Raw genomic sequence first — 562,454 nt, 5'->3', positions numbered from 1 at the left:
CAGTTCTTCCTCACTCTACCCTCCCTCACCACATCCACTTTAAGGAGAGGGTTGATATTTCCCTGAGCTAGAAAGCATGTGCTCCAGCCTCTCCATCTTACAGATGGGGAAACTGAGGACCTCGTTTAGGTTCAAAGGCTCTTTTTTATTTCCTATGCATCCCCAGGTCTCAGGACCACTGCATGTCGATGCCTGTATTCCCCCCATGTGAATCCGGTCTGCTCTTTGGGCCCGAGCCCTAGCTGCAGAAGAGGGGAGAATAGCCCAGGGATATGTCCAGTTGCTGACAGAAGGTCCACCCTGTCTCTGCACAGCCAGTCATGCTGACATCTTCCTGAGTCCACCTTCTTCCTATCCGGGCTGCTCTTTTGGGTAATATGAGGGAGACTGAGGACGAGGATGCAGAGGGCTCCTTGTGAGAGGTTCATCTGGTACTTCAGGGGGACACAGGCATGTTCATAGCTATTTCATCTTCAGAATTTCTCTAGGGTCTATCTCTGGTGTCTTTCACCACCCCTGAAGCCACCTCCACCTGAGTCGCCCGTATGAATGCTATTAAGTGGCATGAGTGGGTGTGTGCATTGGGGTCGGGGGGTGCACATGGGAGCCACCTGCAAATCTGCACTTTTGCAGCCTCTTGTGAATCCCACATCAGTGCCCATATGGAGGCATCTCATCCTTACCATTAACCTGTCTTCCCCACCACTCTGGTCTGTATTAAACCATCTAGCGAACAGTTAATAAGCACCTGCTGTGTGATGAGCTTTGCACTGACCCTGAGAACCCAGAGAGAAATAGAATGCATCTTGTTTACACAGGGGAAGAAAGACCCACATGGCAGTTTTCAAAAACAAGGAGATATTTGAGCTGGTCCTTAAAGGACGAGAGGAAGTTTGCCTGGCAGGGGAGGGAGAGGGACCCACCCGGGAGGAGCAGCAGAGGTGAAGGTACAGAGGCATGAAACAGCCTGTGTTCAGGCAGCCGTGCGAGGAAGTGACAGGTGCTGGGGAGATGCAGCTGGTGTTCTGGGAGTCTCCAGGACAGGAGCTAATGGTGTTCACACGGCCCTGAGGCGGGCACAGGGCCAGCATGAAGCAGGTGCCAAAGACTGTGTGTCTAATGTGTGAAGGGGAGAGGGAAGTGAGGGAGGGACTCAAGGAAGGGATAAGTATTTGCAGCGTATTCATATCATGGCATCTATAGAGCAGTTAAAAAGGAACACACTAGAGCCATAAACATGAATGAATCTCAAAAACAGAATGTTACAGCCAGGCACAGTTACAGCCAGGTGTGGTGGCTTACACCTGTAATCCCAGCACTTTGGGAGGCCGAGGCAGGCAGATTACTTGAGGTCAGGAGTCTCATTAGGTTAAACTGCATGAACTTGCCCATATTTGACCATTTTTGACATTCAAAAATAGCAGTTTCCATTGGTTCAACCTGATTGAAATCACAAGGGACAGTCTGTCCATCCCGTGAAATACCACTTACCAATCAAAAGGAACAGCTTATCAGCACATGCAGCAGCTTGCCTATATCTCAGGGGGATTCTGCTGAGCAAAGAAGCCAAGCTCCGAAAGTTACAGACTGTATGGCTCCATTTACATAGCAGGCTGAAAATGATGAAAGCATGGAAACGGGAAACAGATTAGTGGTTGCCATGGCCAGGGAGTAGGGGGAGAGAGAGGTGATAGCTTTAAAAAAAGGGTAGTACAAGGACCCTTATGATGAACTGTCCTGAATCTTGACAGTGGTGATGGCCACATTAACCCACACGTGGTACCATTGCATAGAAAATGCACATGCACACACACACACAAGCACATGTAAAGCCGGTGAAATCTCAACAAGGTCGGCTTCCATCGCCATCTCAGTTGTGGTACTTGTGTTAATACTACAGTGATAACATTGGGGGAAACTGGATGAAGGGTATTCGGCATCTCTCTGTATTGTTTCTTATTGCATGTGAATTACAATTATCTCAGAATTAACAGTTAAATACACACAGGGTAATGATTAATGCCAAATTTAAGACAGAAGTTGTTTCTAGGACACAGAGTGAATTATGCATATGGAAAGAGGTTTGCAGAGGGGAATCAGCTTTGTCTATAATGTTTTACTTCTTAAAAAAGAAAAATCTGAGGAAAGTGTGGCATAATGTTAAGATGCTACAAAGCTGGATGCTAGGCACATAACTTTGTTACATCGTTCTCTTTCTCATGTTTGAAATAATTCATAATTTTTTTAAAAGCTGATCTTGCTTCACTCCTTTCACCCGGAGCCAGGACTGGACCTGGGATGCAGAACCCTGAGGGTGCAGGGGATGGGCCAAGGGTTCCCTGAGGGCTCAGCCCCCAGCCCAGAGACCACCTGGTGGCAGTCCCAGAGCCTCAGTGGCAGCCAGGGCAGGGGCACCCCTGACACAGGCCCCACCAGGTGCCAGCCGCTCCTGCCTCTCTCCGCAGCCCCCAGAGAAGGAGGGTGCCCTGCCTCGGCAGGTGGGCAACAAGACGGAGTGCGGCCTGCTGGGCTTCGTGCTGGACCTGAAGCAGGACTACGAGCCCGTGCGCAGCCAGATGCCAGAGGAGAAGCTATACAAAGTGTACACCTTCAACTCCGTGCGCAAGTCCATGAGCACTGTCATCAAGCTGCCCGACGAGAGCTTCCGCATGTACAGCAAGGGGGCTTCTGAGATCGTGCTCAAGAAGTAAGCGCTGGGCAGGGCGCCGGGGCTGAGGGCTGTGCCCTGGTACAGGGAGCTGGGGATGTCAGGGTCATACGGCACTGGCCGCCATCCAGGCCAGGCTCAGCAGCCTGCTGGGCTAGAGTGGCCATCTAGCACCCAGAGCCACAGAGGGCCCTGCCCAAGGCCATCCAGGAAGATTCATCTTCACTTTCATGCCCCTTGGCCACTGTGTCTTCCACTATATCCTCTTAAACATTTCTATAGCCAGAGTCCTCCCCCTTCTCCTCCCTAAGCCACTGGTTCATCAGAAAGTTCTACCCGTTATCACACTTAGATCTCTCTTATTTCACTTCCTTTAGCATAGAACCGGTTGATGGTAGCTATTTTCATTATTAGCCACACTTCTCTGACTCCAGAGGAGTGCTGGAAATAAGCCTGGTGAACTAAGCAAATCCCTTCCCCTCTCTGCCCTCAGTTTCCCCACTTGTACATTGAGAGGATTGTTCTAGCCCCCAGTGGTTCTCAACCCTGGCTACACATTGGAATCACTCTGAGGAGTATTTAAAAAAAAATGATTCCTGGATTCACCCCAGACAAATTGAACTGGAACCTCTGGGGCAAGGCTCACACATGGATATTTATTAAAGGCTCCCCCAGGCAATTCTAATGTGCAGGCAGGGTCAAGAACTACTAGCCTGGGTTTTATGTGCTTTGTAAACCACTTCAGCTGTGGGAGTGTTATTTCAGATGAATCTTGTGAGTATATAATACATCAAAGTGGGGCTCCACTTGCTGAGTGACCTGGGCAAAAATTGCAGGAAGGACGCCTGATTTCACCCTGCCTGGGGCATGGACTAGATGGGCACTGGATGACCAGCCACAGCCAGCTGAGCATCACAAGGGTGGGGAGGTGGTCTCTGAGCCGTTCAGAAGGAGCATTCCTTGGGCTCCCCATCTCCCTTCCATCCTCCCCCAGGTGCTGCAAAATCCTCAATGGGGCGGGAGAGCCCCGTGTCTTCCGGCCCCGCGACCGGGACGAGATGGTAAAGAAGGTGATTGAGCCCATGGCTTGCGATGGGCTCCGCACTATCTGCGTGGCCTACCGCGACTTCCCCAGCAGCCCCGAGCCGGACTGGGACAATGAGAATGACATCCTCAACGAACTCACCTGCATCTGCGTGGTGGGCATCGAGGACCCCGTGCGGCCGGAGGTAGGCCCCAGGGCCAGCAAGCTCAGGGAAAGGGGATGAGGCTGGGAGGCCAGCCACCTGGGTGACCTGAAATAAGTCACTTCACCTCTTTGAGTCTCAGTTTCCACACAATGCCCATGGGGATCTCCTTCCCCTGATCCTCATAAGAGGATCGCCCATGAGAAACAGTGTAGACCACACATGGTATGGGTCAGCCTAGAAGGACACAGAACCCACAGGTTGCCAGCAGGTGTTGCTCTGCCATGGGGGCAGTCCTCGAGCTGTCCACCCAGCCACCATGAGCTCTTCCCTCTGGTCCCCCAAGGGACAAGTGTAGGGGCTGTCCTGCCTTAGAAACCTCTTGCCCTGCAGGAGCCAGGATCTCCTGTAACAAATCCACAAACATGGATTCCAGGGTCCCTACAAAGGACACGCCCAATAGCAAGGGTCATTGCACTCAGGAGAACCCGAAGTGTGGTGTCCCTGTCAGTATTTATAGTTTCTCGCAGTGCAGATGCAGTTTACCAGCCAGTTTACCCTAGCAAGCTGGCCTAGGAACACAGCGGAGAGTCTACCTTTATCAGGTTTCCAGGGGAACAGAGCTAGAACGTTAACTGCAGGTCACATTCTCAAGCAGAAGGGAAGGGGGCTGACAGGCCCACTTCACAAGGATCGAGGGAGGTGATGCCTATCAGTACACCTAGTGGGGTGCTCAGCACACAGTAGGTCTTCAGTCTCCTTCAGCTGAATCTGCACCTGGAGGGGAAGGCCAAGAACTCAGTGCTAGAGCTGCCAGGGTCAGGGGAAGATGAGATGTGTGTGGTCTGTGAGGCTGCCCAGGCTGAAGAAAGGCTGTGGGGAGCAGAGGAAGCTGTCCTGAATCTCCAAAACGCTGCATGGGTGGGCAGAGTGAGTCAGCTCACACCGCCAGGCCCCAGGGGAGCACCCCGGGCATGAGGCAGGGTGCAGGAGGGGCTTGCTTCCCCATCCTCCCAGGACTCACTCAACTGTTGGGTCCAGACTGGACACCCTGGCCAGGCCCTGGCCGGGTCGATTGGCCTCTGCTGTAAGATTTGGTGCTGATGCTTTGAGGACCCACCTCCTCCACTCCTTAATGGACCTACCCTGACACTGTTCTTTGGGGGTCTCTGGCCATTCCCTACTCCTCTCTGAGCCTCAGCTTCCCTTTCTTTAAGGTAAAAGGGATAGATAAGATGCCCTCCAAGTTCCTGGCCCTGATGTTATAAGATTCTGCTTTCCAAAAAAAAATGAAACTAGGAGGTCACAGGCATGGACTTTCACATTTTAGGCAGCAGGGAGAGGGTTCAAAGTGTGAGCTCAGACATCAGACAGATCTGTGATCCTGAGTGCCAGCACAGCTGGCTGTGTGACGTTGAACCAGTTACATAACCTCTCTGAGCCTCATCTGCATACTGGGGATAATAATAGTATCACACACACCCCCTCTGGGATATCATGAAGGCTCAGATCATGTATCTACGAGCAACAGGCAGAGCATCTGGCACAAGATAGGTGGGCTACATATGTGGGTCCCCTTCCTTCATGCCCTCTCCAGTAGATTTCATTACCCTAGATCCAGGGACACGTAACAGCCCTAGACACACAGTCTAGCCTACCAAAGGTGTTCAATGAGTGTTTGTGGAATGAATGAGTTGGGGGTGTCATTGTGGCTTCCTCACTCCTATCAAGATCCTAAAACAGCAAAGACAATTAATGTCCCTGGAGCTTGACAGTGGAGCCCACACGTGCTTTCCTGCAAACCTCTCTCTCCATGGACAGACAGGCCATTTATCAGCCTCCCTGTGGGACACCTCCTCATTACCAGTCACTAATGAGTCCAGGCTTCACTGTGATATGTTATCTCGTTACTGAAAACTCTTCATCCTTGCACAGCACTTGAGGCTGGCCTGCCCACACCCCTGTCCTTCCCAATCCCACAACCTCCGCCTTCCCGGTCACTCCCAGAGTTCCTGGCTCACCACTCTGCCTTGGAAACATCCCTTAGATGAATGGAAGACACCAGCAGGTCCCAACTGTTATCTGACCATGACGCACAATAAGAAATGTATTTTATGTCATGACTCAGTAAACACACACACTTCACCAAAGCAAGAATTTCACAAAATAATGGGATGCACTTAACTATTTTCCATTCTTCTATTTATTTGTTTCTTTTTAAAATTTTGGTCACCACCCACTAAACAAATTTCACGACTCTCACAGGGCATGACTTGAGGTTTGAGTGGCTGATCTAGTCCAAACACCTTCCCCCACAAACCCCAATTTCCAGAAGAAAACACCGAGGCCCAGAGGGGGACAGTGATGTGCCCAAAGTGGCTGAGTGAACCCAGATTAGAACAGGTTTTCTGCCTCCCTGCCTCAGGGCCTTTGCCTGGTTGCCACACACACACACACACAAAGAAAGGAAAGGAGAGGAGAGGAGAGAGGAGAGGAGAGGAGAGGAGAGGAGAGGAGAGGAGAGGAGAGGAGAGGAGAGGAGAGGAGAGGAGAGGAGAGGAGAGGAGAGGAGAGGAGAGGAGAGGAGAGAAGTTCTAAGTTAAGAGGATGAGCAGATGAGGACAGGGATGAGAGCTCCCCATGCCCAGGGCCTGAAGGGGCAGAGGTGGGTCCCTGGCATTTTCTGTTGACAGCATGGTCATCCAGAGAAGCTGGCTGCAGGCACAGACTCTGGGAAAGGGGGGCCTGGAGCCAACCCCCAACCCCCAACTTTGCCACTAACAAGCCACTTCCCTCTGTGAGCCTCAGTGTTCTCATCTATGAAATGGGAAATTAGCCCAGGTGCCCCTTGGGTCCCTCCCAAGCTCTGACGTCCCCAGAGAGAGAAAGAGTTGACTGGAAGACTTACCCTCCCATCTTCCCCCACTTCCTTCAGTCAAGGCATCCACATGGGCCACCCTTTCTCCTGTTGGCTCACCCCTGGGATGTCTGTATAGGTGTCATAAACTGTTTCACAGCAGTAACCTACTCAAGTGACACAGCAGACTCAAGGGACATGGGTTCTAATTCTGCCCCTGCCACTCCCTCACAGATGGCCTCAGTTTCCCCACCTGAAAACTGAGAGAATCAGACTGTCCAACAATCACAGTGAGGGACACAGTAGGGTTACAGGTGACACCACTTGCAAGCATAAAAGCTCAGAGTTGATTCAGCATCTCTGAGTGGGGCGGGATGGATGCAGGACCCAAGGAGACGGGTGAGTATGGTTTTGTTTATTTGTTTATTTGTTTGTTTTTTAGGTAGGTCATTCCTGCCCCCTCTAGCTCCTTGGTTCCCACCTCAGAGGCAACCACTATCCCCAGTTTTTAGGGGTGACCTTCAGGGAACGTGTGTGCCTATGGTGACGGTGTTTTTGTCAAGCTCCCCAGGGCTCTGTCCTCCTGGACTCATCCGTTTATACAGAATTCTTTGTCACCCTCTGTAAATCTCACAGGTGAACGCCCTTCCTGGTGCCTCCAGCCTAGGAGGCTCAGCCAGAGGGAAAACCTCAGCCTGGACCATCTCTAGGGCCCTGCAGACACACTAAGATTCATTTTGCAACTGCAAGAAAACAGTCTCTGCCTCACTCCGTTTCCCTGGCTGTCAAGGGGTTGAATCTCCACATTGCCTTCCTCTCACGAGAAGACCAAAGGCTAGAACAGATCAAAACACCTTTGCCAAAGCACCCCACTGTCGGCCCATATAGTGGGTACATTTTCCAAGTTTGATTGAAGTCAGTGCCGATAAAGCCATCAGGAGAGCAGCGGTCTGGGATTTGCCGGGTTATCCGGGGGTGTTTGAAGCCCTCGGAGTCACAGACAACTGCTGTCACAGAAACAACAGATGTTTAAAAGCTTTTATTTAATGAAAACAGGAAGCACCCATTTCCTGGCTGCTTTTCCTCAGTGAGAAATATCTAGGATAATTTTAGCGACAGAAGTCATGTTTTCCCAAACTTATTTATTTATTTTTAATTTCACAGTAATTTTATTGATGTGGGAAGCGTATTTCAACTGGATCGATGCCTCTGGGGTTTGAGTCTTAAACATCTCCGGATCCTCAGTGTCCAGAGCAGTTAGATGCTCCAGAGCTGTTTGTCCAATAAGTGAATGAGTGAGCAACAAAACTGAGTCCTGAGAGCGGCTTAAGAAAACATCCCGTTGGGTTGCAGGAATCAGGAATGGCTTCATGAATAGAGAGCATTTCACTTATAAGATGGGACAGACTTGACACATAGAGGCTAAGGGAGGGAGGGCATTCCAGGCAGAGGGGACAGCATGAGCAGGGCAAGAAGGCAGGAAGGGATGCGGAGTGGCTGGGGCCTCGTGAATGCCCTGCTGCATTTATGAGAGAAAAGGGACTTGAAAAAGGTGTGCACGTGCCCATCCTGTGCATGGGCTGTTTGTGCCCTGTCATAGAGTTCCCCCAGCCTTGCTGAAGGGTAGATACTATTGTACCCATTTTACAGATGAAGAAACCAGGGTTCATGTGAGACCCTAGAGCAAAACCCAACCCAATCCTTTGGTCCCCAAGCCCTCTCTCCACTGCACAGAGGAAAGTATAGGGTCCGTAAAAATTAGCCTCATTTTTCTCATGAAGCCAGCTTGCTTGGAGAGGCCCAGACAATGGCTGATTTTGGCTCTGGGAGACAGTCTTGAAAGTGAGAGTCTTTCTAAAACGCAGCACTGATCGCCTCATTCCTGGCTCAGAACTTCTCACAGTTCCCAGTGCCTGAAGGAGCATATCCCTGGTCCAGCACCTTCTGCCCCTCTCCAAATTCATGGTCTCCAGTCCCTAACCCAAATCTTCTCTCAGCCTCAGCCCCTCCAGATCACCTGCAGCATGGCCCTCAGACCCGTTCATACCTCAGGCCTTCTCTGCCAATGCAGAGTGGACAGTGCTCTGTGGCCAGGACTAATCTCTGTTCATCTGTGTAGCCTCAGCCCTGGCACAATGCCAGGAACCAGAGCCTCAGTTGGCAGCTCAAACATCCCCTCCTCCAGGAAGTCCTCCTTGATTTCTCCTCCCCACCCACTTTCTTCTAAAGCAACAGTGCCCTCTGTGCTCTTTCAGTAGCACGTATACTCAGCAGTACAAAACCCCCTTCTGTGTTTCCAGAGCCTTTTGTATAGGCCTGTGCCAAAGACCCTGCCTCCAAATAGAGTACAGGTCTGATGCAGGGTAATGCTCTGCTATCTGAAAAAAGAAAGGTTGTGTAAAAAAATCAGCTAGACTTGTTCCACCGTGGAGCAGTGGGCATTAGAGGGAGGGAGTGCCCTGTCATCAGGGGTGTGCAAGCAGAGGCTGACCAGCCCATCTGTTGAGGACACCTGGGAACAGATCTAGACAATGAGCAGAGGGTCAAAGTCAATGACCCAAAGCCCTTTCCAACTCCAAGACCTCCAGCATCTTTGAAACCAAGAACCAAAATTCCTCCTTTTGGGGGCAGGAACCAGATAAGGTGTGTGTTCCCAGGAAACAGCAGCTCTTTGCTGTTCTCAGGGGCAGGTGAGAGCAGGGGGCCACAGCCCATGTTACAGCCGTCATGAGGCTATTAGTAAGTTATATAAACAGGATCTTTGACGTTCCACGTCCCCACTCCCTCCAGCTCTGTAAAAATGAGGTCACGTTTGCTTACGTGATTAGCCGCTGTGGCATGAGGCAGAGGCCTTGCTCACATGGCCCCCAAGCCCCAAGTGGGCACTGGAAGGCTTCTCCCCAGGCCCTGGAAATAAGCCCCAGAGGAGGCTGGTGGTCAGCTGGCCCTGCTCTAACCCTTCAACAACAGGGAGATCACTACCTGACCACAGAGCCGGTCTCTGAGACAACTCCAGTAGCTAGAGAGGCCTCCTTACTGGGACCCTGCCCCTCCAGGACATCTGTTCCTCACGCCACAAGACAGCCACGCTCAGAACTGTGGGTTTCCTCTTGAAGGCATCAGGGTGGAGCCCCTGAAAGAGGGCAGCCCCACAGGCTGACACTCAGGTAGGTCACTAGTGGCCAGGGTAAGGAAAGAGCGGCCAGGCAGTGCCCTCTGCACAGAGTACACGGGGAGGGTGGTGCCCTCCCCCATGGCCCCTGCCCTCCTGCCCAGAGGCAGGCTGGGCAATGACCCAGCTTGAGACGATAGTGGTGGGGGCTGAAGGAGTGGTGGGTGCTGCGGATGGGGTGGACACAGGCGAGACAGTCAAGGCCGATCTTTGTTCTTATCATTGCTGAGGGCGGAAAGGAGACCAGGGCAGGGGCTGTCCCAGTCAGGCTTGGCCCCACCTTCTAACTGTTTGTACTAGTTTTCTAGGGCTGCTGTAACAAAGTCACACAAACTGAGTGGCTCAATAGCAGTTTGTTGTCTCACAGTCCTGGAGGCTGGATGTCTGTTTGAGACCAAAGTGTCAGCAGGGCTGGCTCTTTCCAATGACGGTAGGGAGAAGCTGTCTCCGCCTCTCTCTCAGCTTCCAGTGGCTTGCTGGCCACCTTTGGCCTCCTTGGAGTGTAGAAGCAGCACCCCGATTTCTGCATGGCATCTCCTTTGCATATCTTTGTGTCCAAATGTCCTCTTTATAAGGACACCATTCCTGTTGGATTAGGACTTACCGTGATGTGCTCATTTTAGCTGGATTTACCGCTATAATGACCCTATCTCTAAGCAAGGTCACATACACAGGTACTGGGGCTTAGGGCCCCAGTCTGTCTTTTAGGGGGAATATGACTCAATCTATAGGTTCCAACTCCCTCAGCGGTGGCTTGGCAGGTGGATGCTGGAGTGCGCTCCTGGTCACTGTGAGGTATGCAGGGAGGGAACGTCAGACTGAGTCCTTCCAGGCTGGAGATTCTAACAGGCTGTGGTCTTTCCAAACAACTGGATTTTCTGCCCTTGACATGTTCTCTCCCACTGAAAGACGTTCTGCAGCAAATATTATTTTATTATTTGTCATTGCCCTCGGGTAAGAATCACTCGTTCCATTGATTTCTGTTGTGTATAAAGGGCTGCCCCAGCTCCAGGCTGATTTCCGTGGGGGAAACCCTTAGCTCTGCTCAGGGCTGGCTGCTGGGGTGGGGTGGGGCTGGGAAGCCTTGTGCCTTCTGATTGGCTGGCTCTGATCTGGCCTGATTGTCCCAGATATCATCTGTCATTACAGTCAGAGAGGGCAGAACTATCCTTATTATTGCAGAGAAATGCTATATTTTACATGAAGCGTAATCATTTATACGTATTCTAAACCCGTGTCACATTCTGTAAGTAAAATGCTCCCAAATGCAAATATCCCCCCAAGAAACTGAAAATACACAAATGGATTTGTCAAGTTTGCAGGAACTGTGTATGTGGGTGAGACAAGGACAAGTTCACCTGGCCAAGCTTACCTGGAGCCAGATCTGAGGAGGTGTTCGTGGAAGTCTTTCCAAAGTCCTTGCCCAGGTCAAGACAGCCAGTGGTTCTGTCTCAGGATGGACTGTCATGGTCAATAGGTGGTAGCCACCTGGGACTCTGTGATGAGAACCACATCAGGGTTTAATCAAAGGATGTGTGATCGATTAACAATGCCTGCCATGGGCACAGGAAGGGAGGCTGTGGCCCATGTGCCATGTGTGCCATCAGTATCTCATAGTCATCTAGTCCCCTTTCAGTAGAGCTGCCTGTGAGAAGGGCTCCTCTGGAATCCACGAAGGCAGGGGGGATCTGCCTGAGGTGGTGCCCTCCCCCATGGCCCCTGCCCTCCTGCCCAGGTCCCAGAAGCCATCCGCAAGTGCCAGCGGGCAGGCATCACGGTCCGCATGGTCACTGGTGACAATATCAACACGGCTCGGGCCATCGCCATCAAGTGTGGCATCATCCATCCTGGGGAGGACTTTCTGTGCCTCGAGGGCAAGGAGTTCAACAGAAGGATCCGCAACGAGAAGGGGGAGGTGCGTGTCCCAGCGTAAAGCATCCTCTGGGGAACGTGCTTAGATGGGGGCTGGGAGGTAGGGTGCTGCATGATTGGACAGAAGCCAGCCAGTGTGCTGCTAAGAGCCCAGTGACTCTGGGCATGTCCCCTCCCTTCTCCAGGCCTCAGTTTCTCTCCCCAACCCCACCGACCCGCCCCCTTCCCCATCCCTCTCCAGATTGAGCAGGAGCGAATTGACAAGATCTGGCCAAAGCTGCGGGTGCTGGCTCGCTCCTCCCCCACGGACAAGCATACCCTGGTTAAAGGTAAGACTTGGGCAGGCACGGGCAACCCTCAAGCCCAGCACCAGGCCAGAAACTGGGCCCTCCTCTCCTGGCACTTGCAGCTTCTTCCCAGAAGGGAAGGGCCCCTCGCCCCCGACTCTCCACACCTGGGTACAGCCTTATGTCTCCCCCTTTTCAGTCCTGGGAGCCTGCAAGGGTCCAGAAGGAGATGGGACTAAGTCTTCTCTCTGGGCCTCCAACTCCCCTAGGAAACAATGGACCTGGGCCTGTGTGGGGTCCCAAACTCCCGGCTCAGGGCTGAATGGGGCCCACAGACGTGTTCTATGTGGCCGGTACAGCGCCTTTTTAAATGATGAATTTGAAAGACTACTCAGACCCTGCTCTCTCACCTTTGACACAGTCCTTACTGCTGCTTGTGGTCCGACACTCAGCCTACTTCACTTGTTCTCAGTCTGGTCTCAGAGCTTTTGGTCTCTTGGTCTGTCTGGTCCCTGAGGCAACCAACCAACATTTGTGACCAGGACCCCAGGGATGCGCTCTCTTGGGAATAGCCACCTGAGGGATGAGACCAAAAGCCAAAGTCTTGCTCCTCCCTCCAAAGGGAGGGTGCACCACTTGCTGAGCCTAGGTGGCCGGGTGCTGGGCACTCTTTATTTTTATTTTATTTTATTTGAGACAGAGTCTCCCTCTGTCACCCAGGCTAGAGTGCAATGGTGCAATCATAGCTCACTGCAACCTCAAACACCTAGGCTCAAGCAATCCTCCTGCCTCAGCCTCCCAAGTAGCTAGGACCACAGGCATGTGTCAACACGCCTGGATAATTTTTTTTAATTCTTTGTAGAGACAGAGTCTCCCTATATTGCCCAGGCTAGTCTCGAACTCCTGGCCTCAAGCAGTCCTCCTGCCTTAGCATCCCAAAGTGCTGGGATTACAGGCAGGAGCCACTAGACCCAGCCAACTGGGTATTTTTAGAGTCACACGGTCCTGGCTTTGCCACTGACCTGCTCTGTGGCCTTTGGCAAATCCCGCTCCGGGACTCTGTTTCCTCATTTGTAAAATGGCTATGGGAGCAGGTGTCCACCGGAGATCACCCTAGAACATCTTAGATTCCTCTTTCAAAGGTGCTGCCCAAGGACATTAATGGAAGCCGATCTGGCCTGGGGAGAGAACCCCAGAACCACAAGGGAGCAGAAGGCCCCCAGCCCATCCTTACTCTTATTCATTCACTCATTCTCTCCATAACTGTTTACTGAGGTCCTGCTAGGTGCCAGCCCTGCTCAGGGCAGGCATGGTCCTGCCCACGTGGAATTCCTGGGCCAGGATGCATGCAGCAGCATTGAATAAGTGGTCCCTGCATAGAGCGAAAGGCTACACTGCTGGCAGGGGTGCTCTCGGCCCGACACTGGCCTCAAACTTGGATTAGGGAGGCTTTAGGTCACAGGCCATGGAAGGTGGGATGGGCTCCAGGGTTGGTAGGGCCTGTGCTTGAGGCAAGGCAGGGAACTGTTCTGCAAAGGGCTAGAGGCAGAAAATCCCCAGGTGCCTTCAAGGATCTGGGCCAGGACCTTGGGACGGGAGAGGGAAGCTACAGGAGACTGGAGCAGGTGGGAGGGCAGCAGATCCTGCAGGGCCACCAATGACCACTTGAGTACCCTGCCGTGGCCTGCACCATGTCACCAGGCTCAGGAACATGGGAGCGTTTAGAGAGTAGAAGCATCCTTTTAGGAAACTTACCCTGCAGTGCAGAGCATGGCCTGGCAGTCCCACAGGATTGTCCCACTGAAGAGCTGTCACCTGCCCACAGTGGTGACACCTCAGGTGGAGCTGCCAGGTGCGGGTCTGAGAAAGTCTGGGTGGTGGAGGGGTCTGGGCTGGGTGGTGGTTTGCACGTCATGGAGGGATGAGGAGCAGGAGTGTCTGGAATCCCATCAGTCTATACCTGTTGGAGAAGAGCATTGGACATCGAGCCAGGATGGAGAGCAGGCCTGAGACAGAGTCCTGGGTGGCACATGTGGGTGGGGAGAGAGGAGCCACAGAAGCCAAGAACTGCCTGAGTGATGGTGAGGCTGAGAACCTACCAGAGGAGGCCAAGGGGAGGAGGCTAGAGGGGCAGGAGGATGGCCAGAGGGGAGTGGTGCCAGGAAGACAAGGAAGGAGGCCTGTGGAGGAGGAAGGTGTGGCCCATGGTGGGAATAATTGCTGAGAGGTCTGCGGGGACAGAACAGAAATGTGGCCTTAGGAGGCAGCCACAGGAAGGCCCCTGGTGACTGCACACAGTCAGGCCACCCCAGGACTGGAGGAGGGGAAGGGGTCTGGGGAAAGGTTTCCTCCCAGCTTTCCGCACAGCTCGAGCTATGCAAAGGTCCACGCCACCTGGGAGCCACAGGGCAGAAATTTGACCCCTCCCTGCCTTGGAGGAGCCCCCAGACTGACTGAGGGAACCATGGAAACTCAGGCCCAATGTCCCAAGGGGACAAGCTTGGAGAGGCTGAGTCCAGGACGGTGGAACTGAGGGCTCGCTGCCAGCTGGGTGGGAGCAGCCCAGGACGATTCCCAGAACACAGGGCACTGCAGCTGGGCCTGGAAGAGGGTAGAGCTGCAAGGAGCAGGTGGGGGCACAGTGCCCCAAGTCATGGAACTCAGCCCCTCATTCCACAGGCTGCCGCTGTCTACTAGGCACAGAACAGAGAGATGCGCAAGGATGGAGCAGCACAGAGTTACAGGGATCTGATTAAGGGTGGGCAGGGATCTTCAGAGGGTCAGAAAGGCTTCCTGGAAAAGGCAGCATCTGAGCCAAAAATACAGTACAGGTGGGTGACAGGAGTACCTCCAGCCAAGGGAACAGCCTGCGCAGAGACGGGCCAGCGAGGGCTAGCTCTGTGGGACTGCAAGCACAGATTGGGGGTGGCCGGGCAATGAGAGAAGGGAAGAGGTCAGGGTGCGGGTGAGGCCTGGTCACAGAGGACTTCATAAGTGGAGCTAAGAACATGGATGTTATCGTGAGGCCAAGGGGGAAAGCGGAAGAATGACGTTCCGGGGATGGGTGGGGGACGGGACTGTTCAGACGTGGGTTTTAGAGAGATCCTGGGGTTGCTGTGGGGAAGCAGGTTGGAGGGGCAGCCCAGAGTCAGTGAGAGGAAACCCAGTGATGCTGGTGGCAGAGGGTGGAGACAGAGAGGAAAGGAAGGGTTTCAGTGGGATTTGGGAGCCAGAATTGGCAGGCCTTGGTGATACATTCAATGTGCAGAATGAGAGAGAGACACATGGATGCTGACACCCAAATTCCTGTCCTGCCCATGGACATCCCTGCTTGCAAGCCCAATGAATGAGGAGTCCCACAAACTCCACAGGTCCCCACCGATGACATCCTTCACCCACCCTCTTCCACTGGCCCCAGCTCAGCGACTGGGGCCACATGTCATTTGTTCATTCTGTTATTTGTTGAACGTTTTATTGAAGATGAATGTCTGGAGAGAGGTCAGGGCCAGAATGGTGAGGCAGAGGTCATTGGCAAATGGCAAAGCCAAGGCCTCCTCAGCAAGCCTGGACTCCCCAGGGAGAAGGTTGCTGGCTAGTGGTGTCGGGAGGAACAGATGGTGGGGTCCTGCTGAAACCCTGGGAGCCCTGCAGAGGCAGAGGGGGCCCTGAGCACAGTTAGAGGATACGGTGTTTCTGGTTAGGGTGGGTGCCAATGTGGCCACGGGTTGCAGAGAGCAAAGACGGGGCTGGAGAGGTGAGCAGGGCCCATGCCACAGGGGGCCCCAAGCCAGCACCAGCCCAATAAGGAGCCCAGCATGACCTGCTGGCAGCTATAGGCCAGCCTGCAGCTGAGAAGAGCCTGGATGGAGGGGGCAACTGGACAGGGACCAGAGAGGAAGTCATGCCCAGCCAGGCCCCTCCTGAGGACAAGGGCTGGCCCAGACTGCCTCCCACCTGAGTGGCCCAGGGCCTGAGCACACTCCCGCCTCCACAGGCATCATCGACAGCACACACACTGAGCAGCGGCAGGTGGTGGCCGTGACGGGGGACGGGACCAACGACGGGCCTGCACTCAAGAAGGCTGACGTGGGCTTTGCCATGGTAGGAGCGGCCCACAGAGGGCCTGGGGTGGTGGGGGCTGGGGAGATGGGACTACACAGCCTTGGACTGGCTTTTCAGGAGCCCCAGCTCACACTTGGCCCACTTGCCATCCGCCGTGGGTGCCCACCGTTCTTGAGACTCAGCCTGACCCCGAGGTCTTCCTGGAAGGGCGTAGGATGCTCCTTGCTCTGGGGGAGCTGTGCAAAGGGGGACACTTACAGGCTGAGGAGGAAGAGAACAGAGCGGGAGAAGGGGCCAGGGTGAGGCTTCCTGAGGGTGAAGGGAGCTGGGTCTGTGAGGAGCGTGAAGAGTGGGGTGTCCCTGTGTGGTCTGGCTGTGCTGGGCCCACTGGGTGTATGTACTAGGGAGTTGTGTAGGACTGAGGATGTGGATGGGGTGAGGATGGTGATGATAGAAGTGGTCACCTCCCCTGGCCACCCCACCCAGCCTCCTGTCCCTGTCCCCACAGGGCATCGCAGGCACTGATGTGGCCAAGGAGGCCTCAGACATCATCCTGACAGACGACAATTTCAGCAGCATCGTCAAGGCAGTGATGTGGGGCCGCAATGTCTATGACAGCATCTCCAAGTTCTTGCAGTTCCAGCTCACAGTTAACGTGGTGGCTGTGATTGTGGCATTCACGGGGGCCTGCATCACGCAGGTGGGTCCTCAGGAGGCCATACCAAAGCCTGGGGGAGGGCGGAGACCCCCCCAGAGGCTCGGGGGCCTTAGGGTACTCCAGTTTGTCCCTGTCACAACAGCCAGGGATGAGGCACCCATCGATGGAGCGCCTGCTGGGAGCCAGGAACTGCATCACAGAGCTCAGTTGCAGGCACTGGCCCCAGGGGAGTCAAGGACATGAGGCTCAGAGAGGTGGCGTGACTTGTTCAAGGTCACACAGCAAATGGGAGCTGTCAGCCTCACAGCCTGGCCCTCACTGCAGGAAGCGGGAGAGGGATTCCTCAAGAGAAGGCAGGGCCCTTGGCCACCATGAGGGCAGAGGGAGGCAGGGAAGGGCGGGCCAAGGCCCGAGGGGATCAGGCAGCCAGGTGAGGACAAAGAGCCAGTAGGGGCCCCAGGGCCCTGACTCTGAACTGGAGTGTGGAGTGCCTTAGGAGGTGCTGGGTGGGAACAGCTGGAGGGAGTCGGGGGTCTTGCTCACTGGGAAGGTCACAGAGGAGTCTGGCCAGATACCACGACTGGGTCTGAAGCAGCCCTATGCACTGAGCCTGGCAGGCAGGCCCCGGATGTCTGCAGACACCGCTTCTTCATCGCAGCTCCATGAGGCGGGAACTGTGATGATCCCCATTTTACAGAGGCAGAAACTGAGGCTTAGAGGATGGACTGGCCAAGGACCTGCCATTGTTCTTGCAGTCTCCTGATACACCCCACAGGGACTGACCAGCCTAGCCGGAGAGGCAAGAATGGGTCTCCTTTAGCCCCGGGGGATCCCCAAGGCCCAACCCTCCCAGTAGCCACCTGGGCAGACAAGCCCATGCCCACAGGAGCCCCCAGAGGCCCAGAGTGCAGCACTGCCCCAACAGCTGTGTGGCACTGGAACACTGCTCCCCTCTGTTGCTTCCTGCGCTGGGGGAATATAGGTGGCAACTCTGGCTACCCCAGCCCTGAGAATCAGAGCCTTGGAAGGGTGGCTGGGGGCTTCCTTTTGCTCAGAAGGGCCCTCTTTCCTGGTCTATGGATGAGATGCTCCCTCTAGTGGCAGCTTGAGGGACACTCCCATGGCAGCAGCAACTTGGAGACCAGAAGGTCTTGATGCCAGATAGGGAAACTGAGGTTCTGAGATGACTATCAATTTGCTTGAGGTCTTTGTTTGAGTTGGTGGCAAGGCCATGCAGCATTGATAGGAAGACGGGCACGCCTGACCCCGAGGTATATGGAATCGGAGAAAGCCCAGGGGTGGGGAGGACGGGGGCACGGGGAGTGAGGCTGAGGCAGGGAGGAGGTGGGAGAGAAGGCCAGGAGCAGGGGCTGTAATGAAACCTGGGAGGTGATGAGTGGAAGGGATGCAGGTATATGGGGCTTGGGAGAAGACAGAAGTGGGAAGAGCATCCGGTTTGGGCTGTTGAGCTTACAGGGTCTAGGGGCTTCCTGGAGGAGGTATTCCACAGGCCATGGATGTAGCTATAGCCACAGGAAGAGAAGAATGGGGCTGAGGCAGGAACACAGATTTAAAAGGAGGGGAGGATGACGACCAGGAGAGTGGGGTCAGGATTGCAAGTGGGAGGCAGTGGCCAAGTGCAGGGGCGAGGTCAGTGACATGAGAGTTGCCGAGAAGAGGTCCTGCAACTCGTGGCACAGAAGGTGCTGGTGACATGGGAGGAGGGCATTCTGGGAGCATGGAGGGGCCAAAGTTTGGCTGCTGTGGACAAGATACATGGGCGTGTGAGAAAGGATGGGGACAGCAGACCCAGCCCTCTCAGGTCCGAAAGGGTCCTTCCCAGAACCTGGACAGTGGTGACCTACAAGTGGTGAGGTCCTTGACAAGTTTAGTTGCTTCTGCTATTCCTCATTTGCCAACATTTCCTACCTTGAAATGTATTAATTTTTGAGTCATAGATACACACAATAATTTTTTAAGGTAAGGTGGGATAAGAGGGGAGAAGAAATTGGGGGTTGGGGAATGGGCTCTGTTTGTAGGATAGGAGAGCCCGAGGGGGAGGAGGCAGTGGGGGGAAGAGGTAGGAACCCATGCTGGAGGCAGTGGGAATGGTCTTGGCCTCAGCCAGGAGAGACCCCCCTCCTTGGGGGCTGGAGGGGAGAGGGGAAGATGGTGAGATGCTGCTGAATTTACCAGAAGGCAGGGAGCTGGTGGCCATTGGGCCTGGGGGGACTCACTTATCTCCTGGCGGGGAAGATGGGGCTGAGGTGGGTGGGTCTGCGCTGATCTCCAGAGAGGGCATCAGAGAACGGCTCCATGCCTGCTGGGGAGCGAAGGGGTAGGTCAGCCTCCAGCCTCCAGCAGGAGCCTACAGACAATACACCACGAACCCACCCAGCACTTCACAGGGGCAGGTGGGCCCACAGGTGACAGCCCTCTCCTGCCTGTCCCCAGGACTCCCCTCTGAAAGCCGTGCAGATGCTCTGGGTGAACCTCATCATGGACACGTTTGCCTCGCTGGCACTGGCCACCGAGCCGCCCACGGAGACCCTGCTGCTGAGGAAGCCGTATGGCCGCAACAAGCCGCTCATCTCCAGGACCATGATGAAGAACATCCTGGGCCATGCCGTCTACCAGCTCGCCCTCATCTTCACCCTGCTCTTCGTTGGTGAGCGCCTCGCCCACCCACACCTCTCCCAGGCGGGGTCATCACCTTCCTGGTGCACCACAGCTGTCACTCAGCATTCTCGAGTCACAACCCCCTCCTGTTTTGCTAATGGGGAAACTGAGGCTCAGGGAGGTCAAGTAAGTTGCCCAAGGCCACACCAGCAAGTCTTGGAAGAGGGCCTGGCCCTGTCCCAGCTCTGGCTGACCCCAAAGCCATCAGTGGCTTTCTCCACTGGTGACAGCTCCTGGCACCAAGTACAGACTGTGCAAGGCCCTGTCCAGGTGCTGAAGCACTGCATGGCAGCCCCAGAGGTGCCTGAGACTGGGAGGGGAGTGACTCACCCCTTCTCTGACCCATTCCAGCACCTTATCCTGGCCTGGTGGAAGGGACCCTCAGCAAGGCTTCCTGGGGAAGGGCACACACGCTCACACCACCACCGATTCTCACTTGCTTCCACTTGGGCTGCGTGTTTGGGTCTTCCACTCAGTGAGGCAAGCACATTTGCCTCCACCCCACATTACAAACAAGGACACCAAGGCTCAGAGAGGTGAGGTGACTTGCCCAAGGGCACACAGCCAGTCTGAGGAAGAGTCTGGGCACAGAACCAGGTCTGGTTGGGCCAAAACTGACCTGGTTTCCACAGATGCTTCGGAGGCAATCCCAGCAAAGCCTACCCCCAGGTCACAGATGGGGAAACAAAGGCCCAGAGAGGGGTAGGATCTGACCCACAGTCCCACATGGAATCAGGGCCAGTGCTGTCCTTACAGGAGCCTCCTGGAGCTGGCCTTTCACTCGTCCTCAAAGTCCAGAGTATGATGGAGGTGGGCACGGATCCATTCCTCAAAGGCAGTTGCCTTTTATAAATTTTGAAAGTAGTGGCCGGGCGCGGTGGCTCAAGCCTGTAATCCCAGCACTCTGGGAGGCCGAGACGGGCGGATCACGAGATTAGGAGATCGAGACCATCCTGGCTAACATGGTGAAACCCCGTCTCTGCTAAAAAATACAAAAAACTAGCCGGGCAAGGTGGCGGATGCCTGTGGTCCCAGCTACTCGGGAGGCTGAGGCAGGAGAATGGCGTAAACCCGGGAGGTGGAGCTTGCAGTGAGCTGAGATCCGGCCACTGCACTCCAGCCTGGGTGACAAGAGCGAGACTCCGTCTCAAAAAAAGAAAAAAGAAAAAAAAAAAAAGAAAGTAGTGTGTTGTCAGGACACATTTTACTGTTGTAAAACCTATCATGAAAAAGCTTAGAGGAAGCCACAAATATGCAGAATTAGAAGAGATTCAGAGGAGGTGGAGGGGTTGGAGAGGAGAGGAGAGCGGGGGTCCTGGTCGGCTTGCTGGCTTGGTCACTTGAGCAGCGCCTACCCTGGGTAGTCTTGGGACATCTCACACCCAGAAAACTCCACAAGCCTCCTGGCACCACTTTACTCGCTGTGCAAAAGGACACAGGACTTGGCCAGGTGCGGTGGCTCACGCCTGTAATCCCAGCACTTTGGGAGGCCGAGGCGGGTGGATCACTTGAGGTCAGGAATTCGAGACCAGCCTGGCCAACATGGAGAAACCCCATCTCTACTAAAACTACAAAAATTAACCAGGCGTGGTGATATGCACCTGTAATCCCAGCTATACTTGGGAGGCTGAAGCAAGAGAATCACTTGAACCCAGGAGGCGGATGTTGCAGTGAGCCGAGATGGCGCCACTGTCCTCCAGCCTGGGCAACAACGAGACTCCATCTCAAAAACATAACAAAACAAAAATGATACAGGACTGCATCAGACGCCCCATCAGCAGCATCTACACAGCAGTGCCCCGCCATGTGACAGCTCAGGTGTTAGAATGAAGCCACATGGGAGGGTCCGGAGCCAGCCTGGCCCAGAAGCCCTGGGCTCCATATAGGAATTGGCATCTCTAGTAACAGCCCCATGAGTCTGTAGAGGTCTCAGCAAGGGACATGCTCGGGTACAAGAAGCAGCACTCTCGGGGCAGCGCAAAGCCTCCCGCAGGTATCCTGTCCTCACAGTCCAGAATGAGTTTGCCAGTCTGGGGTCACTTTTTAGAAGCCATGTCGCCCACCTTTAACACAGCTGGCCATCCACCTTTATCAGGTTTCCACAGAAAAAGTGGAAGACAGTTCCCCAAGGCCTTTCTCCCCCAGAGGAGAGAGGGCTTTGCTGACCCTTCACTCCTACTCTCTGACCTGCCAACAGCACAGCCACCTGGCCCCCCAGCATCCAAGCATGCCTCTGTGTCTTGGGGATTCACCTCACCGCTCAGAAGAGGCCCCCACGAAAGGCCGGGCATCTCCCCTCTGATTCCCCCACCGCTGCCTTCAGCCCAGCCCCACCCTCTCACTTGGCAGGCGAGAAGATGTTCCAGATTGACAGCGGGAGGAACGCGCCCCTGCACTCGCCACCCTCAGAGCACTACACCATCATCTTCAACACCTTCGTCATGATGCAGCTCTTCAACGAGATCAACGCCCGCAAGATCCACGGCGAGCGCAACGTCTTTGACGGCATCTTCCGGAACCCCATCTTCTGCACCATTGTGCTGGGCACCTTTGCCATCCAGGTAGTGAGGCCCCCACCCTAACCAGGCCTGGGTGGGCAGCAAGCAGCCAGACCCCAGCCCTCTGTGCTGGCCCCTGATGGCCTCTCTCTTTCTCTGCTCCCCTCTGACCTCCAGATAGTGATCGTGCAGTTTGGAGGGAAGCCATTCAGCTGCTCTCCACTGCAGCTGGACCAGTGGATGTGGTGCATATTCATTGGGTTAGGAGAGCTCGTTTGGGGCCAGGTAAGTTCCTGGTAGGTCGCAGGAGGTGCCTTTTAGCAGGGCAAGGGAGACAGCACTGGATGGAGAATCCAGGACCCCCAGGAACCGGCTGCCAGACCCCTGGCAAGCCCCTCCCTGTCGCTGGACATCTGAGCAAGGGGCCTTGTCCCAGGTCCCATAGTGGTCCTCTGGGTACTACTGCTCTGATTTTTGCCTTATATCTATCTACCACTGCTTCTGTTGTTTATATAATATTTTCTCTCAATCACATCAGTTTTTTTAACTTAAATTTGTTTTTAAAGGCAATGTCATATTACTAAGAACTGGAAAATCAGTATCACTTGTCATAAATGGAAGCTAACAAAAACATTAATGTAATGAGAATGACATTATGAAATTCCAGCTAGAAGCCATGGCCTGCCAGGGGTTCAAGGCTGGAGCACCTTCTTAGGAAGGGAGATGAATCGATGGTCTGCCGGCGCTGGTGGCCAGCTGGCGTCAATCAGGGTCCTGTAGAGCACTCAGAGGGAACGCAAGCAGGACACACTCTGCCACACTGCAGTGCTACTCAGTGCTGTGCCTGTGGCCGTCTGAGAGCTGCCCCAGCTCCAGGGCTCCTTGGGCTGGATGCTTTTTAGGGGCCCTTCCAGCTTTGACCCCAGAATATTCTCCCGCCAGTTCCTTTTTCTACGTTTGCCTGAGTTCCAGACCCTGTCACAGCTCTGACAGCATGCAGCTCAAAGGCTCCTGACCCAGGACACAGGCTTGGGAGGAGTGCCCAGAACCAATGCAGGGCCTAAGGGGCTTTATTCCCAAGGTGCTCACACATCCAGGCAGTGGGACCCGATGGGTGGGAGACATTATTCTTGCCTTCAAGCTCTCTGCAGGCTAGAGTGAGAAGCTACAGGGGCAAAAATTAACTAAAAGATAAATAAGAAAGTTTAGTTTCATCCAAAAGGGCTTCCTGTAACCTTTGGGGCTGCTTTGGAGAGTGATAAACCAGGTGTGACTGAGCAACTCCATTCCCTGGGCACCCTGGGGGCCAGGCCATCTTTATCCCACTGGGGCCCACACCCTACGGGAGGCTCTTCGGGGCTGGGCCCAGTATCTGAGGGAAGGATTCAGAGGACTAAGGTTAATGCCAGTGGTCAGTGCTGACTTTACACTCCCAGGGAGCCCCCTGAGGCTGCATTCGAGCCAGTGCCTGTCTATCCCTACAGGAGATGGAAGGGACCTCTGGCATCTGTCACCTCAGCTTTCCTGTAGGGCCTGCATCTGGGTCCTCAGCCCCATAGACAAGCCCTTTGGGGAAGATTAGGGATGAAGGCATAGCTCTTTCCCATACTGCCTTCCCAGTCCAGGATTGGTTGCCCTCAGGGTCCAGTGATCTCAGGAGGAATAAGAGACAGAGGAGTAAGTAACCCCAGGAGGGCTGAGAGCCAGCCATGGGCCAGGCTCATGCAGGACGAGTTAGACCCTCCACCGTGCTCAGTTCTCACCATGCCCAGAGCAGCCCCCACTTTACAGCTAGGAAAACCAAAGTTCAGTGAGGTTAAATGACTTGCCCAAGGCCATAGGACCAGGACTGTCTGGGGTATTGAAAGCCACATCTGTCCAACTCCTAGAGGCCAAGATTGTCCACTATATACCCTGACTCTGAATGAGTGAATTAAAAAGCAAATTGCACTCCAGCCTGGGCAACAAGAGTGAAACTCTGTCTCAAAAAAAAAAAAAAAGGAAATTGTCAAAGACTGGGCTGAGGAACAGGTGAGGTGGGTAAAGGAGTGGATTGATCACATGCCTGGGTGAGTCGGTAGGAGGAGGGAGGTAGAGGAGCGGGTGTCAGGGAAAGAAGGCCACCGGGAAGGACAGCCCCCCCATTCTGACAGCCGGGGTCCCTTGCAGGTCATCGCCACCATCCCGACCAGCAGACTCAAGTTCCTCAAGGAGGCAGGCAGGCTCACGCAGAAGGAGGAGATCCCGGAGGAGGAGCTCAACGAGGACGTGGAGGAGATCGACCATGCAGAGCGGGAGCTGCGGCGGGGCCAGATCCTGTGGTTCCGAGGCCTGAATCGGATCCAGACGCAGGTACAGGAGGCTCTTGGGGGCTGGGCCCAGGCCTGGCCGGGGCGGGCCAGGGGATGGAGGTGAGTGTGCTTGTGCTGCCCCCCAGGGCCCAGCTCTGGTGCTGAGGGAGGGTGGCTACAGAGGGGTCCCGGCCAGCTCTCACCAGCCACTTGCACACCCACGTTGCACACACACTCCCGTGGCTGCTAAGGAACAGCGTGGCCTCCTCAGGGAGGTCCCATTGTGCCCTCTCAGGGCAGCAAGGGGAAGCGGTAGGGGTCATACCCACCATGGTCTCCAGGGGGATTTCCCTGAGAGGGTGGGGAAGGGTGGCTCTGAGGGCAGAGGTGAGTGAGGGGACTGTCGTTCGGCTGGGGGCAGCCACCCAGAGGGACCGTGTGAAGGCTGGACAGAAGCTGCAGGCCAGGTCGCCCAGGGTCCCCCAGGGCCTGGTGATCAGGGGGTCCGCCACCTCCACGGGGGCTTCAGTTGCTCTCCCCAGCTTCCCCTAGGGGGTGGAGAGGCTGTGGGGAGCAAAGGTCAGTCATCCCCAAGTACACACAGACACACAAGCACACACCAAGCACACCAGGGGAGCACAGGTGCACGGTGTAGCCAGCCAGAAGCAGGTTTCTTCCTCAGAGCAGAGAGAGCATGGCCGCCATGTGGCACACGACACACCTGCGCCCTCCCCACCCCCTCCACACACACACCACATGCTCTCACATGGGCCCTTATGCCTGGAGCAGGTGTTGTAGCTCACAAGTGCTGTCACAGCCCTGCGAGGGGAGAGTCAGGAGGGACTCTGTGGGTCTCTTGCCCGGACCATCCGGGGAGCTGGAGTGGGAGCTCCTCCATGCCCCAGCATACTTGGGTGAAGTGCAGTGTAGAGGCACCCACCTGGCCACCATCCTGCCAGCTGTGGCCCAGCACCTCATTTCCATCTGATGTAGCAGATAGCTCACCTGGGTCACCTCCCACCCCTCTGTACCCTGTCCCAAACCTCACCTCATGTGACCTTCACAGCCCTGGGATGTAGATGTGACTCCCCCAGTTTTAGAGGTTACTGAGGTCCAGGAGATGGCCCTTTCTACCAAGCTGGCACAGCTGGGGTGGGGACTGGAAGCAGGTTTCAGACCCAGAGCTGCCTGACACGGGCCTGGGCTCACCTCCCCTGATTAGGACCCTGGCAGCCAGCCCTCCCAGCCTGCCCCCACCTCCTGGGAGGTCCAGGACAACTCAGTGAATATGGCCCTGGTGCTGTCACTGCCCTGGTGGCAGAGCCATGCAGGGGTCTCCAAATTATGGGAGGAAGCAAGGACTGTGGTTTCTTGAGTGGGCAGGAGCGTCTGTCTTGCCTGCCTCTTGTGGGTCAGGTGCTTTGCCACTTACAGATAACCCTGCCGGGCAGGTGGCATTAACCCTTCTTAAGAACAAGAAACTCAACTCAGAGAGGTGGCTTGCCCAAGGTCACCTAGCTAGTAAGTGACAGAGCTGGAATTTAGGCCAAGCTCTGTTCACCTCAGTGCCCCCACCACACCCTCCACCTCCACGCCTGTATCTGAGGGAGGCTGAACACTGCTCTCTTCCCTCCAGATGCCATGTTTAATCACTGCCTCCCCCACCGGCCTCACCCAGCCCACTGGCCCCTGAGCCACTAGCACAGGACAAAGGCCAGACCCCCTGTGTCCTCCCGGGGACCCTGGGGCCTGCAGGTGGGCCCAGAGCTGAGCAGACATCTTTCAGAGCCTTGGAGTGTGTCTGGTATTTTTGTTTTGATTTAAGTGACATTGTCATTGTTGCCGTGGCTGCGGCTGTTCTTGTGATGTTGCGCCTGTCAGTCATGTAGCTGTTGTGTTCGTTCTTCTCGCAACTTGTCTCGTTCTCTCCTCCGTTGCAGATTGAAGTAGTCAATACTTTCAAGAGCGGGGCCTCCTTTCAGGGGGCCCTGCGGAGACAGTCCTCGGTCACCAGCCAGAGCCAGGATGTAGCCAATCTCTCTAGCCCTAGTCGCGTGTCGTTGTCCAATGCTCTTTCCTCTCCGACCAGCCTTCCTCCTGCTGCAGCCGGGCGTGAGTGTGACTCCTTACTGCCTCCGGCTGGCACTGCCCACGCCAGCTCCCAGGCGGGCAGGGGCTGGGGCACCAGAGGACATGGGGGGCAGCTGGTCACGATCAGGCCCAGGGGGCTGAAGGGTCACAGCCACCGAAGAGGGTCCCATTGGTCAGGAGAGTGTAACCAGTCATGCAGTGGCAGTCACTCAGTGGACCAGGGTCAGTCAGAGGGTCGTTAGGGTCCCAAGTGGCCAAAAGGTCTGGTTCAATCAAGGGATCAGCAGTGGTCAAGAGGACATCAGTGACCAAATGGTCCCAATCCACCACAGGGTCCCGGCAGCCAGAGGGAGACAGACATGGAGGTGACACAGAGTGTCCCACTGGCCCAGGGTCATATGTGGTCAGCAAAAGCCTGGACCACCAAGGCAAGGGTTAGAGTTAGACAGGAGGTCCCAGTCTTGCAGTCAAAGTCAGCAGAAGGGTCACCGTGGGTCAAGGGAAGCAAGCCCCTCAGGGTCACAGTCAGTCACGTTGGGATCCAACCAGGAGAGGGTCACATCATCCAGGCTTTCCCAGTTGGTCAGGGGGCACCCACAGCAATGAGGGTCATGATCAAGGGAGATGGTTGAGCCAAGAGGTCACTGCAGGTCAGAGGTCATAGCCAGGGGTCCCAGGCCACCTAGGAGCTCACAGCCTGGAGGCTGCACCCCAGCAGTTCAGAGTCTCTGCCCGCTTCCTGTCACTCCTCCCCTTGCACTTTTGACAGCATCAGCTGCCCTGCAGACAGCCTTCCCTGTGGCTGAGCTTGGAGCTTGCTGAAGTTCTAAGCCCTTCCTGGAAAAGACAAGGTCCCTGGCCCATTCAGCTTGACCCCTGGTAGAAAATGGTGGGTCGAGCCTCATGTCTTACCTGGGTGCCAGCAGGCCCAGAGGGACCTGATCTACCCTTGGGCATCGTGCCCTCCTTTATCTGAGGGATAGCCTGAGACTGTGGCCCCTCCTTCATCTCCCTCCTGCCAAGCTCATCTCCTCATGCCACCACTTCTGATCTAGAGCACTCACCGCTGGCTTTGTTTAGCTCTTTCCCGGACCCATGGCTTCGGGCCCCATAGGGAAAAGCCTGTCTTTCCTCCCACCGCCCTGCTTCGCTTCCAGCCAGGCCCTTCTGATCTGCAGGGGAGCCCCTGGCTCTGGTCTTCTCCAGTTGACACAGTGTCCGTCTTAGCCTCCAGCTTCTGTGTGAGAAGTAGACTCCAGCTCATCTCTTGAAACTCTATAAAGGGCCTGTACCCCCATCCAAAACCAGAGCACCCACAACACACCCCGCTGCAGCAGCGGGAACCCTGTGTGCTGGGGGGAGCGCCTCCCTCAGTGCCTCCAGTGGAGGCGCAGGCCACAGAAAGCCTGTTGATGGCAAATGTCCATGACCTACAGCGGCAGGACAGAAGCAGAAAGCAGGGAAGGAGCCCCTCAGTGCTCATTCGTCAGCACAGAAATGCAGTGCTGGGGAGGCCCAGGGAGCCAAGATGAAATGGAGATGCATTTCAGCAGATGGTGGCTGAGTCACATTTCCGTGAGATACCATCACTAGGCAGTCACCACCAGGATTTCTAGGGGAAGGCAACACTGGTCCCATCCTCCTCCCCTTTAGACCAGAGAGCTCTCACCTTTGCAGCAGCCTAGCCAGCTGACCTCCCAGCTCCTTTCTGCACCAGCTCAGCTCTGGCCTTGCTCAGCACCCCCACCTATCCTGAGGTGCGGTGACCAAGTGCCCTGTCAGGGAGACCTACATGGGGAAGAATCCGCTTCTTCCCTTCTGCCACCCCTCCTGGTGACTCCTGCGGCCCTCTGGCTGGGGCTGCCTGCCAGGAGTCTGGCTTCTGGGTGAAAGCCCAGTTCTTCGTCCATCCCAGTTCAGCCTCTTTCTTGAAGGGCAGCACTTCACCCTGGCCACAACAGAGCACACCTGACATTGGTGGGCACCCGCACCACCTTTGGAAGTCTTCCCTGAATTAGCCCCTCATCTTAGCCTTCACAGTCTAGAAGCTAGAACTGTCCTCTCAAACCTCAGCCACTTCTTTCTCAGCTTTTCTTCTGCGTCATTTGTAAAGCCATTCAATAGAGCCAGCCTGGGAACAACACTTCTTTGCAGAAGTACCCCCTTCTTCATTTCTGCAGAAATGCTTAGACAGGAATGTGTCTAAACTGACCTCCTTCCAGGCCACATCAGTCCCCTGTAGCCCGTGGTTACCCCAACTTTGGAACAGTCTTGGAAAAGAAGCCCAGGCAGAGGCTCAGCCAAAGCCAACTTGACAGTCCTTGCCCTGACCCCTCATTCTCTCAGGGGACCCAGCGGGGCTGGCCAGGACCTCCTCACTCTGCTCCCCATCTTGCCTCTCCCCTCTTCACACCTCCCAGAGAATCTCGCATTCCCCCTCTGTGACAGAATCCAGCCTGTAATTCTGGGTCCCTCCTGAGACCCTTCCTGAGCCTGTGGTCTTAAAAATAGCCTGACCAAACCCCTGCCTGAGGGCACTGGTTCCCAGACAGGATCACAGCCTCTGCGGTTTCAGCACACACATTTGGACAACACAGCCTCATGCCTCCTTTGTTTGAGTAGTGTCTACAACCGTGCTGCCTCCTCTGGTCTCCAAGGACTCTGAGGACCCTCTAGATACCAGCCAAGGTCCCTGCAGAAGTCAGTATGCTTTCCTCCCACAGGGAGGTTTAAACAGGTGGCCAGGAAGTGAGAGAAGGGCCCCAATTTGATGGGATGAGGAAGTGGGCTGCCCTACTACCCCACAACTCCTTCACCCCCACCACACCCCACCAGCCTTCTGAGGGGAAATCTGCTTCCTGGGGATTCCCCAGCGGAGGAGGCTGCTCATGTGCCTGCTGAGGCAAAAACACCTGCAGCCAGTATGCCCTGGAAGGAGTCAATCCACTGTCCCCTGGGTTATGAAGAGTTGACCACAAAGGCCTGGGACAGGGCCTGACTTCTGACCTGGGACACTGGAGTGAGGAAAGCCCCTGAACACATCACAGGCCCTCCCCTCCCCACAGCACCACCGCAAGACGAAGGCCTCAGCAGACAGACGCACGTGGTAAGCCTGACCGCAGTCACGAGGCACATGGCTCGAGGACGCTCGGGAGGGAATGAATTGGTGCACTCTTCTGACTTACTCAAAAACGAGCTTGTTTTTACCCTGGAAACTTAATGGCACACACCTAGTGCCTTATAGCTGAGCTCCACTCAACATTTCCAGGGCAGTTCCCCACTCCCTTTACTTCAAAGATGCCTCACCACTGAATTGTGGGAGGGGAGGACCTGCCAATACATCCATTTCGCAGAGAAAGACACTGATGAGGCCATGATCACACAGCAAGGGCGTGGCAAGAGGTCAGACTCTGGAGTCCCTCATTCTTCCCACTACTTATACCACTTCCCAGGAGGCCCACAGACCTGGAGCCACAGAGGCTGAACTTCCATTCCGGAACCAGTGCCCATGCCCATAGCCTCATATTCGTGAAAAGGAGTCAGTCCTCCAGGGAAGGCCAGAGAAGCTGTTTCTCAGCTTGAACTTCTACCAGCGTGGCCAGGACTGGCGAGGAGGGCACCTTCCCACTGGCGATCAAGGACCAGATTAGCATCCCACACTTCGATCCAAGGCAAAGCTGCACAGCCTCTCTTTCTCATTGCCTCAAATTCCTAACTCATCTCAAACCATCTTTGTACTCAGTAAGTCTGTAGCAGGCTCCATGTTTATCAATGGAAGTCCTGCTCCTTCAAACCACCCAAGCCAAGAGCCAGCCCCATAAGCCAGGTCCCAGCCACATTCTGGACGCCGTACCTTGCAGATAGGGCACTTCCTGCTTCCACTTCCCCTGCAGATTCCTGGTTCTGAAGACTCCTAGGGCAAGGAGTTTGCACTGTTAGGGGGAGAAATAAAGATAATGAAAAGGGAAGAAAGCTGGACTTCTCGTTAGTGTTTTGGTAACTAATTTAGTGCAACCTTGGGTTGGCGAGAAAATGGCTTGCTTTGTGGGGGGGACCCTAGACCTCTCCGCTGTCTGAATATTCCATGTGTTTGTTTCCCTAGAGGGCTAGAGAACCCTGGACACAGAGTTCAGCAAGAGAGAGTGAAATTAAAAGAGGTTGTGAGTCTTTAACCTTGAGCCTGAAATGAATGTGAATCAGTCCCAGACTCTTGGCTTCCTTGAAGCCGGGTAAACATTCGAGTATGTCGAACCCATCTCAGACCAGGGCCTGTGCGTTTCCTCAGAGCCCTCTGACAACAGGCGTGGGTCTCCCTGCTCCCTTTGTGCTGACGAAACCAAAACATCTGAAATCCTGCTCACTGGGTCCCTTCCTCTCCTTCCCCTCACCCCCACACCCAAATGCAGCTTATGCCAAAAAAAAAAAAAAAAAAAAAAATCCTACCTTTAGGGTAGGCAGGGAGGGGAGATGGAAGAGCTTTTTTTCCCCATAGTTTTTTCCATTTCAGCCTCGGAGAGAACCGAAGTGGAGACTTGAGATGGCCGTGGCGGGGTGTCCCAAAAAGTCTTGTCCCCACAGTCTTGTCCAGAGCAGTTCATTTTTTCTGTTGTCTCCATGCCAGGGGGAGGGCGGAGGGGCCTCATCTCATTGTGTGTCATCCCCTCTGCGTTGTCAGTCACATGACAGGGTCCTGCCACCATCCCCCCACCCCACACATACACTAGGTGTTCCAGTCAGCATCTGAATTGCACTTCAGCCTCAGAACACACAGCACCAAGCTAGGCAGCTACAGCCGTGACGCTATTCCCACTCTACAAATAAGAAAGCTGAGGCCAGCAGTGCCTTCTTTGTTTTCAATTAATCAAGGTGTAACAGCTCACTTACCAGGAGATCAGAATATGAACCATCTCTGCAGAGCCACAAAGAGGGACTCCAGGGGGAAAGAGCTCAGCAGCCACAGTGGCTGTGATGGAGCACCAGCACGAAGGCCGTGTCTGGCTGGCTCTTGCTTGGCACTTGTTGCCTCTTATTTAAAGCACGATTCCAGCAAGTGGGGTACCCTGGAGTCCCAGCTCACAATATGCAAGGTGAAAGGACAGAGGTGCTTTTCAGAAAACAGAAAAGTCAGCACTAACTAGTAAGCGATGGCTGACAGCAAGGGAGAAAAAACAAGCCAATCCATGGGGTCTTACCTAAGACCAAGAAGGATAAATGACAAACCTTATGTTAAATTATTCTCTGTGCACTCTAAATTAGAAGTCAGAGGAGCATGTGACATGCTTTAGAAAGAATTCCCTCTGCAACAGTAAAACAAACCTTCAGCGATGACACTTAAAATCATCAACCACTGTCACCTAGAAACTCCACTTCCATGGAAGAGGGCTTTCCCCACCAGGGTTCCACAAAGGAGCTACCCCTGGGTTCCTCTGAGAGCTCAAGTCCTGGGACTTCAAGGGCCTCCCCACGACCGTCTCGTCCAGTCCCCTGCCTCCCCGCAGGCCTGTGGTGTAGGGCAGCCACTGCTCTGCAGGTGGGTGCCACTTGGCCTGCACACAGCAGCCGACTAAGGCTCTGTTCTGGAGGCGCCAATGCCACCTTGTTTTCTCCACCTCTGACTCCACTCCGAGTTGGGGCTGGGACGAGAGGAGGAGGCACCTTTGTCCCAAGTCCCATCAGACTCTTGAGATGACAGGCACTACTGCCTCTCCCAGGAGTCCAGAGAAGGGACACCTCTCTTCCAAGTGAGGGTCCTGTCCCTCTGTACCCTGTGAGGCAGGACAGAGGACAACCAGAGAGCTAGTGTGGCTTGTCCACAGTCAAGGCACCAGATGTGGCAGAGCCAGGACGCAAGTTGGGTCTTTCTGCCTTCAAGTCCAGTGCTCTTTCCACTAGCCTTGAAGACTCAATGACCAGCCTCCTCCCATTCTTCAGCGGAGGAAACTGAGGCCCCAGGATGTGTGGTTCACAACTGAGACAGAAAATGAAAGAACTTGCTGTTTTGTGACTCAGTTGCACACACCCCAGAATCCCACTGGGGCTGGGTTTGGCCATCTGATTCCAGCTTCGTTTTTTGGTTTTGTGTTTTCAAAGCACAAATAAACAAACAAAATCCCCCAGGAAATAAGAGACCCCAAAGTAAGCTCCAATGACTGGCTGGCCAGGGCTTTGAGTCTATACTCGAGTGTTTACCTCCCAAATGCATGAAGGAAAGAAACGCTGGGTACAAACGACCTCCGTTCACATTGTCCAGGCTTCCAAGTGTAGCCGCGTGTCTGTCTGTGTGCCGTGTGGCTCCCGCCCCCGCGTGGCATGCAGCCCGCCCCCGAATGTCATCTGTCCGCCAGCTCCCATGTGCTTTCTGGCTGCCTCTGCTCTGCACCTGAGAAAGCCCTGGGTTGGCTTTGGTTTGCTTTGCTGCCTTTGATTTGATGTTCCCGTTCTGTTTGGCCCTCATGTGTCTCTCTCATCCCAGCTCATCCAACCGTCTCTCCTTTCTGTTCCTTTTCTGTTGGTGACACATAACCTGTTCCATGTTGTATGGTTTCTTAACTGTGTGTGGTTTTTCTAAGATGAATTTTTTTTAATAGCCTCTCCTCTTTCCTACTTGATTCCCACCTGGTCCTCCTCCCCGTCTGCATGGTTGAACCTCTGCTTTAAAGTGAACAAGGCTCAGTCTCTCACTAGGTGTGGGTGCCCGCAGGAGTCGACTGTGCTTCCTTTAACCACTGTTTCCCATCATCTCTTTGATGGTGCTTGGTGATTTCTCCTGTCCTAACACTAGTTTCTACCAAAACCAAAGCAATTTTTAAAAACCAGCTCAAGGATGCCTATAACCTGAGCCCCCTTTTTCACTCTCCCCCATCCTGTCAATGCTAGTAACACCCAGCGACTGTGGATTCCAGCCACCTGCTTTGCCCTAACCCTTCTCCCACCCGCCCCTCCTGTGAGCCCCCGAGCCTGGCTGTGGTCCCCGGGCGGTGCTCCTGACCCCTGTGCTTCCCTTGCAGATCCGCGTCGTGAAGGCGTTCCGTAGCTCTCTCTATGAAGGTTTAGAAAAGCCTGAATCTCGAACCTCCATCCATAACTTCATGGCTCATCCTGAATTCCGGATCGAAGATTCCCAGCCCCACATCCCCCTCATTGACGACACCGACCTGGAAGAAGATGCCGCGCTCAAGCAGAACTCGAGCCCGCCGTCATCGCTCAACAAGAACAACAGCGCCATTGACAGTGGGATCAACCTGACGACCGACACAAGCAAATCAGCTACCTCTTCAAGTCCAGGGAGCCCCATCCACAGCCTGGAGACGTCGCTTTAGCTGAGGACCCTGTCGCCTGCCCACCCACCCTCATGGACCCCGCTGCCACCCGCCTTCTGGGCACCCATCCATCCAGGCACCCAACTCACCCAAGCAGCAACGAGCAACAATCGGAAACCAAATACTGGAGAGAAAACCAACGTTTCCACCAACAGACCCTTTCTCTGGCTGCGATGCTGTTTGAACTCTTTTTCACTTTGAGGCAAGGGGCGGGATCTCCACTGGGGGCTTACGGGAGTGAGCAGTTTTCCCAAAACAAGCCCTTCCTGGCTCCCACCCAGACATGGACCAGCCATGCACCCGCCCAGCCACCACATCCCCCGCATGAATGTACTGTACACTTTCAATCCTCCCCTTGTTTGGTTTTTGGGGGTTGGGGAGGGGTTTTTTTGTTTGTTTGTTTTCTTAGGCGGGAACTGCAAACAGACTCTTTTCTGAGACTATTTATCCAATCCACTAGTCTGTGAGTTTTTGAAATGCTTGCGCAGCATGGTCTCAGTTGTATAGATTAATTTAATAACTTTTTGAAATTGCAGAGCTTAACTCGCCTAGTAGATTTGCACCAATGGAACCGAAGAACTTCATAGACACTCACAAGGTTATATCCATTTCTTTGTATCTATATCAACGTATACTTCTCCGAGACTGTATACGTCCATATAGATAGGTAGATATATATATATATAAATATATATACATGGATATATAAAGTTTCTTTGCCGGCATGTTGCCTTGTTTCTGCTTAAATTGCTCTATTTTAACTTATTTATGTCCTAAAAGAAGAATGTAATTTGTTTACAAACCTGTAGATAACGTCTTTGGCTATTTGTATGGTTTAAGAACACTGGTGGCTGAGATGCTATAAAAACAGCTCGGCCCAACAGACACTTCCCCTGGGTTGCATCCTTGATGTTTTATGATAGCCATGCTCTGATTTTTGCCTGCTATTTCCGTTCAATAATGTCACTACCGTGAGAGGCTCAGGCAGAAGCCAAATGCTACCGAGTTGCCATCCTGAGAGGTTTAACAACATGCTCCGTAGACGAAGGGAGAGGAGGAGAGAAGGCTTCCTGGGTTTGCACCACTAGCGGCCATCCGGCCCAAGGATGCCAGGATCTGCAAAGCACTGCTCGAAGACTTTTCTCTCAATGAAACTCGCTTGAGTTTACTAAGAGCATTTCAAAAATAGGTTCTCTTTGGCACTGTCTGTACAGAGATTGAGGTAGTGTTGAAATATTATAAATGGTAATGTGTTGATTTTTTTTTTTAGTTAGTAACTTACAGGTTTATTTCCTTATTAATGGCAGCGTCCGAGCTGTTGGCATATTGGATGAGGATCAGTATGGCTTGCTGCTTTTATTTTTATTTTTGAAGAAGAATAGCCTTTTTCTCTGCACTATTTAGATCCGAATGAACCTTATGATGTGTATATTGAGATGTATTCAGTGTGATTTTAAACCAAATTGTCTTCCTGTAGTCACAATATATACTGTAGCCTTTTAACAGCAAGTCTTGCTTTCCCAAACAGAAAGCCATTCTGAAACCCTACAGTATCACAGGTGAGAAAAGGTGGTTATTTTTCCCCAAGACAACAGCACTAGTAATCCCACTTGATAAGAGCTTATTTAACTGTGTGTCAGCCTCTTGACTGCTAAGCACTTTGTGGGGCTCAGCGTTTTTCATAAAAGAACTTTTGTATTTAATACAAAGTTTGCTTTGAGACTTTTCAGCATATGATCTTTTTCCATAAACTTGTACAGTGCAAAAGACATTTTGAATACCATGATCGATGATGTCCCATGCTTCGAGGAAAACCAAACACTTTCCGCCTCTCTTGCAAAATCCATTCCTCATGCTGACCCTCCTCATGGTGGCTGTGTCAGCCCAGCCCCTTCCCTTCTCCAGGCCCAGAGAACTCTTCCACAAACAAGATGAGAGCCACTCGGGAAAAGAGCCATAGTCAGCTGGGAGGGCCTACATCTGGATGGCTGTGGAAAAACTTGAGGGTTTGGGGTTCAAAGTCAGCCCATCCCACCTGGCAAAATCTTCCTGGAAGGAGGTCCTTCAAGAGCGTACCAGCTGAATGTCATGAAGAAGTATCTCTGAATGTATCCAGCAGAGGAAACTGCATACCCAAAGGGGTGACCAGCCCTCAGATGTGCTTATTGGATTCCAGTACAAATGCCACCAAAGCCAGCCCACTGCTCTCCTACGAGGAAGGAAAGACCTGCACGTGTAAAACATGGGGCAGCCTTGGAACATGGTGTTTTTTGGAGTTTCCTTTCTCACAGTTTTCCATCTCCCCACTTCTTTGATCAGTCATGTGTCTGTGACCTCATTCCATGACATCAGGATAGCTGTGTTTGCATGCCATGCTCCATGTTCATTTGGAGCCAGGAGAGGTTCTCAGTGGAGCCTGGCTTAGGGAACAGGGAGCGATGGAAGAATGCCAACATTAGCGTTGATCATCTCTTGTCAGGAATGAAGGATGCTTGCACACATGCACCCCCTCACTCTCACACTTGCACACACATACACACACGAAATGGTTGGTTTGTCAAAACTCACTGTAGTACATAAAGCTTGCACTCTGCGTCCTATATCTAGCAGCATGGGGTACGTTTGGCAGTTCACCCCATTAGGGGGTAAATAATTTATGACCATTCATCTGTTTTTATGAATTTTTTTATCTAGACAATAATTGTAAATAAAGAACTCACCATCTCTGTTCATTTAATACTATGCAATGGTTATGCTTTCAATTGCTGGCTCTTCTGACTCGCACGGTGTGGTTCTGAAATGTCTGTGGTTTAAAAAAAAAAGGCAAAAAACAACATCAAACAGAACATAGTAAATATATCTGTAATGTATACTTTTTTCTAGTTTGGGACTGCATCATCCATATAGCTTCTTTTCTGCCCTCTAGACAAGGGCTCCAGGAGAAGTTGACAGATTCGGTTCTGAGAGCTAAGCTCACCAACTTGTCTCCCCCTCAACAGATGAGGGAAGGGCAGGGAGCCTCTTCAGTGACTCCTGGCACTGCAGAATCACTCATCTTTGGAGGTGAGCAGGGAGAGCTCTGAGGAGTTTCCTCCTTGCAACTCAGGCGGAGATTTCTTTAACTCAGGAGCAGCCTCCATTGCTCCCGCCAACCCCTCACCATGGCCCCTTGTCCCCTTGTCCCAACCATAGCATAGAGATGACAAGAGAGAGGCAGTCCTATTTCTGAGACTGGACCAATTAAAATGACTGCACTGGCTCAAGGACTCTGAACCTGTCTTGTCCTGGGTCCCCCAGTTATTGGAAGCCACTCTTTTCCCCAACCATGTTGAAATGCCACCTTTACCACACACTGATATCTTATATAGACTTGGATCTATTTCTGGAACTTCTCTTCCCTTACCTGGGTGGCTCATCTGGCACCAGCCATACAATTTTAACTATTCAATTTCTAATGTCGATTTCTAATGTCTTATTATGTGGTGGGATGAATCCCTTCACTCTTCTTTTACAAAATTTCCTAGTTATTCTCTCACATCTATTCTTCCACATAAACTTTAAATTGTGCTCAGTCTTCCACCCCCTGTCCCATTCCCACCCCAAATCCTGGGCCCTGTCATTCCCTGTGCCATCATCTTCCCCGCATTGTAATTACTGTCCACTCAGGGCTGTGAAATTGAGTATGTTCTCTAAAGAGGGACAAAAAGGGCATCCTGATCTTGAGGGAAGCCTTCTGTTCCTCCCATCATTTCACCTGCCCCCTAAGCCCAGGAGTTGTCATGAGAGGCCACCAGGCCCCCACTCAATCCCAGCTTGGGAACCAAAGTCACCCACCTTAGTTGTGTTAGGGTGGACCCGTCAACTATCCCTGGTCCAGATGAGAAAGAGGAGTCTCTCCCAGGCCTGGAGCTGGGAAAGAATGTGTGGCCCAGTTGTCTGCACTTCTAATTCTCATCATGGAGAAACCTTTATTCCTGTCTCCCTTTCCTGAACTGATTTTTTGTTGTTTTTGTTTCATTTTGTTTTGGGGGGATCGTTTCTTGCTCTTTAATTGGGAGTCTCCAGCACCTTTGGGATGCAGGCAGTTCTTGCCCAGGCCTTCTCAGAACCCTCACTCCCCTAGCCCACTCTTGCGCTACCTACAGGAGGCTGCCAACCTGGTGCACTCTGACAAGCCTCCCACCCAAATCTCTCTCCTGCCATTGTGTCCAAAATCCCGCCATTAGAGGATCTTGTAGGGAGGAGAGTTTCTTGAAGGCTTTTAGGCCTTCCAGAGTCAGGACGGAAGTCAGACAACAGCAGGAAGTCCCCAAGCCTTTTCAAAGTTCCAAACCAAGCTCTCCTGATTTTAATGTAGAGATCATACCAACCCAGGTGGGGAGGAGGGTCCCCAGCCCCAGGTAGCAGCCATCACCCCCTCCACTGAAAACGATGTTGGAGGCTGCTTTGGGACTGCCCTTCTCAGCCCCCTGAGTCTGTTTTGTAATGCCTGTGGTGCTCTCCCTCCCGGACCTTTCCTCTTGGGGGTCACCACACTTTGCTAACTCTTGTGTGCACATATTTTATAATAGAGTAGCGAGGGAATGGTGCCGCCTCCAGCTTCCATAAGCTGCCCGGGCTCTGGGGTCTCTGGGACAATCGGGGCTGGGAAGTGACTGTGCTCTTATTGTACACTCTTTATTTCTCTGTATCTTTGGCTTGTGCTCTTTGTAATTAATGGGATTTGTCTGCCTTTTCAACACTATACTGAGCAATAACAATAAATGCACACGTGGAAATGCAGACACGGTACACATCACAAGGCCTTTTTCTGAAGGACAGCTGGGTCCCCGCCCTTTGTGGAGTTGAACTCAGGGGGAAACAGAATCCCTGGGAGGGAAATGCCCTTTGCCCAAGGGCCCACAGCTCAACGGGCAGTCTCTCTACTTCCACTAGGTCACACCTTTTGAATACCCACCATTTGAGGGAGACAGGCTTACCCTGCCATGAGCCATTAACCTAGAGGAATAGTTGACCATCTCATAGAAGAAGACTGGGGAACGGGGCCTCAGGAGGAAGAGGAGGAGGTTTGGGGGCAAGGGGCCGGGGGCCAAAAATCAGGGAAAGTTAGCCTGATTTGGGGTCTGGATTAACCAGAGGGAGGAGATGGGGAATACAGACACAGGATATAGGTGGCACCCCCTACTGGGGAGAGGAGTAAGGCAGAGGGAAGCCTGGCACCCGAGGAGTCTGGACTTCACAAACCTCTGCTGAACATTGGCAGAGAAAGAGAATATGCCCAGACCAAGAAGCAATCCCTAAGGTTGGCCCAAGGGTTGAGAGTTACACACACACACACACACTCTCACACACTCACAATCACAGCTCTTCCTAGGTTGAACTGATCCCCAAATCAAGTGCCATAGGCCCATCCAACTTCCAAACGCAGTTTCATATCCAAGGGTCCATTTAATCCCAATATCAACCTTCAGAGGAGGTATTAGTATAATTCTCACTCAAAAGAGCAGGAGACAGCAGCTCAAAGAGGTGAAGAGCATGCCCACCGGGTAAGCAGGAGATCCAGCACTGACACCTAGCAGTCTTGATGCCAGCCACTGCACTCTAAACCTCCATATTATAGTGCCTTATGGGCCAAATACCTTACAGCAGATACCTTAATGAATAAGATATAGTTCTGTTGCTTGTCACAAATCCCCAATCTCTTCAACATCAGTGTCTACACAAGGAAATTATTTTAATCACAATTATGCCTCATGCATTATATTTATCTAATATGCCCTTGTCCTCATTTTCCACTCAAAGAAAGTGAGGCTCAGAGAAACGTGACTTGACCTTATCACCTAGAAAGTCAGTGGTGCAGCTATAGATCCAAGGCAGAGCCTGTTCCTTGAAGAACAGAAGATCTGGCCGGGTGCAGTGGCTCACACCTGTAATCCCAGCACTTTGAGAGGCCGAGGCGGGTAGATGACCAGAGGTCAGGAGTTTGAGACCAGCCTGGCCAACATGGTGAAAACCCATCTCTACTAAAAATACAAAAATTAGCTGGGCATGGTGGCACATGCCTGTAATCCCAGCTATTCAGGAGATTGAGGCAGGAGAATTGCTTGAACCCAAGAGGTAGAGGTTACAGTGAGCCAAGGTCACACCACTGGACTCCAGCCTGGGCCACAGAGCTAGAGTCCATCTCAAAAAAAAAAAATGGAGATCCAGGAGATCCCCCCAAACTTGCCTTTGTTCCCTGCTCTACCCTAACCACCACCCCCTCACACCCCTGCAACAATTTCTCCACTAGAGGGCAATAAAAAATCTTGAAAGCTGCAGTAGGGTAGAAGAGTTGCCCAGAGGCCTGGCCCTTAGTTCTAACCCCCTACTCCCCTGGCCTCCTCTCCAAAGCTCCTTGACAGTCTGGGTCTATCACACTCTCCGAGCCTTAACATCTTCCTTCAAGCAGTGACCATCTCCAGCTAGGGTCCTTACTCCCAGTTTCAGCAGAGGAAACTGAAGGACTGTGACTTACCCAAGGGGAGTCAAGGCCTACCCCAGCTCACCTGCCTCCTTAATATCACAAGGGCCCCAGGGTTAGACCATATGTGGCTGAGGGGGAGGGGGGCCCAGGCTCTGTCCTCCAGTGTGGCATTCTCACTGCGCTTGTGGGGAACCTTCAGCTGCCCTACCTTGGGAAGCCAGAGACCTGGGGTCAGGGATGCTAGGAATTAGGTCTAGGGCTCTAGCTGCAGGAGCCTGGCTGAGATCCTTCATTGCCTATGGGGAATCTCCCTGATGGGACTTACTCAGGACCCCGGGGGATCGGTTTGGAAGGGGCAGTCCTATATAGGGGTTAGGGATGGCAGGGTGAGAGGTCCCAGCCTCTGGTGAGGGGCATTCCCTGGCCTTCTCTGCCCTGGTCCCAGTCCTTGGGTCCTGATGGGGGGACTACAACAAGGAAGCACTAGGACAGTCTACTTACTCCCAAGACATCACTCATCCTACAACATTCATCATAAGGCCAGTCTCACCCAGAGCCGCAGAGAGGCAGGTGAAGCTGTAGGTAGGTAGGTAGGTAGGTAGATAGATAGATAGGTAGATAGATAGATTTTTTTTTTTTTTAACAAGAGTCTCGCTCTGTTGCCCAGCCTGGAGTGCAACGGTGCAGTCATGGCTCACTGCAACCTCCGCCTCCCGGGTTCCAGCGATTCTCCTGCCTCAGCCTCCCGAGTAGCTGGGACTACAGGCGCGCGCCACCATGCCCGGCTAATTTTTGTATTTTTAGTAGAGACGGGATTTCACCATGTTGGTCAGGCTGGTCTCGAACTCCTGACCTCAGGTGATCCGCCCCCAGCTCGGCCTCCCAAAGTTCTAGGATTACAGGCATGAGCCACCGCGCCCGGCCGATAGTTATATTAACTCTTCCTTTCGTTTATGGATCTCAGGAAAAGGGCAGACTTGGTCGGGAGAGTAGACCCACCAGAGCTTCAGATTCCAAAGCCCCCCTGGTCAGGGTCACTGCGGCAACCAGAGCCTCAGCCCTCTGGTCTCGGCGTCACTGGAGGATAGGGGCTGGGCCTCGGGAAGGCGGGGCGCGCCCTTTGGAAGGCGCGGAACTGTTGTGAGAGCCGAGCGCGTTGCTGCCCGGAGGCTCCTACGCCACGGCCCGGCAGCTTGAGGGCCGGGCGCCGGAAGTGAGCTATTCGGAGGCGCCGCCGGGAGCTGCCACGTCCGAGACCCGGAGCAGCCACCGCCACAATCATGGTGAGTGTTGGGACTGAGGAGGCCGAGCAGGGTGAAGGCCACGGTCGCAGCCCTCACGGGTTCCTCGGCCGTGCTGAGTCCCAAATCCTAAGCTCCCCTCCAGCCACCGCTTAGAGATCTGGGGAGCTCTGGCCCCGTCCTTGCGGACCATTCCGAGCGGAGTCCAGAGGTGAAGCCAAAGAACCTCCCTGACTCTGCGGGGCGCGCCGCTGCCGCGTCTCCTGCCAGCCTCCTTCCTTCTCTTCCAACAATTGAATACAAAACGAGAAACAGCAGAGGAGCTACTCTATACCGAGCCCTCAGCATTGTTCGTAATCTCAGCCTGCTAACATGCTTGTGAAGAAGGTGCCATTCTTCTCAACACTTTACAGATGAGGACACTTGAGGTTCGGAGACGTGGAGCCTCTTGCACAGCTGCTTAAGTGGTAGAGCCGAGATTTGAACCCTTCTAACCATTCCTTTCTGCCGCCTACTACATCCCCTAGCAGAGACGATTGAACAGTTGCTCGGGATAGGGCCCCCAGGTAGGATGGGCACCTCGGGAAACGTGAAGATGGCCTGAACGACCCTCCGAAGGCAGGGGCTCAGGGTTTTTTAAGTCTCTGTGGCATCTGCAGTGTACATTCACTCCACACTTACTCCTTGAGTGAATGAATGACTGAATGAGAACTAAAGAATGGAAGTATCCGGGCTGAGCCTGGCATATCTAGTACATGCATTCTTTTAGAAACATGGGTGTGCCTCAGCAGCAGGTTTGAGGGAACCTGCAGGAACCTAGAAATCAGAACACTGTGTTCTTGCTCTGCAGAGGGTTAGGTGTAAATCACTCACCTCTGGCTCTTCCACTGCAGGTTAGAGTTGAGGCTCTTATGCTCTGACATTGAGCTCATCCTAAATGAATTTTTAACTCATTATCTGATTTCAAAGAGGTGAATTATTTTGAGTACAGGTGTTAACAGGGACCAGATAACACCAGGTCCCTGGGAAGAAGTACTCTAAGAAGTTAGTTCTCTCTCTCTCCCCCCTCTCCCCCCACTACCCTCTCCCTCTCTCTCCCTCTCCCCCTCTCCCCCTTCCTGCCTCCTTCCTCCCTCCTTCCCTCCTTTTCTCTCCCCCCCCTCCTTCTTTCCTCCCCCCCCCCTTCTCTCTCTCTGTCTCATTCAGAAGCATGGTTCATCAACCGTGACTGGTGGGTGAGAGTGGTTAGAATTAAATGTTGATTATTTCTAAGGTCCTTTGGTAACACGGCTGAAACTACTTCTCAGTAAACTTTCTTCCTGAACCTACTTATCCTCAGCTTTACAGAACTCAGTGTAACAACTGCTTTACATTTTAGACAGGCAGCCTGGTGGAGTGAAGTTTTGTGGACTGGGAGTTAGAAGGTTAGAGAATGGGGCTCTTTTCCCAGTTCTGCCTTTAACTAGCTCTGTGACTTTGGCAAGTGCTTTCTCTTCTCTGGGCTTCTTCAGTTCCTTAGTCTGTTGTAGGTCTCTGACTCTGCCCTTGGTACCCTGCCCTCCCCGCCTTCCCGTGCACTTTGTAACCTATACAGCTTGGCACATGGAGGAAACTCCTTATTGTCCTTACTTGCCTTTGCAGACTTCGGGGACCTGTTTTTTAGAGAGTCTAGAATTTGATGAGAGAACCTGTGCTTACTTGGTGTGTACCTCTTGAACTGCTTTGCAGCCATCCTCTTCCAGTGTCTGCCTTTCTGAAAACACAAGTCAAACTTTATACCTACAGGGCTTGTGCTGGAAAAGATGAAATGGGGAAAATGGTAAGAAATGTCTGTTCCACAATGAAACTTCTTTTAAGTCCTCTTTTCTGTCCCAAGAATTTAAGAGAATAGTGGTTGAGCAAAGAAAAAAAAAACACCTTTTGTTCATTTACTTATTCATTCAGCAAATAGTCACTGAGTTCCTTCTATTTGCAAAGCACTGTGCTGGATGATTTGAGGGGATTTGAAACTGCAGATGGCTCAGACTGTGGATCCAAGGAGCTCACCTTCTAGTGGGGAGAAGAAACAGCATAAAATGTTGTTTGTGGTCAGTGCTGAAGATGTGCAAGAGAGTCCAGCCATTTGAGGATCTGAGAATCAAGAAAGGTGATGGGTGGCCCTTTTTGAGCTGGACTTCAGAGAATGGAGAGGAGGGTGATGACCATGACACCATGTTCCAGCCCTACAAACTATTCAATCCTGGATCCCACTAGGTGATGGACCAGGGAGCAGCCTCAGGAAAAACTCTAATCAAGTCTCCCAGTCTGAAGTAATGACTTTGTTAGGCATAAACTGCCTGGAACATCAGAGGCTCTGTCATCCAGGAAAGGAACACCAGCTGTAGCTCCCTTGTGGTCTCTCCTCACCCTTAAGAGTAGCCAGGACTGCTTGCCATTTCCCCACACACATCAGGCTCTCAGACCTCTTTGTCTCTCCTCATGTATTCCCTCTGCTTGGCTGCTTGGACTGGTGTTTTCTCCTGTGCCACCTGCAAATTCCTACCCATCATCTAAGGCTCAATTCATGTCTACCACCCCACCCCTCAGGCTCCTATGGGACACTCAAACCACCATTACAGAATTTATCTTGCCACACTAGCATTATTCGCGAGCTTCTCAAGGGCAAAAGTTCCTCTTTGTGTATCTAGTTCCTGGCACAGTGCTTGGCAAAAAGAAGGTACTTAGACTGAATGCTTACTGAGTGAAGGAATGAATCAACGAACGAATGCAGTCGTTCGTTGAGATGGTTGTATTCTGCCGTCAGTTAATTTACCAGCGATATCTTTGGTTCTAGGTGTCAGTAATTAACACTGTGGATACCTCCCATGAGGACATGATTGTAAGTATTAATATCACCCTCCTGGAGGGCTGTGGACATGGGCATTTTTGTGGGAGGGAAGCAATTTGGGTTTTTCATTACCCCTTTCTGTTGATCATTCATGGATCCAGGGTGGCTTTGCAGTGGTTGCCCATTAGCCTGTAATCTCGGGGTATGGTTAGGCTCCCCAGCAGTGCCCTCTGAGTCGTTAGGACTGTGGCAGTCTGGTCACTCTCTGCTGGGAGGAACCTGGGAATAGTTTGTAGTTCTAGGCTGTCAGTGTTCCAGCCAACACAGTAACCTGCTCTCGGATGAAGGCTGAGTGGGTGCAGAGGTTTGACAATAGCCTTCCCACCTGTCTTCCTCCTGCTGTCACTTCTTAGCCCCACTGGAAAGGGGAGTGAAAAGAAGAGAGTACAGAAAGATGACTCAATACAGAGGCAGAAGGTGGCCACAGTGAAAGCCCCAGGCAGAGCCCAGTCAAACCACCAAGACAATAGGCCAAGCACAGCCCTTTGAACCAGAAGTCGTACTCAGGGCATTTCCTGAGAGGTAAACACAGGGCTCAGTATAAGATGGCAGGGCTGTAGGAGAAGGTCCAGAGGTTAAAGTCTACAGCAGGAAAAACACAGACTCTCCTTCATTCAGGGCCAAGCAGCCTTTGAGCAAGACCCCGGACAGCTGACTCACAGTGATTCATGTCAGGGTTCTTGCCCTCACAACCTGTCCATCAACAGTTGCTTTTGGGTTTCTGAGAGGTTGTCTAGTCCCAGAGTTGTATATTTCTCTGGATTCAGTCATGAGTGGTCTAGCTGTGAGACCACGCCTCCTTGGAGATAGCATGGCATCATGGGCAGGAAGACCCAATCTGAGACTCCCTAGCCAATATCTTAACATTTCTGAGCCAGCCTCAATTTACTTATGGGAAAAATAATAGATATGCTACCTACTTGTATGAGTTTGGTTTGAGAACTAGATGAGGCGAAGTAGTAATGATAAACATTTGCATGCTCACTGAGTATCAGGCCCCATGCTAAGTAGTTTTGTTTTCTTTTTTTTTTTTTTTTTTTGAAACAAGAGTTTCACTCTTGTTGCCCAGGCTGGCGTGCAGTGGCGCAGTCTCAGCTACTGCAACCTCCGCCTCCCGGGTTCAAGAGCAATTCTCCTGCCTCAGACTCCGGAGTAGCTGGGATTATAGGCATGCGCCACCACGCCCAGCTAATTTTGTATTTTTAGTAGAGACAGGGTTTATCCATGTTGGTCAGGCTGGTCTCAGCCTCCCAACCTCAGGTGATCCACCCACCTCAGCTTCCCAAAGTGCTGGGATTACAGGCGTGAGCCACCACGCCCAGCTGTACTTTTCATTCAATATCTTGTTTAACTTCATAACATGTCTCAAACACCCTTGATGCTATCATTAACCTTATTTAAAGATAAGGGAAGTAAGGCCCATAGGATGTTGGTAAATAATAAAGATAAGGAAACTGAAGCTCAAGGAGATGAAGTATTTTCAAAGTTTGCACAGCAAGTAAACTAAGGAGATAGGATTTAGATCTGGAAGGTACTGTGTCCTGCCTCCTTCCACTGAGAAGCATGAGAAGTGCTTCAGAAAAACCCCTGTACTGCCTGCCTTCCAAGAAACCCAAGGCCTGATACAGTGGAAGGAGTTCCCAAAGAAAAATCAGGTTGTGTTCCTCGTGTAGGGAGGTGAGAATTTCCATCTAAGACAGACAGAATGAGTGCCTTTGAATGGGCATAATTGCCCTTGGTGGCCGTGGGAGTGCAGCTGATAGTCCTGAAACTCTCAGGGTGGGACAGCTGGAGAAAGTGACATCCATTGGAATAGGCAGGGCTAGCAAGCAGGAGAGACCAGGGTGTTCAGTGGGGCGGGAGGCATGGTGCCTCAGAGACCATCATCCCGTGGACAAGGATCTGCAGGCAGGGGCCAGGCCTAGTTCTGCATGCTCAGTCAGCATCAAGGAATTCGGTTCACAAGTGGTGAGAGCAGCGACACTTAAGGCATTGTGTTCCTTGGGTGGAAAGTCTGGGAAGCTCTGGGCACACCACTAGGGAAAAGGTCGAGCAGAAACCCCAAAACAAAGGTCCACAGAGGATCCAGGGCCAGGGCTGGAAGAAAGAGCCCAAATATCTGAATGGAACCCTGTGTGCAGGACAGAGCTGCATCACAGAGGACCTGACTGGGGACTCCAGGCAGTCAGAGGCCCACTCCTTTGGCCTGCTCCCATGCATTAGCATCAGGTGCTAGGGCTGAGCTGAACCCAGGGCTATTCCCCTTTAGCCCACGGAGCCTAAGAACAGAGTAGGGCCTGAGAGGATGGAGGAAGAAGAAGGCAGCTAGGCCAACTTTTTTTCTCCCATACCCACCCTGCGGAACAGGAATGGAAGGGCCCTTCCCTGAGGTATGTAAAGGGTCTGTGACACCAGCTGGGTGTGGCTTGCTTTTCCCTTTCAGAGGGACACTGCCCGTTGGTGAAGTGAGAATGTACACATGCTAGCTTCCTGCCTGAGGGTGATGATACTTTGAGATTAGATTGATTTCAGGGAGATTCTGGTCCGAACTAGACTCTGTGTGGTGACAGCCCTCACCCTACCTGCCCACCCACCCAGCCTGCAGGCTTCCCGAGCTGTCCTCCCTTTGCAGCACGACGCCCAGATGGACTACTACGGCACCCGCCTGGCAACCTGCTCATCAGACAGGTCCGTCAAAATCTTTGATGTGCGCAATGGAGGGCAGATCCTTATCGCCGACCTCAGGGGGTAAGTGCTGGCAAGCCCAGGGAAGGGCTCCAGGAATGGTGTGGGTTCTCAGGCCCTGCTTCAAGCGTAGTTGCAAAGCATGGGAGCCCAGATTCAGAGCAACCCCAAAGTGCATTTGGCAGAGAGGACGCTGGGATCCCAGCCAACCTGGCTGTCCTCAGCAGACGTCCCCAGGGATGATGCTGTTAAGGGCACAGGTGGATGCAGGTGTGAGTCTCAGCTCTGCCACTTTATATGTACCCATTAGAAGACCTTGGGCAAATGAGTCAGTTTCTGTCTCAGAGCCTTCATCTTGCTCATCCTCAAAACTGGGCCAGTGCTACCTCCTGTCCAGCTAGTGCATGCAAGGCCCTGATGCAGGGCCCAGCACACAGTAAGTCTTTAGTGCAAGCAGCTACTGCTACTTTTAAAAGTGGTAAACAGTACCATTTCATGCAAGTTTAGCCAGTATGACCTGAAGTGTCACAAAAGCATCGCCATAAGAATAAGGTAAGAATGCCATCATTTTATAAATGCCATTGTTCTGCCTGTTTGCCCGTGGCAGGTGTTCAGTGATGATTTACAAATGTTTGGCCTGCCCTGCTCCCTACTGAGATCTTGAGGAAGTTCTGGCTCATTTTTATGGCCACATCTCTACTGCTTTCCCTCAGCTCACTGCCTTTCATGTATTTGTGGGTTTTTCTGGGTGCCATGGATCTCCAGGGGTTCTGTGAGTAGAACTCAGGGGTTGATGAATTGGGACAGGAGAAAAAAAAATGCATTTTCAGTGACTCTGATATTTAGCATTTCCTTCAATTACGGATGTAGGCCAGAAACTTCAGTAGTATTTGTAGTGCCTGTCACTTTGTCACCAGTAGAAGTCACAGATATTGTTATCACACATCACAGTTACTTAGCTACTTCAGAATATCACTTATGCTCATCACGACTTTGAAATTACAGTGGTTATTAGACCTGCCACTAGAGTTTGTTGCTTGAAGTGTTAACGAAGACGTACATGCATCACTATCTCATAAATTGCTTTATAATATTTTGATAACAGGCTGGGCGAGGTGGCTCACTCCTGTAATCCTAACACTTTGGGAGGCCGAGGTGGGAGGATGGCCTGAGCCCAGGAGTTTGAGGCTGCAGTGAGCCATGATGGTGCCACTGCACTGCAGCCTGGGTGACAGGGCAAAACCCTTCTCCCAAAAAAAAAAAGTGATTAGTGTATAATTTATAATTGAATTTTCTTTATAAGCCTAGTTCTGTGTGTTTTGTGCATTATTCTGATGAGGGTCCATAACCTTCCCCAGAATGCACAGGCAAGATTAAGAGCCATGACAGGTAGGTGCTCAGCACGTGTTTGTTAACTGAATTAAAAAGCAGTTTTTAAACTAAGTCAGTGTCCATTTGGGGAAGTGGGCCTAGAAGTTCCCCTCTGTCTGAGTGTCAAATGATCAAGTGGCTGAGGAGCCAAATCGGGCTTCTCTATGCAGGAGCCCCTGGGCAGGCAGAGAGCTGCCGCAGTGCAGCTTGTTGGCCAGGGCAGTTATGTTTTCTGTGGCTCTGTCCTTTCTGCTGTTTTTCTTACATTCAAAGGATGTGAAATATTGGAGGGATAAAAAACATTCCCACCCCATTCTTTTTTGCCTTAGTAAAAACTGTGCTAGTTGTTGGAAGTTTGAGTCTATTCACAGTTTCATTAGCAGCACCTTTGTAGGGACTGGGAATGTTCTGTTGTCCCAGCCAGAGGGAGGAGGAGACTTGAGTGTGTGCAGCCCACAGTGAAGGAGTAAACCAGGAGCAGCACTAATAGCTAATGGGTATTGAGTGGCTTTTTTCTTTCCTTCTACCAAGCATTGTTTCAAACTTTATGAAAGAATTCTTATTGATTTCTCCATTTTCAGGTAAAGAGACAAAAATATCCTTGCCTAAAGTCAAGAGCTAGTGAATGGGGGAATGGGGCTGGTCTCCTAACCACTAACTCTACCACGCTACTCTACCTCTTGAGTGCTAAGGTGCAAACCCTTCCCTGGGCCAGAGAAATGGTCCCCATACAAAGCCTGGCACAGAGCATTTGCTCAGATAGTACCTGTGATCAGGTAAATGGATAAAGATCAGAAGAGAAGGGAAAGACATGCCTTTTGAACAAATTAAAAGAGTAGTGGAAAATATCAAAATGAAACTGATAATGCCTCCTCAGGAAGCTGACCGTCAGGAAGGATGAATAGCAAGTGAGTCTACAAATATTTCCTGAGCACTTGTGGCTGGAAACCCTGGACCAATTAATGACTATGCTGTAGACAGTACATATAGACAGTGCTGGCTGCAGTCTGGACAAGTGAGGTTCCTGCCTGGAAGGCTGACCCAGAGGCTCAACTCTCTCTCAAAGGCTCTGTGACCTTAGGTTGCTTAACCTCTTAGGACCTCAGGCTCCTCACTGTCCACTGAGCACCCCTTTTGAAATGGCATTGTGTAGCTCTCCCTTTGAAGTTCTTAAGCAGTTCTGCCCTGATACATTGTCTCAGGGAGCCATTTAGTTCTGTCCAAAGCAGTGCCTGCAGAAGCACTGTGGGTTCCTCTGGCCTGTCTCTCACTTTGCAGTCATGAGGGTCCTGTGTGGCAAGTGGCCTGGGCTCACCCCATGTATGGCAACATCCTGGCATCGTGCTCCTATGACCGGAAAGTCATTATCTGGAGAGAGGAAAATGGCACCTGGGAGAAGAGCCACGAGCACGCGGGACACGACTCCTCAGGTACACTGAGCATGGCAGCAGAGTGGGCGAGGGCACCACTGGGTAAAAAAGGAGGACTCTGTCCCGGCTGGAGCCCTGGCTCCCTGCCCCTCGTGGTGCCTCTTGTCTGTCCCTTGAGCTTTGGTTGGCTTTTCTGCTAGTCTGTCTACAGCTGAGTAAGGCCCTAAGACCTAAAGCCAGTCCAAAACAAATAAGAAAAGACAAGTGAGTTTCTCTTCAGGATTATTCATTTTAAGGACTACCCTTCATTCTCAGATTGTTGTCCTACCCAGTTTTTCGTTAGATAGACTGTAGGTTATGAAATCATGGTATTAGTAGGTGATAGGGTTTTTTTCAGTGTCCTCAGTTGACCAAATTACAGCTTCCCCCTGGTGACTCCTACAGTTGTTTGTTGTGGAAATTTAGTAAAACAGTAAATCTGTGGAAGGCGGGACCTGGGGCCGCGGTCTCCCTGCTTTGCTCACTGCACTCCCCCTCTTCCTACAGTGAACTCGGTGTGCTGGGCCCCCCATGACTATGGCCTGATCCTGGCCTGTGGGAGCTCAGATGGGGCCATCTCCCTGCTGATGTACACCGGGGAAGGCCAATGGGAAGTAAAGAAGATCAACAACGCTCACACTGTGAGTCCAGCCCCTGCCTTTCCTGCAGTGAGAGTGCTTGCCTTGCCCTGTGTCCGCAGGCTCCCTAGAAGGTGGCAGGGGAGGGTCCCTGCTGTGCAGTGGGCCGGGGAGGGGTCAGCTGACCAGACATGATTGCTGTAAAGCAGCTTTGGGCCTCTTTGCTCTGAAACCAGACCAGGCTGCACCAGCCTCATTCAGCCCAGGCAGGACTTGGCACTGCTTCCTTGTTGTCTGCTCCCAAGCAAGGGAGGGCTGGGCACCAGGAAGGTGCAGCAGCAGCCTGCTCACTGCCACCTTAGCTATGGCTGCGTCCAGGTGACATGCCCTGCAGTAGTCACTGGGACCCTGTAGAATGGAGTGGTGTTACTAAAATTTTTTAAAAGTATGTGAGCTATGCATACATTTAAGAAATATTAATATAAACAAGGTCATTCTTTACCCAACTTTTGATGAATTAGTGAGCAACAGCGGTTGTGATGTTGGTGGTTCAATCAAGGAACAAGCGTTTGCAAAGCGAACATCAATGTCCTACCTCCTACCACCACACAGTTCAAAACCCAACAATAACTAGTGTGGGGGGCTCATATGACTAATGCCACATCATTTGCTGTCATGCATCTGTGTGATTATTGGATATTTTATGAGTTTTCTACAACAATTAGTATTTATTCTTTTTCTAATCTCATTCCAGTTCAGGGTCACAGGTGGCTGGAGCCTGTCCTGGCAGCTCAGGGCATGAGGCAGAAGCCAGCCCTGGACAGGATACCATTCCACCAGCGGAGCACTCGCACACGCCCCCACACGCACACTGGGACAATGCAGGCGCACCAGCGAAGCGAACATGCACATCTTTAGGGTGTGAAAGGAAACCAGAGGACCAGGAGAGAGCCCACGCAGACACAGGGAACGCACAGACTCCACACAGGCAGGGCCCCCGCTGGGAGTTGTTTTTTTTTTTATCTTGTCAACATTATAATGAAATGAAATTGAGGATCAGTTGTATGTAGAATCAGACAATCTGTGGTCTTTTGTGGCTGGCTTCTCCTACTTAGCATAATGAGTTCAAGTTTCATCCATATCATAACGTGTATCGGCACTCCATTCCTTTTTATGGCTGGATAATACTCCATTGTGAATATAGACATTTTGTTTATCCATTCATCAGATGATTGATGTTCTTGGCCTTATGAACAATGCTGCTATGAACATTTGCAGATAAGTTTTTGCATGAACATATGTTTTTAATTCTCTTGGGTCTATACCTGTTGTGAAATTGCTGAGTCATGGTAATTCTGTTTAACTTTTTGAGGAACTGCTAAACTGTTTTGCAAAGTAACTGTACCCTTCTACATTCCCATCAGCAGTGTATGAGGGTTCTACTTTCTCCACATCCTCACTAACATATGTCTGTCATTTTGATTACAACCGTCCTAGTGAATGTGAGGTGGTATCTTACTGTGATTTTTTGGGTTTGTTTTGTTTTGTTTTTTTGAGATGGAGTCTTGCTCTGTCACCCAGGCTGGAGTGCAGTGGCATGATCTCAGCTCACTGCAAGCCCCGCCTCCCAGGTTCAAGCAGTTCTCACACCTCAGCCTCTTGAGCAGCTGGAACTACAGGCACACGCCACAACAGGAGACAGGCTTTCACCATGTTGCCCAGGTTGGTCTCAAACTCCTGGCCTCAAGTGATCCACCTGCCTAAGTCTCCCAAAGTGCTGGGATTACAGGTGTGAGCCACCGCACCCAGCCCTTATTGTGATTTTTATTTGCATTTTGCTAATCAAAGATGATGGTAAGCATCTTTTGGGGGCTTATTGGCTATTTGTGTATCTTCGGAGAAATGACTGGGAGGGGTTTGCACTCTAACACCAAGTGAATGCAAGCGGCCCACAATAAGAAAGGCTGAAGGGGCGGGAAGAAATCTGAGCTCTGTGATCCTCCAGAGCAAGCCTCTGGGACAGGCCCCCTCAGGAAGAGGAACTGCTGGAAATGAAATCACAGTTGAGCTGGATAGGGACACAGGAAAGGAAGGATGAGATGTAGACCAACGTGGGGAAGAGAAACAAAGACAGGAACTCCTGAAAGCCATCTCCCACATTTTTTAACACTACACAGAAACGAGGGAGAGTTCTGAGCTTAGACTTTCCTGAGCCTTTCTTATCAGGAAAACTCATCTGACCTAAAAATAACAGAAAAGTCTTTGAAGTGAAATTGCATACAAAGGTTTTTTTTTTGTTTTTTTGTTTTTTTGTTTTTGAGACAGAGTCTCGCTCTGTCGCCCAGACTGGAGTGCAGTGGCCGGATCTCAGCTCACTGCAAGCTCCGCCTCCCGGGTTCCTGCTATTCTCCTGCCTCAGCCTCCCGAGTAGCTGGGACTACAGGCGCCGCCACCATGCCCGGCTAGTTTTATGTATTTTTTAGTAGAGACGGGGTTTCACCGTGTTAGCCAGGATGGTCTCGATCTCCTGACCTCGTGATCCGCCCGTCTCGGCCTCCCAAAGTGCTGGGATTACAGGCTTGAGCCACCGCGCCCGGCATCATACAAAGTTATTATATAAGAAACAAAAATACGCAAAATACCCTCCCTGTGGACAGTGAGAGTACGTTAGAAAGATACGCCCACATAACAGAGCCAAACTGTAACCCGCTATTTCAAATCAAGCCAGGTGACATTCTAACAATACAAAGCATGAGAGAATAGCATAAATCAACATTTTAAAAATCAGAAATAAGGCGACAGAACTCAGGAAAGAATTAGAAATAAAAATCATTTCAGAAGTAAAGACTAAGTTAGATGAAATGCAAGTGTCGATAAACACAGCAGATCCTGCCTGAAAAGGATAAACAGTGTGAAAAAGGAAACATTTCAAGAGCAAAAAAGTGAAGAGGTAAAAAGGTTTTGAGCAAAAGTAAAGACAGGCAGAAAGGTCAAACCTATGAATACCAGGAGTCCCTGGAAAGGAAAACAGAACAAATACCAAAAAGTAATCCAGAAAACTTTCTTAAAATTAAAAAACAAAGATTTGAAACTTGAGATTGAGAGATCATGCCCTGCACTTAACAGTATCAGCCAGGTGCAGTGGCTCAGCCTGTAATCCCAGCACTTTGGGAGGCTGAGGCAGGCGGATCACCTGAGGTCAGGAGTTCAAAACCAGCCTGACCAACATGGCGAAACCCCGTCTCTACTAAAAATAACAAAAATTAGCCGGACGTGGTGGCGCACACCTGTAATCCCAGCTACTCGGAAGGCTGAGGCAAGAGAATTGCTTGAACCTGGGAGGCAGAGGTCGCAGTGAGCCGAGATCACACCATTACACTTCAACCTGGGCAACAGAGCAAGACTGTCTCAAAAAAAAAAAAAACAAGGCCAGGCGAGCTGGTTCAGCCTGTAATCCTAGCACTTTGGGAGATCGAGGTGGGAGGATTATTTGAGGCCAGGAGTTCAAGACCAACATGGCCAACATAGTGAGACCCTGTCTCTTAAAAAAAAAAAAAACCAGCATCACCAACGAAAAGATGTAATTCTAGTAAAATTATTAGACTTTAAATTTTGGGGGGTTCTAGAGAAAAGGAACCTTGTGACTTAAAGAGAAAAGACAATTAGGTTATTGTCAGACTTTTCAATAGTAAGGATTGGTGCAGAAGAAAAAAGAATAACATGTTTAAAATACTCAAGGAAAGAAAGTATGGGCCAGGGATTTATAACCAGGAAAATTGACTTTCAAGTGCACACAAAGACTTATACACAAAAGTTTATAGCAGCTTTACTAGCCAAAAACTGCAAGCAGTCCACATGTCCATCAACAGGTAAATGATAAGTTGTGATATATCCATACTTTGGAAATACTGCCAGCATTAAAAAGAAATGACTTAACACAATAAGAAGATGAATACATTTCAAAATAATTATGCTGAGTGAAAAAAAAAGAAAAAAAAGGACACACTGTGATTCCACTGCTGTAATATCTAGGAAGTGCAGCTGAGCAGGCCCGTGGTCACCAAGATTGGGGGCTGCAAGATGGGGAGATGGATTACCAGGGGATCGAGGAAACTTTCTGGAATGATGGGCATGTTCCTTATCTTGATTGAGGTGATGTGATGATCCTACAGGGTATATTTTTGTCAAAATTCACCAAATCATGCACTTGATATGCAGTTTATGTCAATTATACCATATCAAAGCTGTTTTTAAAATTAGCTTTCAAGTGTAAAGAATATGAACTATTATCAATATGCAAGAATTCAGGGAATATTTGGGAGGCGGAGCTTGCAGCAAGCCGAGATCGCGCCACTGCACTCCAGCCTGGGCCACAGAGCGAGACTCTGTCTCAAAAAAAAAAAAAAAAATTCAGGGACTACTGTTTCTAGGAGCCCTTCCTGCGGAATCTACTAGAGGATACATGTCACACAACAAAAATGACTACAAAGACTTCAGCATAAATATATAGAACTAAGATGAAATGAGGGTTAAAAGGCTGGGCCCACGGCGGACACGGTGGCTCACACCTGTAATCCCAGCACTTTGGGAGGCTGAGGCAGGCAGATCACCTGAGGTCAGGAGTTCAAGACCAGCCTGACCAACATGGCAAAACCCCATGATGTGGTTTGGCTGTGTCCCCACCCAGATCTCATCTTGAATGCCCACGTGTTACAGGGGGTACCTGGTGGGAGGTGGTTGAGTCATAGGAGGAGGTCTTTCCCATGCTGTTCTGTTCTCTTGATAGTGAATAAGTCTCACAAGACCTGGTTCTATGAGGAGGAGTTCGCCTGCACAGGCTCTCTCCCTTTTTGCTGCCATCCATGTGAAATGTGACTTGCTCCTCCTTGCCTTCTGCCATGATTGTGAGGCCTCCCCAGCTATGTGGAACTGTGAGTCCATTAAACCTCTCTTTTTTTGGTAAACTACCCAGTGTCAGGTATGTCTTTATCAGCGGCCTGAAAATGGACTAATACACCCCATCTCTACTAAAAATACAAAAATTAGCCAGGCGTGGTGGCACACACCTACAATCCCAGCTACATGGGAGGCTGAGGCAGGAGAATCACTTGAACCTGGGAGGTGGAGGTTGCAGTTAGCCAAGATCGCGCCTCTGCACTCCATCCTGGGTAACAGAGCCAGGCTCCGTCTCAAAAAAAAACAAAAAAAGAAAAGGCAGTGGCTCACACCTATAATCCCAGTAATTTGGGAGTCCAAGGTGGGAGGATCGCTTGAGCCTAGGAAGTTTGAGGCTGCAGTGAACCATGATCATACCAACCTGCCCTTCAGCCTGGGTGACAGTGAGACCCTGTCTCAATAAAAAAAAAAAAAAAAAAAAAGTTTTTGTTAATAATAAAGAGGAGAATCAGTCATCTTTGGAAAGTGACAGAACCAGTTCAGAAAGAATCAAGCGTTTATCCAGGCTTTCCTTTCTGACCTTGTATTAGTCTGTTTTCATGCTGCTGGCAAAGACATACCTGAGACTGGGCAATTTCCAAAGGAAAGAGGATGGAGAACTCAGTTCCACGTGGCTGGGGAAGCCTTACAATCATGGCAGAAGGCAAAGAGGAGCAAGTCACATCTTACATGGATAGCAGCAGGCAAAAAAGAGAGCTTGTGCAGAAAAACTCCCATTTTTAAAATCATCAGATCTAATGAGACTTTATCACGAGAACAGCATGGGAAAGACTTCCCCCCGTGATTCAGTTACCTCCTACTGGGTCCCTCCCACAACATGTGGGAATTCAAGATGAGATTTGAGTAGGGACACAGCCAAACCGTATCAGACCTCTACCCCAGGTAACCAAATAGTTAATGAGAAGTACCCCTATCTGGAGCATTCCATGGAATAAATGACAAAGAAAGGATAGAATTAGAGTGTCACCATTTTACAAGACCCAGTGAATTCAGAGAAGCCTGAGTTATTGACAGCTGTTAATATAAGAGACAATCTAACGTGCCTCCTGATGAGAGAACACACCAGCTCTAGTCTTGGCCAAAGGGATCACACCTGAGTCTCTCCAGTCTTGGCTCCAGCTGAGTTTTCAGGAATTCAGAGGAACATATTGAACTGCATATAAAGCAACAAAACCCAGACCGAGAAACTAGACTCTCTTCAGAAAAATTGTAAGGAAAAAAATCAGAGGAGGAATCTGCAAAGTAGGAGATGTAAAAAAAAAAAATCCAAAAAAATGTTTAATGGATAAGACTATAGTGTCAAGGGATGCACATTTGGGCGATAAAAGGGGGGAAACTGGGTTAGAAGTCAGGGCAGTGGTTACTTGTAGAGGGAGCTGTGATTAGGAAGGGCATAATGACAGGGCTTTTCAGGCAGGTGGCAGAATTTTTGTTGATCCATTTATAATAAAAGATTTTTCTTAAAAAAAAAAGCTCCAATGTACTGTTCTTTCATGTGTTTAAAAAATGTCCTGTTAAATTTGTGGGAGTTCTTAATTTCTACTTTTAGTGCACACTGCAGAGAAATGCACACACTGTTGGGATCCTTGAGGGAGAATTCTGAGCAGTGGACCACATGATGAGTGCTTCATGTCAGCCTTCACACACAGTCCAGTCCTGAGAAGCGGAGGAGAGAGGGACAGCAGGCTTGGGTCTGCGAAAGCAGTGTTCTCTTGCAAGGCAGAGTCACCATGTGTTCCATCTTTACAGATTGGCTGCAATGCCGTCAGCTGGGCCCCTGCTGTTGTACCTGGAAGCCTCATAGACCAGCCTTCGGGGCAGAAACCCAATTACATCAAGAGGTTTGCATCAGGTGGCTGTGACAACCTCATCAAGTTGTGGAAGTAAGTAGGGAAATGTGACTTTCTATTTAAGGGGACATTTCTGCCCTTTACCCTACTCACCATGACTCAGCCACACTCACAAGAAACAAAGTCACCTTTCTTTCTCCCTCCTGCCAGTAAAATACTGTTTTCAATCTGTCGAAGGACATCCTTGAAAAACAACACACCTGTTCACCTAATTCCCAACTGTTGGAGCTGACTCTCTGGCTGTGGAAGCAGAGCATTTCCTGGAGGGTTTTTTTTATGGCTGGGGTGAAGGGAATAAAATGCCACAAACTCCATGAATGAAAGAAGAAAGATGGAATCGCTTCTCCACCCCAGGCAGATCCTGTTGGGTAGGGGAGGAGTTGAGGTGTGGGAAAGGCCCCCAGGTGGCTCCCTGCTGATTCTCTTTCTGTCCCCGCTGTTAGGGAGGAGGAGGATGGCCAGTGGAAGGAGGAGCAGAAGCTAGAAGCGCACAGTGACTGGGTTCGAGATGTGGCCTGGGCCCCCTCCATCGGCCTGCCCACCAGCACCATCGCCAGCTGCTCCCAGGTCAGCCCAGGGCCATGAGAGCATCTCTTGTCATGTAGTCTCGAGTCAGGCCCATCAGCTCTTAGTCTCCTTAGCGGAAAGTCCTCTGTGAAGGTAAAGGGAGAGCAACAGGCACCTTTGGCCCAGAGCACAGGGAGTCAGGTCATCGTGTGGGGAACTCTGGGTCAGAAGCCACAAGTGGTCTGCCTCCACTGAGATGAGAGAGCTACAACAGAACCAGCACCAAGCAGGAGGCGGATTCGGGATGAATTTTCCCTCCCGCCCGTTGTGACACTAGGGAGCCAAGGTGCCCAGGTGCAGTTCCGAGTGTTCCCAAGCAACGATGGAGCGGGATGGGAAGGGATGGGAATTCTAGGCTCAGCTACCGAGCCACCCTTCCCAGACAGCAAGGACCACCAAGGGCGAGCCTTTAGTTATATGCCACCACCCTAGAGGGAGCCAGCCAGGCCTTTCACATCATAGGAACCTGTTTGGTTTGGTTCTAAATTTGAGATTTTTGTGCCTTTTCACTTGTGCCTTCTCATTCTCGGAGCTTGGTTTTTGGAGAGCTCTGCCCATTCAGTTGAGAAGGTATAGATAGCCAGTGGAGGTGACTTGGCAGGCATCAGGAAAACCCCAGAGAAAATCTGAGTTAGCAACGCAGAGTCCACCTCCGAAACCTGGATGAGAAAAGGAATCCGGGACACTCTTGACCAGTGTGAAGAGACAGAAGCAAAGCTCTGGATGCCCCAGAGGTCCTTGGCTCCCCTTTGAATCCCCCACCCTGTGCCTGCAGAGAGGTGCTGCGTGGCTCTAGATGGGGAGGACATCACAAACACAGCCTCGCCCCCATCTCCTGACTCTATCCTGTTTCTTCCTAGGACGGTCGTGTGTTCATTTGGACCTGTGATGATGCCTCAGGCAATACGTGGTCCCCTAAATTGTTGCACAAGTTCAATGATGTGGTGTGGCATGTGAGCTGGTCCATCACAGCCAACATCCTGGCTGTCTCCGGTGGAGACAATAAGGTACATACCCATTCCCCACGGCTTGGTGGACATGGCCTGTTGGTCTTCACCCCGCCCACTAGAGAGCGCACTTGACATTCCCACCTGACTGCAGGCTGGGAAGGAGCCTCAGCCAGGGCTGTGTGCTGAGTGTGCCTCTTAGTTACATCATTAATGTCACAGCCCCCAAGGTAGTATTAGTATGTCCCCCTTTCACAGATGAGGAAAGAAGCTGACAGAGGCGATTTGACTTGCATGGGGGTCCCAAAACTATGAGGTGGCAGGGCCAGTCAGGCTCATCACCCTGCTAACCATTTGGTCACCTCATGGCGATGTTCAATTAGCTGTGCCAAAAAAGTAAGTGTATGAGAACCCATAAACAAAAGCGAGAAGATTGGGGACTTTTTTTTGTCCCTAACACTTAAAAGGCTTTTTAAAAATCTGTAGAGTTTATGAATACTTGTTATGCTGGTAAGAGTCAGGTACACAGTGGGTGCATTGAAAGAGTTTGCATTTTGCAGCTAAAAAGAGTTCTGGAGACCAGCTGCACAGGGATACAAATGTACTTCACACAACTGGACTGTGCAGTTAAAAATGGCCAAGATCATTTTATGTTACGTGTATTTTACAATTAGAAGGAAAAATTACTCGCAGAAAGGAAGCAGTAACAAGCCACAGCCATCTGCCCAGCTGAATTCCCCTGTAAGACAGAGGATCCCTAACTCCACAGGGTCAGTTCCACATGGAGTGGCTGTGCTGCGTTTTCAGGCACATTTGCTCTGCGTCTGAAGTGCGAGTTGGTCTGGATCCTGCCAGCCCTTGCTGCTTCTCTCCCTTGCCTGTGTTGGTCTTTTACTGTTTCCCAGTGGCCACTTTGGCTCCATGTCTTACCTTTCATTTGTGTAGCTCACAGCACAACCAACACAGGCAAGGCAGAGAAGCAGCTGATCTCCAGAACTCTTTTCAACTGCAAAATTGAAACTCCGTACCCATTAAATAACTCCCTTCCCCATTGCCCACCCCCCAGCGCTGGCAGCCACCCTTCTCCTTTCTGTCTATGTGAATGTGACTGCTCTAGGGAACTACCTAAGTGGAATCATACAGTATTTGTCCTTTTGCAACTGGGTTATGTCACTTAGCAGTATGCCCTTAAGGTGCCTCCATGCTGTATGTAGCACGTGTCAGAATTCCTTCCTTTGTAAAGCTAAGTAGTGTTGCATTGTATGGACAGCCTACACCCCATTTCTACACTCATTCCTCCACCAGCGGGCGCCTGGGCTGCTGCCACCTCATAGCTATTGCGAATAGTGCAGCTGTGAACATGGGCATGCAGATCTGAAAGCCTCTGCAGGCAGCTTTTCTGACCGAGGGTCCCTTTCATCTACAGTGGTCCCAGAAAGATCTAGCAGGCCCCCTCTCAAAGCCATATTTCTAGTGAGTGCCAGTCAGGACTAGAACCCAGGTTTGATGGCACTCAGGACAGACCAAGGGACCAGATTGCCTCAAGCAGGCCCACAGTGATTTTTACAAGGCTGTAAGCAAGTGCCTGGCTGTACATGCAATGTTTTGGGGTCCCCGTCACTATGCATTTAGGCTTCTTGCTCTTTCCTTCTTTATAAGCCTATTTCCTTTTGCTGTCTCCATAGCACCCTTAGTTAAAGGACTTAGTATGTTTTCAATCCGAGAGCTTTCTGCAGTGTGTTGAGTGAATAAAGTGTGTCCCTAAAGCAAGAGTTCTTAAAATCAAAATCATTATTTTCATTTTTAATGAAACTAATATATGTACATAGCTTTAGATTGTTTTTGTTTTTTGTTTTGTTTTGAGATCGCGTCTCACTCTGTCGTCCAGGCTGGAGTGTAGTGGCAGTCTTGGCTCATTGCAACCTCCGTCTCCTGGGTTCAAGCGATTCTCCTGCCTCAGCCTCCCCACTGGGAGATTATAGGTGCCTGCCACCAAGCCCGGCTAGTTCTTTTGTGTGTATTTTTAGTAGAGATGGGGTTTCACCTTGTTGGCCAGGCTGGTCTCGAACTCCTGGCCTCAGGTGATCCACCCATCTCAGCCTCCCAAACTGCTGGGAGCCACCACGCCTGGCCTAGATTGATTTTTTTTAATGCAGCCTCCTAATTTTCACTCTCCAGGGGCAAACCTTTTCAGCTCTTAGCTATTTCTTACACAGTTTACTTCAGTGTAGAAACAACATACTAATGTTACCTTCCTCTACCACAGTAGCTTTCAAACTGCAGCGTTGTTACACCTGTTAAAACAGATTGCCAGCCCCACCCCGAGAGCTTCTTAATCAGTTGTTCCAGGCCCCAAGAATCTACAGTTGTAGCAAGTTCCCAGGTGACCGATGCTCTGGTCTGGGGACCACACTTCACAAACCCTGCTCCCTGCCACCCCATATCCTGTTACCGTAGCTCTGTCACAGTTTGGTGAAAACAGTATCCTGTGTTGACATCATCATCCACAGCTGCTATTATTGTTACTCCTTTTTTTCTGTGAGTTTTTATTCCTGGACTCTCATTTTGGTGGGATTTCAGTGGAGGAGGGACATGCTCTGTTCATCCACAAGCCTCTGGGCAGTGGTTCTTGATGGGGATGAGGCTCATATTTAGGGGACAGCGGAGGGAAGGCCTCAGACCCATGATAATCTGCTTGTGCACTGACTTGCAGGTGACCCTGTGGAAGGAGTCGGTTGACGGGCAGTGGGTGTGCATCAGTGATGTCAACAAGGGCCAGGGCTCCGTGTCAGCGTCAGTCACAGAGGGCCAGCAGAACGAGCAGTGACAAGACAGGTGGGGCCTGGCTCCCTACCCGCCAGCGCCAGGACTGCCCCTTCCTGGGCCAACTGACCAAACAACTGGGAAGAGCCCCCAACTCCAACAGGATTGTTTTCCCAGGAGGAGTTACAGATGCAGCCACAGATTGATCATCTGCCTTAATTATCGGAGATGCTTTGTAATCTGCTGTCCAGCTGAAAGCGCTCATGTTATGAGGAAGAAACTGCAAATGAAGTTCAAATCTATTTTAAACTATTTTGGGCCATTTTTATGTACCTTTGGGTTCAGGCATTATTTGGGGGGGTTTGTTTCCAAAGTAACTAAATAAAGTCATATTGCTTATAATTCCCGCTGCGTTATCCTAACCACCTCCCACCCCACCCCGCCAGCTCAGTTTGACTCTTGTCGGTCCACGCACTAGAACAACGTTCACAAAGGCCATGGCTGTGATGGCCTGGCTCAACCCCACCCACAAAGGTGGCTTGTCACTGCATGAGCATCTCTTTGATTCAGTTTATACTGAAAGCACCATACAGAGCACTGGACTCAGCCTTTGGTGACAAGGACTGTAGCCCTGGCTCTGCTGCTCAACCTCTCCGTACACATCCTCTTCTGCAGAATGGGACTAATACAGTCTGCCCTACAGGATGGCTGCAGGACTCAAATGAGCTAGCGCATCTGGTGACCCACAAAATGCCATGCAGATGCAAGGTGATATTAACCAGACACCAATAGCTATGAGGCTGGCCCAGAAAGTGGGCACAATTCATTCAGTTTATTGACGCTGTCAGGGAAAGGAGGGCCCTGTGATGGGAGACCTAACTGACCCTGAACCACGTTTTCAGCAGAGGCCCTGTGACCCTGACAATCGCCACAGCCATCACTGAGCCTGCAGTGAGCCAGACACTACCCTGGATCTTTCACACACTCACTAATTTAAGCAACACAAGAACCTTGTGTGGGTGTCCCCAGTTCACTAATGAGGAAGCGCTCAGAAGGTAGAAGCACTGCCCAAGACTGTGCAAACATAAAGCCAGCACCTGGGTCTGGCCTGTCTCAAGAGTTACTCCCCACTGTAGCATCAGGGTGGGAGCTGGGGGGATCTCAGCTACAATCCAAGGGTGCTTCTCACACCAAACCTTTGTATGAATCGGCCCAGATAAAAGGTCAGCCCAGTTGCCTCAGGACCCCTAGTCTACCTACTTCTTGTCCTTCCCTCCTTTTTCAGCAGCAAAACCCCCTTTTAAAAAAAAATAAATCTGATCATACTATGTAACATGCAAAAAAGTGAAACCACTTTGGTTAAAGGTGAGGATAGAGAGGCCATGGCCTGGCCCAGTCAGCCTCCCAAGTCACTCCACAAAACCCAAGCCTTCTGAGACCAACATGAAAACAGCTGCTTCCTTCCCTTCATTACTCAGAAAAGCAAAGCCCAGGAAGGCACCTTCGCGTGCACTACTGAGCGTAGAGTTCTACACCGAATCCTTGAGCCACATCCACATCTGCCTCCCTGATATGCATGCTCTGTGCTCCTCAAGCCTGGGCCTGGGCTTCCTATGGTGCCAGCTGCTGTCACCAAGTAACTACCGAGAAGGAACTAGTCCCGTGTCACTCTGGGTTGCTGGTAGGTTAACGGGTCCGTGGCTGTGTACTCTATTTGTAACTCACACCACCAAGGATCGGTTAAGATAATTGGGAGTTAAATGAAGTTTGCACCATAATAGTTGTTTATGCTTAGAGTGGCAACACATTAACCATTCCTGGGGTAAGAGGAGACCCCAAAATTAGTTACCACAAAATAGCCTAGTCAAATAGAAACACTATCTGTAAGACTTGAACGCAGTTGCCAAGCCCAAATGAGATAAAAGAAAGGGAAACTTAAAAGGAACAGAGTTCTGGTTAGGGCCAGATGGCGCTAGCAGCCACATGTTTTTTAATCCTTTTGCAAAAACAAAGCAACTGTGACAGCAAAAGAAACCCAGAGACCCTAGAACATGGAGTAGGCCAAAGCCTTCATAGACACAATACCTCTGAGAGAGCAGCAGGGCGAAGAAGAGGGAGTTTTTATGGTGCTATAAGCCAGAGACCCCCAAAATTGCCATCAGATACTCATCCATTCTGAGTAGAAAACTCAGCAAGTCAATGTGAAAACAATTCCCAAAACTAGAAGATTCACAGGCTTCCACTTACAAGTGAGCCCAGAAACACTAAGGGGAGACCTTCCACTTCTGCATATAAAGGATTAACAGTTATAAGAATTTCCCAGCCAGGTATAGTGGCTCACAACTGGAATCCCAGCACTTTGAAAGGCCAAGACGGGCGGGTTATTTGAGCCCCGGAATTCAAGACCAGCCTGGCCAACACGGCGAAACCCCATCTCTACTAAAAATACAAAAATTAAGTGCAGTGGCGGGCCTGCAGTCCCAGCTACTCAGGAGGCTGAGGCACAAGAATCGTTTGAGCCCAGGAGGCGGAGGTTGCAGTGAGCCGAGATTGCACCGCTGCACTCCAGCCTGGGCAACAGAGCAAGACTCTGTCTCAAAAAAAAAAAAAATTTCCCTGGCTGGGTGCAGTGGCCAGTACTTTGGAAGGTTGAAGGAGGAGGATCTCTTGAGCCCAGGAGTTTGAGATCAGCCTGGGCAACACAGCAAGAGCCTGTCTCTTTAATAATAAATAAGAATTTCCCTCACGCTATAAACAACTACGAAATCAAGAAAAATACATGAAACAACTACTGCTTTCAGACATAGGACAACAGGCAGTGTTTGGGAAAAGGGAAACAGGTAAGCACAACAAATGCCCCAGATTACTACCCAGAAGCAGTTTCTGGGCCAAAAGGTAAAGAGAGACTCCAGAGTCTAGTAGTCTCTGGGACTTGAAGAGACAGAAGTCAGAGTTTAGGAAGACCCAGGCAGGCTGGGCGCAGTGGCTCATGCTTGTAATCCCAGCACTTTGGGAGGCCGAGGTGGGCAGATCACCTGAGGTCAAGAGTTCGAGACCAGCCTGGCCAACATGGTGAAACCCTGTCTCTACTAAAAATACAAAACCTGGCTGGGCGTGGTGGTGCACCCCTGTAATCCCAGTTACTCAGGAGGCTGAGGCAGGAGAATTGCTTGAATCAGGGAGGCGGAGGTTGCAGAGAGCAGAGATTATGCCACTGCACTCTGGCCTGGGTGAAAGAGCAAGGCTCCAACTCAAAAAACAAACAAACAAAAAAGACCAAGGCAGAATTGAAGGCAGAGGAGGACGAGAGGAGGAAGCCACACAGAGCAAGCTCCTGAGAGCTGAAGGGTCTCCTGGAGTCTTTGGCCAAGTACTAACCTTCATATATGAAGGGTGAAACCAATAGACCAAGCAGCTGGAGCTCACATAGGGGTGGGAATAGCCCATGTTCCCAGCAACCAGAAAAAAAGAGACATTCCACACAGAACAACAAATACAAGAGGGCAGCAGGCCAGGCGCAGTGGTTCACGCCTATAATCCCAACACTTTGGAAGGCTGAGGCGGGTGGATCACGAGGTCAGGAGTCCAAGACCAGCCTGACCAAGATGGTGAAACCCTGTCCCTACTAAAATTAGCCAGGAGCAGTGGCGGGCGCCTGTAATCCCAGCTACTCAGGAGGCTGAGGCAGGAGAATTGCTTGAACCTGGGAGGTAGAGGTTGCAGTGAGCCGAAATCGCGCGACTGCACCCCAGCCTGGGCGACAGAGCAAGACTCTGTCTCAAAAAAACAAAGGAGCAGCAGCCAACTTCTCATCAGAAAGTAGGCAAACCATAAGAAAATTAACATCTTTAAAGTACTGAAACAATTAAAAAAAAAAAAAAAAACCTGTGTCTCAAATTCTATACCTAGTGAAAATACATATATTTTTAAAACAGACTCTTTCAAATAAAAGCTGAAAGAATTAATCACCAGCAGAGCTGCCAATACAAGAAATGCCAAAGAAGTTTCCTTCAGGCAGAAGGAGAAACGGGCTGGGCGCAGTGACCCACACCTGTAATCCCAGCACTTTGGGATGCTGAGGCAACAGGATTGCTTGAGCCCAGGAGTATGAGACAAGCCTGACCAACATAACATGGTGAGACCCTGTCTCTACAAAAAAATACAAAAATTAGGGTTTACAAATATGACTTCAGGCCCAACACGGTGGCTCACGCCTGTGATCCCAGCACTTTGGGAGGCCTAGGCAGATGGATCACTTGAGGTCAGTAGTTCAAGACCAGCCTGGCGAACATGGCAAAACCCCATCTCTACTAAAAATACAAAAATTAGCTGGGTGTGGTCGCGCATGCCTGTAGTCCCAGCTACTTGGGAGGCTGAGGCAGGGGAATTGCTTGAACCCAGGAGGTAGAGGTTGCAGTGAGCCAAGATCATGCCACTGCACTCCAACCTGGACAACAGAGCAAAACTCCATCTCAAAAAACAAACAAACAAACAAACAAATATGACTTCAACATATTGCAAATACCTTCAACAACTCCAATATCCCTTTACAGATATCCCCTTACAGGCCGAGGGGGGAGGATCGGTTGAGCCCAGAAGGTGGAGGTTGCAGTGAGTTGAGATCACACCACTGCACTCCACCCCAGGTGACACAGTGAGACCCTGTCTCAAATAAAAAAGAAAAGAAAAATGGATCTGCACTAAGGAATAAGGAGCAACACGATAGTAAATACCCGCGTTCATAAGACTTTTTCTTAATTTCTTTAATCTCTCTAAAAACATTGGCTATTTCACATGCATTGTGGGGTTCATAGCTTATGTAAAAATAAAATGTGTGACAATACTATCACAAAGAATAGAAGTGTGGAAATGAAAGCATTCTGTGCTACAGTTCTTACACTATCTGTGAAAGGATATCATAGTTGTTGAAGGTGTTCTGCAATATACTGAAGTCATATTTGTAAATCCTAGAGCAACCATTCAAAGAATACAACAGTACAGTATAGTAATAAGCCGACGGTGAAGACAAAATGATACCATTCAAAACCCTCTAAAAGTGGTTATGACAAGGAAAAGAAAAGGAAGAACAGATGGGACAATGGGAAAACCGGTGACTTACAAATAGTCTGGAGATTAACAGTAATGTGCTAACATTGGTGTTTTAATTTTGATAAATGCACTATGGTTATATAAGATATTCACATTAGTGGAAACTGAATTGGGGTATTCAGAGAGAAAGATTTCATCTTCCATCTGTTTAAATTTTCTGCTGGAAGCAAGCATTTATAATCAAAATTTACCTGGGATACTTGGTAATTTATAATCAAAATTACCTGAGATACTTGAAACAGATTCTGCGGCCCCCACGCCAGAGTTACTGGATCAGAATCCAAGGATGGAGTCTTATAAACATGCATAAAACTTATGAAGCTTTCCTCATGAATCCAACACAACCCAACACAGGTCTGTATCTGGAAATTGAGATTAGATGGCCCTCCAGGCCACGTCCCACCCTGAGGTCCTATGGCTCTTGGCAGTCCATAGACTAAAAGGCTGGATGACCAGCAATGCTGAGAGAACAGTTTCAGTACAGCGGTGGGGATGAGGGTCAAGTTCAAGTTTGGAGGGGCCAGGATACAGTAAAGAAGAGGACACGAGGAAAGGGAAAGGAAATGGAGACAGTAACATGAGGGGAGGGTGGGATCGGTGCACAACAGACATTTTCAGGATTAGGAACCTGGGTGTATTTTAAGGTGGAAATCAGAAGCCATTGGAGGGGAACAGATTGAAGACACAAGAGAGGCAAAGGCAAAGTGTTAGAGCTTTGGCCCCAAGATGGCTGGAGGCTAGGGAAGCCCCAGTGAGAGAGGCAGAGCTTGGCGAACAGGAGGGATGAGAGAGCGTGGCTAAGGTTACGGAGGATTTAAGAGCGATGGCCACCTACCTAGAATGAGCCCTATGTGGCTGCTGAGCATTGGAAACATGGCCAGTCCAAATTGAAATGCACTGTAAGAACACACACTGGATTTCAAAGACCACACACCTGTAATCCCAGCACTTTGGGAGGCAAAGTCCGGCAGATCACTTAAGCCAGGAGTTCAAGACCAGCCTGGGCAACAAGTCAAGATGCTGTCTCTACAAAAAATACAAAAATTAACCAGGTGTGGTGGTGTGCACCTGTAGTCCCAGCTACTTGGGAAGCTGAGGTGGGAGGATCATCTGAGTCCAGGGAGGTGGAGACTGCAGTGTGCCATGATAGTGCTACTGCACTCCGGCCTGGGTGACAGAGCAAGACCCTGTCTCAAAAAAATATATATGTATATTCATTTAGACATACGCTGTTGCACACTTAGACTATAGTATAGTATCAGCATAAGTTTTATATTCATGGGGAAACCAACAAAATTCGTGTGACTCACTTCATTGTGGTCTGGAACCAAAGCTGTAATGCCTCCGAGGTATGCCTGTATATTTCTACTGGAAAATGTGAATCTAGAAATTATGGAAGCTACAACTAGGACAAAAAGAAACCCCACCAAACGGCCCTATATCAAAGAATAAAATCTCTTTCTAGAACCCCAGAATTTGCCTCTTTCAGACTGAAGTTTAGCCAAATCTATGAAAAAAAGAGCTTGCTAAACCAACTAATCATCAGTACAAATAAAATTATAATGAAAAGTATATGAAGATAATTTGGTCTCAGATGCCCTTTACATATAGCAATCAATTCACAAATGATGAGTCAATCATGTGCCTTCATGAAGGCAGGCCCTCCAGAGACCCGCAACAGAAAGGAAAGCCACCGACTGGACAGAACCTGCTTCCTGAGCCCCCACCAAGTTCCAAAAAGGATAACGGGGCTTCGTCCTCACCCTCAAGGAGTTGACAAACTGGGCTTGGTTATTATTCACACTTGGAAAGAATGAGGAAGGTCAGTCAGTCCCCTCCAGGTCACTCAGGCTTCCTCCAAGCTCCTCTTGTTCAGATTTGCTGTGTCCTCCGGCCAGCATCCCTCCTCCACTCCGTAACTAAGAGGACCATGAGATAGCTTCCCGGTGCCTCCTCCCGCCATGGTTCTTCTGTCCATCAGCTGTTCCTTCCTCGACTCTGTGGTATGCGGCTAGGGGAGCTTCCAACTCCCAGGGGACATTTCAGTTCCCCAAAGATAACACAGCTTTGAGCTTTGCGCAGTGGGTGTTTACTTGCTGGTGGTCTTATCTAGGATCAACACTGGCAGCTTTGCCTGGAGAGGCCTCCAGGGTCCAGGTAAGCGGAGGCTTCATGTCTCAGGAGGTACCTGGTCACCATAGTTAGGGTTTTTCTGTTTGGGGATTTTTTTTTTTTTTTTTTTAATGGGGTTGGTGGCTCTGAAAAAGCTGCAAGTCTTCTCTGAGGACTACAGACCTCTCTCTACCCTCTCCACATTCAGCCTCTCTGGGCTCCAGGACCAAAAGATGTCTACACTCAGGTGGCAGACAGGCCTGTGAAGACCTCCTGGTGACATGCTCACATGTTGCTGGGACTAAAGGTGGGATTTCAGCCACCACAGTGGGCTGGTGGTGAGATGTTTACCAACAGGAGGTACTTTGTCCCTCATGTCCCACTTAAAGATTCAGTCCAACCCGGTCTGTGTTTCTGCTGTCCCAAGAGACTCTAGAAAGCTCCAATCCAGGCCGGGCGTGGTGGCTCACACCTGTAATCCCAGCACTTTGGGAGGCCAAGGCGGACGGATCACGAGGTCAGGAGATCGAGACCATCCTGGCTAACACGGTGAAACCCTGTCTCTACTAAAAAATACAAAAAATGAGCCAGGCATGGTGGTGGGCACCTGTAGTCCCAGCTACTTGGGAGGCTGAGGCAGGAGAATGGCGTGAACCTGGGAGGCGGAGCTCGCAGTGAGCCAAGATCGCGCCACTGCACTCCAGCCTGGGCGACAGTGCAAGACTCCATCTCAAAAAAAAAAAAAGAAAAAAAGAAAGCTCCAATCCACCCTGAGGTTGATCTTTTAAGTAGGATAGGTGGTCATTTGGCAATCGTTTGCTTTGCTGCCTCAATGTCCTCCTCACTGGACATCCTGCCCCAATTCCATCCTGTTCAGTGCAGACTGATTTTCCTGGAACACCACGTTCATTACGGAGCCAGATGGCATATCAGAAAGAGCACTGTATTAGGAGCCAAGAGATCCACAGGGGAGTCCCAGCATTGCCCCTGATGGCTGTATAGCTTTGGGGAAAGTGTGGCCCTTCTGGCATTCAGTTTTTCTTCCAGCAAAATAAAGGATTCAGCCTCCCAGTGCCTTAAATTAGTCTTTCCAACTCTTTCATTCATACTATGGTCTCTCTCTCCTCAAGAATCCTCGGTGGCTGCCCTCCTGCAAAAAGAGCCCAAACTTACTGGGCTAGCAGCTCCCAGGGCATCCATCACCTGGCCCCAAACCAGCTTCTAATGTTTTTGTTAGGACCCCATTGCCATCCTCCTCCAAGGCAACCAGCCTTCTCCTTCTGCACGGACGTACTCTACCCACGCCTTCACCTCCCCTCTGCTCGTCGCAAAGCCCTGCCTTCAAAGCCCTGCCCCAAGTTCCCCACAGGCCTCTTTCCTGGAGCCTTTGCTAACATCCCTGCGGCAAGCCCCAGCCTAAAGTGAGCTCCTCTCCTGAACTGCTAGAACTTCTCTGCAGACAACTCATTGGCCCTTAGGGGTTCCTGCCAGGGACCAGTTGGATGAAGTACTCCAGAAGAGAAGAAATTCCTGGGACCAAGGGAAATGAGGCAGTGGCCTTGGCCTGTGCTGGGAAGTCCTATGGGCCTGGTATGACACTGTTGTCATCTGCAGGGTGTTTTACAGGTTAGAAGCCACCTTTCCCCCATCGCCTCTTTTCACCCTCAAAGACTCTGGATAAGGAGAATTATCTGTGGTCTGCCTAAGGCCAGTCAGCGAGGGAGGAGCCAGCCCTGCGTTAAGCGCTAAGCGCTAAGCGCAGATCTTCCACCTCCAGGTCCAATGCACTTCCCTCTCAGAAGAGGCATCCGCTAAAAGGGACCAAAGCTGCTGGGGGAAGGCAAGGCAAGGCAAACTGCCATGTGAAAAAACGCCAGGTCAGGCAATCATGTCACAGCACCCGGCAGAAAGGACGGAAGCGCAGCCACTGGCTGAAGTTATCCCCACACCCGCTGTCTGGAGAGGATGATCAGGAGCAGTCTGCTCAACCAGAAGGTGGGACTCTCCTCCTCGGGAAGGTGTAGGATCACCAGCCTGGCTCCCCGCGGGCTCCCAGGGCTCACAGAGGCCAGAGCAGCAACAGCACATGGGAAACAACAGGGCGCCGGACTGGGGAGGTCTCAGAGCTCTCCGAGTGATGACAGCCTCATTTTACACAGAGAGAAAGGGCGAGTAAGCTAAGGTCACACAGCAACAAAGCCGCACCCAGACCCCAGAGCCACTCTCCTCCCTCCCTCCTCCACCAAGACCATGCCCACTTGGGCCACCCTGCCACCCTGTGTTCCAGGGACAGCTGGAGCACATGCTTCATCCCTCGCCAACCCAGCAATCCTGCAGGGCATCTGACCTCCACTGTTGACTTCTACCCAGAGGACATGAACATTTTTAGTTTCCAAGGAATGTACATTGTACATCAGCCCCACGGAAGCTAGGCCACCTCTGAGATGGGGTTGCTGGTTTAAAACAAACACCAGCCTTCCTATATAAGGACCCGACGGCCACCAGGCACCACCTCCGCCAGGAATTGCAGGTAGGCTCTCTCTCTCCTCTCTGCGTGCATGTTTGCTGACAGGTTTATTGTCGTGACTGCTGCCCATTCATTTAATTTCTCTGGGCCTCAGGAGTCCCCTCTAAACACAGGGGATGTTGGACAATCTGAGTCTGTCTGGTTGCTCAGAGACAAAGCTTCGTTTAGGAGCTGCCTCTAATCCCCCTCCCCACTAAACCCCCTGGGGCCCTTGCTGGTTCAGCTTCCTCACTCCTCATGAAAAGACTTGCCATGAGCTCCTCAGAGCCTGGGACAAAAGGCACTGGGGAGGACCCCCAGCCCCCTATCGAGTCTTGCTGCCAGGCATTCTGCCCTCAACAGCCTTGGAGAAGAGAACACACATCCATTCTCTTCTACCTTGGGAGGTGGAGGGGGGTCCTGTCTACACAGCAGTCAGGACCCCAGATAGTAAAGCCCCCTCACGCCATTTGCTGGGCTCCTGAGCTAGCTCAGAGGCACATGAGAAGGAGAGGCAGCTGCCTGGAGACCCTCTCTCCCCCAGGTCCACCGGTCTGCAACCCAGCTGAGGCCATGCCCTCCCCAGGGAACGTCTGTAGCCTCCTGCTCCTCGGCATGCTCTGGCTGGACTTGGCCATGGCAGGCTCCAGCTTCCTGAGCCCTGAACACCAGAGAGCCCAGGTGAGAGCTTCCCACAAAGCCCCACATGCTGACTAGGGTATCTTGTTCCAGCCCTGCCACTTGGCAACCAGCTCTGTGACCTGGAGCAGCAGTGCAATCTCTGGGCTTCAGCCTTCTCCCAGAGCACAAAGGACTCTGGGTCTGACCTCACTCTTTCTGGAAGCACATGGGGGCTTGGGGTCCTAAAGAGACTATTTCCCCCTTCCAGCAGAGAAAGGAGTCCAAGAAGCCACCAGCCAAGCTGCAGCCCCGAGCTCTAGGAGGCTGGCTCCGCCCAGAAGATGGAGATCAGGCAGAAGGGGCGGAGGATGAACTGGAAATCCAGGTCGGTACCTCTGCAGTTGTATGTTTCTGTGGCGGCGAGGGTGGGGTCGGGAGAGGGAGGGCAGGGACAGGCGGCAGTGAACAGGGTCCCAACTACAAGCTCCCCAGAACTATAAAACCAGTACCACAGGAGCTGAGCTCTGCCCTGGGCTCTATGAGGTCTTTGCCCATTAAGAGAAAAACATCTGGGAGAAGTAACTTTGCTACAACAGAATAGGGATGGAGGGAGCCTGGGCAGAGGAGAGAGGGTGCCAGAGCCTCCAGATGACTCAAAGGGGACAGAAAATACAGAGGCAGAGACACCCAGAAATAAACGGCAGGCCCAGACTGAAGATGTTTCTCTGCAGAAAACCGTGTTTTACTCAGGGGCTTCTAGGGCCTGAACTGGGGGATGGAGTGCTTCGAAATAGGTCCCCGGATGGGAGAGCTGGCGCCAGCCCAGGCTCCAGCACTCACTCACCTCACCTGGAGGCAAGGAAGGGGCAGGTCTGGACGATTTGCTCTGACAAATCGTGTGGGGGGCAAGGAGAAAGTTAAGACAACCCAGAGATAGAGAGGAGGAGGGAGTAAAGGATTTTACTGGGTTGTCTATATAACCTTCCTGTGGCTGAGGTTCAGGGAATGGTTTCTTCTAAGCATTTGGTTGGTGATACCATTTCGCGGCTAAGGCAGGATTCCCCCAAGGTAGCACTTAATAATGGCAGTTATTAAACACTGTGCCCGAGGATACCAGCTTCACCTCTAACCGCCCCACCTCCTCCCTACGACAACCTGTGAGGTAAGCAGGGCTGGCATTATTTCCACTTTAGAGCAGAGGAACGGTTCAGAGGGGAACTCACTTGCCCAACGTACCACAGCGGAGTGTGGCAAAGACGCAACGCAAGGTCAGGGCTGATTCCAGTCCCCAAGCCCTCTTCCTCCTCATTGGTCTGATGAACAGACACAGCGCACAGTGGTCCAGGGGAGGCCTCTTCCTTCCAGAGAAGGAGTGAAATGTGCCCGCCTTGGCCTCTGCCTGCCTGTTCACCATACTCTTCTCCAGTCGAGGAATAAAGCCGTCGGAAGCTCCCCCAGCCCCTGCTCGCTCTCATCCTCACCAGTGCCTAGTAGTGTTCAGACCTTTCCTCTACACGATGGGATCCACTAGATTCCCATCTGAAAGAGCTGCATATCCTTACGCCAAAACCAGGATATTTTGCTGGTGAGACGGGCAGCTCCACACGTGGTCATCCCAGCCAGAGGAGCTGCACATTAGCCCAGATGAGAAAGAGGTCTTGGTGGCTGATGATGCAAGGTGGGGCTGGTACAGCGGGAACTTTGCAGTTTCTGTGAAAGCCAGACTCAGAGCATGTGACCCACGCTGCCTTGGCTGGAACCAGAAGTCGAACGCCTGGCGGGTGTTGGGAGAAGAGGAGCAGCTGCAGAGCCCAGGAGCGCCCCACTACCAAACCCCTCACAACCTAGTGTCCCACCCACCTCTCTCATCTCAGGCCCCTCTACCTCTCCGCAAACGTTTCCCTCCCAAAATCAAGTTTCAGAGTAGAAGACTTTGGAGACCAAGTCCCACTCCCATTGAACAGATGGGCCACTGAGGCCAAGAGGGAAGCTGGCCCCCACCACCAGCCAGCACCATGACACCTCTCACTTGCCTGCACCACAGCGCCAGGTGTTAGGCCAGCCCAGCAGTCTCCCAGACCGCTGCTCCTGTTCACTAAGATGTCTGCCAGGTGATAGGCCACCCTGCATTTGCCTCAGCAGTGGAAGAAAAATGAGTTTTTACCGGAGGGAATGGAAGGCCCCAACTTTCCTTACCAAAAAAAAAAAAAATCAATCATGTCATTCCCCACTGGGTCCATCTTCACGGTGGAGTTAAGGGGAGGGAGATTTCGGAAAGGGAACACATAGCTATTGGTTGGTTAATAGCTTCTCTGCGCCTGTGTCCTCACCTGTAAAACGGGTACAGTGGTAGCGCCTACCCCACAGGGAGGCCCTGAGGATGCCTGGCCTGACGCAGAGGAAGGGAATGGGACTAAAGCGGTTTTCAGGGCCAGGTGGGTTTAAAAGTCCTGCATCCTAGTCCTTGGCCTCCAACTCCCTGGGCTTCTACTGTGAGGACCAAATGACCCAGCACTAAGATCCTTCCCTGACTCAGACAAGACAGCGCCCAACATGGCCAGGCACTGAGGCAGCCACTGGCAAACAGAGGCAATCTCTGCTCCCAAGGAAAGTCTGCCATGTGGCTGCAGCAGAGCTCCTTCCCACTTAAAGCTTTGAGCTCCAGAAAATCATCTCAGGAACGCCTGGAAAACGGGAGAGATGGGGAGCTCTCCCTGTAGAGGGGAAGAAATGGAGGCACAGAAAGGAGGACTTGGTTCAGAGCCTCCTTCTAGGAAAACATTAGCTTCCTTTTGATTTTCCAGGCATCAAAGAAAGGGTTATGCATATGAGAGGAAAAAATACCTAGGGAAGGAGAAAAAGGAAAAGAAACAGACAAGAGTGAAAGGAAAAAGAGCTGGGGGCAGGGAAGGAATAGAAGGCCAGCAGGCCAGTGCTGAGATTGCCGGGCAGACCCCCTGCCAGGGCCCGAAATGCTGCCATTGGTGACTCAACCGTTTGTCTTCAAAACTGCAAAGGAGAAAAAAATCTCATACCAGGGAACACCACAGCTTTTATCAGCAATCCCCCTAGAGGCAAAGGCTGGGAGGCATGAGACCGCAAGGTAAGTGTCTGACAGATGGTGAATGGGAAGGTGAGCTGTGGCCCTGAGAAAGGAAGAGAATCTGGCTGAGGTGTCACTCGGCAGTCCCTACTGGGGCCCAAAGGCCATTCTCCCTCTCCACTCCTGAGGAGAGAGCAGAGAGCCCAGAGCCCCCTTTGGGATGGGGATGGGCATGACCTCTGACATCTCCTGGGTCCTTCCTGCCCTGCCTCCTAGTTCAACGCCCCCTTTGATGTTGGAATCAAGCTGTCAGGGGTTCAGTACCAGCAGCACAGCCAGGCCCTGGGGAAGTTTCTTCAGGACATCCTCTGGGAAGAGGCCAAAGGTGAGTCCTGCCTGGACCAGGTCTGCTTGGTTTCCTTGCAGCCCCACGTGGGAGTTCACTCTGGGTGATGAGAGTTTTCCCCAACCTCTGCCTCTCCAAAAGAACTTCTAATTTCCCTTTCCCAAAGATCTGCAGGAGAGTGGTTGGCTAGTATTTGTGAGTGGCTCAGAAGGGAGTTCATCATAGTCTTTGTGTTCAAAGAATGTTCTAAGAACTAGTACATTAGCTAGCTTTGGGGCCTCAGCTGAACCTCAGCATCCTTAACTGTAAAAGGGAGCTATTTTACCTATTGCGGGAGTCTACAATTATTTGGTGTTACACCATCTTCACTGCATAATTTTACTCCACAAACAAAAAGGAATTGGTGCCAAAGTAGCACTCAGAACAGGTTCTGCAGGCTGTTAAGCAGTGCCTTCAAATATTAGAGCTTCCTGAGTTAAGCAAAGGGTTTGCTTTGAATCCCCTCTTCTTGTAAAAGAAAAAAAGAAACCGCCCGACTGATTGAGGTGGGAGAAAACACCTGCACATCTGCAAAGCACTGTCGTCACCAAGGCAATGACCCTTCACCCCTGGGGAACAGCAGGGGTAGCATTCACCCCGCTGTGCAAACGAGGAAACCAAGACTCAGCTTTGAGGTGACTCACCCAGGGCACAACAGTCTGACTCCAAGGCCAGTGCTTCCCCGCAACCCCCACCATTACATCCCACCTGCAGTGTCACCACCGTAGAAGAAAAGCACTAGCAGGACAGTACGCCCAGCATTCTGACTCAACCTCTTGCTTTCCAGAGGCCCCAGCTGACAAGTGATTCCCCACAAGCCTCACTCACCTCTCTCTTCCTCCCAAGCTTAGAAGCGCTCATCTGGCCTTTCACTTGCTTCTGCCGCAACTCCCACGACTGTTGTACAAGCTCATGAGGTGAATAAATGTTCAAACTGTAGGCTGATGTTCCAAATGGGAATTTTTTTCAAAGAGGAAAAGTTAACATTTCACTTTTAAAAAATCAAAATAATAAAAACGAAAATATTTCTTGGTCTATGGTCTGTGGGAAGGGAATAAAAGGACAAGTAGTAAGGCCAGTGTGCATGCTTAGAAAACCTAACCACACCAGCTCACTCAAGCAGAGAAGCTACTGTATGTGCATGCATTGCGCAGAATTAAGACTGGGTTTCTTAGAGGAGGAGAGAAAGGGGGAGAGCAGGAGGGAAAGGGGAAGAAGAGGAGGGAGGGAGAAAACGAGGAGGGAGAGGGAGAGAAAGAGAGATAAAGTGGGACTAAGAGAAAGGGAAGAGAGGAAGAACAAAGACACAGTTCCTTTACACATCAGGGCTTCCTGAGTGCAAGGCTGCACTAACAGCTTATTAACAACCAGCCAGGGCTGTGTGGACAAAGAAACTTCAGGATGACATTATTGGAGCCAACATCCATTCAAGATCGGAGAGGAAGACAGGAATGCCCAAGAATGAATTTGAAGTTAGATGTTAAGTGAGGTGCCCAGCGGCCCTTGGGCACTGCTAGACAGCGCTGAAAGAGCTGCGTTCTCCTTCCTCCCTTCTCCACTACTGAGAAGGCCTGACAAAGCAGATGCCTCATGTGGGCAAGGCTGGCTGTCACCATGGTTCCCTTACTGATACCTGGTGGGATCCCCAAACATTCCCTCAACTCCAGCTTACAGCAGACATGAGCCTTGACTCTTATGTTCCACAACTTAATTCCAGTTACGACACTGGTCTTCCCGGGGAAAGGCCACTCGGTCATGCCCACCTTAGCCTAAACGTGTGGACTGACTTGAGTGTGGACAACAGATGGGACACATTGCTAAAGGGAGAGAAAGGCAAAGAACAAGGCGGCCCCAAAGAGCAGCACCGCCCACTTGCCAACTCAGCCATCTGAGCACTTGTGAGAAGCATGCAGAAAGCTGTCTGCAGAGACAGTTGGGGTAATGCCCGCACTCTGGAAAATCCGCACCACAGAGGATGCTAGGAGCCGAGCGTCTCCTCAAGTAAAACTCTGGCCGCCCTACACTCAGGCACTAACCACTGGTCAGGTGCGGCAGACAGACAGATGGCCACCCCACACTCAGGCACTAACCACTGGTCAGGTGCGGCAGACAGACAGATGGCCGCCCCACACTCAGGCACTAACCACTGGTCAGGTGCGGCAGACAGACAGATGGCCGCCCCACACTCAGGCACTAACCACTGGTCAGGTGTGGCAGACAGACAGATGGCCGCCCCACACTCAGGCACTAACCACTGGTCAGGTGCGGCAGACAGACAGAAACCCAACAGCTCTCCCTCACATAGGAGCTGTGGTCGGTGAACACCACCGTCATCCGGGAACTTCTCAGAAATGCAGAATCTTCCGCAGTACCCCAGCCCTAATCTCTCAGGATCTGCATTTTAACAAGATCCCCAGGCTACTTAGTAAATGGCTGATGGGAAATGGCTTCTTTCTTACAATTGCATGTGAATCTACAAATATCTGTAAACAAAAGTTCAATTTTAAAATATGACTTCTTGATTGATAAATTGAAATTCACTTACATTGGTTAGGCCATGGGTATAAAGATGTGGGGATTAAAAAAAAAAAAAAAGCCCCTTCTCAGGTGTCACAGCACACTGCAGGCCCCCCGCTAACACCCCCCCCACCCCGACAGCCATGCCCCTACCTCCCCAGGCACCTGGCACAAGTGGGTACAGAGATCAACACACTTGTCCTGGAACTTAACCATCTCAGCTCTGTCACTTAGTTGGGATACAACCCTGATTATCACTAACTGCCCACAGCCCTCTTATCAATAGCTAGAGAAGAGGAGCGAAGGCCCAAAATGGCCAAAGTGGTCAGGAGCTGGTTTCTTTTTGAGAAAGCACCCACTGATTGGGCTTGGGAGAGGATGGGTACCAGGCTCTGAACAAATGCTGGTCACCTGATGCTTCCCCCACCAAAGACAAGAACTTACTTCTCTCTCAAAGGAATCACAAGCTAAATTATTACCAGCTTGCCTGGGTCATTCAAATAGAAACAGATATTGCACCCCACTGTGGACTGGGCACTCTCACCTGTGCCAGGCAACAAGGTGTAGTGCAAAGATCTGGGCTTTCGTTTTGGACCTGAATTTGGATACCAGCTGTATGATCCAGGCCAAGACTGAATTTCTCAGGCTCCTCACATGTAAAATGCCTACCTTGCTGGGTTACTGCCAAGACTGAACATGAGATCTCACATGAGCCATAGCTGCTAGGCACAGGGCCCGGCATGTAGCTAAGCATTCAATTACTACAGCAGCTGGCACTTACTGCCACACCCCTGATGTGCACCAGGCACCATGTTAAATACTCATGCAGATTAATGTGATTCACTTCATTTTCACAGCAAGCCTACTTATGAGGGAGAAAACTGAAGCTCAGAGAAATTAAGTTAACTTTCCCAAAGTCACACAGCAAGTACGTGGCTGACTCACGGACATCATCAGAAGGCTCAGGTGCTGCTTTTTCATCTGGCTCCACAGCCTCTCAGCCAGTGCGGCTTCCCTCGCTCTACTGCCTAGGATGAGAGAGGTTTCCATTTTCATTCATTTTCCTTCAGAATACACTGGGTGAACGTGGTAGTGGGTTAGAATAGTGAGGACAATTTCAAGTCAACAATGGGCGGAAATATAATTTATCAAAGGAAATGGTTAGAGGACGCCTTTGAGAAAATGTATTATTTCAAACATGTTCCTGTATCAGCTTTCTTAAACCTACTCCTTCATGCATCGTTTAATGATACCACTGTAACTTGATCGTCTCTAAAGTGGGGTGTAGGTACCCCCAGGGTGAGTGAGCTATTTGCTGGAGAAAAAAAATTCTCCTCGTGAAAAAACTTTTACCTTGTGTATAATTAGCATAACAGCACATGTATTTAAGTTCTTATACACTTATAGGTGTGTGTTCAGAAATTCTCCTAAGACAGTGCACAGAGAAGAGTTGAGACCCCTCCACTAAGCTACCCACCTTCATCTGAATCCACTTTCAAATGTCACTGGCATTTGGGAGGTCGAGGCGGGTGGGTCACCTGAGATCAGGAGTGCAAGGCCAAACTGGTCAACACAGCAAAACCTCATCGCTACTTCAAATTTTAAAAAAAAAAAAAATTAGCCAGACATGCTGGTGGGCGCCTGTAATCCCAGCTACTCAGGAAGCTGAGGCAGGAGAGTCACTTGAACCTGGGAGACGGAGGTTGCAGTGAGCCAAGATCAGGCCACTGCATTCCAGCCTGGGCGACAGAGTGACACTCAGTCTCAAAAAAACAACCAAAACCAAAAAAAGATGTCACTGGCAAATGAGCACTTTTTAATACAGTGATCCTGAGAGGGACTAGCTGGCCACTAATCACCATCTTTGACAGAGTTTGCTTCTTCAATCACTGTACATTCCGGTGGCCATTTGCCCTTACTTTACAAAAATAAATGAAGCAAAATGAAGGTGCTGACAGCAAATGATGAGTATCAGTCCCAAGTTTCCTACAGAAAGATGGAAGCACCAGAAAAGTCAAGGACAGACAGTCACAAGGACCGTCACTGAGTGGACAAAGCCAACTGCACATTCGACTGTGAAGGAACTGAGACAAAGTTCAGGGCGATGCCAAAGATACATCATCAATGATTGTATCTAAAAGACAAGGCAGCAACAGAGACTTCAAAGGTGTTCAGTATTCTTGCGAAAGAGCCTTCCTTTTTATGTGTAAGTTTACTTTTTGGCCAGTGCACTTGTATTCAAGAATACCTTAGTACAAAATAGGAGGGCTAGTGCAAGTAATGAAACAGAATTTCCTCCACAGTTTACCCAGAGGCATCAGGAATTCAGTCCAACGCCCATCATCCAACTGATTCATCAACACCCCCAGGGACTAGATTTTTCTTCCTCCTACAGCCTTGCGCTGGAAACAAAAAAAAAGAAAAGAAAAGAAAGTATCTACATAGGTTAGAAAGAGGCAGTGCATCTGAGTTCCCAGGCAGTAAAATTACTTAACACTCTAAGGCTGTAGAACTTTAAGAATTTGTCCAGACGCGGTGGCTCACGCCTGTAATCCCAGCACTTTGGGAGGCTGAGGTGGGTGGACCACGAGGTCAGAAGATCAAGACCATCCTGGCTAACACGGTGAAACCCCGTCTCTACTAAAAATACAAAAAAAAAAAAAAAATTAGCTGGGCGTGGTGGCGGGCGCCTGTAGTAGTCCCAGCTACTCGGGAGACTGAGGCAGGAGAACAGGAGAACGGCGTGAACCCAGGAGGCGGAGCTTGCAGTGAGCTGAGACCACGCCACTGCACTCCAGCCTGGGTGACAGAGCGAGACTGCATCTCAACAAAAAAAAAAGAATTATTTTTTGGGGGAAGACAGGGGGAGGGGAGAGACAGAGTCTCGCTCTGTCACCCAGGCTGGAGTGCAATGGCGCGATCTTGGCTCACTGCAACCTCCGCCTCCTGGGTTCAAGTGATTCTCCTGCTTAAGCCTCCCAAATAGCTGGGACTACGGGTGCGTGCCACCCCACTCAGCTATATTTTTGTATTTTTAGTAGAGATAGGGTTTCACCGTGTTGGCCAGCCTGGTCTCGAACTCCTAACCTCAAGTGATCTGCCCGCCCTGGCCTCCCAAAGTGCTGGGATTACAGAAGTGAGCCACCATGCCTGGCCGAACTTTAAGAATTCTTATATGCAGTTTAATTTTACAGAGAGCCACATGGATACTCAAGAAAGTCTCCAGCTATCTGGATTCTTGGGTTACAAAGCTGGCCAACAACCAGATTAAACCATTGCATCACTCAGGTAAGTCTACACAAACACAGAGAGACTGGGTTGGCTGGAGGATCCATCACTTTATTTTCAGAAAAAGATGGCCAAAGAGGGGGAAAAATACAGAGGCATTCCCACAGCACAGTGAAAACAATCAGCCATCCAAAAAGCTGAATCAAAAACAACGCCAACCGACTTTCACGCCCACACAGGTGAGGTTTCACTATGTAACAGCACATAAATGATAATCTAAATCCTAGAGAGAAAAGTAGATAGCACCTTGTGCTTTTCCTTGGCAGGTGGATGGCACAGGCTTGGAGACTTCCATGTCATCATCGCTTTTCCTCCTCTAACACAGGACTGGTTGGTTTCACCTGCAGGCAGTACTGACTTCAGGGCTTGTGGAGAGGAGATGGTTGTGCTGCAGTTCACTTGGTGACAATAAAGCACTTTGATATACTCAGCAGTCCCCAGATCTTCCAAGCAGGAGATCAGGTCCCCCCCGACTTCCCACATAGCAAATCTGTAGCACAGACAACATAACGGCACAGCTGATCCATGAAGACAGACAGTGAATCAAGGCTGAGTTCCAGGCCGGTGACTTGTGTGCCAGGGGCAAGATGGAAATACCAGATAGGAAATATTAAATCCATTCTATTTTAGCTCACAAGGCTCAAATGCGCCTTCCAAAAACACCTAGAGGAATTTAGGATTCCATAAGGGACGTATTTTACAATTTAAGCCTCCAAGAACACAGACGAGGGACTCCAGGTGACCTATCCACCTCACTGCAGGAGATCAGGGTGAAGGATCCTTTGAAACAAAATACAGTCTCCTCTCACTTAACCCTGGACCATTAGAAGCTCTAGGGCCTGTAACGAATATACCTTTACAAGGCACCAGCAGGCGGCAGAGCAGAGCTCAGGACCTGAGATGACTCAGTTGCTCAAAAGGTGAAGGAGAGGCTCTGACTTCTAAAACACAGAAAGACAGGACACAGGAGAGGCAAAGGCCAGGGGGCACCCAGGAGAAGTGGGAGAGGGACTGGTACATTTGCGGACACCAGGCCTGCTTATTCTGCATAGACAATATAACATGGCTGAGCTGCCCTGCAGAGCTTCAGAGAATGACATTGATTCACCTCTCAACCTGGGCAGGGCACACAAGGGACTGTTAACGCAAGATGAAATGAGGATTATTTTTGGTCAAATGTTCCAGAGAAGGGGGCAAAAGTGAAACAAAAGGAGGCTGGGAACCCCTGACACAAGACTAGCAGGTAGTTTCTGCTGCAAACTGAACCTTATCAGCTTAACACACCCACACAGCAGCCCTGAGGGCATCAGTGAGTAGGAAGTACCTCCTTTGGGGTCCTCTTCCCCAAGAAGGCCTCTTCTGGAGTCCCCCAGTCTGTCCTGGATCTCCATCATGAACAATGAGCGCTCCTCTGCACACCCCATATCGATGGCAGTGGAACCAATGAGACCAGCAGTTGAAGTCCTTCTGCCTGTGCTGACGCTGGAGTTGACACCAGAACAGTGACCGTCAAATTGAAGAGTTATCCAGGGAAGGAAAGAGAACGACTTCACTGGTTGCAAGAAAATAAACCTCTGAGATAGGTCTCCAGTTAATTTCCCCCAAAAGGTTTCCCAGTTGGGAGTCTGTTTTTAGAACCGAGAACCAGGAACTGAGTTACACACCCACGTGTGCTTAGACGAGTAGGCGGGTGACTTTATTCACAAACTGCTCAAAAACACAGGCTGCAGAGAACAGAATTTGGACTGCCAAACTCACTGTACCCTCATATCACACTCTTCTTTGCTGCCTACCCTGGAGCATTTTGGCTGGGAGGCAAAACCCCAGTGCTATTACAGGCAGTCCCCATACCCCTCATTCCACGCCCACCCCACCCCACCCACAAGCTGAAGCCGTATGACCCGCTTCGAGTTAAACATCCTGTCCTGGTTTTCTGTGTTCCAATCAGCTCTCCAAACACATCCTCGACCTGAGACACAGACTTCAAGCCAGCCTGTGTTCTGTCAGGCTGCTGGTCGCCCTGGAGGGTAGAAGAGAAAAGGAAAAAGGTTCCAAATCACGTCACTCAAAACAAATCGGGCTTAATGCTCATACTATGTTTATATTCTTTACATTAATAAAATGCAACAAAAGACTTGTTTGTCCTGGTTTTGAAAAAACACAGAATGTGAGTTTTATGACCTTTTCTAGGAAACTCCTGAGGACTGTACCTTCTCTGCTTAAAGACTGTAGAGGCGACTGGTGTTCTCACGCAAGGCAGCCAAGGTGCGGGAGAGTGGCTGATCTTTGACCCTGGCAATCTCTCGGACCGTATGCAAGGCCAGGCCCGGGTGGGCATACTGGCAAAGGCTTTTGGGAACCTGGAAGACATCAAGCGGTCATAACAACATTGTGCCATCTGTGCACCGTCATAACCTAGAACTCCCTCCCTGTCCCTTCCCCAGCAAGGACCTCTTTGGGGCTGCCCTGTAGAGACCCCGTTACCTGCAGGTGCAGGGAGAGTCCTAGTCATGGGGGCTCTGGGTGAGCAGGGTCCCACGCTTCCTTGGACTACCCTCTACAGGGTAGGGCTTTGCACTGCCTGGAAGAGAGTGGTTACCCTTCAGCTTCTCAGCCCCCTAGACTTTTGGTTCTGCAGAGTAACAGCAAGGAGGCATCTACACAGCCCAGGATGGGACCTGGAAGTCACTGGGGCTCTGGCCCTGCCAACCTTGTAAGGGTGACCACCCACCTCCCCACCCTCTCCCTCCGGTGCCTCCCCTCAGCCTGAAGACCCCCTTACCTGGCGAGGGAGGAAATAGGGAGCATCCGTTTCTACGATGATTCTCTCTAGTGGGATCTGCCTCAGGGCTTCCCGGGCCTCCCAGGCGGAGGAGTACGTCAGCACTGCCGTGAAGCCCACAGACATGTTGGGAAAGTACTTCAGTAGGGGCTCGATGACCGGGTAGCTGCCGGTGAAGCAATGCCTGGGGACAGAACTCCACATCAGGGCTGCTCACAGTCCCCTCTGTAGCAACCCCCAGCTCCCACTAGACCCATCACCCCTTTTCAATGATTCCCAGAAATGGGAAGACTGCATCCTAGGGAAGGACTCCACAGTAAACACAGACAAGAGCTGGCTCCAACACAGGAAGGCCCAAGATGGCACTTGTTGAGTGATCAGAAATCACTTAGAGATCACCACGCACACCGCAGAATGCTCTGCAGTCACCTGAGATGACCACCACAGAGAACACACTGGGACAGGAAATGCTCCTAACACTGAAGAGGAGCAAAATCAAGAACTGTGGCCCCTATGATGACAACGACAGCATATAAAAACTATGCCCATGTAGTCAAATGAACTGAAAGAAAACCTAACAAAATATTGGGGAGTCGAACTACAGATGAATTTTCTTCTCTTAATCTGATACCTATTCATGTTCTTGGTGCCATATAGTTACCAGTCTGGAAATTCAGGGCCTCCTCCTGCAATACCACCTCGTTGGGTCAGCTTAGCCCTGGCCTACCAGCCACCATTACATTTCCTTCAAAGTTAGCCCAAAATGCAGCAATGAAAACCAACCAACCAGAAAAGCCAACTGACTGCTTCATCATTGGTGTGTGCCCAGCTGGGGGCCAGAGGCTTCACTCACTCTGCTTAGGTACCCAAAGGCCCTGACAGCCCCATCCCCCTTTTTCTGCCATCTGACAAGACCCAGTTTGGGTGCTAGAGTCCTTGTTATTCAGTGAGCCCCTCTCAACCATCTTTAAGGAGCTGGTCAGGCATCACCTCCTGAGTCTTCTGGTTGGGCTATGATCATCGGCCCCTGCTCTGGCTCCCGCAGCACCTATGACCACCCAGTCCCACACACTATGTAGACAGAAGCCACCATCCAACCTGTCTCCTGGCAGCACCTCCAGATATCCCAAGAGGCAAGTCACTGCCCAGTACCTACACGTGGCAGGAGTTCATAAGTTCAGAGAGTTTACCAAACCGAACTGAAGAACCCCTAGATGCCATTCTGATAAAATATGACATTGATTTTCGTAACTGGGGGGAAAGGAGCTTTCAAGTTCAAAATAGGAAAGAAAATGTCCTTTCAAGTACCCTAAGATGCTCTGTGTGCTAAGTCATCAGACGCCACAGCAACCTCTCAAGATGAGCAGTCCTCACTGCTGAGAACTGAGACTCCATTTCCACCCATCCCATCCCCAGGAGGAGGGCACGAAAGGCCCCTTGTGCTCACTGGTGATTTAGGGTTATTAGTTCAAACCATATGAAGTTACTATTTTGTGAGAAAAAAAAAAAAAAGGTCAAATATGATATATTTCAAGTGGTTTAACCTAATAGTTAATTCTTTAGAAAAGACAGTGTATAGGCCGGGCGCGAAGGCTCATGCCTATAATCCCAGCACTTTGGGAGGCCGAGGCAGGCAGATCATGAGGTCAGGAGTTCGAGACCAGCCTGGCCAACATGGCAAAACCCCATCTCTACTAAAAATACAAAAATTAGCTGGGCGTGGTGGCACGTGCCGGTAATCCCAGCTACTCAGGAGACTGAGGCAGGAGAATTGCTTGAACCCGGGAGGCAGAAATTGCAGTGAGCCGAAATTGCACTACTACACTCCAGCCTGGGCGACAAGGTGAGACTCTGTCTCGGGGAAAAAAAAAGAATAGATAGTGTATAATGACAGAATACAATCATTGCTGTCCTCATCAACTTCTCATCTTTCCAACTAACGTCCTAGACAGAGGGAAGTGTTTCTTTCATTTGCCCGCTGAAGTTCTAGTCTTCTAACCTATGGATCTTGTAGTCAGGGGGCACAAACTTTTTCATGATGTCTAGCAGATCTTCATCAGCTTCTCGGCAGTGGATCACCAAGGGCTTCTTTAGAGCGACAGCCAGCTGTAGCTGTCTCTCAAATACCTAGAAGAGGACACAACAGCGACAACCCCTGTTGGTTAGCAGCACTTCAGAAGTCCATTACCTCTGGAACACCCGGTCCAGCAGGCACCCCCACCGTGTCTCCAACTCTTTTAACTGTATAATGTAATAATAATAGCTAATGATTATTGGGCATTTACAATAGAGCCAGGTAGTGCCCAAAGTACTGCAGGTCTATCATAACCTGCAGTCCTCACAACCACCCTGAGGCAGGTGCTGCTGTCTGTGCTGAGGGCAAGTTAACTTGCAGTCAGCAGTTGTAGCACCAGGATCCAAACTTGAACCCTGGCAGTCCACACAGTAACCACTGTATGATGCCAACCTGGGGTGGCAGGGGCAGGGCAGGGATCAAGAACATAAAGCACAAGGTTAATGTCCCTCACCTCACTGTCCCCACCTCCGCTCTCAAGAGATACCAACTTCCAGAACTCTCCCTATGCAGAGCTGTTAGGGATGGTGGAGTGTGGTGTTTATGTGTATCTCCAGCAAGGTGCCTCTGGCTCTCAGAAGGTGCTCAAATACTTGCTAAAGAAACAAATACACTTATTTTCCACAACTTTTTTTTTTTTTTTTTTTTTTTTTGAGACCGAGTCCTGCTCTGTCGCCCAGGCTGGAGTGTAGTGGCGCGATTGCAGCTCACTGTAGCCTGCACCTCCTGGGTTCAAGTGATTCACCTGCCTCAGTCTCCCGAGTAGCTGGTATGACAGGCAGGCACCACCTTGCCTGGCTAATTTTTGTATTTTTTTGTAGACATGGGGTTTCGCCATGTTGGTCAGGCTGGTCTCAAACTCCTAACCTCAACTGATCTGCCCACTTCAGCCTCCCAAAGTGCTGGGATTACAGGCATGCACCACCGTGCCCAGCCAATTTGCTTCCTTTACTCAGTCAAAATCGGATATCCTCGCAGGTCAATAACTACAGATATACTTTACTCTTTATAACACTAGCCACTTTTAAATCTTCACTATTGTTAATTTAAATGAAAAAAGTAGCCGGGCGCGGTGGCTCACGCCTGTAATCCCAGCACTTTGGGAGGCCGAGGCGGGTGGATCACAAGGTCAGGAGATCGAGACCATGGTGAAACCCCGTCTCTACTAAGAATAGAAAAAATTAGCTGGGCGTGGTGGCGGGCGCCTGTAGTCCCAGCTACTCAGGAGGCTGAGGCAGGAGAATGGCGTGAACCCGGGAGGCGGAGCTTGCAGTGAGCCGAGATTGCGCCACTGCACTCCAGCCTGGGCAACAGACCGAGACTCTGTCTCAAAAAAAAAAAAAAAAAAAAGAAAGAAAAAAGTAGGGTTAGGACCTGTTCTTTCCTCTAACGAGCCCAGGTTTAGAACAAAGAAAAGTATTAATTCACCAGGTGTGGTGGCTCACACCTGTAATCCCTTGGCAGGCAGAGTCGGGTTTGAGGTCAGGTGTTCAAGACAAGCCTGGCCAACATGGTGAAACCCTGTCTCTACTATAAATACAAAAATTAGCTGGGCATGGTGGCAGGTGCCTATAATCCCAGCTACTTGGGTGGCTGAGGCACAAGAATCCCCTGAACCTGGGAGGCGGATGTTGCAGTGAGCTGAGATTGTGCCACTGCACTCCAGCCTGGACAGAGCAAGACTGTCTCAAAAAAAAAAAAAAAAAGATTAATTCATTATAAGCAAATCACCTCATATTGTTTCCATGAGTAGTTTTTACAATTGTGGAACATAATTCGTGTTTATGTTTTTAGCATCAAACAATGAGATACTTTTGGTAATTTGAGTCAGGTGATAGTCACTTGAGAATGATATTTACAAGTCTAACACCTGTACTGCCTCTTCTCAAAATAGCAACACTAAGCCAATACCAATTCTGATGTAACTTTTGTTTAATCTGTGTTTTCAACAAAAGGAAAATGACCATAGACATCAAAATTATAGACTGCTTGGAAGAGGCTTTATTTAAAGGCTGGCCAGTTCCACCATCAATAGGTGGCTGGAGCTCCTCCTATATTTGCATCTGCTAAGCTGTTCATCTGTTCTCCCCTGACCCCTACACATAGGCAGGAGAGGTTTCAAGAGATTCCAATTCCAACATTTCATTCCTGCCTCTAAAAAATTATCCCTCAGAGTAGTGAAATAAACTATTAGAGCTTTAGGATAGAATATTACACAGCTGTTAAACATTTTTCAAAGTATAGTTGATAAATGGGAAAATTTCACAAGTGGAAAAGACACTTAAAACTATTTAATTTCCTAATTTCTTTTTTTAACACAAGCACGCACATCCAACCTACGTTTCTTTGATCCTATGACAGGTGCTTGGAAGACAAGCCACTTTGCAATTGGTCCTTGCAATTTTATTGTCCCTTGCAATTTTCCAAGGGACAATAACATTACATTTATAATGTTTCGTAAAACACATCCAGATTTCAAAAATGTTAAGAAGGAAGAAGAACTCATTAGAATGCAGGAACTTGTGGTTGGACAGGAGCTATTTGCAGCATTTGTCCTCACCAGGAACCCAGCTGAAAAAGAACAGGAGTGAAGGAGGTACAGATGAGTTACTACCCGGCATAATTATTCACTTCTACCTGCATAAGGCTGGGTTCCTAACTGATCCATTATTTCCAGGGATTCCACAGTTAGTCTCTCCTGGGGGTTGCCCCAGGCATCTCTTGAATATTTATTACCTTAATAATTAATTCCTCTTTAACACACGTAAAGAGATACAGCCTGGGTAGGGAAGGACAGTATACTCTCCCTGGCACCCCTCCCAGATGCTGACATGTGCAATTTACACACAAAGTCTTCAGGATCTAACTCTTACGAGTTACATAGTTAAATCTGTAAACACCACAGATCAACAAAGAAAACGTTAACAGTAATTTGCTCTAACCAGCAGAATAACTATAACTACCCATTCTTTCCCCAGTTGTTTTGCTTCTCTATTTTCCAATCCTTCCAGAAAATTTTAGGTACAACAACCAAACTCTCTTATAATGAACTGGGTCTAGCACCCTATCATCTTGGCCAGATACATGTCTTCCACAGGCTTTTTTCTTTTTTTTTTTTTTTTAAATGTAATAAAGATGCAGTCTCACTATGTTGCCTAGGCTCATCTTGAACTCCTAGGTTCAAGCAATTTCCTGCCTCAGGCTCCCAAAGTGTTGGGATTACAGGCGTAAGCCACCTCGCCCAGCCCTCTATAGGTTCTTCTTCTTCCCTTCACAAGATAAAACATTCAGCAGGACACATCAAGAACTTGCTAACTGCTCTTTCAGGTAAATGCAACTCTGCACTGACATCCAACCAGGTGCAGTTCCCAGTCACCACCATTCACCTCATTTAGGTACCAAAGTTTTTATTTACATCAAAACAGTGTCCACATCCCCCACCCAGCCTAGGAGTCTCTGGTGTTGACAAATATTTTCTAGTCTTCCTCCCTTGTACAGGCAGCTTAGCCTTCCCCCAGCCAGCAGCAATTCCTCAGACTCATTATCTTCCAGTCTTGAGTCGAATCTCACCAAGCCAAATGACATCTTCAAGACTCTGTTTATCACCCTGTGCCTATCACTTCTAGTTCAGTTTGTTGTGCAGGTCGCCCCATGGACCTTTAAGTGCAGACCTGAGACCCTGATAATTCTGTTTTGTTTTGAGACAGGGTCTCACTCTGTCGCCCTGGCTGGAGCATAATCATGGGTCACCGCAGCCTCAACCTCCCAGGCTGAAGCAATCCTCCTGCCTCAGCCTCCTGAGTAGCTGGGACCCCAGGCATGTGCCATCACACTCGGCTAATTTTTTTTCTTTTTTTTTTTTTTGGTAGAGATGGGGTTTCACTATGTTGGCCCAGGCTGGTCTCCAACTCCTGGCCTCAGGTGATCCGCCTGCCTCGGCCTCCCAAAGTGCTGGGATTACAGGAATGAGCCACCGCACCCAGCCATACCCAGCTAATTTTTGTATTTTTAGTAGAGATGGGGTTTCACCATGTTGGCCAGGTGGTCTCAAACTCCTGCCCTCAAGTGATCCACCCATCTTGGCCTCCTAAAGTGCTGGGATTACAGGTGTGATCCTGTAAATACAAAAAATTAGCTGGGTGTGGTGGCGGGAGTCTGTAATCCCAGCTACTCAGGAGGTTGAGGCAGGAGAATTGCCTGAACCCAGGAACCGGAGGCTGCAATGAGCCGATATCATGCGATTACACTCCAGTCTGGCCAACGAGAGCAAAACGCTGTCTCAAAAACAAAAAATTAGCCGAGTGTGGTAGCAGGCGCCTATAATTCCAGTTACTCAGGAGGCTGAGCCAGGAGCATCACTTGAACCCAAGAGGTGGAGGTTGCAGTGAGATGAGATCATACCACTGCCCTCCAGCCTGGGTGACATAGCAAGACTCCATCTCAAAAAAAATGTTTTTTAATTAGTCAGGCATGGTGGTGTGCACCTGCAGTCCCAGCTACTTAGGGAGGCTGAGGTGGGAGAATCACTTGAGTCCAGGAGGTTGAGGCTGCAGTGAGCTATGGCTGCACCACGGAACTCCAGTGTGGGCAACAAAGACCTTATCTCTGGAAAAAAAAAAAAGAAAGAAAGAAAAGAAAAATTCTAAAATACTACAACTCTTACCCTGCCAACACACCATGATCAAAAAATATTGGGAGGAAAAAAAATATTAACAGGCGCTGCACGCATCAGATCAGGCCTGTAATTCCGGCACTTTTTGGAGGCCAATGCAAGTGGATTACTCAAGGTCAGGAGCTCAACACTAGTCTAACAAACGTGATGAAACCCCACCTTTACTAAACATACAAAAATTAGCCAGGTGAGGTGGCACACGCCTACAGTCCCAGCTACTCAGGAGGCTGAGGCAGGAGAATTGCTTAAACCCAGGAGGCAGAGGCAGAGGCTGCAGTGAGCCGAGATCACGCCACTGCACTCCAGCCTGAGTGACAGAGTGAAATTCTATCTCCAAAAAAAAAAAAGAAAGAAAATAATATTAACAGAGTATTAGCCATGATCCCTGGTTGAATGAGAAATTATGCATTTTTTATTATTTTTCAAATATTCTACAATGGGTACATTTAAAAAAAAAAAAAAAAAAAGCAGGCCAGGCACAAGTGGCTCACGCCTATAATCCCAGCACTTTGGGAGGCCGAGGCGGGTGGATTACCTGAGGTCAGGAGTTTGATACTAGCCTGGCCAATGTGGGCTCTACTAAAAATACAAAAATTAGCCGGGTGTGGTGATTCACACCTGTAATCCCAGCTACCCAGGAGGCTTATCGGGAAAATAGCTTGAACCCAGGAGGTGGAGGTTGCAGTGAGCTGAGATTGCACCACTGCACTCCACAGCCTGGGCAAAAGAGTAAGACTCCCTCTCAAAAACTAAATTAAGAAAACCTAAAGTTTACTGCTTCCCAAAAAAGAAAGAAAACAAATGTTTTGACATTGATATTATCTATAAGAAGTCACAAAGCTGAACAGTAAGAAATAAAACTGAACAGTAAGAAATAGCTTGTAAAGCATTTGACAAATTGGCATCTAGATGGTCTGGATGACAGCAAGCACACTGCATTTTCAGGGATTCTAAATTATTTAGTTCTAATATTAGATAAACCCTTATTGTCAGGCTTCAACAACTAAAGGAAAATTAAAACTATAAGCAGACAAAAGAGAGCCTTGTTACCTTGTGCTGTTCTGGGACAGGCGTGCTGCACTTGTAAGAGTAATCCAAGCCCATTTCCCCAAATGCCACAGCCTTGGGGTGCCTTAAGGCTTGCAAAAGATTTCTTTCTTGACTCTCACTGTAGTAACGTGCAAAATGAGGGTGACAGCCAAAGGCCCCCCAGACCAGATCCTCTTTCAACAGCTCCTCCCATAGGCAATCTGTAAGAGTGCGAGGATCACAGAAGTCAGAGATGCAGCCCTGAAATTCCTTAGGGAAGGAGCTGCTGTAAATTTTTCTGAACTTTGTAAAAGTCCCTTGGAAAGACAGCTTGGAATAGAGCATGTCCAGGTGACAATGGGTGTCAATGAAGCCCTCCTCTAGGCTTGGCTCCAGGTGGCTCTTTGGCAGGGAGCTGGATGTGTGCCCTCCACAAGGACGTGGAGGCATCTCCTCTTGGAAAGTTCTTTTCTCCTTCACCTCTCTTTCTTCTGAGCTTCTGGAGAAGCGAAATGAACGAGAATTCTGGGACCAGCCTTCTTCTGAGGCCTCCATGTCTCTGGAGGTGTTTTGGACGCTCCCCGCAGAGTTGGGGGAATAATCACTCGGGCGGCTCCGGCTGCTCCTCCCAACCTGGGCTGCATCGTTGCTGTTGCTGCCTGTGGAGGGGTAGCTAGAAGGCTTGGGGCTGCTGGTCCAATAGCTGGCATAGTCACACCAAGGACTACTGTACAAATGAGGTGGGTACATGACATAGTCAGTGGTGAAGGAAGAAGGCTCTGGAACGGCTGAAGGTTTCAGTGAGACAGGTTCCTCCTGAGAGAATCTGACCGTGGAGATCTCCTCAACATCAGACCAGTCACTTCCAGAAGAGGGGTGCTCCATCACCACCTCCCTATCTTTATGCTGCAGAAAAGAAGGCACACAACAGTGGGTTAGCTTTCCAATGTGAAGATGGCCTCCCAGGCTGTCATTCCAGCTGAACATAAACCCTGGCTTGTTCTTCTGGCCATGGTGATGGCTTTGCATTGGCTCATTAGCTCACCCTGTCACCTGGTTTCCTTATAATTTCCAGAAATGTCCAGAACTGAGCCCGGTTACTGCTGTGAACAGCTGTATTGGGTTCAGGGAATAGGCCTGTGACCATGCCACTCCTAAAGGCAGTGCTCTACCTGCATCCCTTTCTCTTGAGAAAAACTGCTCTCTAGAACACACTCTGGATTGGAGATTTTAGAGAAAAGCAGTACCCAGCTTTTCCTCTCTAACACTGTCCTCAATATATTCAAAATGTAAAACTACAACAGCTGTGGTGGTTGTATTTTTTTTCAGGCAGGGTCTTGCTCTGTTGCCCGGGCTGGAATGCGGTGGTGAGATCTCGACTCACTGAAGCCTTGAATTACTGGGCTCAAGTAATCCTCTTGCCTCAGCCACCCAAGTAGCTGGGACTACAGGCACGTACCACCACACCTGGCTAATTTCTTGTAGGTAGGGGGTCTCCCTATATTGCCCAGGCTAGTCTCAAACTCCTGCACTCAAGCAATCCTCCTGCCTTGGCCTCCCAAAGTGCTGAAATTACAGGCATAAGCCACCACACCTGGCCATTCTGACAGTTTTTAAATGTGTCCCCAAATTATTTAACCCTTCTCCCTATCGAGAGTGGGGTCTATGACCCCTCTCCTTAATGTGGACCTACCTAGAGACTTACTTATAGCCAACAGAATGCAACAGAAGTGAAGCTGTGTAACTTCCTAGGCCAGGTCAGAAGGGCCTTGTAGCTTCCATCTGGTTCACTTCACTTGCTCACTCTGGAGCAAACCAAGCACCACGTAAGAAGTCCGGCCACCCAAATGGCATCCTGCTAGAGAGGCCACATGTAGGTGTGCCAGTTTACAGCCTGGCTGACTTCCTGGCTGACAGCCAGCATCTGTGCACCATGTAAGTGAGCATCTCGGATGTCCAGCCCAGTCACACTCTCAGATGACGACAGCCCTGGCCAGTATCTGAAAGAAACTACATGGGACTCCCCAAGAAAGACTTGCCCAGTCTAGGCCTTTCCAAATTCCTGACCCAGTACTGAGAGCAAAAGAAAAGCTATTTTAAGCTACTAGCTAGTAATCGTAACTGAAATAACCAGAGAAGGTAAGCTCCACGAGGTCAGGAATTTTTTTTTTTTTCCACTGATATCTCGCAAACACCTAGAACAGTGCCTGGCAGAAAATAAGTGCTCATGAATATTTGCTGAATTAATGTGTAGAAAAAATGGTGCCTGAACTTAGCTTCACATCTCCATCACCTGGGAAGCATTTTAAAAACAGATTTTTAAAGCCCATTCCACCCTGAGATATTGTGATTCAATAGGTCCAGGGTGGGGCCAAGGAATCTGCATTTAATTCTCCCTGGAATTGTGATGCAGACCAGGTTCCAGAAATAAAGTATGCACATCAATATCAATTCACACTGGAAACAAAACTTAAGTGCCATCATTTCTTAAAGCAGCCATCTACACCTGCCAATGCCAGAAGGCTTGAGCAAGAGGCCTTACAAAGTTCTCTTAATATTTTTATGAGTATATGTAATTCACATAATAAACATTCACAGCGAAAGAGCATTCTAGCTAATTACCTGATTAAAATGGGAAAAACTGTTTATGTTACCTGTACTAATATTTCATACCCCTATCTACACTCTAACAGGAAACAAGTATTAGTAACCAACACTTAAATGAATTACCCATTTCCCATTTTACACTTTCCTGCCTTAGACTTCTTGCAGCTACTGCTTGAATAGCAGAAACATCCAAACACGAATCTTTTCTAAAATGTAAGCTAACTTAAATGTAGCACATTTTAAATTTAATCTGAACTCTTGAACCTGGGTGATAGGTACCTGGTGATTCAATACACTATTCTGTTTACTTTGAATGTTTGCAATTTCTCCTAAAATCTTTAAAAACTTATCTATAAGGGAGAACAACCCTTCAAAAACTATCTTGCTTATAACAGAAAATTTCTGTCAACTCAGACAATAAAAAATTGCAGTCTCGGCCGGGCGCGGTGGCTCAAGCCTGTAATCCCAGCACTTTGGGAGGCCGAGACGGGCAGATCACGAGGTCAGGAGATCGAGACCATCCTGGCTAACACGGTGAAACCCCGTCTCTACTAAAAAATATACAAAAAACTAGCCGGGCGCGGTGGCGGGTGCCTGTAGTCCCAACTACTCGGGAGGCTGAGGCAGGAGAATGGCGTGAACCCGGGAGGCGGAGCTTTCAGTGAGCTGAGATCCGGCCACTGCACTCCAGCCTGGGCGGCAGAGCGAGACTCCGTCTCAAAAAAAAAAAAAAAAAAAATTGCAGTCTTGCCTAAGCTTGACAAGGTTTTTGTGATTTTTTTTTCTGCTGAATTTTTTTTTTTTAATTTATTATTATACCTTAAGTTCTAGGGTACATGTGCACAACGTGCAGGTTTCTTACATATGTATACATGTGCCATGTTGCTGTGCAGCACCCATTAACTCGTCATTTACATTAGGTATATCTCCTAATGCTATCCCTCCCTCCCTCCCCCCACCCCACGACAGGCTCCATTGTGTGATGTTCCCCTTCCTGTGTCCAAGTGTTCTCATTGTTCAATTCTCACCTATGAGTAAGAACATGCGGTGTTTGGTTTTCTGTCCTTGCGACAGTTTGCTCAGAATGATGGTTTCCAGCTTCATCCATGTCCCTACAAAGGACATGAACTCATTCTTTTTCATGGCTGCACAATATTCCATGGTGTATATATGCCACATTTTCTTAATCCAGTCTATCACGGATGGACATCTGGGTTGGTTCCAAGTCTTTGCTGTTGTGAATAGTACCGCAATAAACATACATGTGTATGTGTCTTTATAGCAGCAAGATTTATAATCCTTTGGGTATATACCAGTAATGGGATGGCTGGGTCAAATGGTATTTCTAGTTCTAGATCCTTAAGGAATCGCCACGCTATCTTCTACAATGGTTGAACTAGTTTACAGTACCACCAACAGTGTAAAAGTGTTCCTATTTCTCCACATCCTCTCCAAAACCTGTTGGTTCCTGACTTTTTAATGATCGCCATTCTAACTGGTGTGAGATGGTATCTTATTGTGGTTTTGATTTGCATTTCTCCGATGGCCAGTGATGATGAGCATTTTTCATGTGTCTGTTGGCTGCATAAATATCTTCTTTTGAGAAGTGTCTGTTCATATCCTTCGCCCACTTTTTGATGGGGTTTTTTCTTGTAATTTGTTTAAGTTCTTTGTAGATTCCGGATATTAGCCCTTTGTCAGATGGGGAGATTGCAAAAATTTTCTCCCATTCTGTAGGCTGCCTGTTCACTGTGATGGTAGTTTCCTTTGATGTGCAGAACCTCATTAGTTTAATTAGATCCCATTTGTCAGTTTTGGCTTTTGCTGCCATTGCTTTTGGTGTTTTAGACATGAAGTACTTGCCCATGCCTATGTCCTGAATGGTATTGCCTAGGTTTTCTTCTAGGGTTTTTATGGTTTTAGGTCTAACATTTAAGTCTTTAATCGAACTTGAATTAATTTTTGTATAAGGTATAAGGAAGGGATCCAGTTTCAGCTTTCTACATAGGCTAGCCAGTTTTCCCAGCACCATTTATTAAATAGGGGATCCTTTCCCCATTTCTGATTGTTGTCAGGTTTGTCAAAGATCAGATGGTTATAGATATGTGGTATTATTTCTGAGGGCTCTGTTCTGTTCCATTGGTCTATATCTCTGTTTTGTTACCCGTACCATGCTGTTTTGGTTACTGTAGCCTTGTAGTATAGTTTGAAGTCAGGTAGCGTGATGCCTCCAGCTGTGTTCTTTTGGCTTAGGATTGTCTTGGCAATGAGGGCTCTTTTTTGGCTCCATATGAACTTTAAAGTAGTTATTTCCAATTCTGTGAAGAAAGTCATTGGTAGCTTGATGGGGATGGCACTGAATCTATAAGTTACCTTGGGCAGTATGGCCATTTTCATGATACTGATTCTTCCTATCCATGGGCATAGAATGTTCTTCCATCTGTTTGTGTCCTATTTTATTTCATTGAGCAGTGGTTTGTAGTTCTCCTTGAAGAGTTCCTTCACATCCCTTGTAAGTTGGATTCCTAGATATTTTATTCTCCTTGAAGCAATTGTGAATGGGAGTTCACTCATTATTTGGCTCTCTGTTTTTCTGTTATTGATGTATAGGAATGCTTGTGATTTTTGTACATTGATTTTGTATCCTAAGACTTTGCTGAAGTTGCTTATCAGCTTAAGGAGATTTTGGGCTGAGACAATGGGGTTTTCTAAGTATACAATCGTGTCATCTGCAAACAGGGACAATTTGACTTCCTCTTTTCCTAATTGAATACCCTTTGTTTCTTTTTTTTTTTTTTTTTTTTTTTTTTGAGACAGAGTCTCGCTGTGTCACCCAGGCTGGAGTGCAGTGGCGCGATCTCGGCTCACTGCAAGCTCCGCCTCCCGGGTTTACGCCATTCTCCTGCCTCAGCCTCCCGAGCAGCTGGGACTACAGGCGCCCGCCACCACGCCCGGCTAGTTTTTTGTATTTTTAGTAGAGACGGGGTTTCACCATGTTAGCCAGGATGGTCTCGATCTCCTGACTTCGTGATCCACCCGCCTCGGCCTCCCAAAGTACTGGGATTACAGGCTTGAGCCACCGCGCCCGGCCTTTTTTTTTTTTTTTTGAGACGGAGTCTCGCTCTGTCGCCCAGGCTGGAGTGCAGTGGCCGGATCTCAGCTCACTGCAAGCTCCGCCTCCCAGGTTCACGCCATTCTCCTGCCTCAGCCTCCCGAGCAGCTGGGACTACAGGCGCCCGCCACCTCGCCCAGCTAGTTTTTTTGTACTTTTTTTTAGTAGAGACGGGGTTTCACCGGGTTAGCCAGGATGGTCTCGATCTCCTGACGTCGTGATCCGCCCACCTTGGCCTCCCAAAGTGCTGGGATTATAGGCTTGAGCCACCGCGCCCGGCCCTTTGTTTCTTTCTCCTGCCTGATTGCCTTGACCAGAACTTCCAACACTATGTTGAATAGGAGTGGTGAGAGAGGGCATCCCTGTCTTGTGCCAGTTTTCAAAGGGAATGCTTCCAGTTTTTGCCCATTCAGTATGATATTGGCTGTGGGTTTGTCATAAATAGCTCTTATTATTTTGAGATACGTCCCATCAATACCTAATTCATTGAGAGTTTTTAGCATGAAGGGCTGCTGAATTTTGTCAAAGGCCTTTTCTGTATCTATTGAGATAATCATGCAGTTTTTGTCTTTGGTTCTGTTTTTATGATGGATTACGTTTATTGATTTGCACATGTTGAACCAGCCTTGCATCCCAGGGATGAAGTCCACTTGATCACGGTGGATAAGCTTTTTGATGTGCTGCTGGATTTGGTTTGCCAGTATTTTATTGAGGATTTTTGCATCGCTGTTCATCAGGGATATGGGTCTAAAATTCTTTTTGTTGTGTCTCTGCCAGGTTTTGGTATCAGGATGATGCTGGCCTCATAAAATGAGTTAAGGAGGATTGCCTCTTTTTCTATCGATTAGAATAGTTTCAGAAGGAATGGTACCAGCTCCTCCTTGTACCTACAGTAGAACTCGGTTGTGAATCCATCTGGTCCTGGACTTTTTTTGGTTGGTAGGCTATTAACTATTGCCTCAATTTCAGAGCCTGTTATTGGTCTATTCAGGGATTCAACTTCTTCCTGGTTTAGTCTTGGGAGGGTGTATGTGTCCAGGAATTTATCCATTTCTTCTAGATTTTCTAGTTTATTTGCGTAGAGGTGTTGATAGTATTCTCTGATGGTAGTCAGTATTTCTGTGGGAACAGTGGTGATAAACTCTTTATCATTTTTTATTGCGTCTATCTGATTCTTCTCTCTTTTATTCTTTATTAGTCTTGCCAGCGGTCTATCAATTTTGTTGATTGTTTCAAAAAACCAGCTCCTGGATTCGTTGATTTTTTGAAGGGTTTTTTGTGTCTCCAACTCCTTCAGTTCTGCTCTGATCTTAGTTATTTCTTGCCTTCTGCTAGTTTTTGAATGTGTTTGCTCTTGCTTCTCTAGTTCTTTTAATTGTGATGTTAGGGTGTCAATTTTAGATCTTTCCTGCTTTCTCTTGTGGGCATTTAGTGCTATAAATTTCCCTCTACACACTGCTTTAAATGTGTCCCAGAGATTCTGGTTTGTTGTGTCTTTGTTCTCATTGGTTTCAAAGAACATCTTTATTTCTGCCTTCATTTCATTATGCACCCGGTAGTCATTCAGGAGCAGGTTTGTTCAGTTTCCATGTAGTTGAAAGGCTTTGAGTGAGTTTCTTAATCCTGAGTTCTAGTTTGATTGCACTGTGGTCTGAGAGACAGTTTGTTATAATTTCTGTTCTTTTACATTTGCTGAAGAGTGTTTTACTTCCAACTATGTGGTCAATTTTGGAGTAAGTGCGATGTGGTACTGAAAAGAATGTATATTCTGTTGATTTGGGGTGCAGAGTTCCATAGATGTCTATTAGGTCTGCTTAGTGCAGAGCTGTGTTCAATTCCTGGATATCCTTGTTAGCTTTCTATCTCATTGATCTGTCTAATGTTGACAGTGGGGTGTTAAAGTCTCCCATTATTGCCGTGTGGGAGTCTAAGTCTCTTTGTAGGTCTCTAAGAACTTGCTTTATGAATCTGGGTGTTTCTGTATTGGGTGTATATATATTTAGAATAGTTAGCTGTACTTGTTGAATTGATCTCTTTACCATTATGTAATGGCCTTGTCTCTTTTGATCTTTGTTGGTTTAAAGTCTGTTTTATCAGAGACTAGGATTGCAACCCCTGCTTTTTTTGTTTGTTTGTTTTCCATTTGCTTGATAGATCTTCCTCCATCCCTTTATTTTGAGCCTATGTGTGTCTCTACACGTGAGATAGGTCTCCTGAATACAGCACACTGATGGGTCTTGACTCTTTATCCAATTTGCCAGTCTGTGTCTTTTAATTGGAGCATTTAGCCCATTTACATTTAAGGTTAATATTGTTATATGTGAATGTGATCCTGTCATTATGATGTTAGCTGGTTATTTTGCTCATTAATTGATGCAGTTTCTTCCTAGCATGGATGGTCTTTACAATTTGGCATGTTTTTGCAGTGGCTGGTACTGGTTGTTCCTTTCCGTGTTTAGTGCTTCCTTCAGGAGCTCTTGTAAGGCAGGCCTGGTGGTGACAAAATCTCTCAGCATTTGCTTGTCTGTAAAGGATTTTATTTCTCCTTCACTTATGAAGCTTAGTTTGGCTGGATATGAAATTCTGGGTTGAAAATTCTTTTCTTTAAGAATGTTGAATATTGGCCCCCACTCTCTTCTGGCTTGTAGAGTTTCTGCCGAGAGATCTGCTGTTAGTCTGATGGGCTTCCCTTTGTGGATAATCCGACCTTTCTCTCTGGCTGCCCTTAACATTTTTTCTTTCATTTCAACTTTGGTGAATCTGACAATTACGTGTCTTGGAGTTGCTCTTCTCAAGGAGTATCTTTGTGGTGTTCTCTGTATTTCCTGAATTTGAATGTTGGCCTGCCTTGCTAGGTTGGGGAAGTTTTCCTGGATATCCTGAACGGTGTTTTCTAACTTGGTTCCATTCTCCCCATCACTTTCAGGTACACCAATCAGACGTAGATTTGGTATTTTCACATAGTCTCATATTTCTTGGAGGCTCTGTTCATTTCTTTTTACTCTTTTTTCTCTAAACTTCTCTTCTCACTTCATTTCATTCATTTGATCTTCAATCACTGATACCCTTTCTTCCAGTTGCTCGAATCGGCTACTAAAGCTTGTGCACGCATCACGTAGTTCTCGTGTTATGGTTTTCAGCTCCATCAAGTCATTTAAGGACTTCTCTATACTGGTTATTCTAGTTAGTCATTCGTCTAATCTTTTTTCAAGGTTTTTAGCTTCTTTGCAATGGGTTCGAACATCCTCCTTTAGCTTGGAGAAGTTTGATCGTCCGAAGCCTTCTTCTCTCAAAAAGTCATTCTCTGTCCAGCTTTGTTCTGTTGCTGGCGAGGAGCTGCGTTCCTTTGGAGGAGAAGAGGCACTCTGATTTTTAGAATTTTCAGCTTTTCTGCTCTGGTTTCTTCCCATCTTTGTGGTTTTGTCTACCTTTGGTCTTTGATGATGGTGACATACAGATAGGGTTTTGGTGTGGACGTCCTTTCTGTTAGTTTTCCTTCTAACAGTCAGGACCCTCAGCTGCAGGTCTGTTGGAGTTTGCTGGAGGTCCACTCCAGACCCTGTTTGCCTGGGTCTCACCAGCAGAGGCTGCAGAACAGCAAATATTGCAGAACAGCAAATGTTGCTGCCTGATCGTTCCTCTGGAAGCTTCGTCTGAGAGGGGCACCCGGCCGCATGAGGTGTCAGTCGGCCCCTACTGTTCCTATTCAGCCATCTTGGAACCTCACTCCTCCTGCTGAATTTTCTAGTGAGACATACTGGAATTACAAGTCTACTTTTGATAGGCCGGGCGCGGTGGCTCAAGCCTGTAATCCCAGCACTTTGGGAGGCCGAGACGGGCGGATCATGAGGTCAGGAGATCGAGACCATCCTGGCCAACAAGGTGAAACCCCATCTCTACTAAAAATACAAAAAATTAGCCGGGCGTGGTGGCAGGCGCCTGTAGTCCCAGCTACTCAGGAGGCTGAGGCAGGAGAATGGCGTGAACCCGGGAGCTGGAGCTTGCAGTGAGCTGAGATCGCGCCACTGCACTCCAGCCTGGGCCACAGAGCCAGACTCGGTCTCAAAAAAAATAAAAAATAAAAAAAAAAACAAGTCTACTTTTGTATACATGCGCCTGAAAGTCAAAGTGTTTATCATATACAGTAACACATCATTAACATCTCTGCAAAATAACTGGAGGTGGTCACATTATGGCAATCCCAAAAACACACCTCGAGGAAAAATGGAAACAGACTGCCTCAATGTGGTATGATGACTATCTGCAACTTGGAACAAAATTTCCAAGAACAATACACAGATTCAAAAAGTGCTATATTCTCATCAGCAAAAACGAGATACATGACCCCATTTTTTACAACAAATAAATTACAACATCTTGGAGGTGGAGAAAGAAGAATCTATAGAGACAAAGAGACTTGACACATTTAAAAATTGCCACATACAGTTCTCATTTGGATCCTCTTCAAATGAACCAAAACAATCATGAAACAAACAGGAAAACAATCACTGAGTGGATAGGAAAATGGCAAAGTAAGGAAAAAAGCAGTTTCAAAAATGCATATGTAACTAGAAACATATACCATAAACAGACATAATAATTATGTCATCTAAATCCTTGAAAGGTTTCTAGAGTCAAGTTGGTCAAGAAAATGTTTTCAGATTTTCTTTTGTCGGGGGCAAATAGGAGACTGTCTACATTCAAGACTGCCTTGGCTGGGCACGGTGGCTCACACCTGTAATCCCAGCACTTTGGGAGGCCAAAGCAGGCAGATCACTTGAGCTGAGGAGTTCTAGACCAGCCTGGGCAACATGGCAAAACCCCAGCTCTACTAAAAACACAAAAAACTAGCGAAATGTGGTTGTACACGTCTGTAATCCCAGCTGTTCAGGAGGCTGAGACGTGAGAATCACTTGAACCTGGCAGGCAGAAGTTGCAGTGAGCCACTATACTCCAACCTGGGTGCTAAAGCAAGACTCTGCCTCAAAAAAAAAAAAAAAAAAAAAGACTGCCTTAGGTTTAAGCCTGTATGGTAAAATTTAAAGTTACATTTATTGAGCACCTATTACTGGGCACTAAGCAAAGAGGAATCATGTATTAATTCAGGGTTCCCCATGCTGTAGCCCACAGGTACCCAATCAATACACTGCCTGCTTGTGTAAATAAAGTTTTATTGGAATACAGTCTGACCCGTTCACTTGTATGTTGTCTATGGCCATTTTCACTCATAGTTGAATAGCTGCAACAGAGGCTGTAAACCCAGAATGCATCTGACCCTGTATTAGCTTTTTACAAGTGGTAACATTTGAAAAGCTAGCCCATTTTACACACAGGAAGAAACTGGGGCTCCAAGAGGCAGACTTTCTCAAGATCCTAATTTGAGTGGCAGGGCCGAGATTTAAACCCAAATGATCTGATCCCAACACTCACATGCTCACTTACCACACTGTGCTATCTCCAAATAGATACGTAAGAGAAAACCTAAATGTCATCCAGTCTCATAAATAGAAGTTTGGGTATAACTTTAGAAAATTCATCCACACAATGGAATTTGAGGCAACCAAGTAAGATAATCTACATTAGACAGAAAACACATCCATTACATATTTGGGAGGAAAATACCTTACAAACCGACTTTATGTGGGAATTTCCAATTATATATAATAGCACATATAGTTTTTGTCCTACCCACCCAAAAACCCTTCTAAAGTTACACGAAATATATTTGAAAAGATATAAACCTACAAGGAGAAAGCACACAAAATGAACAGCAAAGCAAATTAAATGAGAATAGGATATTATTCACAGAAAACAGAGCATAGAAAACAGATGGGTTAATGATTATCAGCCAAGGCGATCAGATGGCCAAAACCTAAGCCTTCAGTGAGAAAAAACCCAGAACCAGACTACAAGACCCCAGAAAGACTCAGGAATTGGAGGTACCACGTCTCTCAAAGTGAGGGTGAAGTTGCAGATGAAAATAGGAGATTAGTTGAAGTCTGTCAAGATCTCCAGACCCCTGCTCCCACCCTGTGCAGATGGCCTGCCCTTTCCCCACCCAGCAAAAGACAAAAGTTGATGCTTGGAAAAGTTAAACCAAGGGGACCACAGAAAAATAAAGGTGCAATGAGCTATGATCATGCCACTGCACTCCAACCTGGGTGACAAAAACTTTTTTTTTTTTTGAGACAGAGTCTTGCTCTGTCGCCCAGGCTGGAGTGCAGTGGCGTGATGTCGGCTCACCGCAAGCTCCGCCTCTCTGGTTCACGCCATTCTCCTTCCTCAGCCTCCGGAGTAGCTGGGACTACAGGCACCCGCTACCATGCCCAGGTAATTTTGTTGTATTTTTAGTAGAGACGGTGTTTCACCGTGTTAGCCAGAATAGTCTCGATCTCTTGACTTCATGATCCGCCCGTCTCATGATTATCAGCCAAGGAGATCAGATGGCCAAAACCTAAGCCTTCAGTGAGAAAAAACCCAGAACCAGATTACAGGACCCCAGAAAGACTCAGGAATTGGAGGTACCACATCTCTCAAAGTGAGGGTGAAGTTGCAGATGAAACTAACGTTTCTTCTAACTAACGTATCTTCTAACGTTTATGTTGATTTTTTTTTTTTGCTCTTTTTCTTTTTTTTCCCGTGTGTGGTTTTGTTTTGTTTCTGTTTGTTTTTTCATTGCTGCTAATTCTTTTTTTCTTTTTTCTCTTTTTGAGACAGAGTCTCACTCTGTGGCCCAGGCTGGAATGCAGTGGTGTGATCTTAGCTCACTGCCACCTCCTCCTCCTGGGTTCAAGCGATTCTCCTGTTTCAGCCTCCTGAGCAGCTGGAATTACAGGCATGGACCACCATGCCTGGCTAATTTTTGTATTTTTAGTAGAGACGGGATTTCACCATGTTGGTCAGGCTGGTCTCGATCTTCTGACTTCAGGTGATCCACCTGCCTCGGCCTCCCAAAGTGCTTGGATTACAGGCATGAGCCACCGCGCCTGGCCAAAACTTTTAATTTAGGCTGGGCGTGGGGCTCATGCCTGTAATTCCAGCACTTTTCCTAAAAGCAGTGACATGGCGAAGGGAGGAGGGTTATGCTCTCCAGATCATCCCAAAGCAAAGCTCAAAGTCTTTGCGCTCAGAGCTTCCAAATAGCTTTTAAATCCTCCCATTCTCGATCACAGACAATCAAAGATTACCAGACATGTGAAGACAGCCTCTAACACAGAAGAAATCAAAAGAAACAGAAAGAACCAACTTAAAGAAAACTAAAACCAAGCCAAAAAACTACCATGAATTCCTAAAAGAGGTAACAGAAGATGATAATAATCATCTTCTTGGATAATAAAAGCATGACAGCAGAAAGTAAAACTAAATAAAACAGCTGGGTTGGAAGATAAAGAAAAGGAAATCTCCTACAAAGTAAAGCAAGAAATTGGCTAGAAACAAGGAGAAAGGCAATAAAATTAGAGGACCAGTCCTGAAAAACCCATGGTGGCTCACACCTGTAATCCCAGCACTTTGGGAGGCCGAGGCAGGCAGATCACAAGGTCACGAGTTCAAGACCAGCCTCACCAACATGGTGAAACCCCATCTCTACTAAAAATACAAAAATTAGCCGGGTGTGGTCGCACACGCCTGTAATCCCAGCTACTCAGGAGGCTAAGGCAGGAGAATCGCTTGAACCTAGGAGGCGAAGATTGCAGTGAGCTGAGATCGTGCCCCTGGACTCCAGCCTGGCCGACAGAGCAAGACTCTGTCTCACAGCAAAAAAAAAAAAAAATATATATATATATATATGTACAGACAAAAACAATCATACACCAAGGAACCAGAATAGCTTCAGACATCAAGAAAACCAGAAGAGGTCAGGCAAGGTAGCTCACACATGTAATCCCAGTACTTTGGGAAGCCTAGGTAGGTGGATCACCTTAGGTCAGGGGTTCGAGACCAGTCTTGGCCAACATGAAGAAACTCTGTCTCTACTAAAAATACAAAATTAGCCAGGTGTGGTGGCATGCGCCTATAATCCCAACTACTCGGGAGGCTGAGACAGGAGAATCACTTGAATCTGGGAGGTGGAGGCTGTAGTGAGCCAAGATCATACCACTGCACTCCAGCCTGGGCAAGACAAAGCGAGACTCCATCTCAAAAAAAAAAAGGCCCAGAAGAAAAGGAGCAATGCCTTCAAAATTCCGAACAAAATGATTTTCAACCTAGAATTCCGAAACCAGGCAAGCTTGCAATCAAAGTTAAAGGTAAAATAAAGGCAATCTCGGGAGACAGGAGCCAACCAGGGCTGCATTGGAGGTTGAAATCACAAAGATTAGACACCTTTTTAGACAGGTGTTCTTCAGCACCACTGACAACACAGTTCTGACAGTATTTCATGACAATGGATGGTGATAGTTCTACAACAGATGCTTCTCAACTAGGAATCTCTGTAGACTATATTGGAGGAAGTCATTATGTTATATACCCTCATGATGATACTGAGGACAGCATGAATGATCATGAGGACACAAATGGTTCAAAAGAAAGTTTCAGAGAACAAGATGTATATCTTCCAATAGCAAATGTGGCTAGGATAATGAAAAATGCTATCCCTCAAACGGGAAAGATTACAAAAGATGCCAAAGAATGTGTTCAAGAGTGTGTGAGTGAGTTCCTCAGCTTTATAGAACATCTGAGGCAAGCGAAAGGTGCCATCAAGAGAAGCGAAAAACAATCAATGGAGAAGATATTCTCTTTGCTATGTCTACCTTAGGCTTTGACAGTTAGGTGAAACCTCTGAAATCATACCTTCAGAAATTCAGAAAGGCTATGAAAGGAGAAAAGGGAATTGGTGGAGCAGTCACAGCTACAGATGGACTAAGTGAAGAGCTTACAGAGGAGGCATTTACTAACCAGTTACCAGCTGGCTTAATAACCACAGACAGTCAACAACAAAATGTTATGGTTTACACAACATCGTATCAACAGATTTCTGGTGTTCAGCAAATTCAGTTTTCACGATCTGAAGAAATGATGGAATGGGGAGTGTAGAGAAATGAGAGTCTGTATGATTCTGGAACAGAGGCATCAGAAGGAAAGACGGTGAAAAGATGTATTTTTGTATATTAATAGCTGCAGTGTAGTTTCCTGATGCTTGACTAATTGAGGTGTTAATTCTGACTTGAGAATCTTTTTCATGAATGATTTTAAATAAAAATTTGGATTTTAAAGGTATTAAAATACTTTTGTTTTGTACGAGAGTTTGTTGCTCTGTATGACTCCTGTATGCATTGCACATTGCAATTTATTACTGTCAGAGATTTGTAGACAGTTTCTTATTTTCATATTGAATCATGTTACTTTTGTAATTCAAGTAAGCAGCTGGGTTAATTCATGATGTTTGCCCTTTTAATAAAATATAAGCGTAGAGTTCATTTTGAATGCAAGTGCCTTTATTATAAATTTGTTTGTCTTGGTTATACCTTGCATGATAACCTAGCTAGATTTCTAGCATTTGCTGTATTTATTAAAATTATTTTTTTTTTGTAAAACATTAATAGTTTAAGCAGCATCATTTTTTTAAAAAATGTAATTGAGTAAGTGTGAATGCAGAAGCAAATATCATCTGCCCTGTTAAACTTGGTGCCCGTTAACAGTGTTTACACTGTTCATCGTGCCTGTTAATGTAGTTTTAGTTATTGGAGCTTTTTTAAGATTAGATGTGGTTTTGAGTCACATTTTTAAGAACGCTGGAATACATTTAAGTTTAATGTAGTCCTAGTGCTCTTGAAGTGGTGCCCCTTTCATTTGGTACATGATTTTGTTTCAAATCATATCTTCAAGTACTACAGTATCCTCTTACAGAAGAGGAATTTTATAGTCTGATGGTAAATGTCTTCATTTTACCTTTTTAATTGAAATGTCAAGTTTCCTGTTATGCTATGGAAACCAAGAAACATCAGACGTCATTGCGTGTACAGACCTTTTGCATGGGTGAGTGAATGAAATGGAGAACCGAGTGAGTGCTGTGAACGGTGTGAAATAGAAGCTGCCAACTTCTAGTGTGTTGTCTTCATCTCTGCAATAAACTAAACTTACATAACGTAACTTTGTATAATTTAGTAGTATGTACTTGGATTGTTTCTTTTTGAAAAGTGAGGATTTGTATTTTCTCATCTATTCTTTTTGGTATTAAGTTGAGGGATGTTTTTTAAGTTTTTAAATATCAAAAATTGCTATTGTATAGTTTGCCTAAAAGGAAGTTGGAGTGAATATCATCTTTGAAGGACACTCAAATTTGTAAGGTAGAAGCAATTTCCCAGATATAGGCTGAATAGAAACATTTACTTTGCCAGAAGGACCGTTAGGAGTATATTTGGGCTAATCAGAGGTTAATAATGCCCTCATCTCCTACTATCCATTTAAAAAGCAATCTTCATTATAGTAAATTCAAATAGGAAAAAATGGGGGAGTAGTTAAGCAAAATCAACAATCATCCCACTATGTTAAAAGAACCAATGTTAATATTTTGATAAACATCATTTGTCCGTTTACTTTGCTAAATATGTATATTTTTATAAAAATGGGCTCATATTGTGCATACCGTTTTGTAACCTGCTTTTTTCACTTAACAATATATTGGGAACATCTTTTCCAGGTCAAAAAAAAGGCAATCTCAGACAAACGTTTTCCAAAAAAATTTCTCCATGTACCCTTTCTCAAGAAGCTACTAGAAAAAGTATTCCACCAAAATGTGAGAGTAAACCAAGGAAGAAGAACATGAGAAGACACAGAGTTATAGGTAGCAGAAGACTCGATCCGGGAGAAATGTGAAGGAGGCTCCAGAGAGACAGCTGCCAGCTGGCCTAAGGGCAAGCAGTCCAGACCAGAGCAGAGCAGAGCAGGACGACAGATGGCTGAAGACGTATGCCTCCAAGCCAAAAAAAAAAAAAAAAAGGAACAGATTCCTTACTTTGACCATATTGAGAAGGATTTTATGGCTCTCACAGTTTGGAGATTAATTAGTGAAAGGTACAAGGAAAACCAAAGGAAAAACAAAGTAATGATGAACTTTAAGGAAAATGAAGTTTTACAAGAAAGAAAATGTGATCGTAGTATACAAAGCGACTCAGCTGTGAACATGGCAGTAACCAATCTTAAACAGACTTAATCCAAAAGGTATTCAAGCCACACAGGGAGGCTGCAAAAAGGGGAAGCTAATGTATCCCTGGGTGTGGGTGCTTCTGAAGGAGGTACAGAGAACTAAATTCTCATCTCCCAAGCAAGAAGTTCTCAGACATCTAAAACTGTAAAACTGATCAACAGTAAAGATTATTTAGAAACATAGGGTAAGTACTAGAAGAAAGAGCTAAAAGATGAGAAGCTGCCTGTGGAGCAGTAATAAAGGATAGGTGGAGACGAGTAAGATGAAGGAATGCGGCCAGGCACAGTGGCTCATGCCTGCAATCCCGCCACTTTGGGAGGCCAAGGCAGGTGGATCACAAGGTCAGGAGTTTGAGACCAGCCTGACCGACATGGAGAAATCCCATCTCTACTAAAAATACAAAAATTAGCCGGGCTTGGTGGCGCACACCTGTAATCCCAGCTACTCGGGAGGCTGAGGCAGGAGAATTGCTTGAAATTGGAAGGCGAAGGTTGCAGTGAGCCAAGATCACGCCATTGCACTCCAGCCTGGGCAACAGAGCAAGACTCTGTCTCAACAACAACAACCAAAAAGATGGAAGAATGCTGCCCCTCAATTATAAGCTATGTTAAAAATCACTAGTATCCCTCCAATGACATCCTTCCCTTCTTCTCTGGTTATCAAGGTATAAGTCTGCCTAGATGAAGGCTGATTTTCCAGATTCCCTTGCAGCTAGGTGTCAACCAGGTTTCCCCACTCTTGTCAATAGCAGATATACCGTGTGCAACTCTTGAGCCAAGCTCTTAACAAGGAAGGAATACACTTTCCTCTTCTCCGCTTCCCACTGGCCAGAATGCCCACATTAACAAACCCTGCATCCTATCAGAGTACCCATTTCACACCAAGAGATGGACACTGTGTTGAGGGGTGATAGAGAATCAAGACAAAAGGCACCAGTATCTCTGACGTGATGAAGCCATCCTTCTTAAGTCAAACTTAAGCCACTGTTACTTTGGCCTTTTACACAGCAGCTAAACCCACATCGTAACATATAAATCCTTAAAAAAAAAAAAAAAAAAAACTCAGTTTACATTTATTAATAACTGAAAATCTGAAAAGTATGTTAGAAGAAAACCATCAATTTGTTTCTTGGAGGCCTGGTTACGTAAAGTACTGTTTTTAACCAGTAACACTTAGGATCGAACTAGAAAGATGGAACACATTTCATCAAGAGAACTAAAAAGTCAGATGCCTGGTGTGAGCTTTACTCACCTTTTGGATTTCTAAATGAGAGTCAGCATCATCCAAGAACTCTAGCGGTGGAGAGCATTTGTCAATGACTGTCCTTCGGTCCCCAAGGGGCTCCTCACTGGGTTCCTCCTGAGGGTCTATAACTACTCTCCTGTCGTAGAAGCTGCTCTTCTCTGGCACAGTCTTGTCCTCCTCCACGCTGATCTCTGGGGTTGAGTCTTTCTCCTTCTGAGCAGTGGTGACTGTGACACTCCTGGCTGCTCCTTCTGCAGTCTTGGCTGGTCCTTCACTCCTGGCTGGTCCTTCTCCACGGCTGGGACGCTCTGCTGTGCTTGGTTTTGCCCGAATGGCAGCCTCTCCCTTCCTTTTTGGCATCGATTTCCCCAGGATGCCCTGGATAGCCTTCAGGTAGATCATTGTGGAGCCCTGGTCTCGAAGTCTATCCCTCTTCCTTTTCTGGACCTTGTTGGGTTCCTCAATTGTATCATTCTGACCCTCAGCTTCAGCTGCAAATTCAGAGTTTGTGGAGTTATGAGAACTATCTTTGGAATCAACCTGGAAAAAAAAACAAAACAGAATTGAAAGGGCTGTTCCAAGGGCACTTTCGTACATGAAACATTTGGCAAATTATAAATCAGTGGTGGTTCTACCAAAGGGAAAGTGATTGTGGCTAAGGCAAAGGTTGTCTCCAGGTGGTGAAGTGGCACTGTAAGAGGGGTTGATTGCTGCCATTTCTTAGCATTTACCTTCTCAAGCGCAGCAGACAATATCCTCTCACTGCAGGGGGAGGAAAGGAGCTGAAATGAACACTCTCATTAAACCAGACTGCAAGCTCCTGGAAGGCAAGGACTGCACTTCAGGCAAAACAGCAGCTCAAGCTCTTCCCACTGGAAAGGGCCCTAGAAACCAGTTAGCCCAATCCCATATCTAAGGGTAAAGGAAACCTGAGGACCCAGTGAGGGGAAGAGTTAGCCCCAGGAACTCCAATCCCCCAGTCCTGAGTGCAGTGTTTTTCCCACCATACCCAAAGCCTCCTGAAAGTTCTCTGCAAACTCTGCCCCTCAAATGATCAACTTGGTTTTGGAAAATGCCTCAGTTTCTCAGTGACTGCACCAGGGTCAATCAAGATAAGACTGCTCCCAACGACAAACTTCCTCCAAGACGGAAGTGAAGCCTCAGCCCCCCTCTTGCGCCCACTCACTCCAGGACTCCACAAAGAAAAAGCTAAACTTTTTGTCTGCAAGACTATTTTGCTGTGAAATTCCAATCTAGTCTAATCCCAGTCGGGTGTAAGAACACTCCACAAATGTCCCCCTAAGGCCATTCCATAAGCAGTAAACCATTATCCCATTTACACTCCTAAATCATTTCTATTAAATTCCTCTCAAAAGTAAATACAGACCAGGCACAGTGGCTCATGCCTGTAATTCAGCACTCTGGGAAGCCGAGGCAGGTGGACTGCTTGAACCCAGGTGTTAGAGACAAGCCTGGCCAACATGGCGAAACCCCATCTCTATAAAAACACGTGGGGCGCAGTGGCTCACGCCTGTAATCCCAATCCCAATTTTGGGAGGCCGAGGCAGGAAGATCACTTGGGCTCGGGAATTCAAGACCAGCTTGGGCAACGTGGCAAAACCCTGTCTCTACTAAAAATACAAAAATTAGCTAGGCCATGATGGCACATGCCTGTGATCCCAGCTACATGGGAGGCTAAGGCACAAGAATCGCTTGAACCTGGGAGGCAGAGGTTTCAGTGAGCCGTGATGGCACCACTGCACTCCAGCCTGGACGACAGAGTGAGACCCTGTCTCAAAAAAAAAAAAAAAAGACAAAATTGCTTTATATGTATATATTAGCAAAGTCTAAAAAGCCAAACTGTTTACAATGGATCTCTTTGGGTAATGCAGGGAAGTAAAAAGAGGGTTAGGCTCAGCTGGGCACGGTGGCTCACACCTGTAATCCCAGCACTTTGGGAAGCCGAGGCAAGTGGATCACCTGATGTCAGGAGTTTGAGACCAGCCTGTCCAACATGGCAAAACCCTGTCTCTAATAAAAATATAAAAATTAGCCGGGCGTGGTAGCAGGCACCTGTAATCCCCCCCTACTCAGGAGACTGAGGCAAGAGAATCGCTTGAAACCAGAAGGCGGAGGTTGCAGTGAGGCAAGATTGTGCCACTGCACTCCAGCCCGGGCAACAAGAGCGAAACTCCGTCTCAAAAAAAAAAAAAAAAATTAGCCAGGCGTGGTGGCACATGCCTGTAGTCCCAGCTACTCGAGAGGCTGAAGTAGGAGAATCAGTTGAACCCAGGAGGCGGAGGTTGCAGTGAGCTGGGATCACGCCACTGCACTCCAGTCGGGGGGGGGCAAGAATGAAACTCCTTCTCAAAAAAAAAAAAGGCTTAGGCTCTTATATTATAAGCTTCTTGTATCCATTTGAAATTTTTTTTCCGAAGAGCACATAATATTTTTGGTTTTTTGTCTTTTTTGTTTTAATCATTATCCTGAGTCAAGGGCCAAAGAAAAATAAAACTTAAAAGAATCTTAAACCTGGCCGGGCAAGGTGGCTCACACCTGTAATCCCAGCACTTTGGGAGGCCAAGGTGGGTGGATCACAAGGTCCAGAGATTGAGACCATCCTGGCTAACACGGTGAAATCCATTCTCTACTAAAAATACAAAGAAATTAGCCGGGCATAGTGGCCGGCGCCTGTAGTCCCAACTACTTGGGAGGCTGAGGCAGGAGAATGGCGTGAACCCGGGAGATGGAGCTTGCAGTGAGCGGAGATCACGCCACCGCACTCCAGCCTGGGCGACAGAGTGGGACGGAGGAAAAGAATCATAAACCTTTAGAAATCTACACTTGTTAATATAGGCATCTATTTTCCGGAAAGTACTCAAACTGTTGGCAGCTGCTCACTTCACGAAGATGAATAGGAAAGGTGGTGTGTGCTATCATTTTGAACCCCTCTGTACTTACTAAATTTTCTTACTTTCTGAATTTTCTAACGTGTCTACAGGGATTATTTGTTAAAGGAGGTTATGGGTCATTTTTGTTTTGTTTTGTTTTCTTTTTTTTTTTTTTTTTGTGAGACGGAGTCTCGCTCTGTCGCCCAGGCTGGAGTGCAGTGGCCAGATCTCAGCTCACTGCAAGCTCCGCCTCACGGGTTCACGCCATTCTCCTGCCTCAGCCTCCCTAGTAGCTGGGACTACAGGTGCCCACCACCTCGCCCGGCTAGTTTTTTGTATTTTTTATTAGAGACAGGGTTTCACCGGGTTAGCCAGGATGGTCTGGATCTCCTGACCTTGTGATCCGCCCATCTTGGCCTCCCAAAGTGCTTGGGATTACAGGCTTGAGCCACCGCGCCCGGCCTCTTTTCTTTTTTTTTGAGCGCAGTGATGCGATCTCAGCTCACTGCAACCTCCGTCTCCCAGGTTCCACAGATTCTCCTGTCTCAGCCTCCCAAGTACCTGGGATTACAGGCATATGCAACCACACCAGCTAATTTTTGTATTTTTAGTAGAGACGGGGTTTCGCCATGTTGGCCAGGTTGGTCTTGAGCTCCTGACCTCAGGTGATCCACCCACCTCGGCCTCCCAAAGTGCTGGGATTACAGGTGTGAGCCACCATGCCCAGCCTGTTTTCTTTATATCTTTTTATATTTAAGGAATTCTAATAAATATATATATATATATATATATATATATATTTATATTTGAGGCGAAATCTCACTCTGTTGCCCAGGCTGGAGTGCAGTGGCACAGTGTCTGCTCACTGCAACCTCCGCCTCTGAGGTTCAAGTGATTCTTGTGCTTTAGCCTCCCTCCCGAGTAGCTGAGATTACAAGCATCTGCCACCACACCTGGCTAATTTTTTTAAATTATTTTTAGTAGAGATGGGGTTTCACCATGTTGGCCTAACCTCAAGTGATCTGTCCACCTTAGCCTCCCAAAGTGCTGGTATTACAGGCACGAGCCACCGTGCCTGGCCTCTAATACTAATAATAAACTTGATGACTCCCAGGGCCTGCCTTGTTGAGACACAGCCCCAACTTCCCACCCCACTTCTCTGGTGCCCTCTTCTGCCTGCCACCAACTACCTGCCACCCTTGGCCCATCACACCCTCTCACACATTTGCTGGCACATCTTATCTCCTCTGCTTGCCATGTCCTTGCCTCCATCCCATTTTGTGTTCCTACCTGTCTGTCAAGGCCCAATCTCCACTTTGACTGCCTCTCCACCTCTGCCCTCTGCTCCCGCTGAAGCCAGATATACAACACAGATGGTGAGGTCTGCAGCAAACTGAAGAGCGCCTACACCCTCAGACGGACAGCTGCTCCTCACCTCTACTGGTGCCATTTGGTAGTAGAGGATCAGAGTTAGAGATTCTGTTTTTTTCCAAGTAAAACCAGAAATATTGAATTTAGTGCATTTTTCAACCATTCAGCAAGCACTTACTAAGCACTTACTCTGTGCCAGCAGGCACGGTTCTAGACCTGTGGGTTTAGCGTTCAATGAAAAAAAACAAGGCTGGGTGTGGTGGCTCATGCCTGCAATTCCAGCACTTTGGGAGGCCAAGGCAGGAGGATCATTTGAGCCTAGGAGTTCAAGACCAGCCTGGGCAACATAGCGAGACCCCATCTGTACAAGAAAAATACAAAAATTAGCTGGGTGCAGTGACCCATGCCTGTAGTCCTAGCTACTCCAGGAGCTGAGACAGAAGGATTGCTTGAGTCTGGAAGGTCAAGGTCACAGTGAGCCGAGACTGTGCCACTGCACTTCAGCCTGTGGAGATCCTCCAACCTTTTGGAGACGCTGTCTCCAAAAAAAGTAATAACAACATACAAGAACGTCTGCCTCCTGGAGCTCACACTCTAGCTGGTGAGGGAAGGGAAAACCAGGAGAAAGGTAAGACAAGTGAAATATGTATGTTAGAGAGTGATAACTGCCAAGGAGAAAAACAAGAAAAGGGGACATAAAGTGGGGAGGCGACGTCATTCAAGTCTTCAGTTCAAGGTAGGGACTTAGACTGGAGTTGTAACTTCTATTTTTTTTTTTGAGACGGAGTCTCGCTCTGTCGCCCAGGCTGGAGTGCAGTGGCCAGATCTCAGCTCACTGCAAGCTCCGCCTCCCGGGTTTATGCCATTCTCCTGCCTCAGCCTCCCGAGTAGCTGGGACTACAGGCGCCCGCCACCTCACCCGGCTAGTTTTTTGTATTTTTTAGTAGAGACGGGGTTTCACCGGGTTAGCCAGGATGGTCTCGATCTCCTGACCTCGTGATCCGCCCGTCTCGGCCTCCCAAAGTGCTGGGATTACAGGCTTGAGCCACCACGCCCGGCCAACTTCTATTTTTTGAGACAGTCTCACTGTCGCCCAGGCTGGAGTGCAGTGGCGCCATCTTGGCTCACTTGCAACATCTGCCTCTCAGGTTCAAGCGACTCTCCTGCCTCAGTCTCCTGACAAGTTAGGATTACAGGCGTGTGCCACCACACCCAGCTAAAGTTTGTCTTTTTGGTAGAGACAAGGTTTCTCCATGTTGGCCAAGCTGGTTTTGAACTCCCAGCCTCAAGGGATCAGCCCACCTGAGCCTCCTAAAGTGCTGGGATTACAGGCGTGAGCCACCACACCCAGCCTGGAGTCATTAATTCTTAATGTGAATTGTCCCAAAATGTTAAACACTGTAAGGACCTAGCAGGTTACATCCAGTCCACAGACCAGCAGTTTTGCAATCTCTGGTTGTGAAGACCAGGACTGGAGTTGGGGGAGGAAAAAAAATTAGGAGGATAATGATATACCTTATGTCTTCAAACAGATTTACAATTTACAGAACGGTCACAGCTGTCATCCTTCTTTTACAGAAAGTGAAACTGCTACACGGCTTGTAAGTGGCAGAACCAGGATTCAAACTCAAGTTCTCCCTAACATCCTGGAAGCCAAGGGAAAAGGAGTAATGAAATATGAAAGTGAGAAACACTGTTGGCCGGGCATGGTGGCTCCTGCCTATAATCTCAGAACTTTGGGAGGCTGAGGCAGGCAGATCGCTCGAGCCCACAAGTTCAACAACAGCCTGGGCAACATGGCAAAAAAAACTCACCTCTACAAAAAATACAGAAAAATTAGCTGGGCATGGTGGTGCCTGCCTGTAGTCCCACCTACTTGGGAGGCTGAGGCAGGAAGATCACCTGAGCCTGGAGGTGAAGGATGCAGTGAGCCAAATGCACCACTGCACTTCAGCCTGGGTGACAGACAGGAGGGGAGGGGAGAGGAGGGGAGGGAAGTGGAGGGGGAAGGGGGACGGGGGAAGGGGAGAGAAGGGAGAAAAAAAAAAAAAAGGGAGACAGTGAGAAACACTCTTAAAGGCTGGAGGACCTAAGATGGATCAACATCACCGAGGATGAGTTTCAGCAGGTGATAGCTGGCTCTAAAGGTAAGAAGTAGGTAGACCCTAGGCATAAGGTAAGAGACAAACCACCTGACTTCAAAAAGGGAAGAGTTCGTTCCTCCTAGAAGCACCGCTTGGTGAACTGTGCATCTCCAAAGGAAAGAAGGAAAGGTAAGGGGAGATGTTGCTCCAGTCCTATCACCAGTAGCCTGAAGGATTTCAACAGCTCCTCACCAGCTTGCTGTCTTCTCCCTCCTACCTTTTCTCTGCAGCATGCCAGAGGAGCTCTAAAATGCAAACCCTACCACTTCAGCATTGGCTTAGAACCCTTCCAGGGCTCCGCATTTGCCTACAGAATAATCCCCACCCCTAAGCTCATCAGGAACCCTTCGCAGGCTAGCCCCAACCTTCCTGTCTAGCCTCATCTCCCACCTTCCTCCAAATTTGCTCCAAGTGTCCAGCGAATGCAGACGAACATGGATGAGAGGAGGGCCAGCAGTGCCCCAAGCACCCCAGACAAGCATTTCGTGACATTTTGGGCACGTATTGCTCCCTCTGTCCAAAATGTCCTGTCCTCCTCCTTGTCCATTAGTAAGACTCAGTGTCACCTCTTCTGCGAGGACCTTCCTGATGGTCAGTTGCTCATTCCCCCGCCCCTTGGGCACTCCAAACCCATCCCTGTTACAGCACTCCACTCACTGCCCTGTGGTGAGTGACTTTTCAGTCTATGAAGCATGGCCTGATTGTCCTTGGCACCAACAGCACCTAGCCTGGTGTTCCACGTGAGCACTGGACGTGTGCCAAGTGAAAATGCAGGAAAGGGGATGCGCAAAAGCTCTATCAGTCGAGAGCCTTGATACCCAGTGCTTTACTGTGCTTGGGCTGACTCACCCTGCAGAAAGTTCAAGGGAGGAACCTTGGCACCTTCATCTTGCCACCCCTACATCAGATGCCAGGCTGGGACAGAGAAGGTGCTCCCAGAGGCAGCAGTGCAAAGAACACTGGCTTTGAAGTTGGACTGATCTGATATTACCCCACAGCTCGGCCACTTACCAGCTGCATGGCCTTGGTCAGCTTATTTAACCTTTCTGAATCTCATTTGCCCAGTGCCTACACAGAGCAGGTGCTTAAATATTTTTTAATTGATATGAAGATATTTACTAACAGATATGTAGAGATAATACCACCTACTTCACGACACTCTTGGGATCATGTGACAGTCCATAGGTCAAACATCGAGAATCACAGTTGATCAAGCCTTATCGTACATGCTCAAATTTTCCCTTCCATTCTTCCTACTCCAAATTGAATGTAGACATTTAGATGTCATAGCAAAAATAATCTTTACTACATGTAGATGCTCATCACACAGTTAATCTTCTCTATGAAGAGTAAATGAAGATCATCAGCTAACATAAAACGTCTACAACTGTCCTGGAGGTAGGAAGGGAATGATGTGAGGTCAGCCAGCAGGGATCTCTACCAATTCTAAAATGAGTCTAAGACCTTCCCCTTGGAATATTCTGAGACCTAGCACAGAGAAAGATGTGTTAAAGGCTGGTAGGAGAAGGGAACAAAGTCAACTGTGTAACCCTCAAAGTTTACAGAGCAAGGCCAGGCACAGTAGCTCATGCCTGCAATCCCAGCACTTTGGGAGCCACGGTGGGAGGACTGCCTAACCCCAGGAGATTGAGACCAACCTGGGCAACATAGGTAGACTTTCGTCTTTACAAAACAAAAAATCAGCCAGGCAGGCCGAGCGCAGTGGCTCATGCCTATAATCCCAGCACTCTGGGAGGCCTAGGCGGGCAGATCACAAGGTCAGGAAATTCAGACCAGACCATCCTGGCTAACACGGTGAAATCCCATCTCTACTAAAAATACAAAAAAATTAGCCGGGCATGGGAGCGTGCACCTGTAGTCCCAGTTGCTGGGGAGGCTGAGGCAGGAGAATGGTGTAAACCCAGGAGGCGGAGCTTGCAGTGAGCCAAGATTGCACCACTGCACTCCAGCCTGGATGACAGAGCAAGACTCTGTCTCAAAAGTAAAATAAAGGCCGGGCGCGGTGGCTCAAGCCTGTAATCCCAGCACTTTGAGAGGCCAAGACGGGTGGATCACGAGGTCAGGAGATCGAGACCATCCTGGCTAACACGGTGAAACCCCGTCTCTAATAAAAAATACAAAAAACTAGCCGGGTGTGGTGGCGGGCGCCTGTAGTCCCAGCTATTTGGGAGGCTGAGACAGGAGAATGGCGTAAACCCGGGAGGCAGAGCTTGCAGTGAGCTGAGATCTGGCCACTGCACTCCAGCCTGGGGGACAGAGCGAGACTCCATCTCAAAAAAAAAATAAAAAATAAAATAAAATAAAATAAATAAATGAGCCAGGCAGGGTTACACATGCCTGTAGTTCCAGCTACTTGAGAGGCTGAGGCAGGAGGATCGCTTGAGCCCAGGAAGTTGAGCTGCAGTGAGCTATGATCATGGCAGTGCACTCAGGCCTGGGTGACAGAGCAAGACCCTGTTTTTAAAAAAAAAAAAAAAAAAAAAAGGTTACAGAGCCAACACAGGAGAGTGGTGAGAGGACTCTAGAAGGACCGGAAGACGAACGTGCTTTTTGTGAGAACTCCTCGGCTGTGCTTGCTGAAGGACTTAGGACCAGGACAAACAAGTTCACAGATGACTGCAGAGCAAGGGAGGAAGAGGTACAGATGAAGGTGGAAGGTAAGAGGTGTTCTGTAATTCCTCAAAATGAATCAAGTACTGTACACTTGGTTTTTAAACTGACAAACATATGCTCCAGGAAGAGACCTCAGCAGTCCTAGAGATGGACAATCAGCATAATATAAAAATCTTCGGCCGGACGCAGTGGCTCAAGCCTGTAATCCCAGCACTTTGGGAGGCCGAGACGGGCGGATCACGAGGTCAGGAGATCGAGACCATCCTGGCTAACACGGTGAAACCCCCGTCTCTACTAAAAAATACAAAAACTAGCCCGGCGTGGTGGCGGGCGCCTGTAGTCCCAGCTACTCGGGAGGCTGAGGCAGGAGAATGGCGTGAACCCAGGAGGCGGAGCTTGCAGTGAGCTGAGATCTGGCCACTGCACTCCAGCCTGGGCGACAGAGCGAGACACCATCTCAAAAAAAAAAAAAAAAATCTTCACAAGAGTGATGTTTCTACAATGCAATTTCCTTTTCTGTGTAGAGCCTTGTATAAATTCTAATTGCTTAGAAGACAATCCAGCTGGTACAGTGGCTCATGCCTCTAATCCCAGGGCTTTGGGAGGACAAGGTGAGAGGACAGCTTGAGCCCAGGAGTTTGAGACCAGCCTGGGCGACAGAGCGAGACCTTCATCTCTATTAAAAAAAAAAAAAAATTTTTTTTTTTTTTTTTTTTGAGACTGAGTCTCGCTGTAGCCCAGGCTGAAGTACAGTGGCTTGATCTTGGCTTACTGCAAGCTCTGCCTCCCAGGTTCATGCCATTCTCCTGCCTCAGCCTCCCAAGTGGCCGGGACTACAGGCACCTGCCACCACACCCAGCTAATTTTTTTTTGTATTTTTAGTAGAGACGGGGTTTCACTGTGTTAGCCAGGGGTGGTCTCGATCTCCTGACCTCATGATCCGCCCGCCTTGACCTCCCAAAGTGCTGGGATTACAGGCGTGAGCCACTGCACCCAGCCCCCAAAAAATTTTTTTAATCTGCAGGGTGTGGTGGCACATGCCCATATTCTCACCTATTTAAGAAGACTGATCCCAGGAGTTCAAGGCTACAGTGAACCATGATTGTGCCACTGCACTCCAGCCAAATAGTTTCAAAAAAATAAAATAAGTTTTTTAAAAAAAGAATACAATTGGCCAGGCCTGGTGGCTCACACCTGTAATCCCAACACTTTGGGAGGCTGAGACAGGCAGACCACTTGAGGTCAGGAGTTCGAGACCAGCCTGGCCAACCAGGCGAAACCCTATCTCCACTAAAAATACAAAGATTAGCTGGGCATGGGCACACCTGTAGTCCCAGCTACTTGGAAGGCTGAGGCAGGAGAACTGTTTGAACCCAGGTGGTGGAGGTTGCAGTTAGCAGAGATCACGCCACTGCACTCTATCTTGGGTGATACAGTAAGACTCTGTCTCAAAAAAAAAAAAAAAAAAAAAGAATACAATTCTAAGGGAATTGTCCCTTAGAATAAAATCCATTGCCCTTAGGATAAAATCCAAATTCCCTTGGCTACTAAAACCTTGCTGCAGTCTGCCCCCTACCTCACTCTCCAGCCTCCTGGGTTCACTGCTCCATCATACCACATTGTAGGCAGTCATGTGACCACCCCTCCAGTCCTCCCACCAGACTGCTCCCTAGAAGCTCATCACTCCCAGACCCAACAGTGCTTGGCGTGCAATAACCCTCAAGTGCTTATATTGAAACCATTAAATTGGGTTCTTGCAAAACAAGGCTCCTTTAGCCTTAATGAGAGAAAGGTGGGTCCATCCTACAATCAGACCCACCCAGATTAGAGACCACATCCTCAAACCCGAGTTCCAGATCTTTAGGACAGCCAGGGATTCAGCACACCTGAAAGACTATGTAAAATAAATTTCCTGCCTCTCCCAGTACCAGGTTTCACTCTATCTATAAATTGTCAGTGAAGCTAAATTTAATCAATTGGTATTATTTTATGCTGTACCCAAGTCTACTGAAACTGTATCAAGAAGGAGCAAAGTCCCATACTTACCTGATTTGAGACAGATTCAGCATTCCTACGCTAGAGACAGGGCTTTTCAACTCACCATTATTTGTGAATTTAAAAAGAAAAAATCCACGCGCCCACACAAAAGTTCAGACAGTGAGGTCCACAATGAAAAAACCAGGGACACTTAGCCTATGAGTCCCCAAAACAAAGTGAAATACAGCCTCCTTTCTCAGCTACACAAAAGAAACCACCAAGGCTAGGCTTAAAAACAAACCCATATTCCTTAGGGCCTGTTTTAATTGCTTTTGTAAAATAATTTTCTCTAGAGGCAGCCCGTCTCATCCCAAATAAAACTGTTTCTCCATTCTCCTCCACAGGCAGAACCTCTCACTTCTTAAGATCCAGAGCTTCAAAACCTAGGATGCAAACTCTAAGGGGAAAGTGATCTGTTTTGTTAGTAAAGAATCCCAAACACCTAGAACATTGCCCGGCACAAACTAAACCCTCAACACATATTTGTTGTGTTGATTGAGTAGATGAGCTAAATGTATCTTCTCTGTGAAGCACTCCTTGGCCTGCTCCAAGTACTTATGAAACCCTCTTGCATGTTTCCATTAGGGAACTAACAATTTAACCTCCAAAAAAAAAAAAAAATAGCACCACCAAGCAAAACCCCAACATGCTGGAAACCATGACTTTGGAAGAGAACTACACCAAGAACCACAATTCTTGGTTCTGTGATTCAGAGTGGTTCAAAGTACAAGGACACAAAATTCTTTAAACTGACAACTAAAATAAATACATCCTTCTCTTGAACACATAATCCACCTTCTACTGCAGTGATTCTCCAACGGGGCTGCACGTTTACAATAACCTGGGGAGCACTGAAAAATCTGGAAGCCCAGACCACACCTCAGACCAACAAATCAGTTTCTCTGAGGTAGGAGGTAGGCCCAAGTATTTTAAAGCTTTCCAAGTAGTTCCAAAGTGCTGCCGAATTTGAAAACTACCTCTCTACTTAACTTCAGGCCACGCCCCTGGAAGACTGCTTGGTCTTCGAGTTGGGTGGAGCGGACTTCTAGGAAGATCCTCCAGACCTTCAAGAATGTGATGTTTTACAGTCTCCTTCCATCAAAATTCCCATCCCCAACCTCTCAAGCCATGTGGAAGCGGTTTCACAGATTGCAAAGCATGGAAGCCACCTACCTTAAGGCTGCAGGCTTCCTCCTCTAGAGAAGCCATTTCTTCTAAAGAGGCGTTGGCAGGACGCAGAGGGGATCCCCCTGAAGACAGGAACCCCCCAGTGCTTCGAATCAGGCAGCCTTTGGAGGCGGTCCCGCCCACACCTGGGCCCAAGAAATGGGGGGAGGAGGAGGAGGAGGAGGAGTTATTTCTGCGGCGGGATGAGCCCCAGGATAACCTCCGCGAGCAAGCCACATCGTCCTCCTTCTGGGCTTTCAGGCGCTTGGGGGTGCCGGGCCCTCCAGAACGCGATGCAGACCTCTGAGCTGGCTGGCTGGAGGGGGCCACATCACAGGGCTCCCGGAGGCAGCTGCGCTTGCTGGGACACCCTTCCGACGTGCTGCTCCAGTTGTGCTTGACCTTGCCCCGCTCGGACGCCATGGGCACCTGCAAGGTACAGGGGGCCTGGATTCCAACACCACCCTTCCTGGCGGTCCCACCTCAGATTCCCACCGCCCCCCCCCCCGCCCAGGGGGAGGGCAAGACACAAGGGCAGAGCCACAGGCTAGCCTCACTGACCTTTCCCTCTTCTTTCCACTGCCCATCACAGTTCTCAAGGTTTCAGAAATGCCAAACCGAGTCGGAGAAGTCAAAGCGATCCAAAATTTACTAAAGGCTTCCGTTGGTTTCCAAGTCCACAACGTGCTTTTGAGATCACGAAGCGCTTCACTTTGCACAGCCCTACTTCGAGGACGCCTAAGCGCTTCCGGGGCTACAAAGCGCTTTGATCAGTTTGCAATATAAAGCCCTTCAGAACTGTAAAAGCGCTTCAGAAGACCACATGGCGCTTCAAGAACCACACATGGCTGCCCCACCGGCAGCCCTGGGGCCAGGCGCTCAGTCCCTAGGCCAGGGTCAGACTGGGCGCCGCAGCCCGCCCTGCTCCTGCGGCCCGACCAGACCCGGGCCGGAAGGGGCCCGAGCGGCCCCCTCGGGAGCTGGCAGCGCCCCCGTCCGCCAACTCAGGACGCCCCCGGCCGGCTGCCGCCGCTGTCCCGCCGGGCAGCCCGCCGCCTGCCCCAGCCCTACAACCCCGCCCCACCCGGCCTCCGCCCGAGCTGCGACCACTCCGGCCTCCGTGGCGCCCGCCCTCCGGAACGAGCCCTGCGGCCCGCAGGCCGGAGAGCGGCAGGGGCGGGGCCTGCGCCAAACGGAAGGCGCCCATTGCCCGACCCGGCAAGGGGCGGGACTCCGAGCAAGACGGAGCCCGTCTCGTAGCCAAGCGGCTTAGAGTCGGGGCGGTACGCCTTAGGAAGCTCGTCCATTGGTCAGAAGCCAGATGGGGCGGAGCCACTCACGTGGGCTTGAACAGCGGGAAGCTGAGGCCAGCCAACTGTGCAGGCAGGCAGCGTCCGTGGACGCACTTAAGTTAACGCCGTTCCCCTCAGCGTCGGCCCCTGTGCCGGAAGCTTTCAGACCTGCATTCGCTCATCGAGCCAAAGCAAACCGTATGCTGAGCATTGTCACCCCACTTTATAGAGCAGAAAACTGTGGCTCAGAGAGACCAAGTGACACACCCAGAAAGGGGAAGAATTGGAAGCCACCAAAAAAAAAAAAAAAAAAAAAAAAAAGACTACACAAAAACGTGGACTATCCGCCTGGTGAAAAATATTAAAGACGGCTGGGAGCGGTGGCTCACGCCTGCAATCTCAGCACTTTGGGAGACCGAGGCGGGAGAATGGCTTGAGCTCAGGAGTTAGAGACCAGCCTGGCCAACATGGTGCGACCCCCTATCTCTACAAAAAATAAAATTAGCTGGGCGTGGTGCCAGTTATTCAGGCTGAGGTGGGAGGATCACTTGAGCCCGGGAGGTCGGAGCTGCAGTGAGCTATGATCGCGCCACTGCACCCCAGCCTGGAGGACAAGACCCTGTCTCAAAAAAAAAAAAAAAAGAAAAAAGAAAAGAAAAGAAAAAATCAAAGACAAGGTACAAATTTAGAAAAATACTCGAAACATATGACAAAGAGCCGATATTCGATGTAGCAATTCTCCCAAAATAATAACTTAGTATTAAGACTGGCAAAGGAGGCTGGGTCCAGTGGCACACGTCTGTAATCCCAGCACTTTGGGAGGCCGAGGCGGGTGAATCGCTTGAGGCTAAGAGTTCGAGACCAGTGTGTGCAATATGGCAAAATCCTGTCTCTAGTGAAACACAAAAATTAGCCACTTGTGGAGGTGTACATGTGTAGTCCCAGTTACTCGGGAGGCTGAGGTGGAAGGATCCCTTGAGCCTGGGAAGTCGAGGGTCCAGTGAGCCAAGATTATGCCACTGCACTCCGGAGACAAAGTGAGACCCCCATCTCAGGGAAAAAGAAAAAAAAAAAAGGCAAAGGGAGCAATGAACAAAAACAAGTTATCAAACACTCTTAAAAATAAGAAAGATGGCTCCACCTCAGCCATTAAAAAAGTACATATGGCCGGGCGTGGTGGCTCACAGCTGTAATACCAGCACTTTGGGAGGCCACGAGACGGGTGGATCACGAGGTCAGGAGATGGAGACCATTCTGGCTACCACTGTGAAACCCCATCTCTACTAAAAATACAAAAAACAGCCGGGCGTGGTAGCGGGCACCTGTAGTCCCAGCTACTCAGGAGGCTGAGGCAGGAAAATGGCGTGAACCCAAGAGGCGGAGCTTGCAGTGAGGTGAGATCGTGTCACTGCACTCCAGCCTGGGCGACAAAGCGAGACTCCATCTAAAAAAAAAAAAAAATTAAAAAAAATAAAAAGTACATATAAAATTATAATTTTCCACTCGTTAGATTGACAATAATCAAAAAGCAAGATAATATACCTTGTGGCTGAGGATGTGAGGAAATGCACTCCCATACATCCTTGATAAACGTGTGAATTGATACAATCTCCTTGGAAGGTGGCCTTGTCTGTAGTAGCTGGAATGAAAACAAAACTTCAATCCTTATCAGTAGGAGGTAGTTATATACATTAAGGAATATCCATACAATGGAATGTAAGGCAAAAAGAATGAAGTCATCTAAACTCACTGTTGAGGAGCAATGGCCAAGAAAGACATGAAAAAACAAAGGACCTAGAAAAAAAAGCATGAACAAAATACATGTGTGGCTAAATAGAAAGGAGTGGCATACAAAGATAAATGTGGCTTTTTTTTTTTCAAATGCCTGAGGGTAACCACTTTGTGTGTTTGTTTCTAACAGCTTTAAGATATAATTTATATACCATAAAGTTTACTCATTTAACGTGTATGAGCAGCAGGCATGGTGGCTCATGCCTGTAATCCCAGCACTTTGGGAGGCCGAGGTGGGCAGATCACAAGGTCAGGAGTTCAAGACCAGCCTCACCAACATGGTGAAATCCCATCTCTAATAAAAAGAAATGCAAAAATTAGTAGGGCATGGTGGTGCACGCCTGTAATCCCAGCTTTTCAGGAGGCTGAGGCAGTAGAATTGCTTGAATCTGGGAGGCGGAGGTTGCAATGAGCCAAGATCGTGCCATTGCACTCCAGCCTAGGCAACAGAGCGAGACTCTGTCTCAAAAAAAAAAAGAAGGGTATATGACCAGCTGGTCTGGTGGCTCACTCCTATAATTTCAGCAAGACTGTAATCTAGTTTGTCTTGATAGATTTGCCTATTCTGACAAAATTAAAAATGGAATCATAAAATATGTGACTTGCTTTTGCTTACCATGATCTCTAGGTTCATCCGTGTTGTAACATGTGTCAGTATGTTTGAAATGCTTGTTTCCCGGTGCTGTAAAGAAATAGCACTTGAACATTAATTTTCTCAGCAAGGTCATTTTTATACTTTCTGCAGAAAGGGTACACTCACCAGCAGTTTTGCCACAAGAGTACACCGAACAAAGGAGCCAGGGTCATTTATAACCTGACATATCCACCCTACTGCTGTGTCCAGTTTTCCCATAGACGGAACAGGACTTCACATTCTGTATTTGTCTTGATTGGCTAGCAACTTAAAACTTTTTAAAAGAGGCAAAGGCAGAGGAGAACAAAGGAAGGAGGAAGTAACTTGTGGAATGCTGAGAAAGGTAAAAACACTTTCAAATAAGGAAGAGAAACAGGCTATAACTTGATGCTTGCTTGGACCAGTATAACCATGCCAGGGCAAATATTTAGGCTAAACTGTGGGAGCTAAGAACATAAAGTACATTGATTTCTTTAGTATGGCTGGCAGATATTTAAGAATGTTAGCACAGGCCTTTGAATAAATTTTGCTTCTAAGAGAAGTTACTATTTATTCCTAATTAGACAGGGAGGAAAGCCTTTGAAGAGGAACCTCTACTTTACTTTTCACAAGCACTTAATTCTTTTCTATGGCTGAATATTCCATTTTATGAATAGACCACATTTCATTTATCCACTCATCAGTTGATGAATATTTGGGTTGTTTCTATTTTTTGGCTATTACGATTCATGCTGTTATAAACACTGGTATGGAGGCCTTTGTGTGGACATGTTTTCATTTCTCTTGGGTAGATACCTAGGGGTAGAATTGCTAGGTCATATGGAAACTCTTTTACCTTTTAAGGAAGTGCCAAACTGTTTTCCAAAGTGCTCACCATTTTCAATTCCCACCAACAGTGTGTGTGGCTCCAGTTCCTCCACATCACGGCCGACACTTGTTTTTGTCTTTTTTATTATAGCTATCCTAGTGAATGTGAAGTGGCATCTCATAGAGGTTTTGACTTGCATTTCCCTGATGACTAATTAAGTTGAGCATCACCTCTGTTTTCCATCACCTCTGGAAGGATACTCCAACCTAGTGACAGTGGTTGCCTTTGGGAAGAAGAAACTGGAGACTAAGATCCCATTGAGAAAAAGCCTGCCTTCTCACCATGGAAACTTTGTACTGTTTGGGTTTTTAAATCCTCTATTAACCTAAAAAAAAATAATAATTCAGGGCTTCCCTATGGGGGATCCACGAAAAGACATCATGGTGCCCGTGAAGGTCTGGAATTCAAGTACTCAGAATGCATATGTATGTATGTCTGTATGTAGCAGAGGTCTAGAGCTTTCATCCAAGTCCCAAGGGGATTCACTGACGTCTCCAAAAATACATAAAATCCTACTCTAGAAATATAAGTATATCTGGATAACCAGGAACCTATTGGTGTCAGCCCTCTATTGCTCAAACAGCCCTGGAAACACCCTGCTTATAATTGTAAGGTGTTCGCAACAGGCCAGGTCCCATTTGGGGCACAAAATGCACATTCACCTTGAATCCTCAAAGATACCAGAGCTGAAGACAGGGCTGTCTGTATAGATCACTGTCCATCTGGACTGGGATCCAGCTCAGCTACATCACACATCAAGCCAAAGCTCTCCTTACTGGGGAGCTGCTAAATGCTTTCACCAGGCAGGACCCACCTGACAACAGCCCTACGTGATGGGTACTTTTTCTTTTTCCCATTGTACAGATGAGGAAACAAGAGCCTCAGAGTAACTCCCTAACTGGGCCCAAGGTCATGCAGCTATTAACAGTCAACAGTAAGAGCCAGGATCCTAGCTCTTGGCTACCCCATTCTCAAGGATGCAGAGTGCCTTCTCTAAACAAATTCTTCCAGACACAAACTAATTACAAGTTGTCTGTTGACTTTACAAACATATTTTTATTATATAAAAAGAAATTACTATATAATTACTTTAAATAGGACATTTCTCCCAGTGAATTTAAAATAGCATGTTTCACAAAAATATTTGCAACATGCCTTTTCAGATATATACTCACTGAATAATCATTAGGTACATGGCAGAAATACACATTTAATACCTTTTTTATTTTATAAAACAGGACAAGTGCATTTTCCAAGCGCTTCTATAGCCACTGTCTCATCTGTTCCTCCCAACACCCCAGGGATGAAGAACAAGCAGGTGTTATCTTACTTACAAAGAAACTGAGGTCCCAAAAATTAAATTGACTTAATTAGCAGCAGAATCAGACATGAAATACATTCTCCTGATTCTTCATCATCCAGCCATAAATAACACATATTCTCAGCCAGGCATGGTAGCTCAAGCCTGTAATTCCAACACTTTCATAGGCCAAGGTGGGCGGATCACAAGGTCAGTAGTTCGAGACCAGCCAATATGGCCAATATGGTGAAACCCCGACTCTACTAAAAATACAAAAATTAGCCAGGCGTAGCGGCAAGTGCCTATAGTCCCATCTACTCGGGAGGCTGAGGCAGGAGAATTGCTTGAACCTTAGAGGCAGAGGTTGCAGTGAGCTGAGATTGTGCCACTGCACTCCAGCCTGGGTGACAGAGTGACCCAGGTGACAGTATTTTTTAACGGAGCTTTTATTTTGAGAATATGTGGGGTTTGTTTTGTTTCGTTTTGTTTTGTTTTTACAAATTCTCATATTCTCAAAATAAAAGCTCCATTAAAAAATACTAACATTAGTGGGATGGGAAGATAAAGGTGCCAGGCAGTGAATGAATAAATATGTGAGTTGCAAGATTTCTAATACAGGCAGTGGAAGGCCTGCAGACCTCTTCGCCAGGTGTCTGACATTTGTAGAACCTGAGACCCAGAGAGGTGAGTCAAGAACTCCACTGAGACACAAGTTGAAAGTCTTTCAGGCCAGGTACGGTGGCTCCCAACTGTAATTCCAGCACTTTGGGAGTCTGAGGTGGGAGGATTGCTTGAGCCCAGGACTTCAAGACCAGCCTGGACAACATAGCGAGACCCCATCTTTACAAAAAAATAAAAATAAAAACTAAAAAAGTCAGAGCATGCAAGCTTGCAGGCTGTCAGCAAATACGATCCAGAGATCTTAGCTCTGGAAAATGCTATGGCATCGCAGAACTGCCAGTGGTAGGGGGACAAGAGCTGCTGAGGTAATGGAATCTGCTGGGGTGGTTATCATCACACACTCCCCGGAACCACAAAATCAACCACATCCTGGGCCCATGTACAGGGTTTCTGCTTCAGTCTCCTCTGATCCCCTGCTCTGACTAACAAAGCCCAGAAAGGAAGAGATTTCATAGATTTTTGTGTCTCTGAAAGCTGAGGGCCCTTCTCTCCCAACTCATTCCAGTGAAATGAAGTTTCCCTCCCACCCATGACAGCTGATGTTTTGTTGTGTGTTTCCTGGTAGATCTTGGATTCTGCCTCAGACCTTTTTCTTGATCTGATGCTCATCGTTCCAACTGAGGACAAGGGTCCTCAGCTGTGTTCCAGTCATCAGGGGCCAAAGAGCTCAATGCTGTCCAGTTTCTCCTCTTTGTAGAGCAGAATATTCTCCATCAGTTTCCTTTTGGCCTCATTGATCTCAATTTGCCACGAAGTCTCTGTAGCTGATGTTCAACAGAAAGCAAACAAGAGCAACTTGAATGAAAATTACCATTATTTTAATTCTTAGATTCACTTAACTCAGATTTCTGAATCAGGACCTGAGTGTAATGAGCATTTCTTTTCTTTTTTCTCTTTTTTCTTTCTTTCTTTTTTTTTAATTGAGACAGGGTCTCACTCTGATGCCCAGGCTGGAGTGCAATGGCACCATTTCAGCTCAAGGCAACCTTGACCTCAGAGGTTCAGGTGATCCTCCCACCTCAGTCTCCTGAGAGGCAGGGACTACAAGTGTACACAACCACACCTGGCTACTTTTTTTTTTTTTTGAGATGGAGTCTCACTCTGTCGCCCAGGCTGGGCAACACACACAGTTAGTTTTTTTGTATTTTAGTAGAGAAGGGGTTTCACCATGTTGCCCAGAGTGGTCTTGAACTCCTGAGCTCAGGCAATCCACCCGCCTTGGCCTCCCAAAGTGCTAGGATTACAGACAGGCATGAGCCATCACGCCCGGCCTGTGAGCCACGGCAAACGACCTATTTATTTATTATTTTTTGAGATGGAGTCTCACTCTGTTGCCCAGGCTGGAGTGCCGTGGCTCGATCTCGGCTCACTGCAACATCTGCCTCCTGGGTTCAAGCAATTCTCCTGACTTAGCTTCCTGAGTACCTGGGATTACAGGCGCCCACCACCACACCCAGCTAATTTTTTGTATTTTTAGTAGAGATGGGGTTTCAGTGTCTTAGCCAGGATGGTCTCGATCTCCTGACCTCGTGATCCACCCACCTCAGCCTCCCAAAGTGTTGGAATTACAGGTGTGAGCCACTAGGCCTGGCCTTTTTTTTTTTTTCTTCTGTATTTTTAGTAGAGACAGGGTTTCACGACATTGGCCAGGCTAGTCTCGAACTCCTGACCTCAGGTGATCCACCCGCCTCGGCCTCCCAAAGTGCTGGGATTACAGGTGTGAGTCACCATGCCTGGCTGGCCACACCTGGCTAATTTTTGCATCTTTTGTAGAGGTAGGTTTTCACCATGTTGCCCAGGCTGATCTTTAAATTCCTGGGCTCAAGCAATCTGCCCACCTCGTCCTCCCAAATTACTAGGATTACAGGCATGAGCCACTGCACCCGGCTGTAATGAGCATTTTCATCTCCTCTGCCTTTGCAGGAAGCCCAGCAACCTACCCTGACCTTACAGAAAGGAGAGGGTTTCCCTGCTCCTCTTTATGATGCTGAGGGGTGGGAGGGTGAAGTGAGAAAAAATGCTCACATCCTGTCTTTCTTCTTCCTCTCCCTCCCCATGGCAGGAGTAGTAAAAGGAGAAACAGGAGTGGTCAGAGCGTGGGACGTTCATTGAACCATGTTTACTAAGGGACAGGGACACTGCTTTGAAAGGGCCTTTCTGGCCAGGCGCGGTGGCTCATGCCTATAATGCTAGCACTTTGGGAGGCCGAGGTGGGCGGATCAACTGAGGTCAGGAGTTCGAGACTAGCCTGACCAACATGGAGAAACCCCGTCTCTACTAAAAATACAAAATTAGCCAGGCGTGGTGGCGCATGCCTGTAATCCCAACTACTCAGGAGGCTGAGGCAGGAGAATCGCTTGAATGCGGGAGGTGGAGATTGCAGTGAGCTGAGATCATGCCATTGCACTCCAGCCCGGGCAACAAGAGCAAAACTCCATCTCAAAAAAAAAAAAAAATGGCAGGGGGGACCTTCCTAATTTTTTATTTCAGAAAGAAACTTGGTATCCTTGGACCTGAGTGGCAGGAATGGAAGGTATCTTTTTCTTTTCCCCCCCGAGACAGAGTCTTCCTCTGTCACCCAGGCTGGAGTGCAGTGGTGCGATCTCGGTTCACTGCAACCTCCACCTCCCGGGTTCAAGCAATTCTCCTGCCTTAGCCTCCCAAGTAGCTGGGACTACAGGTGCCTGCCACCACGCCCAGCTAATTTTTGTATTTTTAGTAGAGAGACGGGGTTTCACCATATTGGCCAGATTGGTCTCAAAATCCTGACCCCGTGATCTGCCTGCCTCGGCCTTCCAAAGTGCTGGGATTACAGGTGTGAGCCACCGCGCCCAGCCAGAAGGTATCTTCTTTTTTTCTTTTTTTTTTTGAGATGGAGTCTCACTCTGTCACTCAGGGCTGGAGTGCAATGGCACGATCTCGGCTCACTGCAACCTCCACCTCCCGGGTTCAAGTGATTCTCGTGCCTCAGCCTCCCAAGTAGCTGGGACTACAGGCACACACCACCATGCCTAGCTAATTTTTGTATTTTTAGTAGAGACAGGGTTTCACCAAGTTGGCCAAGCTGGTCTTGAACTCCTGACCTCAGGTGATCCGCCCACCCCAGCCTCCCGAAGTGCTGGGATTACAGGCGTGAGCCACCGCACCCAGCCTGGAAGATATGTTTAGAAGTGACTGGTGAGGATGGTGTTTGTGTTGAGAGGAGAGGCAGACAGGAAGAGACCACATGGGGCCTTGAGGACTTTAAATGAGGGATGACATGCATTGTGTTTTTTGTTTTGTTTTGTTTTTTCTTTTTTGAGACGGAGTCTCGTTCTGTCGCCCAGGCTGAAGTGCAGTGGCACAATCTGGGCTCACTGCAACCTCTGCCTTCTGGGTTCAAGCAATTCTCTTGCCTCAGCCTCCCAAGTACCTGGGATTACAGGCACGTGCCACCATGCCCAGCTAATTTTTTTGTATTTTTAGTAGAGACAGGGTTTCGCCATGTTGGCCAGGCTGGTCTCGATCTCCTGACCTCAGGTTATCCACCCGCCTTGGCTTCCAAAAGTGCTGGGGTTACAGGTGTGAGCCACCTCGCCTGGCCCGCGTTGTGTTTTTAAAAGCTACTCTGGCTGGCTCCTGGAGAAGGACCTGGTGAGGGAGGGGCCCAGATGGATGGAGGAGGACTCAGGGAAGCTATGCAGTCCCCTGAGGACAGGAGCTCAGACAAAGGGAGAATGCAGAGGAGTAAATGAAGGTGAGAGAGATTTAGGAGGCAAATGGACAGGACTGGATGATTAACTGGACACAGTCCAGGGCAGGGAGAGGGAGGTGTCAAGGATGCCTCCCAGGTTTCTCTGTGAAAAACTGGCTGGTTGGTGAATGGCTGAATAACCAAATGAAGGAGTGAATGAGGGCAACAGAAAGAAAAAATGATGGGCTGAAGTTGGGGACACACACATGAGCATCTATATGCACTCTGACCTCCGGCCGGCTTACCATCCTTGGGAGGCTCCGGGCCAACGCAGGCCTCAGAGGAGGAGTCGGCCTCCCTTCCCATGATGACCTGCAGCCTTCCTTCACCATTCTCTGTGGGGAGAAGTGAGGTGGCAGGCCCCGCCCAGGGTGCCACACTCGCGGAGGAGGAGGCATCAAGGTTGGAATTGTCAACGTCGTCTGTTTCCTCTGGGGTGTTGGAAGAAGAGCCTGTACCCTCAGAAAGCCCACTCCAAGGGAGCAACGTCTCCCAGCCTCGGAGCCGCTCTTCCACAGCAGCCACAGAGCCACGCACCTTTGGGAGAAGAGGGAGAAAGAAGCTCATCAAGAATTCTCTCGGAAATAAAAATGCTAACATCTGGCCTCCCAGCAGAGAGGGGGCGGGGAGCAGACTGAAGAACCTAACACTGGTTGCTTTGTCTGAAAAAACCGCACCCTTCCTTTGAAAAGACCTGCACTTGCCCACCCACCGCCCTGCCATAGATGAGACAGCAGGACCCAGCATGGGCCGATCATAGTACCGCACTCCTCTGGCCATAGGGATTAGTCTAGATTTGGGCCTGTGATCCAAGGCGGACAACCAGAATCCTTCCCTGAAACTTTTCCACCTAGAGCTTATTGGGGAAAGACCTCCAGCCTTTCCTTTCTCGTGGTAGAACCAGACGCCCCACCACACCCAGAAAACCCATTTACAGTAGGGGAAAATGAAAGCTCAACACAGAGTAAAGCAGAGGCAAGCAACGGAGAGAGAGCCACAGACACAGAGACACAATGGCTGTACCTTTGGTGTTTGACATCCTGGGTCTAACTTCCCTGAAACCAGAGCAATGCCTGTCCTCTCTGCTGTCTGGTTAAATGAGACACTAAGTTCATTCATTCACTAATCACTCATTCATATTCTTCCCCTCTCCCTATGTCTGTATGTGTGCACATGCACGTGTGTGTGTGTGTGTAAGAGGTTAAGTTCCTAACACTTTCAATAAAAAAAAGCACAAATAATATAGATGTTGCCCTGGAAGGTTTTTCTGGTTAGGGAGGTTAGGAAAATTGGAGGGAAGCAAGGAAGGAATGTTTCTTCTTCACACACACACACAGAGCACACACACAGATACACACACATACCTACCCTTATACTCATAATAACAATGACAAATCTCATCTCCTCAGTGCCTTGCAAAAAATTCAGTATACTAATGTATCCATTTCATACACAATGCATGAGTTTTTATAGATAAAAAATTAAAAGATCGGAAAAGTTAAGTTCCCTGCCTAAAGCCACCCAGCCAATCCAGTAAATGGCACAGGTGACCACCAAACCCAGCCTTGCTTATCTTTGAGTCCCTGACCCAGCTGTTTTCTCATCTTCCTAGCTTGGTTGTGATGTACTGCAAAGGCCATCTCCTACCTTTTCTTACACCGAAAGCACCCTATCCCCTTTATTTTACATGGCAAACATCTCATCCTTCAAGGCCCAGGTCACATGTTACTTCTTGAGATAAATCTTCACAGTAGATGCCCAATAAATATTTGCCAATCTAAAGACCGCATTTCCTTGTAGCTAGGTGTGGCCATGTGACTAGGTTCTGCTCTCCATTATGTGAGAAAAAGTGATACATTTCCAGGTTATATCTTTAAAAGAAAGGGAGTGTGTCCACCTTTTCCTTTTAACCCTCTTTCAGTGGCTGGAATGCAGGTGTGATGGCCTGAGAACAGCAGCTATCTTAAATCCTGAAATGGAAGCCACATGGTAAGGATAGCAGACAAAAAATATAGAAGGAGCCTGGGTCCCCAATACCATGGCACTGCCACATTAGCACTGGACTGTGTAAATTCAAACTGTTACACCAAAGAGAATAAACGTCTATCTCATTTACACCACTGCATTTTGCAGTCTCCTTGTTATAGCAGTTTCACCTGCACATTAAGTGACACATTGAACAAAATAATGGAATGAATAAAAGGATGAAAGTCTTACTGAAATAATAATTGGTTGAAGGAGACAGAACTTTTTAGAATATAAATCTGATTATGTTCTACCTCTGCTTAAAACCCTAGTGAGGCTGGGCACAGTGGCTCACATCCGAAATCCCAGCACTTTGGGAGGCCGAGGCAGGTGAATCACCTGAGGTCAGGAGTTCAAGACCAGCTTAGCCAACATAGTGAAACCCCGTCTCCACTAAAAATACAAAAATTAGCTGGGTGTGGTGGCACACACCTGCAATCTCAGCTACTCAGGAGGCTGAGGCAGGAGAATTGCTTGAACCTGGGAAGTGGAGGTTGCAGTGAGCCGAGATTGCACCACTGCACTCCAGCCTGGGCGAAAGAGTAAGATTCTGTCAAAAAACAACAACAGGCCGGGCGCGGTGGCTCAAGCCTGTAATCCTAGCACTTTGGGAGGCCGAGACGGGTGGATCACGAGGTCAGGAGATCGAGACCATCCTGGCTAACACGGTGAAACCCCGTCTCTACTGAAAAATACAAAAAAAAAAAAAAAAAAAAAAACTAGCTGGGCGAGGTGGCGGGCGCCTGTAGTCCCAGCTACTCGGGAGGCTGAGGCAGGAGAATGGCGTAAACCCAGGAGGCGGAGCTTGCAGTGAGCTGAGATCCGGCCACTGCACTCCAGCCTGGGCGACAGAGCAAGACTCTGTCTCAAAAAAAAAAACAACAACAACAAAAAAAAAAAAAACCTTAGCGGCTCTGCAAAAATCCTTACTGTGCCTACAAAGCCCTCTATCATCGGACAACTCCTTCCTCAACACACCCAACACAAGCCACTGTGCCCCATGTGTTGTGTTCTAGCCCTTCGGACCTTCTTCCAAGCCCTTGAACGTGCTGAGCTCTCTCTCAGCTCAAGCCACTTGCAGGGTGTTCCTTCTGCCTGGATTGCTCTTCATGTGCTTAAACACCCCTTCCTCAGGAAGGTCAACAGGGTGGGGTCCTCGTCATACACTGTCCTGGCGCTCACCACACAGACAATTACTATACAATGTCCATGAGTTCCAGGAGAGTGAAGCTGGGTCTGCCTTGTTCCCAGATGTGTCCCCTGGCCCTAGTGTACAACTACGTAATGAATGACTGAACATCGTGGCACATGGACACTGGGGGGACATCTGTGCTAGCAAAGGCTGAGAACAAAGACTGAAGCCTCCAGCTCCTGCCACGTGACAGTGCAAGACGATGGACATAGGGCTGAACTGGGAGTCCAGAGAGCTCTGACAGAAACAAATTCTCTGGCCTCATCTTCTCCTCTCTGGCCCTTGCCCTTCTGTAAAATGGGAGGCTTGGGCTACAGCAGTGGTTTTTGAAGATTTTTTTCAGCTACCAAACCCTTTCCACAGAACCCAATATAGTAACTGAGAGAAGTCAAAGTGGGTGTCTGGTCGAGTCACAATTGGGGGCCTGCACCTCCCCCAACCCCTCTTGCTGCCAACAGCAATTCCTGAGATATTCTCAAGGAGCCCCTCTGTGCCCAACACCACTTGAAAATCACTCTGCTAGATGATTTCTAAGGTTCCTCGTGGCCAGTGGAGATTTTGTCCTTAGAAATACCAAGCAAGCAATGGCCGGACGCGGTGGCTCATGCCTGTAATTCAAGATACTCGGGAGGCTGAGGCAAGAGAATCACTTGAACCCGGGAGGCAGAGGTTGGAGATAGCGCCACTGCATTCCAGCCTGGGCGACAAAGGGAGACTCTGTCTCAAAAAAAAAAAAAAAAAAAAAAAAAAAAAAAAAAAAAGACCAAGCAGTAGTCTCTTGATTATCTTTTACCATGGAAGCCACGGCTACTTCTCATGTCCAGAAAAACGTCTTACACGGTGTAGTGGCTGCCTTCTAGGACATCCGCCTAGTCCATGGGCTGAGCACGCTCCCTTTCTTTGGGACCTGGCCCTGACACCATACAGGGATGGAGCCCTGGGCAGCCAGGTTTGCAGAGTGGACTGCCCCGCCATGCCTAATTGGCCAAGCGGTAGACACCTGACCCAAGTTCAGCCAATCAGGTCCTCCCTCTGCGGGGGGCCTCAGGGTGGAGGCTCATTCTCTGCGTTAAAACCTGCGAGCAGATCCGTTCCCTCCAGGGAGCACGGAGGAAAGAAGGGGTCTATAGAGAAGGGGGAATAAAGCCGATTCGCAGAGTGCATCAAGTTCATTAACATCCCCGTATATGGTCCTGCACCCTGAGGCCCTGCAATACCCCTGTCCTGCTCAGACTTCGCACTATCCATCCCTACCTACCCAGCCCCTTGGCTGATGCGAGCTCCAGGAGGTTCTGCGGCTTGCCATAACCCTGGTTTGTGCACCAGGCCTCTGTGAAGGAGCCGTCCCTGATGAGGTGGACCCACACGCCCAGGCAGCGAGGTTGCTGCGGGCGAGGCTCACCTCCTGCAGGCTGATGTTACGCTTCCGCAGGCACAGGCAGGTGGCCGTGGCCAGGGCCTTGGCACAGTCCTCCGGAAGCCTCCCTGCACCCTTCTCCAGGTACTTCTGGCAGATCTCCTTTGCCATCACGTTCTCCACGCCCGTCTTCCTGGAGCAGAGCGAGGCGGTGCTGCTTGGAATTTCACTGAGGAGTAAATCCTTCTGTGGGAAGAAGTGTGGAAACGCCCTTGTGTGAGCTGCAGGGCTGCGACAGCCAACGCACGCGCCCCAGTCACCTCTAGAGCTGCAAAAAATGCTCAAAACCAACAGGACATCGTAAGAATAAATGCAAGGATTCCAGAAAGAAGTAAAACACCCAAGAAATGGAGAAGGACTCGATTTCCTACATGCACAAGACACTCCGTAGTGAACTCATGCCACAAACGCGGGGCCTTAATTTTTCTAGGCCTCGGTTGGTTCATCAGGAAAATGGGAATAACAAAAATACCTACACCAGGGCCGGGCGCTGTGGCTCACGCCTGTAATCCTAGCACTTTGGGAGGCAGAGGCGGGTGGATCACTTGAGGTCAGGAGTTCAAGACCAGCCTGGCCAACATGGCATAACCCCGTCTCTACTAAAAATATAAAAATTAGCTGGGCTTGGCTGGGCGCGGTAGCTCAGGCTTGTAATCCCAGCACTTTGGGAGGCCGAGGTGGGCGGATCACGAGGTCAGGAGATCGAGACCATCCTGGCTAACACGGTGAAACCCCGTCTCTACTAAAAATACAAAAAACTAGCTGGGCGTGGTGGCGGGCACCTGTAGTCCCAGCTACTCGGGAGGCTGAGGCAGGAGAATGGCATGAACCCGGGAGGCAGAGCTTGCAGTGAGCCGAGATCACACTACTGTACTCCAGCCTGGGCGACAGAGCGAGACTCCGTCTCAAAAAAAAAAAAAAAAAAAATTTCAAATGTAGGATTCTAACCTATGTATACATAACAGGAGAACCACAAAGAAAATATGTCTATACTTTTTATACATTTTGTATTTACATATATTTTATATTTTGTAGCACATAAAATACAGGAATCTGAACTATGCATACAATAGCACATAAGCTATATAAATAATTTTATACAAATATGTAAGATTTATTTAATATAAATTATATGTTGTATATTTCATGAGTAATATGGTCTATATGATTAGCATATATAAATGTTACAAATAGAGTATACTAAATATTGTAAAAACATGTATTGTAGGCCAGGCATGGTGCCTCAGGCCTGTAATCCCAGTGCTTTGGGAGGCCAAGGAGGGCAGATCACTCAAGGTCAGGAGTTCGGGACCAGCCTGGTTGACATGGTGAAACCTCATCTCTACTAAAAATACAAAAAATTAGCCAGGCATGGGGGCACACACCTGTAGTCCCAGGTACTTGGGAGGCTGAGGCAGGAGAATTGCTTGAACTGGGGAGGGAGAGGCTGCAGTGAGCTGAGATCACACCACTGCACTCCAGCCTAGGCAACAGAGTAGACTCCGTCTCAAAAAAAATAAATAATAAATAAAAATAGAAATAGGCCGGGCACAGTAATATGATCATAGCTCACTACAGTCTCAACCTCCTCGGTTCAATCGATCCTCCAACCTCAGCCTCCCAAGTAGCTGGGACTATAGGTGCATGCCATTGTACTTGGCTAATTTTTTAATTTTTTGTAGAAATGGGGTCTCATTACGTTGCCCAGGCTGATCTTGAACTCCTGGGCTCAAGCAGTCCTCCTGCCTTGGCATCTCAAAGTGCTCAGATTATAGGTGTGAGCCACTGCACCCAGCCTAAATGCTTATTTTTTTTCAAGTGTGCTAGTGTTTAAAGCTCATAATCAAGAACAGCAGAAGTGTATTATTTTCTTTTTTTCTAGAGGCAGGGTCTCACAATTTGCCCCAGCTGGAAACCTGCCATCATTGCTATGTATCCTGATGCAAAGACTATGATGATAATCAAAGTATAGAAGACACCTGGTGTTTAAACAGTGGTTGGGGGACTGAGAACACGCGATGAAAGGATGTCGAGGGAACTTCACCATGGAGGAGTCTGCAGCTCCACCTGAAACCACTGATCAATCTTAGCAGTAAAACCTGAACACACTTATTGGTCTCAGCACTAAAAGTAGGACAACAGGCTACGCGCCCCGTGTAGTGAAGAACTGGGAGGCTCACAGCGCCTCCAGAAAGTTTTCTTGACGAAGGCAATGACCATGACTAAACAAGTCACAAGTGCTAAGTACGAAATACAGGAAATATGAGGAATAGAGAAACAAGGGAAGGAGACCACAGGATGTAATCAGCAAAACCCAGAATGTGAGACAGTCTGTCTATATAGGGCAAATGACCTATTCTATGCAAAAATGCAACGACATCCAAAATGAAAAAGGGCATTGCGGGAGAGGTTGCGAGAGAATAAGAGTCTTAAAAAACATAACCATGCCCAGGCATGGTGGTTCACGCCTATCATCTCAGCACTTTTGGGAGGCTAAGGCAGGTGAACGCTGGAGCCCAGGAGTTCAAAACCAGCCTGGGCAACAAAGTGACATACCATCTCCATATAAAAATGAAAAAGGCCGGGCGCGGTGGCTCAAGCCTGTAATCCCAGCACTTTGGGAGGCCGAGATGGGCGGATCACGAGGTCGGGAGATCGAGACCATCCTGGCGAACACGGTGAAACCCCGTCTCTACTAAAAAAATACAAAAAACTAGCCGGGCGAGGTGGCGGGCGCCTGTAGTCCCAGCTACTCGGGAGGCTGAGGCAGGAGAATGGCGGGAACCCGGGAGGCGGAGCTTGCAGTGAGCTGAGATCCGGCCACTGCACTCCAGCCTGGGAAACAGAGCGAGACTCCGTCTCAAAAAAAAAAAAAAAAAAAAAAAAAAAGAAAAGAAAATAAACATAACCAAAGTAATATATGGACATTTTTGGGAGTCTAGTTTCAAACAAACTACCTTTAAAAAGCAACTTTTGGCTTGACACGGTGGCTCACGCCTATAATCCCAAGACTTTGGGAGGCCAAGGCAGGAGGATCACTTGGGCTCAGGAGTTCGAGACCAGCCTGGGCAACATGGCAAAACCCCATCTCTATTAAAAATACAAAAATTATCTGGGCCATGGTGGCACACACCTGTGATCCAGCTACATGGGAAGCTGAGGCAGGACAATTGCTTGAACCTGGGAGACAGAGGTTGCAGTAAGCCAAGAGCACACCACTGTACTCCAGCCTGGGCCACAGAGGGAGACTCCACTTCAAAAAAAAAATTAAAATTAAACATAAGTGGTTAAAATTTGGGGGCAAAAGTTTACCTTTCCTTTCATTTCTACTCTCCAAAGGTAACCCCTGCTAATAGTTTGGATTATATTACTTTCTGCTATACAGCTGTAATTATTTTGGTTATATATTTACTTATATAATAATTATAACAGTAACCTAAGAGCTATTAAAATAATAGCAATATCAGCATGGGCAACATAACAAGACCCCATCTCTACAAATAAAAAATTAAAAATTAGCTGGGCGTGAGGGCACATGCCTGTGGTCTCAGTTACTTGGGAGGCCGCCGAGGCAGATGGATCACTTGAGGTCAGGAGTTCAAGACCAGCCTGGTCAACATGGTGAAACCCTGTCTCTACTGAAAATACAAAAATTAGCTGGGCGTGTTGGTCCACACCTGTAATCCCAGCTACTCGGGAGGCTGTTGCAGGAGAATCAATTGAAGGCAGGAGGCAGAGGCTGCAGTGAGCCGAGACTGCACCACTGTACTCCGGCCTGGGTGACAGAGTGAGACTGTCTCAAAATAAAAATAAATAAAATAAAAATTAGCTAGGAGTGGTGGCACATGCCTGTAGTCCCAATTACTTGGGAGGCTAAAGCAGGGGATCACTTGAGGCCATGGGTTCAAAGTTACAGTGAGCCATGATTGTACCACTACACTCTAGCCTAGGTGGTAGAGACCCTATCTCAAATAATAATGATAATAATAATAGTTAACATATATTGTTTATTATGTTCTAGTTACTGTTTTAGGCATCTCACACATTATTTAACCTTCAATAACACTGTCAGATGCCGGGCACAGGGGCTCATGCCTATAATCCCAGCTACTCGGGAGGCTAAGGTGAGAGGATCCCTTGAGCCCAGGAGTCCAAGGTGGCAGTGAGCTATGATCATGCCACTGCACTTCTCCAGTCTTCTTGACAAAGGAAGACCCCATCTCCAAAAATGATAACAAACAAATATACCTTGTCAGGAGAGTACTACTATTATCCTCAATTTATAGAGAAGAAAATATGTGATACAATGTTTTCATTCATTCATCCATCTATTTTTAGCAAAAATGTGATCATATTATATACTATTCTGAATTTGCTTTTTTCACTTGGAGATATGTCCCTGTCAGAACATACATGTCTTTTTCAATTTACTTTTTTATTTTTTTGAGACAGAGTCTTACTCTATTGCCCAGGCTGGAGTGCTGTGGTGCAATCTCGACTCACTGCACTCCACCTCCCATGTTCAAGCGATTCTCCTGCTTCAGCCTCCTGAGTAGCTGGGACTACAGGCACTCGCCACCCACCCAGCTAATTTTGTATTTTTAGTAGAGACGGGATTTCACCATGTTGCCCAGGCTGGTCTTGAACTCCTGAGCTCAAGTGATCCACCCACCTCAGCCTCCCAAAGTGCCGGGATTACAGCTGTGAGCCACCACGCCCAGCCTCTTTTTCATTTTTTAAAATAAGAATGTTTCTGTTGGCTTTATTCAGAATTGCCAAAACCTGGAAATAACCCAAATGTCCAGCAACTGGTAAATGGATAAACAGTCATCTATCCATACAATGGAATACTCTTCAGCAACGAAAAGGAATGAATTACTGACACATCAACAACATGGATGAATCTAAGCACCACGCTACATGAAGGGGGACAGAAACAAATGGGTGCATCCTCCGTGGGCCCATTGATATGACCCTCTAAAGAAGATAGACCTATGTGGACAGAAATTAGATGAGTAGTTGCCAAGTCCTGGAAGTGGCGGGAATTTTCTAGGGTGACAAAAATATTCCATATCTTGATTGTGGTGGTGGTTAAATGACTGTATACGTTTGTCAAAACTCATACAGGCTGGGCGCCATGGCTCACACCTGTGATCCTCACACTTTGGGAGGCCAAGATGGGAAGATCGCTTGAGCCCAGGCATTTGAGGCTGCAGTGAGCTACAATCATGCCACTGCACTCCAGCCTGAGTGACAGGGCAAGACCCCTCCCTATCTCTAAATCAAATTAATTAAAATTGGTCAGGCGCAGTGGCTCACTCCTGTAATTCCAACACTTTGGGAGGCCAAGGTGGGCAGATCACCTGAGTTATGTCAGGAGTTTGAGACCAGCCTGGCCAACATGGCAAAACCCCATCTCTACCAAAACAATACAAAAATTAGCCAGGTATGATGACATGCACCAGTAGTCCCAGCTACTCAGGAGGCTGAGGCAGGGGAATCTCTTGACCCGGTAGGATGGAGGTTGCAGTGAGCCAAGATCATGCCACTGCACTCCAGCCTGGGCAACAGAGCGAGACTCTGCCTCGGAAAAAAAAATGCCGCTACAAATATCCTTGTTCATCTGTCTCTCCTCACATGTGTGCATGTTTCTCTAGGCACAAATGGAATTGCTGCGTCAGAGGGTACCCATACTTTCAATTTTGGTGGAAACCACCAAATGCCCTCAGGAAACACTGTGGCAACTAACACTTTCCCAAGCCTGGGGGAGGCCTGCTTCCTCCTACCCTGGGCCACGGGACGTCAGCAAGCTTTCCTCCCAGGCTCAAATCTTGATTAACCATCGGATTGTACCTACCACAACAGAACACGATAAGAGACCATACGAGAGTCTAGAGTAAGAAACTACATTTTAAAAAATGGTTATTTTCCACATTTTTAGAAATCATTGCCAAAAAAATAATTCTAGACAATTTCATGTCAGTGCCTCAAAAGCCTCCTTCTACTGTGATACTTGTCCTGGGAGCCCCAGAGGACTGCTGGGAAATGCATCTCAAGAAAATAAGAAACTGCCCCCAAACAGCCCCAAACCACATCTGAGCTGCCCAGAGAGACCTCTCTGCAGCATATGGGATTGACTGGCCAAAAGGGGTGGAACTCACAGAGTTCAGCAAAGGAACATGTCGTGACTTTCTGCATGTAGCGGGGAGGCCTTCAGCCTCCCTACCCCAGAGCCCAGGGGATGCTTCTGGGGCCCAGTCACCAGAAAAAAAAAAAAAAAAAAATCTGTCTGTTCCAATGGCCTCAATATCCAGTAGGAAAAGGTGCCCCCTCTCAAACTGATGAGGAAGACTAGAGCTTGCATGAGATTTGAAACTCTGCACAAGCCATGGGTCCAATTAAACCCCAGTTCCACCACTGGTCTCACTGAGGGGTGTGAGACAAGTCACTTCAGCTTGCCCTCAGTTTTCTCAGCTATAAATGGGAATGATAATACTGAATTCATATGGTTGGACTGTCAGAAGAAACAAGCAGGAGGCAGATGTGGTTAAGAACTCAGGATCTCGGGGCAGGGAGATCTGACTCAGAATTCCAGCTCTGACACTTGGTAACTCCAACCAAGATCCTAGGCCAACCTCAGAGCCAGCTTTCCTCATCTGCAGATGAACATAATGACTCTATCATGGAAAAGTTGAGATGATTTAGGTAGATAATGTATGAAAAGTATTTAACACAAAGTCAGGCTAGGTTGTTATATTTTTACTCTCTTTTGAGACAGGGTCTCACTCTGTCACCCAGGCTGGAGTGCAGTGGCACAATCTCGGCTCACGGCAACCTCCATCTCCTGGGTTCAAGCGATTCTCCTGCCTCAGCCTCCCAAGTAGCTGGGATTACAGGTATGTGCCACTACACTCAGCTAATTTTTGTATTTTTAGTAGAGACGGGGTTTTGCCATGTTGCCCAGGCTGGTCTCGAACTCCTGGCCTCAAGTGATCCACCTGCCTTGGCCTCCTCCAAAGTGCAAGGATTAGAGGTGTGAGCTACCACACCTAGTCAGGTTGTTATATTTTTTTAAATGACTCTGTATATCAGATCTTTGGCCTACAAAATGGAAATTGTTTTTATTAAAGAAACTTATTTAAAAGGGCAGAAATTAACTTTTATCAATTTGAGGAAAATCCCTAACGAATTGCATGATATGTAGAGAAGAAGTGCGCTTTCTGTAAACATTCCAACTTCTTTTTTTTTTTTTTGAGATGGAATCTTGCTCTGTCACCCAGGTTGGAGCGCAGTGGCACAATCTCAGCTCACTGCAACCTCTGCCTCCCAGGTTCAAGTGATTCTCCTGCCTCAGTCTACCAAGTAGCTAGGATTACAGGTGCATGCCACCACGCCTGGATAATGTTGCGGGGTTTTCGTACTTTTTTTTTTTTTTTTAAATAGAGACGGGATTTCATCATTTTGGCCAGGCTGGTCTTGAACTCCTGATCTCAAGTGATCCACCCACATCGGCCTCCCAAAGGCTGGGATCACAGGCATGAGCCACGGTGCCAAGCCCCACATGCTATTATCATGAAAAAGCAATGGTTGGCTGGTAGGTGGGGATGGGAGGTTAAAGCTGCTTTGTGGAGATGCAAATGCAAGCTTGGACTGGGCCTCATTAGCATGTGTAAAATTAGCTAGAGTTGAGATCTTTGCCCTCTCTACAGAGCTGTGATTCCCAAATATACCACCCAGCCAGATGTGACAAGTTCCCTTACCAGGTAAACCGGGCTTCGGTTGTTATCCATTGCAGGGATGCCAGTGAGGACCTCGGCCAACACCTGAAGAGAACAGAACGTGAGTTAGCATGGTTCAGACACTTGTACAAACAGCCAGGCCATAGATTCTGTCTTCTCAGTTGCAAAGTCTGAGCTCGAGGCACAGCTCTGCCATTGCCAGCAGACACACCTGCCCAAAATCTGGAACGTGGGAATATCACTAAACACCTCCTCCCCCAATTAAAGATGCCACCAAGCTGCCAGTGGAAGGTTGTAATTAATTGATAGCCAGGCAGAGAAGATGGTTTTCAAAAATTCATGTGTATGTGTGTTTATGTATATTACCATAAGATATATAGGTATAGATAGATATAGATAGATACACACCCGTATATACACACTATTTTTTTTTTTTTTTTTTTTTTTTTGAGACAGAGTCTCGCTCTGTCGCCCAGGCTGGAGTGCAGTGGCTGGATCTCAGCTCACTGCAAGCTCCGCTTCCCGGGTTTACGCCATTCTCCTGCCTCAGCCTCCCGAGTAGCTGGGACTACAGGCGCCCGCCACCTCGCCCGGCTAGTTTTTTGTATTTTTAGTAGAGACGGGGTTTCACCATGTTAGCCAGGATGGTCTCAATCTCCTGACCTTGTGATCCGCCCATCTCGGCCTCCCAAAGTGCTGGGATTACAGGCTTGAGCCACCGCGCCCGGCCTATACACACTATTTTTTAAAGATTGTTTCTTTTTTTTTTTTTTTTTTTGAGACGGAGTCTCGCTCTGTCGCCCAGGCTGGAGTGCAGTGACCGGATCTCGGCTCACTGCAAGCTCCGCCTCCCGGGTTCACGCCATTCTCCTGCCTCAGCCTCCTGAGTAGCTGGGACTACAGGCGCCCGCCACCTCACCCGGCTAGTTTTTTTGTATTTTTTAGTAGAGACAGGGTTTCACCGTGTTAGCCAGGATGGTCTCGATCTCCTGACCTCGTGATCCGCCCGTCTCAGCCTCCCAAAGTGCTGGGATTACAGGCTTGAGCCACCGCGCCCGGCCCAAGATTGTTTCATTTAAAAATCCTACAGCTGGCCAGATGCGTCGGCTCACGCCTGTAATCCCAGCACTTTGGGAGGCCGAGGCAGGTGGATCACGAGGTCAGGAAATCGAGACCATCCTGGTTAACATGGTGAAACCCCGTCTCTGCTAAAAATACAAAAAATTAGCCGGGCATGATGGTGGGCGCCTGTAGTCCCAGCTACTCGGGAGGCTGAGGCAGGAGAATGGCGTGCACCCAGGAGGCAGAGCTTGCAGTAAGCTGAGATTGCACCACTGCACTCCAGCCTGGGCAACAGTGCAAGACTCCGTCTCAAAAAGAAAAGAAAAGAAAAGAAAATCCTTCAGCTATGGCAAGCAGGCATTGCTGTGTGAATCTCAGGAAAGGAAGGAGTCTGCATGCAGGCAGGTATCTCTTCCAGACAAATCTTGCAGCATCCATAGCATGTTTCACTCACAGGCCTTTCCTAACATTATTCATTAGTGCAGCCACTCGCACAAGGAGCACAGCCCTGTATACATGTAAGTCACCAGAAAATTGGCAAACCATGATATATGTCTTCATAAACAGGAAACCTGCTTTGAACAGGGTTTCTCAGTAGAGACAATGCCATGATGGTTAAGGGCTCTACAGTCAGGCCTGAGTTCAAATTCTGACTCTGTTCCTTACATGCTCAGGTGATCTTTAGGCAAGTAACTAAAACCTGAGCCTCAGTGTCCTCATCTGTTAAATGGGGACTAGCAGTTGTGAATATTAAAGGTGTGAATACCACACACTTAGTGTGGAATCTCTCTCCCACAGCATCTCTCGAAGCAAGTCAGAATAGGGTCACATTTATAGCCAAGAATCCCTCCAAGCCTGGAGGAAAAAGGATAAAGGTTTGAAACCACCCAGGTTTAATAACAGACTGGCAGTGACCAGAAGAGGGCAGCAGAGGGCATCACTGCTGCAAGTGGGACAGGAGCCAATTGAAAAGGGACTCCTGACAGGTCCCTGCCAGGAAGGGATGGAACAAGGGGAAATGAATAAACAAAGATTTCCTGTGCCCCTTTCACAGGGCAGGCTCTGAGCCAAGTCCTTTATAGAGGACACTGAGCACTCACCAAAAAACACTGCACTGTGCTGCCCACAGGAGAAGTCAAAGTTCAAAATCATTTCAGTCAACCAGAGGCAGGGCTGAGCAAAAGGGTGGCAGGAGACAGGGGGCATTCAATGAATGAATGGACGGATGGGTGGTAGATGAATGGATGGATGGGTGAATGTGTGGGTAGGTGGATAAATGGGTGGATGGATGGGTGGGTGGGTGGCTGCGAGGGTAGGAGGGAGGGTGGGTACATGGGTGGACAGGTGGGTAGGTGGATGGGTGAGTGGGTGCAAGGGTGGGTGCGTGGGTGGATGAGCGGGAGAGTGAATGGATGGATGAGGAAGTCACCTGTGACACTAACACACTGGTTAGAGGGTCAAGAGTAAACAGATATCAGAAGGAGGGTGTAAAGGTGGGAATAACAATAACCACAGTCATCGTAATATTCTTGGTAGGTGCAGGGTGCAAGGTACCATGCTCACCTGCTTACATATATTATCCCATTTGTCTCCATGTATATCGTTAGCCCCATCTTACAGAAAGCATAACTGAGGCCCAGAGACAGAGGTGCTGGGTGTAGGTCACACAGCTGAAGGTAACTGAGCTAGGCCTAGGGGTTCCATCCCCCAGTTCTTTTCTTTTTTTTTTTTTTTTAGACAGAGTCTGGCTCTTTTGCCCAGCCTGGAGTACAATAGTATGATCTCGGCTCACTGCAACCTCGGCCTCCCAAAGTACTGAGATTTCAGGCGTATGCCACCACTCCCTGCCCATCCACCTGGTTCTTAAAGGAGCAGGAGCCTGGACTAGCCCTGCTGAGCTTCACTGAACAACTCTCAGTGGGGCTGAGGGAGGCAGAGGAACCTGCTGGGAGACACAGGGGTACAGAATCTGGGGTTCTTGCTGAGGGCAGAGGTGACTCAGGGCCACGGTTCTAGTGGCAGAGGTAGACAGGAGACTGTGGTCAGAGAGAGGAAGTACAGAGTTCAAGGCTAGAGAAGAAGAGAGGGTGAGGCCCACAGGGCAGCTGTATGCACTTGGCTGAAGCCAACCTGACTGTCACTCTTCTCAGCAGCATTTCCCAGACTGGGTTCCATGGAACACTGACGAGGACAGATATTCTGAGAAAACAAGGTTCCACAGTCAAATGAGCTTGGGAAACACTGCATACCCCTCTCTGGTGAATTCACAAGTCCCAGATTAAAGGCTCATTACCATCCTACCAGCTTGAATTAATCTTGTGGTAAAGAAACCTGCTTGGCTTTGCCTAATGCAATATTTCCAAGCCTGTCAAGGCATAAACCTTTTAACCCACCAATCCTAGAGATCCAAAGGAATTGGAGTTCTACAGAAATATACTCTGTAGACTGCTACACGCAGACCACGAGCTCCTGAGGGGAGGGCTGTGTTTTCGTTACATTCATATTCCTAGTGCCTGGCACAATACAATGGCAGACAAGGATGGTGGTGGTGGCAGGATGGGATGCTGGGTGGGTCAACGGTCGCTGAATGGATGGGCAGCTAAAGAGTGGATGGATGATCGGACAGCGATGAACAAATAAGGACAAATAGACAATTGGATGGACAGGTGGATGGCTGATGGGAATAGGGAAGTCAGGAGAGGATATCTGGAGCCTACTAGAACCTGGATACTCATGAGCGGTTTGCCTTCAAGGGCTGGCAAATTTCTTCTGTAACAGGCCACACAGTAAATATGTGAGCTTTTGTGGGGCATGTTCAGTCTCTATCACATATTCTTTGGTTTAAAAATATAATCCTTTATAAATGTAGAACTACTCTTAGCTCACAGACCACACAAAATAGGCCACAGGCCAGAGTGGCCTGTGGGCCACGGTTTGACAGCCCCTGCTGAACTTTGATGGAACCCGTCTGTGCGCCTCTACCGTATCCTGTGATTACAAAGGAGCTGTGGGAAGGACAAATCAGGGCGGGCCCCAGTCTAAGCAGAGAAGGACGCTCTTACTATTCCACAGCTGAAGATGTCCACTCGCTTCGTCAGCTGCCCCACCCGGATGAAATCCTCTGGCAGATACGCAACTGACGCCTGGAACAGGTGAGTCTTCATCACGGTGTATTTTGACCTTTTGTTGACAGGACACAGGTGAGCCATTGGGTGAGCAAGCTTGGGGGTGAGATTTTGGTCCAGCAAGACATTAGAGCTGTGGAAACGAAAGGGGAGAGAACCTTCTCATTTTGAGCTGGATAACAACAGATTGCCATGGAGACCCTTTGGGGAGACAATATAGTGGCAGAGCAACATCGGCTCCTGCAAGTTGAGGTCTCTAAAGACCCTCAGCATGGAGCTTCTGAGGCAGCCCTGACTGGGGAAGAGAGGACATCAGGAGCATACTCCCTCCAGCAAATGGAGATGGAGTTCAGAATTAGTCTTGCTGCCCCAGGAATGTGGCCAAAGAAGTGCAGCCTCCCTAATTCCCACAGACGCCAACCCTGATCAGCCTCAGCTTGCCAAGCCTATAGGTTGTGCAGACTCAGTCTCTTCCACAACTGTTCCAACCCCCAGCTCTGGCATGGCTGACTCAGGTCTAAGTGGCCAGCATCCTTTGTGACTAAACCTGCCCCAGATCATGTTAAAAAAAAAAAAATCCCTCTTAGCCAGGCACAGTGGCTCACGCCTGTAATCCCAGCACTTTGGGAGGCAGAGATGGGCAGATCACCTGAGGTCAGGAGTTCAAGACGATCCTGGCCAACATGCTGAAACTCCATCTCTACCAAAAATACAAAAATTAGCCAGGTGTGGTGGTGGGCGCCTGTAGTCCCAGCTACTCAGGAGGCTGAGGCAGGAGAATCGCTTGAACCCAGGAGGCAGAGGTGCACTCCAGCCTGGGCAACAGAGTGACACACTGTCTCCAAAAAAAAAAAAAAAAAAAAATCATTTGACCCAGTCATCTAACCCACAGGAGCAAACACTGAGAACATACTCCAAAATGGGAAAAAGCTAAGCCACATGTGTACCGATATTTAGTGCAGGCCAGGTGTAGTGACTCGTGCCTGTAATCCCAATACTTCGTGAGGCCGAGACAGGAGGATCGCCTGAGCCCAGGAGTTTGAGACCAGCGTGGGCAGCATGGCAAGACCTCATCTCCACTAAAACAAATTTAGCTGGGCATGGTGGTGCATGCCTGTAGTCCCAGCTACTTGGGAGGCTGAGATGGGAAGCTGCGGTGAGCAGAGATTGCACCACTGTACTCCAGCCTGGGCAAAAGAGCAAGACCCTGTTTCAAAAAAAATTTTTTTTTGGCCAGGCACGGTGGCTCATGCCTGTAATCCCAGCACTTTGGGAGGCCAAGGTGGGCGGATCACGAGGTCAGGAGATCGAGACCATCCTGGCTAACACGGTGAAACCCCATCTCTACTAAAAATACAGAAAATTAGCCGGGAGTGGTGGCAGGTGCCTGTCGTCCCAGCTACTCGGTAGGCTGAGGCAGGAGAAGGGCATGAACCTGGGAGGCGGAGCTTGCAGTGAGCAGAGATTGCACCACTGCACTCCACAACAGAGCGAGACTCTGTCTTTTTTTTTTTTTTTTGTATTTTTAGTAGAGACAGTGTTTCACCATGTTAGCCAGGATGGTCTTGATCTCCTGACCTCGTGATCTGCCTGCCTCAGCTGCCCAAAGTGCTGGGATTACAGGCACGAGCCACTGCACCCGGCCAAAAAAAAAAAAGTTTTTATCATGTGTGCAAGGAGTGGTTAAGTAAATTATGGGCAAATTCCTTCAGGGGAAGATTAACAAGACACTAAAAAACATGATGGTATACAATGTAGTGAAATGTTTACTATATTTAAATGAAGGGGTAAAGAACAGGATGTGAATTGGTACCTAGGTGCAACCTACAGACTAAGGATTTGTGTGGGCAGGAACTGAAAAAAGAAACAAAACCTAGAGGCCAGCTGATGAGTCACGGGGTAGGTCAGTGGTGACCTCTCTCACCCTTGCATTTCCTTGATTGCTATTACAATTATTGTTGCAATTAAATAAAAATTGGGGCAGAGGGCTGGGGGTGGTGGCTCACACCTGTAATCCCAGCACTTTGGGAGACCAAGGCGGGTAGATCACCTGAAGTCAGTAGTTCAAGACCAGCCTGGCCAATAGGGTAAAAGCCTATCTACTAAAAATACAAAAATTAGCTCGGTGTGGTGGCGAGCACCTGTAATCCCAGCTACTCAGGAGGCTAAGGCAGGAGAATCACTTGAACCAGGGAGGTAGAGGTTGCAGTGAGCTGAGATTGCACCACTGCACTCCAGACTGGGTGACAAGAGTGAAACTCCGTCTCAAAAAACAAAAAAAAATTCGGGGAGAGAAAAGAGGAAAGGACTTCCACAAGTCAAATGGAAAGAGAACTTTGGAGAAATATGAGTTCTGTGTCTATGAAGCCAGTTCTGCCAAATTTTCTGGTATCTTTGGAATCCCTCCCTATCCTAACCATCCCTAGATGGGGACCTCTCCCTCTCGTGTGCATGGCACTGAGATGCAGGGATGCAGGCCTAAGCTGCAGGAGCCTTCCAGACAAGATGCTAACACCAACAGCTACACAAGGAAGGCACAGGTCTCAGAGAAGACACTGAACGAGGAGCTCGAAATCCCAGGGGGTTGGCAGACATGGCCCAAAGTTCAAGGATGGGGTCCAGGCCAGCTGCTGAGTGGACGGTGAGATGCAGCAAGGTGTGGAGGGCTTGTTGGAAAAACAGCAGCTCTGAAAGACAAATGTGACAGGTAGGGAATTCATGCTGAGAGCAATTAGACTCAGAGCACAGCCCGGAAACACTGATTTTTGAGGGCATAACAGAGAAAAAGACATCCAGGGGAGGGCAGAGGAGAGGAGGTGGGAAGAGAAAAACAAAGAGGACAGGAGTGAGTGGCAGGGGTGAGGTGAGCCAGGAATAGGTGCCAGTTCTACCCTTGCAGCCCAGGCCCCAGCAAGGTCCAGCCCACCTCTCTCACCTCTTGATGTTGCTGTGGATGATCTCCAGACCATGCAGGTACTCGACGGCACAGAGCAGCCCTGAGCAGATGCTGACACGCTGGGGCCAGGGGAGGGGGTTGGAGCCACCCTAAGAGAAAGAAAAACAGGACAAACAGTCACAATGTACCTTTCTAAGTCTTGATGGTGGCCGGGCGCAGGGGCTCACACCTGTAATCCCAGCACTTTGGGAGGCCGAGGCGGGCGGATCACGAGGTCAGGAGATCGAGACCATCCTGGCTAACACAGTAAAACCCCATCTCTACTAAAAATACAAAAAATTATCTGGGCATGGTGGCAGGTGCCTGTAGTCCGAACTACTTGGGAGGCTGAGGCAGGAGAATGACGTGAATCCAGGAGGCGGAGCTTGCAGTGAGCCGAGATTGTGCCACTGTACTCCAGCCTGGCAACAAAGCGAGACTCTGTCTCAAAAAAAAAAAAAACAAAGTCCTGATGGCAGGGTCCCCGGCTCCTGACCCTCTCCTCCTGCCCTTCATGTCCTCTGCCAGAGGGCTCAGCATGATACTGCGAGTTTTTCATTGTTTTTGTTTGTTTGTTTGTTTGCTTGTTTTGAGACAGGGTGTTGCTCTGTCACCCAGACTGGAATGCAGCATCATAGCTCACTGTAGCCTTGAAATCCCAGGTTCAAGTGACTCTCCCGCCTCAGACTCCCAAGTAGCTGGGATCACAGGCACGTGCCACCACTCCCAGCTAATTTTTGTATTTTTCGTGAATACAGGAAATGTGGCCATGTTGGCCACGCTGGTCTCGAATTCCTGGGCTCAAGTGATCCACCCACCTCGCTCTCCCAAAGTGCTGAGATTACAGGCATGAGCCATGTGCCTCACCCTATACTATGGGTTTTGACATCCGACAGATCTAGAGGTAACTCCCAGTTCAGACATGCACTAGCTATGTAATTTTGGAAAAAGACACTTAATGTCTCTGAGCTTCAGTTTCCTTGGGTATAAAATGGAAATGTTAATCCCTATGTTTTAGGGTTGCTGTAAGGATTCAAGGAAATATATGGTATGCCCCTAGCATAGCACCTGCCACACAGTAGGTGCTCAATCAGCGGTTATTTTCATCATGTCTATTATAGTGGCTGCTCTGGAATTTCTCTCGGAAAGAGGCTGGTTGGGAGAAGAGCTAGGGAGCTTGTGTGTGAGAGCCAAGCACCTGGGCCTTATGCTGATTTTATCTGTATTAGGGGAAACTTCACCAGGGCTAACTCTCATTTGCTCCCACTGTTGTTCTAAGACTGACTCTCCCAGGCTAAATCATCACTTTTTTTTTTTTTTTTTTTTTTTGAGACAGAGTCTCACTTTGTCACCCAGGCTGGAGTGCAGTGGCACAATCTCAGCTCATTGGAACCTCTGCCTCCCGGGTTCAAGTGATTCTCCTGTCTCAGCCTCCTGAGTAGCTGGTACCACAGGCACATGCCACTATGCCTGACTAATTCTTATATTTTTAGTAGAGACAGGGTTTCACCATATTGGTCAGGCTGGTCTCAAACTTCTGACCTCAAGTGATCCACCTGCCTCAGCTTCCCAAAGTGCTGGGATTACAAGAGTGAGCCACTGTGCCCAGCCTCATCACTTATTTTTGAAGCCCTGGAGTAGGACCCACATCCACTAAGAACTGGCCTGGACAACCCCTGCTAATTTCTTCTAAAAAACTCTGAAACCTAGAGCCAGACAAACCCAATGTAAGCTCTGGCCTGACACTTGTCTCCTATGTTCCTTTGGGCAACTCACTTTGTCTCTATGTGTCAGAGATTCCTCTTTTGAAAAATGGGAGAAGAAAGTGCTTTGGCTGTGGCACGGCCTGGAGGAGATGACCTGTGTAAAACCCTTATCAAAGCAACCTGCACACAGTGAGTGCCCAGAAAAGCTAATGATCATTAGTATGCCATGAATAACTGCTTTGTCTGGTCTCTGCCATGGGAAGCAATAATTCTGTTATGGAATAGCTCTTTCCCCTCTATTTGAGGATACGATAAGCAGAGGCCTGTTTTAAAACACTGTAATTTTTATTAAGGATTACCTTCACATGATGTAATACTCTAATAGTAAGTTTGCTTCTTATTCTGGGCCCCAATCACCTAGTTCTCCTCCCTAGCAGTAGCCAGTGAACCAGCTTCTTGTGTATCTTTCCAGAGATATTCCATAAACACACAAGCAAATAGGTATATATTAGAAGAACATTTTATAACAAAAATTCACCTCTACTTTTCCATACTCTTTACCTCTTAATTCTTTTTCTTGTCCTACTGCATTGGCTAACACCTCCGGAACCACAATGAACGAAGTTTGTTCTGTGAGATACTTTTGTCATGCTCTTGATTTGAATGAAATGCCTCTCATCAAATTTTTTTATAGATATTTTCCTGGGCCGGGCGCGGTGGCTCAAGCCTGTAATCCCAGCACTTTGGGAGGCCGAGACGGGCGGATCACGAGGTTAGGAGATCGAGACCATCCTGGCTAATACGGTGAAACCCCGTCTCTACTAAAAAAAAAATACAAAAAAACTAGCCGGGCGAGGTGGCGGGCGCCTGTAGTCCCAGCTACTCGGGAGGCTGAGGCAGGAGAATGGCGCAAACCCGGGAGGCGGAGCTTGCAGTGAGCTGAGATCCGGCCACTGCACTCCAGCCTGGGTGACAAAGCGAGACTCTGTCTCAACAAAAAAAAAAAAAAAAAAAAAAAAAAGATATTTTCCTGAAGATGTTTAATCAGATCTTTTTGCGCTTTTCTTTTTCTTTTTCATATTTTGTCATCCTCATTCAGGAGCCATGCTGATCTTCTCTGTATCATTCCAATTTTGGTACCCATGCTGCCAAAGTGAGCACTTAACCAGATTTTATGTATCCTGGCCCCACTTCTCTCCTTGAAGTCTCCCTGGTCTCACCTAGATGGCCCCTCTCCTCTCTGAATTTCTGTAAGTCCTTAACCCTTGACCCCACGGCGGGGTGCAGCCTGGTCCCATTCTCTGACCATGACCCAGTCCCTTACCTGACCCTGCAGTCTGTCCTGTAGGGAACCATTTGCCATGTAGGGGTAGATGAAGCTGTGAAACTGTCTTGCAGCACAGAAGCCCAGCACAGGTAAGACATTGGGGTGGCAGCATCTGGAATCGGGCATCAGTGCAGGGGTGAGGAGTCAGACGGAAAGAATGATCTACTTCCTCATGTCCCACCCCTCTTCTGCCCTCTCCTCCTCCAACGCCACCAGTAACCTCCCAGGTTACTGGTGCCACATGCTCTGACCCCTAAGGGCCTGGCCCAAGTGGAAAGATGAAAACTACTTGCCTTCAAGGAGTGTGGCAGTCCTCACCCTGCTTTACTGCTCTGCAGCACATGACACCTCAACTGCCCCATCTCCAGAAACAGAGACTGAGAGCTTAAGGGACTTGCCCAAGGTCAGAAACTAGCAAGCAGTAAAGCCAGGACCAGATCCCACATCTGCCTGACTCTAGGACTGGGGTTCTTTCCTGAAATCCTCTTCTGCTGGTTCTCAGTCACCATTCCCTCCTGACTCTCCTCCTACGTCTCTCACCACCCTGTCCTGGCCCTTTTCACTAAGACCCCCCTCCTTTGCCTTCCTCTTTCTGCCAGCTGGACTCCTTATCTTGTTTAGCATGTTGCTCCTCCAAGAACCTCCCATTGCTATAGGGAACATTCCCAAATCTCTTATCGCCAGCACCATCCTAAGCTCCAGACCTGAACGTCAGCTTGCATCCTGATGCTCAGGTCAACATCATCCTAGCCTCAACAAGTCCCAAACCTGTTTTTTCACCCATATTTATTATCCCAGAAAGGCACATCACCACCCACCCAGTTTCCTAGAAACCTTCTTATCTCCCATATCAAATCAGTCACCATTCACTGCCACAAATAACTTTTAAAATGTCCCTTCATTCCCCTCTCCTCTGCCTTGGGTCACTTGGATTGGGTTAGGCTCTGATTCAACCTCCCAAGACCATTGTAAATGGCCTCCTGCCGTATCTCTCCACCCTTCTCTGCTTCCCGCAAGCCAACCTATTACTCGCTTTTGCATACTCATTAGAGTTATTTACATGTCTCCCCACTGGACCATAAACTTTCCCAAGGCAGGGGCTCTGTATGCTTCTGGCCTACACTCCCTAGAGCCTAGAAAAGGGCTTGGCTACTCACATTTTCTAAATCGATGAATGAAGGAGTGACTGCCGACTCCGTGAAAGCACTAAGCCAAAGTGGAAAGGGAATCATACTTCTAGTTTTTATTAGATGTGTGTGTGTGTATCTATGTGTGTGTGTGTATGTACACATATGAGTATTCATATACATGTATGTATAGAGAAAGCATTAAAGAAAACATATCGAAATATGGGCCCGGCACAATGGCTCACATCTAAAATCCCAACACTTCAGAGGCCAAAGCAGGAGGATCACTTGAGCCAGGGAGTTCAAATCCAGCCTGGGCAACATAGCGAGATCCTGTCTCTACAAAAAAAGTTTTAACAATTAAAAAAGGAAATATATCAAAATATTAAAACAGTAGTGCTTATCTATAGGTGCTGTGAAAAATAGTTTCTGTTTTCTTATTTATAATTTTCTTTATGTTTAAATTTTTACTATTTAAATAATTAATTAATTAAAAAAAATTTTTTTTTGAGACAGAGTCTCACTCTGTTGCCCAGGCTGGAGTGCAGTGGTGCAATCTGGGATCACTGCAACCTCCAAACCTCCACTTCCTGGGCTCAAGTGATTCTCATTCCTCAGCCTCCTGAGTAGCTGGGACTACAGGTGCGTGCCTACACGCCAGGCTGATGTTTGTATGATAGACATGAGGTTTTGCCATGTTGGCCAGGCTGGTCTCAAACTGACCTCAACTGATCTGCCCACCTCGGCCTCCCAAAGTGCTGGCATTACAGGTGTGAGCCACCATGCCCGGCCTTTATTTATTTTTGAGACAGAGACTCACTTTGTTGCCCAGGCTGGAATGTAGTGTCGTAATCTCGGCTCACTGTAACTCTGCCTCCTGGGCTCAAGTGATCCTCCCACCTCAGCCTCCCGAGTAGCTGGGACTGCAGGCATGCACCACCACACCCAGCTAATTTTTGTATTTTTTGTAGAGATGGGGTTTTGCCATGTTGCCCAGGCTGATCTCGAACTCCTGGGCTTAAGTGACCCACTCACCTCAGCCTCCCAAAGTGCTGGTATTATAGGTGTGAGCCACCATGCCCAGCCAAAAAAATGTTTTTATATATATATTTTTTTCAGTTGAGACAGGGTATAGCTATGTTGCCCAAGCTGGTCTCAAACTCCTTGGCTCAAGCAATCCTCTTGCCTTGGCATCAAAGTTCTGGGATTACAGGTATGAACCACCATACCTGGTCAATTTTCTTTTTTTTTTTTTTTTTTTTTTTTTTGAGACGGAGTCTCGCTCTGTCACCCAGGCTGGAGTGCTGTGGCCGGATCTCAGCTCACTGCAAGCTCCGCCTCCCGGGTTCACGCCATTCTCCTGCCTCAGCCTCCTGAGTAGCTGGGACTACAGGCGCCCGCCACCTCACCCGGCTAGTTTTTTTGTATTTTTTAGTAGAGACAGGGTTTCACCGTGTTAGCCAGGATGGTCTCGATCTCCTGACCTCGTGATCCGCCCGTCTCGGCCTCCCAAAGTGCTGGGATTACAGGCTTGAGCCACCGCGCCCGGCCAATTTTCTTTATTTTTTTTTTTTAATTTTATTTATTTATTTATTTTTTGAGATGGAGTTTCGCTCTTGTTGCCCAGGCTGGAGTGCAATGGCGTGATCTCGGCTCACCACAACCTCCGCCTTCCAGGTCCAGGTTCAAGCAATTCTCCTGTCTCGGCCTCCCTAGTAGCTGGGATTACAGACGCCCACCACCACGCCCGGCTAATTTTGTACTTTTGGTAGAGACAGGGTTTCTCCATGTTGGTCAGGCTGGTCTCGAACTCCTGACCTCAGGTGATCCGCCTGCCTCAGCCTCCCAAAGTGCTGTGATTACAGGCATGAGCCACTGCGCCCGGCTAATTTTCTTTATTTTTTAACACTGGTTCCAGAATGAACAGATACTCAATTTTCTTTATTTCTTAAAATACCCTACAATATAAGGCACAAGTGTTTCAGATGAAAAATAATTTTTTAAAAAAAAAAGCACACACATGGCCGGGCACAGTGGCTCACACCTACAATCCCAGCATTTTGGGAGGTCGAGGCAGGAGGATCATTTGAGCTCACCAGCCTGGTCAACATAGCAAGACCCCATCTCTACAAAAAAAAAAAAAAGAAAAAGAAAAAAATGAACTGGGTGCACACCTATAGTCCCAGCTTCTCAGAGGCTGAGGTGGGAGGATCACAAGCCCAGGAGTTCAAAGCTGCAGTGATCTACGATCATTCCAAGGCCATTCTAGCCTAGGCAATAGAGCAAGACCCTATCTCTTAAAAAAGAAAAATAAAGCCTGGCACGGTGGTTCACACTTGTAATCCCAGCACTTTAGGAGACCAGAGTGGAAAGATCACTTGAGATCAGAAGTTTGAGACCATCCTGGCCAACATGGCGAAACCCCGTCTCTACTAAAAATACAAAAATTAGCCGGGCGTGGTGGTGCACGCCTATAATCTCAGCTACTCGGGAGGTTAAGGCTCAAGAGTCACCTGAACCTGGTAGCAGAGGTTGCAGTGAGCCGAGATCACACCACTGCACTCCAGCCTGGGAGACAGAGAAAGACTCTGTCTCAAAAAAATAAATAAATAAATAAAAAATAAAGAAAGAAAGAAAAAAAAAGGAGAGAAGCAGATTTATTCCCATGTGGAAGGAAGGAGTTGGAGTAAGCCAAGGTTCCTTTATAATTCTAATCTAGACATGGAATTGCTACACAGGAGAAGAATGGACTCTGGAGCCAAACCAGGTAGATCCAAATCCTGGCTCTGCCGCTCATTAGCTGTGTGACCTTGGATGAGACATTTAACCCCTCTGTGACTCAATTTACCCATCTGTAAAATAATGTGATAATAGCAGCTACATTTATAGGGTTCTTGTAAGGACTAAATGACATGCCTGGCACACAGGAAGCACTATATAAAGGTTAGCCATCATCATTATTAAACACAGGATTTTCCAAAGGGGAGGCTTACCTAAGACAAATCTGCAGCTCTGCCTGGAAGAATCTTTCAATTGATCCTGGACTTGAACAGGCTGTCTGCGGAGAAAGAAATCAGAGCGTGAAGATCCCGCCCCACCCCTGCAGCCTCCACCCCAACTAGAAACCAAGAAGCGCTCACCTCTCTGAGCTTCTTGAAGACGAATGGCGTCCCGTGCCTGTGCCCTCGGTAGACATCAGCAAAGGTCCCCTGGCTGATTTTGTGGTTTTGATTGAAGTCATCAGTTGCCTGGACCACATCTGCCTCACTCCAGAAAAGGCTGTCTCCAGCCAAGCTCAAAAGTTTTTCCTGCTTAGGAATGGACGTGCTGTAGTCCTGGACACCCAGAGAGAAGAGATGGAGATTACTATGGAATCTCGTTTCCTCTGCTACCTCAAGGGACCTTGGAACAACAGAGCTGAAGGGGTGGAGGGGATCATCTTATCCAACGGAAACTGTAAAAAGGACATGGAGAGACCCAAGCTCAAATCCCAGCTCCATCTGTATCTTGCTCTGTGACCTTGGGTGAGCTACTTAACCTCTCTGAGCCTCAATTTTTTCCATCAGCAAAAATGAAGGTAACAGTAGTACCCTGAAGAGTAATTTTGAAGACTAAGATGTGAGTATTCCTGGCACATGGTTGATGTTTCCTTTAATTCAGTTTACAAAAGTGAGCACTGAGGAAATAAAACAGCTGAAGTGAGGTCACACAGCTGGTCAGCGGCCGAGCTCAGCACCCTTGGTCCAATACACAGCATGGATAATGGGGTTCCAGACTCCTGGGAAGTGGGATACAGGTTCCTATAACCAAACCAGGGGTGTCCAATTGTTGGTTTGCCTAGACCATGCTGGAAGAATTGTCCTGGGCCACACATAAAATACGCTAATACTAATGATAGCTGATGAGCTTTAAAAAAAAAATTGCAAAAAAAACTCATAATGTTTTAAGAAACTTTACGAATTTGTGTTGGGCCACCTTCAAAGCCATCCTGGGCTGCACACGACCCATGGGCAAGCAAGACAAGCCTGCTCTAAACAGTATTCCAGAGACTGCATGTGTACATAAGCCTATAAAGAGAAGTTCTGCTTCCCTTTTTAATAACTTCTCTCTTTAAAACAGATGTACGGAAATTTAAAAAAAAAATTTTTTTTTTGAGACAGTCTTGCACTGTCGCTCAGGCTAGAGTGCAGTGGTGCAATCTCGGCTCACTGCAAGCTCCGCCTCCGGGGTTCAAGCCATTCTCCTGCCTCAGCCTCCCGAGTAGCTGGGACTACAGGTGCCCGCCACCACGTCCGGCTAATTTTTTCTATTTTTTCTAGTAGAGATGGGGTTTCACCATCTTAGCCAGGATGGTCTCCATCTCCTGACCTCGTTATCCGCCCAACTCCACCTCCCAAAGTGCTGGGATTACAGGCACGAGCCACCGTGCCCGGCCTAAATTTAAATTTTTTAAAGTTGCATATGCTCTTAACAGTTTTTGAAAATTAGTGTCCATAACCCCATTATCCATTTAACTGCTATTAAAGTTGGTGTATTTCTGGCCTATTAGATATATTAGGATTTATTTAACAAAACTGGTATCATGCCACACACATAGTTTTGATTTCTTTTTGAGACAGGGTCTCACTTTGACACCAAGGCTGGAGTGCAGTGACATGATGTCAGCTCACCGCAGCCTCAACTTCCCAGGCTCAAGGAATCCTTTCATCTCAGCGCCCCCAGGTAGCTGGGACTACAGGTGTGTGCCACCACACCTGGCTAATTTTTTAACTTTTTGTAGAGTCCAGGCACAGTGGTTCACGCTTGTAATCTCGCCATTGTGGGAGGCAAAGGCAGGCAGATCATCTGAGTTCAAGACCAGCCTGGGCAACATGGTGAAACCCTGTTCTCTATTAAAAATACAAGAATTAGCCAGGCATGGTGGCACACACCTATAATCCCAGATACTCGGGAGGCTGAAGCAGGAGAATCGCTTAAACTGGGGAACCAGAGGTTTCAGTGAGCCGAGACAGCCTGGGCAACAGAGGGAGACTGTCTCAAAATAACTTTTTGGCCGGGCACGGTGGCTCATGCCTGTAATCCCAGCACTTTGGGATGCTGAGGTGGGCGAATCACATGAGGCCAGGAGTTCAAGACCAGCCTGGCCAACATGGCAAAACCCTGTCTCCACTAAAAATACAAAAAAATTAGCCAAACATGCTGGCATGTGCATGTAATCCCAGCTACTCGGAAGGCTGAGGCAGGAGAATAGCTTGAACCTGGGAGGCAGAGGTTGCAGTGACCAAGATCATGCCACTGCACTCCAGCTTGGGTGACAAAGCAAGATTCCTCAAAAAAAAAAAAAAAAAAAAAAAAACTTTTTTGTAGAGACAGGATCTCACACTGTTGCCCAGGTTGGTCTCAAACTCCTGGGCTCAAGTGATCCTCCCATCCCAACCTCCCAAAGTGTTGGTATTATCCTTCACAGAAGACTGATCTATTTATTAATTTAGAGATGGGGCCTCCCTATGTTGCCTAGGCTGGTCTCCAACTCCTTGGCTCAAGTGATCCTCCCACCTCAGCCTCCCGAGTAGCCAGGACTACAGGCATGTGACACCACACCTGGGACATGGAAGAGCTTCATTAACCACACTCATGCAAAGCTGGCTTCTCCCCCAGGCACTGGATGCAAAGGGTCTCAGACTCACAACACTTTTAGGAGCCATCAAAACATTTTAATTTATTTTAAAATCAGAAGAAAATAAATGAACTTTTAGAGTCAAAGAAATGTCCTCATTTTTAATCCAGCTTGGATTTTATTTATCTTTATACCAATATGGTCATTTTTTTTTTTTTTTTTTTTTTTTTGAGACAAGGTCTCACTCTGTCACCTAGGGTAGAGTGTGGTGGGAGGATCATGGCTCACTGCAACTTCTGCCTCCTGGGCTGAAGCCATCCTCCCACCTCAGCCTCCCAAGTGGCTGGGACCACAGATCAAAAATAAAATAAAATAATGGCTAGGTGTGGTGGCTCACATCTGTAATCCAAGCACTTTGGGAGGCTGAGGCGGGTGGATCACCTGAGGTCAGGAGTTCGAGACCAGCCTGGCCAACATGGTGAGACCCCCCTTCTCTACTAAAAATACAAAAAATTAAAATACAAAAAATTAGCTGAGCGTGGTGACATGCACCTGTAATCCCAGCTACTTGGGAGGCTGAGGCAGGAGAATCACTTGAACCCGGGAAGTGGAGGTTGCAGTGACCCGAGATCGTGCCACCGCACTCCAGCCTGGGCGGCACAGTGAGACTCCGTCTCAAAAATAATAATAAATTAGAAAACAAGAAGTGTACTCACTGAAGTGCCCTCCCTCCCTCTCCGCACTATTATTGACCTTCTCTACTTACAGTCTTAGAAGCTTGGGGTAATTTGATGGCAATTTCCCTTCTCCTCCCCACCCTTAAATTGGTCTTAAGGGGTAGAGAAATTGCATTTTAGAGAGGGAACTACATGCTGGGAGACATGGCTTGGGGGCTGCAGCCGAGGGGTGGATTTACCTTTGAATCAGAAGAAGTGGGGAGGTTGGTTCTCAAGGAATGAGGGGCATCTTCTTCAGGAGGCTGGAGAAAGGCCTGTTGGTGGGCTCTGGCTGGAGAAGACCCTGGAAAGGAGGGATTGCGGGTCAGGATGCAGCCTGGGGGAGGAAGACAGGAGGGATCCTGGTATAGTCCTCCAACCATGCCAGTCTCCTGTTCACTCCCCAAACGCTTGTTGCTGCCACTTCCTGACACCCACCATGTGCTGGCCAACACACTCCTCAAGCATCACCTCAGGATAAGCCTCTGACTCCCCTACGACCTGGGGCCTATTTATCATCCCAGTTGACAAGTGGAGACACAAAGGCACCGGAGGTAGATGCAGTGCTCAGGACCACCCAGCCAGTAGACGGTAGAGCCAAAATTCAGACAGAAATCCGTTTGACTTATAGGCCCTGCACTATCTCACCTCCTACTCAAAGAGCAGAAAAAGACACAGAGGTGAACTAGCTACTGAGCCTGGCTTCCAGAAACCTCCACCGTGGCAGGGATGCAATAACCGTCCTCCGAGGATATATCCCATGGGAAAGCGAGGTCAGAGGGAGGAGACACCATAACAGGCTGGGAGATGAGGAGGATTCACAGAGGAAGAAGGGGCACCTGACCTGGGCTTGAAAGATGAAGAAACGTTTTCAATAAGCAGATATGGGGCAGTGGAACCAGCCCATGCAGAGGTGGGGCAGTAGAAGGGCCCGGGGCTGTAGTAAGTTAACATCTAGGTATACAAATTAGGAAACATCATGCCAGGCACTGTTCTAAATACTTCACGTCTGTAATCCCAGCACTTTGGGAGGCTGAGGCAGGAGGATTGCTTCAGCCCAGGAGTTTGAGATCAGCTTGGGCAACATGACAAGATCCCGCTTCTACAAAAGATTTTTTTTCTTTTTTTCTTTTTTTTTTGAGACAGAGTCTTGCCCTGTCACCCAGGCTGGAGTGCAGTGGTGCGATCTCGGCTCACTGCAAGCTCCGCCTCCCGGGTTCATGCCATTCTCCTGCCTCAGCCTCCCGAGTAGCTGGGACTACAGGTGCCCGCCACCACGCCTGGTTAATTTTTTGTATTTTTAGTGGAGACAGGGTTTCACTGTGTTAGCCAGGATGGTCTCAATCTCCTGACCTCGTGATCCACCCGTCTCGGCCTCCCAAAGTGCTGGGATTACAGGCGTGAGCCACCGCACCTGGCCCTACAAAAAATTTTTTTTAAATAGCCAGGTATGGTGGTGTATACCTGTGGTCCCTGCTACTTGGCAGGCTGAGGATCACTTGCGCCCAAGAGGTCAAGGCTATAGTGAGCCATGATCACACCACTGCACTCCAGCCTAGGAGACAGAATGAGACCCTGTCTCAAAAAAAAAATCCTTTCAGTGCATTAACTCATCTAATCCTCATGCCAATCAGGAGATAAGGTACCACTGCACCATTTTTATTGCCTCTTTGCAGATGGTGAAATGAGGCATGGAGAGGTTAAGTAACTTTTCCAAGTGCACACAGTCAGTGGTTCCAGCGTCTATGCTCTTTTTTTTTTTTTTTTTTAACAGGATCTCACTCTGTTGCCCAGGCTGGAGTGCAGTAGCACTCTCTCAGCTCACTGCAACCTCCACCTCCTGGGTTCAAGCGATTCTCCTACCTCAGCCTCCCAAGTAGCTGGGACTACAGGCATGTGCCATGATGCCAGCTAATTTTTGTATTTTTATTAGAGACAGGGTTTCACCATGTTGGCCAGGCTGGTCTTGATCCACTTGCCTCGGCCTCTCAAAGTGCTGGGATTATAGGTGTGAGCCACCACGTTCGGCTGCGCCTGTGCCCTTAATCCCTTAGTGAACAAGATTCACAAGACAGAAAGTTTGACAAGTAGTTTAGGGTCACTTAAACATGAGGTTAAAGAGGGTGAAATTTCTTCACTAGGCCCCACGTGAAGATTAATCTGAAGACTAATGAGGCCATCTGGTTGGGGGGTCTCCTGGGTGAGCAGAGGCACAGACTGTGGGTGAGGTGAGCCATGGTGGCTGGTCCACACAGAAGCAGGACTCGGCCAGAGGCCAGAGGCTTCAAACATCATCATCTGGAAATACCCAGGGAGCCCCATGGCAAGGACAGCTTCTGAGTAACTGGGGACCTGACCCTTCCAAAGGAACCTGGGCTTGACTCCAAGATTACTGGATAAATCTACCTGCTTCAGGTATTTGTGGCTTACAACATCAGGAAAGGAGTGATTCATCTGGAACTTTGGCTATTAAAAAATTTATTTTGGGCTGGGCACAGTGGCTCAGGCTTGTAATCCCAGCACTTTGGGAGGCTGAGGCAGGTGGATCACCTGAGGTTAGGAGTTCAAGACCAGCCTGGCCAACATGGTGAAACCCCATCTCTACAAAAATACAAAAATTAGCCTGGCATGATGGCAGGTGCCTGTAATCCCAGCTACTTGGGAGGCTAAGGCAGGAGAATTGCTTGAACCAGGGAGGCAGAGGTTGCCGTGAGCTGAGATGTGCCACTGCACTCCAGCCTGGGCGACAGAGCGAGACTCCGTCTCAAAAAAAAAAAAAAAAAAAAAAAAAAAAAAAAATTATTTTGGCTGGCACAGTGGCTCACACCTGTAATCCCAGTGCTTTGGAAGGCTGAGGCAGATGGATCACCTGAGGTCAGGAGTTCGAGACCAGTCTGGCCAACATGGTGAAACCCTGTCTCTACTAAAAATACAAAAATTAGTGGGGCATGGTGGCACGTGCCTATAGTCCCAGCTACTTGGGAGGCTGAGGCACAAGAATCGCTTAAACCTGGGAGGCGGAGGTTGCAGTGAGCTGAGATCATACCACTGCACTCCAGCCTGGGCAACAGAGCGAGACTCGGTCTCAAAAAACAAAAAAACAAAAATTTATTTCACGAGATTAAAAATAGAATCGGGCTGGGCGCGGTGGCTCAAGCCTGTAATCCCAGCACTTTGGGAGGCTGAGACGGGCGGATCACGAGGTCAGGAGATCGAGACCATCCTGACAAACACCGTGAAACCCCGTCTCTACTAAAAAATACAAAAAACTAGCCGGGCGAGGTGGCGGGCGCCTGTAGTCCCAGCTACTCGGGAGGCTGAGGCAGGAGAATGGCGTAAACCCGGGAGGCGGAGCTTGCAGTGAGCTGAGATCTGGCCACTGCACTCCAGCCTGGGTGACAGAGTGAGACTCCGTCTCAAAAAAAAAAAATAAAAAATAAAAAAAATAAAAATAAAAATAAAAATAGAATCAGCCTGGCTAAACAATTAACCCACACAGATAGCTGATAAAATGAAATCACCTGAGAAAAGGTCTGGAGCCTGTCAAGGGGCTGCCCTCAACCTCATTCCTGGGATCTTTGCCCTGCTGCTGTGTGAGTCTAGCAGCCAGGAGAATGCGAGCTGGAGATCCCCAGCTGCTGGGAGCTTGTCTGTCTGCGGGCCTGGCTGTGGCTGGCTCCAGTCAATCCCTGCATCTGCATCCCGACCATGCTTCCCAGGGGCTGTTCCCCAGGCACTGTGTGCAGAGGGTACACTAGGCAGACAGGACTGTGATGGCCAACAGACACCCTGGAGAGTCTGCCTTAGACCGAAGGCAGGACAGCAAGTGCCCACCCAGCCTTCCTCGGAAATGGCACACTGTGGTCCCACGGCTCTCCCAGCTTTGCCCGGCTCACACTCCATTTTCTTGCAACTATTTGTCCTAATGAAACCCTATCTTGTTGATGAAATCCTATCCTGTCTTGGTGTCTGCCTCTCACCAAGGACCTGGACTAATGCAGGCCTCTGTTGGCCAGCACAGGGCCCCTGTCTTGCAGAAAGGTTGCTCTGTGATGGCCACCTCCACCCTTGCCCTGCCTTCTCTTGGCCTCAGCTCAGTACCCTTGGCCCGCATCCTTCAGACTGCAGTTATGTTTATCCAGTCTCCAAGTTTTTGGCCAAGTCTGTGCCACCTCACTATGAGTCACTTGACGGTTTTCTTTCAACCAACTTTAACTCCAGTGTTATATATTCAGCCTTGTGTTAAACAGTAATATCCATGACGTCCCTAGTTCTTCTACACATGATCTATATTTGTGCTAATACCCAGGTTCTGTGTACCACTGCGGGTGTGGGCCCCACACTCTGGGAACCACTGCTCCAGACTAACTTGAATTCCATCCTGCTGCCATGCCTGGTCACAGGGCAGGGCTCTCACTGCACAGAGGGTCCTTCTGTGCCCAGTGAGTCTGAGGTCAGACCTTGCCTCACACAAGTCATGAGTTTCCTATCTGACTTAATGCCTGGGGTTTGCTCAGGAGGCTCCCCCAGGCCTCTCCGTTTGGGGGAACCCCTGAGGCCTGCTCCTGCGACATATGAGGGCTACTAACTGGGTTTATTTATCCCTGTGGTCTTGGGGAAAATGAATGGACTCTGGTCTGGAAAATCAGACAGGACCCAGCAGCCATTACTCTCCATCTCTCCCTACCCAGCCCCCCACCAGCCATTACTCTCCATCTCTCCCTACCCAGCCCCCCACCAGCCATTACTCTCCATCTCTCCCTACCCAGCCCTCCCCTCCTCTGGGATCTAATCTGATGGGCTCCTCATGCCTGGGGTAGTTATCTGTGATAGGTTAAACTCACAACCACAATCTTTAAAGGCCCCCATTGTATGTCCAAGGGCAGAGAGAGGAGAATGAGAAGGAATTCTCCTGCCATCAAGGATACAAAAATCTCCCTGGATTCAATACAAAGTAATCAGAAGTTGGCCATGGGTGGATCATTACTGAAGCCAGCTGATGGGGACATGGAGGGTCATTATGCTCTTGGCTTTTGTATGTTTGTAATTTTTTCATATAAAAATGTTTTAAAATAATGGCTAAGGGAGGGGAGGGGGATGCGGTAGGAGAGTAGATGAACAAGATGGGATACTTGTTGGGTGATGGTGATGGATGGGGCTTGGGGGCTTCTACATAATCTTGTTTCCAAGAGTGAGGCACAGCTCATCTGACGCCAGATCAAGTGCCAGGACTTAGCTAAAAAACAAACCATTTCCTATGGAAATCCTTCCAGAAGCTTTCTTTTTCTTGCTTTTCTTTTTTGTTCTGTTTTGTTTGTTTTTGTTTTTGAGACGGAGTCTCTCTCTGTCACCCAGACTGGAGTGCAATGGCATGATCTCGGCTCACTGCAACCTCCGCTTCCTGGGTTCAAGCGATTCTCCTACCTCAGCCTCCCGAGTAGCTGGGATTACAAGCGCCTGAGACCATGCCCAGCTAATTTTTATATTTTTAGTAGAGATGGGGTTTCGTCATGTTGGCCAGGCTGGTCTCAAACTCCTGACCTCAGGTGATCCGCCTGCCTTGGCCTTTTTGTTGCTTTTCTACTGAGGCTAATATGCCTGCTTTCTCAAGCAAAAGGCACCACCTCTGGTCCTGCCAAGCTGTGTCGCTGCAGGTCCAAGAAGCGGCACTGTATCTGACATAGGGTCTTCTATGTCCTGCCCTGATGCTGGCAGCGGGTCTACCCCCAGCTGCCCCATCTCCTTTATTAGTATCAGACAGATTCGGCTCAAGCGCTGGCTCCAGCACTACTCAAGATCTGACCTCAGATGAACCGTGCCTCACTTCTCTGAGCTTTCTCAAATGTAAAAAGAGCAATAATGGTCTGCTCCTTGTCCAGGTAAAAAGAGCTGATGTTTATAAAGCACAAAGGTCAGGCTGTGACACATGCAGTACTTGGTATTTTACCAAGGCTGGTGAAACTATGTGTAGAGTAAGTAAACAGATTCTGACTGATAGCCCAGTGGCCTCTCCTACAGCTAAGGATTTGTGACGGTTATTTCAGCTGCTCAAAACCCTTTTATCTGAAACTAGCTTCGAGACTCCTTTGCTGAGGTGCTCATAGCCTGTCCATGGCTCCTCTGCTCATATATTTTCCTCCTCGGCCAGGCGCGGTGGCTAATGTCTGTAATCCCAGCACTTTGGGAGGCCGAGGCAGGTGGTCAAGAGATCAAGACCAACCTGGTCAACATGGTGAAACCTCGTCTCTACTAAAAATACAAAAAATTAGCTGGGCGTGGTGGCGCACAGCTGTAGTGCCAGCTACTCAGGAGGCTGAGGCAGAAGGACCACTTGAACCCAGGAGGCAGAGGTTGCAGTGAGCGGAGACTGCGCCACTGCACTCCGGCCTGGCGACAGAGTGAAACTCGGTCTCAAAAAACAAAACAAACAAACATATTTTCCTCCTCCATGTCTCTTCCCACTTCCTTCCCACCTACTGCAAGGGGGAGCCAGGGTATCACAGGGGTCAAGATGTGGGCCCAGTATCCGTCACTCCTACCAAAATCCTTCAAGATAATTGATCAGTTTGAACTCTGGGGCTCAGTGGAACCTTGGGGTTTTCCCAGAAGACACACTTTGGGTGATTTAATGACATGAATGATTTCTTATTTTCAATTTAGGCAAAGATGTACAATCAACTTCCTGTCTCTGCCTGCAGATTGTAGTTATCATCTTGACCTGTCTGGGCACATTTGCTCCAAGTGCCATCAAGAAAGCAAATAGGGGCTGGGTGCAGTGGCTCACGCCTGTAATCCCAGCACTGGGAGGCCAAGGCGGGCGGATTGCTTGAGCCCATGAGTTCAAGACCAGCCTGTGCAACACAGCGAAACCCCATCTTTACAAAAAATACAAAAATTAGACATGGTGGTGCAGGCCTATAGTCCCAGTTGCTCAGGAGGCTGAGGCAGGAGGATCACTTGAACCCGGGAGGCAAAGGTTGCAGTGAGCTGAGATTGTGCCACTGCACTCTAGCCTGGGTGACAGAGATTCCATACCCCGCCAAAAAAAGAAAGAAAGTAAATAGGGCCCTGTGCAGTGGCTCATGCCTGTAATCCCAACACTTTGGGAGGCCAAGGTGGGAGAATCGCTTGATCCCAGGAGTTTGAGACCAGCCCGGGCAACATAATGAGACCCCGTCTTTACAAAAATAAAAAATTAGCCAGCTGTGGTGATGTACGTCTATAGTCCCAGCTACTTGAGAGGCTGAGGTGGGAGGATTGCTTCAGCCAGGGAGGTTGAGGCTGCAGTGAGCTATGACTGTGCCACTGTGATCTAGCCTGGGCAACAAAGCAAGGCCTATTTCAAAAAAAAAAAAAAGGAAAGAAAGTAAACAGCAAAGGCTGACAGAGACATGTGATATTTATTTTATTTTTATTTTTATTTTTATTTTGAGACAGAGTCTCACTCTGTTGCCCAGGCTGGAGTGCGATGGCATGATCTCAGCTCACTGCAACCTCCGCCTCCTGGGTTTGAGCAATTCTCCTGCCTCAGCCTCCCAAGTAGGTGGGACTACAGGCGCGTGCCACCACGTCCAGCTAATTTTTTGTATTTTTAATAGAGATGGGGTTTCACCGTGTTAGCCAGGATGGTCTTGATCTCCTGACCTTGTGATCCGCCCACCTCGGCCTCCCAAAGTGCTGGGATTACAGGCGTGAGCCACTGCGCCCAGCTGGCCTTGACGTTGATCTTTACAGTAACCTAGATAAGGAATATCAGAAGGAACTGCTATGCCTATTACCTCCTCCATCCTGACCAGCACGCCCCTACAATTTCCCTATTTTGTTATAATTTTCCCTTTGGTCAGGACCATTTCCCCTTATCTTTCATTGCTGATCAAAGATCTGCACTTAAATATATATATATATATATATTTAGCTACAGGAAATAATCCAGACTCCTTGGCCTAGAATTAACTTTCTAGAGTCAACCTATCTAGAGTGTCTGGAATGTTCATAATCTCAGATAACATTTAATGAGCACCTCCATGGTGCAACACTCAGGTGCAGGATTTCTTACCACAACATGATGCAATAGGGTCTATTATTCTCCCCATTTTACAGAGGAGCAAACTGAGGTACAAAGGCTAAGTAATTCTTCTACAAAACAGCGGCACTGGGATTCAAATATGAGTCCGTCTAATACAAAAGCCCACAAAACAGGTTCCTTTCAGCTGATGCTGCCCCTGGCTTCAGGAACGGCACCAGTGAACTGAGATTACGTGGATTTAGGGTCTCTGGCTCATCACTCGGGAGGCCGTAGGAGACAGGAAGTGAGGCAAGACTCCAGAGGCGAGGTGGTGAGAATGGAGATTGGGCTGAGCAGCAGCTCCCCTAGGGAGGTCATCTGCTGGCTGAGACATTCTGTCATTTGGAAACTTTTCCAGAGCCCTTACCTGGGCACAGGTGACGGAGACAAATGTGAAGTGGTCTGAAAGGCTTTGGAATAGCAGTGAGTGCGATGGTTAGGGACGTGCGTGTTCAAATCACACAGCTCAGACATTACTTCCTATTTGTGTGACCTTAAGCAAACTGCTCTCCCTCTCTAGGCTTCAGCAGACCTGTTACTGATGGAGGGGAGGAAAGTGGTGGGCAGGAAGCACCCCTCAATTCCCCACTGCATGGCTGTGAGGGCTGGGGCCTATGGAGATTGGACAGAGAAATGGTCAGACATCTGGCCCAGAGCTTGCAGGCAGGGCCAACCTGTGCTGGGGACTCGGGAGACCACGGGTGAAACACAGGCATCCGGCAGTACATGACCTCAGCCAGGTTAATTAACCTCTCTGTGCTTTAGTTTTCTCATCCATAACATGGGCATAATCACAATACCTAATTCATAGTTAGTTGAAGATTAAATGAGTCAATATCTTTGAAGTACAGTACTTGGAATGGTGTCTGGCACTAGAAAGCCTCCAATTACTGAGTTATTTATTTTCTGCTCACAAAAATGGTAATAGATGTTTTATATGTTTTGTTACCTGATTTTTTTCCACTTTTCTACCTCCCTATATTGTGAGTATGCTTTCATGTACATATGCATGTCTACATCATTGTTTTGTGGGGGTTTTTTTGGTTTTTTTTTTTTTTTGAGACAGAGTCTCACTCTGTCGCCCAGGCTGGAGTGCAGTGGCGCAATCTCGGCTCACTGCAAGCTCTGCCTCCCGGGTTCACGCCATTCTCCTGCCTCAGCCTCCCGAGTAGCTGGGACTACAGGCGCCCGCCACCACTCCCGGCTAATTTTTTTTTTTTTTTTTTTTTTGAGACAGAGTCTCGCTCTGTCGCCCAGGCTGGAGTACAGTGGCCGGATCTCAGCTCACTGCAAGCTCCGCCTCCCAGGTTTACGCCATTCTCCTGCCTCAGCCTCCCGAGTAGCTGGGACTACAGGCGCCCGCCACCTCGCCCGGCTAGTTTTTTGTATTTTTTTTAGTAGAGACGGGGTTTCACCGTGTTAGCCAGGATGGTCTCGATCTCCTGACCTCATGATCCGCCCGTCTCGGCCTCCCAAAGTGCTGGGATTACAGGCTTGAGCCACCGCGCCCGGCCAATTTTTTGTATTTTTAGTAGAGACGGGGTTTCACTGTGTTAGCCAGGATGGTCTCGATCTCCTGACCTCGTGATCCACCCGCCTCGGCCTCCCGAAGTGCTGGGATCACAGGCGTGAGCCACTGCGCCCGGCCATGTCTATGTCATTGTTGACAGTACTTTATTGTGACTGTCTGACATTAATTTTATCATCCCCCATTGTTGTTGCCAGATTTTTGCTTTCTTTAGGCACAGTCTCACTCTGTCACCCAGGCTGGAGTGCAGTGGTGTGATCATAGCTCACCACAGCCTTGCACTCCTGGGCTCAAGCAGTCCCTCTACCTCAGCCTCCTGAATAGCTGGGACTACCAGGTGTATGCCACCATGCCTGGATAATATTTTTTAAATTTTTTGTAGAGACAAGGTCTCACCGGGTTGCCTAGGCTAGTCTCAAACTCCCAGGCTCAAGCCATCCTCCCTCCTCAGCCTCACAAAGAGCTGGGATTATAGGCATGAGCCACCATGCCCAGCCTCAATGTTTTGCTCTTATATGCTAAGCTGAATGTCCTTATAGATATATCTTCATTTCCTTAAATAAATGTGCTTTAAGTAAAAAAGTTAAATTTAAAATACCTGGGCCTGGAAAGGTGGCCATCCTCACAGGCTGCCCCTCTTCCTGTTCATCCTCAGTCTTTCTTACAGAAGCTGCCAAAGGCCTTTCTGGCTTCACACAGTCAGGGAAGGCTGGAATGGGACACCTGATTTCAGGAACTGGTTTCCCTGAAAACAAGGTGGAAAGAAAGTTATTACTATTCCATGAAGTGGGGTAGCCACGAAGAGACTGGGTCTGGAAGTCAGAGGCCTGGGTTCTGATTCCGGCTCTGCCACAAATGCACGGTATTGCAGGGCAGGAGGGGCTTTCCCTTTCTGGCCTTGGCCTCCCCATCTGTAAAATGCTGTGGGCCACGCACGGTGGCTTACACCTGTAATCCCAGCACTTTGGGAGGCCGAGGTGGGTGGGACTGCCTGAAGTCAGGAGTTTGAGACCAGCATGGCCAACATGGTGAAACCCCGTCTCTACTAAAAATACAAAAATTAGTTGGGCGTGGTGGCACACGCCTGTAGTCTCAGCTACTTGGGAGGCTGAGGCAGGAGAATCGCTTGAACCGGGGAAGCGGAGATTGCTGTGAGCCGAGATTGCGCCACTGCACTCCAGCCTGGGCGACAGAGTAAGACTCCGTCTCAAAAAAAAAAAAAAAAAAGAGGAGTGGCTGAACATGGCAGTCCCGGCGAGGGTGGAGCTCTGATGTGCTGAGTCACACACACCTGCTTCCACCCAACCAGCTGTGTGACCTCCAACAAGTTACCTTCCTCCTCTTGGTCTCCCTTCCCTCACATGTAAAATGGAGGTGATAATGGCGTCCATTTGCCTCCCACTGGGGTGTCATGAGGGAAGGGAGAGTAGAGATGAGGATGGGCGCTATAGACTGCACATTTCCCTGAACATGTGAGTGTGTCAAAGACACCATCCCTCTAAGTTCCCACTCCAGCCCCTATGGATCAAAGTTCTGGCTATCCTACAACCTCCCTTCCACGCGGTGGAGACACACGCATCCTTCCCACTCAATGGATAGGAATCCTAAAAAACAGCAGTTATGGCCACTGAATACGGGCTGCACCAGGCCCAAGCCCAGCTGCACAGACATGAATCCTCACAACATCTCTGCCTTTCATCCCTGTTCAGAGATGAGGAAACTGAGGCCTGAGCAGGTTAAATTTACATTTACTTGCTAAGATCACATGCCAAAGGCAGGCAGGACTGGCTGAAGAACTCCCCTGCCTTCTCGAGGGTAATCGTTTCCTCTTTACATCAACTTGGGAAACCCCAAAGGTGCTTCGAGGGTGTGTCAACCTCAGCTTCCAGCCTGCTTCTCAGAGCTGCTCTGTGGAACAGCTTCCTCTCCCCTCCTCCACTGGGCCCTGATCTTATCCCTTCCGGCTGGGCCCTGCCGCCAGCTCAGTCAGCCTCCACACCCTTGCCAGCCTGCCTCTTACCAAAGTACACATCTGGCCTCGTCACTTCCCTGCTTGAAGCCTTTATGGGGCTCCCCATTGCCTAGATAACGTCCACACTCCTTAGCCTGAATCTTTCTATCTCCCCATTGCCTCCCAGATAAAACCCAATTCTATAGCCCTGCATTCAAGGCCCTCATTCTCTGATGGTTTGGGATAGACTCATGTTTGAGAACGACAAAAACTGGGGCACTGAAGTCCCAGGGAAAGCTGCTGACTCACTTGACATCACACAGAGCATGACATAAAGCATGACACGGGGATATCACAACAGATGTCCCAGGTAGGGCTGGGACAAAACATCTCCCGAAACATTTCTTTGAACTGGTGAACTGTGCCTCTCTAAACAAACCAGTTGTTACCCTGGGACCTCACTTGTCAAACCCACGCCTTTGAACTAAAACAATAAGACCTAAATTTGCATAGCACCACACTGGCACCATGCAGATTTAATTTTCACAACAATCTCTGGTAGTTCATAGGTTTATCTGCTTTTTATTTTTGAGCATATTGAGGCTCAAATAAGTGAAATGACTTGTGTCAAGTAAAACAGCCAACAACAGTGAAACTAGTCCCAGGCTCACTGCAAGCTCCGCCTCCCGGGTTCACGCCATTCTCCTGCCTCAGCCTCCCGAGTAGCTGGGACTACAGGCGCCCGCCACCACGCCCGGCTAATTTTTTGTATTTTTAGTAGAGACGGGGTTTCACCGTGTTAGCCAGGATGGTCTTGACCTCCTGACCTCCTGATCTGCCCACCTCGGCCTCCCAAAGTGCTGGGATTACAGGCGTGAGCCACCACACCTGGTGTGATTTTATATTGTGGAGTTTTTTCCTTGTGATTTATTCGTATCATAGAATTTTTCAACAAAATGATTATGCATTATTTACACAGTAAAGTATACTTCTTTTTAAAAAATCAGTTAGCAAGCTAGCTAAAATAATGATAGAACTGAATCTTCCAAGCTAGTGTGAGTAGCATTTGCCCTGGAGACCCCTCTGGCTCCAGTGAGCAGACGATGAATCAGCCCTTCATGAGATTCAGATCTGCCTCACTTCTGTTTTTCACCAACGAATATCCACGTCGTGTATTGATACGTTCACTTCAAGCACCCCTCCCCACAACCCTGGCGATCTCAAGTCAGGAAGCTGAGGCTCAGTGGGGAACAAGACCTGCCGGAGGGAGACAGGAAGGCAGGCAGCACTGAGGCAGGAAGGCAGGGTCGCCTCCCAGAACCATGGACAGAAGGGCACCCAGAGGGCACGCACTTCTCTCCCGACCTGGGCTCCACAGGCACTTTGGTGGTTCGATAGGCCACGCCCCCCCCATCCCGACTGCCATCAGGGCAAGGCCTTTGTGGCTGAAACTCGAAGTCTGGAAGCCAGTTTCTCTCCAACAAGGGCCTTGCTGGCAGGAATCACAGGATCACCGTCTGCCTCATGGCATCCCACAGGCCCAGGAGGAGAACAAACAGTGCCTAGGCCAGGCACGGTGGTTCACGCCTATAATTCCAGCATTTTGGGAGGCCAAGGCGGGCAGATCACCTGTGTGCCAACATGGCGAAACCCTGTCTCTACTAAAAATACAAAAATTAGCCAGGCGTGGTGGTGCACACCTGTAGTCCCAGCTACTCAGGAGGTTGAAGCAGGAGAATCGCTTGAACCCGGGAGGCAGAGGCTGCAGTGCGCTAAGATTGCGCCACTGCACTCCAGCCTAGGCAACAGAGCGAGACTCTGTCTCAAACAACAACAAAAACCAGTCCCTTGTACAGAATGACAATGAACAATGCCGGCGAGAGTGCTGATTAAAGCACGGGTCTGGAACAGAGCTGTCGCTCGCAGGGTGCACAGAAACGAAAGCTCTGCCTGTGTCCCCTAGAAGGCCACCCCCCCGCCACTCCCAGCCCTCATCTTTCCCAGCCTCCCCTCTCTGGCAGGGAAACACTGCCTCTCTCCCTCCACCCTCCCTCCTCAAACCGCCTCAGGTGGGGCCTGTGTTCCTGGAAAGGCTTGTCATCCTTGTGACATCTGTGTCAAAAGGGCAGCAGTGGCTCCCCTGGCTCAGGGCCGGCTAGGCTCACTGAAATCACTTCCCAACAGTGACCTCCTGCAGAGGCCAGGCCCACAACAGTATAAAATCCGCCCTAAAGGTCTCACCTACACCCAGCACCGCCCATGACCCCAGCAAATGAGGCACCTTCTCCTTGTCTGAGGCCTGCCTGGCTGAGCCTCATTGTTCTCATCAGTAAAATGGGGATGAGGGCGATACTCACAGCCTTACTTAACTTCAGTGTCCTGTTCCTTTTTTTTTTTTTTTTTTTTTTTTTTGAGACAGGATCTTGCTCTGTCACCCAGGCTGGAGTGCAGTGGTGTGATCGCAGCTCACTGCAGCCTCAAACTCCTGAGCTCAAGCTATCCTCCTCACTTAGCCTCCCATGCAGCTGGGATTACAGGCAACATCACGGCCAGCTAATCTTTAATTTTTTGTAGAGACAGCATCTCACTATGTTGCCCAGCCTGGTCTCAAACTCCTAGGCCCCAGTGATCCTCCCACCTTGTCCTCCCAAAGTGCTGGGATTACAGGCATGAGCCACTGCTCCCAGCCCAGTGTCCTATTCAGGATAATGTTTTGTTCAGCACAAATCTTTCCCTCTCTGTCAAAACACACTTGGCAGGAACATCAAGGCCACCAACCCAGTTGTGGCCGACCTCTGTGGGCTCCACCCATGGGGAAGATAAAAAATGTCATTATGTTTTCATCCTAAAGAGAGTACAGCTTTTCTCTTTCTTTTTCTTGTTCTTTCTGCAGTGACATGCGGTGGCCCCACCTGGCACCACAGGACACTCGGAAGTGAGCAGGGGTGAGAAATAGATGGGGAGGGGCAGTGTCGGCAGGGCTACCTGTGGCCAGACCTGTCAGCACACCTGGGGCTGACATCCACCCTCCCACACAAGAGGCACCAGGCCACACCCAGCCACGGATGTAAGCCACGGATGTCAGTCAACAGGGCCCCACGTCAGCCCCAACAAGAAGTTTTGGTTTCCTGTGAAACCCCCATCTTCGAGAGCTTTGAGTTTTTAGGTGTCTTTAAAATGCAAGCAATAAATGGTGCGTATAAACATGAACCGCCCTCATCTCCACCCTGGAGCTACCGGTGTGGTCTGAGCTGGGTGAGCGGGCAGGTCCATGCATGCCTGTTCACTGTCCAAACCTGAAGGTGGTTTGTCCTCATCCCTCCAAACCTGCTCCCTGCTAGCTAGACAGACGCAATGCCCACTTGTTCAGGCTGGCACACCAGAGAGCTAGTGAAATAAAAATAGAACACCAAAGGCAGGATGAGGCAAAGGAGGCCAAATGCCCACAAGAAAGGGCTGTGACGAACTTTAACTCTCACGCTGAGCTTCCTGTCTGCCAAGGTGAAGGCTCAGGAGTGAGCTGCTCATGGACTTCCTATCATAGATAGACAGGGGCAGCCTCAGGCTTCCAAGACAGCACTCTTTCCTCCCAGGATTAAATTCTCAAGAGAATTCCACACATAAAGTTGATTCTGCAGGATTGTGAGATCCAAAAATACAGACTGTGATCAAAGAGAAGAACTGGGATCACGAGAGTAAGTGTGGGGAAGCGTCGGCTCTGGCTTGAACCAGACCCAGGCTCTACAGTTCCAGCTTCACGCCCAGGCACAGACCTCCTAACCCTCTGAGCTTCATGCGCCTCTCCTGTGAAGTCAGAATAATAACCCCACACCTCCCAGGGCCGTCCCAGGGCTCCATGATGACAAATGTGAAGTGGCTGGCCCAGAGCAGGGGCCCGAAACGCTGTGCAAACAGCCACCCTCCTTCAGTTCTGCCAGAAAGGTGCAGATAGAAAAGAACCTCTGATTCCCAACTCAGGCCTCCGAAGGAAGCATTTGGAGTGGAAGGCTATTTTTAACATTTTAAACACTCTAATGGAAACCGATTCTAGGTGGGCAGCGATTTGGTGCACAGTCCCGAGAGGCACAGTGGCCACGAGGGCAAAGTAACACAGGAACCCAGCAGCAGGGGAGGTGGGGGCCTGCGCCCACACCATTGGCAGCCAGCCTCAGTCACACACTGGAGGCAGGCAGCCCAGCGTTCTCCCTGCTGGGACCCCCAGGGACGGGAAGGGGATGCAGGTGATGGAAGGAACAGCTAATCTACAGCTTAGGTGGTCACAGGCACCAGGAGGTTGACATGGTGGTTCTCAGAGTCTGGATTTTTTTGTTTTTGTTTTTGAGGCAGAGTCTTGCTCTGTGGCCCAGGCTAGAGTGCACTGGTGCAACCATAACTCACTACAGCCTCTACCTCCCAGGTCCAAGCAATCCTCCCACCTCAGCCTCCCAAGTAGCTGAGACTACAGGAGCACGACGCCACGCCTGGCTAATTTTGTTTTTGTTTTTGGTTTTTTTGGTAGAGACAGGGTTTGCCATATTGCCCAAGCTGGTCTCAAACTCCTGGGCTCAAGCACTCTACCTGCCTTGGCCTCCCAAAGTTCTGGGATTACAGATGTGAGCCACTGCACCCAGCCTGGAATCTGGATATCTTTGACAGCTGCCTTGTTGAGGCTGAGAACCCACAGTGATGAGGGCTGAGTCCCAGATACAAGGAGGAAATGGGGGAGGGGCAGAAGCGCTTCTCTGTGCCCCTGTCATGGTTCACCAGAGCTGGCTGCCAGGCATGATTTCTTTTTCTCTCTGATTTGTTTTCGGAATGCCTGTGCTCTCCCTAATGAGCATGAATCACTGAGGCCATGGAAGGCAAATGAACTCCCAGCAGTCTGCAGCGTGTCCTGCAGTCGGGCTCAGCAGCAGGGGAACCCTCCTAAGCCTTGGCTTCCTCATCTGACAAATGAGATGTGGAAGCGGACCCCCGTCCCCGAGACTTGCCATGAGGATAAAAAAATTAACACCCAGCAGATCTAAGCTACCATCATTTGCTACAGTCTCGCTCTGTTGCCCAGGCTGGAGTACAGTGGCACAATCTCTGCTCACTGCAACTTCTGCCCCCTGGGTTCAAGCGACTGTCCTACCTCACCCTCCCGAGTAGCTGGGATTACAGGCACACACCATCACGCCCGGCTAATTTTTGTATTTTTAGGAGAGACGGAGTTTTGCCATATTGGCCAGGCTGGTCTTGAACTCCTGACCATCCGCCTTGGCCTCCTACTACTCCGGTGATTCATCCGCCTTGGCCTCCTACTACTGTTATTATAATGACCATCTCTAACTCTAGGTCAGGCTTTTTTTTCCTAAGTTCTTTCCCATATCCGTGGCCTATTTAATTCAGATTAATTAAATAGATAACAGCTCTGGGGGATAATTGCTACCAAGTATAAGGTAATTGTCTTATATCTGAAGAAAGCAAAGCCTAGAATGCAGATTTATTTATTATGTGCTTGTTTATGCCCCACTTCCCTCGGGAGAAAGGATTAAAGGATGTTTATGGGTGCTGGGCCTTTGGCTGATGGCACCTGGGCCGTCACACTAGCTGCGTGAGAACATTTCACATAGTGGCAAATCCAGGAGGTGTTGGAGCAGAGGGGACTCAGAGCCGGCAACAAGGTCTTTCCTGGGTGAGCACACTCGGGAAATCCCCCGGACCCTTCACGCCCGTCAAACTAAACAGTAATTTGTCCTTAAGCTGACTCATGTGGCCAGAATAGATCCCTTCCAGAACAAACAAAAGTGATTCAGCTGTAACTAAAGCACCCTCGTGCCAGCTGGCCCTATCAGAGACAAACACAGCTTTCTGTGCCCTCTCTTTTCCTTTCCCTCCTAATCCCTGGGTTTGGCCCTCCAGGCCATACACAGTCACACACACAACACACACACACACACACACACACTCTCCCAACTTAAGCTAGACCTGAAATGAGGCAAACCTGAGAGCACAGCCTGCCTTCCTAATTGTGCAATCCCTGGTTCCCCAGTGAACTTGTACTCCACCTGCTGCTGAAATGACTCTCTTTCTCATTCATTCATTCATTCATTATGTTAGGGAATGGGGAATCCTTTATCAAAACTGCCATAATACTGACATTAAGCTAGTTAAATAAAAGACATCTAATTATAAACTAGGAGGAGCTCTACACTGAAGACAAACTCGAGGGAGGGGTGCCTGATGGACCTACTTCCATAGGCTGGCCAGGAAAAGCTGCCATGAGGAGGGGCCATGTATGCAGACACCCAGAAGATGAAAAGGACCAGCATGGAAGAATGCAGGGAAGCTGGGAGGGACAGTGTTCCGAGGAGAGGGAACACACGTGCAAAGGTCCTTAGGGAGCAAACAGTTGGCATATCCCCGCAAGTGAAGGATGACCCTAGTGGCTGAGGGGAATGACTGAGGGGGAAAGTGGTAGAGGTGAGGTCAAAGAGCTGGGCAAAGGTAGACCATGCAGGTCCCTGTAGGCCACAGTTAGGCAGAACCTTACCATAAGCACCCTGGAACTGAGGTAACCTGTAGCCGAGAGAGTACTTACCAAATAACCACCTGCTCCCTCTCATACTCCTGCCTCCTTAGCAGTTAGGCTGAGTGACATGCCTGGTTCTAGCCAGCGGATTTTTCTTTTTTTTTTTTTCTGAGACGGAGTCTCACTCTGTCGCCCAGGCTGGAGTGCAATGGCGCGATCTCGGCTCACTGCAAGCTCCACCTCCTGGGTTCAAGCGATTCTCCTGCCTCAGCCTCCTGAGTAGCTGGGACTACAGGCACCCGCCACCACGTCCAGCTAATTTTTTTGTATTTTTAGTAGAGACAGGGTTTCACCGTTTTAGCCAGGATGGTCTCGATCTCCTGACCTCATGATCCGCCCGCTTCAGCCTCCCAAAGTGCTGGGATTACAGGCATGAGCCACCGCGCCCGGTCTAGCCAGTGGATTTTAAGTGGAGATGCTATCCATCACTTCCTGGACAAAGCACTTAACAGCTAGTGAGCCTCTTCCATTCCTCTCTTCCCCAGCCACAGTGACTTTGGAAGCCACGTGTTCTAGATGACATAGCTGGCTACAAGAATGCAGGAGACTGCATGACCCATACTGGACTTCAGGTGAGTGAGAAATCAGTATTTGTGATTTCAAGGTTCATCTGATACTGCAGCATAACCGAGCCTATTGTGGCTAATGCATCATCTGAGTATGTGTCCAAAACTTGCAACCGGAGGAGCCTAGTTGTAAGAGCTAAGCATCTAGCAGGAGTTCAATAAAGGATGGTTCACTTCACCCTGGCTCTTACCCTTCCTCTCTAAAACCCTGGGGACTGGCTTGGAGGTATTCCACACTCTGCTCATTCTAACACCACTCTCAAGAGACCAACAGTGATTAAAGTCTTGCTTTTTTCCAATGGAATAACGAATGCATGGAAGGAAAAGGTCAAGTGACCCGTCCTTAGCCACTCAGCAATTAACTTTAAGAAAACCTCTAGCCGGGCGTGGTGGCGTGCGCCTGTGGTCCCAACTACTTGGGAGGCTGAGGCAGGAGAATCGCTTGAGTCCAGTAGGCAGAGGTTGCAGTGAGCCAAGCTCATGCCACTGCACTCCAGCCTGGGCAACAGAGTGAGACTCTGTCTCAAAAAAAAAAAAAAGGAAGGAAGGAAGGAAAGAAAGAAGGAAGGAGGGAAGGAAGGAAGGAAGGAAGGGAGGGAGGGAGGGAGGGAGGGAAGGAAGGAAGGAAGGAAGGAAGGAAGGAAGGAAGGAAGGAAGGAAGGAAGGAAGGAAGGAAGGAAGGAAGGAAGGAAGGAAGGAAGGGAGAAGGGAAGGAAAAAAGAAAACCTCACCATCTGGTATGCTTTGAACCTTCCCAGTCTACAAAAAAAGTAGATAGGGCAATGTCTTTACCCATTTTCCAGATGGGGAAAGTGAGACTTGATGCAATCTAGTAACCTACCCAACAAGGGGGTAAGGTCAGGCAGACCTGAATTCCCACGTTGGCCTCATCACTACGGGCTATGTGGCCTTGGGAAATTACTTAATCTCTGAGCCTCAGTTTCCTTTTCTATAAAATAGGGATAATAAGAGTTGTGAGAAAATATGCTTACCTGGCACATATCAGGTGCTAAATACAAGCTACTACTAGAACCCAGGTACTCTGACCCCTGACCTGTGGTTTTGGCCCACAACAGTGTCACCTCCAGTGGCATGTCGCAGTGGGCCAGGGTCTAGATGTAGGCATGTTCTGTTGTGCCCTAGCAGCTGGAAAGGGGCGGAGGCGGGGCACCCTTCCAAGAGAGCAGGCACACAAGCCCTGTCTGGACCTGGCACAGCCCTGCCCCTTCGGGAGAGGAAGGGTTTATTCTCTGCTGTTTCATTTCACATAGCAGCCCCAAATTTTCCACTCAATGAGAGCCCAGCTCCAGGAAGGAAATGACTCTGGCTGAGATGCCAAACCCAAAGTTAGAAACTGTCAGAGTTGCACAACCAAGAAGAAACTGCATGAAAATTGTGAAACTGAAGACTTCCAGGAAGATAGTAGCAACAGATGGGAAGAGAAAACCTTGGTCACCTCCCAAACCCCTTCAGACTCCTCAAGTGTCTTCCTATCCTGCTCAGTTGACACCTGGAACCTCACAGGCCCGGCCTCCCAGTCCATATGGTGGCCAAAACAAGGGGATACTCCCAGATGGAAGCCCTCCAACGTCTTCCCTTCACTCCTGGGTGAAAGCAAACTCTTGGCGGTGGCCTGCATGGCGCTATGTGGCCTGACCCTACCCTGTCCCCAGCCTCAGCCCATCCCCGGGCCTTTGCACATGCTGCTCCCCCTGGCTAGATATGTCTCTGTGGGCCTTCACTTCTTGGTCCACTATTCCTTTTGAAGGAGGTTCAAGTTTCACTGCCTCAGGGAAATTTCCCTTGATGAGATCAGATCCTCTCATCTTTTACTCTCCTACCTGCCCTCCCCACCCGACCTACATTTATCCTTTCAGCACTCATACTGCAGTGGGTGACATGCATCTGTGTGTTAGCTCCTATGTGTTAGCTCCTTACAATTCATCTCCCACTGGACTATAAACTCCTTGAGGCCTGGGACCTTGGCTATGTTTTCATGGTTGCATCCCCAATATCTAGCACACAGAAGGCACTCAGTAAATGTATTTTTAGGCCAGGTGTGGTGGCTCATGCCTGTAATCCCAGCACTTTGGGAGGCCAAGGCGGGTGGATCACTGAAGTCAGGGATTCAAGACCAGCGTGGCCAACACGGCAAAACCCCGTCTCTACTAAAAACACAAAAATTAGGCCGGGTGCGGTGGCTCACGCCTGTAATCCCAGCACTTTGGGAGGCCAAGGCAGGGGGATCACCTGAGGTCGGGAGTTTGAGACCAGCCTGACCAACATGAAGAAACCCGTCTCTACTAAAAATACAAAATAAGCCGGGCATGGTGGCGCATGCTTGTAATCCCAGCTACTCGGGAGGCTGAGGCAGGAGAATCGCTTGAACCCGGGAGGCGGAGGTTGTGGTGAGCCGAGATTGCGCCATTACACTTCAGCCTGGGCAACAAGAGTGAAACTCCATCTCAAAAATAAATAAATAAATAAATAAGAATACAAAAATTAGCCAGGCGTGGTGGTGCATGCCTGTAATCCCAGCTACTCAGAGGCTGAAGCACAAGGATCACTTGAACTTGGGAGGCAGAGGTTGCAGTAAGCCAAGATTGAGTCACTGCACTCCAGCCTGGGTAACAGAGTAAGACTCCATCTCAAAAAAAGCCAAAAAATGTATTTTCAGCTCCTTATTAACTCTCTTGTCCAGCTCCTGCACATCTAAATCCCTGTGGCAGGGCCAAGTGCACCCGGTTTCCAGCCTCCACCCTCAGAGCCAGAGCCATCTGCTCCCTACCATCTACAGGCTCAGCCCCTAACCCAGCCTTTGGAGACACTTAATCAGCTCTAGAGCTCAGCATTGATTATAGTGGATTCTCCTCTCTCTGGGAGCCATAGCTGGGATACTCACCTCTGCCTCAATTCCTGCTCTTAAGGCCCTAAGATGCCAGCATATAAGGTCTGGAGCCCAGCCCATGGTCCCCTCCTAAGCCTGGTCATCTGGAAAAATCCCTCTCTGGAGTAGGACTCTCGTCGTTAAGCCCTAGGGTGATGGTGGACCCTAGCCCCAGAAACAGACTCTTTTCGTGCTGGAAGCTGGTCTGAACATACAAGTACTGCCCCTGACCCCCTAGGTTCTCCATCATGGGGCTTCCCTGAGATGCCCAGCACCCTCACCATGGTCACCATTTCCCCAGAGCAGTGACTCACAAAGTATATTGATCTCATGGGCATATTAGTAAGTATCAAATGAAAAGGAATACTGTGGTCAAATATGAATGGGAAACAATAGCCTAAATAAGTTTCTTTGCTGCAGGACTTATCAGAGCCTTCACAGTTGGTGTGCATTGTAAATCTCCAAAGGTGGAGGCAGTGATAAAGTATGCGGGGTTTCCCGAGTTTAGTTAATCATGAACCCTTTTGTTTGCAGCAGGGTATCTTGCTGGACCAGTCTTCTGAGGCACATGGTGTGGGAAATGCTACCCTAGACCATCACCTGCCACTGCAGATGCCCTATGCATGTAGTACTCTCCCCATCACAATGAGGAAGCTTTCAACTAGGACACAAAGGCAGTATTCCCCCTTCCTGTCTGACCCAGAGAGTGAATCTTCATCCAAGACCCAGTTCTTCCCTGGAGGCTCAGAGGTCCCAAAATTCCCAGAGGACTATTTTTCAACTAGTCTTTGCCAGAAGATGGGAGATGAAATGGAGAGGAGAGGACAAGAAAGGGCTTCATCTTACAAAATGGGGCATCAGGAGACACTGCCTATAGCTTATGGAAGAAATGTAAGTATATTTGTTAACACTGCAAAGCCAACCTATAGAGGGACTGAAAATAGTGGTAACAGGTGGAGTTGCCCTAATCTGAAAACCTGAAATCCAAAATGCTCCAACATCCAAAACTTTTTGAGCAACAACATGACACTCAAAAGAAATGCTCGCCAGGCGCGGTGGCTCAAGCCTGTAATCCCAGCACTTTGGGAGGCCGAGATGGGCGGATCACAAGGTCAGGAGATCGAGACCATCCTGGCTAACATGGTGAAACCCCGTCTCTACTAAAAATACAAAAAACTAGCCGGGCGAGGTGGCGGGCGCCTGTAGTCCCAGCTACTCGGGAGGCTGAGGCAGGAGAATGGCGTAAACCCGGGAAGCGGAGCTTGCAGTGAGCTGAGATCCAGCCACTGCACTCCAGCCTGGGCGACAGAGCGAGACTCCGTCTCAAAAAAAAAAAAAAAAAAAAAAAAGAAATGCTCATTGGAGCACTTCAGATACTGGATTTTCGATTAGGGATGCTCAGCCACTAAGGAGATAATGCAAAAATTCCAAAATCTGAAAAAAAAAAAAAAAAATTAGCTGGGCATGGTGATTTGCACCTATAGTCCTAACTACCTGGGAGGCTGAAGCAAGAGGACTGTTTGAGCCCAGGAGTTCAAGACAGCAGCGAGCTATGATTGCACCACTGCATTCCAGCCTGGGCAACAAAGCAAGACTCTGTCTCTATTAAAAAAAAAAAAAAAGAAAGAAAGAAAGAACGAAAACAAAGACCCAGCCTGTAGCTAACAATCCAAGTCAACAAGAATCCCCATTTTGGGGGATCTCAAGATCCCCCTGCCTCAGCAGCAGGGAAGACCATGGTACTAAGCTTTCTAATCATCTGATCTCTGCTCCACCTTTCTCAGTTCTACTATTGACCTCAGAAGAGGTTTTCTGCCAAATACAGAGAGCTCAAAGGCAAAAGTCAAATCAAGAGTCCTGCCTTCCCATCCAACTTACTGTTTCAGGTGGCTTCAAGGGAAGCTCCAGGTAAGCACATTACACTGGGGGGTGAGGTGGGGAGGCTAAGCACAGAAGCCAAGAAGTAACAGACCAAACACTTCAGGGCTAAGAATTAAGATGTGTCTAGGCTGGATCTTTGGCTGTGATTACCACAGCAGAACTGATTTTCTTCTGCCATGAGAGCAGAAGCTTCTTGGTTTTTGACAGAACTGTGGTGCCAAAGAAACCACAGCTGAATCTGATAAAAGCTGGAGATTATTTGATTCCTACAGCTCCACTCAAGTCCCAGACCCACACCAGCAGGAGGTGGTTTGTGAAAGCCAAAGAGCCCTAAATAAAAGCACATTCTCTCCAGTTCCGTTTCACATAAGGCCACAGAGAATAATGAACATGGAAGCTCCACTTCCCCTGCCTCCAAACATAGCCAGAAATCACGGAGGACCAGCTATCAGAGCAGTGGTTCTTTTTGTTGTTGAGACTGAGTCTTGCTCTGTCACCCAGGCTGAAGTGCAGGGGCACAATCTCGGCTTATTGCAATCTCCGCCTCCCAGCAACCTCTGCCTCCTGGTTCAAGAGATTCTCTTGCCTCAGCCTCCCGAGTAGCTGGGATTATAGGCACGCACCACCACGCCTGGCTAATTTTTGTATTTCCATTTTTATTTATTTATTTTTGAGTGTCACTCTGTCGCCCAGGTTGGAGTGCAGTGACACAATCTCAGCTCACTGCAACCTCTGCCTCCCAGGTTCAAGCAATTCTCCTGCGTCAGCCTCCCAAGTAGTTGAGATTACAGGCGTGAGCCACCACGCCTGGCCTAATTTTTGTATTTTTAGTAGAGATGATGTTTCACCACGTTGGTCAGGCTGGTCTTGAACTCCTGACCTCAAGTGATCCACCCACCTCAGCCTCCCAAAGTGCTGGAATTACAGGTGTGAACCACCACGCCTGGCCAGAGCATTGGTTCTTAAACCTCAAGGTGCATCAGAATCACCTGGGGAACTTAGGCCAGACTGCTGGGCCTCACCCCTAGAGTTTCCGAATCAGCAGATGAGGTGGGGCCCAATAATTTGCACTTCTAACAAGTTCCCAGGTGATACTGATGCTTACGATGCTTTGAGAATCACAGATCACTGAGAACCAAGGGCTGCCAAATAGGCCAGGCAAAGAACTTACTCCTTTAACAGGGAATGGAGTTTTGGCCAGGCACAGTGGCTCACGCCTGTAATCCCAGCACTTTGGCAGCCGAGGTGGGCGGATCACGAGGTCAGGAGATCAAGACCATCCTGGCTAACATGGTGAAACCCCGTCTCTACTTAAGATACAAAAAAAAAATTATCCAGGCATGGTTGCGGGCGCCTGTCGTCCCAGCTACTCAGGAGGCTGAGGCAGGAGAATGGCGTGAACCCAGGAGGCAGAGCTTGCAGTAAGCCGAGATCACGCCACTGTACTCTGGCCTAGGTGACAGAGCGAGACTCTGTCTCAAAAAAAAAAAAACCAAAAAACAAAAAACAGGGAATGGAGTTTTACAATTGCTCCTCTGCCAGATTTGTTGACTGCTATAGACAAGTAACTACCTCGTGTTTCTCATCTCAAGTGGTAGTTTTTATTGTGGCTTCCTGTTCAAATTCCACCACTGAATTTGGGTGTGCTGGGGGAACGGGATGTAGACAGCTTCTCTTTGGTTGAGAGGCCCTGGGTCACTGGGCCATTAGAGAAGGCTACATATCACCCACACATACCAGACTTGCCCTAAAGGAAATGACTGATTAGGCCCCCAGGCCTGTCTCCCTTGTGGAAAGCAGATGTTTCATGCATGTCAAGACAGGTGTATATGGATATGTGGGTGGTCAAAATGGACTGTGGCAGAAACTGATAATTGTCCCTCCAATACTGATTTCCTCCTCTTCTAGAGTACTAGAAGCTTTAGTTGCACATATAACCTTCCAGCTAAAGATTACATTTCCCAGCCTCCCTTCCAAGCAGGTGTGGTTCTGTGACCAAGTTCTGGCCAATAGCTTATGAGAGAAAGTAGGTGAGCAACTTCCCTGGTCATGTCCTTAAAAGAAGTGGAGTGTGCCCACCCTTTTCCTCTTTTTCTCTTCTTGCTGGCTGCCGTGTGCATATGGGGGCACAGAGGGGCCATCTCACATGTGAGAAGCCTTGTGTCCACGTTAGCAAAACAATAAAGAAGAAAGAGCCTGGGCCACAACACCACGGAGCTGCCACATGAGCCTGGGGCAGCCTGGCAGTCACAGGAAAGGGAAATGAACGCCTGTCTTTCAGCCACTGTTGTCTGCACTTGTTTAACAGTAGTTGTTGCGGGAAGTCAGGGACCCCAAATGGAGGGACCGGCTGAAGCCTCGGCAGAAGAACATAAATTGTGAATATTTCATGGACATTTATTAGTTTCCCAAATTAATACTTTTATAATTTCTTATGCCTGTCTTTACTGCAATCTCTGAACATAAATTGTGAAGATTTCATGGACACTTATCACTTCCCCAATCAATACTTGTGATTTCCTATGCCTGTCTTTAATCTGTTTAATCCCGTCATCTTCATAAGCTGAGGAGGATATATGTCACCTCAGGACCCTGTGATGATTGTGTTAACTGCACAAATTGTTTGTAGAGCATGTGTGCTTGAACAATATGAAATCTGGGCACCTTGAAAAAAGAACAGGATAATAGCAGTCTTCAGGGAACAAGGGAGATAACCTTAAACTCTGACAGCCAGTGAGCTGGGTGGAACAGAGCCACATTTCTCTTCTTTCAAAAGCAAATAGGAGAAATATCGCTGAATTCTTTTTCTCAGCAAGGAACATCCCCGAGAAGGAGAATGGCCTCTGAGGGTAGGCCTCTGAAATGGCCCCTTTGGGGGCGGCGTCTTTTACAGTCAAAGCTGAAGGGATAAAATAAGTCCTGGTCTCCTGTAGTGCTCCCACACTTATTAGGACGAGGAAATTCCCACCTAATAAATTTTGGTCAGACAGGTTGTCTGCTGTCAGACCCTGTCTCCTGATAAGATGTTATCAATGACAGTGCATGCCCGAAACTTCATTAGCAATTTTAATTTCACCCCATCCTGTGGTCCTGTGATCTCGCCCTGCCTCCATTTGCTTTGTGATATTTTATTACCTTGTGGAGCATGTGATCTCTGTGACCCACACCCTATTCGTGCACTCCCTCCCCTTTTGAAAATCGCTAATAAAAACTTGCTGGTTTTACGGCTCAGGGAGCATCGTGGAACCTGCCAACATGTGATGTCTCCCCCAGACACCCAGCTTTAAAATTTCTCTCTTTTGTACTCTTTCCCTTTATTTCTCAGACCAGCCGATGCTTAGGGAAATAGAAAAGAACTCACGTTGAATATTGGGGGTGGGGATTTCCCCCGATAAGTAGTGAACCTGGAAGGCTAATGGAGGAGACCAAGACATGGATGGCTAAAAGAGGAAAAAGGGGCTGACTCTGGCCAGCAGATTTGCTAGGGCAAGGAATGGGTAGCTGCTTTCTGTTCTAAGCCTTCTGTACTGATCCATTCTATTTCTTCTTTTTTTTTTTTTTTTTTTTTTTTGAGATGGAGTCTCGCTCTGTCGCCCAGGCTGGAGTGCAGTGGTGTGATCTCAGCTCACTGTGAGCTCCGCCTCCCAGGTTCACACCATTCTCCTGCCTCAGCCTCCGAGTAGCTGGGACTACAGGCGCCCGCCATCACGCCTGGCTAATTCTTTGTTTGTTTGTTTGTTTTAGTAGAGGCAGGGTTTCACTGTGTTAGCCAGGATGGTCTCAATCTCCTGACCTTGTGATCCGCCCGCCTCAGCCTCCCAAAGTGCTGGGATTACAGGTGTGAGCCACTGTGCCTGGCCCATTCTACATCTGAGAATATTCAGTGTTTGACAAATTAAATAACTATGGCCTTGGCAACTAAGTCTGAGGAAAATCAAGGAACAGAGACCCACGGAGCCAGCCCTCTACCCATTCAGACCAGGCAGCCTCCGCAGTTCACAATTTCAAGAGACTGTGCATGGATATGGCCCCCAGTGGGCCCCAATCGTACCACTGAGTTCAAGCAGGGCCTTCAAAAGGCTACAGTCACATCCAGGCACATCCCCTGGAGAGGTAAGTCCCTCAGGAAGCCACTTCATGTCCAGGACTTTTGGTATGTGGGGTTTTCAAGTACTGTTTTCTTCAAATTTATTGTTAACACCCTTTAAGAGGTGGTGGGCATCCAGCCAGGCGTGGTGGCTCACGGCTGTAATCCCAGCACTTTGGGAGGTCGAGGTGGGCAAATCACCTGAGGTCAGGAATTCGAGACCAGCCTGCCCAACATGGAGAAACCCCGTCTCTACTAAAAATACAAAACTAGCTGGGTATGATGGCACATGCCTGTAATCCCAGCTACTCGGGAGGCTGAGGCAGGAAAATCACCTGAATCCAGGAGACAGGGGTTGCACTTAGCCGAGATCGTGCCACTGCACTCCAGCCTGGGTAATAAGAGTGCAATTCCATCTCAAAAAAAAAAATTAGGCCAGGCATGGTGGAGCTTGCTTGTAACCCCAGCTACTTGGGAGGCTGAGGCGAGAGAATCTCTTGAACCTGGGAGGTGGAGGTTGCAGTGAGCTGAGATCGTACCATTGCACTCCAGCCTGGGCGACAGAGAAAGACTCCGTCTGAAATAAATAAATAAATAAATAAATAAATAAATAAATAAATAAAATAAAGTGGTCGGCAGAGGTCAGGTTCTCAAACTGCCAGCGACAGTGAGCAAGTTCATAACCAATCCTAAGCAAGTGAGTGCAAAAGCACGTTTAACTGATGTTAAACATTAAACAATTAGGGAAGGGAAGAGACTCTGACCAGGTAGAATAAGAAATTTAAAATGCTTCTCTATATTCACCTCCAAAAAGTGACAAGGATTTACAGCACTTTTTTTCCTAATGAAAAAAAAAAAAAAAAAAAAGATACAGAAAGGGGAAGTGCCTTGCCTGAGAATTCAAACCAATAGTAAAACATGACCAGACACCCATAACAGAAGAACAGCAGGGGTTTTGTGGATGTGGAAACCAGCCTTAATCTCTCTTCCTCAGGCAATTTTGATCAGCAGGGCTAGAAGGAAGATGAGGTCTGGGGAATAAGAAAGGAGGGTAGAGGCGGTGAGAACAGGAGAGCACAGATCTTTAGTAAAGTTTTAAGCAGAACAGAGGTCAACGGGCAAGAGCATCACTAGTGTTTCCTGGACGCCCAAGCACTGCGCTCAGAGGCAACTGATGCAGCTGAAGTCCCCTGTGGAAGCTAAGCAGGGCGGCCGGGTGCAGTAGCGCACACCTGTAATCCTAGCACTTTGGGAGGCCAAAGCAGGCAGATCACCTGAGGTCAGGAGTTCAAGACCAGCCTGGCCAACATGGTGAAACCCCATCTCTACTAAAAATACAAAAATTAGCTGAGCATGGTGGCAGGCGCCTGTAATCCCAGCCACTCAGGAGGCTGAAGCAAGAGAATCGCTTGAACCCGGGAGGCAGAGGTTGCAGTGAGCTGAGATCACACCACTACACTCCAACCTGGGCAACAGAGTGGGACTCCATCTCAGAAAAAAGAAGCTAAGCAGGATGGCTCTGGATCCAGGCTGCCCGGGTGTGACCTTCACCCCTTGGCCATTCTTGGCCAGGTTCCTTGGGTGGAGAAGGGGCTCCTTTGAGCAGACCCTCAGGGGCTGCCAGCACCTCAAAAGTGCTCAGTGTTCCCCTAAAAAGGCATCACACTCAGATGAGAGTATCTCTGGAAATTTCACACTCTATTGTTTTTTGGCGTCACATTGCTAAGAATCTGTGTGAGATTAGTCAACAGGTTTTGACATCAATGGTGAGTGTCCAACAAGAGGCTGTGTCTCAAAGCCCTGGTGCTTCTCTGCTTTCAGGCATCGGGACTCCCCTGCAACCTCTCAGCCTGAGCTGCGGGAGCAATATCGGGGTCTGGTGCCAGCCCCACCCCATCATCCCCCTCTCCAATGTAGACTTAGCTGGAACTCCCACCCCTGCTCCTGACTGCACTTGAGCTGGATGACAAGGGGGTCAAGAGGTCTGGGGCCCAGGGAAAGGAAGGGACTTGTCCAGAACCACACAATCAAGGCTGAGCCTGAACTGAAACTCAGGCCTGCCGCCCACCACTGCACTGTGAAACCACCTGGCCTCTCTGGTGGGCCAGAATGAGGATCTGGCCTTCGGGGTGTCAACCTAAATAACAAACAAGGAGAGGCTCTCTACAAGAAAATGATGCAGCTGGGCGCGGTGGCTCATGCCTGTAATCCCAGCACTTTGGGAGGCCGAGGCCAGCGGATCACCTCAGGGCAGGAGTTCGATTCCAGCCTGGCCAATATGGTGAAACCTCGTCTCTACTAAAAATACAAAAATTAGCCAGGTGTGGTGGCAGGCGCCTGTAGTCCCAGCTACATGGGAGGCTGAGGGACGAGAATCGCTTGAACTCAGGAGGCAGAGGTTGCAGCGAGCCAAGATCGCGCCACTGCCCTCCAGCCTGGGTGACAGAGCAAGACTCCATCTCAAAAAAAAAAAAAAAAGAAAAAGAAAAAAAAGAAAATGATACTTACTCAGGAATAGGGCATCGGAATGAGAGTACATATGCTATAGTAAACTAAGGGCGTATCCAGGGAGGTTTTTCAAAGGAAAAGTGAAGAGGATTACGTAACTGTTTTGAGATAACTATCCTTGAATAGCAAGAGTGATTACAGTCTCTAGGGTCGGACAGGCATTTGCTGGGCAGATGTCCTCGCAGGGGTATTTTTTGTGTGTGGTTACGATGGTATTTATGCAAGGTTGTGGTTTTTGAAGAGTCCTCCGTGACAGTTAGTGTTGTCGGGCCTTTATGCATGACAGTTCTCCCTTCATGGCCTTCCCTAGTTCTATTTGTCAGGGTTATTTATTTTTGAAATGGAGTCTCGTTCTGTCACCCAGGCTGGAGTGCAGTGGTGCAATCTCTGCTCACTGCAACCTCTGCCTCCCAGGTTCAAGCAATTCTCCTGCCTCAGCCTCTTGAGTAGCTGGGATTACAGGCACCCAGCTAATTTTTTTGTATTTTTAGTAGAAACAGGGTTTCACCATGTTGGTCTGGCTGGTTTCAAACTCCTGACCTCAGGTGATCCACCCATCTCGGCCTCCCAAAGTGTTGGGATTATAGGTGTGAGCCACCACGTGCAGCCAAGGGTTATTTTATTATTATTATTATTTTTTTAATACAAAATCACTCCATGTCGATTCTGACAACTTTCGCAGGGGGAACGTAAGGAACGGCAGCGGCTCAGGAGCGCCGGGCAAGAGGGGTTGCAGGTGGGTTCCAGGAGTGGGGAGGCTGTGGCCCGGGCAGCCGACCCTCTCCACTCTGAGGAGGAAGGTGGGTTTAGGGAGGTGGCCAGCAGGGGTGGAGACAGAAGTTCAGGGGATGGGGAGGACCGTGACTCAAGAGGAGCCACCACTATGCTGCTGGGGCACACAGTGGAGTCAGGGTCCGGCCTGTGCAGAAGCAGGCCCAGCCACGGTCCTGTGCTGGAACATCACTCCCATTGGGAGCCAGATCACCCCATTCCCTACCCCAGACAGGAAGGCCTGGAAAGTCGCTTGGCAGCTGAAGGGAGGAGATGCTCTCGCTGCCCCACTGGCCTCCCTGTGCCTGGTGTGGTCTGCTCCATGATGCCCCCAAAAGCCCAGCCTGGGCTGTAGCTCTAGATCTCTCCACCTGCAGGTCCACCACACCATCCTCTGCTCTCCTGGTTTACCTCAGAGGGTGGTGCTCTCTAGGCCCCCACCCTCAGGCCCTTGCTCCCAGTCCCTCTTCCTGGAAGCCCTCAGTGATTCCAGAAGACCTGAGGGACAGGCAGGTGCTGAATCTGGTCTGCTGGTCCAGCCAGGTGGTTCCCAGCTCAGGAACCCTGACAGGACAGCTCCTCCCCGGGTGTCTAGGGCTCCCACCACTGGCTCCTCAGGGCCCTCGCACACGCTGGCCCCTCTCTCCTGGGCTCTTACCAATGCGTCACATGGCTGTCTTCTTCCTATTCCTCCAGGTTCACATCCTCGCACTGGCCTTCCTTCACCCCTTGTCCTAGGATGCTCCCCTATCTGGTCACTGTATCCTGCCTGCCCATTTCTTTACTTGTTTTCCTGTGCATTAACTGTCTCCTCACAAGACTGTGCCCTCGTGAGGGCAGAGGACCTGTCGCTTTGCCTGTGCTGTATTCTAGAACCTAGGACAGCACCAGGCAGGTGCTCAGTTAAGTACCTGCAGAAGAGTGGCTCCCAGCCCTACACTGAGGGGGTCTCTTTGGGGATGTGAGGAGGTGTGGGGGTAACCAGAACCCCCATTCCCACTGCCTTCTGCTGAGTACCAGCTGAACATCAGGCACTTGACCTGCTCTTCAACTTCACAGCCACCCTTCAGGGTAGGGAGGTATTACCAGCTAAATATGTCCCCACCACACATGATCCTGTTTTCTGAGGAAGGTAATTTGTTAATACTAAATATCAATCAACACTTAGAATGCAAAAATCTTCAACCCAGACATTCCAATACTATAACAGAAAGCCATCCCATGGCTACACTTACATGTGTGCAAAACAGGCTCTATACGTCTAGGACAGTATATCATGACACTATACAGAACAGAAAAATGGCCGGACATGGTGGCTCACACCTGTAATCCCAGCACTTTGGGAGGCCAAGGTGGGCAGATCACCTGAGGTTGGGAGTTCAAGACAAGCCTGGCCAACATAATGAAACCCTGTCTCTACTAAAAATACAAAAAGTTGACTGGGCGCGGTGGCTCACACCTATAACCCCAGCACTTTGGGAGGCCAAGGCAGGTGGACCCTTTGAGGTCAGGAGTTTGAGACCAGCTTGGCCAACATAGTGAAACCTTGTTTCTACTAAAAATACAAAAATTAGCCAAGCATGGTAGTGGGTGCCTGTGGTCCCAGCTACTTGGGAAGCTGAGGCAGGAGACTCACTTGAACCTGGGAGGCAGAGGCTGCAGCGAGTCAAGATCTCATCACTGCACTCCAGCCTGGGCAACAGAGCAAGACTCCATATCAAAAAAAACAAAAAAAAAAGAAAATTAGCTGGGTGTGGTAGTGGGCACCTGTAATCCCAGCTACTTGGGAGGCTGAGGCAGGAGAATTTCTTGAACATAGGAGGTGGAGGTTATGTGGTGAGCTGAGATTGTGCCACTGCTCTCCAGCCTGGGTGACAGAGTGAAACTTCATCTCAAAAAAAAAAAAAAAAAAAGAATCAAAAAATGCTAGAAGGAACATAAACATATCTCAATAGGGGCAAGCTAAACAAATCACAGAACATCTGTCAAAAGAATACAATGTAGCAATTATGACGTGAACCCGGGAGGAGGAGTTTGCAATGAGCCAAGATTGCACCACCACACTCCAGCCTGGGTGACAGAGCGAGACTCCGTCTCAAAAAAAAAAAAAAAAGAAAGAAAAAGAAAGAATGTGTCAATATGAAACAGTCCCCAAGGTCTATTGCTAGGTGAAAAAAAAATTCACACCAGTACATGATGTGCTACTATCTGTATCAAAAGGGGGTTGCAGGCAAGGTAATGTGGCTCGTGCCTACAATCCCAGCACGTTGGGAGGCCAAGGCAGGAGGATCACTTGAGACCAGGAGTTCAAGACCAGCCTCGATCTCTACAAAAAAATGAAAAATTAGTCAGACATGGTGGCATGTGCCTATAGTCCGAAGTACTCAGGAAGTTGAGTCAGGAGGATCACTTGAGCCCAGGACATCAAGGCTGCAGTGAGCTTTGATCACACTACTGCTCTCCAGCCTGGGCAACAGAGCAAGACCCTGTCTCAAAAAAAAAAAAAAAGCTTTTTAGAAAGGGATTGCAGATGCATAATACCCTTGCCATGCAGAGAAAATTTCTAGTAAGAAAAGCCAGAAATTTTTACCAAAGTCATTACTTCTTGGGATGTAAAGTGGGGAAAGGATGACAATATGAATCATTTTTACTGAATGCTTTTTTGAATTTTTGTTATAGCTATTGGAGTTTTCAAAATTAATTAATGTACTTATTTTTGGAACAGATAGCCCAAATTTAAAAGGTACGAAAGAATTTACAGTGGCCGGGCGCAGTGGCTCAAGCCTGTAATCCCAGCACTTTGGGAGGCCGAGACGGGCGGATCATGAGGTCAGGAGATCGAGACCATCCTGGATAACCCAGTGAAACCCCGTCTCTACTAAAAAATACAAAAAAAAATTAGCCGGGCGAGGTGGCGGGCGCCTGTAGTCCCAGCTACGCGGGAGGCTGAGGCAGGAGAATGGCGTGAACCCGGGAGGCGGAGCTTGCAGTGAGCTGAGATCCGGCCACTGTACTCCCGCCTGGGCGACAGAGCCAGACTCCGTCTCAAAAAAAAAAAAAAAAAAAAAAGAAAGAATTTACAGTAAAGTCTCCCTCCAACACTGTGTTCTCTGGCTGCCCAGTTCCTCTCCCCACAGGTAACCACTGTTACCAGTTTCTTTTTTTTTCTTTTGAAGACAGAGTCTCACTCTGTCACCCAGGCTGGAGTGCAGTGGTGCAATCCTGGCTCACTGCAACCTCCACCTCCCAGGTTCAAGCGATTCTCCTGCCTCAGCCTCCAGAGTAGCTGGGATTACAGGCGCAGGCCAGCAAGCCCAGCTAATTTTGTATTTTTAGTAGAGACAGGTTTTCACCATGTTAGCCAGGCCAGTCTCGAATCCTGACCTCAGGTGATCCACCCGCCTCGGCCTCCCGAAGTGCTGGGATTACAGGTGTGTGCCACCAGGACTGGCCTGTTACCAGTTTCTTATGTGCATGATAAACTCACTCATTAAATTAGTTTTTTAATTAAAAGAGGAAACAAGTATTAAGGCCAGAGAGTGCAACTCACACGGACGGAAACTGCTCAGGGGCATGATGGGCCCCACCCAAGGAAGGCCCTGAGTTACTCACAGTTCAGGATGATCTGGGCAGCCCGGTAGAGCTCCAGGTGGCACAGGAGGTCCACAAGTTGCTGGACGGTGGCCTGCCGCATGCCCCACCACCACAGCAGCTCCCGCGTGATGCTCACGCCCTGCACCCGCTCCATGGACTTGATCTTCCGCAGCTGGGTCAGGTCTGTGATCACGTAGGAGGCTGGAAGGGAGGGAGAGGACTCTGCTTAGAGTCAGAGAGGCAGTCCCTCCAGGAGAGGTTCCCACGCTAGCCACTAGCTGGGCTTTTCCAGGACCTCCTCCCCAACCACCCCTCCACACTGGAAACATCACCATTAGCTGAGGTCCACAGGCGGCCCAAGTTACAACGCTGACTCTGCTGGACACTCATGGGGTCAAGTACACAAGACTTAAGAGAAAGAGCACGGGACAGGAGGGTCGAAGCTGCTGCTATGCCTGGGGCAGTCACTGCGCCCGTGGGAGCCTCAGTGGGTACCAGCTCTACCTGCCTCCCCTTCTATAATAGAAGGTCCATGTAGGCAGGGAGCTCTACCTGTTTGGTTCATGGTTACTTCCCCAGAACTGAGAATAGTGCCTGGCTCACAGAGGAGGGGGGGCCAGGATGAGGGTGAGTCAGGTGAGGCACCTAGGGAAGGAAAATGCAGGAGGCGCTCATCTTCAGGTGGCACCGTAGGACCCTGAGTGTCAGCGCCTCCTTCCATTTTGTCCCGGGCATCTCATTCCTCTCAGCTAAGTCCCAGTCCTGGTCAGGGGAACTCAACAAGTGTATGAGGCTGGGTGCAGCAGCTCACACCTGCAGTTCCAAACTTTAGGAGGCCAAGGAGGGATTGCTGGAGCTCAGGAGTTCAAAACCAGTCTGGGCAACATAGCAAGACCTGTCTCTACAAAAAATAAACAAAGTAGCCAGGCATGGTGGCATGCATCTGTAGTCCTAGCTACTCAGGAGGCTGAGATAGGAGGATCACTTGAACCCAGGAGTTGGAGGCTGCAGCAAGCCATGATGATGTCACTGCACTCCAGCCTGGTCAACAGAGGAAGACCTTGTCTCCAAAAACAACAACAACAAAAATATGCTAAGTGAATGATTGAATGAAAACACACACACATACCACATTGTCTTCAGAGGACTGTTATAAGGATCAAGAGAGCCATGGATACAAAAATACTTTGCCTATTCTGAAGTATGGGACAAAACTTGCAGGGAACTACCACTGGTAACAATAAAAATAATGTATTCTTTCTTTTGGTGTTTTACCATAAAACTGATGGTTGTTCACCAAAAAAAAAAAAAAAAAACATGGACAATACGGGGGAGAAGTTACACAGCACCTCACCACCCTCCGAAGGCCACTAGGGTACTCCTCCTTTCCAAAAATCACCCCCTCTACATAGATGTGTCTTTGGATGTAGTTGTTGCCACACTGCAGGTAAAATTTTGTATCTTTTCTTAAGAGATGGGGTCTCACTATGTTGACCAGGCTGGTCTTGCACTCCTCACCTCAAGCAATCTTCCCACCTCAGCCTCTTAAAGTGCTGGGATTGCAGGTGTGAGCCACCGCGCCTCGCCTGAGATTCTGCATCCTGGTCTTATTTATTAACATTATACCACAGGGACCAGGCACAGTGGCTCATGCCTGTAATCCTAGCACTTTGGGAGGCCGAGGCGGGTGGATCACCTGAGGTCAGGAGTTCGACACCGGCCTGGCCAACATGATAAAACCCCGTCTCTACTAAAAATACAAAAATTAGCCAGCCTTGGTGACACACGCCTGTAATCCCAGCTACTTGGGAAACTGAGGCAGGAGAATCACTTGAACCCAGGAGGTGGAGGTTGCAGTGAGCTGAGATCGTGCTACTGCATTCCAGCCTGGGTGACAGAGTGAGATTCTTTCTCAAAAATATAAAAAATAAATAAGAATTAAAAATTATTTTTTTTTGAGACAGGGCATCACTCTGTTGCCCAGGTGGCATGAGTGCAGTGGTGCAAACATGGACCACCACAGCCTTGGCCTCCCAGGCTCAAGCAATTGTCCCACCTCAGCCTCCCCAGCAGCTGGGACTACAGACACACTACCATGCCTGGCTAATTTTTTTTTTTTTTTTGGATACAGGCGTGAGCCACTGCACCTGGCCCATTAATGGATTTTTATGACCAGTAGTCCACTGAGTTTACTGAAGTGAGAAAGGCATTTTTTTAAACTAGGAATAATTGGCCAGGTGCAGTGAGTCATGCCTGTAATCCCAGCACTTTGGGAGGCTGAGATGGGCGGATCACCTAAGTTCAAGAGTTCGAGACCAGCCTGGCCAACATGGTGAACTCCCATCTCCACTAAACATACAGAAATTAGCCAAGTGTGGTGGTGCCCACTTGTAGTCCCAGCTACTCGGGAGGCTGAGGCAGGAGAATCACTTGAACTCGGGAGGCAGAGGTTGCAGTGAGCTGAGATAGCGCCACTGCACTCCAGCCGGGGTGACAGAGCAAGACTCCATCTCAAAAAAATAAAGCAAAACAAACAAACAAAAAGAAAATATAAACATAGGTGGGCCAAGTAGAAGAAGGAAAGGCAAGAGATAAAGCCCAGGACCACATAACAAAGACCCTCAAGCGAATGCCCAGCTTTGGAGTTTGGACTTGATCCTAAGAGTTATAAGGAACCATAGAAGATTTCAGAGCCAGTGAGTGCTGCGATCAGATTGCACAATCCCCTACCCTTTGAACAAAATGGGCTGGTGACAGCCTCCTGCACACAGAAAGTCTCCAGGAGAAGTGCCCCGTTAGGATGGAAAGTTCCTAAATTGCTATATTAGTCACTGGAAACCCCAGGCCAGATTCCTAGTCAGTGGGAAGTGATGTCAGCTGGGTCAGGGGCTGCTTCTAGCAATACAGAGAAGAGAACGGATGGAAAAGGAAGGACCATCTCCCTGCACGAAGCATTGGGCATCCACACACACTCCCATCTTGGGAGGCAGCATGACGTAATGAGAAAACAGAAGCCCAGGGCCACCCCGGTGGGTGGTGGCAGCAGGAACTCAGCCACAGCCTGATTCTCCGTGGGCTGAACTTTCCTTACTCGTGATAGTAATACAAGAGAAACAGGAATTAAACTCTAAGGTGCCTTCCAGCTTAGACATTTTTGTTCCATGACAGTGCCATATCTTAAGGTGTTGACCAATCAGCATTTAACCAGACCCTTTATTTATTTTATTTAGTTTTTTCCAGACAGACTCTTGCTCTGTTGCCCAGGCTGGAGTGCAGTAGCATGATCAGATCGTTCACTGCAGCCTATGCCTCCCAGGTTCAAGCAATTCTCCTGCCTCAGCCTCCCAAGTAGCTGGGGCTACAGGGCATGTGCCACCACTCTCGGCTAATTTTTTGGTATTTTCACCATCTTGGCCAGGCTGGTCTCAAACTCCTGAGCTCAAGTGATCCGCCCTCCTCAGCCTCCCAAAGTGCTGGGATCACAGGCGTGAGCCACCGTATCCAGTCTCAACCAGACCCTTTAGAGTCAGGATATGATAGAGATCTTGGGGGGATGAGTCACTACCAAGGCCTTCTGCTAAGTCCAAAGTTTTTTTCTCAACATGGACTGGTAATATCTGGTCATAGTAGAACATTTGAGAAATAAGAAAATGAAAGTCCCCATGACCATCCCACTTGGAGGACTCCAAGGACACCACCAGTTGTATTTTGGTGTCTAATCTTCCAGACTTTTTCTGCAGATATGAAAACATGTGTGAAAGTCAGCAGGACAGTAGTGGTGGTTCAGAGGCCAGATATTGGGATTCGGGGCCTGGGTTCAAACCCATTCTGTTGCTTACTTGCTGTGTGTTTGGGGAAGGTGTTCATCTCTCCCTGAGCCTCACTTTCCCCATCTGTCAAACAAGGATAACAGCAGCACCTGCCTCAGAGACTGTTGCAAGGATTAGACGAGTTATATGTACAGAAGCACTCAGAACAGTGCTTGACACAAAATAAACATGATATAAGTATTAGCCGTAAGTGTTAAACTATCTACACTCTATGAAAACCTGTTCTGTGGCCAGATGCGGTGGCTCACGCCTGTAATCTCAGCACTTTGGGAGGCTGAGGCAAGCAGATCACTTGAGGCCAGGAGTTTGAGACTAGCCTGGCCGACATGACGAAACCCCATCTCTACATTTATTTATTTATTTTTTTTTTTTTTTGAGACAGAGTTTCGCTCTGTTGCCCAGGCTGGAGTGCAGTGGCGCAATCTTGGCTCACCACAACCTCCGCCTCCCAGGTTTAAGTGATTCTCCTGCCTCAGCCTCCCAAGCAGCTGGGATTACAGGCGAGTACCATCCTGCCTGACTAATTTCTTTTTTTTTTTTTTTTTTTTTTGAGACTGAGTCTCGCTCTGTCGCTCAGGCTGGAGTGCAGTGGCGTGATCTCCACTCACTGCAAGCTCTGCCTCCCGGGTTCACGCCATTCTCTTGCCTCAGCCTCCCAAGTAGCTGGAACTACAGGCACCCGCCACCACGCCCAGCTAGTTTTTTGTATTTTTAGTAGAGATGGGGTTTCACCGTGTTAGCCAGGATGGTCTCAATCTCCTGACCTCGTGATCCACCCGCCTCAGCCTCCCAAAGTGCTAGGATTACAGGCGTGAGCCACCGCACCCGGCCAATTTTTGTATTTTTAGTAGAGACAGCGTTTCACCATGTTGGTCAGGCTGGTTTCGAACTCCTGACCTCGTGATCCGGCCACCTTGGACTCCCAAAGTGCTGGGATTATAGCCGTGAGCCACCGCGCCCAGCCCATCTCTACTAAAAATGCAAAAATTAGCAGAGCATGGTGGCATGCGCCTGTAGTCCTAGCTATTCTGGAAGCTGATGCAGGAGAATCAGTTGAACCCAGGAGGTGGAGTTTGCAATGAGCCGAGATCATGTCATTGGACTCCAGCCTGGGCAACAGAGCGAGACTCCGTCTCAAAAAAAAAAAAAAAAAAAAAAGGCTGGGCACGGTGGCTCACACCTGTAATCCAAGCACTTTGGGAGGCCAAGGCGGGCGGATCACGAGGCTGGTCTCAAATTCTTGGCTTCAAGAAATTTTCCCAACTTGGCCTCCCAAAGTGTTGAAATTAGAGGTGTAAGCCATTGCACCTGGCCTGAAAATGTTTTTATCCCTGATGGTTAACAGTACTGGGACTATCACTCTTGAGTGCCTGAATCCTGCAGGAGTTCAACCGAGGCAGTAGAAAACTTTGCCTATCTTCAAAGTCCTCCAGAGCAGGGATGGCACAGCCTTCTGAAATGACCCGTCTTAGAATCAAATGCCCACACCCCTCCCTGGGTAGGGGATGAGGAAAGCCCTAACTTGACCCTTTACAACCAGCTAAGTCTCCTCAGCCTCTCAGCAACTCTGTGAGGGTGCTCCATGGATGAGGAAACTAAAGGCTCGGAGAGAGACAGTCACCGCCTGACGTCACACAGCCAGGCAGGGGCAAAGCAGGGCTGTGTACAAAGGCTGGCACACGCATGAGTGAACGAGACAGGGAGCGGTCACATAAGAGACCCTGCGTCGAGCCCCTCTGCACACACCCGGGGCTGAAGCTGTAGGAAACCCATCTTACACAGGGTCAGGCAAAGCCCAACAGAGGCAGCTGCCATCACAGAGACAAGAACCAGGGGTGGCCAGATTATCTGCCAAGTGTCGGGTCCAAAACAGCGTGTCTGTCTATGGCTGCGGGATCTTCTGAATCACTTTAGTGTTCTTACTACACTCTCCCAGTGCCACCATCAGCTCCGAGGGACTGTCTTCTTTCTAAAATGACCCACAGGAAGCCAAGAATTTTTAGGACTGAAGGGACGATCACAGTCACTCGTTCATTTGGCTGAAGAGGGAACCAGAGCGCTGGTACTAGGCGAGGAGCAGTGGGCTGGGGGCACGGCTGGCTGTGATCCAGTGTGGGAAGGGGGCTGACCCAAGGCTCCAGGCCAGCTCCAATGGGTAATAGGGGGCAGTCCACATCCTCACCACACCAAGGCCTGGCAGCTCATCATTCACTCTGGCACCTGCCCTCTAGCTAGGCACTGCCCAGGCTCTGGGAATACAGGAGTGAAAAACTAGACAGGTAAGGCCCCTGCCCACACTGTGCTTCCACTCCATAAGAAGAGACAGGCGGAAACACTTAAGGAACGAGGGGACATCAAAGAACATGAAGTGGAATGAGGGAAATGAAACACGGTGATGGGCTAGAGAGGAACAGGGGCAGGAAAGGCCTCTCGATTTCAAAGAAGGTGCCAGGGGAGCTTACCTGAAGGACTATGACAGACAGAATAATACCCTTGGAAAGCATCCACATCCTAAGCCCCGAGACCTGTGAATATGGTATCTTACGTGACAAAAAGGACTTTGCAGATTTGATTAAATTAAGGATTCTGAGCTGAGATTATCCTGGATTATCTGGGTCTGGCCAAGGTAATTACCAGGGTCCCTGTAAGGGGGAGGCCAGAATGTCAGATTCAGAGAAGAGGTGACGGTAGAAGCAGAGGTCACAGAGACAGATGTGATGATATACACCAGTGGCTTTGATGATGGAGGAAGGGGCCACAAGCCACAGGATGCTGCAGGCCTCAGGAAGCCAGTCAAGGCAAGGAAACTCCTAGAGCAGCCCTGAGTTAGGACTTCTGACCTCCAGAATGCTGATAATAAATTTGAGGTGTTATAGGCCACCAACTTTGTGGTAATCTGTAACTGCAGCAAGAGGAAACTAATAGACTAGAAATCTAGCCCCAGGTAACACAGGGGGAAGAATGTCCCAGGCGGAGGGAACAGCACATGCGAAGACCCTGTGTCTGGCCCAGGGAGATCAGTGTGGCTGGAGCAGGGGAGTGACAGTGGGTGTGGAAGATGAGGAGGTCAGAGAGGCCAGCACTGGGCAGATGTGTCAGAGCAGACAGGCCTGGTGAAGCGTTCAGATCATATCCACCCCAGTGGGAAGCCTCGCAGAGGTATTCTCCAAACAAGATGTGCAAATGGCCAATAAGCACAGGAAAAGATGCTCCACAGCATTAGTCATTAGGGAAATGCAAATCAAACCACAGTAAGATGCCACTTCACCAGCCAGGTGCAGTGGTTCACACCTGTAATCCCAACACCTTGGGAGGCCGAGGCGGGAAGATCACCTGAGGTTAGGAGTTCAAGACTGGCCTGGCCAACATGGTGAAACCCCATCGCTACTAAAGATACAAAAATTAGTCAGGCATGGTGGCTTACGCCTGTAATCCCAGCTGCTTGGGAGGCTGAGGCACGAGAATCACTTGAACCCAGGAGGCTAAGGTTGCAGTGAGCCAAGATCATGCCACTGCACTCCAGCCTGGGCAACAGAGCAAGACTCCATCTCAAAAAGGAAAAAGAAAAGAAGAAAACAATAACACATGTTGACAAGGATATGGAGAAATGGTCATCCACATACACTGGTGGTTCAGCCACTTTAGAAAACATCTGGTAGCTCCTCAAATAGTTAAACATAAAGCCAGGCGCGGTGGCTCACACCTATAATCCCAGCAATTTGAGAAACTGAGATGGGCAGATGGCTTGAGCTCCAGAGTTCAGGATCAGCCTGGGTAGCATGGTGAAACCCGTCTCTACAAAAAATACAAACGTTAGCTGGGCACGGCGGTGCACACCTCTAGTCCCAGCTACTCAGGAGACAGGAGGATCACTTGAGCCCAGGAGGTTGAGGCTGCGGTAAGCTACGTTTGCACCACTGCACAAAACCTTGTCCGTGAGTGTTCACAGCAGCACTATTCATAATGGCCCAAAAGTGAAAGGAACCCAATGCCCAACAACTGATAAATGAATAAAATATAGTATATCCATCCCATGGAACATTATCCTATAATAAGAAGAAACTAAGTACTGATGCATGCTACAACATGGATGAACCTTATGCTAGCTGAAACAAGTCAGTCACAGAGCACTATATATTATGGTTCCATTTATATGAGATGTCCAGAATAGGCAATGTCTAAAACTTGGGAAAATGGAAGGAGGGGATTGGCAGTTAAGGGGTACAGTTTCTTCTTGGGGTGATTAAAATGTTCTAAGATTGATTGTGAAGATGGATACACAGCCCTGGGAATATACTAAATGCCACTAAATTGTACTCTTTAAACAGGTGTATGGTATGATATGTGAATATCTCAATAAACCTTTTTTTTTTTTTTTTTTTTTTTTAACTCATAGGTGTGCCTTCTAATTGAATTTCCTAGAAACAGAAGTTGTTCTGACATTTGTAACTGAGGGCTGGGCCAATGTGGAAAAAATGAGAGGGAGTCCCATGCAAAGTTTGTCCACTGCCCAGGAGATATTCAAAGTAATGAAGCCAGGACCAGGCGCAGTGGCTTACACCTGTAATCCCAGCACTTTGGGAGGCCAAGGCGGGCGAATCACCTGAGGTCAGGAGTTCAAGACCAGCCTGGCCAACATGGTGAAACCCCATCTCTACTAAAAACATAAAAATTAGCTGGGTGTGGTGGCAGCTGCCTGTAATCCCAGCTACTCGGGAGGCTGAGGCAGGAGAATCACTTGAACCCAGGAGGCAGAAGCTGCAGTGAGCCGAGATCATGCCACTGCATTCCAGCCTGGGCCACAAAATGAGACTGTCTCAAAAAATAAAAAGAAAGATTACAACTTATGACTTATAAGAATATTTAACACTTAGGTGTTGGTGCTCTTATACAATATTTTCATTCCTCACAACTTTATGAAGAAGCTATAATTATCATATCCAGTTTACATACAGATTCAGAAGCTGAGGCTCAGAGAGGTTAAGAAACGGACCCAAAGTCATACAGCAAGAGTCTGGAATGCAGATCTCCACTTGGAAAGCAGAGACAACAGGCAAGCAACCCCCAGCAGAGGCCATGGCCCTCCGCCAGTCATCCATCAGGCACCAACAAATACAAAATACGGAGGTTGTCTGAGTGCCTTCCCACGGAATTTTCGACAACTGTGCACCTTGCGATAGAGTGAAAGTAAGTGCCTGTGCTTAGGCCACATTATACACACTGAACCTACTAGGACACATCTGATCTCAAAACAGGTTTATAGTCATAAATACTGTGATCCAAAAATGTATACTAAAAGTAAATATTTGATTTTAAAACTACAATGGTAACGTGCATTTAATCACAAATATGATAAATACGCTGGGCGCAGTGGCTCACGTCTGTAATCCCAGCACTTTGGGAGGCAGATGCAGGTGGATCACCTGAGATCAAGAGTTCCAGACCAGCTTGACCAACATGGTGAAACCCCGTCTCTACTAAAAATACAAAAAATTAATTGGGGTGGTGGCGAGCGCCTGTAATCTTACCTACTCAGGAGGCTAAGGAAGGAGAATCGCTGAACTCGAGAGGCAGAGGTTGCAGTGAGCCAGAGATCGTGCCATTGCACTCCAGCCTGTGCGACAACAGCGAAACTCCGTTTCTATATATATATATATATATATATATATATATGTTAAGTAATAGATCCTTCTAATATACACTAAAACTAAACACACACACACACACACACACACCCCCAAGGAGTGACAGCACCGTGGTCCCTGAGAGACCCTCTGCAGCTCGGTCGCCAAGCCCCCGCGCACTTGCCCGCGCTGTCTGCAGGACGGGGTCCAGGCTCGCATTTCGCACGCCGTTGTGGGCTGGATGTCCACCCGGCGCCGTCACGGAGCCAGCAGCGGTGACAGGAGGGCCCCAGCACCCACCGTTCTCTGGACTCAGAGCGCAGTGGCGGCGGCCCCAGCTCGGCCACAGAGCTCCCGATAGACGTCCTCAGAGACCACGCGGCACCTTCAGGTGACGGGCCAAGGTCCGCGGCGGGCCCAGTCCAGGATGCTTAGCTCGCACGCCCTCTGATCGGGACCCGCTTAACCCGGGTGCCCGAGGGAGCTTGGCGGCTGGCGGGATCGCTGGGGGCACCAGTCGCTCTGGCCCCCTCCCCACCCCGGGCCGTACTTACCGAACTCCATCCAGTCCCACTCGCTGAGCGTGTCCATGTTGCGGCACAGGTCGTCCAGCACCCAGGAGGGCAGCTGGTAGATGTAGCAGGCCATGGCGCGCTACGGGGCTCCGGCGCGGGGCAACTGGATGGGACACCGCGGGCTGGGGCTTCTCTAGCTGGGGGCGGACCGGCCGGGAAGTGGGCGGGACGGGAGGGCACCAGCGTCCCTAGCGGCCACGGGCAGCACGACGGCCCCGCCGGCTCCACCCCAGCGCCGGCCAGAGGATCTGAACTGCGAGGGGAAACTGAGGCCCCGGGGGAGAAGGCCACACGGGAATTCTGCCGCAGCGGCAGGCGGCCTTCTGACTCCACTTCCATGGGCACTACACCATGTCTCATGCGCTCATCAAATACTCCATTAATTACCTACTGTATGCCAGGCACTGCCCTAGGTGTTGGTGATACCTCAATAAGACAGCCTACAGCCGGGCGCGGTGGATCACGCCTGTAATCCCAGCACTTTGGGAGGCCGAGGCGGGCGGATCACGAGGTCAGGAGATCAAGACCATCCTGGCTAACACGGTAAAACCCGTCTCTACTAAAAATACAAAAAAAAAAAAAAAAACTAGCCGGGCGAGGTGGCGGGCGCCTGTAGTCCCAGCTGCTCGGGAGGCTGAGGCAGGAGAATGGCATAAACCCACGAGGCGGAGCTTGCAGTGAGCTGAGATCCGGCCACTGCACTCCAGCCCCGGCAACAGAGCGAGACTCCGTCTCACGAAGAGAGGAGAGAGGAGAGAGGGGAGGGGAGGGGAGGGGAGGGGAGGGGAGGGGAGGGGAGGGGAGACATACAAAAATCCTTGCTTTCATGAGGCTTACAAAATAATAAGCTACAGAGTGTCTTAAACGGCAATAAGTACTATTGCAAAAAAAGGCAAAAACGTTGGTTAAAGAGAATCAGGAATTCAGATTGAGTGTGGGGAATATTCTATTAAATAGGGTAGTCAGGTAGACTTTACTATAGTAGCTAATATGTATTGTGCAGCTACTATGAGCCAGGCACTGTTGTAGGTGCTGGGAATACCTCTGAAGAGAAGGACAAAATCCTTGTCCTGGAGGGAGACAGACAATAAGCAATAAAAATAGGCAGACAAGGCCAGGCGCGGTGACTCATGCTTGTAATCCCAGCACTTTGGGAGGCAGAGGCGGGCGGATCACGAGGTCAGGAGATCAAGACCATCCTGGCTAACACGGTGAAACCCCATCTCTACTAAAAATACAAAAAAATTAGCCGGGCATTTTAGCCAGGCGTTGTGGTGGCCGCCTGTAGTTCCAGATACTCAAGAGGCTGAGGCAGAACAGCGTGAACCCGGGAGGCAGAGTTTGCAGTGAGCCCAGATCAGGCCACTGCACTCCAGCCTGGGCGATAGAGCGAGACTCTGTCTCAAAAAACAAAAAAAAAATAGGCAGATTATGTTGGAGAATGAAAGTAGAAGCCTGGGCAGGATAGCAAGATCCTATCTCTACCAAAAAAAAATTTTTTTTTTTTGAGAGGGGGTTTCGCTCTGTAGCCCAGGCTGGAGTGCAGTGACGCAATCTCGGCTCACTGCAACCTCTGCCTCCCGGGTCCTGGTTCAAGCAATCCTCATGCCTTAGTCTCCCGAGTAGCCGGGATTACAAACACGCACCACCATGCCCAGCTAATTTTTGTATTTTTAGTAGAGACAGGGTTTCACCACGTTGGCCAGGATGGTCTTGAACTCCTGACCTCGTGATCCACCCACCTCGGCCTCCCAAAGTGCTGGGATTACAGGCGTGAGCTACTGCACCCGGCCTCTACAAAAAATTTTAAAATGAGCCAAGCATAGTAGTGCATACTTATACTCCCAGCTACTCAGGAGGCTAAGGGGGTAGGATCTCTTGAACCCAGGAGTTTGAGACTGCAGTAAGCTATGACTGCACTGCAGCTTGAGTGACAGAATGAGACCCTTTCTCTGAAAAAAAAAGAAAGAAAAAAAGAAAAAAGAATGAAAGTAGAGGGTGGTAAAAGGGAGTGCAGGTGGCTAATTGCATTATCTTAGAAAATGATAACTATTACTGGGGGAAAAGCAGAGTATGGTACAGGGGACTGCAGGACAAATTGGATTATTAAATAGGGTATAAGGGGCTGGGTGTGGCGGCTCCCGCCTATAACCCGAGCACTTTGGGAGGCAGAGGCAGGCAGATCGCTTGAGCCCAGGAGTTTGAGACCAGTCTGGGAAATAGAGCAAGACCCTGTCTCTACAAAAATTAGCCAGGCATGGTGGCATGTGCCTGTAGTCCCAGATACTTGGGAGGCTAAGGTAGGAGGATTACTTGAGCCCAGGAGGTGGAGATTGCAGTAAGCCAAGATTGCACCACTGTACTCCAGCCTGGGTGAGAGTAAGACCCTGTCTCTAAATAAACAAAGAGGGTACAAGGAACAGAACTCACAGTGTGTGTGTGTGTGTGTGTGTGTGTGTGTGTGTGTATATACACACATATATGTATAATATATAGTAGCTAGTATTTATTGAGCACTTACTGTGTGTAGCCTTCACCTAGGTTACTTTACTTACTCCTTACAATGACCCTTTGAGGTAGGTAGGTAGACCCCCATTCTACAAACAAGGAAACTAAGGCACAGAGAGGTTAAAATCATTTGAACCTAAGCATTCTGACCCCAGGCTCTTCATCACCACTGGCTAAAGTATATTGTAAATACAGATACACTTAAATGTATCTACAATGTACTTTGCAAAAATGATCTTATGTCATTCTTACAAGCCTATACTATAGATATTATTATCCCCATTTTACACAGAAGTAAATAGATTCCAAGAGATTAGGTGAGGTCACAAAGGACAGGTAAGTAACTAGAGTAGGTACCACTGTGTAGCTGTGGCCATCAGCTATGGAGGAGCGCTGCAAAAGAAGGAAACTGAAATCAAAGTGAGCAGTCCTAGGACCAAGTTGCCGTTCTGCCACCAACAGGCTTTGTGACTCTGGACAACTCATTTCATTTGTCAAGACTTGTTTCCAGTATCTGTAAAGTGGGCCTGCTCATTCCTATGGCTTAGAGTTGTGAGGGGAGTGGAATAAATCAAATTACACAGCCTATATAGAACACCTACTACAGGACTTTCCTCGCACAGAGAATGTGCCCAAAAAGTGGTAGCTGTCATTGGTGGTCTTGAAAAAGCACCCACTGGCCTTGGAGTCCTATCAAGACTGGAGCCCTGGTTCAGCCCCTCTCCAGCTCTTAGTCCTTTGAGCCAGTTCTGTTTTCCCTTTTGGAAACTAGGTCTCCTGCTGCAGCCACTTGGAAGGAGTGTTATGAAGCCCAAATGGACTCCAAAATGCTCAAGATCAGCCGGGCGCGGTGGCTCAAGCCTGTAATCCCAGCACTTTGGGAGGCCGAGACGGGCGGATCACGAGGTCAGGAGATCGAGACCATCCTGGCTAACACGGTGAAACCCCGTCTCTACTACAAAATACAAAAAAACTAGCCGGGCGAGGTGGCGGGCGCCTGTAGTCCCAGCTACTCGGGAGGCTGAGGCAGGAGAATGGCATAAACCTGGGAGACAGAGCTTGCAGTGAGCTGAGATCCGGCCACTGTACTCCAGCCTGGGTGACAGAGCGAGACTCCGTCTCAAAAAAAAATAAAAATAAAAATAAAAATGCTCAAGATCAACTGTGAAGTGCTGAGCCCAATAAAGGATTACTATGATGTCCTCTTTGATGTTGAAAGTGGGACATAGTGTTCTAAGCCTGCTTTTCAAGGAAGTCCCGTGTTTTCCGCAGTGGCTGAACGTGGACTTGGGAACTGTAATGATGGTTTGCCGTAGGCTGGGTGGAGAAGCATCTCCATCCCAGGCACATGGAGGCAAAAGAGAATAAAGGTCCTCTTCTTTTTCTCCTTTTCTCTTTTTTGTAGAGTCCCCTACCTGCTTCTCCTTCTCTTCTGCAAGCAGCGTGTGTGTGCGTGTGTGTGTGTGTGTGTAGAGCTCCTCCCTCAGTGCCACAGGGCCTCTTCCCTGGGGTGAGGCTTTAAGACCACGGAAGTTTCACATTCAGCCTTGGTCAATTCTGGAAGGCAGAGGAGCCCCTACTGCTCTCTCTGCTGCCTCCTCAGGCCATTCTCCTGCCTCAGCCTCCCGAGAAGCTGGGACTACAGGCGCCCGCCACCACGCCCGGCTAATTTTTTTGTATTTTTTGGTAGAGACGGGGTTTCACCGTGTTTACCAGGATGGTCTCGATCTCCTGACCTCGTGATCCGCCCGCCTCGGCCTCCCAAAGTGCTGGGATTACTGCGATTCCTTCATTTTGGGCCTGAGCAGGTCATCATAGGGACACATCTCGGTTACCACTCTTTAGAATAAGTTCTTCAAAGTAAGGTCTTTGTTATTACTAAGGGTTGCACTTCACCTACCAACTGACCTAGCAGCCATTTAGCATCCATTATCTGTGATCCATACAACCCTGCACGGTAGGTTTATTGCTTCTATTTTACAGATGAAGAAACTGAGGCCGAAGTCAATTGTAACTGGGCCAAGTTGGCCAAGTGACAGTGAGGTAGGAAGCAGTACCTGACTCCAGAGGAATGGCTGGGACATCGGACCAAATTGAGGACTAACTAAAACAGGTGTGATGGGAAGAACCTCCCATAAGACACTGCCAGCAGTGTACCTTGTCAGTTTACCATTGCCATGGCGACTCCCAGAAGTCACTGCCCCTTTCCTAGAATTTTCTACATAAAGCGCCCCTTAATTTGCATATAATTAAAAGTGTGTATAAATGTGACTGTAGAACTGCCTCTGAGCGGCTACTCGGGCACACTGCCTATGGGGTAGCCCTACCCTGCAAGGAGCAGTACCTCTGCTGCTGCTGCACACTGCTATTTCGATAAAAGTTGCTATTTAACACCACTGGCTGGCCCTTGAATTCCTTTCTAGGTGAAGCTAAGAACCCTCCTAGGCTAAACCCCAATTTTGGGGCTTGCCTGTTCCGCATCAATAGAATGCAACCCAAGTCTGACCCATTCTGCTCTGTTATACCACCTCGCCACAAGAAATTTCCTCTGATCTCGCACTTAATTTCTTCCTCTAACTAGCTATTTTCCATGACCAACACCCACTAGGATCAGTTAGCAACAGTTGTTGAGGCTGAATGTAATTAGTTACACACTTATGTCATTTTGAGCTGTTCAAGTTTAACTACCTTGAAATTATAGTCAGTGGTTTGCAACCCTGGCTGCATATTAGAAACATCTGGGATGCTTTTAAAAAGTATAAATGCCAGCCGGGTGCGGTGGCTCACGCCTGTAATCCCAGCACTTTGGGAGGCCGAGGCGGGCGGATCACGAGGTCAGGAGATCGAGACCATCCTGGTAAACACGGTGAAACCCTGTCTCTACCAAAAAATACAAAAAAATTAGCCGGGCGTGGTGGCGGGCGCCTGTAGTCCCAGCTTCTCGGGAGGCTGAGGCAGGAGAATGGCGTGAACCCGGGAGGCGGCGGAGCTTGCAGTGAGCGGAGATCGCACCACTGCACTCCAGCCTGGGTGACAAAGCGAGACACCATTTCAAAAAAAAAAAAAAAGTATAAATGCCTAGCCCTACCTCCAGGGAGCCAGATTCAATTCTTCTGGAGTGGGGCTCAGGCACTACTGTTTTTTAAAGCTTCCCAGATAATTATAATATGTGTTGGCAGAGTTGAGAGCCAGTCATATCAGAAAGCTGGGGCAGAGGCCAACTATGGTGGCTCACACCTGCAATCACAGCACTTTGGGAGGCTGGGGTGGGTGGATCACTTGAGGTCATGAGTTCGAGACCCGCCCAACCAACATGGCGGAACCTGTTTCTACTAAAAATACCAAAAAATTAGCTGGGTGTGATGTCACACACCTGTAATCTCAGCTACTTGGGAGGCTGAGGCAGGAGAATCGTTTGAACCCAAGAGGTGGAGGTTGCACTGAGCCAAGATCGCACCACTGCACTCCAGACTGGGGGACACAGCAAGACTCCATATAGAAAAAAAGAAAAAAAAGAAAAAAAAAAAAGCTGGAGCAGGAGGGAAGACTGATGAAAGGAGAATAATAATAAAGCTTCTCTATGCATTTTGCATATACTTTTTTTTTTCTTTTTTTCAGATGGAATTTTGCTCTTGTTGACCAGGCTGGAGTGCAATGGTGTGATTTCAGCTCACTGCAACCTCCGCCTCCTGGGTTCAAGCGATTCTCCTGCTTCAGTCTCCCAAGTAGCTGGGGTTACAGGCATGTGCCATCATACCCAGCTAATTTTGTATTTTTAGTAGAGATGAGGTTTCTCCATGTTGGTCAGGCTTGTCTCAAACTCCCGACCTCAGGTGATCACCCACCTCAGCCTCCCAAAGTGCTGGGATTACAGGCGTTAGCCACCGTGCCCAGCTATATTTTTATTTTTTAACAAAAATATCTTTATTGGCTTCTCTGATAGCATGTGATATTTGTCAACAGAAAGAAAGAGAAAACAAAGACCTTCCCATAACCTCATCCCTGAGGTTTGGAGTATATACTCCTTTTACATGTTTTTAGTCCTATACAAAATTATTGGGGTTTTTTTGTTTTTTTGTTTGTTTGTTTTTTTTTGAGACAGAGTCTCGCCGTCACCAGACTGGAGTGCAGTGGTGCAATCTCGGCTCGCTGCAACCTCCACCTCCTGGGTTCAAGCGATTCTCCTGCCTCAGCCTCCCAAGTAGCTGGGACTACAGGTGCATGCTACCACACCTGGCTAGTTTTTTGTATTTTTAGTAGAGATGGGGTTTCACCATGTTGGCCAGGATGGTCTCGATCTCCTGACCTCATGATCTGCCCACCTCGGCCTTCCAAAATGCTGAGATTACAGGAGTGAACGACCGTGACCAATTTTTTAAACATATTTTCTTTTTGCAGACACAATGGTGAAAACAAATTTTTAAACCTTTAATTTTATGTAATTTTTTTCAATTAATAGCTTTTCATGTCAATATATGAGCATAGTACTATTTCCCTTTTAATGGCTTATTTATTTATTTATTTATTTATTTTTGAGATGGAGTCTTGCTCTGTCACCCAGGCTGAGTGCAGTGGCGCGATCTCAGCTCACTGCGAGCTCCACTTTCCGGGTTCACGCCATTCTCCTGCCTCAGCCTCCCGAGTGGCTGGGACTACAGGCGCCGCCACCACGCCTGGCTTCTTTTTTTTTTGTATTTTTAGCAGAGACGAAGTTTCACCGAGTTAGCCAGGATGGTCTCGATCTCCTGACCTGGTGATCTGCCGCCTCCGCCTCCCAAAGTCCTGGGATTACAGGTTTGAGCCACCGCGCCCGGCTTAATGGCTTATTCAGGAACACCATACTATACGTGCCCAAACTCCTATCAGTATAAATTTATTTCCAGTATTATACTATTCTAAATAATACTGCAGCAAACTTCATATATGTACATCTATTCACACTTGTTTTTTCTTTCTTAAGGTGAATTCCTAAAACTAGATTTTCTGGAGCAAAGATGAACATCTAAAATTGTGATGGGCTGGGCGCCATGGCTCACCCCTGTAATCCAAACACTTTGGGAGGTCAAGCAGAGAGGATTGCCTGAGCCCAGGAGTCCAGCCTCGACAACATAGTGAGACCCCACCTCTATTAAACATGGCTGGGTGCAGTGGCTCACACCTGTAATCCCAGCACTTTGGGAGGCTGAGGCAGGTGGATCACCTGAGGTCAGGAGTTCAAGACCAGCCTGACCAACATGGAGAAATCCCGTCTCTACTAGAAATACGAAATTAGCTGGGTGTGGTGGCGCATGCCTGTAATCCCAGCTACTCAGGAGGCTGAGGCAGGAGAATCACTTGAACCCAGAGGTGGAGGTTACAGTGAGCTGAGATTGTGCCATTGTACTCCAGCCTGGGCAACAAGATCAAGACTCCGTCTCAAAAAAAAAAAAAAAGAAAAGAAAAAGAAAAGGCAAAAACAAACAAACAAACAAAACACAAAAAACAGTAACAAACAAAAAAAAATTAAGAAAAACAAACATGGCCAGGCGCGGTGGCTCATGCCTGTAATCCCAGCACTTTGGGAGGCCGAGATGGGCGGATCACGAGGTCAGGAGATCGAGACCATCCTGGCTAACACGGTGAAACTCCGTTTCTACTAAAAATACAAAAAATTAGCCGGGTATGGTCGCAGGCGCCTGTAGTCTCAGCTACTCTCGAGGCTGAGGCAGGAGAATGGCATGAACGCGGGAGGTGGAGCTTGCAGTGAGCCGAGATCACGCCACTGCACTCCAGCCTGGGGGACAGAGGGAGACTCCGTCTCAGAAAAAAAAAAAAGAAAAACAAACATAAGGCCAGGTGTGGTGGTGCATGTTTATCTATAATCTCAGCACTTTGGGAGGCCAAGGCGGGAGGACTGCCTGAGCCCAGGTGTTTAAGACCAGCCTGGGCAACATGGCAAGGCCCTGTCTCTATTATAATTGAAAAAAAATTTTCAGCCAGGTGTGGTGACTCATGCCTGCAATCCCAGCACTTTGTGAGGCCAAGGCAAGCAGATCACTTGAAGTCAGGAATTTGAGACCAGCCTGGCCAACATGGTGAAACCCTGTCTCTACGAAAAACACAAACATTAGACGGGCATGGGGGTGTGCACCTGTAATCCCAGCTACTCGGGTAGAGATGGAGGTCTCATTATATTGCTGAGGCTGGTCTCAAACTCCTGTCCTCCAGCGATTCTCTAAACTCAGCCTCCCAAAGCACTGAGATTACAGGCGTGAGCCGCAGCCCCTGGCCCCATCCTTTTTAATGGCTTATTTAGGAGTGCCATACTTAATTTGGGCAATCTCCCATGGATGTACATTTATTTCCAATATTGGAGTCTGTTCCAGAGGGATCTGCTTTCTGCATCTATCAGAGGGGGTGGAAGTCCTGAAGGCTGCCAAGTATAAACAAGTATTGGAAAACAGCTGCCCCAGAGGCACACTAGACCTTCTCAAAATCCTCCCTACTGCCTGGAGTTGCTCCAGGCCAGGGTAACCCAGACCTGCTGGAACAGCCCTGATATGGTATGGCTGTGTCCCCACCCAAATCTCATCTTGAATTGTAATCCCCATAATCCCCACATGTTGTGGGAGGGACCCGGTGGGAGGTAATTTAATCAAATCATGGGAGGTAATTTCCCCCATGCTGTTCTCATGATAGTGAGTTTTCATTAGATCTGACGGTTTTATAAGCGTCTGCCATTTCCCCTGCTGACATTCGTTCTCTCCTGCTGCCCTGTGAAGAGGTGCCTTCCACCATAATTTTAAGTTTCCTGAGGACTCCCCAGCTGTGAGCAACTGTGTCAATTAAACCACTTTTCTTTCTTTTTTTTTTTTTTTTTTTTTGAGACGGAGTCTTGCTCTGTCGCCCAGGCTGGAGCGCAGTGGCCGGATCTCAGCTCACTGCAAGCTCCGCCTCCCGGGTTCACTCCATTCTCCTGCCTCAGCCTCCCGAGTAGCTGGGACTACAGGCGCCCGCCACCTCACCCGGCTAGTTTTTTGTAGTTTTAGTAGAGACGGGGTTTCACTGTGTTCACCAGGATGGTCTCGATCTCCTGACCTCGTGATCCACCCGTCTCAGCCTCCCAAAGTGCTGGGATTACAGGCTTGAGCCACCGCGCCCGGCCCAAACCTCTTTTCTTTATAAATTACCCAGTCTTGGGTATTCCTTCATAACAGCCTGAGAACAGAATAATACAAGCCCTTACCACAGTTCCTATCTGAGGTTCGTGAGCATGGGATAGCTACAACAAGAGTTCTCAAAATTCTTGAGTTGGGCCTAGGTAATGAACACCCTCCTACAAAGGACAAACTATCATCTCATGTCATTCCCCATCAAGCAAATTGCTAAACTGTCCTTTGCCCAATTAACTCTCCTCCAACTTATGTTAAGATGAAATGGTTCAATAGGACTTCCCCCCAGCCTTTCAGTAACCTCAGCTCTGTTATTAGCATTTGTGGGGCCAGCCCCAGGGCTCCAGGATTCAACTTTTCCCAATTGGAAAGCAACAGTCTTTTGTGTTTTTCCATCTGACAGACAGGGAGAGAGCCTACTGCCATTAGTTTGTATGTCAAGCAGACTTATATTTTCCTGCAGTTTCATGTTTTGAATCTTGAAACAAGTTTTGTGGGTTTTTCTCCCTCTCATATATCGAGTACTATTGCCCAATCCTTCTCATGTCCATCATACGTGTACCTCAATTTTCTGTGACCTGCCAATGGACTACTGGGTATGTTTGGCGAGGGGTGGGGGCAGGAAAATGTTTTGTTGGGGCAGGCAGTTTAGGTGTGCCGAAAGAAGGGGAAAAACAAGTTGAATATCCCTCATTGGAAATGCTTGGGACTGAAGGTGTTTCCAATTTCAGATTTTTTTGTATTTTGAAATATGTGCATATATATAATGAGATATCTTGAGGATGGGACCCAAGTCTAAAGGTGAAATTCATTACCTATTTCAGAAAAACTCTCAAACAGTGTTTTTCCTCTAGATTCCACACGAACACAATACCAACCCAGAACACTTTCGTGTCCAAATGTGTAGATTTCTTCCCAAGAGCAAGCAAGCAATCAATTCTGCAGTGAACACCAACTAGGTATCCTCTAATTCACTTCCGACACAATCTTTCTGGAAATAATATCAGATCCTGCAGGGTAAGGGCTCAGTCCTCAAGACTGCCTCCATCCCCACACCAGTATCAAGTCTGGGGCTCCAGAACTTCTGACCAACTAGTTTCAAGTTAAGGTTCCCACCACCCTCTCTTTGGGTTTAATTTGCTGGAGTGGCTAACAAAACTCAGTGAAAAATGTTTACCAGTCATTTTTTCAAGACAGGGTCTTGCTCTGTCACTCAGGTTGGAGTGCAAACTGAACAGCTGGGACTGCAGGCATGCACCACCACTCCCGGTTTTTTTTTTTTTTTCCTAGTAGAGACAGGATCTATGATGTCCAGGCTGGTCTTGAACTCCTGGGCTCAAGCAATCCTCCTACCTCAGCCTCCCAAAGTGCTGGGATTATATGTGTGAGCCACCACGCCCGGCCTACCCGGTTTATCATAAAGGATGTAATAAAGGATACAGATGAAGAAATGCATAGACCAAGGCATAGGTAAGGGGCACAGAGCTTGTCCCCTCCCTGGACAAACCACTGTCCTCATGGGTTTTAACGAGGCTTTATGTCACCATTCCTTCCCCCAGGGTATGGGGTGGGACCTTCTCTGAAATGAGGGCTGTAATACCAGGGCTTTGGGAGGCCAAGGTGGGAGGATCGCTTGAGCCCAGGAGTTCAAGACCAGCTTGGGAAACAGAGCGAGACCCCATCTCTGCAAAAAAACTTACAAATTAACCAGGCAGTACCGGGCACGGTGGCTCAAGCCTGTAATCCCAGCACTTTGGGAGGCCGAGACGGGTGGATCACGAGGTCAGGAGATCGAGACCATCCTGGCTAACACGGTGAAACCCCGTCTCTACTAAAAAAATACAAAAAACTAGCCGGGCGAGGTGGTGGGCGCCTGTAGTCCCAGCTACTCGGGAGGCTGAGGCAGGAGAATGGCATGAACCCGGGAGGCGGAGCCTGCAGTGAGCTGAGATCCGGCCACTGCACTCCAGCCTGGGCGACAGAGCAAGACTCCGTCTCAAAAAAAAAAAAAAAAAAATTAACCAGGCAAGGTGGCTCATATCCATAACAAGGGCTGTGGGAGTTATGAGCCAGGAACAAAAACAGAAAACATATACGTCACACCACCAGTTTCATATACACCTTATAGACACAGGCTAAAGGTAATTTTGAGCAATATTTTTCATAGTTTTGCACATGAAACGAAGTTTGTATTAAGTACTCACATGTGGAATTTTCCACTTGTGGAGTCACGTCAGGACTCAGAAACTTTTGGATTTTTTAGCACTTTGGATTTGGAATTTTTGGACTAGGGATACTCAATCTGTATTGAAGGGGTATCAGGAAGCCTGCGACTAGCAGAGAGTGGGACTGAGGTGCTAAGAATGGGATACAGAGACCCAGGGTGAAAGTATCCGAAAAGTTCACACTGGTGTTCACACATTGTGTAAAACATTGATATCTATTTCATATCCTTAGTGCACTGATTTCTAGCACATGCCCTCACTGTTGTATTCTCAACATATATATATATTTTTTTGTTTTGTTTTGTTTTGAGACAGAGTTTCACTCTTGTCACCCAGGCTAGAGTGCAATGGTACAATCTCGGCTCACTGCAACCTCTGCCTCCCAGGTTCAAGCAATTCTCCTGCCTCAGCCTCCTGAATAGCTGGGATTACAGGCACACGCCACCACACCCAGCTAATGTTTTTTTTTAGTAGAGATAGGGTTTCACCATGTTGGCCAGGCTGGTCTCGAACTCCTGATCTCAGATGATCTGCCCGCCTTGGCCTCCCAAAGTGCGGGGATTACAGGCGTGAGCCACCTCACCTGGCCTTATTCTCAACATAATTAATTGCTAGTGAAATACTAACCACTTACCTTTTTGGGTCCTGTTTTCATGGGAAAAAACTTTGTTTCTGAGGTGAATGTTTTTCTTCTTAATATTTTTCTGTAGTGTTTAATTTTGTATAGTGATATATTTCTTTTATAAGAAAAATAAAGCTAAAAGAAACAATGTTAAGTAAAAAAAAAAATCCAGGGTTGGAAAGAGAAGAGACTTGGAATGAGGCTGGTGGCTTATGCCTGGATCTCCTTCTCATCCTGGGCCTTTATGTAAACAGGTTTCAAAACTCTCTGAGAGAGAAGTGCCTGGTTAAAACACCACACAACACACCTTGCCTATTTCCTTTACTCAGCACCATTTAATGTATTAAAGAACAGCTTAAAAAAAAAAAAAAAAAAAAACTTAAAATAGGAACTTCACAGTCTCTTAAGAGCTATATATTTAATACATTCACAAGATTTCAAATGAAAAACATATATTATTCACGCTACAGGTTTTTAATTTTCCTTGGACAACACCAAAAACACAGTACTCAAACTGCATGGTTTTGTTTGTTTTTTTTTTTGAGATGGAATTTCACTCTTGTTGCCCAGGCTGGAGTACAATGGTGTGATCTTGGCTCACTGCAACCTCCACCTCCCAGGTTCAAGAGATTTGCCTGCCTCAGCCTACCGAGTAGCTGGGATTACAGGTGCCCATATCCATGCCCGGATAATTTTTGTTTGTTTTTTTTTCTTTTTTGAGACAGTATCTCACTCTGTTGCCCAGGCTGGAGTGCAGTGGCATGATCTCAGCTCATTGCAAGCTCCGCCTTCCGGGTTCACGCCATTCTCCTGCCTCAGCCTCCCGAGTACCTGGGACTACAGGCGCCCACCACCACGCCCATCTAATGTTTTCTATTTTTCAGTAGAGACAGGGTTTCACCGTGTTAGCCAGGATGGTCTCGATTTCCTGACCTCCTGATCTGCCCGCCTTGGCCTCCCAAAGTGCTGGGATTACAGGTGTGAGCCACCGCACCTGGCAATTTTTGTATTTTAAATAGAGATGAGGTTTCATCATGTTGGCCAGGATGGTCTTGAACTCCTGACCTCAGGTGATCCATCTGCCTCGGCCTCCCAAAATGCTGGGATTACAGGCATGAGCCACCGTGCTCTGCCTACATGTTTTAACAAGAGGAACATGAACTATCATTTTGACACAAAGGTTAAAAAAAAGGCTGGCTGGACGCGGGGGCTCACGCCTGTAATCCCACCACTTTGGAAGGCTGAGGTGGGTGGATCACGAGGTCAGGAGATCAAGACCATCCTGGCCAACATGGTGAAACCCCATCTCCACTAAAAATACAAAATTAGCCGGGCATGGTGGCAGGAACCTGTAATCCCAGCTACTCAGCAGGGTGAGCCAGGAGAATCATTTGAAGCCGGGAGGTGGAGCTTGCAGTGAGCAGAGATCACGCCACTGCACTCCAGCCTGGGCAACAGAGTGAGACTCCATCTCAAAGAAAAAAAAAAAAAAGACTATTTGTTGAATGTTGAAAGAAGGGGCTAAAATCAGTTGAAATTTGCAGTAGAAGGAAAACTGTGGAGTGTCTCATTCACTTCACTCTGATTTGAATTTTTTTTTTTTTTTTTTTCTGAGACAGAGTATCGCTGTGTCACCCAGGCTAGAGTGCAACAGTGTGATATCAGCTCACTGCAACCTTCGCCTCCTGGGTTCAAGCAATTCTTCTGCCTCAGCCTCCTGAGTAGCTGGGATTACAGGCGTGCATCACTACACCTGGCTAATTCTTGTATTTTTAGTAGAAAACGGGGTTTCACCATGTTGGCCAGGCTGGTCTTGAACTCCTGACCTCAGGTGATCTGCCTGCCTCGACTTCCCAAAGTGCTGGGATTACAGGCATGAGCCACCATGCCTGGCCTGATTTTTTTTTTTTTTTGAGCCAGGGTCTTGCTCTGTCCCCCAGGCTGGAGTGCAGTGGCGTACTCATGGCTCACTGCAGCCTCCAATTCCTAAACTCAAATGATCTTCTCACCTCAGCCTGCCAGGTAGCTAGGATTACAGATGTGTGCCGCCACACTAATTTTTAAAATTTTTTTGTATAGATGGGGTCTCACTATGAGCCCAGGCTCATCTTGAAGTTCTGGGCTCAAGCAGTCCTCTTCCTTGGCTTCCCAAAGCACTGGGATTACAGGCGTGAGCCAGCATGCCAGCCGTCACTCTCATTTTTGAGCACAGGAATTGTGCCCAAAGGCTAGGATAAGGAATTAAAGATGCCAAGAAATACCCCCAAACATTAATTATAAAAGGAAGACTACACTAATGTTTGTGAAAAGCTTATAATAACATAGAGAAATAGTTAAGTTACAAAGTTAAATGAAAAAGTAGGGTATACAACTGTATAAACAGTACAATCTCAACTATGTGAAAATCAACCAATATATGCCCTAAAAAGGCTGAAAGGAAACAGTTCAAACTGTTAATGTGGCTGTGTTTAAGAAGTGTATCTAATAGGGATCTTTTTTCTTCCTCTTTAGTTTTCTGTCTTTTCCAAATGTTTCTCTACTGGGGATATTTTTTTAAAAGCTATTAGGGGAGGAATAGAATAAAAATTAAAAAAAAAAAAAAAAGCTATTAGTTACAAAAAACTGAGTGTGATAGAAGTATTGAATTTGAGTTAATGAATTTAAGTCTAGCCTATAAGAGTTTGTATATTTAGAAAACTATGAAACATTCCAGGCTACTCCATGAATCCACTGGTAGGACCAGAGGTTAGAGGTGGAAGTGCCACCTGGTCCTGCCTGATGAAAAATGCCGAATCAGCCAGGCACGGTGGCTCACACGCCTGTAATCCCAGCATTTTGGGAGGCTGAGGTGGGCGGATCACCTGAGGTCAGGAGTTTGAAACCAGCCTGGCCAACATGGGGAAACCCTGTCTCCACTAAAAGTACAAAAATTAGCCAGGCGTGGTGGCGGGCGCCTATAATCCTAGCTACTCAGGAGGCTAAGGCAGGAGAATCGCATGAACCCAGGAAACAGAGGTTGCAGTGAGCCGAGATGGCGCCACTGCACTCCAGCTCAGGTGACAAGAGCGAGACTCCGTCTCAAAAAAACAAAACAAAACACCCAAATCAATCAGGAATGTCCCATATTTACAAAAAAGAACAGACATACTCACATTTAGCAAAAACTTATTTGCCCATTAATACTAAAATCAAACATGCAGATTTTCTCCTATTTTCTGTGCAGCTGTCAAGTTACAAAAATGCTATTATCACAACTATAGAAAGCCAATTCTAGTTTAGAAATAGTAATAAAACAGCACTTCAACAAGAGTGGACCAAGAAAAGTGCACAACTTAGAAAATTTAAAAAGTGCTTCCTATAAAAATGATTCCCTTTAAGACATTTGTTCACTGTATACATTTTAAGGTCCCCTCTCCCACCCCCCAACAAAAATAGAGGCAGAACCTCTAAGCACTTTCTAACAAAGCGTCCCCTGGTTTGTTCCTCTGACAAACCCTGACTGAAGGCTCATGATGTGTAGGCACTGGGGTCTCAAAGAAGACGAAGACTTGTCCCTGCCTCAAGGATGCCTCAGTCTTCCCAAAACAGGAGGCAGACAAGTCACCAACCATTATGGATGTAGAATGGATGTATTATACATCCATTAAAAGCAGATGCCACTGCCTTCTTAAAATTAAACGATATGCTGCAATTCCCACTGAATTACTTATACAAACCTCCTTACACACAAGCTGTCCTGACTTAATAGGAGGCAAAAATGCCACCACCTTCTCCTGATAAATACTTCTGTAATAGGCAGGCATTAAATTACATTTTGTGATGTTTGCCCCTAAACATCACAATGCCTAGTTAAGTCAGTTAACCTTCTTTTAAGCAATGGTGCCTATTTTACTCTGAGAATGAGACACTTTGAAACTGAGTAAGGAAGCAGTCCTGTATGTAGATCGACTCATCAGTACCATCAAAAGCTGAGATGAAAGAGTATACGTTTCAACAGAAATCTTCAATCTCCCATCCGTTGATTTGCAATGTGCTCCTGCGTCAGCCGCTCCAGGTCTTTCTGCACATTTGGGTGGTCTTCCAGATCTTCGTACAGTGACCTGACAATGTCCAGTCTCCTGTAATTCTCAGGCTTGACTAGGCTCCGGACAACCTGGAGGCATCGTTCTTTCAGAGTATACACTGGAAGGGCAAAAACCAAATCCTCAGTGGCAGACTAGGGTCTCAGTACAAGGAATGAGCAAGAGGCTTTGCCAACAGCTACCTTTACTACTGATGGATCTCACTTTAGGTTAAAGAAAAAAAGTGAGTGCATGTATGTGGCAGTGTGTTATACTGATGGCCCCCTATGGACACCTCCTGGTAGTAATTTCACCTTGAAATGGGCTGGGCTTGTGACTGCTTTAACTAACTGAATGTGGATGAAGCAACACTGCAATTCTGGGTCGAAGCCTTAAAAAGGCCTGTCGACTTTTGCTTTTATTCTTTTGAAAGCCCTGAGCCACTGTGCTAGAGAGACCACATAAAGAGGAACAGGCCCTGGCCAGGCATGGTGGTTCATGCCTGTGATCCCAGCACTTTGGGAGGCTGACGTGAGTAGATTGCCTGAGCTCAGGAGTTCGAGACCAGCCTGGGCAACATGGCAAAACCCCGTCCCTATAAAATATACAAAAAATTAGCCAGGCATGGTGGCACGTGCCTGTGGTCCCAGCGACTGGGGAGGCTGAGGTGGGAGGAGGATCATTTGAGCCCCGGAGGCAGAGGTTGCAGTGAGCTGAGATCATGCCACTGCACTCCAACCTGGGTGACAGAGTGAGAACCCATCTCGAAAAAAAAGAAAAATGAAAAAAAAAAAAAAGAGGGACAGGTCCAGCCCCCAGCTGCCAGCAAAAGACAGCCATACCAACGACTAACACCAGCAGAGTAACCGCCTAGCTGAGCCCAGCCTGGACTACAGAATTATGAACAAAATAAAATGGTGGGCCAGGTGCGGTGGCTCACACCTGTAATCCTAGCACTTTAGGAGGCTGAGACAGGCAGGTTGCCTGAGCTCAGGAGTTCAAGATCAGCCTGGTCAACATGGCGAAACCCCAGTCTCCACTAAAATGCAAACAATTAGCCAGGCTTGGTGGTGCACACCTGTAGTCCCAGCTGCTGAAGCAGGAGAATCGCTTGAACCCAAGAGGCAGAGGTTGCAGTGAGCCAAGATCACACACCACTGCACTCCAGCCTGGGTGACACAGTGAGACTCTGTCTCCCAAAAAAAAAAAAAAAAAAGGTGGTTTTTGGGGTGGTAGTCACAAAACACATAACCAAAACAATGTGTACTTCGAAAATCTAGTACAACTGAATTGGGTATCCCAATTCCTATTTTACACTCACTGGAAACGTACTCCTTAAGGGTATTCTATAAGGCAAATTTACCAAATTTAACTCAGCAATGCTCATTTTTATATATCTACTTCCTTAAACAGAATCTATGCACACGTATTAGTTTGAATCCTATGAAACCCATGTATTTGGGGGGCTTTGTGGGTTGTTTTTGTTTGTTTGTTTGTTTTCTTTTTTGAGACAGGGTCTCACTCTGTCACCTGGGCTGGAGTGCAGTGGTGTGATCATGGCTCACTGCAGCCTCGAACTCCTGGGCTCAAGGGATCCTCCCACCTCAGCCTCCCAAATCGCTGCGATTACAGGCACATGCTAAGACAGCCAGGTAATTAAAAAAAATTTTTTTTAGGCCGGGCGCGGTGGCTCAAGCTTGTAATCCCAGCACTTTGGGAGGCCGAGACGGGCGGATCACGAGGTCAGGAAATCGAGACCATCCTGGCTGACACGGTGAAACCCTGTCTCTACTAAAAAATACAAAAAACTAGCCAGGCGAGGTGGCGGGCGCCTGTAGTCCCAGCTACTCGGGAGGCTGAGGCAGGAGAATGGCGTGAACCCGGGAGGCAGAGCTTGCAGTGAGCTGAGATCCGGCCACTGCACTCCAGCCTGGGTGGCAGAGCTAGACTCCGTCTCAAAAAAAAAAAAAAATTTTTTTTTGTAGAGCTGGGGTCTCACTTTGTTGTCCAGGCTGGTCAAGAACTCCTGACCTCAAGCGACCCTCCCGCCACAGCCTCCCTAAGTGCTGGAATTACAGGCATGATTATAGGCATGAGTCACCATGCATCGCTGGTCTTTAGTGAGTTTTTTTACCCACAGGAACATCAGTTTATTAGGGTTTACCCTGATAAAATCATTTGAGCTTCAAACAAATAGTGAAGTATTATACCAATCTTCAATGATAAAAAAAAAAAAAAAAAAAAAACAGGCCAGACGCGGTGGCTCATGCCTATAATTCCAGCACTTTGGGAGGCTGAGGTGGGCGGATCACCTGAGGTCAGGAGTTCAAGATCAGCCTGGCCAACATGGTGAAACCACGTCTCTACTAAAAATACAAAAATTAGCCAGGTGTGGTGGCAGGCGCCTATAACCCCAGCTACCCAGGAGGCTGAGGCAAGAGAATCACTTGTACCTGGGATGCAGAGGCTGCAGTGAGCTGAAATCACACCACTGCACTCCAGCCTGGATGGCACTGTGAGACTCTCTAAAAATAAAAACAAAAATAAATATACCTCTGATTGGCACTGTGAGCTTGATTGTGTTAAATTAAAAATACATAGGCCAGGCGCAGTGGCTCACGCCTGTAATCCCAACACTTTGGGAAGCCAAGGCGGGTGGATCACGAGGTCAGGAGAATGAGACCATCCTGGCTAACACGGTGAAACCCCATCTCTACTAAAAAATACAAAAAAAATTAGCCAGGCACGGGGGTGGCCGCCTGTAGTCCCAGCTACTGGGGAGGCTGGGGGAGGAGAATGGCATGAACCCAGGAAGCGGAGCTTGCAGTGAGCCAACATCATGCCACACCTCTCCAGCGTGGGCGACAGAGGGAGACTCCTCTGTCTCAAATAAATAAATAAATAAAAATAAAAATAAAAATACATAGGCCGGGTGCTGCAGCTGACACCTGTAAATCCCAGCACTTTGGGAGGCTGAGGCAGGCAGATCATGAGGTCAGGAGATGGAGACCATCCTGCTAACATGGTGAAACCCTGTCTCTACTAAAAATACAAAAAATTAGCGGGGTGGGTGGCACACGCCATAGTCCCAGCTACTCAGGAGGTTGAGACAGGAGAATCGCTAACCCAGTAGGCAGAGGTTGCAGTGAGCCAAGACTGCGCCACTGTACTCCACCCTGGCCAACACAACGAGATTCCATCTGAAAAAAATAAAAAAAATTAGAAGTCAACAAGAAATAAGCCAAAATATCTCATGCTCTACACATTGTTCTCCTGGAGCTCCAGGGCACAATTCGGCCAGGGAAACAAAAGGCATTCATAATTTTACAATTCTACAAAACTAATCTATGATGTGATACTTTAATTTTGCTTGTCTCTTAAGAGCCCAAAGTGCTTTTGAGACACCATAACATCTTTAACACAAAACATACAAATACATCAGTTCCATTTTATTTATGGTAGAGAATAGGATACAAAAAGATTGGATACCTTGCCTGACATCAGGCAAAAATTAAGGACTGGGCTTAATTTTTCAAGTGGCCTATCCACAACAAACAACCTTATCTTTTTAAAAAGTAAAACTGAACATCAGTACCTGGCAGTGTGATATTGGCAAAAATAGGCTGTCCGTCAACATTGAGAGATGGCACAAATAATTCAGTTTGGTTAACCAGAAGCCCATCGTGTGTCCCTGCATCTCTGAAGAGCCAAAGGTGACCTATCAGGACAAGCAAAGGTTGTTAAAGAGCCACACTGGTGGCTGGGCGCGGTGGCTCACACCTGTAATCCCAGCACTTTGGGAGGCCGAGGTGGGCGGATCACGAGGTCAGGAGATCGAGACCGTCCTGGCTAACGCGGTGAAACCTCGTCTCTATTAAAAATACAAAAAAATTAGCCGGGTGTGGTAGCGAGTGCCTGTAGCCCCAGTTACTCAGGAGGCTGAGGCAGGAGAATGGTGTGAACCAGGGAGGTGGAGCTTGCAATGAGCTGAGATCATGCCACTGCCCTCCAGCCTGGGCAACAGAGCAAGACTCCATCCCAAAAAAAAAAAAAAAGAGCCACACTGGTTGAAGTCAGGGCACCTATTTTCTCCATTTCCCCTGACCTACACAAAAAGCTAAAAAGCTTGCCTCTCACTCTGCTTAAATATCATACAAAGCCCTTCTAGTAACATTATCTCAGTCAGTCCTCACAACAGATCCATTTATAGATGAGAAAACAGGTCTGAGAGGGCAAGTGACATGCTCAAGGTATAAGACGGTAAGCAAAGAGCACATACTTGAAGCTCCTGTAATCCCAGCTACTCGGGAGGCTGAGGCAGGAGAACCGCTCGAACCAGGGAGTCGGAAGGTTGCATCCGGAGGTTGCATCGGGAGGTTGCAGTGAGCCAAGATTGCACAACAGCACTCCAGTCTGGTGACAGATCCAGACTCCACCTCAAATATATATATATATATAGAAAAACTTTCAAAGGGCTGGGCGCAGTGGCTCACACATGTAATCTCAGCACTTTGGGAGGCCAAGGCCGGTGGATCATCTGAGGTCAGAAGTTCGAGACCAGCCTGGCCAAAATGACGAAACCCCCATCTCTACTAAAAAAAAATTAGCCAGGCGTGGTGGCGCACGCCTCTAATCCCCAATCCTCGGAAGGTTGAGGCAAGAGAACCACTTGACCCCAGGTGGCGGATGTTGCAATAAGCCGCAATTGCGCCACTGCATTCTAGCTTGCGTCACTGCATTCTAGCTTGGGCCACTGCACTCCAGCTTGGAGGACAAGACTCCCATCTCAAAAAAAAAAAAAAAAAAAAAAAAATATCAATGCCTCCACATTCCTAGGGGGTAAAATCACCTTTAGAGCTTCCTCTCTCAAGACTCCAGGTCTCAACGCACGCATGTCTAGAACCTCTTACCTAGGATTGGCTAGCTCCTACTCCATCCTGCTCCCTTCCTTCTCTGGGAAGCGCTCCTTAACTGAAACCACACAACCGCAACCCCTCCAACTCCGAGCAGGCAGGTAGGTCAAGCTCCCACGTCACACACGGTCGGCTCTTCCGGCGTCAACATGACCCTGGCTTATTCCTGTCAGTTAATGCATCTGTCTGTCTCCCCAGGAGGAATATGTTCTCCATGAGGGCAGAGACTGCGCAGAACTGGCCCACTGGAGTCATCAGGACTGAACAGATGGGATGTTAAAGATGAAGCTTTTCTTTTTTTGTGTGTGAGTCGGAGTCTCGCTGTGTCGCCCAGGCCGGATGTCAGCTCAATGCAAGCTGCGCCTCCCGGGTTCACGCCATTCTCCTGCCTCAGCCTCCAGAGTAGCTGGGACTACAAGCGCCCGCCACCTCGCCTGGCTAGTTTTTTGTATTTAGTAGAGACGTGGTTTCGCCGTGTTAGCCAGGATGGTCTCGATCTCCTGACCTCGTGATCCGCCCGTCTCGGCCTCCCAAAGTGCTGGGATTACAGGCTTGAGCCACCGCGCCCGGCCGAGCTTTTCTTTTAGGGGAAAATACACGTGGGGCGGGGGGTGAGAGGAGCCACCTTCAAATGCAAACTATTCAGCCTTATAAAGAATGCTCTGGGCCGGGCGCGGCGGCTCACGCCCATAATCCCAGCACTTTGGAAGGCCGAGGCGGGCGGATCACGAAGTCAGTAGTTCGAGACTAGCCTGATCAACATGGTGAAATCCCATCTCTACTAAAAATACAAAAATCAGCCGGGCGCGGTGGCGCGCGCCTGTAATCCCAGCAACTCAGGAGGCTGAGGCAGGAGAATCGCTTGAACCCGGAAGGCGGAGGCTGCAGTGAGTCGAGATCGCGCCACTGCACTCCAGCCTGGGTGACAGAGTGAGACTCTGTCTCGGGGGGAAAAAAAGAGAATGCTCTGACGCTTGCGAGCAGCGTCACCCTGGATATGTCCCGCCTCAAGGGGCCTCAGTTCCCCGTCTGCAAAATGGACCCCGGAGCGGTTGAGGGGCTTCAGCAGACCGTTCTATCGTCCCTGCTGGGTCAGGCCTAAGCGCCGGGCCCGTACCTCGGTAGCTGTGGATGCGGCGGCCCGTGCCAGGCGGCAGCGTTGGGTAGGGCTGCGGCTCGCCGTCGAAGTTGAGCCATAGGGGCAGCACGACGCGCGGGCTGCGGTTGCAGAAGATGACCTGGGAGGGCTCGCGCGAGTTCACCGAGCGCAGCACGGGCAGCGGCCGCCCTGCCTCCATCTCCTCCTCGGCGCCCAGTTCCTCCGGACCGGACTCTTCCGGGCCGGACTCCTCGGCGCCCGACTCCTCCCGGCCGTCCTCTTCAGGGCCGTACTCTTCGGCGCCTGCCTCCTCCGCGCCTTCCTCGGCCTCGTCCCAGTTCTCCGCCCTCCGGGGCATTCCCTCCGCGGCCCGGACTGGACGCCGCGGGATTCGCGGGCCGGACGCGAGGCGGAGTTGCGTGCGCGCTCCCGAGTCGACCTGCGTAGCCTTCGCGCGCGCTGGGTAGTGGATGGAACCCGCTCGAGGACATAGCCGGCCAGAGGCTGTGCGCGTGCGCAAAAGGATCCCCCAGCACCAGCGGCCGTTCTAACGGAGGCGGCGGCTGAGCGGAGGCGAAGGCTGAACGAAGACGAGCCTAGGGCAACTCGTTACTATATTTCCGCTATAAATTTTTTTTTTAATCCTCTAAGGTTTTTTGTTTTGTTTTGAGACAGGGTCTCACTCTGTCGCCCAGGCTGGAGTGCAGTGGCGCGAGCTTGGCCCACTGCAGCCTTGACCTCCGTGACTCAAGCGATCCCCTCGCCTCAGCCTCCCGAGCATTTGGTACTACAGGCGCGCACCACCATGCCCGACAAATTATTTTTATTTGTTGTTTGAGACGGAGTATCGCTATGTTGCCTAGGCTGGTCTCGAACTCCTGGGTTCAAGTGATCCTCCTGCCTTGGCCTCTCAAAGTGCAGGGATTACAGGCCTTAGCCACTGTTCCTGGCCGACTAACTGAATTTTTTTTTTCTTCATGTCAGACGCGCGATGTGCCGCCGTAGTAACAAGGTTCGACGGTGGCACATCTCACACACACAGGAACACCCAGTCATCAGGCTTATAAACTACAAAAAGTCAGCTAACTGAATTCTTACAAGGCATGGGTGATTAGTAAAGAGGGAAAAATAATTAGACCTACTATGCGCAGAGCACTCTGGTGGAAATTGGCAAATCAGATATTTAGGGCAATTAAAACTACAAACATAAACACTCATGACCTTTGTTCATTTTACAAATGTTTATTAAGGCCTTACTATGTACCACCTATGGTGGTTAAGTGTTGAAAATATTGTAAAAATCAGTCATGTTTCCTGCTTTCACTGTACTTCAATAAAAGGGTCATACGGCAATCAATCACACAGATAAAATTGCAACTATGGCCGGGTGCAGTGGCTCACACCTGTAATCCCAGCACTTTGGGAGGCCAAAGAGGGCTGATCAGGAGGTCAGGAGTTCGAGACCAGCCTGACCAACATGGTGAAACCCCATCTCTACTAAAAATACAAAACTTAGCCTGGCGTGATGTTGCGGGCATGTAATCCCAGCTACTTAGGAGGCCGAGGCAGGAGAACTGCTTGAACCCAGGAGGCGGAGGTTGCAGTGAGTGCTCCAGCCTGGGTGACAGAATGAGACTCTGTCTCAAAAAAAAAAAAAAAAAATTGCAACTGTGACTCGTACAACAAAAAGAGACACAGGGGCCGGGCGCGGTGGCTCAAGCCTGTAATCCCAGCACTTTGGGAGGCCGAAACGGGCGGATCACGAGGTCAGGAGATCGAGACCATCCTGGCGAACACGGTGAAACCCCGTCTCTACTAAAAAATACAAAAAACTAGCCGGGCGAGGCGGCGGGCGCCTGTAGTCCCAGCTACTCGGGAGGCTGAGGCAGGAGAATGGCGTAAACCCGGGGGGCGGAGCTTGCAGTGAGCTGAGATCCGGCTACTGCACTCCAGCCCGGGCGACAGAGCCAGACTCTGTCTCAAAAAAAAAAAGAGACACAGGGTACTATAGAAGGCTAAAGATCTGGGGGTCAAGGAAGATGGTACACAATTCTGTGTAATTAAATGTTCAATGATGTGGGATGGACTCAAGTGGAGATGCAGCTCAGAAAAAGAAGGATCCAGAGAGTTTTATATTAGGTAAAAATGTATTTTTTAAAGACAGTCTCTCTTTATCACCCAGGCTGGAGTGCAGTGGCTCAATCTCAGCTCACTGCAACCTCTGTCTACCGAGTTCAAGCGATTCTCATGCCTCAGCCTCTGGAGTAGCTGGGATAACAGGTGTGTGCCACCACACCCAGGTAATTTTTGTATTTTTTTTTTTTTTTTTTTTTTTTGAGACGGAGTCTCGCTGTGTCTCCCAGGCTGGAGTGCAGTGGCGTGATCTCGGCTCACTGCAAGCTCCGCCTCCCGGGTTCACGCCATTCTCCCACCTCAGCCTCCCAAGTAGCTGAGACTACAGGCGCCCGCCACCACGCCCGGCTAGTTTTTTTGTATTTTTAGTAGAGACGGGGTTTCACCATGTTAGCCAGGATAGTCTCGATCTCCTGACCTCGTGATCCACCCGCCTCGGCCTCCCAAAGTGCTGGGATTACAGGCTTGAGCCACCGCGCCCGGCCAATTTTTGTATTTTTAGTAGAGACAGGGTTTCACCATGTTTGCCAGGCTGGTCTCGAACTCCTGACCTCAGGTAATCTGCCTGCCTTGGTTTTCCAAAGTGCTGGGATTACAGGTGTGAGCCACCATGCCCAGCTCAAAAATAAATTTCAAGTAGAAAGAAAAAGTCTATCAAGTGCCAGGCACTGTGCTAAGCATCCCACATGAATTAAGGCTATGTCATTATCTCCATTTCACAACTAAGGAAACAGAAGGGTATATAAGAGGCCGGGCGCGGTGGCTCAAGCCTGTAATCCCAGCACTTTGGGAGGCCGAGACGGGCGGATCACGAGGTCAGGAGATCGAGACCATCCTGGCTAACCCGGTGAAACCCCGTCTCTACTAAAAATACAAAAAATTAGCCGGGTGTGGTGGTGTGTGCCTGTAGTCCCAGCTACTCGGAGGCTGAGGCAGGAGAATAGCGTGAACCCAGGAGGCAGAGCTTGCAGTGAGCCAAGATGGTGCCACTGCACTCCAGCCTGGGCGACAAAGCGAGACTCCGTCTCAAAAAAAAAAAAAAAAGAAGGGTATATAAGAATGTGAAGGCCAGGCACCGTATGCCTGTAATCACAAGACTTTGGGAACCCAAGGGAGATAGATCACTTGAGTCCAGGAGTTTGAAACCAGCCTGGGCAACATAGCGAGGTCCTGTCTCTATAAAAAATGAAAAAATTAGCCAGGAATGGTGGCGTGCACCTGTAGTCCCAGCTACTCAGGAGGCTGAAGCAGGAGGATCACTTGAGCCCGGGAGGTCGAGGCTGCAGTGAGCTGTGATCATGCCAGGGTACTCCAGCCTGGGCAACAGAACCAGACCCTGTCTCAAAAAAAAAAAAAAAGAAAGAAAAGAATGTGAAAAGGGTAGTGTAGTCAGAATGCTGGGTCAGAGAGGCTCATCACCTGATGCCTTAGGAAAAAATGACAGTATGAGTGAACCTCAGGAGTTGGACATCTCCACGAAAGCACTGACACCATGAACCTAAGTAATTTTGCCTAGGGCTCTCCTTAACAGCTTACTACAAAGAGAGGATGTATCCTGGTGGCCTCCAGCCGGATTAAGTGACCAGCAGTGATGCTGGACCCCCAGCTACATTAACAACATGAAAATGTTGTAGAGAAAAATCCCAAAGTAGGCTAGACGTGGTGGCTCACGCCTATGATCCCAGCACTTTGGGAGGCCAAAGTGAGGAGATCACTTGAGGTCAGGGGTTCGCGACCAGCCTGGCCGACATGGTGAAATCCCGTCTCTACTAAAAATACAAAAAATTACCCGGCATGGTTGCCCGTGCCTGTAGTCCCAGCTACTTGGGAGGCTGAGGTGGGAGAATCACTTAAATCCAGGAGGCAGAGGTTGCAGTGATCCCAGATAGCACCACTACACTCCAGCATGGGCGACAGAGTGAGACTCCATCTCAAAAAAAAAAAAAATAAATAATAAAAATAAAATAAACCCCAAAGTAAGACTTCGGTTAATCAAATTACAATGGCTCAGAGCCATCATAATTCACAAGATTCATGCAAACATCCCCTCAGTTGTACTGCCATGATAGCGAGGTGAAATATACCAGTTTAATATTACAGAAATGCCTACATCCCTAAAATGAAACCAGTTGTTTAGATAAATGCAGGCTTTGAGATTGCAAATATGTTTCAAAGATCATTTAAGAGGAAGGGGATTGGCCGGGCGCGGTGGCTCAAGCCTGTAATCCCAGCACTTTGGGAGGCCGAGACGGGTGGATCACGAGGTCAGGAGATCGAGACCATCCTGGCTAACACAGTGAAACCCCGTCTTTACTAAAAATACAAAAAAAAAAAACTAGCCGGGCGAGGTGGCGGGTGCCTGTAGTCCCAGCTACTCAGGAGGCTGAGGCAGGAGAATGGCTTAAACCCGGGAGGCAGAGTTTGCAGTGAGCTGAGATCCGGCCACTGCACTGCAGCCTGGGCGACAGAGCGAGACTCCGTCTCAAAAAAAAAAAAAAAAAAAAAAAGAGGAAGGGGATTACAAATGCTGTAATCCCAGCGTTTTGGGAGGCTGAGGTGGGCAGATCACTTGAGCTAAGGAGTTCAGCACTAGCCTGGGCAACATGATGAAATCCTGTCTCTACAAAAAATACAAAAAATTAGCCAGGCATGGGTGCACCTATAGTCCCAGCTGCTCAGGAGGCTGACGCTGGAGGATCACCTGAGCTTAGGAAGGTCAAGCCTGCAGTGAACTGTGATCGCGACACTGCGATCGCAACACTGCACTTTAGCCTGGGTAACAGAGCAAGACTGTGTCTCAAAAAAAAAAAAAAAATTGCAAAGGAAACAAGTTTAGAATATACTAAGTAAAACCACAGGCAAAATTGTTCTTACGGTACACTTTTCATTGTGCAAAAAGACATGTAGAAAATAATAAAAAATACAATGTCTAAAGGCAACTGGTGGGCCGTGCGCGATGGCCCTCGCCTGTAATCCCAGCACTTTGGGAGGCCGAGGCGGGCGGATCACGACGTCAGGAGATCAAGACCATCCTGGCTAACATGGTGAAACCCCGTCTCTACTAAAAATACAAAAACAAAATTAGCTGGGCATGGTGGCGGACGCCTGTAGTCCCAGCTACTCAGGAGGCTGAGGCGGGAGAATGGCGTGAATCTGGGAGGCGGAGCTTGCAGTGAGCAGAGATGGCACCACTGCACTGCAGCCTGGGTGACAGAGCGAGACTCTGTCTCAATAAATAAATAAATAAATAAATAAATAAAAGACAACTGGTGACTTTTTCTATCTCCTTCTCTGTCTTTTCTAAATTTTCTCTAAGGGGGATATATTTTGCCTTGTTTGTATGTCGACTAATTAAAAAATACAAGTACAATAATAAAGCAAATACTGATAATCTCTTTTTTTTTTTTTTTTTTTTGAGACGGAGTCTTGCTCTGTCACCCAGGCTGGAGTGCAGTGGCCGGATCTCAGCTCACTGCAAGCTCCGCCTCCCAGGTTTACGCCATTCTCCTGCCTCAGCCTCCCGAGTAGCTGGGACTACAGGCGCCCGCCACCTCGCCCGGCTAGTTGTTTGTATTTTTTAGTAGAGACGGGGTTTCACCGTGTTAGCCAGGATGGTCTCGATCTCCTGACTTCGTGATCCGCCCGTCTCGGCCTCCCAAAGTGCTGGGATTACAGGCTTGAGCCACCGTGCCCGGCCTGATAATCTCATATGTAATTAGCATGTTGTCATATTTACTTCCTTTGTTTCCAGTTTTTGCAGTGAGCCGAGATCGAGATCGTGCCACTGCACTCCAGCCTGGGTGACAAAGTGAGACTCCGTCTCAAAAAAAAAAAAACCAGAATATCATCACCCCAAAACTCCTTCATGATCAAACCCTGCTCCCACTCTTAATCCCTTGCAACCACCGATCTGTCTGTCTTCTGTCCCTATAGTTTTGCCTTTCCAGAACGTTACACAACCAAATCATATCATATGTATGTAGCCTTTTGAGTTTGGCTTTTTTTCACTTAGCATAATGCATTTGAGATTCATCCAAGTTGTAGTATATAACAACTTATTTTTATTGCCAAGGGTATTCCACACTATCTACTTACCAACTGTAAGATATTGGTTTGTTTCTAGTTTTTAGCAACTATAAAGCTGCTGTATACATTTGTGTACAGGTTTCTTGCAAACTTAAGTTTCGTTTCTCTTGGGTAAGAATCACCTAGGAGATTGCTAGGTCAAATGGGAAGTACATGTTTAACTTCATGAGAAATTGCTAACCTGTTTCCCCAGAGAGGTTGTATCATTTTGCATTCTCACCAGCAATGTATGACTGTTCCAGTTGCTCCACATTCTTGTCTACAGTTGGTATTATCAGATTTGAGGTTTTGTTCTTTTGTTTTGAGACAGAGTCTCCCTCTGCTGCCTAGGCTGGAGTGCATTGGCATGATCTCGGCTCACTGCAAGCTCCGCCTCCCGGGTTCATGCCATTCTCCTACCTCAGCCTCCCAAGTAGCTGGGACTACAGGCGCCCGCCACCACGCCTGGCTGATTTTTTGTATTTTTAGTAGAGATGGGGTTTCACTGTGTTAGCCAGGATGGTCTCAATCTCCTGACCTCGTGATCCGCTCGCCTTGGCCTCCCAAAGTGCTGGGATTACAGGCATGAGCCACCACGCCCAGCCTGGGGTTTTGTTCTTTAAAATAAAAATTTTTAGCCATTCTAATAGATGTATAGTGGTATATTATTGAGGTTTAATTTGTACTTCTCTAGTAACTAACAATGTTGAACATCTTTTCATGAGCTTGTTTGCCATTAAAAAATAATCAAGCTGGCCAAGTGCAGCGGCTCACGTCTGTTATCCCACCATTTTGGGAGACCCAGGTGGGAGGATGGCTTGAGCCTGGAGTTCAAGACCAGCTTGGGCAACATAGTGTAACCCTATCTCTATTTTGTAAAAAAATTAAAAATTAAAAAAAATTTTTTTTAAATCAAGCAAACATATCCATCACCTCAGTTTTTTTGTGGTGAGAATATTTAAGATCTATTCTCTTGGCTGGGTACAGTAGCTCATGCCTGTAATCCCAGCACTTTGGGAGGCCAAGGCATGCAGATCATCTGAGGTCAGGAGTTCAAGACCAGCCTGGCCAACATGGTGAAACCCTATCTCTACTAAAAATACAAAAATTAGCCAGGCATGGTGGTGGGTGCTTGTAGTCTCAGCTACTTGGGGGGCTGAGGCAGGAGAATCGCTTGAACCTAGTGTAAGAATTAAACAAAAAGGAGAGAAACACGAAGGGTGGCTTGATAGTCAACAGGTTTATTTCAAACCTGGGAGGGACTTCTGACCAAGTTAGGTCAGAAGCTGCACAATCTTACATACTGAGAGTTTTTCAGGATTCAGGGTTGGAGAGTTTATCAGAGACTTGGACTGCTTCTGTGTTTCTTTGTTGTGCTTATCTAGGAGGGAGAGTTGTGTCTGTTCCTGTACATCTTTCTGCAGCTGCGGGCATATCCCCCGAGTCTGCTTTTAGCTTCCCTATCTTAGTGCACCTGAGGGAAAGGAATGTGCTTATTAAGGCCCACTGTTTTACTGGGGCACATTGTATGAGCGTGAAGTTTGGCAGTCACCCAAGAGACTTTATCCCCACCTCCCTCTGAGCCCGAGCTGTCTTATCTGTGTTTTACTGTCTGCTCTTTCTGGCTGCTTATAGCTAGAAGAGAAGTGATTTCCTTGAAATGTATGAGGCTAGAAAGGGAGTTGGAACTTAAAGTGGTGGTATTTGTCCAAGATGACAGTGCTCCTGCTCTGTCACCCGGGAGGCGGAGGTTGCAGTGAGTCAAGATCGCACCACTGCACTCCAGCCTGGTGACAGAGCAAGACCCTATCTTAAAAAAAAAAAAAAAAAAAAAAAAGCAAAAAACTACACTCTTAGCAATTTTCAAATATACATTATTAGCTATAGTCATCATGCTGTATAACAGATCTCCAGAATATACTCCTCCCAACCAAAAGGGTGCCTCATACCCTTTGACCAATATCTCCCTGTTTCATCTGAAACCCCTGACTCTGGCAACCACCATTCTACTCTCTGCTTTTGTGAGTTCAACTTATTTAATTTTTATTTATTTATTTATTTACTTATTTACTTATTGAGACGGAGTTTCGCTCTTGGTGACAGAGTGAGACTCCGTCTCAAAAAGACAAAAAAATTCCACATATAAGTGAGAACATGCATTTCCACATATAAGTGAGAACATGCATTTATTCATTTTTTCTTTTTCTTTTTTTTGAGACAGAGTTTCACTCTTGTTGCCCAAGCAGGAGTGCAGTGGTGTGATCTTGGCTCACTGCAACCTCTGCCTCCTGGATTCAGGCGATTCTCCTGCCTCAGCCTCCAGAGGAGCTGGGATTACAGGTGCACGCCACCACACCTGGCTAATTTTGTATTTTTAGTAGAGACGGGGTTTCACCACGTTGACCAGGCTGGTCTCAAATTCCTGACCTCAGGTGATCCGCCCACCTTGGCCCCCCAAAGTGCTGGGATTACAGGCGTGAGCCACCGCACCTGGCCCTCGTTTTCTTTATCCATTCATCTGGCAATGGACACTTGATTCCATAATGTGGTTATTGTGAATAGTGCTGCAATGAACATGGGAGTGCAGATATCTCTCCAAAATACTGATTTTCATTTCCTGTATACATATACCCAGAAGTGAGATTGCTGGATCATATGGTAATTCCATTTTTAGTTTTTTGAGGAACCTCCGTACTGTTTGCCATAATGGCTGTACTAATATACATTCCCACCAAGAGCCTGGGAGGGTTCCATTTTCTCCACATCCTCACCAACACTTATCTTTTGGCCATTTAATGTCTTCTGTTGGGAAATGTCTACTTAGGTCCTTTGCCCATTTTAAAATTGTTTCCTTGCTATTGAAGTCCTTATTGGATGTATGATTTGCAAATGTTTTCTCCCATTCTGAAAACTGCCTTTTCACTGTTTTTTTTTTTTACTTCTCATCAGATAGGCAATGTGTTGACATCATAACAAGGTTTGAGGGAGGCACACCTCACACATGAACATGAAAACCCACTCATCATGCTTATGAACATTAAAAAATCTGTTGTATTTTGTTTGCCATTCTTTTTTGCTTTTGAGACAGAGTCTCACTCTGTCACCCAGGCTAGAGTGCAGTGGTGTGATCTCAGCTCACTGCAACCTCCGCCTCCCAGTTTCAAGTGATTTTCCTGCCTCAGCCTCCTGAGTAGATGGGACTATATATGTGCACCACCACAACTGGCTTATTTTTGTATTTTTAGTAGAGACGGAGTTTCGCCATGTTGGCCAGGCTGATGTCGAACTCCTAACCTCGGGTGATCCACCCGTCTTGGCTTCCCAAAGTGCTGGGATTACAGGTGTGAGCCACCACCCCCGGCCAGTTTGCCATTCTTGTATTGTCTTCAAGGTGTCAGTTCAAATATTTCACCCGTTTTTTAGCTATTTTCTTACTGCTGAGTTTTAATAGTTCTTTATATATTTATTCAGGTCAATTGTTAATGCTTTTCAAATGCATGTGTGTGTCCATAATGTATATGTGGTGATGTATTACTTTTACAATGGTAAACAAACAAAAACAAACAAACAAACAAAACCCAGACATTTCCACGTACAATACAATTTTGGCCTATGGTATCTTTATCATGTAGGGAAGTTGATACTGCATTGCTCCTTTGTGTATGTTGTGTTTTCCTGAGGTTTTTCTGCAAATGTGATTCTAGCATCTTTTGGTTTGAGAACATACAGTGAACAAGTGACTACACTATAAGCTCCATAAGCCTAGAAACTGTGTCTGTTTCTCATGTTATCTCCAGTGACTCACACATAATAGACACACAATGTATTTAATGCTAATAAACAACTTCTTAGGCAAAATGTTTGTGAAAGCCACACTGAAGCATTTATCATTTATTGAATTGAAACATTTCATTTCATTTATTTATTTATTGAGACAGGGTCTTGCTTTGTCGCCCAGGCTGAAGTGCAGTGGTGTGATCTTGGCTTACTACAGCTATGACCTCCTGGGCCGAGGCAATCCTCCCACCTCAGCCCCATGAGGAACTGGAACTACAGGCATGCACCACCACACCTGCCTGATTTTGTTTATTTTTTGTGGTGGAGGTCTCTCTGGGTTGCCCAGCTTGTTCTCAAAACTCCTGGGCTCAAGCAATCCTCCCACCTCAGCCTCCCAAAGTAATGGGATTACACACATAAGCCATCACACCTATCCAATAAAATCATTTTTAAAAAAACTGTTATGGTTGGAAGATGCAGCTGAGGCATAATACAAACTTCACACTTGATAGTCTTAGCAAGTTCAAAGGTGCCAAAGATAACTTTGTCCTAAATGCAAATGTTGATGCCAATGGATACCACCACTTTGATAAATGTAACAAACAATTGCTTTTTTTGCACTCTCATGGTATCAGTGAGATCCAGGGAGAGGCTAGTAGAGGGCCAGTATGGTACAGAAAACACAAAACTGATTTATGAGATCCTGAGTGGCTCTGCACTGACCTGGGAATAAGATTTTAGTTTTGGCTTTGCCACCAGGATGGACATGTCACTCAACCTGTCTGGGTTTGCTTCTATATTCCTAGAATGGCAGGGGCAGACTAGATTATCTCTAAGATTCTTTCTCACCCTAATGTTCTGTGAGTTTTAATTCTTGCTAGTCCTAATCTTTTGCCAATTTAGTGAACAGGGTGGCTTTACTTTTTATTTTTTAACAGATACGGTGTCTAACTGTGGTGCCCAGGCTGGTCTTAAACTCCTGGCCTCAAGTGATCCTCCAGAGTAACTTTTCTTTAGAAAATAAACTAGTCGGGCACAGTGGCTCATGCCTGTAATCCCAACACTTTGGGAGGCCAAAGCGGGAAGATTGCTTGAGCCCGGGAGTTTGAGACTAGCCTAAGCAGCATAGTGAGACTCTGTCTCTAAAAACAAAGAAAACAAATAAATAAAGAAAAATTAAATGAAGAAACCCCAGCCTGGCCAACCTGGTGAAACCCTGTCTCTACTAAAAATACAAAAATTAGCTGGGCCTGGTGGCGCATTCCTGTAATCCCAGCTACTCAGGAGGCTGAGGCATGAGAATCGCTTGAACATGGGAGGTGGAGGTTGCAGTGAGCCAAGATCACGCCACTGCACTCCAGCCTGGGTGACAGAGCGAGACCCTGTCTCAGAAAAAAAAAAGAACAAAAAAAAAACCTCTAAGAACTCTAAATCAGCCTTTCTTATGTATAATCTACTTGACAGTCACATGGCCTTTAGAAGTTAGTTGTTGTTGCTATTATTGTTTTTTTTTTTTTTTTTTTTTTTTTGAGACGGAGTCTCGCTCTGTCGCCGGGGCTGGAGTGCAGTGGCCGGATCTCAGCTCACTGCAAGCTCCGCCTCCCGGGTTCCCGCCATTCTCCTGCCTCAGCCTCCCGAGTAGCTGGGACTACAGGCGCCCGCCACCTCGCCCGGCTAGTTTTTTTTTTTTGTAGTTTTTAGTAGAGACACGGTTTCACTGTGTTAGCCAGGATGGTCTCGATCTCCTGACCTCGTGATCCGCCCATCTCGGCCTCCCAAAGTGCTGGGATTACAGGCTTGAGCCACCGCGCCCGGCCTGTTGTTTTTTTTTTTGAGACGGAGTCTCGCTCTGTCGCCCAGGCTGGAGTGCAGTGGCCGAATCTCAGCTCGCTGCAAGCTCTGCCTCCCGGGTTTACGCCATTCTCCTGCCTCAGCCTCCCGAGTAGCTGGGACTACAGGCGCCCGTCACCACGCCCGGCTAGTTTTTTGTATTGTTTAGTAGAGACGGGGTTTCACCGTGTTAGCCAGGATGGTCTCGATCTCCTGACCTCGTGATCCACCCATCTCAGCCTCCCAAAGTGCTGGGATTACAGGCTTGAGCCACCGCGCCCAGCCTGTTGTTGTTTTGAGACAGAATCCAGCTCTGCTGCCCAGGCTAGAGTGCAGTGGTGTGACCTCAACTCACTGCAAACTCCACCTCCAAGGTTCAAGCGATTCTTGTGCCTCAGCGTCCCAAGTAGCTGGGATTACATGCGCACATCATCAAGCCTAATTTTTTGTTTTTAATTTTTAGTGGAGATGGGGTTTCACCATATTGACAAGCCTGGTCTCAACCTCCTGACCTCAAGTGATCTGCCCACCTTGGCCTCCCAAAATGCTGGGATTACAGGTGTGAGCCACTGTGCCCAGCCATGTATTTTTGTACAATTACTAACGGCAGCAATTGTCTGCAAGCTGCCAGAGCAAATTTTCTAAATCATATTATCCAGAGGCAACTGGGGGCCAACCTTTTTTGCAGGCAACACCATGAATCTGAGTATAAATACTGGGAAGGAGCCTAGAAATGAACAACAGGCTTCCTGTCCCCACCACCATGTTTATTTTTTCTGTTTTTTTTTTTTTATTGTAGAGACAGGGTTTTGCTGTTGGCCAGGCTGGTGTTGAACTTCTGGCCTCAAGTGATCCCTCTGCCTCAGCCTCCCAAAGTGCTGGGAGGCATAAACCTCAGCACCCAGCCCCCATACCATGTTTTTGAGATGGTGTATCACTCTGTCACCAAGGCTGGAATGCAGTGGCATGATCATAGCTCACTGCAGCCTCGAACTTCTGGGCTCCAGTGATCCTCCTACCTCAGCCTCCCCAGTAGCTGGGACTATAGGCTTGTGCCACCACACCCTCCTAATTTAAAAACTGCTTTTATAGAGAGGGGTCTCACTATGTTGCCCAGGCTGGTCTCAAATTCCTGGGCTCAAGCAATCCTCCTGCCTCAGCCTCCCAAAGTGCTAGGACTATAGGTATAAGACACCACGGCTGGCCTCTACCCCACTTAGTGTGGCTTATAGTACAGGTTGAGTGTTATCTGAAATGCTTGGGACCAGAGGTGTTTTGGATTTGGGATTTTTTCAGCTTTTGGAAATCTGAAATCTTTTGGAATGTCTTTATATACTTACTCGTTAAGTATCCCTAATCCAAAATCCAAAATGCTGCAATGAGCATTTCCTTTGAGTGCCATGTCAATGCTCAAAAAGTTTTAGATTTTGAAGCATTTCCAATTTTCAGAATGCGGATCATCAACCTGTACTATACTTCTTTAGCTTGGTGAAATAAACATGGGTAGTTAAATGTCTGAGTAACAAGAGTGGAATGACAGAACTGGGTACTTCTGTAACTATCAGCCAGACAATAAGCTCCCTATTTTTTCTGCTTCTGAAATCCACTTCAACCATGTTGGCAAGGATGGTCGCGATCTCTTGACCTCGTGATCTGCCCACCTTGGCCTCCCAAAGTGCTGGGATTACAGGCGTGAGCCACGGCACCCGGCCCAAGCTTAATTTTTAAAGACAGACTGAAAACTGCTTTATTATCAAGGGACTTGCAATCTATGCCTAATTGCTCATGGGCTCAAACCTCTTACTTTTCAGTAAATAAGTGAATTAAACCAAATTACAGAGTAAAAAACATTTCAAAGTATACAGGCGTGAAGAGGTTCCCTTGAAGGTGCCTATGAATGGCTTAGAGGAAAATTTTAAATTTAGCTCATTTTCCACTCACAGATTTTGTTTGTTTGTTTGTTTTTTAAGACAGGGCCACACTCTGTTGCCTGGGATAGAGTGGAGTGGTGCAATCTCAGCACTGCAGCTTCCACCTCCTGGGCTCAAGCAGTCTTCCCACTTCAGCCTCCTGAGTAGCTGGGACTACAAGTGCATGCCACCATGCTCAGTTAATTTGTGTATCTTTAGTGGAGATAGGGTCTTGCCACATTGCCCAGGTGGGTCTCGAACTCCATCTTGAAAAAAAAAGGTAGATTAAAAAAATTATAATTAAAAAACTTATGATGAGTTGGCTGGGCGTAAAAAGAAGAAAAGAGTTGCCAGGCGCGGTGGCTCACACCTGTAATCCCAGCACTTTGGGAGGCCGAGGTGGGCGGATCACAAGGTCAAGAGATCAAGACTATCCTGGCTAACATGGTGAAACCCCGTCTCTACTAAAAATATAAAAAATTAGCCAGGTGTGGTGGCAGGCACCTGTAGTCCCAGCTACTCAGGAGGCTGAGGCAGGAGAATCCCTTGAACCTGGGAGGTGGAGGTTGCAGTGAGCCAAGATTGTGCCACAGCACTCCAGCCTGGCAACAGAGCAAGGCTCTGTCTCAAAAGAAAGAAAGAAAGAAAAAAGAGCTAACTAAAAAAATAGAAAAATTAAAAAAAATAAAGACGGGTCTCATTATGTTGCTCAGGCTTGTGTTGACCTGCTAGGCTCAAGCTATCCTCCCACCTCAGCCTCCTGAGTAACTGGGATTACAGGTGCACACCACCACACCTAGCAATATGGTACTATTAAGGGCACTAACTCGTTTAGAACATATTATTATTATTTTTTTGAGACGGAGTCTTCCTCTGTCACCCAGGCTGGAGTCCAGCGGCGCAATCTCAGTTCACTGCAACCTCTGCAGGTTCAAGTGATTCTCTTGCCTCAGCCTCCTGAGTAGCTGGGATTACAGGTGCCTGCCACCATGCCCAGCTAATTTTTGTATTTTTAGTAGAGATTGGGTTTCACCATGTTGGCCAGGCTGGTCTCAAACTCCTAACTTCAAGTGATCCACCCAGCCAAAGTGATGGGATTACAGGTGTGAGCCACTGCACCTGGCCAAAGATGTCCATTTCTATTCTAGGATGCACATGCTAAATCAGAGACAAATCCATATCAAGATCAAATCCAGAGCTGAAGCACAGTGTCAGCATGGTAGGATTGGGAGGAACTGAGAAGAGGAAAAGGGCAATGCTAAATGAAAAAGTCAAGTCTAAGAGAACTTTCAGGGGAAAATTTGGCTTAAGCTACACTTTGTTTTTTGAGATGGAGTCTCCCTCTGTCGCCCAGGCTGGAGTGCAGTGGCGCTATCTTGGCTCACTGCAAGCTCCGCCTCCCAGGTTCACGCCATTCTCCTGCCTCAGCCTCCTGAGTAGCTGGGACTACAGCGCCCGCCACCATGCCCGGCTAATTTTTTTTGTATTTTTTTTTTTAGTAGAGATGGCGTTTTACCGTTAGCCAGGACAGTCTCGACCTCCTGACCTTGTGATCCACCCGCCTCGGCCTCCCAAAGTGCTGAGATAACACGCATGAGCCACCGTGCTGGGCCTTGCGCTAGACTTTGAATGGCAAATATGATTTGAATTGAGGGAAATCAGTGTATACAGAGCATAATGACTTCTGTGTGACTAAAATAGATTCTATATAGTGGATAAGCCTTTAGAAGTTGGTTGGTACAAGTTTATAGTAAGCTTTGGATACCAAAATGAAAAGTTTAAACCATCTGTTTTTCTTTTTTTTTGAGACGTAGTCTTGCTCTGTCACCAGGCTGGAGTGCAGTGGTGCGATCTCGGCTTATCGCAACCTGCACCTCCCGGTTTCAAGCGATTCTCCTGCCTCAGTCTCCCAAGTAGCTGGGAGTATAGGCGCCCGCCACCACGCCCAGCTAATTTTTTGTATTTTTAGTAGAGACAGGGTTTCACTGTGTTAGCCAGGATGGTCCCGATCTCCCGACCTCATGATCTACCCACCTCGGCCTCCCAAAGTGCTGGTATTACAGGCATGAGCCACCGCACCCGGCTATCTGTTTTTCAAAGAAGTAGACATTTAGCTTCTGCCTTTATAAAACTAATAATCTGCCTTGGATTGTGGCTAAATTGTGTGAATGCTGGTATTTCAACAGACTGTAAGCATCATGTCTGATTCAACGCTGTATCTTTTATTGGAGTTTAACATGCCTACATAGTAAATACTTGGTAAATGTGCTGAATGACCAAATGATTCCCAGGATGAGCTAGTCAGCTCAGAGTCCAAACATGGGGACTTGGGCTGGTAAGCCACCTAGGCTTTGAATCAAACAGCTGCATCTGAAAGTTTTATGTTAGAATAATAATGCCATATATTACATTTCTGTGCAATAAGTAAGTCCACCTCTAGCTCCTCTCCCCACCATAATCACAGCAGTCAGATAAAAAGTTGAGTTTATTAGGGAAATATGGGAGGCATAGACACTCCCAAGTGACAGAAAGAAAAGTCTAAAAATGTCCCTTCAAGCCAAGTGGGGGCCTGGCCTTGACCTCCCCAAATCAACAAGAAACTGGTGGGTCTGCAACAACATTCTCTGGCAGCCACATTGCCAGGGCATGAGTGTCTTGGCCAGGATTGCCCCCCAATTCCCACCAAAGGTGGGGAGGAGATAAAGACTGTTCACAGAAGCAGTGCAAAGGCAATGAGAACTTTAAGGAAAGTTTGAGAGAGAGAGAAAGAAAGATAGAGGCGGGGAGGACCTTCACAAAGAGTCCCAGGGTTTTGGCTGTGAATGTCTCAAATACATTGACAAGTAGATCTATAAAATGTTACTGAAAAGGTAAAATGCCTCATGTCGTTTCCAGCAGTTCCTCTGGACTTCTCCCCACATAACACACCACACCCCAGATGGCAGAGCCCAAAGGCCACACTTTTGAAAAAAGAAAAACAAGAATAAGCCCTGTTGCTCTTTAAGGAGAAAGGAAGGAGCTGAAGGCTGCTGGGGCCTTTCCCATGTGGCCTGTGTTGTGTAAAGCAACTTCCCAGCAGCAGCACGTCACTGTTCTAGGTGAGTGTCTCACCTTTTGTCACCTGTGAAAGGAAAGGAAAATTGACATTTAGATAAATTCAAAAAGATTAGAGGGGTCTAAAAAAAAATTCTTACTTTAGATCCTAGGCAGTGAGAAATAGTAGAAAAGAAGATAGCTGTGAAGTCACAGAAACCTGGTTCAAATCCAGGCAATCTGCTGAACTTTTCTTTTCTTTTTTTGAGACGGAGTCTCACTCTGTCACCCAGGCTGGAATGCAGTGGTGCGATCTCGGCTCACTGCAACCTCTGCCTCCCAGTTTCAAGTGATTCTCCTGCCTCAGCCTCCTGAGTAGCTGGGACTACAGGTGTGAACCACCATGCCTGGCTAATTTTTGTATTTTTAGTAGAGATGGGGTTTCACCATGTTGGCCAGGCTGGTCTTGAACTCCTGACCTCAGGTGATCCGCCACCTCGGCCTCCCAAAATGCTGGGATTACAGGCGTGAGCCACCATGTCTGGCCAGTGCTTAAGCTTCCTAAGACTGTTTCTGCTTTCAGGTTTTTTTCAGTAATAAGTGGAAATGCGCATTCTCTCTTGGAATGCCCTGGCCCATCAAACTCACCCGTGCTTCAATGTACTCTATTCTCCGTTCAAGGGCTGTCAATTTCTCGTTTAGTGTTGCAAGTCTTGAACGACAAGACATATCTAAGAAAAAGAGACTGGTGTTCAGAATTAAGGTCACTTCAAACACAGAGACAGACACACACAACTCCTACACTGAAAAAGAGGAATAATACACAGAATACAAATGGAAATGGATACAGTGAGAAGTATCTTAGCACAGTTCCTTAGAGTGGATCTGCTGAATTTCCTATCAAGTATTGCAAGTAGAGAATAACGGCCCCACAAAAATGTCCTTTCCCGCAGGGCGTGGTGGTGCATGCCTGTAATCCTAGTACTTTGGGAGGACTAGACAGGTGGATCACCTGAGGTCAAGAATTCAGGACCAGCCTGGCCAACATCGTGAAACTCTATCTCTTATTAAAAATACAAAAATTAGCCGGGCATGATGGCACATGCCTGTAATCCCAGCTACTCGAGAGGCTGAGGCAGGAGAATCGCTTGAACCGGGGGTCAAATGTTGCGGTGAGCCAAGATCTCGCCACTTCACTTCAGCCTGGGTGAAAGAGCAAAACTAAAAAAAAAAAAAAAAAAAAGTCCTTTCTCTAATCCCTGGATCCTGTGAATATGGATTATACATGAGGAAACAGGGCTTTGCAGGTATGATTAAGGTTAAGAACCTTGAGATCCTAGAGTTTGTCTTGGATTGTCCATTTGGCCCCAATCTAATCATAAGTCCACAAATGTAGGTGAGAAAGGCAGAGGAAGGGGGTCAGAGATGAAATGGAAGAAGAAAAAGAGATTCGATGTGTGAAGGGGATGCAATCTGCCATTGTTGGCTTTGAAAGTGGAAGAAGGGAGTCATGAGCCAAGGGATGTAAGTGACCTTTAGAAGCTGGGAACAACTTTCAGCTGACAGCCAGTAACAAAACAGAGATCTCAGTTCTACAACCACGAGAAACTGAGTTCTGCCAACAACCCAATATTCGAGGAACTAGACCCGCTCCTTGAGCCTCCAGAAAGGAAGGCAGTCCTGCTGAAACCCTGATTGGAGCTCAGGCCAGGAGCAGTGACTCATGCCTGTAATCCTAATACTTCAGAAGGCCAAGGTGTGAAGATTGCTAGCCCAGTTACCCGTGTTCAATTTATGACCTACACATGGTAAATAATAAATGTATGTGGTTTAAGCCATAAAATGTGTGGTAATTTGTTTTTTTGTTTGTTTTTGAGACGGAGTCTCACTCTGTTGCCAGGCTGGAGCGCAGTGGCGTGATCTCAGCTCACTGCAACCTCTGCCTCCCAGGTTCAAGTGATTCTCCTGCCTCAGTCTCCCAAGTAGCTGGGACTACAGGTGTGCGCCACCATGCCCAGCTAATTTTTTTTTGTATTTTTAGTAGAGACAGGGTTTCACCACGTTGGCCAGGATGGTCTCAATCTCTTGACCTCGTGATCCACCCACCTTAGCCTCCCAAAGTGCTGAGATTACAAGTGTGAGCCACTGTGTCCAGCCTGTGTGGTAATTTGTTATGCCAGGAATAGCAAATGAATACACCAAGGCTGTATAGCCATTTACTAATGGCCTAAGTAAGACCTTCAAAAGAGGGGACATGGCAAGAATAAGAAAATAATCTCAATAGGAAAGAAATGAGGCCAGGTGCAGTGGCTCATGCCTGTAATTCCAGCACTTTAGGGAAGCCAAGGTGGGCAGATCAGCTGAGGTCAGGAGTTTAAGACCAGCCTGGCTAACATGGTGAAACCCCATCTCTACTAAAAGCACAAACTTAGCTGGGCGTGGTGGCAAGTGCCTCTAGTCCCAGCTAGTTGGGAGGCTGAGGCAGGAGAATCACTTGAACCTGGGAGGCGGAGGTTGCAGTGAGCCAGGATCGCGCCACTGCACTGCAGCCTGCGTGACAGAGTGAGACTCCATCTCAAAACAAACAAAAAAAAAAGTAGAGGCCAAGAAAGCAGCAGAAATTATGGAAAGGGAAGGTGTGAGAGTTCTGAGCTCATTAAAGCCATGTCACTACTGTTCCTCCTAGAGGCAAAAGGCCTTTCAGAACTAGAGAAAACTTGGAGAACATCAAATACCCTATAAAGCCCACATTCCATCTGTGAAAACAGCCAAAATTCTTTTTCTTCCTCTAGCTTTTCCAGTCTTCTTTTACCATCTCATTCAAAATGAAACCAGATTTAATTTAAAACATTTTTCTCTGCAAACTTCTGTAACAGGAACTATTCTTTTTCCAACTATTCTCAATATATGAGAGAAAAGGTATCTTAGCATGGTCATTATCTTCTACTCTCTCCTCCAACATTGTTGTTCAGTCATCTCTCAATAACCTACAGTTTTTAAGTTTGAAACATTCGCTGAGACTCTCCCACGCAATGATTTAACACTTAGCTAACAAGCTGCCTTTTCATCTATTCCCTGGCTGTTTTGCAAAAGCGCTTCAGCATCCATTTTGACAAATCTTCCTACACCCTAATCTTGCCTCAACTTTCATCTTATTATATCCAAATCTTACTCATCTTGCCTGCCTATCTCCCCCAAGGCTAAGTTCAAATTCTATCTCTGAGAGGTCTTGCCAGATGGATATCATAATTCTCTTCTGTATTTACCTAAACATTTACGGATGAATATCTTTTTTTTTTTTTTTTAAAGAGACATGGTCTTGCTCTGTCACCCAGGCTAGAGTTCAGTGGCACAATCATAGCTTACTGCGCCCCTCAACTCCTAGGTTCAAGTGATCCTTCCACCTCAGCCTCCCGAGTAGCTAGAATTACTACTCAGTAGGTGGATGCCACTGTGCCCGACTAATTGTTTTCTTTTTTTTTTTTTTTGGTAGAGATGGGGGTCTCACTTTGTTGCCCAGGCTGATCTCAAACTCCTGAACTCAAGCAATCCTCCTGCCTTGGCCTCTTAAAGTCCTAGGATTACAGGCATGAGGCCCCGTGCCAGCCTCTGAAGTTCTAATTTGTAAGTTATTCGTGTACTTGGTCTTTGGTTATCACTTCCCCCTTTGGATAAAGATTTTACAAATAAGAATGTGCATCACTATTATTTAAGATGGTGAAAAAGCAACAAAACCAAATGCCCATGATTGGAATGGTTTGATATAGTGTATCAATGAGACTATTAAAATAGGCATTAAAAGTTACAATGGCCGGGTGCAGTGGCTCATGCCTGTAATCCCAGCACTTTGGGAGGCCGAGGTGGGTGCATCACTTGAGGTCGGAGTTCAAGACAAGCGTGATCAACATGGAGAAACCCCATCTCTACCAAAAATACAAAAAAAAAAAAAAAGAAACCCTGTCTCTACTAAAAATACAAAAATAGCTGGGCATGGTGGCGCACGCCTGTAATCCCAGCTGCTCAGGAGGCTGAGGCAGGAGAATGGCTTGAACCCAGGAGGCGGAGGTTGCAGTGAGTCGAGATTGTACCACTGCACTCCAGCCTGGGCAACAGAGTGAGACTCTGTCTCAAAAAAAAAAAAAAAAAAAAAAAAAAAGGCTGGGCGCGGTGGCTCACGCCTGTAATTCCAGCGCTTTGGGAGGCCAAGACTGGTGGATCATGAGGTCAGGAGATCGAGACCATCCTGGCGAACACAGTGAAACTCGGTGAAACCCCACCTCTACTAAAAATACAAAAAATTAGCCGGGCGTGGTGGCGGGCGCCTGTAGTCCCAGCTACTTGGGAGGCTGAGGCAGGAGAATGGCGTGAACCTGGGAGGTGGAGGTTGCAGTAAGCCGCGATCACGTCACTGCACTCCAGCCTGGGCGACACAGCAAGACTCCGTCTCAAAAAAAAAAAAAAAAAAAAGTGGCCAGGTGCAGTGGCTCACGTCTATAATCCCAGCACTTTGGGAGGCCAGGGTGGGTGGATCACCTGAGGCAGTGGGCTGAGATCGCGCCATTGCACTCTAGCCTGGACAACAAGAGTGAAACTCTGTCTAAAAAAAAAAAAGTTACAAGTTTGAGGAGTATTTAATGAAATGGGAAAATGTTCATGTTACAAAGCCAAATGATATTTATGTACTTATAATTTACAATTTATTTACATGTCTGTTTCACCATTAGAACAAGTTAATTGAAAGAAGTACATATTGCCTCTTGTAACCTCAGTATCATGCCTGGTACACAGATGTTGACTGAAAAAAAAAGGATGCATTCTGGTATGTTAGTGGAACAAAAGATTGACTCTAGTGTAACTCTACTCACCTTACAAGTGAGAAAACTGAGGCCTAGGTAAGCTGAGGGCCCATGTTGGGTCAGTAATGGGACAAAATAACAGCAGGGCTGAGTTTAGAACCCCGTTCTTTCACTGCCCAGTATGGTATTCTTTCCCATCACACTGTCCCAATGCACACTGCTACCATCTTTCTGTGCCTCCAGGGCTATAATTTATACCCCAGGTCTCCAGCCCAACTCTGCCACTTTCCATTCTTTTACCTGCTTAAAGTATACAATTCAATGGTTTTTAGTATATTTACAGAGTTGTGCAATCATTATAATCTACTTTTAGAATATTTTCATCATCCCCAAAAGATACCTTGTACCTCTTAGTCCTGTTACTCCTCATTCTGCCACCCCTCAGTCTCTGGGAAACACTAATCTTTGTCTCTATGGATTTGCCATTTCTGGACATTCTTCATTCTTTTTATGCTTGTGCTGCTTCCTTGAATTCCCAGGTCTAGCTTAAGTATGATCATTTCAGCATCCCCTTTTTCCTGGATGCACTGCCAGTTTCTGTCGGAACTGCCCCACAGGACCAAGCCTCTTTTCAGTCTGGTTTTTGGAAGTCTAAAAGCACATTATGTATGCTAGTGAGTAAGAGCATGAATATTATCTCTGACAACCTGTCATTTCCCATGAAGAAAGACATACCAGCTTCATTGGGGGAGGTAAGAGAGAGGGAAGGTTCCTTCCTGGGTGGCTATTCTGTTCTAGCTGTCAATCTGGTAATGAATTAGAATTCAGGAACAATACTATGCTACTGGCCCACATGGATAAACACTGTTGAGAAACAGAAAATGTTCAACTCCAGAAACTTTGGTCATATTTCAAATCCTAATAAGTACACGCTGGTTCAAATAAAAAACACTGAGAAAGCATTCAGCAGCTGGATAAATCTGAGACCAGAGCACAAGTATGTGTACATTATCACCAGCCTTTAACTGAAAATACCAGTTCTTGTTAGGGAACAAATGCTTTTATCAGACAGCTCCTTCTGTGAACTTACTGCATATAACTTTAGCATTACAAAAATCAATACTGTCAGGCTGGGCATGGTGGTTCACGCCTATAATCCCACCACTTTGGGAGGCCGAGGTGGGCGGATCACTTGAGGTCAGGAGTTTGAGGCCAGCGTGGCCAACATGGCGAAACCCCATCTCTACTAATAATACAAAAAGTAGCTGGGCATGGTGGCGTGCACCTGTAATCCCAGCTACTCGGGAGGCTGAGGCAGGAGAATGGCTTGAACTCAGGAGGCAGAGGTTGCAGTGAGTCAAGATTGCACCACTGTACTCAAGCCTGGGCAACACGGCAAGACTCCATCTTAAAAAAAAAAAAAAGAAAAAAGAAAAAGAATTAGCCAGGCATGGTGGCGCATGCCTGTAGTCCCAGGTACTCGGGAGACTGAGGCAGAAGAATCGCTTGAAGCCGGGAGGCAGAAGTTGCGGTGAGCCGAGACTGCACCACTACATTCTAGCCTGGGCAACAGAGCGACTCCGTCTCAAAAAAAAAAAAAAAAAAATACTGCCTTTCTTTTGGAATGTTTTTGTAGTTAAGTCTTACTTTTCCAGAAAAATTCTGAATATCTTAGGAGTGGGTATCATATCCATTTATTCATATTTATTCCTTTCTCACAGCATCTAACACACACCAGGCATGCTGTATTTGTTGGCTTAGTACAAAAACTAAGATTTTTAAAAAACAGCCACATTCTCTATTTTTTCTTTATAATTCTCTGCATATATTACCTTTAGAACCAGAAAAAAAATAGTATAAGAATAAAAAGCAATAATCTCTAACCATCTGTTTTTAGAAGCTTCACCAATTCCAAAGTACAGAATAGGCCTAGTGTTAGGATGTTATTGCTACATTATGATTTGTACGTCCTCAAGTTCAAGTGGGAGACTGTGACTCTACTCTCACCAGCTGGAATCACAGGGTAAATGCTTTTCAGAAAGTCATTCACTATCTTAGAAAAACAATTATCTCTCCAAAATACATGGCCCATGCACATTCTCTGTGGTCGGGGTAAGGACTACAGAATTGTTAACATATTTGAAGAACTTCAGATGCTCCCTCAAAGTAAATTATTTTTCTTTGAGACAGAGTCTCACTCTGTCACCCAGGCTGGAGTACAGTGGCATGTTCTTGGCTCACTGCAACCTTCACCTCCAGGGTTCAAGTGATTCTCATGTCTCAGCCTCCCAGGTAGCTTGGAATTACAGGCATGCGCCACCATGCCTGGCTAATTTTTGTATTTTTTATAGAGATGGGGTTTCGCCATGTTGGCCAGGCTGGTCTCGAACTCCTGAGCTCAAGCGATTAACCTGCCTTGGCCTCCCAAAGTGCTGGGATTACAGGCATGAGCCACCGTGCCTGGCCTCAAAGTAAATTCTTATTTTATTTTATTTTTTTGAGATGGAGTCTTGCTCTGTCGCCCAGGCAGGAGTGCAGTGGCACGATTTTGGCTCACTGCAACCTCTGCCTCCCGGGTTCAAGGGATTGCTCCTGTCTCAGCCTCCTGAGTAGCTGGGATTACAGGTACACTCCGCCACACCCAACTAATTTTTGTATTTTTAGTAGAGACAGGGTTTCACCATGTTGGGCAGGCTGGTCTCGAACTCCTGACCTCATGATCTGCCCACCTCAGCCTCCCAAAGTGCTGGGATTACAGGCGTGAGCCACTGCACCTGGCAGTAAATTCTTATTGAATCTTTACACCACCAAACCATATCATCATAAACATGTTAGAGTTAACCCCTGAACAACTCAGGGGTTAAGAACATCAACTCTCTGTGCAGTTGAAAATCTGCACAGGCTGGCACAGTGGCTCACACGTGTAATCCTAGCGCTTTGGGAGGCTGAGACAGGAGGATCACTTGAACTTAGGAGTTTGAGAACAGCCTGGGCAACACAGTAAGACCTCCTCTCTATTTTAAATACATAAGAAAAAGAAAATCTGCATATAATTTTTGTCTCCCCAGAACTAAATGAATAGCCTACTGCTGACTGGAAACCTTACTGATAACAGGAGCAGTTGCTTAACACATATTTTGGAAGTCACATATATGACATACTGTATTACAATAAAGTAAACTAGAGAAAAGACTATGTTATTAAAAAAAACATGAGGAGGCTGGGTGCAGTGGCTCACGTCTGTAATCCCAGCACTTTGGGAGGCCTAGGCGGGTGGATCACAAGGTCAGGAGATGGAGACCATCCTGGCTAGCATGGTGAAATCCCATCTCTACTAAAAATTACAAAAAAATTAGCCGGGCGTGGTGGCGGGCACCTGTGGTCCCAGCTACTCTGGAGGCTGAGGCAGGAGAATGGCAGAGCTTGCAGTGAGCCGAGATCGCACCACTGCACTCCAGCCTGGGCGACAGAGTGAGATTACGTCTCAAAAAACAAACAAACAAACAACAACCAAAAAAACACACTAGGAAAAGGAAACATATTTACTATTCATTAAACGGAAGTGGATCATCATAATGGTCTTCATCCTCATTGTCTTCCTGCTAAGTTAGGCTGAGGAAGAGGAGGAAGAAGAGAGGTTGTTTTGCTACCTCATGGATGGCAGAGGTGGAAGGTGAGGCAGGAGAGGCAGGCATACTGTATAACTTTTATCGCAATAAATCCACCTATGGCCAGGCACAGTGGCTCATGCCTGTAATCCCAGCACTTTGGGAAGTTGAACAGAGGTGGGTCACTTGAGGCCAAGAGTTCAAGAGCAGCACGGCCAACATGGCGAATCCTGTCTCTACTAAAACTACAAATATTAACCGGGCATGGTGACACACACTTCTAGTCCCAGCTACTCGGGAGGCTAAGGCAAGAAAATCACTTGAACCTGGGAGGTGGAGGTTGCAGTGAGTCGAGATCATGCCACTGCACTTCAGCCTAGGTGACAGAGTGAAAATCTGTCTCAAAAAAAAATCTACCTGTAAATGGATCCCTGCAGTTCAAACATGTATTGTTCAAGGGACAATTGTAAAAGCTTGCTAATGGCTTAGGATGGGAAAAAAACATCCCACACACAGTCATCCTAAATCATCCAAAACCAAGAAAACATACTCAAGTCTATCCTTAAAATTTATCCAGTTTTGCAGCTTGTGGGGTCTTTTTCTAAACTCTTGCATTGTGATATTGTCAATCTTTCTTTTTTTTTTTGGAGACGGAGTCTTAATCTTTCGCCCAAGCTGCAGTGCAGTGGCACGATCCCTGCTCACTGCAACCTCCACCTCCCCGGTTCAAGCGACTCTCCTGCCTCAGCCTCCTGAGTAGCTGGGATTACAGGCGTGCACCACCACACCCAGCTAATTTTGTATTTTTAGTAGAGACAGGGTTTCACCATGTTAGCCAGGCTGATCTCAAACTTGACCTCAGGTGATCTGCCCGCCTCAGCCTCCCAAAGTGCTGCGATTACAGGCATGAGCCACCATGCCAATCTTTAAGAACCTGCCTCAGGTACACCTAACTACTAAGTCAAATTCCTTTGACTGTTAATCCTGCATTATAATTATCTTCTTACTTAGTTGAATTTAATTGTTATTTTCTCTAAATTCACTTTCTAAAATCTTTAAAAACCACCTAGTAATTACTCCAAACATTTGGCCATCATCATCACTTTAAGGGAGGATAATGATCTAAGCTAAGGGAAGTCATTTATTTTGGCTCCAAAAGACTGGACTTCTGTATGTCTAATTCCTTAGTTTAGAATTTGTTGGGGGCAGGGCACAGTGGCTCACGCCTGTAATCCCAGCACTTTGGGAGGCTGGGGTGAGTGGATCACTTGAGCTCAGGAGTTTGAGACCAGCCTGGGCAAGATGGCCAAAACCTGTCTCTACTTTAAAAAGCACAAAAATCAGCCAGGTGTGGTGGTGCACATCTGTAAACCTAGCTACTCAGGAGGCAGAGGCATGAGAATAGCTTGAGTCCAGGAAGACGAGGTTGCAGTGAGCTAAGATCATGCCACTGCACTCCAGCCTGGACTAGAGCGAGACCCTGTCTCAAAAAAAAAAAAAAAAAAAAAAAATTGTTGGAAAGCCCAAATAAAAAGTCTTTACTCTCCATCTGATCATAAAATGTGACTCTTACAAATCAGACATAATGTCTGAGCTGATATCTCCTTGCCTATTAAGCAAGAAAAGAGACATTTCTCCTTTACAAATCCTAAGCTTAAGCTTTTCAATTTTCAGTCAGTCCCAAGACTCATTCACTATAAATTTAATGGGTATGATATACCAAGACTATGTCAAAGATAAACATAATGAATTAAAAGTTTACTGGTACAATTCTGTTCTCAGAAATGAAATTACATTACTAGAATCCAACTCAGGATTTCTTTTTTTTTTTTTTTTTTTTTTGAGACAGCGTCTTACTCTGTCACCTAGGCTGGAGTGCAGTGGCATGAACATGGCTCACTGCCTCCAGGGTTCAAGTGATCCTCCTGTCTCGGCCTCCCGAGTAGCTGGGACAACAGGTCTGCATGACCATGCCCAACTAATTTTTTGTTGTTGTTGTTTTTTTGTAGAGATAGGATCTGGCCATGTTGTCCAGGCTGGTCTTGAACTCCTGGGCTCAAGCAATCCTCCCAACTTGGCTTCCCAAAGTGCTGGGATTACAGATATGAGCCATTGAACCCAGCCATGATTATAGTCCTATACACCCTGTATGAAAATACTTTAATACAAAAATGATGCTCTTCTTTGTTCTGAAGTTGTCATGATTTCATCTTCAAGATTAGAACTTCTTTGAATGTAGGAAGTGGTTCTTATTCTGTGTCTCCCACTATGCCTTAAGAGAGGGCCTCATATGGAGCTCTAGCATATCTCGCTGATGCTTTCTGACCATCTCTTGCTCTGTCACCTTTACACTCCTAAGGCCATCATTCCTTTAGCTAGAGAATAATTCATTTAAAAATCTTTCCAAAGTACACTAGTTGAGGAAAAGTTCACTAGATGCATCCCTATATCCTGTAATTACACAAGAAAATCTAACCAGTGCCAAGTTCTCTTAAACACTTGGAGAAGAAGGGGTAGGAGTCTTGATTACTTTGCTTGCTGTTCATAAGAATTTAAGGCTGTCACGAGCAGGCCATGCCTAGGAAAGACTCTGGTAAAGATGTCTTTCTGCTGAAGGCACCCGACCTGTACTAGCTCTGAGGAACAGGCTAGAAGTAGACAGAACACCTACCACAAGCTATATACTAGCAATACAGAGAGGACTTCCAAGATCCTGGCATCCCTCTGACCTCATCTCCAACCACTCTCACCGCAGCACACACAGGAGACGGGAAGAAATGGACAAGACGGGAGTGGTTGACAACGGGTCCAACTAAAAGTCATGACGCTAGAGGGTTTCGAGCAGATCCTAAAGATGGGGAACCGTCAACAGTCTTCAAACAGAGCAGTGACACGGTCCCGGATGTTCACTTTGAGTGCAAAGTGGGGACTGGAATGGATGTAGAGTACAAAGGAGGCAGGGAGACCACTTAGGAGAACCACGGAGCGAGGATAGGGCTGCCTGACCCGTCTGGGAAAAGGACTTGTAGAATGGGTCCAGGGGCATGGCAGGAAGCCAGGAGCTCAGCGTGGGGCAGGATAACCCTACAGAGACTGTCCAGCGGAGCCTGAGGGTCAGGACGGGAGGAAGAAGGTGGGACCTGAAGGAGGAAGTGAAAACCCGCAACAGCCGAAGGCTCCGGGAGTCCTCTCAAAGCATCTCCCCGGAGCCCAGCCCAAGCGCCTCAGCGGCCTCCCTCCTCCCCGCCTCCCCTTGCTGGCCCGCTGACCGAACGAGTTGAGAAAGTCCGCGATTTTCTTGATGCTGCTGGTGATTATCTCAATGTACTCCCGGTTAGCCCAGTCCTGGTGAATCTCCCGCTGCACCGGATCCTCCTGTCCCGCCATGGCGGCCGCCTGAGGAAGAGCGACTGCGCAGGCGCCCCGACCCTACAGGCCTCTAGCGCGCCTGCGCCATCAGCCCACACCCATCCTCTGGAGCGCCCACGAATTCTCGGGTACTGTGATACGCCTGTGCAATGTAACGTCCTCGCTGGCGTTTGCTCTCTACTCCCACGCTGTAGAAAACAGAAGCCTCGACTCCGGCGGCGAAGTTGTAGTGCACGCGCGTTATGGTGTTAAACGGGCTCGTGGGGGGTCTTGCCGTCTCCCTCAACTGCTCCAGGCTGTGTCTGCAGTAAGATGGGCACAGTCGATTAAATCACACTAAATAGCCGGGCGCGGTGGCTCACGCCTGTAATCCTAGCACTTTGGGAGGCCGAGGCAGGCGGATTACGAGGTCAGGAGATCGAGACCACGGTGAAACCCCGTCTCTACTAAAAACACAAAACATTAGCCGGGCGCGGTGGCTGGCGCCTGTAGTCCCAGCTACTCAGGAGGCTGAGGCAGGAGAATGGCGTGAACCCGGGAGGCGGAGCTTGCAGTGACCCGGAGATCGCGCCACTGCACTCCAGCCTGGGAGACAGAGCGAGACTCCCTCTCAAAAAAAAAAAAAAAAAAAAAAAAAAAATCACACTAAATACAAGTCTTTTTTTTCTTTTTTTTTTTAGACGGAGTCTAAAAAATGACATGGTCATAAATAGGTGGGCACACTGCAAACTGGAACAATCCCTTTCAGAAGGAACTTTGTGTTTTTGTGACAAGGTTTTGTTTTTTGTTTTTTTGAGAGGAGTCTGGCTCTGTTGCCCAGGCTGGAGTGGCGTGATCTCGGCTCACTGCAACCTCCGCCTCCCGGATTCAAGCGGTTCTCCTGCCTCAGCTGCCCAAGTAGCTGGAATTACAGGCACACACCACCACGCCCGCCTAAATTTTTTGTATTTTTAGTAGAGCCGGTGTTTCACCATCCTGGCCAGACTGGTCTCGAACTCCTGACCTCAGATAATCCTCCCGCCTCGGCCTCCCAAAGTGCTGGGATTACAGGCGTGAGCCACCGCGCTGGGCCTGACACAAGGTCTTACTGATGCCCAGGCTGGAATGCAATGGCATGATCATGGCTCACTGCAGCCTCGAACTCCTGGGCTCAAGCTATCCTCCAGCCTCAGCCTCCAGTGTAGTTGGGACTACAGGTTCAGGTCACCACACCTGGCTAATTTTTGTATTTTTTGTAGAGGGGGGGTTTCACCATGTTGGCCAGGCTGGTCTGGAACTCCTAACCTCAAGTGATCTGCCCACCTCGGCCTCCCAAAGTGCTGGGATTATAGGCATGAGCCACCACGCCCAGTCTATTATGCAGTCATTTAAATGCTAATTATGAACACAAGCAACATGAAAACAAATACAATAAATTAAGGGGAAAAACAAAACATCCTCCCTCCCTCCCTCCCTTCCTTCCTTTTCTTTGTTTTTTTTTTTTTTTTTTTTTTTTTTTGAGACGGAGTTTCTCTGTTAATTGCCCAGGCTGGAGTGCAATGGCATGATCTTGGCTCACTGTGACCTCTGCCTGCCGGGTTCAAGTGATTCTCCTGCCTCAGCCTCCCAAGTAGCTGGGATTACAGGCACCTGCCACTACACCCGGCTATTTTTTGTGTTTTTTAGTAGAGACAGGGTTTCACCATGTTGGCCAGGCTGATCTCGAACTCCTAACCTCAAGTGATCTGCCCACCTCGGCCTCCCAAAGTGCTGGGATTACAGACATGAGCCACCCTGCTTGGCCCACATTTTTCTTTAATTGCAACTATGGAAAAATGTCTGCTTGAGGACAGGAAGGATCTACCAAAAAAGTCAGTATCTGCTTTGCTAAGGTAGTGGAATATGAACAATTTTATTCTCGTTTTAGGGAATACTTACAATCTGGCATGCAGTAAATGCTCTTTTTTTTTGAGACAGAGTCTTGCTCTGTTGCTGTGGCTGGAGTGCAATGGCTCAATCTCGGCTCACTGCAACCGCTGCCTCCCAGGTTCAAGCAATTCTCCTGCCTCAGCTTCTCAAGTAGCTGGGACTACAGGTGCATACCACCACACACGGCTGATTTCTGTGTGTGTGTGTGTATATATACACATATATGTGTGTATGTGTGTGTGTGTGTGTGTATATATATATATATATATATATATATTTTTTTTTTTTTTTAAGTAGAGACGGGGTTTCACCATGTTGGTCAGGCTAGTCTCAAACTCCTGACCTCAGATGATCTCCCTGCCTCAGCCTCCCAAAGTGTTGGGATTACAGGCGTGAGCCACTGTGCCCGGCCAGTAAATGCTTTTTATTAAAAAGAAAAAAGGTGGCTGAGTGGCTGGGTGTGGTGGCTCACACCTGTTAATCCTAGCACTTTGGGAGCCTGAGGTGGGCGTATTGCTTGAGGCCAGGAGTTTGAGACCAGACTGGCCAATACAGTCAAACCCTGTCTCTACAAAAAATAGAAAAATTAGTCAGGCATGGTGGCATGTGCCTGTAATCCCAGCTACTTGGGAGGCTGAAGTGGGAGCATCACCTGAGCCCAGGGAGGTCAAGGCTGTAGTGAGCAGTGATTGCACTCTTGCACTCAGCTTGGATGACAGAGTGAGACCCTGTCTCAAAAAAAAAAAAAAAAAAAGTGGCTGAAGAGGCAGATTACTACTAGTATTAGCATTAACTGGGACGAAAACATTGCTAACAGTTATTTGCCCCAGTAGAGGATTTTATAAGCTATAAATATGCTTTTATAGCTATTACCTCACTGGACCCTCACAAACCCTGTGGAAGGAAGCCAGGAAGAAGTTTCTCATTTGAAAATCAAAAATCAAGGCCAGGCGCAGTGGCTCACGCCTGTAATCCCAGCACTTTGGGAGGCCGAGGCAGGTGGATCACGAGGTTAGGAGATTGAGACCATCCTGGCTAACACGGTGAAACCCCGTCTCTACTAAAAATACAAAAAATTAGCCGGGCGTGGTGGCGGGCGCCTGTAGTCCCAGCTACTTGGGAGGCTGAGGCAGGAGAATGGCGTGAACCCGGGAGGCGGAGCTTGCAGTGAGCCAAAATGGCGCCACTGCTCTCCAGTCTGGGCAACAGAGCAAGACTCCGTCTCCAAAAAAAAAAAAAAAAAAAATCAGAAATCTGATGTTCAAGGTAACAAGCCTGGGCACCATGGTGAAACCCTGTCTCTACTAAAAATACAGAAAAAAAAAAATTAGCCGAGGGTAGTGGCAGGTGCCTGTAATCCCAGCTACTAGGGAGGCTGAGGCAGGAGAATTGCTTGAACCTGGGAGGCGGAGGGTGCAGTGAGCCAAGATTGCACCATTGAACTCCAGCCTGGGTAACAAGGGTGAAACTCCGTCTCAAAAAAATAAAATAAAAAATAAAGGTATTGCATCATGGTCTGAAATCTTAAATCTACCATCCAGGAGTCATTTCACCTCTCTGAGCTTTGGTGTCTTTATGTGTAATTCAAGGATAACAACATTGATGAATTAGAATTGTTGGAGGATTATGTGAGAAAGTATAAATAAAACACTAAGCACAATGCCTAGCTCTTCATAAAGCATGCACTCAGGATCAGTTTATATTTTCTTATTATGCAGATGGCAGAAAACTATATCCAACAATTTTTTTAAATGATCATCTTCCATGGACAAGTCAGACTCAAGTCTTGTCCTTTTGCTTGACTTCCTATACACTGTTCCAGAATCTCCTGTGTAATTCCAAATGACTCAAGGATATGCTGCTGTTCTTGAGTGAAGATGGTTCCTGTGGACCTCAGGAGCCTTTTCCTAAATGCTTTACAGAGCTTGCTGTCAGACAGTCCTCCAGTTATGGGTTTGCTAGCATGACAGTTCTTCATTGTAGGAATTGTTTCTGATGAGTGACACAGGGCTGCAGAGGCCAGCTTTGGGAATGTTGTTGGTGCAACAAGGAGTGCTACAGTTTTTTTTTTTTTTGGAGACAGAGTCTCGCTCTGTCGCCCAGGCTAGAGTATGGTGGCCAGATCTTGGCTCACTGCAAGCTCCGCCTCCCGGGTTCACGCCATTCTCCTGCCTCAGCCTCCCGAGTAGCTGGGACTACAGGCGCCTGCTACCTCGCCCAGCCAGTTTTGTTTTTTTTTTTTTTTTGTATTTTTTAGTAGAGACGGGGTTTCACCGTGTTAGCCAGGATGGTCTCGATCTCCTGACCTCGTGATCCGCCCGCCTCAGCCTCCCAAAGTGCTGGGATTACAGGCTTGAGCCACCACGCCCGGCCAGGAGTGCTACAGTTAACATAGGGAAACCAGGTCCCTGTCTTCACTTTTTTTTTTTTTTTTTTTTTTGAGACAGAGTCTCATTCTGTTGCCCAGGCTGGAGTGCAGTGGCGCAATTTCGGCTCACTGCAACTTCTGTTTCCTGGGTTCAAGCAGTTTGCCTGCCTCAGCCTCCTGAATAGCTTGGATTACAGGCATGAGTCACCATGCCCGGCTAATTTTTGTATATTTTGGTAGAGACGGGGTTTTGCCATGTTGACCAGGCTAGTCTCAAATTCCTGACCTCAAATGATCCGCCTGCCTCAGGCTCCCAAAGTGCTGGGATTACAGGCATGAGCCACCATGCCGAGCCCCCGTCTTCACTTTGAGTTGGCCATACACTTCATGGAACTTGGGGATCTCACTGATGACTTCAGGTATAAGAATCAATGTGGAATCAAAGCTCGAAGAAATATAGCAATTACATTAAGCCTGGTCATTTGAGCCTCCTTTGCAGTCATGTGCACTTGGACCATCATTGGCACAGCTGGGCCTGTTCAGTCAGTATTTCAAATTCCTACTAACACTTCGTGACACCATATTACTGCCATAATAAATGGAACATGTGCTGAGACATCTAAGGGTGGATACAGTTTGTGCACCATAGCAGTGTTGCTGCCTGCTTTGAAAGCATTGAATCAGCTTTTGGCAGAGTAAATGTGGCTATTGTCATGAGAATCCCTGAACAGTGCAACCAGAATGTTGAGCACTGGATGATACAGATCACATTCTGGTTTTCCATATGGAGCATACTATCAGACTTAGAGGTGATGGTGAATGGCACTTCTGAGAACACATCCCTTAGAGCTGGGCAGACTGCACAGAGGACTGTTGTACAAATTCTTTTTTTTTTTTTTTTTTTTGAGACAGAGTATTGCTCTGTCACCCAGGCTGGAGTGCAATAGCACGATCTTGGCTCACTGCAGCCTCTGCCTCCTGGGTTCAAGCGATTCTCCTGCCTCAGCCTCCCGAGTAGCTGGGATTACAGGTGCCCACCATCACGCCTGGCTAATTTTTGTATTTTTAGTAGAGATGGGATTTCACCATGTTGGCCAGGCTGGTCTTGAACTCATGACCTCAGGTGATCTGCCCGCCACAGCCTCCCAAAGTATTAGGATTACAGGTGTGAGCCACTGCACCCAGCCCATACAAATTCTTAACAGTATGAAGCCCTATCTATCCAGTAATTTTTAAACATACAATTTTGCATTGAGGACTTTCATTTAAAAAACAAAACAACAAAAAAATCACTGTGCAATTAAAACCTAAATAAAAATGACTGTTTTCTTTTAAAATAAAAATGTCTTTTTTTATTCAAGAGGGAAATAAAGCCGGGTGTGGTGGCTCAAGTCTGTAATCCCAGCACTTTGGGAGGCTGAGGAGGGGAGATCACGAGGTCAGGAGTTCGAGACCTGCCTGGCCAACATGGTGAAACCCCATCTCTACTAAAAATACAAAAATCAGCTGGGCCTGGTTGCGGGCACCTGTAATCCCAGCTACTTGGGAGGCTGAGACAGGAGAATCGCTTGAACCCGGGAGGTGAAGGTTGCAGTGACCTGAGATCAAGCCACTGCACTCCAACCTGGGCGACACAGTGAGACTCCATTAAAAAAAAAAAGAGAGATGGAAATAAAAGTGAACTAGCTGGGGAAAAAAGTTTTGTAATTCAAAATCATTTGTGTCTCTTCCAAGTCTCACTATTCTGTGCCCCTCTCTTCATGTTCTGACACTCCCTCCACACTCTTCTCCACTTACCTCTTCTTCCACAAGGTGCACATGCACAGACAGTGGGGGTGTGTCTTCTAAATCAGGATCTTGCCTGACCCTATGCTCAGGCCCTCAGTCTCTCTCCATCAGCTTTACCCAAAGAACCAGACCAAAGGTGACAAGTCTTATTTGTGGTGTGTGTTCTATAGTGTGTAAAATGCAAGGGCGATTCTGGGTGTACAAGGGAAGACCAAGTAGGCCATTAACTACTTCCCCCCACAAATACTGCACACTGCCAGGCATGGCAATAACCAGGTACTGGGAATACAGACATCAGCTGGGTAGACTCCTCCTTTCCCTCAGCCATCCAGGGTCATTATTTTAAGTGATGATTACAAAGTTGTCAAATCACTCCTTCACTAATATGGCAAAAGTGTATCTCTGCATTATAAGAATGAGACAAAATTATTCTTGAGATATTTTTGTTTTCTTTTTGAGCAGGGCATCTCACTATGTTGCCCAGACTGGTCTTGAACTCCTGGGCTCAGGCAGTCTACCGTCTCAGCCACCCAGATAGCTGGGATTACAGGTACTCTCAGGTTTAACAGAAGGCTGAGAAAGGTTTTCTGTCAGGAAATCAAGGAAGGACGTGCGTTTCCTCCTCCTCTTGACAGGTGAACATTTATTCTATTTCTTTGCACTGGGATCATTCAAATAGAGCAACACTGAGCAAGCCTGAGCACCCACTGAGCACAGTGTGATGAGTTGGGGCTAACTTTTAACACTAACTACAGGTCCTGGGACTTTTATGCAGGCCCTTTGAAGTAGGGGTCGCCTGTCCTCTGTGACTTGATCAAAGGTACACAGGTGTGGCACGGTAGGGAGGCAGACAATGGAGGGAACAGGATTCGAACCAGCCCTCCTGAAGGCCGAGTCCTGGACAAGGCATTCCAATGAGGTGGGGGCGGGGAGTGCGGCCCCCCGCCGCGGCTCGGGCTGCCCCGCAGTCCTGAGTCACAAAGGTGGTTGCCAGGCGCCACGAACAGCGGCCGCCGCTTTGGAGCGTGCGACCCTCAGGGTTCAGCAGGTGAGCCCTGGGCCCGGATGGTGGGACTGGGCCCAGGTTCCCACCGCATCGTCCTCCTCAGCCAGAACCTTCTGGTCCCCGTCCCCGCATAGAGACCCAGGAGGCCCAAGCCCTTTCTTCCGGCTTGGAGTGGGAGCCTCTCCACTCTCAGCAGCTCCAGACCCTTCGCATCTCCATTTACAGTTCACGACCTCAGCTGCATTTTGGCGCTAACGCCCCGTTTCCCAGGTGGGGAAATCCTTGGAACGGGAAGTGGGGTGTGAAGGGGAAACCTTTTTGACCAGGAGAACCAGGTGTTCCCTATCTGGGAGCTACTAAGCAGCTTGAGCAGACTTCGTAGGTTCAAGCCCTTCTGGAGTGGTTGACAGTGACTTCTGGGCAGTGGGGATGGGATGAACCATCTTTAAACTTTGCGCGAAGTGGTGCGGGGACCTAGGTTTAGAAGCCCCTCATCCCATGTTGGTTCTGCCGAATATTTAGGCTGACTCCTGACCTCAAGTGATTGGCCCACCGTGGCCTCCGAAAGTGCTGTGATTGCAGGCCTGAACCACCGCGCCCTGACTTAGGCTGGACATTTGACAAAGCCTTTTACTTCCACCTCTATTTCCTCTTAGAAGATGTGGCAAAAAAAAAAAGGATCCTGGGGGCAGAGTCCGGTGGCTCACGCCTATAATCTCAGCACTTTGGGAGGCTGAGGCGGGTGGATCACGAGGTCAGGAGACTGAGACCATTCTGACTAATACGGTGAGACCCCGTCTCTACTAAAAACACAAAAAAATTAGCCGGGCGTGGTGGCGGGCGCCTGTAGTCCCAGCTACTCGGGAGGCTGAGGCAGGAGAATGGCATGAACCTGGGAGGTGGAGCTTGCAGTGAGCCGAGATTGCGCCACTGCACTCCAGCCTGGGCAACAGAGCCAGACTCCATGTCAAAAAAAAAAAAAAAAGAAAAGAAAGAGAAAATGATCCTGGGATTAAATACTTTTTAAAATCTCATATTATGGGATTAAAAATATGCTTGGCAGCATTTACACTCTCTGCCCACCTTGTCATGGTGGTGTACCACGGTAGTCCCTCTCTTGGGTATGTGCTCTGAAGGTCAAGATATCAAGCACCAGAAGCCTTTCACAGGGTGTTTGGAATAGATAACTGTCCCTTGGGTGTCCCTTTCTCATTCTAAGGCCGCCCAGATATTTGAACATTTAGTACTTTGCAAAGAGCCTACATAGATCATGAGAAACATACTAGTTGCAGAAAATCAACAAATCCCCCATACTAACCATTATCAGGGGCAGGTCTTCTGGTCTGAAATGTCACCAACCATTTTTTTTTTTTTTTTTTTTAATTGAGATGGAGTCTCCCTCTGTCACCCAAGCTGGAGTTCAATGGCTTGATCCCAGCTCACTGGAACCTCCGTTCAAGTGATTCTCCTGCCTCAGCCTCATGAGTACCCGGGATTACAGGTGCCCACCACCGCGCCTGGCTAATTTTTGTATTTTTAGTAGAGACGGGGTTTCACCCTGTTGGCCAGGCTGGTCTTGAACTCCTGACCTCAAGTGATCCACCTGCCTCGGCCTCCCAAAGTGCTGGGATTACAGGTGTGAGCCACTGTGCCTGGCCAACAGTTCTTTTTTTAAAATCAACTTTTCTATCTCACAAACGGTGGTGAAGATGTCAAAATTTTCACAGTATTTCTGGGGCAATTACTGGATAGGATGGGATCTGCTGCTATCTTCTGTGGGAGAAGGGGCAGAGAAATACACTTGGCTAGAAAGAAAAGGGACCCACTATGCCCACTAACAAAATAGGTACACGCTAAAAAAAGAATTAGCTTCTGAATTCAGTAAACCTTCTTGTATACTGGCAATGTTGAAGGAGAATGATAGAAAATTCTAATTTTACTTGCATAAATTTTGAGTTAGCAATATCCTCACAGCCCTTTTTAATCTTCAAAGGAAAAAGAAAATTAAGGTCTTATGGAACCAGTAGGTCTTCCACAGATGGAAAACAAACAAAACAGAAAAACAAATTTAAAAACACACCCACACCTAGAAAAACAAAAATCTTTAACAATATTTTGACTGGACTTTGGAAATGTTTCTCCTCCCAGTCTCCTACCAGCTCCTCTGAGGTGGTATATAAATAACCCAGGGGTCTGCAAGTTGCTCCCGTGTGCAGAGAAAATACAGTGGCCTTTGGGGCCAGGAGATGATCTCAGTAATGAATAGTGAAAGTTAGAGTTGTTTGAAAGGAATAGCATAAGAAATTCTCAAAATAGACAATGCAAGAGGGCTTGTATAAATGCAGATTGCTGGGCCCCACTTGGAGTTTGTTTCTGTTGGTCTGAAGTGGGGCCCAAAAATGTGCACATCTACAAGTTTCCAAATGATGCTGAAGTTCATACTTGCAAGTTCATACATTGTACAGAGTTCATACATTGCGAACCGCACAATTTTTTTTTTTTGAGACAGAGTCTTGCTCTTTTTTTTTTTTTTTTTTTTTTTTTGAGACGGAGTCTTGCTCTGTCACCCAGGCTGGAGTGCAGTGGCCAGATCTCAGCTCACTGCAAGCTCCGCCTCCCGGGTTTACGCCATTCTCCTGCCTCAGCCTCCCGAGTAGCTGGGACTACAGGCGCCCGCCACCTCGCCCGGCTATTTTTTTTGTATTTTTTAGTAGAGACGGGGTTTCACCGTGTTAGCCGGGATCGTCTCTCGATCTCCTGACCTCGTGATCCGCCCGTCTCGGCCTCCCAAAGTGCTGGGATTACAGGCTTGAGCCACCGCGCCCGGCCGAGTCTTGCTCTTTCACCCAGGCTGGAGTGCAGTGGTGCAATCTTGACTCACTGCAACCTCTGCCTCCTGGGTTAAAGCGATTTTCACGCCTCAGCCTCCCCACGTAGCTGGGACTACAGGCGTACGCCACCATGCCTGGCTAATTTTTGTATTTTTAGTAGAGACAAGGTTTCACCATGTTGGCCAGGCTAGTCTGGAACTCTGATCTCAAGTGATCCGCCTGCCTCAGCCTTCCAAAGTGCTGGGATTGTAGGCATGAGCCACTGTGTCCAGCCATAAATATTTTTAAGATATGACTTTTCTGAGCTTCTTCTAATCTCAAGTAATAAGGTCTCATCATGAATTCTCAGCAGCTTCTGTCACCTCAGAACATATAGATTCTGTCATTAGCAGCTAACAACATAGCATAGGTCCTAACAGTGGACCTATATTCATCTCATTTCAGACAAATCATTTCCTCATCTATAAAATGGGTTAAGACCTACTTCCAAAGGCTTGTGAAAAAGTGTAATATAAAGTTTTAGTACACATAGCAGTTGCCAGATCAATATTTGTAATCATTCCCTACTTCCCTTTATTAGAATTACTAATACCCACGCTGGGCGCAGTGAGTCACGCCTGTAATCCCAGCACTTTGGGAGGCCAAGGCAGGTGGATCACCTGTCAGGAGTTGGAGACCAGCCTGGCCAACATGGCAAAACTCTGTCACTACTAAAAATACAGTGAGCCAAGATTGCTCCACTGCACTCCAGCCTGAGTGACAGAGTGAGACTGTCTCAAAAAAGAAAAAAAGAAAGAAAGAAAAGAATTACTAATATCCTAACACCTGTTGGAATCTATTCATGGGAACTATAGAATAAGTTTATGTCAATAGTGAGACAGAGATGGGAATTTGAAAGTCCATACCATCATGAAAAGCATGTCAGGGAAATTCCATGCTCTGATTTCCCTCCTTTAGGACTGTCAATGGCAGGATACCAGCTCTGGTCACCATGGACCCCACTGGATGAGAGTTTCCAATGGCTGCGGCACACGACACCTATACCTTCCTCCAAGCACCCCTTCAGGGCCTCTCCCTGCTTCCCACACACACCATCTGACCTTGAAGTGCAGCTGTGCTTTCAAGAGGTCACTCTAGTCCTAGACAGCCCATTCCTGGAATCTGGAGTGAGTCCCAAGTTACCCTGTCACACATCAGAATTGCGAACAATGAACAACAAAGGACTGGTCAGGAAGCCCCAGCCCATCCGCCTCAGTGGAGTAGATTCTGTCTTTGGCAGGGTTATCACAGCTCAGCCACCAAAATGGACCGGGACTTTCAGAGTTTCAGACAAGTCAGCCTTTTGCAAAATCATTAGCAGGGAGCACCAGTGGCCCATTGGACTGAAGGAGCCTCAGATTCAGATGACAGTGACTATGTGCAAACAGATGCTGCGCTCTATCCTCTTGCTGTATGCAACTTACAAAAAGTGCACCTTTGCCTTGCAGCACTCCAAGTAAAGGGTCCTCATTTGATCCCCATTTCTTCACACCATGCCCTTTGGCATGTAACTGAAGCTTACAGAAACCTGTCCATGTAAATGAAACTGTGTCATTGCCCCAGCCATCTTGCTTTTGTTTCAAGCAGTGATGATTCAGGAGCCCCTTTCATCCCTTCCCCTCCAAAAAGGACCAATGATAGAGAACAAGGAAAAACATTCCCATTGTAAGGTTGAACCATTTAGAGTCAAACTAGCATTGACATGTACATGTGATAACCATTAAACAAATGATATAAACCAATGAGCCTAGTGTGAACTCACATAAACACCTAAGATCACAATGAACTGGGGGAAAAAGGGGTGTAGAGGAGAAAGATATGGATTTCATGTACCAGGGGATGTCAAAAATCTATATATAGGTCAAGGATTAGTTTAAAACCTCCCCCAACCAAAACAATGAAAATAAGAAAAAAACCCTAACTAACCACACCCTAATACCATGGGAGTGTACAAAACTGGGTAGAAATATACTGATATTAAACAATACGTACAGCCTGGCAAGAAAGATCTTGGTAGCACTGAACGAAGCTAGGCTTTCTGGTAGGCTACATGGAACTCATGACTCTCCATTTTAGCTGAAATGTACTCCTAATGTTCTATTTCTAATAAACTACAAGTAATTTTGTAGCATTTTTTTGTTTTTTTCTGTCATCCCAGCTGGACTACAATAGCATGGTCTTGGCTCACTGCAGCCTCAAACTCCCAGGCTCAAGGGATCCTCCCACCTCAGCCTCCTGAGTAGCTGGGACTACAGGTGTGGGCCACCATATCTGCTTTTTTTTTTTTGAGATGGAGTTTTGCTCTTGTTGCCCAGGCTGGAGTGCAATGGCACGATCTCAGCTCACTGCAACCTCTGCCTCCCAGGTTCAAGCGATTCTCTTGCCTCAGCCTTCCTAGTAGCTGGGATTACAGGCATGTGCCATCATGCCCAGCTACTTTTGTATTTTTAGTAGAGACGGGGTTTCTCCAGGCTGGTCAGGCTGGTCTTGAACTCCTGATCTCAGGTAATTTGCCCGCTTTGGCCTCCCAAAGTGCTGGAATTACAGGCATGAGTCACTAATTTTTCTATTTTTTTTTTTTTTTTTTTTTAGTAGAGATGGAGTTTCGCCACGTTGCCCAAGCTGGTCTCAAACTCCTGGGCTCAAGCAATCCCCTGGCCTCAGCCTCCAAAAGTGTTGGGATTACAGGCATGAACCACTGCACCTGGCCTTTGTAGCATTCTTATAACTAGGTTGGCCAGGCGCAGTGGCTCAAGCCTGTAATCCCAGCACTTTGGGAGGCCGAGACGGGCAGATCACAAGGTCAGGAGATCGAGACCATCCTGGCTAACACAGTGAAACCCCCGTCTCTACTAAAAAATGCAAAAAAACTAGCCGGGCGGGTTGGCGGGCGCCTGTAGTCCCAGCTACTTGGGAGGCTGAGGTAGGAGAATGGCGTAAACCCGGGAGGCGGAGCTTGCAGTGAGCTGAGATCCGGCCACTGCACCCCAGCCTGGGCAACAGAGCAAGACTCCATCTCAAAAAAAAACAAAAAAAAAAATTAACTAGGTTAGGTATAACTCAGAATATGGAAATAAACATTATATATACAAAGTTAACACAAGTTTGATGCTGCTTTTTTATTTTATTTTGGTCTTTTTTTTTTTTTTTTTGAGACAGAGTCTTGCTGTGTTGCCCAGGCTGGAGTGTAGTGGCACGATGTTGGCTCACTGCAAGCTCCACCTCCCAGGTTCAAGCGATTCTCCTGCCTCAGCCTTCTGAGTAGCTGGGACTAAAGGTGCCCACCACCATGCCCGGCGAATTTTTTGTATTTTTTAGTAGAGATGGGGTTTCACTGTGTTAGCCAGGATGGTCTCGATCTCCTGACCTCGTGATCCACCCTCCTTGGCCTCCCAAAATGCTAGGATTACAGGTGTGAGCCATGCGCCCGGCCTTTATTTTGGTCTTATACTATCACACCAATCAAAAAAATTTAAAAAGCAGCCAAAACATTCCTTCTGACTTTCTTTGGGCATTGACAAGAAGTTTAAGTCGACCAGGCATGGTGACTCACGCCTATAATCACACCACTTTGGGAGGCCGAGGCGGGTGGATCACGAGGTCAGGAGTTCAAGACCAGCCTGGCCAATATGGTGAAACCCTGTCTCTACTAAAAAAATACAAAGATTAACCAGGCGTGGTGGTGTGCACCTGCAGTCCCAGCTATGCAGGAGGCTGAGACAGGAGAATCACTTGAACCTGGGAGGCGGAGGTTGCAGTGAGCTGAGATCGTGCCACTGCAATCCAGCCTGGGTGACAGAGTGAGATTCCGTTTCAAAAAAAAAAAAAAAAAAAGGAAGATCATCAAGATCAAGTCAATCCTCCAGAAAGACCAGATATATCTCATTTCAAATGAAATTGGTTCTTATAATAGGAGACATTTCTTTTTTTTTTTTGAGATGGAGTCTCGCTCTGTCTCCCAGGCTGGAGTGCAGTGGTGCAATCTCGGCTCACTGCAAGCTTCGCCTCCCGGGTTCTTGCCATTCTCCTGCCTCAGCCTCCCAAGTAGCTGGGACTACAGGCGCCCGCCACCACACCCGACTAATTTTTTGTATTTTTAGTAGAGACGGGGTTTCACCGTGTTAGCCAGGATGGTCTCGATCTCCTGACCTCGTGATCCGCCTGTCTCGGCCTCCCAAAGTGCTGGGATTACAGGCATGAGCCACTGCACCCGGCCAGGAGACATGATTTTAATCGGCAGAACTATGTTAGCACCAGTCTCCATAATTTCTCTACACAAATCTCAATTCAATTCCACCTAATCCTTGAATAATGAAGCAAATCCAGAAAGATAAATGAGGCAGCTGAAGCAGAACTTAGAAGAGAATTTATTTGTAAAATTGGTACAAGCCTAAGTTCTAGAATAAATCAGTTTCAAAACTAGCTCCCAAAGTCCAGAATCATGACTCAGAGATTTTACTCTGCAGTGTAGCACAGCTAGGTTTATCCAAACCAATAAACAATGCTACATCAGAATCCTGAGCCAGGGACTGTGATGATGTTAGATAATCCATGATGTTCACAAGTTAATAAAGCCCCCACTTTAAGAACAAAAGATGGCCGGGTGTGGTGCCTCATGCCTGTAATCCCAGCACTTTGGGAGGCTGAGGCAGGTGGATCATGAGTTCAGGAGATCGAGACCATCTGGCCAACATGGTGAAACCCTGTGTCTACTAAAAATACAAAAATTAGCCGGGCATGGTGGCGTGTTCCTGTAGTCCCAGCTACTCAGGAGGCTGAGGCATGATAATCGTTTGAACCTAGGAGGTGGAGGTTGCAGTGAGCCGAGATTACGCCACTGCACTCCAGCCTGGGCGACACAGTGAGACTCCGTCTTAGGAAAAAAAAAAAAAAAAATAGAGGAAAAAAAAAAGGATCCTTCCAGTAAGAAAGGTAAACAGCGGATTTCAAACTCTTAACACAAAATGATCAGTGGCTGGCAGAGACACAGAAGCGGGCAACAATCTGTCTGGGGTCTAATCAGAGTCATCATAACTCTCATCACTGTCTTGCTCCTTTTCTCCAGCACTTACTTCGTCTTCTTCACCATCCTAAGGGGCAAAGAATAAATAAGTATTTTAGGTTACTGCTCTGGGTGACCTCTGGAATACAGTTCCTAGAGGATACACAACTGTACTACTGTCACTGTTAAAACTTTTATTTATTTTTTTAAAGGAGTCTTGCTCTGTTGCCAGGCTGGAATGCAGTGGCGTGATCTCAGCTCACTGCAACCTCCGCCTCCCAGGTTCAAGCGATTCCCCTGCCTCAGCCTCCCAAGTAGCTGGGATTACAGGCATGCACCACCACGCCCGGCTGATTTTTGTATTTTGGTAGGGATGGGGTTTCGCCACGTTGGCTAGGCTGGTCTCAAACTCCTGACCTCAGGTGATCCGCCTGCCTCAGCCTCCCAAAGGGCTGGGATTACAGGCCTGAGCCATCGCACCCAGCTCAATTTGCATAATTTTAAACAAGCCATGGTCCTCCAGCTCTACTTCATGTGTATGACATAGGAACAAAGAGGGCATTCAATATAGAATGAAATATTTATTACAAGTGGTGCTATGGCAGTGCACGGTGGCTCATGCCTATAATCCCAACACTTTGGGAGGCTGAGGTGGATGGATCATCTGAGGTCAGGAGTTCGAGACCAGCCTGCTCAACATGGTGAAACCCTGTCTCTACTAAATATACAAAAACTAAGGCCGGGCGCAGTGGCTCAAGCCTATAATCCCAGCACTTTGGGAGGCCGAGACGGGCGGATCACGAGGTCAGGAGATCGAGACCATCCTGGCTGACACGGTGAAACCCCGTCTCTACTAAAAAATACAAAAAACTAGCCAGGCGAGGTGGCGGGCGCCTGTAGTCCCAGCTACTCTGGAGGCTGAGGCAGGAGAATGGCGTGAATCCGGGAGGCGGAGCTTGCAGTGAGCTGAGATCCGGCCACTGCACTCCAGCCTGGGTAGCAGAGCTAGACTCCGTCTCAAAAAAAAAAAAAAAAAAAAAAAAAACTAGCCAGGCATGGTGGCAGTCACCTGTATTCCCAGCTACTTGGGAGGCTGAGGCAGAAGAATTGCTTGAACCTGGGAGACAGATTGCAGTGAGCCGAGACTGCACCACTGCACCTCAGCCTGGGCGACAGAGGGAGACTCTGTCTCAAAAAAAGAAGTGCTGTGCTGGTGTATCTCAACAGGAATCCAGTACAAAATTCTGTTCTGTCTGGCTTACAATTCTAGTATGAGAGATTTGCTTAGGGGAAAGTACCAAACTAATAGGATACTGTCTGCCTCAAATTCTCTGAGAAAAAGGTGGAAGGGGTGTATTATACAAATAAAACTGTGGACCATGTAAATAAAAGAACTTTTTAAATTTGAGACAGGGTCTGTCATCCAGGCTGGAGTGTGATGATGGCTCACTGCAGCCTCCACCTCCTGGGCTTCAGCAACCTTCCAACCTCAGCCTCCTGAGTAGCAGGGACCATAGGCATGCGTCACTATGCCTGGCTAGCTCAAAAAAATTTTTTTTGTAAAGATGGGGTCTCAAGCTGGTCTTGAAATCCTGGGCTTAAGCAGTCCTCCCACCTTAGCCTCACAAAGTGCTATGATTACAGGTGTGAGCCACCCTACCAGGCCAGACTTTTCATACTAAATGATCTTTCTGGATCAGACTCAAACTGCATTACAGAGGCCCCACAGCAGGGGTTCTTAAATCTGAGATTTTGGTGTCTATAACCTACCTGAATTGTGACAAAATTTATAAATGTACACTTTTTTTTTTTTTTTGAGACGGAGTCTCGTTCTGTTGCCCAGGCTAGAGTGCAGTAGCGGGATCTCAGCTCACCACAACCTCCACCTCCCAGGTTCAAGTGATTCTCCTGCCTCAGCCTCCCAAGTAGCTGAGACTACAAGTGCGTGCCACCACACCCAGCTAATTTTTGTATTTTTAGTAGAGATGGGGTTTCACTATGTTGGCCAGGCTGGTCTTGAACTCCTGACCTTGTGACCTGCCTACCTCGGCCTCCCAAAGTGCTGGGATTACAGGCGTGAGCCACCGCACCTGGGCTTATTTTTCATTTTTTTGTGGAGATAGGGTCTTGTTATGTTGTGCAGCTTGGTCTCGAGCTCCCGGGCTCAAGCAATTCTCCTACCTTGGCCTCACAAAGTGCTAGGATTACAAGCATGAGCCACTGCGCCAGCCATGTATACATTTTTATTTAGCTTTCTTCAAATTCTCAAAAGCATCTGTACCACAAAAAAGAGTAAGAACTTCTATTTTTATTTCAGTTCTCTAAGGTGGCAGCTTCTGACTCTGTGCTTTGGCTTTCACCAAATGCTTTCACATTTCTATTTTCGTATGTTTCAAATGTGTTTAAATGGTTTAACTCATTCTTTTCAACACTCAGAAAATACTTCGATGACTTCTCCCTTCTAAAATGATTTCAGATATGGATTCATGGAAAATGAAAGGCTATAATGCAGAGAATTGTCAACTCTATAACAAATGCCACAACTCGAGATACTCAGTAGCGATTCTAAGATTGTGTGGTTGTTTTTTCTGGGTCCCAAAAAATTATATAAGCACAGAAGGTGTTATGGAGGGAATGGAAATGGGCATAGAAGTACTTGACAATAAACATAAGTAGGCAAAGTTCTGCTCCACCAACTCAGAACAATTAACAAAATGCAACCATCAGTGCCTGACTCTGGGGCCTTTTGCAGAGATACCTCAGTGGCTTTGCTCTTGGAGGCCTGGGATGACATGTCATCCTCACTCTCATCTGCTGTGCTCTCCTGGGAATTTTGGGACTTAATCTCTTCACCCTAAATGTGAATGGACCAAGAAAATTGTGGGTTATAATGACCACATTTAGGGTAATAGGGGAGAAGGTTGAGTTTACAGGCAATACAAAGGAAGATATTCTAGCCATTCAAAACACGGTCAAACATGGATACCAACTTGTGATTCAGCATCTAGAGGAGGGATACTCAACTCCAGGTTTCTGAGATGTCTGTGGCTCTGATACAAAAAGTAATGTAACAAAAGGTTCATCTTGGTATGCTAGCATCACACTACATTTTAAAAGGCTAGATTGTATTGGTGACTCTAAGTTGATGCTGAACATGGTTCTAAAATTTCCCAAATACCTTAAAGTATATAAGCACCATTACACCAACTACGAAAGGCCATGCAGAGGCTAAAGGACAGTATAGTGAAGTGTTTTTTTTTTTTTTTTTTTTGAGACAGAGTCTTGCTCTGTCACCCAGGCTGGAGTGCAGTGGCCTGATCTCCGCTCACTGCAAGCTCCGCCTCCCAGGTTCACGCCATTCTCCTGTCTCAGCCTCCCAAGTAGCTGGGACTACAGGCGCCCGCCACCTCGCCCGGCTAGTTTTTTGTGTTTTTTAGTAGAGACGGGGTTTCACTGTGTTAGCCAGGATGGTCTCGATCTCCTGACCTCGTGATCCACCCATCTCGGCCTCCCAAAGTGCTGGGATTACAGGCGTGAGCCACCGCGCCCGGCCCAGTGAAGTGTTTAAGAGCATCAAGTCTGGATTTAGGACTGTTTGGACTCAAACCGTGGCTCCACTCACTTACTGTTGAATGACATTAGGTAAATTACTTAACTTCTTTGAGTTTCAATTTTTACGAAGAAACAATAGTATCTGCCTCATAAGGTTGATGTGAAGAAAGGAAGTTAATTCTCTGTGGTGCTACTTTATATATTTCATATATAACTGACTATAAGACTCAGATATTTTAAGCATGAAAGAAAAGGGCTTATACTACCCTATCTGAAAAATGTTGTAACTCCAAAGTAGTATTATAAACAACACAAGATTTCAGCTAATCAGACAATTAAAAAACCTTATAAATGCTCATTAGTTAAAATTAGAGATTAATTTATAATTTCCGGAATAAGACAGATTGGCTTAGTATAACTAAAAAAAAGAAATGTTTGTCCCTATACAAAAATGTTATTATGAATCTACCCTCAGTGGGGCTTAAAGGAGCCCCTCTGGCTGTGGAGAGAGGTTTGTACTGGTCTGACTCCTTTATGTCTGAGGCATTGTTTATATCAATGGCATGTTTTGGTGCCTTGCTGCCTAAGATGAGGGGTATAGCCTGTGACTAGGGCCCATGAGCAACATACCATAACTTTAAAGAGTTCAACAGTCACAGACTTAAGAGAAAAGTAGCCTTACTGAGAGACCAGGGCTTAGGTGAACTGCCTTACATGCCATCTGATGCTATCACAAAGAATAAGATTGGAGAATTATCACTAGCAGGATCCAAGGCTTACCTGCAAGTCCCGGTTTTTTAGATTGCCCAGCCAGAAAGCCTCTCTACAATTGTTGAGGGTGAGCATAGCTTTGACTCTGCAAACTAACAGTTCCAGGGTCTTTTTGAGCAGAGGCACATGTTGTGTGAGTCTCGTGTCCTGGTGAATCTGAATGGAGATAAATAACATCCATCTTTTGTGAGTTTATCATCATGCCTTCATATTTCTTATAGAAACCTTTGAATACTGAATAAGGATATAAGCCCCGCCAATATGAACCAACAGTATGTTCCATCGAACAGGAATAGCTTGGCAGAGTAATCCAAAGACAATGGCAGCTAAATAATTCAAAGCCTAGAAGACATACCACTACCACCTCTGGTTCCTCTTCATAACCTCTTGCTGGCCGATCATCAATGAATTTACCTAAAATATTCTTGAATATATATTTTACTGATATTAAACAATAGAGTAGCCCTATTTAGCTAAGAGAATTCCTTAAAAATTCACTGTGCAGCCGTGAAGTGGAACTTGCAGTGAGCAGAGATTGCACCACTGCACTCCAGCCTGGGCTACAAAGCGAGACTTCATCTCAAAAAAAAAAAAAAAAAAAAATTCACTCTTCAGGACCTTACACATTTAGAACCAGAAGAGGAAGTAAGTAACAGAAACTGGACTCAAGAATCATTTGGTTTGCCAGCGACTGCAGAACTCTAGGGTTCTATGTTCATTCAGACAAAACATGACAATACCTCATTAACTATAAGAAGGCTTCAAGTGGAAAAATCCTTTAATGCTAAGATGTTCTCATAAGACACAGATGCATTCCTTGAAAGTAAGTAGCACAGATGAAAGCCTCTACAGATGGCTGCTTTAGAGACACCTCCTGTCTCCTGCAGGATCATCACTTACATCACAGTCCTGTTGCCTAGGGGACTTTGCAGAAGTAAATATATACCAGCATTCTATTCCTCTCACCCAAGAAGTTTCTAGAGGAAAAAGAGCTTTGGAGTTTGAATCATATTTCAGATGCAGAGATTCCCCTCTAGAGGACTGCCCGATCTGAAGCAGCAACTAAGGATTTGCTCTGAATAAACTGCCTTTGGACAGACACAGTCCCAGATATAAATGAAGAAGGACAGCAGCCCATGGATCTCCCAATAGCAACTGCAGATTAAGCCAACAGGCAGGCTGCTGATAGGATTTGCTTCCCTTCTTACCTTGGAATGCCCACACAGGTGATGAAGCAGCCTTGTGTCCAACTGGAAGGTTTCCAGTAAGCTCAGAACATCTTCCTATAACCAATAAGTTTATAAATACTCTATGAAATGTACTGATTTCATTTTAGATTCAGTATACCCTTGGAATCAAAAGCTCCAAAGAGGATAAACTCTGCAGGTTCCAGCCTATGCTGATAATCATCTTAATTTGCCTCTCAAATAGGAGGAATAGCAGCTACCGCTTATTCTCAACTCTCCCATTTCTGTCCCTTGTATAAATCTGAGAGTTATAAGACCTGCATTTTAGTTTTACATAGGTTACTATGTCTCAGTTTTCCCATCTGCAACATTAGGATAAAATACCACCTTCCTTTTCTCTTTCAGGGCTATGAGGGACCAACCAAATATGGTGAGTGGTTTGTTCAACTTGCTAAGTATGTATAGGAAATAATCTGATTCTATCCTTACTTCATCACTCTAGCCCTGGGTGCCATTGGCTAAAAAACTGTCAAGAATGTTCATTACCACAGCAAAGGGTTTTATGACACAAAGGAACTGTTTTTTTTTTAATCATTTCTGAGTATACCTACAGAAGCATAAAGGAATAAGCAAATGACACACTGATACATGAGGACCTGAGAGTGCAGTAGCACAATAAAATCAAGCTAAAAGGAAAACCACTGTCGGATCTGGAGAAGAAGTAGAAAGGTGGGTCTGATCCAGAGTGGGTCTGAGGAGTTCAGCCTACTTTGGAATATTCAGTCCTATTTGGGGATCTCTGGCTATAACTGAAGTGGATCAGAGGAACCCACGTAGAATACTCCAGCCTCACCCAGGAGTCACCATGGACATAACTTCTGAGCAACTCTTCAGTGCATATCTTTGTTCTCTGCTCTTAGCTCTTACCCGGTGTTTTCTAAAACTGAAGTCTAGGAGCGGCATACATTGCTTCAGAAATGCTTCCACAAAGAGACGTCCGTACTGAAGAAGAGAGACACACTGTTATCTCTAGCTGAGGTATCTCACTGAAAGGCCCCTTTCTGAGGCAGAATAGCCTCATTCTGCCCAAGGGTTTTATTTTCTTATTTATATATATAAAAAACAAATTGGGAATGGTCCAAAAGGTTTATTTGGAGAATGTAACTTAACACAAAAATCAAATAGGCCTGTTAACTAAGCCCCAGAATTAGGCAGACTTACCTACCACAGATACAGTGGATGGAAAGGGAACTTGCTCAGCTTAGGAGTGAGAGCATAGAGGAGTAGAGGGGAGCTGTATCTGAGGATAACTTACTCCCAAGAGGGAAAAACTGGGTAAAGCTGAGGAAGCATATGACCAATTTCTAAACTTCCCAATCAGATAAATCACTCCTCTTTCCAACTCGTCCAGCTCCCACACTGCGCAAGGGTGGAGTAAAAAGGGAGAGAGTGACCAGCAGATAACAAGAATGGGGCACCATCCACTTGGAAGGAAACTTCAGGAGTGGGGAAGTAGCATTCTCCCCATAACATTCCGACTGGACTTCCCATCAAATCTAGGGCTAATACAGGCTATTCCCATGAAAGAGAAGTTTGGCAATTCTCAGGATATCAGATCCCACATTTGTAAGGCCACCACATAGACTTTAAAGAAGAATCATCTACTCCTTCCTCCCTTTTGCCTGGTAAGGAATGGCAGGGAAGGTAACTACTGCTCCTAAACTCAACTGCCCTGAAGCCATTCCTCCTAGTACTAAGATTCTTACCGAAAGTTTTCAAATTCATAGGAAAACTGGCTTCTCCAATCATCCAACTAGGGTGGGAAAATGTATCCATTGCCTTCCCTAAACTGGCACAGATTCTGGAAACTCTGGCTTGTGGGCAAGAAACTGAGCAATTTATCTTAGCTGAGGTCCTCTCTAGAGTGATCCACAGGAAGAATATGAAACAGGGCCCAGTAAATCTCTCACCTTCAAACATACATGCAGAACAGGATGACTGTCAAATACCTGGAGAGGTGAAAGACAAGAAACCAAGGCTGAGATCTGCTCCTTTGAGCACTCCAGCCTCTTTCCCACTGCGCAAAACACAGCTTTGGGTTCTGTAGAGAATACTAAAATGGAGGAATGTCAGCATTTAAATTAATATTACAAAGCAGCATAAAGTAATTATCACAACTGGAGTTCAAGAAAAGGAAGAGAAAAGCAAAGAGAAATAAACTGATTCCAACTGGAAGTGTTCAGAAGATGGCATTATTAGAGGTCCAAAACCTTGATCTGAAGACTTAAGAAAGACTGGATGAGGCTGGGCATGCTGGCTCATGCCTGATATCCCAGCATTTTGGGAAGCGGAGGCTGGTGTATCACTTGAGCCCAGGAGTTCGAGGCCAGCCTGGGTAACACAATGAGACCCTGTTTCTATAAAAAATAGAAAAATTAGCTGGGCATGGTGGCATGTGCCTGTAGTCCCAGCTACTCCAGAGGCTTAAGTGGGAAGATTCTTGAGTCTAGGAGATTGAGGCTGCAGTGAGCTGTGATCACCCTACTGCATTCCAGCCTGGACAACAGAGTGAGATCCTGCCTCAAAACAAAAACAAAAACAAAAAGACATGAAAGAGATGGAAAGGAGAGGCAAGGACATTCTAGGCTAGGGGAACAAGCTGAGCAAAACCACAATGGAGTCGGTGAGAGTACAGTGTGTTTAAAGGAGAACGAGGGCTTTCAGGGTTAGAAGAGGGAATGTGTGCTCAGATCACAGAGGACCCAAGGCAAGGTGAAAAAGTGAAGAAATTACAGATGGAAGGAGTCATTAAATAGTATTGTGGCATAAGTAGAAGGAAGAAAGGAAGAGGCAAAAAAAAAAATGCCTAGTGAGAAAAAGGGTTATCCAGGACGGGTACGGGGACAAAGGAAGAAGACAATTCAGGGAGAGCAGGCCCCAAGGAAGAGTGGGAAAAGGAGCAACGACAGTCCATTTTGGAAGCCAGGACACTTGGTTTCTGCAGTTATTTGGTGAGATGGGTCAAGGAGCCTCCATACTCACCTTTATCAAGTTGATGAGGATACTGAAGTCTCGAACAGCCATGTTCCAGTAGAGGAGCTTCTCTTCATGAATCTGGGGCAGCCAAATATATGGGCACCTCTGAGTCATAGCCAGATACTTCCCTTAGTATATTCCCACTAAGATATAGTTCTTGAATTACTAGCTATACAGATATTTAAGCCAATTATCTTTCCCAAGAGATGTAGCAACCAGTGCATCCACAAGATGGTTCTGAGGCCTGTGCATGTTGTGGTAACATTAGAACACCTCATAGAGACAGACATCCTAAGAAGTTTCCTCTTCAGCAATTCCCAAGTAAGTAAAAGCCTTTGCAACATGTACTGGCCATCAGACCAAGTGTGGTGGTTCATGCCTATAATCCCAGCACTTTGGGAGGCTGAGGCTAGAAGATTGCTTGAGCCTAAGAGTTCAAGACCAGCCTGAGCAACATGACAAAACCCTGCCTCTACTAAAAATAGAAAAATTAGCCGGGCATGGTGGCGTGCACCTGTGGTCCCAGCTATTCAGGAGGCTGAGGTGGGAGGATCATCTGAGCCCAGAAGGCAAAGGTTGCAGTGAGCCAAGTTTGCATCACTGTTCTCCAACCTGGATGTCAGACTTAGACCCTGTCTCAAAAAGAAAAAGAAAAAACATATATTGGCTGTAGCTTCTCTGCTTCCCTATGCTAGCCCTTTACTTGTGTAGCTCTGTTCTGGTTAGCAGGCTGCCAAGATCCACAGTATCTCAAACAGACTGGCTTACCTCATGTCAGTTAACAGGAGGCAAACTGGGCAGTAGCCAAGGAAAACAGAGCCCATTCCTTATCTCTAACTAGAGGGAAAGGAAATTAAACTAGGAACTCTTTGAAAAAAATCCTGAATCTCAGAAACTCAAAACAAAACAAAACAAAAAACAGCTTAGGAGAAAACTTGGACCCAAGAAATAGAATCAGCAACTTCTACCGGGCGCACTGGCACATGTCTGTAATCCCAGCACTTTGGGAGGCCGCGGCGGGTGTATCATGAGGTTAGGAGTTCGAGACCAGCCTGGCCAACATGGTGAAACCCTGTCTCTACTAAAAAATACAAAAATTAGCCGGGTGTGGTGGCACATGCCTGTAATCCCAGCTACTCAGGAGTCTGAGGCCGAAGAATTGCCTGAACCCAGGAGGCGAGGTTGCAGTGAGCTGAGATCATGCCACTGCACTCCAGTCTGGGCAACAGAGCAAGCAAGACTCTGTCTCAGGGAAAGGAAAAAAAAAAAGAATCAGCAACTTCCAAGTAATCCAAAGTCCACTTCTTGAAGTGACTATATCTTACTCACCTGCTGCGAGTCTGCTGCTGTGCCAGGCTCAATTTTTTTCACTGTCTTCTCTAGTTCAGCCATCATGACACGGAAGAAAACAACAAAAGTGTGCCTAGAAGACGAGAAAAGCATGCATGCCTACGCCATGATGCACTGCTTAGAACTACTTGGGAAGAATCAGGAACCAAAAGTATCTTCCTTCCCTACCTCTCTAAATGTCCTTCACTAGGGTCCTTAGGAAGAGGATGGGGGAGTGGAAAGGACTCAGTAATAGGGACTCAGTAATAGGTCCAAGAAGATTGCCTGTCAAACAATGGGATTAACTTTATGAAAGGATGTGGTATGGTAGTATGGAAAAAGCAGTGAAGTAACAGTGAGAAGATCTGAGTTTGAGTCCTGGTTCTATGTTTATTTTATTGCACGTGTAAGCTTGAGAATTTCCCTAGCTCTCATTTTCCTCAACAGTAAAATAGGGGCAATGATACCAAAGACCTCACAGAATTATCAAAAGGATCAAACAAGATAAAGTAAAAGTGCTTTATAAACTGAAAAGACTACAAATGTTAAGATAACTATTGATATTCTGAGACACAAACCCATTAAGTGAGACATACATGTGAGCACCCTGTTCTCAAGATGGCTAAAATATCTCAGCTGGGCACAATGGCTCACGCCTGTAATCCCAGCACTTCGGGAGGCCGAGGCAGGCAGATCACCTGAGGTCGGGTTCAAGACTAGACTGGCCAACATGGTGAAACCCAATCTCCACTAAAAATACAAAAATTAGCCGGGTGTGGTGGTGGGTGACTGTAATCCCAGTTACTTGGAAGGCTGGGGTAGGAGAATCGCTTGAATCCAGGAGGCAGAGGTTGCAGTGAACTGAGATTGCGCCACTGCACTCCAGCCTGGGTGGCAAGTTTTCTCAAAAACAAAACAATACAAAACAAAAACCACCAGGGTCCTCTCAAATGTATTAGCTGAGAGCCCTTAAAAGGAATCCATAGCAAACTCTCTTTATTGAATGAATGAATATATCCACTGTCTATATCAGAATTAGATGAGGAGGAGCAAAGCAGTTGTGTGGAAGCTACATACATTGGACAGTGTGATGATGATTCTTTTTTTTTGAGATGGAGTTTCGCTCTTGGTGCTCAGGCTGGAGTGCAGTGGCGCAATCCCGGCTCACTGTAACCTCTGCCTCCCAGGTTCAAGCGATTCTCCTGCCTCAGCCTCTTAAGTAGCTGGGATTACACGCCCAGCTAATTTTTGTATTTTTAGTAGGGACGGAGTTTCACTGTGTTGGCCAGGTGGGTCTCAAACTCCTGACCTCAAGGTAATCTGCCTGCCTCAGCCTCCCAAAGTGCTGGGATTACAGGGGTGAGCCACCGCGCCCAGCCTGATGATGATTCTATCTTAAGGGAAAAACTGGAGGAAAGAACTCCCTTACCTGGTCAGTGTAGGGAATGTGGAGGAAGACACATCTTTAGGAGAGTTGATCAGTTCTGGGACACCAACACCAGCAATCTCCTCTATGGCCTTCAGAATGCTATCTGTGTGCTCCAGGTAGATACTGCATTGAGAGTCAAATATTTGACCCACTGATTAACAAAGTAGAATACACTGCAGATTCCTCAAATTCCTCTATGATCTGAATTAACAATAAGCAGTTAGCTGACAGCATAAAACAGAACCAGAGGATCTTAAGATCCACATGTTCCAAATTGTGTTCATTTTTAACCTACTTCATTGTTTTCAAATTCCCACTAAAAAGGTCATTTGTCCAGTCTCTGACAAAAAACAGTAGCAAAGTAGAAAATGGCTATTTGGCTCACTGGAAGAAACCAAACATCTCACCAGAGCAAAGCATGGAGCTGGTCATTAGAGATGCTGCTCTTCTCTTTATCCCCACTTGGCCACACCCGACAGAGGAATTGTCTGGCAAGGGAAGCTGTTAGAAAAGAAGACAAAGGAATCTTACATATGGGAACTTGACCTCATTCTTGCTTTTCAGGCTTTTGAGGATATTGATCAAAAGGATTATTAGTTTACATTTACTAAGACGGTCCTGGTCTAACAGGCAACTTACAAAAAGCTGTCATGTTCCTGAACCACTGGCCCTTTTGCCAGACATAAACTCATTTGTCTAAGGCTCAACACGTCCCACCCCAACCCCATCCTGAAATACACAAACATGCAAACATGAACATAAATACAGACACACAGAGAAAAGGAATGCTGCTGGGCAGTGGGAAGGCCAATCTTGTTCCTCCTGAGCTGGCCAATAGCAGTGGTCACCTCCAAGATTCAGACCAAACCTTCCCCTTTTAATCAATAGGGAAAAATAAAGGTTTGTTTTGCATTTTTATCTTACTTTCTGATGTGCTGCAAACTAGGATGAGCCGCATTCTAAGAGCTATAACAAAAGACAGTTAAAGAAAGAAGCCAGGGCTGGGCACAGTGGCTCACGCCTGTAATCCCAGCACTTTGGGAGGCCGAGGCAGGCGGATCACGAGGTCAGGAGTTTGAGACCAGCCCGACCAACATGGTGAAACCCCGTCTCTACTAAAAATACAAAAATTGGCCAGGCATGGTGGTGCATGCCTGTAATCCCAGCTACCCGAAAGGCTGAGGCAGGAGAATTGCTTGAACCTCAGAGGTGGAGGGTTGCAGTGAGCCAAGATCGCACCATTGTACTCTAGCCTAGGCGACAGAGCGAGACTCCGTCTCAAAAAAAAAAAAAAAAGAAAAGAAAAGAAAAGAAAAAGGCCAGGGAAGAGGCTAGTATTTCTTTTACACTTGACCCTGACTTCTCCTTTATCTCCTACTTTATTAACCTCATGGTTTGTGTAGTTTTGTCAAATGTCTCAGATAATTTTTTTTTTTTTTTGAAAAGGAAGAACATGATTAAACTTAAGCCAAAGAGAAAACTAAGCAATTTTAGCAGAAATCAGTCAGGTTGTTCTGGGAAAATGACCTTCTTGGTATACCAAGAGGGCCTGTCTGAGGTTATGTCGGGATTTACATGTAAAAATGTCCTGGGAAGCCCCAAGTTTACAAGTGTGAGATATTAGTCCTATTCATTACAAAAAAAAAAAAAAAAGGATCTGGGGCCCATCACCAATTTTTTCTTTGTTCTGAGTAGAAGCTGTCGATTTCTCCAAAATAACCATCAAAAGTCTGATGAGATAAAGAGCACACTGGAAACTGGGAATGCTTTGATGGAAATTCTGCAAGTAATGGAAGCTCTGGCTGTAAGAAGACAAGAAAAACAAACAAATGCAATAATATCCTATGTATTACAGATATATTTAAATCCACATGACGTGCCCAAGTCCCTTTAAGTGTTTGATGGCCTAATCAGAATCCTCCTTATTTTCAGGTGCTTTAGTAGCAACCCTCTTCAAGCATCTCGGTAGAAAACCATACCTTTGTATGGAAAAAGCCAGAGCAGAAGACAGCCCCATGGATGGAATGTTGGCCTTGAAGGGGTCATGTATGCTGAGAAACCCAAGCACCACGCTAATATGCACAACCCTAGATAAATTATCTGCTCTTTAAAGCCTTAGGCAATACACTGAAAATAATTTTTAAAATCTGGGTTCACAGGCCGGCCATGGTGGCTCATGCCTGTAATCCTAGCACTTTGGTAGGCTGAGACAGGCAGATCACCTGAGCTCAGGAATTAGAGACCAGCCTGGCCACATGGCGAAAATATCTCTACAAAAATACAAAAATTAGCAGGGTGTGGCAGCATGCACATGTAATCCCAGCTACTTGGAAGGCTGAGGCAGGACAATCACTTGAGCCCGGAAGGCGGAGGTTGCAGTGAGCCGAGATCACTCCAGCCTGGGTGACAAAGTGAGACTCTGTCTCTCAAAAAAAAAAAATAAATAAAAGAAGAAATAAGGTCCTGACCTATAGACAGGGATGATAAGCACTGACTGCTGACCCAGTGATAGTCTAGGTTATCAAGGGAAGTCAGAGAAAGACCAAGTCAAATCTGACTGAAGGGGGAGGGGGCTGAAAAGCCATGCCCCTGAGATCATCTCACCTCCCTTGTCCACTGCCTACCCCTCAGTCATGTAAGGTCTTCCTACAAGACAAGGGGAAAGAAGCAGGTTATCAGTGATAACTAGCTGCTGCCTAATTACCCAACCCTGCTGGGAGACAGTAGGTCCCTGGATAATCAAGAGTTGATTACAGATGGTCAATGTTTTCATCATTATTACTTGAAAAGGCTGTGTTTATGGGCTGATACATTCATGAAGATTTAGCATGATTATTCAAGGCTTCTAATACTTCAGGATTTATCAGAATATATAGATGAGAACGCTCATATATGAGGAGAGTAGCTGAAAATAATTTCCTTTACAACTACTGAAAGACACCCAGGTATTTTCAAGAAAGTTACCAATCCTGTTCCTAGGAGTTTCTTGGGACAACAATCTTGGCTATGTAGTCTGACTCACCTGAGCAGTTCCTCCAACGGCTGGCTGTGTTCTCCCTGTTTCAGTCGGCTACTAAGGACATGGAGGGCTGAATACAGTAAATTCTGATTTTCAGGTTGAGAAAATCCACTCCTAAGGAAGTCAAGGTAAGAGGGGTTAGCTTAGTTTCTGGAAAACTACTTGGATAATATTTAAGGATCCTGGCCTCCAGTCTATACCATCAATAGTTTAACAGTTTGAAAAAAGAATTGAGAGGTCAGGCGTGGTGGCTCATGCCTGTAATTCCAGCACTTTGGGAGGCCAAGGCGGGCGAATCACGAGGTCAACAGATGGAGACCATCTTGGCCAACATGGTGAAACCCCGTCTCTACTGAAAATACAAAAATTAGCTGGGCGTGGTGGTGGGTGCCCGTAGTCCCAGCTACTCAGGAGGCTAAGGCAGGAGAATCGCTGGAACCAGGGAGGCAGAGGTTGCAGTGAGCTGAGATTGTGCCACTGCACTCCAGCCTGGTGACAGAGTGAGACTCCATCTCAAAAAAAAAAAAAAAAAAAAAGAATTGAAATGGAAAGTACTGAAGTACCAAATTCAATCACAGCTCTAAGTATCAGGGTAGAAATTGAAATACATCCAAAGTAATCTTTCCTGAAGTCTTCACAGGCTTCTTTTCTTCTTTCTTGTCACAGGTGTGAGCCACCACGCCTGGCCCATAGGTTTATTTTCAAGGGCAAAAAGCTCTCCTTCATTCCCTACATTTTAGAGATAGGTAGTCTTCTTAAAAAATATAGGAATAATTTTGTCCAACTGCTAAATCAATGTCCAGCCCATAGTGGTACTTACCCATTCTCCTACATTAACCAGTCAAGTCTTGACATTTCTATCTTTGGATTACCTTTCATATTGTCCCTTCCTTTCCAAGCCCAGACCATCATTTTGGCCAGGCCCCTACCAATACATGTGTAGATCATAGTGACACATGTATTTTTGAGTGTTCTTTTTGCATCCCTTTTCAATCTGTCCTGCACGCTGCTGCCAAAAGGGTTTTCCTAAACCACTGCTTTCATTGCATCATGGCTATGATCATAAAACTCCAAAATGGCTTCCCTGGACAACATTTAAATTATTCTGCCTGACTTTTGACGCCCAGCACAATCTGACTTCCTAGATCTTCTCCTCTAGAAGCATTTTCCCGACCACCAGTGATAGTAATTCTTCTTTTCAACAAATGTATTCTGAGGGCCTATTAGGTGTCAGGTTTTATGTTTACCATAGCTTCAATGAGATATAATTGATGTACAGCAAACTTCATGTATTTAAAATGTTGAATTTGGGCCAGGTATGGTGGCTCACGCCTCTGATGCCAGCACTTTGGGAGGCTGAGGCAGGTGGATCACTTGAGCTCAGGGGTTCGAGACCAGCCTGGGGGCAACATGGAGAAACCCTGTCTCTACCAAAGAAAAACAAACAAACAAAAAAAAAAGCAAAAATTAGCTGGGCATGGTGGTACGTGCCTGCAGTCCCAACTGCTTGAGAGGCTGAGGTGGGAGGATTTATAAGCCTGGAAGGCAGAGGTTGCAGTGAGCTGCGATTGCGTCACTGCACTCCAGCCTGGGCAACAGAGCAAGACCCTGTCTCAGGGGAAAAAAAAAAAAAGCCGGGTGTGGTGGCTCACACCTGTAATCCCAGCACTTTGGGAGGGTACATCATGAGGTCAGGAGTTCAAGATCAGCCTGGCCAAGATGGTGAAACCCCGTCTCTACTAAAAATACAAAAATTAGCCGGGCACGGTGGCAGTCGCCTGTATTCTCAGCTATTCAGGAGGCTGAGGCAGGAGAATCACTTGAACCTGGGTGGCAGAGGTTACAGTGAGCCGAGATTGCGCCACTGCACTCTAGCCTGGGCGACAGAGTAAGACTCCGTCACACACATACACACACACACACACACGCACGCACGCACACAAGCATGGGAAACAAGTTCAGAATATACTATGTAAAACCACAGGCTAAATTGCTAAAAATATTCCTGTATCAGACCCTGGTGGATATATGCTTTCATTTCCCTTGGTTAAATACCTAAAGATGGAATGGCTGAGTCACATGGTAGGTACACGTCTAGCTTTTTAAGAAACTACCAAACTATTTCTCAATATGGATGTACTATTGTAAAGTCTCCCTAGAAGCATGTGAGAGCTCGTTGCTCCACATTCTCACCAACACTTGGCATGCTAAGTCTTTTTAATGTAGCTATGCTAATGTGTTGTGCTATCTCATCGTGCTTTTAATTTGCATTTCCTTAAGAAGTAATAAATAAACATCTTTTCATGTATTTATTCTAATTATTGTTTTTATAATTTTTAGAGATGGTTTATTTTCTGTGTTAACTTCGCTGGGCCATTGTGCCCAGATATTTTTTTTTTTTTTTTTTTTGAGACAAGGTCTGGTTCTGTTGCCCAGATTGGAGTGCGGTGTTGCAATCTTGGCTCACTACAACCTCTGCCTCACAGGCTCAAGCCATCCTGTCACCTCAGCCTCCTGAGTAGCTGGGACTACAGATGCATGCCACCATGCCCAGATAATTTTTGTATTTTTTGTAGAGATAGGGTTTTGCCGTGCTGCCCAGGCTGGTCTCGAACTCCTAAGCTCAAGTTATCCACCCACTTTGGCCTCCCAAAGTGTTGGGATTACAGGCATAAACCACAATGTCAGGCCCCTTTCACACGTGCCATCCATAAGTCTCCTCGATAAATTGTTCAAATTTTTTGTCAGGCACTGCTTTTAAGTACTGAGGATATTAAAATGACAGACATCTGCCTTTATGGAGCTCAGAGTCTAGCAGGAAAGACTGCTGAACAAGTAATTATAATAAAATGAAATTAAGTTTTATCACGAACGGATACCAGAGTGTTAGAAGAGAACTGGGGGTTAGAGAGGCAGGATGGATGCTTAAGTCCAGATCTCAAGAGATGTGATGAGTCAGAAAAAGTTGGGGATCAAGAAGAGTGGGGGTCCTGGCAGGAGAATGAACATGTGCAAAGCCTCCCACATAAAAGCTATATGGGGTGCTGAAATTAACTCAGTGAGGCTAGAGGCAGAGTATAATATAATAAATGGAATAGCAGGAGTCAGAAAAAGACCTAGAGGCTAGGTAAGAGAGTTTTAACTCAAGAAAAATCTAAGAGCAATCAGAAATCCAAATTGGGATAGGATCAAATTGGGTTTATGTTAGGAAGATCACTCTTACTGCCATGTGAAGAATGGACTGAGAGAGGCCAAGTGTGAACCTAGCCCAGTCCAGGTTGAGAGATAATGGGAGTTTGGAAGCAGTGGAGAAACAGGGACAGATGGCTATCTGGATGTTATTTATAACAGAAAATAAAATCAACAGGATTTGGCAATCAGATGTGGGAAAAAGACGGTGGAGAGCAGAGGGAGGGACAAAGAATAACTCCTGGTTTCTGGTTCAGGCAATTGGTGGTACCATGTACTAAGCCAGACAAAGCTGAAGGAGCGTGCTAGGGATGACACATTCCATTTTGGATGTGGAGTCTGAGGTGTCAATGACACATCTAAGGAGGTGTTGAGTAGGCAGTTGGATATAAATGCCTATAGCTCAGAAAATAAATTTTGGCTAAATTTAAGCTTGGGTAGGATTGACCAGAAATCTTGTATAATGAGAACAGAGAGCCCAAGGTCTGTCCCTGATGAACAAAAGTATTTAAGGGGCACACCTCCCTTAGTTCTACTTTTGTCCATGTTGTACCTTCCACCTCCTTCCTTTATCTCTCTAAAGGCCATGTACCCTTCTGGGGTTCCCTCGAGTCCCACTGTTTCCATGAAGGTATCATGGAATAGTCCAGCTCACACTGTGTTCAGCCCGTCACCAAACAATCTGGAATTAAAGCATGCTAAAGGAAACTGGACTGAGGATCAGATGGCCAGATCTGTTATATGTTAGCTCATCAGCAAGTCACCTAATTTGTTAAATGGTTAACAATAGTGACTCCAAAGGACTCAGAGGGTATCAGATCAAATGAAATAATACAGACAAGAACACTCCCACAAAATTAAAGAACCATATTTACATAAGGTTTTTGAACCTTTTCTTTCTTTTCTACATTTCAGTGCCTTGGTGACTGTTAAGTAAAAGCAAGTATATAATCATTTCTCTCCACACTTCCCACATACTTACCAAGCAAAAAGCCCATGAAAAATCTGCAGCAGCCTTTGATAGCAGGAAGACATTATGTGGTACTCCTGAACTTTCATTCCTGGTCCATCAACTACACCATGATTCTCAGCAGCTAAACACTAAAAATAAAAATGATTTTAGGACAGTTGCTTCAGTAATTGTCCTCATTTTCCTTTTTCTCAGCCAAAAATAAAACCTCATATTTGCTTAGTGGCTTCTAAGTCTAGGCTTCTGACCTGAAAATAGTTGTGAATGTTCTCCAGGTGGTTACACATTGGGGTCATCAGTTGAAAAACACAATGAACAATTTCTTGGGCAGATCTCTGTTGGAGATGTGAGAATCCAATATTCCGGCTTCCTTTGTTCTATAATAAATTCAGAGTTATGAGTGAAGAAATTGCTGGATAGCTTCTCAGAAACTAAGGGTTCGCAATGGAGTCAAGTCAAACCTGTGTCACCAGGTAGGAGCGGATGGGAGAAATGAGTTGTTCACCTAAGACTATATTCTAACAGAGGGATAAAAATCTTGCTCCATTTTCTAATGACTGAGAGATTGGCTTTTGTAGAGGAGGAACAGTGTTTGATTGAGACATATAGCCCTATCATAACTAATCAGATAAAGGTCACATAAAAGTAGAAATCATTTAGGTTGACAAATGTAGAGCAATAGACTCCTTCTTATAACTTTTTTTTTTTTCTTTTTGAGACAAGGTTCTGCTCTGTCACCCAGGCTGGAGTGCAGTGGCACGATCACAGCTCACTGCAGCCTTGAATTCCTGGGTTCAAGTGATCCTCTCACCTCAGCCTCCCAAGTAGCTGAGACCACAGGCACATGCCAACAAACATGGCTAGTTTTTGTAATTTTTGTAGAGATGGGGTTTAACCACATTGCCCAGGCTGGTCTCGAACTCCTGAGCTCAAGCAATCCACCATCTTGGCCTCCCAAAGTGTTAGGGTTAAAGGCGTGAGCCACTGTGCCCTGCCTCCCTCTTATAATTGAAAAACAAACAAATAAAAAATGTAAAAGCCTGAGCAACATGCTGAAACTCTTATTTACAAAAAATACAAAAATTAGCTGAGTGTGGTGGCACATGCCTATAGTCCTAGCTACTCAGCAGGCTGAGGTGGGAGGATTACTTGAATCCAGGAGGTGGAGGTTTCAGTGAGCCAAGACTGTGCCACTACACTCCAGCCTGGGCAATATAGCAAAGCCTTGTCTCAAAAAGTAGAGCCAATAGTGAATACAAAGAAGAATGAATTGCTGGGCACTGTGGCTCTCGCCTGTAATCCCAGCACTTCGGGAGGCTGAGGCAGGCGGATTACGAGGTCAAGATATCGAGACAATCCTGGCCAACATGGTGAAACCCTGTCTTTACTAAAAATAAAAAAATTAGCCGGGCATGGTGGCGTGCGCCTGTAGTCCCAGCTACTTGGGAGGCTGAGGCAGGAGAATCGCTTGAACCTGGGAGGCGGAGGTTGCAGTGAGCCAAGATCAAGTCACTGCACTCCAGCCTGGCAACAGAGGAAGACTCCAACTCAAAAAAAAAAAAAAAAAAAGAAGGAATCAAGAAACTGGATATATTGATGTTTAAAATGCTTATATCCAAGATGTTCTTATTTTGTTATATGCACCATCCAACTGCTTCCCCGGATATTAGGTGCATGTTTGTACACTACATACACATCTGAAGTTCTGGCCGCTCTAGACAGCTTACTACTACATTGAGGCATGGGCCCAGGCTTAGTTTGGGAGGCTGTTGAAACCAAAATTCAAGTGAAGAACAGGATTCAGGAATGTTTAGGGCATTTAGAAATACACTTCGTAGGTCGGGCGTGGTGCTCACGCCTGTAATTCCAGCACTTTGGGAGGCCGAGGTGGGCGGATCATGAGGTCAGGAGTTTGAGATCAGCCTGACGAACATGTTAAAACCCCTTCTCTACTAAAAATACAAAAATTAGCTGGGCATGGTGGTGCGCGCCTCTAGTCCCCAGCTACTCAGGAGGCTGAGGCATGAGAATTGCTTGAACCCAGGAGGCAGAGGCTGCAGTGAGCCGAGATCGTGCCACTGGGCAACGGAGCGAGACTGTCTCAAAAAAAGAAATACATTCCTTATTCCAAGTGCCTTTCTATTTTCTGTTTCAGACTTCCTTTTTTTTTTTTTTTTTTTTTTTTTTTTAAATTTCTGAGACGGAGTCTCATTCTAATGCCCAGGCTAGAGTGCAGTAGCATGATCTTGGCTCACTGCAGCGTCTACCTCCTGGGGTCAAGCAAATCTTCTGCCTCAGTCTCCCAAGTACCTGGGACTACAAGCATGCGCCACCATACCTGGCTAATTATTTTTGTATTTTTAGTAGAGACAGGCTCTTGCCACGTTGGCCAGGCTGGTCTCAAACTCCTGACCTCAGGTGATCCACCTGCCTCGGCCTTCTAATGTGCTGGGATTACAGGTGTGAGCCACTGCACAGGTAGACTTTTTGTTTGTTTGAGACAAAATCTGTCGCCCAGACTGGAGTGCGGTAGTGCAATCTCAGCTCACTGCAACCTCCGCCTCCCCATGCCTCAGCCTGCCAAGTAGCTGGGACTATATAGCTGCACCACCATGCCTGCTAGTTCTTTTTGTATTTTTAGTAGAGATGGGGTTTCACCATGTTGGCCAGGCTGGTCTCGAACTCCTGAACTCAAGTGATCTGCCCTCCTCGGCCTCCCAAAGTGCTGGGATTACAGGCGTGAGCCATCGGGCCCAGCTTTCAGACTTCCTTTTTTTTTTTTTTTTTTTTTTTTTTTTGAGACGGAGTCTCACGCTGTTGCCCAGGCTGGAGTGCAGTGGCGCGATCTCGGCTCACTGCAAGCTCCGCCTCCCGGGTTCCCGCCATTCTCCTGCCTCAGCCTCCTGAGTAGCTGGGACTACAGGCGCCCGCCACCGCGCCCGGCTAATTTTTTGTATTTTTAGTAGAGACGGGGTTTCACTGTGGTCTCGATCTCCTGACCTTGTGATCCGCCCGCCTCGGCCTCCCAAAGTGCTGGGATTACAGGCTTGAGCCACCGCGCCCGGCCAGACTTCCTTTTTAAAGCAAGATGAGGCCGGGCGTTGGTGGCTCACACCTGTAATCCCAGCACTTTGGGGGGCCAAGGTGGGTGGATCATGAAGTCAGGAGATTGAGACCCTCCTGGCTAAAATGGTGAAACCCCGTCTCTACTAAAAAAATTAGCCAGGCGTGGTGGTGGGTGTCTGCAGTCCCAGATACTTGGGAGGCTGAGGCAGGAGAATGGCATGAACCCGGGAGGCGGAGCTTGCAGTGAGCTGAGATCACTTCAGTGCACTCCAGCCTGTGTGACAGAGTGAGACTCTGTCTCAAAATAAATAAATAAATAAAGCAAGATGAATACTGTCTGGCAATACGGCTGCACCCATGCTACACAGTGACCCAAACACAAAGCCAGAGAAAGTGACAACTTTTTCATCACTAATACCTCCTTTGTTCCCAAATCCACTAAGCCCAAGTCATCTGCTTCTGCCTATACTAACCTTGAAAAAGGGGACTCTCCTGGCAATAGGAGGTGTCAGCATACTCTCCAGCTTCTGGGAGAGATCTTCTAGCAAGAAAAGTAGCTCAGGGGGCCCAAGTTGCACAACTTCTGTCGCCTGTCACATGGAGGAAAGGATTAGTTCCAAGAATGTCCTAGTCATTTCATGATAATTTTTTTTATTTCTTTCTTTTTCGTAAATGTGCAGTGGCAAGATCATAGCCATTCCAGCCTTGAACTCCTGGGCCCAAGTTATCCTCCCATCTCAGCCTCCTGAGTAGCTGGGACTACAGGCACACGCAACCATGCCCAGCTACATCTTTTTTTTTTTTTAATTAATAAGAAATGAGGTCTCACTATATTGCCCGAGCTGGTCTCAAACTCCTGGGCTCAGATGATCCTTCTGCCTCGGCCTCCCAGTGTGCCAGAATTACAGGTATGAACCAGCACACCTGGGCTCAGCTAATTTTCAAATTTTTTTTATACAGATGGGGTCTCACTTTGTTGCCCAGGCTGGTTTCAAACTCCTGGGCTCAAGCAAACCTCCTGCCTTGGCCTCTCAAGGTATTGGGATTATGGACAGGCATGAGCCACCACACCTGGCTATTTCATGTTAATACTTCCCAATGGGTGAAAAAAAAATTTTTTTTTGAGACAGAGTCTTGTTCTGTCTCCCAGACTGGAGGGCAGTGGCATGATCTTGGCTCACTACAAGCTCTGCATCCCAGGTTCAAGCAATTCTCCTGCCTCAGCCTCCCAAGCAGCTGGGATTACAGGTGCCCACCACCAGCCTGACTAATTTTTGTATTTTTAGTACAGACGTGTTTCATCACGTTGGCCAGGTTGGTCTCAAACTCTTGACCTCAGGTGATACACCTGTCTCGGTCTCCCAAAGTGCTGTGATTAGAGGTGTGAGCCACCGTGCCTGGCCGGGTAAATAATTTGACTTTTATTTATTTATTTACTTATTTTTGAGACAGGGTCTTGCTCTGTTGCTCAGGCTGGAGTGCAATATTGTGTTCACAGCTCACTGCAGCCTCAACCTCCTGGACTCAAGTGATGGTCCCACCTCAGCTGCCCAGGTAGCTGGGATCACAGGTGTGCGTCACCACGCTTGGCTATTTTTTTTTTCTTTTTTTTTTACTTTTTGTAGAGACAGGTCTCACTGTGTTACCTAGGCTGGTCTCAAACTCCCAGTACTTTGGGAGGTCAAGGCGGGCAGATCATTTGAGGTCAGGAGTCTGAGACCAGCCTGGCCAATATGGTGAAATCCCCTCTCTATTAAAAATACAAAAATTAGCCAATGTGGTGGTGGGCATCTGTAATCGCAGATACTTGGGAGGCTGAGGCAGGAGAATCGCTTGAGCTCAGGAGGAAGAGGCTGCAGTGAGCCAAGATCCTGCCACTGTACTCCAGCCTGATGGACAGAGCAAGACTCTGTCTCCAACAAACAAACAAAAAAACTAGCTGGGTGTAGTTGGGCATGCCAGTGGCCCTAGATACTTGGAAGGCTAAGGTGGGAGAATCACTTGATCCTTGAATCCAGGAGTTCAAGGTTGCAGTGAGCTATGATTCTTGCCACTGCACTTTAGCCTGGGTGACAGAGCAAGACTCTGTCTCTAAAAAGAAAAGAGGCAAAGGAGGAAATTGCACCCATCTCATATAAAGGATAGCTATTATGCTCTGTCATATAATAAAGTCAAGCATGTCCAAAATAAATATTCTGAATAGTAAAATAAGAATTCAAGACAGTATAGTTTAGAAGACATACTTTTTCTCTATAAATTCCTCTGTATACCTTTCCAGTTGTGGATCCAAGATGCATTTCCTAAATATCCTGTGATTAAAAAAATGACTTTGAATGCCACACGCAGAGTTTGGAAAGAAAAAAAAAGACTAATTCAAGGGAATTTCACTTTTGTCTGTTCATTAAATAATCCTTTCATACTTCTCTTCCTCTAATGTTTTGCTACTATTAACTCTGGGCAGGATCCCAGAGTGATCCCAGTGTAATAACTACATTACACTGCCAGAAGCAGAAGGGGTGAAATACAGTCTCATTGCAAACTGCTCACTCAATACACATTTATGTGGAATCTCCTAAGGGTGAGATGATGTAGAAAGATAAAAAATATATATATATGGCTGGGTGCAGTGGCTCACATCTGTAATCCCAGCACTTTCGGAGGCCAAGGTGGGCGGATCACAAGGTCAGGAGATCGAGACCATCCTAGCTAACAACAGTGAAACCCCGTCTCTACTAAAAATACAAAAAATTAGCTGGGCAAGGTGGCGGGAGCCTGTAGTCCCAGCTATTCAGGAGGCTAAAGTGGCAGCAGAATGGCGTGAACCCAGGAGGCAGAGCTTGCAGTGAATGGAGATCGCGCCACTTCACTTCAGCCTGGGCCACAGAGCGAGACTCCGTCTCAAAAAAAAAAAAAAAAAAAAGAAGTGAGAGGTTCTGCCTGTGGAGGAGTGGAGAAACAGTCTTATTTGGGATGAGACGGGCTGCCTCATTATTTTACAAAAGCAATTAAAACAGGCCCTAAGGAATATGGGTTCAATTTTAAGTCTAGCCTTGGTGGTTTCTTTACTGTAGCTGAGAAAGGAGGCTGTATTTGACTGTTTGCCTTGGGGACTTGTAGACTAAGTGTCCCTGGTTTTTTTCAATGTGGACCTCACTGTCTGAACTATTAAAAAAATTAATAATAATAAAGCTATGGTACTGCTATTTCCACTTCTTTGATTAGATTAGAAGCTATTTGAAGGCAAGCATCATGCTCTATGTACTACTGAAATGCAAGTACCTTGATTAGTGGCAAACACAAAATAGGACTCAGTAAGCATCTGTCGGGTGCTGAACAAATGTGAAAAAGTGAAAAGGGCAATGACCTCTAAGAACCAGAAAAGTGCTCCTCTACAAAAATAATCTAAGTAGCTTACTAGCAGTAGTAGTAGTAGTAGTAGTAGTAATAGTAATAGTAGTAGTAGTAGTAGTAACCTAAACGTAAGGATCACATCATTGGCATATTTTATGTCTGACACATTTTTAAAATCCTTATGACTTACAAACACCAATATGATAAGGATGATTATTCATCATTACTTTCACATATAAAGGCTTATACAGTCAGTCTAACTTCTCTCCTCAGTGTCACAGTGTTCTTTGTGAAATAAGAATAGACCTGAGGAACTTTCTGAAAGAAGATTAAATTCTGAGATCCTAGCCTGTCACTTACTTCAGTGTGCATTTCAGTATCTAAGATGAACTTGGTCACAAGTCCACAATGTAGAATAGAGAAGACCTCAATGTCCAGCTCTCGGAAAAAAGCATGGTAATTATGGAGTAACAATGATGTCTTTTCTTCCTTCCCTGTGAACTCCTATGGGGAAGTCACGGCAACAAAGAGAATAAATAAATCTTCTATATTAATCAAATTTTAATAAAACTTCAAAGTGCAAATATGCATTTATTTAATGCAAAAAATTACATTTTTATTATAATAACACATTTCTCTAGCAAAAGTCCCTAAATATTCCCAAGACAGAGCACCTAATTTAAGATGGGGATACAAGTCACACATCAAGACCCTTAGCTGGTTTCTATTTAGGGATGATCTATTAGGCAAATCAAGGCATTTAGGTCTAATGTAGAAAACTGTGAGCTGGCCGGGCATGGTGGTTCATGCCTGTAATCCCAGCACTTTGGGAGGCTGAGGCGGGTGGATCACGAGGTCAGGAGTTTGAGACCAGCCTAGCCAAGATGGTGAAACCCCGTCTCTACTAAAAGTATAAAAATTAGCTGGGTGTGGTGGTATATGCCTGTAGTCCCAGCTACTCGGGAGGCTGAGGTAGGAGAATCACTTGAACCCAGGAGGTGGAGGTTGCAGTGAGCCGAGATGGCACCACTGCACTCCAGCCTGGGTGACAGTGCGAGACTCCATCTCAGAAAAAAAAAAAAAGAAAAAGAAAAAAAACCTGTGAGCTTAGGGGCCAGAATGGTCTGGCTTCAAATCCTAGCTCCAGCATTTATTAACTGTGTGACTTTGGGCACTTGTCTTCCCTGGGTCTTAGTTTCCTTATTCATTAAATGTGGTATTAATATTAAACTTGGGCTCTTAGAGAAACTATACCTAATAAATATACAATAAATGGTAGCTGATAAACAGAAATAATTGGGATCCATGTGGTCCAGGCAATTTCAAACACATGAAACTCATTCTGCGAACAGTACAAATGTAAAGTAAAAGGGAACTAATGATAATCAAGTACCTCAAGAGAGAATTCAATGTATTGCTGGGGTACAAAAAAGGGACTAAAACAGTCAAGAAAATAATTAGAAAAAACAGTCAACAGTGTGTGGCAGGAATAAGGACCTACAGTCTAATCTGAACTTTGCTACTAAGGAGATTACTCCAAGGCCTAAGAGAGTTTTGGCTTGCTGTTTCCTAATTTTCTTTTTCTTTGTAAAATGCAGAGAATAAAGTTGGGGTTCTGTTACTCTCATTTGGATGTCACAAACCTTCATGGATACCCATCATTCCAATACCTTGTTAAGCTGGCCTCTATGAGATGGTGTAGGGTCACATTCTGAATTTTTCTCTTCTGAAATTGTGTCAGAGGAGGATGTCTTGCTACCATCTGCTTTTTGTTTCCTTTCTTTTATATTAAAAAGAGAAAAATGACTCAAGTAATTAATAATCATGTCAGCCAAATATCATTGCCCTCAGAAAACAACCTGTTGGGAACTGCCTAGAGGTAGAAGAGGTAATTTTATAACCCTAAATTACAGTGTATTTATAAATCTAACAAAGGATTCAGTTGTACAATTGCTCCAATTATTTATGCCATGATACACATAACTTTTAGGTTAATTCAATGCAGCTCATTTAGAAACAGAAGATGAGGAAAAGAACATACTTACCTATTTTTCCTTTCTTTCTGATTTTTGCTGAAATAGCAGTAACAGTATGAGGTGTTATATCTAAAGTTTCCACGTCAAAGTTTCCAAGAGGAGGGATATAGTCTGGGGTGACTGAAACAAAGAGCAGGTTGAAACTCAATGAGTACCAATTACACGCCACCATTAGACTTGAAATTCAGTCACTCCATTGGCTAAAAACTAGTTTCCAAAATTACCAAGTGTGGCTGAATGCTTATAAGACATATTCAAGTCATCTGACATTGTTTTGGCATAGCAAAATGGCCAGAGATAACACAGAAATATCATATTATGATCAATTATCATAAAACAACTTTAAATAATGATATATAACCAACAAACAGATAAAAACTAAAACAAACATTTAAAATCTAAATGGTGGCCAGGCAGGTGGCTCACGCCTGTAATCCCAAGCACTTTGGGAGGCCAAGGCGGGTGGATCACCTGAGGTCAGGAGTTTGACACCAGTCTGGCCAACATGGTGTAACCCTGTCTCTACCAAAACTACAAAAATGAGCCGGGTGTGCTGGCAGGTGCCTGTAATAGCAGCTACTCGGGAGGTTGAGGCAGGAGAACTGCCTGAACCCAGGAGGCAGAGGTTGTAGTAAGGATCTTATTCATTCTATCTAACTATATTTTTGAACCTATTAACCACCCTACCATTTTTCCTAGTCCCCCAACCACCATTACCCTCCCCAGCCTCTGGTAACCATCCTTCTACTCTATCTCCATGAGTCAAATTATTTTAATTTTCAGCTCCCACAAATATGTGAAAATATGTTGTGCCTGGCCTATTTCACTTAACATGATGTCCTCCAGTTCCATCTGTATTATTGCAAACAACAGGATCTCATTGTTTTTCATGGCTGAATAGTACTCCATTGTGTATATGTACCACATTTTATCCATTCACCCACAGATGGACACTTAGGTTGCTTCCAAATCTTGACTATTGTGACTAGCACTGCAATAAACATGGGAGTGCAGGTATCTCCTTGGTATACTGATTTCCTTTCTTTTGCGTATACACCTATCAGTGGCATTCCTGGATCATATAGTGATTCTATTTTTAGTTTTTTGAGGAAACTCCAAACTGTTTTCCATAGTGCTTGTACTAATTTACATTCCCAACAGCGTACAAAGGTTCTCTTTTCTCCATATTCTCACCAGCATTTGTTATTGCCTGTCTTTTGGATAAAAGCCATCTTAACTAGAGAGAAATGATATCTCATGGCAGTTTTGATTTGCATTTCTCTGATGCTCAGTGATGTTTAGCACCTTTTATATATCCACCATTTGTATGTCTTGTTTTGAGGAATGTCTATTCAGACCTTTTACCCATTTTTCAATCCGAATAAATTTTTTTCCTATCTTTATATATTCTAGTTATTAATCCCTTGTCAGTACATAGTTTACAAATATTTTCTCCCCTTCTGTGGGCTGTGTCTTCACTTTGGTGTTTCCTTTGCTATACAGAGGAAAGGAACTTAACTTTTTAACTTAATGTGATCCAATTTGTCCATTTTTGCTTTGGTTGCCTGTGTTTGTACGGTATTCCTCAAGAAATCTTTGCCCACTCTAATGTCCTGAAGAGTTTTCTGAACGTTTTTTGTTATTGTTGTTGCTAGTAGTTTCATAATTTGAAGTCTTAGATTTAAGTCTACAATCCGTTTTGATTTTTCTATATGGCAAGAGATAGGGGTCTAGTTTCATTCTTCTGCATATGGATGTCCAGTTTTCCCAACACCATTTATTGAAGACATGTCCTTCCCCAATGTATATTCTTGGCACCTTTGCTTAGAATGAGTTCATTGTAGGTATATGGATTTATTTCTGGGCTCTCTTCTGTTCCACTGGTGTATGCATCTGTTTTTATGCCAGCACCATGCTGTTTTGGTTACTATAGCTCTGTAGTATAATTTGAAGTCAGGTAATGTGATTCCTCCAGTTTCATTCATTTTACTCAGGACAGCTTTGGCTATTCTGGGTCTTCAGTGGTTCTCTATAAATTTTAGGATTTTTTTTTTTCTATTTCTGTGAAGAATCTCATTGGTATTTTGATAGGGATTACCTTGAATCTACAGATTGTGTTGGGTAGTATGGAAATTTTAACACTATTAATTCTTCCGATCCATGAACATGAAGTATCTTTCCTTTTTTTATTTGCTCTTCAATTTCTTGCATCAATGTTTCATAGTTCTCATTGTAGTGCTCTTTCACTTCTTTGGTTAAGTTTATTCCTATTTTATTTGTAACTTTTGTTTGTTTTATTTGTAGCTATTGTAAATGGATTACTTTCTTGATATTTTTCAGATTCTTAGTTGTTGGTATACAGAAATGCTACTCATTTTTATATGATGAGTTTGTATCTTGCAACTTTACTAAATTTATCTAATAGTTTTTTGATGGAGTCTTTAGGCTTTTCCAAATATAAGATCATATCTGCAAACAAGTATAATTTAACATTTTCCTTTATAATTTGGATGCCCTTCCTTTCTTTCTCTTAATTGTTCTAGCTTGGACTTCCAATACTGTATTGTATAATAGTGGTATTATATAAGTGGGTATCCTTGTCTTGTTCCAGATCTTAGAAGAAAGGCTTTCAGTTTTTCCCTGTTCAGTTTAATAGTAGCTATGGGTCTATACCCAGTTTTCTGAGGGACTTTTTTTATGATGAAAGGAAGTTGAATTTAAAAAAATTTTTTTAAGCATCAAGTTAAATATCAGGTGGCTTTTGTCCTTCATTCTGTTGATAGGATGTATCACATTGATTTATGTATGTTGAACAATCCTTGCATCCCTGGGATAAATCATCCCATTTGGCCATGATGAATGATCTTTTTTTTGTTTGTTTTTGAGATGGGAGTCTTGCTCTGTCACCCAGGCTGGAGTGCAGTGGCGCAATCTTGGCTCACTGCAACCTCCGCCTCCTAGGTTCAAGCGATTCTCCTGTCTCAGCCTCCCGAGTAGCTGGGATTACAGGTGCCCACAACCACGCCCAGCTAATTTTTGTATGTTTAGTACAGACAGGGTTTCACCGTGTTGGCCAGGCTGGTCTCAAATTCCTGACCTCAAGTGATCCACCTGCCTTGGCTTCCCAAAGTGCTGGGATTACAGGCGTGAGCCACCTTGCGCCTGGCCGATATTTTTAATGTGTTGCTGAATTAGGTTTGCTAGTATTTTGTTAGGATTTTTGTATCAACATTCATCAGGTGTATTGGCCTGAGGTTTCTTTTCTTTCTTTTTTTTTTTTTTTGAGGAGTCTCACTCAGTCACCCAAGCTGGAGTGCAGTCGCGCGATCTTGGCTCACTGCAAGCTCCGCCTCCTGGGTTCACACCATTCTCCTGCCGCAGCCTCCCAAGTAGCTGGGACTACAGGTGCCCATCACTATGCCCGGCTAATTTTTTTTGTATTTTCAGTAGAGACAGGGTTTCACTGTGTTAGTGAGGATGGTCTCGATCTCCTGACCTCATGATCTGCCCGTCTTGGCCTCCCAAAGTGCTGGGATCACAGGCATGAGCCACCACACCCAGCTGAGGTTTCTTTTTTGATGTATCTTTGTCTGGTTTTGGTATCAGGGAAAGCTAAGCGCTTTATTGCCTCACTACTGGCCTAGTAGGACTACCAGTATAGGACATGTCCCTTACCTGCCAAGTACTTTTCCAGGATTATTTGCAGTTCTACAATGTGCTTTAATCGGGTGAGCACCTTCCCCTTCATCTCAGGTGACGTTTCCTGGCAGAAGGCATTCACAATCTGCAAAGTACAAATTACACTGTCATACTTCCAAATGTTCAGATTTTAACCTTGTTTGTATTATTTATCCAGAGCTGAGAGATGTCTATGAAAAGCAGGATCTTTGAGTTTAGTCTGTAATAGAACTGTCCTCAGCAAGGTGATATAGAGAAAAAAAATTTCTGGGCCAAAATATAGGAGATTCAGCCAGGCGCGGTGGCTCACATCTATAATCCCAGCACTTTGGGAGGCCAAGGCAGGAGGATCACTTAAGGCCAGGAGTTCGAGACCAGTCTGGCCAACATGGTGAAAGCCCATCTCTACCAAAAATACAAAAATTAGCTGGGCATGGTGGCACATGTCTGTAATCCCAGCTACTAGGGAGGCTGAGGCAGGAGAATTGCCTGAACCTGGGAAGCGGAGGTTGCGGTGAGCCGAAATTGAGCCACTGCACTCCAGCCAGGGTGACACAGCAAGACTCCATCTCAAAAAAACAAAAAGTGAAGGAGATTAGGCTTGTGACCCTAGTTTTATTTATTACTAGTTATGTTACAAGCTGGAATAGCCAGAGAGCACATAATTTGGTGAAACAAGTTCTATTCTGCTCCTTACTGTGTGACCTTGGCTGAGTCTTTAACCTTTCTAAGATTTTCTTCATAAAGAAATGAGTCCAGCACTTGGTACAGTGTAAGTACTTAAAAATTTTTAATGACTTTGAACTCCCTATACTTGAAATTCATTTGTGTAAAATGAGGACAATAGTATTCCTGCCCATATCACAATAGAGATGTGGTAATCAAATAAGCTCATTCAAGTGCATAAACATTCCTGAAATAACATGTGAGAGGAAGTCAGTGAGATAGAGACATAAGGTGTTGTCATCATTGTCATTATCACTAAACACAAATATGTTCTAATGGGAGGGAAACTACCACCACTCACTGAATCAAAACCATAGGCATATGCCTGTGCTAGGATGGACAGCAGTTCTACAGTGAAGAAAGTGAGAAGGTCATTCTAGGCAGAAGGCAGCTTGGAGGAAATAAAACGTGGGCAATGTGAAGTGAATTCTAAGTATTCTGATTTGGCTACATAAGGAGGATCATATAATTGGAGAGTGGTGGGATATAACAGCTAGAGAAGCACAGGGGGGTTAGTGCTTGGTGAAGACTTCTAGGGAATCTTGCGAGAACTAAGAAAATAGTTTTGAGAAAAATTACGGACAATAAGTGAAACATCCTATTAACTCTGCTTACCTCTCGGAACCAGTTGAGAGTAAGAAATAGGAGAGAACACATGAATGCACGCTCTTTAGCAGACATGGACTCCAGCTTCTCTCCAGGCTCCAGGTCAGTTAGGAATATAGGACAATCTGAGAGAACAAACATTTCCAACTACCTTTAGTGCAAGCCAATAAAACCTGGAGGTTGCCTCTGGAGCTAGCTCTGCTTGCTATTTACTTTCCCCTTTAACTCATATTTGAAGGCCAAGATTTGATTAAAATATTTGCATATCATATGGCAATCAACAAATATAATTAGAAAGTTTTTGTAACAATTTATTTGTTAACATAATGGGATTCTGTATGCACTATTTTGTCTTTGGAATTCCAATGCTAAACTACTCTGTTAAGGTTAAAAAATTATTCCTTCCCACATATACCATGTACTGATATGCCCTTTCCCTAAGTTTACCAAAGAAAGAGTACAAAGAAGAAAGGATCTGATGACTTCATCCTATACCTAGTAGACCATCAATCTCCTCCAAGTTTCCGTTATGCTGTCTCTCCACACAAAGTCTCAGTAATCGGAAATAGGGAGCCAGGCACAGTGGCGACACCAATCTGAGAAGGAAAAATAAATTTCTAGACCACACTTAATAGGTATACGACTCTACGTACATAGGAAGCACAACTTTTTTTTTGAGACAGAGTCTTGCTCTGTCACCCAGGCTGGAGTGCAGTGGTGAGATCTCAGCTCACTGAAACCTCTGCCTCCCAGGTTCAAGCAATTCTCCTGCCTCGGCCTCCTGAGTAGCTGGGATTATAGGCGCACACCACGCTGTCCGACTAATTTTTGTATTTTTAGTAGAAACGGTGTTTCACCATGTTGGCCAGGCTGGTCTCAAACTCCTGGCCTCAAGTGATCCACCCGCCTCAGCCTCCCAAAGTGCTGGGATTACAGGCATGAACCACCATGCCCGGCTACCAACTTTTTAAGAATTTTCCTCAAAACAAGTGTCTACTTTTAAGAATAAATGGCAAGGAACTTAATGGATGCTCCATTAAGAAAATAAATATAATGAGCTGAATCATAGGAAGGCAGAGGTATGAGGAATGAAAGTCCATGTGTTAGGAGAACCAGAAATAAGATAGAAAGAGAATGTAAGAGAGGCAGAGGTAGCACAGAATGTTCAAGGGAGGGAAAGAATAAGATACAGAAAAGAAGGTAATCTCAGAATATCTGTTGGCTCACACAAGGCAATATAAATCTCAAGCCAAGGGTCCAAGAAAAACCAAGGAATCTGCCGCATCCTCCCTAAGCTCTCCAAATACCATTTGTCCTGAGAGAAACTTTTTTGACTCAAGTTCCCCACCAAGAACTGTGGAATTCCCCATGAACATTCAAAACACTAACAGGTTTAGAAAAGAAAAACTATACTGACTTTTGGCCTGATTCCTGTGGAGTCACCGGACCCCCATCTTTTGCAAAGTCCTGAGAAAACAGCAGCGGCAGGAGGTTGATGGCGATCCCATCCTGAGTGTTGTATTCTTCCAGTCCGTACAGCGCTTTCACAGGAAATGGAAAGTCACTGCGGAGAAAAACCAGAATCTGATGCAGCAGCTCAGGAATACGCAAGGCTACAGGGAAAACCACTAGAGCAAACCAATTTCAAATACAACATCATGGGGAGAAATTAGAAATAGAAGAACAAACAGTGAAACTTTTAGGAATTTTGGAGCTAAGGGTGCAGGGGTGCTGGGGTTGGCAGGAAAGAAGCTGTGGGACTGGGCAGCTGTGGCTGAGGTCAAGGGTATTCTGAAGTTTGTATCAGCTACTGACAGAATTGATGTAACTTCACCAGTACAACCAAGCCAGCAGGTAAACAATACCTACCCTTCCGGAACAACACAGGAGTCCACTACGAAGGCATCCTGGAAATCATTGCAGATGGTATGCCCAACACATTCCTTCAGGAAGCAAACAAACAAAAAGGGCAGTGCAGGGTGTACTTGCTGTAAGCCCTAGATAAATTACTCTTAACCTTTCTAAGTCTCAGTTCTCTCATTTCTAAAAAGAAAGTAATAATAAATATCTCATTTTTGTGAAGTAGAAAAGAGAGAGTGCATAAAAAGCACTTAGCACAAGGCCTACCATAGAATAGGGCTCTCAGACAGATAGTAGCCATCATCATTAACAAAGTCAATCTCTTCTTTACTATTGTTATTAAGTGAAGGAAGCCTCAGAGAAGAGCCCTGAGACAGGGTAGGGCAGAAAAGCCTTTCGCAGTTAGAATTTAGGAGAGGTCACAGGATGATCTATTTTCACACTGCAACAGAAAGACCTGAAGAGTGTAGTAAAGCAGCTCTCATGCTTTATTGCTTTAAGAAAAGACAATTGGCTTTACCAGGGCTTTTGGATCCAGCTTTTCTTGTTGGATCAGGTTGGCAAATTCATCATAGTAAAGTGCAGAGGCCTGAGGAGACTGCTCACTGCAGGAATGAACCAACTGCAACAAGGAGGTCACCTGGAGCAAAGAGGAAGAATGGTTTAAACCTTGAGCTGCCAATCCTTCCCAAACTCCATTCGCCCCATTCAAGACTGTTTTTTTCACTTTCTGATTTTACTGGCAAAGCTCTACTTCTCACTTGAAGTTTTCCTGAATGTTCTGACCTGTTTGTCTCTTTCTGATATCATCCCTTTTGCAATCTGTCAGACACTGCAGCCAGATTAATTTTTCTAAAGCAAAGCTTTGATTTTGCCATTTCCATGCTAAGAAACCTTTAAGGAATACCTCTGCCTAAAGAATGAAATAAAAATGTATTGCTTTACATGCAAGGCTCTCGGTTTTCTCTCTCAACTAGCTTTTTCTTTTTTTCTTTTGAGACGGAGTCTTGCTCTGTCATCTAGGCTGGAGTATAGTAGCGTGATCCCAGCTCACTGTAACCTCCACTTCCCGGATTCGAGCAATTCTCTTGCCCCAGTCTCCTGAGTAGCTGGGACTACAGGCACCTGCCACCATGTCCAGCTAATTCTTTTGTACTTTTATTAAAGACAGGATTTCACCATGTTGTTCAGGCTGGCCTCAAACTCCTGACCTCAAGTGATCCTCCTGCCTTGGCCTCCCAAAGTGCTGGGATTACAGTCGCAAGCCACCGTGCCCTGCCTGAACTAGCTTTATGTCCCACTTTCCAATTATATACTTATTTGTCCCCATGCTTCAACCAAACTGTTATTCCATAAACATGGTATATCTTTCTTGCTAAGACTTTATAATCAGAGAGATTAAATGGATATAGAAATAAATGCAACCAGCCTGGGAGTGGTGGCTCACATCTGTAATCCCAGTGCTTTGGGAGGCTGATGGGGGCGGATCATCTGAGATCAGGAGTTTGAGACCAGCATGGCCAACATAGCGAAACCCTGACATGGTGAAACCCCGTCTCTACTAAAAATACAAATTTAGCCGTGGTGACTCAACACCTATAATCCCAGAAGTTTGGGAGGCCAAGGCAGGTGGATCACTTGAGGTCAGGAGTTCAGGACCAGCAGGGCCAACATGGTGAAACCTCATCTCTACCAAAAATATAAAAAATTAGCCGGGTATGGTGGTGTGTGCCTGTAATCCCAGCTACTCTGGAGGCTGAGGCAGGAGAATCGCTTGAACCTGGGAGGCGGAGGTTGCAGTGAGCTGAGAACCTGGGAGGCGGAGGTTGCAGTGAGCTGAGATCTTGCCACTGCACTCCAGCTTGGGTGACAGAGCGAGGCTCTCTCAAAAAAAAAAAAAAGAAAGAAAAGAACTCACCTGTGTGCACTGCTCATTGCTCAGGTTGGCTCTCTCTTGGGTCAAACTACATGATTCAGTTCTAAAAAGAAAGCATTTTAATTTCATTTTTGTAATATTTTGTAGCAACTGCCAATAAGTTTAAGAATTCTGACTTCCCGGCCGGGCGCAGTGGCTCAAGCCTGTAATCCCAGCACTTTGGGAGGCCGAGACGGGCGGATCACGAGGTCAGGAGATCGAGACCATCCTGGCTAACATGGTGAAACCCCGTCTCTACTAAAAAATACAAAAAACTAGCTGGTCGCGGTGGCGGGCGCCTGCAGTCCCAGCTACTCGGGAGGCTGAGGCAGGAGAATGGCGTGAACCCGGGAGGCGGAGCTTGCAGTGAGCTGAGAGATTCGGCCACTGCACTCCAGCCCGGGCAACAGAGCAAGACTCCGTCTCAAAAAAAAAAAAAAAAAGATTTCTGACTTCCCTAGGGTAGGGTAAAGATAAAAGTGCATACAGACAGAGAAGAGTATTTATTTTGTCCATACAAAATACAGATTAGAGCAAAGGATGGTTATTTTATATATTTTTTTCTTTTCTCTTTTCTGTACATATTTTTTAAGGGCAAATTAGCAATAATTAGAGGAAGCACTTAATTAGTGTATGTTATGTGCTAGACATTTCAACGACTCTATGAGGTAAATCCTATTATTATCCTTATTGCAGATGTGAGTCTATAAAGGCAGAGAAATAAAGTAACTTACCCAAGGTAATTCAGCTAATTTGACCCTGGGCAAGCAGTATGGCTTCAGTGAAGGAACTCTTAACCAATACACTCTGCAACCTCTTCCCATTATTAATGTGTGTCACAGGGGAGCAATGACTATCTGAGCCGGTGGCGGCTGGGGTAGGGTTAGGGGGAGAATTTACTAAGACAGTTGTAGGTAAAGAAAGACAAGATTTCTTAGAGAAAGTATAAAAATACATTGCAAGAAAGCAATGGGCAGCCAGCAATAGAGGAGCTGACTGCAAGGAAACAAAGGCTTGCTGGGGATTTACAGAGTAGTACTTATGATGTATGCTGTATGCTGAAGAGGGCTTTGTGCAGTACTGATAATGCCAAAATTGCAGTGAGCCAACTTGCAGGTGTATGGTGATAAGTTGGGTGCAGAGGGCTGCATGTCCTGCACCATGAAAAAAGGCAGACTTACATACTTTGTCTTTGCTTTCTTTGCTCCCACCACTCTGACTCCTTTTCCCTAATTAGGATTCCACAATGTGGATTCTAAAGATGTCTCCTGATGTCTCAGAAAATAATTTCCAAGGAGCATGAACTGAAATCCAATGTTGGTTTGTAATAGCAACATCTTATCAAGCCCCCAAACCAATATGTCTTTAGATTCTACAAATGGGGACTCAAGGAACAAGGTAAGAGGAAATCCACAAGATCTTATTTGTACCAAATGTATAAAGTTCCCAACAGGAATGACACAGCAATGTAGACACCTGCATTGTCTAGTGCCTATATCAGGAGCAGATAAAGAAAAACGCATTCTAAAAGAATCAGGGCTCCCTTTTTGTGTAAAGATTTCTAGAATTTTACCTCTAGGCAATCCTTAATTTTTAACAACAGACTGTAATAGCTAGGATCACAATCCAGCAAAAAATATACATGGTATTATATACAGTCATGATCAGAACATGTAAAAGTAGCAAAACACATTTGCTCATTTCTCTCATAGTTGCAACGTCTACTGTTAAAATGATGTCTATGAGATGTAACACTTCGTTTGTTAGCAAGATTAACTGATCTCAGACCACAGAAGTCAGAATTTCCATGTGTACCTGTCTGCTGCCATGATGCCAGCCATGGTGACAGCACCAATAATCCCAATGAGTTTGTACTTGAATACGGTGCTAGAGAGCTGCTTTCTTATCACCAAGTGCATGTCATCCTGCAATGAGATGATGAAGAAAGATGAAAATGCTGGAATGGCACAGCAAAAGGTATGGCTTTTATCGTTTACTGTTTTTTATTTTTATTTTTTTTGAGAGGGAGTTTTGTTCTTGTTGCCCAGGCTAGAGTGCACAATCTCGGCTCACTGCAACCTCTGCCTCCCAAGTTCAAACGATTCTCCTGCCTCAGCCTCCTGGGTAACTGGGATTACAGGTGCCTGCCACCACGACCGGCTAATTTTGTATTTTCAGTAGAGATGGGGTTTCACCATGTTGGCTAGGCTGGTGTTGAACTCCTGACCTCAGGTGATCCACCCGCCTTGGCCTTCCAAAGTGCTGGGATTACAGGTGTGAACCACCATAACTAGCCCTGTGTGTCTTTAGCAAGTCAATTCATCTCTCCAAGTTTTAATTTTTACATCAGTGAAATGGGGAAGTCTTTTTTTTTTTTTTTTTTTTTGAGAAGGAGTCTCACTCTGTTGCCCAGGCTAGAGTGCAGTGGCACCATCTTGGCTCACTGCAAGCTCCGCCTCCCGGGTTCACGCCATTCTCCTGCCTCAGTCTTCTGAGTAGCTGGGACTACAAGCGCCCACCACCACGCCTGGCTAATTTTTTGTATTTTTAGTAGAGACGGGGTTTCACCGTGTTAGCCAGGATGGTCTCGATCTCCTGACATTGTGACCCGCCCACCTTGGCCTCCCAAAGTGCTAGGATTACAGGTGTGAGCCACCGTGCCCGGCCTGAAATGGGGAAGGTTGTTTTAAGGATTAGAGATAAATCATAAAAAACTTCTAGAACATGAGAACACTTGGACACAGGAAGGGGAACATCACACACCGGGGCCTGTCATGGGGTCGGGGGAGCAGGGAGGGATAGCGTTAGGAGATATACCTAATGTAAATGATGAGTTAATGGGTGCAGCACACCAACATGGCACATGTATACATATGTAACAAACCTGCACGTTGCGCACATGTACCCTAGAACTTAAATTAGAAACAAAAAAACAAAAAAAAACAAAAAACCTTATAGAACAGTGCCTGGCACATGACAGACATTCAATAATAATATATTTTATTTTATTTTATTTTATTTATTTTTTATTTTTTTTCTGAGATGGAGTCTTGCTCTGTCACCCAGGCTGGAGCGCAGTGGCGCGATCTTGGCTCACTGCAAGTTCCGCCTCCTGGGTTCACGCCATTCTCCCTTCTCAGCCTCCCGAGCAGCTAGGACTACAGGTGCCTGCCACCACGCCTGGCTAATTTTTTGTAATTTTAGTAGAGACAGGGTTTCACTGTGTTAGCCAGGATGGTCTTGATCTCCTGACCTCGTGATCTACCTGCCTCGGCCTCCCAAAGTGCTGGGATTACAGGTGTGAGCCACCGCGCCCGGCCAATAATACCTTTTATTATTATTTCTATAAGGATATGAAAATTATAACGTTGATGACTGCTCAGCTAAAATAATGAACTAGAATAAAATACTCAGGTAAAGATTTAAACATGGAGGCAAGGCTGGGTGAAGTGGCTCATACCTGTCATCCTAACACTTTGGGAGGCTGAGGCGGCTGAACTGCTTGAACCCAGGAGTTCAAGACCAGTCTGGTAACATGGCAAAACCTTGTTTCTACAGAAAATACAAAAACTAGCCAGCTGTGGTAGTGCATGCCTGAGGTCCTGGCTACTCGGAATGCTGGGGTGGGAGGATCACCTGAGCCTGGGAAGTCAAGAATACAGTGAGTCAGGATCACACCACTATACTCTAGCCTGGGTGACAGAGCCAGACACTGTCTCAAAATAAAATAAAATAAATAAACATTGCTGAAAAACTTTAAAGACATAAGCAAATGGAAAGAGCTATTGTCTTTGTGGACTGGAAGACACTCAATATTGTTAAGATGACAATACCATTCAAAGTGATTCAGCACAATCCTTATCAAAGTCCCACAACACGTTTTGCGGAAATAGAAAGATCCACACCAAAATTCACATGGAATTTCACGGGACCCCAAACTGCCAAAACCTTGAAAAAAAACAAAGTTGGAGGGCTCACACTTCCTGATTTCAATATTAATACAAAGCTACAGTAGTCAAAACAGTGTGGTGATGGCAGGACAGACATATAGACCAATGAAACAGAACACAGAGTTCAAAGATAAGCCTTCATATATGTGACAAATTGATTTTTGACAAGGGTTCCAAAATCATTTCAATGGTGAAAGGACCATCTTTTCAACAAATGGCACTGGAAAAACTGGATATCCATCTGCAAAAGAATGAAGTTAAATCCTTAAAATATTAAAATATGCTATATACAAAAATCAACACAAAGTGGATCAAAGACCTGAATTTAAGAGCTAAAACTTTCTCTTAGAAGAAAATAAAAGAAAACCTTCATGACTTTGGATTCTGCAATGGTATCTTAAGCATGACAACCAAAAGGACAAGCAACACAGGAAAAAAAATTGATAGAGTGTGGGTCGCATAGCTTTGGAGTGGCAACCTTTGGGGCGTCAGTGACGAAAAAGAGATTAAACATGGGTGATGTTGAGAAAAGAAAGAAGATTTTTGTTAAGAAGTGTGTCCAGTGCCACACGGTAGAAAAGGGAGGCAAGCACAAGACTGGGCCTAATCTCCATGGTCTCTTCGCGCGGAAGACAGGTCAGGCCATTGGATTCTCTTACACAGACGCCAAGAAGAACAAAGGCATCACCTGGGGACAGGATAAACTGATGGAGTATTTGGAGAATCCCAAAAAGAAAAATGATCTTTGCCGGAATTAAGAAGGCAGAAGGGGCAGACTTGATAACTTATCTCAAAAAAGCTACTAATGAGTAATAATTGGCCGCTGCCTTATTTATTACAAAACAAATGTCTCATGACTTTTTTATGTGTACCATACTTTAATAGATCTCATATACCAGAATTCAGATCATGAATGACTGACAGAATATTTTGTTGGGTGGTCCTCATTTAAAACTAAGATTGGCTTGTGGTTAAATGAATATTTTCAGTTTTTTGAATTTTAATAGTAATTCCAATTCAGTAAATGGTATCACTGTTTACCCCTTCTAAAAATATGATTAGACTTCGTTAGTAATGTTCAACTTTTCACAAAGATGGCGACTGCCATCTTCAAACTTAATGGAGGTCGGGCGCAGTAGCTCACGCCTGTAATCACAGCACTTTGAGAGGTTGAGACAGGCAGATCATGAGGTCAAGAGACTGAGATCATCCTGGCCAACATGGTGAAACCCCATCTCTACTCAAAATACAAAAATTAACTGGGTAGTTAATTAACTGGGTTGTTAATGTGCCCGTAGTCCCAGCTACAGGGGAGGCGGAGGCAGGAGAATTGCTTGAACCTGGGAGGCGGAGGTTGGAGTGAGCCGAGATCGCGCCACTGCACTCCAGCCTAGCGATACAGTGAGACTCCATCTCAAAAAAAAAAAAAAAAGAAAGAAAAAGAAAAAAAATAGATAAATTTGACTTTTTTTTTTTTTTTAGCAGATAAAGGCTTGTTTTATTTTAATGGCTGATCTATGTAGTCACGGAGGCCAGTATGTACAGACAAAGAGGGGAGCTTTTATTTCTTGGTCTCTTCCTCCTTGGACAAAGTCTTGATGATCTCCTCCTTCTTGGCCTGGAGGCGCTCTTCACGGCGCTTGCGTGCTTCCTTGGTCTTAGACCTGCTCAGCCTGGTCAGCCAGGAGCTTCTTGCGGGCCTTGTCTGCCTTCAGCTTGTGGATGTGTTCCATGAGAATACGCTTGTTTTTGAACACATTCCCCTTCACCTTCAGGTATAGGCTGTGATACATGTGGCGATCAATCTTCTTAGACTCACGGTATCTTCTAAGCAGCCGGCGCAGAATCCTCATTCTCCTCATCCACGTGACCTTCTCTGGCATTCGGGCATTGGCTGTACCCTTCCGCTTACCTATGCCCATGTGCCTGCCCTTCCGGCGGGCCAAGGTATTTTTCCGGCATCGCGCCCGGGAATGGACCGTCACAGGCTTGCGGATGATCAGCCCATCTTTGATCAGCTTTCGGATCTGCTGACGGGAGTTGGCATTGGCGATTTCATTGGTCTCATTGGGGTCTAACCAGACCTTCTTCTTGCCACAGCGGAGGACACTAGAGGCGAGCCTCTTCTGAAGCCTGAGCATACTCATGGCTGCGGCCACAGCAGCGAAAGGGATAAATTTGACTTTATTGAAACTAAAAACTTTTGGGCATCAAAGGACACTATCAAGGGAGTAAAAACCCATAGAATGGGAGAAAATATTTGCAAATCATATATCTGATAAGGGATCAATATCCAGAATACATAAATAACTCCTATACCTCAATGGCGACAAAAACCTAATATAAAAATGGGCAAAGGGCTGAGCACGGTGGCTCGTGCCTGTGATGCCAGCACTTTGGGAGGCAGAGGTGGGTGGATCTCCTGAGCTCAAGAGTTCCAGACCAGTCTGGGTAACATGATGAAACCTCATGTCTACCAAAATTACAAAAAAATTAGCTGGGCATGGTAGTGTGCGCACCTGTGGTCCCAGCTACTCAGGAGGCTGACATGGGAGGATCACTTGAGCCTAGGAGGTGAAGGTTGCAGTGAGCCAAGATCACACCACTGCACTCCAAAGTGTGTGACAGAGTGAGACCCTATCTCTAAAACAAAACAAACAAAAATGGGTAAAGGACTTGAATAGACATTTCTACAAAAATATAGAAATGGCCAAGAAGTACGTGAAAAGATGCTTAACATCATTAGTCATTAGGAAATGCAAATCAAACCACAATGAGATACCACTTCGTACTCATCAGGATGATTATAATTAAAAAATAGGGCCTGGCGTGGTGGCAGGTACCTGTAGTCCCAGGTACTCAGGAGGCTGAGTTGGGAAGACTGCTTAAGCACAGGATTTTCAGGTTGCAGTGAAATATGATCACGCCACTGCACTGCAGCTTGGGTGACAGAGCAAGACCCTATCTAAAAAAAAAAATAATTTTTTAAATTAATTAATTAATAAAAATCAAAAGAAATTTTTAAGAAAGGAAAATAAATGTTGGCCAGGATATGGAGAAATTGGAGCCTACATGCATTGTTGGTGGGAATGTAAAATTATGCAGCTGCTATGGAAAGCAGTTTGGTGGTTCCTCAAAATGGTAAACATATGGTCATCATATGATCAAGCAATTCCACTCTTAGAAATATACCCTAAAGAACTGAAGATAGGGACTCAAACAAATATTTGTAAACCAATGGTCACAGCAACATTATTCAAATGGCCAAAAGGTGGAAACAACCCAATAGTCCATCAATGGATGAATGGATAAACAAAATGTGTTATAAACAAAGAATGGGAGCTGGGCGCAGTGGCTCACGCCTGCAGTCCTAGCACTTTGGGAGGCCGAGGCAGGTGGATCTCCTGAGGTGAGGAGTTCAAGAGCAGCCTGGCCAATATGGCAAAATCCCATCTCTACTAAAAATATAAAACTTAGCCAGGCATGGTGGTGCACGCCTATAACCCCAGCTACTTGGGAGGCTAAGGCAAGAGAATTGCTTGAACCCAGGAGGCAGAGGTTATGGTAAGCCGAGATTGTGCCATTGCACTCAAGCCTGGGTGACAGAGTGAGACTCTGTCTCTACAAAACAAAACAAAACAATAACGAAAACAAAGAATGGAATTATTACAGCTGTAATGGGAATATAGTTCTGATGCATGCTACAACATACGTGAACCTTGAAAATATTATGCTAAGTGAAATAAGTGAGACACAAAAGGATATATATCGTATGATTCCATTTATATGAGGCATCTAGAATGAACGAATCCATAGACAGAATGTGATTGGTGATTATTAAGGGTGGGGAGAGGAAGATGGTAAATTATTGCCTAATGGGTACAAAGTTTGCTTGGGACGATCAGAAAGTTCTAGAAATGGATAGTGGTAATGGTTGTATAACACTGTGAATATACTTAATGCTACTAAATTGTACCCTTAAAAACAGCTTAAATATTCTATTTTACGTTATGTATATTTTATCAAAATTCAAAAATAAAATACAATGATGAAGTAGCTTTATATTGCTGATTTGAAGGAATCTCCAAAATAAACTGCTAAATGCAAAAGGTAAGATGTAGAACAAGAAGGGAAAGGAAACTACAGGTAAATACAAATTTGTAAATTCTGAGAACGTCTCAGAAGGTTATAAAGTGGAAGACAAACCAGGTGCCTAGAGGAGAGAAGAAGTGAGAGTTATTTTTCACTGGATACCCTTCTATATGTTTTGAATTTTGTATGACACATGTATATTACCTAGTCCAAAAAAAATTTTTTTTAATTAAAAAAATTTGCTGACCGGGGATCCAAGAAAGGGGGAAAAAAAGATAAAAAATATGCTGGTTGTTCAAAGCCACAGTCCAGTATGAATTATTGCCATAAGGTAGCACTAAAGATACAAACGAGTTACAAGTTATGATTCCAATCTAATCTCTTCCTTTTGTTTTATTTATTTATTTAGAGATAGAGTCTCATTCTCTCGCCCAGGCTGGAGTGCAGTGGCACAATCATGGCTCACTGTAGCCTCAACTCCCTGGGCTCAATGGATCCTCCCACCTCAGCCTCCTGAGTAGCTAGGATTACAGGTGTATGCCACCACACCTGGCTAATTTTTGTATGTTTTTGTAGAGATAGGGTTTCACCATGGTGCCCAGGCTGGTCTCAGACATGTGATTCGCCTGCCTTGGCCTCTCAAAGTGCTGGGATTACAGCCTGCCTTTTTCAGTGAATGGTGTCCACAAACGAAAGCAAGCCCACGTGAAGTTCACATTAGATGGAGATGTTTCTTAGGAAACAAGGCAATTCTGTGTCCCCACTGCACTCAGAACCTGAACAGTTTCATGGTTATCTGATCACAGACCCATCTCTTCCCTAATAAACAAAGCTTTTCGAGGGCAGATGATCTAATATATCAGTGCCTGGCACAGGATAGGCACTTAATGTTTGTGGTAAGAATTTAAAAATGCTGGTACTATGGCTATTTCCACTACTATACACTAGCAAATCTATCATTTGCTTGTTTGGTTTTTTTTCCTAGCAAATTTCAAGTAAAGAGGTTTAAAATTAATACAAAATAGGAAAAATACAAAAATTAGCCGAGTATGGTGGCATGTGCCTGTAGTCCTAGCTACTTGGGAGGCTGAGGCAGGATAATTGCTTGAACCCAGGAGGCGGAGGTTGCACTGAGTCGAGATCATGCCAACTGCACTCCAGTCTAGGAGACAGAGCTAGACTCCATTTCAAAAAAAAAAAATCTTTCCCAACATTGCCTCTTACCTGGATGTGGCTGCTGGCTTCATTCTGTTTACTAAATGCCAGTGTGCTGAGAACATAGAAGAGTTTTCGTATTTGCTGAGGGGATATGTTATCCAGATAATCTAAAATGCCCTGTGGAAAAAATGATGCCAACAATGAGGCTAGCAGCTAACATTTTTCTCTTAAAAATCAAAACATTAAAATCCCTGTAAAAGAGGCACACATAGACAGCCAGGTATCTAAAACTTTTTAGCTCCCTTAAAAGCTCAAGTTCTAAAAGCTATGCTCAGAGCCCAAAGGTTTGATAGACTGGAAATAAACTGAGAAAACTCTTCCAGCTTTCTAAGTCTCTTATTATCAGAGACTAGGAACTAACTATCAGGAAAGATAAAGTTATCCTCTTCACTCTAAACCACCATCCTGGGCTTTAGTCGTCTACTGCTTAGTCATTCTAATGCACCTCCCAGTTCTCGGTATTCTTTACCTCCACCTTTCCCCTTTTTTCAGTGAAAACGATATTCTACCAAAAGTTATGTCTTTACCCTATTCCTTGCCATATCATCCCTTCCCAGCTTCTACTCCATGAATTATTTCTCCTTTCTTTACAGATCTGGAAGGAGTCACAAGGAAACTACTTACTTTGCGACCGTGGGAAATGTCTCAGCTTTTCTCATCTGTAACATGGCGATAATAATAGCTATACTACCTTTCATGGTTTGTCTGAGGATAAAGTAATAAAACAGCTTTGAAAACTTTTAATTAATTTCTGAAAAATCTCCATTTCTTCTTCTCTATTGAATGCTTTCTCTCAGCCTACAAGCAATCTCAAGCCTCCTCATCTAAAAAAATCTCCCTTGCGGCCAGGTGCAGTGGCTCACGCTTGTAATCCCAGCACTTTGGGAGGCCGAGACAGGCAGATCACGAAGTCAGGAGATTGAGACCATCCTGGCTAACACGGTCAAACCCTGTCTCTACAAAAAATACCAAAAATTAGCCAGGCGTGGTGGCGGGCACCTGTAGTCCCAGCTACTCGGGAGGCTGAGGCAGGAGAACGGTGTGAACCCGGGAGGCGGAGCTTGCAGTGAGCCAAGATCGCGCCACTGCACTCCAGCCTAGGGGACAGAGCAAGACTCCGTCTCAAAAAAAAAAAAAAAATCTCCCTTGCAATTAGCTTCTTTCTCAAGCTACTTTTCTTATTCTGTCCTCCTTGATGCTTCTCAACATTGACTCTATTCCCCAAGTCTTCAAGTTACTGCTCTCTGGCTTCCAACCTTATAATTCAATTAACACTGTTCTCTCAGAGGTTGCCAGAGGTATCATAATTGCCAAAGACAATAGCCTCTGCTCCATCTTCAACCTCTACAGTATCCAGCACTGAGATAAATCCCTCGCTCTTTTTTTGTTTGTTTTGACAGAGTTTCGCTCTTCTCGCCTAAGCTGGAGTGTGATGGCATGATCTCAGCTCACTGCAGCCTCCACCTCCTGGGTTCAAATGATTCTCCTGCCTCAGCCTCCCGAGTAGCTGGAATTACAGGCATGCACCACCATGCCCGACTAATTTTTGTATTTTTAGTAGAGGAGGGGGTTTCTCCGTGTTGGTCAGGCTGGTCTCGAACTCCCAACCTCAGGTGATCCGTCTGCCTCAGCCTCCCAAAGTGCTGGGATTACAGGCGTGAGCCACCGTGCCCAGCTGTCCTCTTCTAAGCTTCTATGGTCTTCTGCCTCAAAATTACCTCAGTTGAGCTCACATTTATATGGTTCTGAATACCCAAACTAAATCTTCCACCAAAGGGTGCCCCACAGGGTTCCAAACCAGAATTTCCAACTATCCACTAACCATCTACATGTGGCTATCCCATAGTGAACTCATCATACTTCCTACAGAAGACACACTCCCCTCCTGGTCTCCGGAAATAGCACAACCATCCACCTGGTTTCCTAACACGAAAAACTAGGACCTAGTTTTCCTGTTTCTCATTGCCACATATTCTCTCTCTTCTTCTTTTTTTTGAGACGGAGTCTTGCTCTGTCGCCCAGGCTGGAGTGCAGTGGCACGATCTCGGCTCACTGCAAGCTCCGTCTCCCAGGTTCAAGTCATTCTCCTGCCTCAGCCTCCAGAGTAGCTGGGACTACAGGTGCCCACCACCACGCCCAGCTAATTTTTGTGTTTTTAGTAGAGACGGGGTTTCACCGTGTTAGCCAGGATGGTCTCAATCTCCTGACCTCGTGATCCGCCCATCTTGGCCTCCCAAAGTGCTGGGATTACAGGCATGAGCCACCACACCTGCAACATATTCTTAACAGTCACCAAGTCATGTTAATTCTAACACCAAACTGTCTTTTAAGCCATCATTTCTTCTACATTCCCGTGAGTAAAATCTGGCCCTTACTCTCACTCCCTTAGACCCTTTCAGCAGTCTCTAATCCACCCACCATATAGCCTACTGAGTTATCTCTGAATGCTGAGCAGATTAAGTCAACTCTGTGTAAAAACTGGTAATAGCTCCCCATTGTCTAGAAAATAAAGTTGAAACTCTTTAGCATGTTATTTGAGACTCTTTGCAAATGGGCCTGTCCTATGTCTTAGCAGCCTCGCCTCCCATCACTCTTCTCCATATATATCCTATTCTCCAGTCATGCTTGTTTGCTTCTCATTCCTCAGTCATACCACTGACTTGGGCACCAGTTTGCTTCTGCTCAATCTCTTCTCTGCCTAGAACGCACTTCCCATACTTTCTCTTGTCAGTCATTCCCATCCTTCAGCAATCACTCAAATAGTCTCTTTGAAGAATTCTCCAGCTTCCCAGGCTAAATTTAATTATTCTTGCTCTGTTTTAGCTATAGTACTTTACCAGAGAATTCACCATGTTGTATTTATAGTGACTTGCTTAGGTGTCTTAGCCTTTAACATCAAAGGCAAGGACTTACTTTACACCCACAGCACCCAGAATAAAGCTTAGCCTGTAGGTTAGGCATAAAGAAGTGTTTGCTGAATGAATCAACACATAGATAGTCACTTTTTATTTATATTACTTGCCCATCATCTCACCTCCTTCCCACCTCCTCCCACCAATTACAGTATTCAATATCTAAAGTAAAAGAAGCCAATAAGATACCTTTACAAAGACAGCATTCATCATCATAGCAGACGGGTTTAACACTACCAACTCTAGGAGGACATCTAACGCAGTATCAACTTCAGCTTCATTCCCACTGCAGATATGGGTCACTAAGGCACCAACCACCTCCTATACAGAGGAGAGTCAACAGGACAATGTAAAACAAAATATGGAATGGCCATTCTAAAGGGATTCACCCCCAAGGCCTCTCCAATCTCTACTTCATTAAAATCACAATCAACCCAATCCCATCATCTATTATCTAGTTTTCATTAATGTTGGCTTCAGGAGATTTGTCGGTGAGCACTACCTAAGCCCTCCTGATTTTGCTCCTTGGCATAGTTTTCCTCTTTCTTGTTCCCACATGGGTTAAATTTTACCCTTTGCAAGTTGAGGTTGTACAAGATCAGTTGAAATTTCTCAAAATGATGGCACTCAAGGAACTAAAAGCGGCCGGGTGCAGTGGCTCAAGCCTGTAATCCCAGCACTTTGGGAGGCCGAGACGGGTGGATCACGAGGTCAGGAGATCGAGACCATCCTGGCTAACACAGTGAAACCCCGTCTCTACTAAAAAATACAAAAAACTAGCCGGGCGAGGTGGCGGGTGCCTGTAGTCCCAGCTACTTGGAAGGCTGAGGCAGGAGAATGGCGTGAACTCGGGAGGCGGAGCTTGCAGTGAGCTGAGATCCGGCCACTGCACTCCAGCCTGGGTGACAAGAGCAAGACTCCGTCTCAAAAAAAAAAAAAAAAGGAACTAAAAGCTTTAAAGGTTTTCTTTATATAGTACAGGCTAGACTTGCATGTTTCCAAGCAAACATGGATCATGATAGGGTCTCTAAGACATTAAGAGGGTTCAAAAATGTCTTAGATGCCATTCTCCCTTTATACTGTCACTGTGTAATAGTCATAACAGAATTATATTCTCAACTGTAGCAGCTACCTCATGTTAGCTGCAACTACTGCTCTACTTTAAATGTTTAAAATCTTCTTACAAATCTTCATTTTAAAATTTCCATTCAAATGTGTTTTAACATTGTCAATAATAGGAAGAATATATGTAAAAACACAAAATAAGACACTGTTCTTTACTTGCTTTCATAAACATTTTCCACAAATACAGTCCCTCCTCTCTGGATATATGCTGTTAAAATGTGTCTTGGCTGGGCCCGATGGCTCATGCCTGTAATCCCAGCACTTTGAGAGGCCAAGGCAGGCAGATCACCTGAGGTCAGGAGTTCGAGACCAGCCTGGCCAACATGGTGAAACCCTGTCTCTACTAAAAATACAAAAAATTAGCCAGCTGTGGTGGTGTGTGCCTTTAATCACAGCTATTCAGGAGGCTGAGACAGGAGAATCGCTTGAACCTGGGAGGCGAAAGTTCCAGTGAGCCGAGATCACGCCACTGCACTCCAGCCTGGACATGAAGAGCAAAACTCCGTCTTAAAACAAAACAAAACAAGTGTCTCATGCTTTGAAATAGATCTGGATCTTAATTTCAGACAGAATTTTAGAGCTCAGAACACAGAGTTAGATCCACCAGTCAAGTCTCTTCATTTCATCAAGGCTGGGACTAGAATTGAGCTTTCCTAAGTCCCAGTTCAGAGTTCCTTCCCCTTCAGTAAGTTCCAATCAACAAAAAATAAACATCAGATTATTTTCCCTTCCCCTGTTCCCTCCTTGCCAAAATAAATGCTTCAACATACCTGCTGGCAATACGTGTCAAAAAACTTAAATGCATATTTGTATAGGAGACTGCCAAATGAAATTATACTCTGGTCTAGAGAGTGAAGCAAACTCTGAGCCAGCGACAGAATGGATGAACACATATCCTTAAGAACCTTGAGTGGGGAAGAGTAGAGAGAGAAAAGGAGCTATAAGAAGCAGTTAGTACACAAGCTAAGAGTTGCTTATCCTTTTGGAATGTCAGACTTCTTCTCTCTAACTCTCATTTTAACTTGAGAAATCTTAATCTTTGCTTTACACAAAAATAATCCTTCAGCATTCCGAGATTACTCTCAGCATCAATGGGATTCCACGTTTGGATAATAATTGACCTTTAAGCTCAAAGAAGTTAAATTATAAGCCTAATAGTACGTTCCTATCTGCTCAATTTGGGATTGGAGGCCAGCTCTTCTAAATTCCAGTTTCCCCATGCAATCACACTACCCCCCAGGGATGTTCCACCTTGCTTATAATTTGAAGTTGGTCTATAAGGTTCAATGCTAACTAAACTGATCTTTTTTAAAAGAAGATCAAGAAGAGAAGTGATCATACCCTACCAATAATGCAATATACATAGACATTAATAGACCCAGACTAACCAGTTAATAAACATAGCTTCTTTATTGATACCGTAAGTTTTAAAAATCTTATACTCAGCTGGGTATAATGCTTTATTGGGGAAAATACAATGAAAAATCACATATAGTTTCTGTGTCTAGAAAATTATAGCCCAAAACATATACAACTGGCAGAAATAAACACAGAAAGAACTGCAAGATAAAATAATACAACTGCTAAATCTATACCTAAATGTAAAATTTAAGACCCAATGAGGTATTCTCATTAGCTCCTAACCCAAACCCCAAACGACTGGTCCATCCAGTTTTCTAAGTTCTATACTGTTAATACCCTGAATGTTCAGCTGGCAAAACACTATTCCCAGCTTATAAAATTCCACTTTGAATAATTTACATTTCCAGAGGAATTATCACCTAAATTCCAGTTTTGAATGGCCAAAGAGTGATAGTTCAAATAGGTTCATATTTACGTTTCTACTAGTTTCTACAGGCTGGTCCTTTACCCCTCAAGGTTTTTGTAAGCTACTTAAATAGGATACGGACGGTCAGTTTGTCAAAGTTGCAAACTGCATTGAGATAGACAATTAAAATAATTAATGCAAAAATAAAATTCAAAAATCTCAATGGGTTTGAACAATGGACTGAAATAAGATAAAATTTTACATGGGAGCTATAAAGCTTTCCATTTTAGATTAAAGATCAATAGTCTCTGACACTTACTAAGTAATGAACAGAGAATGTACTCTGGAGCAGCTGTTCTTGAATGCAGCCTGATCGAATCTTATTTCTTAGCACCCTTTCAATGTACTTCTTTGTCTGAGTATTGGTGCTATAGATGATGAAAAGCATCACCAGGTCAAACACCTATTGTCAATAAATATGCAATAATAGAAAAACAGTTAACAAATCAGTACATTCGCTACAATTAAACAGCAGCTTTTCCCTGTTAAAACACAGAATGGATAATGCTCATTTGTTCCACACACTCCCCTGGGAGTATCTACACTTTTCACAAAACCCAGAAATATTTTTCAGAGAAATAAAGTGCCACAACTATTAACCACTAGTACCTCTCAAGAATACAGAGCAGCCGGGCGCAGTGGCTCACGCCTGTAATCCCAGCTCTCAGGGAGGCAGAGGCGGGAGGATAGCTTGAGCCCAGGAGTTGGAGACCTGCCTGGGTAATATAGCAAGACCCCGTTCTCCACAAAAAGGAAACAACAACAAAAAAATACAAGAATACAGAGCAGGCCGGGCATGGTGGCTCATGCCTATAATCCCAGCACTTTGGGAGGCCAAGGCGGGCGGATCACAAGGTCAGGAGATCGAGACCATCCTGGCTAATACGGTGAAACCCCGTCTCTACTAAAAACACAAAAAATTAGCCAGGTGTGGCGGCGTGCGCCTGTAGTCCCAGCTGCTGGGGAGGCTGAGGCAGGAGAATGGCGTGAACCCGGGAGGCGGAGCTTGCAGTGAGCCAAGATGGCGCCACTGCACTCCAGCCTGGGTGACAGAGTGAGACTCCGTCTCAAAAAAAAAAAAACAAAAACAAAAACAAAGAATACAGAGCAATATACATGAAAGTGATATTATTACAGATGTAACTCTGAACAGTTTGACATTTATTAAAAGAAAGATTCAATCACTTGCCAACTCCAGTGTGTATTTGTTGCCAACTACAGTATGTATTTTCACTATTATTAGGAAAATTACTAGGCCAGGCGAGGTGGCTCACGCCCGTAATCCCAGCAATTTGGGAGGCCGAGACAGGTGGATCATGAGGTCAGGAGTTCAAGACCAGCCTGGCCAAGATGCTGAAACTCCGTCTCCACTAAAAATACAAAACTTAGCCGGGCAAGGTGGCACGCACCTGTAATCCCAGCTAGTTGGGAAGCTGAGGCAGGAGAATTGCTTGAACCCGGGTACCAGAGGTTGCAGTGAGCCAAGATCGAGCCACTGCACTGGAGCCTGGGTGACAGAGCAAGACTTTGTCTCAAAAAAAAAAAAAAAAGAAAAAAAAAAGAAAATTACTTTGTAAAAGTTGGAAAGACTATAAATGCCCATCAATACGGGAAAGGTTCAATAAATTATGATAGAGTTATTTTAATTTTTGGAATATTACACAGTCATCAAAAAGAATAAGCCATGCAGGGTGTGGTGGCTCATGCCTGTAATCCCAGCACTTTGGGAGGCTGAGGTGGGCAGATTACCTGAGGTCAGGAGTTTGAGACTAGCCTGGCCAACATGGTGAAGCCCCATCTCTACCAAAAATACTCACAAAAAAATTAGTCAGTCATGGTGGCAGGTGCCTGTAATCCCAGCTACTCGGGAAGCTGTGGCAAGTGAATCACTTATACCTGGGAGGTGGAGGTTACAGTGAGCCAAGATTATGCCATTGCACTCTAGCCTAAGTGACAGAGCAAAGCTCTATCTAAAAAAAAAAAAAATTATTTAAAAAATTAACAAACAAACAAAAAGAATAAGCTAGACCAGGGGTCCGCAACCCCTGGACCACAGAGTCTATGGTCTGCTAGGAACCAAGCTGCACAGCAGGAGGTGAGGGGCGGTCAAGTGGGCATTACCACCTGAGATCCTTCTCCTGTCAGAATAGCGGCAGCATTAGATTCTCATGGGAGTGTGAACCCTATTGTGAACTGCACATGCACAGGATCTAGGCTGCACATTCCTTATGAGAATCTAAGTAGTGCCTGATGATCTAAGGTGGAACTGTTTCATCCTGACTGTTCATGAACTGTTCATGCTCTGACACGATTTCATGATTTCATGGATGTGGAAAAACTCTCTTCCATGAAACCAGTCTCTGGTGCCAAAAAGGTTAGGGACTGCTGAGCCATACTATATTTTTTGACAGAGAAAAGACATTCCTGGTATGAAGTGGAAAAAACAGCAACCTGCAAAAGGATAATCAGGCTGGGCATGGTGGTTCATGCCTATAATCCCACTGTTTTGGGAGGCTGAGGAGGGAGGCTCACTTGAGCCCAGGAGGTGGAGGCAACAGTGAGTTATGATTATGCCACTGCACTCCAGCCTGGTGACAGAGTGAGACCCTGTCTCTTTAAACACCACCACCACCACCCATAATCATAGTTAAGATTCTGCTTTTGTAAAAACAATATATAAACATATATATGTGTAGGTATAAGAGTACACCTGTACTTCCACGCAATTACAGCTTGTATATGAAGAGAAAAAATTTAGGATGATTATCCCTGAGGAATGGGACAGAGAGTGGAGAAAAACTGTATTTTTTACATCTGTAGTTTCCTTGTGGGTTTTTCTCCACAATTAGCTTGTTTACCTAAGTTTAAAAAAGAAAAATTTGAGGGCTAGGAGCAGTGGCTCATGCCTATAATCCCAGCACTTTGGGAGGCCCAAGCAGGAGGATCACTTGAAGCTAAAAAGTTGAGACCATGCCGGGTGCAGTGGCTCACGCCTGTAATCCCAGCACTTTGGCAGGCTGAGGCAGGCAGATCACGAGGTCAGGAGATCAAGACCATCCTGGCTAACACGGTGAAATTCTGTCTCTACTAAAAATACAAAAAAAAAAAAAAAAATTAGCCAGGCGTGGTGGCAGGCACCTGTAGTCCCAGCTACTCAGGAGGCTGAGGCAGGAGAATGGCATGAACCCGGGAGGCAGAGCTTGCAGTAAGCCGAGATCATGCCACTGCACTCCAGCCTGGGTGACAGAATGAGACTCCGTCTCAAAAAAAAAAAAAAAAAATTCAGACCAGTCTGGGCAACACAGCAAGACCTCATCTATATAAAAAATAAAAAAATTGGCCTGGCATGGTGGGTCACACCTGTAATCCCAGCACTTTGGGAGGTTGAGGTGGGCGGATCACCTGAGGTCAGGAGTTTGAGACCAGCCTGGCCAACATGGTGAAATCCCGTCTCTACTAAAAATGCAAAAATTAGCTGGGCGTGGTGGCGGGCACCTATAATCCCAGCTACTAGGGAGGCTGAGGCAGGAGAACTGCTTAAACCCAGGGGGCGGAGGTTGTAGTGAGCTGAGATTGTGCCACATCACTCTAGCCTGGGCAAAAGAGCGAAACACCATCTCAAAAAAAAATAATAATAAAAATAATAAATAAATAAATAAAACAATTAGCCAGGCCTGGTGGTGCTTGCCTGTAGTCCCAGCTACTCCGAAGATTGAGGTGGGAGGATCACTTGAACCCAGGAGTTTGAGGCTGCAGGGAGCTATGATGCTACCACTGCACTCCAGCTTGGGTGACAGAGCAAGACTTAGTCTCTTGAAAAACAAAAAAAGACCAAAAAAGAGAAAACATTGGGAGTGTATTCAGGGCAACTTGAGTCTATGCTTCCAGGGGAAAAAAAAAAACAGTTAAAAAGGAAAGCAGGACAAACAAGAAAAAACAAAACAAATTTTACTGCTTCTCTTAACTGATTGTCCCACTCCTGAGGACACCAAAATTGAGAGTTATTAGACCAGAATACAGTCATTAAAGATAATAATGAAGACAAAGCAGACACTTGAAATATTTATGACAGGGGAAAAAATGTAAAGAAAAAAATAAGAATAGAAATTATATTTATACAATGATTACAAATATGTAAAAATAGGAATGCAGGCAGCCACGGTGGTAAATTTATGTTTATCCAAAACCAAAAACAGTGTGTTGGAGTACTTTGATATTTTTCACCAGAAAAAATTCTGAATTTTCATTGCTTTATTTGGCATCATGAAAGTTTTTAAGATAGTCACCCAAAAATTGGCTAACACAACTAACAAAAATCCCACAAAACAGATTCCAACCAAAGAAAAATCTTTAAAGGCAACCAATCAAAACCTAAGGAACTCAATCATCTGGCTTTTTTTTTTGAGATGGAGTCTTGCACTGTTGCCCAGGCTGGAGTGCAGTGGTGCGTGACACCAGGCCAGGCTAATTTTTTTATTTTTTAATTTTCTTTTAGAGACAGGGTTTCGCTACATTGGCCAGGCTGGTCTCAAACTCCTGACCTCAGATGATCCGCCTCCCGAAGTACTGGGATTATAGATGTGAGCCACAGCACCCAGCCAACCATCTGGCTTTCTGATGGAAGGTACTTCTAGATTAGAGACATAAGATCCAGTACCACTGCCTTGACAGTGGACAGACTGATTTACTCCAGTCAGGTCTACATGGGCAAAGTAAAATAAAACATGGAATGCCATTATCTTGACAGTGGTGCTGGGTGGAAGGAAGGGCAATTAGGCAGATACAGGGACCTGAGACTCAGGTGGTTATTTTCTTCATCTCATCGGTGGGGACTTGGCTTCTTTGACTGCATCTTGATATGCTTGGTTACACTGTTAGTATTTCCCCTTATGGATACTGTAGGCTTATTTTATAGCCAGAGTGAGTAGGGGCAGGCTATCTGGCCAGTCGCCCCCTCAGATTGTCTTCCCCAGACAGCTAATGTTTATTAGAACAACTAGAGAAGAGAAAAAAAGAGTGACTAGAGGGAGGGGAAAGAAAGAAAGCAGGAAGGCAAGCTAGCCAATGTCATTACTTTTAAGTCTGCAATACTGAAAATGCATAGTACATGAACATTACCTTGTGTTCAGACACTGAGGCAGTGTTTTCAATTGCCTGAAAAAACAGGAGAGTCACAAAAATATTATGATACATCAGTGAAACATGTTTCACCTTACTCAGCAAGCCCTGTTATGTCATCCAAGAGTCAATGTGTCCATATGGCAACCATGAGCCATCATTTCCACTTGAATGACTTTTGAGATTTTTATTTCAAGCTACCTCAGTTATACATCTGTCACTAATTGCCACTCATTTCCTCCTTGATAATCAAAGTTCCAAAGATCTCACCTTAATCCAGGCTTCTGAAATGGTTTTCTCATATCTAATAGCTGACTTTATTACATCAAAGAGGAGAATAATACAGCTCTGATCGCTGCTTTCTTGATTTCCTGAGGAACTACAAGTAGCAGAGAGGAAACAAATTACTGTTCTACCTACCAGAAAAGAACTTACAAGATCTGAGTTCCTGCTTAGTAGCCATGTACACTGAAGCAAATGACAACCTCACGTATAAGATGGCTAATAAACTTGCACTGTAGTCTGTCTGGAATTGATCTGAATCGCTAAGAAAACATATAAACGCATACATAATCACATACATATATGTAATTTGAAACACTATACAATACTAGGTGTAAATGTCATAATAGTACCATTATTTGTAGTTGTAAGTTGTTTTTTTTTTTTTTTTTTTTTTTTTGAGACGGAGTCTTGCTCTGTCACCCAGGCTGGAGCGCAGTGGCCAGATCTCAGCTCACTGCAAGCTCCGCCTCCCGGGTTTACGCCATTCTCCTGCCTCAGCCTCCTGAGTAGCTGGGACTACAGGCGCCCACCACGTCACCCGGCTAGTTTTTTGTATTTTTTAGTAGATTCGGGGTTTCACCGTGTTAGCCAGGATGGTCTCGATCTCCTGACCTCGTGATCCGCCTGTCTTGGCCTCCCAAAGTGCTGGGATTACAGGCGTGAACCACTGCGCCCAGCCTGTAGTTGTAAGTATTAAGCTCTAACTCTGACTGTGGGATGTCAGAAAATTGTGACATCCTATGTGAGGATGAGTTCTTTACCTTGCTCGTCCTTTACTTTTCAACTTTACTTGGGAAGCCTGTAACCGTGATGGCAAAACACAATGTTGCAGATCCAACTTCTCCCGAAGCTCAGAAATTACCTGCAGAAAATAAATATTAACTATGGTTTTCTGCTTATTCATAATGGGTAGGCACAGTCCAGTCTCTCAACCATGACAATCTCCTGAAAGACTGAGGAAGAAAAAATTTTAAATGTTGGACATTTTGAAAAATAGAGTTGTGAGAATAGTTAATGCAATGTCATAGAGCGTCATACCCAAAATTTCAGAATTCTGTGAGGTACTACACAGAAAGAGTAAATGTAACTTATAGCAGCTTATACAGAATAATGAATCTGTTGAATAGCTCCATTCTCTCCTCTGAATGCTATGCGGATTAGTCAGTATTCTCAGTCTGGGGACAGAGAAGAGCAATTGGCACGTATTAACTTAAGTTGCTTTATCTAGGTGTGACGGGATATAAGAGCATACCTCAAGTGCATCCATGGCTGTTATGGAATGAAGAATGAACTTTATTATCACAGGTAAATCTTCCAATCTAATAGATGACAACTTATCCATCACCAACTGGCGAACCTAAAAATTAAAAGCACAAAAACTTAGTAAGTTTTAATGTCACTACCTCAACTTTGTACTGAACTGTTAGGTAACATTAGAAAAAAATCACTTCTCTTACTCCATTTTCCCACTTATAATTAAGGGGGAAAAAATTTTAGATTTTTCCCCAAATTAGAATCTTTTAGTTGTTAATACCACAGCTTCGTCAAAAACAGATGGGCAATAAATGTGAAACAGAGCTATTATCTTACATTCAGAGCCTAAATTCTCAACTGGCTACAGTACGGCATAAAAAGTATTATTCCTATGGGAAGCAGGTATGATTCAGACAATACAGATTTCCACTCAAAACTTACTGTTTAAAAACAGACCTGTGGGCCGGCACAGTGGCTCAAGCCTGTAATCCCAGCACTTTGGGAGGCCGAGGTGGGTGGAAAACAAGGTCCAGAGTTCAAGACCAGCCTGGACAATATGGTGAAACCCAGTCTCTACTAAAATTACAAAAATTAGCCAGGCGTGGTGGCAGGCGCCTGTAATCCCAGCTACTCGGGAGGCCAAGTCAGGGAACTGCTTGAAACTGGGAGGCAGAGGTTGCAGTGAGCAGAGATCGTGCCGCTGCACTCCAGCCTGGGCGACAGAGCAAGACTCCATCTCAAAAACAAACAAAACAAAATCAAAAACAAAAAAAACAACTAATAGCTGTGATTCTATCACAGAATAGCATCTGAAACTCATTGAGGTGGGGAAAAAAAAATATCAAATGTGATTCACTATGGTTTCAAAATGATATATTCATTACTCCCAAGGCAATGACTGAGTAATACTTGTTCTGGGAGGTTGGAAAGCTGGCTCAGTTTCTGGAAAGCTGAGTCTTTCCTACCTTCAACAGGAAGTTTGGATCAAGTCGGAGGCTGGAAAGGACATCCAAAATTGGGACAGTGAGTGAAGTATTCTCTATCAGTAGGTCACTGTGAATGGTAGAAAAACAAAAAAGTTGTGTAATGGTTTGAACAGAGCTGGGCAGACAATGACTTGAGAAAATCATTCATTACAGTATGGAAAGAAAGGACATACTTAGTTGCCATTAAATTACCATTTATAGTATGTTTCTTTAAAAATTGTTTTGACTGCAAAAAATAATACATGCTCATTATAAAAACTCAAATAATAAAAGTAGAAACAAGCCTTCCATCACAATCCCCACTACCCAGAGAACACCACTATTTAGTTTGGTACATATCCTTCCCCGCAAAAAGGAAAAAGAAAACACAAAACATTTACAATGAAATGTGATAAGGATGAGAGACATGTGCACATGGTGCTACAGGAGCACAACGTAGTGAGGACAGTAATAGATTTTTTTTTTTTTTTTGCTTTTTGAGATAGGGTCTTACTCTGATGCCCAGGCTTGAGTACAGTGGCGTGATCACAGTTCACCGTAGCTTCGACCTTCCATTCTCAATTGATCCTCCCATCTCAGCCTCCTGAGTAGCTAGAATTATAGGTCGTACCACCACACCCAGCTAATTTTTGTATTTTTTGGAGAGACAGCTTTTTGCCCAAGCTGATCTCGAACTCCTGGGCTCAAGCGACCCACCCACCTCAGCGGCCCAACATGCTGGGATTAAAGGCATGAGTCACAGTGATAGATGCTAAAAGAAGACTATACAAAAGGAGATGAGCTGGCATCAGGCAGGTAAAGTGGGTGGCATAGTGCTTTGCCCATAGGGAGCATCCTGCCCAAAAGGACAAAGGCAAGAAATCATTGGATGTTTTGGAGGTAGCTGTGCACACAACTACACAAAAGGAAGTATCACAAACTGAATTTTTAAAAAACGCTTCTAGTACAATAAAAAGTTGCATTATGATGGAAACTTTATTACCTAGGGATATTGTTCACCCCTTCTTCAATACTGCCCTACCAATTACTATTTTTCAAATGAATGACAGCAAGCAATGGGTCTCTGCAAGGGGTCTGACGCAAGGTTGTGCATTAGAATGAATCACCTAGGAACCCAAAGAAGGTAGATGTTTAATAGGCTCCACAAATGATTTTAATGTGCAGTCAGGGTTAAGGACGCCCTGAAGAACATGTTAATGAAACTAAGGGATCATGGTCAACTTCTCCATTGGCCAAATTTAGATACCTAATCCTAAGCCAGACTTCACGCTCATAACAGGTATACCATTTAAAAGAAAGTATGTGGGGCCGGGCACAGTGGCTCACACTTGTAATCCCAGCACTTTGGGAGGCTGAGGCAGGTGGATCACAAGGCTAGGATATTGAGACTATCCAGGCTAACATGGTGAAACCTCGTCTCTACTAAAAATACAAAAAAATTAGCCGGGCGTGGTGGCAGGCGCCTGTAGTCCCAGCTACTCAGGAGGCTGAGGCAGGAGAATAGCGTGAACCCAGGAGGTGGAGGTTGCAATGAGCTGAGATCACACCACTGCACTCCAGCCTAGGTGACAAAGCAAGACTCTGTCTTAAAAAAAGAAGAAAGTACGTGGACCTGTTCAAATATATACCTTTCTTTTTTTTAAGTCAAATCCCATACCCTACTCATGAAGGTGGGTATCATCTTCTTTTTAGATATAAGAGACCACATTACTACTGCTTTTTGAATACTGCAATGATAAAGCCCCCACAGTCGAGCCTCACTTAGATGGTGACAGAGTGCTTATCCACCTGAGTTCTTTCCCCACATCAGTGTGCTGGGAATCCCCTAGGATCTCAGGTAGGCTGGTGATGATGTCATGCTGCAGATTCTCTGGAGCAATACTGATCAGCTGCATGATCTTGGCGGTGAGGTCCTGCAGTAGAGGACACTATTAGAACTGCAGCACATTACCCAGAATAAAGAAACACTACCTACTTGTGAAATGCAGAGCTGAAATTATTTGAGAGATAAACATAGTTATTTATCTCTGTACTTTGAAAAAGAATCTTCCCAAATATTTAATTTATTTAATAAATGATACCTACTCTTCATATTTAAACTTTTCTGATGAAATTAAAAGGTGAAATATCTATGATTCTCAAACGATGAAAATTAGAAAAAGCTAATGGATGGATGGATGGATGGAAAAGTATGAATTTTCTGTTTAGAAAGAGAAAAAAAAAATACAACTTCCAAAAGATATGAGAAACATACTCTTTAAATTCAAGAGATAAAGTCCGTAAGCCTACCTTGCCATCCACAACTCTGTCAAGCCACTTTAGTTGACTGACAATGAGTCGAGGTACGTTGATTTCATCACTGTTCTTGCTAAAATATTAGGAAGAGAAGACAGGGAACTTAGCCTTCCTGGCCAAAATAACAGCAAGCATTAATACTGCACAAAATATTTTAGCCATTCCATTAACATTTACTGAATACCTACTATGAATTTGGCACTGCACTAGACACACAAGTGATACCCAATATGCAGGAGATATATGCTTACGTATGTTGAGAAAAATGTCTAGAAAGTATGCTAAATATGAACAGTGGCTACATCCAGGGAGGATTTAGAGAAAAGGGATGACAGGGCTAGACAGCATCTCTTAATAATAATTTTTAAAAAGATAACGTTAATAAATCTTAAAAACCAAATATGACAAATATTTTTAAAAGGTAAGACACTAATAACATCAACGCAGTAAGTGCTTAAAAAGGCAAGCATGGCCGGGCGCGGTGGCTCAAGCCTGTAATCCCAGCACTTTGGGAGGCCGAGACGGGTGGATCACGAGGTCAGGAGATCGAGACCATCCTGGCTAACACGGTGAAACCCCGTCTCTACTAAAAATACAAAAAAAAAAACTAGCCGGGCGAGGTGGCGGGCGCCTGTAGTCCCAGCTACTCGGGAGGCTGAGGCAGGAGAATGGCGTGAACCCGGGAGGTGGAGCTTGCAGTGAGCTGAGATCCGGCCACTGCACTTCAGCCTGGGCGACAGAGCGAGACTCCGTCTCAAAAAAAAAAAAAAAAAAAAAGGCAAGCATAAGTTGGGTGCGGTGGCTCACGCCTGTAATCTCAACACTTTGGGAGGCCAAGGTGGGCAGATCACATGAGGCCAGGAGTTCAAGACCAGCCTGGCCAATATGGTGAAACCCCGTCTCTACTAAAAATACAAAAACCAGGCCGGGCGCGGTGGCTCAAGCCTGTAATCCCAGCACTTTGGGAGGCTGAGACGGGCGGATCGCGAGGTCAGGAGATCGAGACCATCCTGGCTAACACGGTGAAACCCCGTCTCTACTGAAAAATACGAAAAACTAGCCGGGCGAGGTGGTGGGCGCCTGTAGTCCCAGCTACTCGGGAGGCTGAGGCAGGAGAATGGTGTGAACCCGGGAGGCGGAGCTTGCAGTGAGCTGAGATCCAGTCACTGCACTCCAGCCTGGGCGGCAGAGCGAGACTCCGTCTCAAAAAAAAAAAAAAAAAATACAAAAATCAGCTGGGCATGATGGTGGGTACCTGTAATCCCAGCTACTCGGGAGGCTGAGGCAGGAGAATCGCTTGAACCCAGGAGGCGGAGGTTGCAGTGAGCCGAGATCATGCCACTGCACTCCAGCCTGGGTGACAGAGCCAAGATTCTGTCTCGGAAAAAAAAAAAAAAGACAAGCATATATTGCTAAGGGAACACAGAAAGTCAAATTAGATTATATTCATAAAAGTACTAAAAACCATTTGTAAATAAAGAAATGTTGGCTCAATTATCATTTTTCCAAAAATGATAGTTTCTGCCTTCCTTCAAGCCTCCTGTATCTAAAGTTTTGGACCACTTCCACATCCTTGACAGCATGGTCCTTGTTATTGCAGCCAGTCTTAACTGAAAAAGATAAGCCAGAATGTAAGGCATCCAGCATGAGACATTTAGCTGAAACAAATTAGAAAAACCTTCAGTGGGTGCAGTGGCTTACTCCTGTAATCCCAGCACTTTGTGGGGCTGAGGCAGGCAGATCACTTGAGGTCAGGAGTTCAAGGACAGCCTGGCCAACATGGTGAAAACCCGTGTCTACTAAAAATATCAAAAATTAGCTGGGTATGGTGGTGCACACCTGTAATCCCAGCTACTCGGGGGGCTGAGGCAGAAGAATCACTTGAACCCAGGAGGCAGAGGTTGTAGTGAGCAAGATCGCGCCACCGTACTCCAGCCTGGCGACAGAGTGAGACTCTGTCTCAAAATAAATAAACCTTTAAACTTATTACTGTATCAGGACTCTGAAAAAATTAAAAAGGAGAACATAAAAATGACTATAATCCTGTCATTCCAGAAATGTACACTATTAACACGCATATGTATACGTGTGTATCTTTTTAAGCAAAATACTGGACTGCACTATTTATTGCAAAAACCGCAATTACTTTTGCACCAACCTAATATAAATGCTACGTGTAACCTGGTTTTGTTTTTTTCAATTAACATATGATATTAACTAGTTCTTTGTACAGTAATTAATGTACACATAATATTCCTATTTTTTGAACATCTCAATTATTCACATTTATTTTAAAGAGTAATCTTTTTCAATATATGGAACACTTCACAAATTTGGGTATCACCCTTGCAAAGGGGCCATGCTAATCTCTGTATTGTTCAATTTCAGTACATGTACTGCCAAAGCAAGCACTAAACTAATATATTTCATTTTTTTTTTTTTTTTTTTTTGAGATGGAGTCTCGCTCTGTCTCCCAAGCTGGAGTGCAGTGGCCCGATCTCGTCTCACTACAACCTCCGCCTCCCGGGTTCAAGCGATTGTCCTGCCTCAGCCTCCCGAGTAGCTGGGACTACAGGCATCCGCCACCACTCCTGACTAATTTTTTTTGTATTTTTTGTAGAGACGGGGTTTCGCCATATTGGCCAGGCTGGTCTCGAACTCCCGACCTTGTGATCTGCCCGCCGCAGCCTCCCAAAGTGCTGGGATTACAGGCGTGAGCCACCACGCCCGGCCAATATTATTTCATTTTCATTCACAGTTATTATCCTAGGATAAATTAGGAGACATGACATTAGGACTAAAGGGTATGCAAAATCTAAGGTTTTTGACACATACAATCTATTGCTCTTCAGACTCAATGCCTGAACTAATTTATATGCTCACTAGCAATGCACGAGCATGCCTATTCACTACACTCAACAAGGAGACCCTTTGAGAGTAGGAAAAAATGCCTTTATTTTACTGCTTAATAGTTATTATTTACTATTTTTTTTTTTTTTTTTTTTTTTGAGACGGGGTCTCGCTCTGTCACCCAGGCTGGAGTGCAGTGGCCGGATCTCAGCTCACTGCAAGCTCCGCCTCCCGGGTTCACGCCATTCTCCTGCCTCAGCCTCCCAAGTAGCTGGGACTACAGGCGCCCGCCACCTCGCCTGGCTAGTTTTTTGTATTTTTTAGTAGAGACGGGGTTTCACCGGGTTAGCCAGGATGGTCTCGATCTCCTGACCTTGTGATCCACCCGTCTCGGCCTCCCAAAGTGCTGGGATTACAGGCTTGAGCCACCGCGCCCGGCCTATTTACTATTTTGATATAGTGTTTTAAATTTGTGACTTTGCTAACAAAATTGAACTTTTTAAATATTCGATGTTCTTGCATTTCTTCTTTGTAAACTGTCTGTTCACAAGCTTTGTCTACTTTTCTATTAGGCTGTTCATTTCTTTTTTAACATAGTAATTAAAAAAAACAGGTAGGGCCACATTCCAGTAGTTGGAGAGGCTCAGGCAGGTTGATCACTTGAGCCTAGAAGTTTTGAGACCAGCCGGGGCAACATGGCGAAACCCCACCTCTACCAAAAAAACATGAGAATTAGCCAGACCGGGTGGCGCGCACCTGTAGTCCCAGGCACTCATGGGGCTGAGGTAGGAGGATCACTGAAGCCTGGGAGGTGGAGGCCTCAGTGAGCCGTGATCATACTACGGCACTCCAGCCTGGGTGACAGAGTGAGACCCTGTCTCAACATACGCTACAAAATTAAAAAGGTAAAGAAAAGTATTCAGAGAATACCTGATTCCAACCAACTGGCTACCCTCTTTGGAAACAACTACTGTTACCAGTATATTGTGTATCCTTCTACTAGGGACTATCCCTGAGCATAAGCAACAGACACTTAAAAAAAAAAAAAAATTCTGTTTCTAAATACAGACAAGGTCTCACTACATTGCCCAGGCTAGTCTTGAATTCCTGGACTCAAGCAATCCTCCTGCCTCGGCTTCCCAAACTGTTGGGATTACCGGTGTGAGCCACCGCACCAGGCCAATAGTTACTTTTATCATAATCCTATCTATTTTTACAAAATCATATTAATAGATGAAACTTCAAAGACACTCCAGTAAAATTTTAGTAGTCACTTAAGAAGCATCATGATAAATATGACTTTCAGAGAAACCAAGAGTTTTCAGAGTAACCTTTTCAGAGAGAAACTTAAGTAACACCGGGGTACTTCGAACATTCCATAACTCCACTTACTTTTCAAAAAAATATTCTGGCAACTTCTCAAACAAGGTTTTGATAATGGCAGGCTAAAAAAGAAGACATAGGGAGTTAGGAGATCATCTCAAAATACATAATAGAAATGTATAATCCCAGCTACTTGGGAGGCTGAGGCACGAGAATCGCTTGAACCTGCGGGAGGCAGAGGTTACAGTGAGACAAGATTGCACCACTCCACTCCAGCCTGGGTGACAGAGGAGACTCTGACACACAAACACACACACATAAAAGAAATGCATAATTCTCTTTCCAACTAGAGCTCCTGGAATAAACACTTCGTTAAAGTTGATATCTTATTACAAAGATATCCACATGAGTATGTCTTCATTTTTAGAATATGCTATTGGAATACAAAGATTTAATTTGTCTTGTGAAAAACTGAAAATGATTATCAAGACAAAGTTAAAATAATCAGATAATCAAAATATTATTAAAAACAATGACAGTTAATCCACGAAATGCAGACTTTAAAAGATTATCAAATAGGTTGCAACAGAAGCTCTGCAGAGGAACAAGGGAGCTCTTAGACTGAAAATAATTACCTTCAAGATTTCCAGTGAAAAGGAAGAGTTTAAGAGTGTGAAAAGATTAACAGTAGGGGAGAAGAGGAAAAATGGAGAACGGGGTGGAGGGAAGTGTTCTGTTCCATATGCATTTGTATAACTTGAAATATTTAAATTATATCAATGTATTGTCTTTAATATATTAAAGGAGAAGAGGAGGAGGAAAAGGACAAAATTAAGATACATGAGCATCTAAAAAGCTAAATGGAGATGATGGAGATACGAATATGATAAAGATTACAAGATACTGGCTGGGGGCGGTGCCTCATGCCTATAATCCCAGCACTTTGGGAGGCCAAGGAGGGCGGATCATGAAGTCAGGAGATCGAAACTCCATCTCTACTAAAAATACAAAAACTTAGTATTTTTTGGGGCGCCTGTAGTCCCAGCAACTCGAGAGGCTGAGGCAGAAGAATGGCGTGAACCCAGGAGGTGGAGCTTGAAGTGAGCCAAGATCGTGCCACTGCACTCCAGCCTGGACAACAGAGTGAGACTCCATCTCAAAAAAAAAAAAAAAAAGATTACCAGGTACTCAGATACACAGGATGTAGCTTTAAGAAAAGGAATCAGATACAGAGAGAATAAATAGGACCGCCAGATGTATTAGGCTAATAAGCACAGTTTTAAAACACAGATATAATCCCAGCACTTTGGGAGGCCGAGATGGGCAGATCACGAGGTCAGGAGATCGAGACCATCCTGGCTAACACGGTGAAACACCGTCTCTACTAAAAACTACAAAAAACTAGCCGGGCGAGGTGGCGGGCGCCTGTAGTCCCAGCTACTTGGGAGGCTGAGGCAGGAGAATGGCGTGAACCTGGGAGGCGGAGCTTGCAGTGAGCTGAGATCCGGCCACTGCACTCCAGCCTGGGTGACAGAGCAAGACTCCGTCTCAAAAAAAAAAAAAAAAAAAAAACACACACAGATATTACCTTACCAAACCCATCACAGCAACAGGGCTGTGCTAAAGCTGTTACAAACCCAAATTCTCCAATTAACCCTACTCTATCCTGTGTTCCTGCTATTTAGACTTGAGCATACATCACAAACTTCATCCATCAAATGTTCACAGAAAAAGTGACAGTCTTACCTGTAGTATGTCAATCCCCAGAAGCAGTTTGATAAGACTCTTAGAATAAGATGCACCCATACTGTAAAAAAAAAAGAAATGTTTTCCACTTTGCTTTCCTTGTTTTAACGCTTTTATCATTTTTTCTCAATAAAATTGGTTAAATACATAATCTTTAAAGAGGAACTACCCTGTTAGACAAGAAACACAGAAATAAGCAGATGGCTCTTTGCAAGGGAGCGGTAGAGATTTGAAATTCTGTCAACACAGGTGAAACACATTCTAGAAAACACTGATTGTTAGGCTCATAACCACAAGCTTAGGAATTTTAAACTTAGTTTAAATTCTGAGGAAGACAGCCTACACCAAAAATGAAATTTCAAACAATTGTGCTCTCCCTGCCCAGCCCCCTGCGATTAGCAGAACAGACTGAATTTCAGCAAGATTCCATGCCTCCTCTCCACACCTGGCTTCCTCATCCTGCAGACGCTCACAAGGCAAAAGGCAGTTCCTGAAACTGTCTTCATCCTCAATGTAAGACTCCAGGCCACTAACAAATTCTTCTATTATCTTAAGGAGATTTAAAAAATAAAAAGAATAAAATATTTAGTTTAATATTTGCTGTTAAAAATCATTTTAGCCCACTCAACTTTATACCAGTGTCCTTAAATTCCAAATTCTAGAGTTACGCTGGCACAAGCAAAAATACCAGGGGAAAAATACATACTTTGGGATAGGAAGGGTGTCTCCTCAGGGTCTGAAAGAGCTTCTTTTGGAAAGCTATTTGGTCCACAGCTATGGAGAAAAAAGAAGAGCTGGTCACCAGTTTCCTACCATAGTTTTCCTTCTCTAAAAACCCAAGTTTCTTGCTTTCTTGCCTGATGAAACCAATAAAAACATTTTCAACCTAATTTCAGAGCCAAATCTTCTTTTTTTTTTTTGAGATGGAGTTTTGCTCTGTCACCTAGGCTGGAGTGCAGTGGGGTGATCTCGGCTCACTGGAACCTCCACCTCCCAGGTTCAGGCAATTCTCCTGCCTCAGCCTCCCAAGTAGCTGGGACTACAGGCACGTTTTTTTGTTTTGTTTTGTTTTGTTTCGTATTTTTGGTGGAGACAGGGTTTCACTGTGTTAGCCAGGATGGTCTCGATTTCCTGACCTCATGATCTGCCCTCCTCGGCCTCCCAAGTGCTGGGATTACATGCGTGAACCACCTCGCCCAGCCCACAGTCATGGGGTTATATCTAAACCCACATAATAGACTTAGCTTTGGCTGGGCACGGTGACTCATGCCTATAATCCCAGCACTTTGGGAGGCTGAGGCGGGCAGATTGCTTGAGGTCAGGAGTTTGAGACCAGTCTGGCCACCATGGTGAAACACTGTCTCTACTAAAAATACAAAAAATTAGCTGGGCGTCGTGGTGGGCGCCTGTAGTCCCAGCTACTCGGGAGGCTGAGGCAGGAGGATGGCATGAACCCGGGAGGCAGAGCTTTCAGTGAGCCGAGATCACGCCACTGCACTCCAGCCTGGGCGACAGAGCGAGGAGACTCCATCTCAAAAACAAACAAACAAACAAACAAACAGACTTAGCTTTGATAGCAGATAGCCACTAAGTGTTCTAAAAAAGACCTGCCATAACCTTAGCAAGACGGAATAATCTGTTCCCCAAAACCAGAATCTTACATGGCTTTATACATTTTCTTCTGAAATTATTCTGACACTGATATAGCTGCTTTCTGAATATTTATTTTTTCATAACACAAAAGAAATAATACATAATATTTTTTCTAATAAAAGAATGAGAAATGCTTTACTTAACACACAGTAATGAGGACCAAAGACTGTACCATTTTCTTTTTCCTTTTTTTTTGGAAATGGAGTCTCACTCTTGTCGCCCAGGCTGGAGTGCAGTGGTGCGATCTTGGCTCACTGCAACCTCTGCCTCCCAGGTTCAAGTAATTCTCCTGACTCAGGCGCCCGAGCAGCTGGGACTACAGGCACACGCTGCCACGCCCGGCTAATTTTTTGTATTTTAGTAGAGACGGTGTTCCACCGTTTTGCCCAGGCTGGTCTCCTGAGCTCAGGCAATCCGCCTGCCTTGAGCATCCCAAAGTGCTGGGATTATAAGCGTGAGCCACCGTGCCTGGCCTCACTGTATCATTTTCTAAAAAGCAATTTCAACTTTGTCTCAAGATGGATGGCCCTCTCATTTCTAATCTTCATTGCCTCTCTATTTAGAAAACCCATGATTCAGTCCTGAGTTATTTCATTAAAACCACAGAATAAAATTAGATTAAAATATTACCTAGTTGATTCTGATTCTCTCCCGTTTTAAGAATAATTCCTGATATCTTAAGAAGCTTCACAAAGATGCTGTCATTTTCTTCAACTTCATTAGCAATATGAGATTTCTTTGTCTTTTTGGAAAGTGGTTGCTTCCCGGTTTCTGAAAATAGAAAAATTTAAGAATATGGTAAACAGTAAAGGAAAAATTAAAACTTAAATCCAGGAATAATAATCCTGAGAGGAAAACTGATGTGTTCCTTAAAAATTATACTAGGATCGATGCTGTAGTGAAATAAACTATCTTCAGAAATAGTGGCTTCCAAAACAAATAGAATTATTTTCAACTATTGAGTTTTCATTTGAAGAATTCAAAATGTGCCATTTCTGGCCAGGCAAGGTGGCTCACGTGGTAATCCCAGCAATTTAGGAGGCCGAGGCAGGAGGATCACTTGAGCCAGGAGTTCAAGACTAGCCCAGGCAACAAAGGGAGACCCCATCTCCACACATACACACACACACTAGTTAGGTGAGGAGACGCCCACCTGTAGTCCCAGCTACTTCGGAGGCTAAGGCAGAAGAATAACTGGAGCCCAGGAGGTTGAAGCTATATAGTGAAGCTATGACAGTGCCACTGCACTCCAGCCTGGGTGACAGAGTGAAATCACCATCTCTAAAAAACTAAATTCAAACAAACAAGTGCCTAACAAGAATAACCCATGGAAATGTTTTCCACCCAAAAACTAAACTAGCCAGTGTCTCTCAAGCTATTGCCTGCAAACCACTGTAGTGGAATCCCTGGAAAGCTTATTAAAATGCATATTCCCGGCCGGGCGCGGTGGCTCACGCCTGTAATCCCAGCACTTTGGGAGGCCGAGGTGGGTGGATCACGAGGTCAGGAGATCGAGACCATCCTGGCTAACATGGTGAAACTCCGTCTCTACTAAAAATACCAAAAAAAATTAGCCGGGCATGGTGGCGGGCGCCTGTAGTCCCAGCCACTCGGGAGGCTGAGGCAGGAGAATGTCGTGAACCTGGAAAGTGGAGTCTGCAGTGAGCCAAGATCACGCCACTGCACTCCAGCCTGGGCGACAGAGCAGAACTCCGTCTCAGAAAAAAATAAAATAAAATAAATAAAATAAAATAAAATGCATATTCCCGACCAAGCATGGTGGCTCACGCCTGTAACCCCAGCACTTTGGGAGGCCGAGGCAGGCTGATCACCTGAGGTCACGAGTTCAAGGCCAGCCTGGCTAATGTGGTGAAACCCTGTCTCCACTAATACAAAACTAGCTGGGTGTGGTGGTACGCACCTGTAATACCAGCAACTCAGGAGGCTGAAGCAGGAGAATCACTTGAACCCTGGAGGCAGAGGTTGCAGTAAGTCCAGATCACGCCACTGCACTCTAGCATGGGAAACAGAGTGAGACTCCGTCTCAAAAAAAAAAAAAAAGGCATATTCCACGCCATATACCAGAGTTACTGAGTCAAAATCTTGGGAATGGGACCTAAGAGTCTGAATTTTTTACAGTCTTCAGATAATAATCCTGATACACACCAAATTTGAGACTCAATGATCTGAATAAAGGGTAGACAGAATGGGGAAGTTTCTCCTGTATCAGATCTTTGACTACAAAGCTCAGATAGGTTTAATCCCAAGGCTTTCTACCCATAAAAAGAAACAAGAAACAAACAAAGCCAAGTTTAAAATTTACTCTTATCCCTTAATGATGCCATTCTGTTTTTTCCTTCTTTAATTCCAATCCCTCTTTTTTTTTTTTGAGACAGAGTCTCGCTCTGTCGCCCAGGCTGGAATACAGTGGTGCAATCTTGGCTCACTGCAAGCTCTGCCTCCCAGGTTCATGCCATTCTCCTGCCTCAGCCTCCTGGTAGCTGGGACTACAGGTGCCCACCACCAGCTCGGCTAATTTTTTGTATTTTTAGTAGAGATGGAGTTTCACCATGTTGGCCAGGATGGTCTCGATCTCCTGACCTCGTGATCCGCCCGCCTCGGCCTCCCAAAGTGCTGGGATTACAGGTGTGAGCCACCATGCCCGGCCTCCTCTCCCTCTTTCTAATAAAGCCTTAATCAGAATGAAAGACCACTACCTTCCTGAATGAAATGTAAAACATAACCAGAATGAAAGATTCAGTTTGTTCATTACTGACCAAGAGAACCCAAATCCCTTCTAATAAACTTAATTCAGAAGTCTCTTCTCTATTGGAAAACAGTATTTCCAAAGTAAAACATTTACTTTCAATAATTTCCTATATTATTCCTCTTCAGTTTCAAATTTTCTACCAATTTCTCTATATTCTAATTCTATAATCCCATTACTAATCAACTATTGGAGCTTCACAACATGCTTTTTTTTTTTTTTTTTTGAGATAAGAGTCTTGCTCTGCTGCCCTGGCTAAAGTGCAGTGGCATGATCTCAGCTCACCTCCACCTCCTGGGTTCAAGCAATCCTCCTGTCTCAGCCTCCCGAGTACCTGAGATTACAGGTGCGTGATCCCACACCCAGCTAATGTTTGTATTTTTAGTAGAGATGGGGTTTCACTATGTTGGCCAGGCTGGTCTCGAACTCCTGACCTCAGGTGATCCGCCCGCCTTGGCCTCCCAAAGTGCTAGGATTACAGGCGTGAGCCACCGTGCCTGGCCCACAGTTTCCGTTTCTAAATCAAGCCTATTCCTAACATGGTTTTGGACTTGCAATTTTTATCATTACAATTGCTGTTCAGCAAGCATTTTCATCTATTTCGGTTGAATTGACCAAGAATCAGACTTAAATTCCAATAACCTAGTAAGAAATAACTCTTCAATCCACAAGTTAGTGGAAGCTAAGCTATGAGAATGCAAAAGCATTAAGAATGACATAATGAGGCCAGGTACGGTGGCTCACGCCTAAAATGCCAGCACTTTGGGAGGCTGAGGTGGGTGGATTACCGGAGGTCAGACGTTTGAGACCATCCTGACTAACATGGTGAAACCCCTTCTCTACTAAAAATACAAAAATTTAGCCAGGCATGGTGGCATGTACATGTAATCCCAGCTACTTGGGAGGTTGAGGCAGGAGAATCGCTTGAACCCGGGAGGCAGAGGTTGCAGTGAACCAAGATTGTGCCACTGCATTCCAGACTGGGCAACAAGAGCCAAACTCCATCTCAAAAAAAAAAAAAAAAAAAAAAAAAAAAAAAAATTATATAATGGGCCAGGCGTGGTGGCTCAAGCCTGTAATCCGAGCACTTTGGGTGGCCGAGGTAGACAGATCACTTGAGGTCAGGAGTTCCAGACACCCCCTGGCCAACATAGTGAAACCCCGTCTCTACTAAAGATACAAAAAATCGGCCGGGCGTGGTGGCTGGCGCCTGTAATCCCAGCTACTGGGAGACTGAGGCTGGAGAATCACTTGAACCTAGGAGGTGGAGTTTGCAGTGAGCTGAGATTGTGCCACTGCACTCCAGCCTGGGCGACAGAGTGAGACTCCGTCTCAAACAACAACAACAACAAGAATGATATAATGGACTTTGGAGACTCGAGATAAAGGGTGGAAGTGGGGTTAGGGATTGAAAAACTACACATTGGGCCGGGCGCGGTGGCTCAAGCCTGTAATCCCAGCACTTTGGGAGGCCGAGACAGGCGGATCACGAGGTCAGGAGATCGAGACCATCCTGGCTAACACGGTGAAACCCCGTCTCTACTAAAAAATACAAAAAACTAGCCGGGCGAGGTGGCGGGCGCCTGTAGTCCCAGCTACTCGGGAGGCTGAGCCAGGAGAATGGCGTGAACCCGGGGGTGGAGCTTGCAGTGAGCTGAGATCTGGCCACTGCACTCCAGCCTGGGCAACAGAGCGAGACTCCGTCTCAAAAAAAAAAAAAAAAACTACACACTGGGGACACCATACACTCTTCAGGTGATAGGCACAACAAAATTTCAGAAATAGCCACTAAAAAACTTATTTATATAACCAAACACCACCTGTTCCCTAAAAACCTAGTAAAATAAAAACAAACCAACACAAATCAAGTTAGAACTGCTTTAATAGAGTAAATGAGTGCAATAAATGAACTATCAACCTCCCTGTCCCCCCCCTCCCTTTTTGAGACACAGTCTCTCTCTCTCTCTCTGTCGCCTAGGCTGGAGTGCAATGGTGCTATTATTGACTCACTGCACCCTTGACTTTCTGAGTTCAAGTGATCCTCCCACTTCAGCCTCCTCAGTAGCTAGGACCACAGGCGCACAACACCACGCCCAGCTAATTAAAAAAATTTTTTGTAGAGATGGAGTCTTGCTGTTACCCATGCTGGTCTTGAACTCCTAGCTTTAAGTGATCCTCTCACCTTAGCCCCTCAAAGTGCTTGGATTACAGATGTGAGCGATAGCACCCAGCCAGAACTCCTTATATCCGGAAGTCTTGGGATCTTTGTCAACCATTTCTCATATGGGCAGAGTCTGCACTGTTTCTTTGCCTCTGGGGTGCTTGCTTTGATATATCTTTCTTTTCACATCACTAACATAGCATGTGTCTAGATCATAATATTTTTTTTCCAAGAGAGGAAGAAAGAACATAAAGTTTTTTAAGAGTAGAGACTGTTATATATTTGTGTCTCAATACCTAAATGATGTATAGCAGAAAAGTCTGTAACACTAATTCCTCTTATGGATGTGGAAACTGAGGCCCAGAGGGTGTGGGCATACTCAAAAGTTATATGCAGAATTCGAGGCAAAAATTCAATCCCAAATCTGATATTTCTCCCTTAATTCTGTGCGCTCTATCCATTACACTTTGAAGATTCTCAGCACTTGAAAAGCAGGAACTTTATATCTCTCACATGCCTCATACATTGCTACAGGAAATAAAGCAACAAATGACTAGATACTTACTGGAGGCATCTTCGATCAGGCTCTCTTTATCCTCAGATTTTGACAGTCTTCTTTTGGAAACCATTTTGACCAATGTCTTGTGCATTTAAATTACTTCCTAGAGCAAAATTGGGGAACAGAAGTTACCCTCTAGAAGATAAATTCTGAGAAGTTAAAGCTATTGTTCAAAGAAAACTGTTCTATCCAAAATCAGTGGGGCTCATATCTCCATATTAATGTTATCTAAATCTAGGCGCTAAGCAAATTTCAACTCTCACATCTAGCCAATACTACCTTCCTTTCAAGTCTTAGTTGCCTCTTTAGGCAGACTACTTTGCTGTTGCTGAAGGATAAAACCCATCGCTCTCCATCTGAGATTCAAGACCCTCCATTATCTATCCCCCAGTGGACCTGTCCTTTAACTCATTATTTCAATACAATAGGTTAGGGACTGTGCTAGGTACTGGGGTTACAACTGTGAACTAGACAGACATGATTCCTGTCCTCAGGGAGTTTACAGTATAGTAAGTAACAAATAGCCTTAATGTACTGAACTACAGTTTTGTAAGTGCTATAAAAGTACAGGTTCTATGAGGGCTTACTAGGAAATTTAATCTAGTTGCTAGTAGGGGTGGTAAAAAGAAGCAAGGACAATTTCTTAGGGACAATCTCCTCGAATTTTTTCTTTCTTTTTTTTTTTTTTTTTAGTCGAGACAGGGTTTCACCATGTGGCTAGGCTGGTCTCAAACTTCTGACCTCAAGTGATCCACCCACCTCGGCCTCCCAAAGTGCTGGGATTACAGATGTGAGTCACCCGGTCTGAAGAAGTGATTTTTTTTTTTTTTTTTTTTTTGGGAAACGGAGTCTCCTCTGTCGCTCAGGCTGGAGTGTGGTGGTGCAATCTCGGCTCACTGCAAGCTCCACCTCCCGGGTTCACGCCATTCTCCTGCCTCAGCTTCCCAAGTAGCTGGGACTACAGGCGCCCGCCACCACACCCGGCTAATTTTTTGTATTTTTAGTAGAGATGGGGTTTCACCGTGTTACCCAGGATAGTCTTGATCTCATGACCTCGTAATCCGCCCACCTCAGCCTCCCAAAGTGCTGGGATTACAGGCGTGAGCCAAACCGACCGACGAAGTGATTTTTAGGCAGGGACTTGAGGACTGAAACAGGAGTTAGCCGACGAAGTGATTTTTAGGCAGGGACTTGAGGACTGAAACAGGAGTTAGCCAGTAGAAGGTGTAGGAGAAGAGGAGTCTCATACTGAGAAGAGGAGATGTGGAGTTAGAAATGAGCCAGCAGAGGTAGGGGAGTGCCTGAATCACATGACCTTTTAATCTTGTAAATCAGAACCTTCGTGGTCTCAGTGCCTTTGCACAAAGGTGTTCTTTTCATCTGAAGTGCTCTTATTTGCCTGGAAATTTCTACTCAGACCTAAACATTCAATCAAATGTCATCTTCCTTGAAAAGCGCTCCTCCTATCCCTAAGGGAGTTTGCTACTGCAGCTTCCCTGCTCCACAGGGTATATCTAAGGGGACCTTACCTCACACTAGACTGGAGCTCTCTGAGAGCAGGAACCCAGTCTCACCTACTCAATGCCCCTAATGCCCAGCATAGTTACCGGCATAAAGAAAATTTCTGAGAATATTCAGAGTGAGAAAAGCTGGCAGGGCAGGGGAAATGCTACAAGTTAATAAGAACTGTTTCAAGTACTTTACATTTAATAATTCATTAATTTCCCACGAAACTTTTTGAGGTGGGTACCATTATTCTTCTCATCATCCCGGGCGGAACTGGGATTCTAACTTGGGCAGTCTGGCTGCAGCACCTGTGCTCTTCACCACCTATACTTACTCTTGACGACAATAATGACTTATAATAATGGTTAACATTTTCGAGGTACCGGGCGCTGTGCTAAGCTTTTTATTTGTCGCCGCTTCGGTTAGTACAGATAACCATTATCAGCCATCTTGCAGATGGAAAAACTAAGGCAAGTCAGGACGTCCGGCTTCCAGGCACTCGCCTTTAACACGTGCAATACCATCTGGCTTTCAGAAAAGTCCAACAGACGTGAGATGAGGCCGACTGTCTGGACTAGTTCATCGGGAAGGGGGTGAGGGTAAAAGCCTTTCTCGTTTCCTCATTTTAATGACGCAGAAAGGTACCTGTGGGGATTATCCCATCTCAGCGCAGATGAGGAAGCCGAGGTTCGGGGCGCGAGCCCCAGAGGAGAACTCCAACCGCGGCTCGGACTTAGAGATTAGGCCGCAGGGGAGCGGGGCCTCAAGAGACTACGACCACTGCTCCACTAACTCACCGAGAAGCCGTCACCGCCCGTCGTTTTCGACTTTCCCGCCATGCCCGACGACTCTCTGACGCCACCGAGGCGCGCCATCACGTGACGTCAACTTCCGCGCCGGAAGTGGAATGCCAGGCAGCCCCCTGAAGGCAGTAGGCTGGGCTCACAGCTGCAGCCCAGTTTTGGGCTAACCGGGAATAAGGGCTTGAGAAGGCCCGCAGGCGAAGTCAAAGAGAAGCACCTGCGCCCCGGTGAAGAGACGCTCGCCCATCACCGGCTGGGAGGCAGCTTTCAGTAAGATGGCAGGGCCAGAACTGTTGTTCGACTCCAACACCTGCCTTTGGATGGTCCTACCCATCGTTATCACTTTCTTCGTAGGCATGATCGGCCACTACGTGTCCATCCTACTGCAGAGTGACAAGAAGCTCACCCAGAAACAAGTATATGACAGGTCAGCGCCCTCCCTTCTCCTGCCTACCTCACACCGCCGTGACCTTGGGCAAGAAAGTGCAGGAGTTCTGTCAATTTGTCTAGGTTCATGTCTCGCCCCCCACTGGCAGGGTGACCTTACCCGTTACCTCTGTGTTTCACTTTTGTCTTCTGTGAAATGGGGATGATAATAGTACCTGCCTCATAGACAAGTGGGAATCAAATTAGATGATGTCTGTAAAGCCCTTAGCACAGGATCTGGGACGTATTGAGTGTTACAAAAACAAAAACAAAAACGGTGCTGTTAATCCTTTAGGTTAGTCGCCAACCCTCGGTGGGTTTACCTATGAACTATCCCATCCTACCCTTTCGTCGGGAAGAGTGCCAGGTGCGTTAGAGCTTTTAGCAGTTGTAACATACAGTCAGGTGAGTGTGATAATCTGCATTCTACCAAATTGCTGTTCCAATAGTCGGCTGAGATGCTAAGTACCAAAGCGCTTTGCAATCTGTAACACTGCCGTTAGAGATGTAAGGAATTGTAATTATCATTTCCCTTCCTAGAGTGGAGGCAAATTCCTCACATACTTCATTGCAGTATTAATTAATTAATTAATTTATTTATTTATTTTATTTTTGAGACGGAGTTTCGCTCTTGTTGCCCAGGCTAGGGTGCGGTGGCGCGATGTCAGCTCACTGCAACCTCCGCCTCCCAGGTTCAAGCGATTCTCCTGCCTCAGCCTGCCAAGTAGCTGGGATTACAGGCGTGAACCCTGCGCCCATCCCCTCATCGCAATATTTATATACAGAGACAGGAATTTGAGATGATTATCGGTGGGTATCTAGACATGTACCCCTTCATATTAAAATAATAGTTTTCTCCCAGCTGCTTGAGATGCTGAGGCAGGAGGGTTGTTGGAGACCAGCCTGGGCAACATAACGAGACCTTATCTCTTAGAAAAACAAGCAATTTTCCGTCAATTCTGATGGCTTTCAGAAACCATCTCAGGTAAGTGCTACTATATCTTTAGCACCTCCTTCTCACTTATTAATTTCTCGTTTTAATAGAGTAAGCCTCAGGCTAAGAACTTTCCCACAGGTAACAGTATCTAGTTAAAATTTAATGTTGTTTTGTTTCTACTGTACTTATTTTAAGTTTCTTTTTTGTGACAGTACTGGATTTCCATTTGCTGGTAATTTAAAGATTCTTTGAAAATCATATAGATGGGGAAAAAGTTGATATATAAAAAGTGTTAAATATGTAATGATGCAAGTGCTAGACAAAAATTCTAACATGGCATGAGAGTGACTGAAGTTTAGGAAGCACTGCTGTAACATTTTCAGTTCTTCCCAATTATGCCAAGAAGAATAATAACCATTTACTCTATATCAATGATACTCTATATCATTACTCTATATCAGTAATGATACTCACATATCATTACTATGCGAAGCACTTATATTCGTTAACTTATTTAAGACTCAAAGCAACTCTATGAGGTACATATTGTCTCATTTTATAGATATTGAGGCTTTAACAAGTTCCATGGTCACACATGGTTACATTCAGGACTTCACACCAAGCCTTCTGGTCTTGGGCTTTTTCCACTATACCACAGCGATCACTTTATCTTTCTGTAGCATTAGTTTTAGAACTGACCAGAGCCAACACCCACCCTGGAGCGAACCTTAAGAAGTCAACTTACTGGCTGGGCCTGGTAGCTCACACTTGTAATCCCAGCACTTTGGGAGGCTGAGTCAGGTGGATCATGAGGTCAAGAGATTGAGACCATCCTGGCCAACATGGTGAAATCCCATCTGTCCAAAAAAAAAAAAAAATTAGCTGCACATGGTGGTGCACCCCTGTAGTCCTAGCTACTCGGGAGGCTGAGGCAGGAGAATTGCTTGAACCCGGGAGGTGGAGGTTGCAGTGAGCTGAAATCGCACCACTGCACTCCAGCCGGGCAGCAGAGCGAAACTCCGTCTCAAAAAAAAAAAAAAAAAGTCATTTACCACAGAAAGAAGGGCTGTAGAAAAATGCAAAATGGGGAAAGCTCAGACATTTAGCATTTTTTGGCACCTATAAATTTTTCTTATTTTATCCTTACATTAGCACAGAGGTAGATACTCCTAAACCCATTTTTACAATTGAAGAAGAGGAAGCCTGGAAAAGTTAAGTAGCCTTCCCAAAGTAACCAAAGTAGGGAAATATTATGCCTATACTTGAACTCAGATCAGTCTGACTCCCAGGTTAAACCCTCTTCAACCGTGATTCCTGCTGTCATAGATTCTCTGCCACGATTTTCTGCCCATGGTTCACTATTAGAGCAATGATTCTGAATTATATCAGATCCAATGCTCTCTTTTGTAACCCCAAAATGAAATTCACAGTTAGTGTAGTCTATATACAAGAACTTTTTTTTTTTGGAGACTGGAGTGTCACTCTGTTGCCCAGCCTGGAGTCCAGTGGTGTGATCTTGGCTAACTGCAATCTCCACCTCCCTACCTCAAGCAATTCTTCTGCCTCAGCCTCTTCAGTAGCTGGGATTACAGGCATGTGCCACCACGCCTGGCTAATTTTTGTATTTTAGTAGAGATGGGGTGTGAGCCATCGCGCCTGGCCAAGAATATTTTCTTAAGAAGGAATGTAACAGCTGGGCACAGTGGTACACACCTGTAATCCCAGCACTTTGGGAGGCCGAGGCAGTCAGATCTCTTGAAGTCAGGAGTTTGAGACCAGCCTGGCCAACATGGTGAAACCTCATCTCTACTAAAAATACAAAAATTAGCCAGGCATAGTGGCGCACACCTGTAGTCTCAGCTACTCAGGAGGCTGAGGCAGGACAATTGCTTAAACCCAGGAAGCAGAGGTTACAGTGAGCGGAGATCGCTCCACTGCGGTCCAGCCTGGGCAACAGAGCAAGACTCCTCAAAACAAAACAATTTGGTGAGATATTCAAAAGTCATGTGGGACATGGGAAAATTCTTTGTATTATGTGACTGTCCCCAGGACTAAGGGATACTCATCTCTTGTATCATACAAATGACAGTTACGTGATTTTTCCCCACAGTTCCATCATTTTAACAATCAAAAATTTCCAGAGATTACCATAAGGCCCCCTAGAGGGCAGTACCACCCCCATGAAGAACCAACCACTGCTCTAGAGAAAACTCAGTGTCTCTGCTCATAATTGCTCTGTCCCATAAGTGAGGTAGTTGGATTATGCCAGCTCTGACATGGGGCGGTTGAGCCTCATCAAGTTATCATTTGACTTAGGTGAAATGCTGTACACACTGAACCAGCCTAAGTCCAATAAAAAGGTGTATTTCAGTTGTAAAACTTTTTTTTTTCTTTTTTGTTTTTAAGAGACAAGTCTTGCTATGTCACCCAGGCTGGAGAGCACTGGCACAGTCAAGGCTTACTACAGCCTCAACATCTCAGGCTCAAGGATCCTCCCACCTCAGCCTCTCAAGTAGCTGGGACTATAAGCATGTGCTACCACGTTCAGCTAATCTTTAAATTTTTTGCAAAGATGGGGTGTCCTCTGTTTCCCAGGCTGGTCTCAAACTCCTGGTCTCAAGTGATCCTTCCATCTCAGCCTTCCAAAATGCTGGGATTATAGGCATGAGCCACTGTGCCCAGTGGGGTAAAACATTTTTCTAAATATACTATAAATGTCCATTAGCAGCCTGGCGTGGTGGCTCACACCTGTAATCCCAGCACTTTGAGAGGCCGAGGTGGGCATATCACGAAGTCAGGAGATCAAGACCATCCTAGCTAACACAGTGAAGCCCCATCTCTACTAAAAATACTGAAAATTAGCTGGGCGTGGTGGCACACACCTGTAACCTCAGCTACTTGGGAGGCTAAGGCAGAAGAATCGCTTGAATCCAGGAGGTGGAGGTTGCTGTGAGCCGGTATCACGCCATTGCACTCCAGCCTGGGCAACAGAGTGAGACTCTCTTTCAAAAAAAAAAAAATTCTATTAGTGCCAGACGTGGGGTCTCATGCCTGTAATCCCAGCACTTTGGGAGGCCGAGGCGGGCGGATCACGAGGTCAGGAGATCGAGACCATCCTGGCTAACACGGTGAAACCCCGTCTCTACTAAAAATGCAAAAAATTAGCCGGGCGAGGCGGCAGGCGCCTGTAGTCCCAGCTACTCGGGAGGCTGAGGCAGGAGAATGGCGTGAACCCGGGAGGCGGAGCTTGCAGTGAGCCGAGATCGCGCCATTGCACTCCAGCCTGGGCGACTAAGCGAGACTCTGTCTCAAAAAAAAAAATAAAAATAAAAATAAAAATACAAATACAAAAATTAGCTTGGCGTAGTGGCATGCACCTGTAATCCCAGCAACTTGGGAGGCTGAGGCAGGAGAACCACTTAAACCTGGCAGGCAGTGGTTGCAGTGAGCAGAGATCACGCCACTGCACTTCAGCCTGGGCAACAGAGTGAGACTGTCTTAAAAAAAAAAAAAAAAAGTCCATTAGCCTGAGTGATCACAAAGTGAATGTTTGGTTTCTTAAATGATTAGGCTTTTGCTGCTTCAAAACTTAACTAAAAATTTTCTGACGGTGCAGTGGTTCAGGCATGTAATCCCAGCTCTTTAGGAGGCCGAGACAGGCAGATCACCTGAGGTCAGGAGTTCAAGACCAGCCTGGCCAACATGACAAAACCCCATCTCTACTAAAAATACAAAAATCAGCCAGGTGTGGTGGTGCGTGCCTTTAGTCCCAGCTATTCTGGAGGCTGAGGCCGGAGAATCGCTTGAACCTGGGAGGCAGAGGTTGCAGTGAGCGGAGAGCATGCCATTGCATATGACATAATCATAGCCCATTGCAGCCTCGAACTCTTGGGCACAACCCTCCTGTCTCAGCCTGCCAAGGAGCTGGGACTACAGGTGCATCAATGCCATTACACCTGCCTAGTTTTTATGTTTTTATAGAGACAGTGTCTGGCTATGTTGCTCAGGCTGGTCTCAAACTCCTGGCCTCAAGGTATCCTCCTACTTTGGCCTCCCAAAATGCTGGGATTACAGGCATGTGCTATCATGCCTGGACATGATTTTTTTTTTTTTTTTCCTAAATAATATTCTACTATATAGATATACCAGATTTTAAAATCTATCAATGAATGAACACTTGGATTGTTTCTTTTTGACTATTATGAGTATTTTGACTATTATGAAAAATGCTGCTATGAGTTTTTATGACAGGTTTTTATACGAAAACCACATGTTTTCATATAAATATTTCATATAAATGTTTATATGAAACTGTATGTTCTCGTATAAAAACTTGTATACAAAAACTCATAGCAGCATGTTTTCAGTTCTCCTGGGCATATACCTAGGAGTAGAATTGCTAAGTCATACCTTAACTCTATGTTAAAATTTTTTTTTTTCTGGAAACAGGGCCTTGCTCTTTAACCCAGGTTGAAATGTAGTGGTATAATCACAGCTCACTGCAGCCTTGGCCTCCTGGGCTCAAGTGATGCTCCCACTTTAGCCTCCCAAGTAGCTGAGATTACAGGCTTGTGCCATGTAGCTAAGCTAATTTTTTTTTTTTTTTTTTTTTTGAGACGGAGTCTGGCTCTGTCGCCCGGGCTGGAGTGCAGTGGCCGGATCTCAGCTCACTGCAAACTCCGCCCCCCGGGTTTACGCCATTCTCCTGCCTCAGCCTCCCGAGTAGCTGGGACTACAGGTGCCCGCCGCCTCGCCCGGCTAGTTTTTTGTATTTTTTAGTAGAGACGGGGTTTCACCATGTTCGCCAGGATGGTCTCGATCTCCTGACCTAGTGATCCGCCCGTCTCGGCCTCCCAAAGTGCTGGGATTACAGGCTTGAGCCACCGCGCCCGGCCTTTTTTTTTTTTTTGGTGGAGACAGAGTACTGCTTTGTTGCCCAGGCTGGTCTCAAACTCCTGTGCTCAAGTAATCCTCTCCCCTCAGCCTCCCAAAATGCTGGGATTACAAGCATGAGCCACCACAATGGGCCTATGTTTAACTTGGAGGAGGTGCCAAACTGTTTTCCAAAGTGGCTGCGTCATTTTACATCCCCTCTAGCAGTGTGTGAGAACTCCAGTCTCCTGACATCCTCACTGATGCTTTTATTGTCTGTATTTTAGCCAAAAATCCTTTTTATGTCTTCTTTCATTTTTTTTTTTTTTTCTTTTAAATAGAGACAGGATCTCACTATGTTGCCAAGGTTGTTCTTGAACTCCTGGGTGCTCAGGCAATCCTCCTACCTAGGTCTCCTAAAGTGCTTGGATTACAAGCGTGAGCCATGACACTTAGCCTTATATCTACTTTTTGGTGGATGAAGTGATTTTGATTTGCAGTCTTCTATTGATTAATGATGCTGAGCCTTTTTTTTTTTTGAAACAGGGTCTTGCTCTCTCACCAAGGCTGAATTGCAGTGATGCCACCACAGCTCACTACAGCATCAACCTCCTAGGCTCAAGTGATCTTCCCACCTCAGTCTCCCAAGTAGCTGAGACTACAGGCATGCACCACTATTCTCAGCTAATTTTTGTATTTTTTTGTAGAAATGGTGTTTCACCATGTTACCCAGGCTGGTCTTGAACTCCTGGGCTCAAGCAATCCACCTGCCTCCACCTCCCAAAGTGCTAAGATTAGAAGCATGAACCAATGCGCCCAGCCAAGCATCTTTTCATGTGTTTATTGGCCACTGTGTATCTTCTTCGGAGAACTATCTACTCACATTCTTTGCCTATTTTTTAATTGGGTTGTCTTTTTCTTGTTCAGCTGTAAACGTTCTTCGTATATTCTTCATATTAGACCCTTGTCAGCTATATGATTTGCTTTTTGACTGAAAAGATAATTCCTCTTCCATAGATCCCTATATTAGATGATTTCTAAGGTCTAAGATTACTATCTTCTGCAGTTTAACATTTAAATAGAACGACACCCTCCCCTGCCCTCTCCCCTACCCACCCCACCCCACTCAAATACCCATGTTAAAAATCTTCCTTAAAGATGAATGAAGGGAACAAACATGCCAGTCATAGGAGAAGGTGGCACTACCTTCCTTTTAGTTTTTTTGAAAAATCCATCCTCTGGGTTGTTGAAGTAATATTTTCATGTCAAGAAAGACTAGTAGAGGAAAAAAAGTGTTTTAAGTATAAGAGCTATGACACAGCAAATTGTCAAATTACTCCCCAGGGGCTTAGTCAGAAGGCCTTTAGGATATGCTTTTCCGCTCAGAGCTGTCAGCCTACTTGGCAGGCAATCTGACGCTTTAGCTGAGTCACATTTAAAAACAATTTCCTAAGAAGGGTGAGGTCACCATGACAGCAAACACCACCAGGCCACAGCTTAATTACTAAGTTGCCAACCTTCAGCTTTCCCCAAAGTCCCCTTATAAAACATTCAGATATCTACTGCCCAACAGTGAATCGTGGAGCTTTTTAATAAAAGATAAATGAGTACCTGTTTGGGAATGTATTTTCCATTTTCCCTGAGGACTCTGCTTTGAATTAGGACTTGACTGAAAAATACAACCAACACAATGAGATTTTTAAAAGTGAAACACTAGAAGAAAATCGGAGAGTCAAGTAGAAGAACTATTTAAACACAAGAGAGGGCCTATTTGGTAACAGCTCTGTGTGGAAACTTTCCAAAATACAAGTATCTTTGAAACCACCGTAAACATATTTAACCTAACAATTCGGTTTTCAGAAAAGTATTTTTCAGAAGTGACTATGTTTCTGAACAAATAAATATTTCAGAGGAAGGTACATTTGGGACATTACATCCAGCTTTTGCTTATTTGATAATGAGCTAGGAAGACGCCTTCTCTGAGTGAAAAGAATAGTTGGACACTGCTCAGGAGATCTGGGGTCAGGACAAAGGGAGAAGAGTGAGGATAAAAGAAGGAATTTCTTATTACCTACAGGGAAATGAGAACAGGCCTTGAGAGGGTTGCTATCTGATGGACAAATAGAAATCCTACCCAGGAGTCAGACTGTTAGAAAGCTCTCAGCAAACATTTATTGAATAAATGAAATTACTAGGGGAACTTAACTGTTAGAGCCATAGTTCAGCATTAAATATTGTGCTAGGCCAGGTGTGGTGGTTCACATCTCTAATCCCAGCATTTTTGAAGGCGAAGGCAGTTGGATCACTTAAGCCCAGGAGTGTGAGACCAGCCTGGGCAACATAGCAAGACCCCGACCCCCAAAAAAAAAGAAAAGAAAAAAAATTAGCTGGGCTGGTAGCACATGCCTCTGGTCCCAGCTACTCAGGAGGCTGAGGTAGAAGGCTCACCTGAGCACGCGAGGCAGAGGTTGCAATGAGCTGAGATGGTGCCACTGCTCTCCAACCTGGGCGACAGTGGAGACCCTGTCTCAATTTAAAAAAAAAAAAAAGTGTTATGCAACAAATGGGTGTTGCTAAGATGCAAATGACAAAACAGAGATTGAAATACTAATTTTTTTTTAGGTACTCAAAAGTTCATTAAAGGGGGAAAGGAAGAAAAGGTCCTTAAATTAATGGAAATCTTGAAACATGAAAAAAAATTATGGACAGAAATGAACATATAAAAACTGTGCTTGGCTTTTTCTCTCTACCCAATACAAACCACTTGTTCTAAGCAGTCAGTACCGCTGAGGTCTCCCTTGTCACAATACACATATTCTAGCTTCTCCACATGCTGGGAATGTTCCAGTGCCCTTTCCTTTCCAAGTTCTACTCCATCATGCCTTAACACCTTCTTCAAGCCTCAGCATCTCCACGAAGCTTTTCCCAATGCTTGGAGCCCTCATGGAATTCTCTCCACTTTCCTCCTGAGCTCATTATGCTGTACAGTTCTCTACTTCATCTACAGGGCTACAGAGGCAACATGTAATACATTCTGCTCCCTGGCTGCTAAAGATACTCAAAGTGTGGTCAGTGTTCCAATGCTGGTCTGTGATAAGCACAGACATTGAGAGTAAGGATTTAGAGACTTTTATAATAATTTGACATTGTCACAACATCCAAATACATGATCAAAATATTTTACAAAAGTATTAGCCTACAAGAGATTAGAAATTTAGAAAACAAAAAACCCCAAAACCGGCCCTTCACCATTGACAGTCTAAGAAGCACTGGGTCTAGAGTAATGGGTAAAAACTTAAGCTCTGGAGTTGAACACATGGGTTCAATCCCATCTCTGCCACTTATTAGCCATGTGATCTTGGGCAAGTCACTTAAATTCCCTAAGTCTCTATTCTGTACAAGGGTAGATTTATTCTTTCATTGAACAAATATTTCTTGAACTTCTTTTGTTTTTTGTTTTTTGTTTTTTTTTGAGACGGAGTCTCGCTCTGTCACCCAGGCTGGAGTGCAGTGGCCGGATCTCAGCTCACTACAAGCTCCGCCTCCCGGGTTTAGCCATTCTTCTGCCTCAGCCTCCCAAGTAGCTGGGACTACAGGCGCCCGCCACTTTGCCCGGCTAGTTTTTTGTATTTTTTAGTGGAGATGGGGTTTCACCGTGTTAGCCAGGATGGTCTCGATCTCCTGACCTCGTGATCCTCCCGTCTCAGCCTCCCAAAGTGCTGGGATTACAGGCTTGAGCCACCGTGCCTGGCCTTTTTTACACACAGTCTATCCCCAAACCTAGTCTGATATATTTTAGTCATGTATTTTTCAGCTTTGGTTTAATACCTGTCAGAATTTTATTTTATTTATTTATTTATTTTTTTGAAACATTGTCTCGCTCTGTCACCCAGGCTGGAGCTGGGGAATAAGGTCAGTGATGCTTTTGCCATCCCTATGGAGCCACAGAGCCAGTCTGGGAAGCCCCCCATCAAAGCTCGTTGGCTGCCAGGGAAAGACCAAGTGGGCTGCGGTCTATGAGGTGGAACTGGAGCCCAGGCCGTCTGCTGTGGAATCACTACCCAGAGACTTTATCATGGTACCTCTTGGCTCCTGGTTTCAGGATTCATAGTCTAGAAAAATATTGTCCAATAAAATATAATGTAACTCACATTTAATTGTGGTATGGTTTCCTTCCTCTAAAAGTTACCCTCTAAAAGTGTACAATTCAGGGTTTTTTAGTATATTCACAAAGTTGTGCAACCGTCACCACTATCTAATATTGCAGTGACTAATAGGCTGGAATGCAGTAATCATAAGCATAAGTAGAGAGTCTTCAAGGGGTGCTAACCATCTGCTTGTCTCGATGCAGGGGATAAGGCACCCACAGTCCCTCTCCCATAAGCCTGCCAGAAGATTGATGTGGCCCGTATAACCTTTGACCTGTACAAGCTGAACCCACAGGACTTCATTGGCTGCCTGAACGTGAAGGTGATTTTTTATGATACGTACTCCCTTTCCTAAGATCTCCACTGCTGTGGGGCCAAACGCATCGTGAAGTAAGCGAATTGGGATTTCCTGGGGACAGAGTGGGTACAGGCAATGGGAGAGCCCCTGTCTGTTCACATGGACTCAGCCTTCTCAGCGCCTGGGTCTGGCATTGGTACTGACAAAGTATAGCCTGTATCAGACAACATGGAGCCTGATAGGCTCTCGAAGTGCTGCTGTGGACGACACTGGCATGTGCCCAAGGGTGCACGTGCTCCTCCTGGTGAAACCTGGATGCATTTTGTTTTTATGACTACTTTCCACTCTAGCAACTATATTTTCTCATTGAAATAAGAAGTTTTCCAGGGCCGGGCACGGTGGCTCACGCCTGTAGTCCTAGCACTTTGGGAGGCCGAGATGGGCAGATCACGAGGTCAGGAGATCGAGACCATCCTGGCTAACACGGTGAAACCCCGTCTCTACTAAAATACAAAAAATTAGCCAGGCGTGGTGGTGGGCACCTGTAGTCCCAGCTACTTGGGAGGCTGAGGCAGGAGAATGGTGTGAACCAAGCAGGCAGAGCTTGCAGTGAGCCAAGATCGCGCCACTGCACTCCAGCCTGGGCGACAGAGTGAGACTCCACCTCAAAAAAGAAAGAAAAGAAATTGGAAGTTTTCCTAAGTAGTCTTCTAGTCAGTTTTTTAAAAACGAACATGTGTTGGCCAGGCACGGTGGCTCACGCCTGTAATCCCAGCACTTTGGGAGGCCAAGGTGGATGGACCAGTTAACGTCAGGAGTTTGAGACCAGCCTGGCCAACATGGCAAAACCAATCTCTACAAAAATACAAAAATTAGCTGGACATGGCAGTGCATGCCTGTAATCCCAACTACTCAGGAGACTGAAGCAGGAGAATCGTTTGAACCCAGGAGGCGGAGGTTGCAATGAGCCGAGATTGTGCCACTGCACTCCAGCCTGGGCAAAGGAACAAGAGTGTCTCAAAAAAAAAAAAAAAAAAGCAGAGGGCCAGGCACAGTGGCTCATGCCTATAATCCCAGCACTTTGGGAGGCCGAGGTGGGCAGATCACAAGGTCAGGAGATCAAGACCATCCTGGCTAACACGGTGAAACCCCGTCTCTACTAAAAATATAAAAAATTAGCCAGGCATACTGGCAGGTGCCTGTAGTCCCAGCTACTCCTGGCGTGAACTCAGGAGGTGGAGCTTGCAGTGAGCCGAGATCGCGCCACTGCACTCCAGCCTGGGCAACAGAGCGAGACTCCGTCTCAAAAAAAAAATAAGTATGTGTCAAAGAGTTAATTGAATTCATTAATTAATGAGAGAACTAGCAAGAAGTTACAATCAGTTCAAAGGAGAATTCAAAATCCCACACATATATAGGTCCAGTAAGAATGATGAGATAGGCTGGGTGCAGTGGCTCTCACCAGGAATCCCAGCACTTTGGGAGGTCAAGGCAGGAGGATCTCTTGCACCCAGGAGTTTGAGACCAGCCTCGGCAACATAGAGAGAGAGACACGTGCATGCGCACGTGCACACACACACACACGCACAACAGGAGGATCTCTTGAGCCCAGGAGTTTGAGACCAGCATGGACAACATAGTGAGAGAGACACATGCAAACACACACACACCCCTGGGCAACATAGAGAGACACACACACACATACATACACACACCCCTAGGCAACATAGTGAGAGACACACACACACAGTTTGAGACCAGCCTGGCCAACATAGTGAGAGGCATGCACGCTGGGAGCAGCAGTAGTATGTGCCCATAATCCCAGCTAGTTGGGAGGATTGCTTGAGCCCAGGAGTCTGAGGCTGCAGTGAGATATGACCATACCACTGTGTACTCCAGCCTGGGCAACAGCATGAGACCTTGTCTCTAAAAAGAAGAAAAAAAGAGATAAATGTATACATACGAAATTGGATTTTTTCTCCCGTGGGGATGGGAGGGATGAAATAATCTTCCCTCCATAGGACAGAATTAATTTGCACATCTTATGGACCAGAGTCATTTGTACTATATAACAAACTTTTCTTAAAACTTATTTTGGAAACCTAACCAAGTGTGTCAGGAAACATGAGAATATGTGAGGTTAGAAGCTGCATGCCATCATGGTGATGTTTCCGAAATTCAGCCGCTCCAGTGGCGCCCTGGGGCATCCTTACCCATTAGGTGGATGTAGCCACCGAGGCTGAAGTGATCGAATCAGTCCAAAGCCACAAAACTTGCAAGCAGCAGAGCGTGGCTTCTAGTCCGTCTTTCCGATAGTCTATTCTTCCTCAGTTCCTTCATGCAGTGTTTCCTGAGTGCCCACTGCGTGCCTGGCCCTATGCTGTAACTACAGATTCAGAGATGAACAAAATACCAGAACAAGTTCCATGAGGGCAGGAATTTCTGTGGCCTCCAGCACCTTGGTGAATGCTGACACATAGTAGTTATTTAAATGATTGTAGAATAAATGAAGACACAGGCGATCTCTGTTCACATGGGGCTTCTGAGAAATCCTGCCCAGGGTCCCAAGAGTTCTACCAGATCACATGTAGCTAGAACATATCAGACCTTCTTGCTTTCTTAGTTGATCTCCTGCAGACCCAATCTGCAGATGAAGAAACTGAGGCTGTGTGGGTCTGCTTGCCAGACACAACAGTGGGTGGCAGACTTGAGCCTGGTTCTGTGGCTGAGAGTTCCATTTTCCTCCTCAGCTGCTTCTTCCAGGATACTACCATCTCATGCTACCTCTTGACCTCAGACTACCACCAATAGTCTGCATATTTCAAAATTATGAACAAGAAGTTTCAGACCGGCTGGGGGCAGTGGCTCACACCTGTAATCCCAACACTTTGGGAGGCCGAGGTGAACGAATCACCTGAGGTCAGGAGTTCAAGACCAGCCTGGGCAACATGGTGAAACCCCATCTCTACTAAAAATACAAAAATTAGCCAGGCATGGTGACACACGCCTGTAATCCCAGCTACTCGGGAGGCTGAGGCAGGAGAATCACTTGAACCTGGAAGGTGAAGGTTGCAGTGAGCCGAGATCGCACCATTGCACTCCAGCCTGGGTGACAGAATAAGACTCTGTCTCAAAAAAAAAAAAGAATAAATTTCAGACCTTAAACTCAGTCCACTTAGGGGAGGTAGGACACTTAGACCTAAACACAGTAGATATGTTGGTATCAAAAAACAATAGCAAGTTGGAATCAGTTTAGTGACTTAGTGGCATCACTAGGTTTTTTTTTAATTGTGATAAATATATATAGCATAAAATCTATCGTTTGGACCATTTTAAGTGTACAGTTCAGTGGCATTAAGTACGTTCACAATGTTGCGCAGCCATCACCACTATCCATTTCCAGACGTCTTGCATCATCCCAACCAGAAACTCTGTCCCCCTGAAGCTCTAAGTCTCCATTGCTCCTCCCTCCAGACACTGGTAGCCTCCATTCCACTGTCTTATCAGTTTGCCAATTCTAGTACCACATGGAACTGGAATCAGTCAATACTCATCCTTCATTTCTGGCTTCCTTCACTTCAGATTTTCAAGAGTCATTCATATTGTGGCATGGATCAGAATTTCATTCCTTTTTTTTTTTTTTTTTTTGAGATGGAGTCTCACTCTGTCGTCCAGGCTGGAGTGTGGTGGCACGATTTTGGCTCACTGCAACCTCCACCTCCCAGGTTCAAGCAGTTCTCTGCCTCAGCATCCTGAGTAGCTGAGATTACGGGCCCCCGCCACCATGCCCAGCTAATTTTTTTGTATTTTTTGAGTAGAGACGTGGTTTCACCATCTTGGGCAGGTTGGTCTTGAACTCGTGACCTCGTGATCCGCCTACCTCGGCCTCCCAAAGTGCTGGTATTACAGGCGAATTTCATTCGTTTCTAAGGTTGGTCAGCTAGGTTGTCAGCCTCAGTTCCTTAATTTGAAAAGTGGGTATACTTCTAAGATGTAGCCTTGAAAATGTAAAGTATTTTCCTGTGTGTATGTAAATAGTTCTAAGTGTCTTTCTGCCCCCCACAACCCAGTCAGACAATAAGTTCACTTATTGAATGAACATTAATAAAAGACTAAAGTTTGAACAACAGCCAGGGAATACTTCTTTGCCTTTTGTTTTCCACTCCCCTATCCCACTTAGGACTAGACACCTCGAGTGACCCTCACATATCTCTTTCAAACAGGTTTGATAAGTATTTGATTAAAATTGTCTAGCATTCTTTTTATTTTTTTAGAGACAGCGTCTCACTCTGTCATCCAAGCTACAGTGCAGCGGTGCAATCATGGCTCATTGCTGCCTCAACCTCGTAGGCTCAAGTGGTCCTCTTGAGTAGCACAAGTGTGTGCTACCATGCTTGGCTGGTTCTTTAATGTTTTTGTAGAGACAAGGTCTCACTAGACCAGGCTGGTCTCAAACTCCTGGCCTCAAACCATCCTCCTCGGCCTCCCAAAGTGCTGGAATTAAAGGCGTGAGCCAGTGCACCCAGCCAAAGTTGCCTAGCATTCAACCAGCTGCTCTTGAGCCTGCCCCCGCTTCCCCATTTCCCCTGCTTTTCTAAACATCCAACCCCGGCCGGGCGCGGTTGCTCAAGCCTGTAATCCCAGCACTTTGGGAGGCCGAGGCGGGCGGATCACAAGGTCAGGAGATCGAGACCACAGTGAAACCCCGTCTCTACTAAAAATACAAAAAATTAGCCGGGCGCGGTGGCGGGCGCCTGTAGTCCCAGCTACTCAGGAGGCTGAGGCAGAAGAATGGCGGGAACCCGGGAGGCGGAGCTTGCAGTGAGCCGAGATCGCGCCACTGCACTCCAGCCTGGGCAACAGCGTGAGACTCCGTCTCAAAAAAAAAAAAAAAACAAAAACAAAAAACAAAACAAAACAAAACAAAAAAACATCCAACCCCATGTTAATTGCTTTATGCTATTTCAGCCTCATGACTCTGGGTGGCAGGTGCAATCCCATTTTACCCATAAGGGAGCTGAAGCTCAGAACTAGAGCAGTTTGCTAAAGTTCACCCAGCTAATAAGACTGGATTAGGGCTGGGCGCGGTGGCTCACACCTGTAATCCCAGCACTTTGGGAGGCTGAGACAGGTGGATCACAAGGTCAGGATATCAAGACCATCCTGGCTAACACGGTGAAATCCTGTCTACTAAAAACACAAAAAATTAGCCGGGTGTGGTGGCGGGCGCCTGTAGTCCCAGCTACTTGGGAGGCTGAGGCAGGAGAATGGTGTGAACCCAAGAGGTGGAGCTTGCAGTGAGCCGAGATAGTGCCACTGCACTCCAGCCTGGGTGACAGAACGAGACTCCTTCTCAAAAAAAAAAAAAAAAAAAAAAAGACGGGATTAGGACTTTGGCCTACCTGATTCAGGTTCAGTTCTCAGTGCATGCTCACGCCAGGCATGGATGTCTTCATGTCCAGCACTCTGAACATGAGCTAGACTGCAGGTAACTTGGAAAAGCCTCAGAGTCTAGAACAGAGTGTCTCAAGGGGCAGAGCCACATTATGGAGATTAATCTGGCTGGTCCAAAGTAGTAGTAGAAAAATAGAAAGCCTTATGAAATGAGCTGGAGTTTCGCATGAGAAAGTAGGGAGGTTCTGGGCATCTCAGTTAAGGTGGAATTGCAGGTCTTCGCCCTAATCCTGACCTCATCTGCAGCATCTGTTCCTGTTTGCACATCACTCTAGAATTGATGAAGTGCTTTTAGTGCTACCACCTCAGTGGTATTCAAATGTTATTAATGAAGAAAACAAACAATGAAACCAATCCCTTCCAGGCCAGCATGGGAATAAGGGGGTGCAGGGAGGGGGTACACTCGTGTTTTGTTCTTAATTTATTTATTCATTTTTGAGATGGAGTCTCGCTCTGTTGCCCAGGCTGGAGTGCAGTTGTGCAATCTCAGCTCACTACAACCTCTGTCTCCCAGGTTCAAGCGATTCTCATGCCTCAGCCTCCCAAGTAGCTGAGATTACAGATGTGTACCACCACGCCTGGCTAATTTTTTGTATTTTTTAGTAGAGATGGGGTTTCACCATATTGGCCAGGCTGGTCTCAAACTCCTGACCTCAAGTGACCCACCCACTTCAGCCTCCTAAAGTGCTAGGATTACAGAAATGAGCCACTGAGCCCATCTTTTTTTGTTTTGTTTTTTGTTTTTTGTGTTTTTGAGACAGAGTCTTGCTCTGTCACCCAGGCTGTAGTGCAGTGGCACCATCTCGGCTCACTGCAACCTCCGCCTCCTGGGTTCAAGCGATTCTCCTGCCTCAGGCTCTCAAGTAGCTGGAATTACAGGCGCCCACCACCATGCCTGGCTAATTTTTGTATTTTTAGTAGGGACGGGGTTTTACCATGTTAGCCATGCTGGTCTCAAACTCCTGACCTCAGGTGACCCACCCACCATGGCCTCCCAAAGCGCTAGGATTATAGGCATGAGCCACTATGCCCAGCCTACTTTGTGGTTTTGACTTGCATGCCCTCTCATTCCACCCAGGGAAGCTCTCCGCTGGGCCCTCTTCAGCATGCAGGCCACGGGCCACGTGATGCTTGGCACCTCCTGTTACCTGCAGCAGCTCCTTGATGCTACAGAGGAAGGGCTGCCCCCCAAGGGCAAGACCTCATCCTTCATCCTGACCTGTCTGAAGATACTTCAGTGAAAGCCTAAGCCCTTGGAAGATTTCCCCAGTGAAGGACTAGACTAGGGGCCCCACGCTCAACTGGTAGTGCCCACAAGCCTGGCAGCTGTAGAGCCGCTAACCTCCCCACACCTCCCTCACCACACAGGACCTGAGTGAGGAGGAGGGACTGGAAACCTGGGGTGAGTTGGCCAAAGGAGAATCTCAGGCTCCTAGTCTGACCCAGCTCCTTCCTGCCCAAGGCAGCTTAGCCCACCCAGACTGGTCCTGAAGTCTGCCCCTCCATTGGCATGAAGTCTGCCCCTCAGCAATCCGGCCTCACAGGCTGCACTTTCTTGGTGCTCTCTACCTTCTGGCCCCCATCCTGGAACATTCCTGAGTGAATTCTCAAGCACATCAGCATGTGATATTAGGGAGTTTGCAATAAATTGTTGATGCTGATATATCTTCTTTGCCTGTGTTCTTTAGGGGTGGGGTTCTATCTGGAAGGTTGGAAAGGGCTAAAGGAAGACACAAATCTATTGTCAAACTATTCTCCATAACGTAGGATTACAAATAATAGCAGTTTTTCTACCGAAGGGGGAAAAAGCTGGGTGCAGTGACAGGTGCCTGCAGTCCCAGCTACTCAGCAGACTGGGGTGGGAGCATCCCTTGAGACCAGGAGTTCAAGGCCAGACTGGGGCCCAATAGCAAGATCCCAGTCTCTTTTAAAAAACAAAATTGCAGTTGATTTTGAAACTAAAGTTGGCTGAATTTGAGACTTGAGCTGACCATGTAATTGATACCATAAGTAACAATTTCCTAATTAAATTCACCAATCAGAAGAGCTTCAATTGAGCAGGTGGGATTAAGTCACTCTTCTAATTTCTCAGTGTCCCATTTTATAATAACCATTTAAGTGGTTAGGTGAAAAAGTACTACTCAAGCTGTAAGGCATTTCTCCATCAATGCCCATCCTAACTTGCCAGACAGCTTATCTTTGATGTTCAGGACTTTGAACCTTGGGGTTTCAAAGTGGGCTCATAGGTAGCCCCAAAGAGCAGGAGCTTCTCATCAGTGTGAGCTGGCATTTTCCAATATTGGACGACTCAAGACAAGCATGAAAGGCTGAACTTAGGTCGGGCATGGTGGCTCATGCTTGTAATCCCAGCACTTTGGGAGGCCAAGGCAGGTGGATTACCTGAGGTTAGTAGTTGGAGACCAGTCTGACCAACATGGCCAAACCCTGTCTCTACTAAAATACAAAAAATTAGCCAGGCATGTTGGTGGGCACCTGTAATCCCAGCTAATTGGGAGGCTGAGGCAGGAGAATTGCTTGAACCTGGGAGGTACAGGTTGTAGTGCGCTGAGATCCTGCCACTGCACTCTACCCTGGACAACAGAGCAAGACTCTGTCTCAAAAAAAATAAATAAATAAAACAAAACCTATCGTTTCACGACTCTTACTATAAAGCCTATTTGGATTTAGTAAATACTAAGGTAAACCACTGTCTTACCAAAGCTGGTCTGGGAGCTATTTCTGGCAGCAGACCTGAACCCTGCAGCCTGTGGGCGAAGCTGCTGAAGCTCGCTGAAGAGGGGCTGCTATTCCGGGCTCTCCTGCTCTTTTGCAGTTATGGCTGGAGGCTGGCCCAGTGCCAGGCTGGCTCCATGGGGTGTGCCGTCTGGCAGGGAGGCGTGATGTTTGTATGATCACAGAAGCTATCCCGGTCCACCCTTGCTGAAGCGGTGGCAGGGCCTACCTGCTCCTCCTGTAAAGTGCTCAGTAACAGAGTTGGAGTGGGGGTGGGAGGCTCAGTATTTGTCAAGCTTCCCTCCTCCTGAGATCTGGGGTTTCACAAGTGAATCTTGAGCAACTGCCCACGGTCTCTTGGCATTGAGCCCAGGGAAAACAAGGTTCTTCCTTTTCTTCCAGGAGCTCGGAGGCTAATGGAGTCAAAGCAGCTGTGGTCAGTGAATAGGAAAGGGCAGCCTTTGATGAGGCTGGGGCTGGGGAGGGAAGATTCCAAACAGTAAAGGAGCTTGAGCCTTGGTAGGGCCTGCCCGTCCTAGTAGGCGAACGGACTTTCCTGGGCCCCACACAGCCAGGAGTAGCTGTCGTCAAGGTGGGCTGTGTCCCAGCCCCTCCAGCTCAGCCTTTTCATTTGTTCAAGCTGGTGCTCGGGAGTGCACAGAATGCCTTTCAGAAGAATTCTAAATCCCAGGGGGGCTGTGATGGCACAGTCACATGTCTGAGCCCAAAACAAGAGAACCACTTGTGTTTTTGCCATGCTTCTCACCAGTGCTGTCCATATTTGTGTACATAATTTTTTGTTTGTTTCTTTTCTTTGAGACAGAGTCTCGCTCTTGTTGCCCAGGCTGGAGTGCAGTGGCACAATCTCAGCTCACTGCAACCTCTGCCTCCCGGGTTCAAGCGATTCTCCTTTGCCTCAGCCTCCCAAGTAGCTGGGATTACAGGCACCCACTACCATGCCCAGCTAATTTTTGTATTTTTAATAGAGATGGGGTTTCACCATCTAGTCTCAAACTCCTGACCTCAGGTGATCCACCTGCCTCAGCTTCCCAAAGTATTGGGATTACAGGCATGAGCCACTGCGCTCAGCCCTCATACACATAATTTTATTTATTTATTTATTTATTTATTTATTTATTTATTTATTTTATTTATTTTTTATTTTGAAACGGAGTCGTGCTCTGTCACCCTGGGTGGAGTGCAGTGGCGTGATATTGGCTCACTGCAAGCTCCGCCTCCCAGGTTCACGCCATTCTCCTGCCTCAGCCTCCCGAGTAGCTGGGGCTACAGGCGCCCGCCACCACGCCTGGCTAATTTTTTTTGTATTTTTAGTAGAGACGGAGTTTCACTGTGTTAGCCAGGATGGTCTCGATTTCCTGACCTTGTGATCCGCCCGCCTTGGCCTCCCAAAGTGCTGAGATTACAGGCGTGAGCCACCACGCCTGGCCCACATAATTTTATTTGATTTGAGACGGAGTCTTGCTCTGTTGCCCAGGCTGGAGTGCAGTGGCATGATCTCAGCTCACTGCAACCACCGCCTCTCAGGCTCAAGAGATTCTCATGCCTCAGCCTCCCGAGTAGCTGGGAGTACAGGTGTGCACCACCGTGCCTGGCTAATGTTTGCATTTTTAGTAGAGTTGGGGTTTCACCATGTTGGCCAGGCTGGTCTCGAACTCCTGGCCTCAAGAGACCCGCCTGCCTCAGCTTCCCAAAGTGCCTTGGATTCCCAAAGTGTTGGGATTACAGGTGTGAGCCATCATGCCTGGCATGTGCACATCATTTTAATAACTGATATTTTTGAAAACATTGTTTATCGACATAATTTATATACAATAAAATGTACTATTTACAGGTAAGTCTTTCAATAAGTTTTGGCAAATTTATACAGTTATGTAACCACCATTTCTGGTAAATCATAAAGCTGCCATCTGTCCCTTTATAGTCATGTAAATAGACTTTTCTAAAATGTCACGTAAATAGAATCATACTGTCTTAAAATTTTTTATTTCTATTTTTGTAAATTAAAAAAATTGTTTAGAAAATTATTTTGAATCATACAGTCTTTTATATCTGGCTTAGATTTTTAAGCTGTGTGTGTGTGTGTGTGTGTGTGTGTGTGTATGTGTGTGTGTGTGTGTGTGTAGAAGAAATATATCAGTGAGGTAAAACATTTAAGTGGTTCCAAAGGGTAAACAGAACTATTCATCTAACCCCATCTGATTCCTTCAGGAGCAAACACCATCTTGTTTTTGTGTGTACTTTCAGAAACACAGAAGGATGTAAATATAACTAAGAAATAAGACACTCATCACAGGCCGGGTGTGGTGGCTCACGCCTGTAATCCCAGCACTTTGGGAGGCCAAGGCAGGCGGATCACCTGAGGTCCGGAGTTTGAGACCAGCCTGACCAGCATGGAGAAACCCTGTCTCTACTAAAAATAAAAAATTAGCCAGGTATGGTGGTACATGCCTGAAATCCCAGCTACTCAGGAGGCTAAGGCAGGAGAATCCCTTGAACCCGGGAGGCAGAGATTGTGGTGAGCAGAAATCGCACCATTGCATTCTTCCCTGAGCAACAAGAGCAAAACTCCATCTCAGAAAAAGAAAACAATGAAATAGACATCCATCACATACACATATGTTTATTCTAGTCACACTTTCCTCTTCTGATTTAATATACTCTGGAGATCAGTTCACATGAGCTCCTGTAGAACTATGCATTCTTCCCTCAAAGGCTCCATGGTACAGACGTGCTAGAGCTGAGTTAGCCACTCCTCTGATGGATTTAGATTTATTGACAGTATTTTGCTAATGCAAACCATGAATTGAAAGTTATAGTGGGTTTTTTTGTTTGTTTGTTTTTGTTTTGTTTTGTTTTTTTGAAGTTGGGAGGCTCCTAAGAATCAGAATGGTAATCAGAAAACCTTGACCTTCCTTCATGGTTTGTAATCGCCTGATGGGGTCTTCCTGCCCACTGCCCAGACAAAACCAACTCATTGAGACTGTGGCATTGCAATAAAGAGTTTAACTGATGTGAGGCTGGCCATGCCACCTGGGAGACGGAGCTGCTACTCAAATCACTCTCCCTGAAAATGTGGAGGCTGGGGTTTTCACCAGGGTAGTTTGGTGGGCGGGGGCTATAGGAATGGGTGCTGCTGACTGGCTGGGGATGCAGTCACAGGGCTGTGGGAAAGGCTCCTTGTTCAATGAATCTGCTGCCGGGTGGGGCCACAGGACTGGTTGAGCCAACAGTCGAGGGTCCAGGTGGGACCATCCGGTTGTCAGAAATGCAAAAACCTGAAAGGATTTCTGGTTGAAATGAAAGGGTTGCATTTCAAAAGGCCAGTCTTAGGTTCTATAATAGTGAACTGGAAAAGTTGCAAATCTTGTGATCTCTGGAATAATGACTGGTAACCATTTAACTGAATTTTGAGCAGAATTCAGGTGGCCTTTCATTAGTTGGCTCCAGGGGTGGTGGGAACCAAGTGGGCAAGACAGCTGAGGCTCGGCCACACACACAGAAAGCACCGACCCTGTGTGGAATGACAGATGCTAGGACAAATGCGGAGACCTGGTGTGACAGGCGTGGGAACAGCAGTGCCATGGTGATGTCTAATGGATAATTGTCAGCAAGTGCTGTCAGCCCTACTTTCAAGGGATGCCCAGGAGCCAGCCATTCCCCCCACCCCTACTGCCACCCCTCTGGTCCTGCCACTATCATCACTTGCCTGGATCCTTGCAGTGGCCCCTCTGGGCTCCCTCCCTCCGCCCACCCACCCCTGGGTCCCTGGCCCACCCAGCATCCAGAGGGCTTCAGGTCCCCATTGCACTCCTCCTCTGCTCAGAAGAGGCTCCCCTGCCGAAGTAAAGGGCAGAGTACTCCAGGGCCCTGTGCGAACTCCTGCTTCCTTGACCTCTGAGTCCTCACCTCCTCTTACCCTCCCCCGGCTGCCCATCAGCCACACCATCCTCCTCGCCATTTCCCACTATGAGCCAGGCACCTGCGGACCTCCTGGCCTTTGCACTGGCTAAGGCCCCGGACCCGGCTGGCTCTTCCCAGATGCGGACACAACTCACTTGCCCACTTCCTTTAAGCCTTTGCTTCCACTCTATCTAACACGCCAACACCACCCACCCACCCCAGCTCGATCTTTCTCCTAAGCACATTTCCAGTTGAACATACAACATATGATCTCTATTTACCACCATTATTGTCTGGTTTTCCTCACTGAAATCGGAATCCTGAAGACAGGAATTTTCTTGTTTTGTGCACTGTGGTAACTGCTCAGCAACTCGAACAGTGCCGGGCACATGGAGTAGAAGCTCAGTAAGTATTTATTGAATAAATGAATGAATAGTGTTTGCTGAAAGAACCTTCACACTCGGGAATATTTTAAGTGTTGCTGCAATTCCCGACCAGCAAGATGCAGAGGAAAACCTTGAGAAGAGGACCCAGAGAAGGAAACCACAGTGTTTACAACCAGCATCCGAAAGAGCGAAAATGCCAGCTCAGACCTGGAGCCTGGTCACGGAGGACAAAGGTCCTGACAAGGACTGTACCATGCAGAGGTCACTACCTGCTACCTGGGGTATGAGACTCTCCTTGATTCAACAATATTCAATGAGACAGTCAACCTGATTCCTAAAAGGAGAGGCCAAGGCAAGGTGGTCTAGCCAGCCAGTAGGATTGAGTGACAAGCACAGACCCATGCCAGAATTAGAGGCCACGCAGGAGGTTCCACAAATGCACCTCCTAAGTGCTTGGTGCTGAGACCACAAAGCCAAAGAAATGAGGCTTCTTGGTTTGATTGCAGACTCAGCAAAAATGAACCTAAGCCTGCTCCTCATGGCTGGGTCGTGTCCTAGGGAGGCACCAGCATTCAGCTTGGCCTGCTTCAGTATATAGTTTTTATCCCTGTGTGTGTTCTGTTGGGACCCTGTACATTTAGACATCTGTGCAGGGGGACTCGTGAGGAGACCAGTCTCCCTGGCAGGCCTAGATGTAGCGTAGCCTGAGGCAGGAGGGGAATACAGGTGGAGCTGGATGTTCTTTCAGCCTCCCTGGCAGAGATCAAGGTCAGCTTGGCCAAACTTCTGCCGTGGCTGGCTCTTATGTGGGGGAGGGAGGCAGTCCCCAGAGCAGGAATGCCTTCCCTGGGGCTCCTTTCCTTGCAGGGTAAAAGCCTGCCCTCCTCCCCTCCATGTCTCCTTCAGTAAAGCCTGTGAGTGAGCTGGGGAATCCATGCCCCAGGGGCAAACCTCTGGGCTCTGGTTTAGCCCCACCCCGGGGAAACATTCACAGCCCCTGGTAAGAGAGCCCTGCTGCAGGAAGACTCTAGGGCAGGGCCCAGCTGCTGGGTCCTGGGCTGTCGGTGACAGTACCCCAGGCTCCAAACTCCTCTGGGCCTGGGGGCAATTCCCTTCCCTGGTTACAACAGATTCCCACCCCACCCCACCCTACCGCCCGGGCCTGGGCAGGGAGGCATGGGGAGGTGGCAGGAGAGGGGAAGCAGGGGCCAGACAGGAGAAAGAGATGATGCCCTGGGCCAGATGGTCACCCCACCTGCTGAAGTGAGAAACTGGCTTCTCCCAGTAGAAACTTCAGGATCCCCAAAATTAGACCAGCAAATAAACTTAGTGACAGTCACACCAGCCTTCTGGAAACTCACAGTAGGCGTCCACTGCCCCTGTGGGTCCCCAGGACCCCTCTGCCTGTGGCCTCAGGGACCTAGTACTGCATTTCCAATGCTCTGCAGACACACCTCGGGCTTGAACCCCATCTCACTGATTCCACAAATACTGATCTGTGGCCTACTGGGTGCGAGGCCTCTGTGGCTGTGGGGGAGGCAATGTCCCTGCTCCAGTGGGAGTGACAGGTGTAAAACAGGATGACTACAGAACCTGGGAAGGGGGACAAAGCAGAGTACTGGGAAGTGGGTGGGCACAGGGCAGCCTGGGATGATGGGGGAAACAGCAAATCTTTGCCATCTGTTCCTGGCCAGATATAACTGGAGATGCTACCTGATCTCTCTTCAGCCTCAGTTTCCTCACCTGGACAGTGGAGCTGGAGCCACCCCCACTGCCAGACCCCACTCTCTGGGCTTCCTCTAAGAAGCCCGCCCTGCTCAGGCCTGCTCCCTGCCTCCATGGTTGTCAGTCCCTCCTGAGAATGGCCCCATAAAAGGAGGCCGCTGGCTGTAGAGGGAGATGAACGACCCAAGGTTGCCCGGCCTGTGCCTAGGGCCCCATGGCTCCTGAGGCCTGGCCTCGGTGAACCGTGGAAGGGGCTTTCTCTGTGGGTTTTGCCCTGGTGCCTGGAGCCCCTTCCCTATGGACACCTCTCAGCATGATTAACACAGGCAGGTGGGACCTGAAGGGGCCATTGGTCCTTCTGAAAATCCTCACCAGTCAGTGTGAGTGTGGGGAGACCATGCACAACGTGTGGGACTCTGCCCTGTACCCGCTCAAAGCCTCAGCCCTTCAGAGTCACTGGTAATGATTTGCTGCAGGTGGGGTCACTCTGATTCTTCTCTGAGGTCTCTTTTCCTTTCATTTGTTCTGAGAAACTGAGAGGATCACATGACTGCATGCCACCTAAACTAGGCTGTGCACAGCCCACGTTCTGTGCAAGGAGGGCGCAAAGCAGTAGTGTCTGTGACCCACCTGCCACCTTTCCAATGCTACTACAAGATTTGCAAGAAACAGTCATTTATCAGAAACTATCTTTATTAAAAAAGATAAAATAGAGCAGGGCAGGGGAGAAGTGCTGCAGGCTCCCGTGTTGCTGAGCACACAGCAGCGTGGGCATCTCGTCACGCTCCTCCCCAAAGCCATTGGTGTCCACTGTCAATGTTCTTGGACCTCAGGGCCTTTGTCCTCTCCAATCTAAATGGACTCTCTCAGCTGTTTTGCAAAAAAAACAACAACAACAGCAACAAAAAACATTCTCATTGACTCTAGTCACCCTGCTGTGCACTAGATGTCAAAACCTCTTCCTCCTGTCCAGACTTTGGTCCTTTGACCGACAACCCCCCCGTTCCCTCCCTCTGCCACTCTCCTGCCCCTGGTCACCATCCATCTACTCAGTACTACTATGGGGTCAACTTTTTTAGATCAACACTTCTGGGACATCATGTGGAACTGGTCTCTGAGGTGGTGGAGATGCTAAGTAGCGGGATTTCCTTATTCCACGGTGCACACATCTATCTAATCCTCACATTGTACCCCATGAATGAATACAAGCATGATTTGCCAAAAAAAAGAAATAAAAATTGAAAGGTGCATTGTCTGGCAGCCCTGCGGCAGGCCCAGTTTCTTTCTTTCTTTTTTTTTTTTTTTTTTTTGAGATGGCGCCTCATTCTGTCCCCCAGGCTGGAGTGCAGCGTAATCTCAGCTCACTGCAAGCTCCGCCTCCCGGGTTCACACCATTCTCCTGCCTCAGCTACCCGAGTAGCTGGGACTACAGGCACCCGCCACCACGCCCGGCTAATTTTTTGTATGTTTAGTAAAGATAGGGTTTCACCATGTTAGCAAGGATTGTCTTGATCTCTTGACCTCGTGATTCGCCTGTCTCAGCCTCCCAGAGTGCTGGGATTACAGGCATGAGCCATCGCGCCTGGCCACGGCAGCCCCAGTTTCTTCTTGGCAAGGCTGACATCACAGCCTCGGGCTGCCCAGCTTGGACAACACTGGCTTCCTGCGATGGTTTTCGCTGGGCCAGGGACGTTTCTGGGTCTCTGCCACTGCTGCTGGTGGTGTGGGTGGAGGGAGAGCCCACAGGGTCGTGCTGGGGGGCTTTGCTAAAACTGTCTGGCATCCTCTGCAGGCCAGCAGGGGCACTGGCGGGAACAGTGGTCTTCTGCTGAATGCTGAATATGGGACATGCTGGCTCGCTGTGAGCCTGCTTCGGTGAGAGGGAAGGTGGAAACTTCAGTGGATAGAGAAGGACAGGTGGGAACCCCAGGAGGAAGGGACCATGGTCTGATGGTGGACTGCTTCTTTTGTTTGTTCTAAAAGGAGGTAGGTGGCCATAGGATAGTGAAATGCTATTTATTTGATTGGCACAGAGATATTCTTATCTGGAATCCCATGGCCACCATGAAGCTGGGTGGTTTGAGGTTCGGGTGGTCCAGTAGCGGCTCTTTGTATGTTGTCAGTGGCATCTCCTGGCCACAGTTCACCCACCAGTCCCTCAAAACTTGTTTCAGTAGGGGCCACTCCCTGGGGTCTAGTGTTAGTAACTTTTGAATGAGTCTTTCAAGTTGAAGGGGGAAAAGAATGGTGGGGCATGGTAGCTTCCTGTGAGAATTTTATTCTTGAGGTCCATCGTGTTCCCTGAATAGAAGGGCAGGGCCCCGGCCACCATACGGTAGAGGAGGACGCCGAGGCCCCATATGTCTATGGCAGGGCTCTGGTACCCCCAGCCCAGGAAGAGTTCTGAGCAGGAATGGTGGGCTTCTGCCCTCACTTCTCGCCCTTCTTGGGCAGTCAAAAATTAAAAGTGGGAACAGCCGGCTCCCTTTGAGCTCTCTTTGGTTCCACGGGGAAGGTGGACTTTGTCAGATGGGGAAGAACAGGTGGGACCCCCAGGAGGAAGGGACTGTGCTCCAATGATGGCGCGCCTCCTCCTCTGCACTTCTCCTGTACCCCAGGATTAGGTACGAGGCCATGGGATAATCATATGTCTATTTTTTGTGGGGGGAATATTGATTCCGAGATGTGTGATGCTTGGAATCCCATGGCCACCATAACCAGGGTTATAGGGGACACAGGTGTCCAGGGTCTCTGTATGGTGTCAGCGGTGTCTTCTGGCCGGCACTGACCCAGGGGTCCCACATCAGCTGGTTTAGTGGGGGTCGCTCCCTGGGGTGGAGGGTGAGGACTTGTTTTACTAGTGTTTCCAGTGGAAACGAAGAAATAGGTGGGGAGTCATACTGTCACATAGCCTGAGGCGGGAAGGGACCACAGGTGGGGCTGGATGTTCTTTCAGCCTCCCTGGCAGAGATCACAGACAGAGTGGTCAGCTTGGCCAAGCTTCTGAGGGCTGGCTCTGATGTAGGGGAGGGAGGCAGTCCCCAGAGCAGGAGTGCCTTCCCTGGGGCTCATATCCTTGCAGGGGAAAAGCCAGTCATCCTCCCCTCAGAGCCTCCTTCACTGCAGCCCGTGGGGGGCGAGTGACCTGGGGGATCCATGCCCCAGGGGCTAAACTCTGGGCTCTGGTTTAGCCCCACCCCGGGGAAACATTCACAGCCCCTCCGGAAGAGAGCCTTGCTGCGGGAAGACTCTAGGGGAGGGTCCAGCTGGGAGAGTCCTGGGCTGTTGGTGGCAGTACCCCAGGCTCCAAACTCTCTGGGCCTGGGGGCAATTCCCTTCCCTGGGTACAAGAGATTCCCAGCCCGCCCTGCCCTACTGCCCGCCCTGCCCTACTGCCCGCCCCGCGGGGAAGTGGCCCAGGAGAGGTATCCTGGTGACTCGAGTCGGGGTCAGCCTGGGTAGCATGGCCCCCGGGAGGCAGACAGGGCGAACGGGGCAGGCCCCAGGCTCCAGAGCAGCTGCTGACAGGCTGTCAGGCGGCGTCGGGTCTCCATGGAGACGGGGGCGGGGCCAGGAGGCGGTGAGCAGCGGCGGGCGGGGCTTTTAACGGTCATCGGCCGGGCCCAGCCTGGACAAAAAACACACAGCCCGGCCTGGGAGACGGAGCTCTGCGGGCGGCCGGGGCTGCCTCCTTCCAGGTGCTGCTGCCCCAACACAGGCGGGCACCCTCTGCGGGTCCCGCGGCGCCCGGCCCGCTCAGCGCCTCCAGAGGCCTCAGCTGAGGGTAACCCCCCGCAGCTGGGGGTCACTCCTCTGAGCCCCCGGATCTTCCCATGGGTCCTTTGGAGGCCTGGGTTTTGGAATTTGTCCTTCCTAAGTGCCGCCCTCCGGGCGCGGCTGCTGCAGGACCACAGAGGACCGAGTGCGGCCGCGTCCCCTGCGGGGCCCCCCTCCTCCAGCTTCAAGGGCACAGGAGAGAGGCGGCTCAAGCCACAGAGCCGCAGAGCTGCCAGGAGCTGACCCTCTGGGTGGGGAGAGGACACTAACTCGGGTCCTCTCCACTTCTCAAGGCTCCTTCTCACTTTCAGTGAACGGCTCCCAGCACCTCAGGGGCCTTCCTGTTTCATTGATGTCAACAAGCGATCATTGATCACCTCTGGTGTGCAGGGACAGAGAAGACAGACAACGCTGGCCCCCGGGTGGGCGAGGGAGTCTAGTCTATCAGTGAAGAAAACTCCCCATAGAGGTGGGGACTAGGAAGGAGACACCAGAAACAGTGAGGGTGGAAGATGGGGGTGACCCTATTGCAGATGGGGTGTTCAGGGAGGGTTTCTCTGAGGGGGTGACATTCACTAGATCGACCAAGGGATGGTCAGGGCCTGTGAAAGTCTTTTAAGAGAGGGAATGGCAGTGTCCAGTTGACCATTTCAGGGATGGGAATTAGGGCAGCAGGGTGAGGGGTGTGAGCCTGGCAGGCAGGGCCCAGACACCATGTGATGGGTGCAGGGGTGGGACCTACGGAGGCTCTGAAAAAGGCCTGGGCCTCGGAAGATGGGGAAGCAAGAAGACCCATTTGGAGGCCTTCACAACCTTCACAGGCCAGAATTCGGTTTAGGTTTCAGAAGGGGGCTGGGTCCCTCATGCTCTTCTTGAGCCGAAAGGGCTCCATCCAGCTCCTTGGGCTCTTCCCACACAGACATGGTTCTGGGGCCCCCGCTACACAGACACCCTTCTGATGGTTGTCCTCTGCAGCCAGGCAGGGGGCATGGGCCGACCCGCCCCTTCCTTTGCCAAGTGGACAGATGAAGGGAGCCTGTGAGGGCAGGATTGCTGGATTGGAAATTGGACTTGGAGTGTAATCCAAACGCCCCACGGGCCCCGCCACTTCTCTGGAGCTCGGTTTCAAGAAAACTGGGACAAGGGATGGCAAGACCAGCTCTCAAGACCCTTGCCCCTCCACCCCGTAATGCTTTTAGATGGTTCTCAGGGGCCACCTTTTTCAGGAAGAATTCTCGGGTTATAGGAAAGTAAAGGGAGGAATCGTGCTTTGAATGGCACTTTGATCAGGCTCTAGACTAGGTGTTGGTTTGAAGCGATTTGCTTTTCCTCCCGCCTCATCCCCCTTCACAAAACCTGAGTCCTAGGGAGGGCGGGAGTGGGATTCCTGTTTCTAGATTTTCATCATTCCGTATTGCACAGGAGGAGGTCTGGGGAAAAAGGGGACACATACTAGCAAGTGTATAGAAGATTTATACGCACTAGGTTCTGGAGCAGTTGCTGACATCTGGTCTAGCGGCCATGGAGGCGGGGGCGGAGCCAGGTGGCAGTGACGCAGCAGGGGGCGTGGCTCCCAACGGCCTCGCCCAGGCTGGGCAGAGTCGGAGCCGGGACTGGGAGGCAGAGCCAGAGACCCGCAGGCACAGCCGAACCCCTGCGAGCTTGCCCAGTAGGGAGCTCAGGATCCCCAAGATTGGACAGGCAAATAAGCTTAGTGACAGTCCCACCAGCCTTCCCGAGAGTCACGGTAGGCGTCCACGGCCCCTGCGGATCCCTAGGCCTGCTCTATCAGGCGACCTTGGGGACGGACCCAAGGCTGCACTTCCAATGCTCTGCAGACACACCTCGGGCTTGAATCCCAGGGTCTCACTGATTCCACAGATATTGACTGAGGGCCTCCTGGGTGCCAGGACTGTGTGGCTCTCAGGGAGGCAAGGTCCTTGTTCCAGTAGGGGTGACAGGTGTAAAACAGGACGACTTCAGAACCTGAGAATGGGGACAAAGCAGAGTACTGGGAAGTGGCTGGGTGGGTGTGGGGCAGCCTGGGAAGGAGTAAACAGCAAACCTTTGCCTTCTGTTCCTGGCCAGATTTCACTGGAGATGCTACCTGATCTCTCTTCAGCTCAGTTTCCTCACCTGGACAGTGGAGCTGAACCCAGCCCCCACTATCTGAGCCTGCTCTCTGGGCTGTCTTTAGGGAACCCGCCCTGCTCAGGCCTGCTCCCCACCCTCCATGGCTGTCAGTCCCCCAGGAGAAGAATGTCTGCCATATGGAGGCTGCTGGTAGCAAAGGATGATGAACAAGCCATGGTTGCCCAGCCTGCATGCTGGCCCAGGTGGATACTTGAAGGGAGTTTCTCTGTTTGTGGGCTTTTGCCTTGGTGCCCTTCCCTATAGTCCCTTGACCCAGCCCAGCTCAATGGGCTGGAAGCCCTGGCTTCTGAAGAGGAGATGTCAAGCTCTAGCACAGGTCACAGCCAGAAACAATTCTGGCCTTGTCCAGTGATAGTAAAAGTCAGGCCTGGGAAGGTGCCCTCTCACAGGATGGCACTTCCAGAGGGGGCACAGCAGCAAGGTGGAGGGACAGACTCTGACGGGCCCTTGGGGAGCTCCAGCAGAACCCACAGGGGCCCTCTTTCTGGGGTACAAACTGGCATTGGGTGGCAGGAGATCCAGTATTGACACCTGAGGGACCTTCACCCCCAATGTGGATTTAAAGGACAGCAGCTCACTGGGGAGACAAGGGGCTCCACAACACTCCCACCCTATCCTGAGACTGCTTCTTGCTACCTGGTCCTGCTCTTTATTGGGGAAGGAGAATCTTATCTGACTGGGGGAACTCCAGGACCGACCCTGGCCGCCATTAGTAGTGGGTACCGCATGTTCAAGGTTGGCACACTGAGATGCCGGCCATGCACAAAATGGGGCCTTCTGGACCTACCTCAGTCTCCTTAGGAACCCACAAGGAAGCTCCCTGATGGGTGCTGATGGGCATCTACACCCATAGAGTCACTGCCTGACACAGAAAGACCAGGTTCCTGGGAAGCTGGAACCTGCCTTATGAAAGCCCCATTCGAAAGCCCCATTCCTACCACCCGCTCCATCCCTCGGGGCTGCTGCTGTCTTGCCATCAACCCTCCCGACACCCAGGATGCTTGCCTCACCCAGAAGCACTCCTCTGTCAGGGCTCTGAGGGGTAGCGCTTCGTGCTGCTGTTATCAAAAGGGGAAACCATCGAAGCACAAAGGCCAATGCCACACTAGACAGCCAGGAGCCCAGCAGCACAAGTGGCCCCCTAAGGCATTTTGGGGACCACACCCACACCACTCTGACCCCAGCACAGTCTGGTTCCCAGGGCTTCAGGGTCCTCCTGGAGATCTCTCAGCGTCCCACAGGCAGACGGGACCTGAGGGGGTCGCTGGTCCTTCTGAAAATGTTCACCAGGCAGTATGAATGTAGGGAGGCCATGCACAATGTGAGACTCTGTCCTGCACCTGCTCAGAGCCTCAGCCCTTCAGAGTCACTAATAATGATTTACTGTGGGTGGGCTCACCCTGATACTTCTCTGAGGTCTCTTTCTGTTTTTCTGAGTAACTGAGAGGATCACTTGACTGCATGCCACCTCAACTAGGGTGTGCACAGCCCTTATTTTGTGCAGGGAGGGCACAAAGCAGCAGAGTGTCTGTGACCTATTTGCCGCCTAATGCTACTACAAGATTTGCAAGAACTGGTAATGGTTACTGGTAATCAGTAACCATTTTTATTTGAAAAGATAAAATAGAGCTTTGCAGGAAAGTACTGCAGGCTCCCACGTTGCTAGGCTCCCACGTTGCTGGGCAGACGGCAGCCTGGGCGTCTCACCCGGCTCCTCCCTACAGCCATTGGCACACACTGTCAGGTTTCAATGTTCTTGGACCTCAGAGCCTTCATCCTCTCCAATCTAAATGCAGAGAAACACTTGACATGGATTCTTTCAGGTGTTTTGCAAAATGCAAGACATTCTCATTGACTCTGGTCACTCTGCTGTGCACTAGATGTCAAAATCTCTTCCTCCTCCCTGAGACTTTGGTCCTTTAACTGACAACCCCCCCATTCCCTCCCTCTGCCGCTCTCTGGCCCCTGATCACCATCAATATACTTGATACTTCTATGGGGTCAACTTTTTTAGATCAATACTTCTGAGACTTCACGTGGAATTGGTTTCTTGGTCTCTCTGAGGTGGTGGAGATGCTAAGTAGCGGGATTTCCTTATTCCACAGTGCACACATTTATCCAGTCCTCACATTGTACCCCGTGAATGAATACAAGCATGATTTGCCAAATGAAACAATACAATAAAGACAGAAGAAATATAGTAAAATGCAGGAATTGTGGCTTGACCATCCCAATGACTTGATTTTTGTCTTCAGTCATGCAACTATGTTGGGGCAATATTATTCCTCATTTTCTTTGGTGGACACAGGCAAAAACATTTTAATAGTATGCAAAGACATCTATCTCCTGGCAGCCCTGCGGCAGCCCCAGCTTCTTGCCGACAAGGCTGACGTCACAGCCTCAGGCTTCTCAGCTTAGACGACGCTGGTTTCCTGGGATGGTTTTCGGTGGATCAAGGACGTTTCTAAGACTTCACCACTGTTGCTGGTGCTCTGGGTGGAAGGGGAGACAACAGTGTCTTGCTGGGGGCTTCATTAAAATTTCCTGGCTTCCCCGATCTGGCTTCCTCTGCAGGCTGGCAAGTGTACTGGCAAGAATGGCAGTCTTCTGCCCAGACATCTGGCCTTCCTCGACAGGCTGAACGTTAAACGTCTGACAAGCTGGCTCCCTATGAGCCCGCATCAGTGGGAGAGGGAAGGTGGAAAGTTCAGTGGATGGGGAAGGACAGGTGAGAACCCCAGGAGGAAGGGAACGTTCTCTGATGGTGGAGCACTTCCTCTCTTGTTTTGTGTGCTCTAAAATGAGGTAGGTGGCCACTGCATAGTTGAATTTTCTTTCTACCACTGCCACAGAGATGTTTTCGGCCTGGAATCCCATGGCCACCAAAAGCTGCGTTGTTTTGGGATTCAGGTGGTCCAGGATTTGTTCTTCATATGTTGTCAGAGGAAACTCCTGACCACTGTTCACCCACTGGTCCCTCATCACTTCTAGTGTGGTCTGCTCCCTGGGGTCTACTGCTGATAGTTTTTTAATGAGGCTTTTAAGACCTCAGGAAAAGTAGACTGGGGAAAAATAGCTTCCACTTTAAATTTTTGCTGAGAGGACCCTAACACTGCATGAGCAGAAGGGCAGAACCCCGGCCCCTATGTGGTATAAAATTACTCTGAGGCTCCGAATATCCAAGGTGGGGCATTGGTAGCCCTGGCCTAGGAATGGGGCCATGTAGGGGTAGGTGCCACAAAGGGCTGTCAGCTTCTGCCTGTCATGGAATGTGGTACCAAAGCCAAAGTCGGTGATCTTAATGTTACCATCCTCATCAAGAATGATGATTTCCGGGTTCAGGTCTCTCTCTATGTGAAATTTATTTGCTATGACACTACTGCATGGCTGATGGAATCTGCCTGAATATGGTCCAGGCCTCCTCCCTCGTGAGGCCATGGCGGTCTATCGGTTGTGCGAGTCTCCTCCTCTTGCATACTCAGTTACTAAATAAATAACTGGTGTCGGGGGTGTCAATCACTTGATACAATTGTACAATATTGAAGTGGCAGAGAGACTTTAAAATACTCTCTCTGGAGAGTGATGCCGGGGGAGCCAGCCTTGGGAATGATTTTGATGGCCATTTGGGTCCCAATCAGCACATGATTCGCCAGTTGGACCTCACTGAATGTGCCACGGCCGATGGTGTCTAGGATTTTACAGTTCTGGAGCTCCTGGTCAGGTGTGGTGGCCGATCCCTACTGCATAGTGCCACCTCTCTACACTGACTATAAAACTACTCTTAAGTGTAGTGACCATGCTAATACTGACCCCACCGACTTGATTTTTGTCTTCAGCTGTGCAACTATGTTGGGGTCATCTTATTCCTCCTTTTCAGTGGTGGACACAGGCAAAAACATTTTAATAGAATGGAAATGCATCTGCTGGCAGCCCTGCAGCAGTCACAGCCTTCTTATTGGCAAGGCTGAAGTCAAAGCCTTGGGCAGCCCAGCTTGAATGACGCTGGCTTCCTGGGACGGTTGTTGCTGTGTCAGGGACATTTCTGGGTCTCCACCACTGCTACTGGTGCTCTGGGTGGAGAAGGCCACAGGGTGTTGCTGGGGGGCTCGTTGATCCAGGGATGTTTCTGGGTCTCCACCACGGCTGCTGGTGCTCTGGGTGGAGGGCGAGGTCACAGGGTCATGCTGGGGAAGTGGTGAGCCACAGGTTTCTGGGTCTGCACCACTTTTGCTGTTGCTCTGGGTAGAGGGGGAGGCCACAGGGTCATACTGGGCAGCTTGTTGGGCCTGGGACATTTCTGCGTCTCCACTGCTGCTGCTGGTGCTCTGGGTGGAGGGGGAGGCCACAGGGTCATGCTGCGGGGCTTGTTGAGCCAGCGAGGTTTCTGGGTCTGAACCACTGCTGCTGGTGCTCTGGGTGGAGGGGGAAGCCAAAGGGTCGTGCTGAGGGACTTGATTAAAGCTCTCTGGCTTCCTCTGTAGGCTGGCAGGTGCACTGGCCAGAAAGGGGCTCTTCTGCTTAATGCTATGAGCCTGCTTCAGCAGGAGAAAGGTGCTGGAAACTTCAGTGGATAGAGGAAAAAAGTTGTGAACCCCAGGAGGGTCTCTGGTCTGATAGTGGACGGCTTCTTTCATTTTGTTTGTTCCAAAATAAGGTAGGTGGCCACAGGATAACTGAATTTTTCTTTGATTGCCATGGAGATGTTCTCAGCCTGGAATCCCATGGCCACCAAAAGCCTGGTTGTTTTGGGGTTCAGATGTTCCAGGATTTGTTCTTTATATGTTGTCAGAGGCAACTCCTGGCCACGGTTCACCCATGGGTCCTTCATAACTTCTTCTAGTGTGGTCTGCTTCCTGGGGTCTACTGTTAATAGTTTTTTATGAAGGCTTTTAAGACCTCTGGAAATGTATACTGGGGGAAAATATCTTCCATTTTAAATTTTTTCCGTGAGGACAGCAAGGCTGCCTGAGTGGAGGGGCGAAACCCTGGCCACCATGTGATGTAACGTTACTCCAAGGCTCCAAACATCCATAGAGGGGCATTGGCAGCCCTGGCCCAGGAACAGTTCCGGGGCCATGTAGGGGTAGGTGCTACAAAGGGCTGTCAGCCTCTGTCCTTCATTGAACGTAGTATGGAAGACGAAGTCTGCCATCTTAATGTTACTGTCCTCATCGAGTACGATGTTTTCTGGCTTCAAGCCTCTCTCTATGGGCAATTTTTTTGCTGTGGCAGTACTGCATGGCCGACAGAACCTGCCTGAACATGGTCCAGACCTCCTCCTCCCTCGTGAGGTGGTGGTGGTGTATCAGTTGTGCGGGTCTCCTCCTCTTGCACACTCTGTTACTAAACAAACTGGTGTTGGGGGTGTCAATCAGTTGATATATTTGTACAATACTAAAGTGATGGAGAGACTTCAAAATACTTCACTCTCTCTCTCTGGAGAGTGAAGCCGTGGGAGCTAGCCTTGGGGATAATTTTGATGGCCATTTGGGTCCCAGTCAGCACGTGATGGGCCAGTTGGATGTCACTGAATGTGCCACAACCGATGGTGTCCAGGATTTCACAATTCTGGAGCTCCCAGTCCAGTGGGGTGGAGGCCGATCCCTTCTCCAAGGTGCCACCTCCCTACACTGACTATAAAACTACCCTAGCAGTACTGACTAAGCTAACAATAATGACCCCACCGACTTGATTTTTGTCTTCAGCCATCAAACTATGTTGGGGTCATCTTATTCCTCCTTTTTGGTGGTGGACACAGGCAAAAACATTTTAATAGAATAGAAATGCACCTCTTGTCAGCTCTGTGGCAGCCTCACCTTCTTACTGGCGAGGCTGACATCAAAGCCTCGGGCTGCCCAGCCTGAAAAACGCTGGCTTCCTGAAATGGTTGTTGCTGTCAGGGAAATTTCTGGATCTCCACCACTGCTACTGGTGCTGGTGCTCTGGGTGGAGAAGGCCACAGGATGATGCTAGGGGGCTTGTTGAGCCAGGGAAGTTTCTGGGTCTCCACTGCTGCTGCTGCTGCTCTGGGTGGAGGGGGAGGCCACAGGGTCATGCTGGGGGGCTTGGTGAGCCAGGAAGTTTTGTGGGTCTCCACCACTGCTGCTGGAGCTCTGGACAGAGGAGACCACAGCGTCATACTAAAAGGATTGGAGAACCAGGGAGGTTTTTGGTTCTGCACCACTGCTGCCGGTGCTCTGGGTGGAGGGAAAGGCCACAGGGTCATGCTGGGAAGCTTGTTGGGCCAGGGACATTTCTGGGTCACCACCACTGCTGCCGGTGCTCTGGGTGGAAGGGGAGGCCATGGGGTCATGCTGGGGGGCTTGATTGAAGCTCTCTGGCTTCCTCTGCAGGCCGGCAGGTGCACTGGCCAGAAAGGGGCTCTTCTGCTGAATGCTATGAGCCAGCTTCAGTAAGAGAAAAAAGGTGAAAACTTCAATGGATAGAGAAAAAAAGTTGGGAACCCCAAAAGGAAGGGACTGTGGTCGGATAGTAAACTGCCTCTTTCGTTTTGTTTGTTCCAAAATAAGGTAGGCCATGAGAAAACTGAATAATTCTTAGATTGCTACAGAGATGTTCTCAGCCTGGAATCCCATGGCCACCAAGAGCTGAATTGTTTTGGGGTTTAAGTGGTCCAGGAATTGTTCTTCATATGTTGTCAGAGGCAACTCCTGGCCACTGTTTACCCACGGGTCCCTCTTAACTTTTTCTAGTCCTGTCTGCTCCCTGGGGTCTACTCTTAATAGTTTATTATTGAGGCTTTTGAGACCTCTGGAAAAGTATACTGGGGAAAAATATCTTCCATTTTAACGTTTTGCTGTGAAGATCCTAGCGCTGAGTAAGCAGAAGGGCAGAGTTTTGCCGACCATGTGACATAACGTTACATCGAGGCTCCAAATGTCCATGGCGGGGCACTGGTAGCCCGGGCCCAGGAAGAATTCTGGGACCATGCAGGGGTAGGTGCCACAAAGGGCTGTCAGCTTCTGTTCCTCATGGAATGTGGTACTGAAGCCAAAGTCCGTGATCTTTTTTTTTTTTTTTTTTTTTTTTTGAGACAGAGTCTCGCTCTGTCGCCCAGGTTGGAGTGCGGTGGCGTGATCTCGGCTGACTGCAAGCTCCGCCTCCCGGGTTCACGCCATTCTCCTGCCTCAGCCTCCCGAGTAGCTGGGACTACAGACACCTGCCACCTCGCCCGGCTAGTTTTTTTGTATTTTTTAGTAGAGACGGGATTTCACCGTGTTAGCCAGGATGGTCTCGATCTCCTGACCTCGTGATCCGCCCGTCTCGGCCTCCCAAAGTGCTAGGATTACAGGCTTGAGCCACCGCACCCGGTCTCAAAGTCCATGATCTTAATGTTACCGTCCTCATCAAGAACAGTGATTTCCGGGTTCAGGTCTCTATGTGAAATTTATTTGCTATAGCACTACCGCATGGCCGACAGAATTGGCCTGAATGTGGTCCAGGCTTTCTCCCTCATGAGGCCGTGGTAGTGTATTGGTTGTGCAGGTCTCCTCCTCTTGCATACTTCATTACTAAATAAATAACTCATGACAGAGGTGTCAATCAGTTGATGTAATTGTACAATACTTAAGTGACAGAGAGACTTCAAAATACTTCTCTCTCTAGAGAGTGATGCTGGGGGAGCCAGCCTTGGGGATAATTTTGTGGCCACCTGGGTCCCAGTCAGCATGTGATGGGCCAGTTGGACCTCACTGAACGTGCCACGGCCCATGGTGTCCAGAATTCTACAATTCTGGAGCTCCTGGTCAGGTGTGGAGGCCGATCCCTGCTGCATGGTGCCACCTCTCTATACTGACTATAAAACTACTCTAAGTCTACTGACTATGCTAACAGTACCGATCTCACCCACTTGATTTTTCCCTCAAGCCATGCAACTATGTGGGGGTCATCTAATTCCTCCTCTTCTGTGGTGGACACAGGCAAAAACACTTTAATAGAATGGAAGTGCATCTCCTGGCACCCCCAGCTTCTTGTTGGCGAGACTGATTTGTCAAAGCCTCAGGCTGCCCAGCATGGATGACACTGGCTTCCTGGGACGGTTGTTGCTGTGTCAGGGACATTTCTGGGTCTCCATCACTGCTACTGGTGCTCTGGGTGGAGAAGGCCACAGGGTGATGCTCTGGGGCTTCTGGAGCCAGGGACGTTTCTGGGTCTTCACCACTGCTGCTGGTGCTCTGGGTGGAGGGGGAAGCCACAGGATCATGCTGGGGAACTTGATTAAAGCTCTCTGGCTTTCTCTGTAGGCTGGCAGGTGCACTGGCCAGTAAGAGGCTATTCTGCTCAATGCCGTGAGCCTGCTTTAGCAGGAGAAGGGTAGTGGAAACTTCTATGGATAGAGGAAAAATGTTGTGAACCCCAGAAGGAAGGATCTGTGGTCTGATAGTGGACTGCTTTGTTCGTTTATTCCAAAATAAGGTTGGTGGCTATGGGATAATTGAATAATTTTTGTTGATTGTCACGGAGATGTTCTCAGCCTGCAATCCCAAGGCCACCAAGAGCTGGGTTGTTTTGTGGTTCGGATATTCCAGGATTTGTTCTTCATTTGTGGTCAAAGGCAAATCCTGGCCACTGTTCACCCACGGGTCCCTCATAACTTCTTCGAGTGTGGTCTGCTCCCTGTGGTCTACTGCTAATAGATTTTAAATGAGGCTTTTAAGACCTTGGGAAAAGTAGACTGGGGAAAAATAGCTTCCATTTTTAATTTCTGAAATGAGGACCCTAACGCTGTGTGAGTAGGGCAGAACCCTGGCCACCATGTGATGCAACGTTACGCTGAGGCTCCAAACATTCATGGTAGGGCATTGATAGCCCTGGCCCAGGAAGAGTTCCGGGGTTTCTTGTTGGCAAGTCTGACGTCATAGCCTCAGGCTGCCCAGCTTGAATGATGCTGGCTTCCTGGGATGGTTGCTGCTGTGTCAGAGAAATTTCTGGGTCTCCACCACTGCTACTGGTGCTCTGGATGAGGGAGAAGGCCACAGGTAGGCCGGGCACAGTGGTTCATGCCTGTAATCCCAGCACGTTGGGAGGCCGAGGCAGGTGGATCACCTGAGGTCCAGAGTTCGAGACCAGCCTGACCAACATGGAGAAACCTCATCTCTACTGAAAATACAAAATTAGCCGGGCGTGGTGGCGCGTGCTTATAATCCCAGCTACTCAGGAGGCTGAGGCAGGAGAATCGCTTGAACCCGGGAGGCGGAGGTTGTGGTGAGCCGAGATTGCGCCATTGCACTCCAGCCTGGGCAACAAGAGTGAAACTCCGTCTCAAAAAACAAAAAACAGGCCGGGCGCGGTGGCTCAAGCCTGTAATCCCAGCACTTTGGGAGGCCGAGGCGGGTGGATCACGAGGTCAGGAGATCGAGACTATCCTGGCTAACATGGTGAAACCCCGTCTCTACTAAAAATACAAAAAACTAGCCGGGCGTGGTGGCGGGCGCCTGTAGTCTCAGCTACTTGGGAGGCTGAGGTGGGAGAATGGCGTGAACCCGGGAGGCGGAGCTTGCAGTGAGCCGAGATCACGCCACTGCACTCCAGCCTGGGAGACACAGCGAGACTCCGTCTCAAAAAAACAACAACAACAACAACAACAACAACAACAACAACAACAAAAACAAGAAGGCCACAGGCTGATACTGGAAGGCTTGTTGAGCCAGGGAGGTTTCTGGGTCTGCACCACTGCTGCTGGTGCTCTGTGTGGAGGGGGAAGCCACAGGGTCATGCTGGGGGGCTTGTTGAGTCAGGGACATTTCTGGGTACATCCAGTTGTGCAGGTCTGTCTCCTCCTCTTGCACACTTTGTTACTAAATAACAGGGTGATGCTCAGGGTCTTGTTGAGCAAGGGACGTTTCTGGGTCTTCACCGCTGCTGCTGTTGCTCTGGGTGGAGGGGAAGGCCACAGGGTCTTTATGTATTTAAGCATAAAGGCAAGGCTTGGCGCGGTGGCTCATGCCTGTCATCCTAATACTTTGCGAAGCTGAGGAGGGTGGACTGCTTGATCCCAGGAGTTCAAGATCAGCCTGGGTAACATGGCAAAACCTCATCTCTATAGAAAATACAAAAATTAGCCAGCTATGGTGGTGCATGCCTGTGGTCCCAGCTACTTGGAAGCTGGGGTGGGAGGATCACCTGAGCCTGGGAGGTCAAGGCAGGAATAAGCCAAGATCACATCACTATACTCTAGCCTGGGTGAGAAAGCCAGATGCTGCCATGAAAATAAAATAAAATAAAATAAAATAAATAAAGTAAAATAAAATAAAATACATTGCTGAAAAAAAAGACATAAATAAATGGAAAGAGCTATTGTCTTCATGGATTCGAAGACACTCAATATTTTTAAGATGACAATACCATTCAAAGTGATTTAGCGTAATCCTTATCAACATAGTTTGCAGAAATAGAAAAATCCATACCAAAATTCACATGGAATTTCAAGGGACCCGTGATTGCCAAAACCTTGAAAAAGAACAAAGTTGGAGGACTCACACTTCCTGATTTCAATTTTTTTTTTTTTTGAGACAAAGTCTTGCTCTTCGCCCAGGCTGGACTGCAGTGGCACGATCTCGGCTCACTGCAAGCTCCACCTCCTGGATTCACGCCATTCTCCTGCCTCAGCCTCTCGAGTAGCTGGAACTACAGGCACCCGCCACCACGTCCAGCTAATTTTTTTGGTATTTTTAGTAGAGATGGGGTTTCACCGTGTTAGCCAGGATGGTCTCGATCTCCTGACCTCATGATCCACCCGCCTTGGCCTCCCAAAGTGCAGGGATTACCAGGTGTGAGCCACCGTGCCTGGCCCTGATTTCAGTATTAATACAAAGCTACAGTAGTCAAAACAATGTGTGGCCGGGCGTGGTGGCTCACGCCTGTAATCCCAGCACTTTGGGAGGCCGAGGTGGGCGGATCACAAGGTCAGGAGATCGAGACCATGGTGAAACCCCGTCTCTACTAAAAATAGAAAAAATTAGCCGGGCACAGGGGCGGGCGCCTGTAGTCCCAGCTACTCGGGAGGCTGAGGCAGGAGAATGGCATGAACCCGGGAGGCGGAGCTTGCAGTGAGCCGAGATCGCGCCACTGCACTCCAGCCTGGGCGACAGAGCGAGACTCCGTCTCAAAAAAAAAAAAAACAACAATGTGGTACTGGCAGAAGGACAGACATATAGACCAATGAAACAGAATAGAGAGTTCAAAGATAAGCCTTCATATATGTGACAAATTGATTTTTGACAAGGGTGCCAAAATCATTTCAATGGTGAAAGGATCATCTTTTCAACAAATGGAACTGGAAAAACCGGATATTCATATGCAAAATAATAAATTAAATCCTTAAACTACACTATACACAAAAATTAACTCAAAGTGGATCAAAGACCTAAATTTAAGAAAGTAAAAGAAAATCTTCATGACCTTGGATTCAGCAATGGTATCTTAAGCATGACACCGAAAGGACAAGCAACAACAACAAAAAAATAAGAGAGTGGGTCATCCAGCTTTGGAGTGGCAACCTTCATGGCCCCAGCAACAAAAAAGAGAATTAAATACGGGTGATGTTGAGAAAGGTAAGAAGATTTTTGTTCAGAAGTGTGCCCAGTGCCACACCGTGGAAAAGGGAGGCAAGCACAAAACTGGGCCTAATCTCTATGGTCTCTTTGGGTGGAAGACAGGTCAAGCTGTTGCATTATCTTACATAGACGCCAATAAGAACAAAGGCATCACCTGGGGAGAGGATACACTGAGGGAGTATTTGGAGAATCGCAAGGGCATGGAAGAAAAATGATCTTTGCCGGCATTAAGAAGAAGGCAGAAAGGGCAGACTTGATAGGTTATCTCAAAAAAACTACCAGTGAGTAATAATTGGCCACTGCCTTATTTATTACAAAACAAATGTCTCATGACTGTTTTATGTGTACTCTACTTTAATAGATCTCATACACCAGAATTCAGATCATAAATGAATGATAGAATATTTTGTTGGGCAGTTGTGATTTAAAACTAAGACTGGCTTGTGGTTAAATGTTCAGTTTTTGAATTTTAATAGAAATTCCAATTCAGCACATGGTATCACTGTTTACCCCTTCTAAAGATTTATGATTAGAATTCGTTAGTAATGTTAAACTTCTCACAAAGATGGTGAGTGCCATCTTAAAACTTAATGGAGGTTGGGCGCAGTAGCTCACGCCTGTAATCCCAGCACTTTGGGAGGCTGAGGCGGGTGGTTCACTTGAGTTCAGGAGTTTGGGACCAGCCTGGCCAACATAGTGAAACCCCTTCTCTACTAAAAATACAAAAATTAGCCAGGCGTAGTGGCAGGCACCTGTAATCCCAGCTACTTGGGAGGCTGAGACAGAACTGTTTGAACCCAGGAGGTGGAGGTTGCAGTGAGCCAAGATCACGCCACTGCACTCCAGCCAGAATGACTAAGCAAGACCCCATCTCAAAAACAAAAACAAAACAAAATAAAAAAAAAACAAACTTACTGGAGATTGGTTTTATATTTAGATTTATATAACTGGGTATGTGAATATATTTAAATACTGGGGAAATTCCTTCACTGTCTTAGAACCAAGGAAGACTCACCTGTGTTTGTGTTCATTCGCCTCTTAAAGGCAAGGGTTGAAGGTAAAGGTAGCAATGCCTAGTTTATATTTCTGGCCTTATCTATGCGAACCTAATTAGAATCCCCTGTATTTAAAATGGTTCCTTTAACTTAATGAAAGACATTTTAGTGTGGTTTATGTGTAATATCAAATATTATTTAACACTTCTCACATTTTATACACGATCTATAAGGTCACATGCTTTTAAAAGAGTAACAAGTTAAACTTCACTCTTGAATTCTTTACAATCGGCCGGGCGCGGTGGCTCAAGCCTGTAATCCCAGCACTTTGGGAGGCCGAGGCGGGCGGATCACAAGGTCAGGAGATCGAGACCACAGTGAAACCCCGTCTCTACTAAAAATACAAAAAATTAGCCGGGCGCAGTGGCGGGCGCCTGTAGTCCCAGCTACTCAGGAGGCTGAGGCAGGAGAATGGCGGGAACCCGGGAGGCGGAGCTTGCAGTGAGCCGAGATCGCGCCACTGCACTCCAGCCTGGGCAACACCTGAGACTCCGTCTCAAAAAAAAAAAAAAAAAAAAGAATTCTTTACAATCGAACTCAAACTAAGTTATAATTCAGGATTGTCTTTAAAGAGTAATTCAAAAACATAGCTCTTCCGGGGACGTTGTCTGCAGGCACTCAGAATGGTCCAACGTTTGACATACCGACGTAGGCTTTCCCACAATACAGCCTCTAACAAAACTAGGCTGTCCCGAACCCCTGGTAATAGAATTGTTTACCTTTATACCAAGAAGGTTGGGAAAGACCAAAATCTGCATGTGGTGTGTGCCCAGGCAGACTTCGAGGGGTTCGTGCTGTAAGACCTAAAGTTCTTATGAGATTGTCCAAAACAAAGAAACATGTCAGCAGGGCCTATGGTGGTTCCATGTGTGCTAAATGTGTTCGTGACAGGATCAAGCGTGCTTTCCTTATCGAGGAGCAGAAAATCGTTGTGAAAGTGTTGAAGGCACAAGCACAGAGTCAAAAAGCTAAATAAAAAAATGAAACTTTTTTGAGTAATAAAAAAAAAAAAACATAAAACTGTAAAACTGCTGTGTATTTGTGATTGGGAATGGTACTTCTGCCAACTTAAAATGATTAAAGTAGAGGAGATACACACAAATTTTATAACTATGTGTGATCATACGACTTAATTAAGAAAATCACAGATCAAAAAATAATAATAAAATAAAAAATAAGGCCAGATGCGATGGCTCATGCCTGTAATCACAGCGCTTTGGGAGGCTGAGGTGGGTGAATCATGAGGTCAAGAGATCAAGACCATCCGAGCAAACATCGTGAAACCCCGCGTCTACTAAAAATAAAAAAATCAGCTGGGCGTTGTGGCACACGCTCATAGTCCCAGCTACTCAGGAGGCTGAGGCAGGAGAATTGCCTGAACCTGCAAGGTGGAGGTTGCAGTGAGCCGAGATTGTGCCACTGCACTCCAGCCTGGCGACAAAGCTAGATTCCATCTCCAAAAAAAAAAAAGACAAAAAAAAAAGATAAATTTGACTTTATCGAAACTAAATACTTTTGGCCGGGTGCGGTGGCTCAAGCCTGTAATCCCAGCACTTTGGGAGGCCGAGACGGGCGGATCACGAGGTCAGGAGATCGAGACCATCCTGGCTAACAGTGAAACTCCGTCTCTACTAAAAAATACAAAAAAATAGCCGGACGAGGTGGCGGGTGCCTGTAGTCCCAGCTACTCGGGAGGCTGAGGCAGGAGAATGGCGCAAACCCGGGAGGCGGAGCTTGCAGTGAGCTGAGATCCGGCCACTGCACTCCAGCCTGGGCGACAGAGCCAGACTCCGTCTAAAAAAAAAAAAAAAAAAAAAAACCACAATGAGATACCACTTCGTACACATCGGGATGATTATAATTAAAAAGTAGGGCCAGGAGAGGTGGCAGGTACCTATAGACCCAGGTACTCAGGAGGCTGAGGCAGGAAGACTGCTTAAGCCCAGGAGTTTCAGGCTACAGTGAACTATGATCACGCCACTACACTGCAGCGTGGGTGACAGAGCAAGACCCTATATAAAAATTTTTAAAAAATTATTAATTAATTAATTAAAAGAAAAAATATTTTAAGGAAAATAAATGTTGGCAAGAATATGGAGAAATTAAAGTCTACATGTGTTATTGGTGGGAATGTAAAATTATGCAGCTGCTATGGAAAGCAGTTTGGTGGTTCCTCAAAATGGTAAACATATGGTCATCCTATGATCCAGCAATTCCACTCTTAGAAATATACCCTCAGAGACTCAAACAAATATTTGTAAACCAATCATCGTAACATTATTCAAATGGCCAAAACGTGGAAACAACCCAAGTGTCCATCAATGGATGAATAGATAAACAAAATATGTTATAAACAAAGAATGGGGGCCGGGCACAGTGGCTAACGCCTGTAGTCCCAGCACTTTGGGAGGCTGAGGAGGGTGGATCACCTGAGGTCAGCAGTTGGAGACCAGCCTGACCAACATGGTAAAACCCCAACTCTACTAAAAATACAAAAATTAGCTGGGTGTGGTGGTATGTGCCTGTAATCCCAGCTACTCAGGAGGCTGAGGCAAGGGAATTGCTTGAATCCAGGGGGCAGAGGTTGCTGTAAGCCGAGATTGTGCCACTGCATTCCGGTTTGGGTGACAGAGTGAGACTCCGTCTCAACAAAACAAAACACAACAAAAAAAACAAAGATGGAATTACTACAGCTGTAATAGGGAATAAAGTTCTGATGCATGCTACAACATACATGAATCTTGAAAATATTAAGCTGGCCAGGCGCAGTGGCACACGCCTGTAATCCCTGCACTTTCGGAGGCTGTGGTGGGCAGATCATGGGGTCAGGACATCAAGACCATCCTGGCTAACACAGTGAAACCCTGTCTCAACTAAAAAAGACAAAAAATTAGCCGGGTGTGGTGGCAGGACCCTGTAGTCCCAGCTACTATGGAGGCTGAGAGAGGGGAGTGGCACGAACCCGGAAGGCGGAGCTTACAGTAAGTCGAGATCCCAGCACTGCACTGCAGCCTGGGCAAGAGTGATATTGTTATGATTCCATTTATGTGAGGCCCCTAGAATGAACAAATCCATAGACAGAATGTGATTAGTGATTATTAGGGGGTGGGGAGAGGAAGATGGCAAATTATTGCCTAATGGGTGCAAAGTTTGTTTGGGATGATCAGAAAGTTCTAGAAGTGGATAGTGGTAATGGTTGTATACATTGTGAATATACTTAATGCTACAAATTGTACCCTTAAAAACATTTTAAATGGTATATTTTATGTTATATATATATTATCAAAATTCAAAAATAAAATAATGAAGTAGCTTTATATTACTGATTTGAAGCAGTCTCCAAAATAAACTGCTAAATGCAAAAGGTATGATATAGAACAAGAGGGGAAAGGAAACTACAGGTAAATACGTATTTGTAAATTCTCAACATCTCAGAAGGTTATAAAGTGATTGTCCCTATGGGAGACAAACCAGGTGCCTACAGGACTGAGAAGTGAGAGTTATTTTTCACTGGATATCCTTCTATACATTTTGAATTTTGTACGACGTATGTATATTATCTAGTCCAAAAATTTTTTTTAGTTAAAAAAATGTGCTGACTGGGGATCCAAGAAAGGGGGAAAAAAGATAAAATATGCTGGTTGTTCAAAGTCACAGTCCAGTATGAATTACTGCCATAAGGTAGCACTAATGATACAAACGAGTTACAAGTTATGATTCCAATCTAATCTCTTCCTTTCGTTTTATTTTATTTATTTATTTTGGAGATAGAGCCTCACTCTGTTGCCCAGGCTGGTGTGCACTGGCACAATCATGGCTCACTGGAGCCTCAACTCCCTGGGCTCAATGGATCCTCCCACCTCAGCCTCCTGAGTAGCTAGGATTACAGGTGTATGCCACCACACCTAGCTAATTTCTGTATGTTTTTGTAGAAACGGGGTTTCACCATGGTGTCCAGGCTGGTCTCAAACTCCTGGGCACATATGATTCGCCTGCCTTGGCCTCCCAAAGTGCTGGGATTACAGCCTGGCTTTTTCAGTGAATGGTGTCCACAAACGAAAGCAAGCCCACGTGAAGTTCACATTAGATGGAGATGTTTCTTAGGAAACAAGGCAATTCTGTGTCCCCACTGCTCTCAGAACCTGAACAGTTTCATGGTTAGCTGATCACAGACCCATCTCTACCCTAATAGACAACCTTTTTGAGGGCAGAGGATCTAATATTCAGTGCCTGGCACAGAATAGGCACTTAATGTTTGTGGTAAGAATAAAAAAATGCTGGAACTATGGCTATGTACTCCATTTCCACTACTACACACTAGCAAATCTATCATTTGCTTTTTTTTTTTTTTTTTTAGCAAATTTCAAATAGAGGTTTAAAAACACCAAATACTAAAAATACAAAAATTAGCCAGGCGTGGTGGCGCGTGCCTGTAGTCCCAGCTACTCGGGAGGCTGAGGTAGGAGAATCGCTTGAACCTGGGAAGCAGAGGTTGCACTGAACTGAGACTGTGCCAACTGCACTCCAGTCCGGGTGAAAGAGCTAGACTCCGTCTCAAAAAAAAGAATCATTCCCAACATATTGCCTCTTACCTGGATGTGACTGCTGGCTTCATTCTGTTGGCACTGGATGGTCATTCTAAGGGGATTCACCCCTGAAGCCTCTCCAATCTCTACTTTATTAAAATCACAATCAACCCAATCCCATCATCTATCATCTAGTTTTCATTAATGTTGGCTTCAGGAGATTTAGCAACATGTCAGTGTAACTTTAGCATCCTGTCTTGATCTATTTCCCATATTTTATCGGTAAGCACTACCTAAGCCCTCCTGATTTTGCTCCTTGGCATAGTTTTCCTCTTTCTTTTTCCCACATGGGTTAAATTTTACCCTTTAAGTTGAGGTTGTACAAGATCAGTTGAAATTTCTCAAAATGATGGCACTCAAGGAGCTAAAAGGAGCTAAAAGCTTTTAAGGTTTTCTCTATATAGTACTGGCTAGACTTGCATGTTTCCAAGCAAACATGGATCATGATAGTGTCTCTAAGACATTAAGAAGGTTCAAAAATGTTTTGGATGCCATTCTCCCTTTATACCGTCACTCTGTAATAGTCATAACAGAATTATATTCTCAATTGCAACAGCTACCTCATGTCAGCTGCAACTATTGCTCTATTTTAAATGTTTAAAATTTTTTACAAATCTTCATTTTAAAAGTTCCATTCAGATGTGTTTTAACATTGTTAATAATAGGAAGAATATATGTAAAAACACAAAATAAGACACCATTCTTTACTTGTTTTCATAAACATTTTCCACAAATACAGTCCTCTCTCTCTCTAGATATATGCTATTAAAATGTGTCTCAGCTGGGCATGACGGCTCATGCCTGTAATCCCAGCACTTTGGGAGGCTGAGGCAAGTGGATCACCTGAGGTCAGGAGTTCGAGACCAGCCTGGCCAACATGGTGAAACCCTGTCTCTACTAAGAATACAAAAAATTAGCTGGGTGTAGTGGTGTATGTCTGTAATCCCAGCCTCTCAGGAGGCTGAGATAGGAGAATCGCTTGAATCCGGGAGTCGGAGGTTGCAGTCAGCGGAGATTGCGCCACTGTACTCCAGCCTGGGCAACAAGAACGAAACTCGGTCTTGAAAAAAAAAAGTGTCTCATGTTTTGAAATAGACTGGATCTGGATCTTAATTTCAGGCAGAGAATTTTAGAGCTCAGAACACGGAGTTAGATCCACCAGTCAAGTCTCTTCATTTCATCAAGGCTGGGACTAGAATTGAGCTTTCCTGAGTCCCAGTTCAGAGTTCCTTCCCCTTCAGTAAGTTCCAATAAACAAAAAATAAGCATCAGATGATTCTTCCTTCCCCTGTTCCCTCCTTGCCAAAATAAGTGTTTCAACATACCTGCTGGCAGTACATGTCAAAAAACTTAAATGCATATTTGTATAGGAGACTGCCAAATGAAATTATACTCTGGTCTAGAGAGTGAGGAAAACTCTGAGCCAGCGACAGAATGGATGAACACATACCCTTAAGAACCTTGAGTGGGGAAGAGTAGAGAGAGAAAAGAAGCTGTAGGAAACAGTACACAAGCTAAGAGTTGCTTATCCTTTTGGAATGTCAGACTTCTCCCCAACTCTCATTTTAACTTAAGAAATCTTAATATTTTTTACACAGAATAATCCTTCACCATTCTGAGTTTTCTCTCAGCATCAATGGGATTCCACATTTGGATAATAATTGTCCTTTAAGCTCAAAGAAGTTAAATTATAAGCCAAATAGTACGTTCCTGTCTGCTCAGTTTGGCATTGGAGGCCATCTCTTCTAAATCCCAGTTTCCCCATGCAATCACACTACCCCTCAGGGATGTTCCACCTTGGTTATAATTTGAAGTTGGTCTATAAGGTTCAATGCTAACTAAACTGATTTTTTAAAAAGAAGATCAAGAAGAGATGTGATCATGCTCTACCAATAACACAATATACATAGACATTAATGGACCCACAGTAAATAACCAGTTAATAAACATAGCTTCCTTATTGATACCATAGTTTTAAAAAATCTTACATTTAGTACTCAGCTGGGTATAATGCTTTATCGGGGAAAATGCAATGAAAAATTGCATATGGTTTCTGCATCTAGAAAATTACAGCCCAAAACATATATAATTGGCAGAAATAAACACAGAAAGAACTGCAAGATGAAATAATACAAACATTAAATCCACTCCTAAATATAAAATTTAAGATCCAACGAGGTATTCTCATTAGCCTCTGACCCAAACCCCAAACGACTGGCCCATCCAGTTTTCTAAGTTCTATACTGTTAATATATTGAACATTCAGGCAAAACACTATTCCCAGCTTATAAAATTCCAGTTTGAATAATTTACATTTCCAGAGGAATTATCACCTAAAGTCCACAGTTTTGAATAGCCAAAGAGTGATAGTTCAAATAAGTTCATATTTACGTTTCTACTAGTTTCTACAGGCGGGTCCTATTCCCCTCAAGGATTTCTTTTTGAGACGGAGTCTTGCTCCGTCGCTCAGGCTGGAGTACAGTGGCAGATCTCGGCTCACTGCAACCTCCGCCTCCTGGGTTCAAGAGATTCTCCTGCCTCAGCCTCTGAAGTAGCTGGGATTACAGGTGCCCAACACCACGCCCAGCTAACTTTTCGTATTTTTTTAGTAGAGACGGGGTTTTACCATGTTAGCCAGGCTGCTCTCGAACTCCTGACCTCGTAATTCGCCCGCCTCGGCCTCCCAAAGTGCTAGGATTACAGGCATAAGCCACTGCACCCGGCCTTTCCCCTCAAGGTTTTTATAAGCTACTTAGAATAGGATATGAAAGGCTAGTTTGTCATAGCTGCAAAATGCATTGAGATAGACAATTAAAATGATTAATGCAAAAATAAAATTCAAAAATTTCTATGGGTTTGAACAATGGACTAAAATAAGATGAAATTTTACACAGGAGCTGTATAGCTTTCCGTTTTAGATTAAAGATCAATAGTCTCTGACACTTACTAAGTAATGAACAGAGAATGTACTCTGGAGCAGTTGTTCTTGAATGCAGCCTGATCGAATCTTATTTCTTAGCACCTTTCAATGTACTTCTTTGTCTGAGTATTGCTGCTATAGATGATGAAAAGCATCACCAGGTCAAACACCTATTGTCAATAAATATGCAATAATAGAAAAACAGTTAACAAATCAGTACATTCGCTACAATGAAACAGCAGCTTTTCCCCATTAAAACACAGAATGGATGATGCTCATTTGTTCCACACACTCCCCTGGGAGTATCTACACTTTTCACAAAACCCAGAAATAATTTTCAGAGAAATAAAGTGCCACAATTATTAACCACTGGTATCTCTTAATACATTGCAATATACATTAAAGTGATTCTACTACAGAAGTAACTTTGAATATCTTGACATTTATTAAAGGAAAGATTCAATCACTTGCCAACTCCAGTATTTTCACTATTACTAAGAAAATTACTTTGTGAAAAGTTGGAAAGACTATAAATGCCCACCAATACGGGAAAGGTCCAATAAATTATGACGGAGTAATTTTAATTTTTGGAATATTACAGTCATCGAAAGAATAAGCCAGGCTGGTTTATTCTGGTGGCTCACGCCTGTAATCCCAGCACTTTGGGAGGCCAAGGTGCGCCTATCACGTGAGGTCAGGAGTTCGAGACCAGCCTGGCCAACATGGTGAAACCCCATTTCTACTAAAAATAGAAAAAAAAATTGGCCAGTCGTGCTGGCAAGTGCCTATAATTCCAGCTACTCAGGAGGCTGAGGCAGATGAATCACTTGAACCCAGGAGGCAGAGGTTGCAGTAAGCCTAGATCGTGCCACTGCACTCCAGCCTGGGTGACACAGCGAGATTCTGTCTAAAAAAATTTTTTTTTTATTAAAATATTTTTTAAAAAGAATATGCTGGGCCGGGCGCGGTGGCTCACGCTTGTAATCCCAGCACTTTGGGGGGCCGAGGCGGGCGGATCACAAGGTCAGGAGATCGAGACCATGGTGAAACCCCGTCTCTACTAAAAATGGAAAAAATTAGCCGGGCGCAGTGGCGGGCGCCTGTAGTCCCAGCTACTCGGGAGGCTGAGGCAGGAGAATGGTGTGAACCCGGGAGGCGCAGCTTGCAGTGAGCCGAGATTGCGCCACTGCACTCCAGCCTGGGCGACAGAGCGAGACTCCGTCTCAAAAAAAAAAAAAAAAAAAAAAAAAAAAAGAATATGCTAGGCCAGGGGTCCCTAACCCCTGGATCATGGGGTCCGTGGTCTGCTAGGAACCAAGCTGCACAGCAGGAGGTGAGGGGCAGTCAAGTGGGCATTACCACCTAAGACCTGTCTCCCGTCAGATTAGCGACTGCATTAGATTCTCATGGGAGTGTGAACCCTATTGTGAACTGCACGTGCACAAGATCTAGGCTGCACATTCCTTATGAGAATCTATGTAGTGCCTATTAAGGCTGAACCGTTTCATCCCGAAATCATACCCCGACACTTTCTGTGGAAAAACTGTCTTCCATGAAACCAGTCCCTGGTGCCAAAAAGGTTAGGGACTGCTAAACCATATTATATTTTTTGACACAGGAAAGACATTCCTGATATGAAGTGGAAAAAACAGCAACCTGCAAAAGGATAATCAGGCTGGGCATGGTGGTTCATGCCTATAATCCCACTGCTTTGGGAGGCTGAGGAGGGAGGCTCACTTGAGCTCAGGAGGTGGAGGCAACGGTGAGCTATGATTATGCCACTGGTACTCCAGCGTGGTGACAGAGTGAGACCCTGTCTCTTTAAACAACAACAACAATAACCCATAATCACGGTTAAGATTCTGCTTTTGTAAAAACATTATGTAAACATGCATATGTGTAGGCATAAGAGCATACCAGTACTTGCACACAATTACAGCTTGTATATGAAGAGAAAAAATTTGGAAGGATGACTATCCCTGAGGAATGGGACAGAGAGTGGAGAAAAACTGTATTTTTTACATCTGTAGATTCCTTGTGGGTTTTTCTCCACGATTAGCTTGTTTACCTAAGTTTAAAATAGAAAAATATGAGGGCTGGGTGCAGTGGCTCATGCCTATAATCCCAACACTGGGAGGCCCAAGCAGGAGGATCACTTGAAGCTGAAAATTTGAGACCAGCCTGGGCAACACAGCAAGACCTCATCTCTATAAAAAAAATAAAAGAATTGGCCGTAATCCTAGCACTTTGGGAGGCTGAAGCGGGTGGATCACCTGAGGTCAGGGGTTTGAGACCAGCCTAGCCAACAAGGTGAAATCCCGTCTCTACTAAAAATACAAAGATTAGCCAGGTGTGGTGGCGGGCACTTATAATCCCGGCTACTAGGGAGGCTGAGGCAGGATAATTGCTTCAACCCAGGGGGCAGATGTTGCAGTGAACAGAGATTGTTACACTTCACTCCAGCCTGGGCAAAAGAGCGAAACTCCATCTCAAAATAACTAACTAACAGAATTAGCCAGGCCTGGTGGTGCTTGCCTGTAGTCCCAGGTACTCCAAAAATTGAGATGGGAGGATCGCTTGCACCCAGGAGTTTGAGGCTGCAATGAGCTATGATGCTGTCACTGCACTCCAGCTTGGGTGATAGAGCAAGACCTGGTCTCTTAAAAAAAAGAGAGAGAGAAAACATTGGGAATGTATTCAGGGCAACTTGAGTCTATGCTTCCAGAAAAAAAAAAAAAAAAGAAAAAACAAAACAAAACAAAACAAAAAAGTTAAAAAGGCAAGCAGGACAAAAAAGAAAAAACAAAACAAATTTTACTACTTCTCTTAACTGAATGCCCCACTTCTTAGGACACCAAAATTGAGAGTCATTAGACCAAAATACAGTCATTAAAGGTAACAATGAAAATGCAGAAGCACATGAAATATTTATAACAGGAGAAAAAATGTTAAGAGAAAAAAGAATACAAATTGTATTTATAAAATGATTACAACTATGTAAAAATAGGAATGCAGGCAGCCAAGGTGGTAATTTATATTTGGATAAATATATGTTTATCCAAAACCAAAAACAGTGTTTTGGAGTACTTTGATATTTTTCACCACAAAAAGTTGTCAATTTTTTAATTGCTTTATTCAGCATAATGAAAGCTTTTAAGATAGTCATCCAAAAATTGGCTAACACAACAAAAATTCCACAAAACAGATTCCAACGAAAGAAAAATCTTTAAGGCAACCAATCAGCTCCTAAGGAACTCAATCATCTGGCTTTTTTTTTTCTTTTTTTTTGAGATGGAGTCTTGCACTGTCGCTCAGGCTGGAGTGCAGTGGTACGTGCCATCAGGCCAGGCTAATTTTTCTTTTGTATTTTTAGTAGAGACGGGATTTCGCTACATTGGTCAGGCTGGTCTCAAACCCGCCTGCCTCAGCCTCCCAAAGTGCTGGGATTATAGGCATGAGCCACTATGGCCAGCCAATCATCTGGCTTTTTGATAGAAGGTATTTCTAGAATTAATAGAGACATAAGATCCAGTACCATTGCCTTGACAGTGGACACACTGATTTACTCCAGTCAGGTCTACATGGGCAAAGTAAAGTAAAACATGGAATGCCATTATCTTGACAGTGGTGCTGGGTGGAAGGAAGGGCAATTAGGCAGATACAGGGACCTGAGACTCAGGTGGTTATTTTCTTCATCTCATCAGTGGGGACTTGGCTTCTTTGATTGCACCTTGATGTGCTTAGTTACACTGTATTTCCCTTTATGGATACTGTAGGCTTATTTTATAGCCAGAGTGAGTAGGGGCAGGCTATCTGGCCAGTCAACACCTCACATTATCTTCCCCAAACAGCTAATGTTTATTAGAGCAACTAGAGAAGAGAAAAAAGAGTGACTGGATGGAGGAGAAAGAAAGAAAGCGGGACGGCAAGCTAGCCAACGTCATTACTTTTAAGTCTGCAATACTTTTTTTTTTTTTTTTTTAAGACAGAGTCTCGCTCTGTCATCCAGGCTGGAGTGCAGTGGCACAATCTCCGCTCACTGCAAGCTCCCCGCACCAGGTTCACGCCATTCTCCTGCCTCAGCCTCCCGAGTAGCTGGGACTACAGGCACCTGCCACTATGCCCGGCTAATTTTTTTGTATTTTTAGTAGAGACTGGGTTTCACCGTGTTCGCCAGGATGACCTTGATCTCCTGACCTCGTTATCTGCCCTCCTTGACCTCCCAAAGTGCTGGGATTACAGGCATGAGCCACCACACCCGGCCTCAAGTCTACAATACTTAAAATGCATAGTACATGAATATCACCTTGTGTTCAGACACTGAGGCCGTGTCTTCAATTGCCTGAAAAAACAAGAGAGTCACAAAAACATTACCACACATCAGCGAAACACGTTTCACCTTACTCAGCATGCCGTGTTATCTCATCTAAGAGCCAATGTGTCCATATGGCAGCCATCAGCTATTATTTCCACTTGAATGACTTTTGAGATTTTTATTTCAATCTACCTCAGTTATACATCTGTCACTAATTGCCACTCATTTCCTCCTTGATAATCAAAGTTCCAAAGATCTCACTTTAATCCAGGCTTCTGAAATGGTTTTCTCATATCTAATAGCTGACTTTATTACATCAAAAAGGAGAATAATGCAGCTCTGACCGCTGCTTTCTTGATTTCCTGAGGAATTACAAGCAGCAGAGAGGAAAAAATTAGTCTTCTACCTACCAGAAAAGAACTTACAAGATCTGATTTCCTGCTTCGTAGCCATGTACCCTGGAGCAAATGACAACCTCATGTATAAGATGGCTAATAAACTTGCACTGTAGTCTGTCTGGAATTGATCTGAATGGCTAAGAAAACATATAAACGCATACATAATCACATAGATATATGTAGTTTGAAACACTATACAATACTAGATGTAAATGTCATAATAGTACCATTATTTGTAGTTGTAAGTATTAAGCTCCAATTCTGACTGTGGGATGTCAGAAAACTGTGACAACCTATGTGAGGAAAAGGGTGGCAATTATCCATGAGCTCTTTACCTTGCTCGTCCTTTACTTTTCTATTTTACTTGGGAAGCCTGTAACTGTGATGGCAAAACACAATGTTGCAGATCCAACTTCTCCCGAAGCTCAGAAATTACCTGCAGAAAATAAATATTAACTATGGTTTTCTGATTATTCATAGTGGGTACGCACAGTCCAGTCTCTCAACCATGACAATCTCCTGAAAGACTAAGAAAAAATTTTAAATGTTGGACATTTTGAAAAATAGAGTTGTGAGAATAGCTAATGAAATGTCATAGAACATCATACCCAAAATTTCAGAATTCTGTGAGGTACTACACAGAAAGAGTAAATGTAACTTATAGCAGCTTATACAGAATAATGAATCTGTTGAATAGCTCCATTCTCTCCTCTGAATGCTATCTGGATTAGTCACTATTCTCGGTTAGTCTGGGGACAGAGAAGAGCGATTGGTACTTATTAACTTAAGTTGCTTTGTCTAGGTGTGACGGGATATAAGAGCATACCTCAAGTGCATCCATGGCTGTTATGGAATGAAGAATGAACTTTATTATCACAGGCAAATCCTCCAATAGATGACAACTTATCAATCACCAACTGGCGAACCTAAAAATTAAAAGCACAAAAACTTAATACATTTTCATATCACTACCTCAGCTTGTACTGAACTGTTAGGTAAAATTAGAAAAAAATCACTTCTCTCACTCAGTTTTCCCACTCACAATTTAGGGGAAAAAAAATTTAAATTTTTCCCCAAATTAGAATCTTTTAGTTGTTAATACCACAGCTTCATCGAAAACAGACAGGCAATAAATATGAAACAGAGCTATTATCTTACATTAAGAGCCAAAATTCTCAACTGGCTATATAGTAAGGCATAAAAAGTATTATTCCTATGGGAAGCAGGTGTGATTAAGACAATATAGAAAATTTCCACTCAAAACTTACTGCTTAAAAACAGACCTGTGAATCTATCACAGAATAGCATCTGAAACTCATTGAGAAAAATAAAAAGAAAAAAAAGAGAGAGAGAGAGATATCAAATGTGATTCACTATGGTTTCAAAATGAAATACTCATTACACAAGATTTCTCCCAAGGCAATGACTGACTAACACTTGTTCCAGGAGGTTGGAAAGCTGAGACTGCACCACTGCACTCCTGCCTGGGTGACAGGTGTGGTGGTGAACACTGTAATCCCAGGTACTCGGGGAGCTGAGGCAGGAGAATTGCTTGAATCTAGGAGGTGGAGGTTGCAGTGGGCCAAGATCGCACCATTGCACTCCAGCCTGGGCAACAGAGTGAGACTCTTTCTCAAAATAAATAAACAAACAATCCTTCAAATGTATTATTACTGTACACAGGACTCTGAAAAAATTTAAAAAGGGAACATAAAAATGACTAATCCTGTCATTCCAGAAATGTGCACTATTAATATGCATATGTATCTTCTTCTTTTTTTTTTTTTTTTTTTGAGACGGAGTCTCCCTCTGTCGCCCAGGCTGGAGTGCAGTGGCGCGATCTCGGCTCACTGCAAGCTCCGCCTCCCGGGTTCACGCCATTCTCCTGCCTCAGCCTCCCGAGTAGCTGGGACTACAGGCGCCCACAACCGCGCCCGGCTAATTTTTTGTATTTTTAGTAGAGACGGGGTTTCACTGTGTTAGCCACGATGGTCTCGATCTCCTGACCTTGTGATCCGCCCGCCTCGGCCTCCCAAAGTGCTGGGATTACAGGCGTGAGCCACCGCGCCCGGCCGTATCTTCTTTTTTTAACAAAATACTGGACTGCACTATTTAATTGCAAAAACCGCAATTACTTTTGCACCAACCTAATATAAATGCTATGTGTAACCTGGGTTTGTTTTTTTCAATTAATGTATGATACTAACTAGTTCTTTTTACAGTTATTAATGTGCATATAATATTCCTTTTTGAACATCTCAATTATTTACATTTCTTTATTTTAAACAGTAATCTTTTTCTTTTTTTTTGGGATGGAGTCTCGCATTGTCGCCCAGGCTAGAGTGCAGTGGCGAAATCTCGGCTCACTACAAGTTCTGCCTCCTGAGTTCACGCCATTCTCCTGCCTCAGCCTCCAGGAGTAGCTAGGATTACAGGCGTCTGCCACCACACCCGGATAATCTTTTGTATTTTTAGTAGAGTTGGGGTTTCACCGTGTTAGCCAGGATGGTCTCGGTCTCCTGACCTCATGATCCACCTACCTCGGCCTCCCAAAGTGCTGGGATTACAGGCGTAAGTCACTGTGCCCGGCCAATTTTTTTCAATATATGGAACACTTCACAAATTTGCGTGTCACCCTTGCAAAGTGGCCATGCTAATCTCTGTATTGTTCCAGTCTTAGTATATATGCTGCCAAAGCAAGCACTAAACTAATGTTATTTCATTTTCATTCACAGTTATTATCCTAGGATAAATTAGGAGACAAGACATTAGGATTAAAGGGTATGCAAAATCTAAGGTTTTTGACACATACAATTTATTGCTCTTCAGACTCAATGCCTGAACTAATTTATATGCTCACTAGCAATGTATGAGCATGCCTATTCACTACACTCAACAAGCAGACCCTTTGAGAGTAGGAAAAAATGCCTTTTACTGCTTAATAGTTATTATTTACTATTTTGATATAGTGTTTTAAATTTGTGACTTTGATTGCTAACAAAATTTAACTTTTTAAATATTTTATATTCTTGTATTTCTTCTTTGTAAAAGGTCTGTTCACGACCTTTGTCTACTTTTCTATTAGGCTGTTCATTTCTTTTCTAACATAGTAATTAAAGAAAACAGGTAGGGCCACATCCCAGTAGTTTGAGAGGCTCAGGCAGGTTGATCACTTGAGCCTAGAAGTTTTGAGACCAGCCTGGGCAACATAGCGAAACCCCATCTCTACCAAAAAAACATGAAAATTAGCCAGACCGGGTGGCGCGCACCTGTAGTCCCAGGCACTCATGGGGCTGAGGTGGGAGAATCACTTGAGCCTGGGTGGTTGATGCCGCAGTGAGCCGTGATCATACTACGGCACTCCAGCCTGGGCGACAGAGTGAGACCCTGTCTCAACATACACTACAAAATTAAAAAGGTAAAGAAAAGTATTCAGAGAATACCTGATTCCAACCAACTGGCTACCCTCTTTGGAAACAACTACTGTTACCAGTATGTTGTGTATCCTTCTACTAAGGATTATCCCTGAGCATAAGCAATAGATACTTAAAAAACATTTTTTTTTTCTGTTTTTAAATAGACACAAAGTCTCACTACATTGCCCCGGCTGGTCTTGAATTCCTGGATTCAAGCAATCCTCCTGCCTAGGCTTCTCAAACTGTTGGGATTACAGGTGTCAGCCACCGCAGCAGGCCAATAGTTACTTTTAACAGTAATCCTATTTATTGTTACAAAGTCATATTAACAGATGAAACTTCAAAGACACTCCAGTAAAATTTTAGTAGTCACTTAAGAAGCATCATGATAAATTGACTTTCAGAGAAACCAACAGTTTTCAGAGTAAACTTTCCAGAGAGAAACTTAAGTACAACAGGATTGTACTTAACATTCCATAATAACTCCAGAATATTTTCAAAAAAATATTCTGGCATCTTCTCAAATAAGGTTTTGACAATGGCAGGTTAAAAAAGAAGACAAAGGGAGTTAGGGGATGATCTGAAAATACATAATACAAGGCTGGGTACGGTGGCTCACGTCTGTAATCCCAGCACTTTGGGAGGCCGAGGTGGGCAGATCATGACGTCAGGATATCGAGACCATCTGGTTAACATGGTGAAACCCTGTCTCTACTAAAAATACAAAAAATTAGCCGGATGTAGTGGCGGGCGCCTGTAGTGCTAGCTACTCGGGAGGCTGAGGCAGGAGAATGGTGTGAATCCAGGAGGCAGAGCTTTCAGTGAGCCAAGATTGTGCCACTGCACTCCAGCCTGGGCGGCAGAGTGAGACTCCGTCTAAAAAAATATATATATATATACAACAGAAATGTATAATCCCAGCTACTTGGGAGGCTGAGGCATGAGAATCACTTGAACCTGTGGGAGGCAGAGGTTGCAGGGAGCTGAGATCACACCACTCCACTCCAGCCTGTGTGACAGAGGAGACTCTGACTCAAAAAAAAAAAAGAAAAAAGAAAAAAGAAATTTATAATCTCTTTCCAACTAGAGCTCCTGGAGGAAACACTTTGGTAAAGTTGATATCTTATTACAAGGATATCCACATGAGTATGTCTTCATTTTTAGAATATGCTACTGGAATACGAAGACTTAATCTGCCTTCTGAAAAACTGAAAATTATTATCAAGGCAAAGTTAAAATAATCAGATAATCAAAATATTATTAAATACGCTGTTAATCCATGAAATGCAGACTTTAAAAGATTATCAAATAGGTTGCAAGGGGAGCTCTCCAGAGGAATAAGGGAGCTCTTAGACTTAAAATAACTAAATTATGCTGGAAGCGGTGGCTCAAGCCTGTAATCCCAGCACTCTGGGAGGCCAAGACGGGCGGATCACGAGGTCAGGAGATTGGGACCATCCTGGCTAACACGGTGAAACCGCATCTCTACTAAAAAATACAAAAAACTAGCCGGGTGAGGTGGCGGGTGCCTGTAGTCCTAGCTATTCGGGAGGCTGAGACAGGAGAATGGCGTAAACCCGGGAGGTGGAGCTTGCAGTGAGTTGAGATCCGGCCACTGTAGGCGACAGAGCAAGACTCCGTCTCAAAAAAAACAAAAAAAAACAAAAAAAAACAAAAAAAAACACCTAAATTATATTCAAGGTTTCCAATGAAAAGAGTGTGAAAAGATTAACAGTAGGAGACAAGAGAAGAGGAAAAATGGAGAATGGGGTGGAGGGAAGTTTTCTGATCTATATATATTTGAATAACTTGAGATACTCAAATCATATCAATGTATTGTCTATTTAATATATTAAAAGAGAAGGAGAAAAAGGACAAAATTAAGTTACATAATCATCTAAAAAGCTAAATGGGAGATGATTTAGATATGAACATGATAGATTACCAGGTGCTCAGAGTACACAGGACGCAGATTTAAGGAGAGGAATCAGGCCGGGCGCGGTGGCTTACGCCTGTAATGCCAACACTTTAGAAGGCCAAGGTGGGCAGATCACCTGAGGTTGGGAGTTCGAGACCAGCCTGACCAACATGGAGAAACCCTGTCTCTACTAAAAATACAAAATTAGCCAGGCGTGGTGCCGCATGCCTATAATCTCAGCTACTCAGGAGGCTGAGGCAGGAGAACTGCTTGAACCTGGGAGGCGGAGGTTGTGGTGAGCCGAGATTGCGCCACTGCACTCCAGCTTGAGCAACAAGAGAGAAACTCCGTCTCAAAAAAAAAAAAAAAGAAAAGAAAAAGAAAAAGAATCAGATGCAGAGGGAATAAATGGGACCAACTGCTGGATGTACCAAGCTAATAAGCATAGTTTTAAAACACAGACATTACCCTACCAAACTCATCACAGCAACAGAGCTGTGTTAAAGCTGTTACAAACCCCAATTCTCTGATTAACCCTACTCTATCCCATGTTCCCGCCATTTAGACTTGAGCATACACCACAAACCTCATCCATCAAATGTTCACAGAAAAAGTGAGTCTTACCTGTAGTATGTCAATCCCCAGAAGCAGTTTGATGAGACTCTTAGAATAAGATGCACCCATACTGTAAAAAAGAGACATGTTTTCCACTTTGCTTTCCTTGTTTTAATGCTTTTATCATCTTTTCTCAATAAAATTGGTTAAATACATAATTTTAAAGAGGAACTATCCTGTTATACAAGAAATACAGTAGGCCGGGCGCGGTGGCTCAAGCCTGTAATCCCAGCACTTTGGGAGGCCAAGACGGGCAGATCACAAGGTCAGGAGATCGAGACCATCCTGGCTAACCCGGTGAAACCCCGTCTCTACTAAAAAATACAAAAAACTAGTCGGGCGAGGTGGCAGGCGCCTGTAGTCCCAGCTACTCGGGAGGCTGAGGCAGGAGAATGGCGTAAACCCGAAAGGGGGAGCTTGCAGTGAGCTGAGATCCGGCCACTGCACTCCAGTTTGGGCGACAAAGCAAGACTCTGTCTCAAAAAAAAAAAAAAAAAAAGAAAAGAAATACAGAAATGAGCACATGGCTCTTAGCAAGGGAGACGTAGAGATTTGAAATTCTAGGGGATGGGTGCGGTTGCTCATGCCTGTAACCCCAGCACTTTGGGAGGGTGATGCGGGCGGATCATGAGGTCATGAGATCAAGACCATCCTGGCTAACACGGTGAAACACCGTCTCTACCAAAAAAAAAAAAAAAAAAAATAGCCAGGCACAGTGGCGTGCCCCTGTAATCCCAGCTACTCGGGAGGCTGAGACAGAAGAATGGCATGAACATGGGAGGCGGAGCTTGCAGTGAGCCAGGATCGTACTACTGCACTCCAGCCTGCGTGACAGAGCAAGACTCCATCTCAAACAACGAAAAAAAAAGAAATTCTGTCAACACAGGTGAAACACATTCTAGAAAACACTGATTGTTAGGCTCATAACCACAAGCTTAGGAATTTCAAAGTGAGGTTTACTTTGAGGAAAAGAGAGCTTACACCAAAAATGAAATTTGAAACAACTGCGCTCACCCTCCCCAGCCCCACGCAATTAGCGGAACAGACTGAATTTCAGCAAGATTCCATGCCTCCTCTCCACACCTGGCTTCCTCATCCTGCAGAGCTCACAAGGCAAAAGGCAGTTCCTGAAACTGTCTTCATCCTCAATGTAAGACTCCAGGCCACTAACAAATTCTTCTATTATCTTAATAAGGAGATTTAAAAAATAAAAAAGAATAAATTTTTAGTTTAATATTTGCTGTTAAAAATCATTTTAGCCCACTCAACTTTATACCAGTGTCCTTAAATTCCAAATTCTAGAGTTATGCTGGCACAAGCAAAAATACCAGGGGAAAAATACATACTTTGGGATAGGAAGGGTGTCTCCTCAGGGTCTGAAAGAGCTTCTTTTGGAAAGCTATTTGGTCCACAGCTACACAGAAAAAAGAAGAGCTGGTCACCAGTTTCCTACCATAGTTTTCCTTCTCTAAAAACCCGTTTCTTCCTGATAAAACCAATAAAAATATTTTCAACCCAATTTCAGAGCCAAATCTTTTCTTTTTTTTTTTTTTTTTTTGAGATGGTGACTTGCTCTGTCACCTAGGCTGGAGTGCAGTGGGGTGATCTCGGCTCACTGGAACCTCCGCCTCCTGGGTTCAAGTGATTCTCCTGCCTTAGCCTCCCAAGTAGCTGTTACTACTGGCACCCGCCACCACGCCTGGCTAATTTTTTTCTATTTTTAGTAGAGATGGGGTTTCACTGTATTATCCAGGATGGTGTCGACATCCTGACCCCGTGATCCGCCTGCCTCAGCCTCCCAAAGTGCTGGGATTATAGGCGTGAGTCACCGCGCCCGGCCTAGACTCAAATCTTCTAAACCTACATAAAAGACTTAGCTTTGATAGCAGATAGCCACTAAGTGCTCTAAAAAAGACCTGCCATAACCTTAGCAAGATAGAATAATCTGTTCCCCCAGCACAATCTTACATGGCTCTATAAATTTTCTTTTGAAATTACTCTGACACTGATATAGTTGCTTTCTGGATATTTATTTTTTCATAAGAAAACACAAAAGAAATAATAGTATATAACATTTTTTCTAATGAAAGGATTAGAAATGCTTTACTTAACAGGTAGTAATGAGGACCAAAGACTGTACCATTTTCTTTTTCTTTTTCCTTTTTTTTTTGAGACGGAGTCTCACTCTGTCACCTAGGCTGGAGTGCAGTGGTGTGATCTTGGCTCACTGCAACCTCCACCTCCTGGGTTCAAGCAATTCTCCTGACTCAGGCGCCTGAGTAGCTGGGACTACAGACGCACGCCGCCATGCCCAGCTAATTTTTTGTATTTTAGTAGAGACATGTTGCTCAGGTTGGTCAGGAATTCCTGAGTTCAGACAGTCTGCCCGCCTCGGCCTCCCAAAGTGCTGGGATTTATAAGCGTGAACCACCATGTGCGGCCTGGCTGTACCATTTTCTAAAAAGCAATTTCAACTTTGTCTCAAGATGGATGGTCCTGTCATTTCTAATCTTCATTGCCTCTGTTTAGAAAACCCATGATTGGCCAGGTGCAGTGGCTCACACCTGTAATCCCAGCACTTTGGGAGGCCGAGACGCGTGGATCACGAGGTCAGGGGATCGAGACCATCCTGGCTAACATGGTGAAACCTCGTCTCTACTAAAAATACAAAAAAATTAGCCGGGTGTGATGGCAGGCGCCTGTAGTCCCAGCTACTTGGGAGGCAGAGGCAGGAGAATGGCGCCACTGCTCTCCAGCCTGGGCGACAGAGCGAGACTCCGTCTCAAAAAAAAAAGAAAGAAAAGAAAACCCATATTCAATCCTGAGCTCTTTCATTAAACCCAGAGAATAAAATTAGATTAAAATATTACCTAGTTGATTCTGACTCTCTCTGGTTTTAAGAATAATTTCTGATGTCTTAAGAAGCTTTACAGACGCTGTCATTTTCTTCAACTTCATTAGGAATATGAGATGGAAAGTGGTTGCTTCCTGGTTTCTGAAAATTGACAAAATTTTAAAGAATATGGCAAATTATAAAGGAAAAATGAAAACTTAAACCCAGGAATAATAATCCTGAGAGGAAAACTGATGTGTTCCTTAAAAATTATACTAGGATTGATGCTGTAGTGAAATAAGGTATCTTCAGCAATAGTGGCTTCCAAAACAAACAATTCATATCAACAAATAGAATTATTTTCACCTATTAAGTTTTCATTTGAAGAATTCAAAATGTGCGATTTCTGGCCAGGCAAGGTGGCTTACGCTGGAATCGCAGCATTTAGGAGGCCAAGGCAGGAGGATCACTTGAAACCAGGAGTTCAAGACCAGCCTGGGCAACAAAGCAAGACCCCCTATCTCCACACACACAAAAAACTAGTTAGGTGAGGAGATGCGCACCTGTAGTCCCAGCTACTTAGGAGGCTAAGGTGGAAGGATAACTTGAGCCCAGGAGGTTGAGGCTATAGTGAGCTCTGATAGTGCCACTGCACTCCAGCCTGGGTGACAGAGCGAGACTCCGTCTCAAAAAAAAAAAAAAAAAAAAAGAGAGAGAAAAGAAAACCCAGATTCAATCCTGAGCTCTTTCATTAAACCCAGAGAATAAAATTAGATTAAAATATTACCTAGTTGATCCCCATCTCTAAAAAAATAAATTCAAACAAACAAGTGCCTAACAAGAACAACCCATGGAAATGTTTTCCATCCAAATTCTAAACTAGCCAGTGTCTCTCAAGCTGTTGCCTGCAAATCACTGTACTGGAATCACTGGGAAGATGCATATTCCTGGCCGGGCGTGGTGGCTCACACCTGTAATCCCAGCACTTTGGGAGGCTGAGACAGGCAGATCACCTGAGGTCAGGAGTTCAAGACCAGCCTGGTGAAACCCAGTCTCTACTAAAATGACAAAATTAGCTAGGTGTGGTGGCGCGCGCCAGTAGTCCCAGCTACTCAGGAGGCTGAGGCAAGAGAATCACTTGAACTGGGAGGCAGATGTTGCAGTGAGCTGAGATTGTGCCACTGCTGTGTTGTCCAAGCTGAAGTGTAGTGGCGTGATCTCAGCTCACTGCAACATCCACCTCCTGGGTTCAAGCGATTCTCCTGCTTCAGCCTCCTGAGTAGTTGGGATTACAGGTGCATGACACCACGCCCAGATAATTTTTGTATTTTTAGTAGAGATGGGTTTTCGCTATGTTGGCCAGGCTGGTCTCGAACTCCTGACCTCAGGTGATCTGCCTGCCTTGGCCTCCCAAAGTGCTGGGATTACAGGCGCGAGCCACCGTGCCTGGCCCACAATTTCCTTTTCTAAATCAAGTTTATTCCTAACATGGTTTTGGACTTGCAATTTTTATCATTATAATTGCTGTTCATCAAGCATTTTCATCTATTTCAGTGGAACTGACCAAGAAGCACACTTAAATTCCAATAACCTAATAAGAAATAACTCTTCAATCCATAAAATAGTAGAAGCTAAGCTATGAGGATGCAAAGGCATTAAGAATGACATAATGGGCCGGGCGTGGTGGCTCAAGCCTGTAATCCCAGCACTTTGGGAGGCCGAGACGGGCGGATCATGAGGTCAGGAGATCGAGACCATCCTGGTTAACACGGTGAAACCCCGTCTCTACTAAAAAATACAAAAAACTAGCCAGGCGAGGTGGCAGGTGCCCGTAGTCTCAGCTACTCAGGAGGCTGAGGCAGGAGAATGGCGTCAACCCAGGAGGCGGAGCTTGCAGTGAGCTGAGATCTGGCCACTGCACCCCAGCCTGGGCGACAGAGGAGACTTCGTCTCAAAAAAAAAAAAAAAAAAAGAATGACATAATGAGGCCAGGCACACCTGAAATCCCAGCACTTTGGAAGGCCGAGGTGGGTGGATTACTGGAGGTCAGGCGTTTGAGACCAGCCTAACATGGTGAAACCCATCTCTACTAAAAATACAAACATTAGCCAGGCATGCCTGCACGCACCTGTAAACCCAGCTACTTGGGAGGCTGAGGCAGGAGAATGGCTTGAACCTGGGACACGGAGGTTGCAGTGAGCCAAGATTGTGCCACCGCATTCCAGACTGGGCAAGAAAAGCCAAACTCCATCTCAAAAAAAAAAAAAAAAGATATACAGGTCCAGGTGTGATGGCTCTCGCCTGTTAATCCCAGCACTTTGACAGGCCAAGGTGGGTGGATCACTTGAGGTCAGGAGTTCGAGACCCCCCCCCCCCCCCCCGCCTCTTGGCCAACATGGTGAAACCCCTTCTCTACTTAAGATACAAAAAAATTAGCAGGGCGTGGAGGCTGGTGCCTGTAATCCCAGCTACTGGGGAGACTGAGGCTGGAGAATCGCTTGAACCTGGGAGGTGGAGTTTGCAGTGAGCCGAGATTGTGCCACTGCACTCCAGCCTGGGTGACAGAATGAGACTCCATCTCAAACCACCACCACCACCACCACCACCACCACAAGAATGATATAGTGGACTTTGGAGACACGAGGAAAAGGGTCGGGGGACTCAGGGATTAAAAAATATACATTGGGTACACTATACACTCTTCAGGTGATAGGTGCGACAAAATTTCAGAAATCACCACTAAATAACTTGTTTATGCAACCAAACACCACCTGTTCCCTAAAAACCTAGTAAAATAAAAACAAACCAACACAAATCAAGTTAGAACTGCTTTAATAGAGTAGACGAGAGCAATAAATGAACTATCAACCTCCCCGGCCCCGGCTCCCTTTTTGAGACACGGTCTCTCTCAGTGTCGCCTAGGCTGGAGTGCAGTGGTGCTATTATTGACTCATTGCACACTCGACGTCCTGAGCTCAAGTGATCCTCCCACTTCAGCCTCCTCAGTAGCTGGGACGACAGGCGCATACCACCAAGCCCAGCAGAAAGATACCTGTGGGGATTATCCCATCTCAGGGCAGATAAGAAAACCGAGGATTCGGGCGCGGAGTCTCAGAGAAGAACGACGACCGCGGACCGGGCCTAGAGATTAGGCCGCTAGGGGACTGGGCCTGGAGAGACTATGACCACTGCTCCACTTACTCACCAAGAAGTCGTCACTCGTAGTTTTATTTATTTATTTATTGTTTTGAGACGGAGTCTCGCTCTGTCGCCCAGGCTGGAGTGCAGTGGCGCAATCTCGGCTCACTGCAAGCTCCGCCTCCCGGGTTCAAGCCATTCTCCTGGCTCAGCCTCCCGAGTAGCTGGGACTACAGGCGCCCGCCACCGCGCCCGGCTAATTTTTTTCTATTTTTAGTAGAGACGGGTTTCACCGTGTTAGCCAGGATGGTCTCGATCTCCTGACCTCCTGATTCGCCCGCCTCGGCCTCCCAAACTGCTGGGATTACAAGGGTGAACCACCACGCCGGCCCGCCGCGGGTAGTTTTCCACTTTCCCGCCCGGCCCGACGCTGCTCTGACGCCACCGAGGCGCGCCACGTCGTGACGTGAACTTTCGCGCCGGAAGTGTAAGGCCGGGCAGCCCAGCTGAAGGCAGTAAGCTGGCCTCTCCGTTGCAGGGTAGTTCTGGGATATCGGGGCAAAGGGGCGTGAGAAGGCCTGGAGGCGAAGTCGAAGAGAAGCCGAAGAGAAGCAACTGCGCCCTGGAGAAGAGAAGCTCGCCCATTCCCGACTGGGAGCCAGCTTTCAGTGAAGATGGCAGGGCCAGAACTGTTGCTCGACTCTAACATCCGCCTCTGGGTGGTTCTACCCATCGTTATCATCACTTTCTTCGTAGGCATGATCCGCCACTACGTGTCCATCCTGCTGCAGAGCGACAAGAAGCTCACCCAGGAACAAGTATCTGACAGGTCAGCCCCCTTCCTTCTCCTGCCTACCTCACACCGCCGTGACCTTGGGCAAGAAAGTGCAGGAGTTGTGTCAATTTGCCTAGGTTCACGTCGCGTCCCCACTGGCAGGGTGACCTTACCCGTTATCTCTGTGTTTCACTTTTGTCCCCTGTGAAATGGGGATGATAACAGTACCTGCTTCATAGACAGGTAGGAATCAAATTAGATGATGTCTGTAAAGCCCTTAGCACAGGATCTAGGACGTATTGAGTTTTGAAAAAAACGGTGCTGTTAATCCTTTACGTTAGTCGCCAACCTTCGGTGGGTTTACCTATGAACTATCCCATCCTACCCTTTCGTTAGAAGAGTGCCAGGTGCGTTACTGCTTTTAGTCTTTGTAATATCCAGTCAGGTGAGTGTCATAATCTGCATTCTACCAAATTAGTGTACCAGGAGTCGGACCTGGCGGGACTGTCAGCTGAGATGCTAAGTACCAAAGCTCTTTGCAGTCTGTAAAACTGCTGTTAGAGATGTAAGGAATTGTAGTTATCATTTCCCCCCTAGAGTGGAGGCAACTTCCTCACATATTTCATTGCAGTATTTATTTATTTATCTACGTATTACTTATTTTTGAGACAGAGTTTCGCTCTCGTGGCCCGGGCTGGAGTGCAGTGGCGTTATCTCAGCTTGCTGCAACCTCCGCCTCCCAGGTTCAAGCGATTCTCCTGCCTCAGCCTCCCAAGTAGCTGGGATTACAGGCCCACACCACTACACCTGACTAATTTTTGTATTTTTTGTAGAGACAGGGTTTCACCATCTTGGCCAGGCTGTTCTCAAACTCTTGACATCAGGTGATCCACCTGCCTTGGCCTCCCAAAGTGCTGGGATTACAGTTGTGAGCCACCACGCCCAGCCCCTCATTGCAATATTTATATACAGAGACAGGAATTTGAGATGATTTTAGATGGTTATCTAGACATGTACCCCTTCATATTAAAGTAATAGTTTTCTCCCAGCTACTTGGGATGCTGAGGCAGGAGGATTGTTGGAGACCAGCCTGGGCAACGTAAGGAGACATTGTTTCTTAGAAAAACAAGCAATTATCAGTCAGTTCTGATTACGTTCAGAAACCATCTCAGGTAAGTGCTACTATATCTTTAGCACCTCCCTCTCACATTAATTTCTCGTTTTAATAAAGAGAGTAAGCCTCAGGCTAAGAACTTTCCACAGGTAATAGTATCTAGTTAAAATTTAATAATGTTGTTTTGATTCTACTGTACTTATTTTAAGTTACTTTCTTTTTTGTGACAATACTGTATTTCCATTTGCTGGTAATTTAAAGATTCCTTTAAAATCATATAGATTGGGAAAAAAGTTGATATATAAAAAGTATTAAAAAGTATTAAAGGGCCGGGCGCGGTGGCTCAAGCCTGTAATCCCAGCACTTTGGGAGGCCGAGACGGGCGGATCACGAGGTCAGGAGTTCGAGACCATCCTGGCTAACACGGTGAAACCCCGTCTCTACTAAAAAATACAAAAAACTAGCCGGGCGAGCTGGCGGGCGCCTGTAGTCCCGGCTACTCGGGAGGCTGAGGCAGGAGAATGGCGTAAAAACCCGGGAGGCAGAGCTTGCAGTGAGCTGAGATCCGGCCACTGCACTCCAGCCTGGGCGACACAGCAAGACTCCGTCTCAAAAAAAAAAAAAAAAAAAGTATTAAAAAGTATTAAATATGTAATGATACAAGTGCTAGACAAAAATTCTGACCCATGGCATGAGAATGACTGAAGTTTATTTAGGAAGCACTGCTGTAACATTTCCCAATTATGCCAAGAAGAATAGTAACCATTTACTCTGTCAGGCACTATGCGAAGCACTTGTATTCATTAACTTATTTAAAACTCAAAACAACTCTATGAGGTACATATTGTTGTCTCATTTTATAGAAACTGAAGCTTTAACAAGTTCCATGGTCACACATGGTGACATTCAGGACTTCACACCAAGCCTTCTGGTCTTGGGCTTTTTCCACTATACCACAGCGATCACTGTCTTTCTGTAGCATTAGTTTTAGAACTGACCAGAGCCAGCACCCCACCCTGGAGTGAACCTTAAGAAGTCAACTTACTGGCTGGGTGTGGTGGTGGCTCACCCCTGTAATCCCAGCACTTTGGGAGGCCGAGGTGGGTGGATCACAAGTTCAGGAGATTGAGAACATCCTGGCTAGGATGTTTCTACTGAAAATACAAAAAATTAGCTGGGCATGGTATGCTGGGCGCCTGTCGTCCCAGCTACTCAGGAGACTGAGGCAGTAGAATTCCTTGTGAACCCAGGAGGCAAGAGCTTGCAGTGAACTGAGATCATGCCACTGCACTCCAGCCTGGATGACAGAGTAAGACTCTGTCTCAAAAAAAAAAAAAGTCAACTTACTGCTTGAGTGTGGTGGCTCACGCCTGTAATCCCAACACTTTGAGAGGCCGAGGCAGGCAGATCACAGGTCAAGAGATCAAGACCATCCTGGCCAACATGGTGAAACCCTGTCTTAACTAAAAATACAAAAATTAGCTGGGCGTGCTGGCACATGCCTGTAGTCCCAGCTACTCGGGAGGCTGAGGGAGGAGAATCACTTGAACCCAGGAGGCGGAGGTTGCAGTGAGCCGAGATCACACCACTGGCAGCCTGGCGACAGAGGAAGACTCCATCTCAAAAAAAAAAAAAAAAAAAAAAAAAAAAAGTCTATTTATCACAGAAAGAAAGGCTGTAGAAAAATGCAAAGTGGGCCGGGTGCAGTGGCTCACATCTGTAATCCCAGCACTTTGGGAGGCCAAGGCGGGTGGATCACGAGGTCAGGAGATTGAGACCATCCTGGCTAACACGGTGAAACCCGGACTCTACTAAAAATACAAAAAAATTAGCCGGGCATGGTGGCGGGCACTTGTAGTCCCAGCTACTGGGGAAGCTGAGGCAGGAGAATAGCATGAACCCGGGAGGCGGCCCTTGCAGTGAGCCGAGATCGCGCCACTGGGCGACAGAGCAAGACTCCGTCTCAAAAAAAAAAAAAAAAAAATGCAAAGTGGAGAAAGCTCAGACATTTAGCATTTTTTGGCACATAAATTTTTCTTATTTTAGCCTTACATTAGCGCTAAGGCAGATACTCCTAAGTACATTTTTACAGTTGAAGAAAAGGGATCCTGGAAAAGTTAAGTAGTCTTCCCAAAGTAACCAAAGTAGGGAAATATTGTGCCTGTACTTGAACTCAGATCAGTCTCACTCCCAGTTTAAACCCTCTTGAACCATGATTCCTGCTGTCGTAGATTCTCTACCACGATTTTCTGCCCATAGTTCACTATTAGAGCAATGGTTCTGAATTATATCTGATCCAAAGCTCTCTTTTGTAACCCCAAAATGAAATTCACAGTTAGTGTAGTCTGTTTACAATAACTTTTTTTTTTTTTGGAGACCAGTCTCACTCTGTTGCCTAGGCTGGAATGCAGTGGTGCAATCTCAGCTCACTGAAACCTCTGCCTCCCCAGCTGAAGTGATTCTCCTGCCTCAGCCTTTCGAGTGTCTGCGATTACAGGCATGCGCCACCACGCCCGGCTAATTTTTGTATTTTAATAGAGACGAGGTGTGAGCCATCACACTCAGCCAAGAACATTTCCTTAAGAAGGAATGTAACAGCTGGGCACAGTGGCACATGCTTGTAATCCCAGCACTTTGGGAGGCTGAGGCGGGCAGATCTTTTAAGGTCAGGGGTTTGAGACCAGCCTGGCCAACATGGTGAAACCCCATCTCTACTAAAAATACAAAAATTAGCCGGGTGTGGTGGCATGTGCCTGTAATCCCAACTACTCGGGAGGCTGAGGCAGGAGAATCACATGAACCTAAGGACTGGAGATTACAGAGAGCCGAGATCTTGGCACTGAACTCCAGCCTGGGCGACAGGAAGGCTCCGTCTCAAAAAAAAAAAAAAAAAAAAAAAAAAAAATCCCACAGATTTCCACACGTACCCCTAGAGGGCAGTACCACCCCCATGAGGAACCAACCACCGCTCTAGAGAAAACTCAATGTCTCTGCTCATAATTGCTGCATCCCTTAAGTGAGGTAGCTGGATTATACCAGCTCTTACATGGAGTGACTCAGCCTCATCAAGTCATTATTTGACTTGGGTAAAATGCTGTACACTCTGAAACAGCCTAAGTCCAAGAAAAAGGTGTCTTTTAGTTGTAAAACTTTTTTTTTTTAAAGAGACAAGTCTTGCTGTGTCCCCCAGGCTGGAGAGCACTGGCACAGTCAAGGCTTACTGCAACCTCAACATCTCAGGCTCAAGTGATCCTCCCGCCTCAGCCTCTCGAGTAGCTGGGACTATAAACGTGTACCACCATGCTCAGCTAATCTTTAGATTTTTTGCAAAGATGGGGTCTCCTCTGTTGCCCAAGCTGGTCTCAAACTCCTGGTCTCAAGTGATCCTTCCATCTCGGCCTTCCAAAATGCTGGAATTATAGGCATGCGCCACTGTGCCCAGTGGTATAAAACATTTTTCTAAATATGCTGTAAATGTCCATTAGCAGCCTGGCGTGGTGGCTCACGCCTGTAATTCCAGCACTTTGGGAGGCAGAGGAAGGCAGATCACGAGGTCAAGAGATTGAGACCATCCTGGCTAATACGGTGAAACCCGTCTCTACTAGAAATACAAAAAATTACCTGGGCATGGTGGGATGCGCCTGTAATCCCAGTTACTCGGGAGGCTGAGGCAGGAGAATCGCTTGAACTGGGAGGCAGATGTTGCAGTGAGCCGAGATTGTGCCACTGCACTCCAGCATAGGCGACATAGCAAGACTATGTCTCAAAAAAAGAACATTTCCATTCGCACCAGGCATGGTGGCTCAAGCCTGTAATCTCAGCACTTTGGGAGACCGAGACAGGTGGATCACATGAGGTCAGGAGTTGGAGATAAGGCTGGCCAGCACGGCAAAACCCCATCTCTACTAAAAATACAAAAATTAGCTGGGCGTGGTGATGCACACCTGTAGTCTCAGCTCTCTGCAGGCTGAGGCAGGAGAATCGCTTGAACCCAGAAGGCAGAGGTTTCAGTGAGCCAAGATCACGCCACTGTACTCCAGCCTGGGTGGCAGAGCGAGACGAGACAATGTCTCAAAAAAAAAAAAATTTTTTTTCAACAGGTTTTAAGCGAAAGCTGTAAAATACATGAATAAAATATATTAGACTAGGTTTGGGGATAGAGTATGTGTAAAAAATGGTTCTCAGACTTGACAAATATTCTACTGACTTTTTGGAAAGGAAGAAACATTGATTCTTCAGAATGTGGAACTCTGGTTTGAGAAGTACTGATTTTAAAGTTTTATTCTAAGAAAATATCTTTCAGGCCTGGTGCAATGGCTCATATCTATAATCCCAGCACTTTGGGAGGCTGAGATGGGAGGATCCCTTGAGCCCAGGAATTTGAGACCAACCTGGCAACATAGTTAGACCCTGTTTCTGCAAAAAACAAAATAAATAGAAGATGTTATTCAGTTGCAAATTACAAAGTTTTATCTTCATAACAGTACAGAGACTTATTTTTAGATATTTATGAAAATAAAAATACAAAATTAAAAATTTCTTGTAGAATTTTCTAACTTCAGAGAACATAGCTATTTATCTCAGCTTAAGAAAGCAAGTGTTTAGAAAATACAGGATAATTTACGATTGCTTATTTAGGTCTTGAAATACATCAGGGTCACCATACTCAACTTCATTTCTACATAATTGTTCAGCGATGTAAATATAGGAGATCTAGATGAATTCCTCTTGATTACACTGCCTGGGAAAGTCTTGAGTTATCGTAGACTGAACAAGTGTTTTCCATTTGTTTTTCTGGAGACAGGGTCTTGCTTTGTCACCCAGGCTGGACCAAAGAGGTCGAGGCTGCAGTGATTGAGGCTGCAATCACAGTGGTGCGATCATGGCTCACTTCAGCCTCGATCTCCCGGGCTCAAGTGATCCTCCCACCTCAGCCTCCCGAGTAGCTGAGACTACAGGCACATGCCACTGCACCTGGCTAATGTTTAAATTTTTTGTAGAGACAGTGGTCTCATTATGCTGCCTAGGCTGGTCTCGAACTCCAGGGCTCAAGCGATCCTCCCGCCTCAGCCTCCCGAAGTATTGAGATTACAGGCGAGAGCCACCACACCTGGCTGTGAACAAGGTTTTTTGATGGCCTACCATGTGCCTTGTACTCTGCCGCATGCTATGGGGTACAGTATAAGACAAGGTCACAACCCTGCTCTCAGAGTTTCTGTTCAAGTGATAAAATATGCAAAGGGAAAAATAATAGACATTGTTAATCTAGTGCTTAGGATGTGCCAGGTAGAGTCATATAAGATCATATATATGAAGAACTCAGCCTAAAATTCTCCACTTGGCTGGGTGTGGTGGCTCACACCTGTAATCCCAGCACTTTGGGAGGCTGAGGCAGATGGATCACTGGAGTCCAAGAGTTAGAGACCAGCCTGGGCAACATAGTGAGACCCCGTCTCTACAAAAAAAAAAACAAACACAAAAGTTTGCCAGGTGTCATGGTGTGTGCTTGTAGCCCTAGCTACCCAGGAAGCTAAGATGGGAGGATCACTTGAGCTTCGGAGGTCAAGGTTGTCATGAGCCAAGATTGTACCATTGCACTCCAGCCTGGACAACAAAGTAAGACCCTGTCTCAAAAAACAAAAAATCCTTCATTAGTTTCCTTTTGCTCTTAAGACAATGATCAAAATACAGTGGGACCTGGCTGGGCACGGTTTTTCATGCCTGTAATCCTAGCACTTTGAGAGGCCGAGGCAGGCAGATCATCTGATGTCAGGAATTCGAGACCAGCCTGGCCAACATGGTGGAACCCCATCTCTACTAAAAATACGTGAATTAGCTGGGTGTGGTGGTGCATGCCTGTAACCCCAGCTACTTGGGAGGACGAGGCAGGAGAATCACTTGAACTCGGGAGGCAGAGGTTGCACTGAGCTGGGATTGCGCCATTGCAGTTCAGCCTGGGAGACAGAGTGAGATTCCATCTCAAAAAAAAAAAAAAATACAGTGGGACCAGTCTGGCTCTTGCACACCTCTGAAGTCTTGTTTTCACCACATTTTTTGTAGTTCTCCTTCTTCCAGCCATATGGCCTTTGCTCAGGTCCTCAGAGGAAGAGTGTTTACCTCTATGAGGCTTTTGCCCATTTTGTTTACACCAGCACTTTGCCAAGGTAATCCTCACTCATCCTGAAGAGTGCAGCTTAATCCTACATCCTCAGCAAACCCATCTCTCAGACCTTGACTTCCCAGACTCCATCACCTCCCGCTTATGCACTTCTCCAATACCATCCATCTCTCTTCCTAGGACATGATAATTGAATTTCACATTTATTCTTCTGGTTATTTGGTTAATGTCTTTCTCCCTCACTAGAGTTTGACCGTCATAAGATATGTGTATTTCGATCACTGTTCTTCAGGTCACCTGGCACTTAGAAGTTCAAGAAATATTTGTTCAATGAAAGAATAAATCTACCCTTGTACAGAATATGAATAGAGACTTAGGGAATTTAAGTGACTTGCCCAAGATCACATGGCTAATAAGTGGCAGAGATGGGATTGAACCCATGTGTTCAACTCCAGAGCTTAAGTTTTTACCCATTACTCTAGACCCAGTGCTTCTTAGACTGTCAATGGTGAAGGGCCGGTTTTGGGGTTTTTTGTTTTCTAAATTTCTAATCTCTTGTAGGCTAATACTTTTGTAAAATATTTTGATCATGTATTTGGATGTTGTGACAATGTCAAATTATTATAAAAGTCTCTAAATCCTTACTCTCAATGTCTGTGCTTATCACAGACCAGCATTGGAACACTGACCACACTTTGAGTATCTTTAGCAGCCAGGGAGCAGAATGTGTTACATGTTGCCTCCGTAGCCCTGTAGATGAAGTAGAGAACTGTACAGCATAATGAGCTCAGGAGGAAAGTGGAGAGAATTCCATGAGGGTTCCAGGCATTGGGAAAAGCTTCGTGGAGGTGCTGAGGTTTGAAGAAGGTGTTAAGGCATGATGGAGTAGAACTTGGAAAGGAAAGGGCACTGGAACATTCCCAGCATGTGGAGAAGCTAGAATATGTGTATTGTGACAAGGGAGACCTCAGCGGTACTGACTGCTTAGAACAAGTGGTTTGTATTGAGTAGATAGAGAAAGCCAAACACAGTTTGTTTGTTTGTTTGTTTGTTTGTTGAGATGGAGTCCCGCCCCAGGCTGGAGTACAATGGCGTCAACTACGCTCACTGCAACCCCCTATCTTCCAGGTTCAAGTGATTCTCCTGCCTCAGCCTCCCGAGTAGCTGGGATTACAGGCACAGACCAGCACACTTGGCTAATTTTTGTATTTTTAGTAGAGACAGGGTTTCACCATGTTGGCAAGGCTGCTCTCAAACTCCTGACCTCGTGATCCTCCTGTCTCGTCCTCCCAAAGTGCTGGGATTATAGATGAGAGCCACTGTGCCCAGCCCCTACCAAGCACAGGTTTTATTATGTTCATTTCTGTCCATAATTTTTTTTCATGTTTCAAGAAGATTTCCATTACTTTAAGGGCCTTTTCCTCTTTTCCTCCTTTAATGAACTTTTGAGTACCTAGAAAAAATTAATATTTTGATCTCTGTTTTATTTGTCATTTGCGTCTTAGCAACACCCATTTGTTGCGTAACACGGTATTCTTTTTTTTTTGGAGGCAGGGTCTTAACTGTTGCCCAGGCGGGAGAGCAGTGGCACCGTCTCAGCTCATTGCAACCTCTGCCTTTCGGGCTCAGGTGAGCCTTCTACCTCAGCCACCTGAGTAGCTGGGACTACAGGCACGTGCCACCAGCCTGGCTAATTTTTGTATTTCTTTTTTTTTTTTTTTAGAGACAGGGTCTTGCTGTGTTGCCCAGGCTGGTCTCACACTCCTGGGCTTAAGTGATCCACCTGCCTTTGCCTTCCAAACTGCTGGGATTAGAGGTGTGAGCCACCACACCCGGCCTAGCACAATATTTGATGATGAACTACGGCTCTAATAGTTAATTTAAGTTCCCCTAGTAATTTCATTTATTTATTCAATAACTGTTTGTTGAGAGCTTTCTAACAGTCTGACTCCTGGGTAGGATTTCTGTTTCTCCATCAGATAGCAACCCTCTCAAGGCCTGTTCTCATTTCCCTGTAGGTAATAAGAAATTCCTTCTTTTATCCTCACTCTTCTCCCTTTTTCCTGACCCCAGATCTCCTGAGCAGTGTCCAACTATTCTTTTCACTCAGAGAAGGTGTCTTCCTAGCTCATTATCAAATAAGCAAAAGCTGGATGTAATGTCCCAAATGTACCTTCCTCTGAAATATTTATTTGTTCAGAAACATAGTCACTTCTGAAAAATACTTTTCTGAAAACCTAACTGTTAGGTTAAATATGTTTACGGTGGTTTCAAAGATACTTGTATTTTGGAAAGTTTCCACACAGAGCTGTTACCAAATAGGCCCTCTCTTGTGTTTAAATAGTTCTTCTACTTGACTCTCCGATTTTCTTCTAGTGTTTCACTTTTAAAAATCTCATTGTGTTGGTTGTATTTTTCAGTCAAGTCCTAATTCGAAGCAGAGTCCTCAGGGAAAATGGAAAATACATTCCCAAACAGGTACTCATTTATCTTTTATTAAAAAGCTCCACGATTCACTGTTGGGCAGTAGATATCTGAATGTTTTATAAGGGGACTTTGGGGAAAGCTGAAGGTTGGCAATTTAGTAATTAAGCTGTGGCCTGATGGTGTTTGCTGTCATGGTGACCTCACCTTTCTTAGGAAGTTGTTTTTAAATGTGACTCAGCTAAAGTGTCTAAAGTGTCAGGTCGCCTGCCAAGTAGGCTGACAGCTCTAAGCAGAACAGCATATCCTAAAGGTCTTCTGACTAAGTCCCTGGGGAGTAATTTGACAATCTGCTGTGTCATAGTTCTGAGACCTAAAATGCTTTTTTTTTTTTTTTTAACTAGTCTTTCTTGACACGAAAATATTACTTCAACAACCCAGAGGATGGATTTTTCAAAAAAACTAAACGGAAGGTAGTGCCACCTTCTCCTATGACTGGTATGTTTATTCCTTTCACTCATCTTTAAGGAAGATTTTTAACATAGGTCATTGAGTGGGGTGAGGTGGGTGTGGGAGAGGGCAGGGAGGGTGTCATTTTGTTTAAATGTTAAATTGCAGAAGATAGTAATCTTAGACCTTGGAAATCATCTAGTACAGGGATCTATGGAAGTGGAATTCTCTTTTTCAGTTAGATTTTCTGAGAACCCTAATGTATAAAGTGGATTAAAAAAAATAGTTCTCAGCTGATGGAGTGGGGAGACCAGAGCTGTTGTCCCTGGGTCTCTCCTTATTGCTGTTCTCAGGACCCAGGGTTCTAGGGAGCACAGTTGGAAAAGCATTCCAGCCTGGCTCTCACCCAGTGCCTGATCCCCCTTCCGACAGATGGCTGCCCAGCTTCTGCCTAAATGAGGAAGAGTGCACTACTTCCGAGACATGCCATTTTGTTGTTAGATGTGATTGTTTGGTCTATCCTACAGTTTTGGCTCTAACATTTTCTACTTCCACTGATCCCAGTCATGTGAAAAATACAGCATGCTAAAAGTAAAACAGGCCAAGTATGGTGGCTCATGCCTGTAATCCTTGCATTTTGGGAGGCCGAGGCAGGCGGATTGCCTGAGGTCAGGAGTTCGAGACCAGCCTGGTTTACATGGTGAAATGCCGTCTCTACTGAAAATACAAAAGTTAGCCTGGCATGGTGACAGGTGACTGTAGTCCCAGCTACTTCGCAGGCTGAGTCAGGAGAATTGCTTGAACCCCGGAGATGGAGGTTGCATTGAGCTGAAGTCCCATCACTGCACTCCAGCCTAGGCGACAGAGCAAGACTCTGTCTCCAAAAAATAAAAATAAAAAAAAAAGGAAAACAAAGTAATTTGTTGTTTTGTGTTGACTCTCCTCTCATTTTAGTACTATTCACTTCTTTAGGTGAGACAGCCAGCTATTTTAAACCCATAGGGAAGGTATTATAATTAGTTTTTTTTTAAGAGTGACTAACGTTGTATGGAGTTCATTTTTTAACAAGTTTTTAAGAAAATTTACAAGAAACAAAAGACCATTAAATATATGAGAAGTTACTTGACGTCACTAATAATCCATGGAATACCAATTAAAACAAGGTATCTTTTTTTTTTTTTTTTTTTTTGAGATGGGAGTCTCACTCTCTCACCCAGGCTGGAGTGCAGTGGTGGCGATCTCAGCTCAATGCAGGCTCTGCCTCCTGGGTTCACACCATTCTCCTACCTCAGCCTGTTGAGTAGCTGAGATTACAGGCGCCCGCCACCACACCCGGCTAATTTTTTGTATTTTTAATAGAGTTGGGGTTTCACCATGTTAGCCAGGATGGTCTTGATCTCCTGACCTCGTGATCCGCCCGCCTTGGCCTCCCAAAGTGCTGGGATTACAGATGTGAGTCACCGTGCCCGGCCAAGATATCCATTTTTTTTAGCCCCGTAAGCTGTCAAAAGATTGAAAAGATTGAACCGGGCGCGGTGGCTCACGCCTGTAATCCCAGCACTTTGGGAGGCCGAGACGGGCGGATCACAAGGTCAGGAGATCGAGACCACGGTGAAACCCCGTCTCTACTAAAAATGCAAAAAATTAGCCGGGCGTGGCGGCGGGCACCTGTAGTCCCAGCTACTCAGGAGGCTGAGGCAGGAGAATGGCGTGAACCCGGGAGGCGGAGCTTGCAGTGAGCCGAGATCGCGCCACTGCACTCCAGCCTGGGGGACAGAGCGAGACTCCGTCTCAAAAAAAAAAGATTGAAAAGATTGGCAGGATCCACTATTGTCAATGTCGAGGAAGTTAGGCCCCCTCACCATTGGCGGGAGTGGCGAGAGGTGGGGCTTTGCTGACAGTCTGACAATATCTATCAATTTTAAATGTACAAATCCTTGGACCTAGAAATTCTAAGAAGTTCTCTTACAGAAACACATAAACATGTAGATGTATGTGCAAGATAACTGTCGGCAGCATCATTTATCATTTATTGTCAAAAACAGTGGAAACAATCCATAGGTCTACTCAAAAGTGATTGGTGTGACCACACCATGGAATCCTATGCAGACATTAAAAATATTGAGACTGGGTACGGTGACTGACACCTGTAATCCCAGCACTTTGGGAGGCCGAGGCAGGCAGATCACTTGAGGTCAGTCAGGAATTCAAGACCAGCCTGGTCTGGTGAAACCCCGTCTCTACTAAAAATACAGAATTAACTGGGCATGGTGGTGTGTGCCTGTAATCCCAGCTAGTTAGGAGACTGAGGCAAGAGAATCACTTGAACCTGGGAGGCAGAGGTTGCAGTGAGCTGAGATCATGCCACTGCACTGCAGCCTGGGCGACAGAGTGAGACTATGTCTCAAAAAACAAAACAAAACAAACAAAAATGCCCAGCACAATGGCTCACACCTGTAATCCCAGCACTTTGGGAGGCCAAAGCGGGCAGATCACGAGGTCAGGAGATCGACACCATCCTGGCTAACATGGTGAAGCCCTATCTCTACTAAAAATACGAAAAATTAGCTGGGCATGGTGGTGGGCGCCTGTAGTCCCAGCTACTTGGGAGGCTGAGGCAGGAGAATGGCATAAAACCACGAGGCGGAGTTTGCAGTGAGCTAAGATCGTGCCACTGCACTCCAGCCTGGGCAAGAGAGCAAGACTCCATCTCAAAAAAAAAAAAAAAAAAAAGGAAGCCGGGTGCGGTGGCTCACGCCTGTAATCCCAGCACTTTGGGAGGCCGAGGCGGGCGGATCACGAGGTCAGGAGATCGAGACCATCCTGGCTAACACGGTGAAACCCCGTCTCTACTAAAAATGCAAAAAATTAGCCGGGCGAGGCGGCGGGCACCTGTAGTCCCAGCTACTCGGGAGGCTGAGGCAGGAGAATGGCGTGAACCCGGGAGGCGGAGCTTGCAGTGAGCTGAGATCGCGCCATTGCACTCCAGCCTGGGCGACTAAGCGAGACTCTGTCTCAAAAAAAAAAAAAAAAAAAAAGGGAAATATTGAGAGGGAGCTATTCAGTGTGGAAATGTCATCCACAATATATTACTAATAATAAGCATAGTAGCATAGTATCTCCGTTTTGTGTGTGTGTGTGTGTGTGTATATATATGTGTGTGTGTGTGTATATATATATATACATATATATATACACACACACACACATACGTAAAATTTGTAATGTGTGTATGTAGAGAGAAAGATGGAAGGATATACAACAAATAAGTGTTTAGAGAATGGGCTTAAAAGAACTGTCTACATCATACATTTTTATGTCATTTGATTTTTTTTTTACAATAAACTTATTTTAATTATCAAGTATGTTAAAAATTTACAGAAAATTGGAGCCAGGCACAGTGGCTCACGCCTGTAATCCCAGCACTTTTGGGAGGCTGAGGTGGGTGGATCACGAGGTCAGGAGATTGCGCCACTGCACTCCAACCTGGGCCCCAGAGCGAGACTCTGTCTCAAAAAAAATAAAATAAAATTTACAGAAAACCAGGAGGAAGTCCCTGGCAACAGAGGTAAAACTTAGTGGGTTTCTTGTTTGTGCTTTTGTCTTAGATCCTACTATGCTGACAGACATGATGAAAGGGAATGTAACAAATGTCCTCCCTATGATTCTTATTGGTGGATGGATCAACATGACATTCTCAGGCTTTGTCACAAGTAAGTTACAGACCCAGCCGACTTCATGTTACCCAGAGAGATTCAAGTGCTACTGAGTCACTAATATCATAGGTCGTATGTTTTCTTGTGTAAACTGATAATAGTCTTTGAACAAAAAATTTACTATGTGATGACTTTTATGACTTTTGCCCGAAAGTGATCCTAAGTTCATGATGTGGATGCTTTTTAGCCAGATTAGATTCAAGCAAGTGACTTGCTAGCTTGCTTCCAAAACTAATATGGTATTCTAGTTGAGCAGGATAAAGGGAAGCATATTTCTATTTTGACTTCGTTTGCTAGGTGTTAGGGTGAGTTTTCTATTTGTTTATAAGTTGATTTGATTTTAATCAATTTGGTTTCTTAGTAACATAGTTCTATGCTTATATATTCCACTTAGAGTTTAACAGATTGGTGCAAATTTTTTCCAAATTTCAGGTCACAGCTCAGTTTGAGTCCCTTCTTCCTCGGTAAGCTAGAAGCAAGTATTATTGAGGGAAACTAGAGCAGAGTGGCATTTTGACTGTCTTTTCTTCAGAAATTGCCACAGATTTTCTTGTGGAAGTCGTTTTCCAAAAGCTATGTGGCACAGAGTTCCCACCTCCTCTGGGAAAGATTCACACTTATTCTAAAAATAAAACAGCTCAGAGTGATTGTGAACTTTTTCTTCTCTGCAGCCAAGGTCCCATTTCCACTGACCCTCCGTTTTAAGCCTATGTTACAGCAAGGAATCGAGCTACTCACATTAGATGCATCCTGGTAAGAACTTTCTTCTGTTTAATAAAAATACAAACCACACTTTGGGAGGCCAGGGTGGGAGGATCACTTGAGCCCAGGAGTTTGAGACCAGCCTGGGCAACAGACTAAGACCCTGTCTCAAAAAAACAAAAACAGGCGGGGTGCAGTAGCTCACACCTGTAATCTCAGCACTTTGGGAGGCTGAGGCGGGCAGATCACAGGTCAAATCGAGACCATCCTGGCTAACACGGTGAAACCCCATCTCTACTAAAAATACAAAAAATTAGCCAGGCGTGGTGGTGGGCGCCTGTAGTCCCAGCTACTCGGGAGGCTGAGGCAGGAGAATGGCGTGAATCCGGGAGGCGGAGCTTGCAGTGGGAGGAGCTTGCAGTGAGGGGAGATCGCGCCACTGCACTCCAAGCCTGGGCAACAGAGTGAGACTCCATCTGAAAAAAAAAAAAAAAAACCGTAAACAAAAATCACACAAACCAAAATCTAAAACCAGTGCCCCTTAAAGATGAGGATTTCTGGCTGGGTGTAGTGGCTCACACCTGTAATCCCAGCAGTCTGGGAGTCTGAGGTGGGCGGATCACAAGGTCAGATCGAGACCATCCTGGCTAACAGGGTGAAACCCCGTCTCTATGAAAAATACAAAAAGTTAGCTGGGTGTGGTGACTGGTGCCTGTAGTCCCAGCTACTCAGGAGGCTGAGGCAGGAGAATGGCATGAACCCAGGAGGTGGAGCTTGCAGTGAGCTGAGATCACGTCACTGCACTCCAGCCTGTTCGACAGAATGAGACTGTGTCTCAAACCAAAAAAAAAAGATGAGTTCTAATTTGCATACTTCATTGGAATCGGTTTTTTAAAGTTTTTTTTTTTCCCAAGACTGTGTCTCACTCTGTCACCCAGCCTGGAGTGCAGTGGTTCTATATCACTGCAATCTCCACCTCCTGGGTTCTAGTGATTCTCCTGCCTCAGCCTCCCAAGTACCTGGGATTATAGGCGTGCACCACCACATCTGGGTAATTTTTGTATTTTTCGTGGGGACGGGGTTTCACCATGTTGGCCAGGTTGGTCTCAAACTACTGACCTCAAGTGATCCATCTGCCTCGGCCTCCCATAGTGCTGGGATTACAGGCATGAGCCACCACGCCTGGCCAAAAGTTTTTTTGTTTTTTTTTTTCATTGAAACTCCACTAAAAATGCCATGGGTGGTTTATGGCAACTTTTACATGAGTCTAGCAAAAGGAAAGAATGTGTCACCTCTTTTCTGTCACAATTGGGGGCTTAAAACTCAGGGGTGGATGTATCAACCCCCAGAAAGTTAAAAGTTTAAGCCAGGAGTTCTGGCCATGCAATCATTTTTAGTGCTGGGCGCGGTGGCTCAAGCCTGTAATCCCAGCACTTTGGGAGGCCGAGGCGGGCAGATCACAAGGTCAGGAGATCGAGACCACAGTGAAACCCCGTCTCTACTAAAAATACAAAAAATTAGCCGGGCGCGGTGGCGGGCGCCTGTAGTCCTAGCTACTCAGGAGGCTGAGGCAGGAGAATGGCGTGAACCCAGGAGGCGGAGCTTGCAGTGAGCCGAGATCGCGCCACTGCACTCCAGCCTGGGCAACAGCGTGAGACTCCGTCTCAAAAAAAAAAAAAAAAAAATTCATTTTTAGTAATACCTGGAGCTTATGAGAGTGGAAGTTTGTATTATTTTTTTTTCCAAAGTACATTACTATTAATGATAATAGTTTTCATTAGTTCTAGTCACTGTGCTTAGCATTTTCTGTATTTTACCCTCATAGCAACCTATGAAACCTATGTAGGAATTGACATTTGACAACAGTCTGTCCAAATCCAGCACCCATGTGTTATTTACCACTCTTTATAATTTTTAAAAAGAGATTTCTCCTTCTGAATACCACTGTTTTTTTTTTTGTTTTTTTGTTTTTGAATGGCAGAATAAGACAACTTAAAATCTGAAAAGCTCTTAGAAAATACTGCTACAGTATCTGGAACCTAGTAATGCTGCTTCACGTGGCCTCTCCAGACTCTTTTGCCTGTGGCTTCCCAAAGACTGGCATAAAACAGAGAAAAAGAATAATGGACAAAATGGGGATTACTAGTGGTAATCTTGACTACTTGGTTTGAGCAGAGCCCTCTAGGATGTGTGGGAGGAGCAGGACAGGCCAGAGGCTGGGAAGTCTGGGCCATGCACAATTCTGCTAGAGAAGAAAAGCTGTACATTATATGAGTACCATGAGTCTATTCAACTTTTACCTTCCGGTCTCCTTGGGCTAAACAAAAACTTCATGGGTTGGAGAAAAGCTTATTTATCTTTTCTCAGCATCCAGAGAGGCATGTGACTAAAATGATATCATGGACAGAAGGGAGACTGGAACCCCAGTGTACAATTACCACTGTGGTGAGATCAGCAACATTGTATTCAGACAGGCCATTTACTTACCTGCAGCCTATGGAGTAACCAGAGTAGACTTTTGCCTTTATGTGACCCACTTGTTGGAATGACTATGGATCTTTCCATTTATCATTTTCCATACTCATTTTTGGTTTTAGCTTTTATTATATGCAAGCCTATTTATTTTATGGAGGTTGAGTAGGAAACATAAGCTAAAGGAAGCCTCAGTGATATAGTTCAAAACTTGGAATGACTCTCCCAGTAGCTATAGTCCTCGGTACTATATTTCCTGAAATCCACCTCTCATCCCTTCTTGTAAGTACGGAACACACCCAATGGCTCACGCCTGTAATCCTAGCACTTTGGGAAGCTGAGGTGGGCAGATCACTTGAGGTCAGGAGTTCGACATCAGCTTGGCCAACATGGTGAGACCCCGTCCGTCTCTACTAAAAATACAAAAATTAGCCAGGCATGGTGGTGCGTGCCTGTAGTCCAAGCTACTCAGGAGGTTGAGGCAGGAGAATCTCTTGAATCCCGGTGGCAGAGGTTGCAGTGAGCCGAGATTGCGCCACTGCACTCCAGCCTGGGTGACAGAGCGAGACTCCGTCTCAAAAAAAAAAAAAAAACTATGGAACACACCAACACTTGTGATTTCCTCTCGGGAATGGAATTCAGAATGGGAGTCATCTTTGGATTTTTTTAAATATAGTTCTGTATTGTTGAGACTGCTTTAACAACTTGTATTTCTTCTGTGGTTGTGCTTTGGATGAATACAGCCCATCCAAGGTGACTTCTTTACAAACACTGAACAACTTTGGGTGGTAGGGAAGTGGGAGCTGCATTACTCTCTGATGTACTAACTAACCACACCATTTTCCTTTGCCAGGGTGAGTTCTGCATCCTGGTACTTCCTCAATGTATTTGGGCTTCGGAGCATTTACTCTCTGATTCTGGGCCAAGATAATGGTAAGAAGCATGTCAGGTTTACTAAGCAAATACTTCCATAGATGAATCATCCATGTTAGAGCCAGAAAAGTCTTGTAGGTTATGCTGTTTGTTACCACAGTCAAATAAAATGTTTCCTTCCTTCAGTTTCTGAGGTATTCTGAAAGACTTAAAAATTCCAGGGGTCATACTGAAGATCTCAATTCTCTCTGGCAATGACTGGGACAGTATTTGATTCCCCAGAATCTGATACCATCATGTGAGGGATCCAGCACCAGCAGTATAAGCCTGTGAACCTAAAGCTTAAAGAAGGCCTGGTTTGTCAGTCATTTCACTGACTAGAGCCCTGGCCAGTACTAATCCTTGCTCTCTTGTTTACTGGCTGGGACCTCAGAAAAGTTACTTAACAAGTTACTTAACTTCAAATTCTCTATTTGCTTATCTGTAAATAAGGACTTTATTAGTTAACCTGCGGGGTTATTAGGAACAGATGAGGTAGAATATGCGAACCACTTAGTGAAGTACTTGGCATACAGTAGTTGCTCAATAACTGGTGCCTGTTATTGTTGAAATTTGAAATGAAGTTTAGAGCTTCCTTTAGTGATCTCTTTTTTGCTGTTACTATCCCCATTTTTCAGGAGACACAAAGTGACTTTCCTAGAGTCACATAGCCAGTGGGTGACAGGGCCAGTCGTGAGGCTGTAGTCCAGTTCTCTAATCTGTGTGAAGCCCATTCTTCCCCTTGGGTGCTGGGGTGCTCGCTGAGTCCTGGCACTCATGTAAGTGTGTCTTATGCTACAGCCGCTGACCAATCACGAATGATGCAGGAGCAGATGACGGGAGCAGCCATGGCCATGCCCGCAGACACAAACAAAGCTTTCAAGGTACACTCTATTCACCATTCAAAGCCGCAGCGATGCTCTGAAAGGTGTTATCTAGAGCTATTTTAAAAATAGCTTCCTTGCAGGGAGTGTTGTGTGGTTCCATCGTTTTAATTTAAACTTAGCAAAAACATAGTTTACACATCTCTTTTTCCTGAGGCAGAATCATCTATTAAGTAAATTGGAAATTCTTGGTACTTTTACTGGTTTTTAAATGCTCACCAGAATTTAATCCACACTATCAATGATGCCATAAAATAATCCAATCAGAGGTGTGAGGTAAACATTTAGAATAATTTGAACGTTTTTGAACCCCATAGATATCAGATATAAATTGCATTAAAAAAAATCAATACTGGCCGGGCGCAGTGGCTCACACCTGTAATCCCAACACTTTGGGAGGCTGAGGCGGGTGGATCACAAGGTCAGGGGTTCAAAACCAGCCTGACCAACATGGTGAAACCCCATCTCTACTAAAAATACAAAAAAAATTAGCTGGGCATGGTGGCGGGCGCCTGTAATCCCAGCTACTCAGGAGGCTGAGGTGGGAGAATTGCTTGAACCCAGGAGGCGGAGGTCGCAGTGAGCTGGGATTGCACCACTACACTCCAGCCTGGGCAACAGAGTGAGACTCCGTCTCAAAAAAAAAAAAAAAAAAAAAAAATCAATACTAAGAGCCTTTTCACAAAAAGGTTCTAGAATTTGCATAATTTGGCATGATTTTTGTGGAACAAAATCTCACTGTGTTTCATGATAAAAACTAGAAAGAGAAGGGAAGTTCCAGCCCGGGACAGTGGCTCACACCTGTAATCCCAGCACTTTGGGAGGCCGAGGTGGGTGGGTCACCTGAAGTCAGGAGTTTGATACCAGCCTGGACAAAATGGTGAAACCCTGTCTCTATTAAAAATACAAAAATGGGCCAGGTATGGTGGCTCACACCTGTAATCCCAGCACTTTGGTAGGCCAAGGCGGGTAGATCAACTGAGTTCAGGAGTTCAAGACCAGCCTGGCCAACCTGGTAAAACCCCTTTTCTACTAAAGATACAAAAGAAAATGTGCTGGGCGTGGTGGCAGGCGCCTGTAATCCCAGTTACTTGGGAGGCTGAGACAGGAGAATTACTTGAACTCAGGAGGCGGAGTTTGCAGTGAGCTGAGATTGCACCATTGCACTCCAGCCTGGGTAACAAGAGCAAAACTCCATCTCAAAAAGAAAAAAAGGGCCGGGCGCGGTGGCTCAAGCCTGTAATCCCAGCACTTTGGGAGGCCGAGGCGGGCGGATCACAAGGTCAGGAGATCGAGACCACAGTGAAACCCCGTCTCTACTAAAAATACAAAAAATTAGCCGGGCGCGGTGGCGGGCGCCTGTAGTCCCAGCTACTCAGGAGGCTGAGGCAGGAGAATGGCGTGAACCCGGGAGGCGGAGCTTGCAGTGAGCCGAGATCGCGCCACTGCACTCCAGCCTGGGCAACAACGTGAGACTCCGTCTCAAAAAAAAAAAAAACAAAAAAAAAAAAAAAGAAAAAAAGAAAGAAACAAAACAAAACAAAAATGAGCTGGGCATGGTGGCATGTGCCTATAATCCCAGCTACCCAGAAGGCTGAGGCAGGAGAATCGCTGGAACCCAGGATGCGGAGGCTACAGTGAGCTGAGATCATGCCACTGCACTCCAGCCTGGATGACAGACCAAGATTCTGTCTCAAAAAAAAATAGAGAAGTTTCTCAGCCTGATAAAGGGCATCTATGACAGACCCACAGCTAACATCATACTCAATGGTGAAAGACTGAAAGCTTTCCCTTTAAGATCAAGAACAAGACAAGGATGTCTGTTCTTGCCACTTCTATTCAGCATTGTCCAGGATGTACTAGCCAGGGCAGTTAGGCAAGAAAAAGAAATAAAAAGTCATTCTGATTAGAAAGGAAGTAAAACTATCTCTGTTTGCAAGTGGCATGGTGTTGTATGTAGATCATCCTAAACCATCCACAAGAAAACTAACAGAGCTAATAAATAAGTTCAACATACAAAAATCAATTGTGTTTCTATATACTGGTAATGAAGATTGGAAATGAAAGTAAAACAATTTTATTCATAATAGTATCAAAAGGAATAAAATATTTAGAAACAAATCTAACAAAAGAAATGGCCTTGGTCGGGCATGGTGGTTAACACCTGTAATCCCAGCACTTTGGGAGGCTGAGGCGGGCAGATCACGAGGTCGAGAGATCAAGACCATCCTGGCCAACATGGTGAAACTCCATCTCTACTAAAAATATAAAAATTAGCTGGACATGGTGGCACATGCCTATAGTTCCAGCTACTGGGGAGGCTGAGGCAAGAGAATCACTGGAACCCGGGAGGTGGAGGTTGCAGTGAGCCAAGATCGCACCACTAGACTCCAGCCTGGTGACAGAGCAAGACTTCATCTCAAAAAAAAAAAAAAAAGAAATGGCCTTTTGTTAGATTTAAACTGATATGCTGAAAAATTACAAAACATTGCTGAAAGAAATTAAAGACTTAAATAAATGGAAAGACACCCATGTTCATAGATTGGAAGACTTAATATTATTAAGATGGCAATACTCTCCAAATTTATCCACAGATTGAACACAATCCCTATCAAAATCTTACCTGCCTTTCTTGCAGAAATTGACAAGCTGCTCCTGAAGTTCACATGGAAATTCAAGGGAATCAAAATAGGCAAAAATGTTGGCAAAATTGGAGAACTTACATGCTGTGGTTTTAAAGCCTTTTACAAAGCTGTAGTAATCAAAACTGCACAGAAATAAAAACTGGCATAAGGAGAGATATAGGTCAATGGAATAAAATGGAGAGTTCAGAAATAAACACATCTATTTATCATCACTTGACTTTCAAAGAGGGTACCGAGACTATTCAGTGGGGAAAGAATAGTGTCCATTCAATGAATGGTGCTGGGAAAAGGATATCTACATGCAAAAGAATGAAGCTGGGCACCTATTTCACACCATGTACAAAAGTTAAGTCTAAATGGTTCAACAGGCATGTGTAGTGCAGAAGAAAAAAAAATTAGGTTCAAGTTAGCTTAGATGTGGTGCATGCCTATAGATAGGGGCACCACTTGAGCTGAGGAGTTTGAGGCTGCAATGAGCTATGATTGTGCCACTGCACACCAGCTTGGGTGACAGTGAGACCCTGTCTCAAAAAGAAAAAAGAAATCAAATGGGTCAAAGACCCGAATCTTTAATATTGCATGATATTACTTATATGAAATATTTGGAATAGGAAAATTCACAGAGACAAGGAAGTAGGTTAGAGGTTACTGAGGATGGGATGGGGGCAGTGGGGAGTAGTTGCTTACTGTGCGCATTTTCTGTTTAAGAGGACATAAAACTTTGGAAATGATAGTAGACATGGGTACACATTGTGAATGTCATTAATGCCACTGAATTTTATATCTAAAATGGTTAAAATGGTGTATGTTATGTTACATATATTTTACCACAATAAAAAAATAAAAATTTGGCTGGACACAGTGGCTTACACCTGTAATCCCAGCACTTTGGGAGGCCGAGACAGGCAGATCATTTGAGGTCAGGAGCTTGAGACCAGCCTGGCCAACATGATGAAATGCCATCTCTACTAAAAATACAAAAATTAGCTGGGTGTGGTGGCGCACCTCTGTAATCCCAGCCACTCAGGAGGCTGAGACATGAGAATCGCTTGAACCGGGGAGGCAGAGATGGCGGTGAGCGGAGATCGCACCATTGCAGATGCAGAGGTTGAAATGAGCCAAGATGGCGCCATTGCACTCCACCCTGGGCTACAGAGTGAGATCACTCTGTCTCAAAATAATAAACAACTAAAAAACAGTGAGAGGGCCAGGCACGGTGGCTCACGCCTGTAATCCCAGCACTTTGGGAGGCCGAGGTGGGCGGATCACAAGGTCAGGAGTTTGAGATCAGCCTGGTCAATATGGTGAAACCCCGTCTCTACTAAAAATACAAAAATTAGCCCTGCGTGGTGGCAGGTGCCTGTAGTCCCAGCTACTCAGGAAGCTGAGGCAGGAGAATCACTTAAACCCAGGAGGCAGAGGTTCCAGTGAGCCGAGATCATGCCACTGCACTCCAGCCTGGGCGATAGAGCGAGACTCCATCTCAAAACAACAAAAAAAAACCAGTGAGATACCACTTCGTGCCCACTCAGATGGTTATAATAAAAAAAGATGAACAATAACAAGTGTTGGTGAGGATGTGGAGAAATTGGAACCCTATTGTTGATGATGGTGCAGCCACTTTGGAAAACAGTTTTTCCACCATTCCTCAAACAGTTAAAACATAATTACTATATGACCCAGCAGTTTTACTCCTAAGTAAGTACTCAAGAGAACTGAAAACATATGTCCACACAGAAACTTATGTGAGAATGTGTTCAGAGCATTATTCATAATAATCAAAAAGTAGACATAACCCAAATACCCATCATTTAATGAAAGGATAAACAATGGAATATTTTTGAATATAATATATGTTGTATATACAGTAGGATATATACAATGGAGTGTTATTCAGCTATAAATAAGAGTGGAATACTGAATCATGTTAAACAGGGAAGAACCTTGAAAGCATGCTAAGTGAAAGAAAATAACAAAAGGCCACATATGCCCAGAATAAGTGAAAAAAGATACGGAAGATAAAGGAGTAGTTGCCAGAGGTTGTGGGAGGTGAATAATGGGAACTGTGTATTGTTTGGTATGTGGTTTCTTTTTGTTATTAGATAATAACAAAATTATTATTAGATATTATGTAGATATTAGTGGTGGTGGTTGCACAACGAATATACTAAAAATCACTAAATTGTACACATTAAAGGGGTAAATTTTATGACATGTAAATTATATCTCAAAAACCCACTCATGAACTAACATTTGTATTTCACATTAGATAAGCTTACTCCATCTATCTATCTATCTATCTATCTATCTATCTATCTAGGGTCTCACTGTGTCACCCAGGCTAGAGTGCAGTGGTACAATCCTAGCTCACTGCAACCTCGAGTTCCTGGACTTAAGCATTCCTCCCATCTCAGCCTCAGTACTGGTACATGAGGAGCCAGTACTACAGGCACACACCACCACACCCAACTAATTTTGTATAGAGATGGGATCTCACTATGTTGCCCAGGATGGTCTTGAACTCCCATCCTCAAGTGATCCTCCTGCCTTGGCCTCCCAAATTGCTGGGATTACAAGCGTGAGCTACCACACCTTGCAAGCTTTTTTTTTTTTTTTTTTTTTAATTTATTTTTAAAGACGAGGTCTTACTATCTCTAGGCTCATCTAAAGATAGGTTGTCCAGGGCAGTCTCAAACTCCTGGACTCAAGCTATCCTTAGCCTCAGCCTCCAGAGTAGCTGGGACTATAGATGTATGCCACTGCACCCACCTCATAAAGCATTTTTTAGACACTCACTAATTTAGGGCAAAGTAGTCAGATTAATAGAATATTTGAGAAATGTAATTTCTTGGAAAATTCTGCAAATTTATTTCTGCTCAACCTATTACTAGTTTACATCTAAATGATTATATGCCAAAACCATTTTTTAGTTCACACCATCAAAGTCTTTATTGCAGTGGTTAAAAATTACTGGACAAACTAATGAAGTGCCATTGTGTATCTGGACATAAGGATGGAGTAAGTGTTCTTAGGCCCACTGAAAATACCCCAGCCATTTATGTCAAAGCATCGTGGACCATGCACCATTTAAACCAGATGACAAGTCCCTTGATGAAAGAGCTGAGAATCAGCACTAATTTGTCTGTTGTACATCCCTCAAGAGTACTGTGGGGCATAAAGGTGCTTAGTGAGCGTGAGCTGATAGACGGGTTAAGCGCTGGGGACTTTGCAGTCAGACCAAAATTTAAATCTCAGCTCCATTAGCTCCTAGTGCCAGTGGCCTTGAACAAATTATTTGACCTCTTAGCCTTAGTCTCCTTATCTATAAATTGAGGGGTGGCACGAAGAGGGGGAGGAGAGGATGCGGGTAGCAGCATTTCCCTTGTAGGATTGAATGAGCTTATACATGTGGATAGCACACTCCAGCTTTTGGCCTGGAGTAAGTGGTCACTGAAGGTTAGTCACAGCTGTCAGTAACAATTCCCTCTTCCTGCTGGGTGTTCTCTTCCATTACAGACAGAGTGGGAAGCTTTGGAGCTGACGGATCACCAGTGGGCACTAGATGATGTCGAAGAAGAGCTCATGGCCAAAGACCTCCACTTTGAAGGCATGTTCAAAAAGGAACTACAGACCTCTATTTTTTGAAGACTGAGCAGGGATTAGCTGTGTCAGGAACTTGGCATTGCACTTAACCTTGTAACTTTGTTTGGAGCTGGCACCTCTCAGAATAAAAAGGAGGATGCAAGAGCTGGCAGGCATGCAGCAAGGCTTGTTCTTGTCTGGGCTGGGTTCCCCTTTATGTTTGAAACTAGAGGAAATAGGAGTATGCTGGGCAACTTGTTATTTTTAAAATGTTGTAAATGTTCCTTTTGGTGACTCTAGTAATGAAAGTCAGAGAAAGGGGGAAACCTCAAGCTACTGATAATATATAAAATCTTGGCCGGGCACAGTGGCCCACGCCTGTAATCCCAGTACTTTGGGAGGCTGAGGCGGGTGGATCACGAGGTCAGGAGTTCAAGATCAGCCTGGCCAAGATGGTGAAACCCTGTCTCTACTAAAAATACAAAAAAAATTAGCTGGGCATGGTGGTGGGCACCTGTAATCCCAGCTGCTCAGGAGGTTGAGGCAGAGAATTGCTTAAACCCAGGAGGCAGAGGATGCAGTGAGCTGACATCGCACCACTGCACTCCAGCCTGGCAGACAGAGCAAAACTCCGTCTCAAAAAAAAAAAAAAAAAAAAAAAAAATATATATATATATATATATATATGTATGTATGTATATATATCTTAGCAGCAGCCCAGTCTTCGGAGGAAGCATTGTTAATTATAGCTAATGATTATGTGCAGTCAGTCTGACATCTGGCCACAGTAAACTCCTGTTTTCTTGGGATCCAAACACCCTGTGTTTTACCATTAGTTTTGTTAGTATTGTTAACTTTCTTTACACAAGTAAACAATTTCCACTACCAAAGGTTTAGAAACTATGGATGAACAAAATGAATCTCCCTGTATTGTTCATTTTGAGCCTACATAGAACAGATCAAATATGTCAAAACCTTATTCAAATAAACTCTCTTCAGAGTGAATACCCAGGGCCAGGACAGACTCGGCAAACCTTCTATATCACTTAATTCTGCCCAGCGAAAATCAGTGACCCTGAGGCACTGCCAGATTCTAAAGTGCCTTTGGGATCATCAGAGACCGGCTATAAATAATGCAAAATCTTGATCTGGATGTCAGTATATGAAATCTTATCAAATCCATTGACAAATCGGTGCTATACTGGAAATGGCTATTCCTTTGGGTGAAGGACCTCACTTCCCAGTTGCTGGGAACGAAAGAGAATTTACATATTGCTGTAAGAAGGGAGAGACGGCAGTTGTTGGTAGACATGTGGATAAGGGGCCCAAGAATAATTCCGTCTGGATTAAAGGTCCCAGGGAAGTGACAGAGTGCCATTGCTGTACCAAGAGGTGAATGTAATTTGCGTGTTGAGTGCAGTAATTAAGAACAAACGACTCTTGACTCCACAAATTAAACCATCCTGTTTTCTTTGCCTGTGAAAATGTTGCCTCTGTAAGTCACTAACAACCTTCTGCCGACAGTTAGGACTGTCTATCTTGGACCAGTGCGGGGAGTCTAAGATGAAAGAGATGTGAACCTTGCCCTCAGCTCACAAGAGAGAGACACATAAGAGCTTTTTTAAATTTTTTATTACTTTTTTAGAGATGGTACCTCACTATGTTGCCCAGACTGGTCTTGAACTTGTGAGCTCAAGCCATCCTCCTGCCTCAGCCTCCCAAAGTGCTGGGATTATAGGCATAAGCCACCATGCCTGGCTAAAAGAGACCTTTTTTTGAGGTCACTGAATCTGAGAATCTGGAATCTCTGACCCTGGCCTCCAGAGCAACATATGTGGGCATAGACACGCACACGTCCCTCTAAAGCTTATTCATAATGACCCGCAGACCCAAGAAACCCTGACCTTTAACGATAGTTAAAATGGCTGCTTACACCAGATATAAAAGGAACAAGTGTTCACAGGGGAGCTAACCTTTGACCTGGGTCTTGAAAGCCTTCCTCTGTGTAGAGGGCATTCCAAGCAGAGAAAACAGAATCAGCAAAAGCCCATGGATTAAACTGTCTGCAATTCATTGCACCCCAAGGAAGTGGGGAGTGGTCCAGTATGCCCTGGAAAGGTCCAGGTTGGGTAGCATGCAAATGGTAATTGGTGATTGAGTGGTAGCCACCTCGTTCCTCTGCATCAGGAGCATTTGAGTCTGCCTCTTCACTCACACAAGGCTTTACCTTTTTCCCTTGTAGCAAAGGTGGGTGGTTAAAATGTGTGTGACCAGCCTGGCCAACATGGTGATACTCCGTCTCTACTAAATATACAAAAATTAGCCACGCGTGGTGGTGTGCACCTGTAATCCCAGCTACTCGGGAGGCTGAGGCAGGAGAATCACTTGAACCTGGGAGGCAGAGGTTGCAGTGAGCCGAGATCATGCCACTTTAGCCTCGACAACAAGAGTGAAACTCCATCTCAAAAAATAAAAAAAAAAAAGTATGTGTGAGACTTTCCTGCCCCATTGTACTGGTAGTAAATGCACAGACCTGTCCTTGACATCAGCAAGTCAAAAGGAAAAGCCAAGTTTGTTTTAGTAGGCTCTTTCCAGAACCGCCGCACAGGTTTAGGGAGCAGTGCTTATTGTGTGTGTTTCTTGGAGTTTAATTTGGGCCAGGCTATAAATGAGAATTGCATCTCTTCATCCACCTGGACTTACCACCTGATACCATTTAGGACACCGCAAATGTCTACTTGCTGATCATGGTATGGAACAGGAGCGTCCAATCCTTTGGCTTCCCTGGGCCACATTGGAAGAAGAACTGTCTTGGGCCACACATAAAATACACTAACACTAATGATAGCTGATTAGAGCTAAAAAACAAATGAACAAAAAAAACCAATGTTTTAAGAAAGTTTATGAATTTGTATTAGGCTGCATACCAAGCTGCCCTGGGCTGCATGCGGCCCGCAAGCCAGACAAGCTTGGTATAGAAAGTACCATACAAGGAAAGCTAAATATTGACAGTCAAGCACAAAACAACTCAGAAAAATACAACTTAGATTTGAGTTGAGTAGGTAAACCCGTGCTTAGGGACAAGCTTAATTCCTCTGTTTGGTCTGTAAGGTGTGTGATGGGTATGTGTGTATGTGGAAGAGGGTTACTAACTGGATGAGAAATATTGCAGTTGCAAGTGACAAGCTGAACTCAAGCAATTAAAAAGGGATGGAAATTGACTCAATAACTGAAATGTAAACTGGTTGGCTTCAGGCACAGCTGGATTCAGGGCCTCTCATGATGTCATGAGGACTCAGTTGCTTTCTCAAATCTGCTTCTCAGGCGTTTTCTTATAGAGGCACGAGATTAGTAATCCCAGTGAAAAGAAAGCACCCCTATTTTAAAAATCTAGCAAAAGTTGGCCGGGCACGGTGGCTCACACCTGTAATCCCAGCACTTTGGGAGGCTGAGGCGGGCAGATCACGAGGTCAGGAGATCGAGACCATCCTGGCTAACATGGTGAAACCCTGTTTCTACTAAAAAATACAAAAAAATTAGCCAGGCGTGGTGGCAGGTGCCTGTAGTCCCAGCTACTCGGGAGGTTGAGGCAGGAGCATGGCGTGAGCCTGGGAGGCGGAGCTTGCAGTGAGCCTAGATCGTGCCACTGCACTCCAGCCTGTGTGACAGAGTGAGACTCCATCTCAAAAAATAATAAAATAAAAAATCTAGCAAAAGTTAGGATTGCATCTAACTAATCTGCCTTGGGTCATGTACAAATTCCAGGAATCGCTTAGCTTTTCATAAATAAACTATAAGAACTGAAGGTGTAATAGGAGTGATTCCCCAGAGGAAAACTGGGATGCTGTTGCCAGAAGAAGTGGCATGGGTACCAGACAAAAAATATCTTACCTTTAATGATCTAAACCATCTGGAATGTTCCCAACAGGAGGTGCTGTCCCTGTCCTTGGAGGTAATTGCGTTCTGCAGACATTTGCAGGATTTCTACAGTGTGCTCAGGGCCATGCTAGATATTTTCAGATCTTTCTGTTCATTCAACCAATAGTGAATTGAGTGTTGCCAGGCACTGCATATGAACAAGACACAGTCAAAGACCTTAGAAACTCAGACTACTGTAGTACATGCTGTGACAGGGATGATCCTAGGGAGGCCGTGGGAACATCCTGCAGGTCATCCAGTCAACCCAAATGGTCAGGGAAGGCTTCCCAGCAGGAACATCTCAACTAAGGTGTGAAAGATCATGAGGAACTTGCCAGAAAAAAATTATACAGACTGTTCCAAACGGAGGAAACTGTGTGCACAAAGTCCCAGAAGCAAAGATGGTGGTGGTTTCATGGAACTGAAACAAGACCTGCATGATCCTGCAGTGTAGAATATGAAAGGACACTGATAAACATTTGGATTGTACACTTAAAATGGGTGAATGGGGTGGGGGGTGAATTATAGCTCCCTAAAGCTGCTTCAGAAAACAAAAACGTGAGGCGGCAGCACTAGGGCCAGATGGCAGAGGAGTTCATAAGTCATCCCTCAGAGGCAGAACTTCATCCCGATGGTGGCAGCAGGAAGCCTTTGTAGGGACTGGTGTGGAGGGATTTGCTGCTGGGCAGGGAATGGAATGGAGGGGCAGAAGTGGGTAAGGAGAGCACTGGAGTGAGTGAGATGGTAGTGCGGTCAGAGGAGAAGGCACGGCATTGAAGTCATGTCCATGATTAGCTCCTGCTTTCTCACACTCACTGTGTTGCTTTGCAGAAGACAGTTTTCCTCTTTGGGCCTCAGTCTGCCCATCAGTCACAAGGGGATCATATGGTGCAGCTACTTTGGAAAAGTCTGACAGGTCCTCAAAAGTTTAAATGTAAAGTTTCCATGTGACCCAGCAGTTCCCCTCCTAAATAGATATATACCCAAGAGAAGTGAAAACATATTGGCCGGGTGCGGTGGCTCATGCCTGTAATTCCAGCACTTTGGGAGGCCGAGGCGGGCAGATCGCAAGGTCAGGAGTTCGAGACCAGCCTGACCAACATGGTGAAACCCCGTCTGTACTTAAAATAGAAAAATTAGCCAGGCGTGATGGTGCGCGCCTGTAATCCCAGCTACTTGGGAGGCTGAGGCAGGAGAATCGCCTGAACCCAGGAGATGGAAGTTGCAGTGAGCTAGGATCGTGCCATTGCACTCCAGCCTAGGCAACAGGGCGAGACTTCATCTCAAAAATAAAAAAGAAAAGAAAACATCCAGGTCAGGTGCGTTGGCTCACGCCTGTAATTCCAGCACTTTGGGAGACCGAGGCAGGTGGATTGAGCGTCCTGTAGTCCCAGCTACTCAGGAGGCTGAGGCAGGAGAATTGCTTGAACCTGGGAGCCAGAGGTTGCAGTGAGCCGAGATTGCACCACTGCACTCCAGCCTGGGCTACCAACTGGACAACAGAGCGAGACTCTGTCTCAAAAAAATAAAAAAGAAAGAAAGAAAAACGAAAAAGAAAACTTGTCTACACAAATACTTATACATGAATATTCATAGAGCATTATTCATAGTAGCCACAAGGGGAAACAACCCAAATGTCTATCAGCTAACAGATGGATAAATGAAATGTGGTATATCCATACAATGGCATATTATTCAGCAATAAAAAGAATGAAGTACTGACTAGGTGCAGTTGCTCACACCAGTAATCCCTGCACTTTAGGAGGCTGAGGTGGGAGGATTGATTGAGGCCAGGAGTTCAAGACCAGCCTGGCAACATAACAAGACCCTGTCTCTACAAAAAATAGTTATCTGGGCACGGTGGCGTATGCCTGTAATCCCAGCTACTCAGGAGCCTGAGGCGGGAGGGTGGTTGCTTGAGCCCAGAAGTTGAAGATTACAGTGAGCCATGTCTGCACCACTGCACTCCAGCCTGGGCAACAGATTGAGACCCTGTCTCTAAAACAGTAAAATAGGCTAGGCACAATGTCTCATGCCTGCATCCCAAGTACTTTGGGAGGCTGAGGCAGGAGGATCACTTGAGTCCAGGAGTTGGAGACCAGCTTAGGCAACATAGTGAGGCTTCATCTCTACAAGAAAATGAAAAACAGATCAGCCAGGCATGGCAGCACATGCCTGTGGTCCCAGCTACTGGAGAGGCTGAGGTGGAAGGATTGTTCGAGCCCAGGCGGTCAAGGCTACAGTGAGCCATCATTCCACCACTGCACTCCAGCCTGGAAGACAGAGCGAGACCCTGTCTTGAAACAATAAATAGATAATAATAGGCTGGGTGCGGTGGCTCACGCCTGTAATCCCAGCATTTTTGGAGGCCGAGACAGGCGGATCATGAGGTCAGGAGATCGAGACCATCCTGGCTAACACAGTGAAACCCCGTCTCTACTAAAAATACAAAAATTAGCCGGGCGTGGTGGCGGGCGCCTGTAGTCCCAGCTGCTCAGGAGGCTGAGGCAGGAGAATGGCATGAACCCAGGAGGCGGAGCTTGCAGTGAGTGGAGATCGTGCCACTGCACTCCAGCCTGGGCGACAGAGCAAGACTCCATCTCAAAAAATAATAATAATAAAATAAATAATAATAAAGTATTACTATTTCACCAGTTTTGTTGTTGTTGTTGTTTGTTTTTTGGTTTTTTTTTGAGACAATCTTGCTCTGTCACCCAGGCTGGCATACAGTGGCATGATCTTGGCTCACTGCAACCTCTGTCTCCCGGGTTCAAGCAATTCTCGTGCCTCAGCCTCCCGAGTAGCTGGGATTACAGACATGCACCACTGCGTCTGGCTAAGTTTTGGATTTTTAGTAGAGAAGGGGTTTCACCATGTTGGCCAGGCTGGTCTCGAACTCCTGACTTTAGGTGATTCATCTGCCTCGGCCTCCCAAAGTGCTGGGACTACAGGCGTGAGCCACTGCCCCTGGCCCAGAATTTTTTTTTTTTTTTTTTTGAGTCGGAGTCTCGCTCTGCTGCCCAGGCTGGAGTGCAGTGGCCGGATCTCAGCTCACTGCAAGCTCCGCCTCCCGGGTTCACGCCATTCTCCTGCCTCAGCCTCCGGAGTAGCTGGGACTACAGGCGCCCGCCACCTCGCCCGACTAGTTTTTTGTATTTTTTAGTAGAGACGGGGTTTCACCGTGTTAGCCAGGATGGTCTCGATCTCCTGACCTCGTGATCCGCCCATCTCGGCCTCCCAAAGTGCTGGGATTATAGGCTTGAGCCACCGCGCCCGGCCTGGCCCAGAATTTTTTAATGTATTTCCCAAAATCACTTTTTTTTGGGAGGGGAGGGAGCAGTGGAGTTGGATATTTTAAAAGTAAATCACAAGTATGTCATTTCACACATAAGTAGTAGGTATCATAACATACGGAATTTTTTACACATAACCCACAAGGCCATTATTTCACCCAATACAAACATGCTTATACTTTAATATGTCCTAAGACCCAATCTGTGTTCGTATTTCCCTAATTGTCTTAAAATGTCTTTTCCACAGTGGATTTGTTTGACTGAGGCTCCCAACGAGGCCCCCACATGGCATTTGGTTGCTATCTCTCTTAAATCTCTTTTTTTTTTTTTTTTTTTTTGAGACAGAGTCTCGCTCTGTCGCCCAGGCTGGAGTGCAGTGGCGCGATCTCGGCTCACTGCAAGCTCCGCCTCCCGGGTTCACGCCATTCTCCTGCCTCAGCCTCCCGAGTAGCTGGGACTACAGGCGCCCACAACCGCGCCCGGCTAATTTTTTGTATTTTTAGTAGAGACGGGGTTTCACCGTGGTCTCGATCTCCTGACCTTGTGATTCGCCCGCCTCGGCCTCCCAAAGTGCTGGGATTACAGGCGTGAGCCACCGCGCCCGGCTTAAATCTCTTATATAACAGTTTACCCTCCCTCCCTTTTTTCCCAAGACATTCATTTGTCAAAGAAACCATGTTGTTTGTTGTCTCTGTAGAGTTCTGTGAATCTCTGAAAATGTTATCTGAATGGAAAATTAAATCTTCAGATTGTTTTTCACTTTAAGGAAAGATTAAGGGGAATGAATTTGTGATAGATGCATAGAAAATTAAGCAAATGAGGCCGGGCGCGGTGGCTCACGCCTGTAATCCCAGCACTTTGGGAGGCCAAGGTGGGTGGATAACCTGAGATCGGGAGTTCAAGACCAGCCTGACCAACATGGAGAAACCCCGTCTCTACTAAAAAAAAAAAAATACAAAATTAGCTAGGCATGGTGGCGCATGCCTGTAATCCCAGCTACTCGGGAGGCTGAGGCAGGAGAATCGCTTAAACCCGGGAGGCGGAGGTTGCGGTGAGCCGAGATCGCGCCATTGCACTCCAGCCTGGGCAAAAGAGGGAAACTCCGTCTCAAAAAAAAAAAAAAAGAAAAAAGAAAATTAAGCAAATGAAAAACCAAGCAGTGGGCCGGGCGCGGTGGCTCAAGCCTGTAATCCCAGCACTTTGGGAGGCCGAGACGGGCGGATCACGAGGTCGGGAGATCGAGACCATCCTGGCTAACACGGTGAAACCCCGTCTCTACTAAAAAAATACAAAAAACTAGCCGGGCGAGGTGGCGGGCGCCTGTAGTCCCAGCTACTCGGGAGGCTGAGGCAGGAGAATGGCGTGAACCCGGGAGGCGGAGCTTGCAGTGAGCTGAGATCCGGCCACTGCACTCCAGCCTGGGCGACAGAGCGAGACTCTGTCTCAAAAAAAAAAAAAAAAAAAAAAAGAAAAACCAAGCAGTACTTACTGCAGGAGAAACAGAATGTCTGGGGAAGGAATTATTATACTTACAGTACACTTCTTGAATCAGCTTGAATAATTGTTTCACAGTTCTAGTATTGTAAATGCAGAATAATGATATCAAAAAACTACAGAAAAATGTGGAAAGCAATAGAAGAGCTACATTTTCATATTATCTTCATAGTAGTCAATAGATTAACCCCCCAAACTGAAAATAATTAACATTAGCAGCATAAATCTGATGTGAAAATAGGATAAATACCAGAAGAAATAACCAGAAGTACCAGAAAGAGTTGAAAATAATTACTTCCAGCAAGTGGGAATTGAGAGTGAAAGGGAATGGGGTAAGGATCTGCTGATTTTAAAGTGGCATCAGATTTCACCAAAAAAAATAACTCTTGGCTGTGGATGGTGGCTCACACCTGTAATCCCAGCACTTCGGGAGGCCAAGGCAGGCAGATCACTTGAGGTCAGGAGTTCAAGACCAGCCTGGCCAACATGGTGAAACCCCGTCTCTACTAAAAATACAAAAATTAGCCAGGTGTGGTGGTGTGCGCCTGTAATCCCGGTTACTGGGTGGCTGAGGCAGGAAAATGGCTTGAACTCAGGAGGCGGAGGTTACAGTGAGCTGAGATCGTGCCACTGCACTCTAGCCTGGGTGAAAGAGAGAGACTCTGTCTCAAAAAACAAACAAAAAACCTCTTTAAAAAGATCAGGTTTGTTTAGTTGGTGTTGGTGGAAGCTAAAATCTGAGAATGGATAGGTTAAGACTCCAGGAACTCTTCAGGCTGCATTTGGCCAGTTTAGTAAAAGAGTATAACTCCCCTTGCCCTCAGAGTTCAGGACAGTGGGCAGAGCACAGAGAAGGTTCGCCAGCCTGCACTGTCTCCCACCTGTTCTCCCTTTTGTTTATTTGCTCATGCCTGCCAGAGCAACCAGCCTGAACGAAAATGCCAGGCAACTGTCCTGGGCTCTGTCTAATCAGGAGATTTCATCATCGCCAGCCCCATCTTCTTTGCCTCTTCCTTCCCTCTCTTTCCTTGGGGAGTCACAACTTTCAGCTCTGTTGGTTTGAAGTCAACAGAGATCCAAACTGGAGGGCCTATTTTCATGGACTCAATTAACTCCTAACATAGTAGGGGCTGCCTGGAAGGCCTGGGGTTTCCATCGCCCCCACTTTCCTCTCTCAGGTTCTTCCAGAGGGGCAGGAGGGTGTCATTACTATTAAGAGCACTGGTTCTGGCTGGGGTGTAGTAACTCATGCCCGTAATCCTAGCGCTTTGGGAGGGCGAGGCAGGCTGATCACCTGAGGCCAAGAGTTTGAGACCAGCCTGGCCAACATGGCGAAACCCTGCCTCTACTAAAAATACAAAAGCAAGACTCTGTCTCCAAACACAGAGCACTAGTTCTAAAGTCAGGCCTCTCCCTTCGTTGCTGCACGACCTTTACCAAGTTATTGAACTTCTCTGAGCTTCAGCTTGCCAGCTGTATAATGAAAAGCATAACACCTAGGGTTGTCATGAGGACTTAAAAAGAATAATGGTGTGTAGCATAGTTTTTGGCAGACCAAGTGCTTGGTAAACAGGAGATATTGACCACCCCTTGTATACTTGGAGTCATCTTCCACTTATCCCCGCCGTCCCAGAGTCTCCAGAAGGATGCTGGGAGCTCCATCTGGAGCTGAGATACTCCCCATCCACACCTGCGTCTCGTGTTCCCCACTTAAACATTCACCTCCACCCCAGCCAGTCTCCTCTTTCCATAGGATCAGCTTTCGCCTTGCCTCTAGCCAAAGAGATCCTAATCTCTCTTGCCTTTGTTTGGAATCTCAGAACCCCTGCCAGTTGGTAGTTTAGAAACGCGATGGGATTGGGGCCCCTGGTTCTAAAGAGGGCAGCCAGGAAGCAGCCAGATGGCCCTGTATGGACTGGAAGGTCAGGCACTCACACACCTGCCCTCGTCAGGAGAAACTGAGGAAAGGAACCGGGCCAGCTCCGAGCCTGTGGAGGGAATCTCAACATCTCCAAAGGAGGCTCCCAGCGAGTTCACAAGGGGAAGTGAGAGGAAGGATCCAGACTCCTCAGCTTCTGTAGGGGGCCCTAGCACTGCCTTCTGGCCAATACTGCTCACAGGGGAAAAGATACAGGTCCCCCAGAGGAAGTCAGGATGCTGTCAGGAAGGGACATGATTATTGCACAACCCTCCAAAATGTCAATTAGCTATATGTAGAATCAGGATCCAGTTAACTTCCTACAAGATTGTAACAACTGGATAAATCTAACAAGATAAACAACAAACAAATGTAGAATCTTGCATTAAGCGTCAATAAACCAGTTGTACATGAAGAGATGGGAACACCTTACTACTAGATCAGTTGGGTAACATGATGTGGCGGCTAGAAACATTAATTCAGTGTGAGGCCGTATGAATGGAGGAGAATCCTGGAAAGGAGAGGTGAAGGTTCACCTTTACTCCCAACGAGATTCATTTCCAAGAGTCTGACTTTAAGGGGGGCGTTGTTGAGCTGGTAAGAAGCAAACAGCGACGAGATCCCACATGGTGAGAACCCAGAATGCTGTCCTGCAAGGAACAGCTGAAAAAGAGTGTTTATTCTGGAGAAAGAAGACTCTAGAGAAACGAGAGATGCCTTTACAATTCTGAAGGGTTTGTCCAACAAGGAAAACAGAGCTGGTCAGGTCATGTGGTGAAATGGGTAAGGCCTGCACTCTCTCCCAGAGTCAAACAGCTGAATGCAGGCCCCACCATTTACCAGCCATTAGGGATGGGATATTCTTCAAACCGCAACATGTCAGACACGACTGGGGGCTGAGTATTGCTTTTCTGTGAGAGCTAGAGGTAGGAAGCCTTTGGGAGGGAGATGTCAGCTCAGCCCTAGGAAGAATTTTTTCTTTTTATTTTTTAAGTTAAATTTAATATTTTATTTGATACAGGGTCTCTTTTTGTCACCCAGGCTGGAGTGCAGTGGTGCGACCTTGGCTCACTGCAACCTCTGGCTCCTGGACTGAAGTGATCCTCCCACGTAACCCTCCTGAGTAGCCGGGACCCAGGTGTGCACCACCACACTTGGCTAATTTTTTTTTTTTTTTGGTAGAGATGGGGTTTTGCCATGTTGCCCAGGCTGGTCTCGAACTCCTGGGTTCAAGCAGTCCTCCAGCCTTGGCCTCCCAAAGTGCTGGGAATATAGGCATGAGCCATTACACAGGCCAAATTTTCTTCTTTCTCTCTCTCTCTCTCTTTTTCCCTCCCTCCCTCCCTCTCTCTCTCTCTCTCTTTCTTTTCTTTTCTTTTTTTTTTTTTTTTTGTGACAGAGTCTCGCTGTATTGCCCAGGCTGGAGTGCAGTGGTCATTGCACTCCAGTGACACAGCTTGTGGTCAATGGACAGAGTGGTCAGTGTGCTCCAGTGACACTCCAGTGGCCATAGCTTACTGCAACCTTGACCTCTTGGGCTCAAATGATTCTCCTGCCTCAGCCTCTGGAGTAGGTAGGACTACAGGAATGTACCACAATGCCCAGCTAGTTTATTATTATTATTATTTAAAATTTTAAAAAGTCTCACCATCTTGCCCATGCTGGTCTTGAACTCCTGGGCTCAAAATGGTCCTCCTGTGTAGGCTTCCCAAAGTGCTCGGATTACAGGTGTGAGCCACTGCACCCAGTCCTGTCTCATTTTTGATAACCACATATATTTCCTGTGTGGATTTCCCTTAAAGAATTGAGCTTAATAGTGGGTGTTTAGTATATCAAGAGGTGTTCAAAGAAAGACCAGGAACATTTCGACAGTGTTTACCAGCCCCATATGCAGACCCATAGATTTTACTACCATGCCTCGGCTAGGCAATTATCTGGTAGGTGCACTAGTTCACGTGCACAATGATGTGTTAAGCATTATCCCTGCTCCATTATTCCTGCTAGCAAAAGGCTAGAAACAACCTGTGTCCAATCACAGGGGACAGGATGAAGAACAATAACTAGCTGACCATATGCTGGAATTCTGAACAGTGGATACAAGAAATGAGATAAATCTATAGATATTTACATGAAAAATGTGCCAGAATATATCGTAAAGTGAAAAAGGCAAATTACAGAAATGTGTACGGTGGCCGGGCACGGTTTGTCACCCCTGTAATCCCAACACTTGGGGGGGCTGAGGTGGGCTGATCACCTGAGGTCAGAAGTTCGAGACCATCCTGGCCAACATGGTGAAACCCTGTCTCTACTAAAAATATAAAAATTAGCCCTGCATGCCTATTATCCCAGTTACTAGGGGAGGCTGAGGCAGGAGAATCACTTGAACCTTGGAGGTGGAGGTTGCAGTGAGCCGAGATCACCACGCCACTGCACTCCAGCCTGGGCGACAGAGCAAGACTCTTGTCTCAAAAAAAAAAAAAAAGTGTACAGTATGACGTCATTTCTATTTAAGATATACATGTAATTGTGCATTGAAAATAATCTGAAGGATACATACCAAGCTGTAGGTAGGATTTACCTAAAAGGGTATAGGGATACAAAGAGGAAGTGAGCTCCCCGTCCCATGAGGTATGCAAGCAGAGGCTAGCTGCCCCGTTTTCAGGGATGCTGCAGAAGGCATTTCCACATTCCTCAGAGATGACCTCGGTTCCACTCAGCCCTGAGAATCCCTGAGCGAGAGGAAGTCAGGGTTGGGAGAAGAGTCCACCCCTAAGGGGAAAGAGTTAAGCAGGGCTGCGCTCCTGTGGGCGGGCTCGCGATCTGCAGCGCCGGGCTCTGTTAGCCGAGCCTGAGCATCTCGGAGGATGCGGCGCTGCGAGCGGCTGCAGGGACGCGCGCAAGGTGAACGCGGGGGCTGCGGCGCGCAGGTGAGGAGCTGGCCCAGGGAGGGGGCGATGGCGGGGTCCCGGCGGGGAGCGTGGCCTGCTGCCCCCGTCGCGGGCGCAGGCGACAAGGCCTGCACGGCGCCCACCCCCATCCAGCACACTGCGGGAAGGCGCGGAGCCAGGGAGAGCGGAGACGGAGGAGGAGAAGGAGGAGGAGGAGAGGTAACCCGAGATGGACCAGCTCCGAGGCTGCCCTGCAGCGGCCTCGCCCTGCCCCCAGGCCGGCCTCTCCCCAGTCCCTGCGACAGAGAGATCCGCCACCCCCACAGCCTCTCCAGCAGTGGGAGCCCAGGACTGGGCAAGCCCCGGCCTTGTCCGCAGGTGCCCACATCTCTTGGGTTGGCGGTGGTAGGCAGATGGCATGTTTATCTTTGGAGGCCCCATTCAGCCCTCCAAAGGCAAAGCGTTTTGGACCTCATGTGGAAGATGAGCCTCCGAGGGTTTCACAACCCCGATTGTGTCCACTCAGCTGTGTGACCTTGGGGGAGTTGCTCACCCTCTCTGAACCCCCGTTTCTTCTCCTTGTGAAATGGCTAGTCCCACACCTTGTATTGGGAGGGCGGAATGACATGTTGCTAAGCTTAGCACAGGAGCCTAACTGGGGAAGAACTAAACACAGGGGCACTGTTTTTAGCCAGTACCTGTGTTAGGGGCCTCTAAGCACACCCCTACTCTCAACCTTGGAGCTAAGCCCTGTCTCTGGGCCCCCAGCACCTATCCTAGACCAGGAGCAGCCCACGAGGCTCCGTGAATGTTTGAGAAATGAACTAACAAGGCTTTAAGACAGAGTCTAAACTCAAGTTTGGAGGATGGGACTCAGAGGTCTTTGAACCCCTTGAAATTGTCCACAACTTTTGGTGAGCCAGGATCGTTTCGCTGGGAGAGCATCAGGGATTTTCAGTGGCTTCTTAAGGTGTCTGTGAGCCACCACGGGTTAAGAGCCTGGAAGCTTTGGGGACAGCTGCTCCCCAGAGAGGAAAAGAGCAGGGCCTCTGCCCCCAAACACACCGAGGCCTCAGCTCTCGCACCCTCCATGCACCCTCTCCTGGTGGTGCCTCCCTGGCCCACCGACAGGCTCTCGGGAACAGGAACTTTTAGGGGATATCCACCTGGGGCCAGGTATATACTGGAGGCTGCAGGTTTGAAATAAGAGATTATTATAGAATCAGACCAGGGTGACAAGTGCCCAGGAAGGTGAGGGAAGGAAGGCGGGAAGAGGAATGTCTAAGCTGAAACAAGTCACCATCCTATCTTACCTGGGTGTTTACAATGGCGTCTCTCTCCCCGTCTTTTTTTTTTTTTTTTTTTTTTTTTGAGCTGGAGTCTCGCTCTGTCGCCCAGGTTGGAATGCAGTGGTGCAATCTTGGCTCACTGCAACCTCCATCTCCTGGCTTTCAAGTGATTCTCCTGCCTCAGCCTTCTACGCAGCTGGGATTACAGGCACACACCACCATGCCTGGCTAATTTTTGTATTTTTAGTAGTGATGGGATTTCACCATGTTGGATAGCCTGGTCTCGAACTTCTGACCTCAAGTGATCCGCCCACCTAGGCCACCCAAAGTGCTGGGATTCCAGGTGTGAGCCACAGCACCTGGCCTCTCTCCGTTTTTTAAAACACGAATAAGGCTTTGTCATCCCCATGCTTTCCATCCCCACTAGCTGCCTATGACATGTGGAATAAAATTCAGGTGCCACGTCGTGGCCTACAAGACACCTGTGACCTCACCTCCGCCTTCCTGATTTTCATTTCCTGTGCTCCAGCAGCACTTGTGTTCTTTTTTTTTTTTTAGACAGAGTCTGACTCTGTCGCCCAGGCTGGAGTGTGATGGTATAATCTCAGCTCACTGCAACCTCTGCCTCCCGGGTTCAAGTGATTCTCCTGCCTCAGCCTCCCAAGTAGCTGGGATTACAGACACCCGCCACCATGCTTGGCTAATTTTTGTATTTTTAGTACAGATGGGGTTTTGCCATGTTGGCCAGGCTGGTCTCAAACTCCTAGCCTCAAACAATGTACCAGCCTCAGCCTCCCAAAGTGCTGGGATTACAGGCCTGAGTCATTGTGCCCAGCCCACACTCCTATTATTTCTTGAACTCACCCAGCTCATTCCTGCCTCAGAGCCTCTGTACTTGCTGTTCCCTCTGCTAAATGCCTTTTCCCCAAATCTTCAAAGAGCTGACTCTTTCTTATTCAGCATTTAGCTTAAGTGTCACCTCAGAGAGGACATTCTGGTAACCCCTGTGTAAATGGCCTCTCATCCATCTCTTAGCCCTCTTTTATTTTCTTCATAGCTCATCTTATTTAAAAGTATGTATCATCGTCTCTCCCCTAGAATGCCGTTTGCGAGGGCAGTCTCATCAGTGTTTTTCACTGCTTTATCATCAGGGCCTGGCACATAGTGTGTGTGCAAATTATTTGTTGAAATAGTTAAGGGGAATGGAGAGACAGAAAGCTTTCTGGACAGAGGGAAAAGTGAAAGGGTTCTAATGCATTTCAAGCGTCAGGTATGAACCTCGCCCATATGTGTTTGGTTATTTAAGTCTTATAAGAGCCGCCTCAAGTTAGACAGGCTTATTATCCCCCATTTTACTGATGGGGAAACTACGATGCAGAGAAGTCAAATGACTCCCCCAGGAAATGAAGATGTTGGGATTCAAACTCAGGCCCCTCCCCAAAGGCAGGTGCATATTCCTCTCCCTCTCCACCTCTCTCATTTTTGAAGTGGGCTTTAGGAATAACATTTCAGGCTGGGCGCAGTGGCTCATGCCTGTAATCCCAGCACTTTAGGGGGCCAAGAGGGGCAGATCACTTGAGGTCAGGAGTTTAAGACTAGCCTGGCCAACATGGTGAAACCCTATCTCTTAAAAATATAAAAATTAGCCAGGTGTGGTGGCATATGTCTGTAACCCCAGCTACTCAGGAGGCTGAGGCAGGAGAATCACTTGAACCCGGGAGGCGGAGGTTGCAGCAGTGAGCCAAGATCATGCCACTGTACTCCAGCCTGAGCAACAGAGTGAGACTATGTCTCAAAAAAAAAAAAAAAAAAAGAACAGGATTTCAGCAAGTGAAGGAGAAGGGAGAGAGCATTTCCGCAGAAGCAAAGGCATGGGAGTCACACAGTCCAGTGGATGTTGGAGGACAGATGAACAGCCTGTGGTGGCCAGGGTCTTGGAAGGCCAGGAGAGGAGCTTATGTTCTTTCCTGAGGGAAATGGGGAGCCACTGAAGGTTTTAAAGCAGGCAAGTGCCACATCCCGCAGTTTTAAAAGCAGAGAAGCTGCTGCCTTGCATTGTTTTTCTTTCCTGCCAGCCCCTTGAGGAAGGCATGGGGGCCCTCAGCCCTCACATGTCATTCCCCCTGTTTTTTTTTTTTTTAGGCTCATCCAGTGAGGACTGGAAGGTGGGGGCTTTAGGCCCAGGCATCGGAGTAGACCATGGCCTCCAGCCCATGGGGCTGTGTATGTGGCTTTCTGCTGTTGTTGCTGCTGCCACTCCTGGGGACTGGCCCTGCCCTGGGGAGGGGCTTTCCCAGGCCACTTGAAAACTCCAAAACCCCTATGATTCCTGGAGCCCACCCTAACGGCTCTTTGGGCTCAGAGCCCCACTCCTTTGACATCTTCCTGGACAACCCCAGAGCTGAGAGTCATAGGAACTCTGATGTCCGCCACGCCCCTGCTGACGAGATGCCTGAGAAGCCTGTAGCCTCTCCCCTTGGCCCAGCCCTGTATGGGCCCAAAGCAGCCCAAGGGGCTCAGAGAGAACGACCCCCAGTAACTGATGACCTCCAGATGGCTCGAGGACAAAGCTCCCACGGCTGGACAGGACCTCTGGATTCACAAGAGCTTCTGGAGCAAGAAGCAGTGGCTCCGCACCCAGTGGGCCACCCTCATCTCACTTTCATCCCTACAACTCCCAGACTTCAACTCAGGGTAGCCACAGTTCCTCCCTCCCTGCAGCATGGAGGCCAACAGGGACAGCAGCCACCTAGAGATGAGGGTCTGAAGGCCAAAACCAAGAGCAGGGTCCCACCCACTTCTCCCTCAGACTACCAGGGCCCACCCCACACCCTTGTTCCCCACTCAGGTACTGTCAAGAGGCCAGTCCTGGAAGGACAGGGTGGGTCTGAGGAACACTTCCAGGAGGCAGCTCAAGGCCCCCTCTTCACCCAGCAGGATCCAGCAGCCTCTGATGTTGGCTCAGTTCCCCCAGTTGAGGTGGTGTACTCTCAGGAGCCAGGGGCCCAGCCAGACTTGGCATTGGCCAGAAGCCTTCCTCCTGCTGAGGAGCTGCCGGTTGAGACCCCCAAGAGGGCTGGAGCTGAGGTGTCCTGGGAAGTCAGCTCCTCAAGTCCGCTGCCCAAGCAGGTTGACCTCCCTGACGCTAAGGATTCACCAGGACCCCAGCCCATGGATCCGCCTGCCTCAGAGGCTCCTGACGGGCCGTCCAAGCCAGGTTGGTGTCAGTGAGCGTGTTGAGTGATGTTCCGGGGCAGCTGGATGCCTCAATTCTGTTTGATCCTGGGTCCCTCTACGTCTCATTTTCCTCTCTGTGGCAAATGAAGGTGATTGTGACTCAATCCTGAGGGATTAGGAGCACCATAGGAGGGTCAGGTAACTACTGCTTAGTTATAGTCAGATGACTACTTTGTCATTTCAGAGATAGCAGCAATGAATGGAGCAGACCCCATCTCCCCCCAGCGGGTGAGAGGAGCCGTGGAGGCCCCAGGCACCCCCAAGCCCCTCATCCCTGGTCCCTCAGACCCTGGCCCAGCTGCAAACCGAACAGAGAGCCCCATGGGGGCCCTGCAGCCAGGTGAGGGCATGGCTGGGGTGTGGGGAGAGGGAGTGCTCTGTCTAGTAACTGAGAACCTCTGTTGGGGGTGTGTGAGGGGTGGAGGGCAGGGAATGAATGGAGACAATCACCTGCTTAAAGGAGTTGCCCAGGGCCTCCTTCAAACAGCCTAGGATAATAAATTCATACTCACTGGGAAATCTGGGAGAAGTCATTTGCCCTTTTGGGGCTAGAATGTTCTAATATGTAACATGGATATGTTTTAGAACAACAACAAAAAAAAAATACAAAAATTAGCTGGGTGTGGTTGTGCATGCCTGTAGTCCCAGCGATTCTGGAGGTTGAGGTGGGAAATCCCTTGACCTGGAGGTCAAGGCTGCAGTGAGCCCTTATTGCACCACTGCACACCAGCCTGGATGACAGAGTGAGAACCTGTCTCAAAAAAAAAAAGGGAAGGAAGGAAGGAAGGAAGGAAGGAAGGAAGGAAGGAAGGAAGGAAGGAAGGAAGGAAGGAAGGAAGGAAGGAAGGAGAAATTTCAATGCGAAGGGAGGGAGGGAGGGAGGGAGGGAGGGAGGGAGGAAGGAAGGAAGGAAGGAAGGAAGGAAGGAAGGAAGGAAGGAAGGAAGGAAGGAAGGAAGGAAGGAAGGAAGGAAGAAATTTCAATGCCCAAGCCACGTTCCAAGAAATTCTTATTCCTTGGCCTCCAGACGATTCTATTATGCAGCCCATGTGTTGAACTGCTGGGGTACTACCTCCCTGATAGTACCCTGAAATAAAAACGATAGGGGACATCCATTTAGCACTTACTGGGTGTTGGGCACCATGCTAAACATTCCGTCTTCTTCACAACCCAATGAGGCAGGTGCTGTTATCTCCATTTTGCAGATTTGCTTGGAAAAGTTAAATGACTTGCTAACCACACTAGAGGGTGATAGAAAATCAAAAGCACTTTTCAAAAGGCGATTTTAATATTGTTATCATTGCAGATGACGCCGAGGAGTGGCCGGGGCGCCCCCAAAGCCATCCCCCAGCACCCCCAGTCCAGGCCCCCTCGACGTCACGCCGGGGCCTCATTCGAGTCACCACACAGCGAGCCCTGGGCCAGCCTCCCCCTCCGGAGCCCTCAGCCAGCTCCATGGCTTCAGCCCCAGCCTCCAGCCCCCCAGCCAATGCCACTGCACCCCCGCTACGCTGGGGCCCCCTGCGGCGGGTCCTGAGCTTCTCCTGGGAGCTGCACGTCTACGGGGTGGGGGTGCTCTTTCTGCTGCCCGCGTTGTTGGCGCTGGCTGCGCTGGCAGCCGCCCCAGCAGGGCCCCGGCTGGCATTGGTGGCCGCGGTGCTGGTGCTCGTGGCTTCAGGGCTGCGATCCGCCTACATGCTTACCGACCCTTATGGCTCGCAGGCGCGGCTGGGCGTTCGCGGGGGCTTGGTGCTCTACAACCTGCCCTTCCCCTTGCTGCTCACGGCGCTGGCGGCCCTGACTCTGCTCGGCCTGGGCGCGGGGCTGCCGCCACCGCTGCAAAACCCACTCCTGCTGGGAGCAGTGGCGTTGGTGCATGGTGTGGGGTTGCTCGCGACAGACCTGCTGTCCACATGGTCTGTGCTCAACCTCCTTATGCAAGGCTTGTCGTGCGTCTGGGGCGCGGCCGTGGCTCTAGGCACGCTCTGCCTGTGCCGTCGCCGCCTGCTGGACGGCCCACGGGGCTGGGATGCCAGTCCGGGCCCTCGGCTGTTGGCCGTGGCTGGCGCGCTGGGGCTGCTGGCCAGCGGCTTGCAGCTGGCGGCTGCGCTCTGGCTGTACCCGGGCCCAGGTCGCGTGGGCCGCTTCTCGTGGGCCTGGTGGGGTGTCCACTTCTGGCTGCGCCTCCTGGAGCTGACATGGGCGCTCGCCCTGGCGCTGGCCGCGGTGGCTGCCGCGAGACCCAGGCCGCCCACGGAGCACGCTTGCTGGGCTAAGCTGATGCGGCTGGCGTGCCCGGCGCCGTCGGGCAAGAGCGAGGTGCCGGAGCGACCCAATAACTGCTATGCGCGGCCCAGCAGCGTTGGTGCAGGCAGCTTGGACATCAGCAAGAGCCTCATCCGCAACCCGGCGGAGAATGGGCAGCTGGCCACGCCCAGTTCAGGCGCCTGGGGCTCGGCTGCGTCGCTGGGTCGCGGACCCCAGGGTGGCCCAGGACTGTCCCGCAACGGTGTGGGACCGGCGCCATCGCTGAGCGAGCTGGATCTGCGGCCGCCATCGCCCATCAACCTGAGCCGTAGCATCGACGCCGCGCTCTTCCGCGAGCACCTGGTGCGAGACAGTGTGTTCAAGCGCTGCGGCCTCCGCGGCGTGGCCTCCCCGCCGCCTGGAGGCGCTGTGCGGCCGCGTCGGGGCAGCCATCCCAAAGCCGAGCTCGACGACGCTGGCTCCTCGCTCCTCCGCGGCCGCTGCAGGTCGCTCAGCGACGTGCGCGTGCGCGGGCCGGTCCCACAACACGTAGTGGAAGAGCCCGACGGGGCAGCCGCGGTGGCTTCTGGCAGCTCCCTGGACAGCTTCTCCAGGGGCTCACTCAAGATCAGTTGGAACCCCTGGCGCCACGGGCTGTCATCAGTGGACAGTCTGCCCCTAGATGAGTTGCCCAGCACAGTACAGCTACTGCCTGCCCCGACCCCAGCCCCTGACTCTACCGCTGCTCGGCCGGGGAACGGCCAGGGAGAGGTCCAGCCGCGCAGCAAGCCTGGGGAATCCCGCAGCGCCTCCAGTGATACCATCGAGCTTTGAGGAGCGGTCCTGACGCAGGGCTAGGACCCTGGCCGATGCCCACATGGCATGGCCGACTGGGACAGCCGAGACTTTAAAAAATGGGTATCCTGGCCGGGCGCGGTGGCTCACGCCTGTAATCCCAGCACTTTGGGAGGCCAAGGTGGACGGATCACGAGGTCACGAGTTCGAGCCCAGCCTCTTAGTCTCGAACATAGTGAAACCCTCGTCTCTACTAAAAATACAAAAAAATAGCCAGGTGGCACACGCCTGTAGTCCCAGCTACTCGGGAGGCTGAGGCGGGAGAACTGCTTGAACGGGAAGACGGAGGTTGCAGTAAGCCGAGACCACGCCATTGCACTCCAGCCTGGGTGACAGAGTGAGACTCCGTCTCAAAAAAAAAAAAAAAAAAAAAAAAGACATCCCCAGGCCTCCACCTGACGACAGCCCCCGGGGGACAGCCAGGTTTGAACTCACCCCACCCCCATGCCCTGTTTTTTGCTTTTAATATTTCTGGTTTTCAGCCGGTATTTTGCACAGAGGCCGTGTCTTATGCGGAATACAGGGTGGGTATGCATGGATTTGGGCATGAAGAACAGGGAGCAGGTGCCCCAGACTCCCCATCATGGAGTGATGAGCCTCGCTTGTCTAGACTGTCCTCTTTGTGCCAAAGAAATAAACCCTTAGGACTTGGCTCATGCTTCCCACTGGCCATGCCAGGATCCTGTATTCATAGAAGGAAGGAGAGACTGGAGGCCCTGCCTCCCAGTCATTCTAAGTCCTGTGTATTGGACAGAGGGGAGGACTTTGAGGAAAGGTTGCTTGAGGCTTGGAGGCCCTGGTCATAATGGCGACCACACTTATTGAACATCTCTTGTGTACTGTCCAGGTCTTCACATTTATGACCTAATTCTCATGTTAAGTCTGAGTGGAAAGCATTATGAAGCCCATTTGAGGAAAGAGAAGAGTGAAGTTCAGAGGCAAAAGTCATCTGTCCAGGGTCCTTTGCCAAATGACAGCTGGCATGGAACCATCCTAAGGCTGGTTCCTCTACCCTCCTTCTCCTAACAGCACTTCAGGGGCAACCTTCTCCTCTATCTTTTCTCCACTCACCATCAGGGAAGCCCTCAATTTCCCAGGATTCTAGGAAATTTCCCTAAGGTGGGGGGTGGTGGAACAGGTAGTAAGACTGAAGCCTTTTAACTTTCCAAGACCTTTCTTTATTTCCTGAGATGAATAAATAAATGGCAATGAGGGGTGGGGATGTGGTGAACACAGAACGAGCTGGCAGGAGGGGGCTGGCATGCAGCTGGCAGGAGGGGGCTGTGACGGCCCCACCACTGTGAGGACCCCCTCATCCTGAGCAGGGGCCAAAGCTCACTAGCAGCCACCATTAAGGAAAAACTTCTGAAATTCACACATTGTGAAGCCTGCCAGTCCCCGCCAGGTGAAGAACTCATGGTATCCACCTTCAGGGCTACTTTTTACCCTAGGGGCCTTGTCTGCCCAGACCTGGGTACCTGGGCTGCTCTGTAAGGCAGGTAGGGTTGCTTACCCCACTCTCAAAAATAAACCAAGCTGTCCTGAGTGTCCAGCAGGAGGGCAGCCCAAGCTCTGGGGGCAGCGTAGGTGGGAGGAGATCCTACAAGTGGTGGCCAAGATTATCTGCCCTTGATGAAGCCCTCCAGCACACGGTCACTGCGCTCTGACAACCAGTAGCCAGTCATGGCTGCCACAGCCCCGATGAAAATGGCAGTGAACACCAAGTCGCCCTTAGCAGCCAGCGTGGCCAGTGCACAGATGATGACGCCAAAGAACATCTGCTGCAGCACCACCAACTCGTCCTCTGTCATCTCTGAGAAGAAGCCCGCCGACTCTGCAGAGGAGCGAGAGATGCAGCCTGGCACTCGTATCCCTGTTCCTGGCAGTTCTTGGAGCCTCCCCAGAACTCCTATGCACCTGATCATCATGGCCACCAGGCCTGCCCAGCAAGCCAGGCACACAACATTTACTGCTCAAAACCACGCTGCAAGAGGCAGTTACCATCCCTGTCTCACTAAATGGGAAAGTGAGGCTCAGAGAGGTAAAGAGGTTGGACTTGCCAAGGCCATGTGGTAGACAAGTTGGGGGCAGAGCACTTATTACATGTATGAGTCTCATTCCACGGTCAGACTGTCTGGATTGGGATCTCAGCTCTGCAACTTGCTTGCCATATAGCCCTGGGAAAGTAGCTTCATCTCTCTGCATCTTAGTTTTTACATAGTTAGAATGGGGATGAGAACCCGACCTCCAGCGTCGGGCTGTTTCAGGGGTTAAATAAGTTAAGATGAGGAATGCACCTAGAACAGCATCTCACATAGTAATTGCTGGGGAAATGGTCCCTGCCATCACTGTTGTGATTACCCTGCATCTCACCACACCCCCAGCCTAGAACAGCTCTCAGCAGGCCAGGGCAAACACTGGTCCCATTGGATAGATGAGGAAACAGGTTAGGGAGGCAGACTGATTTGATGCCAAGTCTGATTCCCTTTGTACCCTGGAAAGTGTAAGGCTGCTGAGAGCCAACCTGGAGATCAGATGTACAGCCTGGTCTCAGTGCAGCCCCCAGGGGGCTGGGTGGCAGTAGGGGTGGGGCAGGACTCGAGCTGCCACTGCTACCTGGGGAAGGGGCTTGCCTGCCCTCTATTTGAATGAGGACCTCCCCTCTCCCACCCCAGGGCTCACCTGGGATCTGCTCCTTCACACAGATGCCTTCCATCTGCTTGTAGCCCTCGGCACAGATGCAGCGATAACCGCCCTCGGTGTTTTCACACTGCTCATTCTCTCCCGGACACACCTCTGTCTCACACTCATCCACGTCTTGGGGGAAGGGAGGGGTCAGAGTCCTGCTAAGGCCTCCCACCCAGCACCCCGACTCCATCTTGTCCATCTCTCAACACTACCCTCTGCCCTTGCACAAGCAACATTCCACCCTTCCTTCCCCATATTCCAGCCCCTTCACCATTCATGCTGGGTGAGGCACTCCCAGGTGCCTGTGTCCCATCAGCAGGAGACTCACCGAGACACTTGGAGCCCACCTGCTGGTAGCCAGGGCTACACTTCTTACAGCGACCTGGCCCTGCCCCCATGCAGCCTAGGCAGGCCTTGGCACAGTCTGGAGAGAGGAGAGAGATGAGGGTGAGATGTGCTCCTAGGCCCAGGAGAGCCATGCTCCAGAAGAGGAGGCCTGGGGGTGCTCTGAAGCCTGAGAAGGGGAAGGTTTGGAGGGACAGGTGTGGAGCAACTCCTCCTGCCCTCCTCACATCCCCACTGCAGAAGCAGACACTGACCTCGGCACTCATAGGAGCCCTCAGTATTCACGCAGAATTGGTCGGCTCCACAGTTGGCTCCCTCTGTGCCACACTCATCAATGTCTGCAGAGAGGTGAGCAGGGTGAGAATTTCGATCCCTATTTAGTAGGGAAGCTGAGGCCAGAGCCACTGGGGAATGGTCTTGCCTGGGATTAAATGGTATGGCAGGGACTGCAAGCTGTCTACCAACACAGAAGCAGACGTGCAGCTGGACTTCAGGCTGCCCAGCCAGAGACCACATTTTCCAATCTGTCTTGAAGCTAAGCGTGTCCCTGTGATTGAGTTGTGGCCAACAGGATGTAAACAGGAGTGGTGAGCTCCACTGTTATCTTGGTCTTAAAACAATGCTTAGACTCCTCAATGCACTTTCTTTCCCTTCTCCCTTCCTGAGTGCTGGGACATGGGACACGGAGATGCCCAGGACTCAGCTTCCACCATGCAGACAATGCCCAAGGGGATGACTGTGCAGGAAGTTACAGGAATGATCTGGGTACTGGAATGATTGTGACTAGCACAGCTCCCCTGCCAGCCTGGACTACTCACTTTGGGACTGTAATATGAGGAAAAAAAATAAACCTCTACCCTCTAGATTCTTTTTTTTTTTTGAGATGGAGTTTTGCTCTCGTCACCCACGCTAGAGTGCAATGGTGTGATCTCAGCTCGCTATAACCTCTGCCTCCTGGGTTCAAGCAATTCTCCTGCCTCTGCCTCCCGAGTAGCTGTGATTACAGGCACCTGCCACCACGGCTGGCTAATTTTTGTATTTTTAGTAGAGACTGGGTTTGCCATGTTGGCCAGGCTGGTCTTGAACTCCTGATCTCAGGTGATCCACCCCCCTTCGGCCTCCCAAAGTGCTGGGATTAGAGGCGTGAGTGAGCCACCATGCCCGGCCAACCTGTATATTCTTTTTTTTTTTTTTTTTTTTTTTTGAGACGGAGTCTCGCTCTGTCACCCAGGCTGGAGTGCAGTGGCGCGATCTCGGCTCACTGCAAGCTCCGCCTCCTGGGTTTACGCCATTCTCCTGCCTCAGCCTCCTGAGTAGCTGGGACTACAGGCGCCCGCCACCGCGCCCGGCTAATTTTTTGTATTTTTAGTAGAGACGGGGTTTCACCGTGGTCTCGATCTCCTGACCTTGTGATCCGCCCGCCTCGGCCTCCCAAAGTGCTGGGATTACAGGCGTGAGCCACCGCGCCCGGCTAACCTGTATATTCTTTAAGCCACAGTCTTTTGAGGATTTTTGTTATAACAGCTTAGCCTCTACTCTAGTCTAAGTAAGTGGCTAGGCTGGGACCAAACCAAGTCTTAAACCCAGGTTTCCTGACCCCAAGTTCAGGGTCCTCATTCTCCTGGCCAACCCTTCCTCAATTTTTTTTTTTTTGAGATGGAGTTTTGCTTTGTTGCTCAGGCTGGAGTGCAGTGGCACGATCTTGGCTCACTGCAAGCTCCGCCTCCCGGGTTCATGCCATTCTTCTGCCTCAGCCTCCTGAGTAGCTAATTTTTTGTATTTTTAGTAGAGATGGGGTTTCACTGCGTTAGCCAGGATGGTCTCGATCTCCTGACTTCGTGATCTGCCCTCTTTGGCCTCCCAAAGTGCTGGGATTACAGGTGTGAACCACCGCGCCCAGCCCCTTCCTCAATTTTTTTTTTTTTTTTTTTTGAGACGGGGTCTCGCTCTGTCACCCAGGCTGGAGTGCAGTGGCCGGATCTCAGCTCACTGCAAGCTCCGCCTCCCGGGTTCACGCCATTCTCCTGCCTCAGCCTCCCGAGTAGCTGGGACTACAGGCGCCCGCCACCTCGCCCGGCTAGTTTTTTGTATTTTTTAGTAGAGACGGGGTTTCACCGGGTTAGCCAGGATGGTCTCGATCTCCTGACCTTGTGATCCACCCGTCTCGGCCTCCCAAAGTGCTGGGATTACAGGCTTGAGCCACCGCGCCCAGCCCCCTTCCTCAATTTTTAAGACTTGGCCAAAGTAGCACCTCCTCCAAGAAGCCTTTCCTGATTCCCCATCACCACTTCCACTGAACTAGATCAGAGGCATCTCTCACTGTACACAGGGACTATACTACACAGTACCTGTGTACTGGACTGTAAGTATCTGGTTACTTGTCTGCCTTCCCAGCCAGGTTGAGATCTCCATGAAGGTGAGGCCTAGGCTAGTTTAGCCCAGGCTTGTGTTGAGAGAATGAAGGACCAAGCCCAGGCCCCTGCCCATCTTCCCCAGACCTAGCTAGAGCCCCACTTACCTACACACTTGAGGTGGTGCAGGGCCCAGCCCTTCTTGCATTGCAAACAGTTTGATTCCTCAGGTCCTGAGCATCGGGCACAGGGGCCAAAACAAGCTGGGTGGAATGGGGGCAGCATGAGGATAGGCAGGCAGGTACCCCATCTGCCCCTGCCCAGTGCCACACCTTTTGGCTACCTACCCGAACATACCAGATGGCTGGCGTTGCGTTCTGCCTCGAAGTAGCCAAGGCCACACTGGCCACAGGCCTCACCCCCGTAGCCGGCTTGGCAGTCACACTGCCCGCTGCCCCCTCGTGTCCCTTCCCCTTCACACTGCCCGTAGCCACCACAGGGCCTCTCTGTGCCCCCAGGACAGGCTGTGGGAAGACACCAAACCAGGTGAGGTCGTCTATACAACCTTGACATACAAGAGAATATTTTCTGCTCTGCATATCAGTAACATTTTTGGAGAAGACAATTAATTTTAGTGACATAATATTTTGTCATAAAAGTGAAATTTACTTAACCATTTCCTCTTGTGGAACAATCAGATTTTACAAACCTTTTATTTATTATTTATTTTTAGTGACAGGGTCTTGCTCTGTTTCCCAGGCAATGACATGATCATAGCTCACTGCAGCCTCGAACTCCTGGGCTCAAGCAATCCTCCCACCTCAGCCTAGGGGGACTACAGTACAGGCTGCACTACCATGCCCCACCTTTTTTTTTTTTTTTTTTTTTTTTTTTTTTTTTTTAAGAGACAAGGTCTTGCTATTTACCCAGGCTGGTCTCTCAAACTCCTGGCCTCAAGTGATCCTCCTGCCTCAGCCTCCCAAAGTGCTGGGTTTACAGGCATGAGCCACTGCAACAAATATTTTCTTTTTTTTTTTTTTTTGAGACAGAGTCTCGCTCTGTCGCCCAGGCTGGAGTGTAGTGGCGTGATCTTGGCTCACTGTAAGCTCCGCCTCCTGGGTTCATGCCATTCTCCTGCCTAAGCCTCCCGAGTAGATGGGACTACAGGCGCCCGCCACCACACCCGGCTAATTTTTTGTATTTTTTAGTACAGACAGGGTTTCACCGTGTTTGCCAGGATGGTCTCGATCTCCTGACCTCATGATCCGCCTGCCTCAGCCTCCCAAAGTGCTGGGATTACAGGCGTGAGCCACTGCGCCCGGCCAATAGTTTCTTTTACAAAGACTGAATTTGCCATTTTTGCAGCTACCTCTTTATCTGTAGCTTCAGGAAAGACTGTTCTAAAAGAGGCTGGTAGTAAGTTTGGCTCTTGTGCCAGGACTGTGTGTGAGGATAGATGGTGACCATGGGGGCTCCAGGGCAACACCCACCCCTCCCCAGGAAGATACCATAGTCCGATCTGGCATGGGAAATGAAGGGGCTGGGGGCTCTATCATTTCTTTAATACATGATGATAACCATACTGCATCTGACTCAGTGTAGCCCCTGTGCTTTCTCCAAGCCTTTCCCCACTGATTTGCCCATCTCCCCAGCCCTGTGAGGCGGGCAAGAACTGAGGTCCAGAGAAGTTATCTGAGTAGCCTGAGTTCACACAGCTAGCTAGGGACAGAGCCAGGACTGGATACCTGGACTTGGCAGTCCCCTCCCATCCCCAAGAGCAACTTAAAAACTCACGAAGGCAGGAGGGCCCAAAGGTGCCTGCGGGGCAGCAGAGCTTCAGGGAATCTGAGCACAGCCACTGGAACAGGTCCGGGGCCTCCTGCTGCCTGAGGCAGGGGCAGGGTGGAGGGAAGTGGGGAGGAGGCGCTGAGATAGTGTCAGAAGTGCTGTTCCCATTCCCCCACGCCTGAATCTGTGATTCAACCCAGCTTGGACATAAGACCCAAAAGGCCATCTGACCAATGCCCTTTCCCCATTTGGCAGAGGGGTAAACTGAGGCTCAAGTGGAGCACAAGTCCCCCTGCAAGTCCTTAGCAGATCTGGGTTTGGAAGGAGCAGAACCAGGACATGGCCCCCAGCATGCACCCCCCTGCTTCTTGGCCAAGTCAAGGCCTTATCACCAGGCCCCACCTGTGACCCACTCCCAGGGAAGGCCCCCTTGCCACTCACTTGTGAAACCACCAGCTCTCCACCAGCTCCTCACTCAGCTCCAGCAGGCGGTGGCACTCGAAGTCCGACTTGCTGCACACGCCCTCCAGCACCTCTACCAGGCGGGTCTCACTGACCAGACAGGGCAGGGCTGGTGGGAAACACGCCCCATCCTGCCCACCACCCTCCTCAGGTCTCTCTCTACCCTTCCTCGTGCCATGACAATATGAAAGGAAAGGCCATGAGGTACAATAGAAGGGATCATGGTTCTGGGAAGCAGACGGACCTGGGTTCAAATCTAGTGGTAGGACCTTGGGCAAGTCACTTAACTTCTTTGAACCTCTTTGTTTTGTCATCTGTAAAATGGGGACAACAATACCTTCCCTGCAGGTTTGTTGTAACATACATCAGTTCCTGCATCTGAGCAATGGAATATAATACCCTTGCTGGGTAGATATAGCTAAAAATACATCCTATAACAAGTGTTGGCAGGGATGTGGAGAAATTAGAATCCTCCCACACTGCAGATGGGAATAAAAAATGGCATCACCATTGTGGAAAAGCAGTTCCTCAATAAGTTAAACATGGAATTGCCATAGAACCTGCCAATTCCACTACTGGATATAGACCCAAAAGAATGGAAAACAGGTGTTCAAATGAAAACTTGTACACAATGTTCACAGCAGCACTACTCACAACAGCCAAAAGGTAGAAACAATGCAGATGTCCATCAACTGATGCATGGATAAACAAAATGTGGTACAGCCAAACAAGAATATTATTCAGCCATAAAAAGGAATAAGTATTGATATATGCTACAGCATGGGTGAACCTTGAAAACATTATGCTAAGTGAAACTAGCCAGACACAAAAGGCCATATATTTTATGATTCCAATGAAATCAGCAAATCCATAATTTCTGCTTGACTAACACAAATTAGTGATTGCCAAGAGCCAGAGGAAGGGGAGAATGGGGAGTGGCTGTGTAACAGGTATAGGATTTTTTGGGGGGTAATGAAAATGTTCTGGAACTACATAGTGGTGATGGTTGCACAACATTGTAAATGTTATTAAATGTCCTTAATGGGAAATTTTTTATGTGTATTTTACCACAATTAAAATATATATATATATAAATATATATATATAAATATATATTATATTATATATATATAAATATATATTATATTATATATAAATATATATATATAAAAATATTTGATGCCTTATATCTTGTATTTAAAGGGTCTTACACAGTGCCTGGCATATAGGAAGTGATTTTAAAAAGCAAGTAATGCAGGAGCCATTACAAAGCTGGAAGTGCCTCTGGGGTTGTCTTAGCCAATGCCCTCATTCCTGAATGAGGAAACTCATGCCCGGCAAAGGAAAAGAGAAAATGACCAATGTTACATAATAACAAACCTTTATTTCTAGTGGGCATCCCAGTTAAGCCCTTTCCACACTCCTATGAAATAGGCAAACCAGGTATTAATATCCCCATTTTACAGGCGAAGAAACTGTGGCTCTGAGAGGTTAAGAACCAACAATCAGGTCTAACTCTGAGCCTTTGTTGACTCCTCTTCCATTTGACTTTGAAAAGCTGGAGGCTCAGGACAGGGCTCAGGGCTTGGCTTTCTGTATCCTTCCCATGCCTTTCTTTACATACTGACTATATAATGGCTTTCTGTATTATATATACTGACTATATAATGGCTCTCCTCATGACTTTCTTTACATACTGACTATATAATGATGACTCTCAAATTCCTGTTTCCAATTCCTACTCTTTTCTGAATTCCAGATTTGGATGGAGTCTACCTGGATGTCTAATGGACATTTCAGCCCAATACATTCAAAGAACACCACATCCCACCCCTCCCCTAAACCTTCTCAGTTTCCCATCTCACCATCTTAGAAAACAGCTGCACTATTCACCCAGTTGCTCAGGCCCAAAATCTAGTAAGCATCTTTTATTCTACCGTTTCTCTATACCCATAATGAATCTATCACCAGGTCCTATTGTTCTCTCTGCAAAATATACCCAGACTGTGACCCCTTCACCATATCCTCCACTAGATACTACACTAGCTCGTATTGCCTTCATACCTAGATGATGCACTTGCCTCCCAAACTGGTCTCCCTGCTTCCTCCACCCTTGCCCTTTACAGTCTGTTTGCTACATAGCAGTGTGAGTAATCTTTAAATGTATGAAGAAGACAGTATCACTTTTTCTGCTCATAACCTTCCAAGAGCTTCCCATTACACTCCAAAAAAAAATCTAAACTCTTTTCTGTAGTCTTTGAGGCCTAAGCCTCCGCCTTCACCTTCTACCACTCTCCCCTTTGCTCACTCCACTCCAGCCACTTCTCGAATACACCAAGCTCAGTCCCATCCTCTGCCCTAAGCCTCCGCCTTCACCTTCTACCACTCTCCCCTTTGCTCACTCCACTCCAGCCACTTCTCGAATACACCAAGCTCAGTCCCATCCTCTGCCCAATTTCCTTCCTGTCACATAGCTCGCTTCTTCACTTCAGGTCTCACTGTTCAAATGCCACATCTTGAACACGCTGCCTCCCACCATCCTGCAGTCTACTGTGCTTCACTGTTTGTTCTTTCATCTGACATAATATTATTCACTTATTCATTGCTTATCTTCTCTACTAGAATGTGAGCTCCAGGAAGGTGGGATTTTGCTTGCCTTGTTTACTGCTATACTATAGATGTTCAGTGCTATTTGTTGAATGAATAAGTGCTCCCCAAGAGTTCCTAGCCCTCCACCAGTAGAGCAGAGATTTGGCAGGGAGGGGAATATACACCCATTCCCCCAGCAGCCCCTTACCTGTCTTTGTATTTGGACAACTTCTCTTCCTCCCAGGCAGTGTTTCCACCTCCAAAGTTGTCCCGGATGGTTCTCTCCAGGCCCTGGAAACAGAAAATTAGTAATAGCTAAGTACAGTGCCTGGCACATGCTAGCACTTCACTGTTCTACTGACCAGGAAACTGAGGCACAGAAAGGCAACTTGCCTAGGGCCATACAACTAGTAAGAGACCAAAATGAAACTTGAATCCACGCAGATTTGCATCCCAGAGTTCCCCACTCTAAATCGCTGTGTTCCCCTCCAACGAGGCTGCTGGTGCACCCACCTTGTTGAAGCTGTCAACCAGTCCCCGGCAGGTATGACACGGATGGGGCTGAGGCGGGGGAGAAGACTGGGGAGGTGGAGAGGGCTGGAGCCAGATGGGGTCTGGGAGGCTGAGGAAGAGGCTCAGGCCCCAGAGCACAGCTGGGACCAGGCCCTTCGGGAGCCATAGGGCCATCTTTACCCAGGCTGGGGACCTGCAGAAAGAGGGCGTGGAGAGGCTTCACTGGAGTCAGGCCCCACGCGAGAAAGAAAAAGGTCTGTTCTGAGGTGCCGTGGCGTTGGGAAGTGCGTTATTACAAGCAAAAGAGGCCAAACTGGGTACTGCAGGGGCTGTGGGGATGGGTGGGGAAAGGCGCATAAGATGCAATTCCAGAAGAGAAATAAGTTATCCCCGTTAGCATGGGGGTGGGGAGAGGAAAGTGGCCTCGCTCCTTGGCAAGGGGGCAGAAGTCAGCCTCTTGTTTGAGGGTCTGATAAAGGCTATTAGGGGCCGGATCCGCAGAATTAGGGAGAAGAGATCAGATTCCAAGTACTGAAGGAGAGGAGGCCAGAGGGGTTGTTTTGGGGGAGGTGTCCGGAACCCCGGGCTTTGGGGGAGGAGCCCGGATCCGGATATGAAGGGAAGGGGTCAGATTCAGGGCCTCGCAGAAGGGCAAAGGCACGGCCCACGAGCCGGCAGAGAAGGATCCAGACCCTCGTAAACCACGGAGGAGGAAGAACCGACCGCCCCAGCCCACGGGCGCCGTGAGCCGTCTCCTCACCGCGTAGCTGCCACAGCCTGCGTAAAACGCACAACCCCCACCCGCGCTGCAGTCCCGGGGGCGGAGCGTGCCGCCCAGCCAATGGTGACGGGCCATGTGCCATTACGTCACCCCACGCCAGCCAACCACAGGCGGTACCGAGCTGCACCTGTCCGGGCTTTAAAGGGCCGCGGGGCTAGGGGACGACGTTTGCCAGCCCAGCCACGGAGACGCAGATGCGTGTGGGCCACATGGGTAGAAAAACAGCGTCTGCCTTTATTCAAGTCCCGTCCCCGGCCCCAGGTCCCAACCCGCGTCCAGGCGCGGGAGTCCCCGGGGGATGGAAGTAGCTATCCAGGGCTGGCTGAAGGGCCCGGGACACTTGCTCCGCCCTCTCTTGGAGCCGCCCGGGACGCGGGGCGCGGGGCTGCTGCAGGGCCCCCAGGAAGTCCGGCAGTTGGGAGGGCAGTGAGAAGACGGGCACGGTACGGAAAAGGGCGGGTACGGAGTCCGGGTGGAGCAGCCTGTCGAAGCAGGCCCCCACGTAGCGGCCGGGCGCCCGGCCCTGCAAGAAGTCGGGCAGCACGCAGCTGAGCGAGGCACGGAAGGCGTCGTGTGGGCCGTGAGCCCCGGGCGCGGACACCCCCTCCTGTAGCCACTCACTGCACAGCGCCACCGCCCCGGGCGAGAAGAGCAGGACCACCACGCCGCCCTCCTGCAGGGTCTGGCGCCGCTGCGCGTGGAACCAGGCCACGGGTCCCTGCGCGCTCATTTCACGACGGCTCCACAGGTCTACGGCCACGCGCAGCGGCAGCTGGCACAGCGCCGACGCCAGGGCGCCCACCAGGCGCTCGAAGCCCGAGTCATCGGCTGAGTAGAGGAGCAGAGCCGCACGGCCCCTGGCGGCCGCTGCCGGAGAAAACAGATGGGGAGGGAAGAGGTGAGCTGGCACAGGCCTGGCCCCCCCGGGGGCGGCCCCCAGCCCAGCGCGTGCTCCCACTCACCCCCCGAGCAGACGTCCTGTTTCAAGAGCCTCAGCCACCCTGTTAGGGGAGAGGGGCGGAGGCAGCCTGTGAGCTCGGCCGCCACCTTCCCTCGGAGAACTCCCACAGCCACTCTGGTCCTGCCCCTGGGGAATGGGGAGCCGGGAAGCGCTCACCTTTCGCGTGATCCTTTTTGAGAAGGAGGATGAGGGAAAGCGCAGCGGCAAAGAGTAGGCAGGCCAGCCACAAGAGGGCCCAGCGCTTGTGGATGTCTGGGAGACCCATGGAAGAAGAGTTAGAAACTTAACACTCACCTTCCACAGAGGAGAAAAACTGAGGCTTAAGAGAAATGATTTGACGGCCGCGCGCGGTGGGTCACGCCTGTAATCCCAGCACTTTGGGAGGCCAAGGCGGGTGGATCACGAGGTCAGGAGTTCAAGACCAGCCTGGCCAACATGGTGAAACCCCGTCTCTACTAAAGATACAAAAAATTAGCCGGGTGTGGTGGCGCACGCCTGTAATCCCAGCTACTCGGGAGGCTGAGGCAGGAGAATCGCTTGAACTCGGGAGGCAGAGGTTGCAGTGAGCAGAGATCGCGCCATTGCACTCCAGCCTGGCCGACAGGTTGAGGCTCCTCTCAAAAAAAAAAAAATGATTTGTCCAAAGTCCACAGCACAGTGTCAGAGCCAGTGGATGAATATAGCTCCATCTGTTTAGGGGTCTTTGAATAAGTAAGGTCACCTTCTGCCTCAGTTTTCTCCTCTGTAAAGTTGTAGCTACGTCACAGGGTTGGTATGAGGACTAAATATATTAATATATATAAAGCACTTAACACAATGCCGAGCATCTTAAGTGCTAAAATGTCAGCTCCTATTATTCTCCCCTAAGCTAGGGTTGCTGGGCCCTTGATCTTGCTGTCCTGGGTGTCTGCAATTATCTAGTGTCCCTGCCCTGTCTTTTTTTCGCCTCTAATCGATTCACCTTGAATTAATTCATGGCAGCCTCAGAAATCTTTTAAAAATGTAAATTTGGGCCGGGCGCGGTGGCTCACGACTATAATCCCAGCACTTTGGGAGGCCGAGGCGGGCGGATCACGAGATCAGGAGTTCAAGACCAGCCTGGCCAAGAGGGTGAAACCCCATCTCTACTAAAAATACAAAAATTAGCCGGGCATGGTGGCGGGTGCCTATTAATCCCTGCTACCCGGGAGGCTGAGGTAGAGAATTGCTTGAACCTGGGAGGCAGGGGTTGCAGTTAGCTGAGATCGTGCCGTTGCATTCCAGCCTGGGCGACAGAGTGAGACTCTGTCTCAAAAATAAAAAAATAAAATAAAAAAATAAAAAATATATATATAAATTTGATTTTAACTCCTGCTGCTCTCAACATAAGATCTAAATCCCCTACATGGCTCCTGCATCTTTATCTCATGACAGAAACCTGCCTGTCCAAGACCCTCTATCTCTACCCCCTTCCCCTAGCTCAGTCTTCAGAGTTTTGCTGAAACCTTCCCCCTGAGCCCTTCACCCCACCCAGGTCAGGTCCACATTGTACGCATTTACAGCACTGAACACTTGGTGGTGCTTCAGTAGCTCACACTTCAAATGTAAGTGACTGGCTCATGTCTTGCTAGTCTTCTAGGGATAGGGGGCAGGGATTTATCTTTTTGGTGTTCCTGGGATCCCTGCAAGCTCTCATCATATTTTTTGAGTGAATGAAGGAATGACCCTCTGTTTATCTGATCTCAGGGAAGGACAAGGCCATTGCATGTGCTGTGCCCAAGAGTGGTCCCTGTCAAGATCCCCGCTCCTGGTACAGAAAGGAAAGGCAGTTCTTACAATACTCACATTTGTCCATGGGGCAGGCCCATAGCGCTCCCAAGTCATCATCCCATAGCTGTAAGATACAAACAGAACCAAATCCAGGGCAGCAGCCAGGTGTTTAACATTCACCAAGCTCTGGTGGCCTGATCTGCAAATTCCCAGCATCAACTATGCATATCTCCCTGCTAGGGTTCCTGCAGCTGCTCTGCCTTTGTTTATGCTGTGCCCACTGCCTATGGTGTGACTTCTTCCATACCAAATCCGGCTTATAGGAAGAAATTCTTCCCGGAAGCTCTCCCTGGAACCCAAAACTTAGCACCTCTAGGTGTGGTTATCTGTTTACGGGTGTCTAGCCAACAGTGTGCCCCTTGGGGATAGGAACTATGCTTCGTCTACTCTTTTTTTGTTTTGTTTTGTTTTGTTTGAGACAGAGTCTCGCTCTGTCGCCCAGGCTGGAGTGCAGTGGCCGGATCTCAGCTCACTGCAAGCTCCGCCTCCCGGGTTTACGCCATTCTCCTGCCTCAGCCTCCCGAGTAGCTGGGACTATAGGCGCCCGCCACCTCGCCTGGCTAGTTTTTTGTATTTTTTTTTGGTAGAGACGGGGTTTCACCATGTTAGCCAGGAAGGTCTCAATCTCCTGAGCCCGTCTCGGCCTCCCAAAGTACTGGGATTACAGGCTTGAGCCACTGCGCCCGGCCCTTCATTTACTCTTAACTTTCCCAGGGCTGAACATAAAATAAGCCTAAATAGACAGGAGGTGAGTGCTAGTTTTAGGCCTGTTGCCTCTGGGCATTGAGGTGGGGCCCTTCTGCCACCAGCTCACCTGCAGACATTGGCCTGACTGCAGGTCTTGTAGTAAGTACTCTCCAAGGCGAGCTGCCCTCTGCCAAGACAAAGGATGGGGGCACTGTTACCTGGAGGTAGCACCCTTAGGGCAGCACCTACCGGGCTACAGCTGGGTAGAACGGGGTAGACGGGATTGGGAGACTTTGGTGATGCCGCTGAATATGGCCCTGGTCTGAGTCACCCGCGTGTTCCCAGAGACCGGCACAGGGTGGATGGAGTGAAAATTTGAGGCCAGGTGTGAGATGCATTTGGAGAGATCTGTGGAGGAGGGTCACCCAGTCCTAACCGTGGAGGCTTTGCTGGGTAGTGAAGTACAGCCACTGGGTTCCAAGGCACAGAGGGATCTGTTGTCCTGGGGGCCTCGTGTCTCCAACAGTAGCACATCGTCTTTGAGAGGCCCCAGGGAGTCTGGAAGGGGTGAGAGGCCACTCTGACCAAGACCCAACTTTGCTGGGATTGGCCACTTGCCCACCTCCCATGCCCTGACCTTCACCCCTAGGAGGTGGCCCTGTCCCAGCCACCCCCAGGCCCAACTCACCAGCCCACAAGCACTCCTGCAGCTGCAGCTTCTCCCAACTGTTCACCTGCTGGGAAGAGACCATGGTTAGGGCCTCTAAGAAAAGCAAAAGCCAAAGGCAGAAAGACCAGAACAGGGCAGGCAACAGAAGGCCTGTTGGGTTGGGAATCTGCACTCAATCTGATCTTGAGCAGATGTGGATTCAAGGCTGGGTGATTAGGAGTCACTACATCTTTCGCTGCCCCAGCCTTGTGAGGTCATCTGTGTAAAGTATCTTCTGACCCTAAAGCTGTTTTTATGTCTTACAAAGCATAGTTCCCCTCTCATCTAACCTTCTCAAAGATTCCCTTCTCACATGACCATCCCGCTAAAAATTGCAACCCCAGTCCCACCTTATTCCTTTCCCATAGTATTTGTATGCAATTTTAAGATATTATATAATTTATTTACAATGTCTGTTGGCTGCCTTTGTCCATTACAATATAAGTTCTATGAGGGTAGAGATGTTAGGATCTATCACAAGTGCCTAAAACAGTGACTCGCACTGCTAAAAACATCTCGAATGAGTGAATATTCTTATAATCACCCTTTGAAACTGTAGAGCAACCCATTCTACATGTATGGAAATAGAATAAGGATAGCAATAACAAAAGTGGCTACATTTATTGAGCATTTAGTCTGTACGGATTCCTAAGGGGAAGCACTTCTCTTATTTCATCGTCACAACCACTCCATGAGGCAGTTACTGTATTATCATCTGCATTAAACAGATGAGGAGACTGACGTTCAGAGAAGTGAAGGGACTTGCCCAGGGTCCCACACACTGCTAAAGTAAATAGTGGAACTCCCAAAGAGGAAGCTGGCAACCACTATGCTTTAGCGGCCCAAGAACTAAGACCCCCTTGGCTAGGGGGTCTGCCCAGGTCCAACCCCCAGCCCAGCACTCGGCACCCCTTTCTGACCTGAACACAGAGGTTAGGGTGGACTTTCAGCAATGGGAACTCGAGAACCTTCTGTGGAAAGAGAGAAATGGGTGGGATCACAAAAGGGGGACCCTGGTTCCCCACTCTCCCCTCACTACGGGAGGTGTCCTCTGCTTTACTTACGTCCACAGTGACATTCTCCCAGGAAAGTGGCGGGACCAGTGGCTGGCAGGGGTCCCCACCTGGAGCCTGCCAGCACAGTGCGGCTTCTGCGGGCAGCGAACACGGCGCGTCCAGCAGCCAGCTCTGCAGGGTCAGCAGTCGCAGCCGGGCTGCTCGCCAGAGGTTCTGGTGTGCGCGGGGGTCTGCAAGGAAAGGGCGCAGTCACCACACGCTAGGCACCCATCGCTCGCAATGCCCCAGCCCCAACCCCAGCCCCAGGCCGGTCAGCTCACCCTCCCTGAAGGGGCAGATGTTTGTCCTAACGGAGTCAGGTTCCAGAGGCCACACCTGGAAAGGAAACGGGGGTCTGCTCAGGTCCCCTCCGTGGGCATGTGCCTGGCCCTCTGCTAGACACTGGGGACACACTCATTTAGCAGATAGTTCACAAGTATGTGCTGGGTCTTCTCGCCTTTTACAAAACCTGGAGATGCTCACATCTATTCTTCCAGCAAACATAATGCTGGGCACTGGCAAGATTTTCATTCAACAAACTTTTTTTTTTTTTTTTTTTTGAGATAGAGTCTCGCTCTTGTCGCCTAGGCTGGAGTGTAGTGGTACAATCTTGGCTCACTACAACCTCCGCCTCCCAGGTTCAAGCGATTCTCCCATCTCAGCCTCCTGAGGAGCTGGGATTATAGGCGTGTGCCACAGCGCCAGGCTAACTGGTTAATTTTTGTATTTTTAGTGAAGATGGGGTTTCACCACGTTGATCAGGCTGGTTTCGAACTCCTGACCTCAAGTGATCTGCCCCTCTCAGCCTCCCAAAGTGTTGGGATTACAAGTGTGAGCCACCACACCTGGCCCATTCAACAGACTTTTAATGGGTGCCTACCATTGTGTCTTAGCAGTATGGCAGGCACAAGGGACCTTGGATAATTAAATATTTATTTATTTATTTATTTATTTATTTATTTATTTATTTATTTATTGAGACCGAGTCTCACTCTGTTGCCCAGGCTGGAGTGCAGTGGTGTGATCTTGGTTCACCACAACCTCTGCCTCTTGGGTTCAAGTGATTCTCCTGCCTCAGCCTCCCGAGTAGCTGGGACTGCAGGCGTACATCACCACGCCTGGCTTATTTTTGTACTTTTAGTAGAGACTGGGTTTCACTATGGTGGTCAGGCTGGTCTCAAACTCCTGACCTCATGATCCACCCACCTTGGGCTCCCAAAGTGCTGGGATTACAGTGTGAGCCACCACGCCTGGCGGATAATTAATTTTAATTCATTCCACAGTCACTTTGTGAGCACCTGCTATGTGTCAGGGAATGTGCTAAGTTCTAAGGACACATTCATTTATTCTTTCAACAGACGTTTTAAGAGTGCCTATTACATGCATAGCTCTGTGCTAAGCACTAGAGGTAATATATAAATTTATTCATCAAGCCTTTAGTTAGGAACACCAACTATGTGGCAGGCATTGTGTTTGGCAATGAAGACATTTAAATCACAGCATACATCTCATGAACATCTGCTGTGTCCTATGGCTGTGCTAGGTAGTAAGATTTATTCACTCATTCAACAGTGAGGACCCTCATACTGTTACCTTGTTTAAAAACAAAACAAAACAGTGAGTAGGCGCTATATGCCAGGCACCATGCAAGGCTCTTGCAAAGCTATTACATTTGAATTAGATATGATTTGCTTGCCTTCAAGGAAATCACAAACTCACACTTGTAGTAAGGATAAAATATTTATATAAATTAGTAAAGCACTCACTCATTTCATAATATTTATTGAGCATCTGTTGTGTACAAGAAGAAATTAGATGCCCAAATAAGAAAGGACGTGATCGAGCTGGGTGTGGTGGCCCATCGCCACAAAACATTAAAAAATGAAAACAGGCTGGGCACGGTGGCTCACGCCTATAATTCCAGCACTTTGGGAGGCCGAGGCGGGCGGATAACGAGGTCAGGAATTTGAGACCAGCCTGACCAACCTCGTCTCTACTAAAAATACGAAAATTAGCCAGGTGTGGTGGCATGTGCCTGTAATTCCAGCTACTTGGGAGGCTGAGGCAGGAGAATGGCTTGAACCTGGGAGGCAGAGGTTGCAGTGAGCCGAGATCACGCCACTGTACTCGCCACTGCACTCCAGCCTGGGCAAAAGAGTGAAACTCCGTATTAAAAAACAACAACACAAAAAAGGAAACAATTAGCCAGGCATGGTGGCCCATGCCTGCAGTTCCAGCTGCTCAGAGGCTGAGGCAGGAGGATCCCTTGAGCCTGGGAGTTTGAGGCTGCAATGAACCGTGTTCATGCCACTGCACTCTAGCATGGGTGACAGAGCAAGATGCTGTCTCTAAAAAAAAAGAAAAAGAAAAAGAAAAAATTTTAAGAAAATAAAATAAATGAAGTGATAAATGGACAAGGAAAGATAGAAGTGCAAGGGGATTTGGAACTAGGAGAGGCTGGGTGGTTGGGGAAAAGCTTTGGGAAAGAGGTGAGGGTATTTGAGGTAATGGGAATCACCTGAGAAAAGGCAGGGAGATGGGTGTATCTTGGTAAGTAGCTCCACTGGATGTAACAGTGTTCTCATGAAGGAGAATCATGGGGAAAATACAGTGAAAAGGCACCACTGGGGGCAGAATATGGGCCCAGAATGCCAGGAAAGTGATGGGAAGGGAGGGGAGCTTGGAAGTATTGAAACAGTCTAGAAAAGAGATGATAGAGCTCCAAGCTGGACTGAGATGGAGAGGAGGGGGAAAGAGAATGAGGGACATTAATGTCAGAGGTAAGATGGATGAGACCTGATGACCAATTAAATGTGCAATCAGGGGCCAGTCATGGTGGCTCATGCCTGTAATCCTAGCACTTTGGGAGGCTGAGGCGGGCGGATCATGAGGTCGAGAGATCGAGACCATCCTGGCTAACAAGGTGAAACCCTGTCTCTACTGAAAATACAAAAAAATTAGCCGGGCGTGGTCACAGACACCTGTAGTCCCAGTTACTCAGGAGGCAGAGGCAGGAGAATGGCGTGAACCCGGGAGGCGGAGCTTGCAGTGAGCCGAGATCACGCCACTGCACTCCAGCCTGGGCGACAGAGTGAGACTCTGTCTCAAAAAAAAAAAAAAAAAAAAAAAAAAAAAGTGCAATCGGGGCCAGCCACAGTGGCTCATGCTTATAATCCCAGCACTTGGTGGGAGGCTGAGGTGGGAGGATAACATAAGCCCAGGAATTCAGAACAGCCTGGGTAACATAGCAAGACCACATTTCTACACAAAACAAAAAAACTAGCTGAGTATGGTAGTGCTCACCAGTAGTTCCAGCTACTTGGGAGGCTGAGGCAGGAGGATCACTTGAACCCAGGGGACTGAGGCTGCAGTGTGCCATGATTGTGCCACTGCACTCCAGCCTGGGCAACAGAGTGAGACCTTGTCTAAAAAAATAAATAAATGTGCAGAGGAAGAGGAAAGAGCCAGCAGGTTTAAGCCTGGATGTGGCACACATTCTTATAACAGCCCCAAGAAGCTGTTACTATTATTATTCCCATTTTATAGATGAGAAACAGGCTCACAGAGGTGAAGTGACTTGCCCAAGGTTACACAACTAGCAAATGGCAAGAGCCAAGATTCAAACCAGTCCAAGTTCGTAGCACATGCTCTGCCCCCCAGGGGAACACAAAGACAGAACTGGAGGAGTAGGGAAAGGCTTCAAGGAGAAGGTGATATTTGAATGGGGCCATGAAGTGTCAGTAGGAGTTCTGTGGAGGATCAGGGAGAGCATTCAGGGAATGTAATAGACAGAAGGCATAGGACAGCAAGGGTCAAGGAAGGGCCAGCCACCCCAGGGAGCCACAGTCTCCACCTCAATGAAGGGTTTGAAGAATGGTGAGACCAGGAAGGCAGGGATCACCCCCATCATCATCTTCCCATTCCTCTTCTGGCACCCAGCTGGACTCTGCTCCTACCTGAATACAGAGGCAGGGAACCAGGTCTGTGTGGTTCAAGGTAATGATCTGCGGTCCAGTCTGTGGAACAAATAAAGGAAGGAGGTTGGAGAAGATAAGGAGGAAGAGGAGGACGCCAAAGTCAAGGAAACCAGGAAGGCGGAAGTTCCTCCACCAGTGTTCCCTTGCTTGGGGTGAGTCCTCTTCAAGGGTCCTCTTTGATAAGGCACTGCGTCCTTTGCACAGGCATTGGCCTACAGTGGGAATGGACTTGGGAAGGGGGAGGTCTCACCAGGTTTTTGTGCCACCGGGGTTTTGGGGGGCCCTGGACCTGATTCCAGTACAGGGAGAGGCCAAAGTGCTGCTCCTCAGAGACATTCAGAACTAGATGCACATTGTCACCATCTGCTGACACGTTGAGCCAGGGCAGGGCTGGTGGGAGAGGCAAAGAGAGAGAGCACAGCTTAGACTTCCTCACCTCTTCTGCATACCTGACTGACCCTTTGGAGTTTCTTTCAACCCCCTTAGACTGGGAGGCTCTTGGAGGACAGAGCGTGTGTCCTCACCTCAGACCAGACTTTGCCCCTAGCAGCTGCCCAGAGCTAAGCCTGTGGAGGCCCTAGTGTGTGGTCTGAGGACAGCTATTTTCCCTCTGCAGCCAGAAAGATCTGTAACCTCTTTAAAACAAGTCATTTAAAACAAGTCAACTGTGACCTTTCTGATCTCACCTCTTGACACTTGTGTCCTTTTTTTTTTTTTTTTTTTTTTTTGAGAGGCAGTCTCACTCTGTTGCCCAGGCTGGAGTACAGTGGTGCGATAGCTCACTGCAACCTCCACCTCCTGGATTCAAGTGATTCTCTTGCCTCAGCCACCCGAGTAACTGGGATTACAGGCATGCGTCACCACACCTGGCTAATTTTTGTATTTTTAGTAGAGATGGGGTTTCGTTCATGTTGGACAGGCTGGTCTTGAACTCCTGACCTCAAGCAATCCTCCTGCCTCAGCTTCCCAAAGTGCTGGAATTGCAGACGTGAGCCACCACGTGCAGCCTATGGCACTTGTGTCCTTAATAACTCTGCTGCAGTGTTATTAAGGACCTCCTTACTATTTCTCTCTCTCTTTTTTTTTTCTTGAGACAGTGTCTCATTCTGTCACCCAGGCTAGAGTGCAGTGGCACAGTCTTGGCTCACTGCAAGCTCCGCCTCCCGGGGTTCACGCCGTTCTCCTGCCTCAGGCTCCCGAGTAGCTGGGACTACAGGCACCCACCACCACGCCCGGCTAACTTTTTTGTATTTTTTGTAGAGACGGAGTTTCACCATGTTAGCCAGGATGGTCTGGATCTCCTGACCTCGTGATCCGCCCACCTCGGCCTCCCAAAGTGCTGAGATTACAGGCGTGAGCCGCCACGCCTGGCCCCCTTCTTACTATTTCTTAAACACCCCTGACATACTCCCACCCCAGGCCCTTTGTGCTGGCTATTCTCTCTTCCCTCAGATATATGGCTCCTCTCTCACCTCTTTCAGGTCTCTGCTCACCAGAGTGAGACCATCCCTGACCTCTGCCACTCCCAACCTTTCCCACCCCTTCCACAAATGTTCTCCTTAGTGCTAATCACTGTCTAACTTCCTGCATTCTTCACATCTCCATGTGTTTGTTGTGTCCTTCCTCACCCCCACCCTGACCCTGACACCAGTTCCATGGGGTCGGGGTTTTTTGTCATCTTGATTTATTGATTTATTAATATTTCCAGTGTCCAGGGATTTGCCTGGTACACAGAAATTAATAAATATCTGTTGAATAAATGAATCAATGTCTACTTAATGAAGGAAGAAATGAAATGCATGATATATATCTGTGTTTTTAAAACTCTGGTGTTGAATAGTCTTTAATGAGTTGCCAAAGAGGCAGGCCAACTTTAATTTTAAGAAGCCAAAAAGAAAATGAAGTTGAAAAAATTTAGTAATTCAGAAAACATCACAGTATTTATGTATTGATCTGGGTGCTAGTTATGCAAGTGTATACATACATAAAAATGAATTGGCTGGAGGCCTCGACTCACGCCTGTAATCCCAGCACTTTGGGAGGTCAAGGCGGGAGGATCACGAGGTCAGGAGTTTAAGACCAGCCTGGCCAACATGGTGAAACCCCATCTCTACTAAAAATACAAAAATTAGCTGTGTATGGTGGTGCATGTCTGTAATCTCAGCTACTTGGGAGGCTGAGGCAGAAGAATCACTTGAACCCAGGAGGTGGAGGTTGCAGTGAGCTGAGGTCGCACCACTACACTCCAGCCTGGGTGACAGAGCAAGACTCCGCCAAAAAAAAAAAAAAGAACTGGACATGAAAATCAGTACCCTTTACATACTTTTATGTATGTATGTTATACACAATAAAGAAGAAAATATAAAACCAAAGCAAAATCCAAATAGTACATGGGAAAAAAGTCAGACCCTTGACTTTCTTAGCTTTTATTTCAAGTTTTTTGTTTTTTGTTTTTTGTTTTTTGAGACAAGAGTCTTGTTCTGTCACCCAGGCTGTAGTGCAATGGTGCAGTCTCGGCTTACTGCAGCCTCTGCCTCCCAGGCTCAAGTGATTCTCCTGCCTCAGCCTCACGAGTAGCTGGGACCACAAATGCACACCACCATGCCCTGTTAATTTTTGTGTTTTTGGTAAAGACGGGGTTTTGCCATGTTGCCCAGGCTGGTCTCGAACTTTTGAGCTCAAGCAATCCTCCCACCTTGGCCTCCCAAAGTGCTGGGATTACAGGCGTGAGCCACTGAGCCTGACCCAAAATTCATCTTTCTATTCCCAGTGCTTAGCACAGAGGAGCAGATACTGCAATTAATGTGTTATGAATGAATGAATGAATAAATGAATGAATGAATGTGTTCTGTGAGCTTCTGAGATGTGGCAGCCCATATCAGAAGTGGACTCCAAGGGTCTCTCATACTCTAGACCCTGCCCCTCCCTCCTCCCAGCCCACTGGCCCTAGCCCCTACCCCAGCAGCTCGGGATGCTGTTCCGGACTTCGAGCCCCCTGCAGTCTGGGGAGAGATCACAGAAGAGCCTCCAGTGGGGCTGGGGGCCGAGGAAAGAAGTGGGGGCAATCTGACTCCCAGGAGGGCATTAAGAATGGCTCCCCATCCCCTACATACCACCCACATCTATCCAATGCTCAAAGCACCTTCCCCAGGGGCTGGAAAGCCATGTGACCCAGGGAGAGAAGGCCCAAGGGACTGACTCTGGGAAGGATTAGAGCACAGACCCCTGCCAGAGAGTGGATGGAGGCAGAAGAAGGTGAAAGCAGGAGGGAGAGTGACCAAAGGGGACAGAGGCTATGGGGCCAGGACTTGGGGGTCCACTTACCAGGCAGCTGCTGTGTGAGGTTGAGCTCCTTCTCGTACCTGGGCTGAGTATAGGACCAGATTCGTACCTCACTCCCTAGGGCAGCCTCGAAGCAGTCATATACTACAGAGCCCTGTGAGGAGAGGGGTGGGGAAGGCTGGTGGTGCAGGGCTCAGATCCAGGCCAAGGGCTGTGGGATCATCTGCAGGGACCACTCTGCTCACTGCCCTTCTCCCACAACCAATGACTGTATTTATACTGTATAGCCTGAAATCTACCATTCACCTTTCCTTCAAGGGGCCTCAGTTCTAAAGCAAATGTCCTCAGTAAGAGTGTCACCAGGACGGGAAAAGGCCCTAGACATTTAAATCCCTGCCCCACCCTGCTGTGCTAGATCACCTGGCCAAAGCTAAGGAGATGAGACACCCCAGCGCAATATGGGACACCCTTCCCCACAGAAGTGGTTCTCCCATTCAACCCAGTGCCTCAGTGTTCCTTACAACTGCTTGTGACATGGACCAAGCAGATGTTCTCCCAATCTACAGTTCTCCAGATAAAAGGATATTGGCTGGCAGCTGGAGGTTGGAGGGTTTGAGTGATTTGACCCCAGTGGAAATAGATCTTCCAAGCACATGTGGCCTCCTGAGGCAGGGAGAAGCCCCAACACCCTGCTCCATGGTACTTACACCATGGTAAGTATACCATGCTATGTATGGTAGGACTCTTCTTTTGGTCCAAGAGTACAGAGAAGTGCATCCAGCCCACAGACCTCCCCTTTTCAAGCCTCACTTTCTCTATCTGGAAAATGAGGATAATAATAATGCCTAGTTCATCAGGTAGCTTTGAGGATTACAAAAGAATTAAATTTATCGAAATTCTTCAGTGCCAGGCATTACATCCAGTGTTTTACAGGTATCAACTTAATTTAATTCTCATAACAGTCATATGAGGTGGGACTATTCTTTTTTTTTTTTTTTTTTTTTTTTTTTTTTTTTTAGACGGAGTCTCTGTCTGTCACCCAGGCTGGAGTGCAGTGGCGGGATCTCGGCTCACTGCAAGCTCCGCCTCCTGGGTTCACGCCATTTTCCGGCCTCAGCCTCCCGAGTAGCTGGGACTACAGGCATCCGCCACCATGCCCAGCTAATTTTTTGTATTTTTCTTAGTGGAGACGGGGTTTCACTGTGTTAGCCAGGATGGTCTCGATCTCCTGACCTCGTGATCTGCCCGCCTTGGCCTCCCAAAGTGCTGGGATTACAGGCGTGAACCACCATGCCCGGCCAGGACTATTCTTTTTTTATGTGGCAAAAAAAAAAAAAAAAAAAAAAAATCTTTAAGAGATGTTTCACAAGGAAGTTACACAAATAGCCAATAAGCATGTGAAAAAAGTGCTCAACTTCATCAGTCATTGGGAGATACAAATTAAAACCACAATGATAAACCGCTACATATGCAGTAAAATTATTACAATTACAACACTATGCTTGTTTTGGCACCACATATACTACAACTGGAACAATACAGAAAAGATTAGCATGGCCCCTGCCTGAGGATGACATGCAAATTCATGGAGGGTTCCATATACTTAAAATTCAAATATATTTAATTTAAAAATAAAATAAAATCACACCATCAAGTGCTGGCAAAGATGGGAAGCAACTAAAACTCCCATACACTGCTGGTGGGAGGGTAAAATAGTAGAAGCACCCAGGAAAACTGCTTGGTGATTTCTCATAGTCAAGCATATGAAGTAGAACTATTCTTATCCCCATTTTACAGACATAAAGGCTGAGGCATAACAGGCTGAAGGGACTTGGCCACAGCGCTGATCAGAATCAAAAGAATAGTCCCACCTCACATGGCTGTTGTGAGAAATAAGTTGATACCTGTAAAACACTGACTGTAATGCCTGGTACTGAAGGGTTTCAATAAATTTAATTCTTTTGTAATCCTCAAAGAGATAATGCATGTGAAAGTGTTTTATTGGATTTTAGGTTTAGAAGGTTATTATTATTATTATTTTGCATACCACAGACTGACCAAACTGCACAAGGGCAGCAGGCACTTGCACCTCCAGCAGGACGCAGCGGGCAGTAGGGTAGGCCTGGAAGGAGAGCACGACTTGGGCCTGGAGAGAGGCTGTGGGCAACAGGGCAGGGGTCGGTCAGGCCCAGGAGTGGCAGGCCAGGCCTTGGCATGGGGCACTTGGGCCAGCCAGGTTCTCCTCACCATTCCTAGGCTCCTCCACCCCTGAGTCAGCTGCTCCTCCAAACTTTTCCTCATCTTCAGGTTCTTCCCAGTGCCCTAGAAGGACCCAAGAGCAAGGCCCTGGGTGAGGCCCCCTGCTCTGGGCTGACTGGCTTTGGGGTTGGCTTCCTTCTGGAAAGCCCAGTGCTGGGAAGCAGAGGCTGGGGAGACCACACTGGCCTGGGAGTCCTTCTGCTGGTGTCCTCCAGGAGAACACTGACGATGCCCAGCACTGCCTGAGAGATTCCCTGGCTCTCATGCCCACCCCAGACACACTCACATGCATTGTCACAGGATGACTTGCTCACCATGCACGGCCAAGTGGACAGCCACACGCACACAGAGGTCACAGTAGGTCTCCTTGCGGCACCTCAGCACCAGCTCTGTCTGCAGGTGCGTAGGCGCCAGCACGGGGCCCGGAGCAGGCACGATGTCCCCAGGCAGGCAGAGTATGTCACTGTCTGTGTGTGGAGGGGTGGGTGGGAGCTGAAGCTGTTCCAAGCCCAGAATTTGGTGGCACCTGACATACCCAGAGAGCCAAAGAACTTGGCTCTCTGGGGCTGAGGTGGACATGGAGGGCATGGACCTGGGGGACAGCTCTGCTCCCTTCAGCCAACCTGGGAAATTCTTTTTTTTTTTTTTTTTTTTTTTTGAGACGGAGTCTCGCTCTGTCGCCCAGGCTGGAGTGCAGTGGCCAGGTCTCAGCTCACTGCAAGCTCCGCCTCCCGGGTTCACGCCATTCTCCTGCCTCAGCCTCCGGAGTAGCTGGGACTACAGGCGCCCGCCACCTCGCCCGGCTAGTTTTTTGTATTTTTAGTAGACACGGGGTTTCACCTTGTTAGCCAGGATGGTCTCGATCTCCTGACCTTGTGATCCGCCCGTCTCGGCCTCCCAAAGTGCTGGGATTACAGGCTTGAGCCACCGCGCCCGGCCGGGAAATTCTTTTTAAAAGTAGAGTTCGAGACCATCCTGGCTAACACGGTGAAACCCCGTCTCTACTAAAAAATACAAAAAACTAGCCGGGCGAGGTGGTGGGCGCCTGTAGTCCCGGCTACTTGGGAGGCTGAGGCAGGAGAATGGCGTAAAAACCCGGGAGGCGGAGCTTGCAGTGAGCTGAGATCCGGCCACTGCACTCCACCCTGGGCGACATAGGGAGACTCCGTCTCAAAAAAAAAAAAAAAAAAAAAAAAAAAAAGTAGGAATACTTACCCCAGAGGTGGCAGGAGAGGCCCTGGGAAGGAAGGAAAGGAGAGTCAGAATTTGTTCCCCCACCTTCTAGGCACTGTTCTTTGCCTGAGACCTCCACCTACCTTTTTTCTGGGGCTCCGTATTCCCAGACCCTCCCAGAGGAAGACAGACCCAGCTCTTGCCCCTTCCCCATTCTTCTCTTCTCCCATCAGTACCAGACAGACCAGACAGGGCAGTTCTGGCGGTGGCAGCAGTGACAGGAGCCAGGCTAGGGCTTTGCTGAGCCAAGAACTGAACTCTGAGCCTTCCCCCATCTCCCCAGGGTTCCAGACTCACCGGAGAGCAGTGGGTAGCGTCCTGAGGCCCCACAAGCCTCTCCAGAGAAAGGACAATGGGGCTTCGACCCAGTGCCAAGGACAGCAAGAACCAGGGCACAGGCATCTTCTAGATGCCAGGCAGCACCCAGGCCTGAGGCCCTGTGCTGCCCCCCCTAAGGGGGGCAGACACCCTACCCCTGACCCTAGTCAGCCCGTGTCTGTGGGTGGCAGGGGCTGGAATCCCTCCCCAGCCTCCAGAGGGGGCAGAGGGGGCTGTGCTGGATAGTTCGTGCACTCCCTGTCCTGCGAGTTCCAACTCTCGTCCTACTTCCAGTCCAGAATGGTTTCGTTTTGGCTCCCGGCAGGCAGCCGACTGTTCCCGCCCCTCTCTGTCCCTCCCACCAACACCAGGCTTGGGAGCCAGCAGCCTTGGACTAGGGTGGTGGCCCCACCTCCTCCTTCTTTGGCTCTCCTCTCCCTCTGCTGACACCTGGCTGGGAGGGGCCCCTGAAGAAGACAGCGAATGCATCATGGCTGAGTAAGGGAGCTCTTACTCACTCCATCCCTAAGGCGGACACAGCCCTGGAGTCCTGGGCCCACTAGGTCTCCCCTTACTAGGCACACTCGGTCCCCTCACACACTCTTTGGGCCTCAGTAACCCTTTGTGGGACAGGAGCTCTAAAAGCACCGCCAAAGGGCACCACAAAGTGGGCTTTTCACCACTGCCTGCTGAAATGCGGTATGGGGAGTAGAAGGAACCCAGGACCCAGAGCCTGGCAGACAGGGGTCCCATCTGTGCTGTTGCTGTGGGCCGGTTCTGTGATGATGGACACACCAGCTGGCAAAGGCTCTGTTTTTCTCTCTCCTCTTGTAAGAATCACTGGGGGGATCAAGGAGATTGCCCCATCGTCCTTTGCTTTCAGAGGCATTGCTTGTAAGAATGTGACGGATGCCACGTGGTGTAGACACGGAGGATTTGGGCCAGCACACTGACACATACCCCCCAGGCAGGCTCCTCAGCCACACTAGAGAAGCACACTGTGTTTTTTAGTTTGTCATGTTTGTCTTTATTCATCTTTCCGGATCTTGGTCCCCACCGCCAGCAACCACCCATCCCACCCCCAACTCCCATTGTCCTTAACACCCAGAGCCAAAAGCCTCTTTTCCTAGGTCCGGAGTCCTCTCTCCCACTGGGCAGAGCCTCAGTGTGGAAAGGGAATCCCTGGCCCCCAAGGCGGTTTTCTCTCAGCCGTCCCCCGCCCCCCCACACCCCCTCACCCTCCTTCAGAACTGACATGGCTCCTGCCTCCCTACCCCGGCCCCAACCTCTCCAGCCTGGACTGGAGCATAAGCACACTGCTCTTTCTGGAGTTCTGGAGAGGAAGTGGGAAGACCGCCCTCCCCCATCAGAACAGGGGTTAGAGGAGCTCTCAGTCAAGGGAAAGCATGAGGAGGAAGAGGGACGCGCGCGGGGACTGGGCTGGGACTTCCGGCTTGTGAGGCAGGGAATAAGGCTTTTCGGCCAGTCGTCCTCGAGGCACCCCAAGGATTCCAGGGTCTAAGGCTCATTCCGGGGTTCTAGCCAGTGTCCGTTGCATTGCGGCCGCAGAAACTAGCGACTGCGGTGGAGCTCTGCTCAACCTAGGTCTAGTCGGGCGGCCTCTCGTTCCAGCAGGCTGCACAGCTCTAGGCGACTCCGCCTGCGCTGCCGCGCACCGAGGCGGCCCCAGCTGGTGGCCTCTGCGGAAGGCCGCGCTTCCAGCGCCCGCAGCAGGCGCGGCAGGTCGCGCAACAGGCGGTAGCGAGGCAGGGCGCGCAGCGGCGGGGGGATGTCGCCCTTGGTGCAGAGGCGACTGAAGTAAGCGAGCAGCAGCGGGCGCGGGGCAGCGTGGAGCAGGGCGAGCAGGGGCGTGGCGCGGGGGTCGGGGCCGCGGGCCGGGCGAAGGCAGGCGCTGCTCCACAGCAGCAGCACCGTGCCCTGCTCCCGCGCTACGCGCGCCCGCGCGGCCCAGAGCCACGGCAGTGGGCCCACGCGCGCCACGTGCCTCCCCTCCCACAGGTCCACGATCACGTCGCGCCCGTCGCCCAGCGCTGCCCTCAGCAGTTCAGCCAGCGCTCCTACCAGGCGCCGCTGCGCCTCGGAGTCCGCGGCGTGCAGGAGGAGCACTGGCCGCGCTGGGCCCGGGCCTAGTGGCGGGGAGCAACAGATGAAGGGGTGGGGGCTGAGAGACTACTCAGCCCTCTCCTCCCCAGCCTCTCCGGATACCGAAGGTTCTCGCCTCTCCGGCCCCGCCCCTTGTTTGCTCTGGGGGTTGGTACCAAAAGCAGCCCTAGCCTATGGGCTAATTAGATAAAGGCACCCCTTCTGAAAAGAGGGCTAGGGCTCCAGGCTGAGTACAGCGCAGGCTGGATTTCTGCCCCACTAGCCTTTTGTCCAGAGACTTAGTACAGTGACAATCTGCTCAGAGGGCCCTTTGCCCTGCCTTAACCATTCCTGCCCACTTGGGGGCCTGAGGATCCCTGCCTGGGTAACAAGAGACTGGGTGCAGTGCAAAGAGCTCAGACAGGGGAGGGTGAGGGGGCAGCTAGCCTCGGAGCTGGGCAGGTCTGACTACTCAGGTTACCCCCAGGTGAGCTTACCTGACTGTGGGCGCCGGCAGGTGAGGGCCAGAACAACACCCAGTAGGGCGAGGAGGGCCAGCAGTGCCAGGATCAAGAGCCCCAGACGTCTGAAAGACACTGAGTCAAGCAGGGTGAGGCCAAGCCCAGTTCCTCAGTGCCCAGCCTCCCTCTTACCTCCCCCTCCCCAAGAACTCACCATCTGGACACAAGAGGTGCTTCCAAGCAAACTGGACATCTGACCGCCACACCTGAGGGCACAGAGTCCCCCAGCCCTATGAACCAGACATATTCTCCTCCCCAGGGAGCTGAGTGAAGTGTGGAGCTGGGGGAGAGGGGAGTTCCCACTGGCTAGGAAATTCTCCCCAGGTGGGTTTGTGTCTGCTCCAGCTCCTGGCCTGGCACAGCACAGGGCAATGGTGGCAAACTCAAGTGTGACAGGGGCCAAACTCGAAAAGTAAACTCAAAGTTGACCAGGGCTGCTGTGAGCACCTGGAGAGCACAGGCCCTGACTGAAACAATCAGACGGCGCTGAGCTCCAGGCCATTGTCACCATGCCAGAGTGCGGACACCCGGCACTAGGTTTTTCTGATTTTTCAACAGAAGTCAGAAATCCAGCTTTGTTTATATATGTAAATGGCGGTAAGTAATTTCGATTCAAAACACCGTGCTGGCCAAACCAAACATTTTTGCAGAATGGATTTTCCACAGGTGAGTGCTACCAGGGGAGTAGATGCCAGGGCTCTGTATGTAGAGTGAGAGTAGGTTTCCTTACCAGCACACAGCTCCCTGGCCTCAGGAAGGGAATGATGAGGTCTAGTGTCACTGGGCTTGAGCCCCGGGCCTGTAGAAACAAAGATCAGAAAGGCTCTCCTGAGGGAGGTGAATCTGGCCCTGTCTGGCCTTGAGTCTTTGCCCCTGCTATTCCTCCCCACCATACCCCCAGTCCTACGAGGTTTAGGCCAAGTGCCACCTCTGACAAGAAGGCTTCCTCAGCCACTCCGGCTCCCACTGATCTTTCCCAGAGTTCAGCTCCTGCTGCAGTCAGGTGTTTGTCAAACAGACAGACTCTGAGTATGTCCTCTGTGCCAAGCCCTGAGGAAAGAAGGCGGGTGCGGACATTGTCTTTGTCCTCTAGCAGCTCACAAACCAGGAAGGCTGCCTCACTTTACTCTCCTGCACAGCTGAAGAGGTATCACAACATGTCATTGAAAAGAATGTAAGTTTTAGGGTCAGGAGACCTGGGTTCAGGCTTACCTATTGCCTTTGTAGTCCCTAACTGTGTGGTCTTTGCATGGAGGCAGGTTATCTCTCTTTCCTAAGCCTCACTTTCCTCATTTTTATTTTTATTTTTTTATGTTTATTTATTTTTTGAGACAGAGTCTCGCTCTGTCATGCAGGCTGGAGTGCACTGGCACAATCTCGGCTCACTGCAACCTCCACCTCCTGGGTTCAAGCTATTCTCCTGCCTCAGCCTCCTGAGTAGCTGGGATTACAGGTGCACGCCACCACGCCCAGCTAATTTTTGTATTTTTAGTAGAGACGGGTTTTGCAATGTTGGTGAGGCTGGTCTTAAACACCTGACCTCAGGTGATCTGCCTGCCTCAGCCTCCCAAAATGCTGGAATTATAGGCGTGAGCCACTGCGCCTGGCCTACTTTCTTGGTTTTTATGTGAGGGATAATAATCTTTATTTTACTGGGTTATTGAGAGCATCAAATGGGTATATGCACATGAATATCTTTTTAAATAAACTGCAATGTATATTCATGTATTGGTAACAGCTATTATTAGTCTGTGAACTCCTTAACTGTGTTATATACTTTTCTTGTATCTCCCAGAGCCTGCTACAGGGTGGGAACAATGCATACTAAATTGGACAGAATTTTAATTAAAAACATTTTTTTTTTAGAGTCCGAGTCTCATGCTGTCACCCAGGCTGGAGTGCAGTGGCATGATCATAGCTCACTGCAGCCTTGGACTCCTGAGCTCACACAGTTCTCCTGCCTCAGTGGGGACTACAAGTGTGAGACACTGCACCTGGCCATCTTAAGCGTGACTTGGTCTTATATACCGTGTTACTATCACCTGTCTGCTTGGGAGCCCTCATACAATGCAAAACAAACGTATAAGCTGCAAGTGAGCATTTAAGAAATAACTGTTTGAAAGTGCTAGTCATGCTTAGTCAGCTTGGTGCTGTGGTATTAAGGGTGTATTTGACTGTGGTTTTTATATCAGATACATGGAAGATAGTCTGATAAAGTGCTCCTAGTCATGTAACAGGTGAAATTTGTCAGTAGTTTACAGGATTGTGCAGAGCCTGTCAGCTGCATGGGCTCTGCCTCCTGGGATAGATAACTTCTGCACAGGTGCCTCGTGGAGGCAGGAGAGTAGTGGTAGTGGACAGCTGGGTTCAAGGGAAGGCATCAATATAAAATGTTGTTTTGTTAGGCTAGAGCAGTGGTCCCCGACCTTTTTGGCACCAGGGACTGGTTTCATGGAAGAAAAGTTTTACACAGAGGTTGAAGGGGTTGGGGTTGGGGGAATGGTTTCAGGATGAAACCACCTCAGATCATCAGGCATTAGATTCTCATAAGTAGCTCACAACCTAGATCCCTCACATGCACAGTTCACAATAGGGTTTGCGCTCCTATAAGAATCTAATGCAGCCACTGGTCTGACAGGAGGCGGAGCTCAGGCAGCAATGCTTGCTCACCCTCCACTCACCTCCTGCTGTGTGGCCTGGTTTCTCACAAGCCACAGGTGGGTACTGGTCTGCGGCTCAGAGATTGGGACCCCTGGGCTAGAGAACACCTGAATGTGGGAGGGCCAGTCCCTTGCCTCTGTTATTCCTGTAAATTCAGAAACTGAAAGGATTAGAAAATGCTCCCTTAACTTGCAGTGAGCCGAGATCGTGCCACTGCACTCCAGCCTGGGCGACAGAGCGAGACTCCGTCTCAAAAGAAAAAAAAAAAAGGAAAATGCTCCCTTGAGGAATCTACTGTCAGCAAGTCAGCTGAACAAAGGCTGATCACGTAAATAAAGTAAACCAGATGGTAGAAGTCAGGGATTTGTTTGTTTCTGCCTTCCCAGGGTCTATCTCAATGAGGTGACAAGGAAATTGAGGGCTGTGCTCTGAGCAATAGGACCTAGTGGGGGCGAGGCCATACCTGGCTGACAGTGTACACAGGGGGCACCAAAGTGTCCTGCCCCAAGCCTGGGCGGCTCCAGGCAGCACTGAAGGTGGCATGCATTCTTGAGGAGAAATGAAGAATCAGCTGCTGGGCCTGGGTATCCATGCTCACATTCCAGGATGTGAGAGACCCTGTTTGGGGCAGGGTGGGGGTGTTGATAGGAGTTGGGCTTCGGGTGATGAATTCAGGGCTGGGCTGGGGTTCAGCTTGGTCACAGTTGGGTGAGGATGAAATGGGGCAGGGGTTCCCAGCAGAGGTCACCTATTGGCTTACCAGTCTGGTGGGGGCATTCAACATGGCTGCTGTTTCCAAAAGAGAACTGAGAAATATAGGAATGCAGGTTAGCAAGCTCCAGGCAATACCCACTACCCCACATCTCTTCTCACCCATGGTTGTACCTTGAAGCAGAGCTGGGGGTGCAGATCCACCTTCTCCAAAACATACCACTGTGGGAGGAGAGAAGAATTCATCAGGGAGAAAATTCCTGGGCCCCAGTCCTGCCCACCCTGGTCCTGGGGGAACCTGTCCTCACCCCGTCTGACTCTCGAGCCGTGGCATTTGGGAGGTCTTTGCAAAGGGTATGCCAGTCTTGCCTCTGGCAGAGGGCAGCTTCCAGCTTCAGGGGGCAGCGGAGTGTCAGGGCCATGACCATCTGAGTGTGCTGGCTGTAGTCAGTGAAGTGCACTGACTTCCAGAAGTCCGAGCCATCTGGGCAGGTGGTAGGGTCAGTGGGTGAGGGTCAGCCCTGCTTCAGCCCCACCTTGCCACCCACATCCTGGGGGCAGCAGGAGATGATGTTTGTAAAAGTAACCAGTACTGTTCCTGGCCTGAACAGGTACTCAATCAATGAGCATCCCTTTCATTATCTGTCTTTTCTTTTTTGAGACGGCGTCTCACTCTGTCTCCCAGGCTGGAGTGCAGTGGTGCGATCTTGGCTCACTGCAACCTCTGCCTCCTGGGTTCAAGTGATTCTCCTGCCTCAGTAGCTGGGATTACAGGTGTGAGCCACCAAGCCCAGATGATTTTTGTATTTTTAGTAGAGGTGGGTTTTCACCATGTTGGCCAGGCTGGTCTCCTGACCTCATGAACTCCTGACCTTGTGACTCACCCAAAGTGAGTCGGCCTCCCAAAGTGCTGAGATTACAGGTGTGAGCCACCACGACCGGACCCCTTTCATTACCTTTCTGTTTTTCGTTTTTGTTTTTTGAGATGGAGTCTCATTCTGTCACCCAGGCTGGAGTGCAGTGGTGTGATCTCGGCTCACTGCAACCTCCGCCTCCCGAGCTCAAGTAATTCTCCTGTCTTGACCCCCCGAGTAGCTGGGACTACAGGCGCGCACCACCATGCCTGGCCAATTTTTTGTATTTTTAGTAGAGACAGGGTTTCACCATGTTGGCCAGGTTCGTCTCAAACTCCTGACCTCAGGTGATCTGCCCGCTTCAGCCTCCCAAAGTGCTGGGATTATAGGCATGAGCCGCTGCGCCTGGCTTCATTATCTTTCTATCCAGGGTCTCTCTTCTCTCCTTCCCAGGCCTCCATTCTGGCCAGCTCCTTGCTTCTCCTCCAACTCAAAATCTGCTTAGGGTCCTCTCAGAACCAGGAATGTCTTCCCCTTCTATCTCTCCTGTCTAAATCCTGCCCTTTTTCTGACCCCAGCTCAGATGCCACTCCCTTTAAGAGGCCTTCTCTGCTTACAATGGCCCTTCTGGGGCTTCTCCCTTTCCGGAGTTCTTGCCCTACTACACCTTAACTATAACCCTGCCCTGTAAGTTCTGTAGGCTGCTTTATGCGATTCACTTGTGTCCGAGTGTCCTGCCTCTCCTTGAGAACAACATGCATACAGCACTTCAGACATCACCAGCCACTTTCACATGTAATATTTAACTCAGGCTTCACAAACGCTTTGACGGCAGAGCAGGTATTGAGATTTTACAGATGAGGAAAGTGAGGCTCAGAGAAGAACAACTGACAGAGCTGGGATGGGAACTGGGTCTTCTGGCCCATCGTCTTAGGACACCATCTCCTAGGCCTCCTATTTCTGAACTTCTCACAGTGCCTCAGTGCTCAGTGCTCTCTGATCTATTGGCAAGCTGACTGGTAGACTTGGCAGCCCTTTTCCTCACTGACTCCAGGGAAATACCTGTATGCCTTCTGGGGGCTTCCCCCAGCAAACGTGTGAAGTGTGGTGTGTGTGTGTGCGTGCATGTGTGTGTAGGAGACAGAAAGAGAAAGGGAATGTGTGTGCACAAGGGTGCATGTCAGCAGCACTCACAGGCTTCCGGCCAGCTCTGGAAGGGACATTTTTTGCGCCTCACAGTGTCCTCTTGCAGGTAGGATGCCTAGGGGGACAGGGGAGCAGGTGGGGAGGGTCAGAGGAATGGCTTTTCCAATCTCACTCAGACCTAAAACTCATTCTGGCTTTACTTTACTGTGACGCAAGCTGCCTGAGCTGGCCAGGCACCGAGTGGGAGGGGGCAATGTGGGGTGGGGGCAAGGGTAGGGAGGAACTCCAGAGCATAGGAGAGGGATAAGCAAGTGAGGGGCTAATTCCTTTCCTCCTAAAGAGAACTATCCCCAGAAAGAAGTAAATCCTGAGGTTGCATTCCTCAGTTTTGGTCTTCTCTGGCCTCCACTCTCAGCCATCCCCAAGGCACCCAGTGCTCTGTGTTAGCTCCTGACTGGAATGCCAACATGCCCACCTGCTGTCCACCCTGGCAATTGCTCGTGGCTTTAGGTCTCTGCCATCATCCTCCCTTAGGTCTCCCAGGTGACAATTTCCCTTGCCTTTTCTGTCTAGTCCATAGAAAACTTTCTGATATGTTCCTTAGACTTGTAAAGAGAAAAGGAGGACTGCCACAGAGGCCTAGAGGGGGCAAGACTTTTGGGGGCATATGCAACCCTGCAGTGGCCATGTACACGCTCCTTCCTCGACTCCTCAGAACACATAGCGATGACAGCTGCCTATTCTGGCTCTGTGGGCTGAGGCCAGGTCTGGGCCAGGGAAAGCTGGGTTTGGATGGGGCTGAGGTTGGAATCACCCTAAGAAGGTCCAATGTTCAGCAGCACCCTTCCACCTCTGACCCCGTGTGTGGCTCACAGCCAAGCTGCTGCCACTCTTCCTAAGCATGCCAGTAACACTCAGTCCTTTTTAAACCCAGTTTACTGGAGATATACTTGACCAACTGTGCCACCTTGGCGACTTAGGAGCAGAGCCATGGACAGCCCACACCTTTTCCTTTGCTCACCTCTATGCACAGACAGGGCAGAAGGAATTCATAAGGCAGCTCTACAGTGTGGCCCCCAGACACAATTTTCTGTGGATGAAACAACAGGGGAAGACAAAAGATGCCTGAGAAAGAGCATAGGCACACAGACAAGGGCAGAACAGCGCTGGGATCTTGGCCAACACACCCTGTTTTCCCTCTTATATGAGATACCTCTTCTGATAAATCTCTCAAAGGTTGTCTGCTTAGTAATCTAAGCATTAGCTCTAGGTACTCTAGGTGGAGTTGCGGGGAAGGAGACAGGGAATACCTTCCTTTATTGTGGCCCTACTGTATGCCAGGGTGTGTGGTGAGTGCTAGAAGCATTAAATCAATTCACTCCATGCTAGCATCACAGTGAACTTATGAGGTATCCTCACCGTTATAAAAATGATGAGCTGAGGGTCTCAGGGGTACAGCAGCAGTCCCTGCAAATGGTACCAACTGTATACAATGGCATCCATGACAAAGGGAAGTTGAGGTGGGATGTTGGGGCCCAGGTTGGGAGAATGGGGGACATATCATTCTCTGAGTGGCAGGAACAAAGGGAGGGAGATGGAAGGGTAAGACAGATGTGACCATTTTGTTATGTTCTCAAACGGTACAACCTCTTAGGGGAGCTGAAAAGGCTTTTAAATTTTTTAATTAACAATTATTTTCTCTTACTTGTCACTAACTTAAAGCTCAAGAAAAGGCTTCTTAATGCCTAAATCACACTGAGGATCCTCTCATTAGGGGTAAATACCATACTAATTTCTCTGCTCATTCATGGTCATTCATGTCTGCTCCAGTTCTCTGCCTGCCTTTCCTGTTCTTCCAGGTGACAAGGCCCTCTGCCCTTTCTGTCTAGTCCAAAGAAGTCTTTCTTTTAATTTTTTTTTTTTTTTTTTTTTTTTTTTTTTTTTTTTAGCAGCAGGGTTTCACTATGTTGCCCAAGCTGGTTTTATACTCCTGGCTTCAAGCAATCCTCCTGCCTTGGCCTCCCAAAGTGCTGGGACCACAGGTGTGAGCCACCATGCCATGCCCAAAGAAGTCTTAATGATAGACCCTTCAGCTTGTAAGGAGGTCCTGGACAGTTACCGTCCCTTTCTGGGCCTCAGTTTCCCCATATGTACAATGGGTGGCCTCTGTTGCTAGCACTGTGTGATCGGGCTTTTTACAGGGGATGACACGCCATACCTGGACATCATAGGGACTGCTCAGCTCCTCACACTCCAGTGCCCACTGGTGACAAAGACGCACACTGACCTCAGGGCCTGAAGGTATGTTCACCCGAATAGCCCGGGCCTCGGGCAGCAAATCAAAGGAGAACTCGGGCCCTGGGGAGAGGAAGGACTCAGTAGCCTTGTCTCTTGCCCTTAGCACCTCACCACTCAACTGAACCCATCTCCTATTGTACCCAGTGCCCACCTCCGTGCCTTTGTGAGTCCAATCTGGGAAGGCTTTCCCATGCCTCTGGATCCGAAGGTTGGGTCCTTTTAGAGCGAAGTCCCTTGTGGGAGATGTCTGGGGAGGGGATGGAAATGTGATGGCTCTTCTCAGACAGGCGACGACTAGGCAGCGGCTTCCTCTAAAGGCAGAGAAAAAGGTTGGCCTCGGGCCAGGAATCAGGAAACCTGGCTTCTGTTTCTGCCTCTGGAATCTGAGGTACTGTGGCAGCTGCTCAAACTCTTTTGGCCTCCCTAGCTGTGTAATAGACAGAATACTTCATCTCCACACTTTCTGTCTCACATGGCTGGAGAACCAAATGAGAGGCCAGAAAGCAAAGGTCTGTGGGGCATTGGGTAGGGCTGGAACTGAAAGGGAGAGTACCTGAGCAGGTGCTGGCATCTTGTGTCTCCTACAGAAATTGAATGTGGAAGACTTTTTGGATTTCTGTACCAGGAGGTGGAAGAAGCCCCACTGAAGACCTGTGCAGGGGGGGACATACTTACTATCTAGCCTTCATTACCCCTCCCCTACCTGGAGATATAGCCCAGGGTTAGATAGTAAGATTTTATTTTATTTTATTTTATATTTTATATTTTATTTTATTTTATTTTATGACGGAGTTTCGCTCTTTGTTGCCCAGGCTGAAGTGCAATGGCACGATCTCGCCTCACTGCAGCCTCCACCTCCCGAGTTCAAGTGATTCTCCTGCCTCAGCCTCCCGAGTGGCTGGGATTACAGGCATGTGCCACCATGCCCAGCTAATTTTGTATTTTTAGTGGAGACGGGGTTTCTCCATGTTGGTCAGGCTGGTCTCGAACTCCAGACCTCAGGTGATCTGCCCACCTTGGCCTCCCAAAGCACTGGGATTACAGGCGTGAGCCACCACGCCTGATAGTAAGTCATTTTAAATCAAGGAGGGTAAGGATGTCAAACTTCTTTAGTCTTGAAAATTATGATGCAGGCCGGGCGCGGTGGCTCAAGCTTGTAATCCCAGCACTTTGGGAGGCCGAGACGGGCGGATCACGAGGCCAGGAGATCGAGAGACGATCCCGGCTAACACGGTGAAACCCCGTCTCTACTAAAAAATACAAAAAAATTAGCCGGGCGAGGTGGCGGGCGCCTGTAGTCCCAGCTACTTGGGAGGCTGAGGCAGGAGAATGGCGTAAACCCGGGAGGCGGAGCTTGCAGTGAGCTGAGATCCGGCCACTGCACTCCAGCCTGGGTGACAGAGCAAGACTCCGTCTCAAAAAAAAAAAAAAAAAAAAAAAAGAAAATTATGATGCAGTCAAGAAAGGATTGGCCGGGCGCGGTGGCTCAAGTCTGTAATCCCAGCACTATGGGAGGCCGAGACGGGCGGATCACAAGGTCAGAAGATCAAGACCATCCTGGCTAACACGGTGAAACCCCGTCCTCTACTAAAAAGTACAAAAAACTAGCTGGGCGAGGTGGTGGGCGCCTGTAGTCCCAGCTACTCGGGAGGCTGAGGCAGGAGAATGGCGTAAACCCGGGAGGCGGAGCTTGCAGTGAGCTGGGATCCGGCCACTGCACTCCAGCCTGGGCAACAGAGCAAGACTCCGTCTCAAAAAAAAAAAAAAAAAAAAAAGAAAGGATTAATTTCTTAAGCAGAGAAAAAGCTATATATACAAAGATATTCATTTTAGCATTCTTTTATTTGTCTCGCTCTGTTGCACAGGCTGGAGTGCAGCGGCGCGATCTTGGCTCACTACAGTCTCTGCCTCCCTGCTTCAAGCGATTCTCCTGCCTCGCCCCCTGAATAGCTGGGACTACAGGTGCCCGCCACCATGCCCAGCTAATTTTTTGTATAATTAGTAGAGACGGGATTTCACCATGTTAGCCAGGATGGTGTGGATCTCCTGATCTTGTGATCCGCCTGCCTCGGCCTCCCAAAGTGCTGGGATTACAGGCATGAGCCACCACACCAGCCTCTGCCTCTCTCTCTTTCCTTCTTTCTTTCTCCCCTTCCTTCTTTCCCTCCTTCCCTCCTTCCCTCCTTCCTTCCTTCTTTCCTTCCTTCCTTGACAGGGTTTTGCTCTGTCACGCAGGCTGGAGTGCAGTGGCACAATCACTGCTCACTGCAGTCTTGAACTCTTGGGCTTAAGCAATCCTCTCACCTCAGCCTCCTGGGTAGCTGGGATTACAGGCATCCACCATCACGCCTGGCTAATTTTTGCATTTTTAGTAGAGATGGGGTTTCACCATGTTGACCAGGCTGGTCTCAAACTCCTGACCTCAGGTGATCTGCCTGCCTCAGCCTCCCAAAGTACTGGGATTATAGGCATGAGCCACTGCATCCAGCCCTGTGGCATTATTTCTAACAGCAAACATTTAGAAAAATTAGACACTGCCAGTTCTTTTTTTTTTAAGACAGGGTCTCACACTGTCATCCAGGCTGGAGTGCAGTAGCACTATCTTAAGTGACTGCAACCTCCACCTCCTGAATTCAGGTGATCCTCCCACCTCAGCCTCCCAAGTAGCTGGGACTTCAGGTATGCACCACCACATCCAGCTAATTTTTGTATTTTTTTTTTGTAGAGATGGGGTTTTGCCATGATGGCCAGGCTGGTCTCAAACTCCTGGACTCAAGCGATCCACCCACCTCAGCCTCCCAACGTGCTGGGATTACAGGTGTGAACCATCACACCTGGCCCAGAAACTGCCTTTTTTTTTTTTTGGAGATGGAGTTTTGCTCTTGTCGCCCAGGCTGGAGTGCAATGACACGATCTCGGCTCACTGCAACCTCTGCCTCCTGGGTTCAAGTGATTCTCCTGCCTCAGCCTCCTGAGCAGCTAGGATTACAGGTGTCCGCCACCACACCCTGCTAATTTTTTGTATCTTTAGTAGAGACGGGGTTTCACCACGTTGACTAGGCTGGTCTCAAACTCCTGACCTCAGGTGATCAGCCTGCCTCAGCCTCCCAAAGTGTTGGGATTACAGGTGTGAGCCACCACGCCTGGCCTAGAAACTGCCAATTCTTAAGCAATGTAAGGGCATTTAGTATGTACCAGGCACCGAGCTGAGCAATTAAAATATAGAGTAAGAAAGAAGATCCTGCTTTACAAATAAATGGTAATAACAATAAATCCATAGCTTTTAATTCCAAGAATCTCAGCTGAAAAAAATACCTTCATAAAATTGTACAATTGGATTCATGAATATCAGTCATAGTGTGCTATTTTAGGATAATCCAAGTCCCCGTTGAGGTTACAACAAGACAAATATCTATTCTAGTAAGTCCCACTTGCTCAGCCTAGGCGGTCGCTCAAAATGTTCTCTTCACTGAGAATGGCCCAAGGGCCTGTTTCTCGTACCTGAGCGACCTGACAGCAGATGTTGGCACAAACAGCGGGAACAGTGCCAGACTCGCACACACCAAGGCTTTGTGGAGAAGAGGGCCCACCAGGTGCGGCAAGGGATATGGGCAGAACTTCCTGGGAAAGATGGAAGGGAAAGCAAATGATAGGGTCTAAGAAGGTCCCTCCTACCTCAGACAAGCTGGATTTGAGGCCAAGCTCTGTCACTTACATCCTGGAAGTATGACTTGGGGGGTTATAGGACCTGTCTAAGGATCAGTTTCCTCATTCATAAAGTGGGTCTGTTATAAAAATCAAAATAGTAGTGCATGGGAAAATGTCTTGTGAAGTAGAACATACCATAAAATAGGAAGGATTATTGTTGTATTACTGATAGAAGTGAGGGATCAGTTAAGGGGAGGAACCAACATATACGGAGCACTTGGAGATTTACCCATGTTTCTCATCTAATCCTCCTTACAGATCAAAAGCAACACTGCCTTTAGTGTACAATCATTTCTACTGTGCTACTACCCCTCAGAAACTGAGGGTTAGTTGGAGGGGTTAGGTGCACAGTCTGAGGCCACACGGGAGTCTGGCAGAACTGCAACGTGAATCCAGGCTTGTCATGATTCCAAACTTTTTCCTTGATATTGTGGTACTTCCCAGGTTGGGAACCGAAAATTAGAATGGAGGGCTTGCTGGGCATCTGGAGAAATAGTGGGCGTGGGGAGGAGCAATGGGGCAGGAAACGTGACTCACCAGTGAAACTATCATCCTGAGGCACAGGGCCCAGTAGGGAAAAGAAAGGAGAGAGCTATTATTAGGACGGACTCCCATAAGGAGCATTCTTGGGGTCTTTGCTTCAAATCAGCGAATTCTGAGTCCCATAGCTAATAGCCCATACCCTCTGGCTCTTACCTTCCCAGCTCCACCCTGTCCAGGCCGTCAGCACAAAGGACCTTGGCTACCCCTTTGAGATTATGTAGAGGACACATCGAAGCTGCCACCAGAGCACAGGGACTGCAGAGGTAGCACAGGGCGGGCAGGGGAGTGGGGAGCTTTATAGCTGTGCTAGGCAGGTGTCCCTACCTGGCAGCAGCACCTTACCATGTGGGAGGCCAGAGGACAGCGGGTGTTCCAGTGGGGCAGGTGGGGACAGCCAATCGCAGCAGAGTCAGAGAGGTCGATGACTACCAGGAGGAGAGGCAGGAGCAGGGCTGACGGTCTGAAGCTCCCCATGGGCTTCTGTGCAATTAGGGCTCCCAGAACATGGCTGCATGGCCTGAAGGTGGGTGGCAGGGCCTTGTTGTGCAGCAGCAAAGAACACAGTACCAGCAGGAGCCCTCGCCCCAGCCTGCCCTGGCCCCGCCCTGCCTGAAAGCTCCTCCTTGATTCCAACCAGCCAGCCAGGCCACATTCCTTCCCCTCCAAGTGGAGGGACTGAGGAAAGCTTGTGCCCCCCAAAACCCTACTGCCCCCCACCTGAAAGACAAGGGGCTCCTGCGGTGACTGAGAAGTAACAGGAAAGGGACTAGCATCAGGTTGGGGGACGCACGCATTTCTTAGCCCCTCCTACTCCTGAAACACACTGCAGATCTGACCCACCCATCAGCACACTGTTGAACTTGTGTCTCCCACAGACATGTGCTTCACCCCCTCACTTAGAGAATTAGTCGAGCTCTTAAGCACTACTCAGCACTGGGTGCTGGAGATACAGAGGTGACTGAGGCACCATTTAGAGTGGGGAGGAAAAAAAGCACTCTAGGATGCACGTGAAACCCATATGTACCCTGGCTTCCCACCTGGTTAACTCTCAGGACTATAGCCAAGTTCTCTCTACCCATGAGCCAGGTCCAGCTCTTCTAGGCAAAGGGCTCCATACCAAAGGGGCCCCTAGCTTCAAGGACCCACTAGTCAGTACAGCCTGCTCAGGAAGCCCCAGAGCTCATAGCTGAGCCCTGGAGTGGAGGGAGCGGGCCCCACACATTGACCTGATTTCCTGTGGTTTCCGGTGCTGGAGAAAGGCTGACGAGGCTCCATCTTTGTGGGAACCCTCCCCATCATCCCACAGCTTCCTCCCACTCATGGAGCATTTGAGCAGCTTCAGCCCTCACGTTGGTAACACACACACTGGAAAGAAAGTTGGGGGCACACCTACCAGGTCAAAGATCTTTTTTTTTGAGACCAAGTCTCACTCTATCGAGATTATTTTTAGGCTGGAGTGCCGTGGCACAATCTCTGCTCACTGCAACCTCCACCTCCCGGGTTCAAGCGATTCACTTGCCTCAGCCTCCCGAGTAGCTGGGAGTACAGGTGCCTGCCCCATGCCTGGCTAAGTTTTGTATTTTAGTAGAGACAGGGTTTCACCATATTGGCCAGGCTGGTCTTGAACTCCTGACCATGTGATCCTCCCACCTTGGCCTCCCAAAGTGCTGGGATTACAGGCATGAGCCACTGCGCCTGGCAAAGACATCTTGAGATTGTTACTGTCCCCTTGCAACTCAATCTAGACCACCTTTCAGTGGCCTAACCACAGCCTGCTTTCGACCAATTCTATTCTTGTGTTTAGGTTCATTGTCTGAAGGCTGCATCCTACCCATTATCCTAAAAGTACCCTCTAGCTTTTTGAGTTCATGAAAAGATAAAAACTCTTATCCTTTATGTTTCTCCAAACCTAGTAAGGAAGCAGACCACTACTACTCCTGCTGCCCTCCTCCCCCCACCTTGCCTAGTTCACAAGACAGGAGTAAAGGGAGAAAGAAACAAAAGTAAGATAAATAGCCAGACAACCTTGGCACCACCACCCGGCCCTAGGAGTTAAACAAAGTAATAATAATAACATCAACCCCTGGCCTAAACTACTTGTGTTATCTGTAAATTCCAGACACTGTATGAAAAAAGCATTGTAAAACTTTTTGTTCTGTTAGCTGATGCATGTAGCCCCCAGTCATGTTTCCCACGCTTGCTCGATTTATCACGACCCTTTCACGTGGACCCCTTAAAGTTGTAAGCCTTTAAAAAGGCCAAGTATTTCTCTCTCGGGGAGCTCGGCTCTTAAGACGCGAGTCTGCCGACGCTCCCGGCCGAATAAAAAACCTCTTCCTTCTTTAATCTGGTGTCGGAGGAGTTTTGTCTGCGGCTCGTCCTGCTACACTAGCAGTAGGAGAAACATAGGGGGAAGTATGTGCTGCGTAATTGAATAAATGTCATTATATATTTCATCTATGTAGTTTATCTGTTTCACACTTCACAAAACACTTTCATATTTAATCCTCCTAACCCTGTGAGACAGGTAAGTGATAATTATTGTTTTCATTTCATTAAAAGAGAGATAAGGAAGCAGAGGGATAATGACTTGGACAAGGTCAAAGTCTATAGCCCAGGGAGCTGCACTTTTGCTAGGCCCTTGCAACTCAATTCTCTCTTTTTTTTTTTTTTTTTTCCTGATCCAGAGTCTCACTCTGCCACCGAAGCTGGAGTGCAAATGGTGCAATCTCAGGTCACTGCAACCTCCACTTCCCAGGTTCAAATGATTCTCCCACCTCAGCCTCCCAGCCTGGCCTCCCAAAGTGCTGGGATTACAGGCATAAACCACAGCACCTGGCTTTTTTTTTTTTTTTTTTTTTTTTTTTTTTTGAGATAGTCTTGCTCTGTTTCCCAGGCTGGACTGCAGTGGTGTATTCTTGGCTCACTGCAAACTCCGCCTCCTGGGTACAAGTGATTCTTGTGCCTCAGCCTCCCGAGTAGCTGGGATTACAGCTGTACACCACTATGCCTGGCTAATTTTTGTATTTTTAGTAGAGACAGGGTTTTGCCACGTTGGCCAGGCTGGTCCTGAACTCTTGGCCTCAAGTGATCCATCTGCTTCGACCTTCCAAAGTGCTAGGATTATGGGCATGAGCCACTGTGCCTGGCCCCAATTCTCTATCATCCTATGGTCTTCCCTCCCACAGCCTCATCTTCCTCTGTTCTTGGAACCCAAAAGGGTCTGCCTGACACAGACCTGAACACAGTATGCCTTTTGGCCTTGAAGCCCTTCTCTGCAAACAAAACAGTAAGATCTGAAAAGAGGAAAGGGTGGTTTGGCCATACTAAAAATAGGTTAGAGAACCTTCCCCCAAATTCTACCTAACAGTGGTTTAGATCTATATAAATAATGAGGTCTTTTTTTTCTTTTCTTTCTTTTTTTTTTTGAGACAGAGTCTCACTCTATCACCCAAGCTGGAGGACAATGGCGCAGTCACCACTTACTGCAGCCTCAACCTCCTGGACTCAAGTGAATCCTCCCTTCATAGGCACATGCCATTTTGCCTGGCTACATACAGGGTCTGGCTATGGTGCTCAGGCTGGTCTCAAACTCCTGGCCTCTAGCAATTATCCTGCCTCAGCTTCCCAAGGTGCTGGGATTACAGGTGTGAGCCACTGCGCCTGGCCAATAATGAGTTTTCTTTTTTTATTTTATTTTATTTTTTTCTGAGACGGAGCCTTGCTCTGTCGCCCAGGCTGGGGTGCAGTGGTGCAATCTCGGCTCACTGCAAGCTCCGCCTCCCAGGCTCATGCCATTCTCCTGCCTCAACCTCCCGAACAGCTGGGACTACAGGCGCCCGCCACCTCGCCGGAATAATTTTTTGTATTTTTAGTAGAGACGGGGTTTCACCCTGTTAGCCAGGATGGTCTTGATCTGCTGACCTCGTGATCCGCCCACCTCGGCCTCCCAAAGTGCTGGGATTACAGGCGTGAGCCATTGCGCCTGGCCCAATAATGAGTTTTCTAACGCTGGAGGCATGAAGTGAGAAACTTGGTTCTATTCTAAAACAATCCTTCCTCTTTACCCTTATCTTCTGATCTCTCACAGAGAAAATACTGGTTAATTGCTCCTGGTTTAGGTATGGGAGGAGAAGCAGAAAAGAAAGAAATGGAGGTGGGGCGCGGTGGTTCACGCCTGTAATCCCAGGACTTTGGGAGGCCAAGACGGGCGGATCACGAGGTCAGGCAATCGAGACTATCCTGGCTAACACGGTGAAACGCCGTCTCTACTAAAAATACAAAAAAATTAGCCGGGCGTAGTGGCGGGGGGCCTGTAGTCCAGCTACTCAGGAGGCTGAGGCAGGAGAATGGCGGGAACTCGGGAGGCGGAGCTTGCAGTGAGCCGAGATCCCGGCACCGCACTCCAGCCTGGGCAACGACTGAGCAAGACTCCGTCTCAAAAAAAAAAAAAAAGAAAGAAAGAAAGAAATGGAGATAAGAAGGAAGGAAGGAAGGAAGAGGAAGGAAGGGAGGGAGGAAGGGAGGGAGGGAGGGAGGGAGGGAGAGAGGGAGGGAGGGAGGGAGGAAGCGGGAGAGGAAGAGAGGAGGGGAGGGAAGAAGAGAGGGAGGGAGGGAGGAAGCGGGAGAGGAAGAGAGGAGGGGAGGGAAGAAGAGAGGAAGGGAGGGAGGAAGAGAAGAAGGAAGGGAAGGAGGATGAGAGGAGAGAAGAGAGGGAAAGAGGGAAGAAAGGGAAGTAAAACAGCATTCCAGAACCCGCTGGAAAAGTAAAAGGAATAAAGGTGAGGAAGAAAGGGGGAAAAAGAAAAGGAGGTGTGCATTTTATTTATTGTCTTGCTGGTTTACTTATTTATTGTAAAGACTGTTCCAAAAAGTATTTAAAGTACGAAGCACAGGGTGAATTCTGGCACAACCTAGGGAGGGGGAGAGATGGGATCAACATTTGCTGAAATCCTACTATCAGGCTCTGAGTCATGCGTTTTGCCCAGTTTATTTTATTTGTACTACAACGCTTGAGTTGAGTCTTATTACCCCATTTTACAGACTGCGAAACACTCAGGAAGATTAGGTAAAGTCCAAACGCACACACCTAAGAGCTGAAGTCAGTCCCTCACTTGCTTCTCTCTCCTAGGATTATGCTGTGGAGTTCCTCCCAACCCTTGCCCCCACCCCACATTGCCTCCTCCTGCACGATGCCTGGCCAGCTCAGGCAGCTTGCATCACTAAGGTAAAGCCAGAATGAGTTTTAGGTCTGAGTGAGATTGGAAAAGCCATTCCTCTGACCTTCCCCACCTGCTCCCCTCCCTCCAGGCATCCTACCTGCAAGAGGACACTGTGAGGGGCAAAAAATGTCCTTTCCAGAGCTGGCCAGAAGCCTGTGAGTGCTGCTGACATGGACCCTTGTGCACACACATCCCCTTTGTCTCCTACACACACATGCACACACACACACACACACCACACTTCACACGTGTGCTGGGGGAAGCCCCCAGAAGGCATGCAGGTACTTTCCCTGGAATCAGTGGGGGAAAAGGGCTGCCAAGTCTACGGGTCAGCTTGCCAATAGATCAGAGAGTGCTGAGCACCGCAGCACTGTGAGAAGTTCAGACATATGAGGCCTAAGAGATGGTGTCCTAACAGGATGGGCCAGAAGACCTGGGTTCCCATCCCTGCCAATTATTCCTCTCTGAGCCTCACTTTTCTCATCTGGGACTCACCGCTATGTCTTCCTGGCCCTTTCTGCCAGAACATACTACTTGGGGAGATCAGCGGGTTTCTGGACCCTGTAGTTCACAGAAGGTACTAAACTTAGCAGTACAATTGGCAGGGTTAACAATGTAAAGAAAGAAATGAAATTGTTGGAAAGAAAGGAAAGTAGATCTTATAATGAGTTACCAGTGGTTAGACTCGTAGGAGAGTTGGGATTGTTTGGCAAGTGTCAACAAGGGAGGAGTAAGTGTGGCTGGAATAGGAGGTGGCCAATTGGAGTAAAGGCAATAAAGGTGTGTTGTAGGGCTTCAGCACAGAGGCCCTGTCTTCTTGGCAGGTGGCTAAGGCCTGTCTCACCTGTGGTTTGTGTCAAAATGAGCTGACCAAGACTTCATGATTAATAGCCTTTACTTGGGGACAAAGCCAGGAGCTCAGGAAGTCCTGGCAGGCCCCTGCACATGCTTAGAGTGCACTGTGGGGACCTTGGGCAGCCATTTTTCTTGTCACTGCCTTATCTGTGCGTGAACTCTGGTCAGACCATGGAGCAGCAGCAGCACCAGGTTCTTCCTGTAATGGCCAATTCCTAATGTCTACTTGGGGCAACTCTGCTCACTGATAGGGAACCCTGGGCAGGAAGGCCCACCAATTAGATCAATGTAAAACAAGAGTGGGCAAGTATCCCTTCTTTACATCTACTCTTCCAGAAGGATCAACCTCCAGAATTCTGAGGCAAGAAATTATTGCTGAGAGGTAGAGACTCCCAATCTCAGTGAGGAAGCCAACACTGCTCATCAAGGGAAGGCATTCTGTTACTCATTAAACCCCTACTATGTAGCCTGTTCATACATATTATCTAAGCCTCACAACAACCCTGGGAGTAGCTAAAATGATGCCCATGTGTCAGATCAAGAACAGAGGCTCAGGTATCTTGCACAAGACAAAAGTTAGTAAAATGCCTGGCTGGAATTCCCACCTATGGCTGTCTAATATAAGAAACTGTTGGCCAGGCACGGTGGCTCACGCCTGTAATCCCAGCACTTTGGGAGGCCAAGGTGGGTAGATCACTTGAGGTCAGGAGTTCGAGACCAGCATGGCCAACATGGTGAAACCCCATCTCTACAAAAATATAAAAATTAACCAAGTGTGAGCAGAGGTTGCAGTGAGCTGAGACTGTGCCACTGCACTGCAGCACAGGCGACAGTGAGTCTCAAAAAAAAAAAAAGAAGAAACTGTTCATTCCATTATACCACATTGCCTTTCTCATGGCCTAGATGATCTCTAATAGTGCCTTCAACTCCTATATTCTCTAATCTTGTAAAGATCAGGAAATAAATAACCATCTTTCACATTTATATAATGATACATAGTTCATAAAGCACTTTCACAATATTTCAACTTTTTTTTTTTTGAGACAGAGTCTCATTCTGTCACTCAGGCTGGAGTGCAATGGCGCTATCTCGGCCCACTGCAACCTCCGCCTCCTGGGTTCAAGCAATTCTCCTGCCTCAGGCTTCCGAGTAGCTGGAATTACAGGCACCCACCACCATGCCCATTTGTATTTTTAGTGGAGACGGGGTTTCACCATGTTGGCTAGACTGGTCTCAAACTCCTGACCTCAGGTGCTTTGCCTGCCTCGGCCTCCCAACGTGCTGAGATTACAGGTATGAGACACTGCACCCGGCCACCTTATTTGATCTTTAAAACAATCTGTGAAATAGGGAGAGTTGATTTTAGTCCTGATTGGTAGATGCATTGGTACTTGAACATATATTCTGATTCAAATAATGTTCTTTCTACTAAATCAAGATACAAGGGAATCTTGTTTGCTTCAGGGAACACAACCATGAGGCAGGAAAAGGTGATAGGAAAGGTCCACAAAAGCAAAATTTCAACAACCTAACAAGTAGAAAACTAACATAAACCAAATAGTTTTGGTTTGCATTGTTGACAATAATTTTCATAATGGGTCTTTGATAATACTCTAAGTCCACAAAGTACCATTCCAATAACCAAAGAAATTTCAAACTATTTGCATCCCAATTCTTTAAAAATGAGCAATCTGCGTCTGGTGCACATACTAACCCCATTATCCATACATTTCCATCTACTAGTGCTCTCCAAATTCTATCTCTACTTCAGTTTGGTTCTATCCTCTGTGAAATACACCCTGACTTTAGTTTACAATAATTGTCTCAAGAATATCATGTGAGGCTGCACACAGTGACTCACATCTGTAATCCCAGCACTTTGGGAGGCCAAGGCAGGATGATCACCTGAGGTCAGGAGTTTGAGACCAATCTGGCCAACATGGTGAGACCCTGTCTCTACTAAGAATACAAAAATTAGCCACACGTCTGTAATCCCAGCTACTTAGGAGGCTGAGGCAGGAGAATTGCTTGAACCTGGGAGGGAAAGTTGCAATGAGCCCAGATTAAGCCACTGTACTTCAGCCTAGATAACAGGGCAAGACTCTGTCTCAAAACAAACAAACAAAAAAAATTAGGCTGGGCACGGTGGCAGGCTCCTGTAATCCCAGCTACTAGGGAGGCTGAGGCAGGAAAATCACTTGAACCTGGGAGGCGAAGGTTATAGTGAGCCAAGATCGTGTCACTGCACTCCAGCCTGGGTGACAGAGTAAGACCTTGTCTCAAAAAAAAAAAAAAAAAAAAAAAAAATTAAAAGAATTGCAAGTTTTTCACTTCCTATGCAGTACCTAAAAGCAGTAAAATAAGAACTCAGAGAAAGAATTCATGTTCCTTGAAGGAACCAGAAAGCTCATGAATTACCATATTAACTGGGCCTTAAAGGATAATAAAGCAGTATAAAAATAGAAAAGGGAAATTTTTAAGCAAAGGACACTGGGAAACCATGAAACCTATATGGGATCTGTAAGAGGTTTAGCTGACTAAGACAGTGTGAGACTGGGAGTACTAGGAGATAATGCAGGACTGGTGGATTGGGACCACTTTGGAAACCTCAGAGCTTAAGGCATTTAAGTTGCACCAAAGATCATAGTAGGGACTTAATGATCACGGAACAGATGATCCAGAGCTGTACTCTTGGTATACTCACCTGAACAAACGGATGCAGGAAGAGGAATGGCTATAAGGCAGAAAGGCAAAGGTCTGTTTGGGACATACTTATTTTGAGATAATTAGGACATCTAGAGGAAGAGGTTTTAGAGTGGTAAGTAATGCCAGCCAGGCACGATGGCTCACACCTGTAATCCAAGCACTTTGAGAAGCTGAGGCAGGAGAATCGCTTGAGCCTGGTAGGTAGAGGTGATCCAAGATGGCGCCACTGCACTCCAGCCTGGGTGAGGGAAATGAAACTCTGCCTTAAAAAAAAAAAAGGGTGCCGGGCGCGGTGGCTCAAGCCTGTAATCCCAGCACTTTGGGAGGCCGAGACGGGCGAATCACGAGGTCAGGAGATCGAGACCATCCTGGTTAACACAGTGAAACCTCGTCTCTACTAAAAATACAAAAAACTAGCCGGGCGAGGTGGTGGGCGCCTGTAGTCCCAGCTACTCGGGAGACTGAGGCAGGAGAATGGCGTAAACCTGGGAGGCGGAGCTTGCAGTGAGCTGAGATCCGGCCACTGTACTCCAACCTGGGCGGCAGAGCGAGACTCCGTCTCAAAAAACAAAAAAAAAAAAAAAAAAAAAGGGCCAGGCACGGTGGCTCATGCCTGTAATTCCAGCCCTTTTGGAGGTTGAGGAGGGTGGATCATGAGGTCAGGAGATCAAGACCATCCTGGCTAACACAATGAAACCCCGTCTCTACTAAAAATACAAAAATTAGCCGGACATGGTGGTGGGCGCCTGTAGTCCCAGCTACTTGGGAGGCTGAGGCAGGAGAATGGCATGAACCCGGGAGGCGGAGCTTGCAGTGAGCTGAGATCGCAACACTGCACTCCAGCCACTGCACTCCAGCCTGGGTGACAGAGTGAGACTCCATCTCAATTAAAAAAAAAAAAAAAAGTGACTCAGTAATAATGACTAAGTACATACACAATGTTTATAGAATAAAATAATGACTACAACTCTGGAAAGGGCAGAGCTCTGCACTTACAGATCTGGGCATCATCCAGACAATAAAATCAAGTGCAAACAGACACATTATCTTTCATGCAATAAATACTGTGTCAGAATTTCAGGTGTGAAAGGGCCTTTAATTTATATCTTTCATGCAATAAATACTGTGTCAGAATTTCAGGTGTGAAAGGGCCTTTAATTTAATCACAGATCTCTCCCTTCCTATTTTTAATGTATTTGCTCCACATCATTAGATACTATGTTCACTGGTTGTTTCACATGAATAACAAGTTTCTACTAGATTGTAAACTCCCTATAAACAGAGGTACTTTAAAATTCTTTTGGATGCCATTATACAGTAGTGGACTCACAATTGATACTCAGTTAACACTGAATGATAAATGTGAATATCCAACTAAAAGAGCCCATAACCTAAGCTAGATAAATGAGAATGGACTATTTCATAGAGGGAGAGATTAAATGTCTGGCCCATAGTTCTTACCAATCAGCTGTAGGTTAGAACTATGACTTAGGTTCCCCATACCCAATCTACTTCTCTATGGCCACTGCTAGGTTTCTCAAGGGGCTTCTACCCATCATCTCCTAGTGTCTAAGGCCTCACCTTTCACACTCTATCAAGCCCCAAACACAAGGCACAGTGTGGGCACGGTTACTGAGGTTTTTAATTAAAATGCTTTGCAGAAGAGACCACAGCCTGCCGAGGGAGCAGCTTCCCAAATGTTTCCTGATCCATGACCTACACAGGAAGTAATTTGATTTATTCCCTATTTCCTTCAGTCTCAATGGCTAAGAGGTAATGGATGGAAATGGGGAGAATGACCGAGAGGAGGCAACGATGAAGCTCATTCTTAAAGAAAAACCTCAAAGTTCAACTTCAAACAGCTGAAGTTTGTTTCATAGCTGTTGGTCACCCAGTTCTAGCCAACCAGAAATAAATTATAGTTTTGCCACCACAGCAGATGGCAACAGGAGCTTTCCAGAACTTTGGCCTGGTCTGCATCAGGTACCAACATCACAGCTGCTAAAATCACCAGAAGGAATTTAGAACCGCTGTACTACTGTCCTTTCATTCAATGGGAGGTCCAGGCTTCACTCTAAAGCGCAGTCCGACACACTTCATTTATGCTTCTTCTCCTGTGTACTGGTGAACCAAGAGTCTAGGAGCTTCTTGCTGTAGTACAACTGCCAGGCATGCACTTGGACTGCCAACACCAACACCAGGTACATGACGGAAACAGCAGAAAAACCGAAGAGGAAACGGTAGGCCTTGCCATGGCGGTAGAGCTGCTGTGCAGCAGGGAACATCTCCATGCTGCCATAAATGAGTGGAGCGATGGAAAAGAGTCCCATGCTGATCATGGAGAGCACCAGGTAGCTAATGTTGTTGCGGGGAAAGGAGAGAAGGCCCAAGAGAGAGGGCAAAATGCTCAGCAAATATGGGTATTCCCACTGATAGGGCATGGCCACCTGATCATGTGACAAGAGCCTCAGGTGTCCCACGCTCATCTTGGCAACCAGCAGCAGCCATATGACCAGATGTACGTAGATCAGCTTCTTGATTTCATACTTGAGGGTCACACTGTGGGGCAGAGCAGAGGGAGAAGTACCTTTCAAATTTTTCTTACCACCAACTATATGCCAGGCAACTGTACTTGACACTGGGATACAAATTTGAATAAACAGCCTAGAAGCCTAGCACAAAGAGCAGAGGAGGAAAACATAATTAGAAGATGAAGTGAAAAAGTTCTAGTAAATATATGTTCCCAGATATATGAGACCACAGGAAGGAGGAATCGACTCTGCCTGGCATGGAATGTCAGAGATGACTATCTAGAGGCAGGTGATATTTGAACTAGCCTCAGGATTGAGTGAAGATGGGCATCCCATGCAGGAGCATGCAAGCAAAAAGGCCCAAGTATTTGTGTTCCAAGAAAGCAACTGGTTACATGTGGCAGGAACATATTATTAGGGGGAGAGGAGTAGTGGGATATGAAGTCACAAAGGCTATGAGAGTTAAAGGCAGAAGAGGCTGGGCATGGTGGCTCACAACTGTAATCCAAGCACTTTGGGAGGCTGAGGCAGGAATGCTTGAGCCCAGAGTTTGAGATCAGCCTGGCAACAAAATGAGACCCCATCTCTATTTAAAAAAAAAAAAAAAAAAATACTAGTAATAAAGAGGTAGAGCTTGGCGTGGTGGCTCACGCCTGTAATCCCAGCATTTTGGAAGGCTGAGGCGGGTGGATCATGAGGTCAGGAGATCGAGACCATCCTGGCTAATGCGGTGAAACCCCGTCTCTACTAAAAATACAAAAAAATTAGCCAGGCGTGGTGGCAGGCGCCTGTAGTCCCAGCTACTCGGGAGGTTGAGGCTGAGAATGGTGTGAACCCGGGAGGCGGAGTGAGCTGAGATCGCGCCACTGCACTCCAGCCTGGGCGACACAGCGTGACTCTGTCTCAAAAATAAATAATAATATAATAATAATAATAATAAGGCAGAAGGGTAACTCAGAGCTGTGTTTAGCAAGAGGACTCTGACTGCACCATAGGATTAAAGCCTGGAGGGGAAGGTATTGGCAGAGAGGAAAAGTACTCAGGCTGCCCATACTTCTCCAGCCAGATTTTTCATCTAAAGTAAGTACACACTTATCTTATTCTTCGAATTCTCTCAGGTCCCAAATGTATCCTCCTCATATCCCTAAGGGCAATGTTTCCACTCTGGGCTGTCATGAAAACACCTGCTTAAGTTGTGAGGCCCCCTTCAGCCGGGGCCTAGAGATGTGAAAGAAATGAGGGTTCAAAGAGCTTGTCCTTCTTCAAAACTCTGGAGAGAAAGATATGAAGAACATTCTGGGAGAGGTCAATGGGTTTAAGGAAGTAAACATTTTAAAATTTTTATTTAAAAATATTTATTGTAGAAAATGTGGAAAGGTTGGGGGAAAAAAAAGTTACCTTTAGACTTCAAGCTCCATGAAGGCAGGGAACAGTTTTTTTCTTTTCTTTTTTTAAATAAAATTGTTTATTGAAGGTATAGCATGCATACAAAGACCATGTCTGCTTTTGCTCACTATTATAACCTAGTGTCTAGCAGTGTATGATGGTTGGAAGTTCAGTATCCGTCGAACTAGTAATCGAATGTAGAAATACTCCTTACGTGGGAGTGTTTATAGAATTCATTTTAGGCAAGGCATCCTTAGGAGAGGCTGCCTTTTACTGTCTATATCCCCCCAAACGGCCCAAAATATAACACCTACCATATATTACGCGGTAGGCCTTACGCTATTTCCTTTATACGAATTACTGATTAATCTTTCACCAAAACCTAAAAGGCAGATTATTCTCTCCCTCTACAGATAAGGAAGCTGAGGCTCAGAAATTCGGTTTCGAAGGTGACACAGCAGGGCCAGCATCGACGTGACTCGGGAGTCCACGCGGGGCTGGATCCCCTCAAGGCACCGGGCGGATCAAGGGGTGGAGCTCGCGGGGGCGACGGGGCTTTCCAGGATGGGGGACAGGCCTGAAGCCGTCACGGGAAGAGGGGACTTGGCAGGTGCGCGGGGGCTGGCTGGGGAGCAAGACCCTGAGGCCGGGCCGGCGTCGCTCCCCAAGCCCCGCAGGCTCCGGCCGGGGAGAAAACCTCCGTGCTCCTCGCCTCACTTCATACCTCATCTGGTAGTGCATGGCGACGCGCTCTCGGTGCTGAAAGTCGCTGCCGTCGGTGCCGGCCGCTCGCGGGCCTGCTCGAGACGCCATTGTGCCTGCCCAGAACCCCCGAACCCCTCACGCGGACCTGCTACCGCAACGACAGCGCCAAGTGGCCCACGGACCCTATTTGCGACGCCGCAGCGCCGCCACCACAGCCGCGCGACTCTGTGAAGAGAACTTCCGGCCCCTCTGTCTCAGGAGGACCGACTCTGTGGTCACTCCTCTCAGCGCAGGCGCCCTTGTTCCCTCTCGCCCCCGCCCCACCCAGCCCCGCCTCCCGTGGAGCGCGGAGGAAATTAATCCACAGACTCAGCGTGTTTTTGCTGGCGCTCAGAGGCCGCTTGAACACTTTTACTTTCTTAAACTGTAGTATCAGTTTAGGATACCTCTGTCCACACTTTACAGAGGGGGAAACTGATACATTCTGTGACTTTCCCTGGAGCAGACATCACAGTCTCACGCCTGTAATCCCAGCACTTTGGGAGGCCGAGGTGGGTGGATCACTTGAGGTCAGGAGTTCAACACCAGCCTGGGCAACATGGTGAAATCCCGTCTCTACTAAAAATACAAAAATTAGCCGGGTGTGGTGGCGGGTTCCTGTAATCCCAGCTACTTGGGTGGCTGAGGCAGGAGGATCGCTTGAACCAGGGAGGCAGAGGTTGCAGTAAGTCGAGATGTGCCACTGCACTCCAGCTTGGGGGACAGAGTGCAGAGTGAGACTCCGTCTCACAATAAGTTTCTCACATTTAATAATTGCAAAGAGAAAACGGGAACCTCTCAGTGAGGAAATCTGGCTTGTCCTCCTTAACCAAATAATTAATTTGATCAATAATGAGATAAACTGATATCTTGTGCCTCTTTTAATATTCTGAGGACACAGCATGACTTCTAAGATGTTTCTCCGAAGAATACCTAACTGAATCTAATCATGAAGAAATGACATAAATCCAGACGGAGGGACATTCTAGAAGAGAGCTGGACCGTACTCTTCAAAAATGTCAAGGCCATGAAAGAAAAATTATTTCCAAATAAACTTTATCTGTAGAGACAAAGTAGAATGACCATTGCCAGAAGCTTGAGGGGTGGACAGGGAATGGGGAGTTAGTGTTTAATGGATACAGAGTTTCAGTTTGGGAAGATGAAAAATGTTCTGGAGATGGATGGTGGTGTTGATTGTACAACTATATGTGTGTGCTTAATGCCACTGAACCGTACACTTAAAAATGATTAACATAGTAAGTTTTATGTTGTGTGCATTTTACCACAACAACAAAATACTAAGCAAAACTTTAAAGAAAGAAGTTATGTTATCCGAATAAAGAAAAAAAGAAAGAAAAAAGCATGTATACTGAGCATCCACCATGCACCAGGTTACTGTGCTATGACCTGCAGACACAGAAATAAACTTGGTCCATTTCCCCTGAGGGATCACAGCCCAGTCAGGGGAAGAACTTGTACCCATGAAGCTAAGAAATACAAGAAAACACAGGAGGCTGAGGGAGGAAAAATGAGGCCTCTCTCCCTGACCTGGAGGGTTAGGAAAGTCTCTCTGGAGTGGCAGCAATTAAGCTGTCTGAAGCCTGAGTGGGAATTAGCTAAAGAGGTGGAGAGCGGAGCTTTTCAGGCAGAGGGAACAGCACGTGAGAAGGCCCCAAATCCAGAGAGCACTTGGCTGTTCAAAGAACTAAGGAACTTAAGAGTGACTGGAGCATTTGGAGGGTTCAGTAAAGAGTTAAGTCTTTATCCCAGGCGGTTTGGGGAACCACTGAAAGGTTTAACCAGGAAAATGACACAATTTTGCATTTTTAAAAGATAGATCTAGGTGGGGACACAGTGCTTCAAGGCTGTAATCTCAGCATTTTGGGAGGCCAAGGCAGGAGATCAGCCTGGGCAACATAGTGAGACTCCTGTCTCTACAAAAATAAAAAATAAAATAGTATTAGCTGGGATGGTGTTGCGTGCCTGTAGTCCAGGCTACTCAGGAGGATGAGGTGGGAGAATCATCTGAGACCAGGAGTTCAAGGTTACAGTGAGCCATGATTATGCCACTGCACTCCATTCTGGGCAACAGAGTAAGACACTGTCTGTAAATAACTAAAGATAGCTAGATCTAGTTGCTGTGTAGAGAATGGCTCACAGGGGCCAAGGGTGAAGCAGAGGAATCACTTGAAGGCTACTGCAGTAATTCAGGCAATTCTAGGGGTGGCTTGGGTTAAGAGGTGGCAATGGACAGACAGGAACAGATTTGAGTTCCTTGGGATTTAACATCCGTAGGTGGGTAACAAGAGCACATATGACTAGCAAGGGGCTCACATTAGGAAGGGATTCTGTGTGGCTGGGATCTGAGAAAGACAAGCAAGAAATCAGCAACATTGGCCGAGCATGGCTCACACCTGTAATCCCAGCACTTTGGGAGGCCGAGGTCGTGGGTCACTTGAGGTCAGGAGTTCAAGACTAGCCTGGTCAAAATGGTGAAACCATGTCTCTACTAAAAGAAATACAGAAATTATCAGGGTGTGGTAGCTCATGCCTGTAGTCCCAGCTAACTCGGGAAGCTGAGGCAGGAGAATCACTTGAACCCAGGAGGCGGAGGTTGCAGTGACCCAAGATCACACCACTGCACTCCAGCCTGAGCAACAGAGTGAGACCCTGTCTCAAAAAAATAATAATAATAATAAAATAAGAAAAAAGGCCGGGCACAGTGGCTCATGCCTGTAATCCCAGCACTTTGGGAGGCCGAGGTGGGTGGATCACGAGGTCAGGAGATAGAGACCATCCTGGCTAACACGGTGAAACCCCATCTCTACTAAAAATACAAAAAATTATCCGGGCATGGTGGCATGTGCCTGTAGTCCCAGCTACTCAGGAGGCTGAGGCAGGAGAATCGCTTGAACCTGGGAGGTGGAGTTTGCAGTGAGCCGAGATCATACCATTGCACTCCAGCCTGGGTGACAGAGTGAGACAAAAGAAATCAGCAATATTTATTGAGTACCTACTCTATGCTAGGCATATTCACACACGTGAACTCATTCTCTTTTTCCATTACCCTTGGAGATAACTACTTTTGTTATCATTATCTTACACAAGGGAAAACTAAGGCTCAGAAAGGGGAAGTGACTTGCCCAGGATCACACAGCAATAGCACTATAAGAACTCAGACCAAAGTGACCCTAGGGCTGGAGGATTTTTCTGCCAGATCTGTTACTGTCCTGTTTAAGGGATAACTAAGAGGGTTCAGGACCCATTGAGGGAAAACTAAGAGGGTTCAGGACCTCTGGGAAAATGGGCCAGGAATATTTGTCACCTCCCCCCAGGCTCTCTAGAATGTCTTTCTTTCTCCTGTGGAAATCCTGCTGACCCTTTAGGACCCATCTTACTGCACCAAGAATCACCTGCTTCCACGTTAGTTCTCATCGTTTTTGCTGTCTGTGAAGCCTGGTCTAGAACCATCTGTGATAGACTCATCCAGGATGCTTGTTAAAAACACAGATTTCTGGGCCCCACCGTTACCCAAATGAATCATTCCCCAAAGTTGGGCCTAAGAATATCTTTAATTTAAAATGTTGACTAGATAATGTGTTTACATGGTTCAAAAACCAAACAATAAGCTGGCTGCGGTGGCATGTACCTGTAGTCCCAGCTACTCATGAGGCTGAGGTGGGAAGATTGCTTGAGTTCAGGAGTTTGAGGCCAGCCTGGGCAACATGATGAGACCCTGAGCATGGTGGCTTATGCCTATAATCCCAGCACTTTGGGAGGCTGAGGCAGGAGGATTGCTTGAGTCCAGGAATTTGAGATCAGCCTGGGCGACATAGCAAGAACCTATCTCTAAAAAAAAAAAAAAATTAGCCAGGCAAGATGGCATATGTCTGTAGTCTCAGCTACTCAGGAGGCTGAGATGGGAGGATCACTTGAGCCCAGCAGGTTGAGGCTTCAGTGAGCCATGATTACACCATTGCACTCCAACCTGGGCAACAGAGCAAGACCTTGTCTCAAAAAGAAAATACAAATGGTCATATGGAAAGGATGCTAATGCAAAGGCATGGCTGTTTAGAGCAGAGGTTCATAGCTGTTTTTGTGCCATGAATTTCCTTGGCAGCCTGGGGAAGCTACAAACTCTCAGAATATTTTTATTTTTTATTTAATTAATTTTTTTTTTTTGAGACAGGGTCTTGCTCTGTTGCCCAGGCTGGAGTGCAGTGGTACCATCGTGGCTCACTGAGCTTTGATCTCCTGGGCTCAAGTGAACCTCCTGCCTCAGCCATGCGAGTAGCTTGGATTACAGGCATGCACTACTATGCCTGGCTTATTTTACATTTTTTGTAGAGATGGGGGTCTTGCTATGTTGCCTAGGCTGGTCTCAAATTCTTGGCCTCAAGCAAACTTCCTGCCTTAGCCTCCCAAAGTGCTAGGATTACAGGCATGAGCCACCACATCTGGCCTTATTTTATTTATATTTTTAGAGATAGGGTCTTGCTCAGACTGAAGTGCAGTGGTACAATCGTGGCTTACTGCAACCTCGAACTCCTGGGCCCTCCCACCTCGGCCTCCTGAGTAGCTGGGACGTGTTTCACCACACCCGGCTAATTTTTGTGTTTTTTGTAGAGACAAGGTCTTACCATGTTGTCCAGGCTGGTCTTGAACTCCTGGCCTCAAGCAATACTCCTGCCTCGGCCTCACAGACTGCTAGGATTACAGGTGTGAGCCACTGTGCCCCGACCCTGCCTTATTTTGACTGAACAATATGTCTTGACTGTTTTCTCCAGATCAGTACATAAAGAAACTCTTTTGTTGTTTTTTTGTTTTGTTTTGTTTTGGTTTTGGTTTTGGTTTTTTTGAGACGGAGTTTCACTCTTGTTGCTCAGGCCAGAGTGCAGTGGCACATTCTCAGCTCACTGCAACCTCTGCTTCTTGGGTTCAAGCGATTCTCCTGCCTCAGCCTCCTGAGTAGCTGGGATTACAGAAGCGTGCCACCACGCCTGGCTAATTTTTGTATTTTTTGAGTAGAGACAGGGTTTCACCATGTTGACCAGGCTGGTCTCCAACTCCTGACCTCAGATGATCCGCCTGCCTCCGTCTCCCAAAGTGCTGGGATTACAGGCGTGAGCCACCGCGCCTGGCCCTCTTTTTTCTTAGTGCCATTTCATTATATGATGACTATAACATAATTTACTTGACGTACCCCCTCTTGTTGGACATTTGTGTTTCCAATATTTTGCTATTAGAAATATAGCTTCAGAGAATAACCTTGTACATATATAATTTTACTCATGGTCAAGTAGATCTGTAGTCTGGAATCCCAGAGGTGGTATTGCTGGATCAAAGAATATATTGTGCTTGAAATTTTGATAGATCTTGTCGGAATGCCTTCCATAGTGGTTATACTAATTATATTATCACCAGCAATATATGAGTCTGTCTGAGTCCCCGCTCTAGCAACAACTTGGTAGTCTGTTGGCCAGACTGGTCTCAAACTCCTGACCTCAGGCAATCCACCTGCCTCGGCCTCCGAAGTGCTGGCGTGGTGGGAGCCACCACGCCCGGCTCAGTCTTCTTATTTTTTTATTATTTATTTATTTATTTTTTTGAGACAGAGTCTTTCTCTGTCGCCCAGGTTGGGGTGCAGTGGCACAATCTCGGCTCACTGCAAGCTCCGCCTCCCAGGTTCACACCCTTCTCCTGGCTCAGCTTCCCGAGTAGCTGAGACTACAGGCGCCCGCCACCACGCCCAGCTAATTTTTTTGTATTTTTTTGGTAAAGATGGGATTTCACCGTGTTAACCAAGATGGTCTCCGTCGATCTCCTGACCTCGTGATCTGCCTGCCTCCGCCTCCAAAAGTACTGAGATTACAGGCGTGAGCCACCACCCTGGCCCTTAATTATATGTAGATAGAGTAGGGAGGAAAGAATGAGAAAGAAAGAGACTAGCTTCTTGTCTGTGATATTAGTTCAAATTTTATACAGTATTTTCCCTATTTATTTTATGTCTTTTGACTTTTTGTTCATGGTGTTATAAATTTAACATGAGGAATATATTTTTAAATTTAGTGGCTTCTCAATTTTGACTTGTAGCTACAGTACTTTTCCAATCCAAGGTGTCCCAGATGACTTTCATGCACTACAGAGTTTGAGAACCATGCTCAGACATTGCCTTTCTCACTGGAATGTGAATTCCCCAAAGGCAGGGACAAGAACTAAGTCATCCATGTCCCCAGCAGCTCATAGTGTCTGGCATAGTGTGAACATTTCAACGCCTGTAATCCCAGCACTTTGGGAGCTCGAGGCGGGAGGATCGCTTGAGCCCAGGAGTTCAAGACCAGCCTGGGCAACATGGCAAAACTCCATCTCTATTAAAAGAAAAAAGAAAAATGAAAAAAAATTTAAAAAGAAAGAAATGCTGGTTGAATAGATAAATTCTAATGGAGTCAAAACCATCTCCCTCTCCTAATTGCTGTGAAAAATCCCCCGGGTTTATCCTTCACCCTCAGACAGTGCTCTCTGGCTTTAGCTCGTGGTTATCTTTGTCTTTCTGTGTCTGGTTTTCTGTCAGAGATGACTCTCCTGAGTCATCTATTGGCCTGTCTGTCTCGGGACACCAAGTACGCAGTGGAGTAATAAATATTTGAGCCATGACTGTTGAAGGGCGGGGTCCCGACTCTCTCCAGAACCTCTTCCCTAAAGGGTTTTGCTTGTACCTTTCTCCTGGCTCTTGGTCTGTCCTTAAGTTTAAGTTATTTGTGTTCCTGTCTCCTCACTCTCTCTTCATGCTCCCTTCTCAGATCCTTTGCAATGATGTTTCCTTTGTCTTGATCATTCCCCAAGATTTAGGATTTACCTCAAAACTCACCTCCTTGGAGGCATTTCTTGAATGCACAGGCCAATCTAACTATCCAGCTGTTGTTATTATATCACCTTGTTTTGTTTTCTTCCTAGAACATCATTATCTGAAATTATTTTGTTTATTTGCATATTTTTTCATGGTCTGAGTTCGCACCTTCCTCAGGAATGTCAGCTCCTTGAAGTCTAGGACAAGGCTGTCTTCTTTCCTGTTGTATTCTTAGCCCCAGAAGGACTGGCATATAGTAACTGCTTAATAAATATTTGCTGAATAAATGAATGATGGTTGCCTGAGAGCCCCTCCAGGGAAGGATTTAGATCTAAATAATAATAATAATTGCCATTTATTGAGCTCTAAGGATGCACTAGACTCTGTAGCAAGTTAATCTTCATGGAAACCAGATTCTATAGAGCTATTTTTATCCCCAGTTGTTGGATCAAACTGAAGCTTAGAGAAGTTAGCTCACACAGCTAGCACTAGACCACTGGTTCTCAAAGTGGGTTCCCTGAGCAGCCATGGCTTCTGAATCACCTGGGAACCTTTAGTAATGCAAATTCCTAGGCACCACCCCAGACTTACTGAAAAATTCTGGGGTGGGGCCTAGCAATCTGAATTTTAACAAACCTGCCAGGTGATTCTGATGCACCAAAGTGTGAAAAACCCTGTGTTAAAAGAAAGATGAGGTTAAATGTTTTTTTAAAAACACAGATTTATTGACATAGAATTCACATCACCCACTCAAGTGTACAGGTCAATGATTTTTAGTATATTTACAGGGTTGTACAACCATCACCGAAATAGTTTGTAATTAATAGGTTAAAAAAAAAAAAAAAAGAGACCTGGCCAGGCGCAATAGTTCATGCCTGTAATCTCAGCACTTTGGGAGGCAGAGGCAGGTAGATCACTTGAGGTCAAGAATTCCAGACCAGACTGGGCAACATGGTGAAACCTTGTCTCTACTAAAAATACAAAAATTAGCTAGGTGTGGTGGCACCCGCCTGTGGGAGGCGGAGGTTGCCCTAAGCTGAGATCCGAGACTCCGTATCAAAAAAAAAAAAAAAAAAAAAAAAAGAAGGCCGGGAGGCGGAGCTTGCAGTGAGCCGAGATCGCGCCACTACACTCCAGCCTGGGTGACAGAGCAAGGGTCTGTCTCAAAAAGAAAAGAAAAGGCTGGGCGTGGTGGCTCACACCTGTAATCCCAGCACTTTGGGAGGCAGAAGCGGGTGGCTCACGAGGTCAGGAGATGGAGACCATCCTAGCTAACACGGTGAAACCCCGTCTCTACTAAAAATACAAAAAGTAGCTGGGCGTGGTGTCGGGTGCCTGTAATCCCAGCTACTCGGGAGGCTGAGGCAGGAGAATGGCGTGAACCCCGGAGGCGGAGCTTGCAGTGAGCTGAGATCGCGCCACCGCACTCCAGCCTGGGCGACAGAGCAAGACTCCGTCTCAAAAAAAGAAAAAAAAAAAAACCCTAAAAGAAACCCTGTACCAATTAGCAGCCACTCCCCGTTCCCCTCCCATCCCCTACTCCCAGCCGGAAGCAACCTATTTTGTCTTTTTTTTTTTTTTTTTTTTTTTTGCCCAGGCTGAAGTGCAGTGGTGCGATCTGGGCTCACTGCAAGCTCCGCCTCCCGGGTTCACGCCATTCTTCTGCCTCAGCCTCCCGAGTAGCTGGGACTACAGGCGCCCGCCACCACACCCGGCTAATTTTTTGTATTTTCAGTAGAGACGGGGTTTCACCATGTTAGCCAGGATGGTCTCGATATCCTGACCTCATGATCCGCCTGCCTCGGCCTCCCAAAGTGCTGGGATTACAGGCGTGAGCCACAGCACCCGGCCCTATAGATTTGCCTATTGTAAACATTTCGTATAAGTGGAATCATACAACATGTATATGATTCCTGTGACTGGCTTTGCCTACTTTCTGTACTGTTTGCAAGGTTCCTCCATGTGGTAGCATGGATCCTTTTTGACAAATAATATACCATGTATGGATAAGCACATTTAAAAAATTGATTTATCAATTGAACATTCATGTGTTTCTACCTTTTGGCTATTATGAATAATCTTATGAATATTCACATACAAGTTTTTGTGTAGACATATATTTTCATTTCTTTTGGATATGTGTGTGTGTATATGTGTGTGTGTGTATATACATATACACACATATATATGTAATTTGGTTTTGGTTTTGTTTCTTTTCTTTTGTAAATACAGGGTCTCCCTATATTACTCAGGCTAAATTTGAATTCCTGGGCTCAAGTGATCCTCTTGCTTCAGCCTCCTTCTGAGCAGCTGGGACAACAGATGTGCTCTATGTGACACACACACGCCACACACACACACACACACACACACAGAGAAGTGGAACTGCCGGGTCACAGATCTTACACTCTTAACCACTCCACATTTCAGCTTGTCTTACTCTCTGCTATGATTTAATATGTACATTATCAAATTGAGAAAAATACAAAAAATTTAAAAATAATAACATATATTATCAGTAATAGTAATAATCAGTTGGATCTATTGAGTGTTTATGTTTGCAAAGCTTTTACTTTTTTTTTTTTTTTTTTGAGACAGAGTCTTGCTCTGTCACCCAGGCTGGAGTGCAGTGGTGTGATCTCAGCTCACTGCATCCTCCGCCTCCTGGGTTCAAGTGATTCTCCTGCCTCAGCCGCCTGAGTAGCTGGGCTACAGGCACCCACCACCACGCCCAGCTAATTTTTGTATTTTTAGTAGCGACAGGGTTTCACCATATTGGCCAGGCTGGTCTCGAACTCTTGACCTTGTGATCTACAGGTCTCGGCCTCCCAAAGTGCTGGGATTAGAGGTGTGAGCTACCGCGCCTGGCCTTTCTTTTCTTTTCTTTTCTTTTTTTTTTAGACAAGGTCTCACTGTGTTGCCCAGAATGGAGTGCAGTGGTGTGATCTAGGCTCACCGAAACCTCTGCCTCCCAGGCTCAAGCGATTCTCCTGCCTCAGCCTCCCAGGTAGCTGGGATTACAGGCGCACACCATCACACCTGGCTTATTTTTGTATTTTTAGTAGAGACGGGGTTTCACCATGTTGGCCATGCTGGTCTCAAACTCCTGACCTCAAGTGACTCACCACCCATGCTGGTCTCAAACTCCTGACCTCAAGTGACTCACCACCTCGGCCTCCCAAAGTGCTGGGATTACAGGCGTGAGCCACTGCACCCAGGCTACTTTTTCCTTTCTTCCTTTCTTTCTTTTCAGAGACAGGGTCTCACTCTGTTGCCCAGGTTGTCCTCCAACTCCTCCCCTGTCCTCAAGCAATCCTCCCGCCTCAGCCTCCCAAAACACTGGGATTACAGGCATGAGCCACTGTGCCCCTTTACTTTTATTGTCACTAATCCTCACCACTACCCTGTAAAACAGGAATCATTATCCTCATTATACAGAGAAGAGAAACGGGGGCTCACAGAAGTCAGGTGACCTGTCTAAGCTCAAGCAAGCTGATATGGGGTAGAGTTGGGACCACAACCCACATCTGCCTGCTTTCTGTGCCCTCTGTGCTTGATCTCACGTCATGGACCATCCCTTTTGCCAAAGCTTTCGAAATGTGGCTTCTCCCCTCCTTTTAGGCCTTTTCTAGAAGTCAGGCTGGCTTGCAGCTCTCACCCCAAGCCTTTTTCCCCAGCTGGGGCTGAAGGCTGGGGAGGAGCTTCATGGGGGCTGGAAATAAATGGAGGGCTGGGCGGGACAGGGCAGTATTTCCAGGAGGCTGTGAGGGGGAGGTAAGGAGTTTGTTATTGTTTTGGGTTTGGGGATTTTTTTTTTTCTTTGCTCCTGGAGAGCAGGTTAGGTAGCTCTTGGCAGTTTTGCTAGGGATAAGAAGTGGGTGAGGCTGAGGCAAGCAGAATCCTCCTGCCTCAGCCTCCCATGTAGCTAGGACTAGAACTACTGTAGTGCTAAGTGGGGAAGAGGGCTTTCTGCCTCTGTGGGGCCTGGTCTAATTTTGTGAGTGGTCTAAGAAGACTTTCCTTTTAAAGAGTGGAAAGCAATGAAACTGAGTCTTCAAGGCTGCAAAAGTTTCGCCCTGGATCAGAGAAAGGCACTACAGGTGGAGGGAACTATCTGTGCAAAGGGTTGGGGCCTTCAAGAGCTGGAGCACAGAGGTTTAAGAGAAAAAGTGGTGACAGATGAGCCCAGGGCTATCTGCTTAGACCTGTGATCTAATACGGATGCCAGGAGCCACATGGCAACGTGGCTATTTAAATTTAAATTAGTTAAAATTCAATAAAGTAAAAAATACAGCTCCTGTGCCGGGTGCAGTGGCTCATGCCTGTAATCCCCACACTTTGGGAGGCTGAGGCAGGGAGATCACCTGAGATCAGGAGTTCAAGACCAACCTAGCCAACATGATGAATCCCAATCTCTACTAAAAATACAAAAAAAAAAAAAAAAAATTAGATGGGCGTGGTGGCAAATGCCTCTGTAATCCCAGCTACTGGGGAGGCTGAGGCAGGATAATTGCTTGAACCCAGGAGGTGAAGGTTGTAGTGAGCAAGATCGCCCCATATGCACTCCAGCCTGGGTGACAAGAGTGAAACTAAAAAAAAAAAAAAAAAAAATCCAGCTCCTGAATCACACGTTATGTTTCAAATATTCAATAGCCACGTGGGGCTGGTAGCAATGGTATTGGAGAGTATGTACAAGGCATGCCTCTATCATCACAGAATGTTCTTTTGGCCCATGGGAAGCCTCAGGAAGGGGTTCGGATTGCTCAAGGACCCATGGGAGAGAGCAGGCTTTGACTGGGCTGCCTGCCTGTGAGGTCTCTGGACTAGAGGTGAGGGAACGGTCCCCAGAAGTGTGAGGTGGTGTGACTCACCTCCTGCCAGCGTAAAGTGGACTCTGTCCCCAAGGACAGGAAAATATCGGGCAAGGCTTCTTCAGCCCTGACTTGGGATATCTGCTCAGTGTGACCAAAGCCAGGGGCTGAGAAACATGGAGTGAGTGGGACTGGGGCAGGAGCAGTAGCTGCTGAGTGAGGCTGAGCCTGAGCACCCAGTGGGGAGAGGGGTGGGGTCTCCAGCTTGGTCTTGGTTGGCATGCCTGGGACCGGACAGGAGAAGGGCTGGGGGAGGTATGTGTGAGTTGGGATAGAAGAGGGAGGAGGGTTGCTGAAGAGGGGTTGGGTTGCACCATGCCTAACAATGAGAGAGATAGGAACCCTCTCATCTCACACTGATGAGTTGTTTCTGCCTCTTTCCCAGGTCCAACACAGTCCAGCTGACAAGGATGGAATACGCCATGAAGTCCCTTAGCCTTCTCTACCCCAAGTCCCTTTCCAGGTGAGGAAAGCCATGGGCAGAATGGAAAGGGAGCCACCTATGAGCTGTAAGCCAGAACTTCTCAAACTTTAGTGGGTATATAGGTCACAGGGGACCTTGTTCAAGTGCAGATTCTGATTCAGGAGGTCTGGAGTGGGACCTGAGATTCTGCACTGCCAAGAAGTCCCTGGGTGATATTAATGCTGCTGCCTACACTACCACCACACCGTGCATAGAAAGGAGTAGACACTATGCTTGGTGCTTTTACTCCTGATCTCATGTAAGCCTCACAACAACTTTGGGAAGTGGGGGTTATTATACCAAATTAATAGGTGAGAGAACTGAGACACATAGTGGGTGCTCTCAATCACCCAGCAAATCCATGAGGGAGCCAAAATTCTAAATTGGGACTGCCTGACTGTAAAATCCAGGTCCTTTCCATTCCTTTGGTTCTAAATTGAGTGCTTCAGTTAAAAAAATACCTTATATTGACTTCGGGTTTCCCCCACTTCATCCAACTTTACAGGTGAGGAGAGTGAAGCCAAGAGAGAGGTGGTAATTGGGGGAACGTGAGATGGGTCTTTTATTACTTTGCTACTTACTCCTCATGGTCTGAGAACCAGCATATCAACATCACTTGGGAACTTGTGAAACATTTGGAATCTCAGGCCTCACCCAGGTCTACTCAATCAGAATCTGCATTTGAACAGATGCCCTGGTGACTTATATGCCCTTCAAAGTTTGAGATGCACTGCTCTAACAGGCTTTTTTTCTTTTTCTTTTTCTTTTTTTTAAGTCAAGGTCTCACTCCGTTGCCCAGAATGGAGTGCAGTGGTGCCATCATAGCTCACTACAACCTCTGCTGCCTCCCAGGGTTCAAGCAATTCTTGTGTCCCAGCCTACAGAGCTGTGATTACAGGCATATGCCACCACGCTGGCTAATCTTTGTATTTTTAGTAGAGATGGGGTTTCACCATGTTAGCCAGGGTGGTCTTGAACTCCTGACTTCAAGTGATCTGCCCACCTCAGCCTTCCAAAGTATGGGATTACAGGCATGAGCCACCGTGCCTGGCCTCTAGCAGGCTTTTGAGTAAGACTAGAGCAGGATTAGCAGGCGATGGGGGCTTGACTGATCATGAGCCTGGTCTGGAGGGGTGGGGAGGTGGCTCCCCTGTGTGGTGGGCAAGGGTTGGGCAAAGTGGGCGGCTCACCCTGATGCTTCAACTGCCCCCAGGCGCGTGTCAGTGCGTACCTCTGTGGTGACCCAGCAGCTGCTGTCGGAGCCCAGCCCCGAGGCCCCCAGGGCCCGGCCCTGCCGTGTAAGCACTGCAGATCGAAGCGTGAGGAAGGGCATCATGGCTTACAGTCTTGAGGACCTCCTCCTGAAGGTGAGAGTGCCCTGCATGTTGCACAGCCCAGCTGTAAGCTGAGATTCAGGGCTTAGAAGGTGGCAGTTTCCTTTCTGATACCTACCAGCACCTACATATGGTAATGCCCACCTGGACAGCGTCCAACTGATTAGCAATGGCTGATGTCTGTTTGGTAACGGCAGGTGGGCGGGGCAGTATGTTACCATCCTACACTATCAGTAGGTCAGTAGTATTTTCAGGGCACATTTTTCTTGCTGGAAAATCTCTTGCTTCCCACTTCCATTTGTTTTTTTGTTTTGGTTTTTGTTTCTTTTTTTTTTTTGAGACGAAGTCTCGCTCTTGTCACCCAGGCTGGAGTGCAATGGCGCAATCTCGGCTCACTGCAACCTCTGCCTCCCAGGATCAAGCGATTCTCCTGCCTCAGCCTCCCGAGTAGCTGGGACGACCGGCACACACCACCACACCCAGCTAATTTTTTGTACTTTAGTAGAGACAGGGTTTCACCGTGTTGCCCAGGCTAGTCTCGAACTCCTGAGCTCAGGCAATCCACCCACCTCGGCCTCCCAAAGTGTTGGGATTACAGGCGTGAGCTACCACGCCCAGCCTGAGATGGAGTCTTGCTATGTCACCCAAGTTGTAGTGCAGTGGCATGATCTCGACTCACTGAAGCCTCCGCCTCCAAGGTTCAAGTGATTCTCATGCCTCAGCCTCCCAAGAAGCTGGGACTATAGGCATGTACCACCACGCCCAGTTAATTTTTTGTATTTTTAGTAGAGACGGTGTTTCGTCATGTTGACCAGGCTGGTCTCAAACTCCCAACCTCAGGAAATCCACCTGCCTCTGCCTCCCAAAGTGCTAGGATTACAGGCATGAGCCACCACGCCCGTCCTCAGTGATCATCTCTATAGGGGTGGGACCTGCAATCCCAGGTGCCTGGTACAGGTCAAATGTTTGGATTAGGCTTTCAAGTACTAGGTTCTATTTAACATACATAAATCATAGCTCACCTCTTTATTCTAAGTTTCCTCCCCTATTTCTGTGTATTAGTTCTATTCTTCCGGGGAGCAAATTTCCCCTCCTTTGTAAGGCTTCTGGCTGTGCAGACTACATTTCTTGTGCTTTCGATCAAAAGGACCTGTTCATACTCTAGTCTGGACTTGGTGCTGCTTTTTTGCCCTGAGGCCTGGGCACCCCTGGCATCAAAATGTCCTTGTTATATATTGCTTCTTCTGGAGGAAGCAATTACAAACTAACAAAAGTTACACAGTACAAATACAATACAAAACTTTTCCTGAATCATTTAAGAGTAAGTTGCCAACTTGCTGCCTATTACTCTTGGATACTTCAATGTGCATTTTCTACAAACAAGGATATTCTCCTGTGTAGCCATCATACGACTATTACAATCAGGAAACAGTGTTACATTACTGTAATTGAATCCTGAGACTCAAGCATTGCCAGTTGTCCCAATAATATCCTTTGTAGTGAAAGGATCCAGGTCAGGATCAAGTGTTTATTTAATTGTATGGTTCTTTAGTTTCCTTTAGTCTGGAACAGTTTTTCAGTGTTTCCTTGACTTTCATGACCTTGACCATTTTGAAGATTGTGAGCCAGCTATTTTTGTTTACTGGCCCTTGGAACTATCCATTTCTTTCTTTCTTTTTTCTTTTTTTTGAGATGGAGTCTTGCTCTGTTGACCAGGCTGGAGTGCAGTGGTGCGATCTCGGCTCACTGCAAGCTCCACCTCCTGGGTTCCCACCATCCTCCTGCCTCAGCCTCCCGAGTAGCTGGGACTACAGGCACCTGCCACCACGCCTGGCTAATTTTTTTTTGTATTTTTAGTAGAGATGGGGTTTCACCATGTTAGCCAGGATGGTCTCGATCTCTTGACCTTGTGATCTGCCTGCCTCGGCCTCCCAAGGTGCTGGGATTACAGGCATGAGCCACTGCACCCGGCCCTATCCATTTCTTTAATTCAGGTTTACATCTTTGGCAGGAATATGATAAAAATAAGTTACAGGCCAGGCATAGTGGCTCACGCCTGTAATCCTAACACTTTGGGAGGCCGAGGCAGGAGGATTCCTTGAGCCCAGGAGTTCAAAACCAGCCTGGGCAACATGGTGAGACCCCATCTATACAAAAATAATGCAGGAATTAGCTGGACATGGTGGTGTGCACCTGTAGTTTCAGTTACTCAGGAGGCTGAGGCAGGATGATCGCTTGAGCCTAGGAATTTGAGGCTTCAGTAAACTGTGAATGCACCACTGCACTCCAGCCTATGTGACAGAGTGAGACCCTGTCTAAAAAAATTTTTTTAAAGATTGTCAGTGCAAAATTATATGCAATTTTTATCACCTTACTGTTCTGATTATTTGAATAAAGTGGTAGGTACAGTCAAGCTTCTCTATGTAACATTTTTCCCTCTGTTATTTATTTTCTAGGTCAGTACTTTGTACTAAGTAAACATTGAATTCTGCATCTGTCACTGTATTCACTTATTATTGTTATTATTATTATTATTTAGAGAAAGGGTCTCACTCCATTGCCCAGGCTAGGATGCAGTGGTGTGATGATGGCTCACTGCAGCCTCAAACTCCTAGGTTCAAGTGATCCTGCCACCTCAGCCTCCTGACTCACTAGGACTATAGATACACAACCTCACACCTAATTTTTAATTAAAAAAAAATAGCGATGGGGTCTAGCTATGTTTTGCAGCCTGGTCTCAAACTCCTGGCCTCAAGTGATCCTCCCACCTCGGCCTCCCAAAGTGCTGGGATTAGAGGCATGAGCCACTGCCCCTGGCCTATTTATTTATTTATATCAAAAGGGACACAGGTATTCCTATTTTAGTAGGATATATGAATGGCAACAGATTATTTATTGATGCTCAAGTTGTCCCAGACTTCTGTGTCTTTTTATCATGTCCCCATCATTCTTTGCATGCTTTTTTACTTTCTGGTGCTTTTTTTTTATCCTGTCCCCATCATTCTTTGCATGCTTTCTTACTTTCTGGTGCAGCAAGGTATTACAGGCTCATCTTGTATTTACCCTGCCCTAATTCTTGGCCATTTTTTTCTAAGGAGGTCTGTTTCATTTTAGTGGAGAATGGTATTCAGAAACCGAGATCAGGGAGCTAGGTATGTTCATTGCTATTGGTGTGTTGCTGAGCCCAGGCCCTTATTGAAAGATTTTTAAGTAGCAAAGTATGTTCCTTATAGAATCCAAGCAAGAAAAGTGAAGTGAGAATTCAATCATTCCAAAATAACCAATGATGTGGTTGTAAATGTCCTGAGGAGGCTATTCTTATTATGGACCATGTATTCTGCCAGGTGACTTGCAGTATTTCTTCTGATGAGAGCCTTAAGGTAGTTACCACTATTTCCATTCTCCAGAGGCAGAGGCCAAGTGCATCCACTGGGATTGAAAAATCCCAGCATTTTGGGAGGCTGAGGTGGGAGGATTCCTTGAGCACAGGACTTTGAGACCAGCCTCGGCCACAAAGCAGTACCCTGTCTCCACCTCCCCCCGCAAAAAAAAATTAGCTGGACAACCAGGGCACAAGCCTGTAATCTCAGCTACTTGGGAGGCTAAAGTGGAAGGATCATTGAGCCCAGGAGGTTGAGGCTGCAGTGAGCTGTGATTATACCACTGCATTCCAACCTGGGTTAAAGAGCAAAGCCTTCTCTCCAAAAAAAAAAAAAAAAAAAATTAAACATAGAGTTAATGTATGACTCAGCAATTCTACTCCTAGGTATATGCCCAGGAGAATTGAAAACCTGTGTTCATATAAAAACGTGTACACAAAAACTCATAGCAGCATTATTCATAACAGTCAAAAAGAAACAATCCAAGTGTTCATCCATTGATAAATAGATTTTAAAATCTGGTATATCTATATAGTAGAATATTATTAGCCAAAAAAAAAAAAAAATGAATCATGTCTAGGCATGATAGCACATACCTGTAATCCCAGCACTTTGGGAGGCCAAGGTAGGAGGATCCCTTGAGGCCAGGAGTTTGAGACCAGTCTGAGCAACATAGCCAGACACCATCTTTAAAAAAACATAAAAATTAGGCAGGTGTAATGCATGCGCCTGTAGTCCCTGCTACTCGGGAGGCTGAGGCAGGAGGATTGCTTGTGCCCAAGAGTTGGAGGCTGCAATGAGCTACAATTATGTCACATGCTCTCTACTTACACTTATGATATGCTTACGATTACTGCATTCCAGCCTAGTAAACACTGCACTATTAGATAGTGGTGATTGCTGCACAACTTTGTGAATATACTAAAAAACCCTGAATTGTATACTTTTAGAGGGTAACTTTTAGAGTATGTAAACTATATCACAATTAAAAATTATATGTGACTTATATTTTATTGGACAATATTATTCTAGACTATGAACCCTGAAGTCAGGAACCAAGAGGTACCATGATAAAGTCTCTGGGTAGTGATTACACAGCAGAGGGCTTGGGCTCCAGTTCCACCTCATAGACCCCAGCCCACTAGTTCTGGGATGGCAGAAGCATCACTGACCTTATTCCCCAGGTCCGGGACACTCTGATGCTGGCAGACAAGCCCTTCTTTCTGGTGCTGGAGGAAGATGGCACAACTGTAGAGACAGAAGAGTACTTCCAAGCCCTGGCAGGGGATATAGTGTTCATGGTCCTCCAGAAGGGGCAGAAATGGCAGCCTCCATCAGAACAGGTGAGGTTCCACCTGTCGGGGGAGAAAATCAGGACCCTGGGAGATGTCTTCAAGGGGTGCTAACCATTTGCTTGTCTCAATGCAGGGGACGAGGCACCCACAGTCCCTCTCCCATAAGCCTGCCAAGAAGATTGATGTGGCCCGTGTAACCTTTGACCTGTACAAGCTGAACCCACAGGACTTCATTGGCTGCCTGAATGTGAAGGCAACATTTTATGATACGTACTCCCTTTCCTACGATCTGCACTGCTGTGGGGCCAAACGCATCGTGAAGTGAGTGAAGTGGGATTTCCTGGGGACAGGGTGGGTATGGGCAATGGGAGAGCCCCTGTCTGTTCACATGGACTCAGCCTTCTCAGCGCCTGGGTCTGGCATTAGTGCTGACAAAGCATAGCCTGTATCAGACAACATGGAGCCTGATGGGCTGTTGAAGTGCTGCTGTGGACGACACTGGCGTGTGCCCAAGGGTGCATGTGTTCCTCCTGGTGGAACTTGGATGCATTTTGCTTTTATGACTACTTTCCACTCTAGAAACTACACTTTTTTTTTTTTATTGAAATAGGGAGTTTTCCTAAGTAGTCTTCTAGTCAATTTTTTAAAAATGAACATGTGTTGGCCAGGTGTGGTGGCTCACACCTGTAATCCCAGCGCTTTGGGAGGCCAAGGTGGGTGGATCACTTGAGGTCAGGAGTTTAAGACCAGCCTGGCCAACATGGCAAAACCTAGTCTAGACAAAAATACAAAAATTAGCTGGACATTGTGGTGCATGCCTGTAATTCCAACTACTCAGGAGGCTGAAGCAGGAGAATTGCTTGAACCTGGGAGGTGGAGGTTGCAGTGAGCCAAGATTCCGCCACTGCACTCCAGCCTGGGCAAAAGAGCAAGACTCTCTCGGACAAAAAAAAAAAAAAAGCATGTGTCAAAGATTTAATTGAATTCATTAATTAATGAGAGAAGTAGCAAGAAGTTACAATCAGTTCAAAGGAGAATTCAAAATCTCACACATATATAGGTCCAGCAAGAATGATGAGATAGGCTGGGTGCGGTGGCTCTCACCAGGAATCCCAGCATTTTGGGAGGTCAAGGCGGGAGGATCTGTTGCGCCCAGGAATATGAGACCAGCTTGGGCAACATAGTGAGACCCAGTCTCTACCACATGCGTGTGTGCGTGCGCATGCACACGCATGCGCGCACACACACACACACACACACAAAATGCTGGCAGTGGTAGTATCTCCCTATAATCCCAGCTAGGTGGGAGGATTGCTTGAGCCCAGGAGTTTGAGGCTGCAGTGAGAAATGACCATACCACTGTGTACTCCAGCCTGGGCAACAGCATGACACCTTGTCTCTAAAAAGAAGAAAAAAAGAGATAAATGTATACATACAAAATTGGATTTTTCCCCCGTGCGAATGGGAGGGATGAAATAATCTTCCCTCCATAGGACAGAATTATAATTTGCAAGTCTTATGGACCAGAGTCATTTGTACTATACAATGAACTTTTCTTAAAACTTATTTTTGAAAGTCTAACCAAATGTCTCAGGAAGCATGAGAATATGTGAGGTTAGAACCCGCTCCCACTTCCCCATTTCCCCTACTTTCCAAACATCCAACTCCATGTTAATTGCTTTATGCTATTTCAGCCTTATGACCCTGGGTGGCAGATGCAATCCCATTTTACCCATGAGGGAGTTGAAACTCAAAGCTAGAGCAGTTTGCTAAAGTTCACCCAGCTAACAAGACTGGATTAGGACTTAGGCATGCCTAATTCAGTTTCTGTTCTCAGTGCATGCTCATGCCAGGCATGGGTGTCTTCATGTCCAGCACTCTGAACATCAGTTAGACTGCAGGTGACTTGGAAAGGCCTCAGAGTCTAGAACAGAGTGTCTCAAGGGACAGAGCCATGTTATGGAGATTAATCTGGTCCAAAGTAGTAGTAGAAAAATAGAAAGCCTTATGAAATGAGCTGGAGTTTCGCATGAGAAAGTAGGGAGGTTCTGGGCATCTCAGTTAAGGTGGAATTGCAGGTCCTCGCCCTAATCCTGACCTCATCTGCAGCATCTGTTCCTGTTTGCACATCACTCTAGAATTGATGAAGTGCTTTTAGTGCTACCACCTCAGTGGTATTCAAATGTTATTAATGAAGAAAACAAACATAATGAAACCAATCCCTTCCAGGCCAGCATGGGAATATGGGGATGCAGGGAGGGGGTACACTCTTGTTTTTTATTTATTATTTATACATTTATTTATTTATTTTTGAGAAGGAGACTCACTCTGTCACCCAGGCTGGAGTGCAGTGGTACAATCTCAGCTCACTACAACCTCTGTCCCCTGGGTTCAAGCAATTCTCATGCCTCAGCCTCCTGAGTAACTGAGATTACAGGTGTCTGCCACCACGCCTGGCTGTTTGTATTTTTTAGTAGAGACAGGGTTTCACCATGTTGGCCAGGCTGGTCTCAAACTCCTGACCTCAAATGATCCACCCGCCTCGGCCACCTAAAGTGATAGGATTACAGGCATGTGCTACTGCGCCCAGCCTCATGTTTTTTGTTTGTTTGTTTTTAAATATAGAATCTTGCTCTATCACCCAGGCAGGAGTGCAGTGGTGCCATCTCGGCTCACTGCAACCTCCACCTCCTGGGTTCAAGCAATTCTCTTGCCTCAGGCTCTGCAGTAGCTGGGATTACAAGCACCCACCACTATGCCTGGCTAATTTTTGTATTTTTAGTAGAGACAGAGATTCGCCATGTTGGCCATGCTGGTCTCAAACTCCTGACCTCAGGTGACCCACCCTCCATGGCCTCCCAAAGTGCTAGAATTACAGGCATGAGCACCATGCCCAGCCTACTTTGTGGTTTTGACTTGCATGCCCTCTCATTCCCCCCAGGGAAGCTCTCCGCTGGGCCCTCTTCAGCATGCAGGCCACGGGCCACGTGATGCTTGGCACCTCCTGTTACCTGCAGCAGCTCCTTGATGCTACGGAGGAAGGGCAGCCCCCCAAGGGCAAGGCCTCATCCCTCATCCCGACCTGTCTGAGGATACTTCAGTGAAAGCCCAAGTCCTTGGAAGCTTTCCCCAGTGAAGGACTAGACTAGGGGCCCCACGCTTAACTGGTAGTGCCCACAAGCCTGGCAGCTGTAGAGCTGCTAACCTCCCCACACCTCCTTCACCGTGTAGGACCTGAGTGAGGAGGAGGGGCTGGAAACCTGGGGTGGGATGGCCAAAGGAGAACCTCAGGCTCCTGGCCTGGCCCAGCTCCTTCCTGCCCAAGGCAGCTTAGCCCACCCAGACTGGTCCTGAAGTCTGCCCCTCAGCAATCCGGCCTCACAGGTTGCACTTTCATGGTGCTCTCTACCTTCTGGCCCCCATCCCAGAACATTCCTGAGTGAATTCTCAAGCACATCAGCATGTGATATTAGGGAGTTTGCAATAAATTACTGAGGCTGATGTTTCTTCTTTGCCTGTGTTCTTTGGGGGCAGGGTTCTATCTGGAAGGTTGGAGGGGGCTAAAGGAAGAGAAAAATCTATTGTCAAAGCATTCTCTTTAATGTAGGATTACAGAAAATAGCACTTTTGCCGGGCGCGGTGGCTCAAGTCTGTAATCCCAGCACTTTGGGAGGCCGAGACGGGCAGATCACGAGGTCAGGAGATCGAGACCATTCTGGCTAACCCGGTGAAACCCCGTCTCTAGTAAAAAATTAAAAAAAATAGCCGGGCGAGGTGGTGAGCGTCTGTAGTCCCAGCTACTCGGGAGGCTGAGGCAGGAGAATGGCGTGAACCCGGGAGGCGGAGCTTGCAGTGAGCAGAGATCTGGCCACTGCACTCCAGCCTGGGCGACAGAGCGAGACTCCATCTCAAAAAAAAAAAAAAAAAAAAAAAAAAGAAAATAGCACTTTTTCTACCAAAGGAGAAAAAAAAAAAAAAGAGCTGGGCACAGTGACAGGTGCCTGCTGTCCTAGCTACTCAGCAGACTGGGGTGGGTCTTTTTTAAAGACCCCAGTCTCTTTAAATAAACAAAATTGCAGTTGATTTTGAAACTAAAGTCAGCTGAATTTGAGGCTTGAGCTGACTATGTAATTGATGCCATATGTAACAATTTCCTAATTAAATTCACCTATAAGAAGAGCTTCAATTAAGCAGGTGGGATTAAGTCACTCTTCTAATTTCTCAGTGTCCCATTTTATAATAACCATTTAAGTGATTAGGTGTAAAAGTACTACTCAAGCTGTAAGGCATTTCTCCATCAATGCCCATCCTAACTTGCCAGACAGCTTATCTTTGATGTTCAGGACTTTCAACCTCGGGATTTCAAAGTGGGCTCATAGGTAGCCCCAAAGAGCAGGAGCTTCTCATCAGTGTGAGCTGGCATTTTCCAATATTGGACGACTCAAGACAAGCATGAAAGGCTGAATTTAGACTGGGCATAGTGGCTCATGCCTGTAATCCCAGCACTTTGGGAGGCTGAGCCAGGTGGATTACCTGAGGTCAGGAGTTCGAGACCAGCCTGACTAATGTGGTGAAACCCGGTTTCTACTAAAAACAAAAAAATTAGCTGGGCGTCGTGGCAGGTGCCTGTTATCACAGCTACTCAGGAGGCTGAGGCAGTAGAATTGCTTGAACCCAGGAGGCGGAGGTTGTGGTAAGCCAAGATCGTGCCACTGTACTACAGCCTGGGTGACAGAGCAAGACTCCGTCGCAGGGGGAAAAAAAAAAAAGGCTGAACTTGTAGAATTTGTAGGTGACTGTTTTATTTAGTCTGTGACTGAAAGATTTAAAAACCTGGCCAGGTGCAGTGGCTCATGCCTGATATCCCGGCACTTTGGGAGGCCAAGGCAGGAGTATCGCTTGAGGCCAGGAGTTCAAGAGCAGCCTGGGCAAGATAGCCAGACCCTGTCTTTATACTAGATAATAAAAAAAAATCAGCAGAGCGTGGTGGCTGTAGAGGCGGGAGGTTCACTTGAGCCCAGGAGGTCGCGGCTGCAGTGAGCTATAATTGTGCCACTGCACTCCAACCTGAGCAACAGAGTGAGAGCCTGTCTCTGGGGAAAAAAAAAAGGATTCAAAAACTCTATCATGGCCAGGCACAGTGGTTCACGCCTGTAATCTCAGCACTTTGGGAGTCCAAGGCAGGTGGATCACAAGGTCAGGCATTTGAGACCAGCCTGGCCAACATGGCCAAATCCCGTCTTTACTAAAAATACAAAAAATTGGCCGGGCATGGTGCTGGCACCTGTAATCTCAGCTACTTGGGAGGCTGAGGCAGGAGAATTGCTTGAACCTGGGAATTGCAAGTTGCCGTGAGCAGAGATTGTGCCATTGCACTCTAGCCTGGACGACAGAGCAAGACTCAGTCTCAAAATAAAATAAAATAAAAACGAAAAACAAAACAAAACCTATCGTTTCACGACTTTTACTATAAATCCTATTTGGATTTAGTAAACACTAAGGCAAAGGCCTGTATTACCAAAGCTGGTCTGGGAGCTATTTCTGGCAGCAGACCTGAACCCTGCACCCTGTGGGCAAAGACTCTGAAGCTCGCTGAAGAGGGGCTGCTATTCCGGGCTCTCCTGCTCTTTTGCAGTTATGGCTGGAGGCTGGCCCGGTGCCAGGCTGGCTCCATGTGGTGTGCCGTCTGGCAGGGAGGCCTGATGTTTGTATGATCACAGAAGCTATCCCAGTCCACCCTTGCTGAAGCGGTGGCAGGGCCTACCTGCTCCTCCTGTAAAGTGCTCAGTAACAGAGTTGGAGTGGGGGTGGGAGGCTCGGTATTTGTCCCAAGCTTCCCTCCTGAGATCTGGGGTTTGACAAGTAAATCTTGAGCAACTGCCCACAGTCTCTTGGCATTGAGCCCAGGGAAAACAAGGTTCTTCCTCTTCTTCCAGGAGCTCGGAGGCTAATGGAGTCAAAGCAGCTGTGGTCAGTGAATAGGAAAGGGCAGCCTTTGATGAGGCTGGGAGCTGGGGAGGGAAGATTCCAAACAGCAAAGGAGCTTGAGCTTTGGTAGGGCCTGCCCGTCCTAGAGGGGGAACGGACTTTCCTGGGCCCCGCACAGCCAGGAATAGCTGTCTTCAAGGTGTGCTGTGTCCCAGCCCCTCCAGCTCAGCCTTTTCATTTGTTCAAGCTGGTGCTCGGGAGTGCACAGGATGCCTTTCAGAAGAATTCTAAATCCCGGGGGGGCTGTGATGGCACAGTCACATGTCTGAGCCCAAAACAAGAGAACCACTTGTGTTTTTGCCACACTGCTTGCCAGCGATGCCCATAATTTTGCACATAATTTTTTTTTTTGAGACGGAGGCTTGCTCTGTCGCCTGGGCTGGAGTGCAGTGGCACAATCTTGGCTCATCGCAAGCTCCGCCTCCTGGGTTCACGCCATTCTCCTGCCTCAACCTCCTGAGTAGCTGGGACTACAGGCGCCCGCCACCATGCCCAGCTAATTTTTTTGTATTTTTAGCAGAAACCGGGTTTCCCCGTGTTAGCCAGGATGGTCTTGATCTCCTGACCTCGTGATCCACCCGCCTCGGCCTCCCAAAGTGCTGGGATTACAGGCATGAGCCACCGCACCCGGTCTTTGTGCACATAATTTTTTATTTGTTTGTTTGTTTATTTTCTTTTGAGACAGAGTCTCGCTCTTGTCACCTAGGCCCGAGTGCAGTGGCACGATCTCAGCTCACTGCAACCTCCGCCTCCCAGGTTCAAGTGATTCTCCTGCCTCAGCCTCCTGAGTAGCTGGGATTACAGGCACCTGCCACCATGCCCTGCTAATTTTTTGTATTTTTAGTAGAGATGGGGTTTCACTATGTTGGTCAGGCTGGTCTTGTATTTGTGTGTACTTTCAGAAACACAGAAGGATGTAAATATAACTAAGAAATAGACACCCATCAGAGGCCAGGCATGTTGGCTCATACCTGTAATCCTAGCACTTTGGGAGGTCTAGGCGGGTGGATTGCCTGAGATCAGGAGTTAGAGACCAGCCTGACCAACATGGAGAAACATGGAGAAATCCTGTCTCTACTGAAAATACAAAATTAGCCGGGCCTGGTGGCGCATGCCTGTAATCCCAGCTACTCGGGAGGCTGAGGCAGGAGAATCACTTGAATCCGGGAGGCAGAAGTTGAGGTGAGCTGAGATCGTGCCATTGCACTCCAGCCTGGGCAGTAAAAGCGAAACTCTGTCTCAAAAAAAAAAAAAAAAAAAAAAAAAAAGAAGGCGAAATAGACATCCATCACATACACATATGCTTATTCTAGTCACACTGTCCTTTACTTTCCTCTTTTGATTTAATATATTCTGGAGATCAATTCACATGAGCTCCTATAGAACTATGCATTCTTCCCTCAATGGTTCCATGATACAGACGTGCTAGAGCTGAGTTAGCCACTCCTCTGATGGATTTAGATTTATTGACAGTATTTTGCTAATGCAAACCATGAATCAAAAGTTATAGTGCTCTTAGCAAATAAAACAATACAGAGATTGCATGGAACTTCTTTACAGTTGTCATTGTAGGTTGGAACTGTTTATTCTTTGCCTTTTTCCGACATCACATCTTGTTTCTCTTTGTTGCTTTTCCCCTCCTCCTCTGCCCACATCCCCCTACACACCTGTTCCTCCTGGTGAATTTCATTAGCTCTTCACCACCCATCAATCAGACCCCTGCTGGGAGCTTTCCCAGACTGCACCGCTATTCCTGGCTTTTCTCTCTCTGCACCTCCGCAGCAGCATTTTGCAAGACAGTTTGTGATGCTGTAGCCTAACTGACGCTTAGCCTAACTCTGACAATTCAGTGACCTTCTCGCATTGATCAGGAGTTCAAGACCAGCCTGGCCAACATGGCGAAACCCTATCTCTACTAAAAATACAAAAATTAGCTGGGTGTGGTGGGGCACACCTGTAATCCCAGCTACGTGGGAGGCTGAGGCAGAAGAATCACTTAAACCTGGGAGGTGGAGGTTGCAGTGAGCCAAGATCACGCCACTGCACTCTAGCCTAGGCGACACAGCAAGACTTCGTCTCCAAAACAAAACAAAACAAAACAAAAATCACATTGTACTCCATATACACAATTATTATTTTTTATTATTTAAAAAATTTTTAAAATCACAGGAATTGTAAATGATCCAAATACTCCAAATAAAAAACAGATTTTCAAACTGGATAAAAAAGCAGGATGCAAGGTATATGCTATCTACAAGAAATACATTTTAAATATAAAGACAAATATAGGTTAAAAGTAATAGGGGCCGGGCGCGGTGGCTCAAGCCTGTAATCCCAGCACTTTGGGAGGCCGAGACGGGTGGATCACGAGGTCAGGAGATCGAGACCATCCTGGCTAACACCGTGAAACCCCGTCTCTACTAAAAAAATACAAAAAACTAGCCGGGCGAGGTGGCGGGCGCCTGTAGTCCCAGCTACTCGGGAGGCTGAGGCAGGAGAATGGCGTAAACCCGGGAGGCGGAGCTTGCAGTGAGCTGAAATCCGGCCACTGCACTCCAGCCTGGGTGACAGAGCGAGACTCCGTCTCAAAAAATAAATAAATAAATAAATAAATAAAAGTAATAGGATAAAAAAAGATATACTATGTTAACACTAGTCAAAAGAAAGTACAAATGGCTGTATCAGTATCAAAGAAGACTTCAAAGTAGAGGATATTACCAGGGGTAAAGAAAAGTCATTTCATAATGGTAAAGGTGTCCATTAATCAGGAGTACATAATTTTAAATGTTTATACATCTAATAATAGAGTTTCAAAATACATGAAGAAAAACTGATAGAACGGTAAGGAGAAACATATACATCTACGATTATAGACAGAGATTTCAAAACTCCTTTGTCAATAATTGATAGACCAGGTAGGCAGAAAATTAGTAAGGATATGGTAGAGTTGTACAGTGCGAACCAAATACACCTGATTGTCATTTCTGGAACACTATACCTCACCAGGTGCAGTGGCTCACGACACCTGTAATCCTAGCACTTTGGGAGGCCGAGGCGGGCAAATCACCTGAGGTTGGAAGTTTGAGACCAGCCTGACCAACATGAAGAAATCCCATCTCTACTAAAAATACAAAAATTAGCTGGGCACGGTGTCACATGCCTGTAATCCCAGCTACTCGGGAGGCTGAGGCAGGAGAATCGTTTGAACCAGGAAGGTTGAGGTTGCAGTGAGTGAGATATCGCCACTGGATTCCAGCCTGGGCAACAAGAGTGAAACTCTGTCTCAGAAAAAAAAAAAAAGGGCCGGGCGCAGTGGCTCACGCCTGTAATCCCAGCACTCTGGGAGGCTGAGATGGGCAGATCACGAGGTCAGGAGATCAAGACCATCCTGGCTAACACAGTGAAACCCTGTCTCTACTAGAAATACAAAAAAAATTAGCCGGGTGTGGGGGCGGGCGCCTGTAGTCCCAGCGACTCGGGAGGCTGTGGCAGGAGAGTGGCGTGAACTCAGTAGGCAGAGCTTGCAGTAAGCCAAGATTGCACCACTGCACTCTGGGCGACAGAGCGAGACTCCGTCTCAAAAAAAAAAAAAAAAAAGAAAGAACACCACTATACCCAATAATAAGACAATACACATTCCTCTCAAGTGTACATGGAATATTTACCAAAATAGACCATATCCTTGGCCATACACAAGTCTCAATAAATTCAGAAGGACTCAAACCAATCAAAGCATATTCTCTGACCATAAAGAATTAAATTAGAATCAATATCTCAAATTAAATTATTGAAAAAATGTTGTCTCAAGGTAATAGAGAAAAATATGGAAGGAAACATATAAAATTGTATTAATATTAGTGACTTCATGGAGATAAAAATGATGAAACGTTGGAGACAGCACCGTAAGGATATTAAATACATTTTTGTGCTGTTTTACTAGTTATAATAAACATGTATTCCTTTTGAAATTTAGACAAAACATAGGATTTATGTGTGTGTGTATATATATATATATATTTATTTATTTTTGAGATGGAGTCTTGCTCTATCACCCAGGCTTGGAGTGCAGTGATGAGATCTCGGCTCACTGCAACCTCCACATCCCAGATTTAAGCAATTCTCCTGCCTCAGCCTTCCGAGTAGCTGGGACAGGTATGTGCCACCGCGCCTGGCTAATTTTTGTGTTTTCAGTGGAAATAGGGTTTCACCATGTTGGCTAGGCTGGTCTTGAACTCCTGACCTCACGTGATCCACCACCCACCTCAGCCTCCCAAAGTGCTGGGATTACAGTCATGAGCCACTGCACCTGACCCTCAAATACTTAAAAATAAATTTCCCCTTTCCATTTCAGGTGACCTCAGGCATCTTCTGTATCAAAAAATCATATTAACCCTGAATAAAACAATCAAATACTGTAATTTATTTAATAACTCCTCTATTACTGGACATTTAGGTTGTTTTCCATGAAGGCTACAATGAACAAATAGGTCCTCCTTAAATGGCAATCCTCAGCTTTCCTAAAAATCCATCTCCTCACGGCTTGCATGTGGAAAACAAGCTCCAATTTATATTTTTTTAACTCACTAATCTATGCCTCCCATAATCTAATTCCTTGAGAGCAGAGGTCTGCTTTAAAATGGTTTTTGTGGCCGGGCGCCGTGGCTCAAGCCTGTAATCCCAGCACTTTGGGAGGCCGAGACGGGTGGATCACGAGGTCAGGAGATCGAGACCATCCTGGCGAACACCGTGAAACCCCGTCTCTACTAAAAAATACAAAAAACTAGCCGGGCGAGGTGGCCGGCGCCTGTAGTCCCAGCTACTCGGGAGGCTGAGGCAGGAGAATGGCGTAAACCTGGGAGGCGGAGCTTGCAGTGAGCTGAGATCCGGCCACTGCACTCCAGCCTGGGTGACAGAGCGAGACTCCGCCTCAAAAAAAAAAAAATAATAAATAAATAAATAAAATGGTTTTTGCGTGCTCGCTTCGCAGCACACATACTAAAATTGGAAGGGTACAGAGATTAGCATGGCCCCTGTGCAAGGATACTTGTAATTTTGCAAAGCTTGCAGTGAGCCAAGATCACGCCACCACACTCCAGCCTGGGTGACAGAGCCAGCCTCCATCTCAAAAAATAAATACATAAATAAAATAAAATAAAATGGCTTTTGCCACATAGGCACTTTACCTGTTACAGCAATTTAAATTGACAAAATATTTGATCTTTTACCTTTGTCTCAAAATCCTAGAGGGCTCACTTTAATCCATATCCAATATATTAAGAAATACGTGATTCGTAAGTAGTCCTTTTTTTTTCTTTTGAAACAGAGTCTTGCTCTGTCTCCCAGGCTGGAGTGCGGTGGTGCAACCTCTGCCTCCCAGGTTCAAGCGATTCTCCTGCCTCAGCCTCCTGAGTAGCTGGATATGGGCGTCCACGAGCACGCTCGGCTGAATTTTTTTTTTTTTTTTCGAGACGGAGTCTCGCTCTGTCATCCAGGCTGGAATGCAGTGACCAGATCTCAGCTCACTGCAAGCTCCGCCTCCTGGGTTCACGCCATTCTCCTGCCTCAGCCTCCCGAGTAGCTGGGACTACAGGCGCCTGCCACCTCGCCCAGCTAGTTTTTTTTTTTTTTTTTTTTTGTATTTTTTAGTAGAGACGGGGTTTCACCGTGTTAGCCAGGATGGTCTCGATCTCCTGACCTCGTGATCCGCCCATCTCAGCCTCCCAAAGTGCTGGGATTACAGGCTTGAGCCACTGCGCCCGGCTGGCTGATTTTTGTATTTTTAATAGAGACAGGGTTTCACCATGTTGGCCAGGATGGTCTCAAACTCCTGACCTCTGGTGATCCGCCCACATCAGCCTCCCAAAGTGCTGGGATTACAGGCGTGAGCCACCGTGCCAGGCCTTTGTAAGCACTTTTTAAGTAGTAATCATTAACTACAAACACAGAATCTTGTAGGTTAATGAATTCTCTCTTTTTAAGAGACGAATTGGCCAGGCACGGTGGCACAAGCCTGTAATCCCAGCACTTTGGGAGGCTGAGGTGGGCAGATCATGAGGTCAGGAGATCGAGACCATCCTGGCTAACACGGCAAAACCCCGTCTCTACAAAAAATACAAAAAATTAGCCGGCCGTGGTGCCGGGGGCCTGTAGTCCCAGCTACTCGGGAGGCTGAGCCAGGAGAATGGTGAGAACCCAGGAGGTGGAGCTTGCAGTGAGCCGAGATCCCACCACTGCACTCCAGCCTGGGCGACAGAGCGAGACTCCAGCCTGGGCGACAGAGCGAGGCTCCGTCTCAAAAACAAAAAAGAAAAAAGAGAGATGGATCACAAGGTCAGGAATTTCAGACCAGCCTGGCCAAAACAGTGAAACCCCGTTTCTACTAAAAAAATACAAAAAATTAGCTGGGCCTAGTGGCAGGTGCCTGTAATCCTAGCTATTTAGGAGGTTGAGGCAGGGGAATCGCTTGATCCTGGGAGGCGGAGGTTGCAGTGAGCCGAGATTGTGCCACTGCACTCCAGCCCGGGCAACAGTGCAAGACTCCGTATGAAAAAAAAAAAAAAAAAGAGAGAGAGAGCTCTGTCACCCAGGCTGGAGTGCAGTGGGATGAGCACAGCTCACTGCAGCCCTCAAACTCCTAGGCTCAAGTGATCCTCCCGCCTCAGCCTCCCCACTAGCTGGGACTACAGGTGCATATCACCACGTTCAGCTAATTTTCCTATTTTATTTTTTGTAGAGATGGTGTCATGCTTTGTTGCCCAGGCTGGTCTCAAACTCCTGGGCTCAAGACATTTTCTCACTTCAGCCTCCCAAAGTGTTGAGATTACAGATATGAGTCACTGTGTCCAGCCTAACAACAACATTTTTTAATGAGATCTGTTTTTCTGATTATAAAAGTAAAACACGAAGCCAAGTGCGGTGGCTCTTGCCTGTAATCCCAGTACCTTAGGAGGCTGAGGCAGGAGGATTGTTTGAGCCCAGGAATTTGAGAGTAGCCTGTGCAACATGGCGAGACTGCAGCCTGCAAAAATAAATAGGTAAATAAGCTGGGCATAGTGGCACATGCCTATAGTCCTAGCACTTGGGAGGCTAAGGTGAGAAAATTGCTTGAGCCTAGCAGGTCGAGGCTGCAGTGAGCCATGATTGTGCCACTGCACTCCACAATGGGCAACAGAGTGACAGATCCTATCTCAAAAATAAATTAAAAAAAGTAAAACATGCCCAGTGTGAAACTTTGTACAATACCAAAAAACATAAAGAAGTGTATGCATATTTATATTTTTCCTTTTAATATGGCAAAAATATTTATATATATGTATATATATGTGTGTATATATGTGTGTGTGTGTATATAAATATATTATATATATATGTATGATGGAGTTTTGCTCTTGTTGCCCAGGCTGGAGTGCAATGGCGTGATCTCGGCTCACTGCAACCTCTGCCTCCCGGATTCAAGCCATTCTCCTGCTTCAGCCTCCCAAGTAGCTGGGATTACAGGCACCCGCCACCACGCCCACCTAATTTATGTGTTTTTAGTAGAGATGGGGTTTCACCACGTTGGCCAGACAGCTCATGAACTCCTGACCTCAGCTGATCTGCCCACCTCGGCCTCCCAAAGGGCTGGGATTACAGGTGTGAACCACCAAACCCGGCATATATATAATATATATAATATATATTATATATATTATATATATTCATAGTCTTTTAAAATTTAATAATATTTATTTTCCAATGTCATTGTTTACAAGTATCATAGCAGCAGCTTTCTTTATTTCTTTTTTTGTTCATTCACCTAGAAATCGTCAAAAATTGCCATTGCCAACCGGGCAGCTCATGTCTACAATGCCAGCACTTTGGGAGGCTGAGGTAGGAGGACTACTTGAGCTCAGGAGTTTCAGACCAGCCTCGGTAACATGGCAAAACCCCATCTCTACAAACAATACAAAAATTAGCTGAGCATTGTGGCACACACCTATGGTCCCACCTACTAGGGAGACTGAGTTGGGGGAATTGCTTGAGCCCAGCAGGAGGTCGACGCTGCAGTGAGCTGTGATCACACCAATGCACTCCAGCCTGGGCAACAAAGTGAGACCCTGTCTCAAAAAAAAAAAAAAAAAGAAAAGAAAAGAAATTACCATTGCCAGCCATATTTCAAGTCGTCATGGTGAGGTATTGGGAATAGTTCTCAATTAGCATTGTGCCTTGGATAGACCTCATTGGCTATGATACTGCCACTGCAGAGCTGCAACTTTCAATGTGTTACTTCAGACAGAAATAAATACAGGTTGGAAATTAGCAGGAAGTGCTTATATCTTACCAAAAGTCCTAGAACTTTCTGCTAAATGGATGACTCAGTTAGGAAAGACTGTAAAAAGAGAAACCTATAATTACCTAAAGAACCAAATATAAAATGAATGCTAGAGTAAGTAATTAATAAATATCAAAACTGTAAGCTAAATTCCCATTCTGACCTCTATAACCCTCATGAAGAGTTCTAACCCTTGATTTTCATAAAGTGTCTACAAGTGGTTGGCGATTCATCTGTGAGGTTCCAAAGTGCATTCAAAGTAAATTTCTTTTTCTTTTTTTTTTTTTTTTAATTCTTTTTTTTGAGACAGAGTCTCGCTCTGTCACCCAGGCTGGAGTGCAGTGGCCGGATCTCAGTTCACTGCAAGCTCCGCCTCCCGGGTTCACGCCATTCTCCTGCCTTAGCCTCCCGAGTAGCTGGGACTACAGACGCCCGCCACCTCGCCCGGCTAGTTTTTTTTTTGTATTTTTTAGTAGAGATGGGGTTTCACCGTGTTAGCCAGGATGGTCTCGATCTCCTGACCTCGTTATCCGCCTGTCTCGGCCTCCCAAAGTGCTGGGATTACAGGCTTGAGCCACCACGCCCGGCCCAAAGTAAATTTCAACATAGTGTCCACTGAATTTTGATTGGTTTTCTGCTTCAGTATTTGAAGAAGTTGCTGTAAAAAGAAGACAGAATTAAGTTTTCATTTTTGAACTGTTATTACAATTTGTGGCTATTAATAACCACAAGTCCATGAGGATTAGTCTCATGGCTGAAAGCATTTCCTGTAAAGGTACCTATAAATATAACAAACAGCCCCTTGGACTGAACTTTTCTTCAAGAAAAAAGTACAGGATCTTCATAAATACTTCTGTATTATTCTGATCATACCTACAATGTAATCACCCATAAATAACACTTAAAGGCAAAATGATTAAAACTTGAGTCAACTATCTTACCTGTTCAGTCACAGCATATACTTATTTTAGATTCTAGAATTAAAAAGGCAAAGGAAGAGAAGGGCAAATGAAGCTAACACTTATTAAGGATTAGCAAATTATATTCTATATTGTAGTACTGTTATTCCCATTTCTCAGGAGAGAAAATTGAGTCTGAGAAATATTAACTAATTTAATCATAGTCAATTTAGTCAGAGAAAGTAAGAATGGGAAGATCTAATCTATCCAACTCCAATTTTTCATTAAGAAAAAAAAGAAAGGAAAAACTACATACAATGACAAGAGAATTAAAGTCTATATTGACTAAAAATAATAGCCCCTCCCTCCTTAGCCTTCCCCCAGGGCAGATCCTGCAGTGCCTCTGTCTCGCTTTTTCTTATTTTTCCCCCTTCCCCCTTCCCTTTTTATTTCCTTTTCCCCCTTTTCTCTTTCAAAAAACAAGAAGATAATAGCTTTGAAATTCCAGTTGTAAATTAGTTTTATCATAGTTTTACCCTAAAAAAATTTATGTTTGAAAAGTAACTGGTTTTAAAACTACATAAGGCATCCATAATTCCATTTTTATATTATACTTTCGGAGGTACAAAAGGAAACTCTACTAAAACAGATATAAGAAAACATTAATAAACATATTACTAAAGGTTATACATAATTCAGTAAAAAAATGTGAAGAAACACAAACATGTAGGTACAGTTAGGTAAGTTAACAGCATAGTAGCTAAGAGTGTGGCACTAGAAGAAAGCTACCTGAGCTTAAATATAATCTCTGCATCTGACTAATTGTACAACCTCATTTACCAGTTTAATTCTTTGTTTCCTCATCTATAGATTGCAGGTGGTAATTAAGAGCAGAAAAAAAAATCTAGCTATAATAATAATCATCCCTACTACTACTAATTACTTCTTTCAGCTTGATTACCTCCCAAAGCATATGAGTAGATTTCCTTAAAAATCTTTGAATATACCGGCTGGGCACAGTGGCTCACGCCTGTAATCCCAGCACTTTGGGAGGCTGAGGTGGGCGGATCATGAGGTCAGGAGATCGAAACCATCCTTGCTGACACGGTGAAACCCCGTCTCTACTAAAAATACAAAAAAAAATTAGCCAGGCGTGGTGGCGGGCGCCTGTAGTCCCAGCTTCCAGGGAGGCTGAGGCAGGAGAATGGTGTGAACCCGGGAGGCGGCGGAGCTTGCAGTGAGCGGAGATTGCGCCACTGCATTCCAGCCTGGGTGACAGAGCGAGACTCCGTCTCAAAAAAAAAAAAAAAAAAGAAGTCATTTTTAAAAACTGTCACCCCTGAAAATAGTAAAAATAAACAAAATAAGCATATTTTTCTACTTATATATATTTAGTATTAGGTACTTAGCATATACTACCTCAATTAATCATTTTTCTTTTCTTATCTTTTTTTTTTTTTTGACATGGGATCACTGTCACTCAGGCTGGAGTGCAGTGACACAATTATAGTTCACTGCAGACTCGAACTCCCAAGCACAAGTGATGCTCTTGCTTCAACCTCCTGAGTAGCTGAGACTACAGATGTGTGCCACCATGCACGGTTAATTTTTTTTTTTTTTTTTTTTGGGTAGAGCCAGAATCTCACTATGTTGACCATACTGGTCTCAAACTCCTGGCTTTAGGTGATCCTCCCACCTCAGCCTCCCAAAGTGCTGGGATTACAAACATGAGCTTTTTTTTCTTTTCATTTAGTCTTCGTAATAACTCTATTAAGTACTTTTTATCACCCCTAAGAAAACTGTGATTTGCCCAAAATACATGATAAGAGACAGAATTGAGACTAAATCCAGATATGTCAACTTCAGAATTCCTACTCTTTCCATTATTCCAAAACAGCCTTCTCTCTTTATACATTATTTTTATTCCTATCTCCATTATTATACTTTTTAGATTTTGTTACAACCATATCTATGTAGCTATTTTTTCTTTCTTTTTTTTTTTTTTTGAGACGGAGTCTTGTTCTGTCACCCAGGCTGGAGTGCAGTGGCCGGATCTCAGCTCACTGCAGCCTCCGCCTCCCGGGTTCACGCCATTCTCCTGCCTCAGCCTCCCGAGTAGCTGGGACTACAGGCGCCCGCCACCTCGCCCGGCTAGTTTTTTGTATTTTTTAGTAGAGACGGGGTTTCACCGTGTTAGCCAGGATGGTCTCGATCTCCTGACCTTGTGATCCGCCCGCCTCGGCCTCCCAAAGTGCTGGGATTACAGGCTTGAGCCACCGCACCCGGCCTGTAGCTATTTTTTCTATTGTACTGTTTGTTATGGGTAGAATTTACAGATATAATTCTGTGTGGATTATAATTACATAATTATAATTCAGTGTGAATTCCCTAACATCTAGTAAGACAGCAAGTATCATTTCATTTGATATCATGGATATGCTATACATATTTATCAAATGAATAGCTTACTTTCTCATTACATATATAATTTGTAAGTCATGGAAAAATGGAGTCTCTTATTTGACTTTTCCATGTAGTGTTACTATTCGAACACCTCATGCCAGGATTTTAACAGGCATGTTGAAATATACTTTTTGCCTGTAAGTCTTCCCTAAGACATTTTTTATATCTACTCCCTTTGAAGCTTTTTAAACTTTTCATTGTTTACTGGTCTTATTTCCTCAACTGATTATAAGCAAGCAAAATCGTGTATCAGATATTTAAATTATCTGTTTTTCCAAAGCATACAGCACAACCTTATGCTTATAATAGTCTCTACATTTGCTATGTAAATAACAAAAATTACAGAGTTTTAGAATTCTTTTTTTTTTTTTTTTTTTTTTTTGAGACAGGGTCTTACTCTGTCACCCACGCTGGAGTGCAGTGGCGTCATTATGGCTAACTGCAACCTTGACCACTTGGACTTAGGCGATTCTTCCACCTCCACCTCCTAAGTAGCTGGGACCACAGACATGTGCTACTATGCCTGGCTAATTTTTAAATTATTTGTATAGATGGGGTCTCACTGTATTTCTCAGGCTGGTCTCAAACTCCTGGGCTCAAGCAATCCTCCTGCCTTGACCTTCTAATGTGCTGGGATTATAGGCATAACCACTGTGCCTGGACTTAGACAGGATCTTAATACTTATGGGCCGGGCGCGGTGGCTCAAGCCTGTAATCCCAGCACTTTGGGAGGCCGAGATGGGCGGATCACGAGGTCAGGAGATCGAGACCATCCTGGCTAACACGGTGAAACCCCGTCTCTACTAAAAAATACAAAAAACTAGCTGGGCGTGGTGGCGGGCGCCTGTAGTCCCAGCTACACGGGAAGCTGAGGCAGGAGAATGGCGTGAACCCGGGAGGCGGAGCTTGCAGTGAGCTGAGATCTGGCCACTGCACTCCAGCCCGGGCGACAGAGCAAGACTCCGTCTCAAAAAAAAAAAAAATACTTATGTAGACCCCAATGGTTCAAGTAATTTTCCCAAATTCACAAAGTGAGTTGACAAGCTAGATCCTAGGTCATCTAACTCTGAGTTCAGGGCTTTTTCCATCTCTTTTTCCGAGTTCAGGGCTTTACTTCTATCTAGGAGTAAAGCTACATACATGAAAAGAAATAAATACACTTCCTTAGAAGTAACAAAAAAATTTTTTTGTTTTTTGTTTGGAGAAAGGGTCTCACTCTGTCATCCAGGCTGGAGTGCAGTGACACGATCATGGCTCACTGCAGCCCTGACCTCCTGGGCTCAAGTGATCCTCCCATATATTGCCCAGACTGTTCTTGAACCCCTGGCCTCAAGTGATCTCCTGCCTTGGCCTCCCAAAGTGCTGGGATTGCAGGCATGAGTCACCACATGCCTGGTCACAAAAAGTTTTTATTAAAATAGAAAATGTTAGAAAATATATAATACTGCCTGAAAACAATAAACGTGAACGTCTAGTGGCCTGCATGGAGATTATAAAATGAAGAGCTGAGTACCAAGCTGTGAGATTTGTTCTGTAGAAAGCTACAAGCAAGTGCCAGGCACGGTGGCTCACGCCTGTAATCCCAGCACTTTGGGAGGCTGAGGCGAGCGGATCACAAGGTCAGGAGATCAAGACCATCCTGGCTAACACGGTGAAACCCCGTCTCTACTAAAAATACAAAAAATTAGCTAGGTGTGGTGGTGGGCGCCTGCAGTCCTAGCTACTCGGGAGGCTGAGGCAGGAGAATGGCGTGAACCTGGGAAGCGGAGCTTGCAGTGAGCTGAGATCGTGCCACTGCACTCCAGCCTGGGTGACAGAGCGAGACTCCGTCTCAAAAAAAGAAAAAAGAAAAGAAAGCTACAAGCAAGTAAAAAACAAATTCAATGTCCAAGAACTCACTAATGTGATTGACTCTAGAGGTCAGACTAAAATCTAGGATTAACTTGGAATTCTGCTATATATCTACGTGTATCTATCTATCTATCTATCTATCTATCTATCTATCTATCTATCTATATCTATTTATTTATTTTGTGAGACAGGGTCTCGCTCTGTCACTCAGGCCGGAGTGCAGTGGCATGATCTCGGCTCACTGCAAGCTCTGTCTCCCAGGTTCACGCCATTCTGCCTCAGATTCCTAAGTAGCTGGGACTACAGGCGCCCGCCACCAAGTCTGGCTAATTTTTTTATATTTTTAGTAGAGATGGGGTTTCACCATGTTAGCCAGGATGGTCTTGATCTCCTGACCTCATGATCCGCCCACCTTGGCCTCCCAAAGTGCTGGGATTACAGGCGTGAGCCACCACACCCTGCCTAAAAGCAAATTTTTTCGATAGCATCATATTAGAATGCCCTTGTGATGGAATTTTATATCATGTTGCTTAAGGTTGACATCCTTTCTTCCCTCTTCTTCAAAGTGCCATGAGATGAAACTAGTATTTTACACATTCAGTTTACTGTGTAATTCATCATATACATTTAATTGTCATATGTGCATGGCATAAGACAATGTCTTTTCCAGGTATGATATATGCTGCACAGCCTGCATTTAATTTCTTGATAAAAATGGCAAATGTCAGCAGATTTAACATGCATGGGAAAGGATCTAGTTGTGGAATCTTTGTGGCATGCTTTTGTATTGGGCCATTAATTGGGGTGACTTCATATCATTTTATGATTATTTCACTCTGACTTGTAAATAGAAGAAAAACTACAGTACAATGAATTAAAATATTTTAATTTATATATATTAACTAAAATTATTGTTCCAATTTTTAACAATCAGTGTAAATGAATGTTCTATTTTGTATTTTTATTTCATTATAAATATGATATACATATTGAAAGATGTTTTATACTAGGCTTTTATTCATATTTGATGTATTATTTGTTATGTTTTTGTAAAATGTATTCTAATATTTCATTATATTATAAATAGCACATCAGTGTTGGCATGTGGTAACATTTGCTAATCTAATGCTTGATTAATGAAATTATTTTCATTATCTCAGTTCTGATATTTACATATTTAAGTAAGTTCAGGAAGTTAATTAGCCATTCTCAAATTCCCTAAAAGCTGAATATAGATAAACCCTCAGATTTGAATGAGTTAAAACCAAGACACTTATCAAAATATAAACAGAGACACTTAGTAAGCCTAGACTGAAAATGCCTATCTGTATTTGTATGGCTGTGATATCTCCTTTTGCCAACATATTAATATACTTGAAATCATGCTAAAAGTCAGAAAGTTATTAAAATAATAAAGAAATGACTGTTGCTTGCTTAGATAGGTAATGTAATATCTATAATACAAATGAAAATTAAATATTTTTAGATAAAATTTTTGAGTACACATCAGGATACCTATTTACATTAAACTTACATAGAATTTTAAAGAGACATGAATATCTGACAATATGAGGAAAAGAGGCCTGCTCTTAAATGCAAGACAAATGTATGATAAACTACCTCTGGGAGTAAGGGAGAAGACTGAAATTTTATAGAGCTGACACAAGAATCCTAAAACTTTCTGAAATAATTATCATAGTGTGAAGCAGTAAAATCTACTTTATGTTTTAAGATATTACAATTACTATTACAATGAAGTGTTACAAAATGAATACGTGCGCTCACTTACTGTTACAGGCTATATTTTAACTCCCAAAAATTCATATGGTGAAGTCCTAATTTCCAGTACATCAGAATTTAGACTCTATTTGGAGGCAGGGCCTTTAAGTTAAAATAAAGTTGTTAGAGTCTCTGATCCAATTCCACTAGTGTCCTTATAAGAAGAAATCTGAACACCCAGAGAGACACCAGGGATACACACACACAGTAGGAAGACCACAGTGAGGACACAGTGAAAGTGTGATCAGCTGGTAGCCAGAGAGAGGCCTCGGAAGAGACTAAACCTGCCAACACCTTGATGTTGGGCTCTGGTCTCCAGAACGGCATGAGAAAATAAATGTCTATTATTTAAGTCATCCAGTCTGTGGTAGTTTGTTATGGCCATTCCAGCAAACTAATTAAATAAAGATATGGCGAGTAGATCCTGCTAAAGGAAGCTGTGTGACTTGTTTTGGATCATTGCCATAACAAAAGTTAACAGTTCTGTAGCATAAGAAAAAAATATTTTGGGCCAGGCTCAGTGGCTCAGGCCTGTAATCCCAGCACTTTGGGAGGCCGAGGCGGCCGGATCATGAGGTCAGGAGATCGAGACCACAGCGAAACCCTGTCTCTACTAAAAATACAAAAAATTAGCCTGGCGTGGTGGTGGGCGCCTGTAGTCCCAGCTACTCGGGAGGCTGAGGCAGGAGAATAGCATGAACCCGGGAGGCGGAGCTTTCAGTAAGCCGAGATGGCACCACTGCACTCCAACCCAGGTGACAGAGCAAGACTCCGTTGCAGCAAAAAAAAAAAAAAAAAAAAAAAACAGGAAAAAAAGAAAAAAGAAAAAAGAAAGTAGGGACAAACCAAATTTCCATCATTAGGCAAACAGATACACAAATCATAGTGCACTGGATATCATACAGGTTTTAAACATCACAAAAGAGCTCTGCTTCTGACTTCCTATGATGCCATGGAAGTAGGTAACAGATGTTTTACATTGGGTTTTCACGTGGGAACTCTCTGTCTAGCCTGGTTTCCTGATTTTCAGTGTCACCAAGTGCAGCTTTTGAAAAGCAATTCAATTTATGGCAAATGAAACTTTCAAATGTGTTTTCTCAACAACCAGTTTTACTTGTTTCCTATCAAATGTATCCGTTTATCCACCTGCCAATCAGTCTGTCCCTCCATTAATGTATTTGAGTGCCCTCTTTCTTCTTTTCTTTCTTTCTTTCTTTCTTTCTTTCTTTCTTTCTTTCTTTCTTTCTTTCTTTCTTTCTTTCTTTCTTTCTTTCTTTCTTTCTTTCTTTCTTTCTTTCTTTCTTTCTTTCTTTCTTTCTTTCTTTCTTTCTTTCTTTCCTTTCTCTCTCTCTCTTCTCTCTTTCTCTCTTTCTCTCTTTCTCTCTTTCTCTCTTTCTCTCTTTCTTTCTTTCTTTCTTTCTTTCTTTCTTTCTTTTTTGAGACAGAGTCTCACTCTGTTGCCCAGGCTGGAGTGCAGTGGTGCGATCTCAGCTCACTCAAATACTGAGCTGACGATCAGTTCCATAACTTCACTGTTCCCAGTTACATACTAGGTGTTCGGCAAATCATTTTTTTTCTTTTTCTTTTTTTTTTTTTTTTCTTTTGATACAGAGTGTCTCTCTGTCACCCAGGTTGGAGTGTAGTGGCGCGATCTCAGCTCACCGCAACCTCCGCCTCCTAGGTTCAAGTGATTATCCTGCCTCAGCCTCCCAAGTAGCTGGGATTATAGGTGTACCCCAATACACCCAGCAAATTTTTGTTTTTGTTTGTTTTCTTCTTTTCTTTCTTTCTTTCTTTCTTTTTTTTTTGAGACAGAGTCTCACTCTGTTGCCCAGGCTGGAGTGCAGTGGCGCGATCTCAGCTCACTGCAAGCTCCACCTCCCGGGTTCATGCCATTCTCCTGCCTCAGCCTCCCGAGTAGCTGGGACTACAGGCGCTCACTACCACGCCCGGCTAATTTTTTGTATTTTTAGTAGAGATGGGGTTTCACCCTGTTAGGCAGGATGGTCTTGATCTCCTGACTTTGTGATCTGCCCTCCTCTGCCTTCCAAAGTGCTGGGATTACAGGCGTGAGCCACCGCGCCCGGCCTTCTTTTTTGTTTGTTTGTTTTTGTTTGTTTGTTTTTGAGATGGAGTCTTGCTCTGTCACCAGGCTGGAGTGCAGTGGCATGATCTCAGCTCACTGCAACCTCTGCCTCCTGGGTTCAAGCGATTCTCCTGCCTCAGCCTTCCGAGTAGCTGGGTCTAAAAGTGCATGCCACCACATCCAGCTAAATTTTGTGTTTTTAGTAGAAATGGGGTTTCACAATGTTGGCCAGGATGGTCTTAATCTCTTGACCTTGTGATCCATCTGCCTTGGCTCCCAAAGTGCTGGGCTTAATTTTTGTATTTTTAGTAGGGACACGGTTTCGCCATGTTGGCCAGGCTGGTCTCTGGACCTCAGGTGATGTGCCTGCCTAGGCCTCCCAAAGTACTGGAATTACAGGCATGAGCCACCGCACCCCACTAGCAAATCATTCTTGTTTGTGATCATGCATTTATCTCCAATTTCCTCCCCAACCCTATTTATTACTGTTCTCCCCAGTGCACCCACCAATCCATCCAAGCAGGTTTATCTACTGCCCCCCCATACTAAGCTTCCTGTTTTTTATTCCTGTTTGTACCTATTCTCCAAGACAAAAAAAGAGAGAGAGAGAAACCTAGGATTTTAAAACTGTTTCAGCCTTCCTTCCTTCCTTCATGAAGATTTCTCCAACAGCCACTCCCATGGCTCTGTGTATACTCAGTACTTTTAAATAGTAGGTCTGTTTTAGCATTTGAGCTGTACACTAATTGTTTTGTTTGTATTAATTTGTCAGTTTGGAGGCATGGTCAATGTTTGCTATTCCTTAGGATTGTTTATATCAATGCTCCTGAGTAAGACTGGCTTATAATTGCCGAGACCAGCTTGGTTGGGGAGCCCCTAACCCAGCAGCGCTAGAGGAATTAAAGACATACACACAGAAATATAGAGGTGTGAAGTGGGAAATCAGGGGTCTCACAGCCTTCAGAGCTGAGAGCCCTGAACAGAGATTTACCCACATATTTATTAATAGCACACCAGTCATTAGCATTGTTTCTATAGATATTAAATTAACTAAAAGTATCCCTTATGGGAAATGAAGGGATGGGCTGAATTAAAAGAATAAATTGGGCTAGTTAACTGCAGCAGGTGCATGTCCTTAAGGCACAGATCGCTCATGCTATTGTTTGTGGCTTAAGAATGCCTTTAAGCGGTTTTCTACCCTGGGCAGGCCAGGTGTTCCTTGCCCTCATTCCCGTAAACCCACACCTTCCACCTTGGATGTTATGGCCATCATGAACATGTCACAGTGCTGCAGAGATTTTGTTTATGGCCAGTCTTGGGGCCATTTTATGGCCAGATTCTGGGGGCTTGCTCCAAACATATAATTTTTAGTATACTTAATATTTGTTTGGTTTTGATATTAAGATCATAGTGTTCTCATAGAATTTACTGGAAAGTAGCCCCTTATGTCAATTGTATGGGGGTATTTCTTAAAAATTAGAATGACTTTGGTATTTAGTCAACACCATTGGTGTGTGTGTGCGTGTGTGTGTGTTTGTGTGTCAGAGACACAGAAACAGAGGCACTTCTTAACTAATGATTAAATTGGGAGGCCAAGGCGGGCAGATCATGAGGTCAGGAGATCAAGACCATCCTGGCTAACATGGTGAAACCCCATCTCTACCAAAAATACAAAAAGAAATTAGCTGGGCATGGTGGTGGGCGCCTGTAGTCCCAGCTACTTGGGAGGCTGAGGAAGGAGAATGGCGTGAACCCAGTTGGAGGAGCTTGCAGTGAGCCGAGA

At 47.2% G+C, this 562,454-nt stretch overlaps 20 protein-coding genes, 7 long non-coding RNA genes, 7 other non-coding genes and 6 pseudogenes across 101 annotated transcripts in view; 19 read left to right on the top strand and 21 right to left on the bottom strand.

Annotated features, from left to right (window-relative positions):
- LOC105477698 (ATPase plasma membrane Ca2+ transporting 2) overlaps positions 1–36,383 on the top strand; it is a 380,543-nt gene extending 344,160 nt beyond the window's left edge. For 7 of the 16 annotated variants that reach the window (XM_011734348.2, XM_011734345.3, XM_011734344.3 and 4 more), the window contains 11 exons: positions 2,466–2,707; positions 3,663–3,897; positions 11,620–11,799; positions 11,998–12,085; positions 16,038–16,144; positions 16,614–16,805; positions 19,218–19,431; positions 21,792–22,003; positions 22,118–22,225; positions 24,110–24,292; positions 33,330–35,408. In XM_011734348.2, the coding sequence (XP_011732650.1) occupies positions 2,466–2,707; positions 3,663–3,897; positions 11,620–11,799; positions 11,998–12,085; positions 16,038–16,144; positions 16,614–16,805; positions 19,218–19,431; positions 21,792–22,003; positions 22,118–22,225; positions 24,110–24,292; positions 33,330–33,641 (2,073 nt within the window). In that variant the 3' untranslated portion in view covers positions 33,642–35,408. Of the gene's footprint in view, positions 1–2,465; positions 2,708–3,662; positions 3,898–11,619; positions 11,800–11,997; positions 12,086–16,037; positions 16,145–16,613; positions 16,806–19,217; positions 19,432–21,791; positions 22,004–22,117; positions 22,226–24,109; positions 24,293–26,171; positions 26,344–30,424; positions 30,480–33,329 lie in introns of all 16 variants that reach the window. The other 9 variants (XM_024791514.2, XM_011734350.3, XM_011734346.3 and 6 more) reach the window with 6 other exon arrangements.
- On the bottom strand, positions 26,027–28,129 carry LOC112425911 (uncharacterized). Its single transcript, XR_011620236.1, has 3 exons — positions 27,992–28,129; positions 27,387–27,559; positions 26,027–26,407 (listed from the first exon to the last, which is right to left on the bottom strand). It is a non-coding gene; the product is annotated as an uncharacterized lncRNA (long non-coding RNA).
- A 4,863-nt stretch (positions 36,384–41,246) lies between the features above and the next one.
- Positions 41,247–61,763, top strand: LOC105477695 (SEC13 homolog, nuclear pore and COPII coat complex component). Of its 6 annotated transcripts, none has more exons than XM_011734336.2 (10): positions 41,321–41,390; positions 42,990–43,167; positions 44,182–44,226; positions 46,868–46,983; positions 49,570–49,721; positions 50,208–50,341; positions 56,984–57,117; positions 57,528–57,651; positions 58,512–58,658; positions 61,312–61,763. In XM_011734336.2, exons 2-10 carry the CDS (start codon positions 43,027–43,029, stop codon positions 61,423–61,425), a joined length of 1,107 nt encoding a protein of 368 aa, XP_011732638.1. In that variant the 5' UTR covers positions 41,321–41,390; positions 42,990–43,026; the 3' UTR covers positions 61,426–61,763. The 6 variants fall into 6 exon arrangements, with proteins under 6 accessions (XP_011732640.1, XP_011732638.1, XP_011732637.1 ...); XM_011734335.3 differs by lacking the exon at positions 41,321–41,390 and adding an exon at positions 41,410–41,815; XM_011734337.2 differs by lacking the exon at positions 41,321–41,390 and adding an exon at positions 41,413–41,914 and having other exon boundaries at positions 43,134–43,167.
- An 8,596-nt stretch (positions 61,764–70,359) lies between these two features.
- Positions 70,360–76,312, top strand: LOC105477694 (ghrelin and obestatin prepropeptide). The gene is made up of 5 exons (XM_011734334.3): positions 70,360–71,112; positions 71,633–71,769; positions 71,978–72,094; positions 75,029–75,137; positions 75,925–76,312. The coding sequence occupies exons 2-5, from the start codon at positions 71,662–71,664 to the stop codon at positions 75,942–75,944; spliced, it is 354 nt and encodes a 117-aa protein (XP_011732636.2). The 5' UTR covers positions 70,360–71,112; positions 71,633–71,661; the 3' UTR covers positions 75,945–76,312.
- A 4,660-nt stretch (positions 76,313–80,972) lies between these two features.
- Positions 80,973–123,024, bottom strand: LOC105477693 (TatD DNase domain containing 2). 2 transcript variants are annotated; one of them, XM_011734333.3, is made up of 8 exons: positions 122,415–123,024; positions 121,860–122,282; positions 109,616–110,149; positions 91,521–92,405; positions 85,724–85,851; positions 83,725–83,908; positions 83,153–83,302; positions 80,973–82,962 (listed from the first exon to the last, which is right to left on the bottom strand). In XM_011734333.3, the coding sequence occupies exons 2-7, from the start codon at positions 122,274–122,276 to the stop codon at positions 83,162–83,164; spliced, it is 2,289 nt and encodes a 762-aa protein (XP_011732635.2). In that variant the 5' UTR covers positions 122,277–122,282; positions 122,415–123,024; the 3' UTR covers positions 80,973–82,962; positions 83,153–83,161. The 2 variants fall into 2 exon arrangements, 1 of the variants encoding a protein (XP_011732635.2); XR_011620234.1 differs by lacking the exon at positions 80,973–82,962 and adding an exon at positions 83,427–83,523 and having other exon boundaries at positions 83,170–83,302; positions 122,415–122,854.
- Positions 105,491–106,295, top strand: LOC105477692 (nuclear transcription factor Y subunit beta pseudogene; annotated as a pseudogene).
- Positions 123,025–127,074: 4,050 nt separating the features above from the next.
- LOC105477691 (interleukin 1 receptor associated kinase 2) lies at positions 127,075–206,725 on the bottom strand. 3 transcript variants are annotated; one of them, XM_071092211.1, is made up of 13 exons: positions 206,561–206,725; positions 196,571–196,753; positions 172,332–172,478; positions 162,341–162,477; positions 158,948–159,142; positions 158,801–158,865; positions 154,678–154,792; positions 151,648–151,757; positions 148,650–148,845; positions 144,547–144,609; positions 136,772–136,972; positions 132,398–132,689; positions 127,075–129,183 (listed from the first exon to the last, which is right to left on the bottom strand). In XM_071092211.1, exons 1-13 carry the CDS (start codon positions 206,652–206,654, stop codon positions 129,071–129,073), a joined length of 1,911 nt encoding a protein of 636 aa, XP_070948312.1. In that variant the 5' UTR covers positions 206,655–206,725; the 3' UTR covers positions 127,075–129,070. The 3 variants fall into 3 exon arrangements, with proteins under 3 accessions (XP_070948312.1, XP_011732633.2, XP_011732632.2); XM_011734330.3 differs by having other exon boundaries at positions 127,079–129,183; positions 162,341–162,444; positions 206,561–206,724; XM_011734331.3 differs by lacking the exon at positions 172,332–172,478 and having other exon boundaries at positions 127,076–129,183; positions 162,341–162,444.
- Positions 154,407–154,514, bottom strand: LOC112425926 (U6 spliceosomal RNA). Its single transcript, XR_003017137.1, has one exon. It is a non-coding gene; the product is annotated as a U6 spliceosomal RNA (small nuclear RNA).
- Positions 206,726–223,007: 16,282 nt separating the features above from the next.
- Positions 223,008–230,118, bottom strand: LOC105477690 (von Hippel-Lindau tumor suppressor). Of its 4 annotated transcripts, XM_071092209.1 has the most exons (5): positions 229,179–230,118; positions 226,744–226,866; positions 226,275–226,348; positions 225,602–225,673; positions 223,137–223,269 (listed from the first exon to the last, which is right to left on the bottom strand). In XM_071092209.1, the coding sequence occupies exons 1-4, from the start codon at positions 229,516–229,518 to the stop codon at positions 225,632–225,634; spliced, it is 579 nt and encodes a 192-aa protein (XP_070948310.1). In that variant the 5' UTR covers positions 229,519–230,118; the 3' UTR covers positions 223,137–223,269; positions 225,602–225,631. The 4 variants fall into 4 exon arrangements, with proteins under 4 accessions (XP_070948311.1, XP_011732630.2, XP_011732631.2 ...); XM_071092210.1 differs by lacking the exon at positions 225,602–225,673 and having other exon boundaries at positions 223,008–223,269; positions 229,179–230,067; XM_011734328.3 differs by lacking the exons at positions 225,602–225,673; positions 226,275–226,348 and having other exon boundaries at positions 223,008–223,269; positions 229,179–229,769.
- A 20-nt stretch (positions 230,119–230,138) lies between these two features.
- Positions 230,139–230,240, bottom strand: LOC112425939 (small nucleolar RNA U13). Its single transcript, XR_003017146.2, has one exon. It is a non-coding gene; the product is annotated as a small nucleolar RNA U13 (small nucleolar RNA).
- Positions 230,241–238,301: 8,061 nt separating this feature from the next.
- LOC112425938 (small nucleolar RNA U13) lies at positions 238,302–238,404 on the bottom strand. The gene has a single exon (XR_003017145.1). It is a non-coding gene; the product is annotated as a small nucleolar RNA U13 (small nucleolar RNA).
- A 6,672-nt stretch (positions 238,405–245,076) lies between these two features.
- Positions 245,077–258,045, bottom strand: LOC105477689 (BRICK1 subunit of SCAR/WAVE actin nucleating complex). Its single transcript, XM_011734327.2, has 3 exons — positions 257,582–258,045; positions 246,557–246,639; positions 245,077–245,996 (listed from the first exon to the last, which is right to left on the bottom strand). Exons 1-3 carry the CDS (start codon positions 257,697–257,699, stop codon positions 245,970–245,972), a joined length of 228 nt encoding a protein of 75 aa, XP_011732629.1. The 5' UTR covers positions 257,700–258,045; the 3' UTR covers positions 245,077–245,969.
- Positions 258,046–264,665: 6,620 nt separating this feature from the next.
- LOC105477688 (FANCD2 opposite strand) lies at positions 264,666–269,363 on the top strand. Of its 2 annotated transcripts, none has more exons than XM_011734326.3 (2): positions 264,666–264,793; positions 268,540–269,187. In XM_011734326.3, exon 2 carries the CDS (start codon positions 268,548–268,550, stop codon positions 269,079–269,081), a length of 534 nt encoding a protein of 177 aa, XP_011732628.1. In that variant the 5' UTR covers positions 264,666–264,793; positions 268,540–268,547; the 3' UTR covers positions 269,082–269,187. The 2 variants fall into 2 exon arrangements, with proteins under 2 accessions (XP_011732628.1, XP_070948308.1); XM_071092207.1 differs by having other exon boundaries at positions 264,782–265,021; positions 268,540–269,363.
- A 2,602-nt stretch (positions 269,364–271,965) lies between these two features.
- Positions 271,966–348,833, bottom strand: LOC105477686 (FA complementation group D2). 12 transcript variants are annotated; one of them, XM_071092201.1, is made up of 44 exons: positions 348,769–348,826; positions 346,472–346,568; positions 341,609–341,749; positions 340,032–340,099; positions 339,771–339,874; positions 339,326–339,386; positions 337,649–337,701; positions 333,401–333,479; positions 332,873–333,024; positions 331,091–331,178; positions 330,124–330,228; positions 329,633–329,733; positions 328,857–328,965; positions 328,587–328,622; positions 323,728–323,871; positions 322,411–322,545; positions 320,705–320,836; positions 317,610–317,720; positions 310,159–310,268; positions 308,347–308,407; positions 306,949–307,068; positions 306,438–306,511; positions 305,986–306,132; positions 305,064–305,164; positions 304,578–304,693; positions 303,234–303,342; positions 299,568–299,678; positions 299,193–299,302; positions 297,883–298,026; positions 294,645–294,761; positions 291,354–291,482; positions 291,118–291,236; positions 286,950–287,060; positions 285,599–285,729; positions 284,335–284,428; positions 283,928–284,050; positions 282,499–282,592; positions 281,176–281,247; positions 280,104–280,142; positions 279,061–279,135; positions 278,155–278,229; positions 276,956–277,102; positions 275,382–275,477; positions 271,966–272,711 (listed from the first exon to the last, which is right to left on the bottom strand). In XM_071092201.1, the coding sequence occupies exons 2-44, from the start codon at positions 346,554–346,556 to the stop codon at positions 272,637–272,639; spliced, it is 4,404 nt and encodes a 1,467-aa protein (XP_070948302.1). In that variant the 5' UTR covers positions 346,557–346,568; positions 348,769–348,826; the 3' UTR covers positions 271,966–272,636. The 12 variants fall into 12 exon arrangements, 10 of the variants coding, with proteins under 10 accessions (XP_070948302.1, XP_070948303.1, XP_070948304.1 ...); XM_071092202.1 differs by having other exon boundaries at positions 332,900–333,024; XM_071092203.1 differs by having other exon boundaries at positions 332,900–333,024; positions 348,617–348,806.
- LOC139362009 (uncharacterized) lies at positions 278,034–285,802 on the top strand. The gene is made up of 3 exons (XR_011620232.1): positions 278,034–278,172; positions 278,539–278,563; positions 285,623–285,802. It is a non-coding gene; the product is annotated as an uncharacterized lncRNA (long non-coding RNA).
- On the top strand, positions 286,939–291,262 carry LOC139362010 (uncharacterized). The gene is made up of 2 exons (XR_011620233.1): positions 286,939–287,074; positions 291,051–291,262. It is a non-coding gene; the product is annotated as an uncharacterized lncRNA (long non-coding RNA).
- On the top strand, positions 312,806–313,266 carry LOC112425913 (cytochrome c-like; annotated as a pseudogene).
- LOC112425905 (large ribosomal subunit protein eL19-like) lies at positions 313,834–314,477 on the bottom strand. The gene has a single exon (XM_071092208.1). The coding sequence runs from the start codon at positions 314,438–314,440 to the stop codon at positions 313,952–313,954; it is 489 nt and encodes a 162-aa protein (XP_070948309.1). The 5' UTR covers positions 314,441–314,477; the 3' UTR covers positions 313,834–313,951.
- LOC112425925 (U6 spliceosomal RNA) lies at positions 335,716–335,818 on the bottom strand. Its single transcript, XR_003017136.1, has one exon. It is a non-coding gene; the product is annotated as a U6 spliceosomal RNA (small nuclear RNA).
- A 48-nt stretch (positions 348,834–348,881) lies between the features above and the next one.
- LOC105477687 (uncharacterized) lies at positions 348,882–366,572 on the top strand. Its single transcript, XR_011620231.1, has 5 exons — positions 348,882–349,044; positions 349,129–349,201; positions 349,496–349,605; positions 359,361–359,479; positions 365,988–366,572. It is a non-coding gene; the product is annotated as an uncharacterized lncRNA (long non-coding RNA).
- A 6,573-nt stretch (positions 366,573–373,145) lies between these two features.
- On the top strand, positions 373,146–380,912 carry LOC139362008 (uncharacterized). Its single transcript, XM_071092200.1, is given in 3 exon segments — positions 373,146–379,787; positions 380,561–380,587; positions 380,589–380,912. Coding segments are annotated over 3 exon segments (1,158 nt in total). The 5' UTR covers positions 373,146–378,972; the 3' UTR covers positions 380,905–380,912.
- An 845-nt stretch (positions 380,913–381,757) lies between these two features.
- On the bottom strand, positions 381,758–384,239 carry LOC139362007 (mucin-13-like). The gene has a single exon (XM_071092199.1). The coding sequence runs from the start codon at positions 384,237–384,239 to the stop codon at positions 383,547–383,549; it is 693 nt and encodes a 230-aa protein (XP_070948300.1). The 3' UTR covers positions 381,758–383,546.
- Positions 384,240–385,417: 1,178 nt separating this feature from the next.
- On the bottom strand, positions 385,418–386,144 carry LOC139362006 (mucin-13-like; annotated as a pseudogene).
- A 1,371-nt stretch (positions 386,145–387,515) lies between these two features.
- On the bottom strand, positions 387,516–390,778 carry LOC139361611 (uncharacterized). Its single transcript, XM_071090216.1, has 6 exons — positions 390,761–390,778; positions 390,033–390,075; positions 389,433–389,524; positions 389,203–389,342; positions 388,575–388,581; positions 387,516–388,049 (listed from the first exon to the last, which is right to left on the bottom strand). The coding sequence occupies exons 1-6, from the start codon at positions 390,776–390,778 to the stop codon at positions 387,516–387,518; spliced, it is 834 nt and encodes a 277-aa protein (XP_070946317.1).
- A 243-nt stretch (positions 390,779–391,021) lies between these two features.
- Positions 391,022–391,567, top strand: LOC112425920 (cytochrome c-like; annotated as a pseudogene).
- Positions 391,568–392,844: 1,277 nt separating this feature from the next.
- Positions 392,845–393,226, top strand: LOC139361786 (large ribosomal subunit protein eL34-like; annotated as a pseudogene).
- Positions 393,227–398,821: 5,595 nt separating this feature from the next.
- LOC105477684 (uncharacterized) lies at positions 398,822–416,841 on the bottom strand. Of its 7 annotated transcripts, none has more exons than XR_011620226.1 (10): positions 416,443–416,841; positions 413,275–413,399; positions 411,751–411,818; positions 411,488–411,590; positions 410,414–410,474; positions 405,282–405,381; positions 404,791–404,891; positions 404,468–404,592; positions 404,049–404,084; positions 398,822–399,912 (listed from the first exon to the last, which is right to left on the bottom strand). It is a non-coding gene; the product is annotated as an uncharacterized lncRNA (long non-coding RNA). The 7 variants fall into 7 exon arrangements; XR_011620227.1 differs by having other exon boundaries at positions 404,483–404,592; XR_011620223.1 differs by lacking the exon at positions 404,468–404,592 and adding an exon at positions 404,319–404,419.
- Positions 407,056–407,159, bottom strand: LOC112425924 (U6 spliceosomal RNA). The gene has a single exon (XR_003017135.1). It is a non-coding gene; the product is annotated as a U6 spliceosomal RNA (small nuclear RNA).
- An 8-nt stretch (positions 416,842–416,849) lies between the features above and the next one.
- LOC105477680 (ER membrane protein complex subunit 3) lies at positions 416,850–442,339 on the top strand. The gene is made up of 8 exons (XM_011734314.2): positions 416,850–417,204; positions 426,803–426,860; positions 427,211–427,304; positions 430,865–430,969; positions 431,644–431,725; positions 435,000–435,079; positions 435,860–435,942; positions 442,104–442,339. Exons 1-8 carry the CDS (start codon positions 417,050–417,052, stop codon positions 442,230–442,232), a joined length of 786 nt encoding a protein of 261 aa, XP_011732616.2. The 5' UTR covers positions 416,850–417,049; the 3' UTR covers positions 442,233–442,339.
- LOC139362005 (uncharacterized) lies at positions 417,211–423,745 on the top strand. Its single transcript, XR_011620229.1, has 2 exons — positions 417,211–417,715; positions 418,200–423,745. It is a non-coding gene; the product is annotated as an uncharacterized lncRNA (long non-coding RNA).
- Positions 442,340–455,315: 12,976 nt separating the features above from the next.
- Positions 455,316–463,960, top strand: LOC105477679 (proline rich transmembrane protein 3). Of its 7 annotated transcripts, none has more exons than XM_011734313.3 (5): positions 455,320–455,719; positions 459,112–459,663; positions 459,907–460,186; positions 460,391–460,546; positions 461,513–463,843. In XM_011734313.3, exons 2-5 carry the CDS (start codon positions 459,169–459,171, stop codon positions 463,285–463,287), a joined length of 2,706 nt encoding a protein of 901 aa, XP_011732615.2. In that variant the 5' UTR covers positions 455,320–455,719; positions 459,112–459,168; the 3' UTR covers positions 463,288–463,843. The 7 variants fall into 7 exon arrangements, with proteins under 7 accessions (XP_070948284.1, XP_011732615.2, XP_070948283.1 ...); XM_071092182.1 differs by having other exon boundaries at positions 459,904–460,186; XM_071092183.1 differs by lacking the exon at positions 459,112–459,663 and having other exon boundaries at positions 455,316–455,719.
- Positions 463,961–464,463: 503 nt separating this feature from the next.
- On the bottom strand, positions 464,464–474,915 carry LOC105477677 (cysteine rich with EGF like domains 1). Of its 3 annotated transcripts, none has more exons than XM_071092195.1 (10): positions 474,805–474,915; positions 473,740–473,822; positions 470,922–471,032; positions 470,487–470,578; positions 469,040–469,216; positions 468,860–468,955; positions 466,596–466,679; positions 466,325–466,420; positions 465,991–466,125; positions 464,464–465,142 (listed from the first exon to the last, which is right to left on the bottom strand). In XM_071092195.1, the coding sequence occupies exons 1-10, from the start codon at positions 474,898–474,900 to the stop codon at positions 464,928–464,930; spliced, it is 1,185 nt and encodes a 394-aa protein (XP_070948296.1). In that variant the 5' UTR covers positions 474,901–474,915; the 3' UTR covers positions 464,464–464,927. The 3 variants fall into 3 exon arrangements, with proteins under 3 accessions (XP_070948296.1, XP_070948295.1, XP_070948298.1); XM_071092194.1 differs by lacking the exon at positions 474,805–474,915 and adding an exon at positions 474,045–474,218; XM_071092197.1 differs by lacking the exons at positions 464,464–465,142; positions 474,805–474,915 and adding exons at positions 465,503–465,832; positions 474,045–474,218.
- LOC105477678 (interleukin 17 receptor C) lies at positions 474,097–491,450 on the bottom strand. Of its 9 annotated transcripts, XM_071092193.1 has the most exons (20): positions 491,095–491,450; positions 490,780–490,801; positions 489,879–490,031; positions 489,553–489,627; positions 489,353–489,462; positions 487,348–487,459; positions 486,981–487,025; positions 484,274–484,413; positions 484,003–484,062; positions 480,328–480,382; positions 480,056–480,237; positions 479,912–479,962; positions 478,971–479,019; positions 478,719–478,840; positions 478,410–478,469; positions 477,611–477,659; positions 475,943–476,038; positions 475,788–475,826; positions 475,447–475,692; positions 474,097–474,237 (listed from the first exon to the last, which is right to left on the bottom strand). In XM_071092193.1, exons 1-20 carry the CDS (start codon positions 491,197–491,199, stop codon positions 474,221–474,223), a joined length of 1,788 nt encoding a protein of 595 aa, XP_070948294.1. In that variant the 5' UTR covers positions 491,200–491,450; the 3' UTR covers positions 474,097–474,220. The 9 variants fall into 9 exon arrangements, with proteins under 9 accessions (XP_070948294.1, XP_070948285.1, XP_070948287.1 ...); XM_071092184.1 differs by lacking the exon at positions 474,097–474,237 and having other exon boundaries at positions 475,040–475,692; XM_071092186.1 differs by lacking the exon at positions 474,097–474,237 and having other exon boundaries at positions 475,040–475,692; positions 478,971–479,016.
- LOC112425912 (uncharacterized) lies at positions 475,589–485,648 on the top strand. Its single transcript, XR_003017115.2, has 3 exons — positions 475,589–475,723; positions 483,986–484,175; positions 485,284–485,648. It is a non-coding gene; the product is annotated as an uncharacterized lncRNA (long non-coding RNA).
- LOC112425922 (U6 spliceosomal RNA) lies at positions 488,808–488,910 on the top strand. Its single transcript, XR_003017133.1, has one exon. It is a non-coding gene; the product is annotated as a U6 spliceosomal RNA (small nuclear RNA).
- A 672-nt stretch (positions 491,451–492,122) lies between the features above and the next one.
- On the bottom strand, positions 492,123–508,063 carry LOC105477676 (interleukin 17 receptor E). 4 transcript variants are annotated; one of them, XM_071092181.1, is made up of 17 exons: positions 506,378–508,063; positions 506,003–506,177; positions 505,655–505,670; positions 504,911–505,030; positions 501,963–502,060; positions 501,561–501,720; positions 501,330–501,469; positions 500,133–500,201; positions 499,160–499,226; positions 497,420–497,595; positions 497,286–497,333; positions 497,161–497,206; positions 496,864–497,018; positions 494,470–494,538; positions 493,894–493,945; positions 493,716–493,814; positions 492,123–493,262 (listed from the first exon to the last, which is right to left on the bottom strand). In XM_071092181.1, the coding sequence occupies exons 1-17, from the start codon at positions 506,452–506,454 to the stop codon at positions 492,712–492,714; spliced, it is 2,118 nt and encodes a 705-aa protein (XP_070948282.1). In that variant the 5' UTR covers positions 506,455–508,063; the 3' UTR covers positions 492,123–492,711. The 4 variants fall into 4 exon arrangements, with proteins under 4 accessions (XP_070948282.1, XP_070948280.1, XP_070948278.1 ...); XM_071092179.1 differs by lacking the exons at positions 504,911–505,030; positions 505,655–505,670; positions 506,378–508,063 and having other exon boundaries at positions 506,003–506,222; XM_071092177.1 differs by lacking the exons at positions 501,963–502,060; positions 504,911–505,030; positions 505,655–505,670; positions 506,378–508,063 and having other exon boundaries at positions 506,003–506,239.
- Positions 508,064–516,067: 8,004 nt separating this feature from the next.
- Positions 516,068–519,320, bottom strand: LOC105477675 (jagunal homolog 1). Of its 2 annotated transcripts, XM_071092176.1 has the most exons (3): positions 519,085–519,318; positions 518,159–518,244; positions 516,068–517,002 (listed from the first exon to the last, which is right to left on the bottom strand). In XM_071092176.1, the coding sequence occupies exon 3, from the start codon at positions 516,927–516,929 to the stop codon at positions 516,540–516,542; it is 390 nt and encodes a 129-aa protein (XP_070948277.1). In that variant the 5' UTR covers positions 516,930–517,002; positions 518,159–518,244; positions 519,085–519,318; the 3' UTR covers positions 516,068–516,539. The 2 variants fall into 2 exon arrangements, with proteins under 2 accessions (XP_070948277.1, XP_011732605.1); XM_011734303.2 differs by lacking the exon at positions 518,159–518,244 and having other exon boundaries at positions 519,085–519,320.
- A 10,374-nt stretch (positions 519,321–529,694) lies between these two features.
- LOC105477674 (cell death inducing DFFA like effector c) lies at positions 529,695–540,795 on the top strand. Of its 4 annotated transcripts, none has more exons than XM_011734300.3 (6): positions 529,695–529,725; positions 531,208–531,285; positions 532,499–532,652; positions 537,184–537,342; positions 537,428–537,615; positions 540,236–540,795. In XM_011734300.3, exons 2-6 carry the CDS (start codon positions 531,233–531,235, stop codon positions 540,396–540,398), a joined length of 717 nt encoding a protein of 238 aa, XP_011732602.2. In that variant the 5' UTR covers positions 529,695–529,725; positions 531,208–531,232; the 3' UTR covers positions 540,399–540,795. The 4 variants fall into 4 exon arrangements, with proteins under 4 accessions (XP_011732602.2, XP_011732604.2, XP_011732601.2 ...); XM_011734302.3 differs by lacking the exon at positions 529,695–529,725 and adding an exon at positions 530,665–530,780; XM_011734299.3 differs by lacking the exon at positions 529,695–529,725 and adding an exon at positions 530,878–530,943.
- Positions 540,796–548,254: 7,459 nt separating this feature from the next.
- Positions 548,255–548,354, top strand: LOC112425930 (U6 spliceosomal RNA; annotated as a pseudogene).
- A 3,027-nt stretch (positions 548,355–551,381) lies between these two features.
- LOC112429366 (U4 spliceosomal RNA) lies at positions 551,382–551,529 on the bottom strand. The gene has a single exon (XR_003021559.2). It is a non-coding gene; the product is annotated as a U4 spliceosomal RNA (small nuclear RNA).
- Between the last annotated feature and the right edge of the window lie 10,925 nt (positions 551,530–562,454).

Source organism: Macaca nemestrina, chromosome 2 (genome assembly GCF_043159975.1).
Source record: "Macaca nemestrina isolate mMacNem1 chromosome 2, mMacNem.hap1, whole genome shotgun sequence".
NCBI lineage: Eukaryota > Metazoa > Chordata > Mammalia > Primates > Cercopithecidae > Macaca > Macaca nemestrina.
The sequence above is the reverse complement of the archived record's forward strand: the minus strand, read 5'-3'. Positions and strand labels throughout refer to the sequence as shown.

What these genes read in the sequence shown, in the direction of transcription:
- LOC105477691 (XM_071092211.1), bottom strand. Translation starts at nt 206,654, where the DNA reads ATGGCCTGCTACATCTACCAGCTGCCCTCCTGGGTGCTGGACGACCTG. An exon ending in GTGGGACTGGATGGAGTTCG is followed by an intron (nt 196,754 to 206,560) that starts GTAAGTACGGCC and finishes CCTCCCTTCCAG; the next exon opens with CCTCCTACGTGATCACAGAC. An exon ending in ATCCACAGCAACATCAAGAG is followed by an intron (nt 148,846 to 151,647) that starts GTGAGAGAGGTG and finishes TCGTTTCCACAG; the next exon opens with CTCTAATGTCTTGCTGGACC.
- LOC105477690 (XM_011734328.3), bottom strand. Translation starts at nt 229,518, where the DNA reads ATGCCCCGGAGGGCGGAGAACTGGGACGAGGCCGAGGAAGGCGCGGAG. An exon ending in CCGCATCCACAGCTACCGAG is followed by an intron (nt 226,867 to 229,178) that starts GTACGGGCCCGG and finishes TTGTCCTGATAG; the next exon opens with GTCACCTTTGGCTCTTCAGA. An exon ending in TGCCAATATCACACTGCCAG is followed by an intron (nt 223,270 to 226,743) that starts GTACTGATGTTC and finishes TTGCCCTTCCAG; the next exon opens with TGTATACTCTGAAAGAACGA.
- LOC105477689 (XM_011734327.2), bottom strand. Translation starts at nt 257,699, where the DNA reads ATGGCGGGACAGGAGGATCCGGTGCAGCGGGAGATTCACCAGGACTGG. An exon ending in GGACTTTCTCAACTCGTTCG is followed by an intron (nt 246,640 to 257,581) that starts GTCAGCGGGCCA and finishes TCTTTTTCTTAG; the next exon opens with ATATGTCTTGTCGTTCAAGA. An exon ending in TAGAGTACATTGAAGCACGG is followed by an intron (nt 245,997 to 246,556) that starts GTGAGTTTGATG and finishes TTCCTTTCACAG; the next exon opens with GTGACAAAAGGTGAGACACT.
- LOC105477678 (XM_071092184.1), bottom strand. Translation starts at nt 491,199, where the DNA reads ATGCCTGTGCCCTGGTTCTTGCTGTCCTTGGCACTGGGTCGAAGCCCC. An exon ending in TTCCCTGCCTCTGTATTCAG is followed by an intron (nt 480,383 to 484,002) that starts GTAGGAGCAGAG and finishes TTTCCTTTCCAG; the next exon opens with GTGTGGCCTCTGGAACCTGA. An exon ending in AGTCAGGCCAATGTCTGCAG is followed by an intron (nt 477,660 to 478,409) that starts GTGAGCTGGTGG and finishes TGTATCTTACAG; the next exon opens with CTATGGGATGATGACTTGGG.
- LOC105477693 (XM_011734333.3), bottom strand. Translation starts at nt 122,276, where the DNA reads ATGGCGTCCGAGCGGGGCAAGGTCAAGCACAACTGGAGCAGCACGTCG. An exon ending in AGGAAGCCTGCAGCCTTAAG is followed by an intron (nt 110,150 to 121,859) that starts GTAGGTGGCTTC and finishes TTTTTTTTCCAG; the next exon opens with GTTGATTCCAAAGATAGTTC. An exon ending in CCTGACTACAAGATCCATAG is followed by an intron (nt 83,909 to 85,723) that starts GTTAGAAGACTA and finishes TTCTGTCCCCAG; the next exon opens with GCATTGCTTCACCGGCAGCT.
- LOC139361611 (XM_071090216.1), bottom strand. An exon ending in GAAATTCCATGTGAATTTTG is followed by an intron (nt 389,525 to 390,032) that starts GTATGGATTTTT and finishes AAATACATAAAG; the next exon opens with ACCCTGTGGCCTTCCCCTCC. An exon ending in AAGACCCTGAGCATCACCCT is followed by an intron (nt 389,343 to 389,432) that starts GTTATTTAGTAA and finishes CAAGCCCCCCAG; the next exon opens with CATGACCCTGTGGCTTCCCC.
- LOC105477680 (XM_011734314.2), top strand. Translation starts at nt 417,050, where the DNA reads ATGGCAGGGCCAGAACTGTTGCTCGACTCTAACATCCGCCTCTGGGTG. An exon ending in GAAAATACATTCCCAAACAG is followed by an intron (nt 426,861 to 427,210) that starts GTACTCATTTAT and finishes TTTTTTAACTAG; the next exon opens with TCTTTCTTGACACGAAAATA. An exon ending in GATTCTGGGCCAAGATAATG is followed by an intron (nt 435,080 to 435,859) that starts GTAAGAAGCATG and finishes CTTATGCTACAG; the next exon opens with CCGCTGACCAATCACGAATG.
- LOC105477676 (XM_071092181.1), bottom strand. Translation starts at nt 506,454, where the DNA reads ATGCGTGCGTCCCCCAACCTGATGCTAGTCCCTTTCCTGTTACTTCTC. An exon ending in TGAATGCCCCCACCAGACTG is followed by an intron (nt 497,019 to 497,160) that starts GTAAGCCAATAG and finishes TGCCCCAAACAG; the next exon opens with GGTCTCTCACATCCTGGAAT. An exon ending in GGCCAGGGAGCTGTGTGCTG is followed by an intron (nt 493,946 to 494,469) that starts GTAAGGAAACCT and finishes CTGTGCCCTCAG; the next exon opens with GTGTGGCGGTCAGATGTCCA.
- LOC105477695 (XM_011734336.2), top strand. Translation starts at nt 43,027, where the DNA reads ATGAGAGAACCTGTGCTTACTTGGTGTGTACCTCTTGAACTGCTTTGC. An exon ending in AAGATGAAATGGGGAAAATG is followed by an intron (nt 43,168 to 44,181) that starts GTAAGAAATGTC and finishes CTTTGGTTCTAG; the next exon opens with GTGTCAGTAATTAACACTGT. An exon ending in CGCGGGACACGACTCCTCAG is followed by an intron (nt 49,722 to 50,207) that starts GTACACTGAGCA and finishes CTCTTCCTACAG; the next exon opens with TGAACTCGGTGTGCTGGGCC.
- LOC105477679 (XM_011734308.2), top strand. Translation starts at nt 459,169, where the DNA reads ATGGCCTCCAGCCCATGGGGCTGTGTATGTGGCTTTCTGCTGTTGTTG. An exon ending in TGACGGGCCGTCCAAGCCAG is followed by an intron (nt 460,187 to 460,390) that starts GTTGGTGTCAGT and finishes TTGTCATTTCAG; the next exon opens with AGATAGCAGCAATGAATGGA. An exon ending in CATGGGGGCCCTGCAGCCAG is followed by an intron (nt 460,547 to 461,512) that starts GTGAGGGCATGG and finishes TTATCATTGCAG; the next exon opens with ATGACGCCGAGGAGTGGCCG.
- LOC105477677 (XM_071092194.1), bottom strand. Translation starts at nt 474,218, where the DNA reads ATGGCCCTATGGCTCCCGAAGGGCCTGGTCCCAGCTGTGCTCTGGGGC. An exon ending in GAGAGCTGGTGGTTTCACAA is followed by an intron (nt 470,579 to 470,921) that starts GTGAGTGGCAAG and finishes CCCCTGCCTCAG; the next exon opens with GCAGCAGGAGGCCCCGGACC. An exon ending in TGTGAAGGAGCAGATCCCAG is followed by an intron (nt 465,143 to 465,990) that starts GTGAGCCCTGGG and finishes GCTCCTCTGCAG; the next exon opens with AGTCGGCGGGCTTCTTCTCA.
- LOC139362007 (XM_071092199.1), bottom strand. Translation starts at nt 384,239, where the DNA reads ATGAAAGAAGCCGTCCACTATCAGACCAGAGACCCTCCTGGGGTTCAC.
- LOC105477674 (XM_011734299.3), top strand. An exon ending in TACCCCAAGTCCCTTTCCAG is followed by an intron (nt 531,286 to 532,498) that starts GTGAGGAAAGCC and finishes AACTGCCCCCAG; the next exon opens with GCGCGTGTCAGTGCGTACCT. An exon ending in TTGAGGACCTCCTCCTGAAG is followed by an intron (nt 532,653 to 537,183) that starts GTGAGAGTGCCC and finishes CTTATTCCCCAG; the next exon opens with GTCCGGGACACTCTGATGCT.
- LOC105477675 (XM_011734303.2), bottom strand. Translation starts at nt 519,173, where the DNA reads ATGGCGTCTCGAGCAGGCCCGCGAGCGGCCGGCACCGACGGCAGCGAC. An exon ending in GCCATGCACTACCAGATGAG is followed by an intron (nt 517,003 to 519,084) that starts GTATGAAGTGAG and finishes TCTGCCCCACAG; the next exon opens with TGTGACCCTCAAGTATGAAA.
- LOC105477694 (XM_011734334.3), top strand. Translation starts at nt 71,662, where the DNA reads ATGCCCTCCCCAGGGAACGTCTGTAGCCTCCTGCTCCTCGGCATGCTC. An exon ending in CTGAACACCAGAGAGCCCAG is followed by an intron (nt 71,770 to 71,977) that starts GTGAGAGCTTCC and finishes TCCCCCTTCCAG; the next exon opens with CAGAGAAAGGAGTCCAAGAA. An exon ending in AGGATGAACTGGAAATCCAG is followed by an intron (nt 72,095 to 75,028) that starts GTCGGTACCTCT and finishes CCTGCCTCCTAG; the next exon opens with TTCAACGCCCCCTTTGATGT.
- LOC105477686 (XM_011734317.3), bottom strand. Translation starts at nt 346,556, where the DNA reads ATGCACAAGACATTGGTCAAAATGGTTTCCAAAAGAAGACTGTCAAAA. An exon ending in CCTGATCGAAGATGCCTCCA is followed by an intron (nt 341,750 to 346,471) that starts GTAAGTATCTAG and finishes TTCTATTTTCAG; the next exon opens with AAACCGGGAAGCAACCACTT. An exon ending in CCGTTGGAGGAACTGCTCAG is followed by an intron (nt 285,730 to 286,949) that starts GTGAGTCAGACT and finishes GTCTTCTTACAG; the next exon opens with CCAGAGCTTCCATTACTTGC.
- LOC105477688 (XM_071092207.1), top strand. Translation starts at nt 268,548, where the DNA reads ATGGCAGGATACCAGCTCTGGTCACCATGGACCCCACTGGATGAGAGT.
- LOC112425905 (XM_071092208.1), bottom strand. Translation starts at nt 314,440, where the DNA reads ATGAGTATGCTCAGGCTTCAGAAGAGGCTCGCCTCTAGTGTCCTCCGC.